Genomic DNA, 552,850 nt, shown 5'->3' on the forward strand with positions numbered 1-552,850 from the left:
ATACTAACGTAGCAGACCATTTTATTTTAGTAGATTCATCTAAGGATTTGCGCCCCCCCCCCCCAGCAATCCTACTTTCTTAAACAGTGTATTGCTGGGGAGTGATCTCATAGTTGGTAGACAAGGCATGCATTTGCTTGATCTATAGGGGAAAAAGATGATCCCATTTGGAGAGAATCAGATAATACGTCTGGGTTTTTTTGTTTATTCAGTATTTTTGTATCCCACCCTTCTTCCTATTCTGGAACACGGAGCAGCTAACAACCCAAAATAACAGAACAACCCAAACAATAAAGATCACAACACACGAGGCAGGGCAGTAGCTCAGTGGTGGAGCACATGCTTGGCATGCAGAAGGTTCCAGGAAAGAATCCTGCCTGAAACCTTGGAGAGCCTTTGCTGCCAGTCAGTCGACAGTACCGGACTAGATGGACCAATGTTCTGACTTGGTATGATGCAGCTTCTTATGTATATCAAAAATAATATAAAGGAGTATTATATAGTTTGTGAGTCGTTTTCAACTTATTTTATGATAGCGCATCTTTCATTTTGGAAGCATTTAAACCTTAGAGGGAAGCATCACTAACTTGTAATAAATTGGAATTAAATCACCAGTATTTAGATAGTGGCTTGGTCTGCATGACATGACAGTCTACTGTGGCTTAAGTTATGCACAGGGGCTGCTGGGTTGTGCCCGGCACCCACGGGCACAATTTTTCCATGGTGCCCACAAGCACGCCCCCTTGCCATGGTTTGTCATGTCATGCGAACCCAGGCGGCAGGGGTTCGCACAACATGTCACTCCCTCAAACAGCCCTTGCTGCCTGAGTTCCCATGACATGGCAAGGCAGGTGCTCATGGGCACCATGCACACATGGCACCCGCGGGCACCCAGCACAACGTGACAACCACTGTGGGTAAATTAAGCCATGGAGGGCTGTCATGTCATGCAGACCAGGTCAGTGTCTCATGACTAATAAACGCTTGAGAAAGTTTTAGAAATTGTATGTAATAAAAAGGAATTCTAAACTTGAAAGTATATATAGTTACTTGCCCTTAAAACGTTTAGTTTGAAATAAATGTATTTGATTTCAGGAGCGGCAATACTGTGCTTAAGATTGGAGAAGAGTCTCCTATCTATTAATACATGCGACAACCCTTTTGTCTTTGTGGCATGACCTTTTGAATCCATCCATATCCATTCCATGGCCTTTGATCGTTAACCATGGGGAGCATTTGGGACATATGGCTGGCCAGGAAGAGGCACATCTAAATTTAGGTACGTTACATTCTGTAGCAGGTTGAATGAGTTTCTGCAGCTTGTACCATTGGTTGTATAGACTTCACAAGTGTAAGAAGGCAGGAGATACAAGTAAGTGATCATATGTTTCAATATATTGCTCTCTGTGTAGTTTTATTGTGTACTGTGAACTTCTGTATGTATTAAGCCTGACTTGATTGATTAATTAACCCATTCCATTTACATACTCAGTACCTCAGTAGAGGTGTCTTTCTAAGTTCCTGAATGAAAGTGACGATTTAGGAGATGAGATACAGGATCTACTAGCTACTGAAGCCATATTTACTTTACTAAAATGTGTTAAGTGGACACTATTCTGCCTTGTTAGGTTTATAAGTTTAACTGGTGACTTTGGGGTTGCAGAGTTCCATTCACCTTACCAGCTGATGTTCTAGAGCCATGGTTTCGAAGACACCAGTTTGTTACTATTGGCAGAATGACAGAATGAGCCCTGCTGCTTGTTTTTTATTAAGTCACTGATATAGCTGGGGGTACGCGTGATTTTCTTTCTCTGCTCTCCATATTCCTTTACACAAGCAACAAAGCAAAAGCTGTTGTGGGAGCAATAATGCTGAAGGGCAGGGCAAAAATTATTGAAATTAAATATATAAAATTTAGTGTGGGAAAGACAGTGAGCTACAAAACTACTTGGTAGATTTATTACTTCATGTTTTAAATAACAGATTCAAACAACGTCATCACTCAAGTAAATCAAGCTTTAATTTATTATTTAAACAATTGCATCTCTCTTTTCTTAAATAACTCAGAGCAGCATACAAAAAATTGTAATACAATTTTAAAAAGCAGTAACATCAAGACCACTTAAAATCCAGCAACCACAGAGCAGCAGTCAGGAGAATGCAAAAGAGAATTCACACCAGTCAAAACAAACAGAAACAGTATGCAATTCCTAACATGTTAAATTTCCAGAAATAACCAGTTTAGCGCAATTTTTAGGGGGGTTGCTAGTGTCTTGTGGACCTTAAACACTCACATATCTATTATGGTATAAGCTTTCATGGCTTAGGGTCTACTTTATCAGTGCTTCGTGTTATCCTCAGTTGGCTGGTGTATATACGTTGTAATCAGTGAGGTCAGAGCAAAATGAAATGTGAGCCAGAGCATTTCAGTTTCAAACCTTCTCAGCCACGTGCTCACAGGGGAGTTTTGGCAAGTCACTGTTCTTCATCTCCCTATTTGCAATAGGGGATAATATTACTGGTACAACAGGGTTGATGTGAAGAGGGCTGAGAAAGGAAAAAAGCAGTTTATAAATATTCATTCAGTTTTTGTCCCGCCTTTCCTCCAAGAAGCTCATGGTGGTGTACATTGTTCTCCTGCCCTGCCCTGCCCTGCCCTGCCCTGCCCTGCCCCACCACATTTTATCCTCACAGTAACCTTGTGACGTAGGTTAGGCTGAGGGAGAGTGACTGGCCCAGTATCATCCACTGACCTTCATGGTTGAGTGGGGATCTGAGCCTGGGTCTCCCTCAGCCGCTAGTTCTCTAACAGCACAATCATATTCAAGTTTACTTAAAAGTAAGTCCTACTTTATTCAGTGGGGTATATGCCCGGGTATGTTTTCAGAGGATTGCAACCTAAGTATTGTGGTGATTTTTTATTATCATTTTGTACTAAATTACTGTATGTATTAATATTGGAAACTCCAAACAACTTGGAATTTCAAGCTCGAATCCAGGAGCCCTTTCAGCTATTTACAGATATAGCTTGGGCAGGGTGGAGATCATCCAGCATTGGTCTTCGTCTCCCAAGCAGTGCTGCTACAAGACCTTAATCCATTTGTGAAAGTCACTGCAGGATTTCCAGTCAACCTGTTGGCTTTAAATAGTTCTGTGGCAGCAGTGCTTGATGGATTGTTTCCGTTGTCAAAAATCACTTTTTCATATAGAAAGGATTAATTTTATTTTACTTGCTGTATTTATTTAGCAGACCTTGAATAGAAGATGGCCTCGTGTCTATACGAATGCCTCTGTGAGGCGGAACTTGAAAAATATTATCCCCATTTTACTGCCCTTGGCTTTGAGAAGATTGATGAACTTGCCAAGGTCTCCATGAAAGATTACACTAAATTGGGGGTACATAACATGAAGGACCGCAAGCGCCTCTTCCAGCTTGTTCGAATAATCAAAATGTTGCAGGCAGAAGAGCAAGCAGTGGGGAAACCTCAACCACATTTTCAGGCAGGTGCTGTTTACCTTCGGCCTCCAGTGACTAGATCTGGCCCTCGGAGACAACTCCACTTTGATTCCCCCTCAGAGGAAAGTGATGGACAAAAAGACCTTGAACCTGGATTGTCTTCATTATCCAGTTGCTCTGGGAATGAAGATAAAGATGATTTAGCTGCAGTGTTGAGCCATGATTCTGAGTACAAAAGACCCAGAAAAGACTCTTTGAATGCCTCTTCGACATGGACAGAATACAAACTGGGCATTCCAGCTACCAGTTCATCGAATGATATTAGCCCTCTCTTTGGGGATATGGAAGCCCCCATTGTACAGAGAGTAGCTCATGTTTCAGGTTATAATTATGGAGTGCCTCATTCTTGTATCAGGTAATAACCATTCCTTTGTATCCTTTTATATACAAAGGGAGCCAGTAATGTAATTCCCTCCTCCACACACATGGCGGGAGGGTCAAATTTACCAAACAAAACAAAATTCTGCAACCGGTTATCCCAAATGTTGTTTTAGGAATACACTGTGCATATGTTTGCATGTTTTAATTCAGGGGTGGGCAGAAAGTAGATATCCAGATGTTTTGGACTTCAACTCACAGAAGCCCATGCTAGCATGGCCAGTGGTCAGGAATGCTGTGAGTTGAAGTCCAAAACATCTGGAGATCTACTTTCTGCTCAACCCTGCTTTATTCTGTCTGATGTTGATTTGACTTTGTAACCACACATTCGACATCCCATGTCTTATAGACATAATGATTCCGAGAAAGAGATGCCATGGACTGAGACAGACAAGATCCGTGTGTGTGTTCGAAAACGTCCCCTAGGCTTAAGAGAGGAGCGTCGTGGAGAAGTGAATATCATCACCGTGGAAGACAAAGAAACTCTTCTACTCCATGAGAAAAAGGAGGCAGTTGACCTCACCCAGTACATTTTGCAGGTTACAATTATTCTGTGTTCTGTCTTAACCCCTTAAATTGCCTAGCACGTAGTAAACTGAAAATATTAAGCAGATCCATTTTCACTTAAATAGGAGATTAAAAAAAACACTTCCAACTAAAAAAAAGGTAGTCTTGCCTATTTATATGTACTTAGCTTTATTTCAAAATATTTACTTTTTGTAAAAGAGAAAAAATAACGAGTACATAAATCTGAGCATACAAAATATAAAATAGTAAAAATTATTAAATCCAGCTTATTCAACCAAACCCTGCCCTCATGCAATTGAATATTACAGGCTTTCTTGAAAATGAGCACTTTTGCATTGACCTCTGATGGGGTTTTGCCATCTAAGGGCTGCTAGTGAGAGAGTGCAGTTTTGTGCTTTGCTAGGACTTACACAAGGAACAGGTGGAGAAGGGCCTCATCCAAAAACCTTAGTGGACGTGCAGGCTTGACAAGGAGACCTGGCCTTACGAAATGCAGGGCCCACGTAATAACATTAGGAAGTCAACGACAGCTCCTTGAATTGCTCGCAGAAGCTAAAAGAGAGGGTGTGCAGTTGAAATAACAAAGGTATTGTGCATTCTATCCATCCAGCTCCTGATAACAGGCAAGCAACTCAGTTCTGTACTAGCTAAAGCTCCTGAACACTTTTAATTGGTAGCCCCACAACAGTCAGTGTTCTCAAGTTACGAAACCATGGATGATGATTGTTAGGTCTTTCTGCGCTCTGTAGTGATGCCCACCCTGTGGAATGATCTCCCCTCTGAAGTATGGCAGGCTTCAACACTAGGCGTTTATTGGAAACATATCTCTTTGCTTTGGCTTTCCCCCAGACATGATCTATGTTTGTACCATCCTCATGATACTATTATGAGTGTGTGTATGGTCTTTTTTTATTATTCTTTTGTAAACTGCTTTGGGTTTTGTTTCAGATTAGAAGCGGCACATAAATATTATTAATAAATAAATTATGCTCCAGGAAAGGGTGCTTCATCTAGTGATAATGATAAAACATGTTCTTGGTGCCTCCACTGCCTGGGAGTTCAGCAGCAATGCTATTGAATTGCCTTGGCTGACGTATGGGCAACCCATGGATCTACTCCCCAGCTGATTCGCTTCATGCCTCTGTATTTGCTTCATGCCTCTGTATCATCCCCAGCTGATGAGCACTGAGAACAGTCAGGGAGTGTGCTGGTCTGTGCCCTTCTCAGATATTCCCAGCATTAATCAGCTGGGCAGTGTGGGGAGCTGCATTATGGGATCTCAGTGGGCTGGGAGAGAAGCTTAAACCTCCCTATTCCCAAATAGAGAGATGAGGGGAGAAGGGTGTTTGCATTTCTGTGTGTGTTTCTTGTGAGTGAGTGAGTGAGTGAAAGTCCATTACTGCAGGCAGTCCTCTGGGGCAATCTTTTGGGGATGTAATATTCCAGAGTATATCAGGGAAGGAGATATTCCAGCTACTCAAGTGGTACATCACAGTTGTTGTGATGGGCAGGGTGGGTAGGTGGGAGGCAGGCAGGCAGGCATCTGACTAGTGTCGGAATAGTTCCCAAAGAACATTCCAAATTATGGTATAAGGAGGACATGATTCCAACTCAATAAATGTATCATTTCTCTTCCTTGAACACTTAAAATGGTTCTGTAATTCTGTTGGGCTTGCCTTGGATTAACACCAAAAGACACATTTGTAATTCTAAATATTAAATGTTCTTCCTTACACTGTGTGCTCTCTTTTTCCTTCTAGAAAGTGAGCATCTTTTCATTTTTAACTGAGTCTTATGTGCTGAACAAAGACAACAGAGCCACGCAGTCAGTCTAGTGAATTCCCATTTGCCAGTTTCCAAGTCCTCCAGTGTACAAGTTCCATCTTAATGATGAATGCACTCACTTTCTCTATCCCCTCTGCCCTCCCTCCCCATTTTTCCTCTTTCCTGCGGGGAATGATTTTCAAGCTAGCAGTCTTACATCTTTTCTTCTCAGTCCCAGGTACCTTCTGCTGCCATAGATGAACTTCTCATTCTGATTGACAGCAGCAGGAAAGTAACCAGGAAAGAAGATCAATGGGATCTTCTCAAACTGGGGAGAGGTAACGAGTGGGGTACCGCAGGGCTCAGTCCTGGGCCCAGTGCTCTTCAACATTTTTATGAATGACTTGGAGGAGGAGGTGCAGGGAATGCTTATCAGATTTGCAGATGACACAAAATTGGGCGGGATAGCTAATACCCTGGAAGACAGAAACAAAATTCAAAGTGATCTTTTTTCTTTTCTTTTTTTGAATATATTTTTATTTATTTTATATGAATGAAATAAACAGCACCCAAATTACCAACAACCTCATCAATGCTTCAGTTTCCCAGTAATACAATATTCTGATGTTGCTGTTCAGTCGTTCAGTCGTGTCCGACTCTTCGTGACCCCATGGACCATAGCACGCCAGGCCTTCCTGTCCTACGCTCTCTCCCGGAGCGTGCTCAAGTTCATATTCATTGCATCGGTGATGCTATCTAGCCATCTCATCCTCTGTCATCCCCTTCTCCTTTTGCCTTCAGTCTTTCCCAGCATCAGGGTCTTTTCCAGAGAGTTTTCTCTTCGCATTAGGTGGCCAAAATATTTGAGCTTCAGCTTCAGAATCTGTCCTTCCAGTGAGCACTCAGGGTTGATTTCCTTTAGTATGGACTGGTTTGACCTCCTTGCAGTCCAGGGGACTCGTAAGAGTCTTCTCCAGCACCACAGTTCGAAAGCATCAATTCTTCGGCGCTCAGCCTTCCTTATAGTCCAGCTCTCACAGCCATACATTACTACTGGGAAAACCATTGCTTTGATTAGACGGACCTTTGTCGGCAAGGTGATGTCTCTGCTTCTTACTATGCTGTCTAGGTTGGCCATAGCTTTCCTCCCAAGGAGCAAGCGTCTTTTAATTTCATGGCTACAGTCACCGTCTGCGGTGATCTTGGAGCCCAAGAAAGTAAAATCTGTCACTGCTTCCATTTCTTCCCCTTCTATATGCCAGGAAGTGATGGGGCCAGATGCCATGATCTTCATTTTTTTAATGTTGAGTTTCAAACCAGCTTTTGCCCTCTCCTCTTTCACCCTCAACAAGAGGCTCTTGAGATCCTCTTCACTTTCTGCCATTAGGCTGGTATCGTCTGCATATCGGAGGTTGTTGATAATTCTCCCAGCAATCTTAATTCCGACCTCCGATTCATCCAACCCGGCATTTCTCATGATGTACTCTGCATATAAGTTAAATAAGCAGGGTGACAATATGCAGCCTTGTCGTACTCCTTTCCCAATTTTGAACCAATCAGTTGTTCCATGTCTGGTTCTGACTGTTGCTTCTTGACCCTCATACAGGTTTCTCAGGAGACAGGTAAGGTGGTCTGGTACTCCCATCACTTTCAGAATTTGCCACAGTTTGTTGTGATCCACACAATCAAAGGCTTTAGCGTAGTCAATGAAGCAGAAATAGACGTTTTTCTGGAATTCTCTTGCTTTCTCCATGATGCAGCGAAAATTGGCGATTTGATCTCTAGTTCCTCTGCCTCTTCGAAACCCAGCTTGTACTTCCGGTAGTTCTCGGTTCGCATACTGCTGAAGCCTAGCTTGTAGGATTTTGAGCATCACCTTGCTGGCATGTGAAATGAGCGCAATTGTGCGGTAGTTTGAACACTCTTTGGCGTTGCCCTTCTTTGGAATTGGAATGTAAACTGACCTTTTCCAGTCTTGCGGCCATTGTTGAGTGTTCCAAATTTGTTGGCATATTGAATGCAGCACTTTAACAGCATCATCTTTTAGGATTTTAAATAGCTCAGCTGGAATACTGTCATCTCCACTAGCTTTGTTGTTAGTAATGCTTCCTAAGGCCCACTTGACTTCACTTTCTAGGATGTCCGGCTCAAGTTCAGTGACCGCACTATCATGGCTATCAGGGACATTCAGATCTTTCCTGTATAGTTCTTCTGTGTATTCTTTCCACCTCTTCTTAATCTCATCTGCTTCTGTTAGGTCCCTGCCTTTTTTGTCCTTTATCATGCTCGTCTTTGCACAAAACGTTCCCTTGAGATCTCCGATTTTCTTGAAGAGATGTCTAGTCTTTCCCATTCTGTTGTTTTCCTCGATTTCTTTGCATTGTTCATTTAAGAAGGCCTTCTTGTCTCTCCTTGCTATTCTCTGGAACTCTGCATTCAGTTGGATATATCTTCCCCTTTCTCTCTTGCTTTTCGCTTCCCTTCTTTCCTCAGCTACTTGTAAAGCCTCCTCAGACAGCCACTTGGCTTTCTTGCATTTCTTTTTCTTTGGGATGGATTGAGTTGCTGCCTCCTGAACAATGTTACGGACCTCCGTCCATAGTTCCTCAGGCACTCTGTCTATCAGGTCTAATCCCTGAAATCTATTCCTCACCTCCACTGTGTATTCATAAGGGATATGATTGAGGTCATACCTGAATGGTTTAGTGGTTTTCCCGATGTTCTTCAATTTAAGCTGAAATTTTGCAACAAGAAGCTCATGATCTGAGCTACAGTCAGAGGACACCACAATAACAAAAAGAGAAGAAAAAAGAAAGAGAAGAAGATAAAGGGAAAAGGGAGGAGGAAAGGAAGCGAAGAAAAAAGAAAATTTCTTCCCCCTCGCTCCCTCTCCCTCCCCCCTAACGAATTGAATTTAAGCTCCAACACCCCCCAGTCTCCAATGTCGTTCTATTTTAAAGACTATATCTATGACCTTAACAATCTTATAATTTAATAAACAACCTTACATTTCTATATCATATCATCAATCTTATATCAAAAAAGAGGTCTAGAATTAATTCCCAAAAGCCTAGCATTATTAGTAATTTTATATATATATATATATATATATAAAATAAATCTTAATATAAACCTTCAGTATTCAGTAATATATTTTATACTAGATATATTATCTATTTTAAGATAAAAGCAAGAAAAAACAAGAAATGAAAGAAAGTAAGCAAATATATATATATAATAATTTATCTTCTGAGTTAGCCTGGATCATATAGGCTAAATAGAAACAATTAACAAAGCTTGTTTAAACATTCCAGTTCATGGGGTTGTAACAAAGTTCTCACACTTTTTTGCGTTCAGGCAAGCCTCTGTCATTTCATGATTTTGAAACTTCGTCGTCTGACCTTCAGACGCAATACAGAGAGTAGCAGGATATTTTAAGTAGTATTGTAAATTCATTTGTTTTGCCAAGTTCTTTGCTTTGATAAATTGCCTTCTTTTATTCGCCACCTCTTTAATGTAGTCTGGGAATAACATAACTTTATCTTGTTTCCAGGAAAGGCTTAGGGCCTCCTCCGCCAGACGCAGGATAAAATTATTTGTGGAGACTTTTGCAAATTGAGCTATGATGGTGTAATCAGTCCCTTTAGCATTTGGCACACAAAATGCCTCCTCAATATCAAGTAAATAATCAGATGGAATAGGGAGTATTTCATGTAAACGTTTATCCACAAAAACAAGCAATTTTACATCATTAGGCAAATTTTTAATCCCCAAAATATGTACATTGGATCTCTTCATGAAGGCCTCCAGTTCAGAAATTCTATCAGAGGTGTTTTTAAAATAAATTTGCGTCGTGGTGTCGTTTCCAGCCCCACGGTCTTCAAGCTCATTAATTTTCCACTCCATTTTTTGCTGTGATGCATTAATCAGACAGAAACATAATTCAAAGTGATCTTGATAGGCTGGAGCACTGGGCAGAAAACAACAGAATGACATTTAATAGGGATAAATGCCCAGTTCTGCACTTAGGAAAAAGAAACTAAATGCATAGTTACAAGATGGGCGATACTTGGCTCAACAATACTATAAGCAAGAAGGATCTTGGAATTGTTGTAGATCACAAACTAAATATGAGCCAGCAATGTGATGTGGCTGCAAAAAAGGGAAATGCTCTTTTGGGCTGCATTAATAGAAGTATAGCTTCTAAATCCCGGGAAGTACTAGTTCTGCTCTACTCAGCACTGGTTAGGCCTCATCTTGATTACTTTGTCCAGTTCTGGGCACCACACTTTAAGAAGGATGCAGACAAACTGGAGAGGGTTCAAAGGATGATCAGGGGACTGGAAACAAAGCCCTACAAGGAGAGACTGAAAGAACTGGGCATGTTTAGCCTTGAGAAGAGAAGACTGGGGGGAGATAGGATAGCGCTCTTCAAGTACTTGAAAGGTTGTCCCAGAGAGGAAGGCCAGGATCTCTTCTCGATCATCCCAGAATGCAGGACACGGAATAATGGGCTCAAGTGACAGGAAGCCAGATTCCGGCTGAACATGAGGAAAAACTTCCTGTCAGAGCAATGCGACAATGGAATCAATGACCTAGAGAGGCAGTGGGCTCTCCCACACTGGAGGCATTCAAGACGAGGCTGGATCATGGATGCTCTGACTTGGATTCCTGCATTGACCAGGGGGTTGGACTTGATGGTCTTATACGCCCCTTCCAACCCTATGATTCTATGAACCAGTCTGTCAAAGAAAGCAGCAAGGGGGTGCACGCACACCCTCCCCGTAGTCTAGAGATTGTGACCAACTGTTCAGAATATCAGCCAAGATTTCAATTGACTTGTTTTCTCTTTGATTAAAATACCTGTTTCACTTCACACACACATACCGCTTGCAACTGTGGGATAGCCTGATTCTGGGTGCAGTTATTCTGCAGGCATCTCTGTTGTTAACTTTAGCGTTCTTGCTCCATCCTTTATAGTCAAATCTCTGATAGTCTTTACAAAAACCACAGGAGATACTTGGTAGGTTGGATACAACTCTTGTCTGTCTTTATTCTTCATATGCCCTCTAGCATCCTTTTTGTACTCATCAGTTTGTTTTCAGCTCTGACCAGTTTAGCTATGAATTCATATTCCTAACAGCAAATTCTAAGGTGGCAGAATGCAAAACTTTCCAAAAATAGGAAAATAAGGAGGCCCACAGCCCACACCTATGATTTTAGTTACGCTTATCTCCAAGTGAGTCCTTTTCATTGCTGCGTTGGATAATTATGCTGTCACCACTTTGGGTTCTTTAATTGCCAGAATAAATCAGCACACCTGTGAACTGTTACAAATACAAACTTTGATTTTGAATCTTTAACTGTTCAGGTTTTACATAGCTATAATTGAAGCTATTTGGTTCCATTTCTTCCCATCTTTTGGGCGTCTCCTATTCATTTCAGTAGGGTTTTGTGCAGTGGTCCATTATGGACTACGTATGTATATGTTTAACTTTATATGCTGCCCTTCGGTCAAAGTGCCCCAGGGTGGTTCATACAAGAAAAGTAATTAAATACAATAAATTGCAAATGATAAGAAATGGGATTTTGACTAAACATTAATAAGAATGTCCTGATGGTATGAGTTGTTTGACAGTGGGACAGACTCCCTCGGAAGGTGGTAGACTCTCCTTGGTTAGGGGTTTTTAAGCGCAGGCTGGATGACCAGCTATTAGGGATGCTGTAGCAGTGTATTTCCTGCATTGGTAGGGGCTTGGAGCAGATGATCCTCGAGGTCCCTTCCAACTCTACGATTCTATAACATACAGAGGCCCAGCTAGATGTTAGAACTGCGAAAGCACAGTGAACTGATACATTCCAGAAGAGTGATAAGGCAGATGGTTAAAATGGCTACAAAAGATGCTGGAAGGCCTGGGCAAAGAATAAAGTCTTTGCTGAAAGGATATCAGGCCTGATGCCATCAAGCATCTTTTGTAGGAGAAGGCAGTCTACATACCAGGGACTATAACCAAGAAAGCCCCCTTCCATCACTACCTGCCTAACCCTCAGAAGGCAGGGGGACTTGGAGAAGGACCATAAAGATGAACATAGGGTTTGAAAAGGCTCCTGGAGAAGGCAATCACAAGCTGTTTAGGGCTTTAAAGTTAACACCTGTGCTGTGTCTGGCAATGGCAGTTCTAGTATTGTTGAGAAATGTTCTTTATAGCTGGCCCCAGTTAGTAAATATACAGCTGTGTTTTGTGTTAACTGAAGTGTCAGAACCATTTGTAAAGGCAGCCCATATTGGTACAACACATTGTAATAGTCTTATCTGGAGCTTACTGAGGCATGGATCACTGTGACCAGGTGATCTCTGTCTGGAGTGGGGGTGGGGGTGTGCAGTTGATGTACTAGCCATAGCTGATGGAAGGTGCTGAAAGCCACTTGGACCTCCAGTAAAATGCTTGATCCTTCGGCACCTCCTAGACTATAAACTGGATCCTTTAAGGGGAGCGCAAGTCCATCCAGAATGGGGTGGACACCATTTTCTTCGTCAGACAGTCACCTGCCTGCAAGCCTTTATCATAAAGTCTACCTGTGTCTCGAGCAGGGTTTAGCACTGAACCATTTGATGTTCTAAAGAGGTGAGTACCTCTGAGCATATTCAGAGTGCCATTTCCTCAATACTGGGTAACAACAGATCTTCCCCTTGGGATTAAGGGGTATTGGGTTTAATTTCTGTGCCAGTTTGAATGCTAGTGACCCCTGTTTGATAGCCTGTTATTGCCAGAGGCAGCCGTTGTGTCCTTGGACTTGAATGTTTGTGGCCTGCTGAAGACTGGGATTTTTTGCAAGTAATGTCAAATTCTCGGATATGCAGGGATGTAGGTCTCTCAAAGGGTTCCCTGTCAAAATCTGACTCAGCTAAAGAGGATTTACTCCATTAGGCACAACCTCCCAGGGAGTTCTTCTCTGTAAACCTAATTGAAATGAAGGGGAGTTGGATAAGGTCACACTGATAGACAGCTACAGATGAAGAGGCCCTAAGTGTAGGAGGCTTTACTACTGAAATCATAAAATGAGGATTGCATAGAAATGTGTTTTGAGTTTCTCTTGACCCCCAAAGAATGAAAAAGTGGGGATGGTAGTTCCTTTCCAACACCAAGAATCCATAGCCTGCTTTTGGGTCATAACTTCATACTGCACAATTCCACGATATCACTGTGCAATGAGAAAGACAGATCCCTTTGCTTTTTATTTGCTCAATCTGTTTGCTTGCTGCATCTGATGGAGATTGCATGTTGCTATTACGTAGCTTGAATCTGGTTATGAGCTTTGATTTCTCTTCACTTTGAATGAGACCCACATCCATGGCTGTGTATTTTATAATCATGGGTAGGTGAAAGGAGTTAAATTCTTTTTTGCATAAATATCCCTTTTCCTTTTTCAGCATGTGTTTTACTTTGATGAAGTCTTTGGGGAGGCTTGTTCCAATCAGGATGTGTACATGAAGACTGCTCACCCCCTCATCCATCACATTTTCAACGGGTAGGGTGTAATTGCATGCTTTTGCAAATAGTGCCATTTAACTTTTCCATTGTTTATACTATCCTATATCTGACTAAAGCATCAACCCAGTGTGTGGCAGCTGAGAAAAAGGTGAATTCCATGTTGGGGAAATTAGGAGAAGAATCTAAAATAAAACTGTCAGTTTCATTATGCCTTTGTACAAAGCTATGGGGTGACCACAGTTGTAATGCCGTGTACAGTTCATGTCACTGCACCTCAAAAAGGTAGAGCTAGAAAAGGGCAACCAAAAGGTTCAAGGGGCTGGAGCAACTCTCCTGTGAAGAGAAGTTACAGTGTCTGGGTTTGGACAACCATGGGGGGGGGGGGGAGAAACCATCATGGCTTCTCCCCTTGCCCCTTTGTGTGTTGGCACATTGTCTGAACCTGGGGTGCGGCATAGCGCGGTGGGTGCTGGCTTCATATCCACCTTACAACTCACAACTTGCACGATGGCTTCTTTCCCCCTCACGATCATCTGAACATCCTCAGTGTTTGGAGCACTTTCACTTAGAAAAAGGGTGAGTAAAGGGCGACATGTTAGAAGCCTATACAATTACGCATGGTGTGGAGAAAGTGAATATGGAGAAGTTTATTTTTTTTCTCAAAATACTAGAACCCGGGGTCGTGTAGTTGTTCAGTCGTTAAGTCGTGTCCGACTCTTCGTGACCCCATGGACCACAGCACGCCAGTCCTTCCTGTCCTGCGCTCTCTCCCGGAGTGTGCTTAAGTTCATATTCATCGCATCGGTGATGCTATCTAGCCATCTCATCCTCTGCCGTCCCCTTCTCCTTTTGCCTTCAATCTTTCCCAGCATCAGGGTCTTTTCCAGGGAGTTTTCTCTTCGCATTAGGTGGCCAAAATATTTGAGCTTCAGCTTCACTATCTGTCCTTCCAATGAGCAGTCAGGGTTGATGTCCTTTAGGACTGACTGATTTGACCACCTTGCAGTCCAGGGGACTTGTAAGAGTCTTCTCCACCACCACAGTTCGAAGGCATCAGTTCTTCGGCACTCAGCCTTCCTTATAGTCCAGCTCTCACAGCCATACATTACTACTGGGAAAACCATAGCTTTGATTATGCGGACCTTTGTCGGCAAGGTGATGTCTCTGCTTCTTACTATGCTGTCTAGGTTTGCCATAGCTTTCCTCCCAAGGAGCAAGCGTCTTTTAATTTCATGGCTACAGTCACCGTCTGTGGTGATCTTGGAGCCCAAGAAAATAAAATTTGTCACTGCTTCCATTTCTTCCCCTTCTATATGCCAGGAAGTGATGGGACCAGATGCCATGATCTTCGTTTTTTTAATGTTGAGTTTCAAACCAGCTTTTGCACTCTCCACTTTCACACTCAACAAGAGGCTCTTTAGATCTTCTTCGCTTTCTGCCATTAGGGTGGTATTGTATGCGTACCTGAGGTTGTTGATAATTCTCCTGGCAATCTTAATTTCGACCTCTGATTCATCCAACCCGGCGTTTCTCATGACGTACTCTGCATATAAGTTAAATAAGCAGGGCGACAATATACAGCCTTGTCGTATTCCTTTCCCAATTTTGAACCATTCTGTTGTTCCATGTCCGGTTCTTACTGTTGCTTCTTGACCCTCGTACAGGTTTCTCAGGAGACAGGTAAGGTGGTCTGGTACTCCCATCTCTTTAAGAATTTGCCAGAGTTTGTTGTGATCCACACAATCAAAGGCTTTAGCGTAGTCAATGAAGCAGAAATAGACGTTTTTCTGGAATTCTCTTGCTTTCTCCATGATGCAGCGAATGTTGGCGATTTGATCTCTAGTTCCTCTGCCTCTTCGGAACCCAGCTTGTACTTCCGATAGTTCTCGGTTCGCATACTGCTGAAGCCTAGCTTGTAGAATTTTGAGCATCACCTTGCTGGCATGTGAAATGAGCGCAATTGTACGGTTGTTTGAACACTCTTTGGCATTGCCCTTCTTTGGAATTGGAATGAATAAACTGACCTTTTCCAGTCTTGTGGCCACTGTTGAGTGTTCCAAATGTGTTGGCATATTGAGTGCAGCACTTTAACAGCATCATCTTTTAGGATTTTAAATAGCTCAGCTGGGATACTGTCATCTCCACTAGCTTTGTTGTCAGTAATGCTTCCTAAGGCCCACTTGACTTCACTCTCAAGTTCAGTGACCGCACTATCATGGCTATCAGGGACATTAAGATCTTTCTTGTATAGTTCTTCTGTGTACTCTTTCCACCTCTTCTTAATCTCATCTGCTTCTGTTAGGTCCCTGCCTTCTTTGTCCTTTATCATGCCCGTGTTTGCCCAAAACGTTCCCTTGAGATCTCCAGTTTTCTTGCTTCGGCTATTGGGAGGTATAGAAATAAATAAATAAATAAATAAATAAATAAATAAATAAAGATCTCTAGTCTTTCCCATTCTATTGTTTTCCTCGATTTCTTGGCATTGTTCATTTAAGAAGGCCTTCTTGTCTCTCCTTACTATTCTCTGGAACTCTGCATTCAGTTGGATATATCTTCCCCTTTCTCCCTTGCTTTTCGCTTCCCTTCTTTCCTCAGCTACTTGTAAAGCCTCCTCAGACAGCCACTTGGCTTTCTTGCATTTCTTTTTCTTTGGGATGGATTTCGTTGCTGCCTCCTGAACAATGTTACGGACCTCCGTCCATAGTTCCTCAGGCACTCTGTCTATCAGGTCTAATCCCTGAAATCTATTCCTCACCTCCACTGTGTATTCATAAGGGATATGATTGAGGTCATACCTGAATGGTTTAGTGGTTTTCCCTACGTTCTTCAATTTAAGCTGAAATTTTGCAACAAGAAGCTCATGATCTGAGCCACAGTCAGCTGCAGGTCTTGTTTTTACTGACTGTATAGAGCTTCTCCATCTTTGACTGCAAAGTACATAATCAATCTGATTTCGATATTGACCATCTGGTGATGTCCATGTGTAGAGTCGCCTCTTGTGCTGTTGGAAAAGAGTGTTTGCTATGATCAGCGTGTACTCTTGGCAAAACTCTACTAGCCTTCGTCCTGGTTCATTTTGTACACCAAGGCCATGCTTGCCTGTTACCCTGGTGATTTCTTGACTTTCTACTTTAGCATTCCAATCCCCTATGATGAAGAGGACATCTTTTTTTGGTGTTAGTTCTAGAAGGTGTTGTTGGTCTTCATAGAACCGATCAACCTCAGCTTCTTCGGCCTCAGTGGTTGGGGCATAGACTTGAATTACTGTGATGTTGAATGGTTTGCCTTGGATTCGTACCGAGATCATTTTGTCATTTTTGAGATTGTACCCCAGTACTGCTTTTCCCACCCTTTTGTTGACTATGAGTGGTACTCCATTTCTTCTAAGGGATTCTTGCCCACAGTAGTAGATATAATGGTCACCTGAATTAAATTCGCCCATGCTTGTCCATTTGAGTTCGCTGATTCCTAAGATGTCGAAGTTCAGTCTTGCCATCTCATGTTTGACCACCTCCAGCTTACCTTGATTCATTGATCTTACATTCCAGGTTCCTAAACAATATTGTTCTTTACAGCATCGGATTTTCTTTTCACCACCAGACACATCCACAGCTGAGTGTCCTTTCGGCTTTGGCCCAGCTGCTTCACTCTTTCTGGCACCACTTGGAAATTCCCTCTGGTCTTCCCCAGTAGTATATTGGACACCTTCCGACCTGAGGGACTCATCTTCCGGCGTCATCTCTTTTAGCCTTGTGATATGTTCCATGGGGTTTTCTTGGCAAGAATACTGGAGTGGGTTGCCATTTCCTTCTCCAGCGGACCACATTTTGTCAGAGCTCTCCACCATGACCTGCCCGTCTTGGGTGGCCCTACACGGCATAGCTTATGGCTTCACTGAGTTACGCAAGCCCCTTCACCACAACAAGGCAGTGATCCATGAAGGGGTGGGGTCGTAGTGACCTGTATTTATTTCCACAACTATGTGAGGTCAGAATATCTTTTTATGGTAAAAGCAACCAGGTCATGGCACTTTAAACACTAACAAATGTATTGTGGTATGACCATGCATGAGCTACAGCGCAGTCCTTGTTTTTGCTGGAAGAGATTACCATGGCTACTCTTTTTACTGTGAATTTGAGATTCAAAGGAGCTCATCAGCTGGCCACTTTGCTTGCATTGGGTTGAATTATGGTCAATTGCTGCTTTTCATGTAATTTCACTATTGGCTAGAAAAAGGGTGGCCTCTTGTGGCCACCCAGGATTTCAGATGCTGATTCAAAATAAAGGCTCAGTGTGGAATGTCATCAGCCTGCCCTAGCTGAAGCTGCTGATTTCCGTTCCAGAGAAGTTCTGTCAAATTTAACAAGGACTTGAGTAATACTGTTCTGACATAAGGAGTGTGTTGATTGCAGCCTTGGGCATGCTTGGATTTCTTTTCTGTCTGCCCTAAATGTTCAGGGTGGGTTATGATAGATAAGTTAGGCCACCCTTCCCCAACCTGGTGCCCTTCATGCTGGCTTGGAATGATGAGAGTTGCTGTCCAACAAATCTGGAGGGCACCAGGTTGGGGAAGGCTGAGCTAGGCTGAGAGTGACTTGATGTGATTACCTTGTGAGTTTTACAGTTGAGCAGGGACTTGAATCTACACTTCATGTTTTCATAGTCAAACAATCTGATCTATTGTATCAGCCTGGGGAATAAATTCAGCCCTGTATACCTTGAAAACTGTCTCTTTTGGTGGTATAAGCACAGAAAAGACTGCTGCAGGTGCTGTGGTTGTGGTCTTGGTTCCATTTCTGCACCTTTAAGCATACCTATTCAGCACAGTCCCCACAGATCTTTGGCTTTAGCATTTCTTTAAAGAAACAGACAATTGTTCTCCAGTATAATATAAATATAATAAACAATAGCTCTGGTTTAATGAGAAATGGCCCCATGCTGTGCCCCCAAATGATCCCCACTGCATCATGCAGTAGTTCTGTCTGAGAAGGCTGGAGAGGGCGGAGCAGGTGTGACAGCAGCTGGATGGAGGAATAGGGTTGGGGAGCAGCTGATCAGAGTCCAAAGGAGGGCAAGATCAGCCAATGCCCAGATGTTCTTACAGGGGTGCCATGATTGCCCTGCTTAGCCACAGATGAAGGTCTGCAGCAATAACTATGGCAAAAGTTAGCCTATAGTGGTTCTGTTGTACCATCACTGAAGTTTAGTGCGTATGTATATTCTCTCTCTCTCTCTCTCTCTCTGTGTCAACTTCCCCCAGATATTCTGTACCTGATGGTCCCTGCTTACTTTTACCACTGACCTCCATCCATAAGCTTCATTGCATTCTCCACAGTCAAGCCTCTTAAAGATGACCTCAGTACAGCAAATACAGTCAGCAAAAAGACATATAGAAGCTTCTTGGTGGCTATTTCTTGACCTCTGTATTTGGTTATCTCACAGAATTAATTTAAGACCATCAAGTCTGGGCAGTCAGTTTTTGTCTTACATCTTAATCTTTTATATACTAATGAAGACTACTCTTTTTAAAGGCACTTCTCTTTCCTTTGTTACAGAGGCAATGCCACTTGCTTTGCATATGGGCAGACAGGTGCTGGTAAGACCTACACTATGATTGGCACTCACCAAAACCCCGGACTCTATGCCTTGGCTGCTAAAGATATCTTCAGGCAATTAGAAACTTCCCAGACTAGAAAAGACCTTCATGTCTGGATCAGCTTTTATGAAATCTACTGTGGGCAGCTTTATGACCTGCTAAATGGAAGGAAGAGGTACTTAAATCTGAGAACAGAGCTTTTGAAACAAGCACTGTAAATCAGGTGGAATTGAACGAAAGTAAAGCTTCTTGGAAGACACATACCTGGGGATGATAGGGTGTGTTTTTTAAGTAAAATGATGCAAAATAAAATCTATCCAAAGAACCGTGCAACTTGTTCACTGTGCCTAAGGGGACTTTCAATTTACATATAGTTTAGGGATCAGCAACAAGAGGCCCAGAGCCAAATCTGGCCTCCTGAGAAGTATCTGCTGGTCCTTCTGTTGCCACCCTAAAGGCAAGTTTAGAGGCGAGCAGTGGCTGACTTGACTGTTTATTCTAGCTGAAGGGAATGGAACCTAACCCCCTCCCTTCTCATAAAACGAGTTGCTGACATAGGTGACTCAATTAAAGCCATCAAAAGCCCACTCCCCTTTTCTATCTTTTGTGACCATTCTAGCAACCACACAAACTTTTAAAAATACTTTTTTCCAGGAATCGTCCCTTCTATTAATTCCAGAAGAGTTCCAGTTCACATCTGACTCAGTCACGTTTGCTTTTTTCCCTTCCTTTGGCAAGGTGACCTGAGAAATGTGTTGATGTTTGTGTGCTAAAGGGTCTGCTGTCTTGCACAGAAGCAGAGTGTGTTATTTGATAGGAGCCCTATAGAGACAGAAGAGTGCCAACATTCAGTCATCTCCATGGGTTATTAACTCTGCACCTGGCAGCTGATAATTTAAATATCAACATAATTAATTTCTCCCACTTCTGATTGTCCTAGCTGATATACTCAGCAGTGTATGCTTCCCCTGCATTTTCAAGTGTGAAATAAAATGCAGAGCCCCCACTGGGAAGTTTTCAGCTATTTCTACTTCAGAATGGAGTGGACTATACTTTGAAATTAAAAAACAAAAACAATTCCAGCTGACTGCCCTGTATCTATCTCAAGTACAGCCGGAACTATCCCCCTGCTGACTAGGGGAAGGGGGAAATGCAGTTTTAGATCCTTACCTTTCATAATTGACAACGTGACCCATTTATTCATATGGGTCACTGGATCAGGGTGCTGTATGTCTATTGTTTTAACTATGCTTCTCAAGCAGTGGGTGAGGTCATCAGGTTGAGGTCACTGTGGGAAACAGGATGCTGAACTAGATAAGCCTTTGGTCTGATCCAGCAGGATTCTCCTTACTTTCACCATTGGTATGCCAATGATGCCCAACTTTTTTTCTGCTTCTCATCTAATTCAGATGTGGCAGAGGTGCCTGGAGTCTGTCATGGGCTGGGTGAGGGCTAATATACTGAAGCTCAACCCAGACCAGATGGAGCTGCTGCTGATGGGTGCTTCAGTTCACCAGGGAGGAATGCCTGTGCTTGATGGCATTGCACCCCCTCAAGGAGGAGGTCCACAGCTTGTGGGTGCTATTAGATCTAGCCTTGATGTGGATGCTGAAATGATATCCATGGCATGAAGTACCTTCAACCAACTTCTTTTGGTGCACCATTTGGAAAGGGTTGGGCTAGGTAATGACCAAGTTGGATCAGCCTTCCCCCAACCTGATGCCCTCGAGATATGTGGGGAGTTGTGACCTAAAACATCTGGAGGGCACCAGGTTGGGGGAAGGCCAAGGATAGCTTACTGAAATGTGTTTTATACGTTTGAAAACCATTCAGAAACTGGAGCTTGTTTGGAATATGGTAGCCAAGTTATTGAAAAGGACCTGTCGCGGTGAACATATTTTGGCTTGCTTAAATACCAGTTGGTTTCATGGCACAAGTAAAAGCGCTGTGTTTGTTTGTTTGTTTGTTCGTTCATTTCTGTACTGCCCAATAGCCAAAGCTCTCTGGGCAGTTCACAGTAATGAAAACCACAAAGTACAACATAAAACAATATAAAATATGGAAGCTTAAAATTACTATATAAATGTACAACCAGAATAAAACCTAGCAGCAATGCAGAGATTTAAAATACAGATTTAAAACAGCAGAACTAAAAGACTAGAGTGCTAAAATGCTGGGAAAATAAGAAGGTCCCCTTGGGCCTGAAAGGAGTACAATGTAGGTGCCAGGCGAACCTCTCTAGGGAGCTCGTTCCACAGCCAGGGTGCCAAAGCAGAAAAGGCTGTGTTTTACTTGTATGGAGCTAAACAGCCACTGCCTAGGGTATATAAAAGACTGCCCTCTATCGTATGAACCTGTCAGTCCACTGAGATCATCATTGGAGGTGCCCTGCACATTCAGAGATTAGCTGGGTGCTTACTGAGGGCAGGGCCTTTTCTGTGGTGGTGGCCCAATTGTGGAACACCCTCCTCAAGAGTGCTTGTGGAACACCCTCCCAGAGAGCACCCACCCTGTTATTGTTTAGGAGTCAGGTGGAGATTATTTTGTTTTCCCAAGCTTTTGGCTAATTAGCATCATGAGCATCTGTTTTTGCTACTCATGGTTCTTTTTGGCTGTTTGTCATTTTACTGGTTGTTTTGTCTCAGTGATTGTGTTATACCATTATATTTCAATTATTGGATACTGATTGCAGTCCACCTAAAGCACGTTTTGTGGAAACACATTTTTGCTGGATAAAAATATTTTTAATAAGTACATTTTAAGAAATGTACACAGAATTGATATTTGTTTGAACCTCTTTCCAAAAGCACCTAATTTGTGTGGCTTCTTCTGCAGGCTTTTTGCAAGGGAAGATAGTAAGCATATTGTACAGATAGTGGGGCTGCGTGAGGTCCAAGTGAACACCGTCAACCTACTTCTAGAGGTAACTTTGACCACCTGGTTATTCCTTTTGATCTTCTGGGGCCTGTGGTGCATGTAAACTTTATCTGCAATCCTGCCCTCTTAAACCTCCTCTCCCTTGCAACCCCCCCCCATACTATTCAGCTGAATGGCAAGAAATAGCTGAGCAGAGGGGAAGAGGGTGTGGGGCAACAGAATCCCAGCATCTCCAGTTAAACTGTGGGGAAGGAGAGGAGGGGGTGAGGCTGACTAAGGGGATGGGGTCAATGCAGGGTAGGCCAACGGTTCTGTGGGCCGCATCTAGCCCATGGACTGTAGGTTCTCCTCTTCTGACATGGAAGTTATCGCAGAGCAGTGATAATTCTTAAGTTGGGTACCAGAGTTGGCCAGCTCATCATGCTACAGTCAAATTAACAATTAAGCCAAATAAAGTATACCAGCTGAAACCCGACATGAATGTAAAGGATGAGATAAAACAAGCCATGATGTTTATTAATCCGGCTTGATTGGCTGTTGAATACAGGTGCTGACTGTTAATCATTGTTTCCGTCACTGAGGTTTGGCTTGTTCCTGACTGGTTCTGGCTCATTTTATAAGTGGTATGGTAGCACTCTCTTATTTGTAACTGAAGTTGGCGTTTTATGCTGAAACGTTCCACATTTTAAAATCTGTTTATATATATTTTATAAATTAGATGTGCTATTGTTTTTCTTTTGTTTTGTTTTGCAATACACCTAATGAGAAGTGTTTGCCTTAAATTTGCCACTTCTCGGTAGGGTTGAAAGACTATAATTTTCCCTATTCATTTTATCTACCATATTCATAATAGTCCCTTAAAACTGTGTCATAGGATGAGGAGGAATTGTGTCCTAATGTGAGCCCCAGGGCATGGAACTGGCACAAAGATCAGACCTGCTCTTCTGGTCAGGGTACAACTGAAATGTGTGGTATGATGTTGTGTGTTTGCAACACCCCTAAACCTGACCCACCAGCTCTCCAGGGGACACTGTAATGATTGCATTTGGGGTGGGTAGTACTCTTGCTGACAAAAGCATATACGACCAAGTCAAGACTGCCCTGTAGGCAGCTGGTGTTGATGTAGAGAAGCTGTGTGTGCCTGAGTCAAAGTGTGAAGTGAGTTGCTTTCAGTTCTTACACGTGCTGCATGGAGGACCACTCTCTGTGGTGGCCTTCGCATAAGGTGCTATTTACATAAGAAGTCATGTCTTGGGAACAACTTAAAAGATGAAAGAAAACATGGGACATGGGGCAATCTGGAGACTGCATTTGGCTAGCGAAGAACTACATTTCCTCTTGTTCTCTGCTCCCTTTCTGTGGCAAAACTTTTAGGCTTTTAGAATTTAAAGCAGGGGAATGGGTCAAGTGAAACAATGGTAAATGTCAGGAAGCTAATCCCAAAACAGTAAAAGCAAGGCCTCCGTGTTTCTAAAGTGATCAGCCATTTGCTCATTTCTTTTGTGTTCAATAGGGGTTGACCACCTTCCCCATAAGAACCTAGAATCAAAACTAAAGCACTAGCTGTGATCTGCAGAATCTATGCATACATTTGAACGAAAACTCCACAGGCAACCACAGCCTTTTTGTTTAAAGCTGCCATCTTACAGCTACTTACCTGAGAGTAAGCCTCATTGAACTCAATGTGGGACTTACTTCTGAGTAGTCATCCGCAGCATTGAGCTCTACATTTTCGTTGCTGCCACTCCAGAAGACAACCATAAGGGCAGCTAGCTTCTTTGGCAACAAGAGCTGAATATGCGATTCTCACCGACAGGTGCATAGCTACTCTGCATTGCAGCTTTTGCTTGGCAGTGCTGCCCTCTGCGGCTGTTGTTTTTTGAAGCTTGCTTGAACATGTGTGTTTGCTGAATGCACATCACAGAAGCGCTTTAATCTTTCTATTTCCAAAATACAATCTATTCTGCTTTCCTCTGCTATATTCCATTAAATTTAACTGTAAATAGCAGCCATCTAGCAAAGCATCAGAAATAGTCTCTGTGCCCCTAAAATGGCAATAACCATGATGTTGTCTTAAAATTTGGTGTGATGGTCTCCATCTTTCAGATCACAAGCAGCTTTTTTTCTTTTTCTTTTTTTTTTATAGCTTTATCTCTTTGATAGTTTTGGAATTCAATATCTCCTCATGGTGTTCCTGAGATCACAACTGCTATAGGGCTAGTTTAATACTGTTTCTTGTATCATCACATCCTACAAGTAAAAGAGTTGCTTCCTTTGTATACTACTACTACTACCACCACCACCACCACCAATTATACCAGTACCTATTGTTATTGTTTACGAATCCGAGGCAAACCATTCAACATCACAAGTCTATGCCCCAACCACTGAGGCTGAAGAAGCTGAGGTTGATCGGCTCTATGAAGATCTACAACACCTTCTAGAACTAACACCAAAAAAAGATGTCCTCTTCATCATAGGGGATTGGAACGCTAAAGTAGGAAGTCAAGAAAGCTATGGTTTTCCCCGTAGCAATGTATGGCTGTGAGAGCTGGACTGTAAGGAAGGCTGAGTGCCGAAGAATTGATGCCTTCGAACTGTGGTGCTGGAGAAGACTCTTACGAGTCCCCTGGACTGCAAGGAGGTCAAATCAGTCAATCCTAAAGGACATCAACCCTGACTGCTCACTGGAAGGACAGATAGTGAAGCTGAAGCTCAAATATTTTGGCCATCTAATGCGAAGAGAAAACTCCCTGGAAAAGACCCTGATGCTGGGAAAGATTGAAGGCAAAAGGAGACGTGGATGGCAGAGGATGAGATGGCTAGATAGCATCACCGATGCAATGAATATGAATTTGAGCACACGCCGGGAAAGAGCGGAGGACAGGAAGGCCTGGCGTGCTATGGCCCATAGGGTCACGAAGAGTCGGACACGACTTAACGACTGAACAACAAATTGTTATTGTTAATAATAGGCATCTTTATATCACTCTTTACTTATATTGTCAGGGCATTTTACAAAAAAGAATAAAATTATAAAAATGAAAATACCAAAAAAAAAACCCATAATAAACTAAAAGCCCTAAAAGGGACGGGTTGCACCTCACAAAGGCTGGGAAGAATGTGTTTGGCTACAGCATGAAGAACTTTGTCAGGAGGGCTTTAAACTGAATCCTATGCGGAAGAGAGATGTAAAGTTGGGGGTATGGACGCTCATGCACTGCAACGAGAGAACAGCTCTAATAGCACCCAATAATAGTCTTCACAAACATGTAGGAAGAAAGACAGACCATGAAGCACATGGTCTTTGATGTCTATATACTAATGCCCAGAGTATGGGAAACAAACAGAATGAACTTGAACTCTTAATACAGGAGGGAAATTATGACTTGATAGGTGTAAGTGAGACTTGGTGGGATGACTCTCATGCCTGGAATACATCAATTGAAGGATATAACTTGTTCAAAAAGAACAGGAGGAACAGAAAGGGAGGTGGGGTTGCACTATATGTGAAAAATACATGTCTTTGCACAGAAATACAGGAGGATGAGCTTGGTAGCCCCATCGAGAGCATCTGGGTTAAAATAAATGGAGCAAAGAATAAAAGGAATCTGGTGGTCGGAGTCTACAACCGGCCACCCAATCAAGGAGAAGACAAGGATGAAACTTTTGAAAAGAAAATAGCCAATGTTTCAAGGAAGCATGATGTAGTAGTAATAGGGGACTTCAATTTCCCCGATATTTGTTGGGAGACAAATTCTGCAAAACATGGCCCCTCCAGGAAATTCCTGACTTGTGTGGTGGATAACTTCCTCCTACAGAAAGTAGAGGAAGGAACTAGAGGATCGGCTATCCTTGACTTGACCCTAACCAACAGAGATGACTTAGTGGATAAAGTAGCAGTTACAGGAACTCTGGGGGAAAGTGACCATGTTATACTTGAGTTCCTGGTTCTAAAGGAAGCAAAAGCCGAGTGTAGCCAAACTCGTACCCTGGATTTTAGGAAAGCAGATTTTAATAAACTCAGAACAATGATAAGTAAAGTCCCATGGCAAGAGACTCTAATGAGAAAAGGAGTCCAAGATGGGTGGGAGTTTGTAAAAAAGGAAATTCTAAAGCCACAATTACAAACAATTTCAACAAGAAAAAAAGGCGGAAGACAGCAGAAGAAGCCAATGTGGCTTCACAAAAAGCTTAGAGATGACCTGAAAACAAAAAAAGCACACATATAGGAAATGGAAGGAAGGACAAGCAACAAAGGAAGAGTACAGGCAGGTAGCACAGAATTGCAGGGATGGTGTCAGGAAGGCTAAAGCTGAGAACGAGCTGAGGTTAGCGAGGGATGCTAAAAGCAACAAAAAGGCTTTCTTCAGATATGTGCTTAGTAAAAGACAGAGGAAAGTAATGGTGGTTCAACTATTAAATAAGGATGTCAAAATGATGGCAAGGAAAAGGCAGAGGTGCTCAATTCCTACTTTGGCTCATCCTTCTCCTGAAAGAGGGTCTATGACCCCCCTGGCAAAGGCAAAGTACAGGCTGAAGGGGCAGGATTGCAGCTTGAGATTGAGAGGCAATCTCAATTAGGTCAAGGAACACTTAATTACTTTGAATGAGTTCAGATCTCCAGGGCCAGATGAACTGCATCCTAGAGTAATAAAGGAACTGGCAGAAGAACTCTCAGAGCCGCTGTCCATTCTCTTTGAGAAATCATGGAGGACAGGGGAAGTGCCAGATGACTGGAGGAGGGCTAATGTTGTCCCTATCTTCAAAAAGGGCAAAAAGGAGGAACTTGGGAACCACAGACCAGTCAGTCTGACATCAGTCCCTGGGAAAATTCTGGAGCAGATGATAAAGCAATCCATCTGTAAGCACCTTGAAAACAATGCAGTGATTACTTGAAGCCAACATGGATTTGTCAAGAACAAATCCTGCCAGACGAATCTGATCTCATTTTTGGAACAGGTAACCTCCCTTGTGGACTGTGGGAATGTTGTGGACATAATATACATCGACTTCAGCAAAGCTTTCGACAAAGTGCCCCATGATATCCTGATGAGCAAACTAGCTCAAAGTGGGCTAGATGAAACAACGATCCGGTGGATCCACAGTTGGCTACAGAATCAGACTCAAAGAGTGCTTATCAATGGGATCTTCTCCAACTGGGGAGAAGTAACGAGCGGGGTACTGCACGGCTCAGTCCTGGGCCCAGTGCTCTTCAACATTTTTATGAATGACTTGGTGGAGGAGGTGCAGGGAATGCTAATCAAATTTACAGATGATACAAAATTGGGCAGGATATCTAATACCTTTGAAGACAGAAACATAATTCAAAGTGATCTTGATAGACTGGAGCACTGGGCAGAAAACAACAGAATGACATTGAATAGGGATAACTGCCAAGTTCTGCACCTAGGAAAAGAAACCAAATGCACAGTTACAAGATGGGGGATACGTGGCTCAACAACACTACAAGTGAGAAGGATCTTGGAATTGTTGTCATAAAATCATAGAATCATAGAATAGTAGGGTTGGAAGGAGCCTACAAGGCCATCGAGTCCAACCCCCTGCTAAGTGCAGGAATCCAAGTCAGAGCATCCCTGACAGATGGCTGTCCAGCCTTGTCTTGAACGCCTCCAGTGTGGGAGAGCCCACCACCTCCCTAGGTCATTGGTTCCATTGTCGTATTGCTCTAACAGTCAGGAAGTTTTTCCTGATGTTCAGCCGGAATCTGGCTTCCTGTCACTTGAGCCCATTATTCCGTGTCCTGCATTCTGGGATGATTGAGAAGAGATCCTGGCCTTCCTCTCTGTGACAACCTTTCAAGTACTTGAAGAGCGCTATCATATCTCCCCTCAGTCTTCTCTTCTCAAGGCTAAACATGCCCAGTTCTTTCAGTCTCTCTTCATAGGGCCTTGTTTCCAGTCCCCTGATCATCTTTGTTGCCCTCCTCTGAATCCTCTCCAGTTTGTCTGCATCCTTCTTAAAGTGTGGTGCCCAGAACTGGACACAGTACTCCAGATGAGGCCTAACCAGTGCTGAGTAGAGGGGAACTAGTACTTCCCAGGATTTGGAAGCGATGCTTCTGTTAATGCAGCCCAAAAGAGCATTTCCCTTTTTTGCAGCCACATCACATTGTTGGCTCATATTCAGCTTGTGATCGACAACAATTCCAAGATCCTTCTTGCTTGTAGTGTGGTTGAGCCACGTATTGCCCATCTTGTAACTGTGCATTTGGTTTCTTTTTCCTAGGTGCAGAACTGGGCATTTATCCCTATTCAATGTCATTCTGTTGTTTTCTGCCCAGCGCTCCAGTCTATCCAGATCACTTTGAATTTTGTTTCTGTCTTCCAAAGTATTAGCTGTCCCGCCCAATTTTGTGTCATCTGCTGAACATCAGGAAAAGCTTCCTGGCAGAGCAATACGACAGTGGAACCTATTACCTTGGGAAGTAGTGGGCTCTCCCACACTGGAGGCATTCAAGATGAAGCTGGACAGCCATCTGTCAAGGATGCTCTGACTTGGACTCCTGCACTAAGCAGTGGGTTGGAAGGGGCCTTCAAGACTTGATGGTCTTGTAGGCCCTTTCCAGTCCTACTATTCTACGATTCTATGATCAATATCCTTTTTTAACTGTGATACCTAGTACTGGATGCAGTAATACTGAATAATATTGAGGCATGACAATATATTATTTAAACTGTCCTTCCTTATCTCATGATCTCTGGACCCATTTAGTGACATTTTAAATCATTTCTGTCAGGGGTTCTATATTTGGAGTTAACATTTTGAAGGTTTGTTTGTTTAGGGTCACGTGTCCTGTTGTGCTCTACCTTGTTCCTCCTGCTCCAGGTGAATAATAAGCAGCTTTCAGTGCAAAGAAAACAGTGCAGTTGCTTCTCCACCCCAGCCCACCCCCCGCTCCCCGCTTTGCCCAGTCTGTTTGGGTTGAGTCTTTTCTCCAACTTCAGAGAGTTGAAACAGGCTGTACATAGCAGGTTGTATCCAGCTCTGACTGTCTGCCAGCAGAACAGAAACTGCTGGTGGAATGGATCTCCCTTCTCCCTGCAGCCCCTGCCCCCACCCCCACTTTGGAGGGTTAGGCAGCCCTCGGGAGCAGATTTAGAATGTGCGTGGGGAAGGAGAGAAAGGGGAAGTTTAATCGCTTGAGCAGAAGACTGCTCTTGCTAGTTTGGATTTAGCCTCCGTGTTTAGAATAATGGCCCTGGACCTGAGATATTTGAGTTCAAGTCCTTGCTCAGCCATGAAATCGCAGGATTGTCAATCCGCTCTCTGTAAGATTTCTGCAAAATTCTAAGCATGAGGGTCTCTGCCCTGGCTTCTGTTCCTTGGTCTGTTATGTTGATCAGGAACTCTAATTTCCATGGGTTATTTCAGCCTTGCTGTTTGCTTTGGCAGTGTTTCCTTTACTGTTGGGTATGGAGACAGATGGGCAAACTGACATTTCATATTACACTGAACTGCTTGCATGCCTCTTTGCTTTCTGGCTCGCTAAACACTTCAGTGTTATTACAACACGCATTTGGGGAGGCGAAATTGTTCAGCTCACCTACAGTCTTCACAAAAGATACTTTGCTGTGTTCATTTCCACAGTGTATTTGTTCCACATGGGCAGGTTTTGAACGTGTTTTACAGGTAGTCATAAGAAGTGATAAATGAGCCATAGGAAAGGACTTGTAGTGGTGATGAGGACTCAACAAATGCTTAGCTTTACAAATCTACCTCTTGTTTTTATGGCAATGTGTGTCTTAACTGTTGATGATAATTACAGGAAAACTTACAAATCAAAATTGTGTCTGCCATTTAGCTATTACTCCCCCGCTGCCTAATATTTTGCAAAGTGACAGGCATTTAAATCAAAAAGACGTTGGGTGGAGAATGATTTTTAAAGCAGAATAGTGTGGAAGGAGCAAGATGGTGTAAACACACCAGAGACTCACAGGGAAAAGGGAATCCAATGGAACGGCAGATGTTCAGAATCAGTTAGGAAGCACCTGAGTGAAGAGTTTTTATCAGGCTGTTAAATACCCCTGGGGGAAGGTACAGAGTTCCAGTAGCAAGGGCAGCAAAGGAGAATAGGGTGGAGTTGAAGATTGGATGATTTTGCCTCTCTCTGAACTTGTGTGGAGCAGCTTGCTTGTTTGAGTCATCTGGAACTTGGAGAACTGCCACAACTAGGGGCCTTGTGTTGGGAGGCGTTCTGCTCTTGCTCGGGGTCTGACTGATCTCTGTATTGGGGTTTGGAAAGGAATGGGTCAGATTAGTTTGTGACTCTGGGCAGGCATTTTCCTCCTTGCCTCTTCCCCCAGTTGTATGTGGTTTGCATTAATCTTCTGCTGCTGCTTCCTATCTTAAGTGCTTCTTCTGGTGTACCTGTTGTTTACTCTGTGGTTGGGATTCTTTAGCTTGACCTGTGTCGGACCGATAGATAGCCCTGCCTTTGGAGCAGGGAGTTGGACAAAGTTGTCTTTTTGATTCCTTCCATTTGTGAGATTGTGAATAACTTGGGCATGTGTAAAAATGCATTTATTTTGCTCCTCTGGTTTTTCCCCAGGTGATTCTCAAAGGAGGGAAGGAGCGCAGTACAGGGGCAACTGGAGTCAATTCAGATTCCTCCCGTTCCCATGCCATTATCCAGATTCAGATTAAAGACACAGCAAACAGAGTGTTTGGAAGGTGAGCAATTAAGAGTTTGAAGCTTGGGGTGAGGTAGTTGGACTTACCAACTCCCTTGTGCCTCTGAGGCTACAGGAACCTGTCACACAGAAGCCTTGTGGGCTTTTTCTCACAATGTACCCAGCATGTGGAAACTGCTTGAAATGGCCTCTGCATGGCAGTTGTTCAACATGACAAGTCATTTCCACGTGAATTTATAACGACCACATGGTTTGTTTCCACACTGTTAAGCCATCTCCAGGAACACTTGAAACTGCACAGTCAAACCACATTTTACTTCACATCATTAGGTGTCAGGCAACAGCTTTTTAATTTTTTTTCAGATTTTTAACATCTGATGTATTTTTCTTCCCATTAAGTGATTGTTTTTATTGTGTTTTTATTAGTTATTGTAAACCATCGTGGAAATCTTGAGTTGAAGGGTGGTATAAAAATACTTTGCTCTGAGGCTTACTTAAGGGAGCAATCCTATGCCCCCTAGACAGTCTCTGGGGAGCCATGGGATGCTTTGAATTCCTGGTTCTGAGGCTAGAGACAGTGCTCCAAGCATGGACCCAGGAATCTATGCTCCCCTCCCCCTTGCAGCCAGCATGGAGAGAACTGCACCAGCTGCCTCTCCAAGGTCGCAAAAGTGACCTCGGAAGGACATAAAGGAGACGTTCCGGTGGGCAGGGAGAGGACTGAAGAGTCTGGCTTACGCAGTGTCCCGAGGCCTCTCCAGCCTCCTTCCCTCCCGCTCCAAGATGCCCCAGCTAGCTGAGTGAAAAAGCCCATCTAGCTGAAATGCAGAGTGGGAAGCATGGCAGAGGTGAGGATCGCCTCTGCTGTGCCTCCCACTCTGCATTGGATACTCGTAAGCCTCCAAATTTGGAGGCTTATGAGCATTGAGGTCGCAATCAATAGGATTGCACCCTAAGCAGCTTTGAGCAAACCACAACTTTTTAGCCAAGCTTACCTCACAGGGTTGTTGAGGCTAAATCTCACTCAGGACCCATCAGAGGAAGGGCAGGATATACTTAACATAATTCATTTTGTTTTTCCAGGATATCATTTATTGATCTGGCTGGCAGCGAACGAGCAGCTGATGCCAGAGACTCTGATAGACAGACAAAAATGGAAGGGGCAGAAATAAATCAAAGTCTTCTAGCTGTAAGTGGTGTAAAGTGTACTTCTTTGAGACTGTTTGAAGGGTTGGAGCTCAGTGTTAAAGCACATGTTTGCATGCAAATGGTCACAGATGCAGTCCCTAGCATCTCTAGGTAAGGCTGGGAAAGGCTTGGGTCTGAAACCCTGGAGAGCTGCTGCCAGTCAGTGTAGACAGTACTGAAGTAGATGGGCCAATGGCTTTACCGCGCATAACTAAACAAAACAAAAAGGAGGAGGTCCCCAAATAGCAGGATCAATATAAACATGCCTGGTGAAAGAGACCTACAACACAGCACTGGGCCAGTTGGTTACCAGTTTTATAGTAGTAATAATTACAAGTGCAGTTGCGCCAGTTGGTTTACAGTTATACACAATCAGTTAGAGTTGTTGTTAAATAGACCAGCATAACTGATATAGTTGCTTTGAAATTCTGGCTGATTGTGTATAATTGTAAATCAATTTGCACAGCTGTACTTGTTGTTGTTGTTGTTATAAATTTGGTAACTAACTAGCCCAGTGCTGTGTGGTCGGTCTCTTTCGCCAGGAGTGTTTATACTGATACTACGTTTACCCTGTATAAGGCAAAATGACTTTTTGGGAAGTGGAATTGTATCTGGGATGGGAATATTGCATGGGGCTGCTTCTGTTTAGTGAAGTACAACATGAGGTCTGGGTGCTGTTGCAGAATTCTGAGGCTAAGAATTTAAAGGTTAGCCAAAATGCCCCCCAAACTTCACAGCAGGCTGCAAACAGACCCCCTCCTTTGGCAATTTTTCAGTGGTGGCCTGCAGCTGGGCAAAGTGCTCATCCATGTAAAGTGAGGCAGTCGTGCTTTCTGCTGTTACTGGGTGCCGCTTTCTCTCTCTCTTTGACCCAGAGGATGCCAAAAATGAGGTCAGGAAGCCCACAATAGGCCATGAATGCAATAGTACCCTCCTGCTCATGGTCCTCAGAAACTGGTATACAGAGTCATGTTGCCTCTGGTATTGGAGATAATATATAGTCTAACTAGTAGCTGTTGATAGCCTTAAACAGATGATGGTGAGGGAAAAAAGCAGGTGACGAGGGAGACCCCTGCCTGCAACCTTGAAAAGCTACTGCTGGTCAGAGGAAACTGCGCTAGATGGACCAGTGGTCTGCCTTTATAGAAGGCAGCTCCATATGTTCACTCAGAGCAGGGGTAGGCAACCTGGTGCCCCCCAGATGTTTTGGACTACAATTCCCATAAGCTCCAGCCAGCAAGGCCAATGGTTGGGGGTTGTAGGAGTTGTAGTTCAAAACATCTGGAGAGCATCAGGTTGCCTACTCAAGCCCTCGGGAGAGAAGGTATCCTCACACTCTGCTATCATGGGCTTTCTTGAGACAAGAAAAATCTCACTAGGTTTAACGAAAAGAAGGAGAGCTGGCAACCTGTACTCTTGCCCTTGTTTTTTTAACCAGTTCAAATGAAATAAGAGCAGCTGGATTACAGGGACCTTTAACTTGAAAAAAAAACTCCCAACAAAACCCTTGGGGAAGAAAACATAGTTGTCAGGGCACATGACCACTGGGGCAACTAACAAGGGCTGGTATTCTAATTTCTGGCCCAGTCAAAGCAATCTCGGACAGAGGCAGGGAAGAGCTAACACCGGGCCTCTAATTTTTGAGGCCCATCTGACACTTTGGCAGTCTCTTCTCTAGAGATAAGTGTGTTCTTGTGAGAAAACAGCCCTGTCTTACACTGCTGTGTGCTGGCATTGTTACAACTGCTGTGTGTGATGCCACCATTTTCTTTCTCTAGCTGAAAGAGTGCATCCGAGCGTTGGATCAGGAACATGCTCACACTCCCTTCAGGCAAAGCAAACTGACTCAGGTAAAACACTGGCTGATACCAGGGCATTTTTCAAATGTCCCAAGGGCTGCTTTAAAGAAGCAATATAACTGCTTACCCTACCCTAGGTTGGGAGGGGGAACAAAAAAACCGGATGGGTTTAAGTTGCTGTAAAATAAAATGATCAGAAAACTCAGTAGGTTTTCCATGGAAGTGAAACATCTTTTCATGAGGGAGGAGGACTTAGAAAATCAGATGGTTCACATCCTAGGAATCCTGCTGAAGCCAAAAGTATACTGGGTGGAGTGTCAGACTAGGGCCAAGGAGACCCGGGTTCAGATCTCCACTCAACTATGAAGTGCCCCTTGAGCTAGTCCCTCTTTTTCAGCCTAACCTCCTTCACAGTGTTGTTGTGAGGATGAAATGGGGGAGGGGAACCATGAGCTCCTTGGAAGACGGTGGGATAGTAATGTCATAATAAATAATACAGTACAGGGCACTGTTACCGCATTGCGCCAAGTACTCGAGTGTACATGTTTAATTGACCAACACATGTAAATATAAATCTTGTACCTAGAGTCAAGGTGAACCACAGAGAACTAACACTTTACACTTATACCAGGGGCTTTTAGCTACCGAACACAGGCTAAAGTGTAAAACAAAGAACATCGGCTTTGTTACAGAATATGTGAGATGACCAAATATATGGCTCTGATGCAGAATGGAGAAATTGGCTAGGTTAACCCAGTTAAGCTTGGACTGGCAACTATCACACTAGACACATAAAATTAGGAAGCAGACAGAGTCTGGGTTTGCACGACACTCCACCATGGGCCATAGTGGATTGTCGTGTCGTCCAAACCTGCTATGTTCTCCTCGGGGTAGTTTAATTTTCTCAAACAAGCCACTCTGAGAACACATGGGTTGTTCATAACAATGCTTGGTTGTCATGTCATCTGAACCCGAGCGAGCAATTTTATTGTGGGTTGCCGGCATCAGCTACAGAGCCACTTGGCAAGAGTGGCAAAAAAACCCATGTTGCTCTTCGCGATCTCACCAGTGCCACCTCCAGCTTCCCTTGCCAGTGACTGCTCCAATGCCGAAGCGGAACTTTGGACAGACTGTCACTTGTTTGCCACCTTTTTGTTTTCAGTGCCTCAAAATTGCACAGATGGGGGTATAATTTTTTATTCTTTTTGTCTGTCTTTTGCAAGTGCGCAAGAGCACACTTATAGCAACCAATATGCGTAGACTTGCCATGAAGAGAACCCATGGGTTGTTGTTGGATTGTGAACTGAGGATTGTTTGTGGTTAACAAACCGTGGTTTGTTATAGTCACTGGATTCAGACAACACAATAACCCACGTTTCAGCAACAACCCACTGTTCAATGACTACCCACACTCAACCCACATTCAACCCTTGAGTGTGGGTTATTGTGTTGTGTGAACCCAATTATACTGTTGTGCAATGTGGGGCTTAGCATGGAGATTTGATAGAAATTGGGAAGAGAAAGAAAGAAAGAAAGAAAGAAAGAAAGAAAGAAAGAAAGAAAGAAAGAAAGAAAGGTAAATTGCAGATATTTACCTGTTTCAGAGGAAAAGGGGTCTAAGGAGGGTCTTCCCTAAATGTTTGTGGTGATCTACGAGTTCATCACATGGGGACCGGATATTAGGGCTGCAGGGGTTGGGGTTCATGAAATAATGGTGGGAACAAATCCCGCTGCCTCTATGAAAGCAGTCGGGTTGTTTTCATTCTCATGAAGACACAGGCTGTGATGGAGGGACTGAATGCTGGTACACTGTATTAAGTCCCCATGAGCCTGGCATGCTGCAGCAAACATGAGCAAACCAACCCTGGGTTCTCAGATGAACCCTCCTTACTGAGTTAAAACTAGAAGTGACTGGCTTCTTGGTGCAAGGTGAACTGATTTGGAAGTTAAGGTGATGAACCCACTGGTTTCCTGTTGGGCATTGTTTTTAAAGCCATGGGCTACTGTGGAATAATTTTTATGCAAGAACAAAAGGAGTTCTAGGTTGCTCTTAACCTTTGGTATGGCTTGCAAAATTGAATTGTCAGCTCAGCTGAGTTGGCCCTTTACCCTTGGTGCACAAGGCATTCCATGTTCAAAATGGTAAGGGTATTCTGTGTTGCGATAGGAGCCCTGTGAAAATGTTGGGTGGGAGTTCCTATCCCTGATGGCTGTAGACGACAACGAGTGTGTTTATTGGTGATGGTAGCATTTTATGAAATCCTAAAAAATGATGCTGTTAAAGTGCCGCACTCAATGTGCCAACAAATTTGGAACACTCAACAGTGGCCACAAGACTGGAAAAGGTCAGTTTACATTCCAGTTCCAATGAAGGGCAATGCCAAAGAGTGTTCAAACGACCGTACAATTGCGCTCATTTCACATGCCAGCAAGGTGATGCTCAAAATCCTACAAGCTACAAGGTTTCAGCAGCATGTGAACCGAGAACTACCAGAAGTACAAGCTGGGTTCCGAAGCGGCAGAGGAACTAGAGATCAAATCTCCAGCATTCGCTGGATCATGGATAAAGCAAGAGAATTCCAGAAAAACTTCTATTTCTGCTTCATTGACTATGCTAAAGCCTTTGATTGTGTGGATCACAACAAACTGTGGCAAATTCTGAAAGAGATGGCAGTACCAGACCACCTTAGCTGTCTCCTGAGAAACCTGTACGAGGGTCAAGAAGCAACCGTAAGAACCAGACATGGAACAACCGATTGGTTCAAAATTGGGAAAGGAGTACGACAAGGCTGCATATTGTCGCCCTGCTTATTTAACTTATATGCCCAGTACATCATGAGAAGCGCCGGGTTGGATGAATCACAGGTCGGAATTAAGATTGCCGGGAGAATTATCCACAACCTCAGATACGCAGACGATACTACCCTAATGGCAGAAAGCGAAGAGGCTCTAAAGAGCCTCTTGTTGAGGGTGGAAGTGGAGAGTGCAAAAGCTGGTTTGAAACTCAACATTAAAAAAACGAAGATCATGGCATCTGGCCCCATCACTTCCTGGCATATAGAAGGGGAAGAAATGGAAGCAGGGACAGATTTTACTTTCTTGGGCTCCAAGATCACCACAGACGGTGACTGTAGCCATGAAATTAAAAGACGCTTGCTCCTTGGGAGGAAAGCTATGGCAAACTTAGACAGCATAGTAGGAAGCAGAGACATCACCTTGCTGACAAAGGTCCGTCTAATCAAAGCTATGGTTTTCCCAGTAGTAATGTATGGTTGTGAGAGCTGGACTATAAGGAAGGCTGAGTGCCGAAGAACTGATGCTTTTGAACTGTGGTGCTGGAGAAGACCCTTACGAGTCCCCTGGACTGCAAGGAGGTCAAATCAGTCAATCCTAAAAGAAAACAACCCTGAGTGCTCATTGGAAGGACAGATAGTGAAGCTGAAGCTCCAATATTTTGGCCACCTAATGCGAAGAGAAAACTCCCTGGAAAAGACCCTGATGCTGGGAAAGATTGAAGGCAAAAGGAGAAGGGGACAGCAGAGGATGAGATGGCTAGATAGCATCACCGATGCGATGAATATGAACTTGAGCACAGTCTGGGAGAGAGCTCAGAACAGGAAGGCCTGGCGTGCTATGGTCCATGGGTTCACGAAGTGTCGGATACGACTTAACAACTGAACAACAACAACAACACATTTTATGAATGGAGTGCCTTTCCTGCCAGGGCTCTGAATTGGCCAATTCAGAATATACCTTGTGTAGCCTGGCTAGAATAGTGAGTTGGCAATCAGAAACACACCTGCAAGTTCTGGAGTTCCCATGCTTTGTGTACCAGCAAGGGTTGCTCCTAGCGATTTGGCTAAGTTAGAGGACAGCAAGTATAAATGTCAACTTATTTGCCTGGTTGATCCTCAGCCCTTGCTTAGCCAACGTTCTGGAACAAAATGGAGATTCTCGAGTCAAGGGGCACATCTCAGAAATAACAGTGCACTAAGCTCCTCAAAAATAGGATCATAGCAGAAATCAGAGGTAACAGTGGTGGCCATAAAAAAATCAAAAATCCATATTAGTGTAATACCTTTATTGGGCCAATCAAAAGGTCACCAAAATGTGCACACTTTTGAGATACCCAAATCTCTTTATCAGGCAATATATTACAAAAAGCAGGTTGGGCAGTGGGGGAAAAGTAGGGGGTGATGTTGAAGTCATGGTGTCTGCATGACCACTGTCTTGAGATGAAATGGGAGAGGAGGACATTCAAATAAGGCTCTAGCAGGTGATGTGATGGTTCCAGGTATCACCTGGAGTTGCTCCAAGGACTGTTGAGAGCAAGAGAGGCCAAAAAGTTTGATCTCCCAGTTTTTGAAAGTATTAAATCGAGCCGTTACTCAAAACTGCCTCCATCCTGGATAAAGTCCACTGACTCCTTTATTGGTGGAAAACAGAGAGAAACTAGGCCGCCTTGTGTACCTAGTTAACAACTCTGGAGATAATTTAGATGCTGTACTAGGTTTTTAAAAAGTCAATAGAAGCCAAATATTGTTGCTGGTGACCGTATATAGTTGAACTTTTTGAAAGTGATTCCTTTCATTATTTTATTTAGTTCATTTTATATCCAGCCTCTTCCCAAGGCAACAATTATTTTAAAAATGTCTCTTATGCCAAAGAGCTTAAAGTGTGCTTTCCTTCCCTCCTCATTCAAGGTCCTAAAAGATTCTTTTGTTGGCAATTCCAAGACGTGCATGATAGCCAATGTCTCACCCAGCCACATTGCAACGGAGCACACCTTAAATACCTTGCGATATGCTGACAGGTAAGCAGCAGACCTGGTTTGAAACGGGAAGAGAGTGAGCCAGGAAAGGTTAAATGTTGGGGGGTTATAACGCAGAGGTGACTTCCTCAGCTAGGCATCTGTTGCCTAAGAAGCTTCACTTACAAGACAGTGTGTCACTGGCTCGAATCTCAAGCTTTTACTTGATGCCAAGGGAGGGCAAAGGACTGAGTCTTTCTGTCCCTCTGGTTTCAATTAATGTGCTGCTGCTCCTAGGAAGCATGGCTTAAAGCCCTCTTCTGCCAGCGTGGCTTGGATAGCGATCTCTTCCCTGACCTACTTCCTCTACAGGCTTCTTACAGAGGAAACAGGATAAATGGCACAATCTGTCAGGAACATCAACATTGCTAGCCTCGCTTGAATTTCCATGAAGTGCACCATAATAAAGGTTTCTGTAGAGCTGGGCTGCTGTCCATAAACATGAACATAAATGCAGTGCAAACATTTATCCGAGGCTTCAGAATTGTTTTATTTGTTAGACTCTGTCTTTAGCCAGTGGATTCAAATAACCAGTGGAGTGCCTGTTTCTAGATAGATCACTCTGCTTAACTCAGCCTTGCTCCTTGCTTGAGCATGACAGTGGATTGTTGTTATAAATCCCATAGTGATAGAAATCCTCCAGGGTTTGTTTTTTTTAGCCATGCTGCTTGGATGGCATTCTGTGTGACAGGGTGGGGGTGGGTGGGTCAGAGAACAGCAGTGGAAGAGTGCGTTTAGATTAGACTTGGGGACTGCTGTACCCCACAGACCTTTTTCACACAATGAGCAAGAAGGTCCCTTGGACTTTGTAGCTGGTAATTTGCTTAATGTATATCAATAGCAGTTTCTAAAATGTCTTAATGTTTCTAATAAATATGCAAATGTATGCGCTTCTCCACAATACCAACAATGATTTTGTGATACTGGATAGATCAATTTCAATTTATAGGCGGTGGATACTGATAATACATCTTTAGGACATTCATTGCCTTTGGAACATGTGCCCGTATTCACACCCACAAATCCATGGATACTTCTATTGCTAAATTCCTTTCCCCTTTCTTCCTGAGAAAACAATGAACTAATTGCAGCATTACTCATAAATAGATTTTCCCTGCAAGTCCTCTCTTACTTGGTTTGATGGAGAGCTCTTCAAATTAAGTTTGCTCTCTAAGGGATACAACTTCTTGTTGTTTTGATAGAAGTGGTTCTGCCTTTCATTTGGGGGAGGTAGCTGGTCCCTTCCTCAATACAGAAGCATCAGTTCTCTATGCCCACTACAAACCTGGAACACAGCCCCCCCGACCCTGTACCACACACAAAAGATCTTGCCTGTTTCAAGGAATTGGAGGCTCGCTTGGTGTCCTTTAGCTTCCAGTCCCTTTGTTTAATCGCCTTACACTTCTGGCTGCTTCATTTGTATTTATAGCCAGACTTGACACTATGGCATGTGTGTATATTCATTACACTCAAGTGACAAGGGCCCTCCCTGTCACTGGAATCTAGTGCCGGTTCTTCTATGCACTCTGGAGCCTGGAGGCCTAACTCATTTCTGTTCTGAGGCCTGTAAATCTGAACTGCAGAGCTAGCTCCTATTGTCCCTGGCATCACATGCCCCTGACTACCACAGTGCTTTGCTTTCTCCTGCTGCTAGCCAGATGCTATACACATTGGACTGTATCCAGTGGTGTCATTCCACTAGTGCAAAGCTTCTGCCACTTGCAGAAACCCCATTTTCATACTTGTGCAAGTGTCAAACCCAGTCCTTGTATTCCACTTGTGCAAGCTGTTGCACAACCTGTTCCAGAAGACATTGCACAACTCAGTATGACTTTGCTGGGATAGACGTTGCTTGCTAGTTCTGCTAGCGGTTGTGCAACCACTGGTGCAGTGGTGGGGAACGTGTGGTCCTCCAGATGTTGCTGGGCTGCAACTCCCATCAGCCCTAGCCAGCATAACCAGTGAGGAGGGATGTTGAGAGCTGCAGCCTGGCATCATCTGGAAGGCCACACCATCCCCTCCTGTGTTAGCAGAACAGCACCGACTCTTTTCCATTAGCGTGACATTGGATATAATCTATTGTTGGCTACGTCTAGTTGTGCATAGGAAATGCCAGCAGGAACTAAGGAACTCTGGGTTTTGTAGTTCTTGGCAGAGCTCTCACATGACAAGTCCTAGAAGTCCCTGTACTAGTGCGCGCGCTCTCTCTCCTAGATGAGAGCCTGCTAATACCAGCAGCATTTGATAATCTTGCTTTCTCTTTTCTAACTCCATTTATGATAATCTCCAGCCAATCTTATAAGATCTGGACATCCCAAATGGATACATAGATGGAAGGAAGGAAGTTTGCATCAGGATCCTCCAGCATAGTCTCTAATGTAGTCTCAGTTTCTTTCCTCAAGATGTACAAACTAAGCAGCCACTCCCTGGACCCTGATTAAGTGTCCCCTCCCACCACCCCACATGCTGTGCACTCCGTTCTGTGGTTTATGCTTCCGTGAACAGCTTCCTATGAAAGAAATTTCACAGAAGGGATTGTGTTTCACAAAACTGATGAAGAAATCTGGCAGGAGTCGAAGTAGGTCATCTGGACTCCACATGTATTCATTTCATTCATTCACTACATTTCTGTACCGCCCAATAGCCAAAGTTCTCTGGGCAAGTTGCAGAGATTTTACACACACACACACACACACACACACTTCTGTAGATAAGATTTAAGGGAGTTACTCCTGCTAGTGTAGCACCACTGGTTCAGATGGATTTGCACCAGGATAAGCAACCCGCTTAATAGGAGAAGTGCAGTGGCTGAAAGGCTGAGCTACAAATGGGGAAGTTCCTGGTTCAGAATCTCCTCTCTACTGTGGACTCACCAGGTAGCCACAGAATGGAGATAAGCTACTGACCAGTCGTACACAGTTGCTGTAAGGACTGCAACAAGATAACACATCTGATGCTAGGGGTTAACTACTGATAAAAGATGGACACTATCTAAAAGCATTTGTTTGCCTAGTAATGGATTGTTTGCTGTTTCTATTGGATTGTTGATATTGGATTGTTTGCTATTTTTAGCTACCAATTTGTTACTTGTTTAAATTAATATGAATGCTGGCTTTTGAAATGATTTATGTGCTATTTTAAGCTTGTTAAAAGCTAATAAGATTTATTAGAATTATGTTTTATCCTTTTTATGTAAGCTGCCTAGAGAGGGTTTTGTCCTAAAAGGTGGCCTAGAGATCTTTAAAACAAATAATGCATGGCTTTTCATTCCTAGAGTGAAAGAGTTGAAGAGAGGGATGAAATGTTGTACACCTGTTGTGAACAGACGGCGGACAACAGGAAGCATGTCTCCCAAACGCATCCAGAGTTCTCCTTGTGCGCAAGCTGGGGAAAAGAGTTCTCCTAAGAAAGTAAAGCTGGGGTTGCAGCGTCCCCCAATTCCCATGGCTTTGTCAAGGATGAAGGCATCTTCGTCGCTGTTTCAACCAGTGCACCCCCCTTTCGCTTCTACCCCAAAAGGACAGGCCCGCAAAGGGCATTTAGGTGCTCAGTGGCTTGGCCGCACCAGCCCACTTAAAGGAGTTCTGAGGGCAGGACCACCAGCCAAGACAAGGCCAGAGGACCCAACACTGCATTCTGAGAAGACGCACATTGGGAAGGACTTTGTGGCCAAGAAAGAAGGTGGCCAAGGAGATTGGCAGCGGGTCAAGTGCCTGAAAGTGCAGCCTGTGAGGAAACAGCTCATTTCTAGAGCTGATTTTCCCCTTGGTGACACACACCGCCCGTCAGCCCACATGACGGGCGGTGTGTGTCATGAAGGTGGGAGACTGTTTGCTGAGCAGTGTGCTGCAGCCTGGACAAGTCTCCCGCCACACCAAAAAGACAGGGAGCAACACCTTCGCCTTTACCATCAGCAATTCCAACAGCCTCCCATTCTGCAGCAGAAGCTGAACTACCAACCTCTGGAGAGGTTTTTAGCCCAGTACAAGCCTCAGGAGATCCAGGTGAAGCACGAGCCCCCTTGCCAGACTCTCGGGTCCCCTCTGTACCGTGATGAGACAATGCAGCTGGAGGAACTGGATGATAGTGACTTCAGCGAGGACTCCTTCTCTCCTGGACCCAGCCAGCGGAAGACCCAGGCAGAAGCTCAAAGGGAATGCAACGAGGGTTCGTTTTTCCTCCATCAGAGAGAGTGTGGGACCGATGGTCGGGAAGTCCAGAGTGGACAAGAGCTCTTTTCCAAGCTTGAGAATAAAGGGGTAGCCTTGCCAAGGGTAAAGGAGGCTGCTAGCTGTGAAGAAAACACAAAGAGTCAATCTGACTGGACCACAGAGGAAACCTCAGCACTCAATTCCTCTCCACAAAATGACATGCCAGAGAAGCCTTATTGCTCCCAAGATGACAACATTGGTTGTAACAGGATAAGCACCAAAGAATCGCTTGTTGGGCAAAAGCAGTCCAAAAGTACAGATGTACCTCCAAGTGATGAGCACTGTTCTGTGCTAGAAAAGACAACACAAAGTCCACCTTTTGTCCACATGTTGGGATCCACAGTTTCCACAGCCCAGGGCTTGACAGAAGGCTCTATCAAAGGCGGATATGCTCCACTTTCAGGAATTGCAGGGGGAAAGTGTCTCCAAAAAGGAACAGACCTTTGTGGACCTCAGGATTGTTCAATGGACTTTGCTGCTGGAGTGATGACCCCTTTGACTGTGTCCCTCCTTGATGCAGAGACAAGAAACACTCCAGAGGAAGACCATTCCCACCAGTGGGAAGGAAAGGCTCTGCAGGAGGAGGAGGAGATGATGACAACAGAAAGGAAGTCCATTAGCTCCAGAAAGCAATGGGATTATGAGGACACCAGACAGTTTTGTGGAAATAAAGCATCCCCTACATCCAATGTTCATGAAAGGGATCATTGGAAAAGAAATGCTGGCCAGGCGCTTTCCCCAGAAACCAAGCCCAAGTGGCTTTCACAGTCTTGTCACAGTCCAAAGGTCTCTTCTCCTTTGGGAGTTGCGTCAGCCTTGCGTGAACTTCATGGTTGTGTTTGTGGATACTCTACTGGAGATGCAGGCCCAGTAGATCTCCTTTCTCCATGCACAGAAGAGGAGGGCAGTTTGCTTCTTAGTAACCTCCAGTTCAGTGAATATGTGATGAGCCCACATTATGATGCTGACACTGAAGCAACTGTGATTGCCTCATCGGGCTGTTCGGGGCAATTCAGCTTGAGTGAAGAAGATGGCTCCAAGCCCATGACACTACTCAAACATATTGATATGGTGGAAAAGTCTTTCATTTCAAGTACATTGTCCATCTCTGATAAGGCAGGAAACAAGGAGTCCTCTGTGGAGAGCATCCCATTGCAGCCCAGCTTGGCATTCAGGAAACTGGAGCTTGGCCATTCACAGGAAGCATTCAGTTTGACATTCAACAGTGAAGAAATGGGGCTCCTTAAAAACAAACTTACTCAGGACATGTTTACACACACTCCTGACGTTGCAGAACAGGATCCAGGGGTGGACTCCAAGGGGATGAGCATCAGGATTCCCAAGAACTCATGGAATGCTTGTGGTCAGCTGGATTTATCTGATTGCTCAGTCCCATATAAGGATGCATTGGAAAGGTGAGTTTTCTGGATTCTTCTTCTCCCCCCTCCCCCAAATTTGCAAACACACCGTTGCTCATTTCCAGTGGTTGGCAGCTGATGGGAAATATCTAGGCCACTGGGTCGGTCAAGAGGCTGCATCCTGTCCCTTGTGGAGAGCACTTTCCACTCACACTTTCGTAGCCAGGACACTTTAGAAAGAGCAGGGCAATTGCTGAGCTGTGGAGTAAGACGCTCCTAGCTTACATTTTGCCTCTGCTGGAAAGCGTAATGCAAGCCCTTGCTTCTGAGCCTCCACCTCCCATCTGTAGTGTGGGTCTGTACCGATATCCTCGTAACACAGGGTTGCTGTAAGAATGACTGAGAATGTGAATGAAATGCCTCGAATGCTCAGACACTAAGTGCTACGTACGTACTGTCACTTTTCCTCAGTTCTCCCTTTGCCCAGAAAAAATTTGCCAGGGTGGCCATAGAAGGCTCCTGGAAAGCTGGACAGGTGGCTCGCCTCTGCAGGCCAAATCTAATAGTTGCCAAAGGGGCCTGCAGCAAGTAATGCTGAGGACTTGTTAGCAGGGTTATTTATATTTTTAATTGTACTCATTAGGCAATTTGTGCTCCAAATCCATCGGGAACAGCTGGACGAAATGGCAGGCCTGTGTTTTCAGGAAGAGAGTTTGATCCGCAGGATGTCAACCCTGGTGAGTGTTTCTGTGCATTTTTCAAAAGCCCCTGAAGTTGGGTTTTTCTCCATGGATCATACATTATTATTTAGACTGCGAAGCTGTGCACCATGTGCAGGGGATTCTGGGACATGGAGGGAGTTGCTTCAAGAAAAGAATGACATACACAATGTTGACATCCATGAGGTTGAACCCCCTCCACATGGAAGCAGAAACCAGCCTGAAAGGGCAGTCCGGCTCCTTCTCCCGATTGTCGGCGAAGTGAATGCACATGGGAAAGTCCAGAGAGAAAGACAAAGAGCTCCCTGGCAGCAGTAGGGAATTACCAGCCCCAAAGAAAAGCTCTTGGGTAGAATCCTTAGAGTCTTCAAAGGTGCATAGTGGGGAGAGGCAGTTTCCAAAGCAGGGGTGCCAAATCCAGCCCTCCTGGGTTCCCCAGATTGCCACGCCCCCTTTCCCACCCACCAATCGTCGGGTGGCTTCCTGGCTTTTGTGCAGTTTTCCCCCATTCTGAAAGACTGAAACGCCTCTCCTGAGGTCCATTGCCGGTGGTAAGAGCTTTCAGCTAAGATATGCTGATGCTGTTGGTATTTGGGTCCCGCACATTTTGCCTTTGGCCACACCCACCTCTGGAATGTCTCTGAGACGGAATGTGGCCCTCAGGCTGAAAGAGGTCCTGCTCTAAAACATCTGACTTTCAGCACACCGTGCAGAACTCTCCAGGGTTACCTTGCAGGAGGGCGGAGGTTCTGCACCTTTAGGCAAGATCCTTCGTATGAACCATCATTAAGCCCGGCCCCTAAAGAATGGATGTGTTAGTGCTGGAGCAGCAAAAAGGTGAGGAGCTTTGAGACACTGGGGAAGAGCTGGTTTCTCTTTGCATGAGCCTTTAGTAGGCAACATAAATGTTTGGGGCAAGGAGCCTTTGCATCCACTTCACACATTTGAAGGGGGTCAGCCATTGCCTACAAATACTTGTGCCACAATCCACCACTTTTCTGCTTAAATACCAGTAGTGTTTTTATTACATTCCTATAATTGTGCTGCTGTCTAATATAAGTCAATTAAAATTCGTACACTCATCCCTCCAAGTTGCAGAATGGTGTTTGCCCATGTAACTGGAAATCTAAGAACATTTTAGATAATCCTAAATTTAAAAAGTCTTGAGATGTAAACCAGCCCTGATTATCCAACCATTTGACCCACCCTTCTCATCCTTCTTCATCATTTTCTGGGCAGTTGTTTGGCATGACTTGTTCCAGGACAGTGTTTCTCTTCGTACTTTCAGTTACTAAGGTTCTTAATTTTATAAAAATGCTTGATAGCTTAATTCACCTGTGAGTTACTTGCAAATGACACTGATGCATGCATAGAAAAGCTACAGAATTTGTTATTGGCCACAGAAGTCAAAATCATGCGAATCTCAGCTTCTTGAGGAGGATTGAGGAAATCCTGCAAATATTTGCCTAGCCAGTTCAGCACCATAGAGTGGCTTTTGGACAGGACTTTGAGGGCAACAGAGGGAAAAAAAGGAGCTTCTGGGCCCTTTCTACACAACTTCTCTCCTCACCCTCTATCACCAACAGCCTATTGCACATTCAGCAACAACCAAAAGAAATTGTAAACTAAACTAAATGAGTAGCCATTGGCACAGTTTCTCCTGAATGCAAAACTTGGATTGCTTGGGTGGAGTTGCATTGGCTTATTTTAAGTTTTTGTGTCTCTACTGGCCTCAGTTCTGAGTAAGCTATAATTATGCCAGAGCTGGCTATAAGTTATTTCCTCTTATGATGAGTTTTGGGATTGTTTACTCAGAATGGCACACAAAGTAATAGTAATGTTGGAACTAAAAATCCATGTGGACTCCTTTAAGAAGAATTGGAAACACAAACCACCAAATTCATTTCTTGATCACAGATCTTCCTTGAAAAGTCCACCTTGATGTTTGGTTTGACATAACAATCACACTTCAGTGCAGGGGTGTGTGATTAAGCCCATTGATATCATTGGGCTCAAGTGACTAAGGGAGCAATCCTATGGCCGCTAGACAGCGGCTAGACTGTATGACACATCCAATGTGCTGTACAGTAGCCTCCTTCCCCGCTCCATGCTCCTGTGGCTAGATAGCAGCAATCGGCTGTCTAGCAGAAAAAGCAGGGCAGGAGGAACACGGAGGGAACAATCCCCTCTGTGCTTCTCCTGTTTTGCTTTGGTGGTCACCTCCGAATTCAGAGGCGGCCGCCTATCTAGATAGGATTGCTCCCTGAGAGAGGGACAAAGTGTTCCTCTAAACAGATAATCCCCAAAGCACTCAAGAGTGAAACATGATTTCAACGCAGGTATTCTGCCAGAAATCGGATATTTAATTGGGAAAAGTTTCTCCAGTTACATTCCTGATTTGTAAAATTGACAAATGAACCAAGGGCCAGAGTTTGTGAATTGCCTGGCACCTTTAATTGCAACAGAACAAAATACTTTTTTTTCTTGCATGTCAAATATCCCTCACATCTCTTGGTCTTCACCACCACCCATCTTTGATTTTCCACTATTAGGACTTTGAGGACTTTGTGATGAAACTAGACGCAATACTGATGTTGAAATCCAAATGCATCCAAAGAATGCAAACCCAACTGCAGCCCTTCTTAGCAACTCCTTCGAGTGGGACGGCGCTGCCGACAACTTCCACAACTTAGCCATGAAATAGCAATGAAGCAGCACAGCCCTGAAGTGTGCAGCCCTCAGGGGTCAGCCTCTCAAGCCAGCAACAACTTCAGAAGTTTGGGCCTTGTACTTGGTATTTTTTAGGAAAAGATTTCAGGGGTTAATTTTAGATGAAGAAACTCAGCTGAAATGCAAGCAGCCTATGAACTGTGGCATTCATGTTCACACTTTCCCAAACTCTCACCCACAGTGGTAAAAGTGGTGGCTCTCTGCAGTGATCTTCCCAGCAGCTTTTCACTTCAGTGGCCAGTCTTGGTACTGCAAAAAACCCAACCCAAACTAGCACTAGCCTTGTTCCGCGGTAACGTACTTTGAAAAAGGAGAGATGCCGGCTGCCACCAAAGTAACACAAGCCCCTGCACCGCTGGGCTTCTGAAGTGACTGAAGCTTTCAGGTGAGCCAGTGGGCCTGATCTGGCAGGCATCAGGTTGGAGAAGGCCAGATTAGGGTGTATGAGCTGTAAAGTGGGAAGCTAGGGTGCCTACTACCTGAAGGCTTTATGTGACTGTAGTAAACATGGGCTTACCCGCCCTGTGAAATTGGTGCTGTCTTGCCTCACTAGACGGGATTTCTAAGGAGGACATTTGACAGAGACAAGTAGCCTCATCAAGTCACCAGAGCTATCCTACATGCCACTCGAGAGGAACCTGCCTATGGCACAAAGCAGAGAATACGTGGTTTATGGCAACATTGCAACAAGGAAGCAAGGGATTTGGGCAGTAGTTTTGCAGATATGCAGTTAGCTGACTGGAGAGGATGGGGCTCTTTCCCATCAATATTCCCAACAATATTCACGCAGTCAGACTCCAAGACACTGTGTGTAAGAGACTTTGGAAGACACATAGGCCGCAACACATTATGGGTCGTTTCCCCCTCCCCTGTGGGATGGCTTCTAACCCTACAAGCCACGTGCTCTGCCACCGCATGCTGGGTTTGGACAACACGGCAACCCACGATGCAGCATGGGTAACTAAGCAAATGGTAGGCATGCGTGGGGGCAAGAGAAACAACCCACACAGCATTGTTTCCCCTGCGATCATTTGAACCCAGCTCTATGTATAAAGAGAAAATGGTAGTCAGACATGCAGAAGTGTAGATGTTGCACATTAGAAGAGTAAACAGTCTTGCACATCTTGGATAGCAAAGTGCCACACACCACTGTAGCCAGTTTGAGTTGTCTCGTCCCCTGCCTCAAGGGAAGAGCACCTTCCGGAGTTGAGATTTAGCTTGTCATTTTGCAATTTAAGAAGGGTGGGCTTTGTACTCATTAAAAGAACAGTTCTAACCTTAATCAGCTTCTGCTAATTTGAACACATCTAGAGATGTAATTGAGTGTACTTTCCTTTAAAAAAACCCACTTAAGAGCTCATCACTCAAACATCTGTACAGTCCAGTGACTCCAGACTCCATCCATGCCCTTATGCAGGTGCCGTGGGTGCGCATGATCACAGAAGGAAAATAAGCCACTGTGGCTTATTTTCCCTCCATGCGCATGCAGGTTGTGAGCTTCCTAATTAGCATAATTACCCTGGCCAGGCAGAGCCTGGCAAGGGTGGGTAGATGGGGTGGTTTACAAACCACCTTGACACCTATGGCTTGTTCTAGGGCTTCAGGGCGGTTTGTAACCCACCTGTCACCCACCCTCACCAGGTCCGGATGTCATGATGACGTGTGCCCAGTGAGGGCAATTATGCTAATTAGGTGGCTCACAACCAGCATGCACTGGAAGGGAGAATAAGCCACCATGGCTTATTCTCCCTCTGTGATCACACGAGCCCAGTCATGGAGTAGCATCAGCCCCCACGTGGCAAGAGGCCAGTCTAGTCTCGGTGAGCAAGAAGGACCCCCCCCCCCACACACACATTCTGTTCTTGCTTCACCTTTGCGACTGCACAGCAATGCAGGAGTCACAGCGCTATCATCCTTACTGTAACACACACACCCTTTCACTCACACAAGCACAAAGCAGCTGCAGCATATTAAAAGAAGCAATAGCTCTTTGGCTGCCATTGGCCTCTCCTTGAAAGAAAGGACCATATGTACACAGCAATTATCCCCAACTTTTAAGGGCTCTTCTGAGTACAGCGAATATGTACAAACTTTGCATGGACACCACTCCTGTTCTTCAGTGTATGATACATCTTAATTAGCAAAGTGGTTGAGAAGCTGGGTGAGCAACATTGCAGTAATACATGAAAATGCTTCTGAAAGTGCCTTATTTGAGAAGGTGCATTTGGGTCAAGTAGTTATGCAAACTTGTAAATTAAAGTGAATTCAGTTAGAGTTTTAATATGCATGCCACTTTTATACCGAATGTTTTGCTGAAATTACTTCAATTAAAAATACACAGAAGTCTAACTTGTGTAAAATTAAGTATTCAGATCTAATGTAATCCAGGTTTGATTCAGTTGGGAAGAGAAGGGATCAGCAGTAAGTAGCAGCTCAGAAACCAGGATGCTGATGCGCAACAGGGCCAGAAGCAGCCTCCAGCTAGAGTCACATATGAGGCCGACAGCTTCACGTAACCCCGATCACAACTCATGGAAGCGATTGTCCAGCAGCATTGGCCCCTCGGAGGTTGGAATGTGGGCAGCCTTTTATGCCAACGCACACACAGTGGGTGGTAAACGTTTCCCTCTATTCTGTTCGTATAGTACACCTTCTGTAGGTGCAGACTCAGCCCATGACACAGGCCTGGTACACAGATGCAGGAAGATCACTTGATTTCTCTGCATGACGTGACACAGCTGAGCATAAACTGACTGGTTCTGCCAGCAGAACCTGTTCCTTTCGGTAATAAAATATGGAAGCTGTTGGAGGAAGGGATCCTACCATTAGAGCCAAGTTGCTCTCATTAGGAAAGAAGTGGTAAGCCAAGCACAGGAAGTGACTAAGAAGTGGTGAGGGCTTTTTTTTTTAGTGGTTAAGTTGTACTAGACCTCAGGCATGAAAAAAATGTGATCACACTCCCAGGACTGCTCTTGATTGAACTTCAGGGCTTGTTAGCAGGTGACAAATACTGTAGATAGGGATGGTAATTGATATATGAAGTTTAGTTCTTTACTTGAAGTGACTTAATAAATTTTAACCCCACGCCAATGTTCAAACCACAAAGCCAGTGTTCCAGTCACAAGATGCTGTGTTGCTTCAGCCAGACACTGTGCTGTTTATCTTGGGTCATTCATAGCTCAGCATGCTTCTGTATTAAATTATGAACTCCAGAGATCAACCCTGCTGCTGTGTCCATGATCCCTTATCTTAGGGTGAAGGATACAGGAGATGGTGATCTTGTAGAAGTTGCTGACTCTTCAACTCTTGAAGATCTAAGCAAATAAGTTGCTGAAATACTTTTGTGGCCTAGTCGTAGGAGGCCTCACGATCCAGAGTAACTAAAAAATATTTCTGCTGTGTTTGCTGAGGAATGCGTGAAGACAGTGTAAGACACCACTGCAGGACTGCCTTCAACACGCTAAGGAGAGAGTTACAATTTTCCCCCAAGCCTGGATTCTCAGGGAAGTTACAAAAGATTATTTGGTTATAATGAGGAATTTAATTAGCAGTTACAATTTCAAATTGAGGAATTTCTTTTCCCTATTAAACCCCTAGACCAGGACACCACAAGCCACATTTTAAGGTTTTATTAGGATCTCTTTCTGCAGAACCAAAATACTTAGCAAATTACTTCAAAGATCATCAAGACTGCTTATATTTTATGTATTTAGATCTTTAACCATGTACAACATAATACACTTTTTTAACTATCAAAACCAAACCAAAAGCCTGAATCCTATTACTAGATTAATGTAACTATGGCAGTGTGAAAAAATGGAACCAATGAAGTGAATATTAAAAAGAAAGTGCATGAAATAGAAGACTTCCAATTTCACACTGTACTTTAAACTGACGATCAGCTGATTTCTCAGAAGAGCCTCTGCTGAAATAGAAAACCTACCAGTGTGGGGATGGCAGAGTGCAGTCTCTTCCCCAAGATTTAGAAACCAGCCAGTGGGCGAGGGGCCCAAGTAGGGTTCACAGCTTTCCTGTACCTGTTCTGAAAACCTAGTTTTATCTACTTAAACACTGGCAAGAGTGGACAGCCAGGGCCAAAACACCAGAAAAAGTAGTACAGCTTTTCAGTATGCACAGCGGCAGTTGCTGAACCAGTGTTGCACTAAGTTACACACTAACCTTCAACCAAAGACTCCCCCCCCACCTCCACTGAATAAAACTGAAATTCCATTGCACTAAAAGGTAGACTTCTGTTAATCTTGACCAAGAGTCAACGCTTCAGTACAAGCAGATGCACAAATGAAAGCAGCTTCAAGGAACCAAAGCACTGTTCATTTCAGAGCCAGGCTGATACTTCTTTGACCGAGTCCAGTGCAAGAGTTGGGGGAGGGGGTTGAATACAACTAGCCTGGCCTGACTATGTACAGCTCCAGTCAAGAGTCCATGGCCGAGCCAACACACAAAAAATGGAACTTAGGAAAGGACACTTAAACTTTAATTGAAAAAAGCAGACTGGGCTCTCTCCGGTGGAACGGCGTACTGGAGTGATGTGTGCCAACAGAGCAGCTCTCCCAGCTTTGTCAGCATCCTGGAAAGGCAGAATCCTCGGGGTGTTCTCCTTCCCACTCCTGCAGAGAGAGCCACATGATGATGGCAAGGGTGTGGTTGGCTGGGCAAGGTGCGTGCTCCTCTACGCACTCTTCAACTGGCTCCTGCCCGGGTCATTAGATCTTCCAGTGCATTGTCCTGGTCATTGTTGTGTAATAATAATACCTCTTTAATGTCTGTCAATTCAAATCCCATTTCTTTAAACTTACTCATTAGCTGGAGAAGTTCTGTTGTCTGAAAAAAAAAAGGAAAAAGGCAGGGGACACCATTAAGAGCATCTGGAAGACAGATAACTTTGATCCCACTGAGCCTCTGGATGGACAAAACAAGCCTTCCACTAAGGAACAGCCATCAAGCGCACAGAGCCTCACACGATAGCTTCCAAGATATGTTTATATCAGAATTCGTATCCCACTTTTGTGCCACAAGGTGCCCAAGGCAGCTAACAAAAGGAATTAAAAGACATTCAGTACAATGAATCAAATCAATGAAGAACTCAACAGTAAAATAGGTAGCAGAAAAGAGGCTAAGCAGCTAGCTGAGATTCGATGCCTGCCTAAACGATTACATCTTCAAAAGGCAGAGAAGACATGACATAGCAGGAGCTAGACAAATCTCCTGGGTCAGGGAGTTGGACAACCTGGGCCCTGCCACAAAGAAGGCAGACCCTTGTGTTCCTACCAAGCGTATGTCAGATGAAGGTGGAACACACAGGAGGGCCTCTCCAGATGACCTTAAAGGATCAGGCGGGTTCATATGAGGGGAGCCAATCTTTTTAGATATTCTATTCCCAATCTGTTTAGGACTTTAAAGGTTAGCACCAGCCCTTTGAATTGAGCCCAGAAACATATTGATAGCCAATACAGTTGAAGCAACAAAAGTGTCACATGATCTGAAGGGCCAGCCCCATCTCAGCAGCTTTGCTGCTACACTCTGTGCTAGCTGAAGTTTCTGGATTCTTTTCAAAGGAACCACACAAAGTCATAGAACCATAGAATAGTAGGGTTGGAAGGGGCCTACAAGGCCATCGAGTCCAACCCCCTGCTCAATGCAGGAATCCAAGTCAGAGCATCCCTGACAGATGGCTGTCCAGCCTCGTCTTGAATGCCTCCAGCGTGGGAGAAACCACCACCTCCCTGAGGAATTGGTTCCATTGTCGTATTGCTCTAACAGTCAGGACGTTTTTCCTGATGTTCAGCCGGAATCTGGCTTCCTGTCACTTGAGCCCATTATTCCGTGTCTTGCACTCTGGGATGATCAAGAAGAGATCCTGGCCTCCTTCTCTGTGACAACCTTTCAAGTACTTGAAGAGCGCTATCCTATCTCCCCTCAGTCTTCTCTTCTCAAGGCTAAACATGCCCAGTTCTTTCAGTCTCTCTTCATAGGGCTTTGTTTCCAGTCCCCTGATCATCTTTGTTGCCCTCCTCTGAACCCTCTCCAGTTTGTCTGCATCCTTCTTAAAGTGTGATGCCCAGAACTGGACACAGTACTCCAGATGAGGCCTAACCAGTGCTGAGTAGTGGGGAACTAGTACTTCCCGGGATTTGGAAGCGATGCAGCAGGATGAAGGAACGCGACAGCATGTGTCACTGTGACCAGATCTGCCTTTGGCCAACAGAGGGGAGGGAGCTGAAGGTGGATTGCAATGAAAGGGTAACAAGATTGCTTCTGGTATTCAAAATACAAGTCAGAGGATTCAAAGATCAGTAACCTCCCTTGTGGACTGTGGGAATGCTGTAGACATAATATACCTCAACTTCAGCAAAGCTTTCAACAAAGTGCCCCATGATATCCTGATGAGCAAACTAACTCAAAGTGGGCTAGACGAATCAACGATCCGGTGGATGCACAGTTGGCTACAGAATTGGACTCAAAGAGTGCTTATCAATGGAATTGTCTCAAATGGGAGAGGTAATGAGTGGGGTACCGCAGGGCTCAGTCCTGGGCCCAGTGCTCTTCAACATTATTATTAATGACTTGGAGGAGGAGGTGCAGGGAATGCTGATCAAATTTGCAGATGACACAAAATTGGGCGGGATAGCTAATGTCTTGGAGGACAGAAACAAAATTCAAAGTGATCTGGATATACTGGAGCGCTAGGCAGAAAACAACAGAATGACATTTAATGGGGATAAATGCCAAGTTCTGCACGTAGGAAAAAGAAACCAAATGCACAGTTACAAGATGGGCGATATGTGGCTCAACAACACTACAAGCGAGAAGGATCTTGGAACTGTGGTAGATAACAAGCTGAATATGAGCCAACAGAGTGATGTGGCTGCAAAAAAAGCCAATGCTCTTTTGGGCTGCATTAACAGAAGCATAGCTTCCAAATCCCGGGAAATTCTAGTTCCCCTCTATTCAGCACTGGTTAGGCCTCATCTGGAGTACTGTGTCCAGTTCTGGGCACCGCACTTTAAGAAGTGCTGGAGAGGGTTCAGAGGAGGGCAACAAAAATGATCAGGGGACTGGAAACAAAGCCCTATGAGGAGAGACTGAAAGAACTGGGCATGTTTAGCCTTGAGAAGACTGGGCGGAGATAGGATAGCACTCTTCAAGTCCTTGAAAGGTTGCTCCAGAGAGGAAGGCCAGGATCTCTTCTCGATCATCCCAGAGTGCCGGACACAGAATAATGGGCTCAAGTTACAGGAAGCCAGATTCAGGCCGAACATCAGGAAAAACCTCCTGACTGTTAGAGCAATACGACAATGGAACTTATTCCCTAGTGAGGTGGTGGGCTCTCCCACACTGTAGGCATTCAAGATGAGGCTGGACAGCCACCTGTCAGGGATGCTTTGACTTGGATTCCTGCACTGAGCAGGGGGATGGACTTGATGGCCTTGTAGGCCCCTTCCAATACTACTATGATTCTATGAAGATCACTACAGTGGCAGCAGCACCAGGTGAACCAAGCAGGCAGCACTAAGCTGAAGCATAACAGTGATCCCACAGCACCACTACTGGAGCTATGCTTTGAGCACCTGAACACTCACCTTCTCTTCTGAACACTGATGCATTTCAAGAGCAGCTTCTACGAGGAGCGGATCAAAGCCCTTCTCACAGAGCTGCCCATGGACAAACAGGTAGTCGAGAACCTACAAGGAGGAACGGGACAGAAATGAACCGAGGCACTTGCTCTGCATGCATAATCCCAACAGACTGTATCTAATCTTCGGTCTGTACTAAGCTTATCAGGAACATCAGTCATTGGACCTTGGTGACGGGTCCTCCATGTGAAAAGCCCAGTGGGGGTGGGATAAAACCTGAACGAAACCTAAAGAACTGCATTTTTAATATCACTCTTGCACTGACCCCCTTTTGCATAAAAAGGAGTATGAACATATGAAGCTACCTTACACCAGGCCAATTGGTCTGTCTGGCCCAGTAGAATCTACGCTTACTGACAGCAGCTCTCCAAGAACTCGGGTAAGAGGTGTTTTTTTGTTTTGTTTTTATCAGTCCCCAATACTCCAAAATCTTTTTGGTTAGAAATGCCAGGATTGAATCTGGGACCTTCAAAGATTGCTTGACATCTGAATGGCCATGAAGAACAGTAGCCATCGTCAGACATAAAAGCCAAACTGCATATGGCCACATTCTTCGTTTTCAAAATATTTCATGGCTAGGAGTTGCCCCGAGCACTCCCTTCCTCTGCAGGAGCACCATGACTTTTCCGGCCCAGTATTACCAAATTGTTTGCTGTTCAAGGTGTTGCCCTGTGAATACCACATCCTTCAAGAGACATCTGCCAATGGGCACATAATCAAGTTGCATTTTCAGCAGATATTGGTAACTTCAATGCATCCTAAACCATCTATACATAACACTCAAACTAGGTCAAATTTTGACATTCGTTGAGTCTCACACACTTCCTTTCCATGATCTGCTGGAGAAGGAAGACTCCTGTTACCTGTTCTATGTTCTGCCCCTTCTTCTTCATCGCTTTCAGGACATCCTCATAGGAATAACCCATATTGACAATGGTTTCGACACACTGCCGCTCACTCGAGGAAAGGCCTTGCAGCACATCTACGTACGTGAAACTGCTTGGCCATTTTGCACAACTGGTGGTATTGGGCACTTGATTTATCGGGAAACTTTGGTGAGTTACCTAGTAACAAAAGGGGAACAAACCCTTTCAGAAGAGAGAAGGTGGAATACTGTTGCCCCAATGTAAGTCTGAAGAAGTCTTCATATACACATTTGAAAGCCAGTGCTTGGATCAGAATACAGAAGCAATGAGGTGCATATACATACACAAAAGACACACACACTTACTTCATACAGCCTTCTACAGGACACCACTTTCTACCTTGATGAGCCAACCAAGGTCAGGATGGATAATGGGAGTTTTGTTTTGTTTTTTAAATCTAAGACAGATTTTTATTTCTAAATATAAGTTTCAGCTACAATTTTTCTTTTTAAAAGTAACCTGGTTTAAAATGAAACCCTAATGCAAACATAATCTCTTAAAACTGATGACAGGCTGCTTTTCTGTTTAATAACTGAAAAAACTGGCTGGGTTCAGATGCATGCTAACCCAGACTCAAGGGCTGAGAAAGGGTTGAATGTGGGTTGTCACTGAACTGTGGGTTGTTGTTGAAATGTGGGTTATGATGTTGTCTGAACCCAGCTGTGCTAATAAACCATGCTTTGTTAACCACGAACAACCCAGGAAGAGAACTGTAGGTTGTTGGGTTGTGAACTGTGGGTTGTTCATGATTAACAAACCATAGTTTATTAGCACAGCTCAGTTCAGACAACACGATAATCCATGTTTCAACAACAACTCATACTCAACCCTTGGCTGGGCGTTATTGTGTTGTGTGAACCCAGTCACTGTCATACACCACAGCGGTTCTTGTAGTTATCTGATGGCTTGATACTGGGGGCCAGGTGGTAGAGTCCAGGTGATACCATCCTGTATCTTGCCAAGATCATCCTCTGAGCCCTCATGAAGCAGGGTGGGTAAAAACATGTTTTTTAATCAAAATTTGAATTTGATTTTTAACTCAAATATGTAAATATTAAGTTTTGCTTAAATAATTAGGTAAATATTAAATAATCTGGAGATAAGCATGGTAGCCCTACAGTCAGTATCTAAACTTGTCAATGCTTCTACTAGGTACATTGGGTTATTTACCCAATGCAATCTATGGTCCCTGGGAAGGCATCCCAAGGGACATAGGATATATCAGATCTCCCCCTCTGAGGACAGAGAGCAGTCTGCCGCTGGAGGGATAGAACCAAGCTCAGAACACTCCCTCCCAATCACTGCAGAAACCTCCATGACTAGTCCATCTCCAACAGTGGAACTCCATCACTGGAGAGGGGGAAAGAAGGCAGGCTAGGGTGTGCCAGGAGGGGCTGTGGATCCCCCCAGTCCCCAGACATGCCCTCAAAGCACTGTCAAGTCTATGCTGGCCCTGGAGCTGGGAAAGACTAATTCCCTCCCATGGGTTTCCATGGGAGGGAATTCATAAAACATGGTCAGAGAGGGAAAATGGGAGCACAAAACTGCTCCTCCCTTCCATCCTGCCAGCATAAATCTGGTACAGCTTTGGGTTCTTTGGTGGCTCCAATGGAGTTCTCTGTACTGAATAGTAGGCTTGCTCTGTCAAGGAAACTTTTCTATGTAAACGAAGAACCAATATGATCATTTCTCAAAGATGGATATTTACACTCTACTGACCAAACAGATCTCATTTTTAACTGATGAAAATAAATAGCTCTAGTCTGCCCAATAATTATTAGACCTTACTTTGACCTATCAGTCCTGGGCATTTTATTTTTGTTTGCTACAGTTTTTGTGAAGGTGGGGTTGGGCCAAGGCAGAGTGAAACAGAAATGAGCAATACTGGAAAGGAGAAGACAAAATTATCCAGTGAGCAGGTTTTTCTATTCCTATACTTAACATCACAAACTGTCATGGGCACTGGTCATACAAAATACCCTATACAAAAATATTTAAAAGACATCCCCTCCATAGGTAAACAGTACCTTACAGTACAACAAAACAGATGCAGGGCCTGACTGTAGGAACAGCAATAGTGTAAATACTATGTGGGGCACAATCCTATGGGCTTCCAAAAACCCTATGCCCTGCCAGGCCGTTGCCAGCAGGGCAGGAGGACAGAGGCGATTTCACCTCCCATTCCTCCTCCCCAGCCCCCCCGCCCCGAACAGCTAGAGCTTGTCTAGCTCACTTACTGGCTGTGAGAAGGTAGCAGAGCGATCCGAAGTTGGATTCCCCCTCTGGAGGCCATAAGGAGTGTCTGTGGGCTCAGGAGGGGGAACCTGATATCCTATGGTCCCTGGGACACTCTCCAGGGCCCATAGGATTTGGCCCTTAGCTGTGAATTGATATAGTTCAATAGTCCTTTAGGAAATATATGAAATATCAAGAATAAATTTGATTTAAAGTCTTTTTTCTTGGTAATTTAAATAACTTTAAATAAATGAAAATCATGTTTTAAATCAATCCACTCTGCTAATGGAGGATTTTGGACTACCTTTTAATGCCCAACTACCTGAGCTCTGCAATGTGTTCAGTTCTGAAAACATTCGTATTTATGATTCTACCACACACAATAGGGGCATTTAGTTTTTTTTTAATTTCAGAGAAACATTTCTCAGACAGAAAGTCCTACAGCTCCCAGCATTCAGGGAGTTGCAGGACTTACTTTTGTTGAAACATGCATAGGTTTATACCCTTACTGATTTAAATCATCTTGATTTATTTTATTTAGAATGATTATATCCTGCTTTATAGTGTCAAGAGGCTCTCAAAGGAGCTTGCAGAAAATTCTCAAAAGAAAAACGACGCTCAACTCTAGTACAGGAACAGGAATGGCATGGTGTCCATGTGGAGCCAGATTCATTAGGGCAGCATTTCTTGGCCTTGACCTTCCCTGGTGTCAAGCCAGGCAACAGCTCGCACTGAAGTCCTCTGAGGCAAAGGAATGGGTCTGAACATCTGGATCTCGCTCAGACAGGGATGGAAGCAGTCTTCCTTTTTTGGCAAACCACCTTGAGCAAAAGCCTTAAACTGCAGTATTGACCAGGGTGGGTGTGTTCTGTTTGGTTTACTAGTTTAAAACGAACAGAGCTAGTTTATTTTTCAGCCAGGCAACCCTTTTTCATTTGGTAAGTCCCACTACGAAAGCAGCATGAGGCCCTCTGAGCACTAAAATGGAACCTATTTATGGAGACCTATTCAGATATCCCAATTTTGCTGCCTCATTTCAGGGCTTCCCTAAAAGCCATCACTAGGTTCAAGGCAAGCTAGACTTAGGCCTCTGTAGCTGGGTCTACTGCCAGCAAGATAAATGAGATGGGCAGAGTCAATTACATGCTAGAGATATGCAGCTGGGGAAAAAGCAGGTCCCTTGAGATGGCAGACTCGCTATAAAGAGATTTCCTAAGAGGAAAAAGCAGAATTCAGAGGACAGCTAACAAGAAAGGCAAGAGCCAAGAGGCTCTGTCACAAGGAAAGCTGCTAAGAAAGCTCAAGCCCACACAGCCAGAAACCTGCATTTCAGAGACTCATCATGGGAAGGGGCCTTATAAAAATAGCTTCCAGGATGTGCAAGAGGATTATGTTTAATCCACACAGGCCAAGAACCAGGATAATCTCTACAGAGAAATCCACTCTCACGACACTGCACATTTCAGCCTGCTGGACAACTGCTAGCAGCCCCCATCCAGGACACTATCGCCATTCTTTCCATAACACTCTTGGATTTAGAGTGCACAATAATTGCAAGGGTCAGCCACAGCATGCACATGGTTGCACATTCAGTCCACTAAATTGGACTGTATGTGAATCCACTAAATTTCACATTCAGTATACTAAATTTCAACCCAAGGAATCCTCACTAGCTTGTTCTGCAAAAATACAAAGTCAGCCAAGCAATATCGACACAAGAGCCGCTGAGAAATGTAGGGCAGGGGCAGTTTGCAGCAGATGCACCTGTAGGCAGCAGCCTGAGTCATTAGATGCATGAAGGATGATGCTTTGACCAGGTTTGGATGACACACTGTGGCTTGTCATGGGTTAATCCACAATGAGCTGCAGTGCCTGCAGGTGCCATGTTACATATGCAACCCCCACATGGGGGTTGTTATGCCATGCGAAACCAGCAAGCGTGGGTTATGCAGGGTTAAACAAACCTTGCATAACCCTAAAACAGACCATGGGTCATGCGGGGATTGTTTAACCCACGCTCATCAGGTTTGCATGACACAACAACTCTCAAGCAGGGGTTGCATATTCAAAATGACAGCCGTACACACCACAGCCTCACTGTGGGTTAATCCACAGTGGGCTGTTATGTCTTGTGAACAGTCCCATTGTGTGAACAGTCCCATTGTGTGGACAATGTGATCCAACACAACAGACTAGTTCCAGGAGGGAATAGCTTCAATAACTCCAACAGCAACAGAATATTCCCTTTTCCAGTAAAAAGAATCTAAATTTGTCTAAATTTGACTTGTCACTGTCCAGCACAGCCTCTCCCTCCCACCACTCCATGGTCAACAGCCCTATCCCAAAGAAGTGTTTCCACAAGTGCAGGGCTTACCACCGTGGCTGTGGTGAGAGCTGGAATTTCTTCTGTACATGCTACCGAAGTGGACAGGGAAGGCAGTCTAGATGTGGTGGATAATGCTGGCATCTCCAGGCCACTGTCCACATTGAGGTTGGAAAGCCCAGCCACGTGATGCCCATTCAGTTCACCTGGTTTGCTCTGCAAGGAGCTGAGGAAAGCGCCGTTGTGGAGGCAGGCTGCCCTACGGTGCACGCTCACCAGTGTTGCCGTTTGCAAGTCACTCTCATCCGAGTCAAGCTTTGGGAAGGAGAGAGACTTGATATTGCTCACTGATGTCACGGGCGACAGGGACACTTTGGAAGACAGGGACATCTTTTCACAGCCTCCCAGCTGGGGTAAAGTGACAAGACCATTCGGCTTGTGAAGTGGCTTGAGGTCCAAAGTCGCCCTTTCTAAGGATGCCAAAACCTCCTGGTCTTGCAATACAGATTCAGATGCTACCTTGGGTGAGCTATTGTCTAGAAGTTGGGCAACTATTGGCCCTGTGGTACCAACATGGATTTGCAGAATATTTTTCAGCTCCTCCCTGTCATCTAGCGTTTTTAATTCCAGTTTGTCAAAGGGGTCTTCTTCACACTCAAAATCTGCTGGGTTGAAGTCAGCCTTTGTGTGGGGCGGGCTCAGGACTTTTTGCTTCAGAGTGCTGCTGTTGGCTGGGGTAGGAGTAAGAATATAGTTGTGTTGCAGACTAGCGAGGATGGGGTTGATGGGAGGTGGCATGACAGCCCCCGAGCAACGGCTGTCTGAAAAACCTCCTCGGATCTCCTCCTCCAAGGCCACCTTTGTATTTGCTAGGTTTTCCTCAGCCTTCCGTTCAGCCTCTTGCTGGGCAGCTTGAATTCTTTTAATGTTGTCGGCCCACTCAATAGTTCTCTTTTCCAGGGAAAAGTCATACTGAAAGGGGAAACAAAACACCAAGATAAGAGATGCAGGAACTCTGATGGCAATGGCATCATTCCCAAAGCAAGAGGTACATGCTGCTAATTGTGACATCAGACCAAGCTCATTAAGAGGGATGCAAAGATCTTATTTAACACATTTATATATCACCTTTCATCATATTTGATTGTAGGGTACTCTTGAGTGCTGCTAACCCAGTGGGTAGATTGTAACAGTGTATAAAGGAGGAGCTCGGACATGCTGGCTCTCTGAGCATGTGTACTGTGAGTTATGTATTTCATTGGCATTACACCTGGACACCTTGGCTCAAGAATCCTTTTTAGTTCCAGAAGTAGCAGCATGGAAAGCTGCCAGGAACCTCTAGATGACTGCAGAGGGACAAGAGCCACAGTATATATCTGTTTCCTTTGTTAAATTAAAGGCAGCTGCTTCCTGTAATTCTAGAAACATTCCCCCCAACCAGCCAAATTAATCAATCCAGAGCATTGGTGGGAAATTTGGCCCAATCCTGAAGCATCCTTACCTCCTAGGCAGGTTCAGATACCACCTGAATGACCCTAATGGATAACCTTTGTTTTGAATGCCAGTTGCGAATTATTTTCCACTGAACTGCTATGGCCCTGTATAGCTGGCCATGTCAATTAACCAAGAAATCTCCCAGAGCTCTTTGCGTTCCCCAGAGCCAATCTACTATTTTCTTTGTTTTGACCCATCCTGTGTCCAGCCCGGAGTCCTCTGTATCCTTTGTTTTGAATCCTGTAACTGCCCTGTATTTGGGGTTTAACTGGCTTCTAGTATAATTCTTTCTGACTCTTTCCTAGCACGATTTTCTGTGGCACCTACCCTATGTTTCCAGGGTCAGAGCCCCCCACTTTCCTATTGAACAAACTTGTTGCCACACTTGCCCAGAGAAATTTGTTTATCTTGTATACAGAGAAAGCTTTAACCACCCCCCCCCCCCCCGGTAAAGTGCCCATTGAGTCCAGAGCTGGGTTTCATGTTGCAGGAACGTGGCTCAACCTGTGAGGCCATGCAGGCAGTTTGCGACCTTCATATGAGTATCTGTCTTTGAGTCCACAGGAGGTAGTCCAGCAGGGAGCCTAGAGCGTTGGGAAGCGGCTACTGAACGTCTCAAGCTGAGCATAACACTTGTTAATCTTATTGGGCATTCCAGGCCTCTCCATCCAATTTTGTTCTCAAATGAACTGCGGTGCTTCCAGGCTAAGCCTCTGTTCAGTCTCCCCATCACTGCCACAAGTACTAGCTGGGCCAGAACTTTTAGATATATCATCCTTTCGCTCTTTCTGCACAACACAGAACTCAAGGGTGCCTAAGTGGCTTGAGGCTTTTGTCCCATTTTAAAAATTTGGAACTGAAGTTGAGAAAGCAGAGTGTAGCCTGTGCCGACAGCATTTTTCTAACTAGTAGCAAGCAACCAGGAACCAAGTCTCCTGGGTTCCCCTTATTCTGAAGCCAGAAATTATAACTGCTTAAGCTCAGCTTCTTTTCCTTTCCACTGAAATCTATTTCTTCACTGGTAGCCCACCACTGTCACCAGCCCCTGTACTTCCTTGTTCACACAGTGTCTCAACCCTCTGCCTTGCCATCTCCACAGCACCACCTTCCACTCCTCCTCTGCAAACATGAATTCCCCCAATCTTTATCTATACCTTTATGTTAAGCCTCTCAGAACTAGCGCAGCAGTCCATACACAAGGGAGTTGGTATATTAACCAGGCTGTTTTTCTCTTTTGTAACACATATGCACATTAAGGACAAAATCTGTGAACATTCCTCGAAGCCAGCCTTGCACGCACAGCAGCCTCAAATTTCAAGGCAGTGAAGGGCCCAGCACTAGACGAGGTCTCTGATGGAGAATCGCAACTCGTTTGTATATTTGTATACCACTGTTCAGCCAAATGGCTCACGGGATGGTTCACAACAAAAAAACAAAATGAATGCAAACAAAACAGCTCAGTCAATAAAACCAGCAATAAAATAGGTTATGACACAGACCCTAAAAGGACTGGGAGAGCTAAACAAAGTTCTGCCTGATGTCAAAAAGACAACAGAGCAGTCACTGGGTCAGCCTCCTTAGGGAGAGAATTACGTAAGCAGGGTGCACCATCACAAAAGCTCTTTCCCTGGCTGCCAGCTGCTTTGCTTGAGATGGCTGGGCACCTGTCAGAGGCTTTGTTGATTACCTCAGTACATGAGCAGGTTGATGCAGAACAGGTAGTCTCTGGTACGCAGGTCTAGAGCCATGTAAGTAAGGCTTTAAAGCAGGAGGGTGCAACTCTTTTGCCCTCAAGAGCCACATGCAGTGATGAGTTGTGGGCCACGTGCATGCACAGCCTTCCTCCTTGTCGTCCCCCCGCCACACACACACCCTACCTTCCCTCTTCCCCCAATCTTGGTGTTTAAACATCCCCTTCCTGCTGAGATCCCTTTGATAGTGGGAAACACACCAGTGATAGCCAATGGGATACTGGCTTACCCCTGGAGAATCTGCCCTACCCCAGGAGGGAGAAGAGCGTGCTCCTCCCAACCTGCCAAACAGCCACTTGGCACACTGAAGTGAGAGCCGTTTATACAGGGAAGATGGTGTGGAGGGATGAACGTCTCTGTGCTCCTCCTCCCCACTAGCATGGCAAATTCAGTGGTGGAAGGGAAAGCTGGGTGCCTGCATGAAAGGTCTGTGAGGGCTGCAGGTTGTCCATAAGCAGCAGCATTCTGAATCGTGCTCCATAAGCAGACCAGAGGCCAGTGCTTTAAGCACTAGTGTAAGACGGTCCCCATGTCTGATCCCAGCTAACATCTGTATGCCTGAAAACTGCAGTTCAGATGTCTTCAAAAGGCAGCCCAATGTAATGCATTACAGTAGTCTATCCTTGGTGTTAGGAAACACTGGACTACCACGGCCAGGCTGTCTATCCAAGAGAACCTGCTGTGGGCACATCAGCTGATGAAAGGTGCTCCATGCCACAGAAGCCACTAGGTGACAAAGCTGGATCTGGGGCAACCTCAGACTGCAAACACAATCCCTTAGTGAGAGGACAACCCTAAACGAAGCAGGCCAGACACCAACTACCTGGGCAAATGAACCACCTACCCATAGCACCTCTGCCATGTCAGAATTGAATTTCTGTTTATTGTACCTTATCTAGCCCATCCCAGATTCCAGACAATAGTTCAGCATTTCCATCTCTGCAGTTTTAAAACATGGGTACGGTTGGGTGTCATTCACATATCAATGACACCTTGCCCCAAAACCCAGATAGTCCTCTCCCAGAAGTTTTACTAGTTCAAAACGGACAGAGCTAGTCTATTTTCTAGCTGGGCTGGGGGTTCAAGATGGAAACCTGCAGGACTCCACAGTACAAGTGCCACAAGGCCATGTAGCAGGGTCCCATTCCCCCCACCCATCCACCTTCAGGAATTGCCTCCCCCTTGCGAAAGTAGAAGCAGAACCACTGCGATGCTGTGCCTCCAACTCCAAGAGCCTGTCCAGAAGGAGACTTTGATTAATGGTATCAAAAGCTGTGGAGAAGTTGGAGAATTAACAGGGCTGCCCTCTTCCAGGAGAAGGATTTGCTGGTACCTCTAGAAGCATGACGGGGAGAGCAATCCTGTGCAGGGAGACAGCCGCCTCCGAACTCAGAAGCAACTGCCTATCCACTGCAGGGTGGGAGAAGCAGTGAGGAGAGCATCTTCTCCGCGCTCCAGCTGCCTGCCCTGCAGTCACGGCTAGACAGCCGATTCTGGCTGTCTAGCTGCAGGACTTTGGAGTGTGGGGTGGGGAGGCCAAACGGCACACGGGAAGTGTTGTGCCAGCACTTCCGACCTCCCTGCCCAGGAACGCCCCATTTCCCCGGCTCCGCACTGCTCTTCTGAGCTCAGGGCCGATCCGCACCGCCTACAAGGCAGCAGGGGAGGGTGGTTCTCTGGGAACCACAGGCTCTGAGGTCGGTTCCCGGGAACTGACCAATCCTATGACCATCTAGCTGCTGTCTTGTGGCCATAGGATTGCTCCCTAAGTATAACATTTTGTAGTCAGCTACTGAACAGTGCTACAATTCTTCCAAAAACATTTTAATTGTTGCTTATATGGCAGCTTGGCCAGGATGGAGGAGAAGAGAAGAACTGCAGCTGCCCATGTCTGCTATTGACCATGAAATTCCTTAGAGATGTGTTGCATAAAACAAAGGGACTGATAAAGTATTTTGGGATGTCAGTTTCAACTATCCTGAAATTTTAGTTTGGCTTCTTGAGAACTCAGAACGATGTTCAAAAATAGTTTAAAAACTATAAAGAAATAATAAGACAACCTCCCAGTGCCTTACTGGACATGGTTTAAAAGGAATAAAATAAAAAAGCCTTACTTTTTTATTTTACAGCCTGCAAACACCAAGAGAAGTCAATACATAACTGCTGCGAAGACAGAGATAGATAGATTGATTCAAGTGTTTATCCATCAACTTTAGAATAACATTAAAACCAAAGAAAGCAATCCTCCCCCTATTACTGTAACATATGGCTTTCCACTGTTGGTTAACAAAGATGGATATTGCATTTATGACCTGATTTGCACGCTTTTGCTTTAAATTCTCCTTTTTGTTATTTGGCTTTGAGATGCATTATGGAAGGATCAGCAGAGGTGCTGACAAACAAAAACAATTGTATTTTAAGGGAAGCAGAAGTAGTGCAATCCTTCAATCCAGCGCAGTCAATGAGAGGGAGGCCATCTCTGGGTATTTAGACTGAAGTGTCTTTAATCACAGATTGAGTTATTACAGCACAATCCTAAAGAGACTTATGCAGGCATACGTCCTAGCAAGTTCAATGAAACTTGTTTCCTGGTAAGTATGCTTACTCTATTTTGGGTCTACACAGAACAACTTAAGGCTCACCTGGGCTTCCCTTACAAGCTGTGGAGAGTCGGGCAAACAGAAGCCAATGGGCAAGCCAACTTTAGCTGGTGCTTTGAACTTGTCTCCTATCTTGAATGGGACGTCATCAAGGTAACTGAAGAGCCCTAATGAAAGGGAGTGAAACAGTGATTTTGCATATATTGGTCAATACAGACACCCATTTTGCCAGCTTAGACAAAGTCCTGAGTAAGAGCAAAGCAAAGCAAATCTGGAGCCAACTGAAATGCAAACCATTATTTGTGTTTCTTCTCTATTCAAATATAACCCCAAAGTGTTTGGCTGTGCAACTACCTTCCAAAAGTCCCAATATGTATATGCCCATCTGTGGAAACATGGACTGTTTCTTTGAAAAAAGGGAAGTGGTGAAAGCTATCAGTATGTAGAGGAACACATGGATGTTCACCATCACAGTGAACAATGGCCTTCACTTGTGCATAGTAGAACCAAGCCACAAATCGAGGACAACTATACTTGAGTGCTTTGAGTCAGTAGCACCTGTTTATTCACCAGTCCACATTTCCCATGCAACTTATGAATACTGTAGGTGAGCATTAAGTAGTCTGTCACAAAACAATCCATTTACTCTGTTTGTTGTGCTTTGTTTATTAAAGAAGAACCCTATGACTAGCTTCACTACCATTTCAGAAGATCTGGTGAGTGTACATGCATTCTAGCCTCCTCAATTACCTTAAAAAAAACCCCTGCCTCTTCCTGCTCATCCCCAAAACTGATAAAAACAACTACATGCTGGTATTTTAGTTACAAATCATCTCCCATGCTTATGCCTGAAGGGGATATTCTGGAGGCATAAAATGCTCTTATTCAAGGTAAGCAGGTATCTGCCAGGTGGGAGATTGCCTGGGAACTCCCCTGAGCCACTCTGAGCTTCTCCAAATGCAGGAGCAGGGTAATAAGTGAGCAGGCATGCCCACTTCCTGATCTCCTGCCCCATCTCATGATCCACACCCCTGCTTGCAGTAGCTGTTAACACCCAAAACCGTTTTCCCTGTTTCCTGATGATTCTGCATAACAGCAGGCAAGAGAGAAGGGGTAACAGGAAGGCAAGGGAAGAGCAACAAGTTCCAGAGGCCACCAGACCTAATGCAGCCTGCAGGGGGCACATGCTGGACATTCGAAGCTGCCTTGTACGAAGTCAGACCGTTGCTCCATCTGGCTCCAAACTGTCTACTCTCTTTGGAAGCACTAGCTCCCCATTTAATGTCTAGTATTAAGGTATGAAGAACAGGGAGGAATGGAACTACTCTGATTACCTTGGATTTTACCATACTGACTTTCTAGACAGCTTGTGTGGGCATGCAAAGCCACCAATGTTGGAAAACAAACACCTAGGTTCACTTTCCCTACAGGCAAGGGTTCCTTGCAAGAGGAAAAAAGGCGGGATATAAATGCAATAAAAACAAACAAACAAACAAACAAACAAATCATGCAATCCCCTGACATTTTTCCAGCAAGGCTGTACAATACTGGTGCTCTGGTTAGTACAGGTTCACTTTATTCTATACAGGAGGCAGACTGCCTAAGCCACAGCCTGAAAAAATATCAAGTGTCTGAGTGCTGATGCACTACTGGGGAGGAAGCCCCTGGCCCAGAAGTGCACCATATACTTTTCAGGCTGTTTCCAGTTACCCGTCTCCCCTCCACTTTCTCAAATTTATTCTTGAGAACATGCTTTGTGCACTAGAGAACTACTGTCACAAGGGACCCACCACTCATAACGGCAGTTTCTGCACAGTCTGGGGTGGCAGAGCACGTGCTTTACATGCACGAGGCCCCATGTTCGATCTCTGACATTAGGAAGCATCTCAAGTAAAATTAAAGATAAGCAGCAAGCAAATAATGGCCAACACACCAGTGCAAAAGGGTTTGTGGCTCTTGCTGGCATGCTGCTGGCTTATAGCACTCAGACCCATTGCTGAGCAAAGGGTCAGCACAGCCGTCTCCCTGGGGACAAAGGGCATGTGTGCTCCCTCTTCCCCCATTATGTTTTTTCAACAACTTTTGAAAAAATCATTTACTTTTCACTTGAGAAAGGAAAGTATTTCCCTCAAAGAATGAACGCTTCAGTACTTTGTATAGCCAGAACAAATTAAGATATCAATACTATGCAATCTAGAGTCTTTTTTCCTTATATGCAGAGACAAAGCTTGAACTATCTGGAGCTCTACATGTTGCAAACTTCACTTACATCATATTTAATTTCCTTTAGGTGGAGATTTTGTACTGACATTTTAAAATTGTATTTACTAGGGAAAAATACAATTATGATATCGATTGCATCAGAAAACACTGGCAACGTTCCCAGAGACAGGATCAAAATCCAGTGGCTACAAATATATGCACTACAACTTCCCATGCACCAAGTTCAGCAATTGGCATGTTTTTCACCTGCGGTCTCAAAGGCTTCAAGGATTCATCACTGCCATGGACCACTGTCTGCCAATCCACTGCATTCTCATTTGTCCCTTCCCGGCTAAAGCTACTTACTAAGATGAGCAAAGAGCTTTTAAGGTTGGCCCCAGCCTGACTGAACTCATTACTACCAGGTCACTTGGCAAAAGTGAATGTCTTCGGGTCATTTCTAATATTTGGGGGCCAGAGATTCTGCCTTACTGCATCTCAACTAAGGCAGGTGCTTTGCCCCATCTCCAGAACTTGCTCACCAGAGAAGCTCACATGCCATCATCTGTTGTTATCTTTTCAGTGCCAGGTGAAAATTCACACAGACTTTTCAGGATATTTCATTTTGACCGATAGGTTTATTTGGCTTTTAATCGTCTGTAGCCATTTTATTCTATTGTACCGAGAACTACTGGAGGTATAAGCGGGGTTCCGAAGAGGCAGAGGAACTAGAGATCAAATCGCCAACATTCGCTGCATCATGGAGAAAGCAAGAGAATTCCAGAAAAACGTCTATTTCTGCTTCATTGACTACGCTAAAGCCTTTGATTGTGTGGATCACAACAAACTGTAGCAAATTCTGAAAGAGATGGGAGTACCAGACCACCTTACCTGTCTCCTGAGAAACCTGTACGAGGGTCAAGAAGCAACAGTAAGAACCGGACATGGAACAACCGACTGATTCAAAATTGAGAAAGGAGTATGACAAGGCTGCATATTGTCACCCTGCTTATTTAACTTATATGCACAGTACATCATGAGAAATGCCGGGATGGATGACTCACAGGTCGGAATTAAGATTGCCGGGAGAATTATCAACAACCTCCGATACACAGACAATACCACTCTAATGGCAGAAAGTGAAGAGGATCTAAAGAGCCTCTTTTTGAGGGTGAAAGAGGAGAGTGCAAAAGCTGGTTTGAAACTCAACATTAAAAAAATGAAGATCATGGCATCTGGCCCCATCACTTCCTGGCATATAGAAGGGGAAGAAATGGAAGCAGGGACAGATTTTATTTTCTTGGGCTCCAAGATCACCGCAGACGGTAACTGTAGCCATGAAATTAAAAGACGCTTGCTCCTTGGGAGGAAAGCTATGGTAAACCTAGACAGCATAGTAAGAAGCAGAGACATCACCTTGCCGACAAAGGTTTGTATAATCAAAGCTATGGTTTTCCCAGTAGCAATGTATGGCTGTGAGAGCTGGACTATAAGGAAGGCTGAGCGCCGAAGAATTGATGCTTTCGAACTGTGGTGCTGGAGAAGACTCTTACGAGTCCCCCGGACTGCAAGGAGGTCAAATCAGTCAATCCTAAAGGAAATCAACCCTGACTGCTCATTGGAAGGACAGATAGTGAAGCTGAAGCTCAAATATTTTGGCTACCTAATGCGAAGAGAAAACTCCCCGGAAAAGACCCTGATGCTGGGAAAGACTGAAGGCAAAAGGAGAAGGGGTCGGCAGAGGATGAGATGGCTAAATAGCATCACTGATGCAATGAACATGGACTTGAGCACACTCCGGGAGACAGCAGAGGACAGGAAGGCCTGGCGTGCTATGGTCCATGGGGTCACGAAGAGTTGGACACGACTGAACAACATTGTATAAAATTTTTATTGATACCTTTTCATTTTCAATATTTTGTAAACTGCTTTGGAATGTTGTATACCTGAAAAGTGGTATGTAAATGCTTAAATGCAAATAGCTAGATAACTGTTCCCATGAAACAAACCCCCAGTTACAGAATCACTCATCTAATAAGGTGGAGGCAGTGGAGAATCCACCTCCTAACACATCCAAAACACAAGCCTTGCATTTCACTTACCATGAAAGTCAGACCCCGACTTCCTAGAAGCCATTTAGAATCTGGAAGACATTTACAAAAAACAGTATTAGTAAACTTCCCCAAGCATATATCTCCACCACTTTTTACCTGGTAGAATTATTCTGTAAATATTAGTTCAGCTTAATATATGCAACAGGTGGGGACACAGCCCTCTTTTATCTATAGAGTTGCTTGCATTCAATACACATGAAATCTGGCACAAAAATCAAGAACCTACACACCACAGTTAGAAGAGTTTTACAATGTGCACATGGGTGCATGGCTGCCAGGGCTGGCAGGAGAGGAACAAGTGCCACACCCCCAAAACCCTTTTCCTGCCCAACCTCTACACCACAGCCCGTCAAATGTGTCCAGAACTTGGAAGGATCTAATCAACAAGCAGTGAAGTCAGAGTCTAGTCTTTGCCTCTTCAGCAACTCCTAATATTCAGATATACAAATAGACTGTCTGCACAGCACATCTTATGCTGGACAGGAGGAAACTTCAAGTTCCAAGGTCAGTTGAATACAGACTGTTTTGAGGGCTGGTGGTGGTGGTGGGGAAGGGGGGGAAATGACCATTAGAACCTAAACATCAGGATGCCATTGATTTAATCTTCCACGGATACTTCCCACTACCGTACTTCAAGAGTGTTTCCACATGTGCACATCTGTGAATTGGCTGTGCATCAGCTATGCATGGCTGTGTGATCTATATCAGCCTCCCCCAACCTGGTTCTTCCAGATGTGTTGGACTGCAAGTCCCATCATTCCCAGCCAGCAGACTGAGCTGAGAGATGAAAGAGAACAGGGCCATTCTACCAGCCCTGCTGAAGACCTTCGCCATGAAGGCTCCCCCTCCCTCAACTGCCATCACCAGCAGCCATTCCAGCAGGCTGTACTGAGGGAGATGAGACGGAGAGCAAGGCAATTCCACTAGCCCTGCTAAAAGAATTAACCCCCCCCCCCCCCGTTCCTTCCCCATTCCTTCTTCCTTGTGTGTAGGCTTTTTAGATCATTGTTCACTTGATTATACGTAAGCTGCTCTGCGAGCCTTTTCAGCTGAAAAGAGGCATAAAAATACTCCAGTCAAATGAACAAACAGCCAATCCACAGATGTGTACTTATGGCTGTTTAGTGTTCCAGTAAGCCCTCCTTCAGGATACTCCAGTAATGCCCTCCATTACATTCCCCCTCCCACATGATGTTCTGTTCTCCCCACACACCCCAATCAGTATTCAGTGAATATTTAGTATTCACTAAGCACACCCGGGCCTCATCAGACTTTTTTGAGCGATTATTCCCCCCTTTGGATTTTCCTAATGCTTTTGAACTTCTGCAAATCATGGGGTTTCCCAAGCCTGCCAATACCTCCCTCTTGTAAGGATGGTGCTGTTTTGGCTAGCCAAGGATCCACACTAGCCTCTGATCTACTGAAATAGAGGAAAGCAGCTGTTCTGGTTGGGTTTCAAGAGTCGGACACGACTTAACGTCTGAACAACTTTTTGGCCACCTAATGCGAAGAGAAAACTCCCTGGGAAAGACCCTGATGCTAGGAAAGACTGAAGGCAAATGGAGAAGGGGACGGCAGAGGATGAGATGGCTAGATAGCATCACCGATGCAATGAATATGGACTTGAGCACACTCCGGGAGAGAGCGCAGGACAGGACGGCTTGGCGTGCTATGGTCCATGGGGTCACGAAGAGTCGGATACGACTGAACGACTGAACAACAACAAGCCACAAGAGGCGCCTATTCCCATTTCTCCTCTGCCCTTTCCTTAGCATACACATTTATTTTTTTATTATTTATTATTGCATTTATATCCCGCCTTTTTTCCTCTTGCAAGGAACTCAAGGCGGCTTACATTATCCTCCTCCTCTCCATTTTATCCTCACAACAACAACCCTGTGATGTAGGTTGGGCTGAGAGTGTGTGACTGGCCCAAAGTCACCCAGTGAGCTTCCATAGCCGAGTGGGGACTAGAACCCGGATCTCCCAGCTCCCAGTCCAACACTCTTGCCACTACACCACACTGGCTCTCATACATATGTATACATACATATACCACAGCATGCTGGATTACCACTGGAAATGGGAGACTCCAATGCACATTTCCCATACCTTCATCCAGCCCTCTGTCTCACCAACACCCAGTGTGAGTTGCTCAAGCTAGGGTTTGAGAAACACAAGCTGGAAGCACCGAATAGTCATACAGGACTACGTGCGCAGTGCTTTGGATCCCAACTGATGGTCTTAGACGGAATGTAGAGAAAAATCATGAGGCACCAGCTCGCTCACACATACACCACTCTATTTACATCGATAAACAATCTCATCTTCAAAAAAAGAGAGTAAGATGAATAATAAAAGTGTGTAACTTGGTGCAGTAGAATTTAACATACCACGCCTGGAAAACTACAAGCATTGTCCAAATGTTACAGAACTCAGCAGCCTCTATCTCAGGTGTGGGAAACCTGTGGCTCTCCAGATGCTGTTGGACTGCAACTCCTATTACCCCAATCATTGGCCATGCTGGCTGGGGCTTATGGGAGTTGGAGTACAACATCATCTGGAGGGCCACATGTTTCCCACCCCTGCTCTACCTTGTTGGGAGCCTTGCTAGGATTATACAGTGTAAACTGTCTATGATGAAATAACTATTTCTATATATGTAATTTTAAAATCAAGATGTAAAGACATTTTCCTTTGTTAAAGCTTTATTCTGAAATAATGTTTGCAGTGCAATCAGCAAGCGTAGTGGACTCAAACTATGTGGACTCAGATCAGGAAGGAGGAAACGTTACAAGAATCCACTCAATTAACAGTGCACAGTTAGTTTAGCTTCAAAACGGATGGCATTTCCCAGAGGTCTGCAGCAACTAGTGCAGTTTTGTATTCTAAACACAAATTTGAAAACTCAGACACTATGTGAAGCTGCTCGTTGGCATTCCTCTTTCATACAGGGGAGCTTCCCATCTCCACAAGGGCTATATGAATAGCCACACAGACAGGGCATGAGGCTATTTATAGCCCACAACTCTGTTTTAACTATCATTTCCATTAAGCTCAGCTGATAGGTTGAGATATATGAATATCTTGTTCTTGGATTGGTTTCTGAGTCATGTCATATTTGCAAACTGATGATATCCAACTATCCAAAGACTGAGATTGAGACTTTAACAGCAGCACTAGTTTTATGGTGCCTTCAACACATACAGGTTTTTTATGTTAATGTTTATTCCAGCTATTTGGCTAAGAACTTATCCCTCCAAACCACTATTAGCACTTACGGTCTAAACATGTGTGGCATTATTACCAGTATTATCTGATCACAAGCATGCTCAGAACAACAACAGGGAGGCAATACAACTAAATATATTCACATCTACATATGCAATGGTATAAAAAGAATACCATTCTCTTACCAAAAAAAATAAAACCACCCTCCAAGGTAAAAAAAAAAAACTATTCTGCTTTTGTAACAGAATGGTATTATTTATTTATTGCATTTATATCCCGCCTTCTTTCTTCTTGCAAGGAACTGAAGGCGGCTTACATTATCCTCCTCCTCCCCATTTTATCCTCACAGCAACAACCCTGTGAGGTGGGTTGGGCTGAGAGTCTGTGACTGGCCCAAAGTCACCCAGTGAGCTTCCATAGCCGAGTGGGGACTAGAACCCGGATTTTCTGGCTCCTGAATGTATTTACTTGTATTCAGTCCATGGTTTGCTGTGCTTTATGTCATATGGCTTTTACGTAGGAGAGTTTTTAAACTTGCAAGTTTTGTAGGCAGTCCCTGAAGGAGACTTTTCCCTGAAATGTCAGGCAGGCAAAGCTCACAATAGATAGGCACAGTTGTGACTCTGTCAGTTGTTTTTCTTTTCAAACATTTCATTCAGTCTTTCAAAAGGCTTTTGGTGCAAGACGTCAGTAGTGATATTAAAGTATTAGTGACATTAAAATATTAAACCTGATATTAAGTGAGATATAAATTCCACAAAATATCAAAGAATGTGTTCAGACAGGGCAGCCTTGAGCCACTATTTCATAACAGCATGAGACTGGCTAAGGCACATAGACTTCAAGTTGTGCCAGAATAATAGGTTCTCTGTCTAAAGTCAAGCAATCTCTGTCCAGGGCAAGGTCATCTGCATTGCCCTGTTTTTATGACATGCTTTACATTTTCAACAGAAGAAGAATCCCTACATGGCCTGCTACCTTAAATTCCACTTCAGAGAACAGCAAGTATCTACGTGGGCATGCATTTCATTGTGCTAATCCCTTACATGACAAGTAGCTCTGAGAAACAGCAAATCTAGTGCCAAGATGAGTCAGTGGCAGTCAGCTACCATTTGTTCATTATACCAACCAATACAGATGTGGGGTGAGAGAGTGGGTCAGGAAATGGGAAAGTACACCTTGAAATTTGCCTGTAAGGTATAAAATGGAAGTTGAACATTTGTATTCTATCCCAACTAGGAATTGATCAAGAATATGTTCAATAAATTAAGATCTTGTGAAAGTGTCCATTGCTTCTTGACACTGGAAGAAAAACCTTTTCTCCATACCAAATAGTTTTATAAACTTCTCTCATGTCATCCCCCTGCTTACTCATCTTTTTTTCTAAACTAAATCTCCCCAAACAGTGCAACCCTTCCTTGTAGGGGAGTTAACTCTGATAATTCTGATTGTCCTTTTCTAGCCCCACAATATACTTTTTGAGATACAGCAACCAGAACTGTACACAGTATTCCAAGTGTGGTTGCACCATAGATTTGTATAAGGGCATTTACAATATTGGCAGTTTTATTCCCCTCACCACCACCACTTTCTTAGTGATACCCCACATGGAATTTTGCTCCAATGTGCATCATATTATACTTGCTTACACTGAACTGCACTTGCCATTTTAATGCTGACTCACTCATTTTGGGGAGATCCTTATGGAGCTCTTCATGATCCCTTGTTGTTTTTGTCACAGTCAGGATTCCCCTTATGACCTGGACCCCCTGAGCAATTCCTCAAGGATCTCTTGCCTCCCTGAGAGTCCCACCTTTCTTCTTTTACCTTCCCCTTCCCAATAACATGGGGCTTAGGCTGTAGGTGTGGGATGATTGATACTTTAGACACAGGGTTTAACCACAACAGTTTATTGGTAAATTACAGCAAGCAAATCACAACTAAAGGTATTTACACAATAGAGCTGAATGATACAAAAGGCCTTTAAAAAAATTGCAAAACAAGTTCCCTTACCCTAGGCTCTGGTCTCCTGACTCTTGCTCTCACTGTCTCTCTCACTCTCTTCATATACCCTCCTCCCTCAAAACAAAAAGTACTGTTTCAACCCTGAAGAAATAAAACTACTCTTCTCAGGGATACCCTGTCCCAACAACCACCTGCCCCCAGGCCTCTAGGCCTAACCTTTTCCTTTGGATCTGTAGGCCTCAAACTTTCAGTCACCCTGAATAATTTGGTGTCATCAGCAAACGTGGCCACCTCACTGCCTACCTTGGTCATTTATGAAGCTAAACACTGGTCCCGGTACAGCTCCTTGGAGGACCCCACTTTTCACTTCCCCTTACTGTGAGAACTATCCATTTATTCCAGCTCTCCACTTCTTGTTCTTTAACCAGTTACACATCCATAAGTGGACCTATCCTCTTATCTCATGACTTCTAAAGTCTACTAAGATGTTTTTGTAAAAAGCCTCCCTTCCCCTTAAATTTACATCTACCTCTTCTCTCAAACACACTAGTATGCAAATATTCTGACAGCTCTGTTCCTTGAGCAAGTGGGATGTTCGAGGGGCACACAATTCATCACACCCATTTCTTGCCACGCAATAAAATATGGTCCTTTTGATCAGAGATAGGCAACTTGGTACCTGTGCTTTCTTGGCCCTCTCTGAGGCACCCTAACTCCCTTTTTTTTTTTTAACAAATTTCCTTACTAGCAGCTGGACTCACTTCAGAGCGAAGCAAGGGGTTCAAGCCGCTGCCACCATAATTTCCCATCAGTACCTCTGGGTCGCATGTCGGCCTCAGAGACATTCTTAGGAAATTAAGATGACAGCCAGCTGCAGGCAACTGCTTTCCTCTGCAGCATGTTCAGACACCAAGAAAAAGGGAACCCCGTCAGTTCTGGCTGTGAGGGGCTAAGGAGAGGGATGGGGGCAAGACAACGAAGGACAGCAGTAAGTCTGCAGGGGGGTCACAGCAGCCTGCAGGAAGTCAACCAGGAGGGGGTTAGGGAGAGCAGCAAGAAGAAAGGGGAGTCGGCTGAGAGCAACCTGGGGATTGGGAAGGCTTGTGTGCTTGTGTATCTGAATGGATGGGGCCACATATATGTCAGAAAAAGCGAGTGAGGGGGAAAGGGTTTAAGGGTGATGCAGAGAGAGGGGAGGGCTTTGGAGGGATCCTGAAAAAGACTGACTGATTTTTTGTGTGCTTGCAGTGAGTAGGAGAAGGGAGGAACATGTGTGTGCACAAGAGCATTTATGTATGCGTGTGCACTGGGTACACGGGTTGCTTGCATGTGTGTGTTCAGGGATGGATGATGGGTGGGTGAGAGAGAGCACACATGTGTGTATAGATGGTGATCCATGGTGAGAGAAAAAGAGATGGCGGGAACGAGTTGGTTGACTGAGTGAACCAACAGGGTGGGAAGCAAAGAGTTCATCTTCTGTGGAAGATTTAGGTTGGTGCAAAAAACTGTGGGTTCAAAGGAGTTGTTTGCGTGTTGGGGCTCAGATCCCACCTCTGCCTTGTACTCAGTCTTTGGGGCAAGTTACTTGTCCTTTAAGACTAGCCATGCCTCCCAAGACAGACATTTTGTGGTGGTAGCCAGGACAGTTTCTTGAATTGCCAGATGTTCCCACAGCCTCAAAAAGCCTGGAGACCCCTGCTTTAGATATTGAACAAATACATCATTCCTACTGAGAACATTATGGATAAGAAAGTGCCAGAATGGCCATTCCACTGCAAAACAAAGTTCAACCCATTGCTAATGCAGCAGAAACAAATCTGAAGGCACGCCTAGAAGAAACCACAGGAAGTGGCCTTATGCCAGGTCACTATCTGCCCATCTAACACAGTGCTGTCTACTCTGACTGGCAATGGCTCTCTGGCAGAGGTCTGTCCCATCACTTGCTATCTGATCCTTAACTGGAGATGGCAGGGATGGAACCTGAGGCCTTCTGCATACAAAACATGTGCTCTACCATTGAGTTATGTTCCCTCTCTGATCATGAATGTTTGATGGCATTTAAAGATAAAAGCGAATCTACTGAAGAGATGCCACTATCCTATCTAATATTTCATCGTCACCAAGACTAAAGAGTTGCACACACACTTCAGGCACTTGCACAGAGGCTGGCATCCATTTAACAGCTAAGCTCAATCTCTCCATTTCCCTAGGTAAGCACTAGTGCTGGGCTGATATTTGCCTGTATTACTGGGTCTGAATTACGTGACTGGGAATCCTATGCATGCCACCAATCATGTGTTCAGCTCTCTGACACGTAAAACGGGTAAAGCGGAGGAAGGATCTGCAAGTGGAATGAGGTGCTTAACATTTTTCTCAGACACCACTACCCTTCTGTAACTCCTCCCACCCCCAGTTTCTTCTCCCTCAGCCGGGCTCCAAGACTAGGTTTCCTGGTCAAAAGGCTGGAAGACAGCTATAGAGGATGCTGTAGCTGCACCCTGGAGCCTGTAATGAGAAGGGGGCTGGACTAAATGAATTCCAAATTCCCTTCCAACTCTATGATTCTATGAAATGGGACTGGGAGGTGAAGGGTTAAACAGCTCCCTGCCTGCCACCTGTAAGCAAACACAGAGTGGGAAATCCTGTAGTTGCTGTTGAGCACCTTGTGCTGCTCTTACGTTCTAGCTCTATATCCTTCTCTGCTTCCAACCTTACGCCCACATGCAGGTCCAAATAGACTCCCCCCATATTTCTTTCTCTACATTAATTGAGCATTTAATTTTCAGTTTCTCTATTATACTTTTAACCTGGATTTTGTTCAAGTCATACATTTTATTGTCTTCATACAGCTATGCAAGTTCATACTAATTATCATCTTTCACCTTCAGCCTCTCTGGAGTGCGTACTAGCCAGCATTCGGTTGTGAGAGGCTTTTAGATAGTAATGTGCTGGCAGTCACTGTTGTCATAGGTTAGCCTTTCATTGGTGACTGATCATCCTTACTGATCATCCCTGAAAAATCCTTTCCTGCTAGCTAGGTAAATGTGTGTGTCCTGTCTGCATCCCAGTACCAAAGCAATCACGAAAAACACCCCGCTCCTGCTGGGTGGAACTATTGCTATTTGCAGTTCACCTTACCCTCCTAGTATCACAGTTTATCTGAAGAGAAGTGCAAAGTGATTTAATTTCAAATTGGTAGCTTCACTCTGACTTTGAGTGGGAGCTGGAATCCAATCAATACATTCTAGTCGAACAATGTAATATACTACAGGTGGGTTACATTCTACTTATATTCTCTAGAGATTTATGATGCTTTAAGGTGGGGAAAGGCAGAAATAATCCTCAAACTCAACTGGCTAAAGAGTCACTATTTGTGGAGCTAAGTGTTTAAAGAAATACTTAAAATCTGATACATCTTAAAACTTCTCCCTTCAAAAACAGAAACAGGCAGCTCAAGAAGAGGCCTCACTCTTAAGACTGCATCAGATTGCAAGAGGCTGCTATGGCCATCCAATGTCAAAGGTCTATGCAATGCAGTAACATGCCTTTGGAGATTAGTTATTCAGATGACCAGGCACGATGCTAGCCACTCAAGCTGGGGGTTATCAGCTAAAGTCCCTTTAGGGAACAATCCTATGGCCACTAGACAGCAGCTAGATGGCCATAGGATATCTGGTTTTCCAGGATCTCACCTCAGAGCCCGTGCTCTGAGGTCAGTTCCCGAAGCATTGATCTCCCCCAACTTCCGTGCTGCCTTGGAAGCAGCGTGGAACAACCCGTGCTCTATGCTTGCAAGAGGAGTGCGGAGCGGCCGAAAGGCGTTCCGGGGCAGGGAGGGTGGAAATGCCTGTACAACACATCCAATGTGTCATCCAGCAGCCTCCTCCCCCGCTCTGCCTTCCCGTGGCTACACAGTCGCAATCGGCTGTCTACCCAAAAATGCAGGGCAGGAGAAGTGTGGAGGGAACGATCCCCGCCATGCTCCTCCTGCCCTGCATTGGATAGGCAGTTGCCTCCGGGTTCGGAGGCGGCCGCCTATCTGCACAGGACTGCGCCCTTAACTGCTTAGTGCGGAACATGCGGGTCAACAGCCATCTCTCCACTCTAGGGCATGAAGTTGAGATGTAATGAAAAACAGCCCTTTACCACCACAAAAGAATGATCTAAGGCAAAAACTATTTTTCTGGGTTTCTCAGATCACTAATTTGTTGAACTTTCCTACTACTACATCATGAAAATGTTTGCTCCCTTTATCATTGTGTCTTGATTTGTCCTCTTATGTCCTGAAAGGATTGTCAGAGTAAGCTCCTTGTCACTAGAAACTTACCTATCATCTGCAGTTTATGTAGCAGCCTTATAATCCCATCCCAGAAGGATTGCATATCAATATTAACTAATTTAGCATCAAAATATTCACATGAAGCCAGCATCCTAAGGTGTTTACAGAGTCCAAGGGTGAGGAAAGCCTTATGCAAAGAGGGAGACGTCAGGTCACAAAAATGTCTTGCATATGTGTTACACATATTATGAATAGTCTTTATAAGCTTCCACACCCAGTTTTTCATGTTCCCAACTATTCCAGGCTTGAATTTTATATTTAACTGCAGCATATTGTTACTATTCCTATTCCTTGCCTGCTCCAACAAAACCTATGGAAGCCTGTTTTCCACCATTCTCATCAGTCTGAAAAAAAAAAAGAATGCCATAGAAATATAAGTAGCTTAAACAGCAAAACCCCACTTCTGCTCTAATATATACTAGATCATGTAATCAATGTGGTTTATTTTAACTATGTCAAACGTTTCATATCAATAATACATTTTTAGTCTTTATTCTCAGCCTAATGATGGTCTCCTTCACTCGCATGGACACCTCTTTGGACCTCGTGTTGGGAGTTCCAGGTAACAGCTACCAAATGCAAATGTAACACTCAGAACCACCTCCAGGCCTTTTCTCTGCTTGATTGGTCATGGGGTGCCCAGGAAACAGGCCACACCTGGCCATGCAGCTGCTTGTCAGCCATTCATTCCATTACTTATGAGCCACCAACAACGGGAGTGTGTATATGCCACTGGCTGTACTTCCTGAATGGTTAGTGCCCCACTTTTGTCACACCCCTTGAATTACAGCTGAAAGTCCTGCCTTCACTCCCATCTCGGTGTGTTTCCTTTCAACTTCAATGTGGTGGTGTACAGAAGCCAACTGCCAAAACAGTTATCCTTGTTCCAATATTTCTGGCCCTAACTGTATATTGCCCATGTATACCATTAATCCCCTTCATGGATCACTGCCTTGTTGTGGCGAAGGGACTTGCGTAACTCAGTGAAGCCATAAGCTATGTCGTGCAGGGCCACTCAAGATGGACAGGTCATGGCAGAGAGTTCTGACAAAATGTGGTCCACTGGAGAAGGAAATGGCAACCCACTCCAGTATTCTTGCCAAGAAAACCCCATGGAACGTATCTCAAGGCTAAAAGATATGACGCCGGAAGATGAGCCCCTCAGGTCGGAAGGTGTCCAATATACTACTGGGGAAGAGCAGAGGGTATTTCCAAGTAGTGCCAGAAAGAGTGAAGCGGCTCGGCCAAAGCCGAAAGGACACTCAGCTGTGGATGTGTCTGGTGGTGAAAAGAAAGTCCGATGCTGTAAGAAACAATATTGTTTAGGAACCTGGAATGTCAGATCAATGAATCAAGGTAAGCTGGAGGTGGTCAAACATGAGATGGCAAGACTGAACTTCGACATCTTGGGAATCAGCAAACTAAAATGGACAGGCATGGGTGAATTTAATTCAGGTGACCATCATATCTACTATTGTGGGCAAGAATCCCTTAGAAGAAATGGAGTAGCACTCATAGTCAACAAAAGTGTGGGAAAAGCAGTACTGGGGTACAATCTTAAAAACGATAGAATGACCTCAGTATGAATCCAAGGCAAACCATTCAACATCACAGTAATTCAAGTCTATGCCCCAACCACTGAGGCCGAAGAAGCTGAGCTTGATCGGTTCTATGAAGACCTACAACACCTTCTAGAACTAACACCAAAAAAAGATGTCCTCTTCATCATAGGGGATTGGAATGCTAAAGTAGGAAGTCAAGAAATCACTGGGATAACAGGCAAGCATGGCCTTGGTGTACAAAATGAAGCAGGATGAAGGCTAATCGAGTTTTGCCAAGAGAACATGCTGATCATAGCAAACACTCTTTTCCAACAGCACAAGAGGCGACTCTACACATGGACATCACCAGATGGTCAATATCGAAATCAGATTGATTATGTCCTTTGCAGCCAAAGATGGAGAAGCTCCATACAGTCAGTCAGAACAAGACCTGGAGCTGACTGTGGCTCAGATCATGAGCTTCTTGTTGCAAAATTTCGGCTTAAATTGAAGAACGTAGGGAAAACCACTAAACCATTCAGGTATGACCTCAATCATATCCCTCATGAATATACAGTGGAGGTGAGGAATAGATTTCAGGGATTAGACCTGATAGACAGAGTGCCTGAGGAACTATGGACAGAGGTCCGTAACATTGTTCAGGAGGCAGCAACGAAATCCATCCCAAAGAAAAAGAAATGCAAGAAAGCCAAGTGGCTGTCTGATGAGGCTTTATAAGTAGCTGAGGAAAGAAGGGAAGCGAAAAGCAAGGGAGAAAGGGGAAGATATATCCAACTGAATGCAGAGTTCCAGAGAATAGCAAGGAGAGACAAGAAGGCCTTCTTAAATGAACAATGCAAAGAAATCGAGGAAAACAACAGAATGGGAAAGACTAGAGATATCTTCAAGAAAATTGGAGATCTCAAGGGAACGTTTTGTGCAAAGATGGGCATGATAAAGGACAAATAAGGCAGGGACCTAACAGAAGCAGATGAGATTAAGAAGAGGTGGAAAGAATACACAGAAGAACTATACAGGAAAGATCTGAATGTCCCTGATAGCCATGGTAGTGTGGTCACTGAACTTGAGCCGGACATCCTAGAGAGTGAAGTCAAGTGGGCCTTAGGAAGCATTAGTAACAACAAAGCTAGTGGAGATGACAGTATTCCAGATGAGCTATTTAAAATCCTAAAAGTTGATGCTGTTAAAGTGCAGCATTCAATATGCCAACAAATTTGTAGTGTAGTGGTGAGAGTGACGGACTGGGAGCCGGGAGATCCGGGTTCTAGTCCCCACTTGGCCATGGAAGCTCACTGGGTGACTTTGGGCCAGTCACAGACTCTCAGCCCAACCTACCTCACAGGGTTGTTGTTGTGAGGATACAACGGTGAGGAGGAGGATAATGTAAGCCGCCTTGAGTTCCTTGCGAGAGGGAGAAAGGCGGGGTATAAATGCAATAAATAAATAAATAAATAAAATTTGGAACACTCAACAATGGCCGCAAGACTGGAAAAGGTCAGTTTACATTCCAATTCCAAAGAAGGGCAATGCCAAAGAGTGTTCAAACTACCGCACAATTGCGCTCATTTCACATGCCAGCAAGGTGATGCTCAAAATCCTACAAGCTAGGCTTCAGCAGTATGCGAACTGAGAACTACCGGAAGTACAAGCTGGGTTTTGAAGAGGCAGAGGAACTAGAGATCAAATCGCCAACATTCGCTGCATCATGGAGAAAGCAAGAGAATTCCAGAAAAACGTCTATTTCATTGGGTGGACTTCATTGACTACGCTAAAGCCTTTGATGGTGTGGATCACAACAAACTGTGGCAAATTCTTAAAGTGATGGGAGTACCAGACCACCTTACCTGTCTCCTGAGAAACCTGTACGAGGGTCAAGAAGCAACAGTAAGAACCGGACATGGAACAACCGAGTGGTTCAAAATAGGGAAAGGAGTACGACAAGGCTGCATATTGTCACCCTGCTTATTTAACTTATATGCAGAGTTCATCATGAGAAATGCCGGGTTGGGTGAATCAGAGGTTGGAATTAAGATTGCTGGGAGAATTATCAACAACCTCCGAAATGCCGACGATACCACCCTAATGGCAGAAAGCGAAGAGGATGTAAAGAGCCTCTTGTTGAGGGTGAAAGAGGAGAGGGCAAAAGCTGGTTTGAAACTCAACATTAAAAAAACTAAGATCATGGCATCTGGGCCCATCACTTCCTGGCATATAGAAGGGGAAGAAATGGAAGCTGTGACAGATTTTACTTTCTTGGGCTCCAAGATCACTGCAGACGGTGACTGTAGCCATGAAATTAAAAGACGCTTGCTCCTTGGGAGGAAAGCTATGGCAAACGTAGACAGCATAGTAAGAAGCAGAGACATCACCTTACCGACAAAGGTCCATCTAATCAAAGCTATGGTTTTCCCAGTAGTAATGTATGGCTGTGAGAGCTGGACTATAAGGAAGGCTGAGTGCCAAAGAATTGATGCTTTCGAACTGTGGTGCTGGAGAAGACTCTTACGAGTCCCCTGGACTGCGAGGAGGTCAAATCAGTCAATCCTAAAGGAAATCAACCCTGAGTGCTCACTGGAAGGACAGATACTGAAGCTGAAGCTCAAATATTTTGGCCACCTAATGCGAAGAGAAAACTCTCTGGAAAAGACCCTGATGCTGGGAAAGACTGAAGGGAAAAGGAGAAGGGGACGGCAGAGGATGAGATGGCTAGATAGCATCACCGATGCAATGAATATGAACTTGAGCACGCTCCGGGAGAGAGCGCAGGACAGGAAGGCCTGGCGTGCTATGGTCCATGGGGTCACGAAGAGTCGGACACGAATGAACGACTGAACACACACACACATTCCATTAGATACTTGATACTTTGGCATACCATTAGAAAGAGGCTACCTGCTAGCACAAACGTTTACACATGCACAATCCTAACACATATATATGACAAAAGCTCTAGTGAAAACCATTGGGACTTTCAAGTAAATAAGTTTAACATTGAGAAGTTAAGATTTTTTGTAAAGCCCGAAGCTGTTTAGTAGTATATTAGTGGCATTTCAAGCATCATCCCACAGATGAACACTGACCCCTATTTGAAAATCGCACTATATGGTCTCTTTTTAAAGCTGTCACAAGGCAGCAGACATTTGAACATTTGGAATTAAAGAATACTCACTATTTGAGCTTAGATTCCATGCTATTTCCAATGCCAATCTTAGAGAGGAAGCCAAAATAGCATTCTCCTAGCTTTCCATAGAAAATCACATTGGGATAGGATTGCAAGGAGTGTATATTGCTTAGTTTGCAGGAATCCGTACATAAATGGTATTTTGTCCCTTCTTACCTACTTGGCTGATTACTACAGATCAAAACTGAAAGTTCTCCAGGCCATGAATTGACTTTTGCTGTGCATTTAGGGTGCAAGAATCTTGAGACTTAAATGGTATCTTTGTTTTAGGCACTGAAGGTGCTTGCAACTTCATTATACTCTAAACAAACATTTTCTCTGTCAATATTACAGATATTAATGGAGTCAAACACAGCACTATTTAGCCATCAGCTTACAGCTTTAAAAAATGGAGGATGGCCAAAAAAATATCTTTTTTAAGATAAAGGTTCTGTATGAAGGGTTACACCAAGCACCCAGAACGACTAAAGCACCAAATGAAGTAACTATGACTCAGCAAGTTTCAGCTGCACATTATTCAACAATGTCATCATTTATTCAGTCCAGAGTTCCTACTAAGTGCCCACCCCAAAAGTTAAGGAAAAACAGAACACAGCCTAGTACAGTATAGCAAATTACAACACAGGAATCCTCCTCTTAATCCACAGGGTACAGATTAGGAAATAGTTCTCTTTACTTCTGGTGAGGTCATTGATTCTGCCATTGCATCATGGGTGTGACTAAACCACTCCCCCCACATAGTAAAAGGCCTTTATGTGCAGCCCTTCCCTGTCAGAACACCTAGTAGCAGAATTCACAGAACTTCCTATGAAGAACCTAGAAGGCATTCTTCTTCCATCTGGGGCATGGAAACCTGTAAAAATGTGTTGGGAAAGGTAATGATCAATGTTCCCCATTCAGAAGAAGCCGGAAAATAATAGCATTAATTTCAGCACAATCCTTTGCATGTTTTCTTGGAAGCAAATCTCACTGGGTTCAATTGGGGCTTACTCACAAGCATGCGTCGGATTGTACTGTTAGGGCATGGGCCACCCCCACCACACAACATTCTGTTCAATATATAGGGGCCTCATTAAGGGATAAAGAAAAGGCCACCCAGCCCAGAACACAGAGTCTCCTGTCTTTCGATTCACAGGAAGACTTTCAGAAATATTTTCAGGAAGAGAAAAGCTGGTCTTCCTATAAATAAGGTGACCTGGGAGACTTATCATACGGGAAATTACCATACATGGGATGAATGAGTTTACAGGCATGAGAAAGGGCCTCTGTATTACAATGCTAGGAGGCTCACATACTTTAGAATCTCACTAAAGATGTGGAGATTTTCCTTCTCAAGACACACAGGCTCTATAATTCCTACCCCAATCACCTACATACACAGAGCCGTGCCCGTTTCAAACAGCCATAAGCACACACAGCACAACTAATGTGAAGATGGTATGTCTCTACCTCACAGGGTTGCTGTTAGGCTACAGGACTGCTCTGAGTTCTTTGAAGGAACACAGGATGTAAGTGAGAGAAATATATATCTCCTGAAGGAAGCACTCCCTCCCCTTGTGAGGAGCATGAGTCATCCCATTTTCCAGTCTGTCTCCCCATCTCTGGCAGCTGTATTCCATACAACAACCAAGTAATGAGGCCTTCATTATCACCCTCAAAACTACATATCAGAAGCCACAGTTGCTCCCTTAAGGCCACCTACCAAGGCTGTAGCGAGGGTAGTTCGTGTTCCAACTGCCACCTCATATTTAAACACTCCTCAAAGTTCAAAACACCTCACACGCATTATTGTGTCCAGAGCTGGAATAGCCTAGTCTCCAAGATGAGACTGAGCTACAAAACAGGAAGTCAACAGTTTGTTTTTCCTCTCTGCCACAAACTCACAAGGTTGATTTACAGAAGCCACCCCACCTCAGTCCCCACCAAACACAACAGAAATAACAGTGCTCACCTACCTTGAAAAACAAAGAGTCTTGAGGCACTTTAAAGTCTAACGAATTTAGCATGACATAAGTTTCAGTAGTGTATCGTTTACTTCGTTAGATACATGAAATGATGTTCTGAGCTACAGATGGGATGGGTTGATTGTAAACACTGAGGTTGGGGGGGGGGGAAACGAAATGCAGGAAGTGAACTAAAATCTTTAAGGTTCCACAAGACTAGTTGCTGTTTTGCTGTAACAGGCTATCTGCCACCCCTCTGGAAATTATTACAATGGAAGCTACCCTACAGGGGTGCTGTAAAGTTCACAAGATAATGTACACAAAGTACTTTGAATAGCATTAGAATCCTCATGAGAGCCCTGTAAGGCAGACACACCTTGATGCCCATACTGACCATGGTGTGGGGGCCACCTGAGGCTCAGAGGAAGAACAGATTCCTGGGAGGGGGACAGGGACGGGGCCTGACAGTATAACAGGGGCGATATTTGAACCTGGAACTTCCTGATCCTCAGAGCTCGGTTTCTCCCATAGCCACCGGGCTCCGCCACCTTTCAAGAACCGGAGTCCTCTGAACGAAGCTCTGACTGGGGTGGGGTTTGAGGCCCCTGGTTCAAATCAAGCGCCTGCGGAGGGTGGGCTGGGCTGGCGGCTTCCTTCGACGCTTCAGGGGCGCCCCGCCGTGGGAAGGGCTTTCTCCCCCCGCGGCGAAATGCGCGTGCGCATGACACACTCCCCGACGTGGTGAGGGGCGTCTCGCCCCTTCCCCAGCCTATGCCTGAAGAGAAGCCAGGAAGGCCTTCACCCCGAGGGCCCCCCCATTTCTCCGGCTCACTCACTCCGGCGATGGCGGCGGCCCCGCTTCTCCGCCCCTACGGCGAAGGCGCCGGCTGCTGCTGCTGGTCCGCCTCCTCACACGCGACTAGGCTCTCCCGGCTACAAGCCCCGACCGGCCGCGACAGCAGTGACGACGACAAGCCGCCTCCCACCGCTGAGCCCAGTCCGGCAGCGGGGCGACGCCATCTTGTCTCCCTCTCCCGCCCGCCCCTCCTCGTCCGACGGCGACGTGGTGCGTCACGACGGCGGTCGCGCGACGCGCGGAAAGGCGGAGGGAGCGGCGCGCGCAGGCGCGAGGGGAGGCAGCCCGCATGTTTTGACGCGAGATGTCCGGCTTTCGAGCGCAGGCGATAGGAGCTTTCAAGGGTGCTGGGAATCCCCAGGAATTCATTAGGGTTGTTCGTTGATGTCAGACAAAGCAGACAGGGCGAGAGGCGTCAACCCTGTGTGCGGCTGCTGCTGCTGCTGCAAAAAAAAGGCAAACTCCATGCTGGGCGTAATTAGGGAAAGGCTTGAGAATAAAACTGCCAATATCATCCTGCCCTTACACAAATCTGTGGTGTGGTCACACTTAGAACAGTTCTGGTCACCACACCTATATATATAGAGAGAGAGAGGGAGAAAGAGGACCAAGTTACTGGAAGGACCGCCTTCACCCATATTAGCTTGACTGCACTTTAAGATCAGAAGGAGGCCCTTCTCATTTGCCCACCTGTGAGAGCAGTCAGGGGGGTGACCACGCATCGAATCATAGAACAGTAGGGCTGGAAGGGGCCTACAAGGCCATCGGGTCCAGCCCCCTGCTCAAGGCAGGAATCCAAGTCAGAGCATCCCTGGCAGGTGGCTGCCCAGCCTGGTCTTGAACGCCTCCAGGGTGGGAGAGCCCACCACCTCCCCAGGCAATTGGTTCCATTGTCGTATTGCTCTAACAGTCAGGAGGTTTTTCCTGATGTTCAGCCGGAATCTGGCTTCCTGTCACTTGAGCCCATGATTCCGTGTCCGGCACTCTGGGATGATCGAGAAGAGATCCTGGCCTTCCTCTCTGGGACAACCTTTCAAGTACTTGAAGAGCGCTATCATGTCTCCCCTCAGTCTTCTCAAGGCTAAGCATGCCCAGTTCTTTCAGTCTCTCTCCATAGGGCTTTGTTTCCAGTCCCCCGATCATCTTTGTTGCCCTCCTCTGAACCCTCTCCAGTTTGTCTGCATCCTTCCTCAAGTGTGCCCAGAACTGGACACAGTACTCCAGATGAGGCCTAACCAATGCTGAGTAGAGGGGAACTAGGACTTCCTGGGGTTTGGAAGCGATGCTTCTATTAATCCAGCCCAAAGCAGCATTTGCCCTTTTTGCAGCCACATCACATTGTTGGCTCATATTCAGCTTGTGATCTACCACAATTCCAAGATCTTTCTCGCTTGTAGTGTTGTTGAGCCATGTATCCATGAGAGGGCCTTGTCTACAGTGGCCCGACACCTTTGGAACAAGCTGCCATCGGAGGTCCGCCATGCTCCGTCATTGCAGACTTTTAGGAAGGCCTTGAAAATATATTATTTTACCTTGGCCTTCCATTGATATGACTGCTATTGTTGCCGTTGCTGCTGTTAATATCGCTGTTGCTGCTTTAACGTAGTTGTTGGTTTTATTGTTGGCTTTTATTGTTTTTATATTTTCATCACTTTTCATATTTTAATTGTTTTTATGTATTTTATTGTTGTAAGCTGCCTTGGGAGGGCTTCTGCCATGAAAGGCGGCCAAGAAATATTTTAAATAAATAAAAACTAAAATGATCAAGGGGCTGGAACATCTCCCCTATGAGGGAAGGTTACAACAGCTGGGATTGTTTAGCTTGGGAAAAAGGTGAATAAGGGGAGACATGATAGAGATGTACAAAATTATGCATGGTGTGAAGAAAGTGGACAGGGAGATATTTTTCCTTCTCTCTCTCATAATACTAGAACCCAGTGGGATCATCCCATGAAGCTGATTGGTGGGAGATTCAGGACAGGTAAAAGGAAGGACTCACTCACACAATGCATAGTTAAACTAGGAATTCACTTCCATAAGGTGTAGTGATGGCCACCAATTTGGATGGCTCTAAAAGGGGGTTAGACAAATTTCTGGAGGAGAAGGCTATTGATGGTTACTAGCCCAGATGGCTATATGCTACCACCTACACCAGTCGCTGGGGAACATGGGTGTGTGTGTGGGGGTGCTGTTGCACTTGTGTTCTGCTTGTGGGTTTCCCATGGGCAACTGGTTGGCCACTGTGTGAACAAAATGGTAGACTAGATTTGATCTGATCCAACAGGGCTCTTCTTATTTTCTTAGAGGCTCCCTTGAGTGGTTGTGGGTATTTATTTAAATTATTTTTAGGTTGCCTCTTAGGGTACAAAACCCTCTCATAGTGGCTCACAAGATAAAAATCACAAAAGAATAAACATCAACCTTAATAAAAGCAGCGATGATAAAGAAAGAGACATCCCACAGTTCCCTAAAAAATACTAACACCAAAAAACAATTGTAGTCAAAACCATATGCTGGCCCATACAAAAAATATAACTCGGGAGAAGGCCAAAGAAAACAAATTAGTCTTGCGGGTTTTCCTGAAGGCGCAGTGTATTTGAGTTAGTAGCAAATTCCAGAGACTTGGAGCCACTGCAGAAAAGGCTTTCTTCCTCGCACCTACTAACCAGACAGATCTCAGAGGTGGGCAAGCAAGAAGAGCATTGTCAGGGTTCCCCTTATGACCCGGACCCCCTGAGCAATTCCTTAAGGATCTCTTGCCTTCTTAAGATTCCCACCTTCTTTTACCTTCCCCTTCCCAATAATGTGGGGTTTAGGCTGTAGGTGTGGGGTGATTGACACTCTAGGTACAGGGTTTAACCACAACAGTTTACTGGTAAATTATAGCAAGCAAATCACAACTAAAGGTATTTACACAATAGAGCTGAGTGATACAAAAGGCCTTAAAAGAGGAGAGTGGAGTGTGGAGTAGCAAAAACAGGGCATTCCGGGGCGGGGAAGGCGGAAATGCAGGTATGACACATCCTACCACTTTGCAAAGTACGAGAGGACAGGTCCCTCTCTCAATAAGCTTACAGTCTAAAATGTGACGCAGGAGATAACAGAGGAAGGGGAGGAAAGTGGAGATATGAGTAAACAAAAGATTATGCATTTATTTCAGGTACATTTACTTAGTCTTATAGTAGGGCAGCCTCCCCCAGTCTGGTGCCCTCCGGATGTTTTGGACTACAACTCATAATCCCACAGCCAGCTATGGCCAACGCATCTGGAGGGTACCAAAATGTCAGGGCCCAGCTTCAGTACTGCAGCAGGCCTTGTAGGTTTGTACTGGCCCCAGGAGCGTAGCCACATCATTTGTAGTGTTAGAGAGGCCTAGAGATCTATAATGCTTGCTTAAGTTAATTATTGTTGCAATTCCCTTGCTAGTAAGCCTCTGAGCATGTGAAGATGATTCGAAGGGCCGATAACAGCCTTCTCAGAACATTCCTTGCTAATGAGGAGAAAGCTTTATCAGGCCGTGCCTGAGAAGTGAAGCTTTGTGTTTATGCTGAGCTGCAGGTGGCTGTGCTTGAGAACCAAGTGCTGTTAGTTTATGCTGGGAATGAACGCTAGGGGTGCTTGCTGCTATGTTGCCTCATAGCTAACATGTATTGTATAAAACCCGTTGGGTGGCGCGGGGTTCAGAGAAGCTGTCTGATCCAACCATTGGGTGTGCCTGTAAGTTACCCAATAAAGTACTCCTTGTAAGTAAACCTTTGAGTCTGATTTATCATTATCTTGGCACTTCTAACCTAAGAGTTCAATGCCCACTGCAGGGGCGATACAAGGTTATAGCCAGGATTTAATTAGAAGTAGCCTGGAAAGGCTTGGGCCTATTCAGCTTCTGGAATGTCAGAGTCTGTGTGCGCTTCTCTCTGTCAATGTTCTCAGAGCAGAGCCGGGGGAGTCACCCAACTCCCTGTCCGCCTGCTGGTCTGGCCTTGGCAGGCAGGGAGGCTGGGACCTGTCCGTGGGAACCTGACAGAGGTGGGCTGGGGTTTGCAGAAGGGTCGCCCAGGTTGAAGCATCACTGCTGGAGGGCTGAGCAGTGCCGCCCTGTTTAGACAGGGGCCTTGTTGAAAGGCTAAAGGCTCTTGTCTGTCAAGGGATCTGGAGGGGGTGTCCTACAGTCACGCCTTCCTTTTTAAGCTGATGCAGAGGCAAAGAGCCTTTGCTAGGAACATCTCGTCTTCATTGCCCAAAGCCTTCTCAGTTTGGGTCCACCATTGTCTGGGCTTTTGGAGGCACTCTGCACATGGACTGGAACTCTGGATTGTTAAGGACTTGCCAGGAAAAGTACTGTGAGGCTTTTCATAGACTTGAACTCTTGTTGCTGTGGGCTGTGTGTCTCTGTTTGCAGTCAGCGCAGTGTACGGCAGGCTGGGTTTGATCTACAACTTTTGGACTTCCCTCTGCCAGAACTCATGCAGCGTGGAGTTGCCAATGCGAAAGTGGTGGCCTGGAACTCCTTACGTGTGTGGGTATGCCCTTCCCTTGATCTTGATGGGCCTTGGCCATGTAGCCTGGAGTTATCCACAAAGGATTCAAAGTTGGAGTCTCTATGGGTGTGGGTTGCTAGACCTTTCAAGAAGTTATCCCCTGATTGCCTGATGGGTTTATTCCAGGAATCATTCCCTTTCCATGTCCGGGGTTGGAGCCCTTCCCTTGTGTTCACAACCATGGAGATGGCAACGGAGAAACCATGTTGAGGAGCTCAGTCATGGTAGTAGTGTTACATTACATAGAGCCGATAGCTACTGACCATCAGCTATATGATTTCTGAAGAGTGTAACCATTAAGCTTTTGCCATGGGATTCCCTGCAATAAAGAAATCTCACTGATTTGGGTGTCCAGTGTCAGATTGCCTGAGTGTGTGCACTGGGGGGATCGGGAAACCTGACAGAGGTTGGGGAAGGCTGCAATTGGGTATAGCAATTAAGGGCCATTGGCACAATGGCCTGTTAAATTTCTGTCATTATGCAGCCTTTCAAAGACAAAGGAGGTTTCCCCAGTTGAAGACTGTGGAGAAACTGGGTCTTGGGGTTAGGGACCAAACACTAGGGAAAACCCACCCCGATTCCCAAATGTGTCACTGGGTAATCCCTCCCTTCTCTTCTACTGCCACCATTAAACTAAACCCCTTTATTTAAAATATGCCTTTCCCCCTAAATGGGTTATTGGGCATGAGACAAAACAGATCAGAGGTACCAGGAAAGTAAACAAAGATATATAGTATTTTATTAAAAAGAAAACAAGAAAGCGTATTATGTTAAGGATATTGTTACTACTTTTTACACAGGGTTTCTACACAGTTACTTTTACTGGAGAGAGCGGAGGACAGGAAGGCCTGGCGTGCTACGGTCCATGGGGTCACAAAGAGTCGGACACGACTTAACGACTGAACAACAAACTTTTACCATCAATCAGGTGCTTGAAGCCCTAGTTCCTATGTCTAACCATCCTTAAGCCAATTCCCCGATCACGCTCTAACCCAGTTAACTCACCGGCCTAACACGAGAGCTTGAAAGGCAGTCTTCTTTCTGGTCTGGTTTGACTTCCCCCAGGAATGCTCTCCCCCCTCCCCCCGCCTCTCTTGCAGTCTTCAGTTTGGTCCAGCACCTGCTCAGTCTCCAGACCACTGCCACTAGATGCCACTCAGATGTCCGCTCTTTTCTCCGAAGGCTGCACCAGGAGTCTCCCTCTCCCTAGCTTCAGACCTTCTTCAGCTTCTGCCTCTCATGCTTTCTGCTCGGCCTCCTGGTCTAGTAGTTGCTCTTTCCCCTGGCTGATGTCTTCTTCAGGCTCCCCAGCCTCTCACAAAGACACCCCCTCAGGCAACTCTCCAGCCAGACTCCCCTGTCAAACGCCAACTCCTCCCCTCCTAGTGGTAACAGTAACTGCCAATTTACCAGCCCACCATATTTACAATGGAACTTCCCTCAGGCACAAACAAGCCTCCAGTAAAAACGATTCATTTTTCTTTTACTATTTAGCCCTTCAGACCATCAATGATAGAAATAAAACATGTTAAACATTTATCTCAGTTTTACTTGAGTTTCTTCGCAGAGACGGCTTTTCACCTGATGTCCCATGTGTAACTACCATCTCCAGGTATGGATCCTTATGTAGCCAAAAATCACCATCTATACATAAGAGAGAAGTATCTATAGGCTTGGAACCACAGCATTGCAGAAGTAAAAGAAATACTTAGGAAAACAAGAACCTAATGCAGGGGAACAGCTTAATGAGGGCTGAGTATGTGCAGTGGACATGGAACGCTAACTTACTGTTGGGAGAAAAAGACAACATTCCTGGGAGTGGGGAGTAGAACAGAGTATCCTGGGAAAGGGCAGGGTGGCTGGCATCCTCCACTTTGCAAGATGTTGTTGCTGGTTCCACTTCTTCTAATCAAAACCAGAAGCATTAAACTTTTAAAAATATATATTTGGAACATAAATCTACAAAAGTACTTTGAAATGTATTTGATTTGGAAAGGAAGAGGACAAATTGCACCCCTCTCACTAAATGGGGTGGGTGGGTTTGTGTTGGCTCCGACCTTTCCCTCAAAGTCTTCCCATTCTGATCCCCAGAGGAATTGCGAAATGGTTGCTTGGCTGGTTTCTTTGGTCTGAATCCAAAAACTTGTAGAATGGAAAGGCCTGAATTGAGAGGGGCACCCAGCGCCCCAGTCCTCAGCATTTGACCTTTGACTGAGCAGGAAGGGAAACTTGCCTAACTGGAGGAATACTGCCATAACACACTGAATAAATTAGGGCTGGTTGAACAGCCCCTCACACACTTATCATGTACTTGCAGTTGGTGTGAGCTCAGCACGTAACCCACCATATCCAAAGTTACTGGAAAGAAACTTGTCCAATGTCAAAGGCCAGTGGCACAGACAAAAGGGCCATGTTATACAAATTCAAAGGGTTTGAGGGCACCTCAAAATGATCAGATTCATGGTGGAATAATAAAACAGAAGATTAATTTTAGGTGGTGTTCCAGGTAAAAGTAAATTGAAGCCAGATTGGGTAATATTATGTAGTAATTGGAGAGCATGGAGAGCACAGCAAAACTGTGCCATTCAAGAACAGGATCTACAACCAGAAGATGATTTACTACCACCTGAAGAAGGACTTTTCTTTTTGAATTCTGTCCAATTACTGGGCAATACTATCCAATTTGGCTGCAATGGGCTTTTTTTGTAAAAACTAGAACTCCACCTAAACTTAATATCCTGCGTTATTAAATAACAAGCCTTCCATGTTTCTCTTTACATCTGGGTGCCATCTACATGGCACCACTTCAACCCTCACTCCGTCGTAACTGTGCAGCATTGCAGCACGAATTAGCTTCTTCTGCAGTACATGCACGTTTTACTGCGGACTTCTCCAGTGGGAAAATCCACTGTGCCCTGACACATAGCCGTTGAAGTGAAGTAAACTGCAGCAGTCGCGCTGCCTTTTTTTTTTACCATTATGTTTAAATGACTGAAATAACTGAATAAATAACTGAAACTCAATCCAGACAAGACGGAGGTACTGTTAGTGGGTGGTTCGTCTGCCCGGCTAGGTGATATTCAACCTGTTCTGGAGGGGGTTGCACTCCCCCTAAAGGATCAGGTTCGTAGTTTGGGGGTGCTCTTGGATCCAGAACTGTCACTTGAGGCACAGGTGAACTCAGTGGCACGGAGCACTTTTTATCAGCTTAGGCTGGTATTCCAACTACGCCCTTATCTGGACAGAGATAGCCTAGCTACAGTTATCCATGCTCTGATAACTTCTCGTCTGGATCACTGCAATGCGTTATACGTGGGGCTGCCTTTGAAAACGGTCCGGAAACTTCAGCTGGTCCAAAATAGGGCAGCAAGATTGTTAACAGGGACTGGCCAGCGAGCTCATATTATGCCAGTACGTTTTCAGCTGCACTGGCTGCCAGTCCATTTCCGGGCCTGATTCAAAGTGCTGGTATTAACATTTAAAACCCTTAACGGCTTGGGGCCAGGTTACCTGAAGGATCGCCTCCTCCCATATGTGCCTGCCCAGACCTTAAGATCATCAGCGGCGGCCCTTCTCCATGAGCCCCTGCCAAAGGAAGTGAGGCGGGTGGCTACTAGGAGGAGGGCTCTTTCTGCTGTGGCACCCCGGCTCTGGAATGAGCTCCCTAGTGAGGTTCACCTTGTACCTACATTGTATTCCTTTCGGTGCCAGGTGAAGACCTTTTTATTTTCCCAGGCATTTTAGCTTTCTAGACTTTTAGCTTTGCTGTTTTAAATCTGTATTTTAAACTCCTACACTGCTGCTAAGTTTTATTGTGGTTGTATTGTTATATTGTGGTTTTAATGTTCTATATATTTTAAATTGTTTTATTGTGTGCTGTTTGGTTTTAATTTTTGTGAACTGCCCAGAGAGCTTCAGCTATTGGGCGGTATAGAAATGAAATAAATAAATAACATGCGCAGCTGCTCAGGCACGTGAGGGTGGGGGTGCGACACTTTGGGTTTTAGTGGCTGTTTTGTATTTTTGGGGGTTTGTGTCTGTCTGTTCCTTGTTTGGCAGTTCTCCAGCCCGAGACTCTTACGATGGTTCACCAAGGTGTGTGCCCTTGAGAGGTATGTACCTACCCATCATTACAAAATGGTGACTGGAGTGAAGTTGGTCCTGGACTTTCTGTTCCCCCAAGAACCCCTGGCCATTGGCCACTGACTCCAAAGCAGTCATTGAGAAGATACAAAGCTGCAAAGGTGTGCGGAAGTATGGTTGAAGAAATGAGCAAGCTTCCCCATGCCTCTATCACTGTGCAGCCGCAGAGGAACAGGGAGGAGTGAAGGGGCATCACAGAGTGACACAAGCACTAGGAACGCCTACCACATGCCTGCCACAAAATGCTAAGTCAGTTTGGGGAAGGGACAGCTTGCAACCACAGGAAACTCGCAGCAAACCAAAACCATTGCAGCAAAATGCCTCTTTGGAAATCTGCATTTTCTGGGTGAAAACCATGATTGGGCTGCGAAGTGGCGACTACATCATATGTCCTGAAGGACCTCAAATTGCAGCAGCCTCAGAGTAAATGGCTCGTGTAGATGGGGCCTTGTTCTCTACCTAACAAGGAAGCTGAGTGTTTTGCTTAAGAATAGAGATAGATCTGGGTAATTGCTGGATTTTTATGTTTCCAAAGATGGGGGCCAGCTGTTACTACTTTGTCCCAGAATTCTCAGTGTAACCTGAGACCTGTGCAGCACTGAGCAGAGACTAATCCAGTCCACAATTTCTATCGTATGTATTTATTTAAGAGGAGTTACATGCCACTTTTCATTTTTACAACAACCCACCCCAAAGTAGTTTACAAAGTAACAATCCCAAAGTGATTAACTGAGAATGAGTCTAGATGTCCATCTGATCGCTACAACATAGAGCCAATTTTTGTTCCTTTAGGTTTTTTTCTCTTTCCCCTTGCATAAATTCCAGCCCAACGAAGAGTTCTGGAGAACTTGAAAGTTTATTCACTATTTTGTGACATTTTTTGTTGGTCCTAATAAAGATATTGCCCAAGTGTGAATTTGGGGATAATTCTGTATTTCTTTGTTGCTATGGTACTTTAATACCTAAAGAGGTATAATTATTTTGCGTAATGGGCAATATGCCCCCAATCTCAGCTGAGTTAATTAGAAAACAAATTTGCAACTAAATTTTAGTTCAGTTGTTTCAAAGTGGAGCCTTCCCTTGAAGTCTTTTTCTTGAAATATGGCACCTTTCACTTCACTAGCAGTGTCTTATAAAATTTCCAGTGCAATCTTATATATGCCCACTCCCACTGAGTTTATTGGGGCATACTCCCAGGTAAATGGGTACCGGATTGCAGGCCTAAATATTCTCTCACTAGTTTCTAAATTCTTCCATTGTTGATGTCAGATTTGTGAATTCCTAATGATATGGCTGATATTACTACATTCTATTATGGTCTTATAACTCTATCACTTGCCAACAATGCCCATCCACTGTTTAAGTCAGAAAAACAGGTCAGTTTCTACGCAAGAGAACAAATAGATACAAATCTGCTCCCCTTAGATTGATAGATTATAGGAATTTATATTTGTAATACCTTATTACAGGGTCAAAAATAATTTCAGAGGGGTTACAGTTCCATGGAAGTACATGACCTTTGCATGCAGAAAGTCCCAGGTTCAAACCCTGGCATCTTCAGGTCAAAAGGATCTCAGACAAGAGTGCTAGAAAAGACCCGTGTTCACACCTTGGAGGGGGCTGTTGCCAATTGGAACAGACAATACTGCACTAGGTGGAACCCATGCTAAGTCAGTTTGGGGAAGGGACAGACAGCTTGCAACCACAGGTATCATCACAGTGTTATGCCCTCCCCACTTCCCCAAGTGGAGAAGTTCCAAGGGGCCTGGACAAATCTTGCAGTGTTCTGTAATTATCTGTATAAGCCCGTGAAGTGTAGCCTTCTGGTGGAATGCTTTTTGATCCTGATGAGCCACTGAATGGAGATTGAGAAGAGAGAGAAAGAAACATTGATTTTGAAAGGAAGGTTCTGAAGAAGAGTCAAGTGTTGAACCTCAACTATGGATACCTGGGTCATTTCATTGTCAGCTAATAGCCCCATCCCCCATTAATTTGTCTAATTAATTTGGAAAGGACAGCTGGTTGGGTCATGGAGAAGATAAACTTAAGAGGGAGTGGTCCCAGATTGCTTGAAAGAGGCAGCGGACCACTCCTTAAGATGCCCTCCCTGGATCTAGAAGATCTGACCAATTTTAAGCTGGTTGCACACATCCGTTTCCCAACCATGGCCCTTGAGTGGGTGGTTGCTGACCAGATGCAAGCACTCTTGGATGAGACCAATTTTCTGGATCCATTTCAGTCAGGGTTCAGGATGGTGATTATCTAGCATCAGTGGTATGCTAGCCTAGTATCAGTGGTAACCTCAGTGGTAACCAGAACTCTGGTAACCTCTAGATTAGGTTGCTGCAATGCATTGTACATTGGGCCACCTGGGAAGATGGGTTGGAAACTGCAGCTAGTGCAGAATTCAGTGGCCAGATTGCTGACAATGTGTACATATAAGCCTAGTCCTGGCTTGCCTGCACTAGTTGCCAGTTTGTTTCTGGGCCCAATTCAAAGTGCTGGTTTTAACCTATAAAGGCCTACATGGCTCAGGACCCCAGTACCTCAAGGATTGCCTCTCCCCATATGAACTTACTTGATCCCTGAGGTCAACTTCAGAGTGGCTTCTCTCTGTGCCATCTCTGAGAGACACTCAGATATGTCATTCCAGGACCAGGCCTTTTCTGTGTTACCGTGTTAATGGTACACTCTCTCCAAGGAAGCTCGTCTGGTGCCAACACTGTCATCTTTTCGGTGCCAAGCAAAGACGTACTTATTTTATCAGGCATGTGGCCATTAGTTATGGCCAAATTGTTCTGGGCTGCTTTTATAATGTTCATTCTAGGCTGTGAGCAGGGGGAGGTGTTGTGTATTTTTGGATGAACACTTTTTGTTTTGAGTTGTTTTGAGTTTGTTTTTGTGGGATTTAAATTCGTATTATTGTGCTGATTATGGTTCATATTGGGTTTTTTCTTCCTGTTATATTAATAATGGATTTCTGCAATGTGCGTGTAAGTCACTTTGAGACTACTTTTTATGGTGGGAAGTGAAACATAAATTTAATAATAACAAGAACCCAACCTAGCTCACTGCCTTGTTGTGGCGAAGGGGCTTGTGTAACTCAGTGAAGCCATAAGCTATGCTCTACAGGGCCACCCAAGACGGACAGGTCATGGCAGAGAGTTCTGACAAAATGTGGTCCACTGGAGAAGGAAATGGCAACCCACTCCAGTATTCTTGCCAAGAAAACCCCATGGAACATATCACAAGGCTAAAAGAGATGATGCCGGACTATGAGTCCCTCAGGTCGGAAGGTGTCCAATATACTACAGGGGAAGAGCAGAGGGAATTTCCAAGTAGCGCCAGAAAGAGTGAAGCGGCTGGGCCAAAGCTGAAAGGACACTTAGCTGTGGATGTGTCTGGTGGTGAAAAGAAAATCCAGTGCTGTGAAGAACAATATTGTTTAGGAATCTAGAATGTAAGGTCAGTGAATCAAGGTAAGCTGGAGGTGGTCAAACATGAGATGGCAAGATTGAACATCGACATCTTGGGAATCAGCGAACTAAAATGGACAAGCATGTGTGAATTTAATTCAGGTGACCATTACATCTACTACTGTGGGCAAGAATCCCTTAGAAGAAATGGAGTAGCATTCATAGTCAATAAAAGGGTGGGAAAAGCAGTTTGTTTATTTGGTCAGTCCCTTCCGACTCTTAATGACTTCATGGACCAGCCCATGCCAGAGCTTCCTGTCGGCCATCGCCACCCCCAGATACCCGAAGGTCGAGTCCGTCACCTCCAGAATATCATCCATCCATCTTGCCCTTAGTCAGCCTCTCTTCCTTTTGCCTTCCATTTCCTAGCATCAGCATCTTCTCCAGGGTATCCTGTCTTCTCATGATGTGGCCAAAGTACTTCAGTTTTGCCTTTAAGATCATTCCCTCAAGTGAGCAGTCTGGCTTTATTTCCTGGAGTATGGACTGGTTTGATCTTCTTGCAGTCCAAGGCACTCTCAGAATTTTCCTCCAGCACCACAGTTCAAAAGCATCTATCTTCCTTCGCTCAGCCTTCCTTATGGTCCAGCTCTCGCAGCCATAGGTTACTACGGGGAATACCATTGCTCTAACTATGCGGACCTTTGTTGTCAGTGTGATGTCTCTGCTCTTCACTATTTTATCAAGAGTTGTCATTGCTCTTCTCCCAAGAAGTAAACGTCTTCTGATTTCCTGGCAGCAGTAAGCGTCTGCAGTAATCTTTGTGCCTAGAAAAAGTCTGTCACTGCCTCCACGTTTTCTCCCTCTATTTGCCAGTTATCAATCAAGCTGGTTGCCATAATCTTGTTTTTTTTTTTGAGGTTTAACTGCAACCCAGCTTTTGCACTTTCTTCTTTCACCTTTGTCAGAAGGTTCTTCAGCTCCTCCTCGCTTTCAGCCATCAAAGTGGTATCATCTGCATATCTGAGATTGTTAATGTTTCTTCCAGCGATTTTAACTCCAGCCTTGGCTTCATCAAGCCCAGCACGTCGCATGATGTGTTCTGCGTACAGGTTGAATAGGTAGGGTGGGAGTATACAACCCTGCCATACTCCTTTCCCAATCTTAAACCAGCCCGTTGTTCCATGGTCTGTTCTTACTGTTGCTACTTGGTCGTTATTCAGATTCCTCAGGAGGCAGACAAGATGACTTGGTATCCCCATACCACCAAGAACTTGCCACAGCTTGTTATGATCCGCACAGTCAAAGGCTTTAGAATCGTCAATAAAACATAAATAGATGTTTTTCTGAAACTCCCTGGCTTTCTCCATTATCCAGCGGATATTGGCAATTTGGTCTCTAGTTCCTCTGCCTTTTCTAAACCCAACTTGTACATCTGGCAATTCTCGTTCCATGAATTGCTGGAGTCTACCTTGCAAGATCTTGAGCATGACCTTACTGGCATGTGAAATAAGTGCCACTGTTCGATAGTTTGAACATTCTTTGGTGCTTCCCTTTTTCGGTATGGGGATATAAGTTGATTATTTCCAATCTGTTGGCCATTCTTGTGTTTTCCAAATTTGCTGGCATATGGCATGCATCACCTTGACCATCATCTTGCAAGATTTTAAACAGTTCAACTGGGATACTGTCATCTCCTGCTGCCTTGTTATTAGCAATGCTTCTTAAGGCCCATTCAACCTCACTCTTCAGGATGTCTGGCTCTAGCTCACTGACCACACCGTCAAATCTATCCCCGATGTTGTTATCCTTCCTATACAGATCTTCCGTATATTCTTGCCACCTTTTCTTGATCTCTTCTGCTTCTGTTAGGTCCTTGCCATCTTTGTTTTTGATCATACCCATTTTTGCCTGGAATTTACCTCCGATGTTTCTAATTTTCTGGAAGAGGTCTCTTGTCCTTCCTGTTCTATTATCTTCTTCCACTTCCGCGCATTGCTTGTTTAGAAATAATTCCTTATCTCTTCTGGCTAACCTCTGGAATTTTGCATTTAATGGGGCATATCTCCCCCTTTCACTGTTGCCTTTTGCTTTCCTTCTTTCTTGGGCTGCTTCCAGTGTCTCAGTAGACAGCCATCTTGCCTTCTTGGTTTTCTTTTTCTTTGGGACGTTTTTTGTTGCCGCCTCCTGAACAATGTTGCGAACTTCTGTCCATAGTTCTTCCGGGACCCTATCTACTAAATCTAGTCCCTTAAATCTATTCTTCACCTCCACTGCATATTGATGAGGAATATTAGTGAGCTCATATCTAAATGATCTGTGGCTCTTCCCTATTCTCTTTAGTCTGATTCTAAATTGTGCAGTAAGAACTTCGTGATCTGAACTACAATCAGCTCCAGGTCTTGTTTTTACCAACTGCATAGATGTCCGCCACCTTTGGCTACAAAGGATGTAGTCAATCTGATTTTGGTGTCGACCGTCTGGTGACGTCCATGTATAAAGTCGTCTCTTAGGTTGTTGGAAGAGAGTGTTTGTTATGCCCAGTGAGTTGTCTTGGCAAAATTCTATAAGCCTATGTCCTGCTTCATTTTGTTCTCCCAGACCATGCTTGCCTGTAATTCCAGGTGTCGTTTGACTACCTACCTTAGCATTCCAGTCTCCTGTAATGAAAATAACATCTTTGTTTGGCGTACCATCAAGTAGGTGCTGCAGATGCTCATAGAACTGATCTACTTCTGTTTCTTCAGCCTCTGTGGTTGGGGCGTATATTTGGATCACTGTGATGTTAAATGGCTTACCCTGAATTCGAATTGAGATCATGCTGTCATTTTTTGGATTGTATCCAAGCACTGCTTTAGCCACTTTATTATTAATTATGAAGGCTACTCCATTTCTTCTGCGGTCCTCTTGTCCACAGTAGTAGATCTGGTGGTCATTTGATGTGAAGTGGCCCATTCCAGTTCACTGACACCCAAAATGTCTATATTTAATCTTGACATCTCCCCAGTAATCACATCCAATTTGCCCTGGCTCATAGATCTTACATTCCAGGTTCCCATGGTGTGTTGATCTTTAGACCATCGGATTCGTCGTTCACCACCAGCACCATCGGCTGCTAGCCGTCCTTTCGGCTTTGAGCTAGCTGTGTCATCACATCTGGGGCTAGTTGAACTTATCCTCTGTTTCTCCCCAGTAGCATTTTGACCATCTTCCGACCTGGGAGTCCCATCTTCCGATGGTATACCGACATATCTCTGGTTGTACTGATCCATTTAGTTTTCATGGCAAGAATACTGGGGTGGGTTGCCGTTTCCTTCCCCAGGGATCGTATTTAGTCTGATCTCTCTGCCATGACCTTCCCGTCTTGGGTGTCCCTTCACAGTTTAGCTCATGACATCATTGAGGTGCTCAAGCTCCAGCACCACGACAAGGTAACAATCTCCTTTGCTGGAGGGGAAAAGCAGTACTGGGGTACAATCTCAAAAACGAAAGAATGATCTCAGTACGAATCTAAGGCAAACCATTCAACATCACAGTAATTCAAGTCTATGCCCCAACCACTGAGGCCGAAGAAGCTGAGCTTGATCGGTTCTATGAAGACCTACAACACCTTCTAGAACTAACACCAAAAAAAGATCTCCTTTTCATCATAGGGGATTGGACCGGGATAACAGGCAAGCATGGCCTTGGTGTACAAAATGAAGCAGGATGAAGGCTAATAGAGTTTTGCCAAGAGAACACGCTGATCATAGCAAACACTCTTTTCCAACAGCACAAGAGGCGACTCTACACACAGACATCACCAGATGGTCAAAATCGAAATCAGATTATGTCCTTTGCAGCCAAAGATGGAGAAGCTCTATACAGTCAGTAAAAACAAGACCTGGCGCTGACTGTGGCTCAGATCATGAGCTTCTTGTTGCAAAATTTTGGATTGAATAGATTTTAGGGATTAGACCCGATAGACAGAGTGCCTGAGGAACTATGGACAGAGGCCCATAACACTGTTCAGGAGACAGCAACTAAATCCATCCCAAAGAAAAAGAAATGTAAGAAAGCAAAGTGGCTGGCTGATGAGGCTTTACAAGCAGCTGAGGAAAGAAAGGAAGCGAAAAGCAAGGGAGAAAGGGGAAGATATATCCAACTGAATGCAGAGTTCCAGAGAATAGCAAGGAGAGACAAGAAGGCCTTCTTAAATGAACAATGCAAAGAAATTGAGGAAAATAGAATGGGAAAGACTAGAGATCTTTTCAAGAAAATGGGAGATCTCAAGGGAACGTTTTGTGCAAAGACAGGCATGATAAAGGACAAAGAAGGCAGGGACCTAACAGAAGCAGATGAGATTAAGAAGACGTGGAAAGAATACACAGAAGAACTATACAGGAAAGACCTTAACGTCCCTGATAAACATGAACTTGAGCTGGACATCCTAGAGAGTGAAGTCAAGTGGGCCTTAGGAAGCATTAGTAACAACAAAGCTAGCGGAGATGACAGTATTCCAGCTGAGCTATTTAAAATCCTAAAAGATGATGCTATTAAAGTGCTGCACTCAATATGCCAACAAATTTGGAACACTCAACAGTGGCCACAAGACTGGAAAAGGTCAGTTTACATTCTAATCCCAAAGAAGGGCAATGCCAAAGAGTGTTCAAACTACCGTACAATTGCACTCATTTCACATGCCAGCAAGGTGATGCTCAAAATCCTACAAGCTAGGCTTCAGCAGTATGTGAACCGAGAACTACTGGAAGTACAAGCGGGGTTTCGAAGAGGCAGAGGAACTAGAGATCAAATCGCCAACATTCGCTGGATCATGGAGAAAGCAAGAGAATTCCAGAAAAACGTCTTTTTCTGCTTCATTGACTACGCTAAAGCCTTTGATTGTGTGGATCACAACAAACTGTGGCAAATTCTTAAAGAGATGGGAGTACCAGACCACCTTACCTGTCTCCTGAGAAACCTGTAGGAGGGTCAAGAAGCAACAGTAAGAACCAGACATGGAACAACCGATTGGTTCAAAATTGGGAAAGGAGTACGACAAGGCTGCATATTGTCACCCTGCTTATTTAACTTATATGCAGACTACATCATGAGAAACGCCGGGTTGGATGAATCACAGGTCAGAATTAAGATTGCTGGGAGAATTATCAACAACCTCCTATATGCAGACGATACCACCCTAATGGCAGAAAGCGAAGAGGCTCTAAAGAGCCTCTTGTTGAGGGTGAAAGTGGAGACTGCAAAAGCTGGTTTGAAACTCAACATTAAAAAAACTCAGATCATGGCATCTGGCCCCATCACTTCCTGGCATATGGAAGGGGAAGAAATGGAAGCAGGGACAGATTTTATTTTCTTGGGCTCCAAGATCACCACAGTGACTGTAGCCATGAAATTAAAAGACGCTTGCTCCTTGGGAGGAAAGCTATGGCAAACTTAGACAGCATGGTAGGAAGCAGAGACATCACCTTGCTGACAAAGGTCCATCTAATCAAAGCTATGGTTTTCCCAGTAGTAATGTATGGCTGTGAGAGCTGGACTATAAGGAAGGCTGAGCGCCAAGAATTGATGCTTTCAAGCTGTGGTGCTGGAGAAGACTCTTACGAGTCCCCTGGACTGCAAGGAGGTCAAATCAGTCCATCCTAAAGGAAATCAACCCTGAGTGCTCATTGGAAGGACAGATACTGGAGCTGAAGCTCAAATATTCTGGCCACCTAATGCGAAGAGAAAATTCCCTGGAAAAGACCCTGATGCTGGGAAAGACTGAAGGCAAAAGGAGCAGGGGACGGCAGAGGATGAGATGGCCAGTAGCATCACCGATGCAATGAATATGAACCTGAGCACGCTCTGGGAGAGAGTGCAGGACAGGGAGGCCTGGCGTGCTATGGTCCATGGGGTCACAAAGAGTTGCACACGACTTAACAACAACCTATCTCAGCTGGTAGAGCACGTGCTTAGCATGCTAAAGGTCCCAGGTCCGTGCTTAGCATGCTAAAGGTCCCAGGTTCGATCCCCAGCATCTCCAGGTGGGGCTGGAAAAACTCCTGCCTGAAAACCTGGAGAACCACAGCTGCCAGTGTTGACAATTCTGGGGTAGATGGACCAAGGGTTTGACTCAGTAGCAGGCAGCTTCCTATGTTCCTAACCTTTAAAAAACAAGTAGCCGTTTCTTAGCTACATCTTCCCGCAGGCCTTCCCCATGTGTTGGCCTACCCCTTCCATGCTCCCTCACGGTCGGCTACACTGACTACGGGCGATGGGAGCTATCGGCCAAAAAGCTGGAGGGCCACAAGTTGCCCAACCCCGGAAGTTGGACATAAGGTATCCCGGAAGGACAGACACCGGTGTTCCTTGAACGCCCTACAGGGGGCCCCGTAACAACAAGAAAGCACACCCCACGCCCGCTTTGGCCAATGAAAAACCGGGGCCGGTCTCGATGGAAGTTCTCCGCGGGCGTTTCCTGCCGCCTCCTCCGGCCGCTGAGCAACACCCTCATGGGGCGGGCCTCCCGGAAGGGCCTCCGGGGGCGGATTGCCGTTGCCGGGCAACCGCGGCCGGCTGCGGCTGTTGCGCAGCCTGCGCGCGTGTGTGATGTTCCCGGACTCGCCGAGAGCGGGGCTGCCGTAAAGCGCGCCGCCGTAAAGCCGCCCCTTCGCACTGTCTCCCGCCGCCGCCGGGCGCAAAATGCCGTGAGCGGCGCCCGGTCGGTCGGGCTTGCGGACGGTGGTCGCGGGCTGAGGCGCGAGAGCGAGAGCGAGGGAGGCGAAGGCGGGGTGACCCGGCTCCGTCCCATGCTCCGTCGGCGGCGGGCCGCCCTTTCCTCCCCCTTCATGCGGGGCCCGGGCCGGGGCTGCGCCGGACACTCCCCCGCCCGATATGGCCAGGAAGACAGTTAGCAGGAAGCGGAGAGCGGCCGCCCCCGCCGCGGGGCCCGGCGGAGAGCAGGTCAGCCCGGCGCGGGCGCTGTGGCGGCGCGGGCCGCGCTCGTTTGCCAGTCTCCTGAGGAGGCGGGCGGGGGCGGGGGCGGGGGCGGGGGCGGGGGGCGGCCTGGCGCGGGGCCAGCCGACCCCCGCAGCGCCCCCGGCCGCGGAGAGCCAGCGCCCGCCTGCAGGTGGCGGCACCGGCGTCGTCGTTCGTTGCCATTGCCGCCGCGCCGCCGGCGACCGCAGGGCGAGCCGGGCACAGCGCCCGCGGGGAGCGGGGCGCCGCGGCGCAGCGGCACGCAGGCCCGGCCCGGCCCGGCCCGCCGTGGACGCAGGCGGTCTGAAGCGGAGGTGCGCGGGGCGGGCGGGCAGGAGGCGCGACGTTTGGCGCCAAGTGCGCTCGGAAAGTAACTGTTGTTAGTCCCCGCCACACATCTGCGTATCTCCGTACGCCCCCCTCCGTCCGTGGCGGGGCGCGGGGCGCTGCTGCTGCGGAGCACTGGGGGCAGCCAGCCGGCAGGGGAGGGCAGGGCAGGGCAGGGGAGGGGAGGGGAGGGGAGGGGGCTTAGGCTGCCCTTCTCCCCCGCCCGCGCCCTACGGAGACGGGGCGGCGCGCAGGGCACAAGACGCGCGACAGCGCCGCCATCCCGGCCACGCGCCCCCCCCCCCCGCGGGGCTTGCAGGCGTTGGCTTCGGGCTCTCAGCGGAGGGGCGCTGGGGGAGCCTCCGCCGGCCCCGGCCCCGAAGCCCGCCGCCAGCGCCCTCTTCTTCGGGGGGCCCGCGGCCAAGACGCGCAGGAGCAGCCGCCGGGGCTGTCGTTGCCCGCGCCCGCGGCAGGCCGCCTCTGCCCTGGGAAGGCGCCGTGGCCCGCGCCTCCCACGGATCCTTTCCCCTGCGCCAGCCGCTGGACGCGCGCCGGCCCGGAGGGGCGATGGGAACCGCCCTGTGATGGGGGCGAGAGCAAGCGGGCTCCCGCGCGGCGCCAGACTTCCCCGGCTTCCGTGCGAGCCGCGGGACGGGCGGCAGCGAGGGAGAGCCCGCGGTGCGCCCTGGGGCGGCGTCTGCAGGCCCCCAGCGGGGCAGGAGGAGGCGGACAGGGCTGGGTGCGGCCGAGCTGCCCTGGAGAGCCGCCGGCCGGCCCTCCCTCTGCAGCCGCCGGCTCGTCCCCCCCCCAGACCCTGTTTAGAATCGAGGTTCGGAGCCTTCTAACCGACGTGGCCGAACGCCAGGGGAGCGGCCGGCGCGGCGGCTGCCCCCATCCACAGCGGCCAAACAGCGCCCGGGTCGAGTCGCGATGCTTCGGACCGGCTGTAAACGGAGGGGACGGAGCCGGCGGGGCTTGGCTGTCCCAGGGAGGGGGCAGGTCTGTTTTCAGTTATGGGGAGTGGAAAGGGCAGGCGGTGTGTCCGCATGAACGGCTGCCGCTCCTTCGTGCAGCCCTAAACCTTGCCCCCTTAAATGGCCACTTTGAGCCTTGCAGCCTCGGGCCTAGGCCTCCCAGAAGCAGTTGCCCGGGGGCGTTCAACTTAACGCTCCCAAGGCTGAATGCGCTTTCTACAAAAATAAAAATAGTGTGTGTGTGTGTGTGTGGGGGGGGAATCCCTGCTGATCTTTTTTCTTTTGAAAAGCAGCAAGTTGGGCAGAAAGTTTGGCCACAACTCTTCTGGATTTGCTAGTTTTCTATGTGCAGGGATCTTATTTTTATGTGAGGAGCATTTGGACAGGGGAGGGTGCTCACGTGATTGTAGTGGTACTGTCTAGATGTATCATAATACCTCCATGAGAACTAGGCCTTAGATATTTAGGTAACACAGACACTTACGGCTCTGTGAACATACCTTGTAGATCATCAGTATAGTGATAGTTGATTATTTCCTGTTCTAATCCAAGAATTAATTTATTTGATTTATACTCCACCTTCCCCCTCCCCCAAAAGGAAGGTGCTCAAGGTGGCCAGTAAAAATAAATATGAAAGCAACTTACAATAATAGGTCAGGGGTTAGATCAATGGCAGAGTGGAATTCCTTGCCCCCTCATTCCCATGGTAGCCCCTCCAGTCCCCTGAAAATGCTACAGGAGAAGATCCCCCTGGATGGGGTGAGCTGTGGTGTGTAAGGAAGAAGGGGATCCCCCCAAATTGGGTGACAGTCCCTTTCTCTCTCAGAAGGTCCTTTCCTTTTGCAGAAGGGATCCAACCCCAGATACTTAATAAGGCAAAATGAGCTATATAAAATAAGCTATATATAAGCTAAGATACATATTGTATTTAACGTTTTAACTTTTGTAAACCGCCCAGAGAGCTTCGGTTATGGGGCGGTATAGAAATGCAATAAATAATAAATAATATAATTCGTATTGATTCCTCATACACAGTGCTGGAAAATAGCAGTCTGCCCAAGCAGTGTTCTTCATTGCTGAGCAAGAGCTTCAGTTTCCCAAGCAAATCCACCACACTTACTGCTGTTTTGCAGGTTGGATGGTTTGTTTTTCCTTATGACATTGTTTGGCGGTTTGTAATGCATTCTGCTTTCTCCTTTCTTTTAGCCCTCCTTAGAAGGAAGCCTCTGATCTCAGAGGCTTCCAAGTATCCAGTGCCCTACTGGGCCGCTGCTGGCAGGGTGGGAGGAGTGACAGAGGCAATTTTCGCTTCTCCAGCCTCCTTTTATGAAATAATCCTCCAGACAAGCCTCTGGGCCCATCTAGAGATGGTGCAAGGGCTGGAGATACTGTAGGATTCCTTGTATCCTGCACTCTGCACCCGAATGTACCCTTTTCTCTCCTTTAGAGGCCACATTTGCAACCTTGAGAAGCAGCTGGTGCGGTTCTCTTTGCAGCAGCTGCGAGCAGGCGGGGGATCGGGACTTAGAGCCCCCTATGGCCTTGGGAGGGGGACTCCGAACAATCCTATATTCCCTAAGATGCTCTCCCAAGGACCATAGGATTGCTCTCCCCAAGACTTTAAGCTCCTCACAAGTCATTTAAACTTTCAACCAAATAATTTGATGTGATTGTATCAGCCACTTGCTTTTAAATTGGGAGATTCTGTCTTGGCTTAGTGACAGAAACAAAACAATTGTCTTTTCTATAAGTGATCTGAAGTGTTATGGCTTCTGAACATGACTTCTGAAGTCAAATTCAAGGCAGATTGCTGTACCATGTCTTACTAAATAATTTATTTAATGGCTGGCTGGGAATGCTGAGAGTTGTGGGACTTCCTTCTGCCTAAACATGCATAGGATTGTGCCCTAAGTTTATTTTAAGAGATTCACAGAGAATTTTTAAAAAGTATCTGCCTGAAAGTACGTTCTAAATATACTCAAGACACAGTTTTCTTGCCAGGGTTGTTTCTGAACATTAAACTCTGGATGAAATCATTAGAGGTTCAAATGCTCTTACAGTATTTCTTGCTATGGACTTAAGCTGTTTTTTAAATATTGGATTAGCTGCAATAGCTTTCCTTAAGCGATCCTGTGATCTTTGCCTTGTGAAAATGTACATGATTACTTATTTAAAATATTTTTAGCCTATCTTTCAAAGCAGTTTACAAATACCAGAAAGAAATTAACCATAAAATCAAAACACTACCGAAAACCCAATAATAATCACAACAATATAAACAGCATAAGAAACACATCAAATGCACAGGAAAACAACAAAAGTTTTAACTAGATACCTAAAACAAAATAAAATTAGTGCCACACAAATACATCTGGAATGGGTGTGCCATAAATGGTGAGCCCCCGCTTCCCCCCAGTTACTGCCCACCTAACCTCTGAAGAAGGGAAGGGAAACCTGGAGCAAGGCCTCTGAAAGTGATGATAAAGAATAGGTAAGTTCCTGTGGGGACATCCCCTGTAGAACTGGGGTTCCCTGATGGGGATGCCAAAACAGTTTACTTTGGTTTAACGTCTTTATGAAAACATTGTTCTTAATAATCTGTGCTCTTGCAAGCATCATGAGTATCATGCAAAATGTTGATCTGCTGCAGTGAAGGATGCTTTTATATTCTTGTTCCACTAAATGAATCTGGTGGGGCAGGTTAAACAGTCATTTCATGGTAATATGCTATGTACTGTTGATATTTTCCCACAGTATGGCTGGGATCACTCAGTTCACAAAAGGAAGAGGCTCCCCCCAGTTAAAAGGTCACTGGTGTGCTACCTGAAAGGAAGAGAGGTGAGGATACAGAATGAATCCAGCTACCACCGACTGTTGCATGGATATGCAGCCCAGCAGCTGCCCAGTCTCTTGAAGGAAAGAGAATTTCATCTTGGGACCCTTAATAAAGTGTTTGCTTCTCAATGGCTGAATCACCAGCAAGTGGTGTGTGGGACAAAGTGCAACACGGTAAGTACAAACCTCTTATTTCCTTAATTTTCTTCAGCCAGAACTACCCCTGGATATTGTGAGGATACAAACACAAGTTAGAGAGAGATGAAGCAAAGAGTTTAGTTAAAAAGTTACCCACATTTTCTTGGCATTTGTTGTATTTACATACAGCCCCCCCCCCCCCTTGTGTACATGCAGCATTTGCTTTTCATTGAAAGGCAAGAATCAATTACCTTAATATTGTGAAGATTAAATGGACTTGCAGCTAGTTTTTTGCCCATTGGGAGAGGTGTGCTTACAACTGCTTTCAGGAAGAGCTCATAGCTCAGTGGAAGAGCATGTACTTTGGACATAGATGGTCCTTGGCATCTCCAGGGAAAAAGATCTCAAGTTCTACAAAGTTAGCAGGCTACTTTAGGCCGTGGGGGTGGGGCTGCTGTTCGAGACCAGTGACTAGGCAGCTCCATATGTTATGTGAATGGTAGTTTAAATCTAGGTGCATACAGTTCATGTTTTTGGTCACTTTCTCACAATTCTTTTCTTGCATGAATGAGCTGTTGGCTTCAGTCTAATGCGCTTAAAAAAAGAAATACTTTCCTATTGCTGAACTGCATGCAGGCAAGCGAGCAGACTGGCAGAAGGAGGATGGCATGCTCTGTCCCTCTGTGCACAGCATTGAAACACAGTCGGCTGCTGGAGGAGGGATGGAACGCATCTTCCCACCTCTGCCTGCCCCCAGCACCCTGGTAAAATATTTTATAGTGTAGTAACCTCTGTGGCAAGGTTATGCTCAAAAATCCTACAAGCTAGGCTTCAGCAGCATGTGAACTACCGGAACTACCGGAAGTACAAGCTGGGTTCCGAAGAGGCAGAGGAACTAGAGATCAAATCGCCAACATTCGCTGGATCATGGAGAAAGCAAGAGCATTCCAGAAAAACGTCTATTTCTGCTTCATTGACTACGCTAAAGCCTTTGATTGTGTGGATCACAACACACTGTGGCAAATTCTTAAAGAGATGGGAGTACCAGACCACCTTACTGGTCTCCTGAGAAACCTGTATGAGGGACAAGAAGCAACAGTGAGACCCAGACATGGAACAACCGATTGGTTCAAAATTGGGAGAGGAGTACGACAAGGCTGTATATTGTCACCTTTCTTATTTAATTTATATGCAGAGTACATCATGAGAAACGCCGGGTTGGATGAATCACAGGTCAGAATTAAGATTGCCGGGAGAATTATCAACAACCTCAGATATGCAGACGATACCACCCTAATGGCAGAAAGCGAAGAGGCTCTAAAGAGCCTCTTGTTGAGGGTGAAAGTGGAGAGTGCAAAAGCTGGTTTGAAACTCAACTTAAAAAAAAATCAGATCATGGCATCTGGCCCCATCACTTCCTGGCATATGGAAGGGGAAGAAATGGAAGCAGGGACAGATTTTATTTTCTTGGGCTCCAAGATCACCACAGACGGTGACTGTAGCCATGAAATTAAAAGACGCTTGCTCCTTGGGAGGAAAGCTATGGTAAACCTAGACAGCATAGTAAGAAGCAGAGTCATCACCTTGCCGACAAAGGTTCGTATAATCAAAGCTATGGTTTTCCTAGTAGTAACGTATGGCTGTGAGAGCTGGACTATAAGGAAGGCTGAGTGCCTTCGAACTGTGGTGCTGGAGAAGACTCTTACGAGTCCCCTGGACTGCAAGGAGGTCAAATCAGTCATTCCTAAAGGAAATCAACCCTGACTGCTCATTGGAAGGACAGAGACTGAAGCTGAAGCTCAAATATTTTGGCCACCTAATGCGAAGAGAAAACTCCCTGGAAAAGACCCTGATGCTGGGAAAGACTGAAGGCCAAAGGAGAAGGGGACGGCAGAGGATGAGATAGCTAGATAGCATCACCGATGCAATGAATATGAATTAACATATGGGAGATTAATCAGACTGGAGTTTCAAAGTTAATGTTATAGCAGTTGCAAAGATCTAGTGTTGGACTATGATTTTAATTCCTGTGCTGCTGTTTGTGGTTCTGGTACAATGAGCCTTCTGGTTAAATTTAACTGAGTTTGCAGTTGTTTTCCCTGTTCTATGTTCAGAATTGATTGAATAGATGTGTTTGTTGGAGCCTGGCACCAAACAATCTCATTCCAAGGAGTGGAGTGGTTTTACCTCATAGCTGCAAAAAACAGGAAGTGTCCAGGTGTTGCTGTATCTTAATAAGGCAATTAGCTGTGTATCATCTGGTAGAGCAGCCTTCCCCAACCTGGTGCCCTCCAGCTGTGTTGGACTACAACTCCTATCATCCCCAGACAGACTACCATATCAGAAGGGCACCAGGTAAGGGAAGGCTATGGTAGAACATAGCGGTTAGATTGTTGTAGGGGGTTTATTTGCTTGTACTCAAATCTGAAATTTAATTTCTACATATGATCCCAAAATATTACAACTTGTGCTTTATTTCTGGCTCAGTTCAACTTTCTGACATACTCTTTAAAATCTGATGTGATTGCCTTTCCTTCAGCTAGATCCCACATAATTGTCTTTGCTTCCTTGAAATGATGCATTCTGGTGTTTGAAGTTCAAGACTTGGAGCAAATTGCAGCTTCCTGGCTTGTGTAAACATTTCTCCTTGATCCAAAAAGCTCATTTTCGCTCCCATCTCCATCCCCTGGAGATTGTGGGGTACAGTCTCTCAGTCCTGACATTGTACTGGAGTAAACTGGGTGAATTTTGAAGTGTCAAGATTCTTCGTCTTGCTTCCTTAATGACAGGCCAACATGTGGAACAAAATTGGTTTCTGATACATGCTACAGAACTGATTTTAGATCCTTGCTCAACAAAGCACACTTTGTGCCTTTTGGCAACTCGGTATTTCTCAGCCTGACTTCGAGGAGTATTAGGATAAAAGTTAATGTAAATGTCTTCCCCTCCTAATATTTGGGCTAGAGTAGGAAAAACATTTGGGGTAAATACTTCTGTCTTACTTTGGTTCTTCAATATCTTCCTCTTAGCATATGAAGCAGAGTGCTGGTATCTGTCCCTAAACAGTGGCATTTTGGTAAATAATGAGGCAACTGCTCCCTCATCCTTTCGTATCAGGAATGGTTGCTTTTCCATCTGATACAAGAGGTTTGTTTAGAGATTTTAAAAATGTATTATTTGCATGCTGTGGTTCTGTGCAAGGTGAGCTCAGGGTGTGTGCTGCATTTGTGACAGAGGTGGACCACATAAGGCCCCAGAGGCAGTTTTGGGTAGCTGATAGGCTCTTGTTAGACTCCTAAGTATTCTAGCTTTTTCTTTGTTAAAGGTGAATTTCTACCATTTATGGTTGAAGCAAAGCAGTAGGTCTGAAAAGCAGCACAGAAATGCCTTGTAGAATTGTTATCATTTGTCTACACGTTGTGGTGTCCAAAAGCGCCTCCCCCCCAACGCCACCACCGATGATTTGTCTTGCTTGTCCTATTCATAGTGTTCCATTAGAGCGGAGTGAAGCATCTGTCTTGTAGGCTGCTGCAGCGTGCTAAGTAGGTGCGCCAGCTTCTGCATGCAACCTCTTGCTAACTCGTCCTTAATAGGTCTAGAGAAAATGCAGCTGAACAGGATAGATCTGTATAAAGGTAGCAGTGCTGAATTGTAGGTTGCTGTGGTGCGTTACTGAACAATTCACCATCTCTACTTTCAGTGGCTTCTTGCCACTCAACACTCAAATATGCTCATCTTTGCATTTGGGTTCCTGTCTCAGTGTGCTAGGGCAGACTTAACCAGATTTCTAGTTTTCGTTTTGGTTCTACTTACACTTTCAATGGAGACAGCTTCAGGAATGGTGGAGTTCGGTGCAGGGGCAGAACTTTATATCAGGGTGGGGCTATGTCCAGGGGCCAACTTCCCCACTGGAGCCCACTAAGGGCTGCACCCTTGCCTGCCCCTGCTGCACTGCCGAACCTGCAGCTGAAATTTGGTGGCACAGCGGCAAGCCCCCTGCCCCTGATTTCACTGTAAAACAAGGCTCATGGGAGCACATGCATGGTTTTATAGTTTTTTGCTGTTGCCACCGCAGCAAGAAATTGGAGAGTGATGCAGGCCACACAAAAGGCTGAGGCCTGGGATGCGCCTGTTGCCCACTCCTGCTCCAGATTATAACAAAACTGTCCAAATATTCATGGGGTTAAATCCTTGTTCCTAATGGCTGCATTTGAGATCAAGGTTTGCATTTGAAATTTTTGAGACTCTGTCAAACAGTAGTGCTGTTCCATGACTTGCAGCCACATTACATCTGCCTAGATCTTTACACTTCTACTCAGCTTACAGCTATTACACATTTTACCAATTATGGTAATTTACTTGCTTCCATCCTTTCCAAGATCAAGCTTTTGACAGTTAGTGCTGAAAAAGTATGTTTAAATTCTACAGATGTGGTCCATTGAGTAGTATAAACTCTAGGTTCAGATCGCTGCTCACACATGACATGGCTCATATGGCCTTGAGCCAAATCTCTGCATGTAGTAGCATCTTCCTACTTGTAAAATGGAAATAATAGCAGGCTTTCTCTAACATAGTCTAATAGTGACTATAAAGCATTTTGCATGCTAGTAGTAATATTGCACATTCAGACAAGACAAAATCCCAGGAGGCTGATCGCTTGGGCATCTAAACAATGTTGCTTTGGAATTAGAAACACATTTCCATGTCTGTCTCTGGAGAGCTAATGTTTCCATATGTTGATGCTGGTGCCTAGGAAATATCAAGTGTGCATAGAAAGGCTTTCTCGGTAGCTACTTCATAACTTTTCACTGAAGCTTTGGAACAACCCCTAGACTCAGTACCGTACTGTAACTAAGCTGAAGTATGTGGAACTGAAATAATTGCACAGCCTTGCCTTTTTTACCCCTGCCACCATTTCTCTCCTCTTCCTCTGTTTGCCTTGTGTCTATTTTTAGTTTGTAAGCCCCTTGGGGCAGGGACCTGTCCTCTTATTGTTGGTAAAGTGCCACGTACAAAGATGGTACTATAACTAATTAAATAAAATTGTCTCATACTGAATCAGACCATTGGCCCATCTAGCTCTGTATCCTCTGGTGACTGGCAGTGGCTCTCCAGGGTCTCCAACAGAGATCTTTCATAGCCCTACCTGGAGACTGAACCTGGGACCTTTTGCATGGAAATCATGTGTTCTACCACTGAGCTAAAGCATCCCCTTTCCATTTGGGCTACCATTTGCTGGCTGTGGGGTACTGGAGGTTTGGCTGGTGGATCTATCGGGTTTAGATACCAATGTGTGTTCTAGAGGTCTGTCAGAACTGAAGGTGATGTGCTTACTGAAAGTGCTAAAGCACTTGTTTGGTTTGACCTTTAACAGCCAGAATTAAGTAGGTATGGGTTAGGTTTTATATCGACATTTTTATGTATGTATAAGCTGTCCAACTGCACACCCTTTTAATTTAGTTTAGTAATGCAATATAATATGGCTGTTTATTAAGTGTTATTGACAATTAACAGCCTTTTTTAAAGGATAAAATTTTGAGCACCACTAAAACATGCCGTTTTCCTACTCTAGAAACATCAAGCAATGCAATGGACAACTTAAAGATGTAGACCTGCTTCAGATGTAATGGGAAATCATGGTTCCCTGTTACGTTAATGAACCTTAGCCTTGCATTGTGCCTCTGAGGAAGAGATTGGAAGCTTTTGCTTCTGATTTTAAACAAACCACAGTTCTCCATGACACCCGACCTTGGGGAACTGTGGCTTATTTAAATTTGCTAGCGAGAAACGTGGTTTGATCCTGCTTTGTTCTTAAACCATAATTTAAGCAAACCAGAATTCCTTGACTTCAGGCTTTATGGAGAACTGTGGTTGATTTAAATCAGAAGTGAAACTCCAGTCTCCTTGGCAAGGAACCAGAGGGAAAAGGGGGATTGTGCAAATTCAAGGCTCACTGTGGTTCATTCACCTCACTGGAAACCATCTTTTCTCCTAGGGGCTGTTTGCACAACATAACAGCCCAAGGTTATTTAACCCACAGTGAGGCTGGGGTATGTGCGTCTGCTGTTTTGAATATACAACTCCTGCTCGGGGGTTGTTGTGTTGTGCGAACATGGCGAGTGTGGGATATGTGAGGGTTAAACAATCCTCAAATAAGCCATTATCTGTTTTAGGTTGTTTAACTCCTGCATAATCTATGCTTGCTTGGGTTTGCACAGGACGGCAACCTCAAGGAAGGGTTGCATATGCAAAGTGGTGCCTGTGGGCCACGACAGGCCATGGCATATTGTCAGAACCCAGTCATTATGTCTGTACTGGACACAGGATCCCCTGCCTATTCCTTTTTTGGGGGAAAAAAAAAAGGTCTTATGGCTAGAAAAAGTATGTTAGAAAAAGTATGCAGTAATTAGTATTGGGGAGAAGTTTGTATGGCTACATATTGTAGGAGATGCATGTGACGCACTGAGAACCGAATAGGGGTGTGTTAAAGGTTTTTTCTTATAACCAAATAACTGATATAAAGTACAACAGTGGTCTGTCTTGTGTAGAAAACAGTCTTAAATGAAAGATCTGAATGAAGTGATGCACAAAAATCATTTATTGTAGTAGTAGTAGTAGTATGCTTTCAGATATTCAAAGCATTTTACATTATCTTGTTGTATTCTTTTCTACTGCTCAGCAAGGTTGGTTAACCCTATCCCCATCTTGTTTATAGTGGGACAGTCCTAGACACTGAGGGATACTGGCTTGCCTTGGGCTATAGTAGTTTTATGGCAGAAATTAGATGAACTGGTGATGTCCTGGTTCTCAGTTCACAAGTTACACCAGCATATAGTAATCCCAACAGCATGGGCTACTCTTCATAGGAAGCGTATTTAATGCCCTGTGATCAAAACATACTCTGTGTTGATACAACCTTAGGAAGGAGCCACCTAAACCTGTTTTTACAGCTTTCTAATACAGGTATTGATTTCTTTCAGTTGTTTGTGGTTGATGTCCAGACTGGTCAGATTACCAAGATTCCCATTCTGAAGGATCGGGAACCTGACATGGTAAACCAGCAGGGATGTGGGATTCATGCCATTGAGCTGAACCCTTCAAGGACCCTACTGGCTACTGGAGGTGACAATCCAAATAGCCTTGCGATTTATCGTCTGCCTACGCTTGATCCTGTCTGTGTTGGAGATGTAAGTTGCCTTGCATAGCAAAGGTGTGGGTGGTGTTTAGGTTAGTTGTCAGATGTTGGAGGTGGTGGTGTCTTTTTATGTAATAGGGATGTTTAATATTTTCAAGTTGAGTGGGACATTGAAGGGTAATTGGCTTGGTTGACTTCCTGCTTACTTGTTTACAATCCTCTAGGGTCGGGTTTCTTTGGATGCCTTTTAAGGGAATAATTCGGCTTGCTTGTTTAAGAAAATGTACCTGCATTCTGTGCTAAAGCAAATACATGAAACATTTGCCTTGATACTATTATCTTAAACTCTCATTCTTATTTTCTTTCTTTAGGATGGCCATAAAGATTGGATATTTTCAATTGCGTGGATCAGTGACACCATGGCTGTTTCTGGTAAAATTTAAATTTCTGCTAATGGCTTTACTTCTATAATGAGTCATGACACTTAGCAGACTGAAGCTTCTTTTGTAACTTACTGAAGTTTCCAAAGTGTTTTTTGAAGGGTGTAATTTTTAGGCATATCTACGCTAAATGGTTAAACTGGTCATAGTTGTTCCTTTCTAATCATTCCCCCTCCCTCTATCAACCCCAAAAGAACTCTGAGAACTTTAGTTCTTGTGAGTCTCTTAACAACTTAATATCTCCATCAAATGACAATTCAGAGTTCCTTGGAGGGTGTACCGATTTCTAAATAGAGCTGACTTAAATTCATTGTTTTGCATTGATTGTCAAGAAAAAATATATTTAAATAATATTTAGGGTTTTTTATAACTCATGTATTTTCTAAATAAATGTGCAGCTTTTAAGCCCAACATATTTGACAGAGGATCATAGATTACAGTGTAACAAAACTAAAATTATACATTATGGAGTTCGCATTAAACTAAGATTTCATTCTAAATCAGCTTATTTTTTTTTAAACGAGCCACTGGCTATATAGTTTTTAAAATCCAGTTTTTAAAAGAAAAAGAACTGATTTTTCTTATCTGTGATAGTTTCTTGGTGAGAATTCGTGATGGGCAAGCGGCTGTGAAATTGGGGAAGTTTCTAATGCATCTGTAGCCACTGCATGTTTGCATTAGTAGTTTGGATTTTTCCTGGGAAGCTACCACTGTACGATGTCTTGCATATCTATCCCCCCACCCCACCTCAATAATATTTATTTTGGAAGATGTTGTATAACTAGTGCCAATACATCTCAAGCTAGATCTAACCTCCAATAAAGTTTTAGACTAGTTTTGAGCATCCTGTGGATGCTCTCAAAATATAGGGCACCATGCATTAGGCCACAAAATATAGGCCACCATGCATTAGGAAGATCTCTACCACAATTTCCAAGGAAATGCCTGGGTGCTATGCAAGAGCTTGGGACTTACTCAAGTCCCTTGTATTTCATCTGAACTTATACAAGAGGATTTTTCCCATTGTGTGAATTCTCCTGGAATACTTTAAAGTTTGACATCAAAGATATCAGATGTTTCTCCCAGTGACTCTGGAAGGCTTTGCTTGCAAAAAACCAAGAATTACCTTGTTTAGGGTCTGGTGAGGCAAGCAATAACTCGTGTCCAGAAACGTTTGAGAGCAGGTTTGATTCACTGCAAACCCAGCTTGGCCTTATGGCCAGCGTTTTTATTTTCTGACGTGTGTACATTCTGCATAAAAATAAGCCACATTTTGTGTCAAGGAAACCCAGATTCTGCCATCATAATTAATTAATAGCATATTCCACACATCTCATGATGTGGCATCCAAGATCTGGATTTTCAAAGAGTTTTGTCATTTCATTCTGAACTACAGCAGAGAACAGAAGGAAAGAATTATAGAATCATAGAATAGTAAGGTTGGAAGGGGCCCACAAGGCCATCAAGTCCAACCCCCTGCTCAATGCAGGAATCCAAGTCAGAGCATTCCTGACAGATGGCTGTCCAGCCTCGACTTGAATGCCTCCAGCGTGGGAGAGCCCACCACCTCCCTAGGTCATTGGTTCCATTGTCATATTGCTCTTACAGTCAGGAAGTTTCTCCTGATGTTCAGCCGGAATCTGGCTTCCTGTAACTTGAGCCCATTATTCTGTGTCCTGCACTCTGGGATGATCAAGAAGAGATCGTGGCCTTCTTCTGTGTGACAACCTTTCAAGTACTTGAAGAGTGCTATCATATCTCCCCTCAGTCTTCTCTTCTCAAGGCTAAACATGCCCAGTTCTTTCAGTCTCTCTTCACGGGGCTTTGTTTCCAGTCCTCTGATCATCTTCGTTGCCCTCCTCTGAACCCTCTCCAGTTTGTCTGCATCCTTCTTCAAGTGTGATGCCCAGAACTGGACACAGTACTCCAGATGAGGCCTAACCAGTGCTGAGTAGAGGGGAACTAGTACTTCCCAGGATTTGGAAGCGATGCTTCTATTAATGCAGCCCAAAAGAGCATTTGCCTTTTTTGCAGCCACATCACATTGTTGGCTCATCTTCAGCTTTTGATCTACAACAATTCCAAGATCCTTCTCGCTTGTAGTGTTGTTGAGCCACGTATCCCCCATCTTGTAACTCTGCATTTGGTTTCTTTTTCCTAGGTGCAGAACTGGGCATTTATCCCTATTAAATGTCATTCTGTTGTTTTCTGCCCATGTTCCATCTTGGAGAGTTTGGCAGGGGGCTAGCATATGTGTTTAATGCATCCTTGGGTCTGCTGTCGTGTGCAGGTTCCCGAGACGGTTCAATGGGGCTCTGGGAAGTGACAGATGAAGTCCTAGCCAAGAGCGATGCAAGACGCAACTTGTCTCGAGTTCCCGTCTATGCTCATATAACACACAGGGCTCTGAAAGACATCCCCAAAGAGAATACCAATCCAGACAACTGTAAAGTCCGGGCTCTTGCCTTCAACAACAAGAACAAGGTTAGTAAAATAGGCAGGATTCCCAAGGTATAAAATCATTCCCTTTTCTGATGCTAGAAATAAGATGAAAGTCACTGTGATCCTGGAATTTCAGTTTTTGCTTTTTAGCCAATCAGTTCATTGGTTCCCTTCTGATTAAGAGAGCCTTAAATAAAATGTCTTTTGTTTTCTAAGTTGTCAGCAGTGATGTATCTGAATGTTCCAGAAATTAGCATGTGGGATTTGTGTATTCCACAGAACCCATTTTCTTTCACTCTTGCTGTTTTACTTAAACACATTTTACCCGCTCCTATTGTAGTCTGCCCCAAAATGCAAATTAAGAACATAAGAAGAGCCACGCTGGATCAGACCAAGGGTCCATCTAGTCCAGCATTCTGTTCACACAGTGGCCAACCAGTTGTCGACCAGGGACCCACAAGGAGGACACAAGTGCAACAGCACCCTCCCGCCCACATTTCCCAGCAACTGGTGTACATAGGCTTACTGCCTCTGCTACTGGAAATAGTGCATAGCCATCAGGCCTAGTAGCCATTGATAGCCTTCTCCTCCAGGAATTTGTCTAACCCCCTTTTAGAGCCATCCAAGTTGGTGGCCATCACTACATATGGTGGTAGCGAATTCCATAGTTTTATATATGCGCTGTGTGAAGAAGTCCATCCTTTTATTTGTCTTCAGTCTCCCACCAATCAGCTTCATGGGATAGCCCCTTTGGGTTCTAGTGTTATGAGAGAGGGAGAGAAATGTCTCCCCATCCACGTTCTCCACACCATGCATTATTGTGTACCTCTATCCTGTCTCCCCTCACCCTCCTCTTTTCCAAGCTAAACAAGCCCAGCAGTTGTAACCTTCCCTCATAGGGGAGATGCTCCAGCCCCTTGATCATTTTAGTTACCCCTTTCTGCACTTTCTCTGTTGTGGAGGAGGAGGACCCCCACATTTTTATAGGTGCTACCAATTAACAAAATAAACGAGATTAATTCTGTGCTGTTTGTCTACATTGTAGAGTAGAACTGCCCAGAGAGCTTCGGCTACACTGTGAACCGCCCAGAGAGCTTCAGCTATGGGGCGGTATAGAAATATAATAAATGAAATTAAATGAGAAGACTTTTCATCACAGAATTTGTAGTTGTGAGGAACTCAAGGCAGGCACTTATTTTGCTTCCCATTGGTCTGCCAAGGCTAATAGAAAGTGAAAATGTGATGATGATCTATATTGCATGTGGTGAAGGCACTTGGGGGATATGATGTCCCATATTTTCTGGGAGCAGTGACCTTTTAGCATAAGGGACTTGCTTCTAAAATAAGGGGCATCTTGCAGTCCTGGTTAACATTTGCCATCAGGTTTCAAACCTTTTCATGTGGTTCTGAGGGCTGAAAACTGAGTGTTTCATTTTTAATGAAACCTGTTACACTGGATTTTTAACAGCCCCACACCAGTGCTTAAAGGTACATGGAAGTCCTTTGTTCCCATCTCTGGATATTGGCTTGTACCATTCTTTCTTCCAATGCTACCCTTTTGACTTTCAGTTACTTACTGCAGCCCACTGAAAAACAATACTTTAAAGTATTCAGTAATACTTAAAGCAACCCTTTAAGTTATGTCAGTGGTCTTGTCTCCATGTTGCAGATGAGAGAGGCTGGGAGGAGATACAAGTCTGTGTTGGTGCTGAGGCTTGGAGACCTCTACTGTAGATCAGTCTCCTTGTTTTTAGTGTAGCATAGTGGCTAACTTTTAATACTTAATGATGCCCTCCATAGATGTTTGAGACTGGCAGGTGGATGATAAAACTCTTTTCTTCTAGGAGCTGGGAGCAGTGTCCTTGGATGGGTATTTCCACCTCTGGAAAGCGGAATACACACTGTCAAAGGTGACTTGCTACATCTGCTAGATAGCAGATCTGATCTGGTTTGTTAACCCAGTTAACAACATTAAACTAGAGTTTCCTGATTTGAATATAATGGAAACTCTGGCTTAATGCAGCTTGGGAGTGAAGCCCTGAAGCTGACGTGTGAGGGAAGGGTGGAGGGAGGAGCATGCAAGCCTGACACTTGTTGCTGACTTGGTGTATGATGTTGGGAAAGGTAATCCAAAGGCAGCCAGTGTCTCTTAGATGCAGTCTTTCATTCTACATCACTGACATTTTCTGCCTGCAGGATTTGGAAAAAGCTCTATGTTGGGGTTCATTCCTTAATGAACTTCAAGACGAAATCAGGTTTTTTTGGCCTGTCAGGCTATCTATTTGGGACTCTCAGAGTTCCCCCCCTCCCGATTTGAAAAGGTCTCTGTTAAAAAGGAAGGGGGGGGGGAAATCTGGTGTATTCAATTTATAACACTTCCTAACTGTTCTGCAAACTAAGACTTCGATTCTGTGTACAGTTACATGGGAGTAAACTCCATGGAAGTTGGTGGATAAGCATGAGTAAGCATGCCTAGAATCAGACTCTAAAACATACAGCACTGTCCTAAAGGCTGTCTTGCCAACTGGAATGTGATCTCTGAACTTCTATGGACAAGCTAAATGACATTGCAGAGAACTGTTACCACGGATGGACGTTTGCAACTAGTTTTGAAAAGGGTTGCACTCTTCTGAAAGACCAGATACACAGTTTGGAGGTTCACCTGTTGTTGTGCCATTTATGGAGGTGCCAGTCGTGTCAGCTATGACCCTACCTGGAGAAAGTCGGCTTTGCCTCAGATCCACATGCTCTGATTACAATTAGGAGCTTAGACTACTGCAGTCACATACGTGCATTTTCAGAATTTGGGGAGGGAACAATGGCAGATGTCAAGCTAGTTCTGTATTCAGGGCATGTGGTTGTAGCTGCGAACCCAATTTGGGGGCAGGAGAGCAAAGCACACAGTTTTGTACCTCATTTCAGACCATCTTTGAAATTAGTCCACTTATCCTTGCCCCTGTTCTTACATTACTATCATATTTAGGTAGATATAGAGGTTGGAATGTTGTGTCTTGTGTGTAGTTTATTCCTTATATGTACCTCATATACTCCCTTCTGCCTTTTGGCCAAGCATCCTTCATTGCTTTCATTGTTCAGTAGCCCAGAATCATACCTTTCCTAGGAAATCATTCTGGCTGTACTGTAGGTTAGTTAATAGATAAATGTAGAGTCTTCAATTTAACTTCCTTGAATTGGAATTTAGATCTTGTATTGTTTATGGTCCTTTGTACTGATTCTTATGGGAGTTATTTTCTCTCTCTGATTCTTTCAGTTGCTGTCAACAAAGTTACCATACTGCCGGGAGAACGTTTGTCTAGCCTATGGTCAGGAGTGGTCTGTGTATGCAGTTGGATCTCAGGCACATGTCTCTTTCCTGGATCCAAGGCAGCCTTCCCACAATGTTAAGTCTGTGTGTTCCAGGGAGCGAGGCAGTGGTAAGGACTCTTCACAGTCAACTTTCCTGTTGTTACTAAGGGTTCTGGGAGGGTTTAGAGTGCATTTGAAGAACTTCAGAACTCTGTAGCGCTCACCCAGAAGACTGATATTGTGGAAGTGCCCCTTCTGCTATATGCAGCCCATGCCACAGGAAGGGCGAGGACAGGTGTCAGCACTGGCCATGCAGTCTGCATCTTCTGCATTGTCTTGACTGCTCTAGTTCTCTAAGCTGGTGTGCTGATGTGCAGATACATTTTTCTTGAGGTACTTGTTAGTTGTAGTCTTATTCTTATGTAAATCCATCATGAGTGTTTGCTCAGAGAGGTTTAGGGAAATTAGGGACACTAATGCATACATAAACCTCTTATGGGATCGTGTGTGTGTGTGTGTAGGTGTATATCTAAACTACAACCTGGAAAAGGGTTGGAATATAACACAGTGAGTCATGATACACGTAGATGTTGAAGTATCCACAAAGTCAGTTCAATATGGCAAAATCCACTGAAAATAATAGAAATATAGAAGCTAAAAGAGACCTCATGGGTCTTCATCAAGTCCAATTCCCTGTCAGAAGCAGAAATTCTAGTCGGTCATCCAGCTTCAGTGATTCAATACCACAAATAATCCAACCAAATGCTTGCATAACCTGCTCTTACCCTCATAAGTGATAGAGTTTCTGCCATTTCCTTAGGCAGGTTCCAGGGCTTCCCCCATCTTGGCAGTGCGAGTGATGTTGCACATCATGGTGAATTGGGAAGGAGGCATGTTACTGCTCTTGCAAAGATTTCCTTTACGCCTAATTGTATGGGTGGTGTACATTTTTATCTTTCTTCGAATTCCCTTGTTCATGCAGTACAGCATGATGTTAGCTCTGTTTGCACAGACACTGCATTGCTGACTTGTATTCAGCTTGAGAGCTTTGCCTCTCCCCCGCCATCTTCTTTTATGCATTGCTGTTAGTTCCTTCCTGAAGCAGCAATTCGTGCTGAAATGCAGATCCTTTCACCCTATTTATTTCTTCCCATTTTCCTAATGAATGCAAGTCATTTTTTAATTAGGATCCTGTACTCTGAAGTGCTTGCTACTCCTCACAGTTTGATGTCCTTTGCAATTTTCTCCTCCAAGTCACTAATTAATTTATTCAATATTGCTGTGATAGTGCAGAACATTGTGGTACCTCAGTTACTGTAACACTTGGGCAGATGCTGAACCACTGAGTACAGTTTTCTAGCCACTTATGCACTCGTGTTAACTCTACTCCATGTTGTTCTTAGAAGCAAGCCATGCAAGTTAGTGTGTCCAAAGATATACAAAACTCTAAGTTTATTTCACCTACTGGCTTCAACTTAACAAAAAGATGTATCGGTCTTTTGTAGAAAGAAACCCAATTTGGCATGATCTTCCTTTAACAAATCCGTGTGTTATTTTCTCAAGTGCCAACTTCTTATTCATGTTTGTGTGAATATGAGTTGTTCAGAGTTTTTTTCCCTAGGCATGAAAGTGAGACTAAGTCGTCTCTCTCTTAAAGATAAGCAGTTCATTTGTATTTTCCCACCCCTCTCCGCCTCTGACTCTTTAATCTTTTATTCCAAAATCCATAATAGTGTAATACCTTTATTGGGCCTGTCAAAAGATCAGACAAAATGTGCAAGCTTTCAAGGTCTCTAGATCTCTTCATCAGTCAAAATGTTAGAAAAAGCAGGTTTGGGGGGAGGTCGGGGGGAATGACTTGAGGTTGAAGTCATCGTGTCTGCATGATCACAGTCTTGAGGTAGAATGAGCGAGGAGGGGTCAGCAGACATTCAAATAAAGCTTTAGCAGATGATGTGATGGTTTCAGTTCCACCTGGAGTTTCCCCTAGGACTGATCTCATAGGCTCCAATACAACCATAACTTTGGTCAGTAACCAGAGGCAAAAGAGGTAAGCGTGATGGGCCTGAGCTTCAGCTCCCAAAAGCATAGGCCCCAGAGCTTTGTTGGAGCACTAGTTTTCTCTTTGTGAAAACTCGCATTTCAAGCCCACATGGTAGTACAGAGGAGGTGGGACAATGTGTTGCCGTTGCAGACTACAGCTCTTGGGAACTCTGTTCATTGGCAGAGAGAATTAATCACCTGGCTTCACACCACCCTCTGCAGTGGCATTGCATAAAAATCCACTGTTCTGTCTGCCTGGAATTTGCTGAGCTGTATCTGAACAGGCCCCATTTGCTGAGCACATTTTCTTTTGACCTCATTTAGTATAGCCTAAATCTGTAAGGAGTTACTCGTAAGTGGTCTGTGCTGCAGTAGCATCCACTCATTTCACATGAGTTTTGTTTTGTTTGACATAGGGACAATTGTCTTCTACCAAAGAATTGCCCAGTTCAGGAAAAACACAAAGCAGCTTTCTGTTAATCTGGTTACTGTAACATCCCTGTCCCTCTTCCATGACAGGTATTCGCTCTGTGAGCTTCTATGAACACATTATCACAGTGGGTACAGGGCAGGGTTCCTTGCTGTTCTATGACATCCGAGCACAGAGGTTCCTGGATGAGAAGCCTCCACACAGTTGCTGCGCATCGAAATTAGGAGGAAGCGAAATTCTCAAGTTGTCAACTGGCAAGGGTTGGCTGGTGAGTAGCTTGTAGCTGGTACGAGACCGGTAGACTTGCCATAAAGATTGCCTAAAAGAGTATTCCAGGTATCAGGACCCTTTGGAAGAAGCTAAAACAAGGCTTCCACTTTTCCTGGCAATGAACTCCAGAAACTAACTGCTATTGGAAGCACTTACTTTCCCTCTCTCTAAATGTTCTTAGTTGGTGTTAAGTCTTCAAAGTGAAGGTGGAAGGATGGGCAGTTGGCTCAGGCTAGGCTTCAGTTGGATTGGTGGCTTGAATCCTAAACACTTGCACTAGCCTAATGGTTTGTGATACTTCCTTGCCTGTAGCTGCTGCTGCTGTACTCCCACCTTATAAAAAGTTTGGACTTCCAAGTTAGAATCGCAGGTGCTCTTGCACAGTAGCTGCCATTCACTTTATTGATGGCACAAGATATGTTCCTGGGGACTCCCAACCCTCAGAACACGAAATGCAGGCCATTTGCAGGAAAGGTCATGACTAATTTGGTTGCAGGCTCAACTTATGTGAACTTTCCTTTGACAGAATCATGATGAAACCTGGCGGAATTACTTTTCAGACATCAGCTTCTTCCCAAACGCTGTTTACACCCACTGCTACGACTCGTCTGGCACGAAACTCTTTGTGGCAGGAGGTCCCCTTCCATCTGGACTCCATGGGAATTATGCTGGTCTCTGGAGCTAATAACTCTTTTTCAAAACAAGGCTCTCCAGTGCGATTTTTTTTCCTTGTCCACATTTTCTTTCCTTTTTTAAATAAGCAAACAAAAGAATTGTGTGATGACATTGTTCTCTTCTGGTTTTGATGCAACTTGGGGTTAACTATTTTTTGGGAGGGGAACAGTGTCTTCTACTGGTCTCCTAGCAGTTTTTGTACATCTTTGTTTTTTTTTGTTTTTTTTGTTTTAAACTCCTTTGATCTTTATACAATGGGTTTTTAACCCTTCCCCTTTTTATTGCATTCCCTAAAAATGACTGAGTCTTTGCTCCGAGCTTAGGCTAACCAGCCATTCATGTCCCCTCATCCACTTACTTCACTGTGAGGTAGGAATCCTCCACTAGATCGGCTGCTGCCGAGCTTTCTGTGAAAGCCCAGGGGCTGTGTGCGCGTGTGTGTATGTGTGTGTACGTACGTACAGGTACTTTTGTCAGTCACATTACCTGGAATAAATAACTACTTGTAATTAAAGGGAAAAAATTAAAAAGTATTTATATAATGAGATATGCTACTACTTTAGCCACAGAGCCCAGCTTGCATCTGGCTTCGTGTGATTTTGAAAAGTACAAGTTTAATGATACTGTGTATGTCACTAGGGTCCATTGGGCCTGTAACCCAGGCCTGTTGCGCCTTTACCAGTTGGACCATCGCTCTTGCCTTCTCTTTCCCCTTCCCACCCCTAAGGATGTATCAAAAGATGGTGTAGTGGTGTTCGGTTCATGAGAATGCTGTGAAGGGGAGAGTACCTGAAGGAGCTGTGTGTGGGTTTCTTTCTTTTTTGGGCGTGGGGAGCCTTTGGCAACCTGATGGTGCATGCATGTGAGGTTTTCAGCTGTAGCAGCAGTACCTGCAGCACTGGTAGGTGAACCCCCTACTCTTTATGAGGTTGGCCCACAGATAGCCTGCCAATAACAGTTTTAACCAGCTCCCCCATGTTGAGAAGGTTGGATTACCTTGCTGATAAATACAAGATAGGCATCAAACTCCGAACACAAATCTACCTCATGCCAGACAGATTGATTAGATTTCACACTTCTATTTTTTTTATGTAATATTTATGTTTTTAGTCCCTTTCATGTAATGCTAAAATGTTTATTCTACAGCTTCCATGAGTTGAGTCACACATAATTCCGCAAGGAAACACACAACCCATAGCCTAGGCTTCTAAGACTGCCTTCTAAAGTAGCTCACAGAAGCTATTAGCCTGCAAAATTTTTTACTAGGTTGTTAAGACTCTAGTAGCCTACATTTCCTTGCTGGCTGCCAAGGAAGAAAAGCCCCCTTCCCAGCAATTAGAAAAACTTAATGTGATTAGCCTCTTGACAGGCTAGTAAAAAACCCTGTCTTCTACCAGCTGAGCAAGGAGTGGAGCAGTGCATCAGCCTCTGACGGTGGAGTACAGGAAGCCCCTTCCTTTGGTGAGCACAGAAGCCAAGTGGGTTGGTAGCATCAGCCCATTCATGTGTCTGCATGGAATTCCTTGTCAGCTCTGGCTACCAGGCAAAATACAAAGCTGTGGTAAGAGATACCTTAGGTGTGCCCAAGCACTTGTACCTAGCCAGTGTGTTTTTTGGCTTCCTGATGAAGTCCCACAATGGCCCAGATGGTTGCATTATTGGCTGGGCTATATCCCATCATTAACCCCTCTACGTGGGATCATCCATTTCTTTGCAGTACAGCCACCTATAGGTGTGGCAAAGAAATTAGACTGCTGCTTTTCAGCCAAGATGAAAACTATAACCCAGGACAAAATTGGAGCTTCAAGCACTTATGCTTGAGTTGGCTGGAATTCAGACAGGCAAGTAATGCTGCCCACTTTGTCAGGGCATACTGTTGTGCTGTGAGAGTACTGCTCATGTTCTGTGGGAAACAGTTTAAGGCTGTAGAGAACCAAAACGATCCACCTCATAGGAGATGGCTTTATGTATGATTCAGTGCTCTGGCCTGGTCTCCTTCTAAGCAGCTTCTGTTGGGTCTGGGTAACACTGCCCCGTATCAACATTGGGTGTGAAGTGAAGCTTTTAATTGTTCCCAGTATGGAGAAGCAGCACAACTACCTGCCATGGGTGATGGTTGTATCTCTAGGACATCTATCCTCTGGAGGCATGCCTGGAACAATGACTCGGACAGAGAAAGATGGGTTGTGCTCCTCTGAGGGCAGGTATTCCCATATTCTCTTCTTGGGTGGGAGTAAGAGTGGACTATGTCTGTCCTGGAACCCAGAAAAAGCATATTCCGTGTTGACATTACTTCCTTGTGCTCCTTCCAGGGACCTACTTGAATGAACAAACCTGAAAGCATTTCCCATGAAATGGGGGTGTTTATAGAAATATCTAAAAGTGCTTCTGATGTCAAGTGTTGGGATCCTTGTCCAATCTGAGAGTTGGGAAGCTGATGGCTGGAAGAGGGTGCAAAGCTGCAGCCATCTGAGGCTGTGTTGTGCTGTTAAATTCACAGCAAATGTGAATTTAACAGTCAGCATCCACTCAGTGTGGTGCTGCAGTCAGTCCCAGCTCTAGGCATCTATACCTGCACGACACATACGATAATAAGCACGTATGTGTATATATAAAACATCTTGTAGGTGCCTGTTAAAGCTATAGTGTGTGCAGTGGCCATTGGTGGGGATGTGAAAGAGCCCTGTCTCATGAATAATTACTCAGAAGTCAATCCCGGTGAGGTCACGAGGTCATACAGTCAAGTAAGTTGGGTAGGATTGCAGCATAAATTGCTTGGTTCCATTATAACTCATAGTAGAGCACATGCTTTGCATGCATGAAGTCTCAGCCCCAGTCGCCGGCATCTGCAGTTAAAAGAACCATGAGGAACAGAGCTGGCAAAGGAATCGCGGCCTGAGACCTTGGCAGAGGTGCTGCCAGTGCGAACAAACATAACAGGCTCCGTGGGCCACTGGTCTGACTCCATGGAAGACGGGCTCGTCTGCCTGCTGTAGTCCGTACCACGTTGCACTTGCGTTAAGCGCCAGCGTGAATGTCGGGATTTGTCTGAAATGTGAGGTAGAAATGGACACTTCTTCCACTAGGGCTGCCGAAGAAGGACAAGCCGCTCCATGAAATCTCTCTGAAAGGGCCACTGGCGTTTAAAAACAGGCCTCCTCTGTACTTTGAAGGCTGTACTTGGATTTCAGAAGTAGCTGGTCTAGATAAAAGCCCTCCTGTAGAGAAAAGGGTTACAAGTTATTCTGTAGGGGTGAACACAGCTGGAAAAAGTTACGCTGGAGTTGAAAGTCTGTGTAACATTTTGAGGAAAGGTCTGTGGGCAAGATATTGGATTCCTCGCCAGCTCCTGCTTATGGACCTCTTCAGGAATAATGGCATGTATTGTGTGTGTGTGTGTGTGTGTGTGTGTGTGTGTACACGCATACAGTTTGGATGTAACACTTTCTGCGTGTATTTTTGAATCATTCCAAAAGCTCTACCTTAGAGGAGAATGCTACTGTCAGAAGAGGCCTATGAGGGATATTAATATTGAGTGAACGCTTTGTTTCTGAGCTAGGCCTAGCCCTGCCTACAGTTCACAGCAGTAGCTAGTACTGGGGACTTGGCAGCATCCGGCTCAGCTGCCTGTGTGGGGAGAACATTTCACTACACATCGCACCTCCCTTGTACGTTTGAAGGGCCATCTCTGTAGGACTGAAGAAAAGGATGCCTAATTCTATCTACTTGTTGGGGTACACCAGTGATTTGCAGACAGCAATAATTTGCCCCTACATTAACAATCTCACCAACTTTGTGCTAGATTAAAACCATACAAATCAAGAAATAAAACTGACTTAAAGCAGGTAAATGTAATTGAATGGTATTTCAGACTATTTTAACTAACTGCCTAGATGTAGAAGATGGGTTTTCTAGAGCTGTTCTTACAAAATATAAACTGCAGTGCTACGTGTTCCATTTCTGTATGCTTGGCCCTTAAATCGTTGTTGTTGCTGCTCTCTGTCCTGCCCCCTCTCCTATCCACATGTCAGAGTTGTGTCTAGACTCTATCCTGTATTCCCTTGTAGTGAGTAAGTATGCTGCTCTAGAAAAAGGCATTTGACTCAGGTCTTTCTGTCCAGAAGTTACCATTCTGTCCTCTGGAACTATCCATGTGATCTTTCTCAAGCATCCCTGGGGAAGTCGCAATTGTTCTTTGGCAAATTGTTGGCAAGCAATTATGAAGCCTGCAGCAGAGGAGTGCATCCGGCAGCAATCTGACAATGTGGGTCCACCTTTAGATTTCCCAGGAATGGAGGAGGAGAAACACTTGTGTGACACTGGGCTGACGGCTCAGATTTCACGAAGGAGGAGCAAAGACATTTGAGGATAAGGGGGTTAGATTCAACAAGGCCTGCAGTCCTGATCTTGGAAAATAGAAAAATACTACCCCCCTCCCCTTGAATTGGTGTGCATCAAGAGCATTTGTCTTTATAGCTATAGCAATGATATCAACACCTGCCATTTTTAAACCGTGGGATTTCTGCCTTTGGCATATATAATACCTATATTTAGTTCGTAACAATATGCATTGGCATGTGTAGAACCAGTGGGGGCCGTTTCACACATGTCTGGCGAAAGACTGTGTGCTTGGCAGGGAGCCTCAGTCAATCCCAGACCTCTGGCAAGATATTTGTGTTATATACCAGTTTCCAAATATGTCTGTGGCATTCAGAAATCACGTTTTTAAAGTGTACATCAAATGTATTGGATTTACTCTTTTAAAATTATGTGAAATAGCTCTGAGCTGAGCAAAGAGAGGAGCTCCTGAGGAACAGAATCATAGAATAGTAGGGTTGGGAGGGGCCTACAAGGCCATCGGGTCCACCCCCTGCTCAATGCAGGAGTTGCACATACTTTGGAATACAAGCTTGTTCACCCTCAGGCTTCCCTGAATAGTGTCCCTGTGAAGAATGTCCCTTCTTTCAATCTCTTGAAGTTGAAGAGAATGTTGTGGGCTGGGTGCTGGATTTTAAATCTCATTAAACTTGTACTTTTAAAAATTGGCCTGTGCACCTGGTCTACTTTTATTCATAGCCTCCCACAGTCTCAGGGTTATATGTCACTACAATTTTCATCCAAATAACACACTGGACCAATCAGAGGTTAACGTGCCTTTCTCCTATGGTACCTTGATCTTTGTAAAGCTGCCTGTCACAAGATTTGCTGTTTGTCACAGTCTTTGAACTGGATATTTGTTTTGTTTCTATTAAAAAAGAAGATAATGACATATTCTAGCTGCAACCAACTTGTTCAGTGAATTGTAACTTTTTTCCCCCCATTTGATGTTCAGGATTGTGGTGTATAAAATCAAATGTATGAATTTGTCTGGAGTGAAAGTTTTTCCACTAACAACACGTTCAGGGGATGCTGAACCTCTTTGTTCTTAGATGGTGATCTGCAAACCGCACATATTGTTTCCAAATAGATGGTTATTAGGCTGCAGCTCCAAAGACATATGCTTGAGTTCCAGGTATTCTCCTTTGCCTGCCTGATTTCTAAATGCCACAATTCTTGCAGAGTTGCATTTACCACTAAGTTTCCAGAAGCATCTGGATGAGCCTAACTTTGAACTTCCAACTTGCAGGCAAGCTGAAGGAGAAGAGGAAATAACAATTCTTCCCCCCACCCCAAAAGTACCCTTTGAACATTCTTAATTTGGAAATGGAATATCCTAAGTTGCACGCTGTTTGCATTATTAATCCACTTGAAAGCCAATAGATTGTGTTGAGGAACCAGTGTTTTGGTATGTCCAAAAGGCAAGTTGAAAGTATTGCTGCTTTAGAGAGAAGGGGGTGGGAGAAATTAAGGACTGTAAAAGAAGGCTTTTGTTGCTTTCAGTGTGCTTAGGGCATGATCCTGACAAACTAGACATGATGCTAATATCATAGGGCATGTGGAGTGATTATATGGTGTTCCCTTTGAACCTATAAATGATTAAGTTCCACTGTGGCTGTTAGGCGTTTTCCACATTAAGGGCTGTCGCTCAGCAATACAGCACATTCTTTGCATGGAAAAGGGCTCAGGTTCAGTCTCTGGCATTGCCAGGTAGGGTTGGGAAAGACTCCTACCTCAGACCCTCTTGAGCCGCTCTTGGCCAGTGCAGACAATACTGGGCTGGAAGAACTAATGGGGCTGACTCCACATAAGGCTGCTTTCTCTGTTCATGCACTGTGGAAACCATGGGTTCCTGGGGTGGGCAACTGCAATGGACCCTGGCTTCCCATGGTATGTACAGATGATCAAAAAGCTGAAATGCAGCTTTTACACATAGGAAACCTTGCACGCACGTGGTTGCACAGGCTCAGGGTGACTGTAATCATGTTTTAGTGTGTGTGTGTGGGGGGGGGGGTTGTCCCACTCCATTTAATAATCTTGGCCGGCCCAACTGCACACTATCCACAAAACATGGTCCCGTACCCTTTGCAGTGTTGCAATGGATCCTGCAGTACACCTCAGACTGCAGTTGCTCTTTGCTCCTTTTTGGACACTTGTTTTAAAAATACTCTCCCCACTTTCCTCTGGCCTGTATGCTCTGCTTTCTGGAAGGGGCAGTGACTGTTCCCATTGCTGCTACAACACTTTCCATGGGGACTGCTGTACCTTCACATAGTCCATACCCTTCTATTGTGTGGTTGCCCATTTAACCCCTTTTGCTCCCCTGGCCACCTCATAGAGGACCCATGGCATCACCCACTTGCCCCATATTGTTTCCTACTCTTTAAGGCTTACCAAGGAAACAATGGGATATGGGTCACCAAATTAAGCAGAGAGAGGTTATCAGTTGCAAATGGATGTGTGTGCAGCCACACTGCTTCCAAAGGGGTTCCTGACTGCATGTTTGCTCAATAATTTCTTCCACTCCAAAATAAATAGCATGGGACATGCTACCCCTACACAAGTCATCATAACATGGTGTAGGCTTAACATTGGATATATGCAGGGGGCAGAGATGATGTCTGGCCAGATGCTCCTTAAGCATGGTCAGAATACAGAGTAGATCCAGATCAGATGTTTCCTTGGCATCAAAATGCTTGTGCTGGCTTAGAGCTGAGAGTCCCCATCTTGATTTTGGACTGGCCATGCTCATCTTTTGGAAGGTTTTCTTCACAGCCATTATAGCTGCAAATCTATTTATGGCAAAGATTGGTTTTCTGCTTTGAAATGGAAAAGTGATGGTGGTAGAAATACACCTCTAACCCCTTGCACCATAGGTTGAAGGATGGAAGGATGCTGTCTGACACTGTCAAAGGCTGAGAGCCCATCACTTATAATAAACTTTAGCAGATGTACATTGGGTACTAAGTCACAGCTTTTGCTTGTTCGTGTGTTGGATTTCTGACCTCAAAGTATGGGAGGCACCTGTTGTTGGTCCTTTCCCAACAAGATTCTAGAGCCAACCTGCCTAATTTCTTTACAATAATTCTTTTTTAAAAAACAACACCACCAAACCAAAACCCATTGCAGAACTAGGGAAGCATAAAGTGCCTTTGACAGTGTCCATCATAAATGCATGTCCATTTTTTGTGTATGTAACCCCTTTCTGTCCCTACGCACAAGTTCTTCCCATTGAAGCATTTGGCCTCTAATCCCTTTAAGAGGAGGAGGGCTAGTCCTGACTCCCTTGTCAAACACACTGCAGGAGACGTGAGGCATGTGCTCTCAGACCCTTGTATTAGAGAATGCAAATGGTGTTAATCTCTGCTCCTAGAGCATCTACCCACATGTCTTGACTCCTGGCTCCTTCCAGGGATTAAAAACAAATAAAATCGAGATTTGCAGTAGCAATGTGTCTGTGCAAAAACTAGTATTGCTTTAAACCTAATTTAAATTAAGTCAGCCCAAGTTAGTGGCCACTTGTGGCACCAGAACCTGTGATGAATATGAAGCTGTTAACAGCTTGGTTAGCTGGTTTGTGTTTCTCCAGAGGGCCTTCCCCTTTCATCTTGAGGTTCTGCTCCATGTTTAACTGACCTCAAACCTCTTCTGTTTAATTCCTACAGTTCATGGTTTGTGGTCCTTCCTCCTCAGAGGTGCACTCTTTAATTCTGCACTCTAGGCTACTTAAAACTGGTTTTCTCTATTTGATCTTGTAAAAGTGCCCATATTCTGGCTTGCAGAACTCTACCTATTTCAGTTACTGGCTTTCCTCACGAGCAACTGATGTTACCATTGTTTTTTCCAAGTGTTCAAAACTGAAAAGATAAGCCATAGGGCAGAATTTATAGTGGGATGAGGGAATCATTCAGAATCTTCTTTAAGAATGTTAAATCTGGGTAGGGTTTTCCTTCTGTTCAAATCAGCTTTTGAATTCTGTATGTATGAATCCACTGAAAGCTGCAATATGTAGCAAGGTGATAATTCATCAACACTGCACAATGTGTCTCAAATTTCGCCAGCAACCAACCAAACGTCCTACCTATTTCTTTTGTCCCATTCTACTTACTGTGTTACAATGCAAGAAGTTAAATTTAATTCTAGTTTAATTTTGTGGCTCTTGATATTAAGAACATAAGGAGAATGTTGCTGGATTGACCAAAAGCCTATCTAGTCCAGCATTCAGATCTCGTAGTGGCCAACCAGATGTCCCAATGAGAAGCCCACAAGCAAGACATAGTGTTAATGCTCATAAAACACTTGTTTTCTTGAGCACTATGTTGTGCCATTTCTTGATGCTGGAAGAAAAGTCTGGTAATGGGTCTGGTAATGAAGGAGTAATGGGTCTGGTTAAGATTTCTTTTAGCATGGGAGAGAGCATGGAAATGGGCCTTGTGGATTTCCAGCAAAGGCTATATCAGTGGGACCTCAGGTCCTTCATTTGCTATTGTTCATCATTGTGAGGATGCCAGAAAAACAAGCAGGTCATGATCCTGCTTTCAGCTGTTGCAAACTAGAGCATGGATTTGTGGAGTGGAGACGGGAAGAGTGAGCTGAGTTGTTTTCTCAGTTTTTGTAAAACAGCTGCAAAGTGACTGCTAATACTAGCTACATTGCAAGACTGTTCCTCAGCCGTAAATCAACTCCCTAAATGCAAGTTAAGCACTGGACCTCTCTCTTCAGAAGATTCTAGATGGACAGTCAGTGACACTGACAGGAAGGTGGCCTCTACACTGCCTGGTTGCAACATGCTGTTCTCAACCACTGTTACCTCCTCTGCAGCCTGACAACTGGCTCTTTTTTTTTCTACTTCTGCCTTGTTCTACAGAGTAATTGTTCCTACGTGCTGTTTGGGATTCCCCCCCCCCGCCTCCTTTTCTCCTCTCCACTACTTGAAGTTGCGTGAACTGAAATCTGGTGAGCAGAAGTATTTGTGCATCTTAATATGGGTATCTCAATAAAGTGTATTTGTATAGTGATTCTTTCCAGACGCTTTCTTTCACCCAAGTTTGTTTTATGAATGGTGGGCAATTCCTTCTGACAGTTTCATGAGTGACATGCTGGCTGTACAGCACTATTCTAGAAGATGCAGAGAGTGTTTTATTAATATCCTTTAGGAAACTTACTACCTGCTCTTCAGCCAAAGGTCTGAGTTGCTTATAAAGTCAGGCAATAAAGCAAGAAAACCCACAATAAAACAAATTGCAGCGGAGCAGAATAAAATGTTTGATTTGTAGACATCATTTCACACATACAGTTAACAGGCCTAGTAAAATAAAAAAGGTTTTTTTGCTTGGCGCCAAAATGAGAAGAGGTTCCTGGGGAGGCAGTTTTAGAAGCAGAGCACCAGAACAGAGAAGGCTCTGCCTGCAGTTACCATCCAGCTTATTTCAAAAGGCAGGGAGTCCCAGAACAGAGTCTCTGAGGCCAGTCTTAACATCTGAGTAGGCTCATGCAGGTAAACGCAGTCCTTTACAGACACTAGTCCCAAACTGTTGTGCTTCATAGGTTAAAAAAAACACATTGAACTGTGCTTGGAGATGGGGTGGAAGCCAGCATGATTGCTGAACTGGCAAGATGTGCCTGTACGTCCAGTCCCAGCTTAGGAAATGTGTTGCTGTATTGTGCACTAACTAGCTTCCACACAATTCTTAAAGGCAGCCCCACGTTCCATGCATTGTGGTAATAGTGCTGTCTCAATATCTTCTTCAGACAAAATGCTCCAAAACCACTCGTTGATGTCATATGAAAACCTCTAGGTTCTGGGAAATATGTACACGGCTTCATTGACGAATGCTGCCTGGGGAACTTTCAGGCTGTATTGTAAGGTCCCCTTAGTCTGTCATAGCTGTCTAGCCCAAGTCCTTGTGATATCACAGCATCTATGCCAATGGAAGCTAGAGGGGCTGTGACACGTTTTGACACTCAAAAGTTTTGTAAAATATAATCCTACAATAAGCTTTTCTATGCACACGGATGAGCAGTGGGTATTTTTTAAATGGTTAACTGCTGAGGTAGTGGTTGCAGGATAAATTACCCCCTTTTCGAGGAATCCCATGAGCCAGAACAAGAAATGAGTGCCATTTTTTTGGTGAAAAGGTGGGACATCAATCAAATAAAGAATGCAGCGTGAAAAATAATTACACATCTGCACTCAAATGTATGTAAAGAAAAATGACAAAAATGTTTTGGAGATGGGGAGTAGAGTTATGAAATGTTGGATTTCCTGCCCTGTTTATCAGTGGTAGTTGCTGCCCCCCATCATCCCTTGTGGGGCTGATCTCCATTCACTGATGACACATGCAACTGTAGCTGGGATCTTCCTTGGCATGATCTCTGTGCGACTCTGGACCCCTTTGGGTCCAACCCATTGAGCTCTTGCCTCGAGGGAATGAACTAAGGCTTGGCATAGGGTTGCCAGTAAAGTTTCACTTTACAACCCAGTACTGTGTTGACTGTCTGTGCAACTGCAAGTGTGATGACAACCTGGACAGGTTTAGAGATCGAGAATAGCATTGGGGCTACTGCCATCTCCGCCCCCCTCACCCTGCCCATGCTGTGTGAGACGCTCCTGTGCCTTTTTTACTGGCAGGGAGGAGAAATGCCTCTCTTGGATTATGATCTGTTGTGCGAGTATCAAAGGCACAGAGCTTCTGTCAGGTAAAAAAGCAGCAACCCCAGAGGGAACAGGCTAAAAGAGGACTTCTCCCTCCTAGACTGCTAAAGCCTAAGCTTCATGTTTGGTTTGGCAGGTGGCGCCTTTGCCTATAAAAAAAAAATTAAAATGTGACTCAGTGTGGCATGAGCGTTGGTAGGCAACGGTCTGGTGGCATGTGGGGTTTTGTGCCACTGCGTAAGCAGCTGCTGCCCACGTTCATTCATCCCAGGGGAAGGGCAGCTGCAGCCATGCCGTTCCTGTGTGTGTTCGGCCGGTCATGTGCATGCCGGCTTCCAGGACACGCTTGTCACGTCTGCAGAGGAACTTGCAAAGGGATGTTGCACAGGCCATAGAGAGACCTTTAAAGAATGGTCCAAGTTTGGTTAGAGCCGGTGTGATCTTGCTGGGTAGAACATTGGTCTCAGAGCAGGGAGGCTGGCCTTCAGGTTCATGTTTGTTTATTATTTATGTATTGCATTTTTACCCCGTCTTTTTTCCTCTTGCAAGGAACCCAAGGCGGCTTACATTATCCTCCTCCTCTCCATTTTATCCTCACAACAACAACCCTGTGAGGTGGGTTGGGCTGAGAGTCTGTGACTGGCCCAAAGTCACCCAGTGAGCTTCCATGGCCGAGTGGGGACTAGAACCTGGATCTCCCAGCTCCTAGTCCAGCACTCTTGCCACTACACCACACGTTTGGCCACAAGTCTCAAGTCCAGGGATGTGAAGCATCCAGCCCACAGGCATCATCTGGCCCACAGAGCTTCCACATCTAGCCCACAGAGCTGGATGGGGTTCTTCTAGGGGCCAAGGCTTAGCCTCCCTGCCCTCTGCAGGAACACCCCATAGAGGAATCCCGGCTGTATCCCTGAGTGGAGATTGCAGTGGGGATGGATCAGGGACTCAGCACTGGTAAAAGCAGCGCTTTTCCAAGCAGTGGCCAAGTCTTCCTTCTCATGTGATTGTATTTTCCATTTAAAAAAATATTGCTGACCAAAAAGCGGGCAGATCAACAGAAAGCCATGTTAATGTTATTTATTTAAAGCATTTATATCCCTCTGCTCTGACAAAAAAAGGCTCCTAGGGTGGCTTACTATCAATCAGTAAACAAGACAATCCCTGCCCACAGGTTTACCATCTCAGAAAGACAACACATAAGGAAAAAGGGATGGGGAGGGAAGAGGAAAAAATTAGGCAGACTTTCAACGGGGCTGGTGGAATGGCTCCGCTTACTTTATACAGTTCTGGTCAGCACACCTAAAAAAAGATATTCTAGAGCTGGAAAAAGTGCAGAAAAGGGCAACTAAAATGATCAAGGGGCTGGAGCATCTCCCCTATGAGAGAAGGCTACAACAGCTGGGACTGTTCACCTTGGAGAAAAGGAGGTAAGGGGAGACATGGTAGAGGTCTACAAAATCATGCATGGTGTGGAGAATGTGGATAGGGAGACATTTTTCTCCCCCTCTCATGATTCTAGAACCCAGGGTCATCCCATGAAGCTGATTGGTGGGAGATTCAGGACAGATAAAAGGAAGGATGTCTTCACACAGCCTATAGTCAAACTATGGAATTTGCTACCACAAGATGTAGCGATGCCCACCACTTTGGATAGCTTTAAAAGCGGGTTGGACAAATTCCTGGAGAAGGCTATCTATGGCTACTAGTCCTGGGGGCTATATGCTACCTCCAGTACCAGAGGCAGTGAGCGTCTATACACCAGTTGCTGGGAAACATGGGCAGGAGGGTGATGTTGCACTTGTGTCCTGCTTGTGGGTTCCTGGTCAACAACTGGTTGGCCACCATGTGACCAGAATGCTGGACTAGATGGACCCTTGGTCTGATCCAGCGTGGCTCTTCTTATGTTCTTAATTTGCATTTTGGGGCAGACTACAATGACAGGAGCGGGTAAAGTGTGTTTAAGTAATTCAGCAAGAGTGAAAGAAAATGTGTTCTGTGGAATACACAAATCCCACATGCTCTCAGGGGTGGAGGGGTGGGTGGGTAGGGGCAGACAGTCCAACTGGAGCAGGCCCTGATGTTCCTTTTGTCTGCTTCTGTCTTTCTCGCTCCTTCTTCATGAGCAGATGATGTCAGCTGGAGATATCTGAAAGGGCCTGCAGCAACAGATGAGGTTAAAACCAGACACTCCCATGCTTTATACATGAATGTGGCAGGGACAGGAGAAACAGAGAGGGCTCCCCCAGCCAATGTCTACCCCTTGGTCCTCAGTTGCTTGCTGGATCGAATGCGTCCGACACCAGGGCTGCTTCTATTGACTGCAGTCTAGTGTCTCAGCAGTTGGTGGTGCTGTGCTTGCAAGAGAACCTCCAAACATGAGTATGACGAAGAGGCCAAGGAGTGAAAAGTGCAGTCAAATTCAGAAAGACGTGTTCAGACTGGTGTATTTTGCTAGTTTGCTGTTGGTGCGATAACAGAACATTCTCTTGCCACCATAGAAGATGTTGGCACGTTAATGAATCTTTGGCTTGTTGCCACATAGCAATAGCCCTGCTTCCGGTGATGTGTAAATTGAGCTGAGAAGGTGCTGGGCGTCTACAAAGATAGTAACATGGGAGGAATAAATCCAGTTAATAAGGAAGAAGTAAAGGCAATGCCAAACAGAAAATCCCAACCTTTGGTATGCTAAACAAATCCAAACATTTCATTACTAGAGATTTAGATATTGTATCGAATTATGGGATGCTGAACAGGAACTATTTTTTGTAGTGGGGGAAATCTACCCATCTGTGCTCATAATCTGTAAAATGCAAATTTTAAATGCAAAAATAATAATGTCATGGTGTTCAAAGTGAGTCACATAATTCATCTTAGTAATTTTTACAAAAAACGGTAAGGTCAGTCATTATTGCTGCCTCACAGCTCAGCTGCCTAACCACTATGCTACACCAGACCTCTGAGCTCATCATATCCTGTGTAGGTCTCTGATTCTACACAGTTTGCAGCCATTAGAGTCAAGTATTTGGGTGCTGAATGCAGCAGCATGCTGAGACTCTTAACATTCCTATTTCAAGTATGTACCGTTCCTGTCTCTTGCGGCTGTAAAAAGGAGCTAAACTGTGTGAAGCCCATAATTGTAGCCTTCTCCCACTGATCAGCTAATACCCAGCACGTGCCATTTTTCGTCTTTTCAGGGTTAGAGAAAATACAAGGTTGGAACTGCAACAAAACATTGCAGTATATCTTTATCCCCTAGAAGGGGTGCTCCTGGTTTTAGGCAGGCAGCCAGGCATTCTGTAAGCTGTAAGGAGGTCAAATAGGGCAATCCACTCCACCATTCCTTTGCCTTTTTTTGAAACTGGCACTCAACATTCCTGGGTTACCGAGCATGCTCAGACCTCATCTGGGTTTGTTTTTAATTGGTTTTGTGTCATTTTTAACTATTTTTTTTGTACTTCCCCCAGGCATGCTAATACTTCCATCTTGTTTCTCAGTGTCCCCGTTTTGGCTACAGTTCTGGCAGCCCTCAGCACCTAAGCTCGGTATTAGAAGGAGTGATTTTACCCACATTTTTCAGGAGGAAAATCAGAAGAAGCACTCTTTCCAGAGCTAAACTATCAGCAAAACCTCAAATCCATCAAATAGAAATAGGTAGGTCAATGAAATGTAGTAACATAGGATGAGAGAAAGGCTAAGCACCAGTCAGGCCAGAGAATGGATACTCGCCGAGGAAGGAAAGTCTGGTACAGCACTAAATAGAGGGCTCGGGAGTTTGGCCTATGAGTCTAGAGGCTGACCCTTTTGAGCTCCGGTTCCGTTGGCTCAGCTCAGATTGTAATCATTTGCAACATTATCTTCAGTGGCTTCGGCCATCTCTGTCAGTACCATCTCAAAGCACCGTGACAACTGAAATGGAAAACATGAGTGCTGTCTTTGCTCCACAGCAGTTCAAGCCTAGCCCTCTCCAACCCCCAACCCCCCTTTGTGGTGCACACCAATCTTTATGTTCCTGTTGCTGTGCCGAAAAGCACTTGTAAAGAGGCTTGTTAACGGTGCGCGCTGTGATGTTCTAGAGCGAAGGGGTGAATCCAATGGCATTTACTTCAAGCAGAACGAAGCAACATCCGTTGCAGCTTCTTTCTTTGTTGCTGGGTGTTGGCTGCCAACTAACCATCTTCATTAGAAAGGGGATGCCAAGTCACGATTAAAACATGCTAATAATAGTCATTAACACTGTGCAGATTAAGGGAGTACACACTCTTGTTTGCTCCAAAGCTTGGCAAAACTGCATCGAGACCTGTAATTATTCCCCACTCTCTGGTGCAGAGACAAGTAATATACCAAGGTCTGCCTCATTTATACCGGCACTGTCATCAACTAGGGGCTGATTCACATATTACACAGCAGAAGAACTGGGCTTGCCAGAGAGCAGGCACTGAGAAAAGAACCACTTAAGCCACAGTTCAGTGGCAGGGGGAGGGCAAGCTTTGTGTGCCAATCCCTGGCATCTCCAGTGGAGCTGGGAAAGACCCCTCCCTGCCTGAAACCTTGGAGAGTTGTTGCTGGTCAGTGTTGTAGACCAGGGGTCCCCAACCCCCGGGCCGTGGACTGGTACCAATCTGTGGCCTGTCAGCAACCGGGCCGCAGGGGTGTGCGGAACCCCCTCACCTTGGGTCTGTGGGGGTCCGCAGGGGGGGAGGCGATCCATCACCCCTACCACCCGGAATCCTCACCAGCCCTGGCCAGATCCGCTCCGCGGCAGGTCCACAGAGCTCCTGGCTGGCTCCGGCGGCTGGCGGACTTCCGGCTGCTGGGACGCAAATGGCGTCCACATAGTGGACGCCATTTGCGTCCCTGTTCTACAAGCAATAGGCTACATAAATGTTTATGTAGCCAATTACTGCAAAGAATAGGGATGCAAATGGCATCTGAGTAGTGGACGCCATTTGCATCCTAGCGGACGGAAGTCCGCCAGTGGAACCCCCCCCAGTCCGTGGAAAATTGGACCAGTCCCTGGTGCCAAAAAGGTTGGGGACTGCTGTTGTAGACAATATGGAGCCAAATGGACCAGTGGAGGCTGGTGGCTCTGATGTCAGTGGGGCGGTGAATCCACTCCGGGCTTCAGTCAGAAGCAGACAGAACTCTAAAGGAGCTATCCAAGGTGTGAAGCATGATGAAAATGCGAAGCACTTTGGATAGCCCCTTTGGAGTTCTGACTGAAGCTCAGAGCAGATTGACTGCCCCACTGACATCAGAGCCACCAGCCTCCACCAAAATTAACCCACAGTTTGACTTGGTATGTGGCAGCTTCCTTGGTTCCATAGCTAGTCATGATTCCCAGAAAACATGTATCTGTCATATTCATACTCTCGGTTATTTTAGGGCTGCCATCCTATGTACACTTATACCTGGGAATAAGCACCATCAAATTAGGGAGACTTTCTTCTGAGTAAGTAAACCTAGAGTCAAACTGTAAGTCTACACCATAGGCTGCAATTGTCTGCATGTTTATGCACAGACTGGCAATCATCGGTCTTACTCACAGGTAAGTGTACAATAGGACTGCAGCCTTAAAATATTTCAGACATTACACCTGAACATCTGTAAGACTCCGCACAGTTTCACACATGCATCTCTCAATACCTCATGATCGCTTGAAAGATATGATGGCCTCCCTACCTTTAGAATCATAGAGTTGGAAGGGGTCATTTAGACTATCGAGTCCAACCCCCTGCTCAGTGCAGAAATCCAGTTTAAAGCATCCCTGACAAATGGCTGTCCAGTCTTTCCCTGAATACCTCCAGCAATGGAGAACATTAAATGATATAAATTACATTTCATGCCCTGCAGGTGGTGATTTATTTGATGTAGGAAGTCCTGCCAGTCATACCTGTTCTTGAAGGTAACTGTCTCCCTAAGGTAAATACAGGTGATGCAGTGTTTGTCTTCACAAGGATGTAATCCAGGAGTGCTGATAAGAGATTTGAGAACAGCTCTCACTAGTAATCTTCATAGATTTGGAGGCTAGCGGAAAGCTGTAACAGGAGGTTTGCTGATTGGTTTGTTTTGCTGACAAGATGTTCAGTGTTGGCTACCAGCATGTAGCTTTCCCTGATTGTCAGGTAATAGAAGTTGGATGGAAATCTACCACAGATGGGATTCATTGTTCTTTCTTGCCCAATTCATATCTTTAACAGAAGATTTTCTCTTGGTTACTTGGCTGATGTGGTAGTCAATGATATGTGGAGGATATCCATCGTGAAGGTGGTGTTTTTAAATTAACTGGTTCTTATTTGGTAATTGTATTTGTTAAAGATACATCTGATTCTGAGAGCCAAGTTGTAGATGTTTTTCTTTACATGTTTGGGATGGTAGGATTTGCAGTCCAGTTAGGTGTGGGTATCAGTGGTCTTGCTATAAAGATCAGTGGCTACTGTGTTGTTCTCAGTGGTGAGGAGGACATAAAGGAAAGGGAGGTGCAGATTTTCAATAGTGCTGCTAAATGCAAACTTGATTGTGGGATGAATAAAGTTCATGCAATATTTAAATGGTGCCAAGCTTTCCTTGCCCTTCATCAAGACCACAAATATATCATCTGAGTGGTTTGTCACTCAGCTTTTGGGGGATATGTTCAAGTTTTCCTTTAAATGGATTTGGAGAAGGAGCCATGTGTGTGTCTTCTGCTGCACCATGTAGTTGCAGGCAGCGCTCTCCACTGAGTGTAAAGTTATTGTGAGTGAGGCTTTGTGTTGCTAGAGTTGTAATAACAGCTTCGGGAGGATCATGAAAAATTCTGGTGTGAAGCAATGCTTGAACCGCATCATTTGCAGCATGTTGCTACAAAGAGAGACAGCACCGTTGGCAAATTGATGTTGTTTATTTGGTCAGTCGCTTCCGACTCTTCGTGACTTCATGGACCAGCCCACGCCAGAGCTTCCTGTCGGCCGTCGCCACCCCCAGCTCCCCCAAGGTCGAGTCCGTCACCTCCAGAGTATCATCCATCCATCTTGCCCTTGGTCTGCCCCTCTTCCTTTTGCCTTCCGCTTTCCCCAGCATCAGCATCTTCTCCAGGGTATCCTGTCTTCTCATGATGTGGCCAAAGTACTTCAGTGTTGCCTTTCATATCCTTCCCTCAAGTGAGCAGTCTGGCTTGATTTCCTGGAGTATGGACTGGTTTGATCCTCTTGCAGTCCGAGGCACTCTCAGAATTTCCCTCCAGCACCACAGTTGAAAAGCATCTATCTTCCTTCGCTCGGCCTTCCTGGCAAATTGATACATGATATTTAAGTTCGTCTTATTCGATGCTGAGTAAGAAATCGTTGGAAAAAAAGTAAATATATATACATCTGTATGTGTATTTATATATATCTTAAAGACTGTAATTTTCATGTAGGGACAATGAACAGGAACAACACCATCTCCCTGGCTGTGCAATGATTTCATACTTAATGATTTCATAACGAAGTAACAGCCGTCCGGCCCGCGGGAGGCCCGAGCCGCCTCTGCACGGACACGTATCAGCGCATCGTGATGTCGTCACGGCCCCGCCCGCCCCGCCCTCCCTGTCACCGACAGGCGGCAGGGGCCGCGTGCCAATGGGCGAGCCCCGCCTCCTGTTTCTGAGGTAGGCAGCAAGCGCCGGAGCGCGACGTCGCTGGGAGTCCCCGCCCCTCTCGTTCTCGTCAGGATCACGTGGGAGGATTGCAAGAAGGGAGGGAAGCGGCGCGCGGCGGGCGCCGCCGCCTGCATCGCGCATGCGTGAGTCAGCGCGGGCGCACGCATACGCGCCCCGCACGCTCCGGCCTGTTTTCCGCCCGAGGCGCCTCCTCCGCCTCCGCGTCACGTGGTGAGGGCGGGGCTCCGCGGCCGCAAGGGAGAGAGAGCAGGGGGAGGGCAGAGGCGAGCAGTCACGTGACAGTGGTGGGCGCCGCCGCCGCCGCTTTGTGAGCGCATTGGGCAGGTAACGAGCGCGCGTCCGTGGCGGGGGGAGGCGGTGGCGGGGTCTGCTCCCGCCGTCGCGGAGGGGGCGCGACGCGCACACGCGCTCGCCTCAGCCCTCCGCCCTCGGGGCAGTGGAGGAGGGGAGCGGGGCCCCCCCTTTAAAGGAAGGGGGAGCGGAGCCCCCTCAGGGTGGCGCGGGGCCCCGACCCCCGCCCACAGAAAGCCTCCCCTCACGCACGCACGCACGGGCGAGGGGCGCTGCCCCTCCCCGGTGTGTGTGTGAGGGGAGGTCCGGCTTGCACCGGGGGGCGCTTTCGGGGCCCGCCCGCGGCGGGAGGAGTGGCGGGGCTGCCCCCCGCAGCGCGTGAGCGGGAGGTGTGTGCGCGGGGGGCACGGCCGCAGCTCCGCGGGGGGCTGCGCGGGGGGGCGCACGTTGGGCTGCCGAAGGCGGTGGGGGAAATAACGATAAGCGGGTCGCCCCGCACTTGAAATGCGTTCGTGTTTTAGGACAACCTGGGCGGTGGGGGAAAGTCGAGTGGGCCCCCCCGCCCCCGTTTTATCCCTGGGGTAGCCTTCGCTCTCCTTCCCCCACTCCCCCGAAGTGAAGCGGAGTAAATAAAATGTAAAGAAAGGCAACTTGAACGGCTTGCTTTGTTCTTGCCCCCACCCCGACGTGGGATTGAAGGTGGAATGGGTTGTGATTTCTCCACCCCCACCCCACACCGTGGAAATCCTTATTCATGCCTGGAGGACCAGATAAGTTTGCAGAATGCTTCCCCCCACTCCCAGTGCATCGTCATACTCACAATTATGAGGGTTGTGAACAAGCCGGACCTCCTATGCTTCTTTGAGAGAGATTTTTGTTTATTTATTTCATTTCTATACTGCCCAATAGCCGAGGCTCAGAAGTTCAGAAAACCTGATTTTCACCCATCCCTGTTTTAGGAATAACGGCTTTCTGATGAAGAACCTACAAGGCCTTGAATCTGTTTTGCACCCTCTTGGTATACCTTTTACGCTAGGGCAGCCTTCCCCAATCTGGCGCCCTCCAGATGTCAGGGACTACAACTCCCATCAGCCATAACCAGCATGGCCAGTGGTTGTGAATGATAGGAGTTGTAGTCCAAGACATCTGGAGGGCACGAGGTTGTGGGGAGGTGGCTGCGCTAGGAAGTATAGCCAGCTTCCCTTCCTCTGAGGCTGGTTTTATTTTGGGAGCGTGGTGATCTTTTTCCCTGGGTTGGTGCCGCTCTGTGTTTCTATTAGCTTTGGCTCTGTTCCCAGTAGTAAGAGTTGCCAATCCATCTCCCGCCCCTGCCATTGAGTATCTGCTCGGAATAGGGTCTCCTGGTACTTGAGTTTCTCCCCTCCCTACTCTGGCATTGTGTGTCTGTTTTGGGTTGTACTATCCCGTAGAGGACAGGAAGGCCTGGCGTGCTATGGTCCATGGGGTCACGAAGAGTCGGACACGACTTAATGACTGAACAACAACAATCCCATAGGTGCATGCAAAGGTTTTCAGTAGGGGATGTTTCTGTGGCGCCTTCCTTAAACAAGCTGGATGGGGTGCGTTTATCCACTTAAAATGCTCCTTTCGGAGTGTTGAAGGAATCACTGGTACCAGAAGAGCCTCTGTAAACAATGGCACCACCTAAGCCACGAACCATGCTAGTTATCCCTATAACTTGTCTCTGTTGTGTGTCGCTGAAGTTTGGGGCTGGAGAGGAAATGGAAGCTGGGCAGGGCTCTGTTCTTAGGGTTACTCACTTAAAAAAACAAATATGCTGTCTTATATTGCTGCTATTGTGAACGGAATTGCAGCAACAATAGTGACCCAGTTACAAAAAGGTGTTGGAAGTTGAAAAGAGTCATCTGCTATTTCAGATTTGACTGCAGTGAGCTCTGGGATTTAGCCGAGTGTAGGAAGTTTGAGAAGTAGTATTAAGTATTGAACTGTTTAAATATATAACAGCTGCCTTAGGGTTGTTGCAGGAAAATAGGCCTGTACGATCCTAAAGGCATGGATGATCTTGAAAAATTAAAACCAGTTCCTTCTGTGTTGTGAATTTCCTGGTTGTTAACTTGGTCTCTTGTAAGTGACTCCTGGCCTGGGAAACAAGTCTTGCTGTCTTAGTGCAAAGAGCCATCAGTCTTCCTCTTCTCTACTGCCTTAACTTGATTAATTAATGATGAAAGAAGAATTATAATAAAAAAGTACATTAGAGAAAATACCCTTTTGGGTGGATTTGGCTGGAAAAATAGAAAGCCTATCCTGGGTTTGGAACAGTGCTCTTCCCCGGGCCCCCAGCTGGATTTGAGTCTAGGGAAAAAAGGAGGATGATCTAAGAAGACTGAGAAAAGCAACCTTTCCTTTCTGAAATGACAGCACAGTCCTATGCATGTTTACTCAGAAATAAGCCTCGCTGTGTTCTATTGGAGTTACGTCCAGGTAAGTGGGTGTAGGATTGTAGCCCTAATACCTTAGCAGTTCTTTATGGTAGTTCCCTACGTCATGTCACGTGTTTCCCTGGATTTTGTGTTTGATTTAATTACAAAGCTGGCTTGGTAGATATTCAAACTATTATCTGATGCGATTAGTTTTTTGTGAAATATATGCACGAACAGTGCTAAATCTGCTTGCAGTGGTGGAGTTGCCCTTTTGTGCTCCAAGTGTGTTGTGTGGAGGTGTTATGTTAATCACTGTAAACACATGTTAATATACAGTCTGGGGGAAGAAAATGTGTCTTATGTTTTCCATTCTGCCAGATATTTGTGAATTTTGACTTAAGCTGTGAATTGGCTTTTCTGTATTTGGCGGGTTTCACAATTACGTATACAAAATACTCTTTAAGCATACTCTTGCTAGAAGTTGGGTAAAAGCCAGGAATGCAGGTTAAGCTCTTTTTGCCCTTTCCACTTGAGTTATAAGTAAATACATTCTGAATTGTCATATCTTTAAATGTATTTATGTTAGCTTTTAAAAAGTAACAGCTAGCCAAAGTAGAAAAATCATAGGCTACCAAAGGTGTGTTGTCTTAACTGTATTATTTTCCTGTTAACATAAAACAGGATATCTTCGAAAGAAACAGGCTGGATTTTAGATGGTTTTTGCAGCAAACGTGTTCAGCAGCTGCTTTAAAGGGGTTTTTGTACTGCCGTTGCTGGCATCTATCCATATAGATTTAGCTGCATTGCTAGGCAGCCTCCTACATATCTGTATACCAGAGATGCTGTGCGGAAGTTGTATACATTGTTTGTCAAATGCTAGAGTAATGAAATCTACACTTGGAGACCTGTTCTCAGTGGCTTCTTCTCTGGATCTCAGACATCTATTTTGGCAGGTCTGCCAGAGACTGAGCTTGTGCATTATCTGTACGATATGTTAAATGCTTAGATCTACATGGGGCTTCCTGTGTCTGGTGATAGGTTTGGGTTAGTATACGAAAGTTAAAATGTTGCAACTAGGGAACTGAAGTATTTGCAGGAGGGAGAACTGGGCTCTGAGGACACATCCTTCAAGCTCAGTTTTCCTCCCTCCTGATTCTTTAAAGTAGTGAAGGGGCAGTCCACTTTGCTATTGCTGAAAGGGTCCTGCTTGGGGGAGGGGGGATGATTTGAGATTGGAGGGGACCCTATTCCCCTGCCTGTTTGGAGTGGTCTTGGCAGGAGGAGGGTGTTCTGATACCATGCTACTAAGATTCCTGAAATACCAGTACATGAATGTCCCACTTTACAAATATAAGGAGTGTTGATGAATAATTTGATTCTACCTATGAGAAACAGAATGTGGATATTATAGAATTACTTGTCATAGGATGCTTTTAGGTTGAATTCAGTTGGTAGTGAGCCTTATTTTAGAGACTGGATTTGATCTATTGTAGCATGCCTGTGTTTCTCATACTGTGGTAATGCCCATCATTCTGGCCATCACAAATGTATGTGGCCACTGCTTTGATATGCAGGCTAACCTACTTTTCAGTGCCTGTGTTTTCTCAGTTCCCCATCACTAAAATAATAGCAATGTTTACACCATTTCTGGTACTTCTTGTCATAGTAACACTATTGTATGGTACTATACTTAGTTTTAGTTCTTATAACTTTTAAGCTGCTTGATTTTTTTTGCCTTGCTGTGAGAAAAATCCTTATGTAGTATTTTGAGTAGTCCTAGATATTAATTGTAAGAAGGACAAGATGGTGAGACTTTGCAAGTAAAACTTAAGATAACAAGAGAAGACCTGGAATACAGGAAAACTTTGGGAAACTTGTGTCCTTTTTTTAATGTTGGCAAATTACCTTTAGCTTGAACTTCCCCTTCCTCAAGAGGCTCTTCTCAGTGCTCCAGAAATATGTTCCCCCAAGCTATTTTTAAAAAACTTCTTTAGTAATGTGAGAAGTACAGTTAAGCTCTAGTTATGTTTCTCCATATTGTGGAGTGGCAGTGAGACTTTCTTTTAAAGGGGGAATCACAAATGCTCTCGAATTCTTGTGTATAGAAATTAAAAGAAGAGTAATGAAGGACCAAGATATTATTAGGCCTAACCCAAATGTACTCAGTTCTCACCAGTATTTCCAGCAACTGTTAAAAATGCTTCCCCTTTTGGGACAACTTTGTGACACACCTTGGGCAAATATTTTCTTATTCATACGTTGCCCTGAATTCATGCTCTCAGTTGACTTCAGTGATTGACTACCGTTGTATCCTGCCCCAGATTAGTTTAGCAGTTCTCAAAGGTTTTTTTCCCCTGCAGATCACTTTAAAATTACTGGAGGTCTCAGCAGACCATTTAATACACTTTTTTCGTTCTACAAATCAAAGCACATAGCTGATATTTAATAACTTTTTTTCTTCAGCATGGGCGTCATTGTAAAAACCAGTGCTGTATTATGAAAATTGTGGGCTCTAGACCATACTGCTAAGAAGAGCGCCTTCAAGTGGTAAATTTTTAGGGACAAATTAATAGACTGCACTATAAAAAGTCATGAGTTATAAAATCATGATTTTATCAAAATCATGAGCTCTGAGCCAGTGCTGTGTTAGCCTGTTTGATGATCCCTCCTTAGTCAAAATGGCCCATATCTGCATCATCAAAAAAAATAAATTGTGCAGGGCCAAGGTATACTCATAATCTTTTGCCAGACCACTGGAATGGAGCTCATGGACCACAGTTTGAGCCTATATGATTTGACGGAGGAGTTGAGAAGTAGCCAGCATGAGAAAAACAGGACCAAACAGGTTTGGAAAAAAATATAAACATTTACCTAATCAAATGCATTTGTCTGCTCCGCTAAAATTGCCATAATTGGGGAGTGTTGATGCAGTCCTGGACATAATGCTATATAACCTATAACTTCTTTACTTTCTCACTACCCTTTGTGTCTATGAACATAAACAGTGTTGTGTGTACTTACATTGTCTGTGCTTTGATTGTATCATCATTAGTGCCATTCTTGTGGGAGAGGAGTTCTGCTCATACGGACTTTTGGGATTTCCTATTTGTGTCACTACCCCAATCAAGACTGCAGGAAATCTTTTGAGGAAAACTGGACAGTACATTCCTTTTTCTTACAACTTAATTCAGTCTTCTAGTAGAGTAGCTGGAGGATCTGCTAACCTGGTTAAGTGGAACAGTTTGCATTAAAATCACTGGAGCCTTTTCTGAGTGTTAAAGAAGATTTGATCTTTCCTTAGGCTTAAAAAAGTCATTCTAATTTTTTTTGAGAAAGGGGAGGATTTTTCCTGTAGTTTACTTTTTAAAGTGTTTATGCTGGTCTCCATCTTAAATCGTGCTATGTATGCAGTTTTTATCAGTATATTTGGGATACAAGTGCCAGATGGATCTGGCTCCTTGGATGGGACAAAACATATTTTTCGGTTTATCTGTCTGGATCGTTGAAGTAACTTGACTTGATGAAGGAAAAGGCTCCTAGTTCTTTAGGCAATTGGTGGTAAGATTAGCTTATCCACAAGAGTGGCTGTTCTTCTCTGGCAGCTGTGTAAAACAGAAATGCCGTATTAATACAGTTCCACAACAGCATTTGCCCCAGAAAATGTTTTAATCCGTTCAACATTACAAGCTTATCTAAGGAGAAGTGCTAGTTTGCCGTAGGAGCTCCTGTCTAGTTCCTTCTGTTGTGTATTGATGATAGAATATATAAATATTATCAGATAAAAGGGAGCTGTTATGATTAGTTATTTAATGCTTTGAAACTTAACCCCCCCCCCCCCACATTATTTCTCTCGTCCTTCCTTACCTTGTTTGGCTGTAGATTCTTATTTCCTGTAAGACTGGAGGAAGCTGAAATCTTACTGTCAGGTTGAAATGTTAATGTGTTGGCCACACTTCTCTGTACTTGAAGGGAATTGCTAGCAATGGCTCTCTTCTACAATTACTGTTGTAAAAATTGATTTGAATTCATGTGACCTATAGATTGAGTTCCGTCCAATTGTGAAGATTAAATTAATGCTGTTTGTGTATCTGTGTAAATTAGAAAGATACTACGAGGTTTTCTGGATTGGTTCTAATTTTGGTCCTGAAATGGTTTAACTTGGTTTGGTTAAAGACCAATAAAGGTTTGGTAAATGGTTTGGCATACCTGAACGGGTTTGGTTTAAGTGGGGAAATTGTAAATATCCCCATTACAATTCTTGAAGGTACAAGGCGTCCTACCATAATCTTGAATTATTTCAGTATACTGAAAGATGTATTATGATTGATTCTTTTATGCCCCACCCTCCCCCAAAACTTCATGTTTTGGTCAATCTGCTCAGTCACATGCACCATCAACCGTTTTGCTACCACCAGATTCCTTCTCTTTCCTCTCTTGCAGCTATGTGTCTCAGAGCTTTTTGGGTGCTGGGAGGCAGGCTCCTGTACTAGCATCTTACATAAGCAACGTGTGCACAAGGAAACTGTTCTTGATAAAGGATGATGAGGTCAGAAATTAAAAAGAAAAGATTTGAGCAAAAACTTTAAAACTTGCTACATGGGAGGTATTCTGTACTGAATGGAAAAGTTGTTGTGTCCCCATTCGCCACTACACTGCTTACGTTGAGTCTGTTACACTGACCCAGTTCACATATCGTAACACACAATTTTAAATTTTTTTGAACCAGCCTGGTTGCTCCTGCTGTGAGCAGCAGTGGACGGAAGCCCTGTGAGTTGTTTAGTTGCTCTCACTTGCAGCAGGAGTGATCTGGCTTGTTCACAACCCACTTCTTTTTTTAAAAAAAGTTGCGGCTTACCATTTTATTTATTTACAGTATTTAAATACTGCTCCATATCAAAGTTTTTGGAGCTTTGAACAACAAGATAAAAGAAAACCCCATAATTAAAACATTTTAAAAGAACAGAATCTGAACATAATGAACTATGACATGTGAACCCAGCCACTGAATATATGAAGTTGTCTTATACTGAGTCAGACCACTAGACCAGTACCTCTGAGTGGCAGCAGCTATACAAGGTCTCAGGCAGGTGTATTGCCTAGGCCTGTTACCTGATCTCCTTTTAATTGGAGACATTGGGGATTGAACCTGGGACTGTATGTATCCAAGAGGATAGTGGGTTGCAGCTCTGGAACAGTAGATTGCCATCCTGCCTTCCCTTTCCCGGTCCTTGAACCCAGGAGGACACTGAAGTCTAAAACCCAACATGTATAAAATTCATCCCAGATGCTGGCTTTATTATTGTATTCACAACTCATTCTGATTATGGCCATATTACCACATCAAGGTTTTTCTACTTAAAGTTTGAACGATTAGCTTTTTTGGTGTGTGTATGAGATCTCTTTGAGTCAATGAATAGTTCCAAATAATGAAGATTCTGTTCATGTTTAAGGGTAAATACAGTCATGTGAAAAAGAAAGTACACCCTCTTTGAGTTCTGTGGTTTTACGTATCAGGACATAATAAAAATCATTTGGTCCTTAGTAGGTCTTAAAATTAAGTACATACAACCTCAGATGAACAACACATGACATATTACACCGTGTCATTATTTATTTCACAGAAATAAAGCGAAAATGGAGAAGCCATGTGTGAAAAACTAAGTACACCTTATGATTCAATAGCTTGTAGAACCACCTTTAGCAGCAATAACTTGAAGTAATTGTTTTCTGTATGACTTTATCAGTCTCTCACATCATTGTGGAGGAATTTTGGCCCACTCTTCTTTACAACAGTGCTTCAGTTCATTGAGGTTTGCGGGCATTTGTTTATGCACAGCTCTCTTAAGGTCCCGCCACAGCATTTCAATCAGGTTGAGGTCTGGACTTTGACTGTGCCATTGCAACACTTTGATTCTTTTCTTTTTCAGCCATTCTGTTATAGATTTGCTGGTGTGCTTGGGATCATTGTCCTGTTGCATGACCCAATTTCGGCCAAGCTTTAGCTGTCAGACAGATGGCCTCACATTTGATTCTAGAATACTTTGGTATACAGAGGAGGTCATGGTCAACTCAATGACTGCAAGGTGCCCAGGTCCTGTGGCTGCAAAGCAAGCCCAAATCATCACCCCCACCACCACCACTGTGCTTGACAGTTGGTATGAGATGTTTATGCTGATATGCTGTGTTTGGTTTTTGCCAAACATGGTGCTGTGCATTATGGCCAAAAATCTCCACTTTGGTCTCATCTGTTCAAAGGACATTGTTCCAGAAGTCTTGTGATTTGTTCAGATGCAACTTTGCAAACCTAAGCCGTGCTGCTGTTCTTGTTAGAAAGAGGCGGCTTTCTCCTGGCAACCCTTCCAAACAAATCATACTTGTTCAGTCTTTTTCTAATTGTACTGTCATGAACTTTAACATTTAACATGCTAACTGAGGCCTGTAGAGTCTGAGATGTAACTCTTGGATGTTTTGCAATTTCTCTGAGCATTGCACGGTCTGCCCTTGGGGTGAATTTGCTGGGACGTCCACTCCTGGGAAGATTGGCAACTGTCTTGAATGTTTTCCACTTGTGAATAATGTTCCTCACTGTAGAATGATGGACTTTAAATTGTTTGGAAATGGCCTTATAACCCTTCCCAGGTTGATGGGCAGCAACAATTGCTTCTCTAAGATCATTGCTGATGTCTTTACTCTTTGGCATTGTGTTAACACACACCTGAATGCTTGAGACCAGCAAACTCCTGAGACTTTGGCTTTTATAGAGGTGGTCACACTTGCTGATGATCAGTTAATCAAGGGCATTTGATTAGCAGCACCCAGCTGCTACTTAGCCTCTTCATACCTATGGAAACAGTAAGGGTGTGCTTAGTTTTTCACACATGGCTTCTCCATTTTGGCTTTATTTCTGTAAAATAAATAATGACACGGTGTAATATGTCATGTGTTGTTGTTCATCTGAGGTTGTATTTACCTAATTTTAAGACCTACTAAGGACCAGATGATTTTTATTATGTCCTGATACGTAAAACCATAGAACTCAAAGAGGGTGTACTTTCTTTTTCACATGACTGTAGAAGTTCATTCCAGTTTTCAGTTCAGGTTTAGTTTGACTCCTTTTGGAGCTGAGGGGCCTCTTCTGATGTAACTTCATGATTTCATGAAAAGTAATATTGTGAATAATGTATGGCAATAGTTTCTAGATATATGCATTTGGATCGTACTTCGTTTGATCTGTTGTGGAGAAAACATCATAAACAGTTATCCTATGTTAGAAATGGCCGTTAAGTAACACCACTGAAGTAATTCCAAACGAGAATTGACTGAGCTTGGTACACGTTAGAGTAAATGTTAAAATATAGGCTCCAGAAGTATGTTTAGTTGCAGGCATGGGAGAAGAGTTGGATGTTGGGAGTCAGAGGTATCCTTAAAGAATTAAGGAGGCACTAGCCTAAGTTTCATAAAATGTGGACATGTGAAAATACAAGCAAAATCCATGCAATTATGGTGTGTATAAGTCATGGGCGCAGAACCATGTTGAGCCTATGGGCTGACTTCCATTTCAGAGAAGCTTTTGGGGACCGCATTCCAGTGATGAGTGGGAATGGGGCCAAAGGTAAAAGGGGCAAAGCCAAAATACCAAAACATACTAGACTATTTTAGCTGAAATGACTGCCCCTAACAAAGCCTTAGGAGAGGCAATTCCCCCTTTTAGAATGGGGGAAAAACTGCACAAAAGCTGGAAACCATCAAATGATTTGTGGTTGAGGGAAGGTGGTAGGACCAGGGGAAGGGCCATGGCTGTCAGGCAAAACCAGGAGAGCTGGATTTGGCCCCAGGCTTGAGGTTCTACATCCCTGATGTAAGAGATGGAGAAAGAAATAATATATTTCTAAACTGTAATCCATTTCATAACCCCAATTTGCAGTTTAGGATTAAGGCTTCCAGGAAGAGCAGCACTTGCTCACTTTTGCATCTCCTTGTTTTTGTCCTAACCTTATGCTTTTTGCTTCAGGAGTATTATGGTGTAGAGTAAATGTTAATTTTGAACATCTAATTACTAGGACTCTAAAAGCACTTATGAGTGGATCATCCCACTTAAATCAATGGGGCTACTTGTGCATAAGTCATTGCAGGAACTATGGACCTTGGGGGAAGACTAATGAAATGGTTTGCACCTGGCAGACTCATGGTTCAGTCTAATTGACCATGTCTACACACTGGATCAATTTAGAATGTGCCTGCCAGCTAGGCTCAACCTAGTTCAGACTTTAATATTTTAAATAGAAATTTTAATACTAGATCAGGAATGAACACATACATTGAGGCTGAAATAACCATTTAAATTTGAGGGCAGAGAGGGTCTTAAAGGAGAGGGTCACTTGGTTTTGAGTAGGAGCACTTTGCCATGTTCCTTGAATTTCAAGGTTTCTTTTGCTATGTCTGTATGTACAGACAAGGGAATGCCCAGGAAGCTGCATTTTCTTCTGACCTTGTCTGACAGGCTGTGATAACTTCTTGCACATATCATTTTGTTGTGCTATCTGGTGTGTGCTATGCAATGGTTCATTAAGAATATAAGAAGAGCCATGCTGGATCAGACAAAAGGCATATCTAATCCAACATTCTGTTCACATTGTGTTGGTCAACTGTCTGCCTGTGGGAAACCCACAAGTAGGACATGAGCTGCAGTGGCTTCCATACAGAGGCTACATGTGAAGTTGGGTTATGATATGGTTATTTTATATCCTACGTTTCTGCTCAAGGCAGCTAATAACATACAGATTAAAAACTAAATCCTAACTAAAACGTAACATAAAACCAGAGCCACTGAAACACAATTAAACACGACAATAGAAATAAAAACAGCACCCAGACCAATAGAACCCTCTTCAGCAACAGACCAGCTTATATTCCAAAGGCCTGCTTGAATAAAAATGTCTTTGCCTGCTGGTGGAAGGACAACAGACAGAGGGCCAGCCTAGCCTCTCTCGGCAGGAGTTGCAGAGTCTGGGAGCAGCCACGAACAAGTCTTAAGACAAGTCTTAAGAACATAAGAAGGGCTCTGACACTGGATCAGACCAAGGGTCCATCTAGTCCATCACACTAGCACACATACGGCTAATACCTTGGAAGATAGAAACAAAATTCAAAGTGATTTTGATAGACTGGAGTGCTGGGCAGAAAATAACAGAATGAAATTTAATAGGGATAAATGCCAAGTTCAAGGAAAAAGAAACCAGATGCACATTTACAAGATGGGGGATACTTGGCTCAACAGTACTACAAGCTAGAAAGATCTTGGAATTGTTGTGGATCACAAGCTGAATATGAGGCAACAATGTGATGTGGCTGCAAAAAAGGCAAATGCTCTTTTGGGCTGCATTAATAGAAGTATAGCTTCCAAATCATGTGAAGTACTAGTTCCCCTCTACTCAGCACTGGTTAGGCCTCATCTGGAGTACTGTGTCCAGTTCTGGGCACCACACTTGAAGAAGGATGCAGACAAACTGGAGAGGGTTCAGAGGAGGGCAACAAAGATGATCAGGGGACTGGAAACAAAGCCCTATGAGGAGAGACTAAAAGAACTGGGCCTGTTTAGCCTTGAGAAGAGACAACTGAAGGGAGATGGAATAGCGCTCTTCAAGTCCTTGAAAGGTTGTCACAGAGAGGAAGGCCAGGATTTCTTCTCGATCATCCCAGAGTGCAAGACACGGAATGATGGGCTCAAGTGACAGGAAGCCAGATTTCGGCTGAACATCAGGAAAAACATCCTGACTGTTAGAGTGATATGACAATGGAACCCATTACCTAGGGTGGTAGTGGGCTCTCCCATTCTGGAGGCATTTAAGAAGAACTGGACAGCCTGCTCTGACTTGGATTCCTGCATTGAGCAGGGGGTTGGACTCGATGGTCTTATAGGCCCCTTCCAACCTACTGTTCTACGATCCTATAGCGGCCAACCAGCTCCTCAAGGGAAATCCATAAGCTTTCTCTTGCTTCCCCACCAAATGTGTCTCTGATGGTGGTAGGACCAAGAGAAGGGCCTACCCCGAAGATCTTAAAACAGGACACACCAATGGTCTTAAACAGCAACCTCCCAACACCACCGTCTGAAACTTGCTCTCCAAGAAAGCAGCTGTATAACAATGACTCCAGCTCCCATCCCTGACAGGTACCTCAGAAGAATACTGTTGTCAGTGGTATCAACATTGAGTGTCAGGGACCTCTCCCAAAGTGTATTATGTATCACATCAGAGCTGGCTACTTTGTCTTTGGGCATATTTCAAGATGCTGATGCCTCTATAGTGGTACCAATGTCTCAATGTATCTGGATGAGGTAAGATTCTGCATAGTTTGTTGTTGTTGTTCAGTCGTTCAGTCGTGTCCGACTCTTCGTGACCCCATGGACCATATCATGCCAGGCCTTCCTGTCCTGCGCTCTCTCCCGGAGCATGCTCAAGTTCATATTCATTGCATCTACATAGTTTAGGTAGTAACAGTTGATGGTTGTGTTACTGGGTGAAATCTAGTTAAGTTTTTCTGCTGATGGAACTGCCACTGTTGGCACAACCAGGAGTGGGGATGATCCCCCTCACAGCCCCTTGTGCACCCTCAAATTCTACTCTGGAGTGTTTAGGGAACTTGTACAGCAGACATTTGGGGCGAGCAGGGGACTGTAGAAATAGGAGAAAGTCCCAATGCATGAGTGGACTTCTGCTTGGCAAAGCCGGTTCTTCCTATTGGGTTGGATCCAGGTTTATGTGTGCCCAACTGTACTGGCGGAGGTGGCCTTCCCCACCCGGCCTTCCCACGGCAGCCCCTCCGGCCCTCTCAAAATGACACACAGAGAGTTAAAAGACCTTGCTGAATGGAGTGCGCTGTAATTTTTTTTGCGGGGGAGGGATCTGTGAACACTCGGCAGAGGCACCTTCTGTGAGCGGAACCCTCCTGTTCATGGAATGTACATCCTGGGTCCAAGCCATTATTTGGATTAGCTGTGTACTAATCCAATTGGCATATACTTTTGCTAGCTGTGCAGAAGGGTTAGGGAACTTGCTGAAGCACCATCCATTGGAAGGTCTGTTCAGAACTCCCATTGAAAACAAGCATCTCATGATGAAATATCAGAAATTCATTTCATTTATTACATTTGTAATAGCCAAAGCTCTCTGGGCAGTTTACAAAGATTAAAACCCTAGAAATACAATATAATGAATGAGTAATGTATGATGTTTTTATAAACAAATCAACGCAGCAATAACAATAAATTCCAAGACCCATTAAAACCATATGATATGCTGTCAAATGGCTGGGAGTAGTGGAAAGTCTTAATCTGGTGAAGAAAATATGAGAAAGTTGCCATCAGGCAGACCTCACTGTGGAGAACGTTCCATAATGGCTTGGGGGAGGGAACCGCTGAGAACACCCACCACTGAGAAGGCACTCTCCTTAGTTGCTGTCCTCCATACCTCCTTTTGAGGATGCACTCAGAGGAGGGCTTCAGGTGATGATTATAGTAAATAGGTAGGTTTGCACCAGGAGGGATTGCCTGTCGGGTATTGCAGTCCTGAGCTTTATAAGGCTTTATAGGTTTGTAAGGCCTTATAGGTAAAAAGCAGTGCCTTGAATTGGGCTTGGAAACATACAGGTGTGTCTTTTGAAGCTTCTCTCTATAGCCACAGCAGTTTTTGGAGGCCACGTTCCAGTGGTGGGAGGGACTGAAAGCAAAAGTGGGGCCAAAATGCTAAACATACCAGCGTATTTTAGCTTAAAGCGCTTATTGCCAGTAACTAAGCCTTAGGAAAGGCATTTCAGCCTTTCAGAATGAGGGGGAAATGCACAAAAGCAGGGAAACTACCAAATTATTGGTGGTTGGAAGGAAGGGGATGGGGCCAAGGGAAGTTGGTGTGCTATTTGGGACCCTCTGGGGGGCTGTATTGGGACCCTCTGGGGGGCTGTATTGGGACCCTCTGGGGGGCTGTATTGGGACCCTCTGGGGGGCTGTATTGGGACCCTCTGGGGGGCTGTATTGGGACCCTCTGGGGGGCTGTATTGGGACCCTCTGGGGGGCTGTATTGGGACCCTCTGGGGGGCTGTATTGGGACCCTCTGGGGGGCTGTATTGGGACCCTCTGGGGGGCTGTATTGGGACCCTCTGAAGAGCTAGAAGTTCTGCACACATGCTCTAAATGTAGTGAGCGGTGACATCTCCCACACTTCCATGTCAGTAAGTAAATTTCAGATCTATGAGCCAGGGCAAATTGCATGTGGTTATTGGGGAGGTGTCAAGATTAAATATAGACATTTTGGGTGTCAGTGAACTGAAATGGACTGGAATGGGCCGCTTCACATCAAATGACCACCAGATCTACTACTGTGGACAAGAGGACCACAGAAGAAATGGAGTAGCCTTCATAATTAATAATAAAGTGGTTAAAGCAGTGCTTGGATACAATCCAAAAAATGACAGCATGATCTCAATTCGAATTCAGAGTAAGCCATTTAACATCACAGTGATCCAAATATACGCTCCAACCACAGATGCTGAAGAAGCAGAAGTAGATCATGTCTATGAGGATCTGCAGCACCTACTGGGTAGTACGCCAAACAGAGATGTTATTTTCATTACAGGAGACTGGAATGCTAAGGTAGGTAGTCAAACGACACCTGGAATTACAGGCAAGCATGGTCTGGGAGAACAAAATGAAGCAGGACATAGGCTGATAGAATTTTGCCAAGACACCCCACTGTGCATAAGAAACACTCCCTTCCAACAACCTAAGAGATGACTTTATACATGGACGTCACCAGACGGTTGACACCGAAATCAGATTGACTACATCCTTTGTAGCCAAAGGTGGCGGACATCTATGCATTTGGTAAAAACAAGACCTGGAGCTGATTGCAGTTCAGATCACGAAGTTCTTATTGCACAATTTAGAATCGGACTAAAGAGAATAGGGAAGACCCACAAATCAGTTAGATATGAGCTCACAAATATTCCTCACGAATATGCAGTGGAGGTGAAGAATAGATTTAAGGGACTACATTTAGTAGATAGGGTCCCAGAAGAACTATGGACAGAAGTTCACAACATTGTTCAGGAGGCGGCAACAAACAACATCCCAAAGAAAAAGAAAACGAAGAAGGCAAGATCTGCTGAGACACTGGAAGCAGCCCGAGAAAGAAGGAAAGCAAAAGGCCACAGTGATAGGGGGAGATATGCCCCATTAAATGCAAAATTCCAGAGGTTAGCCAGAAGAGATAAGGAATTATTTCTAAACAAGCAATGCGCGGAAGTGGAAGAAGATAATAGAACAGGAAGGACAAGAGACCTCTTCCAGAAAATTAGAAACATCAGCGGTAAATTCCAGGCAAAAATGGGTATGATCAAAAACAAAGATGGCAAGGACCTAACAGAAGCAGAAGAGATCAAGAAAAGGTGGCAAGAATATACGGAAGATCTGTATAGGAAGGATAACAACATCGGGGATAGATTTGACGGTGTCAGTGAGTTAGAGCCAGACATCCTGAAGAGTGAGGTTGAATGGGCCTTAAGAAGCATTGCTAATAACAAGGCAGCAGGAGATGATGGTATCCCAGCTGAACTGTTAAAATCTTGCAAGATGATGCTGTCAAGGTGATGCATGCCATATGCCAGCAAATTTGGAAAACACAAGAATGGCCAACAGATTGGAAAAGATCAACTTATATCCCCATACCGAAAAAGGGAAACACCAAAGAATGTTCAAACTATCGAACAGTGGCACTTATTTCACATGCCAGTAAGGTAATGCTCAAGATCTTGCAAGCTAGACTCCAGCAATTCATGGAACGAGAATTGCCAGATGTACAAGCTGGGTTTCGAAAAGGCAGAGGAACTAGAGACCAAATTGCCAATATCCGCTGGATAATGGAGAAAGCCAGGGAGTTTCAGAAAAATATCTATTTCTGTTTTATTGATGATTCTAAAGCCTTTGACTGTGTGGATCATCACAAATTGTGGCAAGTTCTTGGTGGTATGGGGATACCAAGTCATCTTGTCTGCCTCCTGAGGAATCTGAATAACGACCAAGTAGCAACGGTAAGAACAGACCACGGATCAACGGACTGGTTTAAGATTGGGAAAGGAGTACGGCAGGGTTGTATACTCCCACCCTACCTATTCAACCTGTACGCAGAACACATCATGCGACGTGCTGGGCTTGATGAAGCCAAGGCTGGAGTTAAAATCTCTGGAAGAAACATTAACAATCTCAGATATGCAGATGATACCACTTTGATGGCTGAAAGTGAGGAGGAGCTGAGGAACCTTCTGATGAAGGTGAAAGAAGAAAGTGCAAAAGCTGGGTTGCAGTTAAACCTCAAAAAAATCCAAGATTATGGCAACCAGCCTGATAACTGGCAAATAGAGGGAGAAAACGTGGAGGCAGTGACAGACTTTGTCTTTCTAGGTGCAAAGATTACTGCAGATGCTGACTGCAGCCAGGAAATCAGAAGACATTTACTTCTTGGGAGGAGGGCAATGACAAATCTTGATAAAATAGTGAAGAGCAGAGACATTACACTGACAACAAAGGTCCGCATAGTGAAAGCAATGGTATTCCCCGTAGTAACCTATGGCTGCGAGAGCTGGACCATAAGGAAGGCTGAGCGAAGGAAGATAGATGCTTTTGAACTGTGGTGCTGGAGGAAAATTCTGAGAGTGCCTTGGATTGCAAGAAGATCAAACCATTCCATATTCCAGGAAATAAAGCCAGACTGCTCACTTGAGGGAATGATCTTAAAGGCAAAACTGAAGTACTTTGGCCACATAATGAGAAGACAGGATACCCTGGAGAAGATGCTGATGCTAGGGAAAGTGGAAGGCCAAAGGAAGAGGGGCTGACCAAGGGCAAGATGGATGGATGATATTCTGGAGGTGATGGGCTCGACCTTGGGGGAGCTGGGGGTGGCGATGGCCGACAGGAAGCTCTGGTGTGGGCTGGTCCATGAAGTCACAAAGAGTGGGAAGCGACTGACCGAATAAACAACAACAACAAAGTAAATTTCAAACATAGCATACACAAGGAGTAGTATTAGATCCATGTCTCTTTTAAAGGCTGTGAATTGGTGTCTGGGAAAGGATCAGATCATCTCTTCCAAGTTATAGAAGCATCTACATCCCCTTCAGACTTTGATGGGGCATGCATGCATTTTATACTTGGGATGTATACCTGAGTTCAAGAAGTAAAGTAAGAACCAGATCTTAGTCTTGGGGGCAGACTACTTTTGGAAATGTAACAAAATGGTTATGAGGGGTTGGTTCCATCCCTGTTCTTAAGACAACTTTAGTTGAGGTTTATCTTAGGGACGTTGACCTTAGTTATCTTTGACCTGCCTTGGGTATTTGTTTACTGTGCTGAAACTCTTGTACAATGAATGTTTATGTGCTGTATATGATTTTCAAAATGATATCTACTTTTTAAAAAGCTTTTGTAATGCTATTCTACTTTAGCATATCAGTTTTGATTGTTTCAGAATAAATGGACTACAAAGTCGCAGGGCATACTAGTATGACCTTAAAAATGCCAATTCCTTCTGTCATCTTTCTGTGATAATTTTGCTGCCTCTGTATTGGGAGTAAGTGAATGAACTAATCCAACCTTCCCCAGCCTGTGTTTCCCAAACGTCTAATATTTGAAGCACTCTGTTTTGTTTAATTAGAGGCATACTTTAGTCTGACACATGCAACAGAGTGTGATATTTTCTGATACATTTTCTGTTTGTTCTGGGTGTGATTTTGTCAGCTTCCCCCCAACTGGGCACTCTCCAAATGTGTTGGACTTCAACTCCAGTTGGATGGCCTGCAGGCTAGGGATGATGGGAAGTATAGTCCAACACATCTGGAAGGCTTGCGTAACTCAGTGAAGCCATAAGCTATGCCATGCAGGACCACCCAAGACGGACAGGTCATGGCGGAGAGTTCTGACAAAATGTGGTCCACTGGAGAAGGAAATGGCAACCCACTCCAGTATTCTTGCCAAGAAAACCCCATGGAACGTGTCACAAGGCTAAGAGATGATGCCGGAAGATGAGCCCCTCAGGTTGGAAGGTGTCCAATATATTACTGGGGTAGAGCAGAGGGAATTTCCAAGTGGCGCCAGAAAGAGTGAAGCGGCTGGGCCAAAGCCGAAAGGACACTCAGCTGTGGACGTGTTTGGTGGAGAAAAGAAAGTCCGATGCTGTAAAGAACAATATTGTTTAGGAACCTGGAATGTCAGATCAATCAATCAAGGTAAGCTGGAGGTGGTCAAACATGAGATGGCAAGATTGAACATCGACATCTTGGGAATCAGCAAACTCAAATGGACAAGCATCGGCGAATTTAATTCAGGTGACCATTATATCTACTACTGTGGGCAAGAATCCCTTAGAAGAAATGGAATAGCGCTCATAGTCAATAAAAGGGTGGGAAAAGCAGTACTTGGATACAATCTCAAAAATGATAAAATGATCTCAGTACGAATTCAAGGCAAACCATTCAACATCACAGTAATTCATGTCTATGCTCCAGCCACTGAGGCCAAAGAAGCTGAGGTTGATCAGTTCTGTGAAGACCTACAACACCTTCTAGAACTAACACCAAAAAAAGATGTCCTCTTCATCATAGGGGATTGGAATGCTAAAGTAGGAAGTCAAGGAATCACTGGGATAACAGGCAAGCATGGCCTTGGTGTAAAAAATGAAGCAGGACAAAGGCTAATAGAGTTTTGCCAGGAGAACACGCTGATCATAGCAAACACTCTTTTCCAACAGCACAAGAGGCGACTCTACACATGGACGTCACCAGATGGTCAATATCGAAATCAGATTGATTATGTCCTTTGCAGCCAAAGATGTAGAAGCTCTATACAGTCAGTCAAAACAAGACCTGGAGCTGACTGTGGCTCAGATCATGAGCTTCTTGTTGCAAAATTTTGGCTTCAATTGAAGAACGTAGGGAAAACCACTAAACCATTCAGGTATGACCTAAATCATATCCCTTATGAATATACAGTGGAGGTGAGGAATAGATTTCAGGGATTAGACCTGATAGACAGAGTGCTAGAGGAACTCTTAAATGAACAGTGCAAAGAAATCGAGGAAAACAATAGAATGGGAAAGACTAGAGATCTTTTCAAGAAAATTGGAGATCTCAAGGGAACGTTTTGTGCAAAGATGGGCATGATAAAGGACAAAGAAGGCAGGGACCTAACAGAAGCAGATGAGATTAAGAAGAGGTGGAAAGAATACACAGAAGAACTATACAGGAAAGATCTTGATGTCCCTGATAGCCATGATAGTGCGGTCACTGAACTTGAGCCGGACATCCTAGAGAGTGAAGTCAAGTGGGCCTTAGGAAGCATTACTAACAACAAAGCTAGCGGAGATGACAGTATTCCAGCTGAGCTATTTAAAATCCTAAAAGTTGATGCTGTTAAAGTGCTGCACTCAATATACACACAAATTTGGAACACTCAGCAGTGGCCACCAGGCTGGAAAAGGTCAGTTTACATTCCAGTTCTAAAGAAGGGCAGTGCCAAAGAGTGTTCAAACTACTGCACAATTGCGCTCATTTCACATGCCAGCAAGGTCATGCTCAAAATCCTACAAGCTAGGCTTCAGCAGTATGTGAACTGAGAACTACCGGAAGTACAAGCTGGGTTTCGAAGAGGCAGAGGAACTAGAGATCAAATCGCCAACATTTGCTGGATCATGGAGAAAGCAAGAGAATTCCAGAAAAACGTCTATTTCTGCTTCATTGACTACGCTAAAGCCTTTGATTGTGTGGATCACAACAAACTGTGGCAAATTCTGAAAGAGATGGGAGTACCAGACCACCTTACCTGTCTCCTGAGAAACTTGTACAAGGGTCAAGAAGCAACAGTAAGAACCGGACATGGAACAACCGATTGGTTCAAAATTGGGAAAGGAGTACGACAAGGCTGTATATTGTCACCCTGCTTATTTAGCAGAGTACATCATGAGAAATGCTGGGTTGGATGAATCAGAGGTCGGAATTAAGATTGCTGGGAGAATTATCAACAACCTCAGATACACAGACGATACCACCCTAATGGCGGAAAGTGAAGAGGATCTAAAGAGCCTCTTGTTGAGGGTGAAAGTGGAGAGTGCAAAAGCTGGTCTGAAACTCAACATTAAAAAAAACTCAGATCATGGCATCTGGCCCCATCACTTCCTGGCATATAGAAGGGGAAGAAATGGAAGCAGTGACAGATTTTATTTTCTTGGGCTCCAAGATCACCACAGACGGTGACTGTAGCCATGAAATTAAAAGACGCTTGCTCCTTGGGAGGAAAGCTATGGCAAACCTAGACAGCATAGTAAGAAGCAGAGACATCACCTTGCCGACAAAGGTTCGTATAATCAAAGCTATGGTTTTCCCAGTAGTAATGTATGGCTGTGAGAGCTGGACTATAAGGAAGGCTGAGCCCCAAAGAATTGATGCTTTTGAACTGTGGTGCTGGAGAAGACTCTTACGAGTCCCCTGGACTGCAAGGAGGTCAAATCAGTCCATCCTAAAGGAAATCAACCCTGAGTGCTCATTGGAAGGACAGATAGTGAAGCTGAAGCTCAAATATTTTGGCCACCTAATGCAAAGAGAAAACTCCCTGGAAAAGACCCTGATGCTGGGAAAGATCGAAGGCAAAAGGAGAAGGGGACGGTAGAGGATGAGATGGCTAGATAGCATCACCGATGCAATGAATATGAACTTGAGCACACTCCGGGAGAGAGCGGAGGACAGGAAGGCGTGCTATGGTCCATGGGGTCATGAAGAGTCGGACGCGACTTAATGACTGAACAACAATCACACTTGCTGCATGACCATGTAGTTGAGCTTCCTCCTCCTCCCCTCCTTTATTGAATAAACTAAGGTTATAATGGAAGGCAGGAATTCTTTTAGCCCAGTGTTTTTAGACAGGAAATTACCAGGCACAGTGGTGCAAATTTGATCTTGTCCAAAATGAGAATTGGATGGCATAAGTAGTAGCTAGGGTGATTGCCTTCTGTGGCAGAAGGCTTCCCCCCACCCCTTACTAGCCGTCCATAGTAAGCCCATGCGGTAACAATGACATTCTCAATCACATAGGGAGAAATCCTGTGTGGATCGACGGTCACCTCCGACCCTGGGGGAGTCCACCTATCCAGTACAGGGCGGGAAGACTGGTGAGGAGTGGATCTCCTCCTCGCTCCCCCTGCCCTGCTTTCACGGCTAGACAGCCGATTTCAGCTGTCTAGCCATGCAACCTCAGGGTGCAGGAAGCGGCGGCCGGATAACACATGTTGTACCGGTGTTTCTGACCTCCCCGTCCGTCCCCAGGAACACCCCATTTTCGCTGCTCTGCACTGCTCTTATGAGTGCGGTGCATGTGGCCGATCTGCACTGCCTATGAGGTAGTGCGGGAGGGGATGGGGGGGGTCAGTTCTCAGGGAACCAACCTTTCTTATGGCTGTCTAGCCACTGACTAGCGGCCACAGGATTGCGCCCTAAAATTCTTAATCACTACAAATGATACTGTAGTGATTAGAATACCTTTAGGGTGCTATATATTTGAGGCTCCCTAGTGCAGCCCCTGACACGCTGCACAGTAACATTGCATGCTGTTCATCTGGTCATATTAAGTGACCTAGCCAAACCAAACCAGGCTGCTGCACCTCCCCTAACATCCTGCCCTGCCTTGTGGCATGTGAGCAGACTCAAGTAGTGATGTTGCACTAACTCCTTAGTTGCCTATTAATTCTAAATGTCTGCTAGTGTCATTTGGAATCTACTGCATTGCCAAGCGCCTTTTGTTGCCTTGTAACTCTACTGCACACTCTGGCACGCTCCGGGAGAGAGCGGAGGACAGGAAGGCCTGGCGTGCAATGGTCCATGGGGTCACGAAGAGTCGGACACGACTGAACAACTGAACAACAAACTCTACTGTGGATGCTTCCATGGCAGTTCAGCCGTGAACAAGCAGTAATAGGCTGAGGTGGATGTAGCCAAAGAAAATTTCTACTATTGCTGGAAGGGCTGCTTTTTCCTGTCTCTCTCTAGTAATCTTTGGTCCTGAAGAGGACATTGTAATGCTGACCTTGCCCCAATATCTGTGACAGCAGAATGATGTCACAGATCTGGAATTATGGCTTAACTGCATTGTATATCAGGTCTTGCCATGAAAAGAATACAAAGGGGGAGGTCAATGTTATTAGTCTTCAATCTTGCTGCTGAGGAAGATGGGGCATAAAGAGGTTAGGGTAAGGACTTTGGTTTTTGCTGGCTTTCAGAGACTGCTGAAGCCACTGCATCTGAAGGTTTGAGTGTTTTAAAATCTAAGGATATCTCATTAAGTGGTGTTTAGTATTCAATATTTTATATTTTTGACTGATATTTGGGTACTGAGCTTCAGAGAGCTTCGGCTATTGGGCGGTATAGAAATGAAATAAATAAATAAATAAATAAAAATACTGACCGTGGAGTGAGATAAAAATCTTAAACTAATAGAATAATCCTTCACTGTTGAAGTTCATAGGATTGTTCTTACAAACTCTAGCTCTGTTGCAGGACATGATGGCAGCTGCATTATAGCCAAGATCTGGGGTACTATCAGCTTTTGGAGCTGAATGGGCCTGGATCTTGTTCTTTCTATGGCATTTCAGTGCCACACAGTGGTTCTGGTGTGTGTAGATCAGAGTCTCTTTGAATGGCCTGGGAGGTAGTACAAAAATGTGTACCTGTGTTCTCTTTGGCAGTAAGCCCTGCCTTTTAATATATTGAGAGGGAAATTTGTATAACAGTTGATCTTGTGCTTTTGACATTATGGATACATTGAAACAATGATGTGGAAAAGGAAAAACTTAGACTTTCTTTTCCAGTTGGTCTTTACAGTCTGGTTTTTTTGAGGGAGTTGCTCTTGTTAATGCACAAAGGCTGTTAATGCCTTCAGTGCTTCTTAAAAGTGAATGTGCTACCATGCATTTAAAATTTACTGTGAAGTTTCTTTGTTACTTAATTTATGATGGCACCTTGACTTACAGCAAGTACTGTAACTTAAAACCCATTGCCACTCTGCCAGTAAACTGCATGAGGCTGTCTGATAAACGATGCTAGGAATTTCTCAGTGTCTGTTGCAAAATTAAAATTTGATCAAGCTGACTTTGGGATTTGGGGGAATGTCTGTTTCTGGTGTTATGTGCTCGGTCTTTGGTTTATATTTATCAGCCCTTTTCCTAGAGTGGTGTGTGTGTGTGTGTGTGTGTGTGAGAGAGAGAGAGAGAGAGAGAGAGAGAGAAATGCATGTCTACGTATCGCTTTTAGCAGGAGAAAACTTTCATGTGAACTCTTAATTTGAACTAGTTACATTTATGTCTTGCTTTCTTCCATGATAGAATTCAGCTCATGCATAGGGTTCTCAGGCAGTCTTCCATCCAGGCACTGGTTAGTTACACAACCACCTTATAGAAATGTACCTTCAGTCCATGGCCTGGGAACTTTTGAAGGGGTCATGCACTTGAGATCTAATTACTTTTATAGGTGTTGCATTTAGCTGTGGGAGGTGGGAAGAGTGAGAGGTATTCACTGGCACAATCCATTTGTGTAAAGCGGGATGGTCATGAATTGCTGGTCTGCGTTCATAAAGTATTTGTAAACTGTAGACTAAAGTTTTGAAGTGGTGGTGTTGTTTAGGAAGGTCAGGACCAACTTATTCTAATACATTCACACAAAAAATCTGATAAGAGGAAGAATTTCTCCAGGGTTAGCTGTACTGTAATGGTGATTTTGTGACAGCATCTTTGTGAGCGCACTGATTTCAAAAGCATTTGTACAGGGGAAGTTCCTAATGGATTGTGCCCATTTTGTGTGTTTCAAAAGAATCGAGGAACGAACTTCCTAAGGGAAAAAATCCTTAAAATAATGTGTGTTTTGCTTTTTGGTTATTTCTGGGAGTTATAAACAGCAACAATTAGCTAACTAAAGTCTGAATCCCATGTAAATAAAGTAAATGTTTATGGAACCCCTTCCCTCTCAATTTACACAGTTTATTCCATTTAGGGATGTTTTTTTTTTTTTTTTGGTATAGAATTTCAGAGTGCCTGAGGTTAGAGGCAAGGCCTCATGCTTGGCAAAGGTGCCATAAATTTTCTCAGGAGCGGCGCTCTCAGTCAGGTAGTACTTATTTGACTGCAGCTCTTCAGAAGAGTACTAAGTAGTTCTCTGGGGGTTGGGTTTCATGTACTTGTAATGTTGCAAACTCCATCAGCACAGAATGGCTCCTAACATTAGCTAAGATGTTGCAGTATGAAGTCAGATTGGGATGTTTCACCATCTCAGTGCCATCTAAACCCCCTTAGAGATTAAAAATAGTGAAGGTCAAGATCTTAAGCTTAAAATATTTTTTAAAAAATATTTTAGGCCACCTTTTAGGCTTTATAACACTCTCAAGGAGACTTAAAATAAAAAACTCAATACAATAATAGCAAAGGAAATATATGAAGTTAATAAACACCAGTAGTGATGATAATGAAACTTCCAGCATGCAGCATACTAATTGCAACTAAACCCCATCAATAAAAATACAAAACTCAAGAGCAAGCCAAAGAAAACAAATAGGTCTTCAGAGCTTTCCTAAAGGCCTGCAAAAATATTGCCTCAGAGACCCTTGGTGGTAACTCATTCCAGAAGCATGGGGCACACTGCAGAAAAGGCATTCTCCCTTGTACTCCCCAGCCTAATTGTCCTCAGCAGTGGACAATAAAAGGCAAAGAAAACAATTGCTGCTGTTATTTGTGAGAATAAAGGAATGGGACTGATTATGACCTACTTAAATTTGGCTGTTAGGTGTGCAGTTCTGAAACAGTTGCCAAAGATTAGTTGTGAAAGCAAAGAACCCTTGTAGAGTTTAGATGGTGTTGGATAAATTTATGAAGCACTAGTAAATAGTTTGCATTTTGCTAGCATATATATGTTCTTGGCTGCCACTAAAAAATTCCTTCCCCCACATGTGGTTTGTTCCACTTTCAGTTTTACATTACTGGCTGCCATTACAAATCCCATCTCCAATATGAGGATGTGTGAAGTACAGACAAGGCCAGAAATATTGGAACAAGGATAACTGTTTTGGCAGTTGGCCTCTGCACACCACCACATTGAAGTTGAAAGGAAACACACCCAGATGGGAGCGAAGTCAGGACTTTCAGCTGTAATTCAAGGGGTATGACAAAAGTGGGGCACGAATCATTCAGGAAGGACAGCTAGTGGCATATACCCCCCCCCCCATCGTTGGTGGCTCATAAGTAATGGAACAAACCAACATCATTTCAAACTTAAGGATCACCTTTAATACCTGGATGAAAATCCTTTGCAGTCAATGACTGCCTGAAGTCTGGAACTCATGGACATGACCCAGTGCTGAGTTTCCTCCCTCGAAATGCATTGTCAGGCCTTTACTGCAGCTGCTTTCAGCTGCTGCTTGTTTGTGGGTCTTTCTGCCTTCAGACTTGTCTTCAGTAAGTGGAAAGCATGCTCTATTGGTTTGAGATCAGGTGACTGACTTGGCCACTGAAGAACATCCCACTTCTTTGCCTTGAGAAACTCTTGGGTAGCTTTTGCTGTCTGTTTTGGGTCATTATCCATCTGCAATATGAAGTGGCGTCCTATCAGTTTGGCAGCATTCAGCTGAATCTGAGCAGAAAGTATAGCCCTATACACTTCAGAATTCTTCCTGCTGCTTTTCTCAGCAGTCAGGTCATCTATAAACCCCAGTGACCCGGTTCCATTGGCAGCCATACATGCCCATGCCATAACACTGCCTCCACCTTGTTAGACAGATGATGTGGTATGCTTTGGATCATGAGCTGTTCCTTTCCTTCTCCATACTTTTCTCTTCCCATCACTCTGGTACAAGTTAATCTTGGTTTCATCAGTCCAAAGAATCTTATTCCAGAACTGGGCAGGCTTTTGTAGGTGTTTGCTGGCAAAGGCTAATCTGGCCTGTCTGTTCTTGAGTGTTACCAGTGGTTTGCACCTTGTTGTGAAGCCTCTGTATTTACATTCATAAAGCCGTCTCTTGACTGTAGATGTTGACAATGACATGCCTACCTCCTCAAGAGCATTCTTGACCTGGCTCGATGTTGTGAAAGGGTTCCTCTTCACCCTGAGCAGAATTCTGCAGTCATCCACTTTCGTTGTCTTCCATGGTCTGCCAGGCCTTTTGCTGTTGCTGAGCTTGCCAGTTAATTCCTTCTTTTTCAGGATGTTCCAAACTGTTGTACTGGCCACTCCCACTGCTTTTGCTATCTCTCTGATGGGTTTACTTTGTTTCTTCAGCCTAATGATGGCCTCCTTCACTCGCATGGACACCTCTTTGGACCTCGTGTTGGGAGTTCCAGTGAACACCAACCAGATGCAAATGTAACACTCAGAACCACCTCCAGGCCTTTTCTCTGTTTGATTGGTTATGGGGTGCCCAGGAAACAGGCCACCCCTGGCCATGCAGCTGCTTGTCAGCCATTCGTTCCATTACTTATGAGCCCCCAACGATGGGTGTGTGTGTATGCCACTGGCTGTCCTTCCTGAATGGTTAGTGCCCCACTTTTGTCTCACCCCTTGAATTACAGCTGAAAGTCCTGACTTGGCTCCCATCTGGTTGTGTTTCCTTTCAACTTCAATGTGGTAGTGTACAGAGGCCAACTGCCAAAACAGTTACCCTTGTTTCAATATTTCTGGCCCTGACTGTATGTGAAAGAGAACCCTTCATGTCCTTCATTCTGTCTTAATTGGTATGATGGCTGGACCTGTACTGGGGTGCTAGTAATCCTAGTGTGTTGAACTAGGTGTGCTGGAAGTATCAGTATCATAATGATTTTGATATATCTGAGCAAGATGTTGAGGCCAAGTGTCAGATACTATATTTTTACCTGAATATCTCCTTTTGCTGACCAGAGTGTACAGAAAGCAGGACTGCTGAAGTTAGCCTGGTACTCATACTTCTAAAAATCATGGTGCTTGCATAATGTAATGGGGAATTTTACTTGAGATACGGAGGCTACAGCATTGTGTGTAGTCTTTTTTTTCTGAGCGCTGATGTTTGATTTTTAGTGTCTTTGAGCTGAATAATAAACTAGAGCACAACCAGACAAGGTGGAGGTATTGTTGGTAGATGGCTCATCTAAGCAGGAAGATGGATGGGATTGCACTCCCCCTGAAGTATTAGGTGTTCAGCTTTGGGTACTCCTGATTCCAGCATTGTCCCTGGAAGCCCAAGTGGTATCAGTAGCTTGGCATGCCTTTTACTAGCTGCAGCCCCTTCTAGGTAGAGAAAGCTTGGCTGTGCTTATACATGCTCTGATAACCTTCAGGATAGACTACTGTAATGTGTTGTACATGGGGGCAGCCTTTTGAAGACTGAGTTTCTAAACATCTAGTTCAAAATACAAGTGCAAGACTTGTGATCAGGACCAGTCACAGGGAGCATCTTCACTGTTTACGGGTCCATGCTGGTGCTTACTTTTTAAAGCCCTACGCAGTTTGAATGAATGCCTCTATCACACAAGCTTGCCTTTATGCTTAAATCCTCCTCCTCCAGATGCCCTTGCCATCAGAACTCAGGCAGGTGGTGACTGTAGAGAAGGATGCCTCAGCTGTGGTGTACTGCTTAAGGAACTTTCCCCACAGAGGCTTGCCTGGCACCTACTTTGCTATCGTTTTGGTGCAAGGCATTTTAACCCCCCCCCCCCAGGCTTTTAATTGCTGAATTGTGGTGGTCCGTAGTGCTGCCCATTTTTATTCTAGTATTTATTTTTATTGTGTCCTTCCCTGAAAATATTTATATTGATATGTTAAAAATTGATATATCAGGAGTGTTGTTCACAGAAAGTAATAAGAGTGTAGGCAATGACATATTTCAAACAGTGGTCTTGTAAAATTTAATATGGGTTCCAAATAGCTCTTTCGATTTTTCTTTACATTTAATTAGTGGGAAGGGTTTGGGATCCAACATGAGACACAACATTCTTCATCCGCCATTTAAAAAAAAAAGAAAAAGATTAGAGCAGTCCACAGTTCTTTGAGGGGTGTTTGGAAAAAGTGGATGATGGAATGGAAATCGGGAATCTCACATAATTATTTAATACTTCAAGAGTGAAGCTATAGCCGGAGGAAAGGAATAGGGCTCCATTAATAGCAGCCTAGAGGAAGAGCAGGGGGGAAGTGGTTTATTAGGTAGAAAGTAGAAGCTAGAGTACATTCATCAATAAATGAGAGAAGGGTATGGAATTTAATGGATCAGCTACACATTTCTTTTCTCTTTGACATTCAGCAGGAAAAGCTAGGCAGGCACTCCAACACAGTATCTGACTGAAATTAAAGAGAAATGAGACATGTGAGCTTGAACTTGAATTGTGGCCTTTTGTCGTAGGCAAGTTCAGCCTGAGTCATGTTGGGGTGGAAATCTCTGTTGATGTTATCCTATTTTATATCTGTTGCCTCGTGATGTGGGGAAGGTCAGGAATAAAAATACTTAGTGTTTGTATACTTGCATGTTCAAACTGCCTTGCATATATTCTCAGAGCCTCTCCCTCTTTCCATCTGCAATGGGGATATAGTAACTCATCAGACAACTTGCATGGTTTACTGGAAGAGCTGAGATAGTGGCTTTCCTAAGGCAGCTGCAAGATTCGAATTGTGAATGTGTCTGATTTGTAGTTCAGGCTCTTAGCCACTGTGCTATAACAAGTCTGTGCCACCATGATGCCTCTAAATCTCTCATTGTAACATTACCTTCCCCATTTCTGATCTCCACTTGACCCACTGTACACCACAATATGCTGATGCTTAAATACAGCAGAGGAAGGTAGAAGTAATTGGTGCAGCTTCCTAGAGGATAAAGTGTAATCAAGAGGATTATCTTCTGTGATCTTTTCCATTGATCAGACTAATAGCCAGTCCCATCACAGGGGCTTGGGACAAGTAACTGTATATTGATTATCCTGCAGTATCCCTGGCCATCAAAACCCAGATTGAATAAAAGCATATTACACCATTCTGAAAAGATGGTTGAGATTTGGCCAATACTCTCAGGAAGAGAATCCCAAAATATAGAGGTGGTTGCCAAGAACACACCTCTGTGTGGTCTTGTGGACCTGGTTAGGCATATAGACAGAATACTGGAGAGAACAATACCAGTGTAATGCTTGTACTAGAGGTACTGAAACATAATGCTGAAGGCAGTCTTAGTCCTGCTGAAACCATAATATGGAGGACTTCAAACAGAGTTCTCCCCTTCCCCCAAGGATTTGGTGGTGGCAGATCCTGCAGTTGTTCAAAATTGTGCTTGCAGTTTTGCATTTCGATGTTTTATAATATGTTTACCTAGTTTTCTTCACATCCTGAATATCAGTCTTTTCCGTAGTGCCTATCCACTATTCTTGCTCCAAGTCTTAAAGTTCCTACATGCTAATCTTTTTCTGAAATCATCATCTAGTATCATTGCCCTGTACCTTTCCCATATTTGGACTCTGGAACCAGTGCTCATTCCTTATGAGGAATGTTTGATAATAGTCCTGCAAACCTGTATATATAACTTTAAAATGATTATGTATACTATTGATTTGGCAGTTTCCATTGTGATTTTTCATACTGTTTTAGCCATCTTGATTTATGTCTTCCCTGAAGATTTCATAACATTGAATGGGCTGAGAGATCTGCTAGGTCATGCCCGGCTACCAATAGTCTTGGCTTACTGGCAGCGTAAATAAGGAAATGTGATTTAGAATTTAGGGAAAAAACAGATGTCAAGCAAATGCTCTGTAAGCAATAAAACCCAAGAGAGCATAAAATATACTTGGCATTGTCTTTGGTGGCAATCGCACTAGAAACCTAAACGACGTTAAACCAGTTTCCTGGTTTCTCTCAAGGAACCCTAGGAATTATAGTTTTGAGGAGTCCTATATCTCTTTACAACATTAACAAATCCAAAGTTTCCTTAAATCAGTTTAGGGTGCAATCTCATGCATGTTTCGACAGAAAAATTCCTACAACTCCCAGCATTCCTCAGTCAGCATGGACTTTTTTCTTCTAAACATGCATAGAATTGAACCCTTATTGTTTTTATACTGTATACATGCCCTGGTGACATCTGTCCTTTGACCTTTCTGACATTACTAATCCTGCTGCTGTAACCTTCTGTAGTACAGTAACTGACCCCTGACATACTTCACTGGGAACCAAAAGATCCTGTTGCCAAGGGCTACTTTAGGTCATTGGCAACAGGGTCTTTTGGTCCCCAGTGAAATGTGTCGGGTGCTAGTACTATACTTCTGAACATACAACATTCAGATAATTGTAATATTACTTATAAAATGATTCAAGATGTGAACTTCTTTATTTTGAGAGTAGTTCCTTTACTGCTTCAAAGGTGGTAACTTCAGCCATTGTGTAGAGTAGTAAACTGTAATTGTGGAAGTGTCATCCAGATGGATTTTTTCCTTGGTTCTTCTACCTTTCAAGTAGCGAACATTGTCCATTACTTTTATGCATTGGGGCCAGACATGCTTCTTGGCTGTAGTATTAGGAGTGTGTTCATTTGTGATCTCCTGATTAGCTTCTGAGCCCTCAGCTTGGCTATTTATAGGAAGCATGGTTTCTCTGCTTCTATTCTAGGGAAATATTTGCAACTTGTTCCAGAGGGGAGGGGGAGTAGAAAGTTCAGGAGAGTGCAGAGGCTGGAGTGGGTAACAACACATTTGAATGTTTGTGCCTGTTATCTGGCAATAGCATATAATATCATGAGCGTGCCTAACTGCTCTTTGGCTCCTTGTATACTGCCAGCTTAATTGGAACCTTGCTCTTGGAAGTAACGTCCTAGCAATTAGGGTTGTACCTGTTGTACCTTGGGCTTCACTTATGGAATTCAAAGCAGAGTTCCTAGTAGTTTAACTAGGTTGAAATCTAACTTGGTCTGGTAAATACAAGTTTGGACCTTGACTTAAAATAGAAACTCAACCAAGAGCTCCCTAAAATGTCCTTGAGTGAGTCATTCTTTGTTTTTCAGTTCCCTGGATGGTAAAATTGGAGCTAGACATCTCACAGAGTGAGGTTGCATGAGACAAGAAATGTGGCTACCTTTCTTGATTCATAGGGACAGGGCATTGAGAAGAGAGCACAGCATGAGGGAAAGACTGGTTTAATTTCATGAATCTTCTGTTCTAGCATTTTTGTTGGTTCATGGTTAATGCTTGGCACTGTCAGAGTGAGCCTTGGGCAAGAGAGCTCCCTCCTCCCCTTGCTGACATCAATTGCCTCCCTGACTTCCTGTTTAGCACGAACCATAGGTTACCATTTTAGTTGAATCTGCAAACTGTAGTTTGAGCTAAACAAGTAGTGAGGAAGGGAGAGGACCAGCTGCATGAGCCCAAGGCTTGCTCATGTAGCACTAAACTATGGCTTCCTACGTGTGAACCAAACCATGGAGTTGAAAGGGACTGAAATGCCATTGCCATTCACACTGTTCACAAAGAGGCCTTTGCCTCATCAGTCCCTAGAGATTAATCCAGAACATGATGTGCTGAAAACCAAAGTAATGGTGCATTGCAGAGCAAGGTAAGTTCAAGTGACTCAAGCAAGTGATTCAAATTGTGGTGACCCAAATTGAATTCACCCAAGTTGCATGCTCTGGGGGAGACATCCCCTTTCCCCTCCCTTGTATCCTCAGCCCAGTGGTTTTTGTGGGAAGCTTAGTGCGGATTCCTCAATGAAAAGATAAATAAGGATGGACAAGCTTCCCTGCAATATAGTTTTCCCACTTTGTGTAGTCATAGGGGAGAGTGAGTGTGCCCTCTATAACCGTCCCTGCCAGACAGAATTCCTCTGCATCATGCGGGATGGCTGATGTGCAGAGGCTCTTCAGCAGACAAGTCAATGTCGAAAGGGTTCCTAGGAGGCTAGAAGTTTGAAAACTGCTGTCCTAGCCAATCTGATCTGGGAGAAATCCCAAATATGGCTAGCTGAGAGAACTCAACCACTTTGTCTTTCCAAAGGGAGAAAAAAATGGGGGTGAGAGTGGCATGGGGAGACCAGCTGAGCACACAAATATTTTCCTAACAATTGTCCACAAATACCAATTAAGTAGCCAACTGGCTTTCAGATCCTGTTTGAATGGGCAGTTGTACCCTGAAAAGGACTACAAGCTACCATTAGATGACTAATGGTACTTTAGGATCATGATAAAGACTTAATTGAAAACACTCCACCAGTGGCTTGGTTGCCCACTGTCACTTCAGTACAGGTATTGTTTGGTTAATTACTAGTTTTCTTGTCAGCTTTCAAAAGCCTTATGGATTGTCATTAAATGGATCTTTTTATATGGCAGTGACTGGGTTTGGAATGACTGTCATTACTGTTTTTAATAACTGAGTCAGGTTACTAGAGCAGCTGACAAAATGCTCTTTCAGTGTCTTTCTTGCAAATCTCTTAATACTTTTGCCCCAACTCTGGCCCAGGTGGGGATGACACTGGAATAGGAATGACACTCTGCGAGCCAGCTCCAGACACCCTTGAATGAGTCTGTTTATCTGGATCCATTTCATTTGGGGTTCAGGCTGGGTTTTGGCATGGAAACAGCCTTGGTCACTCTGTATAATGACTTATGTCGGGAGAAAAACAAGGGGAGTGTGACCTTGTTGGTTCTTCTTGATCTCTTGGTGGCTTTTGATACCGTCAACCATGGTATCCTTCTGGGGCGGTTGTCTGAGTTGGGAGTGGGAGGCTCTGGATTGCAATGGTTTCATGCCTACTTAGAAGATTGACTCCAGAAGGTAGTACTTGGGGAACATTCCTTAGCCCCATGGATTCTCTAGTATGGGGTTCCGCAGGAGTCAGTCCTGTCCCCCATGCTGTTCAACATCTACATGAAACCATTGAGTGCAGTCATCTGGAGCTTTGGAATGCATTGTCAGTGTGCTAATGACACAGAGCTCTACTTCTTTTCATCTTAATCAGGTGAGGCTGTGGATGTCCTAAATTAGTGCCTGGCTGTGACAGTGGACTGGATGAAGGTTAATAAACAAGCTCAATCCAGACAAGACTTGAGAGGCTGTTAGTGGGTGGTTCTTTTGACCAGATGGAGGGTGCTCAACCTGTTCTGGATGGGGTTGCACTCCCCCTGAAGGAGCATGTTTATAGTTTGGGGGTTCTTCTGGAGCCATCTTTGTCACTTGGTGGCACGGAGTGTCTTCTACCAACTTTGGTTGATGGCCCAGCTACACCCCTATCTGGTCAGGGATAACTTGGCTTCAGTTGTCTATGTTCTGGTAACCTTCAAGTTAGAGTGCACTGCAGTAATCTGTGTGGGGCTGTCTTTGAAGATGGTTCAGAAGCTGCAGCTCATGCAAAATGGGGCAGCCAGATTAATAGGGACTAGAAGGTTCAAACATATTAGACTGATTTTGGCCCACTTTCACTGGCTGCCTGGCTGCTTCTGCTCGATTCAAGGTGCTGGTTTTAACCTATAAATCCCTACATGGCTGGGTCTACAATACCTGACAGAGCATCTCTCCTGACATGAACCTGCCTGTACTCTATGCTCAGCATCCAAGGTGGTCCTCCTGGTGCCTCCTCCAAGGGAGGCTTGGAAGGTGGCAACAAGAGAGAGGGCCTTCTCAGTGGTGGCCCCCAACTGTGGAATGATCTCCCTGACAAGGCCTGTCTGGCGCCAACATCGTTATCTTTTTGGCATCGGGTTAAGATCTATCTCTTTTCTCAGGCATTTGGCAGCATATGATGAGTTTTTAATGAGTCCTGGATTTGTCCTGTGGTTATGGCTGATTGCTCAATGCTGTTTTTAAATATATGTTGTCCTCATGTATACTGTTTGTTTTTGTGTTTTATGTAAATGTTTTTTAAAGTTTTACACTGTATTTTAATTTTTTTATTGTAATTTAATGTTTTTAATCTTTGTAAACTGCCCAGAGAGCCTTGGCTATGGGATGGTATAGAAATGTAATTAATAATAATAAATTGGCACGAAATCTCATCCTTAAACCTGTAGCTCACTGGTAGAGCACGTGCTTTGCATGCAGGACGTTCCAGGTTCAATCCCCGGCATCTCTAGGTAGGGCAGGAAAATCTGGCTGAAAACCTGGAGAGCCACTGCTGTAGTGTTGACACTACTGGGCTAGGTAGACCAGTATAGGGCCGCTTCCCATGTTCCTAACCTGTTCTTTCTTTCTGTATTCTGCCTAAACTCCTCGGGTGTCAGCTATTTCATTATCTCCTTCTCTCACTTTTAGACCCAGTCTGGTACGATGTTCCAATCTCTGCTCAGACATGAAGCTTGTCCAGTGCTCTTGGGCAAGTGTTTATCTCTCAGCCTAACCTACCTCACAGAATTGTTGTAAAAATACAATAGAATAACCCTAAGTATGTCACCCTGTGTATGTTGCCTTAAATGGAAGGACAGGATACAATACCTGTCTGTGCCTTCTCCTTATAAGTGGACCAGCCCCCTCCCCAGCCATTCTCAGACCACTTCCCTTTTATCTTTCAGGCCCCTCCTGAAGGTACAAAATCTTCGCCAACATCACCTTCTCTAATTCTCCATTAGTATTTGACTCCACCCTAATCCATTCCTCCTCCTACTACTGTATCAATCCCTCACTTCTTATGCCTGTCTTATCTAATACAGACTGTACATTCCCTGGTAGGGGATTGTCACTTCTGTTTCCTGTACACAACACACATAATGTTGGTGTGATGTGAGTGATAAACAATAAACGCATCCATCTTTCCTGCACATGGTCCTTTAATCTGTGGCCCCATAGACACAGTCTATATGAAGTGCCGCTAATCTAATCCCACCTTCCCACTTTTCATCCCATTCTTCTGGCCTAAACAATAAAGATCCTCATCGTAAAGTTGGATTACGTGCACTTGGCCAACTTAAAATAGCCAGAACTTGAGTTTTAAGCTTAGATTTTTAAATCCTTCAAGTTCAACTGATGCCTTCCTGCACCCCGCCCCCTGCAAAGTTATGTCAGTGTGCTCATTTTCCCCCTACTTGATGTAAGAACACAGCTACCTGTTCTTTTCTGTAGTAGGCAGACAATTGAATTGCATATTAAAATCTGTTTGCTTGAGTAGATGTGGCGTTTTAATGAAGGGTTTTGATCTTTCATCCTGCGGTAGGAGTATCTCAAAGCCATTTATAAATGGGCATGATTTAGAGGTACAAATTGCTTCACTCTGACACATCACATTTGTAAAGGTATTACAGGCTCTGTAACAGCTAGGTTACTTCTGGTTTTCTTGCTGTTATTCAGGAGAAGGATGTGTCTTCACAGCACAGCAATTGTCACAATGTGCAGTTTGTCATATCCAGCTGACCCCGGCCTTGTAACGGGGAATCTTTCTCAGATGGCTTTTAGATTCTTAAAGCATGGGGCACAATTGAACCAGGAATGTTTGTATTCCAGGACCCGGAACTTGTGCAAGACCCTGAAGCCTCCCTCTTTGAGTGGAGTCAGGGGGAGGAAGAGTGCATTTCTGTGTTTTGCTTTTCACCAGATCAATCACATGTCAACACTCTCCACAAATCTAAGAACAGCAGGGTGGGGGATGGGGGGACTGTACCACTTCAGACTGCTGATGGGGAATTGCAAGTGGTACAGTCTAGGAACAGTTTGACTGTATGGTAAGCATGTTGCCTATAGAGACTCCGAGGTTGTGTCCTATCCAAACAGGTGTGTTCATGGAAAATTTTCAGTAAGAGTTATCATCTCCAAAAAAATGGCTGGAGCAAAGGTGAAGAGGAGGACACATCTTGAGCCAACAAAGCTAGTGAACATCTGAAGCTGCCTTATACAGATTCAGACCATTGGCTTGTCCCATCCAGCACTATCCACATGGACAGAAGCTCTCTGATATTTCAGGCTAAGGTATTTCCCATCCCCTGTTTTCTGTTCCTTTATAATTGGAGATGGCAGGAGATTGGGGCCTTCAGAATGCTAAGCATGTGCTCTACCCAGGGGTATTGGTAGTTGAATGTCATCAAGAGTGTAGGGGTGGTGAGGCAGTTGAGAGGTGGTGAGTCTACCTATTTTCTGTGCTATGCAAAGAGGGGTGTATGTAAATGTTAATTACACTTCTTCAGACTGTAACAGTGACAGAAGCCTATTCACCCATACGTAGGTGCTACAGTTTTTGCGTCTTCCCAAGGTCAAATATCAAGGGCACTTGGAGTTGCTTTAAGACTGAATTGGATTTCACTAATTGACACTCAAATGATTTAGTCAACTTCTTGGTGTAGATCTTGGGATTCTTCTCCCCAGCATGTTGGCACCTTTTTTCACTAGATCCTGCATTCAAAATGTTAGCACCTGTATTTGACATCCTGGTCATCTCCATGACAACAGTCTTGTCAGATTTGATTAACCTGCTGGATCTGAGTGAAGTGGGTGTAGTGGGGAGGGACAGACTAGTGGAGAAATTAGCTCGTGTTAAAATCAGATTTTAAAGAATAAACATTACTACCTGTTCAATATTGGGCATCTTAAATAATGTTCTAGTCTCAAGCTTTATTAGCTGCCTTTCCAGTACCAAAAAGCCCCAAAACAAAATAAGCCCCATACAATAAGAAAACAGAGAATTGCTATCCTAATCTATCCTTGGAATTGTTAAATCATTGCAGATAATGAGTGTGAAATGTGTGGCAGTTCCAGTGAGGAAATGGCACAAAGAGAGAGGAAATGTAGCTACGTGCAAATCCTTGATTGCATCCTGAATCTCAGAATAATGGTCTGTGATATAAAATCCAGGAGCCATTGCAGTGGTTTTTTTTTTAAGAGGCAAGTTTCTAGCCCTTGTAATTTGGGAAGCAAAAAAATCTGATCTGCAGGAAGTTTTGCTGAAGACTTAGGGCCAGTTTGACATTGTGGTGGCATGGTAAAATCATGGCAGGTTGGTCTTTTGTGGTTGTGTGACTGACCTTGTGAATGCCGTGACATATCTCAAACATACACAGAAATTGGTCGTGCTCTATGGATGAAATCCAGTCAAGTCGGTCTGCTGATGGAACTACTTCCATCATTGGGTAAGCGGGGGCAATTCCTTCTTGCAGTCCTCCCTCTACAATTCCCCCCAAATCCACTATAGACAGTTGGGGGACCCTCTGGAACAGAGTTGCAGGAGCAAAGGAGAAAAACCCGATGCAACGTTGGGTTCTGTCCTTGGCCTAGGTCAACCTATATTTTGGAAAAAACTTAGTTGAGATCTTTCTGCCCATTCACAATTTGCTTACCATACAAACGGCACCTTATGGTGCCTTCCCCAAGCTGCTTTCACATCACGTGGTTTAAGAAAACTGGCCTCAAGGAGATGTAGAAGCCTAGGGTCTAAAATAGCCACAGGGCAATAAGTGCTTTTCGTGGTCCTGAGGAACATTCAGGAGTTTCTGTATTCTCCTGGTTCTGTGATAGGAAACTATAAGGCAATGAAACCCCAACCATAGAAATCCTCCTTTTGCCACCATTCATGGCTTCTGAGAGTTCAGTAGGCGTAGTTCTGTACACTTTCATACTTAGCTTCTCAGTCATGAGAACTAGAAACTCCCCAAAGGAATTGTGAGAATTACAAAATTCTTCACTTGTGTGGAATACTTTAAGCTGGTTACAAATAAAAATATGTTATACTGCCAGTACTGGCCCAGCAGCCTGTTCATTCCAAGAGCAGTCCTTGTAACTAGAATCCTAAAGTTGGAAGGGATCCTGGAGATCATCTAGTCCAACATCCTTCTCAATGCAGGTTCTGCAGTGCAGCTGCAGCATCTCTGACTGATGGTCCAGCCTCTGCTTGAATACCTCTAGTGAAGGAGAACCTACCACCTCCTGAAGCAGTCTGTTATACTGCCAAACAGCTTGGTTAAGAAATTTCTGCAGTTTCTACCCACTGGTTCTAGGCCTGCCCTCTGGAGCAACAGAGAAAACTTCTCCATCTTTTGCATGACAGGCTTTGAGATATTTGAAGACTGCTATCATGTCTCTCCTTAATCTTCTCTTTTCCAGGCTAAACATACCCAGCTCTTTCAACAGTTCCTCATGGGATTTGATTTCCAGACCCTTCACTATCATGGGTACTCTTCTGTGGACATCCTTCAGTTTGTCATTGTCCCTCTTAAAATGTGACAGCCAGAATTGGATGCAGTACTCCAAATGTGGCCTAACACAGAGTAGAGCAGAACCATTACTTCCTGTGACCTGCACACTCTGCTTCTTTTAATGCAGATTAAGAGCGCGTTAGCTTTTTTAGCAGCCGCATCACACTGCTGGCTCATATTCAGCTTGTGATCCACTAAGGCACCTAGGTCCTTTTCACATATACTGCTGCCAAGCCTGGTTTTCCCCATCCTATACAAACTGCCTTTTATATTTTTATACCTAAATGTAAGACAGTGGACTAAATCCAGTATCATCACATTGGATTTCTGCTCATGCGATAGGACTTTCTTGTCCTCATCTGTCCCCACAGGCCCCCCCCCCCGCAAAACCCTCCAGAGCAGGTTTGGGAGCTGCAGGGAAGAGGGGAAATCCATTCTGCCAGTGGTTTCCCTTCTGCTTGGTCAGGCTTGCAAGGCTCCTGCCAAACCACATTCTTCCCAGTCCCCATGAGGTGCACCCAATCCTCTGCCAGGAGCCTTTCATATTGGTATTGAAGGCTATGGTCCATGAAACCAAAGCTTTCCTGACAATGGCATCTGCCTGGCAAGCTGTTCACTTCCAGTATCCCATTTTCTGTACTAATTCCCTGACCTTTGACAGAAGGAGGGAAACAGCAAACAATCCATCAGCAACTGCATATATTAAAATACAATTTCTGCAGCAAGGGAGGGGCAAAAGTTGTATGTTGGGGAGTTAAGATGTGCTGCTGTTCTTGACTGTGTGGCCTGTTTTTTGTAAGATTTTAAATATACCCATTAAGAAAGAAGGGTGAGCGCAACATCCTTTCAGCATTAGCTCATATGCATAGTGGGAGAAGTCTTGTGTGTAAAACTAAAATAACATAAGCGCTGTGCTGGATCAGACCAAAGGCTTGTCTATCTAGGCCAGTGTTCGATTCCCACAGTGACCAGCTAGATGTCTATAGGAAGCTCACAGGCAGAACACAAGCACAGTAGCACCCTCCCATACTCCATCGTTGAGTGTGTGCTGTTAGATTGGAAGGTTTTATAAAATATAATTAACATGTACTATGAATCTTCCACATTATCGAAATACAATACATTTTGCAAATGTTTAATATTTCAAAACTTTTGGAAAGATTGCAACATTTAAGTGATTGAATAAAAAGGTGCCCCCAATTGGGTATCAGGTTTTTAAAAGTACATTATTTATAATACAAGTTCTTAGCAAAACTGCAGATGGCAAACACCATCTTAAAAGAGGCATTCTGCCTGTCTTATTCTGAGACACACATGGGATATCTGCAGCCTGCATGGATGTCCTAATTGTCTTCCCTGCTGAATTCTTTGCCACCACTAATAGGGAGGAAGGCATGCAGGGAAGTCATCCCCACATGTTCCCCCCCTCCCCGCATGTGGGCCATGCTCCTCCTGTCCCACCTAATAGCTGTTAGGAACATAGAAAGCTGCCTTATACTGAGTCAGGCCATTGGTCCATATAGACTGGTATCGTCAACACTGACTGGCAGTGGCCCTCAAGGGTTTCAGGCAGGAATCTTTCCTCACCCTACCTGGAGAAGCCAGGGATCAAACCTGGGACCTTCTGCATGCAAAGCATGTGTTTTGTCACACTGAGCTATGGCCCCTCCCTATGTTTGACAGGCTGGGAGGAACACAGCCTCTCCCTGCTGGGTGGAGAGGAGGGGGTCTGCCTTGCTCCACCCCAGAAAACCAGGATCAAGCTCTATGTTGTCTGTCTCCTGACCCATTGCCTTGTGTAGCCCCTGGGGGCAAAAAGGTTGCCCACCCCTTTTCTAAGATGATGCCTGCTACAAACCATGTGTATCATCTAAAAGCAAGCTAATGCTGTTTGTTTCAGAGCAGTTGTTTTTAACTATCTGAAGTTCATATGATTAATTGAGGAAGCGGGCAATGGCAGACACAATTTTCAGAAAGATGGCTTGCTCACCACTGTTGGGGAATACTGTATGTGTTCTAGACAGTGTACTCAGTTTCCTGTAGGATGGCAGTGTCAGCAAGTCTTGGTCAGTTCATGCTGCTGTCAGTTCCTGGTATAGGCAGCTCTTGTCCAGTTAATTGTGCAAGAGTTCGTGAAAGTGCTGCATTTCTTTTAGCTATCCATCGGAGGATTCTTTCCTTTCTGTATTTAAAGGGTGTTGTTTTTTTTTTTTAAGACCAAAAACTTGGTCAATAAAAACTGAATTTATTAATAGATAGAAGAGAGGTTCAAATGTCAGCTGAGACTACACCAGTCAGCACTGATAGGCTAGATGACCTCTACAGGATGTGATGAGGCTTTTTCAGATGGCAAAAAGTACTTTGAGTTTAGGTGTGCATGTGCTATCATATGCAGCAGCAACAAATATCAAATTGCAGGCTGCTCATTTCTTGTACACAGGTTTGACCTAAGCAATCCTAGTAGACGGAAAGCTCGCAAAATGCTGGTCTCTCCTGGTTTTCAAGCAGTTGCATCACGTTGGCATTCCAGCTCACTTCATAAACCTTCCAGCTCACTTTCTTGGACCAGGAAGCAAATTACTAGACCAAGTGGCTCATGTTTTGCACACCAGAGATTTCTCCATTCCTGGGTCCTTTGCAAGTGGCCATGTGACTCCATTTGTTACATCTGTCTGCTAAATGGCAGCACAGAGAAAAGTTTCTCAGTGTATCCTTTAGATGTGCAAGAGGGTATGAAATAAGATACAAAGTGAAGCAGTCTCCTGTTTTTCTGGAGGCTATTTTGTTTGCTGAGTGCCCTTTGCCCCTATCTGACCTTAAGGGATGGGGCTATTTCCTCTCCCTCCCCACCTGGATTCAAGCTGAGAGTTTATACTACCAAACTGTGTCTGAGTGTCTCCAATAGTTCTTATGGTGAAAGGTTGTTTACTATGGCCAGGCACAATATCTGCTTCGGATGGATGGAGGCATTCCGCATACAGGAGCACGTGCACTCATAAATGGAAAAAGTGGATTAGGTGTAGTTCTTTTTCTTGAAACAGCACATACCTTTACTCATAACTTAATCGTTTCTACTTACCATGTGAACTTGTGTTAAAAGGAGCTAAGTCTCGTAGAAAGAGTTAATTTGGATAGTCACCTTGGTGATGTTATCTAACATCATGTAGCAAATATTCTTATGGATGTTACTCCATGTGGAGGCAGCTGACTTGTACCACATTGAAGGAAGGCTTTGGAACTAATAGGCTGGCTGGTACCATGTGACAATAGATCACTAAAACTGTCACTACATGAAACTCGTGTGGTAAAATCCTTTGACTACTTCACCGTGTAGAAAGAAAGAAAGATGTGAATTGTGTCTGGTGCAAAGGTTCCAAATAACCATTTCATTGCACCCAAACAAAATTTGATCTTGTGATTCCTAGACAGCCAACCCTCCTGGCCTCATAGAAAACCACATACGAATCTATGGTGCAACCATGCTTCGAAAAGTGTGTACAGTTCTGGGTGCTGCAGCTCAAAAAGGGGATTGTAGAGTTGGAAAAGGTACAGAAAAGGGCAATGAAAATGATCAGGAGGCTGGAGCATTTCCCCCATGAGGAAAAGTTAAAATGTGTGGGACTGCTTAGCCTAGAAAAAAGGAAAGTGAGGGGAGACACAATAGAGGTGTACAAAATTATGCATGGTATGGATAAAGTGTATGGGGAGATGTTTTTCTTCAGTCTCTCATAATGCTAGAACCTGGGTCATCCCATGAAGCTGATTGGTGGAAGATTCATGACATATAGGGCCTGTTCACACATCATGCTAACTAACCCATGGTGGGTGATAAGCTATGCAGAGTAGGTTGTTTTGCAAACAGCTACTGTGGTTCCGTCAGATGATCAGACAAACAAGCTATTCCCCCCTTGCCCCCCCCCCCGGTAGTCTGCCCACCCGGCCAGGTATCCCAGCTTCCTTTGTGGTGGAAACCATATCCTGTTGTCCCTCGCACTGCCACTACAGCAGCAGCCTGTCTCCGATTGGTCCCTTTCGTGCTAGAGGCATCTTCTGCCTCTGCCAGTTTCCCCTGCACCTCATAGACTCATAGACTCATAGAATAGTAGGGTTGGAAGGGGCCTACAAGGCCATCGAGTCCAACCCCCTGCTCAATGCAGGACTCCAAGTCAGAGCATCCCTGACAGGTGGCTGTCCAGCCTCGTCTTGAAGGCCTCCAGTGTGGGAGAGCCCACCACCTCCCCAGGTAATTGGTTCCATGGTTGTATTGCTCTAACAGTCAGGAAGTTTTTCCTGATGTTCAGCCGGAATCTGGCTTCCTGTCACTTGAGCCCATGATTCCGTGTCCTGCACTCTGGGATGATCGAGAAGAGATCCTGGCCTTCTTCTCTGTGACAACCTTTCAAGTAGAATCATAGAATCATAGAATAGTAGGGTTGGAAGGGGCCTACAAGGCCATCGAGTCCAACCCCCTGCTCAATGCAGGAATCCAAGTCAGAGCATCCCTGACAAATGGCTGTCCAGCCTCGTCTTAAAGGCCTCCAGTGTGGGAGAGCCCACCACCTCCCCAGGTAATTGGTTCCATTGCCGTATTGCTCTGACACTCAGGAAGTTTTTCCTGATGTTCAACCGGAATCTGGCTTCCTGTAACTTGAGCCCATTATTCCGTGTCCTGCACTCTGGGATGATCAAGAAGAGATCCTGGCCTTCTTCTCTGTGACAACCTTTCAAGTACTTGAAGAGTGCTATCATATCTCCCCTCAGTCTTCTCTTCTCAAGGCTAAACATGCCCAGTTCTTTCAGTCTCTCTTCATAGGGCTTTGTTTCCAGTCCCCTGATCATCTTTGTTGCCCTCCTTTGAACCCTCTCCAGCTTGTTTGCATCCTTCTTCAAGTGTGGTGCCCAGAACTGGACACAGTACTCCAGATGAGGCCTAACCAGTGCTGAGTAGAGGGGAACTAGTACTTCCCGGGATTTGGAAGCGATGCTTCTATGAATGCAGCCCAAAATAGCATTTGCCTTTTTTGCAGCCACATCACATTGTTGGCTCATATTCAGCTTGTGATCGACGACAATTCCAAGATCCTTCTCGCTCGTAGTGTGGTTGAGCCACGTATCCCCCATCTTGTAACTGTGCATTTGGTTTCTTTTTCCTCCCCCCCCCCCATTCTCAGCTCTGTGTTGATCTTACCTGCTGCCCCGTTTGCTTCCCTTCCCGCTCCTACCCCCTCTTCCCCAGTCCTTATTCCTTACTTGCCACCCCAGTTTCCAAGCCCTTGATGGCTCCCCCCTCACCAGCAAACCAACAACACTGAATAAAGAGAACTTAAAAAAAACTTTTTATTGGTATACAGAGCGGATTATTTGACTTATCTGGCTTGCTTAATACTGCCTTGAATCTACCTGTGGGCACTTTCTACCCAAAGCGGGCGAGATGGGGGACTCCTTGAAACTTTGTAGAAATAGGGGGAAATTTAATATTCCTTATTATGGAATAAGGAATATTAAATATAATATTCCTTATATTAAAGGAATAATATATTAAATTATATTAATATAATTTAATATATTATATTAAATTTATGGAAATTTAATATTCCTTATGGGGAACCACCACATGCACTACTGGATAATTGCATGCCTCACGTTTTCATGAAAAAGCATTTAACTACAGCTGAAACCAACTGTTTGCTTCCCTTCCCTTCCTTCCTGCTCCTACCCCCTCTTCCCCGCTCCTTATTCCGCCACCCCAATTTCCAAACCTTTGATGGCTCCCCTCTCACCAACAGTAAAACAACACAGAATAATTTTTGTTTTATTGGCATGCAAAATGGCATATTTGGCTTGCTTAATATTGCTTTGCATCCAAAGCATTATTTGGCATCAGTTCTGGGTTGGGAGGGGCATTGGATGGCTAGCTTGGGGGCTGATGGTGACAGTGAAAAGTTGTGGTTGGGGGGAGGTTCGGTCTTGTGGGTAGTATGGAGGGGAAGAAGTATATGCTGAATTGGGAAGGGGTGGCCTGACTGGAAAGAAGGGATGCTTATATGGTGGGAAAATTGTGCCATGAAGGGGTGGGGGGCTTCCAGTTTCTTGAAAGTTTGCAGGAATGGGACGAAACTTAATATACAGGTTCCCCTTATGGGAGCACACAAGATGCACTGCTGGATAGTTGTGTGACTTTTCTCTTCCACAGAAAAGTGAGGATTTAACAGCAGGTGAAACTGTGTGGGAACTGTGCGGGGGGCAATGGGGGGGAATGCTTTGGAGTTGGAGACACAGCTGAATGTGGTAGGAAAACAACTTTGCTCAAGTTCACTCCACTGATTACACACTCTTGTGAACGAAAGCAACTTTGCAGAGCACATCGCTGAAGGAGGGGGGAGGGAGGAGTCAGGTGGTGAAGGGGATGGAACGTCTGCCGCAGTGCAATCTGTTGCTAGGCAGATCTCTGGAATAGAAATTGCTTGAGAGGAGCAGAGCGACAGCAGTGTTTTTGGCCGCTCTTGCTGAGTGTCTCTGTAGGTGATCTCTCTAACTCGTGCTGGCGCGACCGATGACACACTAACCCACCATAGGTAAAATGACCCCTTCTGCAGACCGTGGGTTCTCAGGATGTGTTGTTTGAGGGAAACAAGCCACTATGGGTGGGAAAAACAGCTCACAGATGAAACGCTAACCCGTCATGGGATGTTCCAGAAACATCCATCGTGGGTTAGTGTATCATGTGAACCCAGTCATAGAAGGAAGTACTTCACACAGCATGTGAAGTATGGAATTTGCTTTTACAAGCTGTGATGATGGCCACCAGCTTGAAGAGCTTTAAAAGGGGATTAGGCAAATTCATGGATAAGGCTGTCAATGGCTACTAGTGATGATAGCTGTATATTACTTCCAGTATCAAAGGCAATATTCCTCTCTATACTAGTTGCTAGGGAACATGAGCGGGAGGCTACTATTGTGCTCTTGTCCTGCGTGTGGGCTTCCTGTTGGCATCTGGTTGGCCACTGTAGGAACCAAATGCTGGAGTGTGTGGGCCTTTGGTCTGATCTAGCAGGGCTGTTCCTATGTTCACTTTTCAAACTGATGGGACTCCCAAAAACAGTCGATAAAATGGCATTGGAGTCTATTAAAAGAAGGAAAGTTGGATGTCCCTCAGGACTCAACTAAGGTAGCTTTATGGATCATGGCCCTGCTTTACTCTACTGAAAGCGTTCTTATACAATTTTGGGGCAGCTCTGTACCAAGACTTTTAGAAAATTTCTAGCTCCCATCTGTGCTAAACAAGTGTCACTTGGTGTCATTCAGCTCATAAGTGTAACTACCTTTCCTTCATCCTATATTGTTATCTATGCTAGTTATTCATGTTGGAAGCTGTACCTAATCGAGTAGGGTTTTTCCTCTCTTTTCAGATTTTCTATTTTGTACATACATTGTTTTGTATATACTGTATATGATGACTTCGGTGGGCAGTGAACGTACTCGGGGTACTCGAGACAAAGCGCAGATTTCACCCACGCAGCTGACGCAACCACAGAAACCAGTAGTACAGGTAGGGATGTGAGCCTGCTTGATCCATGTATCTTAATCTGTAAGAATTGATGGCCAAACAATGATGCCAAGAGGTTACCTTGTAATTTCTCAGTGGGTTTATGAATATGATCACATTAATGTAGGGAAGTTGCAATAATTTAAATTGAGCTTGCTTGAAAAGCAAGCGCCCCTTGTTTGAATGCTTGTGATCAGATCTGAGGTGAGAAGGGCCCTGCTTGCCTCAGATTAGTGAGCGTGTGCACTCTTTCCTGGTTTAAGTGCCCAGTTATTTACCTGGGGGAGGGGAAGGAGCCAAGCAGTAGTAGTAGATGCTCTGGAAGCCCTGGTAGAGCATGTTTCCATGCTGGGGATGGAACTAGGTCTATCCTTTGCAATGGAAGAAAGGATGCAGTTCAAATAGTGTCGTTTTCTCAGGGATGATGAGACTGGTAATTTCAGTCCTATCTCTGGCATGGAAAGAGCAGCCACAAGGATCTCTGGAGTGCCCACCATAGCTTTTTCTTGACCCCCCATAGTAAGTTGCTTAGGTTGGGGCAGGGGCCTTTGATGAGCCAGTGTGGTGTAGTGATGAAAGTGTTGCACTGGGACTGGGGAGATCCAGGTTCTAGTCCCCACTCAGCCATGATGTTTGCTGAGTGTCTTTGGGCCAGTCACTGACTCTCAGCCTAACCCATCTCACAGGGTTGTTGTGAGGATAAAATGGAGAGGAGGAGAATCATGTATGCCCCCATGGCCTCCTTGGAGGAAAAGGTGGAATATAAATGTAATAAATAAACAAGGCTTTGTGAGTGCTCAGACCAGGTAACACACAAAAGGACAGCTTTTTCAAACATTTAGTTCCAGTGCTCACAAAAGCTCAACATGTTTTGGGCTGTACTTTGGAATGCACATGCATCAGAGGCTATTAGTGAATTCACACATTATAGAGAGGGTCACCTGGGCTTCCCCCCTTGCACACTCACTAGGGAGCAGCCACCAATTTTAGCTCCTCAATGAGTGTACCTCACTGAAACACCTAAACATTGTCATGTGTGAAGTGACCCTAAATGAACACGTAAGCAACAGCTCTACGATTTCCGTCTTGAAATTTAAGTGGCTCATCAAGAATTTTGAAGATGATCCAGAGAATTATTTAAAAAATACATTTTGATTTACTATCTGCTTCAGTAAGCTTGTCAAATTTATCTCTAACCATGAGGGTTTAACCATCCTCTCTTTTCTCTCTTTTTAAATGAAAATAAAGATTCTCACTCTTAACAACTTGGCAGGCTGTATAGGTGCCTCGGAAACTGCATGTTTCCCAACTTGGTGTGAAGGAAGTGCCTGATGGAAAGTAATGCCACAGCACACTCTGGTTAAAGGGGCACTGCTTTGACTGTGCTAAAATCATGGAGAACCAGTGTGGTGTAATGTATAGTAAGGCCCTTGGTCAGACCCTTGGTCAACCATGAAGCACACTGGGTGATCTTGGGCCCATCACTCTCTTGCAGTCCAAACTTACCTTGCAGACATCTTGTGAGGATAAAATGGGGTGGAGGAGGCCATGTGCATTGTCCTGAGTTCCTTGTAGGAATAATCATGCAGTGCCCTTTGAGCAGCAATTAATATCTCACCAGCAGTTGCTTCTGTGACCTTACGGGCAGGTGCTAAACAAGAAAATATGTTTTTCAGTGTATGTAATACGTAATCACATGCAGTGCTCTTTAACACTGGTTACTTAGCTGTCAGCAGGTATAAATGCTTTAAATATCCTCAGTGTTGGTGGGGACCAACACTCCAGCCTAATCAACAAGGCAAAGCTGGTTAGCCAGCTTGCTTCCCAAAGATCAGCCCATACAATTTGGGCCACAAAAGAAAGCAGGTGCACTGCAAAAGATGTTTTTAGAGTAGGTAGCCCAAGGGAACATAAGCAGCAAGAAACCCTTATGCTGAAGGTGAGGCCTGAGCTCAAGGTTACTGACTAGCACAGCATTAGAGTGGGGGAGTCCTCCTTGACTCCTAAGTGCTGGGTGAGCAAACCCTACCCACAGAACAACGGTAATGTAGGGACTTATCTATTTATGTAACTCTAAAGTACCATGTGCACTGATGGCACGTGTAAATAGTCCCACTGAAATTTTATTGAACACAACATCCTAACATGCTTTCTCTAGTTGTTTCTCTGGTGACATGACAACCTTAAGGTCCTTGCAGGTTGTTTCTTCAGTCGTGACTAAATTAAGTCCCACTGATTTCTTTGGGGCTCCTCTTAGTATGGCTAAATCTGGAACCTATCATTTATAGGGAGGCAAGAACCCTGCCTCCAGTAGCAACATCTAAGGCCCAGCCTACGCTTTTATTTTATTTAAAATATTTCTTGGCCGCCTTTCAGGGCAGAAGCCCTCCCAAGGCAGCTCACAGCAATAAAATGCATAAAAACAGTTAAAAAAAAATTCAAAGTGATAAAAACATAAAAACAATAAAAGCCAACAATAAAACCAACAACTATGCAGTAACAGCAACAATAGCAGTCATATCAATAGGAGGCCAAGGTAAAATAATACGTTTTCAAGGCCTTCTTAAAAGTCTGCAATGATGGAGCATGGCGGACCTCCTATGGCAGTTTGTTCCAAAAGTGTGGGGCCTTTGCAGAGAAGGCCCTCTCATGTGTGGTCACCTACTCGACTGCTGTCACGGGTGGGCAAGTGAGAAGGGTCTCTCTTTCTGATCTTAAAGTGTGGGCAGGCTGATATGGGTGAAGGCGGTCCTTCAAGTAACTTGGTCCCAAATCGTTTAAGGCTTTAAAGGTCAAAACCAGCACTTTGAATTGGGCTTGGAAACACGCCGGTATCCAGTGCAGCTGGCACAGTATAGGCGTTATGTGATCGAATCGCCTCACCCCCACCAATACTCTGGCAGCCGCATTCTGCACAAGCTGGAGTTTCTGAACCATCTTCAAAGGCAGCCGCATGTATAGTGCATTACAGTAGTCCAGCCTGGATGTGACTAGTGCGTGGATAACGGAGGCAAGGTCTTTCCTTTCCAGATTAGGGCTGCAATTGGTGTACCAGCCTAAGCTGGTTAAAAGCACTCTTGGACACCGAAGCCACCTGGCCTTCCCCAGTTAGCTCAGAGTCCAGGACATCTCCCAGACTGCGCACTTGGTCTTTCAGGGGGAGTGCAACCCCATCTAAGACCAGTTGTAAACCTCCATCTGAAGTAGTTGGTTTCCCAACCCACAGTACCTCCTTCCTGTATGGATTAAGTTTCATACTATTCTATGATTCAGCTTGTTCACCCTCATCCATCCCCAAACAGGCTCCAGACACTAGTTCAAGAGTTCCACAGCCACCCTGGGATGTGCAGATGGAAACGAGAGGTAGAGCTGACTATCATCCGCATACTGATGACATTTCATTCCAAACCTCCTGATGATTTCCCCTAGCGGTTTCATGTAGATGTTAAAAAGCATGGGGGACAAGATAGAACCTTGCGGCACCCCACAGGCTAATGGCCATGGAGTGGAACTGACGTTCCCCAGCACCACCTTCTGAGACTGCTCCTCCAGAAAGGACCGGAATCACTTTATAACTGTGCCTCCCAAGCCCAGTCCAGATAAACAATCCAGAAGGATACCATGGTCAATGATATCGAAAGCCACCGAGAGGTCCAGAAGAATGAACAGGGTTGCACTCCCCGCATCCATTCCCCAGTGTAAGTCATCATCCAAGGTGACCAAGGCTGTTTCCTTCCCATAACCAGGCCTGAACCCTGATTGGAATGGATCTAAATAATCAGTTTTATCCAAAATGGCTTGGAGTTGTGAGGCCACCACACGCTCCAGTACCTGGCCCAAGAATGGCAAATTTGACACAGGGCGGTAATTATCTGGAACCATAGGATCTAAATTTGGTTTCTTCAGCAAGAGCCTCACCACAGCTTCTTTCAAAGCTGTGGGGACCTCGCTGTCCCTCAAGGAGGCATTTACCACCTCAGAGGTCCAGATATCCAGCCCAGCTCTGGCAGATTTCACAAGCCAGAATGGGCAAGGATCTAAAGGGCAAATAGTAGGCCTCAGTCCTCCAAGCAGTTTGTCCACATCCCCAGGTTGCACAAGCTGAAAGGTATCCATAGCATGACTGGATGGTGCACCAGCCCTGTCTATATCAGACTCTGTCAAAACAATGGCATCCAAATTGGCACGAATATGAGCGGGTTTTTTTGCAAAGTGTCTGGCAAATTGTTCACAGTGGGCCTTTGAGGGTTCAAGTTCTTGTGTTCCAAGGCCTACACCCAAGAGGCCTTTAATCACACGAAAGAGCTCCACTGGACGACACTTGAGTGGATGCAGTGGTGGCGGAGAAGGAGGATTTCTTCGCTGCCATCACTGCCGCAGATTAAGATTGCAAGTGGATTCTTACCTGTGTTTGATTGTATTTGTTCTGATGGTTCTACCACACATGTGGTCGAATGGACAGAATTACTTCAGATGACATACTAAGGGTATGGTTTTTTAATGCTTACCTACACGAAGGGCCCTCTTAATAGAAAACTACCAGGACCCTGCAGGGAGTATGTATTTTCTATCACAGCTCTTTGTCTGAAGTGTTGGTTTTGTTTGCAGGAAGTTCTTCATGAAGGAGAGCTCTCAAGTGTTATCTCCTACCTGCAATCTAAACTGATGCAGTCTGTTCTTTCACCTAATTTTGCGATACATGTACACTAGAGCTGACATGTCTAAGAAGTCACAAGGCATTTCTCAGAAGCATACCCAGTTTCACTTTGGTTTACACCAAACCATGGTTTAATTGGGTACAACCTCTGTGTCTGTATGTTCTACTAGTACACTTCACTATTTCCTGGTTTGACCAAACCATAGTTTGTTCTGTATCCAGACCAGGATTGCAAACTACAGTTCGAAGCTCCTTTGTCATCCTAGTTTGGAGGTTTAGCAGAACCCATAGCCATACAAAAAATTTTCACCTCTAATAACCAAGAACTTTCTTGTGGTTTCTAGTCTAATAATATCACCTAAATGTAAGGTTTCTAACTCTGCTTTAATGGGTGCCTTGGTTAAACAAGGCGTTCTTCAACCTCAGTGCTCTGTAGGTATGATTTCGCAGTAGGGTTACTGTTGTCCTTTTTTGGTGGTGGGGCGGGTGGTGGAGAAAGAACATTGGTATTCTCCCCACCTCCACCAAATAAAGCTTTGGTAGTGCTCTGAGATGACAAAGGATAAAATGTGAGTGTGCTCAAATTGCATACAAGGCTGGAGTCACAAAAGTAGGCATAAATGGTGAAATTAGGCAATGGGCATGAGATACTACTTTAGGCACGTTGGTTTTGGTCTCCTTAGGGTTCATGATAGTCTGTACCTCTGAACTGTGTTTCCTTTGATAGTTTAGAGAAGGCTGTATCAGCTCTTTCTTATGTGCCATGCTAAAGCCTCTGCCTTAAGAACTGTTCCATGTCGAATCACTGCTGGTGGTTTTTCCTATTTCTGCCTAGAGTTTTAGATTGTGAGTACAACTCTTAATATCTGTTTTCCTCTTAAGTTAACAATAAAATAGTTGCAGGAGGCTGAAGCATTTTGGGAATTTTTGGTTTTGCGTGCACGTGTATTTTACATTGGATATGTTTGCACTTCTCAGGCAACAGCAGAACAAATTCGCCTTGCCCAGATGATCTACGATAAGAACGATGCGGACTTTGAGGATAAAGTGAAACAGGTACATTTCTTCCCTGTTCCTGGGGGGAAGGAGGGTTAGATTTTATGGGATAGTGTGGAAGGGAGATCAGGACAGGTGATAGCCATAGAACTAAGATCGAATACCATTCTTATTTGAAGCCATGTCCAGACCCACTTGCTTACTAAAATCTGAACATTAATTGCTCACGCTTCTTTCTGCAGGCATAAGACTTAGAATCAATTAAAATAAAAGATAACTGAGGTTTTTGTAAAGCCAAACTTCATGCTACATTTTGTGTGAACAGGCTTCCTAAAACGACGTGCAGTTGGCCATCCTCATTTTTCTGGCTGCTTGTTTGTTGTTCCAGGGTTCTCCTAGACTTGTTTGGGGTTGAAATGGAGGGACCCGCTGTGCTTTTACTTTAGCCAGTGAGATGTTCTTGCCTCTGCTCTTTCCCCACGCAACCCTGCCAAATGTATTTTAGAGTCTGATTTAAGCAAAGAATGTGTTCAGCTCCTGCACACACAGGAAGTATTTATCACCTCTGCAAAACCCTGTTGGCTCCCAGCTTGGCAGCTTCTCAGGCAAAGAGGGGAAGTTTAAATATTGCTTAAAATATAGCAATATTTAAACTTATTTTAAATGGAATAATCCATTTAAGAAACCCAGGCAAACAAAATCTGTTGAGCTCCCAGATGTTATATATTGTGTAGGCCTAGAATTCTATACATGATAAACTCATCTTTTCATATTGGTTCTCAGCTTGCCTGCTATATCTGGGTATAGGCCAGACTTCTGGTTATGTTGCCCATGAAAGCGCATTCCTAACTCCTTCAGATACTAAAGGACCTCCTCTAGTTTAGGGGTGTGCAGACAGGAAATGTGTGGTACAGCTTAACTTCTGAAGACATAAGGAGCAAAATTCTTGCTCAGACTCTGCTTGTAATTATTATCCCAGGCTTTTAAAAATATGATTCATGTATTTGTGTTTTTCCAGCTTATGGAAGTGACTGGGAAGAATCAGGATGATTGCATAGTGGCTCTACATGACTGTAATGGAGATGTAAACAGAGCAATCAATATCTTGCTGGAAGGAAGCTCAGACACAGTAAGGATGCAATTTAGGATCCTTTAAAAAAAATACCCCTATATGTTGCCTTGTCTGAAGACTTGATGTGTGGAGCCTTCCTGCTTTTCCTGGGAAAATTGTCCATTACCAAAATTCACTTTTTCTGCATAGGTTTAGGACCAACCTTGTGTATTTAAGGCTCAAGTACATTAAGAATTCCTGGGTGCCTGAGATCTTTTCCCAGCCCTATCAGTTAACATATATTCTCTAAATGGTAAGATACTCAACTGATCCTTGTTCACTTCTTCCTGCTTATGACTGGCCAGAGAAATGCTCTTCAGCTCCATGAGTTGATCTTGTACATAATAGCTGTTACATTTTGAAAAACTGAGCATCTATAGTTATTCTAGAGTGTCAAGTGTTAGAAAGTAGTCCAGGGAAATTCTGTCGAGATCTGTCTTCCAGGGCTGCTATCGGTATTGATTTCTGATTCTGTTTGGTTCAAACAAATGCAACATCTGCATTTGGGGAGCCTGAGTCTCTCTAAATCTGTTTTGTAATTTAGGGTTGAGTGAATTGCAGGTTTGCCCTGGTGAACTAGCAAGAGCACGTACTGATTCTCGGTAGCTTGGTGCCACTTCAAGGTGGGCTGTATGCCTGCTGTAATGCCCTAATTGTTGAGGTCTGCCACCTTCAAATGCTGAATTGGTATACTTCAAGATAACTAAATTGCTGTGCCCAGGGTTGTGTGTGTGTGGTGCTTTAAAAAACAATTTAAATTACGTATGGAGAAAGCTAAATTCTGTACGTTTACTATTTTTCATAATTCTGGTTTTTCTAGTCATGGGGAAGGAGCAAGAAGTTATGCAGGACATTAAGGCTCCATCTCCACCCCTTTTCAGTCTCTTCTCTGGCTTCTGAGATTTCAGCAGGTTTTGCCCACACGTGTTCAAGTGTATCTTTGCAACAATAAGGACTAGAAATGTGCTCCTTTTTCTCCTCTGAAAAATAAACAAAAAGATTCTTAGGCTGAATTCTATGCTCAGGAGATTTACTTCGTGCTTTTTGTTGCCTCCTGTGTACCATTGTGGCATCCAAATAGCCCCACTTCTGACTGTTGTGGTCCAGTATGCATAGAACAAGGATTGGCGGTTGTCGGTCTGCTTTATTGTGATAAAAACCAATCGCTATCTCTTTGAGAGGGCCAGATGCCCTCTTAAGCTTACCATCTGCATTCTGAATTAGAACAGTGGAGACACACTAGGCAGCAGGGAGGGTTCTTTCTCGTGGACTTTTCAGTCATGTCTGTGGGGTGAAGCTTCGCACTGCCCATGATTCGCACCTTTCAGAATGGTATGATGGAATAAAAAAGGCAACTGTCACCTCCTCTCTTGGTTTGTTTTGGGCTGATGTACATGATATTAGGGGATGGAGCTTGTCTTGTTTCCTTTCTGACTGTCCTGTGAGCAGCATTCTCTTCCCCTGGAGCCTTGCAAAAGCCTGAGCTAGAGCCTCTTGTGAGTTCAGAAGGGTTCATTTGGGTTGCCTTTTGATTGTTGGGGTTAAGCCAGCTTTTTGGAGTTGCAGTGGTAGTAGAAATTTTGATCATCTAGTCACTTTAATTGATAATTGATTCATGCCTGGCTCTTTAAGCACCCCATTTCTGTCCAGAATAGCCTGAATCATGCAACCCTGCAGTAACTCAGAATAAACTATGGAGCTCAAGCAATTGCCTATCCATTAAATTATTCACTTCCTTTTAAAATGTATAATTGAGAGAGAATGCTCTAGGCTTGTCTTAAGTGAAGATCAGCCTGGCCCCAACTGGATATAAATGTATGTTTGCACCTCAGCACTTCATTCTGGCATTGTCTAACTGATCTCCCTCCTCAGCCTTTTCCTTTCACTCCCCTTCCCATGTGTTGCTTTGTGCCCCCCCCCCCCCCCGCACGACTGATATGAGCCACTTTGGGAGATGGTAGTTGTCTGTGAAATAGGTTACAGTGTAATAAATTAGGCGAGCGAAATAAGAAAAAGTCCACCTCTCACCCCTCTTGTAGAAGTCTTGCTGTCTAACAAGCACCTGCCTACATCACAGCTCAAGTAGTGATGAACAAGTTATTAAGGTAGTCTGGGAAATTTTCCCCTCCCCTCTTCTACCATCCACAATGGTCACGCAACAAGAGAGGCTGTAGAGTATAACCACAGTAGTTTTAACACTATATGGTTTTGTGCCCCTATAAGTAATGTGTGAAAGAGACCCAGGATACATTATGATGTACCAGAGTTAGTCATGAGTGCATAGTATAGAGGATGGAGTGTTAGGCTTAGTTCTGGGTTCTGACCCCTCCCCGGTCACGACTGTGCTGGCGATCCTGGCCCAATTCGTCTGTAAAATGGGCATAATAATGTTCTGCCTCACTAGTTGATCATAGAAATCAAGACTATGGGCCAAACTACATGTGACATTAAAGATATGATTAAAATTGTGTGTGATTATTTTTTAACTAAATAGCAGCCAAGGGGCCCCTGGGAGCAGTTTGTTACCCCTGTGCTGCATTCTCAGTAAAACTCCCCTTCCCTCAAGGTGCTATTTGGCACGGGAGGGAAGCTTATTGTGTCCAGTAGCAGCTGGGAAGGAATATTAACCCTCCTCCCTGTGGTCCTGATATTGATTGACACTTCCCTCCAGTGCCTGCTATTTACAATTTAAAATACACACTATGTTAAACCATGTGTTTAATGTCACCTGTAGTTTGCCTCTGCAAAAATGCTTTGCAGTTAAAATGCCATAGAGATGAATTACATTCCAAGAGTTCTGGAGTGTTACTGTGAGTTTCTAGTCTTCATGGGTGCCGTATGTGTGTGAGACAATGGACCTTGCACATTTGACGGGCCCTAAAAAGTTCCCACAGAGCCGAGGGATTCAGGTTGGAAAATATTCTGTAAGGCAGTCTTTAAACCCCTTTTAAATTGTTCTGTGTTTTCCTTCTCCACCTAAATAGACTTCGTGGGAGACGGTGGGAGGAAAGAAGAAAAGTCTTGGAAAAGAGAGTTCAGAAAACAAAGAGAACAGAGAAAAGCGAGGGGACAGAGAAGTGAGCCGTGGACGGGGAAGTTCCAACAGACGAGGAAGAGGGGGCAGCCGTGGTCGAGAGTGTAAGCGCAGGGCCCTTGGTCCTAGGAATTTGGTTGCCTTAGTTTGCCTTTGCGCTCGCATAGGAACGTGTTCTGCTTGAGTTGCTTTGTTGAATGTTTGAAGTTGAGTCCTGGGGAAAGAATCATAAATACTGTGCACAGATATGTTTTTCTTTAACAAAAGGATTTGACCAGTTTTGACACAATTTGTATGGCCTCAAAAACTTGATACTGGCTTGTTTTCATGGCATTTTATTCCCCTCTAAGCAAAAATGAGAATATTGGAGAGTATTTTACACTTTGAGTATGGACATGGAAAAAAAGAAGCTGAAAAGTGATCAAATACTATATTTTGAGCACATAAAGCCATGTACTTTATTTTGGGTACATAAAGCTGCTCCAAGAGCTCTTAAAGGAGCTCTTCGAGCAGTTCATACGAATTTAAAAACAGTGGACCCGTTTGCACAGAATGACAGCTCAGCAACTGCATACTGCCTGATCACTCCCACTGCAAGCAGGAGTGGCTAAGCCACTCAGGGATGCTCCACCCCTGGGTTGTTTCGTAGGTTCCAACTCTGCCTCTCCCCCAGCAAGCCAGAGACCCTGGTCACGCTTGCAGGTGCGCAAGCATACTGCTGCTTTCAGACAGCCCAACTGTGGGTTGTTGTGATGCGTGCACTGGGCCAGTAAGTACACCATATCATGCATTTAAAAAGCAGCACAGCATAAAAACAAATTTTTAAAAACAAAGCCAGTGTCACATAGATTTAAAAACACAGCCCTAAAATATATAGCTAAATGAAGGGACAATTTTCATATTGAAGGCAGAAGCTTGTAGAAAGGTTTAGGTGTGATACCATGAAACGATTGCTCTCTGTGGCTTCTCAGTGATCTTAGGCTTGAGCCAACAGGCAGAATAGCAATTGTAAATCCAAATCCTTGTGCCTTGTTAGAGCCCCTCACCCCTTCCACTCTTGCTGTGTGGTTCTATTTCACACACACTTGGAAAATGTCTGAATGGGGGTGGGGAAATATTAGAACTGTATTTATTAATGGTCTAAGATTCAGATACATTTTTGTATCTCTCCTCCCCTATCCAGTTAGAGCAGAAGAGAATGGAGTGGATAACAGCCAAGGGGATAGGCCTTCTGATCGTGGGAAACGTGGCAGAGGGAGAGGTAAGACCAATGTACTGACAGATTTATATCATGCATTACTCCGAATACTGAAAGCTAGTCAGTTACATTTCACAATTTTAAAGAAGAAGCCATTCTCTAAGAAACAGTTTCTGTTAAAAGCTGCCAAATATAGAGTCCTTTGCAGCAATGCAGGGAACAGCTGGAAAAGGGAGGATGCAAGCTCCTTTGCTGCCTCTGTGACTTCTTTCTGGGAAGTCCACTGGCTGGGGCTGGGTTGTCTTGTGTTCTTCTGGAATAGCCACTCTGGGGGCTGCTGCTGCTATTTTTTGAACAGGATTATGAAAGTCAGTAACAAGGGAGAACGTACAGCGGCGCTACACAGCGGTGCTAGGAGTGCAGTTTCTGGGGTCCTGGAAAGTGGCCTGAAGTAACTGAGCCTGGCCTGCAAAACATTGATAGAAATGAATAGAAGTGGAATAAAGATTCATCCATGATTTTGCCCAGCTCGGTGCAGCTTGCCCAGGAGACATTTTAAGTGGATTATCCCGTGTGTGTGTGTGAGAAGTTCCGTCTCAGCTTGGTCTTGTTCTGCTCTGGTCTTACTGGAGCTGAAGGTAAAGCAGAATCCTTGGCTTGGGAAACAGCCAGACATTGAAACAAGCCTCTGCTGCCAAGAACTTGTATATTGGTATTCTCTCTCAATATGAAGACTTAAAAATGAAAATAAAAAATCCTTGAACCAATTTGTTTTGCTTTCAAGGATATGAAATGCTATAGCATGGTTTCGGGTTTTTTTTAGTTTTGCAGCTTTAGACTTGTACCATGGTAACCACCTACTGTGACAAGTTCATTTAACACCCTCTTTATTTTCACTGAGGAAGACTTAACATGAAGAGGGAACATGAGTAATTCCCTGTTCACATAATGTCAGCATTTTATTTGGCTTCCTGATCTATGAATATGATTCTCAGTTAGGGTGCAAAAGGTCATGTGTTCAAATTCCAGGCAAGCCCTGCCTTTGGGTTCGGGGAGGCTGGTCGCTTAGAGTCCATGATACTGGGCTAGAAGGACAAATAGCTTGACCTGGTATAAGGCAGATTCCTGTTTTCCTGTCTCTGTGAAATTCCATCCCTTCTCCCCTCCCCCAGAACCCCCAGTTCATCACAACTTGACATAAAGAGGAGTATTCTTCTCTAGAGGGGATGTCAGAGGAAACCTTTGGGATTTCCTGAAACAACATAGTTGATCTGTTTTGTTGGGAGGAAGTCGGGAGAAGCACCTAGCCTTACAAATATAATAGTTTAGGCGGAGGTTGTCATCCCCATGTTCTAGGTGTCTAATTTTCTTTCTGTTGCTTCTAAAGGAGCACAAAACTTGTGAGCTGTGGGTGCAACCAGCGTGATTTTGTGGTGTGTTTGTGGCTTGGCATCTGCAACAGGCTATTTACAAGACTTAGGGATCATGTCCTGATAGTGGAGCTTACCAGTGGTGCAGTTACCATGTGCCTCTAGTCTGATTGCCTGGTTTGCTGTAGGCAGGTTTCAGATTGCATAACTGAATGTACACATGTACAAAACCAGGGGTCTATAACTGTTGGCTGGTCTTGCTAGCCAAGCCAAAAATTGTGGTTGCCAGTTTCCTCTCCCCTGCCAGCTGGGTGGAGGCAAGCACCTCTGCTGAAGAGCAAAGAAATCCCCCCTCCCCACCACCTTTCCTGCAGGAAAAGCAGGAGGCAAGCAGATGGGCTTCAGGTGCTGCTCAGCTGTTGGGCTCTGAGCCTCACTGTCAAGCAGCGCTTGAGGGGAGCCTCTCCTTCCCGGCCATTCTCCTGCTGGAAAGAGGTGGGGAGTGTGCTTCCAACCCTCCCCCTGGCTTTCCTTCCAGCGTTGAAGATAGCAAGGGGGCAAAGATTGCCATGAGGCTGCTGGGCTGATCCCCACCCACCTCTACAGCATCAGAATTGGGAAGAAGGCTTTTTGCTTGTTGCACTTGCCAGGGGGTGGGCCATGCATGCCGTGGCGAAGCCCATACATAATAAAAGTGTGTAGGGACAGTTGTGAAGAAAGAGTTCCTGATGCTGTTTGTACTTTATCCATGTGAGTGTGGCCTAACTGCTTATGTAAGAACTGAAACTGTGAGATGGAAAGCAGGCCTTCTGTCTTTCAAAGGGCTAAGTATGGTTTGTATAGAATCCTGACACTTCCTGCCTTAGAATCCCCTGAAATGTTGCTGAAAACTGCCACCTTCCATGGAGTTGATGCAAAATAAGCATAAAACAGTAGCAGTTCAGGGAGTCTGACTTTTAAAATTCTTATTGTATTTCATAGCTAAAGCATGTTACCTCCCTTTAACAAGTGGTTTGTGCTGTAAACTCTGTTTCTGTCTGAGGAGAGACTAGTTAAAAGCTGAGTCTTTAAGAGAAATGGCCTGTGGAAGCATTTTTAAGGTCCTAATACAGTTGGCACAAAACGTATTGGGGTTCAGCCCGAGTAGTATCAGCTTTGCCAGATGCAGTATGATAGGTATGGCAGTTAACGCTAAAGTTTGAGAGCTCATAAGTATTTAGGGGAGGGGGGAAATCTGTCACTGTTATTTAACTAAATAAAACAGTACTGAAACCAGTTATTAAGCCAAGCAAGACATGAGAGTGAGGCAAGCAAAAATTGGTGTTTCCTTCACCTTAGAGTCAACATAATATTCTCTCTTTAAGTGAGAGTAGAATGGAAATAAACTCAACATTAAAAAAAACTCAGATCATGGCATCTGGCCCCATCACTTCCTGGCATAGAGAAGGGGAAGAAATGGAAGCAGTGACAGATTTTATTTTCTTGGGCTCCAAGATCACCGCAGATGGTGACTGTAGCCATGAAATTAAAAGACACTTGCTCCTTGGGAGGAAAGCTATGGCAAACCTAGACAGCATAGTAAGAAGCAGAGACATCACCTTGCCGACAAAGGTCCGTCTAATCAAAGCGATGGTTTTCCCAGTAGTAATGTATGGCTGTGAGAGCTGGACTCTAAGGAAGGCTGAGCGCCCAAGAATCGATGCTTTCGAACTGTGGTGCTGGAGAAGACTCTTACGAGTCCCCTGGACTGCAAGGAGGGCAAATCAGTCCATCCTAAAGGAAATCAACCCTGAGTGCTCATTGGAAGGACAGATACTGAAGCTCAAATATTTTGGCCACCTAATGCGAAGAGAAAACTCCCTGGAAAAGACCGTGATGCTGGGAAAGACTGAAGGCAAAAGGAGAAGGGGATGGCAGAGGATGAGATGGCTAGATGGCATCACCGATGCAATGAATATGAACTTGAGCACGCTCTGGGAGAGAGCGGAGGACAGGAAGGCCTGGCGTGCTATGGTTCATGGGGTCACGAAGAGTTGGACCTCTTGTTCAAGGGGTCTTGGGTAGCAGTGTCTGGAGGCCTGTTTTGGGATGGATGAGATGAACAAGCTGAAACTTAATCCAGACAAGACAGAGGTACTGTGGGTTGGGAAACCAATTACTTCAGATGGAGGTTTGCAACTGGTCTTAGATGGGGTTGTACTTCCCCCTGAAAGACCAAGTGTGCAGTCTGGGAGTCCTCCTGGACTCTGAGCTAACTGGGGAAGGCCAGGTGGCTTCGGTGTCCAAGAGTGCTTTTAACCAGCTTAGGCTGGTACGCCAACTGCAGCCCTATCTGGAGAGGAAAGACCTTGCCTCCGTTATCCACGCATTAGTGACATCCAGGCGGGACTATTGTAATATGCTATATGCTGGGCTTCCTTTGAAGACTGTTTAGAAACTCCAGCTTGTGCAAAACGCGGGCGCCCAAGTATTGGTGGGGGCGAGGCGATTCAATCACATAATGCCTATACTGCACTAGCTGCACTGGTTACCGGCGTGTTTCCGAGCCCAATTCAAAGTGCTGTTTTTGACCTTTAAAGCCTTAAACGGTTTGGGTCCAAGTTACTTGAAGGACCGCCTTCACCCATAAGTGCCCACACTTTAAGATCAGAAAGAGGGGCCCTTCTCATTTGCCCACCCATGAGAGCAGTAAGGTAGATGATCACATGTGAGTGGCCCCACACCTTTGGAACAAGCTGCCATCAGAGGTCCGCCATGCTCTGTCACTGCAGACTTTTAAGAAGGCCTTGAAAACATATTATTTTACCTTGGCCTTCTCTTGATACGACTGCTGTTGTTGCTGTTACTGCTGTTAACACCGTTGCTGGTTTTACTGTTTTTATTGTTTTTATGTTTTTATCACTTTGAATATTTTAACTGTTTTTATGTATTTTATTGCTGTGAGCTGCCTTGGGAGAAGGTGGCCAAGAAATATTTTTAAATAAATAAATAAACAAACAAACAAAAAACAAATAAGCTAGCTAGCAAGCAATGCTAGGAAAGACTTTTGCATATAACGTTGGAGAGCCGCTGTCAGTCACTCAGCATACAATACTAGATGTGCTGAACTCATGGTCTCTTGCCAAAAGGGAGCTTTGTGTGTTCACAGGTTAAATGCACACCCTGTGATCTCCCTCAGATCACCAGTTTCATCACTCACTGCAGCCTCATGGGGCCCATGGGGGCCCCTGTCAGGGTGGAAACTGATCCCATAGAGCCCCAGAGCAGTTCTGATTCTGAGGAAGAACAGCAGTCCATGGGAGAGGAGCTCACTCATCTCTCACAAGCACAGCAGCTGGCAGAGATTCCTCATGCCAGCATTGCTGGGATAGAGAGTGACCCTGGCAGTGAGAGAGCGCTGGAGGGAGGCTTGCTGGACGCTTGGCGCAGACGCAGAGGGTGATGACAGATGGAGGGCGCCAGAAGGAGGCGCTCCGCTCGTTTGGCGCTAAAATAATGGTCGCGTCCCAAGGACCCAAGGGAAAGAGGGCGGATCTCTCCCTAGCCCATAAGTTCAGAGTCTTCCCGTGGTTCTCCTTCAAACAGGGACCAACTGCCTTACCTGGAGCTTAGGCTACTCTGCTATCTATCCCCAGTGCAGTTCCTTTCTTAGTTGCTAGTGATTAGTATCTGTAAGAGTCATAAAGTAATAAAGGAATAAAGCCTTGGAAAGAATCCTCATCTGTGTCCTGAGTTGGCTATTAGAGGGGATTGCAAGAGGCAGCTAGGGCGCTCCTGACAGCCCCATTCTATAGGCAATGTAGGTGATAGTCTGAGAGAGCCTGGGGACCCTATAGCAGCAAGCCTTTGACATCGCCGCCTTGGGAGGGCTCCTGTCTTGAAAGGTAGCCTAGAGGGATTTTAAACAAACAAACAAATAAATAAAATATAGGTAGACTACTTTCACTTAAAAGCTTTCATGGTGACCCGTGGGCTTGAAAAACTTTGCAAGTACATTTGCGTAACTCAGTGAAGCCATAAGCTATGCCGTGCAGGGCCACCCAAGACGGACAGGTCATGGCAGAGAGTTCTGACAAAATGTGGTCCACTGGAGAAGGAAATGGCAACCCACTCCAGTATTCTTGCCAAGAAAACCCCATGGAACGTATCACAAGGCTAAAAGAGATGACGCCGGAAGATGAGCCCCTCAGGTCGGAAGGTGTCCAATATGCTACTGGGGAAGAGCAGAGGGTATTTCCAAGTAGCGCCAGAAAGAGTGAAGCGGCTGGGCCAAACCCGAAAGGACACTCAGCTGTGGATGTGTCTGGCGGTGAAAAGAAAATCCGATGCTGTAAAGAACAATATTGTTTAGGAACCTGGAATGTCAGATCAATGAATCAAGGTAAGCTGGAGGTGGTCAAACATGAGATGGCAAGATTGAACATTGACATCTTGGGAATCAGCGAACTAAAATGGACAGGCATGGGCGAATTTAATTCAGGTGACCATCATATCTACTATTGTGGGCAAGAATCCCTTAGAAGAAATGGAGTAGCACTCATAGTCAACAAAAGGGTGGGAAAAGCAGTACTGGGGTACAATCTTAAAAATGATAGAATGATCTCGGTACGAATCCAAGGCAAACCATTCAACATCACAGTAATTCAAGTCTATGCCCCAACCACTGAGGCCGAAGAAGCTGAGGTTGATGGGTTCTATGAAGACCTACAACACCTTCTAGAACTAACACCAAAAAAAGATGTCCTCTTCATCATAGGGGATTGGAATGCTAAAGTAGGAAGTCAAGAAATCACCGGGATAACAGGCAGGCATGGCCTTGGTGTACAAAATGAAGCAGGACAAAAGCTAATAGAGTTTTCCCAAGAGAACATGCTGATCATAGCAAACACTCTTTTCCAACAGCACAAGAGGCGACTCTACACATGGACGTCACCAGATGGTCAATATCGAAATCAGATTGATTATGTCCTTTGCAGCCAAAGATCGAGAAGCTCCATACAGTCAGTAAAAACAAGACCTGGAGCTGACTGTGGCTCAGATCATGAGCTGCTTCTTGCAAAATTTCGGCTTAAATTGAAGAACGTCGGGAAAACCACTAAACCGTTCAGGTATGACCTAAATCATATCCCTGATGAATATACAGTGGAGGTGAGGAATAGATTTCAGGGATTAGACCTGATAGACAGAGTGCCTGAGGAACTATGGACGGAGGTCCGTAACATTGTTCAGGAGGCAGCAACGAAATCCGTCCCAAAGAAAAAGAAATGCAAGAAAGCCAAGTGGCTGTCTGATGAGGCTTTACAAGTAGCTGAAGAAAGAAGGGAAGGGAGAAAGGGGAAGATATACCCAACTGAATGCAGAGTTCCAGAGAATAGCAAGGAGAGACAAGAAGGCCTTCTTAAATGAACAATGCAAAGAAATCGAGGAAAACAACAGAATGGGAAAGACTAGAGATCTCTTCAAGAAAATTGGAGATCTCAAGGGAACGTTTTGTGCAAAGACGGGCATGATAAAGGACAAAGAAGGCAGGGACCTAACAGAAGCAGAGGAGATTAAGAAGAGGTGGCAAGAATACACAGAAGAACTATACAGGAAAGATCTGAATGTCCCTGATAGCCATGATAGTGCGGTCACTGAACTTGAGCCGGACATCCTAGAGAGTGAAGTCAAGTGGGCCTTAGGAAGCATTAGTAACAACAAAGCTAGCGGAGATGACAGTCTTCCAGCCGAGTTATTTAAAATCCTAAAAGATGATGCTGTTAAAGTGCTGCATTCAATATGCCAACAAATCTGGAACACTCAACAGTGGCCACAACACTGGAAAAGGTCAGTTTACATTCCAATTCCAAAGAAGGGCAACGCCAAAGAGTGTTCAAACTACCGCACAATTGCGCTCATTTCACATGCCAGCAAGGTCATGCTCAAAATCCTACAGGCTAGGCTTCAGCAGTATGCGAACCGAGAACTACCGGAAGTACAAGCTGGGTTTAGAAGAGGCAGAGGAACTAGAGATCAAATCGCCAACATTCGCTGCATCATGGAGAAAGCAAGAGAATTCCAGAAAAACGTCTATTTCTGCTTCATTGACTATGCTAAAGCCTTTGATTGTGTGGATCACAACAAACTGTGGCAAATTCTTAAAGTGATGGGAGTACCAGACCACCTTACCTGTCTCCTGAGAAACCTGTACGAGGGTCAAGAAGCAACAGTAAGAACCAGAGATGGAACAACCGATTGGTTCAAAATTGGGAAAGGAGTACGACAAGGCTGCATATTGTCACCCTGCTTATTTAACTTATATGCAGAGTACATCATGAGAAATGCCGGGTTGGATGAATCAGAGGTCGGAATTAAGATTGCCGGGAGAATTATCAACAACCTCCGATATGCAGACGATACCACCCTAATGGCAGAAAGCGAAGAGGATCTCAAGAGCCTCTTGTTGAGGGTGAAAGAGGAGAGTGCAAAAGCTGGTTTGAAACTCAACATTAAAAAAACTAAGATCATGTCATCTGGCCCTATCACTTCCTGGCATATAGAAGGGGAAGAAATGGAAGCAGTGACAGATTTTACTTTCTTGGGCTCCAAGATCACCGCAGATGGTGACTGTAGCCATGAAATTAAAAGACGCTTGCTCCTTGGGAGGAAAGCTATGGCAAACCTAGACAGCATAGTAAGAAGCAGAGACATCACCTTGCCGACAAAGGTCCGTCTAATCAAAGCTATGGTTTTCCCAGTAGTAATGTATGGCTGTGAGAGCTGGACTATAAGGAAGGCTGAGCGCCGAAGAATTGATGCTTTCGAACTGTGGTGCTGGAGAAGACTCTTACGAGTCCCCTGGACTGCAAGGAGGTCAAATCAGTCCATCCTAAAGGAAATCAACCCTGAGTGCTCATTGGAAGGACAGATAATGAAGCTGAAGCTCCAGTATTTTGGCCACCTAATGCGAAGAGAAAACTCCCTGGAAAAGACCCTGATGCTGGGAAAGACTGAAGGCAAAAGGAGAAGGGGACGGCAGAGGATGAGATGGCTAGATAGCATCACGGATGCAATGAATATGAACTTGAGCACGCTCCGGGAGAGAACGCAGGACAGGAAGGCCTGGCGTGCTATGGTCCATGGGGTCACGAAGAGTCGGACACGACTGAACGACTGAACAACAACAACAACAACAACATTTGCCATCCCCAACCTGGTGCCCGCCAGATGTGCTGGACTACATCTTCCTTCATCCGCAGCCAGTCATGCTGCCTGGGGGGTGACAGGAGTTTGTGGTCTGGAGTGCACCATGTCAGGCAAGGCTGCGCTGTGTGAATGCACTTCTCCCAAGCAGCAGCTCAAAGGGCATTGAGATTTTTTTCTGTTAACTATGCAACGTTTTTTGATGTCTATCCGAAGTACCATAACACAGAGGTAGGCCACTGGTGGCTCCCTAGAAGTTTTGGCATACAACAGTAGTGGGCAGTAAGTAGATCTCCAGATGTCATGGATTTCAACTCCAAGCATTCCTGACGATTGGTTAAGCTTGGGGCTTCTTGAAGTTGAAGTCCCAAACACCAGGAGATCTGCCTTCAGCTGACTCTGGCCTGCAAATCCCATCAGCCCTAGCCAGCTTAGCCAGTGGTGAAGGATGATGGGATTTGTGGGCCAGACATCTGGAGGGCCACCAGTTGCTCACCCCTGCCATAATAGATTAGCCATAGATTGTAAAGTACCTAACTAGCACGGTTTTATAGGCTAACAGATCAAATATATTTATTCCAGTTTTAAATAATCTTTCCTTCTAGGAGTTCAGAGCAGTGTATAACATAGTCCTTCCTCCCACTCCCCCTTTATTATTTATTTATTTATTTATTTCATTTCTATACCGCCCAATAGCCGAAGCTCTCTGGGCGGTTCACAAAAATTGAATCATCACAACAACCCTGTGAGGGAGGATAGGTTGAAGAAATGACCAGCCCAGAGTCACTCAACCATGAAGTTTATTGGGTGAAGATTTGAATTCAAGGGTCCCTTGTCTTAAGTCTGACATGCTCTTCACTAGACTGCACTGGCTCTGAAGGAATGGGATGGGGTGGGAGAAATTCTGCACAGGTGCAATCCTGTGTATTAGACTGCACAGAGACTCCTACTCAAAGAACGATAATAGTGTCTGGCAATACACCCTGTGTTACCTGAGCTCAGAATTTGTTCTGAGTTAAATTCTGTTGTGTTTCTAGATTTGAAAGTAACTTGGCCATGAACACCCATCTGGAGCATAGATTTGGTTTCCCTTGGGCATTTTATTTTATTTTCTGTACCGGTGGAATGACTGATAACAGGGTCTGGAGAAAGGTGGTAGCAAGATCTCAGGGAAAGGCATACAAATGCATTAAATAGCAACTAGCATTGGATGATATAGATTGAGCCCTGATCTGTGCATGTTGCTTTTTCTGACCAAAGACTCCTAAGCAAATTTAGCAGTCATATGATAAGAGAGGTCCCCTTATGGATTGAAAACTGGCTGAAGAACAGAAAGCAGAGACTAGGAATAAATGGTCATTTCTCATAATGGAGAGATGCGAATAGCAGGGACCCACAAGGATTTGCATTTTGCACTGTTTATCTTGTTCAAGTGTGAAGTGATGTACATTGGGGCAAAAAGTCCCAGCTTCAAATATATGCTGATGGGATCAGATCTGGCAGTGACTGATCAACAAAGAGATCTTGGAGTTGTGGTGGACAGCTTGATGAAAATGTCAACTTAGTGCTGTGAAAAAGGCAAATTTCATGTTGGACATAATTATAAAAAGAAATGAAAATAAAACTGCCAATATCATACACCCCTTGTACAAATGTATGGTTTGACCATACTTGGAATACTCTGTGCAGTTCTGGTCAGCGCATCTTCAAAAGGATATGGTAGAGTTGGAAAAGCTGCAAAAAAGGGTAACCAAAATGATCAAGTGCAAATCCCCTGTGAGAAAAGGTTACAATATCAGGGACTGTCTAGCTTAGAAAAAAGGTAAGTATGGGGAGACATGATAGAGGTGTACAAAATTATGCATGGTGTGGAGAAAGTGGATAATACTAGAACCCAACAGCTTCATCCCATAAGGCTTAATGGTGGGAGATTCAGGATGGATAAAAGGAAGTACACAGTGTATAGTTAAACTGTGGAATTCACTATCAGAAGATGTAATATTGACCACCAACTTGGACAGCTTTAAGAGGGGATTAGACAAATTCATGGAGGAGAAGACTATTCATGGCTACTAATCATGATGGCTACATGGTACCTCTGGTATCAGAGGCAGTATGCCAGTTGCTGTGGAACACAAGTGGAAGGGTGCTATTCCACTCATGTCCTACTTGTTCTACATGTCTCACAGGCAGCTGGTGGGCCATGGTGCAAACAGAATGCTGGACTAGACAGGCCTTTGGTCTGATCCAGCATGGCTCTTACTTTCTCACCCACTTTCCAGCCCTGAGTTGCTCTCCAGGGCTTAGTGCAGGGGTGGGGAACATATGATCCATGGGGAACACATGATTGTGTTATGTCTGTTTGGGTATGAAGGCTGCTTTCCATGTGTATCTCTTGTTTCTTGTTTGCATTAGTTTGCTGCTCTAGCAATTCGTAGTGGCCTAACTCAGCTGTATATGGTATGGCTACATCTAGCTTTCCAATACTTGCTGTTGACATCTTGGGCTAATGCACTATTTTCATAAAGCCTTGACACTTATTCGCACAGGGATCATGCAAGATGTGACTCTGCGCTTAGAATGAGCAGATAGGGATAGCTCAAGGAATTGATATGGATGTGAAAAGGAGCTGCTTGGTGAAAGACAGAAATGGGAGTGGGAAAGAAAAAAGGGCATTGTTGACATGTGGTTGGAGAATTATCTAGAAAACGGTGTGGCCTAATTTAGGCAGACGTCCAGCACATGGTTAGGATTTTTGATAAGTTTTACTCTGTCATCGTGTATCTCAGGGCTAACACAACTTGTTTCTTGTGATGATGGATTAAAGCTTGGAGATGTATGTGCTTGTGCACTGTCTACTGAAGGCTTAGGTTCTTGAGTGTGTCTTCCAAGGCTGGAGGTTGGGGAAAGTTGTGCCAAATAAGCAAATACATGCTGATTTGCATTACTTATTTGAAGTACAGCATTTGGGTTGCATTGGTGCAGAATACAGGAGTTTAACCCACTTGGGTATTAGTAGTGAAGTGTCACAGCTTTACAATTCCAGGACAATCTGAGGTTCAACACTGGAGTGGGTCTTCCTCTTGAGTTCTACTCCTATATATGACAGAAAACCCCATTCCTCCTCAGTCAGCAGCCCATGGTTTACCTTTGACCTGCTGAGCCTTTCCAACCACTTCCTCAAGCCCCTGTACTTCCCCTGCCATTCCCCTGCTCCTCCACCTGGTTGCCTGATAACTGCTGTGATTCTTGGATGCTTCAGGTGCTAGAAGCAGGCCATTTTGAGGGGTGGGGGAGAATGGTGATAGCCTGAGTACTCCTAGTTTTTATTGGGCTGGGTGCACTTATGTACTCATTGACGTGGAATGTCATCAATTTAATAAAATGTTTTATTCTCTGTAGTTTTTATATCAAGACTTGGGTCAATATGGTCTTGCTTTCCCTCTTGATGTTTGTAAAGAGGGTAGAGGAAGAGTTGCTGTCCTGCTAGAATACTTAACCTGTTTTTACTTCCTTGTCCAAGACATGTGTGCTGCTCCTGAAGGGAAGGGGGAGAGCAAAGAGAAGGACTTCCTTCTGAATCTTACTAACTCAAACTGACTTTCCTCTTGAAACATGGGGACTGGATGTTCAGCTTAGCCATCTTGCACCCTTGAACAAAATTCTTTTCTTCCTGTAGGATTTGGACGTGGCAGAGGAAGAGGAACAGGGAGGTTTTCAGCCCAAGGCATGGGGTAGGTCTTTCTTAGCATGCTGGGTGGAAGATTAATATATTAAACTAAAAGAGGGCCTGTCAGTGCTGCTTAGCTGTGTATGGTAGGAAATTACACAGATCTGTGTAATGGTGAATCTGTTAAACATTCGATTGTATACAAAGGACTCACACAATTGCAGGATGGTTAAGAAGCCACTATGTTAACCACCCTGCATGTGCTGATCGCATGCTTGGGGGGTGGGGGGATTAGCATAATTACCCTTGGCAGCATGGCTTCCCATGTCATGCAGACCTGGCCAGGGTGGCTTGTTGCCTTGGTTAACAGTCCATCCAGGACCCATGGGCTGTTGTAGGGTTGTGGGGTGATCTGTTAACCATGGCAGCAAACCACCCTGGCCAGATTCACATAACATAGATAGCCGCGCTGCTGAGGGTAATTACGCTAATCTCCCTGTAATGTTGGGGGTGGGGGAGGAGTGATAAGTGACCGTGGCTTATTTACCCTGGCATGATTGTGTGAACACAGCCACTGGGTCCTAATAGCAGGAAATGTAATGAAATGTCAGGCAGCAAAACACAGATTCCAAGTCAAATGAGTTTGTCTCCATTTCAGCCTCTCAGGCAAACTCTCCTGAGCAAATCAACAAGACTTGGAGAGACAGATGGTTTGATAACCTTAAGTGGCTGGTTTGTTGCCTGAGATCAACAGAAACCCAAAGTGAGATTTAGTTGTATCATACTGGTCCAAGAATGTTCTTCCTCACTGATGGTGCTGATAGCTGTTGGCTGTTGCCACCTTCACATTTTGTGTTGTTTTCAAAAGCAAGATCTTTCTAAAAAACCAAACACAGCATGCTGTAGATGCTTCAGAGCGGAGTGCAATTAGATACACTGTAGTATTGAATAGAGTGAGGTGTTTTGTTTTTGCCAAGAATTTCATTGTGTCTGGCCTCCAGGAAAGCCTTGGATGTGGTGAGGAGAGAGTGTTCCAAACCTTAGGAGCAACTAAGAAGAAGGCTTCTCCAGTTTATTGTTGCACATATGGAGAAGAAGCACTTGAAAATACTCTGTAGAAATCAAAATGCTAACTGGTTATAGAAATCCTAAACTATAAAAGCAAAATAAATTTATAGTGTGTTTTGGGGAAAAAATCAGAACTACATTGGTTATATAAATGTCTTAGTCAGGATATCTTGTTGGCCTTACGTTAAGGATTTATAAGAGGCCTTTGAAGAAATTGGCATCCAAATCAAGAAATTGGCATCCAAATCAAGCAAACTGTCAAATCCAAAAAGCAACTACCTTAGAAACAGTGTCGGTGCCCAGCTGCGCTCTGAGGCATTCATAGCAACAGTTGGGAGTTTGGAGTCTTTTTTGGTTTTGGAGACTAAACTGGTGACTAATGGTGACAGTTATACCAGCTATCGACCCAGTGTGCGCATCTGATCAAATAGTCTCTTGTCTGTGAAAGCTTATGCCCTAACAAATGTGTTAGTCTTTAATTAAAGTTGTGTTTTGCATAACCCCTCTGGAAATCACAACCCAACACTGTGCAAGCATTAATGGAAACTCTTTATGATCTAAAATAGGCAACATATGGGAGGATAAAGAGTTAAAGGACTACCTAAGCTCATTCACCCCAGCTATACTCTAGCTGAGAGTTTCTGAAATTACATCTGCTGGCAGTAGGTGGTGGTTGCTCCTTGGTACCATCTGGCAGTGTCAAATCACTTGTTCTCTTGCAATGCCCCCTTTCTGTGCAGTTAAAACTTGCTAGCCTTGGTGCTCTTCTCTTTTCCCCATGATAGACACTGTAATATGAGCACTGTAGGACTAAATGACAGTTTTTAGGCACACGCAAGCATCTTTTTAAAGAAGCACAGTAGTGGCTAAATTGAGGGTCTATTCAGATGTCACCACCACCCTGATGTTTGCGGCATTCCGATCAGGAGGGGGCTTTGAGTTTTCATACTTCCTACATGTGCAGTTGTGGAGTTATTTCAATACAGGATTGCTCTGAAATACTCTCAGTATTTCATCCATCTTCTTTAAGTCATTGAGCTCTTGTGTTCAAATAGCTGTGGGTTCTCCCAGTTCAAATATTACTGTCCATGAGCAGGGAGGGAGCATGCAAGACCAAGGATATTGCTATTTGTAAAGGGGAATGAGTGAGTATAGTTTGTTAAAAATCTTTTATATCCTGTAATTTCACAGCATAGTCTACTATGATGCATAACGTATTTAAAATATAGTTCAAATGAATACAACACACAAAATCACCTTTAAAACTACTAGAACAAAATAAACAGCAATAGCTAATAAATAAATAGCAGAAGGACCCTCAAGCTATATATAATTAAAACCTCTTTCAAATAAAAGTTTAACGGTGCTGGAGCCCACAAAGTGGAAGTGGGATGGGGGAGAGAATGTCTAGGAAGCTTTTCCATTGCCTAGGTGCCATCACTGAGAAGGTCCTTGCCTGGCAACTACCTGCTTGACCTTCTAAGTTGGGGGTGCCCAGGATAGGTCACCAGATTATGGTTTCAGTACATGGGCAGGGCTCATATGGGCAAAGGCAATCTTTTAGAGAACCTGTCCATTTAGGTTTTATGGAGCAACACCACTGAATTTCACTAGGAAACAAATGGAAACTGGTGAAGAACTTTAAGCATTGGGATGATACTTTCAGACCAGCAATCCCTATTAAACAACCTGGCTGCTGCATTCTAAACTAGCAGGAGTTTCTGAATGGTTTTCAGAGTCAGCTGCCCCATGGAATGTATTGTAGTAATCCAATATGGAGGTGTCTAAGGCAGGAGCAAGGGTGTCAGGGTCATTTTCTCCAGGAAGGGACACATCTACTAGAGTCAATTAAAGGTTTTTTTGTTCACAGATGTCATTTGGCCATCCATGAGCAGAGCCAGATCTAGTAGTAACTCTGAAAACCCCATCATAACCAGTTTCCAGTAATGTGTTCAGAATATTTTGAAATGGACTTGTATTCAGTGGAAACCAGTAGTGACTTGCCTATGAACTTGCTTTTTATGTAGTACTAAAGTGTCCCTATATTTCTTCATGGTCCCTGCACAGAGCCTCCATTGGAACTTTCTAGAGCTGAGATATTTAGGTGGGAAATCTGTCCTATGCTTTCCCATGCATGCCTGGGGGGTGGTGCTCCTGCATTTCCCCACAGTTTCTGTTCGACCGCTGCCATAGCACAACCATCAAGAGTTTTCTGTACTAAATCACTTGGTCGGCGATTGAGTGGAGTGTTTTTCTTCAGTTTTATACTTTATCTCTTTTTGTTTGTTTTAAATCACTCTTTTAAACATTTGTTTTTATTTTTGTGATCACGTTTGCTGCTTTCGCATTTTTTTCTAATAGTGGCTTGTGGCCCTTTGGGCCCCCTTCTGTAAGTGTGCAGACTGCAGGAGCAAATTACTACTGACTAATGAACACAGTCTTTGCCTTTCCTGTTTGGGCGAGGGCCGTGTGGTAGAATTGTGCTCCTGCTGTCAAGGTTTCACCAAGCAAGCATGACAAAATTGTTCCTCATACCTTTGTGTGGTACTCTGGGAATGAGCCCTACAGGCTGTGGACTCCTTGGAGAAATCAGAGTCCCAGCCAGTCTTGATTTGCTCAAAACCGTCCCTCATGCTGGCCCTGAGGACTACTTTTGCTCCAGCACCATCCTTGACAACTCCATCCCAACCACCAGTTCCTACTGCACAGTCCAACCCGTCATTCAGTTGTCTTCAGATCTAAACACCAGCTGTCAAGTGACCAACCCCTCACCAATGCTAGGCTGGTCCATTATAAAAAAGGCCAAGTCTAACCACTCTTCCACAGATTAGACTGCAGAACTGAAGAAGAAGAAAAAGAAGTCTATGTTGTGAGAGGAAGATTCATATCCCACTACACCAGTGCCGTCTCCTGTTCAGCAGGGTGATAACGACTGATCTCCCATGGGACCAGCCCCAGCTACCGCCACCACCACTGTTGTTACTCTTGCCTATTCAGATGGTGCAGAGACCATCACACAAATCCCCCATAGTCTTGGATGAAGGCCGAGTTATGGCTTCCACGTCAGAGGGAAAGATAAGGCTTTCATTGCAACCTGCTGCATGGTCTGAGCTTCCCAGGGATATGATCTGTGTTGTGTCCCCTCTATACCATTGCTTGCAAGATTCCAGGAGGGGTTTACCTGACTTGTAACTACTCCAAATGTTCTGACCATTTCTACATGGACAGGATAGGAGAGGATGGGGGTCATCTTGCTGAGAACCTACAGGGGTCGCTATTCTTGATCACACTCTTGTTCTTGGGACAGAAGATCACCTCATAGAAGGGATTTCCTACCAGTCCTACAGAGAACAACCATGGTATTTTGAGCCATATCTTCCTTGAACTCAAAGAGACTCGCCTAATTACAGGAGGTCATCAGAGTTTAGATTGACTGCTGCAGAGAGGGTGCACACTGTGAGAACTACACTGTCTCAACCTCTGGCTTCAGAAGTGATCACCTGGTTTCCACCAGAGCTCACGTTAATTTCTGCTCTTCTTTTGCCCCCGTGGTGTCTGCTCAACTATCCTTGGCACTGTACATACTACCGTTAGTTCTGACTATATGGGATCCACTCATGACTCTTGCAGTCTCCACAGTGTAATGCACAACAACATCTGTTCCTTGGACCATGACTACATGCATCTCAGTGCCTGTCCTTCAACTCACGACTACAAAACAAGCTCCACTAGAACGATCAATGCAGTTGGAGTCTGACCCAGATTACTATCAGTTGGATTCCTCTGAATTCAGATCGGCCCAACCTTCCATCGCTTCGGTTCCTTTCTAAGCAGGCTCTATGCAGCCTGGCACCATGTTAATACTGACAAATGGGCTCTTGTGCAGCATGAATATATTATCAAATTCCTCTTGCTTCCCCTTGGGTTCTTTTGAGGTTATAGCCTCTCTCTCCCCACTCCCACCCCCAAACAGGAGGTCACTTCACTTCTCCAGAAAGGGATTATTGAGTAAATCGTCCCTTGGCATGATGTCCCAAGTTTTATGTCCCATTACTTCACAGTTTAGAAAAAGGGCGGGGGTCCTCAACCTGTCTTAGACTTAAGATACCTTAATTTCTGTATTTAATCCCCCCCAGTATTGAATGGTGACTCTGACTCTTGTTCTTCCCCTGCTTCAGAAGGGAGATTGGTTTGCTTCATAGATCTTAAGATGCTTATTTCCATATTTCCACTCACCCTTAGCATTGTCAATATTTATGTTTTGCTGTTGGTGAGCAATGCTATCAATTTCAGGTACTGCCATTTGGCCTTGCTACTGCACTAAGGGTATTCACTAAGTCTATGGTCACGGTTGCCATTCACCTTGGTTTGCAGGGCATTACAATATTTCCATATGATGATTGGCTCATTGTGGCCCCGTTTCGTTTGCTGTTGTACTAATTTCCACTCTACGCTGCTTCTTCTTTTCGACCTAGGTCTCTATGTCAGTGTACCTAAATCACATCTTGTCCTGACTACTCGGATTCAGTACATTCGAGCCATTTTGGACTCCAGGAGGGCCAGAGTCTTCTTATGTTGGACAGGACAGTAATTCTTGTTTTGATGGCCTGCTTTGTTGCATACCGGAGTTCAATCTCTGTTTCTGTCATCCAGTGGATACTTGGAGTTATTTGTGAGGGTTTGCATGCGGGTGCTCCAGGTGTGGTTTATCACCATTTTCCATCCCAAGCAAGACTCACCTCGGATGTGACTGCTACTACCCAATTCAGTCTGTCACTCTCTTCATTGATGGATGGTCACGTCACATTTCTATTCTGACAGTTAAAACCATCCCAGATAGTGACTACTGACACCTCCAACATAGGCTGAGGGGCATGCTGCGGCCTGTACTCAGTCCAATCCCGATGGTCCCCAGAGGAAAGGCAGTACCACATCAGTGCCCTAGAACTGTTAACAGTTCAAAAGGCTCTGATCACTTTTGAGGGCATTGTCAAAAACTGGGTTGTGCAATTCGCAATGGACAATACTTACTGTTTGGTATATAAATAAACAGTAGAGTGCCTGGTTGAGGACTCATCTTTGGCTAGACCCCTGGGACTGGGCCATAGCTTGAAGGTTGTGTTATGTTATGTGCCATCCATCTGGTTGGAGCAGAGAACATGCTGGCCGACGCATTGAGCTGATCGGAAGGGACTTCCCACGAATGGATGCTAGACCAGGCAGTTGTGCTCGGCCTTTTTCATCAATGGGGTGTGCCCCAGATTGATCTATTTATTACCAGCATGAATTTCCAGTGCAATGTTTTCTGCAGCAGAGTGGGCTTCCATTATCGCCCTTTTGGCGATGCGTTCCTATATTGTTGGGACCCAGTCCTTCTACATGCATTTTCTTCAATTTTCTGCATTATGAGGGTATTGGGAAAGATCTGGTGGGACAAAGCAGACGTCATTCTTGTCACCCCATGGTGGCCCAGGCAACTATGGTTTGCCACTCTACTGTCCCTGTTGAAGGAAGTCAGGATAACGCTTCTCTGCTTTCTGTTCCTCCTAACTCAGCAGAACGGCTGCGTATGGCATCCGGATCTCACCTCCCTCTGGCTGATGGCTTGTGGATTTGACCTCCGTATTCATCTCCTTGGATGTTGAAAGAGTTTTAGAGGCAGCACAGAAACCCAGCACCTGCCAGTCCTATATGCTTAAGTGGTGAGCCCATTTGTATGCTAACTCTGTTTCAGTTGATCCTGTTTCCTGTTCTCTTTACCATGTTTTTTTTCGGTTTTTATTAAAGCTTCACAATCAAGGGCCTGCTTTGTCCTCTCTGAGTTTATTTGGCAGTGTTCTCTGCATTCTGCTCTTGGATGCAGGGGCTTGTGGGTTTTTTTCATCCAGTACCCCGGCAATTTCTAAAGGGACTGAAGAACTTATATCCACCAGTCTCCCAGACAATCCCTACCTGATTCTATCTGTGATGTTGACTGCTTTAATGTCCAAACTCTTTGAACTGCTTGCTATGTCTGATCTTAGGTTGCTTACCTTTAAAGTGCTTTTCCTTATCGCCATAACCTCTGGACATCGAGCAAATAAGCTGGCAGCCCTCCGGTCTGACCTCCTTTTTACAGTCCTCCACAGGACAAGGTGATACTCGGCCCAGATCCAACTTTACTGCCTAAAGTCACGACACATTTTAATCTGAACCAGGATATTGTCTTCCTGTCTTCTTCCCAAACCCAGCCACACCTTTGGAGTCTTCCCGTCACGCTTCCGACACATGAAGGAGTCTGACTTTCTGTCTTCATTGAACTGTTTCATTTCGAAAAATGTTGAAACTGTTACAGAGGAAAGAATAAGGGTTCTTCTGTTTCAACACAAAGAATATCCATTTGGGTTTCATAAATGGTAAAACCCTGCTACGCCCTGGCTCAGCTGTCCATACCGCAGTCAGTGCAGGCCGATTCCGCCCAGGCCGTCACCTCTTTGGTTGCTTTTTGAGAGCCTACAACCTTCATTAAGTACTCCTGCCTCTATCTTCTGGCCAGGAAGGACACTTCTTTTAGACACACAGTGCTTTCATCTGTACCGATGTGACTACCTGTTCCTTCCTCCTTTGATAAGTCAGCTAGCTAATCACCCATGTATGGGATGCACAAAGACTATGAAGAAGGCGGGCAGGTTGCTTACCAATAACTGTAGTTCTTTGAGTAGCTGTCTGTGCAGTCACACAAGCCACCAGCTAATCCCTCTACAGGTATTTTGTTATGCTTTTACTGTTCCTCTTGGTTTGGGGGTGTTGCTGTGGCACTCTCAGAAGAACTGAGGGGAAAGGTGAGAGTGTTGCCCTCTGGGCACGTGCGAGAGGGAGGTGGGGCGGGCGTCCCACCTAAGCACCTCAACTCTAGAAAGTTCTGACAGAGGCTCTGCACAGGTGCAGAACCCTACACAGATGACCACTTGAAGAACCAGAAAGCCCTATGAGGAGAGATTGAAAGAACTGGGCATGTTTAGCCTTGAGAAGAGAAGACTGAGGGGAGATATAATAGTGCTTTTCAAGTCCTTGAAAGGTTGTCACAGAGAAGAAGGCCAGGATCTCTTCTTGATCATCCAGAGTGTAGGACACAGAATAATGGGCTCAAGTGACAGGAAGCCAGATTCCGGCTGAACATCAGGAAAAACTTCCTGACTGTTAGAGCAATATGACAATGGAACCAATTACCTGGGGAGGTGGTGGGCTCTCCCACACTGGAGGCATTCCAGATGAAGCTGGACAGCCATCTGTCAGGGATGCTTTGACTTGGATTCCTGCATTGAGCAGGGGGTTGGACACGATGGTCTTATAGGCCCCTTCCAACCATACTATTCTATGTACAGGTAAGTAACCTGTCCTTTTTTTGCTGATTTGAGTTTTTAAAGTATATTTTGTCTTAATTATTGCTATTTAATGTGTAGAAGGAACTGCTATGTGCTGAGTTAGCCCAGTGGTTGATTTCAACCAATACTGTCTACTCTGGCTCCCCAGGGTTTCCCCACACTTTTTGATTAAGGTCCTTTAAGAGGAAATGTCAGCTACTGAACCAGGGAAACTATGCATGCAAAGTGAATGCTGTATGCACTGAGCTATGGGCCATTCTGCTTTATTAACAACAATTGCCATTTTATTAAAACAGCCAAATTAGGAAATGGCTCCTTTCCCCTCTACCTTTAACCCAGTTCTGTTAATGCTGTAAAAGGAAGAGCTTTCTTTTATAGTTGCTGGATATGTTCATAGTGGCACTTCTCTATTCCATATCTCTATGGAAAAGCACATGCTTTGCATGTATTCGGTCCCAGATTCAATACCCAGAACCTTCTAGTTAAAAGGATCAGAGGTAGTGGAGCTTGGGAATACCTTTAAGACTTCAGGGAGACTCTGCCAGTTGGAGGAGGCAATGCTGGGATAGACAGATGAATAGTATGACTCCATCTAAGGCAAGTGCATAATCTCAATTTTCTTTAGATTTCTGACTTTCTCAAATCTCTTGACCTGTAGGACATTTAACCCTGCAGATTATACGGAATCTTCTGCCACAGATGGGTTTGGAGCAAAACAAGAGTCTTGGGAGGCTGGGCAGAATGATGGAGATGATGGAACAGGTAAGGCAATCCACAAAAAGTTTGAGAACTACGTACAGTCAGGGCCAGAAATATTGGAACAAGGATAACTGTTTTGCCAGTTGGCCTCTGTACACCACCACATTGAAGTTGAAAGGAAACACACCCAGATGGGAGCGAAGTCAGGACTTTCAGCTGTAATTCAAGAGGTGAGACAAAAGTGGGGCACTAACCATTCAGGAAGTACAGCCAGTGGCATACACACACCCCCATTGTTGGTGGCTCATAAGTAATGGAACAAACCAACATCATTTCAAACTTAAGAATCGCCTTTAACACCTGAATGAAAATCCTTTGCAGTCAGTGACTGCCTGAAGTCTGGAACCCATGGACATGACCCAATGCTGAGTTTCCTCCCTCGAGATGCTTTGCTAGGCCTTTACTGCAGCTGCCTTCAGCTGCTGCTTGTTTGTGGGTCTTTCTGCCTTCAGTCTTGTCTTCAGTAAGTGAAAAGCTCGCTCTATTGGGTTGAGAGCAGGTGACTGACATGGCCATTGAAGAACATCCCCCTTCTTTGCCTTGAGAAACTCTTGGGTAGCTTTTGCTGTCTGTTTTGGGTCATTATCCATCTGCAATATGAAGTGGCGTCCTATCAGTTTGGCAGCATTCAGCTGAATCTGAGCAGAAAGTATAGCCCTATACACCTCAGAATTCATCCTGCTGCTTTTATCAGCAGTCAAGTCATCAATAAACCCCAGTGACCCGGTTCCATTGGCAGCCATACATGCCCATGCCATAACACTGCCTCCACCATGTTTGACAGATGATGTGGTATGCTTTGGATCATGAGCTGTTCCTTTCCTTCTCCATACTTTTCTCTTCCCATCGTTCTGGTACAAGTTAATCTTGGTTTCATCAGTCCACAGAATCTTATTTCAGAACTGGGCAGGCTTTTGTAGGTGTTTGCTGGCAAAGGCTAATCTGGCCTGTCTGTTCTTGAGCGTTACCAGTGGTTTGCACCTTGTTGTGAAGCCTCTGTATTTACATTCATAAAGCCGTCTCTTGACTGTAGATGTTGACAATGACATGCCTACCTCCTCAAGAGCATTCTTGACCTGGCTCGATGTTGTGAAAGGGTTCCTCTTCACCCTGAGCAGAATTCTGCGGTCATCCACTTTAGTTGTCTTGCGTGGTCTGCCAGGCCTTTTGCTGTTGCTGAGCTTGCCAGTTAATTCCTTCTTCAGGATGTTCCAAACTGTTGTGTTGGCCACTCCCACTGTTTTTGCTATCTCTCTGATGGGTTTATGTTGTTTCCTCAGCCTAATGATGGCCTCCTACATTCGCATGGACACCTCTTTGGACCTCATGTTGGAAGTTTCAGTGCAACTACCAAATGCAAAGGCCTTTTATCTGCTTGATTGGTCATGGGGTACCCAGGAAACAGGCCACAGACCTGGCCATGCAGGTGCTTGTCAGCCATTTGTTCCATTACTTATGAGCCACCAATGATGTGTGTGTGTGTGTGTGTGTGTGTGTGTGTGTGTATATGCCACTGGTTGTCCTTCCTGAATGGTTAGTGCCCCACTTTTGTCTCACCCCTTGAATTACAGCTGAAAGTCCTGACTTGGCTCCCATCTGGGTGAGTTTCCTTTCAACTTCAGTGTGGTGCTGTACAGAGGCCAACTGCCAAAACAGTTATCCTTTTTCCAGTATTTCTGGCGTTCACTGTATCTGCCAGAAATTGACTTTAGCATAAGTGTTGCTGTGTGTGTGTGTGTGTGTGTGTGTGTGTGTGTCCGTCCCCTCTCTGGATATAGATGTGGGCTTTGCTCTGTCCTTGAAGTATAGTGAAGTGGCTTTGGATATTGCTGCAATTATATTGGACAGGTATGCTGTTTCCCTCATGTCCTGCTTGTGGTTTTCCTGTCGACAGCTGGTTGCCCACTGTGTGTACAGAATGCTGCACTAGATGGACCCTTGGTCTGATCCAGCAGGGCTCTTCTGATGCTGTCTCCAGTCCTATAGCTGAAAAGGAGGCTTTCCATAATAACCCTTTTGCTACAGTGGGGAGGAGGAGATTTGGATGACCTTCCTGAGACGTCTGGTCGGTGTGTGTGTCTAGAAGCTTCTTTGGTTTTGTGCTTTCCACTGATCCTGCTCCTCTCTCGAGGAGGATGATGACTGTTTGTGGCCACAGTCGCATTGAGTTTCAGAGATGCTCAGAGAATCCCGCAAGGTCCACTATAAGTGTAGGGGCAAATCCTCTGGTTGTATGGCTATATATTACCTCCAGTATCAGAGGCAGCATGTCTCTCAATATCACATGCTGGGGAACGTGAGTGGGAGATTGTTGCACTCATGTCCTCCTTATGGGCTTCCCTCAGGCATTTGGTTTGCCACCGTGTGAACAGAATGCTGGAATAGGTAGTCATTTGGTCTGATCCAGCATGGCTCTTCTTAACTTCTCACCTTCCTTTCCAGCTCTGTGTTGCTCTCCAATGCTCTGTGCAAAGTCAGGGATAGTCATTATCCTTCTCCTTCCTCAGGAGAAGATGGTAGCTCTCAATACTACTACTACTACTGATGATGTTGATGATGATGATGATAGAAACCTTGTGAGTGGCAAATGTAGTTGTGGGCCCCCAGGTTTGTGGGTGTCAAACTTTAGATGAGATACGTCATTGACCTCACCTTATCATCCAATATCACTCTTAAACCAAGATTTATTTATTTATGACTTTTCTATATTACCCAATAGCTCTCTGGGCAGTTCACAACAATTAAAACTACAAACTACAGCATAGTAGAATATAAAATTTAAATGCTTAAAACTACAGTATAAAAATAAAATCAAAATAAAGCCTAGCAGCAGTGCAGAGATTTAAAATACAATAACAGATTTAAAACAGAACTAAAGGACTAAATTATAAACAACTATAAAATTCTAGCTTCAGCTTATGCCAAAAGCTTAAACAACATTATGTCAAAATATCTTCATCCTGATCAAACAGGCTTTCCAGTGGGGAGATAGTTATCAGAGTGTACAAGTAGAGCAGCAGACCTTCTGAATGAATCCTGTTTTAGTAATGAACTGTTTTTGCTTTCTTGGATGCTGAAAAACCTTTCGATTGGGTGGAGCGTAGATTTCTACATTAAGTTGTCAGACTCAGTGTTGGAATTTCTTTCTTAAATTATATAAAAGCCCTATATAAACCAAGTGCCACACTTTTTACTAATAATTATTAATAACTGTAATACTGAATTCTTTCAAATAAGAATTAAATAAGTAGAGGAACAATACGGAGTTGTCTCTTCTCTACTCTACTTTTGGTCTGCTGTATTGAACCTTTAGCAGTCATGATTCATTTATCAAATGTAATATCAGGTATAAAAATTGGCCCAACTAACTTTACAATTTGTTTATATGCACGTGATATTATGCTTTCTTTAACAAATCCCCTTATGTCTATTCCAGCACTCCATGGATCTATATCAGATTTTGGAAATGTATCAGGATGTAAAGTAAATGCTTAGAAGGCAGAATATATGGGACTTAATACTCCTTTAGAAATTAGGAACATGATAGCCACCAAATATGGAGTCAGGTGGATCCATAAACCAGTGAAGTATCTAAGTGTTTGGTTAACTTCTGAAATAGATAAATTATATCACTGTAATTATCAGCCTTTGTTTGATTCTGTTGTGGCAAACTTTAAAAAATGGTCCTCTAAGGGAGTCTCCTGGGTGGGTCGAATTGCTATAATTAAAATGAATGTCATACCAAAGATACTGATTCTTTTTGAAAATATGCTGATACCAGTGTCATTAACAATACTAAAGAAATGGCAGGCTATATTGATAGATTTTGTATGTGAAGGGAAGAGACCAAGAGTAGCAGCAAAGACCTTAGAGAAAAACCATATGAGAAAGGAGGACTGAAAGTCCCTAATTTGATAGCATACTATAATATAATCCACTCAAAGGTGCTCACATAATGGCTCAACATATGTCCTAGCACACTTGGGTATGTGATTGAGAAAAAATGTGCCAAGGTTTCCCTTGCAACATTGCCATGGTATAGTTAAAAGAGAAAATCAATGACTTATACGTGTTAGTCAATTACAATCCATGCATTACTGCTACTATGCTCATTTAGGATAGTTTTAAGAATATCTTTTCCTATAGATTCGTACAAGTGGTGAGAAATGAGACATGTATTTGTTTACACAGTCTTATACACAAAATAGCACAGGCCCCTCTGGCTGTAATATAACCGGTTAAGTTCCCACATAAATTCTAATATTCATAATACTGCATTGAATTCAGATTTAACTACTTTTGAGCACTTTATGAATGAAAGAAGTGGAAAGGTTTGTTATCACAGATGTATTTGTTGATTATAGAGAGAGAAGAAGATAAGGGCAGTAGTTTCAAAACTAGATGAGAAAGAGCTGTCCAGTAATATCATAGATGTGGAAGAAAATATTTTTACAAGGCCCAGCATGTTCCCCCTGCATTAATATGAAAGAGAATCATTATAAAACACTACATCAATACTATCTGACTGCTAAATCGATTGAGTCATATTTATGGGAAACAAACAGAACGAACTTGAACTCTTAATACAGGAGGGAAATTATGACTTGATAGGTATAACTGAGACTTGGTGGGATGACTCTCATGACTGGAATACAGCAATTGAAGGATATAACTTGTTCAAAAAGAACAGGAGGAACAGAAAGGGAGGTGGGGTTGCACTGTATGTGAAAAATACATATCCCTGCACAGAAATACAGGAGGATGAGCTTGGTGGCCCCATCGAGAGCATCTGGATCAAAATAAATGGAGCAAAGAATAAAAGGAACCTGGTGGTCGGAGTCTACTACCAGCCACCCTATCAAGGAGAAGAGGATGAAACTTTTGAAAAGCAAATAGCCAGTGTTTCAAGGAAGCATGATGTAGTAGTAATGGGGGACTTCAATTTCCCCGATATGTGTTGGGAGACAAATTCTGCAAAACATGACCCCTCCAGGAAATTCCTGACTTGTATGGCGGATAACTTCCTCCTACAGAAAGTAGAGGAAGGAACTAGAGGATCGGCTATCCTTGACTTGATCCTAACCAACAGAGATGACTTAGTGGATAAAGTAGCAGTTACAGGAACTCTGGGGGAAAGTGACCATGTTGTACTTGAGTTCTTGGTTCTAAGGGAAGCAAAAGCCGAGTGTAGTCAATCGTGTACCCTGGATTTTAGGAAAGCTGATTTTAATAAACTCAGAACAATGATCAGTAAGGTCCCATGGCAAGCGACGCTAACGAGAAAAGGAGTCCAAGATGGGTGGGAGTTTGTAAAAAAGGAAATTCTCAAGACACAATTACAAACAATGCCAACAAGAAGAAAAGGTGGAAGACAACAGTAGAAGCCAATGTGGCTTCACAAAAAGCTTAGGGATGACCTGAAAACAAAAAAGGACACATATAGGAAGTGGAAAGAAGGCCAAGTAACAAAGGAAGAGTACAGGCAGGTAGCCCAGAATTGCAGGGATGGTGTCAGGAAGGCTAAAGCTGAGAACGAGCTGAGGTTAGCGAGGGGTGCTAAAAACAACAAAAAGGCTTTCTTCAGCCACGTGCATAGTAAAAGGCAGAGGAAAGAAATGGTTGTTCAGCTATTAAATAAGGATGGCAGAATGATAACAGATGACAAAGAAAAGGCAGAGGTGCTCAATTCCTACTTTGGCTCCGTCTTCTCCCAAAAGAGGGTCTATGACCCCCCTGGGAAAGGCAAAGTACAGGCTGAAGGGGCAGGATTGCAGCTTGAGATTGATAGGCATATGGTCAAGGAACACCTAATGACTTTGAATGAGTTGAAATCTCCAGGGCCAGATGAACTGCATCCTAGAGTAATAAAGGAACTGGCAGAAGAACTCTCAGAACCTCTGTCTATTCTCTTTGAGAAATCATGGAGGACAGGGGAAGTGCCAGATGACTGGAGGAGGGCTAATGTTGTCCCTATGTTCAAAAAGGGCAAAAAGGAGGAACCTGAGATCTATAGACCAGTCAGTCTGACATCAATCCCTGGAGCAGATGATAAAGCAATCCATCTGTAAGCACCTTGACAACAATGCCGTGATTACTCGAAGCCAACATGGATTTGTCAAAAACAAGTCCTGCCAGACGAATGTGATCTCATTTTTTGATCAAGTAACCTCCCTTGATCAAAGGGAATGCTGTAGACATCATATACCTCGACTTCAGCAAAGCTTTCGACAAAGTGCCTCATGATATCCTGATGAGCAAACCAGCTCAAAGTGGGCTAGATGAAACAACGATCCAGTGGATCCACAGTTGGCTACAGAATCGGACTCAAAGAGTGCTTCTCAATGGGACCTTCTCAAACTGGGGAGAGGTAACAAGTGGGGTACCGCAGGGCTCAGTCCTGGGCCCAGTGCTCTTCAACATTTGTATTAATGACTTGAAGGAGGAGGTTCAGGGAATGCTGATCAGATTTGCAGATGACACAAAATTGGGCGGGATAGCTAATACTTTGGAAGACAGAAACAATTCAAAGTGATCTGGATAGACTGGAGCGCTGGGCAGAAAACAAGAGAATGACATTGAATAGCGATAAATGCCAAGTTCTGCACCTAGGAAAAAGAAACCAAATGCACAGTTACAAGATGGGGGATACGTGGCTCAACAACACGACAAGCGAGACGGATCTTGGAATTGTTGTTGATCACAAGCAGAATATGAGCCAACAATGTGATGTGGCTGCAAAAAAGGCCAATGCTCTTTTGGGCTGCATTAATAGAAGCATAGCTTCCAAATCCTGGGAAGTACTAGTTCCCCTCTACTCAGCACTGGTTAGGCCTCATCTGGAGTACTGTGTCCATTTCTGGGCATCACACTTGAAGAAGGATGCAGACAAACTGGAGAGGGTTCAGAGGAGGGCAACAAAGATGATCAGGGGACTGGAAACAAAGCCCTATGGAGAGAGACTGAAAGAACTGGGCATGTTTAGCCTTGAGAAGAGAAGACTGAGGGGAGATATGATAGTGCTGTTCAAGTACTTGAAAGTCTGTCACAGAGAGGAAGGCCAGGATCTCTTCTCAGTCATCCCAGAGTGCAGGACACGGAATGATGGGCTCAAGTGACAGGAAGCCAGATTCCGGCTGAACGTCAGGAGAAACTTCCTGACTGTTAGAGCAATATGACAATGGAACCAATGACCTAGGGAGGTGGTGGGCTCTCCCACACTGGAGGCATTCAAGATGAAGCTGGACAGCCATCTGTCAGGGATGCTTTGACTTGGATTCCTGCATTGAGCAGGGGGTTGGACTCAGTGGTCTTGTAGGCCCCTTCCAACCCTACTATGATTCTATGATTTTTATGATTCTATGGGAACTGTGAAGACCAGTGCTGGTGATGCTGAAGTGATAAAGCTAATTTTCTGCGCATTTGGTGGGAATGCCCTTTAATTATTTTTGGGAAAAGGTTGTATGTTCAATATCAATTATTACATATGTTTCTATATTCTTTGACCTCCTGCTTGGTTATGTAGATGAACAGAAAGATCCCATACATACAGAGATGGTTCAGTATCTATTGATTGCTGCTAGGATTTTGGTTGCCAGAAACTGGAAGATTATTATTATTTTTCTTATTATAGTCTGATCAAGAGGTGAAGTTTACCAATTTTTGACAAACTGTTTAATTGTTTGCCTTTTTACATATTTAATAGCACACTAGTTACCTGTTTAGAATTAGGTTTTGCAGGAATGTTAGATAATGTAGATGCTTCTTTTCTGTATGAAGACCATATTTATAGTATATATTATATCTCTTATATATATGATAATAATAAAAAAGAAGGGAGATGCAACCTGATTGAAATCTAGCAGACTGGGTTGTGTTTTCCACAAACTGCCGTAGTGCCCCGTATGCTTTGAGCGTTCTTTGGAGCGCTTCCATGATGTGTTCGCCCTCCTTTGTGATGACCTTGCGTAAAGAGAAACCTGTACATCAGGATGGAAACAGAGCAGTAATATATAGGTTTTGCTGAAGGCAAATGCATGGTTACCACATACCTGATAGCGCTCCTCACAAATTCAGTAGTAAACTGAATTTACAAGAGTTTTCATGCAAGTGTACCTGGCTTGCAAACCAATTGAAGAACGTTGAATTGTAGGGTTATCAGCTTAGGGTGGCTGCTGATGCCATATGAAGCTCCCCAAGACATTAATGTGAGGTCTGCAGATAGTCTTGAAATTTTTGTTGGTTATTTTTTAAGTTTCTAGTCTTCATGATGGCAGGATGACACTTGCAAGCATGATGGAAAGGGATGCTAATGGTCTGAAAGTGTAAAGAAAGTAGTTCTCTTTTCATCTTATGATTTCATACTCCATATTTCATGCTGCCAGATTTTGGAGTTTCACAGTAGTGTTGAGGAATATGTAGAAGAACTTGGTCTGGAGTCTTTATTTTAAAAAAAATATATTTTTTTATACCTACAACATAGCTGCCCTCCCTCCAGTCATTGTAAAATCCTGCTTAAACAAGTAAAATACATTGTTTTATGTGAAACCTGTATATTGGGCTTGCTCACCAGTTGTCCCCATTGCCTGATGTATGGTTTATTTAAATGTTTAATACCCTGCTCTTCAACTCAAAGGTTCCCAGAGCAGCTTACAGTGCAGAATAAAAACACAACAAAATAAAATAAAAACAAATTATGTAAAGCCCAGTGACAGCATAAACCAGATAAAAAAGCAGAGTTAGCAGTCACAAATCTAAAAGGATAGTATACTCAATGGCAGTTGAAACTCTCTGAGGACAGTGTTCCAGAACCAGGGTGCCACCACAGAGGACTGAACCTAGCCTCTTCCTCTCTGACCCAGGATGTTAATTTGCCCACTTCATGTTTAAAAAGTCAGCAAGGTGGCTGTCCTCTTCCTAAGATGTTGACAGTGGGTGGGTCCTGGTTGTGTGGCAGTGGAGTTATATGCATTATCTGAATACTGGACACTGTATTGAACTGTGTGGTGCAGAATGGCCTATTCTTGGTGTGTGTGTGTGTGTGTGTGTGTATGTACCATTTAAAAACCTTTTTTTAAACTGTGTTGCCCTGAGTGTCTACTGAAGTGTAGCATAGACATTTTCAAATGAAATTAAAAATAGATGGCGCTGCACCATAATCTCTGCTCTACCTCCCTGCATGTCTGCTGTGGAATGCTGAAGCACCCTGTACTGCTGATGGTGGCAGTGTCATCTGGTGGCTGCCATCAGTGTTTGGAGGCAGTTGTAGGGTTGTTCTGAAGCTATGAGCAAAATACTGTCCATAAAAAAAAGCTCCTCTGTTTGGAAAGGAAGACAGTGTTAATGAGGGGGTGGTGTTTGTCTTATTCAGTGGATGGGTATTTGAATAATTTATCTATTTTTCTTAACTTGTTGGAAATAATTTAACATACTGATGAGATTGGCTTTTTGATAGCTGAAAGCCTTCCCAAGAAGTCTGTTGACTAGTATCTTGAAAGTTGGATTCTTTAAGCCATGTGGATTTCCAGTGGCACCAGGTTTTATGGGCTGATGGCTGGTCTGTTCTCTCCTCCATTGCTACAGGAGCATGGAAGAACTCAATAGAAGAATGGACAGCTGAAGACTGGAATGAAGATGTAAGTCTATATATATTTATTGGGTAGGCAGGGACGTTCAGTTCATTCTGTGATCAGTGCCACTTCCTTCTGAAGGAGCTACGTAGAACATTTTCCAGTCTTCTGGACGCTACTACTTCTTGGACGTTGTTTAATATGGCTAACTTTAGTCTTGAGATATTGTTCATACGTAACTTTTCAAGTACCTTTGCTGCACAGGCTAGACAGATCTCATCTACCCATACAGCAAAGATTCTTTGAATAGATATGTCTGAGTAATATCCCAAGTCTGATGGGGGCCTTTATAGTAAAGGCACAACTATACAGATTCACTCATGAGTAGCCCCATTGACTTCAGTGGGACTTATTTGCTCCATCTGCAGAATGTGAGTGTGCAGGTCCCCAGTGATTTCATAGAATAGTCATAGAATCATAGAATAGTAGGGTTGGAAGGGGCCTATAAGACCATGGAGGCCAACCCCCTCCTCAATGCAGGAATCCAGGCCAAAGCATCCCTGACAAGTGGCTGTTCAGCTTCATCTTGAATGCCTCCAGTGTGGGAAAGCTCACCACCTCCCTAGGTAAGGGAGGCTCCCTAGCCCACTACCTCCCTGTATTTGCCAACTTCCATATGCATACCACCTACAACATGGAATTGGTAGCTGGAAGTGAAATATTTTTGCACTAATCTGAGCCCAACCCATCTAGTTGGGCCTTCTGCTTCCAACAGACAGAAGTTCACAAGCAGTGAATGAAATTGACAGTTCTTCACTTATTGATTGATTGATTGCATTTATACCCCGCCTTTTTTCCTCTTGCAAGGAACCCAAGGCGGCTTACATTATCCTCCTCCTCTCCATTTTATCCTCACAACAACAACCCTGTGAGGTGGGTTGGGCTGAGAGTCTGTGACTGGCCCAAAGTCACCCAGTGAGCTTCCATGGCCGAGTGGGGACTAGAACCCGGATCTCCCAGCTCCTAGTCCAACACTCTTGCCACCACACCACACTGGCTCTCAGTGCTCACTGTTCTTCCTCAGCATCTGGTATCAGAGATAGCTCTGTTACAATATCTTGTATGTTAGGTGAATGACTAACATTCTAAGCAATAGCCTAGGCCTGAGGTTGTTTCTGAACAGATGCTAAAGGGGGTAAGCGTGGTAATGTGACTGTCACAGAGCAACTGGCAACCACCGTTTGTCAGCTGTTTGTTTCAAGGAACTTGCTATTATGCCAGTGTGGGGTTTTTTGGTGGTGTTTTGCTGTTATGCCACGATTGGGTTCTCCCTGACAGCTACTCAGAAGAGGATTAAATTGCTTCCCAGAAACCTCGTTGGTCTCTGTGTAACAAAAACTGTTTCAGCTGCTGGGCACATCATGTGGTCTAATAAATGCCACAGTCCTCAGCAGGCTGTCCCAAGTGGTAGCCTGTTTACCATTCCTCACTGTCAATTCTGGCTGCAAGGAGAGCGCAGTCTCTAGGCTGATGTGTTAGCTGATCTTCTTTTGGAGCAGAGACTTTCCCACCCTTTCTTGTTTTGTGGCTGGCTGTAACTTGCTTGACAAGTTTATCAATACAGGCCACTGACCCACAGTTGTTCCCTCTGGGTTACCTGGGCATGAAAACGATCTTGAAATATCACATCTTTGAGGGATGCTTTCTTGACCTGCATTGCCTTTTCCTGACTGCCATAATGGAAGTCTTTTGCAACCCTAGGAGTGCAGTACAAAACAGCTGTATCAGAAGTACATAGTAATCAGAAAATTTGGTGGGCTAGGAAGCTTGTTGTGGACTTCTACTGAAGTTTCATTACATTTTCTAGTGCAGTGATGAGTCAAAAATGTTTTAGAGCTCAAGAGATGAGCTATAGCACAGACTTGCATATGCAACATCCTCCAACTTCGTGTCCTCCTTAAAACTTATGTCAGTGGTTCACCGTGTGTGAGTTGGGTCCTCCCCTAGAAGAGAGGGTACAGAGTTTCTGTTGGAGGTACAAACTCTTCTTTCTTCTGCCAGCGTGTGTCTTGATTGTGCATGCTTTGGTGGCACACATACTATGTTGCAACAATAAAAGAAAATTAGCATGGCCCTTGTGCAACAAGCACACACAAGTTCTTGAAGTGATCCATATTGAGAGGGAAGGGAGAAGGTCTCAGGTTCAATCTCTGGCATCTACCAGTTAGGTGGAAGTTCAGTTCCTTTTAAGATCCTGGAAGGCTACTGCCAGACAGAGCCTTTATACCTACCCCTTCCTCTGAGGATCTCAAAGTAGCTTGTCTTTGGTTCCCAGGTGGTCTCCCACTCCTGTTCAGGGCCAGCTCTATAAGCCCGGAGCAGGGAGACTGATTTACAGTCCGGCCTGAAAATTACTGCATTATGTTACTGTTTCTCTCATGGAACCATTTTGTACTGGCCATAGTTTGGGGCAAGCTAGATGGACTATTTGGTCTCACTCAACATGGCTGTTCTTGTACTTCTCTATGAATGTTCTCTCCTGAAAAAAAAATGTAGCTAATACATAATTTCTCTCCCCACTTCCATTTTTCTCAGCTTTCGGAAACAAAGGTCTTCACTGCTTCATCGGTTCCAGCTGAGAACCATGTTGCTCCTGGCCAAAGGTATATCTCCCTGTGCCCCTTCTATTCTACATCTGGAGAAGCCATTCTCACAACATATTAATGCTGTGTGTGTGTGGGGGGGGGGGGCTGCTAAAGTAATGGAAATATAATATCATTTTAAAAGAAGCCTGCAACAATTCTCAGAAATAAATTACATATGAAACAAAGCAGGGCTGATGCCTGTGAGCTTTTCTACTTGCAGACTGATTAACTCCTCATGCCACAGGAGTGGTACAGGTGTTTTATTCTGTGGGCTTGTATTAAGAACTCCTATGGCTCTCACTGAAAATGTTTCAGTTCTGTCCTCTTCCAGCTCTTCCTGTAAATGCATGGGGCTTGGGACATAAAAATGATAGCCAGTTATAAGAGTTTCTGTGACAGGATATGTAGATGGAAGCTATGGGCAAAAACAAGGCACCCATTCTGAGGCAGGAGACCACTGGGTTTGCAAGTTTAAGGGGGGAGGAGAATGGAATGAAGCCTTTCATATATTTCTGTCTTTCTGTCTCACTGTCTTTTAATCTATCCATACACAAACACACCTCTTCATCTAGTTTGCAGCTTTGAAGTGCAACTTTATAAGTCGTTGCTGTAATTGTGTCCACGAAGACTGTCATTTCAGATTGGAATTTGTTAGCTTCTTTTTAGAACCTAAGACCTGTTCAAACATAGCTTACCTGGGAGAAATATGAATCTCCCTTGGATCTTGAGAGGACTGTTGATTTTTCTGTTGGTGACATGATCTGGTTGTGTGCTAGACCTACTACACTAGGGCATTCCTGGCTTGTTAATCATTTGATCTGTAGACTTCATTAACAGTGGCAATTTATTTTATTTATTTATTTATTTCATTTCTATACCGCCCAATAGCCGAAGCTCTCTGGGCGGCAAGCAGGGCTGATCTTGCTAAGGCACTACTAGGTGCCTTTTTTTCCTTATGGCTTCCGCTAATAAACCTCTTACAGGCCAAAGAGTAGCTGCAGAACATGAGCAGGAACGCCACATGAGAGGTACTGTATGTCCCTTTGATACAGCTATTCGGTGTGTCTGAGAGAGGCCCAGAGGATTAAAGGGTGTGTGTTTTTGTCTTGCTTGCTAATATCTAGGCATAGCTTGTTTCTAAATAGATACATATTGATCTAATTCTCTTTTATTGGTGATAGTTTTGTTTTGCATGAAAATTAGACTATTGGATTTTGTTTTAAATGATTGGCATAAATCAAATAAGGATGTTTGTTTAACTGAGATGATGGATTAGTTAATTATTGTACAATCAATTGACTTAGATTTTGTTTTAAAACTTGGCTCTCTCTTTTTACCCTCCTTATCCTTATATCCCACCCCCCTTTTTTTGCCTGGTCGCCATGGTGACCAGGAATTTCACCCAGGCGAATAATCAGGCTACCTGAAGATAGAACAGCCCCTCCTCCAGCAGCCTGCTGCATTTCTATCTGAAAAAGCAGTGTGGAACAGAGTGTCCAGAGATCAGGGGCATGTGATTTTCTTGTTCTTCCTTCATGGCTGCTATTTTTTGGTGCCTACAATTCTCCCTCTCCCAGTCTCTGTGGCCAGCCTTCCACCACTGAATGGCAGAGCTCCGGGTTTTGTTTTGTTTTTTTAAATTCTGAATTCTTTGAAAAGCTAAGTTTTGGAAGAACAGTACATCATGCAAAAGAAGTAGGCTGATTACTTGATTGCACTATATTTGTTGTTTCAGTGTAGTGCAGTCTCAAGAATTCCAGCTTCTTCTCTCGAAGATTGACTGGCTTATGCTTTTCATATGTCATAACAATAGGATTTTTGAAGAAGTCCCAATACTGTAGTTTGGCACCAGTCAAGTTTGTGAAAATGTTTTGCAACTTAGGTTAATTTACACACTCAAAATATTCAAATTCTGCTTCTCTCATATTTTTCTGAGAGGGCTTTCATTGCTAAACAGATTGCCTGCCTTGCTTTCACATTTTTAGTGTCTCTTAATCTAGGTAAAGTGAAACAATAGGGAGCATTTCTAATCAAAGGCTAACCTTGGAAAGTTATAGAATCTCTTTGGAGACTGTCAAAGAAGGTTGGAGAGGCACTTGTCAGGGATGCTTCAAGTATCTTAACAGCATTGAGTAGGGACTACTGGATACACTTTGAGTCCTCTCCAACTCTGCCCCCCCCTTCCTGTGGGACTTGACATCCTCTCCTCAATTTTCTGTGTTGTAGTGTTGACCTGGTGACGCTGCTTCAGAAGCCTGGGACTTCTGGCCAAGAAACGGAGGCCAACTCCTATGAGACTCCCCAGCAGCAAGGCTTTGGGCAGGCTTTGGTCTTCACAAATTCCCAGCACAACTCTCAGCTGGCCTTGGGAGCAAGCAACACGAGCGCTGTGAACTCCTATTCTCCACAGGCCCTGGTAATGTCACGCTTTTGGTTATTAAAATGCTGAGCAGTCCTGTGCACTGAATAATGTTTGCTGTCTTTCCTCTCCATTTGCAAAAGTGAAATTAGATGGTTGTGAAATACGATGGGCATGCAGAAGTGAGGCTGTCCTTGCAAAGGATAGCCTTTGTGTTTGCAGTCTTGCTTGGAGAGCCCATCTCTGGCTTACTGGCTTGTTCCCTGTCAACGGCTGAAGTGACATACTTGTATTGATTCTTGAGAGGAGAGCAGATCACACTTGTGCATAATAATTAAAATAAAGCAGGTTGAGCAGTTCCAGGACAGAAGACTGTGATGTGGTATTTTTTTCCAAGCACATATCTGACTGCTGCATGTGGAAATCAACTATTCCTGAGTCTTCTAGTCTTGTAAAAATTGCTTTGCTAGTATGGATAGGTGTCTACTTATCCAAATGAAGAATATGTTCAGGCGCATTACCCTCTCTTTATGATACGTTTGCTGCTCCTACTGCTCCTACAATTGCTACTACATCCTTGATGTATATAGCATCAGAGTATTTATCCCCTTCTAAACTTTTGTCAAAAGAGTGACATCAACAAAAAGAGTAATATAAGCAAAAAAAAAAAACATAAGACCCAAGGAGTTTACGAACCAAATTTTGACAAAGGAGAAGATAACAGAGGGCGGGGAAAGGGTAAAAGGATAAGCATATGCTCTAGTGTGGTTGCCTATGCTTAAGCTTAGTTTCTGTGGAAGGTGAGCACTAAAGGTTTAAGCCAAAGTCTTTGTGGAAAAGGTAGGTCATGTTAGGAGCAATGAGTTTACATTGTTCTCCATAGTGCTTTTAGCATAAGTAAGTAAAAAGGGCTGCAGTGTCAGTTGTTGTTATCAATCTCTTTAAAAGATAACCTGATTTCTCAGACAGCAGATGTTTAAAAAGTAATTATGTTTAAATATTCGCTGTTAAAATGGGTGGCAGGGATCTCTTAGAACAGGGATAGGCAACTTCAGGAGTTTCAGAGGCCAACCCCCCAACTCCTAGGGGCCACACCCTTGCCACTGTGGTGGCAACCCCCCTCCCCCCCCAGTAAAAACCTTGAAAAGCTAATTTTTGTGAACTGCCCAGAGAGCTTCGGCTATTGGGCAGTATAGAAATGAAATAAATAAATAAATAAATAAAATTTGTTTTTAGTTAATCTCTGGAGTGGTTTATCACAGCAATGGCCCCAGGGTGGGGGCTGTGCATTGCCACCCTTGACTTAGATCATAAGAAGAGCCATGCTGCATCAGATCGGGGCGTATTTAATCCAGCATTCTGTTTGCACAGTGGCCAACCAGATGCCTATGGAAGCTCACAAGCAGGACATGAGTGCCATAGCACCCTCCTACTTGTGTTCTCCAGCAACTGGATAGTGCTTCTGGTACTGGAGGTAATACATAGCCATCATGACTAGTAGTCACTAATAGCTCCTCTCTTTTACAGGGATGGAAGCCTCGTCTGAGGTGGTGCCTGTTGTGCCATATTCATGTGTTAAAAAGCTATGCTTTTCTCTTAAGAACTGTTATTAATATGCGGATTTACTTGATTAGTTGATTGAAACCCATATGGTTAGCTTAAGATTTCTTTTGTCTACTGGCAGCCCTATAATTAAGCCAAAAGTTCAGAAGGAGTAGATTCAAAAGAACATACATTTTGTACTGCAGAAAACATTTCCTAAAAAGCCTTTTACTGCACCTTTTCTTCATTCTGTTATGCCATCCCATTATGCTATGAATAGGTATTTGGAGGCAGTTTGGGGATGAACAAGCTGAAGCTTAATCCAGACAAGAAGGAGGTTCTGTGGGTGGGGAAATCTGTTGATTTGGAAAGAGGGATTCATCTGGTGTTGGGCGCCCTGAAGGTTCACGTTTGTAGCTCAGGGTTGTTTCTGGGTTTGTCACTGTCTGTGGAAGTACAAATGGTAGCAGTAGCAAGGAGTGCTTTTTACAAACTTTGGTACATCAGGTGTGATTTTATCTAGGGAAAGCAGACCTAGTCTCCGTTACGCATGCTCTAGTTACATGCAGACTTGACTACTGTAATGTGCTCTGTGTGGGACCGCCTTTGAAGACGACTTGGGAACTTCAGCTCATGCACAATGCGGCCCCTCAAGTCCTTGGTTGGACTAGACAGTTGGATCATATTACACCAATTCTGATCCAGCTGCACTGCTTGCTGATGTGTTTACAGGCCCATTTTAAAGTGCTGTTTTTGACCCTTTAAAGCCTTAAAGAGTTTGGGTCCAGGTTACTTGGACCACCTACACCCTTATGAACCTGCCTGTGTGTTAAGATTGACATTGAAGGCCTTGCACACTGGATCCTCCATTACGATCTGTACCGTTGGTGGGTACTAGAGAGAGGGCCTTCTCCATGGTGGCCTCTGCTCTGGGGAACTCCCTCCCAAGAGATATATGGCTGGCTCCATCTGATGCTGTTTTTATGAGGGTTTAAAAACTAACTTATTTCTTTGGCTATTAATGGAAAGTTTTTATTATACATGCTGCTTTTGTTAAAGGTTTATTTTAAATTGGTTTTAAAATTAATTTATAATTTCATGAACTTATATTGATATAGAATATTGTGAGCCACCTTAGGAAGACTGCAGTCTTGAAAGGTGGTGAAGAATGCATTAAATAAATACCCCCCCCAACTTTGGATCCCCTCCAACCTTCATATCAGGTTTAAATTTTTATTGACATGACTCCCTTTCTCTCCTGTTTTCCAACCATGTAAGTTGTGTTCAAGCAACCTGAATGTAAATCCATTAACATGGTGGTGGTTTCATTACATGGGAGCTTCCTTCCCATGTCTGCCACTGCTCTGAGCAGATGAAACTATGGCCCCAGGCACAAAGGCTACATACACGTGATAGAAGTTTTAAAGGACCCAGGCAGTAGTTTGAAAGGTAGGAATGGTCTTATCTGAATTCTTGCAAATGAGAGACAAGATTAAGAAAAAGATGAAGGTTCAACTGAGCTGGAGGCTACAGTTGGAGTTTTCTAATGACTGGGTCAAAAACTTGGAGTTGACCCAGTCATTAGAAATCTCCATCTGTAGCCTCCAACTCAGCTGAACTTTCATCACTTTTAATTTGAATTTAATCCATGAATTATCCAGATGATTACCCCTAGATATTTGTATTTATCACTTACTGAATATTATATGTACTATTTATATTGTACTATAATCTATAATTTAATAATAATAATAATAATTTATATTGTAAATTATAATAATAATAATTTATATTGTACTATAATCTAAAATGTGAGGGGCCGCGGTGGCTTAGTGGTTAAGACGCTGAACTGCAGACCGGAAGGTCGGCAGGACAGCAGTTCGAGACCCGAGTGCCGTGTGACGGAGTGACGGAGTGAGCTCCCGTCTTCAGTCCCAGCTCCTGCCAACCTAGCAGTTCGAAAGCAAGAAATTGCAAGTAGATAAATAGGTACCGCTTTGGCGGGAAAGGTAACCCATGCACCTCAGTGTTCAGTCATGCCGGCCACATTTTATTTATTTTATTTATTTATTATTAAATTTATTAATCGCCCATCTGGCTGGTCACCCAGCCACTCTGGGCGATGTACAGCATACAATAAAACAGTTTAAAACAATAAAATTCTACAGTAAAAACATTTTCTAAAATACCCTAAACCACCCCAAATGCCTGCCTGAACAACCACGTTTTTAATGCACGACAGAAGCTCATTAAAGAGGGGGCATGGCGGAATTCCCTAGGGAGGGAGTTCCACAGAGTGGGGGCCACCACAGAAAAGGCCCTCTCCCTCATCCCAACCAGTCTAGCTGTCCTGGCTGATGGGACAGAGGGAAGGCCATCCGAGGCTGATCTTGTTAAGCGGCCTGTCTGGTGCTGCTGGAGGCGCTCTTTAAGATAGGCTGGGCCGGAACCATATAGGGTTTTAAAGGTCAAAACCAACACCTTGAATTTGGCCCGGAAAACAACTGGTAACCAGTGCAACTCCTTCAGCACTGGAGTGATGTGATCTGCGTTCTGTACCAGCTGCAGCTTCTGAACCGTCTTCAAGGGTAACCCCATGTAGAGAGCATTACAGTAGTCTAAACGAGAGGAGACCAGGGCATGTACTACCGATGGGAGCAGATGGTCGGGAAAGAAGGGGTGCAGCCGCCGTATCAGATGGAGTTGATACAGCGCTGTCCGGCTCACAGCTGACACCTGAGCCTCCATGGACAGCTGGGAGTCCAAAATGACCCGCAGGCTGCGGACCTGGTCTTTCAAGGGTAGCCGTACACCATTCAACACCAGGTCAACATCCCCCAGCCTCCTCTTGTCTCCTCTTGTCTCCCACCAAAAGTACCTCTGTCTTGTCAGGGTTCAGCTTCAGCCTATTCCTCCCCATCCAGCCACTCACCGTCTCCAGACATTTGGACAGGGATTCTGTGGCCAACCTTGGTGAAGATTTGAATGCGTGGTAGAGCTGTGTGTCATCCACGTATTGATGACACCGCACCCCAAACCTCCTGATGATAGCCCCCAGCGGCTTCACATACATATCAAATAGCATTGGGGAGAGGATGGAACCCTGTGGCACCCCACAAGTGAGTGGCCATGGGTCCGAAACCTCCTCTCCCAGTGCTACCCTCTGGTACCTGCCGGAGAGGAAGGACCGGAACCACCGCAGTACGGTGTCTCCAATGCCCAACCCCTCCAGGCGGTCCAGGAGGATACCGTGGTCAACGGTATCAAAAGCCGCTGAGAGGTTGAGGAGAACAAGGAAGGAGCATTCACCCCTATCCAGAGCCCTCCTCATATCATCCACCAAGGTGACCAAGGCCGTTTCTGTCCCATGCCGAAGTCTGAAGCCCGACTGAAATGGGTCTAGATAATCAGTTTCTTCCAAGTGTGCCTTCAACTGCATCACCCCCCCCCCCCCGCTCAATCACCTTGCCCCAAAAATGGCAGATTTGAGACTGGGTGAAAGTTGTTCAGAACTTGGGGATCCAAGGAGGGCTTCTTTAAAAGCGGTCTTATCACTGTCTCCTTGAAGGCTGATGGCATCACTCCCTCCTCAAGGGAGGCGTTCACCACCGCCCTGATCCCCTCACCCAGTCTCTCTCTACAGCCCATAATGAGCCAAGATGTTCAAGGATCAAGTAAGCAGGTGGTCGGCCTTACAGATGAAAGCACCTTGTCCACTTCATCAGAAGGAAGAAGCTGGAACCGATCCCACAAAACCGGTTTGCCACAAGCTGCCTCTTGCTCACTAACTGTATCCACAGCGTGCAGAGTAACACACCTAATCTGATCAATTTTATCTGCAAAGTGCCTTGCCAAGGCCTCACAGGAGGCCTTAGAATGCTCCAGTGGTTCAGGAGCCAGAGGACCGACCAGGCTCCGGACCACTTGGAACAGCCTCCTGGGACAGCACTCTGCAGACGCGATAGAGGCAGCATAATATTCCTTTTTTGCTGCCTTAACCTCCACGTGATAGGCTGAAGATACATGACAACGGAAGTGTCTTCAGATAGTGCTGGCTCTTTGGCTTAGAAATGGAGATGAGCACCACACCCTAGAGTCGGACACGACTGGTTGGGGGCACCTTACCTTTTTTTTTACCTTTATAATCTAAAGTATAATAACCAAATGCAGTCAGGGCCAGAAATATTGGAACAAGGATAACTGTTTTGCCAGTTGGCCTCTGTACACCACCACATTGAAGTTGAAAGGAAACACACCCAGATGGGAGCGAAGTCAGGACTTTCAGCTGTAATTCAAGGGGTTTGACAAAAGTGGGGCGCTAACCATTCAGGAAGTACAGCCAGTGGCATACACCTCCCCCCATCGTTGGTGGCTCATAAGTAATGGAACAAACCAACATCATTTTAAGCTTAAGGATCGCCTTTAATACCTGGATGAAAATCCTTTGCAGTCAGTGACTGCCTGAAATCTGGAACCCATGGACATGACCCAGTGCTGAGTTTCCTCCCTCGAGATGCTTTGTCAGGCCTTTACTGCAGCTGCCTTTAGCCGCTGCTTGTTTGTGGGTGTTTCTGCCTTCAGTCTTTTCTTCAGTAAGTGAAAAGCTCGCTCTATTGGGGTGAGATTAGGTGACTGACTTGGCCACTGAAGAACATCCCCCTTCTTTGCCTTGAGAAACTCTTGGGTAGCTTTTGCTGTCTGTTTTGGGTCATTATCCATCTGCAATATGAAGTAGCGTCATATCAGTTTGGCAGCATTCAGCTGAATCTGAGCAGAAAGTATAGCCCTGTACACTTCAGAATTTGTCCTGCTGCTTTGATCAGCAGTCAGGTCATCAATAAACACCAGTGACCCGGTTCCATTGGTAGCCATATATGCCCATGCCATAACACTGCCTCCACCATGTTTGACAGATGATGTGGTATGCTTTGGATCATGAGCTGTTCCTTTCCTTCTCCATACTTTTCTCTTCCCATCACTCTGGTACAAGTTAATCTTGGTTTCATCAGTCCACAGAATCTTATTCCAGAACTGGGCAGGCTTTTGTAGGTGTTTGCTGGCAAAGACTAATCCGGCCTGTCTGTTCTTGAGCGTTACCAGTGGTTTGCACCTTGTTGTGAAGCCTCTGTATTTACATTCATAAAGCCGTCTCTTGACTGTAGATGTTGACAATGACATGCCTACCTCCTCAAGAGCGTTCTTGACCTGGCTCGATGTTGTGAAAGGGTTCCTCTTCACCATGAGCAGAATTCTGCGGTCATCCACTTTAGTTGTCTTCTGTGGTCTGCCAGGCCTTTTGCTGTTGCTGAGCTTGCCAGTTAATTCCTTCTTTTTCAGGATGTTCCAAACTGTTGTGTTGGCCGCTCCCACTGTTTTTGCTATCTCTTTGATGGGTTTATGTTGTTTCCTCAGCCTAATGATGGCCTCCTTCACTCGCATGGACACCTCTTTGGACCTCATGTTGGGGGTTCCAGTGAACACCTACCAAATGCAAATGTAACACTCAGAACCACCTCCAGGCCTTTTCTCTGTTTGATTGGTCATGGGGTGCCCAGGAAACAGGCCACCACTGGCCAAGCAGCTGCTTGTCAGCCAGTCATTCCATTACTTATGAGCCACCAATGATGGAGGTGTGTGTATGCCACTGGCTGTCCTTCCTGAATGGTTAGTGCCCCACTTTTGTTAAACCCCTTGAATTACAGCTGAAAGTCCTGACTTCACTCCCATCTGGATGTGTTCCTTTTCAACTTCAGTGTGGTGGTGTACTGAGGCCAACTGCCAAAACAGTTATCCTTGTTCCAATATTTCTGGCCCTGACGGTATATACAATTTGTATGTAATTTATCAACCATGTGTTTTTTTCCTTCCTTCTGTGTAGTCTTCAGTCCTCTGTTCTGGATTTGGAGAGCTTGGTTCTTCAAAATTAGCCAGCTCCACTGGATCTCAGATTTTAGAGCAGCTGAAATCTCCGGGTTTGGGCCAGTTCACCTCACAGAGTTCTCTCAGTACGAGCTCCCCTGTTTCCACGACCACGACATCATCCTGGGATGTCAAACCTTCCGTTTCACAGCCTTCTATCCTCAGTCAGTTCGGTAAGTGTTCAGCGAGCTCATCATTGAAACAGGTAAAAATGGGAAAACAATGACAACTTCTTTGCTGTGTAATGAAATTTGCTGACTCTGTAAGAAAGTGCTAAAATTGCTGGAGCAAGGGTTGATGATCTTGTTCCATTTCTCTCCCCTTACCCCCACCCCACCCCCCACTTCCTTGCTAACAATGCCTAGACTTCAAATCCCAGCCTGAACCATCCCCAGTTCTGAGTCAACTGACACAGCGGCAGCAGCAGCAGCAGACACTGGCAGCCCCTGCCCCACCTCCTGGACTGGAATCCTTTGCTCCACAAAAAGTGCGGGAGCCATCACTGGTGGACAGCTCTTTGGCTGCCCACAAAATACTGCAGCTCCCCAGCTTGTCTCCGGATAGCCAGGTAACGCCTGCCCATCAAGCGCATCAGAAACAGATCAAGCCGCAGAAACGCAGGATACCCCCAGCTTCTAAGGTGAGTTACGCCGCGGGGGGCTAACAATGATAGCCGTGCCTTCGGCAGACTGATAATCTGGGCATAGGCGGAAATTGACAACCAATAAAAAGAGGTTATTGGAATTATCTGCCTCCTAACCAATTAATTAAATGTGTGTATGCATGAAAAAATGTTTACAATAACAATTTCAACAAAAGCTACTGCTAGGAGAAAAGGCTATCTTTAACATTTTCTCTTTTATTCTCTATTACTGTAACACACCAGAACCAAAATAGCTTTAAAAATAAGCTTGCCCTTAGCTTGTAGCCTCACCAGTAGAAACATGCCTCAGATATACCCAAATTTCACACAGTTGTGCAATATAGGTACTTGCGCTGGGGTATTGTTTTAGAGACTGAAGAATCCACACTGGTACTTCTTTCTTGGGTGTCCTGTAGCTTGAGATAGGGGTAAATTTGAGCAACATGGCACTTCATAGCATTCTGTGTGCAAATCTGGGAATTCTTAAGATGTCTAGAAGATGGGAGCTTGATATTTTTCCAGTGCTGTTGTACAAAGCTGCCCAGAAAAGGCTATGTAGTCTGCTTGTGGGAGTGTGAATACTGCTTGCACCATGGCATGAAGATTCTGTTTGCCAGAATCTGTATAACTTCCACTGTATAACATGCCTTATTGGCAGCAAATAAAATGCCTTTGTAGAATCTAAGGCCTCCTTAGATCTGTATTTAAGTCACTTCCCTGCTTTAAATGTTCCATTGTTTTATTCCTGGCACAAAGTGCAGGTCTTGGCCCAAAAAGCTTTATATGGCTTGACACAGAAAGCTCTCCTGTTCCTGCATGAACCTGCCTGCTCTTTTTGAGATTTTGTCTTGACGCCCTGCTCTGAGTGCCCCCAAGTGGACGGTGGCTAGAGATAGAGCTTTTTCTGTGATGTGAAATTCCTAACTGTGGAGTTCCTACCCCAGGAACACTCACATAGCATGTATGTTGTTAACTTTTAGGTGCCAAGTTGAGACTACTTTTTTCCTCTTGAGTTTTTAATTGGTAATATGCACTTTTATTCTTCCTACTAGTTTTTGCTGTTCTGTTGTTAAGTGCTGGTTTATTTTCTGCTCATAGGGATTTTTTTGTAGATTGAATTTTAATTGTTATACTTTCTTCTTTTTTTATTAACTGCTTTGGAAGCCAGTTTTTAAAGACAGGGTATTCATGTCTTAAAAAACAGAAAAAAATAGTAAAGATATTGTGCCTCTCACTTGGCAAAACAGGATTTGCTTAGCATAAATTATTCTTTTCAGTGCTAACTTGTAGGTTATGACACATTATCTTAATTTTCAGATCCCTTCCTCCGCTGTGGAGATGCCTGGATCTACCGATGTTCCGGGGTTAAATTTGCAATTTGGAGCGCTCGAGTTTGAGTTGGAGCCTTCTCTCTCAGAGTCTGGATCTGCTTCAAGCTATGAGAACACCAGCCAGACACCCAACAACATCCTGTACCCGAAGCCTGTAAAGTATGTACGCTGTTCCACTTCTGTCCTCTGGGCTGCTTTTTGCCAGGTTTGATTTTATGCCAAGAAAGATGCCTAAAGATAAAGGTGTCTGGTTCCAGGGCTCTGTGGTATAATTCTCCTGCAGGCTGAAACAGAACTTCTTGTCTATAAGAAAATTCTGGAAGTAGGATTTTAAAAGCAAAGAAACTTACTTCATGCTGCCTGGGAAGAGCTACCTAGAAATTCAGTCTGAAAGGAGGGTTAAATGCATGTGAATGTCCTGTCTTTCCTATCAGATCACTCCCTAATTACATAAACTCTCAAGTCTATCTCTGTGTTTGACTTCATCTAGCCTCATTTATTACTTAACAGCAGTAGGACCAGGGACTGACATTGCTACAGGATGAAGCTTCTTTTGGGAGTAAAAACGCAAGAGGGGACTGGTTTTTTATTGACATAAGCTTTAGTAACTAAAAAAAAATAAAATCTGTTCTAGCTAGCTAGCAGTCTTGCATATTGAGTGTTACAGAGGATTTGGACTAGGAGTGAAGAATTAGGTGACAGGTCTGGGTTTATACTTCCAACTGCCAAACACAGCTGTGCCATAAAGAAGGGTGCACTGGAGTGGCATATGAACCACGTGTATCTGAACATAGGAAAGTTACATCTCCCCCCCACAAACACACACACGCACTGCCTCAAACATTGACATTTTTGTTACCTAAAGATGTTCTTAATGTAGTGAAAAGTCATCTTATATGAAGTACAGTGCAAGAGTGTGTGTTGCTCAGGGTACACTGATGAAGCAGATTCGTGCATTAAGGAAATATCTTGTGAGGCTTCCCTGACTAGAATTACAATTTGGTTTGCAAAACGGGAAAGTTAAGTCATCCAGAAGAGGCTTGCTGCGCTGGGCCCAAGGTCTAGCTGGCCAGTGACAAACAGCAGCTAGCCAGATGCTGTGGGAAAGGCCACAGAGTAGGATGTTAAAAGCATCAGCCCTCCTGGTTGGTTAGTTGGTTGGTTGATTTTCTCGAGCATCCATTGCTGCCTCTGTACATGGAGGTTCTGTTTAGCTATCCTGGCCGCTGAATAGACTTATTCTCCATGAATTTCTTTAATTTTATTTATTTACTTCATTTAATTTCTATACCGTCCACTAGCCAAAGCTCTCTGGGTGGTTCACAAAAATTAAAACCACAAAATACAAAATTAAAACCATAAAATCCTTGTTGTTCAGTCGTTCAGTCGTGTCCGACTCTTCGTGACCCCATGGACCATAGCACGCCAGGCCTTCCTGTCCTGCGCTCTCTCCCGGAGCGTGCTCAAGTTCATATTCATTGCATCCGTGATGCTATCTAGCCATCTCATCCTCTGCCGTCCCCTTCTCCTTTTGCCTTCAGTCTTTCCCAGCATCAGGGTCTTTTCCAGGGAGTTTTCTCTTCGCATTAGGTGGCCAAAATATTGGAGCTTCAGCTTCATTATCTGTCCTTCCAGCATATAATTTACTCCCCTTTGGCAGTAACCTCAAGTCTGACAGATCCAGATTTCATTGGGTTCTAATGTTCTAAGGGGAGAGAGAAACATTTTCTCTCTCCACACCTTTTGTGTCTTTATAAAATTCTGTCTGGTCTTCCTTAGGCCTCTCTTGAACGTGAAAGGGAATTTTTTTGACCTGGAAATGATGGCACAGGGTCATGGGAAACAAGTGGTGTCAGCACAGCACACTTCCGAGGTGTCGTCAAATGCTTGGCTTTGCCCTTGGGCAGGACTGAGATCATATTGTAAGGCCTCTTGGTCTTTATGTTGTGGAAGCATCCAGGCGCCTTTCCTTTAAACTGTTCAAACTGTTTTTGCGCATCCAGTTCAAAAATAAGCTTTGTTGGGAGCCTGGCGATATCTGAATTGGCATTGACCATGACGATAAATGACTTTTACTTTTTTCAGTGATCCTTTGAATACCTCTTTGCCAATGTCCAATACAGTACAGGAGTCCACGTACACCACCACCGCCATCACTTCTGCCAGCCTAAGCTGCTCTTCCCAGAGCACCAGTCCTGTAACAACCACTTCCTCCTACGACCAGGCCTCTGTGCATAGCAGGATAACATACCAAAGTTCCGTGCCTCTGTCAGAACCGGCCCCAGCTGTTGTCACAGTGAGTAGTTGGCTTTGCAAAGCATCAGTGATGCAAAATCGCCATGGTAGGGCTTGCTGGGGCGGTGGTGGGGATGATAATTGCCATACGGGGTAATTTGCTGTACAAATTAATATCTAATCTGCATGCATTGCTCACTGAGTCCGAGACTCTGTTGTTAACTTCAGATACCCTTGGCTGAAGTATTGATCAGTTTGTCTGTTAAAATCGCTGTAACTTATAACACCACTTGATTGGAAATGGGGACGTATGGTGAAAGTGGAGGGAATGTTTGGAAAGCCATGGGAAATTGCTGCCCTGGTCTCGAATGAGGATGGTAATATGGCATGCATTTTATATGTATGTATGTGGACAATGGTCCCCCTGCTGACACTGAACACAGTCTTTGAGGCCAAAAGGGTTGTCACTCCTGGTTTAGAGTATCCTCCCTTGATTAAGAACATAAGAAGAGCCATGCTGGATCAGACCAAGGGTCCCTCTAGTCCACCATTCTGTTCACACATTGGCCAACCAGATGCCCCAATGGGAAGTCCACAAGCAGGACATGAGTGCAATAGCACCCTCCTGCTTGTGTTCCCCAACTACAGGTATACAGAGGCATACTGACTGGAGGTAGCATATAGCCATCATGACTAATAGTAGCCATTGATAGCCTTCTCTTCCATGAATTTATCTAATGCCCTTTTAAAGCCGTCCAAATTGGTGGCCATTGCTACATCTTGTGGTAGTGAATTCCATAGTTTAATTCTGTGATGTGTGAAGAACTTCCTCTGATCTGTCCTGAATCACCCACCAATCAGCTTCATTGGGTGACCCCATTGGGGTTCTTCTATTAGGAGGGTGAAAAATGTCTCCCTGTCTGCTCTCTCCACACCATGCATAATTTTGACGACCTCTAAGCTAAACAATCCCAGTCATTGTAACCTCTCCTTGTAGGGGAGTTGCTGCCGCCCCTCAATCATTTTGGTTTTCCTTTTCCCCACCTTTCTTGCTTCTTACTTCAGAGCAAGTGAAGTGATTGCTTCAGAGTGATCTGCTTAAGGAGGAAGTTTTGCCTAGCAATGGCCCTTCTTGTGTCTTGAAGTATTTGCCTTCCCCCTCTCCTGTAGTCCTCATAGTAGGATGCACCTTCAGCCTTGGCTATGACAAGGAGGAAAAACCCATCTGAATATAGGGCCAAGTGCCAGACATTTGCCTGCCTGGCCTTGATTTGGGGTGGGGACGTGGATCATCGGTAGCCAGCTATGGTTCTATTATTTTTTCACTTGCTCCTTTGCATAGACTTACAGTTAATAATAGTGAATGGAAAAAGTGTATTCACTTAAAATTGGATTTAAAACGATAACATAACAGTGCTAAAATCTTTCCACATGTTTTAGTTCAACTGCCCTCAATGTGCCACTGAGTGCTTTGAGTTAGTGGAATGTTTCCCTTACTGTACATCCCTTATATGGTACTTTCATACTGTCCCTGGGTGTGAGCACAAATAGTTACATGAGCTGAACTGAATTCCTTTACTGCTGCATTAGCTGAGATTGTATTAAGAGATTTTTGAGAAGAATCTTGGTAAATGTACAAGGTTGCCTTGTTATATTTTTAATTTCACCTTTTGGGAAGCCGAGTCACTAATATTTTACCTTGACTTTCAGAATGGACACAGCAGTGTTCTTACGCAGCCAGCCCTTGACAGTAAGTTCATAAAACCTTTGCTATGGATGGAAATATAGCTTTTCCTTGCTGTGCTGTTATGTACTCTGGGTTTATATCACTGCCTGTCTTTTCTGTTTGGATGGTGGTAGTGGGGTTGGGTATTTGCAGCGGGTGTGCTGCTTTTTCTTGCAGGCCTAATCATTTAACAGTCACAGGGTTGCCACCAGGTGTACAGATGGGTGCTGGCAGTTTACATTTCCTTACCAGCATTGAATTCAGTCCCAAGAGTCGGGCCAGTTTCCTGCTTATTTTTCAGGACTCTGTAAGTGTAATCCGGTGTATAAGTCCTGACTAACAGGACTGCCTCTACCACTAAGTGATCTTCACTGAGTATCTGAGCCAGTTCTGGAGCTAGTCTAGTTGGCATTCTATGTATTTAGCTATTGGGTGGTACAGAAATATAATAAATAATATTGCCAAAGAATAGAGTAAGCATCACTCTCAAATGTTTGCTCTCCTCATCTGGGCCAGGGCTTTCACTCAGGACTGATGGCAAATCACTAGCTGTGTGAGATTTGTTTCCATTTCCCCACTGCATCCATTGCTAGGATTCCCCTGCTCCTTCCCAGTACTTTGCTTACCTTTTGCTCTCAGTCGGTAAGCAGAGCCACAAGGAAGAGCTGTGGGTCAGTGCCAGACCCCCTGTTTTGCATGCAGAAGGCCCCAGGTTCAAGCTCTGGCATCTCCAGGAGGGCTGGAAGCAGTCTTGCCTGAAACCCTGGAAAGCAGCAGCTGCTGCCAGTCAGTGTCGACAATACTGGGCTAGATGGACCGATGGTCTGACTGAATAAGGCAGCTTCCCATGTTGCCAAATGCACGTCACTCACCTGGGAGGCTGCCTTTACCATGGGACCATTAAGCCCGACATTCTCTCCTCTGACTGGCAGTAGCTTTCAAAGGTCCGAGGCTGAGAGAGATTGTTCCCTGCCCCTCTTCCTTCTATAAGCATACAGTACTAATGTTATTGCCGTATGGGCTCTCCCGAAACAATGTGTCAGGTCTCTGATGCTGGTTAACTAGTTAAAGCTCCAGACTTCAGATTGGAAGGATGTTGGGTCTATTGTCATGAGAGAGCAAAGCCCTTTTTGGCTGCCCACTGAATAGCCCTTTACTTAAAGGTTTCTAGTCACCCCTTTGCTTGAGAAGAGCCACTTCTGGGTGGATATTGGCAGGAAGTAGGTCAGTCTCTAGTAGACTGTCAGAACAGAGTGTTTTCCTTCAGACGTCATGGGTCAGCAATTGAGATGTCTAATTGTTCTCTCTGATGTGCCTTGCTCATTCCAACAGTTGCTTCCTTTTATTTAATTCTTAGTTGTTGTTGTTGTTGTCGTTGTTGTTCAGTTGTTCAGTCGTGTCCGACTCTTCGTAACCCCATGGACCATAGCACGCCAGGCCTTCCTGTCCTGCGCTCTCTCCCGGAGCGTGCTCAAGTTCATATTCATTGTATCGGTGATGCTATCTCGCCATCTCATCCTCTGCCGTCCCCTTCTCCTTTTGCCTTCAGTCTTTCCCAGCATCAGGGTCTTTTCCAGAGAGTTTTCTCTTCGCATTAGGTGGCCAAAATATTTGAGCTTCAGCTTCAGTCTCTGTCCTTCCAATGAGCACTCAGGGTTGATTTCCTTTAGGATGGACTGATTTGACCTCCTTGCAGTCCAGGGGACTCGTAAGAGTCTTCTCCAGCACCACAGTTGGAAAGCATCAATTCTTCGGCGCTCAGCCTTCCTTATAGTCCAGCTCTCACAGCCATACGTTACTACTGGGAAAACCATAGCTTTGATTAGACGGACCTTTGTCGGCAAGGTGATGTCTCTGCTTCTTACTATGCTGTCTAGGTTTGCCATAGCTTTCCTCCCAAGGAGCAAGCGTCTTTTAATTTCATGGCTACAGTCACCGTCTGCGGTGATCTTGGAGCCCAAGAAAGTAAAATCTGTCACTGCTTCCATTTCTTCCCCTTCTGTATGCCAGGAAGTGATGGGGCCAGATGCCATTACTTTCTAAGCTGTTTGGGGAAGGGATTCCTGATGGAACAACCTGCTGGCCCCATGGAATGTAGCAAGAAAAGACTGTGATGTTCAATTTCCAAGCACATATCTGATACAGTATGCTGTGGAAGATCCTGTGTCTGAGTCTTTTTTGCTAACTCCCAGTGCGGATGCATATGTTTGGTGTTGGCAAAATAGGGCTGGTAAAATATTTCAAAACCCAGAAAGGAACATTTTGGTACCACCTCTATTCTAGGGATGGAAAACATGTTTAAAGCTTCCAGTACTTGTAGCTACCACTTGGGCACCTCAGATTTTTGTAGCTGTCTTGGGCCAGGGAGGGGGTTCCAACTAAAGGTGCCTCCTCGGCGTAAGCCACCAGGAAGGCAAGCAAGGAAATGCCAGTGGGGCACCTGAGCCTCCATTCTCAGACCATTTTGCTGCCCAGTAAGGAGGTGGGGCTTTCAGAGAAGGTAATCGTCTGGGTGAACAACTGGACTTGAAATATTAAGAGGATAGTTGGCATCTTGGATATTTATGTTCTATGAATGGTTCTCTTTTTTTCATCTTTCAGTGCAGCTCTCTTTGATCTTAACATTAATTTTTATGAGACTTCCAGACTTCTGGGTATAAAACAAATTGTTAATGAGACACATTATGCCTTAATAGCATAGATTTGTCCTTTAGCACATTAGAATAATTCTGCTTGACACTGTTAGAAGCAAAACACACAGTTGTGATGTATCTGTTGGTGGACTGCAATGCTTCAGACTGCTTGAATATTCTTCTCCCAGACATATTAGTTCTTAATGTAGGGAACGCTCAAAACATTGTCTCCCCACATGCAGTCTGAAGTGGTACAGTCCAGGAACTGCTGAATCACATGAGGTAGCTGAGTTCTCACTGAAGTCTAGGAAGGCCTTGCTGCTTGTTTTGTGCTGAACCTGTGCAAATCTGTATGGTCTGTCCTTAGAGTTTTATTTACTTCTTTGCAACAATAGAGGAAACTGTGTCTGCTGGCTGTTTGGTAGCATGTGTGCGTGGATCTCCCACATCTCTTTTGCTTCCAGGTCTCCTGGTGGACTTGCACATGGCTGGAATATACAGCTGTAGTTATTAGGGAGCTGTAATTATTAGGGAGCTGAGAACATGGAATAGTAGAGGTGTAACTTTTAAGAGCAGATGTATTGTTGTAAGCCACCTTGGGAGGGCTTCTGCCCTGAAAGGTGGCCAATAAATATTTTAAATAAATAAATGATAAATAGATATATACAGCCCCCAAATCTTGTCAGGCAACTGGAAGAAATAAAGACATTGTATCCACTGTAGAGTCACTGTATCCATTGGGTTGTATTCAGTGTAGAGCCACTGAAATGAATGGGGCATAAGTTAGACTAGCACTGGATACAACCCACGGTGTGGAAGGATAATCAAGAACAGTACAGAGTTGTTGATGCTTTTGTAACCCCTTATTGCCGCAGTTGATTGGATATGTTTCTCTCTTTCTTTCTTGTTTTATTCATGCACACCATCCTGTTCACAGCCTTGGTTGTGCTGTGGCGGCCCTTCTCTGAATAGCTTTTTTCCAACCTTACAGCTACTTCATCAGTTCCAACATCTAAGACAGAAACCTCTCCTCCGTCGCTACCTGCCAAAGGCTCTTCCTTGCCTAGCACCACAGCTGCCACTGCTTTGCTTCTGCCTTCGGCACCATCACATACAGCAACAGTTCCCAGCTTGCCCCAGTCAAATGACTTGGCCAGCAGCTCACTCTCCCAGTTAAGCAGGTATAGCAGGAGGTTTGTGGTGAATAGGAGTATTATGGGTGGGGAGACAAGTCCCCAGCTCTGTTTTGGTTCCTTAACTTGCACTAGGCCATGTGGGTTTCTAATTTATTTTATTCCGTGTGTGTGCGTGTGTGTGCGTGTGTGTGTACACATACAGACAGACACACGCACATCTCACCCCTGTCAAAAATTCAAGATAGACAATGACACAGACAATGACACAGAAACCCCACCAATTGGTTTGGTGCTGGTAAGCCAAAGGAAAAGAAGGTGCTTAGGACACTGGAACACTGGGGCTATATGGTCCTGGTGACTGACTAACTCTTTGGAGGTGTGGACTAGCCAAGTATTGCACCAGCCAAAGCTTCCAGCCTGCAAGACTAGCCTTGAGGTTGCAAGATGTGCACAAAACCTAATTGTGGTGTTTTTCTTGAAATGGTGAGGACCTATCAGCCTGCTCACAACATAGTTCCCAACCACCTGAACTGATTTGTGTTGTGTTGAGACAAACCAAAAATGCCAGCTTTTTATGGGATGCTCAGATGTGAACGGACTGCTTGAAGCTTAACCCTTGCATTTGTTCTCCTCCCAGTACCCTCTCAAATCATCCGAGCAGCCTCTCTTCTGCCTCTGCGCTGTCTTCATCCACATCACACACAGTAAGTTCCTTGCATGTCTCAAGAGCTGTTAACTGTCCTCCCTGAAATAATCAGGGTTTTTCTCACACTGAAAAGGGATGCGTCTTCATTTTAACATTGCCCTCGTGTCAAACTGCACAATCTCTTTGTAGCTTGTCTTGTGCTAAAAGGGTTAACTCCTCAGGCTAAAATATTACACCCTTCATTTGGGCCTCAAAACAGTGAATGTGAAGTTTCACCTACAGTTAAATGAGGAAATGGGAGGCCTTGGGGAGAAGGGATGATGCCTTGAGGGTAAAGGTTGCAGAAACAGCAGCCAAGGTAATATATCAATGAATGGTATTTTATTTATTTTATTTATTAAATTTATTAATCGCCCATCTGGCTGGTCACCCAGCCACTCTGGGCGATGTACAGCATATAATAAAACAGTTTAAAACAATAAAATTCTACAATAAAAACGTTTTCTAAAATACCCTAACCCACCCCAAATGCCTGCCTGAACAACCACGTTTTTAATGCACGGCGGAAGCTCATTAAAGAGGGGGCATGGCAGAGTTCCCTAGGGAGGGAGTTCCACAGAGTGGGGGCCACCACAGAAAAGGCCCTCTCCCTCGTCCCCACCAGTCTAGCTGTCCTGGAGAAGGCCATCCGAGACTGATCTCGTTAAGCTGCCTCTCTAGGGTTGCTGGAGGCGCTCCTTAAGATAGGCTGGGTCGGAACCATATATGGTTTTAAAGGTCAAAACCAACACCTTGAATTTGGCCCAGAAAACAACTGGTAACCAGTGAAACTCCTTCAGCACTGGAGTGATGGGATCTCGCCGGTGGCTGCCTTTAATCAGGCGAGCAGCTGCGTTCTGTCCCAGCTGCAGTTTCCGAACCGTCTTCAAGGGTAACACCACGTAGAGCGCATTACAGTAGTCTAAACGAGAGGAGACCAGGGCATGTACTACCGATGGGAGCAGATGGTCGAGAAGGAAGGGGCGCAGCTGCCATATCAGAGGCGGATATGGAGTTGATACAGTGCTGTTTGGCTCACAGCTGACACCTGAGCCTCCATGGACAGCTGGGAGTCCAAAATGACCCCCAGGCTGCGGACCTGGTCTTTCAAGGGTAGCCGTACCCCATTCAACACCAGGTCAACATCCCCCAGCCTCCTCTTGTCTCCCACCAAAGGTACCTCGGTTTTGTCAAGGTTCAGCTTCAGCTTATTCCTCCCCATCTAGCTACTCACTGTCTCCAGACATTTGGACAGGGATTCTACAGCCAAGATTTAAACGAGAGGTAGAGCTGCGTGTTATCTGCATAATGATGACACCACACCCCAGACCTCCTGATGATAGCCCCCAGCGGCTTCGCATACATATTTAATAGCATCGGGGAGAGGATGGAACCCTGTGGCACCCCACAAGTGAGCGGCCACAGGTCCGAAACCTCCTCTCCCAGTGCTACCCTCTGGTACCTGCCGGAGAGGAAGGACCGGAACCACCGCAATACGGTGTCTCCAATGCCCAACCCCTCCAGGCGGTCCAGGAGGATACCGTGGTGAATGGTATCAAAAGCCGCTGAGAGGTCGAGGAGAACAAGGAAGGAGCATTCACCCCTATCCAGAGCCCTCCTCATATAATCCACCAAGGCGACCAAGGCCATTTCTGTCCCATGCCCAGGCCTGAAGCCTGACTGAAATGGGTCTAGATAATCAGTTTCTTCCAAGTGTGTCTTCAGCTGCATCGCCACCACCTGCTCAATCACCTTGCCCCAAAAAGGCAGATTTGAGACTGGGTGAAAGTTGTTCAGAACTTGGGGATCCAAGGAAGGCTTCTTTAAGAGCAGTCTTATCACTGCCTCCTTGAGGGTTGATGGCATCACTCCCTCCTCAAGGGAGGCGTTCACCACCGCCCTGATCCCCTCACCCAGTCTCTCTCTGCAGCCCATAATGAGCCAAGATGTTCAAGGATCAAGTAAGCAGGTGGTCGGCCTTACAGATGAAAGCACCTTGTCCACTTCATCAGAAGGAAGAAGCTGGAACCGATCCCACAAAACCGGTTTGCCACAGGCTGCCTCTTGCTCACTAACTGTATCCACAGCGTGCAGCGTAACACTCCTAATCAGATCAATTTTATCTGCAAAGTGCGTTGCCAAGGCCTCACAGGAGGCCTTAGAATGCTCCAGTGGTTCCGGAGCCACAGGACCGCGGACCACTTGGAACAGCCTCCTGGGACAGCACTCTGCAGACGTGATAGAGGCAGCATAATATTCCTTTTTTGCTGCCTTCACCGCCACGTGATACGCTGAAGATACAGCTCTTAGCCCGTGACTAAGTTTGGAGCGAGACTTCCGCCACTGGTGCTCTAGCCGTCTCACCTCCTGTTTCAGAGCTCGTAACTGCGGATTGAACCATGGTGCAGTCTGAGCCCTGTTCAGGGGGAGAGGACGTTTCGGAGCCACCCGATCTAATGCCCCAGTGATTGCGGCATTCCAGCCACCCACCAGAGTCTCGACCGAGTGGCCGTTGGCGTGCCCCAGAGAATCCTCAAGCGCGTTCAGGAATCTATTCAGATCCGTAAGACGCCTGGGGCGGACCATTTTAATGGGTCCTCCACCCCTGCGGAGGGGTTGTGGAACTGAGAAGTCTAACGTCACCAGATAGTGATCTGACCATGACAAGGGCGTGGTGGATATACCCCCGACTTCCAGATCACTCCCCGCTTCTCCAGAAACAAACACAAGGTCTAGTGCATGACCGGCTACATGGGTGGGCCCAGTTAGAATATGGTGCAGCTCCCAGGAAGCCATGGTCTCCATGAAGTCCCGAGGTGCTCCTGTGAGGATGGCCTCTGAGTGTACGTTGAAGTCCCCCAACACCAATAAGTTAGGGGACTGCACACACAGATCAGAGACCACCTCAAGCACCTCCTCCAGGGAGTCAGTCGTGCAGCGGGGTGGATGGTACACGAGCAGAATCCCCAGACTGCCTTTCGGGCCCAACCTCCAGTACATGCACTCAGCAATCTTGGTCTCCTGGAGAGGGGGTCTGGTGAAGACCAAGGACTCTTGGTAGATAACAGCCTCTCCCCCTCCCTGATCCCCAGCCTTTGGCTGCTGTGCATACGAAAATCTGGCTGGACACATGGCTGCAAGAGTTGGAGCAGCAGCCTCGGCCAGCCAGGTCTCCATAATACATGTCAGGTCTGCACCCCATCCAGGATCATGTCATGGATGAGGGAGGTTTTCTGGGTAACAGACCTGGCATTGCAGAACAGCAAACGAAGGCCAGAAGATGGAGTCATGCCTCCCCCAGCCATCCTTTGGCTCTGGACAGCCCCAGAGCAGGGGACAGATACTACATGTCTCTCCCTTGTTCCCCTTACCTGGCATGGCCTGCCCCTAGCGCTCCTCCAGTGCCTGCTGCCCAGCCTCAGTATTGGTAGGGGAGAGCTAGCTTGAATGCCAGAAAGAATCAGAGAATCTGTAGCAAAAATTTGATTCTGGTTATAGGTGGCAGAACCCCATATTGGTGTTCTCCGCTTTGTGCTTAGAGCAAGACTCCAAACACTTGGGTGTTAATGTACATTGTATATTAATATTTTATAGTGGATTGCTCACCAGAAAGTAAGAAATCCCTGTAATTCTATTACTACTTAAACATACTCCCACATAGTAGATCAGATGATTAGAAGTAAGTTTAGATGATGATGATAGTAGTAGTCTTCTGTTTCATCCTGTGGAAGCATTTTTGTAAGAGAAAGTAATTGAGAGAATAGTATAAGTTGCTTGCCATGTGATGAGTTCCGAGACAAGTTCACCTTGAACTGCTTAATCCCCATTTAATCTCTGTTGGAAGTCAGATGGAACCTGGTGATTTAAATGTTGGGGAGTATCCTATAGAATGTCAAGGATAATTTGCAGATGTCAGTGCAGGGTCCTCCTCCCATGTGGCCAGTCTACAAAAGTTCCATTTTTTTACCCTGCAACAGACCTTGCTTGCTCTTTAACCTCCTTTCTTTGTGTGTTATTTCCCTTCCAGCACACGACTGTTGAGAACTCCACTGCGCTCCAGCCTCCCACAACCTTTTCTGTCACTTCAACCTTGGCCACCACCTCTGTCTCCAGCATGGCCAGCAGCATGGCCAACACTACCAATAGCCTCGGCCTGAATGTGACAAGTGTGTCTCTGCCAGTTCCCACAACACGGGCAGCTCCCTTAGTGTCTTCAGGTTCGCAATATTAAGAGATCACGTGGATATAGCAAGAGAGGACTTCGGTCTGCAGGTCTGCCCATTGGGCACCTCTGGTCCAGCTATAACTGCATTGAGAAGTGCTGTGCCTTTTCTAAAAGACTGCCTTTTTAGCTTGCTTTGCACAGTGGCCTGCGAAATAAAGTTACCTACCTTTTTAATGTGTGGGAATACTTGATGGGGAAAACCCTCTATCTGATGCTTAGCTTACTACCTTTAAAATATATATAGTCCTCATGGTTGTGAGAAACTAGAATGGAATCCAAATCTCATTCCCCTCTTCCTCAACCCCCTTGATAAAACACTTCCAACTACTTGAAGATCTCAATCACGGAAGCAGAGTTATGTGTAAAAAATAAGTGAAGTTGCGTGATACAACTTTCCATAATTATTCTAGTAGAATATAGCCAGGCCATTTTTTCCCATCTAGCAAAGTGAAGTGTTCTGCTTCTGTTCTGGAAGGGCTGACTCTTCATGGGTGTTGAGATGGGGTGTAGAGACCAAGTTAATTGCTCTGAGCAGATGCAAAAAGCAGCAGGGAATACACATTTCCTCTCCAGTCTGAGAGGAGCTTAAGCACGCATATGAGTCTGTATGGAGAGGGGTGGTAGAGCACTTGATATGCAAGCATAGAGTTCGTAATCTCTATCTCTGGCCCATCCCTGGGATCTCAAGTGGCAGGGCTGGGAAAGACCCTTCTCTGCCCAAGGTCTTGGAAAGCAAGTTTTAGACAGTTCTGGGCTCGGTGGACTAGTGATCTGAAACAGCAGTCTTAAATTATGAAGAGGCAGGTTTGCTTATCAAGGGCCTAGTTCGCACGATCGCTGCAGCCCACCATGGCTTAAATAAGCTGTGGTGGGTTGTGGTGCATGCTGGCGGCCGTTGTGAATATTCAAGTGGCAGCCGGCAGTCACTGCGGCTTATTGTGACGTGCAAACCCAGTGAGGGTGGGTTGCTGCCATGGTTTACAAGCCACCCACAACCCATGGGCTGTTTTTGGGTTGTGGGTGGTTTGTTAAACATGGCAACAACCCAGCCTGTGCCGGGTTTGCACATCATGATAAGCTGTGGCACCCGCCCATCCATCATAGCTTGAATATTCACAATGGCTACCAGCATCCGCTGCAGCCCACCGTGGCTTAAGTAAGCCACAGTGGGCTCCACCAATCATGGGAACTGATCCAAGGTCTCTCAGTTGAATGACAGCATGCTGCCTGGTGAATGCTGGGAGTTGTAGGACTTGTTTCTGTCTAAATATGCATAGGATGAATGCCCTTAGTTAATTTTTTATCCTGCTTTTTCTTTTATCCTGGCAGGGTAACATATATGTTAACAATGTTTTAAAATACGCTCTAAAAACTGCACTGCTGGGATTACCCTATAGTTATCCTCAGCTACTAAAGACTTTCCCAGATAAGTCTTGCATCACTTCCAGAAGAGGATCAGGCTTGTGTTTTCTTGGGCCTTCCAAGGAAACTATGGCCCAGCCTTCTGCTTATACTGTCTCTGTCAGCCTCCCCCAGCCTGGTGCCCCCTAGATGTGTTGTACTACAACACCCATCATCCCCAGCCAGCATGACCAGTGGCACCAGGTTTGGGAAGAGTAGGCCATGTTTAGAGACATGTTGTTGCGAAATCAGTATGAGTTGACGTTATGTCAAAATGAGCAGAGAGTTTCAGCTACTGGGTGGTATAGAAATTAAATAAAAAAATAAAAAAATTGGTTGCATGAATTGATCTATACTTTGAGATTCTCACAGCCTTGTACCTGAGCCCCTTCGTCAGCATAAATTTGAGCTCAGCTTTGTTCTCAGCAGAAAATATGCACCTCTAATGTGGTATTGAATTGAGCTTTTTCAGCTAAGGTTAGTAAAACATGGAGGCATGTGTCTCAGTCAGCAGAGAGTTCAAACAAAGCACATATATTCTCCCCAGTACTGCCCTTGTGCACCTGTCATTTCATAGTGCAAAACCGTATTAACCAGAGCTTATGCGTTTTGAGCCCTGTTAAGGAACAAGATGGGATGAGCTGCCTATTGCCAGTTTAGGCAGGAGGATGTGAGTTTCATTTTAAGGCAGAGGAGAGATCCCCAGGGAGCCACCAAGGAGACTAGCAGGTTTTCCCCCCAAGGAAGTTTAAAAAGCTGAACCCAGGAAGAAAACAGGCCTCTCATGCCATGTCCACTGATCTTGGAGATAAACTACTGCACAGCAGATAATCCCATTCCCAGAGAGTTTACATTCTCATAGACAAAGACAAGAAGGGCGTGATAAAGAAGTAGAGAAGATGGGAGTGGGGAACAGTTAACATGGAAGAAATCGGCGCAGAAAAGATGAGACTGCTGCAGTCCAGGAGAAGAATCTATTTTGCAAAGAGACTTAAGTGGCTTAATGAATGGATAGAGGTAGGGAAGCAATCCCCAGGCTACTACAGTCTAGCAGAAGGCACCAGTGGAAGGGTTGGAGGCAGAAGAGCAGGAGGGGAAAATAAGATGGGATGGGGTGGGGGCAAAGTGGAAACCAAGGTGGCATCATGGCTTTGCCCATTCTAATCCAAAATCGCTTTTGCTGCAACACTCTTTTGCAAAAATCAGTGGTGATTTTGGAGCTTACAAAGAGCATATTTCGGAGCTTGAAGCCTTGAGGTTCTTCCTTTTTTCTATTCTATTTTTAATGGTTTGTGTTTAAAGACATTTCTTTTGGTTCTACAGGCAAAGCACCTCCCAACCTGCCCCAAGGTGTACCGCCCTTGTTACATAACCAGTATATTGTGGGACCTGGAGGACTTCTGCCGGCCTACCCAGTAAGCGGTTTCCTTGTGCTTCCCTCAGATGACTTGGTCTCCTCTCTATGTCACAGGAATTGGTGGGGATCTCTAGGCCAGACTGTATAGAACACTTAGAATGGGCATTTTTGCTTCCCCAATCAAATGTCTCTTACAAAGTCACTCAAAAACACTTTAGAAATAGATACTCTCTTCCCCATTAGTCCAGCAATTCAGCATGTGCAGTAAATTTCAAGCTGTAACTTTGGAACAATATGAAGTCAGAATGCCGGACTGAGATGGACTTTTGTCTAATCCAGCAAGGCAATTCAACATTCAGGTTCCTGTTCTGTCTTGGTTCTGCTTCTAGTTTCAACTAGGGCATTAGTTAACAATCATAGTTGAGAGTCCAGTACCTCATGAATTAAATCTGGAGGTGAGGAAGAATACAGTTGTAACTGTCTGCAAAATGTATAATCAAATCCTGCTGTACTGCATTTCTTGGTCTTTATACAGTTGGTATAGCAAAGTGACTAAGTCCAAGTTGTGAACTGGGAAGCTGTCAATGCAAAACTTGCCTCCTGCCATAAACTTACTTAGGAGACCTTAGACAACTCAATGCTGTTTCATCCTCAGTTCCTCACGAAACCCTCCTGCAACAGGAACATAATAACCTTACTGGATTCTTGTAAAGTTTGCAAGAAGATAATGTAGATGAAACGCTGTGAACCCTCAGCATTATATAAATGGGAAGCATTTATCATTTATTATTATTGGGTGCAATGATACATTGTCCTGCGATCAAAAAATGCAAGGCTGCCATACTTCACAGTGTAATGTATGAACAAGCCCTAGGCCTGCAGTGTAGCTGTTCTTAAAATGGCTGCCGTTCACCGAGATGGCATTTAACAGACTCTGGTGATCTTAACCTTTATTTATGGCCCTGAATTGAAGCCCAAGAACTTGCCTAGGTAGATGAATACATGAGAGGAGTGACTTAACTTCTGTGTGTGTGTTCTGTTTCTTCCTTCTCTGTCTTCAAGCAGATTTATGGTTATGATGATCTTCAGATGCTCCAGTCTAGGCTGCCTATGGTAAGTAATGGATTCCAATGCTTTTTCTTCACACTGTAACTGAGCTGGAATCTATAAGTGCACATGGATGTGATTTGAAAGGTTGCATATAAGGTGTAATCCTCCTGTTTGCATAGAACCTTGAGAGCAAAACTTCATTTTCAGACCAAGAGCAAGTTTCCAGCCCTTACTCTTGCGCTGACATTTTTTACCAAATGCTTAAAAACTAGAGAGGGGATATGAGGCTTCCAGTGGTCATAGGGTGAGGCATTTTCACATGGCGTGGCTCCTACTTAACTGTCTGCAATGTTGTTTTCAGTCGTCTATATGCTCCACATGCCATCTCCACCAAGAGATTTGTAATTTGGCCCTGCTGGCTGGGATAGGATAGGCCTGTGTTCAACTGTAATCCAGGCCTATCCTATCCCAGCCAGCAGGGCCAAATTACAAACCTTTATCCTTCTCTAATCCATCAATCCATGTTTACTGCTGTACCAGCATTTGCAGAGAGGAATGTTCAGACAAGAGCTTTCTTCATTCTTGTCCTCCACCTTTCTTACCTCTGCAGTACAGATGGGAGACACTTTCATCAGGCTTAAGCTGTGCTTGCTTGGATTCATCCTGAGTGTTCTGCCATAGTGCTCTTGCCAGCTTCCAGGCAGCTTTAATGCCTGGCGCTCCTCAAATCATGGTGGAAACATGGCTAGAATGGAAGGGAAGTGGGTCCTGAGGAGCAATTGTGTTGAAGTTCTTGGCCACTTACCTGTTCCAGTTGCAACCAAGCCAGCTAGCACCTAAATCCCTCAGAGCATACTGGAATACAGTAGGAACTATAGGTCTCTGAAAGCAGACCATCACACTGGTGCAGTCTGTGTCCCGAGAAGGCAACAGTCTCACCTTATAAGAAAAACAGTGCTAATCACCTAATAATCTAATAATTGAGATCACCGACATCCAGTGTAGAATATCGGATCTAAAATATGTCTTACACAATATGTATTAACATACTGGGAAAACCCATGATTGTCAGGGAAATGATGAATTCCTGTACTGCTCTTGACCAGGCATCTTCAACATAAAGATGCCCCCAGAACAAGAGATTGGGGCACCGCAAGGCCAACTGAGAGACCACTTACAAGCTCAGCCGGAGTCTCTGGGTGATGGTGCACAAGTGAAATCCCTCATTTTTCCTTAGCACCCACAACCAGATACACATTCACAACCACAATATCCATACACTAGTTACCTCGTGCAGGAGATGGTACTCCTGAAGATAGGTGTGATCAACCCCCCATGCCCAGACCTAGAATCATAGAAGAGTAGGGTTGGAAGGGGCCTACAAGACCATTGAGTCCAACCCCCTGCTCAATGCAGGAATCCAAGGCAGAGCATCCCTGACAGATGGCTGTCCAGCCTCGTCTTGAATACCTCCAATGTGGGAGAACCCACCACCTCCCTAGGTAATGGGTTCCATTGTTGTATTGCTCTAACAGTCAGGATGTTTTTCCTGATGTTCAGCCGGAATCTGGCTTCCTGTCACTTGAGCCCCTTCTTCCATGTCCTGCACTCTGGGATGATTGAGAAGAGATCCTGGCCTTCCTCTCTGTGACAGACTTTCAAGTACTTGAAGAGCACTATCATATCTCCCCTCAGTCTTCTCTTCTCAAGGCTAAACATGCCCAGTTCATAGGGCTTAATGCACCTCGCCTAATGCACCACAGAATACCCAGCTGAAGTCAACTGGGCCAGCACACTCTCACCCATCTAGCTGTATCTTATAAGCCAGGTTGGCACCTTCTTGAGGAATGACAGGGCACATGACTGCTGTTTGATGTGGAACTTAACGTAGGTTAACAGGCTTATTAGCTCCAAACGGGGAAAAAAAAAAAATCCAGTGAGAAGCAATTCTCCCCCCTTCTTCCTCTGGAGATTGTGGTGATCATTAAAAAGGCTACACTTGCTTGACCGCTTCATGGATCACTGCCTTGTTGTGGTGAAGGGGCTTGCATAACTCAGTGAAGCCATAAGCTATGCTGTGCAGGGCCACCCAAGACGGACAGGTCATGGTGGAGAGTTCTGACAAAATGTGGTCCACTGGAGAAGGAAGTGGCAACCCACTCCAGTATTCTTGCCAAGAAAACCCCATGGAACGTATCACAAAGCTAAAAGAGATGACGCCAGAAGATGAGCCCCTGAGGTTGGAAGGTGTCCAATATACCACTGGGGAAGAGCAGAGGGAATTTCCAAGTAGCGCCAGAAAGAGTGAAGCGGCTGGGCCAAAGCCGAAAGGACACTCAGCTGTGCATGTGTCTGGTGGTGAAAAGAAAATCCGATGCTGTAAAGAACAATATTGTTTAGGAACCTGGAATGTCAGATCAATGAATCAAGGTAAGCTGGAGGTGGTCAAACATGAGATGGCAAGATTGAACATCGACATCTTGGGAATCAGCGAACTAAAATGGACAGGCATGGGCAAATTTAATTCAGGTGACCATTATATTTACTACTGTGGGCAAGAATCCCTTAGAAGAAATGGAGTAGCACTCATAGTCAACAAAAGGGTGGGAAAAGCAGTACTGGGGTACAATCTCAAAAACGACAGAATGATCTCAGTACGAATCCAAGGCAAACCATTCAACATCACAGTAATTCAAGTCTATGCCCCAGCCACTGAGGCCGAAGAAGCTGAGGTTGATGGGTTCTATGAAGACCTACAACACCTTTTAGAACGAACACCAAAAAAAGATGTTCTCTTCATCATAGGGGATTGGAATGCTAAAGTAGGTAGTCAAGAAATCACCGGGATAACAGGCAAGCATGGCCTTGGTGTACAAAATGAAGCAGGACAAAGGCTAATAGAGTTTTGCCAAGAGAACACGCTGATCATAGCAAACGCTCTTTTCCAACAGCACAAGAGGCGACTCTACACATGGACATCACCAGATGGTCAATATCGAAATCAGGTTGATTATGTACTTTGCAGCCAAAGATGGAGAAGCTCTATACAGTCAGTCAAAACAAGACCTGGAGCTGACTGTGGCTCAGATCATGAGCTTCTTGTTGCAAAATTTCGGCTTAAATTGAAGAACGTAGGGAAAACCACTAAACCATTCAGGTATGACCTTAATCATATCCCGTATGAATATACAGTGGAGGTGAGGAATAGATTTAAGGGATTAGACCTGATAGACAGAGTGCCTGAGGAACTATGGATGGATGTCCATAACATTGTTCAGGAGGCAGCAACGAAATCCATCCCAAAGAACAAGAAATGCAAGAAAGCCAAGTGGCTGTCTGAGGAGGCTTTACAAGTAGCTGAGGAAAGAAGGGAAGCGAAAAGCAAGGGAGAAAGGGGAAGATATATCCAACTGAATGCAGAGTTCCAGAGAACAGCAAGGAGAGACAAGAAGGCCTTCTTAAATGAACAATGCAAAGAAATCGAGGAAAACAATAGAATGGGAAAGACTAGAGATCTTTTCAAGAAAATTGGAGATCTCAAGGGAACGTTTTGTGCAAAGACAGGCATGATAAAGGACAAAGAAGGCAGGGACCTAACAGAAGCAGATGAGATTAAGAAGAGGTGGCAAGAATACACAGAAGAACTATACAGGAAAGATCTCAATGTCCCTGATAGCCATGATAGTGCGGTCACTGAACTTGAGCTGGACATCCTAGAGAGTGAAGTCAAATGGGCCTTAGGAAGCATTACTAACAACAAAGCTAGCGGAGATGACAGTATTCCAGCTGAGCTATTTAAGATCCTAAAAGATGATGCTGTTAAAGTGCTGCACTCAATATGCCCACACATTTGGAACACTCAACAGTGGCCACAAGACTGGAAAAGGTCAGTTTACATTCCAATTCCAAAGAAGGACAACGCCAAAGAGTGTTCAAACGACCGTACAATTGTGCTCATTTTACATGCCAGCAAGGCGATGCTCAAAATCCTACAAGCTAGGCTTCAGCAGCATGTGAACCAAGAACTACCGGAAGTACAAGCTGGGTTTCGAAGAGGCAGAGGAACTAGAGATCAAATCGCCAACATTCGCTGGATCATGGAGAAAGCAAGAGCATTTCAGAAAAACATCTTATTTCTGCTTCATTGACTACACTAAAGCCTTTGATTGCGTGGATCACAACAAACTGTGGCAAATTCTGAAAGAGATGGGAGTACCAGACCACCTTACCTGTCTCCTGAGAAACCTGTATGGGGGTCAAGAATCAACAGTAAGAACCAGACATGGAACAACTGATTGGTTCAAAATTGGGAAAGGAGTACGACAAGGCTGTATATTGTCGCCCTGCTTATTTAACTTATATGCAGAGTACATCATGAGAAACGCCGGGTTGGATGAATCACAGGTCGGAATTAAGATTGCTGGGAGAATTATCAACAACCTCCGATACGCAGACGATACCACCCTAATGGCAAAAAGCGAAGAGGATCTAAAGAGCCTCTTGTTGAGGGTGAAAGTGGAGAGTGCAAAAGCTGGTTTGAAACTCAACATTAAAAAAACTCAGATCATGGCATCTGGCCGCATCGCTTCGTGGCATATAGAAGGGGAAAAAATGGAAGCAGTGACATCTTATTTTCTTGGGCTCCAAGATCACCGCAGACGGCGACTGTAGCCATGAAATTAAAAGACGCTTGCTCCTTGGGAAGAAAGCTATGGCAAACCTAGACAGCATAGTAAGAAGCAGAGACATCACCTTGCCAACAAAGGTCCATATAATCAAAGCTATGGTTTTCCCAGTAGTAACATATGGCCTTGAGAGCTGGGCTATAAGGAAGGCTGAGTGCCGAAGAATTGATGCTTTCGAACTGTGGTGCTGGAGAAGCCTCTTACGAGTCCCCTGGACTGCAAGGAGGTCCAATCAGTCAATCCTAAAGGAAATCAACCCTGAGTGCTCATTGGAAGGATAGATACTGAAGCTGAAGCTCAAATATTTTGGCCACCTAATGCGAAGAGAAAACTCTCTGGAAAAGACCCTGATGCTGGGAAAGACTGAAGGCAAAAGGAGAAGGGGACGGCAGAGGATGAGATGGCTAGATAGCATCACGGATGCAATGAATATGAACTTGAGCACGCTCCAGGAGAGAGCGCAGGACAGGAAGGCCTGGCATGTCGTGTCCATGGGGTCATGAAGAGTCGGACACGACTGAACAACAACAACAACAACTAAGAATTAAATAAAAGGAAGCAACTGTTGGAATGAGCAAGGCCCATCAGAGAGAACAATTAGACATCTCAATTGCTGACCCATGGAAGCGCAGGACAGGAAGGCCTGGCGTGCTATGGTCCATGGGGTCACGAAGAGTCGGACACGACTTAAAGACTGAACAACAACAACACTTGCCTGATGTTTTGCTAAAATCCTGGCCTCTGAAACCGTAAGAGAAACATAGCATCAGAGCCTGGATCAATGTTTTTAAGAGATTCCAAAGTGACTGCTTTTTCACACTGCTGGCCTTGAGTGTTCAAGCCAGTTCTCACCACAAAAATTAAAGCAAAAAAAGCAAGCAAGCAAGAAAAGGCTTTCCTTGTTTGTTTCTCTTAGTTCCTTACTTGCTCTCTTGGAGCAAGTAATAAACAAAAGCCCAAAAGAAAAAAAGCTGATGTGCTCCAGATCCATGCAGCGACTTTGCCTTTATCTCCACTCCAGACTGCACTGTTAAGAATCAAACAGGCCACCAGAGGGCTGAAAGCAGCTCCTCCCTTCCTCTTCTTTCCAGTTCACATCTGCATGAGTAAGCTGAACCACAGAGCTACAAGACAAGCTGGTTGTCTCCACTGTTGGATTGGGGAGTGATTAATTGGGGACTGGATTTTGATCAACCCTTGCCAGTTTAACTGATCTGTTTGACTAACGCTGCAGCCCTACAAATTACAATAACATAAAGTGATGCTGACTTCCTTACAAGAGGTTGTGGGACTCCTTCTTTTGAACCCCCCCCCCTTCACTTGACCTATTCAGCTTGAATGCATGACTTTTATTTTTGGCCTCCCCTATTTGGGCATGGCTGAAGCAGGTCCAAGGTTTCTTGGGTGAAAGAGATACTCTAGATCCAGATCCGTTGAGGTTCAGAATAGATTGCTTTAGTAGCCTTGGTGGGCAACCTTCGGCTGGAGATAGACGGGTGTGTGACCCTTCTGGTATTCTTGGGCTTCCCAGCAGCTTTTGACACAATAGATCATTGAGTCCAGTTCTGGCCTGGATTGATGTTTGGAAATTGGAGGCAGTGTTCTTCAGTGGTTTTTCATATGGTAGTATTGGGTGACTGACCTGGAGTATTGTCCTTTGTGGAACTCCAAAGTTCCATCTTGTCGCCATTGGTGTTTTCAAGTCTTTGAGTTACCACTGGGTCCAGTCGTTTAAAATCTGTTTTGCATTGTTGCCAGCATACTGACACCCAACTGTTCGTTTGCATCAGATCCAGGAGTAGCAGTAAATTCCCTTTTTGCAATGAGTACCTGTAAATGCCGCTACGGGCTGGCTGAGGACATATACACTGAAACTGAATTCAGCCAGGACAGAGTTGTTGCTTAACAGGTTTGGAGAGGTAGGGTTGAGGTTGGTATTCAGGACAGGGTACCCCTCTCTATTCCCTCTCCCCCAATATCAGGTATGCAGTTTGGGGGTTCTCCAGGACTGTTCTGTAGTGGTGGTGATAGCCAGGAGTTTCTTTCTACCACCCTTGGCTGATCTGATTTCTCTCAGATCAGGACCTTGCTGTTATTCCTCATCCATTAGTAATCTGCCATTTAGATTACTGTAGTGTGCTTTAGGCGGGGCTGCCATTGGAAATGGCTTGGAAACTTCAGTTAGTCCAGAGGGTTTATTTGCTGCTATCACCCCACTGTCGGCATGATGGCGTTGGTTGCCTGTGAGCTTCCAGGCCCAGTCCATGCTGCCAGTGAAAGCCTTGAATAGCCTGGATCCTGAGCTCCATCTGTGTGACTCCTCACTCTCTTAAAATCATTGAGAGATGCGTGGCTCCACAGTCAGTCATTCACGGTGATGAGATCAGAGAAGGTGGATGGTGAGGGGCAAACCTCCTTCATTACTCTCTCTAGCAGGTGTACACAGCCCACGGGCTACAGGTGCCCCCCCCAAAGCTCTGTTATGTGCCCCCGCAGACCACCAACTGCTGCCTGCAAAAAAAAAAGGGACATTCATGGCAGCCATACAGCAAGATTGAAGTTGTGGGGCCGGGCAGGAGGCTGCCTCCTTACGACTGCAAAGCAGTCCGGATTGCTGCTTGATCACTGCCAATTGCAGCGGTAATGCAGCGGTCAGGTTGGGGTCACTGGGATGGAGTGGAGTCTACAGCCTCCTCTGTCACCCAGCAACCCCGACGCAGCTCGGGTTGCTCCTTTACCTACACTGATAGTGGCAGTAAAGCTGCAGTAGGGTCAGAGTTGCTGTGGGGAGAAAGCTAAAGCCTCCCCCTTCCCCTTGACCCAGAAGCTGCCCGAATCAACTAATGACAATGGTGAGGCAGTGATCAAGTCAGCAGTCAAGTCAGGGATGTGGGGGAGATTTAAAGCCTTCCCTGACAAACCCAAAGTGTCTGAGATTGCTGCTTTACCACCACTAATGGCGGCAGTAAAATGATAATCTGGTCGGGTGACTGGGCTGTGAGGGGGCCTCAGACACCGCCTACCTTCAGTGACCCCGGATGTGTGTGCACACAGACATGAAGACATTCTGACTTACAAATAAAATAATGCCTTCTTCTGCAGTATGTGAATTTGTGCATTGGAGGGTTGTTCGGTTTCTTTGCTGCATTTGCAGGTTTGGTTTTTTTAATTGTTTGTCTATATATGACATATAAAAATCTCCCTTGTGTACTACATAGTTTAAAAGTATAAAAACTTTATAACAAACAAACAAATAAATAAATAAACACAAAGATAAAAAAAAACACATGCAGATGAACACACACACACAAAGATAAAATAAGTTTCTGCAGGAAGTTCTGTGGGCGCAGGTTGGTGGTAGGTAGGCTGGATTTCCATGTTCATTGCTCCATCCTGCAGCTTTCCAGTCCTGCTGCGTTCAAATCTTAACCTAGCTGTTCATTCTCTTTGTCAGTATGTCAGTGTACAGGAAACTTGTCCAGACTTCCAGTCTTACACTCTCCCAAGTGCACATACTGTGTCCCTTTTCTTTGAGGAAAATTCTGATCCTCTGAAAATATTTCTTCAATCTCAACTTATTTTTCCATTCCTCTTTTCTTCTCAGTGTCATTTTTCCTTCTACAAGGCACCTCTCAATACATTCAATTTGTGCATAGAGCATATTGAGGAATCTGTAATCATAGAAGAGTGTGTGTGTGAAGGGAGGAACAGTCATAAGTCTTTCTCCACCCACCTTGCCTTGATGCAGGATCCCCCACTCTCCCTCCCCTACAACAGAAACCTGCGTTGTGGAGGGTAAAGACTGACCTCTTTCTGAGTGCAGCTGCCCAGCTGGTCTGCTGAAGATCACTGCTTAAGATGCCAAAGAATCCGTGAAGTATTCCGTGGACTGCTTTTGTGGCAAGCTGTGGCTGATGTATTTCTAGGATCTTCACAGGAAAATTGAATGCAGTCATATTTTCCAGGCATTCTGAAGGGGACTTCATTATCATCTCTTTCAGCAGTTCCAGGCTATGCAAGTTAAACTTTTGTTGTTGGAGCTTTAGAAAGTTACAGTCCAGTGCTGTGACCTGAGCAGATAACAGCACCACTAGGCACGTGAGCTCTGTGTACCCATATATTTTGCGTACCATGATGATTGAGCCTCAGGTAGTCTCTGCCCATCTCCCAGCATTCAGATGTGCTGGTCTTCCATCTCCCTCTATTTATTTTGTAGGACATGTTTCCTTTCATCACTTATCTGGTCCTCCAAAATTCCCCTGGTTTCATTTTCGCTTTCTGCTTGCCAGCCAGAAATGTTTAAATCATGTAACTTCTTGTGTGGTACTGATTCTCAGGTTTTTAAGGCAGTTTTCAGCTTTCTTTCTATGGAAGATAGTTTGCATTCTTCCCTGCCCCCCTCCCAATTTCACATTGAACCATCACCCACTGCCAATTGTTGCCAGGTCCTTTGCATGTAGTTCCAGCCACCTGTACACGTTGGTCTTGCAAGTCAAAGAAGCGGGTTTGTTCCTCTTGGCTTTGGGGTCACTGCTAACCTGTTCTGGCCCCCAGGGCTATTAAACACACATACACCCCCCCCCCCAACTGTGTGTGTGTAGCCCTGGAGGCCAGAACAGATTGGCAGATAGACAGACAGACAGACATGCATGCTAATCTAATTGTGTATGTGAGTGTGTAAATAAATTTTGTAGCACTTTTCCTGACCAAATCGACACATCAGAGCAAGGGATCTCAGGTAGCAGGATTGGGAAAGATTTGTGCCTCAGACCTTCGAGAGCCACATCCAGTCAGAACAGACAACCCTGGGCTAGATGGATTAATGATACCTTCATTGTTTTCATTAAACATACAATATAAATAAAAACAATGCTTGGATGGGACATGGTTATTGAAATAGTCAGAGAACCTATGTGTTTGCTAGAACCCTGAAAATGGATGTTATGTAATCTCAAGTCATACTAACAGCTAGAAAAATCTGAAAATGGGACATTTTGTACCCCTCATGCTCAAAATGAAGAACTTGTCATGCCTTCAAATGGTTACACCATTCAAGCTAAACTTTGGTACACATGTAGCATGAGACAATGCTGATTACTATAGAAGTTTGATAGAGATTTTTAAGTCTCCCAAAATTGGGGTGGGGATTTTAATTTTAAAATCCTCTGTGCCTTTCATGGCAAAGACTTAGAAGAAGCCATTTAAAAATTAGCAACACTATAAACCATTAAATAATAATAATAATAATAATGATAATAATAAAATAGCTCAGCCTCTCCACTGAAAGTAGCTTAAAATGGTTTTACAAGGCCTATTCCAAAGTCAATATGAATGGGGCCAAATGTTTATTGCTTGGGAGGGTGTTCCATCAATAAGGGACTGTCTTTAATGCCTGCCAAACATTGTACTCCAAAATGGTTAAGGTACTTCCAGCCTACCCAGAAAGTAGAATTTGCCACAGAGTACAAAATAGACCGATTACTAGAAGAGATCTGAAAATAGGACACTCTAAATACCAAACAATCAAAAGCTGGGACATTCATTCTACTTCCTGACAGAAGTTGGTGTTATAGCGCATGGCAAGTCTTCTCATCCATCCTTCCAGTAGTTATAGAAGAGGGATAGAAAGGGAATGAAAAATACTCCAGGTGAATGACTAGCTAAGAAGGTGATGCTGGCGCAAGAGGTTTGGATTCTGGGACCATGGCCTTTACTTCCTGGAAGATGGGCTGTTGGCAAGGGACGGGTTGCACCTCACAAAGGATGGGAAGAACGTGTTTGGCCACAGCATGAAGAACTTCATCAGGAGGGCTTTAAAGTGAATCCTGCGGGGAAGGGAGATGTAAAGTTGGGGGTAACAATGGATGAAGGCTCATGTACCGCAACGGAGAGAACAGCTCTAATAGCGCCTAATAATAGTCTTCAGAAACATGTAGGAAGAAAGCCAGACTATGAAGCACACGGTCTTCGATGTCTGTATACTAATGCCCAGAGTATGGGAAACAAACAGAATGAACTTGAACTCTTAATACAGGAGGGAAATTATAACTTGATAGGTATAACTGAGACTTGGTGGGATGACTCTCATGACTGGAATACAGCAATTGAGGGATATAACTTGTTCAAAAAGAACAGGAGGAACAGAAAGGGAGGTGGGGTTGCACTGTATGTGAAAAATACATATCTCTGCACAGAAATACAGGAGGATGAGCTTGGTAGCCCCATCGAGAGCATCTGGATCAAACTAAATGGAGCAAAAAATAAAAGGAACCTGGTGGTCGGAGTCTACTACCAGCCACCTAGTTAAGGAGAAGACGAGGATGAAACTTTTGAAAAGCAAATAGCCAATGTTTCAAGGAAGCATGATGTAGTAGTAATGGGGGACTTCAATTTCCCCAATATGTGTTGGGAGACAAATCCTGCAAAACATGGCCCCTCCAAGAAATTCCTGACCTGTGTGGTGGATAACTTCCTCCTACAGAAAGTAGAGGAAGGAACTAAAGGATTGGCTATTGTTGACTAGATCCTAACCAACAGAGATGACTTAGTGGGTAAAGTAGCAGTTACAGGAACTCTGGGGGAAAGCAAACGTTATACTTGAGTTCTTGGTTCTAAGGGAAGCAAAAGCCGAGTGTAGCCAAACGCGTACCTTGGATTTTAGGAAAGCTGATTTTACTAAACTCAGAACAATGATCAGTAAGGTCCCATGGCAAGAGACGCTAACGAGAAAAGGAGTCCAAGATGGGTGGGAATTTGTAAAAAAGGAAATTCGCAAGGCACAATTACAAACAATGCCAACAAGAAGAAAAGGTGGCAGACAACAGAAGAAGCCAATGTGGCTTGACAAAAAGCTTAGAGATGACCTGAAAACAAAAAAGCACACATATAGGAAGTGGAAAGAAGGCCAAGCAACAATGGAAGAGTACAAGCAGGTAGCACAGAATTGCAGGGATGGCGTCAGGAAGGCTAAAGCTGAGAACGAGTTGAGGTTAGCGAGGGATGCTAAAAGCAACAAAAAGGCTTTCTTCAGCCACGTGCATAGTAAAAGACAGAGGAAAGAAATGGTTGTTCAGCTATTAAATAAGGATGGCAAAATGATAACAGATGACAAAGAAAAGGCAGAGGTGCTCAATTCCTACTTTGGCTCAGTCTTCCTCCAAAAGAGGGTCTATGACCTCCCTGGCGAAGGCGAAGTACAGGCTGAAGGGGCAGGATTGCAGCTTGAGGTTGATAGGCATATGGTCAAGGAACACCTAATGACTTTGAATGAGTTCAAAACTCCAGGGCCAGATGAACTGCATCCTAGAGTAATATAGGAACTGGCAGAAGAACTCTCAGAACCACTGTCAATTATGTTTGAGAAATCATGGAGGACGGGTGAAGTGCCAGATGACTGGAGGAGGGCTAATGTTGGCCCTGTCTTCAAAAAGGGCAAAAAGGAGGAACCTGGGAACTACAGACCAGTCAGTCTGACATCAATCCCTGGGAAAATTCTGGAGCAGTTGATAAAGCAATCCATCTGTAAGCACCTTGACAACAATGCCGTGATTACTCGAAGCCAACATGGATTTGTCAAGAACAAATCCTGCCAGACAATTCTGATCTCATTTTTGGATCAAGTAAACTCCCTTGTGGACTGTGGGAATGCTGTAGACATCATATACCTTGACTTCAGCAAAGCTTTCGACAAAGTGCCCCATGATCTCCTGATGAGCAAACCAGCTCAAAGTGGGCTAGATGAAACAACGATCCGGTGGATCCACAGTTGGCTACAGAATCGGACTCAAAGAGTGCTTCTCAATGGGACCTTCTCAAACTGGGGAGAGGTAATGAGTGGGGTACCACAGGCTCAGTCCTGGGCCCAGTGCTCTTCAACATTTTTATGAATGACTTGGAGGAGGAGGTGCAGGGAATGCTGATCAGATTTGCAAATGACACAAAATTGGGCGGGATAGCTAATAATTTGGAAGATAGAAACAAAATTCAAAGTGATTTTGATAGACTGGAGCGCTGGGCAGAAAACAAGAGAATGACATTGAATAGCGATAAATGCCAAGTTCTGTACCTAGGAAAAAGAAACCAAATGCACAGTTACAAGATGGGGGATATGTGGCTCAACAACACTACAAGCGAGAAGGATCTTGGAATTGTTGTAGATCACAAGCTGAAGATGAGCCAGCCATGTGATGTGGCTGCAAAAGCCATTGCTCTTTTGGACTGCATTAATAGAAGCATTGCTTCCAAATCGCAGGAAGTACTAGTTCCCCTCTACTCAGCACTGATTAGGCCTCATCTGGAGTACTGTGTCCAGTTCTGGGCACCACATTTTAAGAAGGATGCAGACAAGCTGGAGAGGGTTCAGAGGAGGCAACAAAGATGATCAGGGGACTGGAAACAAAGCCCTATGAGGAGAGACTGAAAGAACTGGGCATGTTTAGCCTTGAGAAGAGAAGGTGGAGGGGAGTTATGATCGCACTCTTCAAGTACTTGAAAGGTTGTCCCAGACAGTAAGGCCAGGATCTCTTCTTGATCATCCCAGGGTGCAGGACGTGGAATAATGGGCTCAAGTGACAGGTAGCCAGATTCTGGCTGACCATCAGGAAAAACTTCCTGACTGTTAGAGCAATACGACAATGGAACCAATTCCCTAGGGAGGTGGTGGGCTCTCCCACACTGGAGGCATTCAAGATGAGGCTGGACAGCCACTTGTCAGGGATGCTCTGGCTTGGATTCCTGCAATGAGCAGGGGATTGGACTCGATGGCCTTGTAGGCCCCTTCCAACCCTACTATTCTATGATTCCAACTCAAAGCTGTGCACGGGCAGGAAGTTGACCTGTGCATATTTATTTATTTATTTATTATTAAATTTATTAATCGCCCATCTGGCTGGTCACCCAGCCACCCTGGGCGATGTACAACATACAATAAAAACATTTTCTAAAATACCCTAACCCACCCCAAATGCCTGCCTGAACAACAGCGTTTTTAATGCACGACGGAAGCTCATTAAAGAGGGGGCATGGCGGAGTTCCCTAGGGAGGGAGTTCCACAGAGTGGGGGCCACCACAGAAAAGGCCCTCTCCCTCGTCCCCACCAGTCTAGCTGTCCTGGCTGATGGGACAGAGAGAAGGCCATCCGAGGCTGATCTTGTTAAGCGGCCTGTCTGGTGCTGCTGGAGGCGCTCCTTAAGATAGGCTGGGCCGGAACCATATAGGGTTTTAAAGGTCAAAACCAACACCTTGAATTTGGCCCAGAAAACAACTGGTAACCAGTGCAACCCCTTCAGCACTGGAGTGATGTGATCTCGCCGGCAGCTGCCTTTAATCAGGCGAGCTGCCGCGTTCTGTACCAGCTGCAGTTTACGAACCGTCTTCAAGGGTAACCCCACATAGAGCGCATTACAGTAGTCTAAACGAGAGGAGACCAGGGCGATGGGAAGGAACCGATGGGAGCAGATGGTTGGGAAGGAAGGGCCGCAGCCGCCGTATCAGATGGAGTTGATACAGTGCTGTCCGGCTCACAGCTGACACCTGAGCCTCCATGGACAGCTGGGAGTCCAAAATGACCCCCAGGCTGTGGACCTGGTCTTTCAAGGGTAGCCGTACCCCATTCAACACCAGGTCAACATCCCCCAGCCTCCTCTTGTCTCCCACCAAAAGTACCTCTGTCTTGTCAGGGTTCAGCTTCAGCCTATTCCTCCCCATCCAGCTACTCACTGTCTCCAGACATTTGGACAGGGATTCTACGGCCAACCTTGGTGAAGATTTAAACGAGAGGTAGAGCTGCATGTCATCCGCATATTGATGACACTGCACCCCAAACCTCCTGATGATAGCCCCCAGCGGCTTCACATAGATGTTAAATAGCATCGGGGAGAGGATGGAACCCTGTGGCACCCCACAAGTAAGTGGCCATGGGTCCGAAACCTCCTCTCCCAGTGCTACCCTCTGGTACCTGCCGGAGAGGAAGGACCGGAACCACCGCAATACGGTGTCCCCAATGCCCAACCCCTCCAGGCGGTCCAGGAGGATACCGTGGTCAACGGTATCGAAAGCCGCTGAGAGGTTGAGGAGAACAAGGAAGGAGCATTCACCCCTATCCAGAGCCCTCCTCATATCATCTACCAAGGCGACCAAGGCCGTTTCATAGGTCTAGAATCAGATTTGCGGGAGGGGTAATTGGGGTAGCAGCCAGGAACAATCTTCTTGGGCTTGCAAAGTGCCTTCATACCATGTTGTTGCTCTCCATCTCCAGATGTGTTGGACTACAACCCCCATTATGCCAGCCAAGGACCATGCTAGTTGGGGACAATGGGAATTGTAGCCCAACACACCAAGCTGGGGAAGGCTGCTCCTGAAGGAACTGAAGGGTGGATGGACAAAGATTGTGCCAGGAGAGAAAGGGGGGGGCATGCTGTCAAACATTTTTAAACCTTACGGCTGCTGATGGGGCTAATGCTGGTCCAGCAGATTTAGGAGGAGGGATGAGATAATCGTGGCTTCACCTACCTCTCCCTTGCACCGGTTAAGTAAAAGAGCTTTTTATCCCAGTGCCCCTGCACACCAGCTTCCATACTGACAAATCAATCTAGCCTAGATTCTTGTGTTAGCACAGCAAGAAGCCACCTAGGTGTCACATCCCATCAGAGCTTCTAGAACTCCTTTCCTAAAGTCCTAAGCTACTTGACTTACCAACTGTATGGGCACTAAATAACACTAAGGTCACTAGAAAGCCAATTTCTAATTGGAGACAAAGACCAGTGTGTTACGGGCAAACTGTATCCCAGCCTTTGTCCTTGTTACAGGTTATTACATTTATTTAAAACCTGCCTCATCTTGAAGGTCAGGGCATATGGTCAAAGTCCCCTCACCCCCAGAGAAGTTACAGCATACTGTGACCCCAAATTGAGACTTGCTAGAAGACAGGAGCAGAGGGTTACCCTGTGAAGTGAAGAGCAGAACCAGAACCTGGAATTAAGTAAGAACACATAGCACTCCTCAGCATTTAGGGCTGTTAAGACATTTACCCCCATATTCCCCGGGAATATATCGCAACATATCAGTTTCTGTTTGAGCTAGTGAACTTGTTTTTTTTAGCATCTCAAAAAAACCCAGCTTGAATCTCGTTGCATTATTTCATTATAGTATTCAAGTCTATATGATGCAGCCATCAGAATGCCAGTTTGGAAAAAGACTTCATTTTAAAAATGTTTATCTTAACTTTGGTATCAGTTTCATAGCCTTGGGGCTGAGCTAAGTTAAAGAAAAAAAATCCGACAAGCTTAAAACTGGCCAATGGCAATCTTAAATGAGCAAAAAACCACAGATATTCTTTTTTTTTAAATGCTAAAGTCATTTAGTGACTCATACAAAAATGGCAATAATGTTGGATTTTTGTGCTAACCTCCAGCCTGTAAAAGAGTTGTTTTTCACCCCTCTTATCATCTGAATATGTTAAAGCAACAACACATAAACAATTATGTAGTCACTATCCAGTTAAACACTTTTGCTTTTCTATATTGCAGTGGATTGTATCAACATTTCCTCTTCAGGACTGCTTGCTTAGCTCTCAGTCATCTTTCCTGGGTTTGGAAACTAGAAAGCTAGGTTTTCCAGCCTACCTGAGATAGTGAAAGCAAAAGTGGGCAGAAGCCAGAAATTCAAAGGGCCACCCCAAATATGGGCATGGAAGGTGGGGCCTGAGTGAGGAAGTGTGGTTCCTTCAAATGCTGTGTTGAAACAACCAAAAATATGAAGACATGGGGAATTTCTGTGGAGATTAATTCCTGGTTTATTGCTCTGGTATCCCTTTTAAAGATCATGCCAGTGAGGTAGGAAGAAAAGCTAAAAGGAAATGGAGACTAGTCAGATACCTCACCTCACCAAATCATCATTTGCACAGCCCATAGCATAAAATCCAAACCTGGTTTGAGCTTCCAAACCTAGAGTTGGAATGTGTGGCTTAAAGCTGCTTGACCGCTTTTCTTCTCCCCCTGCTCACCAGCGTTCCTATTTCTCTGGTAGAGGGAGCTTCAGAGATGGAGTGATGGCAGTAACTTAGCTTTGTCAACCTTCACATCAAACCATAGTTTTGCAAACCCACTTCAAACCATGGCTTCTTATTGAACTGACAGACCAGCAGACATGTACCAAACTATAGCTACACTGCTTGCTTTTTCTTTTTTATTCGGCAGTAGTAGCTGTTGCATAGTAAAACAAACATTTTATAAAATTTTATATTTCACTGACTTAAACTCCACTTTTCTATACATTTTCTGTGCATTTATCCAATGAGTCTGCTAAGCTTACGTCCTAAATTTTGTGTGATATCTGATCTTTGGTGGAAAAGTTGCTTTGATCATGTCATGCAGCAGCCAACTTTTGGTATAACATGAGCCGGTTAAGGATGTGAGCAACATAGAATGAAGGGATTTTTATTTTCCTTATGTGTTCTTCTGCCATTTCTTGCTGGTTATATGAGCACAAGGCTGTATTGAGTGATGTTAGCTGGCTTCATTGTGGATCTAAGTCTGAATGGTTTTGATGTTTACCTTCCTTCAGGATTACTATGGAATTACATTCCCTGCTCCTGCAACCTTGACGGGCAGAGAAGGAAGCCTTGCTAACAACCCTTACTCAGGTGAGTTGTTGGTACCAAAAGGAGAAAGTGATGCTTAGCTCACTGTGGCTGTTGGGATTGCTGGATCTGTCTTTCAGAACTGTAACCCAGTGCATCTCCAGTGACCATACTGCAGACTTGTTGCTTAAATATATAGTGTTAGTTTATTTGTTTTTGTGGTTGGTGGCTGCTGCTTTCATACCCTGGTTTGTGAGCTTCCCAAAAATTTTTATGATGTTTTTAATGTAGAATTTTATTGTTTTAACTGTTTTGTTGTTGTACATCGCCCAGAGTGGCTGGGTGACCAGCCAGATGGGCAATTAACAAATTTAATAAATAAAATAAAAAAATAAAAAGAATCTGTCTGGCTGTTGTGAGAACAGAAGAGCATTTTGGTCTGATCCAGTCAAGCTGTTGTTATGTTCAGCTCAGGGTGGTTTAAGCAGCACTAAAACAAAGTGAAGGTCCAATATAACACATAACAGAAGTCTTCTGTTTAATAAATGCAGTTAAACATTACTAAGGGCTTGTCTCCTGGAAGTAAAAAAGGCTGGGCTCGCCCATCTCCACCCAGCAGGAATTCAGTGTTAGGACCTCTACTGAGAAGGCCTTCCAGGCTTTCATAATTTTTTTCTTACACTGTTAAGATGGAATGACTTGGGGCCACTAATGTGACTTCTACAAGAGCAGTAAGGAATGTTTTCAGTTTTGTCCACATGTTTACAAATACAAGTAGCCTGGTACCTAAAATAGGAAAATCCAATTTAATTTGAGTTAAAGTCCCTGAAAATGTGGATATTAGATAGTCTTGTAGAAATGTACTCTCTTCCTGTGACTAGGCATGAATTAAGGAGTTGTATTAATCCACTGCTGATCAGTAGTTTTTGCTTCTGAGAAATCTATCCCTTATAATACAGCTGTTACAGAAAGTTCTGTACTATCTGTGCAGACTTGGGTGAGAGCCCATTTAATCTTGGGTCTCTACTCTAGCTTTTGCCCTGATGTGTTAGCTTTCTATATGCAAGGAATTTTGTTTGTTTTCTATGGGAGAGCATCATGTGACCCCCCTGCCCCTCAGTAGTCCAAATAGTACAAACAAGACACCATGCCCATGTTGTCATCATCTGCTGTTTTTATGAGAACTGGTCCTCCAGTTCATCCTCCTAGAGGCTAAGGCTCAAGGATAGGTGATTGCCTCTTGGCAAGGTTGCCTAGGAGTTAAAGCAGTAATATCTGAAACGTGAGGAGCTGCTAGTGTGTCAGGAGAAACAAATGGATTAGCCAAGGGCTCCTGTAAGCCAAAGGACCACTATAGAAGAGGAGGCTTCCTGCTGTAACGGGGGTACACTTCCCTGGTGCTTCCTCCTTTTGCTCAGCCTGCACTGGAGGGAGGCAATGCAGTGGATTACAAGCGGTTGCGCCATTGTCACTGCTTAGGCAGAGATGCAGCAGAAGTAATGCATGTTCAGAGGAGGACTTCTTACATGAGCTGCTACTCTAGGTGTGGAGGCAGAAGCAGAGGGGCTTGGCTTCTCTGCTGGTGGCTAGTTCTTGCCCTTAACACTTTCCCTTTTCTCACTCTACAAATAAAACTCTTCAGATATAAGAGTGGAATGTACTTGCCCCTGTAATCTGCGTGCCTCCGCTTTCAGATCTCCAGGAAACATGAGTGGTTACAAATGGTCCAGAGTCAGGATTCCTAGGTTCTCTCTAGAGCTGGTCCTGTTCTGAGCTCAAGGCACAGCTCCTTTGCAATGGGAAGGGTCCAAGCAGAGCAGATGGGAGCCTTTTAACTTCAAGGGGGAGGGCATGTGAGACAGGCAAGGCCCTACACACAGCCCCTGGTATGAACTGCATGCACTTTCCAGATTTGGAGGAGGCTAGGATGAGGCTAGTTGGACCAGCCATCAATTTGCAGGGGGCTGTCTCTGGCAGTTAGAAGGTACTGTGGACTGAGTGATGGAGGGAGGGGAAAGGAATAATACTGCCAAGTAGACTTGGGTCTTGAAGTCCAGCCTCATCAGTTGGGCTTGGGAGTCTCCAGAGCTGCAATGTCTGCCCAGATCCTCGAGTGTAGAAGAAAGCCACATGATTCCTGATGTTCTTTCGTGGTGCTTTCTCCCCCCACCAGGTGATGTAACAAAATTTGGCCGTGGAGATTCTGCCTCTCCTGCACCTGCTACCACCCTGGCTCAGGCACAGCAGAACCAGGCACAGACGCACCACACAGCTCAACAGACCTTCCTCAATGCCACGCTACCGCCAGGGTACAGCTACACTGGGTTGCCCTATTATGCTGGCATGCCAGGAGTCCCCAGCGCATTCCAGTATGGGCCTGCCATGTTTGTAAGTCTCCGGAGCCACCAACACTGCGCTTGGGCTCTGCTGGGAGGCCTTTAGAGCTGTTTTTTCCACGACGCAACATTCTCGGGGATTCCATGGGGAGGATCCTCCATCAGATGGGAATTACAAGGCAAAGAGGGATTATGAGGACCGGGGTGGGGGGTGGGGGATTGCATCCTTCATAGCAGTGTGATTTGGGAGGCAGCAGATGCGGTTGTGTGAAGGTTCACCCCATAACAGTTCCTTCCTTCCTTTCTTACTGTGGGTGGGTTGTGTTCCCATGTTTGTGAAGTCTGGAAGGATTCCTGTTCTCTCCACCCCCAACGCCCCCATCCCAGTTTCCTGGTCAAGTAGGTCCTTTTTGTTTTCTCCTGGAGCATGTGGCTACGTCCCCTGGAGCTATTTGCTGTGCAGCTGCTTTTCTGCAGTGCACATGCTCTCTGATTGTGCTATGTTGTTGTCTAGATTATCGCCTGCGTGGGGTGAAGGGTAGCCCTGCCAAGAGCCAGGCCTCATCATTGCAGGCCTTTAGGAAGGCCCTGAAAACTTGCTACTTTACTCTGGCCTTCCCCTGGTTATGTTTTATTGGGCTGGGTTGTAGCTGCAGTTGTGTGTTGTAGCTTTTGTTTTATGCTGATGTTTGTTGTTTTGCTGCTTTAGGATCTTTGCTGCTGTTGCTGTTTTTACTGTTCTTGGTTTTTATTACGTGAGTTTTACTGTTGTATGTTGCCTGGGAGGGCTCCTACCTGAAAGTCAGCCAAGAAATGTTTTAAATAAATAAATTCAGCAGGCGAACTGTGATGGTTTGCGGAAGCATGTCGCCATGTGTGCACATGAGCCTGAGGACGTATGTCTCAGCCAGGAAAGTCGGCCAGATCTCCTGGGTCAGGAGTCACCAGCTTGTTCAGACCCGGAGCCTGCCTTGCTCTCCTAACTTCAAACGTGACATCCTCTGTCTGTCTGTCTGTCCATCCGTCCGTCCGTCCGTCCTCTATCTCTGTTCCTCCTCCTCATTTTCCTTTTTTTCTCTCCCCCTTTCTTTTTTCAAAACTTCTACAACAACAACGGAAATGGTGGCGTTGCCATGGGTGCAGCCTGCTGAAGACCAAGGTGCACCCAGTACTGGATTGTGATCCACCAGTTGAAAGCCAGCATTTGGTTAGGGGATAAGAAACTTCTCTACTAAGGAGAAGTAGAGGGCAGAGTCTTTTTCTTTTCTTTCTTTTCTTTTTTTAAGAGGAGACTATAGGAATTGCTGGACGAGCAAGCCTGCTGGTGTGAGGCGTATCTAGCAGGTCTAAAATGGACTAGAAATAAGAGTAAGATCAGAAGAAGTATATGAATTGCAGATACTAGAAAGAGTTTAGTTTTGTTGTTGCAGGAAAATAAAGCACTGAATGATCAGAGAGCTGCTGCAAGGACTCTTTTAATTTCAGGGAGTGTTGCACTCAATCAATATTACTGAATCCAAAGTTCTGGGGATATATATGTGTGTGTGTTTGTGTGTATGTCCTTCCTAGTGTGCACGGCCAGACGTGCGGCCAGCTTGAGCTGTGCACTTAGGGCGTAGGGCGTCTGGAAGCTGGGAGCACGTTCTGGTCATTTAATCAGCCTTGTAGGCTGTCTCTGTGGATTTTCACCTTTTGTTCACCCTGAAGCTGTACTTGGTGGCGGTGGGGTGGGGTTGGGGAGGCAGCAAAAGGTTACATGCCAGAGACAAGGGAGACGTGAGCCTCTGGAGCCACTCATCACCATAAAGTTAATGGATGTAACTGGGTAGGCACCAGTGGCAAATCATTGCCTACAAGATGTCTCATAAACTATCTGGAGGGGTCAGGAGATTATGTCTTTTTAGAATGTTTACATCTTAAACAGGCACACTAAATGCACATGTATATGTTGGAAGTATTAATTGGCCAATTAATATTAATCTAAGATAGGTTTTGCAAGCACACACTGTAAGGGACTTCACATGTCAAGGATCCAATGATTTGACTTTGAATCTTGGGTTTTGTAACTTTTCTCAAATTCCCGTAGCTTCAACCCATGTTTGTTTAACATTTCGCTGTCAAAATGACGTATATCCCCTTCACTACTGGTCCCTGCATATGACCAGGCAAAGCGGACTGAGGAAGGACTTTGGGGTGTGCACACAATCTTCCTTCAGATCCCAACATATTGTTGTTATCTAAAATGAACTACCCATGGCTGTTCCCTGTGGGTAATATGAGGGTGCTTTGGTGGACAAAATACCTGCCTTTCCCTGGAAGCTCTGTAAGAAAAGCAGCTCTAGACAGGTCCATAAAATGCAAATGAAATCTGTTTGAGGTAGATTGTCAGTTCATACAGTCTAGGTGAAAAAGGAAGAGAAGATGAAAATATTTCTTGGAGACTGGCATTATTGGATTCATGTTCTTGGGAAAGCTCTAATTTTTTATTAGGTTTTGTGAGGGGAGGCAGTAAATTCCACACTGCTGCCATGTGGATGGTTCTCACCAAACACCTGAAATAAATACGTATTCTATGGTGTGACCATACTTGGAATACTGTGTACGGATCTAGTAACTGCATATAAAAAGGATATTGTAGCATTGGAAAATGTGCAGAAAAGGGCAGTGAAGCTCTTCAAGGGGCTGGAGCAACTCCAGGTTACAGGAAAGGTTACAACATCTGGGACTCCTTAGGAAAGATCATCACCGACTGACTTCAGAGGAGCTTGAGTGTAGGCAAGAGGCAGAAGCACTTCCTAGTTTATCATCTTGCGCTCCAGTCACATTACATTTTCAGTAGCCATCTCTACATTTCTACTCTACCAGCACAGTTAAGCCTCAAAAGATTATTTATTTATTATTAATACTTATGTACCACTTAATACAATAAAATCCCTAAGCGGTTCACATATAAGTATTAAAAATCACAGTTAAATACACTGTTCAAAACAATTCCAACTCCTACTACAATACGAAACAATACAAGGAACAGTTAGACGGAGCGGCATATGATTAATTGCACTTACTTACAAGCCAGAGAAAGCCTGGGTGGACACATGCATTTTCAGGAGGCATCTGAAACATGCGTTTTCTGCCTCCTGAACTGTATGGGCGAGGGTTTTCCAGGGGGTGGTTGCCGCCACTGAGAAGGCCCATCTTCAAGATATTACATGGTGACTTTCTGCTGGTCGCAGAATGATCAGCTAGGTCTCCTCTGAAGATCATAAGGGTCGGCTGGGTGCATATACGTATAGGGGAAAGAGGTCTGCTAGATATCCTGCTCCCAAGTTGTTTAGGGCTTTGTATGTCAACATAACCTTGAACATGGCTTGGTAGCCAATAGGCAGCCAGTGCAGTTCTTTTAACATAGGTGTTATGTGAACACAGCTGGGTGTCCCAGTGAGCATCCCAGCTGCTGCATTCCGCACTAGTTAGCGCTCCCAACCATCCACAAGGACAGGGTTACCAGTGTATGGATCACCACGGCTAGGCTGCCCCTAATAGGTGCTCCAGGCCACTGAGGTCACCTGGGCCTCCAGGGACAAAGATGAGTCCAGAAGCATCACCAAACTATGTATCTGCTCCTTCAGAGGGAGTGCACTCCCATCCAGAACAGGCAAACACCCCAATTCCTGGACCTGGGAACTGCCCACCCATTGGGACTCTGGAATAAATGGTAAATTCTCCCAATGGAGGGAAGTAAATAGTGGGGTCCCACAGAGATCTGTATTAGGACCAGTGCTTTTCAACCTGTTCATAAATTGTCTGGAATTAAGAGTGAGCAGTGAAGTGGCCAAGTTTGCAGATGACACCAAATTATTTAGGGTGGTTAAAACAAAACGGGATTGTGAAGAGCTCCAAAAGGATCTCTCCAAACTGGGAGAATGGGCATCTAAATGGCAGATGTGGTTCAATGTAAGCAAGTGTAAAGTGATGCACATTGGGGCAAAAAATCCCAACTTCAAGAACAGCCTGATGGGAACTGAGCTAGCAGTGACTGACCAGGAAAGAGATCTTGGGGTTCTGGTGGACAGCTCAATGAAGATGTCAATCCAGTGTGCGGCTGCTGTAAAAAAGGCAAACTCCATGTTAGGCATAATTAGAAAAGGGATTGAGAATAAAACTGCCACCATCATACTGCCCCTATACAAATCTGTGGTGCGGCCACACTTGGAATACTGTGTACAGTCCTGGTCACACCTAAAAAAATATATTGTAGAGCTGGAAAAGGTGCTGAAAAGGGCAACTAAAATGATCAAGGCGCTGGAGCATCTCCCCTGTGAGAGGAGGTTACAATGGCTGGGATTGTTTAGCTTGGAAAAAAGGTGGGTCACGGGAGACATGATAGAGGTGTACAAAATTATGCATGGTGTGGAAAAAGCATTTTTCTTTCTCTGTCCTAATAGTAGAACCCCAATGGGGGCCATTGCACAAAGTTGATTGGTGGGAGATTCAGGACAGAGAAAAGGAAGTTCTTCTTCACACAGCACATAGTTAAACTATGGCATTTGCTACCACAAGACATGGTGATGGCCACCAACCTGGATAGCTTTAAAAGGGGTTGGACAAATTCCTGGAGGAGATTCTGTCAATGGCTACTAGTCCCGATGGCTATGTGCTACCTCCAGTATCAGAGGCAGTGAGCCTAAGTACACCAATTACTGGGGAACATGGGCAGGAAGGTGATGTTGCATTTGTGTCCTGCTTGTGAGTTCCTGGTTGACAGCTGGTTGGCCACTGTGTGAGCAGAATGCTAGATAGATGGACCTTTGGTCTGATACCCCCATGACTGCTCTTACGTTCTTACATTTTCAAGCCCCCTGAGCACAGTGGAATCTGCAGAGACTTATGCCCTGTTCACATGTTACTTTTCCCTCAGATTTTGCATCGTCATACCAAAAGAGAATTTAAGTTGCAATGCATACTAATGCATGGTTGTTGCCTGTTATCAGACCAAATAGTGTATGTGTTTGGATGTGGTGATCCCTCTGGTTTTCTTGAGCAGTCTCTTTCCAATATACTGGGATGTGAGGGAGTCCTGTGCCTGCCGAGAAAGTAGCATGTGAACTGGCACTCCGCTTCCATTGGTCTAGACCAGGAGCTGATGGGTCACACCTAGCATTCCTGTGTGTGCTTCTGCCTAGCTTGGTGTTGGGCTTCCCTGCTTTGTATTCCTGAGCTGTGTGGCACAGCCACATGAGAGAAGAAGCACTGCCTTTGACAGGTGGCAGGAGAAGCTTCCCATTAGAGCTGCAGCGTGACTGTTTTATCTGTACCCTTTTGCCTTCCTCCTTCAGGTCCCTCCAGCGTCGGCCAAGCAGCATGGCATTGGCTTAAACGCCGCTTCGACACCCTTCCAACAGGCAAGCGGCTATGGCCAGCACAGCTATGGAGCAGGTAACAACAGGAGCGCTTGCCGTTAACGCTCTTGTGTGGGCAGAGCTGCTGGACAGCCATGCGTGTGTGCGCTTGTGTGTGGCATAGTGGTGTGACCAGTGCTGGACACACTACTTTTGTTTAAAAAAACCCTGCCTCTCTTGGTCATGGGAGGAGGACATCCCTGTGATGATGTGCAGCTCCTCCCATTTGCTTCCAGGAGGCAGGACTTTGAGGCTTCTGCAGACCTTCCGGGGGTAAGGGGGAGGAGGAGCTTTCTCACTCTTCGTCCTGCCTCTATCGAGGTGGCAGGGGCTCCTGTCACTCTTGGAAATATGGGGCGGGGTCTCTGCCAAATTGACACAACTGCCAAATTAGTTAGGGGGGAACATTTTCTTTATTGGTTTGGGGTTTGCTATTCAAAACGCCTGACTCCAAGCAAGGGAAGAAGGAGAAGCTGCCTGAAGGCAGCCTGCTTACGGCAGTCTCTCAGAGCCCTGCGGTGTTGCGTCCCCCACTCCTGGAGCTGTTCTTAGCAGAGGATGATCCAGAGCCCCCTGAGGCGGATGTCCCTGGGGAATAGGTCACTTCAGGGGGCCCGAGTGCTGACCAAGGAGATCTGGGTCCTTGCGGGAGATGGCACTGGGACTGCTCCCTCGAGAGCTGGAGGGCTCCACTTCTCATCCGGAGGTGGACGTCAAGGACTGCCAGCATCTAAAGGGACTATGCAAAGATGGTGTTCAGGGGAGGAAATGCCCACGTTCAAGAGAGCTCCTTGCACGGAAAGGAGAAGTCATGAGCAAGGCCAACCTCATGGGTACTTCTGAACTGCTGCTGAGCCCTGGATGGGGCTCCAGGAACTCTGGTGTGAGCCTGTCTTCAGCGGATAGTTGTGGGAACGACACCTGTGCACAGCTCCAGGCCCAGCTTATGTGTTCGCTGCCTGCCCAGCTGTGCACTGGGCCCCCCTGTGCTTGGGCCCTGGGACTGCAAGCAGACCTGCCTTTGGATTTGACCTTGCCTGGCTGCCTGGCTCCCTGGCTCTCTGCTTGGACCTTTCCTGCTGAGACCTGGCCTTGGAACCTCGCCTTCGCTGTGGGCTCATTCCCCGGCCTTGGCCCTGACTGGAACAGCACGTGGGGTGTGGGGGCCAGGGAGGTCACGTCTGAGGCTGGGCAGCCTCTTAACACAGCAGCTCCACAGCCAGCAATGGTGTTCTGGGATGTGAGGCAGAACCCAGCTTGGCTACTCCCAGAGCCACCTGCTGCTGGATCTGGGGGTTGGCTCTTGCTCGGCTCTGTGTACCATCTGGCACACAGGTAATAGACACAGTGGAAGCAGGCCTGAGTGCAGATGAAGTCAGAGAAAATGGCCGAGGTGAGCACCCGCGATTTTGGGTGAGCACCTGCGAAGTGCTGCAGGTGCCGTGTTGGGAGACCCTGGGAGCAGAACTGTCCCAGTGCAGTTTGACAGCCCTGATCCTTTATTTCCCTTGCACTGGCGAAGCAAAGTCCTGGCAGTTGGACTCCTCCTCCTCCAATTCTTGATAGACCGTTACTCCATCTGAAATGTTACAACTGGATTAAGTGGGTGGTGGTGGTGGTGCAGGTGATCGGGTTAAAAGGGAGGCAGATGTGAGAAAGAGAGAGAGAGAGAGAGAGAGCTCAGCTGACACGGTCGGTTCCAGACCTGTGGGAAGTTGAGGAACAGCAACAAGGAAAGGAGATGCAAAAATGCCTGTCCATGTGTGTGTATGTGCATGTGCCCATGCCCAGAGCCTGTCCTGCAAGGCTTCCAGCTAGGGCCATGAGGTGTTCATGGCAGCCTCTCTGCCTCCCAGTGTGCTCTGGGGTGATGGATTCTGGGGAAAACAATCTGTCTTTGAGCAGCATACTGGTGCCTGTCTCAGCAGTGAGACCTGGGAGGGCTGGAAACTCCCTTTCTGAACCTGAGAAGGGCTGGGGGGCTATGTTCAGCAGTCATGTAATTGACCTCACCTCCACCCCTGGCAGATTACTCCAGGTGGAAGTCCTTTGCTCCTCTGCTAACTTTGCTCCTCTGTTAACTAGCCATGCTGATAAAAACAAACAATTCTAACTCCTCACCTACCTGCATGTACCGTTGAGTGTTCTCAGTCAATAGTGGTATTTTGGAAGCCTTTGCTGGCAGTTAAACCTCTATAGCTGATTAATACACTTCAAACAAAAGATGCACCCAAAATTGTGTTACATCAGATCACCGTTTCATTTTTTACTAACAAAAATTCGTAAGGGAAAAATCTTTGGATCTATTTTCATTTTTATCACAAAATGTATGCTTTCAAAGCATAACATCAAAATATAACATAAAAACATTTCTTGCTATTATAAAGCAGAGCATTGCTAAATATTTTAAGGACTTAACAGGAAATAATATTTCCTAAACACTTCTTGTTACCTAAAACTTCTAGTCCTGATAGTATAAAGGAAGAGCTTTTAACTATCAAGTTTCCTATTCAAGTCTGAATAGGCTTTTCAGCTGACAGATTCACAGGTATGGTGAGCTTCTAGATGGTAAGAAGCTACTTCATTCCAAAATCAGAGCATCCTTATCTCTTCCTATGGAGAGATGATCTCAAAGTTGTTATTATTTATGGTCCCATAAATCAGAGCTTACAGTCTTGACTTAAAACAATTCTTAAATTAAGACATGTAAAGAGGCTTACATCTTTCAGGCCGGATAAAATTAATTCTGAATTACTTGTTTGAGAAATAAACTCCTTACTCAAAATGTATTAATTAAACCTAATTGTATATTTTTGCTAGACAGTTGTATATCAAGCCTTTACATGTTTCTACCTCATACAATATTTTTTGCTCATTTAATTTATATGTGAAAACTTCAAATATACTTTCATCCTTGGATGATATAACAAAGCTTTAAATTTCAGCACCGTTCAGATAAACCTTCACCCTGGCCATTAAATCTTTCAACTCTTCATTCCTCAAATCATTCTTTGGCCCAAATGACAGGGCCCGTCTTTGGATACCATCCAGATCTTTGTGCCAATTAAGTTATCCATCGTTCATTTTGAAGCTGCTTGTTGCTTTGTGTGTCTTCCCTTTATTACAATTACTGCTTTTTACCTTTGCAAATGTTTAATTACTTCTTATTAAGCATTTTCAGTTGCTCTTCACTTGACATTTTATAACAAGACATCCTATATTGCTTTGAAAGAGGTGGCGTAGCAATTCTGCAGTAGCCTTCTTAGCAACTTCGATAACGCAGCAATTAGCTACTTCTTTAAAATCCTTGACAGTACTTGCAGGTTTGGTTGAGTGATGGGCCTGTTAAGCCACTGGCCACGAAAGAATTCTTCCTCTCTTGGAAGTATTTGACCGGAATACATTGTTCTTAGCATTGTCCTGATCAATTTTAAAGGCTTCTGTTGTTTCCTCACCATATCTTGACTCTCCAGCAAGGGTGTGTACATGTGTGCGTACACGCGTGTTGTCCTGGATTTTTAGGAAATAGCTAAGTTTGCTTTATTGGAATTGCTGGAATTCTCTGTTGAGGAAGTGCTAACCCACCTCTCTCAAAGCAATATTTGATATCTATTATGAAATTCAAGTGCCAAATGTTTAATGATGCATAATCAAGAGTTTAAAAATATAAGTAAAAAGTAGTAATTGTATTAAAGGGAAGACACAGAGATACAAGCAGACTGACAATGGATTCTGGGTGACCACTATTAATTGTTGAGAAAGCCTACATAATATTCAAGGAAAGAATGTTGATGTTAAAGCCCATTGCTCAAGGCCAAGAGATTATTTGAAGAATAAAGGATTGTAGGTTTTAATGGCTAGACACAAGTGTTATTTAAAGAATGCTAGAATGTGAAGCCTTGCTATAGTTACCCAAGGCCAAAAAAGTGTATTTTCACTTATCAGTTATAAGACAATATTGTATAGGGCTCAGACATCAAAAAGTTTGATATACAAGTATCTAGAAAGACTTGTGCACTCAGTAAATTTTAAGTAAGGACAAGTATTTTAAATATATGATTCAAAATTAATCTAGCTTGAAAAATATAGGCATAAGCTTTTTTTGTACATTTCAATTTTGTGGGAATGTTTAGTATCAACAAGATAATGTGATCACTAATTTATGGAAGAGTAGATATTAACAAGGTAATCTCTACCCAGAAACAATATAAATATGACCTAATTTTGAAATGTGGCAGCTTTTAGATAGAAGCCCATTAGCCTATGCCTGTCAGCTTTTAGGCCAGATGTCTTTCTTTGATAACAAAAAAATTGCTTCGGAAATACTGTTTACCGATATTTTCCTTTATAATAACAAGAAACTCTTATTTGATCTAAAACTTTCTTATTTGATTTAAAACATGTTATATTTAGATGTGATGCCCTAAGAAGTATATTTGAAGAAAGATGAAAAATAGGTCAAATGATTTCCCCCTACTAATTCTTGTTAGCACAAAATCAAAGATTGAACCCACGTAAAGCAATTTCTGGTATACCCTTTGTTTAAGGTGTATTGATCAGCTAGATAGCTAACTGGCAGCCACAGGCTTCCTAAATATTATTAGTTATAATAATAATATTAAGATATCGGGGCGGCATACAGATAAAATCAATTTAAACAGTATAAAACAATAAATAATTTAAACACCTAAAACATATTAAACTATTAAACAAGCTAAAACCAGTTAAAATCTAAAGCAATAAAGCAGTTAAAACACTGTGCTAGGGAATGCATTTAGCTCTCAAAGGCTTTGGTAAAAAGCCATGTTTTTACTTGGCGCCGAAATGAGTCCAATGCATGTGCCAATCGGCCCTCCAAGGGGAGGGCATTCCACAACCGGGGCACCACAGCCGAAAGAGCTCTCTCCCACGTCCCACCGTTGTGTATGTCTCGCACTGGTGGGGGACAGAGGAGGGTCCCTCCAACAGATCTCAGTCCTCGGGCAGGCACATATAGGGAGAGGCGCTCCCTCAAATATCAAGGTCCCAAGCCGCTTAGGGTGTTAAATGTCATCACCAAAACCTTGAATTCCTACCGGAAGCGTATTGGCAGCCAGTGCAATTCCTTAGAACTTGTGTGATATGATTTTGATGAAGTGTTCCAGTCAGCAGTTTAGCTGCTGCATTTTGCACTAGGTGCAACTTCCGAGTCGTCTTCGAGGGCAGCCCCACGTAAAGTGCATTGCAATAGTCTGATTGGGAAGTTACCAGCGCATGCACTGCTGTGGCTAGGTTATCCCTGGCCAGGAAAGGCCGTAGCTGGCGGATCAGCCAAAGCTGGCCCCAAGTGCTCTGGGCCACGGAGTCCACCTGGGGCTCCAGTGACAGGGATGGATCTAGGAGTACTCCCAAGCTACACATCTGCTCCTTCACGGGGAGTGCAACCCCGTCCAGGACAGGTCACTTACCCAGTTCCCGGACTCGGGAACCACCAATCCACAGAGCTTCCGTCTTGTCAGGATTTAGCCTCAGTTTATTGGCCCTCACCCAGCCCATTACAGCCTCCAGGCACTGATCCAGCACCTTCACTGCCCCAGCTGACTCCGACAACAAGGAGAAATAGAGCTGAGTATCATCAGCATACTGGTGACACCCCACCCCAAAATTCCTAATGACCTCACCCAGAGGCTTCATACAGATGTTGAACAGCATGGGGGATAGAATAGAACCCTGTGGCACCCCACAGCTTAATAGCTATGGGGTAGAGCAGGAATCCCCCAATACCACTCTCAGGAATTGGCCCTGCAGGTAGGAGCAGAACCACTGTAGCACAGTGCCCCCAACTCCCATCCTGCAGAGCCGATCCAATAAGACACCGTGATCAATGGTGTCAAAAGCCGTGGAGAGATCCAGGAAGATCAACAGGGCAGCACTTCCCCCGTCTTTCACCCAGAATAGGTTGTCAGTCAGAGCAGCCAAGGCCATTTCAGTGCCGCACCCTGGCTTGAAACCAGACTGAAATGGGTCAAGATAATCATTTTCCTCCAAGAACGTCTGAAGCTGCCCAGCCACCACACGCTCAAGGACCTTGCCCCAAAAGGGGATACTGGCAATGGGGCGATAGTTCTCACACACCTCTGGGTCCAGGGAGGGCCTCTTCAGGAGAGGGCGCACGACAGCCTCTTCCAAGGCGGCAGGAACCACCTCCTGACAGAGCGAAGCATTTACCACCCCCTGGACCCACCCAGCCAATCCACGCCTGCTAGATCATATAAGCTGAGATGGGCAAGGGTCAAGCTTACACGTGGCGGGCCGGACTGATTCAAATGTCTTGTCCACATCATCAGGCTGCAACAACTGAAACATAACCAGATGGAGCATGGGACACCTCCCCAGACTCTGCAATAACTGTGGCATCAAGTTCTGAGTGAATATGAGCGACTCCCGAAGTGCCTAGCAAATTTATCACAGCACATGACTGAGGGTTCCAGTCCCAGTTTCTTTGAGCCTGAGCAAGATCCCAACAGGCCCTTCACCGCTTGGAACAATTCTGCTGAGCAACATTTTGAGGATGATATAATAGATATATAGTAAGGGTTTTTTTTGCCATCCTCGCTGCCGCATAATAGGCACAATGAAGAATCTTTGCTAGTCATCGATCACGCTTGCTCCGAGACCTGTGCCACCTGCACATAAGTTGTCATGCGGCCTGTTTCATTGCCCATAGATCTTCTGTAAATCAAGGTGAATTATGGGCTCCACAGCACCGGAGTGGGTGCTTGGGAGCAATTGTATCGATGGCCCTTCCCATCTCACCATTCCATAGTGAGACCAGAGCCTCGACAGAATCGCAAGCCTTATCAGCCGGAAAATCCCCCAGATTATTCAGGAATTCATTGGATTCCATAAGTTTCTGGGGGCAGACCATCTTAATTGGTCCCCCACCCCTGCAGGGAGGAACTGCTACTGCCAATCCAAACTTCACAAGGAAATTAATTAATTAATTAATTACATTTCTTGATCGCCCATCTGGCCGGTCACCCAGCCACTCTGAGCAATGTACAATAGTACAACAGTTTAAAACAATAAAATTCCACGTTAAAACATTGTATTTCAAAAAAATACCCTACCTCTCCCAATGCCTGCCTGAACCACCACATTTGTAATGCGTGGCGGAAGCTCATTAAAGAGGGGCCGTGGCGGAGTTCCCTAGGGAGGGAGTTCCACAGAGTGGGGGCCACGACAGAGAAAGCCCTCTCCCTCGTCCTCACCAGCCTAGCTGTCCTGGCTGATGGGACAGAGAGAAGGCCATCCGAGGCTAGTCTTGTTGAGTGGCCTGTCTGGTGTTTCTGGAGGCGTTCCTTGAGATAGGCTGGACTGGAACCATATAGGGTTTTAAAGGTCAAAACCAGCACCTTGAATTTGGCCCAGAAAACAACTGGTAACCAGTGCAACTCCTTCAGCACTGGAGTGATGTGATCATGCCGGTGGCTGCCTTTAATCAGGTGAGCCGCTGCGTTCTGCACCAGCTGCAGCTTCCGAACCGTCTTCAAGGGTAACCCCACATAGAGTGCATTACAGTAGCCTAGACGAGTCAAGAAGTGATCTGACCATGACAATGGGGTAGTTGAACACCCCCCCCCCAAACCAGATCATCCCTCATCCCTCCAACAGCAAAAGGTATGTCCTACCACATGTGTCAGGCCAGTAATGTACTGAGACAGCCTCCTGGTTGTCAAGGTTGCCATGAAGTCCCGAGCAGGCCCTGTCAGGATAGCCTTGGCGTGGATGTTGAAGTCCCCCAGAACCACCGTCCTAGGGTTCTCCAGCACCACCTCCGAGACCAGCTCAGCCAGCTCAGGCAGGGAGACTGCTGGGCAGCGGGGTGGGCAGTACACCAGCAGCATACCTGTTCTGTCTCTTTGGCCCAACACAAGGTACAGATTCTCAAAACTGGTGCTAGGATGGATGGGTTTCCTTGTGAGGGAGATGGAGTCCTTATGGATGACAGCAACTCCTCCCCCCCGACTGTCTAATCTAGGTTGGTGCTGCATTGAGTACCCAGGTGGACAAAGCTGAGACAGATCCACCCACCCGGCTCATCCACCCAGGTCTCAGTAATGCACACCAGGCCTGGAACTGTAGTTTGAAAGCACCCAAGCAAAGCAGATCCGTAGCAGCGCACACAAATTTTCATTTCGTCCTCACAATAGCCTGCTGAGAGTAATTGGCCAATGTCTATTTAGCCACTTACTCGAATGCAAATTTCTCACATTCCTAGCTGTTGCGATAGTAACTAGAGACGTGCTTCCTCTTGTTCACCCCCTCAGGTTATGATGACCTATCCCAAGGAACGGCCGCCGGAGACTACAGCAAGGGAGGTTACGCTGGGTCCTCTCAAGCACAGAACAAGGCATCTGGCAGCGGACCAGGGAAAGGTGGTAGTGGTGGTGGTGGTGGTGGTGGTGGTGATGATGAATGTGTTGCACTGTTACTCTGGGGAACTTGGAGCAGCAATTTTCTGTATGTATGAGCTGCAGTCACTTATACCCCACTCTGTTAGTCCAAGGACTTCTAGAATGGTTTACAGTTTTAGAATAGTATCCCCCACGCCCCGATCTTGAAGCAGCAGTACAATCGGTTAAGAACTCATCCAGCTCCAGAATAAAAAGACCTAACTAATGAAGTGGAATGAAAAGGCCTGGTGTCCTGGCGCTAGAAAGAGGTGAGCTTCCCTGGGGAGGCCCTGGGGAGAGCCATAGAATAGAATCACAGGATCCACCCCACCATGCAGAGTCGGGGGGGGGGGGACTTTTCCATCTGTGAGCTCCCTAAGTTACCTGCAGGCCAGTGCAAGGAGGGCTCTAGCGGTCTCTCCACTGTTGTTGCTCCTCTGGCAGCTGGTCTTTGGTGGGCACAGAGAGGCAGGCTAAATGGCATTGCAGCCGTGTGCCTTCAAGGACGTGAGCAGTTAATTTCCCCAATTTCTTTCTGTGGGAAGAAATACATTTAATTTTTCTTAGTGAAGAGAAAAATGAAATTATGGGATTAAACCAGTGTTGCTATGCTGGGTCAGACTAAAGGTCCACGTAGCTTAGCTCAGTTGCCAGGTGGCCATGGAACACCCACAAGAAGGACACTGGGGTGACAGGGTGCCCTGTTTGCTCCTTGCAGTAGAAGGTATCCTGCCACTGAACCCGCAGCTTTCATTCAGCTGTCACAACTAAAAGGCATCCTGGATGCTCTCAGAATATTTAACATTACATGTTAAAGGAGAGGTGGCTCTTCCTGGTTTTAGGCAGAAGGAAGCCAGCTCAGTGTGCACCAAAGAAGGGTAATCATCAGCCCTTGGGGATGTGGAATCCAGCAGAGAGGTAGAGAAATGCTTTTGCTCCATTGCCTTGGCTGATTCCATAGCTGACTATTCTTCGTCTTTTCTTTTCCTCCAGGTGTTTCTGTGACCTCAAGTAACACAGGTGTGCCTGATATTAGTGGTTCAGTCTACAACAAGACTCAGGTGAGGGGCTGTCCTGCAGCCAGCGCGTGTATGCCAAAAGCAGCCTTCTGCTGCTTTCAGCTCCCTCGGTGTGAGCATGTTGACTTCCTGATTTGCAGCTCCGCCTTTGGGTCTCTTAAGGGGCTTCTGCGCTGAGTACTCAGTGGAAGTCAGTACTCCACTTAAGTTGAGAGCTTGCACTTCCTGTCCTGAAAACCTTTGGGGCTTTTTATAGGCACATCACCCTCCCCGCAGAAGTGATGGTCCCACAGTTCAAGTTCCATCCTTGCTTCAACGTTCTGTTAATTATTATTGTTAATACACCGAAATGCCCAGCCAAATGAAAAGGTCCACCTGGCGCAGAATGACATATGCGTTGGCAAAGGGCCAGCCTCTCTCTGGAGGGCATTCTGCAGACTAGGCAGCCTGCTGTGGGGTACTGCTGTATCTGTCCAGAGCTGAGCCTGGTCATTTATCTCCCCTCTCAGACCAAGCTCGGGTTGCAGGTTATCTTGGACATGGGCTTGGGCTTGTAAACATGGGCAGAGGGGCCGCTTTCCCTCTGCTGAAGTGTCTTTCCTTGTTCTCCTTTGCCCAGACTTTTGACAAGCAGGGATTCCACGCTGGCACTCCGCCCTCGTTCAGCCTGCCCTCAGCCCTGGGCTCCACGGGGCCCCTGAACCCTGCCGCTGCTGCTGGCTATGCGCCGGCGCCGTTCCTTCACATCCTGCCTGCCCATCAGCAGCCTCATTCTCAGATGCTGCACCATCACCTTCAGCAGGATGGGCAGGTGAGTTGCTGAGGCAGGGAGACAGTAAATGCACAAGCATTGCCTGCAGAGCCAGCTCCCAGAAGCGCGCATACACGCACACAAATGTATATACATATACACATACACATATATGAGAGAGATAATTTTTCAAGAGAAACGTTTTGGGAAAATCAGGCACCGCTCCATTTCTCTTTTGGTGGAAATCCAGTAAAATGCCAGTTTCCCTCCATAGTGTGGAGGTGGGTGGGTGGGACAGACCTATCTGATATGTTTGCAGAACCACACGTGGCATAAAGATGGGTGAAAAGTCCGTCAGGCACGATCTCATGCATGTTTATACAGAAAAGAGTCCTGCAGTTCCCAGCATAGGCTGCCTGGGGCATGCTGAGAATTGTAGGATTTTTTCTTTCTAAACATGCATAGGCCTGCATCCTTAAACACTATTCCAAAATCAAGGCTGTCTGGGGATTCTGCCCCTAAAGCAGGAGGTGCCTGTTCTCTGAGCTTCCAGATGTCTCCCATTACCACTTCCAGGAGTGCCAGCTCCCATTTATCTATTCCCCTCCCCCCAGCACACACCATTTTTCTTTGACAGTCTCTATTCCCTGAGCCTTTATTCACTATGTAGGGAATTAAGCCGTTTCTTACATGGTAGGAAGGGGATGTTGGCTGAAATGATTTTAAACTTACATTATGAAGATGAACAAATATTAAAAAGTGCCAGTTTAGGGGAAGAGCTGAGTGGCTAGCTCAGTGGCAGCACAGCTGCTTTGCATGGAGGTGATCCCAGTTTCAAGTCCCCAGTACCTCCAGGTAGTGCTGGGAAAGACTCCTACCTGAAACCCTGGGGATCCCCTGCCAGAAAGTGCAAAGAATGCTGAGCTAGGTAGACCTTCCTATAAGGGAGCTTTCGATGTTCCTATCCGTTTAAATATTTTTCTAGTGTCAGAAGCCCCAATCTTGCTTATTTGCTCCTTTCTCCTGCATCAAATAGTGGAAAATGAGTCTGGCTGACCACTCCCAGGGGCTATGATGTTCAGACACAGTTTGATACCTTCATAGTGTAATTAGGGATGTCAAAGAAATCCGCAATGGGATCAAATGAGTTTGGGTTTTTATGAATCCAACCCAAGAATTCCACAGCAGACCATCTTTTCCCCAGTTGGACAGATTCCACAGACTTGCGGACCATTTTTCTAGCTTTCCAGAACTTTGTGCAGATTTAGTAATAGAAAAATACTCAATTATTTTTAAAAACTGCCAAAAATGTGCATTTTCCCCATATGCTGACGTGTGAAAATCCACATTTTGGGGGGATTTGTAGATTGTCACAAGTACAATCTTGTGCAAGTGTAAATTTGCACAAATTTCCATTTGCACAAATTCAGAAACGAAAAAAAAATCAGATTGTCAGTGGATGATGGAATGAAAGATGCCTGAAAATCCGCGAAATGCAGATGAACCAGATTTTAAACAAACTGTACATCCCCAAGTGCAATCCTGTCATGCCTGGAGTTCAGTGACTCCCAGGCATGTGGGCATAGGTTCACAGCCTCAAGAGACCTGGGAAAATCTGTCAAATATTGGGGAGCAGCGAAGGGGAGGAGCTACAGCCTTTCTCCTAAAGTGGCAAGCAGAATCTACTTTTAACAATGTACACAAATATACTTTTAATCTTATTTTTCTGAACTTGTTCTCCCAAGTTCATACCTGCCATAGGTAACTTGTTACAAAACGATCCAGGTTACTGTAGCTTAAGTTGCAAAGCCTACAAGAGTTGCAAATTCTACCAGCTTTCCTGAGCCAACAGGAACAACTGGATGCATATCTCAGGTGCACTCTCAATTCCTCTGACGCAATGGCAAAGCTTGTCAGGTCTGGCTGGTGACCCACATGAATTGGAAAGGTGCAGTGACTCCTCTGCCCCAGGATCAGTGTGTGTTGCTGGAAAGGAAACTTCACATGGGAAACAACCTAAAACCTAAGGAATGCAACTTAAAATTATGAAGGCCATTCAAGAGGGCAGGGGAAGGAGGCACAGAGGCAGAACATGAGAACATCCCAAAGGGCAATTGACAGCTCTCCTGGGGAAACGCTGGTTCCTGCTGCAAGCGTCAAAAGGATCTTGTGGGACAGGAGGTGGCAGCTGTGCCTGCTGGGAAACGGCGGAGGAGTGACTATGGAGCCCCTTCTGACCCTGGCAATGAATGTCCTTCCTCTTGTCTCTTTCCAGGGTGGATCTGGCCAGCGCAGTCAGCCAAGTGCCATGCAGCAGAAGTCTCAGGCTACCAAAACCGCCTATGGAGCATCTCCCTACTGGACGAACTAGCCCCACCCCAGACAGGGAAGAATGGGAGGGAAGGGGAGAAGACAGCAAGTAGCAGCCAATGCCCATTCTTGGGCTCCCACACCTGCCAAGAGACCATCCCCTTGGAGTGGGGTGGGTGGGTGGGTGAGGGCATCCCAGCTAAGAGCCCACTCAGCAGCCCCTGCAGGGAAAATGGCAGCCCACCCTCGTGTGCGTGACTCCTTACCTGCTTCTCTATGATTTGCTGTTGTATGTAATATATTTATGTATGTATTTGTAAATGTAATAGAGCCTGATGGTGGTTTCTGCATCTCTTTGAAGACTGTTTATTTCCTTCCTTGTAGGGAGCTCCAACTTGACACTCCCGTTTTGGCCCAGGGCAGCTTTCTCTGAATTTTTGTATAGTTTTGAGGACTTTATACATTGTCAAAGGACAAAGTGTGCCATTTTTTATTTTGGGCCTGGAAGCTTCTGATTTAAAAGCAGTTCTTAGCTCAGGCAACTGGTAAGGCTCACAGGAAGAATTGAGGTTTTTTTGTCTACTCCTAGTTTCTTACATGTAATTTCATTTTCTTAAAAGTATTACTTCTCCTCTTTGGCCCATTTCTGCCACCCTGAGGATTTAATATTCATGGTCAGTCTTGTTGCAAGTTGCAGCATCGCACTTTTTTTATTAGACAATTTTTAAAAAGGCGAACGAAAAAATACAGTGTTGTCCCTCCTTCCCCTTTCTGTTTTTTTCCCCCCTCAGCCAGAGACTGGACTGCTCAGCATATCCCAGAATTGTTTATCTGCCAATCAGGGGCTCAGCAGCAAATTCTTCAATAAGAGGGTGCAAAAGCTGAATTTTGTAACCTCTCTGCCCTAGGCCTGGGCGTCACTCCACATATCTAGACCGGAATGACCAGTATTAATGTCTCCTCCTGCCCTCCCCACCCACATTCTTCCTTCCCGCACTTCGTGTGTGTGTGTGGGCAAAGGACTGAAGGGGTGTGTGTGTGTGTGTGTGGGAGGACTCCTTATTCTTCCTGTCCTACACCCACCACCACAATGAATGTTTTAGAAATTCCATTTCTTTTTAGCCCGAACTCCACCTAATAAAGTTCTGAGCATATCAGTGGTGTTTGCAGTCTCAGTTTTCAAAGGTCTGCCCATCCCTCTATGGACATTTACCTTTAGCAGGTTATTCAGATCAGTACTGAGGCGAAAGGGGATCGCAAGAGCTTCTAGCTCAAGGTACTTCGCAATAACATCCCAGTACATGAAAGCTAGCACAGGTGGGCACCGTGCACCTCCTTTGCCAGTCACTAAAGGGGTTGAGGACACCCGCAGCTAATGCTTGTGGGCCAAGATTGCATGCTGCTCACATTACGTATGATGAGGGCAGGTACCTGAACCTTTTATTGGAGCACTCATTCACTGGATGGGCACCCATCTCTGCTAGAGGGGAAGAGGTCAAAGCACGCGCTCTCCCAGGCAAGAGGGAGAAGCGGCAGCACCTCGTGGCAGAATGTATTAGTTCTTCTGGGACCAGAAGTTCAAAAACTGGAAGCCCCCAGAAACATGGAGGTCTGAACTGCTCCTGCAGAATAACATGATCAGGAAGGAACTGGAAATGAAACACCTGGTTGGGTCTTCCAGAGAGAAGGGATTTCTTCAAGCAGTGGAAAGTTGTTCGTGTTGCTTTTAATGGAATCAGGCAAGAGTCTGTGATCACAAAAGGGGAACAAACCCACATAGATTTGAGCTTGCTCGAGATGGGCATATACGGTTAAGAGCAGTGGTACCTTGGTGTGAGGTGTGTGCGCGCACGCGCATGCATGTGTGAATCTTTTGTTTCTAATGAGTAACCCCCAGAGTTGCTGCAAGGGCTGCATTTGTGGTTTTGCAACAGCAAGTTCCACAATTTTAGGGTGATATGAACAACTACTTGTTAACACTGATAAAAAGCAATCTGTACTCTACTGTGTGTAATCCTGTTTTAGCCTCCCCCGCCCCTCCTAAAAGCCAACTATATCTGCAACACTGGCCATTTTGTGCCAAGAAATACTTAACTCCCTCTTCTACAGGGAGCCTAAACTGTTCTTGGCCAAAATCAGAGCCTCGCCTCAGAAAGGCAGTGGAGCTAAAATTCTCAGCTGTATCTTCTCAACTGCCTATTTGTCGTGCAGGGCCACCATATTTTGCACCAGCTGCAGCCTCCAAGCTGTTCTCAAGAGCAGAGGAAGCGTGTATTTAGGGGGCCAGTACTAAGACTACAAAGACACAAGAGATTATTCCAGTAGTGTTCTTCACATTAGGAGGAACCCTAGACTGATCCTCAATTTCCTTCACTATTCATGTGCAGCTTAGGGGGTGGGTCCATAAAAGGCCAAGATTAACAAGCAGCCATGGGATTACTATAGCAATAGCCTGGTGGTAGTGGTGTTTCTGCAGAAAAGGGACCTCTGGCTAGTCTAAGAGTCTCGTAGCAAATGCTCGTTGGTAGTCATTTCAATGCCAGAAAGTGTGTGGTTACACCACAGGATTCACCCCAGAAGCCACATGGTAGCTTCTTGAAAGTTTAACAGGTTGTAGTTAAGGCCACTGTGGGGTTGTAATAATGAGCCTAATTGCATGACCAGAGGGTATAGTCAAGAACTTCAACTAATTTTTGGTTACCTTGTGAGTCAACACATGGTCATTGGTTGAAGACTTCCTTAGAAGACTGTTAAAGAAAATGGAGAAAAAATGTGACTTAATTTTAAAAGGCTGATTTAATTTTAGAAAAATACCCAAAGTAAGTGACGTTTACTGCTCATTGTCAAGGTGTTTTCCTTTGGAAAGAGAACAGGCTCTCTTGTCAGGAAGTGAAGACCATCTGTTCCCTATGAAAAAGAAAAATCTGAAATTGGCAGTTCTGGTGCAAGTCCTCCTAAAGTACCACTGTCTCCTTCATGACACTGAAATGTCCATTTCCCAAGAGGAGTTACAACAGGAGTTTGCTTGCTTTTCTGCTGTGAATTCGTGCAGACCTTTTGCTTCTACATGTTACAGCAGTGGTCTTACGGTTGTTGTCTGCATCAGTTTGCTGTGTTATCCCTGCACAATAATCATGAAATCCTTGTGAATGGCAGAAGATTCTCTTGGGCTAGATTGCTCTACACAAGTTGGATGCAGGCACTCGTGTGCAAACCACCTCAATTTGCATCAACGGCAGTTTGAGTGAATTGAGATTGTGGCATACATGAAAGTAGCAGGAAGCTGTTAAGGAACAGTGACTTGCTTGCATGTATCACAGTTTGGATATAAGGGGCATTTTATGGACACTATACCTCTAAAATGTATTTTAGAAATGCCTGCAGGGATGCAACAAACACACAGCTAAACATGCATGACTTGGGAGTATGAAGTAGACCCAGGTATGCATAGACAACTTTTAAGTAATGAGAGGAGCAGCTCTCTTGTTTGTGCAAAGTTATGGCCATTTTCCTGTTTCCATATGTTCATTTTGCAATGCAGGCAGGGAAATAAGTGAGGGTGACTGGAACAGATCACCTCAGCAAAAGCCTCAAAGGGCGTGAAGAGAGCTACTCTCCAACAGTTTAAGGCCTCTGAAATGAGAAGGTGGCTGTTGAACAGGGAAATAGTAATAGAGGTGTACTTTATTCCACATTTTATTAATAGACAGGTGTGCAGAAAAACCAAAACTAAATTACCAAAGGAGAGGAAAACAACACAAAAGAAAATATGCATTAGTTAACCTGGTCCGATAAGTTGTATCAAGCAAAGGGGGCGGGGAGAAGAGAAAGATCATCCAGGATTTCAGCACTGAAAAAGAAAATACCAATAGAATTCTAGTGCTCCCTGCTGGTTTGAGAATGGTTAAAAACTGCATCTGAATTGGTTTTTTAATCAGAAATGTAAACGCAGACATGGGTGGAGTAAGAGAGAGAACCAGGCTACAGGTGGCTCAAGTAAACATTTGTCTTCCATCTCTTAAGTAGCTTGATAGTTGCATTTCAGTAAGTTGGTTGGATCTCGAGAGCAGGAAACCAGCAAGTTGGCAGGCAATGACAGCTTGATGGAGAGTTGGCCTGGCCAAGTGGAGAGGGTTCCCCACCCCGCAAAAAAAGGGTTACGGCAAGGAGAGGACAGGAAGTATCATAATGCATCTCACACCACCAAGCTTGAGAATACAAGTCACTGGATAGTATACAGTGAAAATGGTCAAAGTACAAGGGAGGAATAGCTGAAAGACGCAGTATCCTCATTTCAAGCTAAGCAAAGTGCACCATCTACTCATTGGCAATGCTCAGTTCCAGACATGGAGCTGCTCCCCAGCGAGAACTCGACTCGGTACGTAACCTCATTTGTGTCCTGTGACGGGAGAAACGAAAACTGTGCTTGCGATGCCCCCTCCCCAGTCTTCACGTACGCAGTATATCACGCAACCTTCCCCAAAGTTAACATCCTTACTGTGAATCTCTCCCCACCCCCTGAAAAAGGTTGGATAGCCTTAAGAACCAGGTAGGGCTGTGCATTTCCGTTCCCGCTTCTGCAGTCAAATCCAGGCTGCCCTCATCTTTCCCATGTGACCTCACTTCAGTCTCCACATTGTTCCTGGGACAGCCCGTAACTGCTGAGGTAGCGAGCCTCCCATCGGCCACCGGAGGGGCCACAGTTGCAGTGGAGGTCTGAGAAGTACAGATCCTTGCGTGAGGTTGCAGAAGTCTGACCAGCCACCCATGGGGAGGAGCTAGCAAGGGCCCACCACAAAAGAGGTGTGTGGGGTTCTGCTCAGTCTGCAAGGCCTCCCGGTGGGCTTCCTCCACTCCAGCTTTGGGCATGGTAAGTCGGGGCCAATTTACAAGAAATCTGACAGACAGGATTCATGCAGACAAGGGCAAGCAGAGACCAACTGCAGTTGTGTGTGGAACAAGAACATTCACAGCTGTGATGCCAACATACCAAAATACAGTGATTTGGAATGAAGGTGGAGCAAATGCCGGGATAGCAACCGTGTGGTTTCGGCCACTGACCTAGCTCCTTCAGTAAATTCCAAGGGAAGCAGAGGTCTGTCTCAGGAACATCACACAAATGATCGTATAGCAAATGCTGATCCCTTGAACCCATTGCCATTGCATGAAGTGATACTCAAGCTCCTTCAGCAACTGGAAAAGGAAAATTGCGAATACAACATACTGCAAAGGCAAAGTGGCTCGAAGGCCACCTGCCAGTCCCATGCTTCAACTCATGTTGGCTCCAAGGCCAACGACTTACTGCCTTAATTACTGGTTTCCTTAAAGCCAATCAAGGAAAAGCCATTTTGACGCGCACCGAGGATCTGATCCAAGAGCCCTGTGCCCTCACAAAGTCCTCCAGCAGCACTGGAACGATATAGGAGACCCTTCTTGTCGAGGCTTTGCCAAAACAGCACCCATCAGCTGCCAAGAGGGCCCCACCTAAACAGATGGCCAGGCCCCATCTGCCTGCACAGCCTAGTGAGTGCCCCCTTCTCCCAAGCTCCCTCTGGCATTCTGCCCCTGGGAAAGGTTGATCTGACAGTCCTGCACCAAGTGGACACACACTGCACATGTTCAGCTGCAGAAAGCAGCAGCCAAGGCAGGAACTCCTGCGGGAAAGCAGCATGCCGGAGTCTCAAGCACCCCTGCCCAGGCTTAGGAAGAGGCTGCTAGGTTTGCTCCGCCAAAAACCCCACAGTACTGTAGCAGTGGCCGTTGCGACGTTTATCCTCTACAGAAAAACCGCAACTACAACGGCTCAGTGGGACAAGAATACAGAGTGTTTCGAAGTGTTTATTGAAGGTTCATATCACAAGACATCCACCCTCTCCCCACCCCAAATCTCCATTCATCCCCTTGGGGGATTAAATCCTCCCCCGGCCACTCCCACCCCCACCCCCGTGCGCGCTTAGCAGAACTGAAATGGAATACTGGACCTTTCAGCACCATGTCTTGTCAAGCTCAGTACACTGGAACTTTTGCTCTCTGCCCAATGCCTTGAAAAAGAAAAAAAGACCACCACCACCACCACCACCACAAGGCTAAACAGTTGCGCACGCAATCATTGTCAACAGAGCAGCAAAACCTCGGGAAGAGCTCTGCAGCAGATTCGCTTTAGTTCTTGTCCCTGTTGAAACGCAGCTCGTGCGGAGTGCCCCCACAGTCTCCGGCGTTAAATACATTAAACATCTTGAGGAAAGACTGTGTTTAGTTCAAGAATCTAAACACAGAACAAACCTGTTTTGTTGTGTCGTGAACGCTCCTGAAGAGGGGGAGCACGGTGAAGTGGGGACAGCATCTTTCTTTTTTTAAAAAAAGAAAAAAAAAATCAGAACACAGTAATGGGACAGGAAAGAATGCGGGAACTGAGACATTCTGCGGAGGCTTCCTTGCTAGGAGGCCCAAAGAACGGCGGGCGGGGGGGGGGGGGGATCGAGATCCATACAACAGGAGAAAGCAGGAGACGCAGGTTTGGTTGGTATTTTCCCCACCCCGTGTATATTTTTTTTGCTGAACTGTCACTAGGTTACCACTGCTCCCCTCTGACAAACAGGCTGGGCAGTCTGACGGGGCCAGAGGGAGCAGGTCACGACTCCTCGTTGCCAGAATCATCGTCATCATAACAATCGGCGTCCTCCTCCTCCTCCTCATCTTCATCATCAATGTCGTCATCGTACAAGTCGTCATAAAGCAAATCTGAGCTGTTGTCATTGGAAGGCACTTTAGTTTTGATGCAGTACTCCGCCAGCGTGGTGGGAACCTTCACACCGTCCTTTTCTGCTTCCGCCTTGGTTGCTTGGACTTGTTTCCTGCAAGACAGAGGAGAACGCAGCACACTGTCAGGAAGCAGAGCCTGCCCAAAGTCCACCTAGTCAAATGGCTGCAACACCAGCCTGGTCTGCCACAGGCCTGCCAAACCTCTGCCTGCCCTCCCCGCAACCACCACCCTTGCACGCCCCTCGTCACATGCCCATCCGATACTGAAGCAGGACAAGGGGCGCCGGCACGCACAGACAGGCTTGCCTGCAGCCCCTTTGGGGGCAGGTCAGAGGGCGTGCACGTCTGCGCCACAATGCAATGCAATTCAACCAGCATTAGGTGGCTGGCCCCCGGGTGAACAGAATGCTGGGCTGGCCCAGCACAGCTCTTCTGAGGTGCTCAACAGGAGCAGGCAGACATCCTTGCTCTGCCCCCAACAGCCAGCCGCCTCTGCCCCCGTGCCCCCACCATCTCCCTTCTATGCCCAGGGGCCACCAGCACTCCTGCAGCAGCACAGGGGCAACAATGGCGGCCATCGGGGAAGGGAAGGCGTGGGGCCAACCTTTTGTCATGGGGAACAGACATCCTGCTTCCCAAACTCTGGTGGGTGCATTTCTGCAGGTAGCGCTAGCATAAATGTTCAAGAGACCAGGCAAAGCAGAATTGACCTTTCTGGAGCTGGAGGAGAGGAGGGAATCGGGCACTCTGTCCAGGCAAAGCCAAAATTCTAGGATCAAGAGCCATTTTGCCCCACAAGGCCACTGGTTACCCTCCTAAGACTAAATTGGCACAAGTGTGGAGATGGAAAGTTAACGTTCATGTAGCAAAAACTTCACCATTTAGCATTTTATACAACACAGTAAGTTGCAAATGCAATGGACCACTGTTTTACAGACGCATTCCCAAACCTGGTGCTCTCCAGATATGTTGGACTACAACTCCCACCATCCCCAGCCCAATGAGTCTGGAGGGCACCAGGTTGGGAAAGGCTGCCCTATGCACTTTTTAAGAGGACAAGGAGAGAAGTCTAGTAATTAGAGCAGAGAACCTGTGGCCCTCTGGATATTGCTGGATTACAATTCCCACCAACTCTGAGCATTGGCCATGCTGGCTAGAGCTGATGGGACTTGGCAGACCAACATCTGGAGGGCCACTGCATCCCCACCCCTGGCTTAGTAGGAGAGTGTTCCACAGTGCTGCAGCAAAGGTGGGCAACTTGTGGACATCCAGACATTTGGCCTCCAACTCCCATGATCCTTCACCATTGGCCACGCTGGCTAGGGCTGTGGGAGAATAGTAATACCTGCAAGTGACTTATAAGATCTAATAGCTCTACAGGTGATGTGGAAAATCCACACTCCCCCCTCGTTCTCTGCATCTTCTCCCCGCACCAGCTTGGCTTGGCCTGTTCTCCAGCTTCATTTCCGTAGATTAGTATCATCCTACTGTGTGTGTGTGGACTGAGGCTAAGAGACAGTGGCTTAGCCAAGGCCACTGAGCGAGTTTATGGCTAAAGAAATACATCAGATCTGGGACTTCCCTGTTCCCCCTTAGCTCAAGCACATAACACGTATGGTGGGGAGGAGGAGAATGAGGGGCTGATGACCAGGAAGTCACCAGTAAAGCCAGCAAGCAGGGGCAGGTGGAAGGGGGAGCAGACTAGGCAGCAGTCTGCGGCCCCAAAATTCAGGGGGTGCCTGACTCAGCCGTGCAAATGCCTTGGACAGAAAGAGCGGATGCCTACACTTTGGAGGAAGCACATCCCGGTTGCTTCTGGGCTGACTTCTATTTCCTGCTCCCTGCATTCCAGGGGAGAGAATCAAGCACACTGGCTGCCCAGGGCATAAACACCACTGGCAAAGGGAGGAAGCAAGCAGTGACTGGTATTAATAATAGTTCTGCTTTTGTATTTTCCCCAGATATGTCACAGTCATTATGATGTCATCAGACCCATCACAATCATTAAGTTCATCAGCACTTATATAATTCAGTTTACAAACTACAACTCCAAAGTGCAACAGATATTCTTACGATCACACTGTCAAAAGGTCTACTGGTGCTAAGCCAGAAGGCTTACCTGTTGCAAAATCTATTCAATAAAACCCAGTTCAATTGAAATGTCTCAGGTATGTTATTCCTTCCCTCCCATAAATGTTCATAAGCTGTGATCTTACTCATTATCATATTACATATGGTCAACCCTTGATTGTTTAATGGGCTACTGTAATGCCGCCTGGCATCATCACATTTATTTATTTATTTGATCTGAGTTGTACACCTGGCCTTTCTACCAAGAAAAATAGCACTCAAGGCGGCACTCATAAGACTCCAGAGGAGGGGTGGAGGTGGACAACTGCACATTCTCATTTGCTTAGGGCTGCAAAGCCCCCGCCAGCCCTGGGCACACCAGCTAGAGAAGGAGGGAGGAAGACAACTCCCTCTTCTACCTCGCAGGAACATGGGAAGCTGCCTTCTACTGAGCCAGACCCTGCATCTGGCCCGCTACTGTCAACACTGACCGGCAGCTGTGCCTCTCCAGGGTCTCGGAAGGGAGCTTTTCCTAGCCCCAGCCGGAGGTGCTGGGGACCGAACCTGGGCCTTCTGCGTGCAAGCTGTGTGCTCTGTCACTGAGCTCTGGCCCTGCCTGCGCTCCTCAGCTGCAACGGAACCCCTTGGACAAGGAGGGACAGTGCACGTGGAAGCAGCAGAGTTGTTACGAGACTGCTGCCAAGCGATTTCTCTGGAGGCCCGACGGAAGCAGGAGGGCACACTTGCTGTATGTCCAGAGAAAGCAGTGAGGGGAAGGGAGGGCTTGCCAGGCCACACCGCAAGCCTCCCGCTGTGCCTTCCAAGCCAAGCGAGAGTCGCCTTTCCTGCCCAGGTGGCATGGAAGAGGCTCCCTGGCTTGGTGGAGAGCACAGGCAGCGACTTCCAGGTATGGGTCTCGAGCAGCCGCCACCACTGTGCTAGGGAAGCGCTCCGAGGCCCTGGTGAGCCAGTGGCAGCCAAGAGTCGCCAGTACCGGGCTAGACAGAGTGATGGTTTGACCCAGGAAAAGACAGCGTCCTGTGTTGATTCATCTTGTGCACAATTTCAGGTTTGGCCCAGTGGCTGGTTCTTAGCAGGCCCCAGAAAAAAAGGCAGCCCACTACTAGCCCACATGGGGGAAGAGCCGCTGCCTTTGGCTTACCGGATGATTTCAGCATATTCTTTGTCTTTTCCTTTGCTGTCCCTCCATTTCCTGAACATGACCGAAGCATCCACATTTGCTGGAGAGAAGGTGTTGGGCTCATTAAGCAAGGAGATTACGCTCAGTAGGATAGTTCTGGAGAAAGCAAGAGGAGGAGGAGAATCAGGACCACAACACTTGCCAAGTTTTCACCTGCAGGAAGGACAGCTGCTCATGTTTACACATAGGTTTTGATAAGAAGAGCTGTGGTGATCAGAGCAAAGGCCTCTCTAGTCCAGCATTCTGTTCCCACAGTGGCCAACCAGGTGGCCCAATGGGAAGCCCACAAGCAGGAGATGAGTGGCACCCTCCTATTTGATGCAGTGCAAGCAGGCCATGTTCGCGGGAAAGCAAGAGTCAAGCGCTCACGCTTCCAAATCAAATCACTGGCTGGGATCAATTGACTAACGTACCCGTGGATGCTTGCAGCCCTAATTCCTACCACACTCTTTCATACACTCAGGACAGGCAAAGCTGTTTGCCATGAACACCAATTCGAACATTTGGAGCGCGGGGTGTGTGCATGTGAAAGAGAACTTATCTGCACTGGCGCATTTCCTCTCCACCTTTCCTCAAAATACGGCAGCTGCAGTGAGCTCTCCTGCTGGGAAGCTGTTCTTTCAGCAAAAAAATTCTATCTGCTTGCATGTGGATCTATGCCCTGTTGATGATGTTCTAAAAACACTGGGCAGACTGGGGTGCCAAGCTTACTTTAAACCATGTTTTGGTACCAAAGGGAGAAGCACACATGTGTGAAGAAGGTTGGGCCTCAACATCCTTCACCCTGTCAAAAATTCTTTCTGCTAAGTCGCTGTGACAGTGGCCTGGCTCAGCGCCTTTTGGATGGGCCACAATGTCACTTTAAAGGCCTTGCCGGAATCCACCACTCCACCGGGCAGAGCAAGGGGTGAGTACCCCAGCAAACAAACATCCCAAATCAGATTGCCCAGGCCAGCCTGCTCGCTTCAGAGCAGAGCCATCCTGGATCATAAACACCCTTCTGCTTCTCACACTTTTTGCGCTTGGCCAGACACACCACAAACATGAAAGGCACATGCACAAGCTTCCGCAGATGTGCATGGGGACACCTCTGGCAAGCACCTGCCCTGGCCTTTCCCAAGGGCAAGGCTGTGTGGCGCAGGAAGCGTGCGCTCTTGGGCTCCACTTACTTTTAGGCAGTGGCACCCCACAGTGCACACTCCCACTTTCCTTCCCCTCAAGAAAGACCGGGGGGGGGGGGGCGGAGCACTGGATGTTGCTTCCCAAAGGTGTTCTATGCACCTTCAGGTAGTGCTGCCCAAGACAGCATATGTCCCATCCATCCCATTCCAGTGGTGGTGACCTGCAAGGTGTGTGCAATGTTTGTTTTCTTGCCTGAGAACAACATGGCCTACACCTGCAACAAGTGCAAGTTGATCACGCTGCTGGAAGGAAAAGTAAGTGGACTGGAGCGGCGACTGTCGACCCTCCGGGGAATAAGAGAACACGAAAAGTTCTTGGACAGAATGGGGGAACTACAGCAGCAAAGGGAAGACCAGAAGCTTGAAGAGCAACAGCAAGATGAGGCAGTGGGAAATGCTGAGGTGAAGAAAAATGGAGTAGAGGATACTCCTTGGAAAAGGGTGACAGGAGAAGAACTCGACGCCACTCTGCACCAGTGGAAGCACTGGAGCTGTGGAACTGATTCCAGGTACTTGCGGATGAGACTGGAGTTCAGCCTGCAGAGGAAGAATCACAGGGGAACCTGCATGAGAGTGAGCAAGAGGCTGAAGGTCAGTCAAACAGAGGCGATGAAACCCAGGCCTACAAGAAGAAGAAGAGAAGAGTGGTAGTAGTGGGAGACTCCTTGCTGCGTGGGATCGAGACCCAAGTATGTTGCGAAGACCTATGGACTCGCCAGGTATGTTGTCTCCCGGGAGGACACATTAGAGACATGACTGAAAGGTTGCCTGCACTCATAAAGCCCACTGACAGGTAACTCTTTCTTCTCATCCATGTGGGAACAAATGATACTGCCAAGCGGAGCTACGAAGAAATCACGTCAGACACTGAAGCTTTGGGAAGGAAAATCAAGAACTTTGGGGCCCAGATAGTTTTCTCATCCATCCTTCCAGTAGTTAGAAGAGGGATAGAAAGGGAACGAAAAATACTCCGGGTGAATGGCTACGAAGGTGGTGCCGACGAGAGAGATTTGGATTCTGGGACCACGGGCTATACTTCCTGGAAGATGGGCTGTTGGCAAGGGATGGGTTGCACCTCACAAAGGATGGGAAGAACGTGTTTGGCCACAGCATGAAGAACTTCATCAGGAGGGCTTTAAACTGAATCCTACGGGGAAGGGAGACGTAAAGTTGGGGGTAACAATGGACGTAGGCGCATGCACTGCAACGGAGAGAACAGCTCTGATAGTGCCCAATAATAGCCTTCACAAACATGTAGGAAGAAAGCCAGACTATGAAGCACATGGTCTTTGATGTCTGTATACTAATGCCCAGAGTATGGGAAACAAACAGAATGAACTTGAACTCTTAATACAGGAGGGAAATTATGACTTCATAGGTATAACTGAGACTTGGTGGGATGACTCTCGTGACTGGAATACAGCAATTGAGGGATATAACTTGTTCAAAAAGAACAGGAGGAACAGAAAGGGAGGTCACATACAAACTGTATGTGAAAAATACATATCCCTGCACAGAAATACAGGAGGACGAGCTTGGTAGCCCCATTGAGAGCATCTAGATCAAAATAAATGGAGCAAAGAATAAAAGGAACCTGGTGGTCGGAGTCTACTACCGGCCACCCAATCAAGGAGAAGACAAGGATGAAACTTTTGAAAAGCAAATAGCCAATGTTTTAAGGAAGCATGATGTAGTAGTAATGGGGGACTTCAATTTCCCCAATATTTGTTGGGAGACAAATTCTGCAAAACATGGCCCCTCCAAGAAATTCCTGACCTGTGTGGCGGATAACTTCCTCCTACAGAAAGTAGAGGAAAGAACTAGAGGATCGGCTATCCTTGACTTGATCCTAACCAACAGAGATGACTTAGTGGGTAAAGTAGCAGTTACAGGAACTCTGGGAGAAAGCGACCATGTTGCACTTGAGTTCTTGGTTCTAAGGGAAGCAAAAGCCGAGTGTAGTCAAACGCGTACCCTGGATTTTAGGAAAGCTGATTTTAATAAACTCAGAACAATGATCAGTAAGGTCCCATGGCAAGCGATGCTAACGAGAAAAGGAGCCCAAGATGGGTGGGAGCTTTTAAAGAAGGAAATTCTCAAAGCACAATTACAAACAATGCCAAAAAGAAGAAAAGGTGGAAGACAACAGAAGAAGCCAATGTGACTTCACAAAAAGCTTAGGGATGACCTGAAAACAAAAAAGGACAAATATGGGAAGTGGAAAGAAGGCCAAGTAGCAAAGGAAGTGTACAGGCAGGTAGCACAGAATTGCAGGGATGGTGTCAGGAAGGCTAAAGCTGAAAAAGAGCTGAGGTTAGCGAGGGATGCTAAAAAACAACGAAAAGGCTTTCTTCAGCTACGTGCATAGTAAAAGGCAGAGGCAAGAAATGGTGGTTCAGCTATTAAATAAGGATGGCAAAACGATAACAGATGACAAAGAAAAGGCAGAGGTGCTCATTTCCTACTTTGGCTCAGACTTCCCCCAAAAGAGGGGCTATGACCCCCCTGGCAAAGGCGAGGTACAGGCTGAAGGGGCACGATTGCAGCTTGAGATAGATAGGCATATGGTCAAGGAACACCTAATGACTTTGAATGAGTTGAAATCTCCAGGGCCAGATGAACTACACCCTAGAGTAATAAAGGAACTGGCAGAAGAACTCTCAGAACCGCTGTCTATTCTCTTTGAGAAATCATGGAGGACGGGGGAAGTGCCAGATGACTGGAGGAGGGCTAATGTTGTCCCTATCTTCAAAAAGGGTAAAAAGGAGAAACCTGGGAACTACAGACCAGTCAGTCTGATATCTGTCCCTGGGAAAATTCTGGAGCAGATGATAAAGGAATCCATCTGTAAGCACCTTGACAACAATGCCGTGATTACTCGAAGCCAACATGGATTTGTCAAAAACAAGTCTTGCCAGACAAATCTGATCTCATTTTTGGATCAAGTAACCTCTTTTGTGGACCGTGGGAATGCTGTAGACATCATATACCTCGACTTCAGCAAAGCTTTCGACAAAGTGCCCCATGATATCCTGATGAGCAAACTAGCTCGAAGTGGGCTAGATGAAACAACGATCCGGTGGATCCACAGTTGGCTACAGAATCGGACTCAAAGAGTGCTTCTCAATGGGACCTTCTCAAACTGGGGAGAGGTAACGAGCGGGGCAACGCAGGGCTCAGTCGTGGGCCCAGTGCTCTTCAACATTTGTATTAATGACTTGGAGGAGGTGGTGCAGGGAATGCTGATCATATTTACAGATGACACAAAATTGGGCGGGATAGCTAATACTTTGGAAGACAGAAACAAAATTCAAAGTGATCTGGATAGACTGGAGCGCTGGGCAGAAAACAACATAATGACATTGAATAGGGATAAATGCCCAGTTCTGCACCTAGGAAAAAGAAACCAAATGTACAGTTACAAGATGGGGGATACGTGGCTCAACAACACTACAAGTGAGAAGGATCTTGGAATTGTTGTCGATCACAAGCTGAATATGTGCCAACAATGTGATGTGGCTGCAAAAAAGGCCAATGCTATTTTGGGCTGCATTAACAGAATAGCTTCCAAATCCCGGGAAGTACTAGTTCCCCTCTACTCAGCACTGGTTAGGCCTCATCTGGAGTACTGTGTCCAGTTCTGGGCACCACACTTGAAGAAGGATGCAGACAAACTGGAGAGGGTTCAGAGGAGGGCAACAAAGATGATCAGAGGACTGGAAACAAAGCCCTCTGAAGAGAGACTGAAAGAACTGGGCATGTTTAGCATTGAGAAGACTGAGGGGAGATATGATAGCACTCTTCAAGTACTTGAATGGTTGTCCCAGACAGTAAGGCCAGGATCTCTTCTTGATCATCCCAGAGTGCAGGACACGGAATCATGGGCTCAAGTGACAGGAAGCCAGATTCCGGCTGAACATCAGGAAAAACTTCCTGACTGTTAGAGCAATACGACAATGGAACCAATTGCCTAGGGAGGTGGTGGGCTCTCCCACACTGGAGGCATTCAAGACGAGGCTGGACAGCCATCTGTGTCAAGGGCTCCTTGGAGGGCTCTCTCAGTCTCATCCAGTAGCCAAGTCCACACACAGACAAAAGGATTCTTTTCAAAGCTTTATTCTTCTTTTACAACTTAACAACTCTACAGGTAGCAACTAGATCTGAGCAGCAGAGTACCTATGCCCTAAGTTGGAACAGTTGGTCCCCATTTGAAAGGGAATTACTGGCAGACCCCTGAACTTAAGGACTAGGGAGAGTCCCTCCCCTTTTCCCTTGGATCCTCGGGGCGCAGCCATTGTGTGCGCGCCAACTGGGCACTACGCTCCTTTCCGCGCCCTCCATCTGGCGCCGCTCTCTGCGTCTGCGTTGCGCATCCACTAAGTCTGCTATCTGTGCTCGGTCACTCCCTGGACTGCTAACTAAACTAGGAATGCGGGTGGGAGGAATCTCCGTCAGCTGTTGGTCCTGGGAAAGAGGAGTGCGCTCCTCTCCCAGGAGCGACTGCTCTTCCTCAGAATCAGAACTACTCTGGGATTCTATGGGCTCAGTGTCCACCCTGACAATCTGTCAGGGATGCTCTGACTTGGATTCCTGCATTGAGCAGGGGGTTGGACTTGATGGCCTTGTAGGCCCCTTCCAACCCTACTATTCTATGATTCTATCCTGCCTTCCCCTTGGGAAAGGCCAGATGGGGTGGATGTGGCATAATAAGCATACACCGGGGGGGGGGGGCGCTCAATGCCCCAGCAGCTGTGTATTGTTATGCATGGTTTTTCCATTCCACATGTGAAGTGGAGGGGAAGACCCCCACCACACACACTTTCCAAGTGGTGGGCAGAGAACACCATTCTTTTACGGAGCCAGACTAGTGGTCCTGCTCCAGCACAGCATTCTCCACTCTTGTCTATTCCAGCCCCGGTACCAGAGCTGCTTTTAACCAGAGACGGAAGTGGAGATTTCCTACATGCAGAGCACCTGGCCTGCCACTGATCTGCGCCCTCAAAGACTAGGCACAAGCCCCATTCATACTGGATGCAACTGGCTTGTACCGAAGTATTAAGAAAAGTGGCGGCGGCAGCCCCAACAAGGGTGTGCTGTGTGCCAGGGGCTGAAGGATGCAGAGGCTGTGCTCCTCCTACCCAGGAGGCTTACAAACTACACCCTGCAGCAGGGATGGAGAATGTGTGGCCCTCCAAGTGTTACTGGACTGCAACTCCCATCGTTCCTCCCACCAGGCTGATGGGAGTTGTCTAACAGTAGCCAGAGGGCCAGGTGCTCCTGGACCCTGCTCTGCAAGCAAGAAAAGGATCGATAACGGTGGGGGCGGGGCGGGGCGGGGGCAGGCTGTGGAGAGAAGGGGATGCCAAGGTGCTTCCAGACAGACTGTTCTAGTGGTGGGAGGGCACAGCGCCAGGAGACAGAGAGTGCCAACAGAATGGAGGAAACCAAGAGTCCTCTTTAAGAAAGGCAAAGACCTTTGGATGCAAGGATCTGAAGCTGAGCTAGAGGGTGGTCAAGGAGCTAGAAGAGAATAAAGCCAGGACAACCTGGGAAGGAATGACATGCAGTCCTACTTGAGGCCCTGGATGCCTCCTTTCTAGACAGGAGCTCTAAAACTGGCTGCCTGCAGCATCAACAGGGCAAAGGACAGGCCTGCTGCTGGGAGAAGACAAACCCTTATGAGAGGGGAAGAGGCAGCAGTTTGTGGCGTGCAGCTGGGCCTCATGAAGGAAGGAGAATATGCTGCCTGGCCCTGGCAACCCCAGATGGGCAGATCACGCTGGGCAAGGGCTGAGTGGCCTCAGATGGCAACCCTCCAGTGCCAGAGAAGAAAGCCTGCTCAGACTCACTGCCCACCTGTTTTACTGGGCAGCTAAGCAGGGGGAAGTCCCCCCCCTCCCCAAAACAGAGGAGACACATGACAGTACACAAAGTAAGGCTGAACACTATTTCTAAAGGCAAAAGTTAAATTCACACAGTAACTGAGCCACCTGCTTTGCAAAATCATATTTTGCCTTGTGATTTAGAAGTCGGTTCTGGGGTCAATCACCAGTCACAGCTACGGCTGAAGATTTGGGCAGTTCACAAGTCTAGGTTAACCATTAATACAACCTTTTAAAATTGGCCATTTCTGATTTTTTTTCAGCCTGTATACAACTATGACACTTGTCTTGAATCTCAGCCTTAATAAGTTAGTTCACAAGAAGGCTTGAATTGTGCACTTGAATGTCTAGGACCTTTGGGTCACCTTCAGCCCTTAATTCTGTTGGACTTCCATGTGACTGCAGCCCTAAGCCTAAAAGCCAACACCAAACGCCTTGAGATCCAAGTCTGAATTGCAGTCGAAGCTGAACTGAGGGTTGACCAAGCCTTGTTTCTTATCTTGCTCACAGGTTGGAGAACACAGACAATGTGGATATGTGGAAAGGCACGGAGGGCCCCTTGGAACTCTGCTGTGCTTCGGTAGAGAATCCTTGCCTCTGCATGGCCTTACCTGACATTCTGGGTTGGGTTCCACCTTTCAGATGGCAGCTCTCCACTTTGAGGGTCATCTACAGGTGGGTGAAGGATTGAAATACATACATCTCCATTCTACCAAAAGAAAAGGGACACACTAGGTCAGGCTGTGCAGCCAACACACACTTCCAGCCCCGGATCACCATCGGGAGAACAGAGTGGTCCATGAGCATGCAGAATTGGCTGCCCCGGCCACATTTATTATTCCCCTCCCCACATTTGATTATTTCCTAAATTGAACCTCTTTCAATTCAGGGAGGGATGCACATACACAAGCATTAACCAGCAAGGATGGGACACCTCCAGCCTTGCACTTAGCACATCTAGAACAAAAACACAAGATACTGACCTCCGTCAAAGGGCCTCTAAAGGGGCTTCTTATGTTCCTGAGAAAAGTACTTATTTGCTGCGCATGCAGAAGCCACAGAACTCCAGCAGGGGGAGCCAAAGCTCTCCGTAAAAGGAAATCCGCCTCGAGCAAAGCCCCCTTTGCCCCATGAGGATGAACGCGCCTGACTGACACAAGGGGGAACGCTCGGCCTGTGTGGCGTGAAGCAGGATTTTGCTTTACCACATTAAGGGTGGGAGGCGACATGTAATACGTAAGGCAAGTGCAGTTGCAATCAAAATTATTCAACCCCCATTGCAAATCAGGTTTACTGTCAAAATTTACAGACTTTCAGCTGTTTGCAATGAACAAATCAAACAAAAGCAACTGAAATAGCTCAACACAACGAATGCTTCAAGTGGTTTCCCCAAATTCAACCGAAAATGCAACTTATAATGACTTCTCCAGTCTCAAAATTATTCAACCCCTTCATGGCAAGCATCTTTAGTACTTAGTAGAGCACCCTACTGCTGTTACGACCCGCTGCAAACGAGATGCATAGCTGGACACCAGCTTCTGACGGCGTTCCTGAGGAAACTTAGCCCATTCCTCATGAGCAACGGCCTCCAGTTCAGTAATATTCTTGGGTTTGCATGCTGCAACCGCCTTCTTCAAATCCCACCAGAGATTTTCTATGGGGTTCAAGTCAGGTGACTGTGATGGCCACTGTAGAATCTTCCAGGACTTCTTTGGCGACCAAGCCTTGGTGGAGTCTGAGGTATGCTTGGGATCACTGTCCTGCTGGAAGGTCCACTGACGCCCAAGCTTCAGCTTCCTCGCAGACGGCATGACGTTTTCTCCTAGGATTTCTTGATACGTCAATGAATCCATCTTGCCTTCCACACGCTGCAGGTTTCCAGTGCCAGAGGATGCAAAGCAGCCCCAGAGCATCACCGAGCCACCACCATGCTCAACTACAGGCAGAGTGTTCTTTTCAGCATATGCTTCATTGTTCTTCCTCCAGACATACCGCTGATCCGTCGGGCCAAGAAGTTCCAGTTTTGTTTATCGCTCCACGGAACAGAATCCCCAAACTTCTGTGGCTTATTTATATGATTTTGAGCATATTGGAGCCAACATTTCTTGTGCTTTTGGGTCAGTAGTGGTGTACGTCTTGGAGTTCTGGCATGGAAACCTTCTGTGTTTAGTACACGCCTTACTGTGCTCACTGAAACCTCAGTGCCTGTTGCCACCAAGTCTTGCTGCAGGTCTTTTGCAGTCACTCGAGGCTTTTTCTCAGTCTGCCTTCTCAGAAAGCTGGTTGCAGCTGTTGATAGCTTCCTTTTTCTGCCCTGTCCAGGTAGTGTAACCACTGTTCCTTTAGCATTGAACTTGCAAATTATGCTTCCAACGGTGTCTCTAGGAACATTCAGTGCCCTCGCTATCTTTTTGTATCCTGTTCCTTGTTTGTGAAGGGCGATGATCTCTTCTCTTAACTTTTTGGACCATTCTTTTGACATAGCCATATTTTTAACATGCAGTCACACGTGACACTCAACGAACCCCAAGCCAGTTCAGGTATTTCATGTGCTCCAGCTCAAGCACACCTGGTGCAGCTACTGAAGCCCTTGATTCGTTGCATCAGGTGTGCTTGAGACAACACCTGTTTTGCATATTTGTGCTGTTGTGAGGGATTCTATTCAGGGGGTTGAATACTTTTGAGACCGGAGAAGTCATTATAAGTTGCATTTTCAGTTGAATTTGGGGAAACCACTTGAAGCATTTGTTGTGTTGAGCTATTTCAATTGCTTTTGTTTGATTTGTTCATTGCAAACAGCTGAACGTCTGTAAATTTTGACAATAAACCTGATTTGCAATGGGGTTGAATAATTTTTATTGCAACTGTAGATGACTGGCAACCGACACACTCTGCAGAATAGCCCCCCTTGGAAAGAGCAAGGCCAAACAAACGCCTTACGAATGGAATCTGCCAGCCTACAGCAGGATTTGACTGACATCCACCTGAGTGGCATGCAAGAGCTGCGTTCGGCCACAGCTTGCTCTCTACCCTGGTTTTCACCCAAGCCTTCGATACCTCAGAGAGTTTTCCCCGTCTCATGAACTGGAGGCATGCTTTGTACGTGGCAAGCTGCTCTTTGGCCAACCCAGCCACTTGGGTCCGTGTGGCCTACACCAGCCTTCCCCAACCTGCAGCCCTCCAGATGTCTTGGAGTACAGTGCCCAGCATTCCTGAGCATCTGACATGCTGGACAGGCACCATGCTGGGGAAGGCTGGTCTGTGCTGACTGCAGCGATGGCTCTCTGGGGTTCCAGGCAGGGGTCGTTCCCAGCCCTACCTGGAGCAGCCAGAATCAAACCAGGGACCTTCCTCAAGCCAAGCAGGGGCTCTGTCACTGACAAACCACCCTTCTCCACACGTTGCACTGGCACATATGCTCCTAAGCCATCCCAAGAGCATGCTGGGCAGGCACAATCCTCCCAGCTCCTGGGGACCGCCCAGTCAATGCTGCCCCTCAGCATCCTGGGTTTCCCTTTGCCTGGCCAGCTAGGCCTCGAGGTTGGCAGGAGGATGCATTGTTGGCAATGGCGATGCTCCCGGGGTTGCCCTGGGCCCATCTGCTGTAGCCTGAGCTGCATGAGGGAATTCCAGTGTGTCCTTGTCCGTGGACTGGCAGAGCAAAGAGGGGGTCAAAGCTGTGTGTGGGGTCCCTCTGCTTCAACTATCTTAGCAGGGGATTCAGCCAACATGGAGGCTTACGTCTTCAACTGTCTGGATACTGCTGCTGGCACAAAACACAGCTGCCCATCTGTTGACCGGGGCAGTGAGATGTGTGTGTATCACACCAGTTTCGAAGTTTCTGGACTGGCTGCTAGCAAACGACGAGGCCCGATTCAAGATGCTAGCATTAGTGTACAAAACCCTAAGTGGCTGAAGACCGGGTACTTGATGGACCATCTTCCTCAATACCAACCATCCTGGCATTGAAGTTCATCTAGGAGGCTTTGCTTGTGACTCATGGGGCTACCACACCTGGCAGGGCCTTCTCGGGGGCAACACTCCTGGCTGTCGAACTCCCTTCTGGGAGAGATTCGGCCATCTCCCATGCTTTTGTCATTTAGGTGCCAGTTAATAAGCTATTTATTTATGCAGGCTTTGGGGGGTATATGTAAGTGCTCCATTTGTTTTTCTGACTGTGTTGATGGTTTTATTGTACTTTATTATATATTAGTGGATGGTCCCAGTTTCGCATGGGTTGGAATACCCCTCAGTTTGATACACATCAAAAGCAAACGTACACAGCTGTCAGATCTGGACACATTGTACCCACCCCCACTGGTACCCCTAGGCATGGCCCCTGCCATGGGGCACCCCTATGGCCCCCTCAGGAAAGGGTCTTCCCACTCCATTCCCCTGAGGGGGGGACTGCCTCATAGCAGGGGGGAGAGGGCAGAAGGATTAATTTGTCCATTGGCCTGCTCACTGCCCCTGGTTTCAAAGCATATCAACCACAAAATATGCTCTGGTTGGAGATATTTGTGACCTAGCGACTAAAGAAGTTCCTGCAGGCTTTAAAGTAATTTGAATGAATGCAGTTTAAAAACAAAATAATCCTGAGGTGCACATCTCTAGGGCCCCCTTAGCATGCAGTCCAAGTTTCAGGTGCTTAGGTTTCATTGCCTTGGCACTATGGTGCTGACAAGACAGATGAATAGTCAGACACACATCCTCTGTTATTCTTATAGATTTGTGATTTTAGAGTTATGACTTTAATGTTGTTTGTATCTTTTACTGTGTTTTATATAGGTTGTTAGTCACCCTGGGCCCTTTCCTGGTAGTTCCACATGGACCCATGGCCCGACTGGAGTCCACCAGGAAAAAAGCTTTCAGTGTGGTGGCCCCCTTCCTGTGGAACTCCCTGCCTCTGGAGGTCAGGCAGGCGCCAACGTTGGGTTCCTTCCAACACCTCCTGAAAACATTGTTATTTCAGGGAGCCTTCCTTGAGTGACTTTTATCAAACTCTGTTTCTTTTTTTTTCTTTGTTTAAAAATTATTTTAACATAGTGTTTTTATTCTTTACCCTGTCTGCTGTTCACCGCTCCAAGGTCTTTGAATGTGAAGCAGTATACAAATACTGTAAATCAGATAAATACATGTGTGAGGAAGGACAGGGCATACATCAAATAAATCAAATGAATACATGCGCATCTCCGCGCTCCCTTTGGGAATGCCAGGTCTACAAAATGCATGGCCTGGACTGCATGTGGTTGGCAGGAACACCAGAGAATAAATCAGACTGACAAATAGGGAACCAAAGATCCTGATTTCTGGAGACCAGCGAGAGACATCATGGGGATGTTTGCATGACATGACAGCCCACATGGGCTACCCTGGTGAGGCTGTGGCATGTGTGAAGTGCATGTGGCTGCCATTTTGAATATGCAACCCCCACTTGGGGACTGTCATGTTGTGCACACCAGTGACTGCAGGTTATGCGAGGGTTGTTTAACACTCACTGGGTTGGCATGACATGACAACCCCCAAGTGGCGATGGCATATGCAGTCTGGCCACCACAGGTATGGATTAAATAACCCACAACTCATAATGGGTTACTTATCCCTCAATGTGCTGCAGTGTGTCGTCTGAACACGGTGAATGTTTTCTTTGAGCCACTGTGTAGCCTTGCTTAGCTTTATTTCCAGTTCTGCAACCTCGTGCTGCAGTGATTTCTTTTTATCAGCAACTGTACAAAACGACCACAATTATGAGAAGTGGCCTGTTATCCTGGTGAGTGGCTGAATGGCAAATGTAAATGCCTACCCTTTGCCTTTGCTCAGATGCTGTGGTACCCTCCAATGGAGCTCTGCCATGCTCCCTAACTGGGGGAACACAGCAGGGAGCGTGGCAAAATGGAGTGGTGTGGCACTGATGGGCAAATGTCCTCCCACAAGAGGTAGGCACCTGGGTTAAAGATATTATCAGCCTCAAGGTCAGCGAGGCCAAGCACATTCCCCACTGGCTTTTGCTATGTTCTCATTGTCAACATCCAATGCAGATCCTTCCATTCTCTTCTGTATGGACTGTCCAATTGGTGGGCATGCAAGTAAACAAACTCTTGAGAGGGTGGCTGGAGACACAAGCAGCCTGGTCCTGCTTTGATAGCACAGAAGAGAGGAAGCAGCCACGGCAGTACCAGGGGCTGCTTGTCAAGTCTGCCATCAAGGAGAAGCGGCTGCGCCACGCAAGAGGAGACTACACTGGATCTTCAGTCTTGCTTGCACAGCAAGGCCGCCAGGCACGCGGCTTTATCCAAAGCCTGAACCACTTCTTAGCCTCCTTGATGGTGAAGATTGATTAAAAAAAGAGTGGGGGGAGAAGGGAGGAGAAAAATGAAGCTGTGATACATCAGTAACTTGGTGAAGCTGCGCAACACAGTGACCTCCATTGCGATGTAAGATGTTCCATGGACAAGCACACACCTACCTCGTAAATGTTGGGATGCCACATTTTGGTCAGGAATCTGAAGGTAGGTGGTGAATATGGATAGTCCATAGGAAATTTAATATGAGCCTGAAAAAGAACAAAACCTCAATTTAAACACTCATTTAGCACAACTGTATAACCTTTTAAGGACCGGTACCTGAACTTGTGTTTGCCCTTCTCCTTCCCAATCCAGTTTCCTTTAGTATCATGTCTTTTCGACGGTAAGCCTGAGGGCAGGGACTTTCTTATTATTGATCTTAGAGCAGGGTAAGAATGCTTTAAGCAAACAAAGCAGCAGTAAGTATTCCCTTTTCAATGCTGGAGGGCTATTTTCGTTCCTCCACACTGAGCACCCCTGAACTCTGAGAACAGAACAAGTGTAATGGCCCCTGTCCTGAACTGGGGACTACAGTATATGTTGGAAAGGGCAGAAGAGAAGATGGGGCTTTACAAAAAAGGAACAGAAACAACCAGGGACAGTTTACTAGAAGCAAACGGGGCACAACAGGGACGGCCAAGGAAAAATTTCACTGAGCTGGAATTTGAAAGGTTTGGAAAGTAAAAAATTATAGGCATTAGGAGCGTACTAGCAGAAGGCATGAAGTCTAGAGGAAGGAAAAATGGGGGCTCTGCAGAAAGTGAGTTTGTGCAAAGTAAAGAGGAAAAAATGGGGTACGATGGAGGAAACACAGCACTCAAAGGATAAAATAGAGCTGGAAAAGCTTGCAAGATGACACAGAAGTACACGGACTCAATACAGAGACTCAAGCAATCAGATCTAACAATTTAGCAGATCGTTCATGCTCTCCAAAAAATAGCCAGACATGAGCTGTGGAGACCTAGTTACAACCCTTCCCCTCACTGGCTGGCCCTGGGCAAATCACTCTTTCTTAGGCTAGCCTACCTCACGGGGTTGTACTGAAGATACAATAGGGAGTGGGGAGAGAACCAAGTGTACCATCTTGTGCTCCTTGGAGGAAAAGGTGGGAAATAAATGAAATAAACTGTACTTTTCGGGACAAACCCAAGGAGACTATCAACTGTGTGGAAGTCTAGGCACACAGTGAGAAGTGTTTCATAACTTCAGAAGAATTAAAATATCTGAAGGCTGTATTGGTCTGATGCAGACAGTCTTGGAGATGCCCCAAGTGTGTGGTTAGGCTGCTGGTAGCCTGGGAGCCCAATGTGGCTTCTCACATGGATACCTTTCCAGCCCGCCTCTCCCACAACACCCTGAAGGCCACTGTAACCTTCCATATGCAGAACTGCACACACCCCGCCCCCAATCAGAGAGGCACATAAGAGGTCTCTAATCCACATGTGTGAACAGCAACAGGAGCTTGGAGTTCACAATCTGCAGCTCAGCTGCTGGCCCCCATGTGAAAGCAAAGAAACACGGGGACATGTCATGGACACATGCCGAAGAGCCCTTGCTAAATCCAAAAGAGTGATTCCAAAAATGTGATTCCTGCTAAGGTAGGTGCCAACTAGGACCATATGTTACGAAGGATAAACAATGCCTTTTGCGCAAAGTGTGGTAACCACTCCCTACACCCATGATGGCGAACCTATGACACGCATGTCAGCACTGACATGCGTAGCCATTTTCGATGACACGCGGCCGCATGCGGTCGCATACAGAGAAGTATGGGGCCGCATGCCGAGAAGGATGTTTCATCCTCGGCTACTGCACGGCCAGGTGCAGTAGCCGAGGATGAAACATTTGCTGTAGTGTAGTGTAGACACTCTGTGCCGGAGGTCTGTAGGCCAAAACAACAGAACTCCGGCACAAAGTGTCTAGTTCTAGGACTTCCGGTTAGGCTGTTAGATGATCTTTGACCTCACTTCCGGCCGGCGGAGCAGGGAGCAGCGGAATGCCGCGGGGGACGCATCTCTGGGGGCCCTGTGATCGCCATTACCAGCAACCACATAACCACAGCAACCATCATCCAATCTACTGTTCTGGGGTGTCGTGGATTTCTAATTGACCATCATTACTGAGATAAGTGAGGGGGAGGCTGGGAGAGGCGAGGGCCTATGCTATGGGTGCCGTTTCCCGCCGTTAGAAATAGCAGCAGCCATCTTAATTTATATAAGGAACGCCATTTTGCAGCATAGTGCAGACTCCATTTCACCACTATTACTGTTGTGCATCCTTATTAACCCCTATTTCTGCTTATTAACCCTGCCCTTTCCTAAAAGACAGTTACATGTGCCATCTTGTGGTCAGTTAGGCTAGTTAACCCCTAATTGCCTGCAGGGCTAACAGGCTATCTATAATTCTATCTTCTGTCACTGCCCCCCTGATGGAGAACCCAAAAAATAAAAAAACCAAGGTTAAGTAAAGGAAGTGGTAGTAGCAGTAGCCGACCCTTTCAAGAGACATGGACCGAGATGTATAGCATTATAGAAAAAAATGGCAGATCATTTTGCGTTCTATGTACTGAAACGGTAGTAAGCAGAACGTGGAATATAAATAGACATTTTGAAACTAATCATTCCCAGCTCTTGAAAAAAAGTGAGGATGAAAGGAAGGAATACATTTCCAGGCAGCTACACCTTTATAAGAGCCAATCTAATTCCATCCTTAAATTTATAAAAGGCTCTACAAATTTAACATCTGCAAGTTTGAGCATTGCTCACTCCATAGCTCAGCATGGAAAAGCACTCAGTGAGGGAGAATTTATTAAAGAAACTCTCCTAAGATGTGCACCAGTTCTATTTCACGATATGCAGAATAAAGATGCAATTATTAAGAGAATATCTGAGTTACCACTCAGTAGAAATATCATAAAAGACCGAATAATGAGACTGAACACAAACGTACAACATCAATTAAAGAGAGACATAAGTAATTGTAAATATTTTTCGATCTCTCTTGATGAAACTACTGATGTCACATCACATGCTCAGTTGGCCATTATTGGTCGATATTCTGATGGTCTCACAATGAGAGAAGAGTTGATAAAGTTACTATCAGTGCCAACAAGTACATCAGGAAGCGAAATATGTAAGGTTGTTATACAAACATTCCGTGACCGTCAGTGACGACAGATGGGGCACCAAACATGGTGGGGAAAAAAGTCGGATTTGTCAAATTGTTTATGGAACCTATTGGACATCCGATTGTGCCTTTTCATTGTATTATCCATCAGGAGGTTTTATGTGCCAAGGCCGGTTTCACCGACTTAAACGACTTAATGTCAGTTGTTACAAAAATAGTTAATTTAATAGCTGCTCGCCCCCTTCACAAGCGAGAATTTTCTGCACTTTTACTGGAGGTTGATTCCACCTACAGTGGACTGCTGATGTACAATAATGTAAGATGGCTGAGCCGAGGCAAAGTTCTTGAGCGCTTTGTGGAGTGCTTTGAAGAAATTAAGGTATTTCTTGAGGATAAGGATCTGGGAAACTTTTCTCAGCTCAATGATGATAAGTGGGTCAACACCCTGATATTTTTTACAGATCTCTCTGTTCATATTAATGAACTGAACTTAAAGTTACAAGGTTTTGGCAAAAGTATTGACGTTATGTTTGGATACATAAAAGCTTTTGAAAGTAAACTTAAAATTTTCAAGCGAGATGTAGAAACTAAAACTTATAAGTATTTTCCTCAAGTAACAAAGTATTTTGAGAAGGCCAGTGCAGCTGTACAAAATGAAATGGAACCCTTGCATATAAAGTACCAGCATGTTTTAGACTCGTTACTTGACCAGTTCAGTGATAGATTTAATCAATTTAGAAGCCTAGAACAGACCATAAAAATAATTAAGTATCCTGATGTAGTAGTCTACAGTAGTTTGGAATTAAATGGTTTCCAATGGATGCAAATTGATGATTTGGAGATGCAACTTGCAGAATTTCAAGACAGCATCTGGGCTCAGGTGTTTGTCAACTTGAGGTCAAAGCTTGAGAATCTGGAAAGGTGCCGTTTGGAGAATCAAGAGTAGTGCCACTACGAAAAGGAAATTTGGAGTGCCTGGAACCGATTACCAGACACTTTTAGCACCCTGAAAAATATAGCAATGGCTTTACTCACAATTTTTCCCTCTACGTACTTTTGTGAGACCTTATTCTCAGCGTTAAATAATATCAAAACCAACAAAAGAAACAGATTGACAGATGAAGTTAGTAGCGCTTGCTTGGGCTTGAAGTGTACAAAATACCAACCTTCAATTGAAGGTTTAACCAATGAAATTCAGCAACAAAAAAGTCACTAATAGGCAGGTTAGTTAAAGAATTCCCCCTCCCCCTCGCTTATCTTAGTTCACGGCACCCCACACAAGTTAAATAATATCAAGACCAACAAAAGAAACCGACTGACAGATGAACAAAGAAGTCACTAAGCAGGTAAGTTAAATAATTAGTTTTTGGTTTATTAAATACAGTTATATATTACAATTATACCTTTTTGTTATTTAAACTATAAATATCGCAAAATTATGGTTTTTTTCTCGAAGTGACACACCACCCGAGTTATGCTCGGTTTTTTGGCAAATTTTGACACACCAAGCTCAAAAGGTTGGCCATCACACCAACCTTTCCCAACCTGGACTACTATGCCAGCTGGGAGATGCTGGGAGTTGTAGTCCAATACATCTGGAGAGCACCAGGTTGGGGAAGGCTGCCTAAATTTATTCCAGAACTAACGCCACTCCAACATCATGCTTTAGATTAGCGGCTCTTGTAAAAGACAACCGAACAGAGAGGGGAGCATGTCCTTCAAGCAATTCACTCACAATGCAGGAAACACCTGACGTTTCAAACTGATACCATGTGCTACAAGCAAGTTCAGTGAGGCCGATTCATCTCCCTAGCTCTTGCCACCTCCACTTTAGGCAGACCAAAAAAGAGAGAGAGGCCATTAATAGCTCATGGTATTTTCAGAAGTCAACACAAACTTCTTATTCCGCAGCTGCCATGGCTGGATTCCTGCATTCCCCACGCAGCAGTGTTTGAAGCACTTACAGATAAGGATTCTGCTATCTGAGGTGGTGTAGTGTATTTGCGGGCTCTTAAACCAGCCAGAAATTGGGTTAAGCAGAATCCACTGGAAAAGCCCATGACGAAACTGTTATAGTGAGGTCCTTCTTTCCATCATGGGTTGTTTAAAAAAAAAAGCACCATGCAGCCTGGATTGCAAGGCACTTGGCTTCTGCAGAAACCCGAAGCAGATGTACACAAGAGGAGAGCTGTTAATCTTCCAGGAACAGACCAAGGGTTCCAGCAGAAACAGCAAGGGAAAACCCTCCAGCAGCCATAGCATAGAAAGCCACTCTCTGAGCAAGAAACGATGCAACTGCATGAAGGCCAAAGGATCCACAAAAGGGGCAAGACTCTTTTTCAAGTGATAATAGAATGTTTGAGTCTCACACTCCTCATACCTGGGAACAAGTATGACAGGTGGGCACTTTCTAAAATGACAGTTCAAGAATAGGAAGAGACAGAATCAGATTTAGACATGGATCACCGATCCTTCAACTGCGGCACTTACTAATCTGACCAAGATTTTAGGTCTTTTTACCTGATTATGCCAGGGAAATTAGGGTAGGAGTTTCTGAGAGCAACAGCTGATCTATGGGCCTCACCAAGTCAAAATATGGATTCACAAATGCACGGTCATTCAGTGGACAGCAGACTCAAAATGATGGCTTGTATGTGTGAAAAACCCATTACAGAGCCACCAACCTATTTTCCAAAGGAGGTGGTTCAGACTGAGTTGCAAGTGATGGAGGAGAGATGTAAAATTAAGAGTAAAGAGATGAGGAGAAGTAAGTAGGCACTGTGCAGCCAAAGCCTACAGGGACATTAGAGCTACCACAGAGCTTTGGACCAAGCTGTAGATGTTCAAGCTTGTATCGCTACTCTGAAACTTGGTTCTAAGGATCCCTAGAATAAACACCACTTTAATCAGAAGTCAATGCTGTATTTGTGGTCAGAAATTGGGTTAAGTGGTATTTCATCTGAGGAGACATCGACATGGCCTAACATGCAGAAAGAAATGTTACCAGACCATCAAGCAATATGTAATGAAAGATGTTTGGGGAAGATTGGGGGGGGCGGGGTGGAGAGAAGGGAAGGGAAAAGATCTAAGGTATTTTTCTACTACAGAAATTGAACAAGTTTATTCAAACCATGTGACAGAAGTTTACCATCAGTGGACCAATAGAGACAAAAATAGTGTCTTCACCACTAAAATCAAAAGCACCACTTTAAAGCATTTTGCTGATGATAATACCGCCCCTCCCCCCAAACACAAGATACTGAAACGGCAGACTGAAGCTCCTTTTTGTTGGCTGCATTTCCATCATGGAGGTCCTCTTCAGCAGTGTAGATGTGAAGAATGATCTTCCAGAATTGAAGTTCGGGAACAAGTCACCCTCGTGCAACAGACCTGACCTTGCTGGAATGCGCCTGGGCCAACAGGGGCCAGAGAAGGGGCGGCCTAGGCTGTGTGTGCGTGTGCGGGGGGAGGGGGCAGGGGCTGGCTCCCCAGTCTGAGCAAGAAGCTGATATGCCAGTTCCTGACCACCCCACTCCTTTGGCCACCCCAGGAGACACCTTACTAGTGCTGACCAAACTGCTGCTTCAGCCACACAAGCCGTGGAATGCCCTGAATTTGCCGCAGCTGGACCCACTAGTGGCACGCAGGTTGGCAGCTTGACTTTGACAAGCATCTAAATTTGGGAGTTTCCTTTTATTTACCAGGGAAAACTCCCCATTAATAAAAAGGACATTCCCAAACTGAGTGGTTGCCATGGAAACAGAGGCTGTAGGTTTCTATTCTGGTTCTAAGGGATGTACAGGAATTTCTCCAAGCGCGATAACTCTTCTCCTCTTCCAGCTCTGACACTGTTACCAGCCAACTTGGGCCCTTCCATCTGCAGGAGATGTCCCGCTCACTATCCCCTGCACCCTGTAAACAGGTGAGGAGAACAGAGACACAACAGAGAACAGTCTCGGTGGTAGCCCCCATTTGTGGAACTCCCTGCGGGAGAGGTGCAGTTAGACCCCACCGTGAATACTTTGAAATGTAAGTCGAAGACTTTTTTTTAATTTACAAAAGCATTTGGCTCCTGACTTGTTGATTTTGGTGTTTTTAGGTTAGATTATTATTGTTGTATTTTAAATTGTTTTATCATGATAGTAGGATTTTATTGTTGTGTTACTGGTACTTGTTTTTATTAGTATTGTAAGCTGCTCTTTTGGAGAAAGGGTAAGGTATAGGATTTAGACAGACAGAAAATACAGGATTTGAACCCAAGATTTGCCAAGTCAAATGCTTCTCCAGGCAGGAATTTAACAGGAAGGGTGTAGCAATTCCTGTGCAATTTGAGGGTAACTTGCCAAGTAATCCATGACAAATATTGCATAATGTGCTTTACCCATAGGAGGGACCCATCAGGTTTTCTGCCACTCGCAACTACCATTTCTGGAAACACAGGCATATTGGTGCAGTAGTTTTGGAACAGCCAGGCAGCTGCAATTAATGTAGCCCCAGAGTTCACCCTCTGTCAAACCGCAAAAGATGGTTTAATAAGCCTCCTCAAGTTGTACACAGGACAAGCTAACTTAGCCAGCCAAAACAACAACAACAACAAAACAATAGTAGTTACTATTGGCCCTCACCACCAACCCAACCAAAAGGACTCCAAGCATCCTTTTATTGCAGTAGTTGGAAAATCTGTGGTCAGCGATTCTGTGCCTTCTGACCCTGCTTGCACTTCCCTCTCCCCATTTCCAAGTCACTGCTCCAGATGGTGCAATTCTCCCTTAAACCTCTACACAGCATCTTTCCTGGGGTCCTAGCAAAGGCTCAAACCCGCCAAACAATATACTGAAACCCAGCTAACACCATGATCTCCATAGCTCACTCTACTCCTGGTGATTTTAATGTGTGGCTCCCTTCATTGCAAGTTACGTGCTCCATTCTTGTAGCGAACAAGCACTGTTCTATGAGAGGCACCTACATTCATCCCAGTTCGTGTGTTTCACCACTTGAGAAAGGAATTCCAAGGGCACTGGTCAATCTGTGTGAAGCAGCTCCCACAAAAGTTTAGTAGATGCCAACCATTTCAGCACAAGACCCAGAGAGAAGTCAGAAGGCCCAGGAGGCAGTTCTGCAGCTGCTGCTGTCACCCACACATTTTTGGCTTGCCTAAGTGGCTGGCCAAAAATCTACCGTCAGCAGGGCACTACTACTCCCCCTAGGGCAGGGTCTGGTCCTGGACCTCATGCTGCACCACTGAAACACCCTCTCCAGTGTCAGGTTTGGGGCTGGAGGACTGCTTTGGTTCTGTGCATGCCTGGCAAGCCCACACACCTGCCACACCCTCCAGCTCTGAGCTGAACAGGGGAGTGGGAAACGTGCTTAAAAGGTGCTCTGAGCACAGAAACAGAACAAACCCAAAGCCTCCTCCAAACTTTGAGTAAGGGACAGGGATCAACCTCCTCAGCACCTCCAGGGTTGGGAGGAGGTCTGGGGCTATCACACTCTCCATTGGCTGCCTGAGCATTCAGCCTGGTGAACAGGGTGTGAATTGTGGATCCCTGACAAACATGCTTGAGCATTTACCCATTCCCACTGGTAGTACACATGAATACAGTACATAAATGGAAAGCAGCTACCACTCCACCATGCTCATTCTAGAACAAGCCACTGCCAGGGCACCACATGGCCTTGTTCAGACACCTTACCAAAACCTACCCACAAACCATGGCTAGGCACAGCCCATTTGCTCTTCATTCTGCCTGCTCTTCCCTTCAATCCCAAAATCCTATATAAGACAGGAGGAGGAAAAGCCAAGTCTTCCTGGAATCTTCCTTGGATATCCTCCGATTTGGACTTAGAGATGAGCTGTGCAGTGGCGACGTTTGCTGACAAAGACCAAATTATTGAGGGTGGTTAACACAATAAAGGGGAAGCAAAGAGCTCCAAAAGGATTTCCCAAAACAGGGAAATTGGTATTTAATATGCCAAATGTAGTTCAATGTAACAAATGTAAAGTGATGCATGAGAACACACAAAAAATCCTAACTACATGTATACCCTGATGGGGCCCTAAGCTGGCAGTGACTGACCAGGAAAGGGATCCTGGGGTTGTTAGATAGCTCAATGAAAACTTCAACCCAGGGTGCAGCTCTGTGAAAGCTGCAAATTCCATGCTGGGGATCATTAGGAAAGGAATTGAAAATAAAACTGCCAGTATCATACTGCCTTCATACAAATCTAAGGTGTGAACACATGTGGGACACTGTGTTCAGTTCTGGTCACCGCAGCTGAAAAAGGATATTGTAGGGCGGATAATGGTGCATTGAAAATGATCAAGGGTGTGGAACAACTGCCCTAAGAGGAAAGATTACAACATTTGAGGCTTTTTAGGTTGCGAAAAGGTGAATATGGTGGACATGTATAAAGTTACGTATGGTGTGGAGAAAACGGAGTTTTTCCTTCCTCTCTCATAATACTAGAACCCAGGTCACCTGGGGTCAGGACAGATAAAAGGAAAGATTTCTTCACAGAACACATAGTTAAGCTATGGAATTTGCTACCACAAGATCTAGTGATGGCCAGCTTGGATGTCTTTAAAGGGCATTAGACAAATTCATGGTGGACAAGGCAATCAATGGCTGCCAGTCCTGATGACGATTACCTCCAGTAACAGATGCAGTGTGCCTCTGTATACACAGGAGGGCGCTGCTGCACGCATGTCCCGCTTGTGGGCTTGGCTTCCCACAGGCATCTGGTTGGCCACTGCGTGACTGGACAGGCCGCTGGTCTGATCCAGCACCGCTCTTATCTCTTATGATCTCTGCCTGTAAGCTGAATTTCAGCTATTAAGGGACCTCGCAAACCAACAGCTATGTTGGGGCACCCCTACGAGTATTTAAGGGATCTTATTTTAAAAATTAAATTTGATCAAAGCAGAAAGGCCACGTCCTGCTCAAGTCATCACTTGGTTGCAAGTCACTCCCCAAACGGCAACGAGAAGCCAGCGCTGTCTCCATCATCAAAATGGGTCAAGGGGTAAATCCATTCTTGAAAGGAGTGGGGTCCATTGCTGTTGTCCACAAATACACTGCCTCATTCGTTGATGTCATGCATTGTCTCTGCACATTAGGAAGTGCTTGGCTGAGACTTGGCAGCCGGAAGCAATGCCTTGTAACTCAGCTTGCGATGGAGCTGCTTTTGCAAACGGCAGAGACGTGATGAAGCACAGCACTGCTCCTCCCCTGGCAACCGGCAGGCTGCATGTTCTGGAGCAATGCTTCCCCTCGCCAGGCAGATTTTCCTTCCCCCTGCTTTGTCAGCACAGGTTGCCAGCGTACCTGCAGCGCCTGAACAGCACCAAAAAGGGGGGGGGGGTTCAGCCACCTGAGCAACATGCAGCACAGCACTGCAAAAATCCATCCTGATCAAAGCAGAGCTGAACTCTGGGATGGTTTTGTGAACTATGCCCATACTCAGCAGACCCAAGAACCTCTGCTGCAAGTTTCAGAAGGAAAGGGAATGTGGAAATCAATGGAGGGAAAAAGATTTAGGGGGTGAATGAACAACAGCAGAGTTCCAGGAAGGAGCTATACCTCAGAGTGAGCTGCTGGCAACCTGGAGAGCCTGCCTATCCCTTGCAAGGAAGCTGCAAGGAAGTAGAAGATGCTGCCAGTATGCCCCACCTGCATCCCAGATCGATGGGCTTGCTACAGCAAGTAGGGGGGGAAGGGGGGAAAGTGACTGGAAGAGACCACAGAGATAGGAAGAGGCTAATCACAACACCTGAATCATGGTAGAAAGATGGAGAGCCACTACTGACCATAATTTCAATATGCTGATGACACGCAGCTCTATCTCCTTGAATCAGGAGAAGCTGTGCAAGTCCTGGATCACGGCCTAGACTCAGTAATGGGCTGGATAAACCGAAGCCAATAAACCAAAGCTGAATCCTGGCAAGACAGAAGCCCTGTGGGTGAGTGGTTCCTGAGTCCAGGAGAGAGGCTCATTGCTTGTTCCAGATGAGGCTGCACTCCCTCTGAAAGATCAGGTCCATAGTCTGGGAGTAATCCTAGATCCATCATTGTCACTGGAGGCCCAAGTGCCCACGGTGGCTCAGAGTGCCTTTTACCAGCTCTAGTTCTCTATGGTTCTCTAGCTACAGCCTTTCCTGGACAGGGATAGCTTGGCCATGGTGGTACAGGCATCAGTAACCTCAAGACTGGATTACTGCAATGCGCTCTATGTGGGTCTGGTCCGGAAGCTGGAGCTAGTGCAGAATGCAGCAGCTCAGCTGTTGTCAGGAACTGCCCCTTTTCAGCATGTAACTCCTTTGCTGAGGGAACTGCACTGGCTGCCTATTCACTACTGGGCCGGGGTTAAAATATTGGTACTACTGCACAAAGCCCTAAACAACTTGAGACCAGGATACCTGAGAGAGCACCTTCTTCTTTACCAACCTGCCTGGTCACTGAGGTCATCACAGGGCATGTCCCTGGTGGCTCCACATGGACCCATGGCCCAGCTGGAGTCCACCAGGAAAAGAGCCTTCACAGTGTGGTGCCCCCCTTTCTGTGGAATTCCCTGCCTTTGGAGGTCAGGCAGGCACCGATGTTGTGTTCCTTTCCGGTGCCTCCTGAAGACATTATTATTTTGAGAGGCCTTCCTTGAATGATCAGCCGCAGTTTATTAAGTTCAGAATCTATTTATCTGAAAATGTTTTGTCTTAATGTGGTGTTTTATTCTTTTATCTTGTTGTTCAATGCTCTGAAAACTTTTCTGTGGAGCAGTATATAAATATTGTAAATAAAGAAAGAAATATTTTACTGTGGCTTCTGGACATGTCAAGTGCTATATACATTAACAGGGACAATTCTCATATCACCTAGAGACAAAAACACATAAAAGGAATGCAAAAACCTGCCACACAAGGTTTGCTTGGCACAGATACATGTAATAACAAGCCAATATCTACGTTAGCTTCCCCATCCCCACCCCCAAGCACAGGCATCTACAGGCATGAATATGGCCACCCTTACAGTAGTTAATGCACAAGTATGAGTCTCTGCGCAAATATCTGCAGGAGATTTGGGCTGCAGTTCTACCCCCCTCTAGGAAAATGTATTGGTACTGAACCTTATATTTTGCCCTGCTGGTGTACTGGGGTGGGGTGGGGTGTCACTTACCCTTCCTACTGCTGCACTGTAAGCCCCCAATTGGGGGGGGTGCAGGTAGCCTACTTCTAAAGCACAGAGGTTTTTGGATGGCCTTGCTAGCCAAGCCAAATACTGTGGCTGCCAAGTTCTCCCACTCCAGGTGAAGTGTGTGCCAGGTTCAGCCACTGCTCAGCGGACTGGCTCAGAGCCTACCACCAAGCAGCGGCTGAGGCAGCCCCATCACCCCATCTCGCAGGAGGGCGTGGGGGACTTCCTTCTTTGGCCTTGTGTGGTCAAGGCACTCCATGTGCCTTGGCCACACAGCTCCTAAGACACCCCCAGCCTTCCCCCACTTTGGAGCCGGGGAGAGGAGGGGGATTGCCGCAGAGCAGCCAGGATGAACCCTGCCATACCCACAGCGAAGTGTGTAAGTATCAGAGCCTGCTCTAAAGACTCCAGGGGAACAGCGTTCCTTTGAGAGCTTTAGTTTCCTTGAGCACTTTGAGGCATTGTGATCCCATCCAAGTTTCAGAGCCCGAGGGCAAAAATGGCTGAATAAGAAGCAAGCAGGTGACCAAGAGCAAGATGGCAGTCTTTCCTGCTCATTTTTTCCAAGTCCCTATCGAGAAGATAGTAATTGCTGCAGAATGATAGCCAATCATGACCGCTGCAGAATGATAGCCAACAATTGTTGGGCACATTCATGGGATAAAATTATACAAGCCGAAATCATGGCCAAACCGCATGATGCATCCCAATAAGGCAATCTCCACACATGCGCTGGTACACTAGACCTTGTTTCCCCGCCCTCCTCCACCACTAGCAAGACTTGCGTGTCCCCTCTGGCTCCTATTCTTAACATCTTGCTTACATGCAGAAGGGATCTCACTTCACCTGGACACTGAACTGAATGCTGGCTCTTGCTTCACCTGGATATTGAATTGACAGGTCTCTGGGTTCAGAGGTTAGCTTGTGCAGTGACGCAAGTGGTTGAGGAAGCATGTGAGCCAGAGATCACTTGCAATCTGCACCCTCATGTGTGCACATGTGTATACACACACAAGAGAAAATAGAGAAGCATGTAAAAGTTACAGCAGTAGTAAGACAGAGAAGAAATAAATTTGAACATGCTGAAAAAGAATGCTATTTTTAAAGCAAGTTACTGGTAATAAAGCAGCATGAGAAACATTTGAGGCAGAGCCTTCAATTCTAGGCTAAATTACATAAGGGGGAGGAGGGGAAAGTATATGTGGGACACTGACAAGTACCACAGAAGCCGGATTCCTGAGCTGGTGCTAGAATCCACTTGGAGTCATATAAGAGCAGATGTGCACATCCCCTTGTACTGGGTGAAGGCACCAAGACATGACTTCCACATCCAGCCATTGAGGACTAGAGACTTGTGCTAAAATGGAAGCAGAGATGCATCAGGTTCTGCAATTTACAGAATGACCTTGGTCATGCAGAAAGTGGTCAAGAGCAATTCAGATTATGATCAGCAGTGAACCATCTGCCACATCTCAGTTTCAACACACACCACTAGAACTTCTGGCATATAATGGTATGTTCCTCCGCCTTCTTACATAATAAAAGGCCACCATCACAGGTGTTAGTGTGCTAAAGTCTCGCTAAAATCCAGTGGAATTCTTTTCGGTTGCACATAATAATGTAATCAAGAAAAACACACTTAGATTAAGAACAGGTGTTCTTACAATCAGCAATGAATTAAAACACTTTGAACACACACACACGATCAGAAAGGTGAAATTCGAGAACAGTGTCCAAGTAAAAACTGCACAGTTGAGTTTGATTGATTCTGGAGTTCTGCCCTACGATCGCATAAGAGATTCCTTTGCTCAGCCACAACCTCACTGGATGACCTAGCACATTTTTTTTAGTATAACCTCAAAGAGGCTCTCAAAGTATCAAAACAGAATCTATGTAACCTGCTCCGAGCCCTTGGATGTATGTGCAGGGGAAAGTAAATGACGAACTTTCCACTGAATGTTCATTTGGGTCTATCAAGAGGCAGCAGCTTTTGCCTGCCAACAGCAGAAGGATGACTAAGCACATTTTGAGGAATGTGACAATCTGGAACTTGCCCTCCTATCAGAGCCATCAGCAGGAGCCATGCGCACCAGATGGAACTGTATGGGAAGCAAGCCCTCCTTCCCCCACCCAATAAAGAACAGCACACCACTTCTTGCTGCTTAGGAGTTGGCCAGAGCAAGCAGCAATTCAACAGCTATTTTTAGTAGAGGGACTGCTGAGGCTTCAACAGGCCACAAGAATCAAGATGGTATCAAGACTGGGCAATGTCAGTGCCAGCAAGTATAGGCATTAAAAAAGAAAGAAAAATAAAAGCCTTCTGCCAATATTTACTGATTTGATTTGTACCCCGCCTTTCTACCAAAAAGTGGCATTCAAGGCGACTTACACAGACAATTAAAATTGGTTAAAACAATAATTAAAATACAATAAAAACATAACTACTACAGAATAAAAACAGCACCCAACCCAACAGACCCACTTACAGGCCAAAGCCCTGCTTGAATAAGGCGGTCTTTGCCTGGAAGAACAGCAGAGAAGGAGCAACCATAGCCTCCCTTGGGAGGGAATTCAACAGCCTGGGAGCGGCCACTGAAAAGGCCCCCTCTCTCACTGCCACCAAACATATCTCTGAAGGTGGCAGTTGAGAGTGAAGGCCTCTCCAGAAGATCTTTAGAACTGGGCAGGCTAGTATGGCAGAAGGTGGTCCTTCAGGTAGCCTGGTCCCAAGCCGTATAGGGTTTTATAGGCCATAACCAGCACTCTCAATTCCGCCCGGAAACAGACTGGTAGCCAGTGAAGCTGCTGTAACAAGGGTCACGTGCTCCCTGTAACTGGCCCTGATCTACAATCTGGTTGCAGCATTCTGGACCAGCTGAAGTTTCTGAACAGTTTTTGAAAGCAGCATGGGAAAATAGCATGGGAGTTAAGATGGAACCCTGAGGGACACCACAGGCCAACAACCACAGTATCAAACAGGAATCCTCTAGCACCAAAATCTGAAATTACCCCTCCAAGAAGGTCGTGAGCCACCATAAACAGTGCCTCCTATTCCCATCTCAGACAGACACGTCAGAAAAATACCATGGTCAATGGTATCAAAAGCTGCTGAAAGGTCAAGCAGAACTAACAGGGACACACTCCCCCCTGTCCAGTTCCTGGCATATCATCCACGAAGGCAACCAAAGGAGTCTCTGTCTCAAAGCCAGGCCTGAATACAGATTGAAATGGATCTAGATAATCCATTTTATCCAGAAATCCCTGGAGCTGAGAAGCCACCACACACTCCAATACCTTGCCCAGGAATGGAATATTGGAGACTAGCCAGAAATTATTCAACACAGTGAGGTTCAAGGAGGGCTTTTTGTTAAAACAAAGGTCTTACCGCCATCTTGCCGTAAAGAGGCATTCACTGCTACCCTTACCCACTCAGCCAGTCCCCCCTACTGCTTTTATAACAGCAGGAAGGGCACACAAGTGGTGGGCCTCACCTCTCCAAGGATCCTGCCCACATCCTCAGGCTGTACAAATAAATAGAAAAGTATCCATCGAGACTGGACAAGCAGGAGCCAAAGTTAAATCCACCAGACCTGTATCAATAATGGCATCCAGGTTGTGACAGATACAATTGATTTTATCTGCAGAGTGTCAGGCAAATTGGTCACAGCGAGCTATCGAATGGTTCACTTCCTTTTCTTGTGGGCCAGACTGCTCAAAAAAGCTCTGCTGAGCAACTCTGAGCAGATGCGATGGTGGCAGAGAAATACCATTTCTTTACCACCCTCATTGCCACAGAGTAGGCTTTCAAATGAGCTGTAGCCCAAGTTCAATTGGGCTCATTTCTGTCAACATCGCTCTAGTCAATGTCCCACTCATTTCATTGCCCTCAGCATCCTGGAAAACCAGACGGGGCTCATTTGGCTCCACTCTATGGGAAAGGATGCTCAGAAGTGATCGTGTCAACCATCTGAGGCCACTTGTCCATTCCAGGGTTCAACCAGGGCTTCGACAGAATTGTGTGTGGAGGTGGCAGGCAAATCTCCAAGAGCCATCAGAAAGCCATCCAGGTCCCTCAGTCTCCTGGGGCGGACTATCTTAATCGGTCCCCCACCCCTGCAGAGGCTCTTAGTCCCAGCAATTCTAAACCCCACCAAAACTACAGAAAGTCCCGCCCCCCGATCACCATCACCCCACCCACCACAGAAAACCAAATCCAAAGTGTGCCCTGCTGAATGACTGGGGCCAGGCCACTCTTGACAACGTGGCCTCAGCATGTATGTTGAAGTCCTCCAACACAACAAGCCATGAAGACTCTAGCACCAACCCAGAGACCACCTCAGCTAGCTCAAGAAGGCAGACTGTTGAGCAGCTGGGTGGGCTGTACGCCAACGGAATCCCTATTCCATCCCAAATGCCCCCCGCATCTCCTTGCTAGGAGTGCACAGTTCCAGCTCCCTGCTTCAACTCTAGGTTTCCAACCTCAATATTTCCTTGTGGTCCTGATTTTATCTCACTTCTTCCGTTCATTGATTCTGTCTCTTGCCCATCTTCCTGCTTTCCCCCCACCCCCTCAAGAGTATACAGCAGGGGTGGGCAACTTCAGGGGTTCCGGGAGCCATTTCCACCCCCCCCCAAGGCTGCTTAGCTCACAGGGTGCCATGCGATAAAAGGCCCCAGAAAGGGTCAAATCTTCTTTTAGTGCTCTGTAGCAGTTATAGAGCACTTAAAGGGCCAGGGAGGGGCTGTAGCTCAGTGGTGGAGTAGCTGTTTTGCATGCCGTAGGCCCCAGGTTCAATCCCTGGCTTCTCCAGGTAAGGCTAGGAAAGAATCTTGCCTGAAAACCTGAGAGCTGCTTCTGCCAGTCAGCGCAGATAATACTGGGCTAGATGGGCCGTGGTCTGACTCTAAAAGGCAGTTTCCTATGTTCCTAAGTTTAGCTTGATAACAAGCTAAAATTGACCCTTCAAACATTCCATAGCTGCTACAGAGCACCATATCCCACACCAAGAGCATAATTTTTTTCACCGCCGAATTTGGGGGTACAGCAGGGGCTGCACCTGAGGGCAATGGGGGGTCGCATGTGGTCTGGGGGCCATGTATGGCCCCCCTTGGTATACATCATTCTCTCCTGATCTTAAGGGTGTTCTGTTCTCTTCAGAGGCCCCTCTTGTCCCAACTCCTATGCTCTCTCTGGAGCCTCATTCACCACCCACCCTTCATCCCCTCCCAGTCTCTTGCCTACAATGAACCCTTCCTCCAGCCTCTGTTACTCTGGGCTCCTGTTCTGCAAGCCTCCCTCCCAGCTTCTGCTTTGTTTCAAGCAAAGGAACATTCTGTGCCACCATGTTAGCATTGGAGGCACAACACAATGTCGACTTTGCCAGGATAACCCAAACTAGACACGAGATGGGTCAAGTAGAACTACTGAGCATGTTTGAGATCCTGAAAGAATCGGAATATTTTGAAATGCTAGGACTCAAAAGAACAAGGAGTGGAGGAGGAGAAGAGGGACAGGTATATAGGAAGGGAGTTGCTATGAAGGGTACAGAATACCTGATCAATGCTAGTTACAGAGATCTAATGAACTTAACAGCAGTCCTAGGTAGACTAGAGGTCCATGTCAAGCCCAGCAACCAGTTTCCCCAGAGGCCAAGCAGATACTTCTGGGAAGCCCCACCAGCAACTGGTATCCAGAGGCCCCTGAGCCTGGGAGGTTACATATAGCTATCACGAGTAACCACCACAGAGAGACCCATCAACCTCCATAGAGTGTTGTTTCCAATCTGGCTCTTGTAAGAGGCATGCATTGAAGTAAAAGCACTGCTGCTTTTACTACTGCTGTTTTTATTACAGTCAGCTAATACATAATTTGTTTTCTGACTGAACAATGTAACTTTAATCTGATGACCCTTTGAGCCACTATTTCAGGTTTTCCAGTTGCAGACATCCGTGGTGTGTGTGTAGATATGGGAAGCAACAATCCATCAATGCGGGCAGGCACCCTGAAATATACATTAGTGTGTGTGGGGGGGGAGAAGAATAGCACAGCCTGCCTCCACTAAAAACTCTAGGAAAGGTTTACACCAGAATTGCACCTAAGTGAGCACAGTCCCTTAATCCATGTATTGGTATCCATGTGCAGAAGCAGAAAATAGTACAGGGCAAAGCTATTTATTTATTGTATGTATTTTTATATACCATCTTTCAATCATAATCCCAGAGGAGTTTTACTAGAAGGAACACAAGTAAAATGTAAATATAAACAAAAATAAGCTAAAAGGCCACAAGGTAAACAAAAGCATCACAGCAGCCAGCAAGATTAAAATTGCATTAAAAACGGGGTTGGGGTTGGGTGTCCTTGCCTGATGCCAAAAGACGGTATAAGTGCCAAAGGAACCTCTCTAGCAGCCACCTGCCTCACTTCAGATGGGTGGGGGCTTCCCCAGGAGGGTCGGCATGGAAGACGCTTGTGGCAAAGCCAGAGGCTCAGGATGCCTTCTGGCTGTGGGCCTGATGTGCCTGCTTGTTAAGGATGACCATCTCAGCTGGCCCAAGTTGTGCAAGCAGAATCTCTCCCCAAAGGTTGCAGAGCTTTGAAGGAGTCTGCTTGCCCCCTGCTTTGTGGGAAAGTAAAGCAAACAGCATCATTTAGGCATTTGGCAAACAGAGGCACTCTGTGAAGAAATAATCACTTGCGATCAACACTCCCCCTTGCTCCTCTTAAATATTTTAGGCAGCGCTTTAAATTAGAACACCAGCAGTACCCTCAAGCCAACGGAGAGCTCGTGAGTCAGTAGCTGACAGATCCACCTTGATTCAAAGCCTCCTCCTCCTCCTCCTCCTATGCAGTTCTCAATCTGTACCAGCTCTGATCCCCCACTCCCTCCCACTTCTCCGTTCCCTCCACCCCACAGTCACATGCTCTGTTAAAAACACACGGCACTCACCTCTATCACAGGCAGCCATCGCCCCGCTGGAAGCAGCAAGGCAAAGGGAATTATTTATAGACTTGGAAGTGTAAACCAAGGCACTGCTGCAATGTTACACAACTCTGCATTCCCACCATCCATCCAGGCAGCTATTCTCCCAAAAGGACACGGTCCCAGACTCTGCTGCCTCTCCAGAATCAGAGCAATCCACCCTATTAACTCAAAGACTCATTTATGTACAAGGAGGAGGCCAATTTCTAAAACTCAAGCTCATGCAACTGCTTCGCTCTTCACTTCCCAACACCATCAAAATTTAAGTCTAATTCTCACAGAAAGGCAACAAATGTGCAGAAGTCATGTGTGGATTACACCACCAGACGGCAGGAGGAAAATCCACATAGGGGGACAGAAGAGGAAGTTTCTTCCATGCAGAAAGCTGGCATGTCAAGAGGAGGAGTCTATCCTGGCCTCCTCATGTTAGCTTTCTTTTTGGAGGAGTTTTTTTTAATGGAGGAGCATTCAGTCATGCAAACCCACTCTCCCCCAGCTTGCAAGCTGAAGTGGTACTACAGGCACAGGTTTACCACCTCAGCTGCTGTTTGGCAGAATAAGACCCCAGACTGTCAGCTTCTTGGGGCACCAAACTATCTCTTTGCCTATGTTATTCTGTAAACTGCCACGTACCCTAGCTGCCATAGCCAGGAGTGAGCTGTAAGCCAGGAAATCCCTCGCTCAACTCTCACCTCCACCTTAAAACCATGGGATGCTCTTAAGCAAGCCAGTATTCCCCTCACCCCATTCCTATTTGCAAAAAGAAGGCAACCAATTACTGGCATCATGGATGTCAAGTGTTCTCGACACACACTATATAAGTTGCTGAGTATTATTTTCAGACTTATCTTTGCAGTCACAGGGACCAGAATCCACTCTGGCTCGAAGTGTGGTGCTGAATCCCAATACACTAAGAGGCCACATTTTCTTGCTGAGATTAATTCTGTGTTAGAAGCCCCATATACATACAGATATGAATGTTTATAAGAAAAATCATGCAAGTCTCATGTAGCTGAGATTAAGGATCTGCTTGGGCCATGTTCTCCAGCCGTCTCCAACCTGGTGCTCATGGATGTGCTGGACTGCAACTCCTGATGGGAATTGCAGTCTACCACATCTGGAGAGTGCCAGATTGAGGAAGGCTGCTGTATTCCAACAAAGCAGCCATCATCTGTGCCAGGTTTTGGCTGCTCTTCCACACCTATCTGGCAACTCTAGCCTTACTCTGCTCTGCAAAATGAAATTTGAGGTATAGGCTGCTGAATTACTTTGGAGAGCAGCAAAGTCTGTGCTAAGCACTATGTTGACACCGCCTTCAGTTTTAACATACCCAGTTTTTAATATGCCAGTTATGGGGGATTTTCTCTCCAGTACTGCCACCACTTATGGGGAAACTGCTCCCTCACTGGGCAATCCTGCCTATGGGGTTTCTTCTTTTTAGTAAATGCTTATATTTCAGGGCCTAAGGAATTCTATGCCACCGTAATGCAGGGCTCCCTAAGCTGACCCTTTTCTGCTGCCACCAATTCTCTTAAAATACTGTAAAACCTCCTAGTAGCTTGATATAAGAGGATTAGGTGTGAGATGGACACCAGCATCAGAGACAAGATGAACTATTTAAAAAGTTGGTTTAGTAAAGGGATATTTATACATGAGGGAATACTACTATTTACTTTGGGGTTTTCAAAAGTCTGCTTGCTGACAATACTTAAGGACTCAAGAGACCCTGTTGCTACTAATTACTTATTTTACCTTAATGACTTATTTTACCTCAGGCCAAATTCCCTAAACCTCCACCCCAGCCAAATAAACTCACAACCAGGTCCCGCTCTTGAATATAGTCTTCCTTGATGCCCAAAGCTCCTCCTGTTGTACTCCTGGCCGCTTGGACCATTTACCAGGGTTTTCATAGAATCACAGAATAGTAGAGTTGTAAGGGGCCTACAAGGCCATCGAGTCCAACCCCCTGCTCAATGCAGGAATCCAAGTCAGAGCACCCTGACAGATGGCTGTCCAGCCTCGTCTTGAACGCCTCCAGTGTGGGAGAGCCCACCATCTCCCTAGGTAATGGGTTCCATTGTCGTATTGTTCTAACAGTCAGGAAGTTTTTCCTGATGTTCAGCCGGAATCTGGCTTCCTGTCACTTGAGCCCATTCTTCTGTGTCCTGCACTCTGGGATGATCAAGAAGAGATCCTGGCCTTCCTCTCTGGGACAACCTTTCAAGGACTTGACAAGCGCCATCATATCTCCCCTCAGTCTTCTCTTCTCAAGGCTAAACATGCCCAGTTCTTTCAGTCTCTCCTCATAGGGCTTTGTTTCCAGTCCCCTGATCATCTTTGTTGCCCTCCTCTGAACCCTCTCCAGCTTGTCTGCATCCTTCTTAAAGTGTGGTGCCCAGAACTGGACACAGTACTCCAGATGAGGCCTAACCAGTGCTGAGTAGAGGGGAACTAGTACTTCCCGGGATTTGGAAGCTATGCTTCTATTAATGCAGCCCAAAATAGCATTTTCCTTTTTTGCAGCCACATCACATTGTTGGCTGATATTCAGCTTGTGATCGACAACAATTCCAAGATCCTTCTCGCTTGTAGTGTTGTTGAGCCACGTATCCCCCATCTTGTAACTGTGCATTTGGTTTCTTTTTCCTAGGTACAGAACTTGGCATTTATCCCAATTCAATGTCATTCTCTTGTTTTCTGCCCAGCGCTCCAGTCTATCCAGATCACTTTGAATTTTGTTTCTGTCTTCCAAAGTATTAGCTGTCCCGCCCAATTTTGTGTCATCTGCAAATCTGATCAGCATTCCCTGCACCTCCTCCTCCAAGTCATTAATACAAATGTTGAAGAGCACTGGGCCCACGACTGAGCCCTGCGGTACCCCACTCGTTACCTCTCCCCAGTTTGAGAAGGTCCCATTGATAAAGCACTCTTTGAGTCCGATTCTGTAGCCAACTGTGGATCCACCGGATCGTTGTTTCATCTAGCCCACTTTGAGCTTGTTTGCTCTTCAGGATATCATGGGACACTTTGTCGAAAGCTTTGCTGAAGTCGAGGTATATGATGTCTACAGCATTCCCACGGTCCACAAAAGAGGTTACTTGATCCAAAAATGAGATCAGATTTGTCTGGCAAGACTTGTTTTTGACAAATCCATGTTGGCTTCGAGTAATCACGGCATTGTTGTCAAGGTGCTTACAGATGGATTCCTTTATCATCTGCTCCAGAATTTTCCCAGGGACAGATATCAGACTGACTGGTCTGTAGTTCCCAGGTTTCTCCTTTTTACCCTTTTTGAAGATAGGGACAACATTAGCCCTCCTCCAGTCATCTGGCACTTCCCCCGTCCTCCATGATTTCTCAAAGAGAATAGACAGCGGTTTTGAGAGTTCTTCTGCCAGTTCCTTTATGACTCTAGGATGCAGTTCATCTGGCCCTGGAGATTTGAACTCATTCAAAGTCATTAGGTGTACCTTGACCATATGCCTCTCGATCTCAAGCTGCAATCCTGCCCCTTCAGCCTGTACTTCGCCTTTGCCAGGGGGGTCATAGACCTTCTTTTGGGAGAAGACTGAGCCAAAGTAGGAATTGAGCACCTCTGCCTTTTCTTTGTCACCTGTTATCGTTTTGCCATCCTTATTTAATAGCTGAACCACCACTTCTTTCCTCTGCCTTTTACTATGCACGTAGCTGAAGAAAGCCTTTTTGTTTTTAGCATCCCTCGCTAACCTCAGCTCGTTCTCAACTTTAGCCTTCCTGACGCCATCCCTGCAATTCTGGGCTACATGCCTGTACTCCTCCTTTGTTGCTTGGCCTTCCTTCCACTTCCTATATGTGTCCTTTTTTGTTTTCAGGTCATCCCTAAGCTTTTTGTGAAGCCACATTAGCTTCTTCTATTGTCTTCCACCTTTTCTTCTTGTTGGCATTGTTTGTAATTGTGTCTTGAGAATTTCCTTCTTTAAAAGCTCCCACCCATCTTGGACTCCTTTTCTTGTTAGCATCGCTTGCCATGGGACCTTACTGATCATTGTTCTGAGTTTATTAAAATCAGCTTTCCTAAAATCCAGGGTACGCGTTGACTACACTTGGCTTTTGCTTCCCTTAGAACCAAGAACTCAAGTACAACGTGGTCGCGTTCCCCCAGAGTTCCTGTAACTGTTACTTTACCCACTAAGTCATCTCTGTTGGTTAGGATCAAGTCAAGGATAGCCGATCCTCTAGTTCCTTCCTCTACTTTCTGTAGGAGGAAGTTATCCATCACACAAGTCAGGAATTTCCTAGAGGGGCCATGTTTTGCAGAATTTGTCTCCCAACAAATATCAGGGAAATTGAAGTCCCTCATTACTACTACATCATGCTTCCTTAAAACATTGGCTATTTGCTTTTCAAAAGTTTCATCCTCGTCTTCTCCTTGATTGGGTGGCCGGTAGTAGACTCCGACCACCAGGTTCCTTTTATTCTTTGCTCCATTTATTTTGATCCAGATGCTCTCGATGGGGCTACCAAGCTCGTCCTCCTGTATTTCTGTGCAGAGATATGTATTTTTCACATACAGTGCAACCCCACCTCCCTTTCTGTTCCTCCTGTTCTTTTTGAACAATTTATATCCTTCAATTGCTGTATTCCAGTCATGAGAGTCATCCCACCAAATCTCGGTTACACCTATCAAGTCATAATTTCCCTCCTGTATTAAGAGTTCAAGTTTGTTCTGTTTGTTTCCCATACTCTGGGCATTAGTATATAGACATCGAAGACCATGTGCTTCATAGTCTGGCTTTCTTCCTACATGTGTCTGAAGACTACTATTGGGCACTATCAGAGCTGTTCTCTCCGTTGCAGTGCATGCGCCTATGTCCATTGTTACCCCCAACATTACATCTCCTTTCCCCGTAGGATTCAGTTTAAAGCACTCCTGATGAAGTTCTTCATGCTGTGGCCAAACACATTCTTCCCATCCTTTGTGAGGTGCAACCCGTCCCTTGCCAACAGCCCATCTTCCAGGAAGTATAGCCCGTGGTCCCAGAATTCAAATCTCTCTCGTCGGCACCACCTTCGTAGCCAGTCATTCACCCAGAGTATTTTTCGTTCCCTTTCTATCCCTCTTCTAACTACTGGAAGGATGGATGAGAAAACTATCTGGGCCCCAAAGTTCTTGAGTTTCCTTCCCAAAGCTTCAGTGTCTGACGTGATTTCTTCGTAGCTCCGCTTGGCGGTATCATTTGTTCCCACATGGATGAGAAGAAAGGGATACCTGTCAGTGGGCTTTATGAGTGCAGGCAACCTTTCAGTCACGTCTCTAATCCGTCCTCCCAAGAGACAACATACCTGGAGAGTCCATGGGTCTTTGCGACATACTTGGGTCTTGATCCCACGCAGCAAGGAGTCTCCCACTACTACCACTCTTCTCTTCTTCTTGTTGGAGACCTGGGTTTCATCGCCTCTGTTTGACTGACCTTCAGCCTCTTGCTCACTCTCATGTAGGTTCCCCTGTGATGCTTCCTCTGCAGGCTATCCTCCAGTCTCATTCTCAAGTACCTGGAAATGGTTCCACAGCTCCACTGCTTCCACTGGTGCAGAGTGGCATCTAGTTCTTCTTCTCCTGTCTCCCTTTTCCAAGGAGTATCCTCTACTCCATTTTTCCTCCCCTCAGCATTCCCACTTCTGCTTCATCTTGCTGTTGCTCTTCAAGCTTTTGGCCTTCCCTTTGCTGCTGTAGTTCCCCATTCTGTCCAAGAAATGACGTGATCTCTTCGTAGCTCTGCTTGGCTGTATCATTTGTTCCAACATGGATGAGAAGAAAGGGATACCTGTCAGTGGGCTTTATGAATGCAGGCAACCTTTTAATGCCTGCTTGTGTAACCTTCTTCTGGCAAGATCTTAGGGAAGCCTCCTGGACTGGCTCCCTGCTCCTGACCTTCACTAGACACGCATGATTACCCCTCAGAGAAGGATTAGCTTCTTCAGGCCTCTGCGATTCTCTCTCTCCTCAGTTTTTCTCCTGGCCCTTCTATCACACCACCCACCAACCAGCAGCCCTCTCCCTGACTAACAACTGACTCCCTCACTCCCTAACTGTCCTCTCTTTAACTGTCATTTCCCAACTGCTCTTTTCCACCTAGCTAGAACCCCCAGCCAATCAAAACCGAATTTACCTGATCCAGGGCCATCTAAAAAGACTACAAGTGATCACCTCTCTCCCCCTTCAGAACATCACCAAGCAGCTACTACTAAACCAGCCCTTCAACACAAGAACAACGTTAGACCTCAGGCCTACACAGACACATTATAGCCTCACAGAGGTCACAAAGAGTACTTAAACATTACAGGATACCAACAACATTTATATACACAACATTTCATCACAGCCCTGAAAGAACCCATTGCCGCCTCTCTTGTCTTCAGGCACTTTTTGAAGAGATTATGGGAGCAATCCCATGTAGAGAGGCAGCCGCCTCAGAACTCCGAGGCAACCACCTATCCAATGCACGGCGGGGAGAAATGTGGAGGGGATCGTCTATGCTCTAGCTGCCCTGCATTCGCAGCTAGATGATTTGGCTGTCTGGCTGTAGAACAGTGGAGCACGGGGTGGGGAGGCCGGACGACACATAGAAAGTGTCGTACTGGCACTTACAAACTCCCCACCTTGCCCATGGGAACGCCCCCTTTCCTCCACTCTGTGCTGCTCTTCTGAGCACGGGGATGATCCACGTCGCCTATGAGGCAGCAGGGGAGGGGTTTGGGGGGCAGTTCTCTGGGAACTGACCAACCCTATGGCCATCTAGCCACTGTCTAGTGGCCATAGGATTGTGCCCTAAACCACAGTAGATTGTACTACTTTAAGTTGCTTCCGGGTTGCAGAGTATGGGTTTGCCTTACTTTTCTTCAGTTCTCAAGCCTTGGCTTACTTCAAACTACAAAAAGAGAGTTTCTAGTACAGCACCTTAAAACTGAAAAGAGGTAACAGGCAGGGTGAACAATTCATTAAGCACAGAGGATTCATTCATACATTTGGGATTGTAGCTGATTTCATTTATTTATTTATTGAATTTCTTAATCGCCCATCTGGCCGGTCACCTGGCCGCTCTGGGAAATGTACAGCAATACAATTTTAAAACAACAACATTCTACTTTAAAACACCTTATTTCTAAAAATACCCTAACCCACCCCAAATGCCTGCCTGAACAACCACGTTTTTAATGCATGGTGGAAGCTCATTAAAGAGAGGGCATGGCGGAGTTCCCTAGGGAGGGAGTTCCACAGAGTGGGGGCCACCACAGAGAAGGCCCTCTCCCTCATCCTCACCAGCCTAGCTGTCCTGGATGATGGGACAGAGAGAAGGCCATTCGAGGCTGAACTTGTTAAGCGGCCTGACTGGTGTTGCTGGAGGCGCTCCTTAAGATAGGCTGGGCCGGAACCATATAGGGTTTTAAAGGTCAAAACCAACACCTTGAATTTGGCCTGGAAAACAACTGGTAACCAGTGCAACTCCTTCAGCACTGGAGTGATGTGATCATGCCGGCAGCTGCCTTTAATCAGGAGAGCCGCTGCATTCTGCACCAGTTGCAGCTTCCGAACTGTCTTCAAGGGTAACCCCACGTAGAGCGCATGACAGTAGTCTAAACGAGAGGAGACCAGGGCATGTACTACCGATGGGAGCAGATGGTTGGGAAGGTAGGGGCGCAGACGCCGTATCAGATGGAGCTGGTACAGCGCTGTCCGGCTCACAGCTGACACCTGAGCCTCCATGGACAGCTGGGAGTCCAAAATGACCCCCAGGCTGCGGACCTGGTCTTTCAAGGGTAGCTGTACCCCATTCAACACCAGGTCAACATCCCCCAGCCTCCTCTTGTCTCCCACCAAAAGTACCTCTGTCTTGTCAGGGTTCAGCTTCAGCTTATTCCTCCCCATCCAGCCACTCACCATCTCCAGACATTTGGACAGGGATTCTACAGCCAAGATTTAAACGAGAGGTAGAGCTGTGTGTTATCCACATAATGATGACACCACACCCCAGACCTCCTGATGATAGCCCCCAGCGGCTTCACACAGATGTTAAATAGCATCAGAGAGAGGATGGAACCCTGTGGCACCCCACAAGTGAGGGGCCACAGGTTCGAAACCTCCTCTCCCAGTGCTACCCTCTGGTACCTGCCAGAGAGGAAGGACCGGAACCACCATAATACGGTATCTCCAATACCCAACTCCTCCAGGCGGTCCAGGAGGATACTGTGCTCAACAGTATCAAAAGCTGCTGAGAGGTCGAGGAGAACAAGGAAGCAGTATTCACTCCTATCCAAAGCCCTCCTCATATCATACACCAAGGTGACCAAGGCCGTTTCTGTCCAATGCCCAGGCCTGAAGCCCGATTGACATGGATCTAGATAATCGGCTTCTTCCAAGTGTGTCTTTAACTGCATCGCCACCACCCACTCAATCACCTTGTCCCAAAATGGCAGATTTGAAACTGGGCGATAGTTGTTCATAACTTGGGGATCCAAGGAGGGCTTTTTAAAAAGTGGTCTTATCACTGCCTCCTTGAGAGCTGATGGCATCACTCCCTCCTCAAGGGAGGAGTTCATCAACACCCTGATCCCCTCACCCAGCCACTCTCTGCAGCTCATTGAGCCAAGATGGGCAGGGATCAAGTAAGCAGGTGGTCGGCCTTACAGATGAAAGCACCTTGTCCACTTCATCAGAAGGAAGAAGCTGGAACCAATCCCACAAAACCAGTTTGCCATTCATAGCCATGAATGGTAGATTTTGACAATTCAAAAGGCACAGCATATGTATTGGATACATTAATGTGTGTGCACGCGTGCACATGCCGTACACAAGTGAAAAAAATGCATTTCTATACCTGTTTGCAAAGGGTACACACATGGTACAGTCCTCTCAGGACAGTACCTCTTCAGAATGCAAGAAGGGCTTTGCATCTCTGAATGCTTCTTGCTTATGGCCATGCTGGCTAGGAATGATGGGAGTTGTGGTCCAACACATTTGGAGGGCACCAGGTTGGGGAAGGCTGAGCTAAGCTTGGCTTATTAGGAAAGAAACTCATCCTTTGCTCAGGGAGACAGGTAGGCAAGAAAGTCCCCTGCAAAACATTCTATCTTTCCACATGCAGTTTTTTTAAAACACACACACACAAGGGTATGTCCTAACATGTAACCCCCCACCCCCCGTATTTAGAACAGCAGTTTGAATGGGCACTAGTTTCAACTCTGAACCCTTGTATTAGTGGCAATTGCCCAGGAGCTCTAATCTTCATCCAGTGCCAACACATGAAGAACAGGAACACGATGCACGTCTTTAAGCAAAGGGCTCAATGGGACTATTGCAAGCGAGCTACTTCAAACTCCATTCAGCATCAGTGGATGTGGTGCCCAAGAATAAAACTCACTTGCTTTTATTACACCAAATATCTGCATAATGTTTATTTTACATAATGTGGCTCAAACTCTGTGTGCAAAGCAGGAGATTATAGGGTCCAGAAGCTTCCTTTCCAACAGAGGAGAAGACAGTGATGCGCCAAGAAAGGTGGCACAACAACAGCATAGCTAAGGGGTGAGCACAGGCAGAGAAGGCTCATTTTAGCAGCTTAAGATCGCTACTTCATGACTACCTGCAGTGAGGAGAGTGTTTGAAAAGACCATTTCTTTCACAGCACCCCTAGAAGTGGGACAATGTCACATTAGTATTACCTAATTGCTGTTAGCACAAATTCTACACACTGCTTCTCTATTCTAAGGGCTGAACAGAAAATAGTTTACCTACCCTACAGGTCAGAAGCTAAACAAAATACATATCCTCCAACTTGAATTTCCTATTACTTTGTGCATGAAATTGACAGACTTACTTCACCCATGCGCTGGATGGCAAGAAAGCCTGGTCCAGTGAATTCCTCACCAACCTCTGAGCGCATATGGACCGCTTTCACTGCCAAGGGGATGCCACCTCCCACACTTTTAGCATTGAAAAGCAAGGTTCTGGATTGGTGGACCTAGTTTCCTCAAGCAAGATAGGGTCTTGCTACCTTTTATTTTGGAAAATGAAGCTCTGGTTTCCTGTGTGCCCAGGTCCTGCAACTATTACAGCAGCTTGTTTACTAGTGACCGTCATGGGAATCTCTTTTCTTTAAGAGCTTGCTGCTGGCCTGGCAAGTTGTTTTTCCACTATGCATGTCGGACCCAAAATAGCTTTACAGCCAGAAACTGTAGCTGGTTAAGAACAGAGCTGCTGTACAAAACAAGACAGAAAAACAGAAGTGTCTCAAGAAACCGGGGGGGGGGGGGGATCCTTTCTTAAAGAGGTACCAACGTGGGACTGACAATCAGTCTAAAAGATGATAAACAGCTGCCTTGAGCAGCAGCCCTTCTGGGGTGTTATCAGGACAATCCAGACATGATTTCTTGCCCTGGTGCCTAAGGCTTTAAAGTGCCATGCTCTGGTCTACATCAAAAGAATTGCTCATTCCAGAATTTCTCCTTCAGCTGTGGGAGAAAAGGAAGTGGGGGAGAAAGGGGAATGGAAAATATCACTTATGCCTTGCAAGCCCACCATACTGCATCTGCATCTTTCAAGAGATCAAGCACTGGGTGCCTACCTATTAACAACAACCAAAGAGAAGGAGTTAAAAGGAATAGTGATTTTAGGAACAGCAGCTGGCTAGAGATCGAGGCTCAGAAACGTCTTTTGAAACTAAAGTCCTGGAAAGCCAAAATATCCGAGGTAGTCAGCAGCTTTCAGAATTAGGTACAGAAATGTACGAACATAGCTAGCAAGTTCCACCGGACAGTGTGTTTCAATTCTGAGCCAGCAGACAAGAGTTCAAAGTCCTAACCTGGTGCCCTCCAGATGTGTTAGGCTACAACTCCCATAATCCCCCAGCCAGCTGCTGGCTGAGGGATTATAGGAGTTGTAGCGCAATACATCTAGAGGGCACCAAGTTGGGGAAGGCTGTCCTTGAGGCCTTTGGTGAGGCCCACACTGATTGCTTGTACCTGTGAGATACAAATAGTATCTTGATACTTAATGCCAAGACAACTGAAAATGGCTTTCTGAGCACTAAAAGCAAGGTGTCCTGGGACAGCAGGTTGGACTGCTCTGCTCCACACTTCGAGGGCCTAAACATATGCTCTATTTCATTTCCTCCTTGGGTTCCTGCAGATTCAAGGTTCCTTGCCAGAATATTTTTAAAATTTCTAGTCTACAGCTTCATCACCAAGGACCCCTTCCAAGGGTGGCTACCAGGAAGAGGGCCTTTTCTGCTATAGCATGCTGGCTGTGAAATGAGCTCCCTAGAGAGATTCACCTGGCGCCTATGCTGCACACCTTTCAGCACCAGGTGAAGACCTTTTGATTTCCCCAGCATTTTAGCATTCTAGTTTTTTAGCTCTGCTGTTCTAAATCTGTATTTTAAATCTCTGTATTGCTGCTAAGTTTTATTCTGGCTGTGCTTTCATATTGTAGTTTTAAGCTTTCATATTTTATATTCTTTTATGCTGTACCTTGTGGTTTTAATTTTTATGAACCACCCAGAGAGCTCCGGCTATTGCACAGTATAGAATTAATTAATTAATTAACATCCATCATATAACAGAACTAAACAGTAAGAGGCATAAAAAAAACCATGCAGCCACTAAGCAAAGAAATCAGTCTCCATTTGAGAAGGTTCCCCTGTTTTATTGTAATGTATTTTATCAGGGGGGGGGGGTGCTTCCTTTGTTTGAAACTGTTGTATTTTATTGTTTTTATGGTTTCAGTACAAATCGCCTCTGGCAGTCGTTGAGTGGAGGGACGATTCAAAAATACAATTTAGATTAAAAGTTAAAACTTTAGAATTTCAAAACTGCAACTGAAAAACAACAATTCTTTTAAAAGCCTAAGCAAAGCTTTATGTTGATCCTTTTTCTGACAATACACATTAACCCGGTTCATACAAACAACCCATAGTTAACAAACTGTGGGTTTTTTCCAAGTCTAACTCCCACCCACCCACTCCCATTTTGCTAAACAAGCCAGGGATGCCCTGTTCCTGGATTGTTGTCCTAATGTGTGAACCTGACACTCTGGGTTACTTAGGGTTAACCCAGAGTTTTAACCTATGGTTTGCTGTTGTGTTAAAACTCTGAGCTGTTTAACCCTAAACAACCCAGAGTGCCCAGTCTGCACATCACGACAACAACTAAGGAAGGGGTGTTCCTGAGTTGTTTATAAAGCTGGATGTAAAGTGGAAGTGCACAGGAGACAGTGTGCTTACTCAAGCACGGCCATGACTATCTGTGGGCTGTTTAACCCATAGTTAGCTGTTCCACACGAACTAGGTCACAATGTCATCAATGGAGGGAGGGCGAGGTATCTGCCATATAGCTAGGACAGGCACTTGTGTTTAACTCAGCCTTCCCCAACCTGGGGCCCTTCAGTTTTGCGGGACTGCAGCTCCCAGCATAGCTGACTGTGGGATTTGGGGAGTTGCAGTCCAACATATCTGGAGGGCACCAGGTTAGGGAAGGCTGGGTTAGTGAGATGCAAGGCACAGCACCATCTCTATTCTACCATTCACCACGAAGTCGACCAGACTCTGCCATTATTGGCAACCAGCTCCACACTTCTCTATACTGAAAGGCCTGCTTTTCCATTCTCGCTGACCTCAGCAACTTTCACTTTAACTCACGGAATTACAAAAGCCAAGTGTTGGCAGGGAAGTGCTGTGTTAATGTACAATTAGACACTTAATAGGAGAAAAGTAGAGGTTCAACCACTGTGTCAATGCAGGGAAGTGCAAGAATATGGCTGTACATAAAATGATTCTCTCACCGAAGAGACATGTTGACTTGCTGACATTCCTCTTCTAGATGAGCTGCCATCTGCCTGCATATCATGCGACAACTGGAGTGCGGATACTCCCAGAAGACTTTTCACTGCACTGCCAAGAGGGCAGGGAAGGCAACTAGTGGCCCATGAGCGGACCATATCTGGCCTCAGTGCAGTTTTACCCAGCTCCTGGCAGCCCAACCAAGTCTCTAGTCCAAGATATGGTAAAGTGTTGGCCACCAGTTCAGCTCATGAGTACATTTTTCAAAGTACAAGACAGAGATGTTTACATGTGTTGTATATAACACATTTCTATGTAATGCCATAACTATGTATGTGCTCCATCATCATCCATTTATTTTTATGCTGCTTTTCCAAAATAAAACCATGATCAAAGCAACTTACAGTAACTTCAGAAAAAAACCAACAATAAATTACAGTCACATTTTCAGAAAAGTCACTAACAATTACAAATCATAACAAAATGTAAATAGGCATACAAACCAGCTAAACATCTCACATTAATAAATATACAGTAAGATTAAACAATCCACTAAACCTAAACAATCATATGAAGGCCTAACCATAAATGGGAAGCACCACATGACAGATGGTGACGAATTTATTATGACATCTGACCACTTGTGAGAGGCTTCTGTCACAGAAGCAAGACATGTACATTCTGCCCCCAGACTGCTCGCAGGAAATAGCCTCCACCTTACCCCCAGAGAGAATTGGTTTAGGAAACTGGTTCCAGCCACATGGGAGTAAGACAGAAATTTCTTAGGAGGAGGATCTAGAGACAGAAGTGTTTCTGACTTATTAGTGTAAAGGCAGTGCTACCATTGGCTTGGGACCAATGAGTGTGAGCAGAAGGAGAAAACATGTGAGTGCTGTTCCAGAAACTCTTGGGCAAATGATAATGAAGAACTTCTCACAATGCAGAGCCACAAAATATCAGGGTTGGGTTACACAGTATGAGAACCAGAGTAAATAAGATACGGGTTGCAGCATATGAACTCTAGTGCAGGGATGCAGAGAAGGTAGGTCAAGATCTACTGGTAGATCTCTGGGTGATTTGCAGTAGATTGGCAAGGGTTTCTGACTCCCAATTTTCTAGCAACAGCAACAGCTAAAAAGCTTTTCCCCCTCTCTAAATCAGGTTGCAAGGGGGTGGGGGTGGGTGTCTGAGTTTGCTTCTGGTACAGTGTGGCGTAGTGGTGAGAGTGTTGGACTGGAAGCCGGGAGATCCGGGTTCTAGTCCCCACTCGGCCATGGAAGCTCACTGGGTGACTTTGGGCCAGTCACAGACTCTCAGCCCAACCTACGTCACAGGCTTGTTGTGAGGATAGAATGGAGAGGAGGAGTATCGTGTAAGCCGCCTTGGGTTCCTTGCAAGAGGAAAAAAGGTGGGATATAAATGCAATAAATAAATAAGGCTGAACTTGTGCTCCGAGGCACCCTGTTCCTTGTTAGTTTATGTCTGCCCGCCTGAACCACTATTTTGTATCTCTTTGTTCTACTAAAAAACAAAGTCAATCCTGCAAGGCAGAAGTCTTCAAGAGGTTTCAAGAGCTTAGAGACGGACGTCTTGAAGCCATGGAAAACTTTCGGGGGACGACGACGACACAGAAATTATGGGGGAAACCAAGATATATGCAACACTTTATCAATTTTATTGCTTTAACATAAAATGCATCATTTATAATTTAGTTACCATATACAATTAGACTATTTGGCTTATCTATGAAATTTAGAGCAATCCTATGCATATTTACTCAGAAGGTAGACTCACAGTAGCTAGTACAGCTTACAAAAGTATGCATAGGATTGCACCCTCAAAAACAGAAATGCCTTACAGTGCAATCCTATACATGTCTACTCAGTAATAAGCCCCACTGAGCTCAATGGGACTTTCTCCAGGTATGTGCATATGGGATTGCAGCTTTAGTTTTGTATAAGCTAAAGGACAGCAGCTGCAGAACACTTGCTTCTAGTATCTCCATAAATCAAATGTCCCCCAGAAGGTGGCAAGCAGCAATTCACAAGCGACCAAGGCTCTGTATGCTCCTCATATGCAGAGGGCAGCATACTCTAGGTGCAGAAATGCATCTTGGATTTGAATACTCTGTATCTCTACATCATTCTTTAATGCTGTAGGTTGTGTTACATAAAGTGTCATGCTATAGGTTTTGAGACAATAATATATTTTCTTAAAAATGCATTTCACTCATTTCAAATCAGAAAATATTTCATAGAAGTTTCAGTATTACCCCAAATTTCCCATTTTTCATTGGAAAAATCCCTTGAGGAAAGAAGTGCCATCCGCCCAACCCCGACCTTCACATCTCTAAGCACGTGCAGTGGCAATTCTCTGAATTTGAGGTTCCTTCTCACAGCACTCTTCCTGTAGGTTGCAAACAGCCCTTCCAATAAGAAGTGGCTTTCCACTAGCAGAAAGGGCACCTTCAGATCTCATTCACAAGTACTCAAATTGTTTTCACAAACTCTTGGTTCTTCTGCACTTGATGCTCTCCTCTACCTCTGAAAGCATTTGGAAGACTATTTTACTACAGTGAGACCTTGAGGCTGGATTTAAGTATTTGGCTCCAAAGGCCAATGCCCATGCTACACCGGCCAGCCTTTTGTTAAAGTATGTTACGGTTCAAAGAGGAAGAAAATGCTCCACTTCCTGACATTAGGCAAGATGGAGACCAGAGGGGGCCTTTTTGGTTGCGGTGTCCCATATGTTGAACACATTCCTCAGGGAGACTCACCTGGCCCCAATATTTTGGTCCTTTTGACAGTGTGAAGATTTTTATTTAATTGTCCAGACCTTCCAGCATATTGATTTTAAGCAAGCTGATTTTTATTCTGTTGACAAATTATTTACCAACTGCCAATTCCATTGCCAATTTTGCAGTGTTAAATTTAATTTTTTTTTGTTTTGGTATTGCTTTTACTGATGCAAGTTGGTCTGGGAGTCTTGTCAAACTGAAGGATAGCATTTTAAGTTCAAAATAAAATTAAAATATATGCTAGAAGCAAGTCATTATGCACCAGATGTCATTCACAACGAATTCTGGACAAAGGAATTGCTTGCAGGAGTCATGTTATGCATGGAGCATTCAAAGGGCAACTTGCCCTTAGCTTTACTCCCACACATAGTAGCAGGAATAAAGCGAATATGCATAGAAACTTACAGATTTTGGAAGGCATTTACAACATATACTAATTAGTACATTAAGTCACAGCCTTTATTTCAAACTCATTTCAAAAAAAGAAAATGGAAAAGGAAAGCCAACCATGGATTCCACAAAGCAGTGGTCCTCAAACATTTTTGCAGACTACTTAAAAATGGTTGAGGGTCTTGGCAGAGCAGTTAAGTTTTTTTGTTCTAAAAATCAGAGCACATACATAAACTATATTTTAATATCTGGAGTATTTTCTTTCTAAGGCAATGTAGCTGTTTGTGAGCAAAGTTCTATTAAGCTGGGCATAAAGTGTGTCAGTTTTAGCCTCAGGTCAGGTTCAACATTAATCCTGCTTCTGTGTTTGGACTTGAGGGCAGCAAGTGATGAAGATCCATCTGACATAGGTACATGTCATGGTCAAAGTGGCCTTGATCTTTGTTGCAAGAATAGATCAGATGCAGTGCCAAGCACAGGTTGTTGACTGTTCGGCAGCCTTTCCACAGACTACCTGGAGTCTGCAGGCCACCAGTAGTCTGTGGAGCAGTTAGAGAACCTCTATCCTAAAACAACTTGGACAGTATAGCGTATTTTAAACAATGTTTAAATGTAACCTCTTCTGGTGTATATGTGTTTTTTTAAAAAGGAGAGCAGGAAAAACAAAGGTAGCGCCATGCCAATTGCCCACAACATTTCTGGGACAAGAGGTGGTCTTTCAGGGGCTCCAAATATTCCCAGCCCCAAATAACTGTACTGTCATCTGCTGCTCCTTCTGTTTGCTGGTACTGAACCTCTAGTTGCAAATCTAATTTGGAGTGAGGGCAACTTCTTGCCCTCACTCTGAATGTGCTTTCACCCTTGTTCATGGTTGCAACCCACAAGAACACCCTCATCCTTTCAGCTCAGAACGACTTCAGATTAGTGCCTGGAAGGAGTTTGTTCCAGCCGTACCAAGGGGCCTGCAGTGGTAACAAAGCCTGACCTGCCTGTTTGATGGGAGAAATTGGTCCTACACAGAATACCTGAGCAAATGTAGCCAATTGGGAAGATTTCTAGGAGCCAGTTGCAAAGACAGCTCAGGCTTGCACTGTCAAGGGCACAACTAGATCAGAGCTAGTGGACAAGTTGCCCTGGTTTGGCTCAGCCATGTCTTCCAAGCCATAATTTAGCCGCTAATCACAACATGGGTTTACGATTCCAGCAAGGGGGAAAGGTTTTTTTTTCATGGACTGATAACTCAGGACTGATAACTTTCAGGACTGATAACTCATTGAACACATGTAATTCACAAATCGCTCAACTTTGAGGGCTAGAAACACAGATAGGCTTAAAAGCATATGTTGGCCCCACACAGCCCAATGCCTCAAAATTCACTCACACTCACGCTGGTGATAAAAGCGAGTGAGCACAATTTACCAGCCCCTGCTGATCACTTCTAGCACTTTAAGGCTTAACGGATTAACGTATCACCCTCCACCAAGTAAAAGGTGTTTTTGCAGGGAAAGCTACAATACACATTCATTCCTTTTCTCTTTCTTCCCATCTTCTTATGTCAGGGCTGCTACTCACCAGCAACAGTCCATGTAGCAAAGATACTGTCACAGGTGGCAGGCTCAGATGCCAACTCTGTCCCCACATCTACTCTGGCAATGTTATTATAGGACCTATTAATGCCATCCACAACATCAGGGCTTCCGACACGTGCTTATTTTCCAATGTGATAAATACCACCACCTGCCAGAAATGCCCTACTGCATTCTGTTGTTGTTCAGTCGTTCAGTCATGTCCGACTCTTCGTGACCCCATGGACCATAGCACGCCAGGCCTTCCTGTCCTGCGTTCTCTCCTGGAGAGTGCTCAAGTCCATATTCATTACATCAGTGATGCTACCTAGCCATCTCATCCTCTGCCGTCCCCTTCTCCTTTTGTCTTCAGTCTTTCCCAGCATCAGGGTCTTTTCCAGAGAGTTTTCTCTTCGCATTAGGTGGCCAAAATATTTCAGCTTCAGTTTCAGGATCTGTCCTTCCAATGAGCACTCAGGGTTGATTTCCTTTAGGATGGACTGATTGGACCTCCTTGCAGTCCAGGAGACTCGTAAGAGTCTTCTCCAGCACCACAATTCGAAAGCATCGATTCTTCGGCACTCAGCCTTCCTTATAGTCCAGCTCTCACAGCCATACGTTACTACTGGGAAAACCATAGCTTTGATTAGACGGACCTTTGTCGGCAAGGTGATGTCTCTGCTTCTTACTATGCTGTCTACGTTTGCCATAGCTTTCCTCCCAAGGAGCAAGCGTCTTTTAATTTCATGGCTACAGTCACCGTCTGCGGTGATCTTGGAGCCCAAGAAAATAAAATCTGTCCCTGCTTCCATTTCTTCCCCTTCCATATGCCAGGAAGTGATGGGGCCAGATGCCATGATCTTCGTTTTTTTAATGTTGAGTTTCAAACCAGCTTTTGCACTCTCCTCTTTCACCCTCAACAAGAGGCTCCTGAGATCCTCTTCACTTTCTGCCATTAGGGTGGTATCATCTGCATATCTGAGGTTGTTGATAATTCTCTGAGCAATCTTAATTCCGACCTGTGATTCATCCAGCCCGGCGTTTCTCATGATGTACTCTGCATATAAGTTAAATAAGCAGGGCGACAATATGCAGCCTTGTCGTACTCCTTTCCCAATTTTGAACCACTCGGTTGTTCCATGTCCGGTTCTTACTGTTGCTTCTTGACCCTCGTACAGGTTTCTCAGGAGACAGGTAAGATGGTCTGGTACCCCCATCTCTTTCAGAATTTGCCAAACTGTGTTGTGATCCACACAATCAAAGGCTTTAGCGTAGTCAATGAAGCAGAAATAGACGTTTTTCTGGAATTCTCTTGCTTTCTCCATGATGCAGCGAAAGTTGGCGATTTGATCTCTAGTTCCTCTGCCTCTTCTAAACCCAGCTTGTACTTCCGGTAGTTCTCGGTTCGCATACTGCTGAAGCCTAGCTTGTAGGATTTTGAGCATCACCCTGCTGGCATGTGAAATGAGCGCAATTGTACGGTAGTTTGAACACTCTTTGGCGTTGCCCTTCTTTGGGATTGGAATGTAAACTGACCTTTTCCAGTCTTGTGGCCACTGTTGAGTGTTCCAAATTTGTTGGCATATTGAGTGCAGCACTTTAACAGCATCATCTTCTAGGATTTTAAATAGCTCAGCTGGAATACTGTCATCTCCGCTAGCTTTGTTGTTAGTAATGCTTCCTAAGGCCCACTTGACTTCACTCTCGAGGATGTCCGGCTCAAGTTCAGTGACCACACTATCATGGCTATCAGGGACATTCAGATCTTTCCTGTATAGTTCTTCTGTGTATTCTTGCCACCTCTTCTTAATCTCATCTGCTTCTGTTAGGTCCCTGCCTTCTTTGTCCTTTATCATGCCCGTCTTTGCACAAAACGTTCCCTTGAGATCTCCGATTTTCTTGAAGAGATCTCTAGTCTTTCCCATTCTGTTGTTTTCCTCGATTTCTTTGCATTGTTCATTTAAGAAGGCCTTCTTGTCTCTCCTTGCTATTCTCTGGAACTCTGCATTCAGTTGGATATATCTTCCCCTTTCTCCCTTGCTCTTCGCTTCCACTCTTTCCTCAGCTACTTGTAAAGCCTCATCAGACAGCGACTTTGCATTTCTTTTTCTTTGGGATGAATTTAGTTGCTGCCTCGTGAACAATGTTATAGGATGAACAGGCCAGTTTCTATGCATAATAATAGATGGACACAATCTGATATCAGAAATTATGGTAATGTTCAAAAACCAGTGGGGGAATATTTCAACCTCCAAGGACACTCTGGGCCATTTCACATGTCATGATAAGATACCCAAAGAATAACCTACAGTAGGTTGGTTGTTCACTCACTAACCCATGTCACTTCTGACAGATGATCAGGTGCTCTGCAGCTTGCTGTGGCTTCTTTCCCCCTTAGTCCTCTCGTCTGCTCCAGCATGTATCCCATGGGCCTTTGTGGTACAGCCTCAGCAGTCTACTCCGCCAATGAGCACAAATGCACTTATTAGCAGAGTACAGTTTATTCTGTAGTTACTGCAATTTAGCAAATTTGCACAGATCTCCCCGAAAGTTTTTTTTTTTTTAAGTTAAATTTGCGCAAATGTCCCTGAAGGTGAAAAAATAACATCAAGTGCAAATGAGGTGTTGCTGTCAATGGAGGCGATGAGGTGGAGGAATAAATTGCTACTTTCATTTCAAGATGTAATAGAGAGGAGTTATTAGCACGGTCACAAGGAGCAACCTGGTTTTTTGCCGCTCTTGACAGGCGGCTCGGTAGCCCTTTCCGACAAGCCATGCACAAGCCAACATGCGCTTCACAATAAGCCACTCTGAAACTACACTATGGGAAATTGCGCCAAGTTCGGATGTCATGACAAGCCACCCAGAAACAAACAAGACTGACAACCCACTGAGGGTTGTTGTGTTGTGCGAACCAGGTCAGTATCACTGAACTTGAAGTGGCCATTCTTGAATAACGGAACTTCAAAGACAGATTTCAATGTGAAAAAGCTGAGTTACAGTTCATCAAAAGGTTCAGCTCTACTTCCGGTAGCTTGAATATTGACAAAGGCTTTTTAATCACGCTACAACTGACCAATACAAGGATGTCTGTGAATGGTCACTGTAAATAAGGTAATTATCACTGTCTGTGCTTTCTGCATTTCAGTTTCCTCTGACCTCAATGTTTACAATTCCTTCCCCTCTGCCATCTCTGTCTCTGTGTGCGTATGCATGTATGCATGCTTTGAACTCAAGATAATGCTCCATGCATCAGATTAGTCCATAGAATCATAGAATCATAGAATAGTGGGGTTGGAAGGGGCCTACAAGGCCATCGAGTCCAACCCCCTGCGCAATGCAGGAATCCAAGTCAGAGCATCCCTGACAAATGGCTGTCCAGCCTCGTCTTGAAGGCCTCCAGTGTGGGAGAGCCCACCACCTCCCCAGGTAATTGGTTCCATTGTCGTATTGCTCTTACAGTCAGGACGTTTTTCCTGATGTTCAGCCGGAATCTGGCTTCCCGTAACTTGAGCCCATTATTCCGTGTCCTGCACTCTGGGATGATCAAGAAGAGATCTTGGCCTTCCTCTCTGTGACAACCTTTCAAGTACTTGAAGAGTGCTATCGTATCTCCCCTCAGTCTTCTCTTCTCAAGGCTAAACATGCCCAGTTCTTTCAGTCTCTCTTCAGACGGCTTTGTTTCTAGTCCCCTGATCATCTTTGTTGCCCTCCTCTGAACCTTCTCCAGTTTGTCTGCATCCTTCTTAAAGTGTGGTGCCCAGAACTGGACACAGTACTCCAGATGAGGCCTAACCAGTGCTGAGCAGAGGGGAACTAGTACTTCCCGGGATTTGGAAGCTATGCTTCTATTAATGCAGCCCAAAAGAGCATTGGCCTTTTTTGCAGCCACATCACATTGTTGGCACATATTCAGCTTGTATTCGACAACAATTCCAAGATCCTTCTCGCTTGTAGTGTGGTTGAGCCACGTATCCCCCATCTTGTAACTGTGCATTTGGTTTTCTTTTTCCTAGGTGCAGAACTTGGCATTTATCCCGATTCAATGTCATTCTCTTGTTTTCTACCCAGCGCTCCAGTCTATCCAGATCACTTTGAATGTTGTTTCTGTCTTCCAAAGTATTAGCTATCCCGCCCAATTTGGTGTCATCTGCAAATCTGATCAGCATTCCCTGCACCTCCTCCTCCAAGTCATTCATAAAAATGTTGAAGAGCACTGGGCCCAGGACTGAGCCCTGCAGTATCCCACTCATTACCTCTCCCCAGTTGGAGAAGGTCCCATTGATAAGCACTCTTTGAGTCCGATTCTGTGGCCAACTGTGGATCCACCGGATCGTTGTTTCATCTAGCCCACTTTGAGCTAGTTTGCTCATCAGGATATCATGGAGCACTTTGTCGAAAGCTTTGCTGAAGTCGAGGTATATGATGTCTACAGCATTCCCACGGTCTACAAGGGAGGTGACTTGATCAAAAAATGAGATCACATTTGTCTGGCAGGACTTGTTTTTGACAAATCCATGTTGGCTTCAAGTAATCACGGCATTGTTGTCAAGGTGCTCCCAGATGGATTCCTTTATCATCTGCTCCAGAATTTTTCCAGGGATTGTTGTCAGACTGACTGGTCTGTAGTTCCCAGGTTCCTCCTTTTTACCCTTTTTGAAGATAGGGACAACGTTAGCCCTCCTCCAGTCATCTGGCACTTCCCCCATCCTCCATGATTTCTCAAAGAGAATAGACAGAGGTTCTGAGAGTTCTTCTGCTAGTTCAGTTCCATGAAAGCTTATGTGCTCTTAGACAGTGACAGTCAGCTAGTAGGCAACATTGGCATAATTACATGGAAGCAAGAACACAGTATATAAAGACTGCCAGTCACTATCCGGGCAATTCCTTCACAAATTGGGCAAATGGCACATTTAAACCAGAGCTTCTGGAGACTTGTATTTTTAAATCTAAACACAAACACCTCTTAGAAGAACAAAGGATGACCTCAGTCTTTCAACGACAGTAATGGCAAGCTTGGACACTTGTACTGTGAAAACAGAGAAATATTACACCTAACTGACCAATGCACAAGGTAGAATGCACTATACAGAATCTTCAGATCACAACAGCTTTTGTGTGAGGAGGTGGGAAAAGTCCAGGGGATCTCTGGAATCCCCACCCAATGTCTCATCTGCCAGAAAACTACAAACACTTCTCAAGATTTTCTTTTATCATGAGGGCTAGAAGCTCTTTTTACTGTCTTTTAAAAAATGATGGCTTGCTGCTTTGTTTCACACTCCAGGGTGAAAATGCAGCCATGAAGGTTTCCCAAGGGAGCCTGTAACCTATTTCATTCCATCTTCAAAGCAGAAAAGCGGCATTAACAGCTGCTTTTGGCATCAGCACTATCAACTAGGGTAACACAAATCAAGAGTTTTTACCACCATGTATTATTTATTTATTTATTGCATTCATATCCTGTCTTTTTCCATGTTAAGGAGCCCAAGGCAGTGTACATAGTCCTCCTCCAGTTTATCCTCACAACAACAACCCTGTGAGGTGGGCTGGGCTGAGAGTCTGTGACTGGCCTGAAGTCACCCAGTGAGCTTCCATGGCTGAGTGGGGACTAGAACCCGGATCTCCCGGCTCCCAGTCCAACACTCTAGCCACTGCACCACACTGGCTCTCAAAGAAGATGTAAGAAAATGCTCACACATGTGCTTTGGCAGAACCAATTTTTAGGAAACCATCATTGCTGAGTGTCTCAAAAAACACTTTCAAGTTGGATATACCATGAAAGGATTTCCTTTCCAAGAACTGAATAATGGAATAAATATTCAGTCTGGGGTGTGCATACTCTCTTTTGACAAAATTGCCTCTTCCTAACATAGTGGTATATATTGTTCTTGTTATATATTGTTATTGCAAGTTCACACCTCCTTGAAACAGTCTTCTTCCTTCAGAACCCTGAATAGGAACCTCTGAGTTCCTATTCAGTATTCTGCAATATGTAAATTGGGATTGGACTGATAAGCTGGTAGAAGATAGTTTCTTAATCAACAAAACACACCCTTAAATCATACAAATTATACTTTCATTCCTAATCATACATTCTGCCTTTAGTCCCTAGAGGCCCACCTTACACTTTGCAACCATCACCTTTAGTACGTCGCACCAGAGTGCATTCAAAGCACTTTAAATATTCTCAGTAATCCTTATAATAATCCTGTGGGTTAGGTCAATATCAGATCCATATTATACATGATTTAGCTGCTTTGGAGGTCCTTTTTGGGGGCCAAGAAGCAGCATATAAACAGTCATGAATAAAAAAGGAGCTGAGGACAGTGGCATGCCTAAAACCACCTAGTGAATCCAGGTATGAATGGAAAGTGGAAACAGGGACTTCTAGCTTAGGGGTAGGCAACCTTTTAAAAACCGATGGACTGTCATGCACAAGTGGGCATTCTCCCTACAGCACACTTGCTTTTTCTGCTTTACAGCACAACCCACGATCAGCTCACAGTGTGATATGCGAATCCGGACAAACCATGGGTTAACCACTAGGTAAACAACTCAGAGGTCTGGGTTCACACATCACACTGCACAACCTATAAAGTTGCCAATTGTGGGTTCTGCTGTAAAGCGCAAGAGGCGCGCATGATGTGCACAACAAACCACCAGTTTTTAAACTGATGGGATGTTGTTACATGCGAACAACCCCACTGTATATGAAAGGCATACCATAACGATCAAAACTTATTAAACTCAACTCTGGCAGAAGTGGAAAACGTTTTTATGCAGCCTTTACTACAAGGAGCTCAAGCAGAGGCACACATTTATCACCCCATCCAATCTATTAAGAAGTATTTACATACTAATGTAGAGAGATTACTTCCCTAGATTTTGTACTGAGGAACAGACATACAAATCAAATACGTGGCAAGGGTCCTGGCCTGGCTCAAGATTAATCAGGAATGGAACTCAGCCTTTATTTCCTACATTTTGGAAGGGATGGGGCCAAACTTCCAGCGAGAAGCGAGAACTGGTGAGCAGGATTTCTCAGTAATTGCTTCACCAAAACATTCTGCCTGGCTGCAATATTTGATGTTAGACCAGCAATTCTTAACTGGGGCCATTCACACTGCATCAGGGAGATATCTATAAATCTAGAGGGCATTCGGGCCTTTTGGTGGCCAACAAGAAGGGCATTTGGGATTTAAGGAAGTCCCTTCTCCCCTCTTGTGATGGCTTGTATACTGCTCACCATGCCCTGAAGACAAATTCCCAGGTCATAGATTCCTCCCTCTACCCCACTGACCCTGAAAAAAGTGGCACACAGCAAAGAAGAAACAAACAGAATGTCCACTTCTTACTCGGGGCAACCCCCCTCCAAAAAACCCTCTTCCATCCAGTTGCAATGAAACTATGTATGTCTGGTGAGCTTCCAAAAAGAAAACAGTGGGGGCACTGTAATAGCAACAAAGACATGGGAGCACCAGATTCTCAAATAAACCTGAGATGTTGGCCAATGGCCCTCAGGCACAAGTTTCATTGCAGGTATGCCTGAGATCCATGTACCGTACATACGTATATACATCTCAGAATAAGTCTGTCTTGTATAGAGTGTTATTTAATATCCTAGTCTTTAACTTGTGGCCTAGGAGGGGGCATCTGTCTGTCGGGGGTAACCTACTCCTACTGTGGAGACACTTTTGGAAAGGCGCCTGGAGGGCCATACACCAGTGGGCAATCGCAGAATCATGAAAGGTAAAATGATAAAAGACTCAGAGAAAGAGGGAAAACCCCGACAGAAAGAAGAGAGGGAGAGAATAAAACCTCAGCAATAATCCAATGTTTTCACTGAACACAGAGAAGTTCCCAAACGCGGCTACTGCAATGGCGGTTGAAAGAGAACTGAGGGAATGAGCAGGAACGTGCTAGGGACAATAGCGGGAACCTGCTAGAGTTGGGATGGTGCGGGGAGGATTCCCGCCAAAATTCCCACTGAACAAAACCATTCTCTGCTCCATATTGGTGAGTTAGCCAGCGATAGGCTACGAAGGACCTTCTCTGCTACTGAGTTCCAGGCTATTCCTTTTGAAACAAGTTACAAAATGTACCTGTCTCCTGGGTGAGGTAGAACCCCTGTTGTATTATAGTAAATAATCTGGACACTCCAACCCCCAGGGCACATTGTGTGCAGTTTTTTACTCTTCACATTAAGAAACAGTGCAGCTGCTGAATGGGGCTGGGAGTATTGCTTGCAAAAGGACTGCTTTTGCTGTGCCATCTTTATAGCCTCCGCTCTTCAAAGATACTGCAAGCACAAGGTGGCCCAGACAGATATTATCCTACTTTAGTATTAATCAATCTGCTGCTTTAGGATTAGTCATTCCGATGTTCACAGTATGCACATTTGCTAGCACATATGTGTTTGTATGAAATGCCATATGTACTTATAATCGTCATTCTTGGTCCACAGTTGTAAGCACTATTACTAGGGGATGATGCAGATGCAACTCTGCCTAGCCCCAGCAAGGTTTAAGGAACTGGATGGTAGATGACATAACTCCTCAACAATGGTAAGGGGATAGATGCAAACCACACTTTACTCCTACCAGGTTTGAAAGTGTTAACCATGGTTTGCTCCTAACCCAGCCTTGTATTTAGCTACTTGCCTGGTTGCTACAGGCTGCCAGGAATTCCATGTAGATGGGGACAAGGAATTCCATCCAGGAGAATGAGCAGGCTGGCAAAGGAGAGGCAGATCTACAAGGCCACTCTAATGAGCTTTAACAAGACAGAACGTTTTGCAGATATAACCAGGGGGGAAAGAGATGGGGGGACACAAGCCCACAGCCCATTTCTTAAGCTGAATTAAAGGACAGCAAAATCACATCTGTACCATCCCTTTGCACTCAAATAATCATACATGAGTACAAGCCGTTATCCATTAGGACAGACAACTGTATCCAGAAACTTGGTTAAACTCACTCAATTTTTGTAGCGAATTGTTTACACAACACATTCTAGGTGCATGAAGCCTACACGACAAGTGCCTACGTTATTAACTCTAGAGCTACCCTGCCTCCCTACTGTAGCCCTCTCAAAGTTATGTCTGTAGGTGTTGATGAACTCTACTTGTATTTATGGTGGCTAATCCCTACCCTTAATATTAGGGATTTTTAAAAGGAGGTGTACAGAGGGCAACTTGCAGCTGATTGGGCAACTGAATAAAATGCCTTGTGTCAGCAAGTCTGTTTGGAATATTCCACAAGAGGCAGACACTGAACTATCTTGTTCACAGTATCCCAGGAAACCAGATGCAGCCACTTGCTCAGCTAGTGAACACCATGAACAAAGCCTCTGAATTCTATTCTAGTTGCTGCGGTTTCTCTAAGAGAGAGTTAATTTCTTCTCTTATAAGTCCCTACCTAGCACAACTCCTTCGTCTAGATTAGCAACTAGGCAGCTGGTGTGAAATAAGGATGCACAAACTAACTTCTGCTTCGTCAGTCAAGCAAAGTATAACCAATTTCTGACATGTGATAAGAACTTGCATCATAACATCAGCAACACATATTCACATGCTTTAAGTTGGCTACAGTTCTGTGCAGACACCACAGCCTCCAACATTTCCCCAATGAAGACAGGAATACTTGAGTACTCTGAACATACCAAGGAGAGTGCCCACTCCTACACACAATCACACTTTTCTCCATCTGCCACCTAGCCTGTCCTGCACTATTTTAAAAGCCAAGTGTGTTTTGCTTATTAAATCAAAAATAACCATACTAGAAAAACTACAGTTGTCTTATATGTTAACCATTCAAAATGAACCTCATCAGCGGCAGTGCGCAAAGAGACTATCTGTGCATGACATGGTGCCTTAATCGTGTTCATGCATGTCCATTGTAGATAGAGCAGCTGTCCATCTCCCACACAAGCTACTCAGCTGCCTCCCTCTGCAGCAGACAGAAGTTAAGCTTTTAGAGGTCTGAGGCGAAGGGCCAACACCTGAGCCATTTTAAAAGCTATCCCCAAAAATAAAAGGACAGGGGAAAACCAACCAGAGAAGAAATCAGTAGGCACATGAAGTGTGTTTCAGACGCCCCAACAGCATCCACGCCTCAGCAACAGAGCTAACGGATGAACTGAGTGGAGAGACGCCACTCCACTTTATTCAACTCCACGTTACTATGTGCCAGCAACAGATACTCACACCCACCAAGTGAAGACCTGGACTTCCCATTGAGCACTACAGAATCCTATTTTCAAAGGGTACCTTTTAGAACAGAGCAGCTTTCATGGTTTCAACTGTTTTTAGCTCTATGTCATTACTAAAAAGTTCAAGAAAGCAGCAGGACAAAGTAAACAAGCAAACTCTCACTGCAACCTCCAAGCCAACGCAAAGGAGAAGAAATGGGAACGCCAAGTAGGAAACAAGTTAATTCAGCCTTTCCCAACTCAGTGCTCTCTGGGCTGCCTGTTGAATGCTGAGAGTTGTAGTCCAACATAATGCTTTGACTTGGATTCCTGCACTGAGCAGGGGGTTGGACTTGATGGTCTTATAGGTCCCTTCCAACCCTACTATAATCTGGAGGGTACTGGGCTGGGGAAGGCTGAATTAAGTGTTCTGCAACAGAGACAAACTACCCAGGGAAAGGCTGGAGCAAACCCTATTCCAGGCATACACACAAGTACACATTGGGGGCAAAAGGATGTGCCTCTCCTCACTAAGTCCTCTTGGGTTTGGAATTTAATATACTAATGGAAACATCTAAGGGCACATTAATACATCCTTCCTTTATTTCAAAGGAATGAAACAGAGCTTCCCATCCGAGTTTATACCTAGAGGTGTAAAATTTCTGGAAATGTTGAAGCCACAGGAAAAAAAATTTAGCATACAAAATTGTACTATTTGATATGTTTAGAAATATTTTCTAGACTGCCTGTTACGGTAAAAACCTTCCCAAAGTGGCTTACATAAAATAATCCTACACATGTCTACTCAGAAGTAAGACTCTATTTAGTGGGGTATACTCCCAGATAAGTGTACATAGGATTGCAGCTCAAAATATAAAATGGCTTAGTGCAATCCTACATGTCTACTCAGAAATAAGTACCGCTGAGTTCAGTGAGACTGACTCCTAGGTAGTTGTGCATAGGACTGCAGCCTCAGGCCCATGCAGAGGGCCAAATAAGCCACTGTGGCTTATTTCCCCCTCTGTGATCATCTGAACATGGTCATTGCATACAGTACTGGTCACCACACCTCAAAAAAGATATTGTAGAGCTGGAAAAGGTGTGGAAAAGGACAACCAAGATGATTGTGGGACTGGAGCAACTCCCTTATAAGGTTATGATGTGTGAGGCTTTTTAGCTTATGATAAGAGGTGTATAATAATGTGTGCACGGTGTGGGGAGAAAGTAGATAGGAAGAAGTGGACATATCCCAATGTGGAACCAGGCCTAAACAAACGTAAGGTCAAAAAAATAAGAAACTGCGCAAAACTGAAACTGACAGATTTTACTATCCCTAACTCAGGGTCATACAATAAAGTTGAGAGGCAGGAGATTCAGGACAGATAAAAAATAATTCTTCACAGAGCACATAGTTAAACTACGGATTCACTATCCCAAAATGTAGTGACTGCCACCAACCTGGGTGACTTTAGAAGGGGATTAGACAAATTCATGGAGAATAAGGCTATCAATGGCTACTAGTCAGGATGGCTATATATATTACCTCCAGTAACAGCTGAGGTATGCCTACATACACTAGTTGCTATGTAACACAAACAGGATGCTACTGTGCTCATGACCTGCTTCTGGGCTTCCCGCTGGGACATCTGGTTGGCCACCATGGCAAAAGAATGCTGGACTAGAGAGGTCTTTGGTCTGATCCAGCACAGCTCTTCTCATGTTCTTAGCAAATACAAGGTCCATCATTCTCCAATGCTGTAGATTAGTCCTATATAAAAACACTTCATACCACATATGTGAGTAAAACCTTGTCTTTAAAAGCATTTTACTCATTACAAAGCAAGAAAAAAAAAAACCATATCTCCCCCCCCCCTCCCTCCCAGATCTCCAATTCTTCTTTTGGAAAAGTAGAAAAAAGTCCTTGGGGAATTCCTTTTTCTAATTTTCATCCCCAATGTTGGTCAACATCTATATTAAGCCGCTGGGAGCATTTGGGACAAGGCGTCTTCCGTATGATGATGACGTCTAGCTCTATTTCTCTGTAACATCTGAGTCAGGAGAGGCTATGCACGTTCTGAACTAGTGCCTGGATGTTGGTATGGGCTGGATGAAGGCTAATAAATTGAGGCAGAAACCCTGTGGGCGGGCAGTTCTCAAGTCCAGGAACTGGATCATTTTCTATTCTGGGCCATGTTGCATCCCTTTTGAAGGAACAGGTGCACTTAGTTTGGGAGCAATCCTGGATCCACCTTTGTCACTGGAGGCCCAGGTGACCTCAGTGGCCTGGAGCACCCATTACCAACTTCAGCTGGTGTGCCAACAACTATGCCTTTTTTTAGTTAGGGATACCTAGTCTCTGTGATCCATGCACTTGTAGCCTCATGACTGGACTACTGTAATGCGCTTTATCTATGGCTGCCCTTGTGTCTGGTTTGGAAGATGCACCTAGTCCTGAATGCAGTAGCTAGGATGCTCAGTGGAGTATCTGGCCATACACATTACACCTGTGTTAAAAGAACTGCACTGGCTGCCTATTAGCTACTAAACCATGTTCAAGGTTCTGTTAACATACAAAGCTCTAAATAACTCAGGATCAGGATACCTAGCAGACTGCCTTCCCCTATATACATCCCCAGCCAACTCCTGAGATCTTCTGAGGAGGCCTTATTAGTCATCTTATGACCAATGTATGTTGCCATGTAATATCACGAATGCTATAGTAGCACCCACCTTTTGGAACACTCTCCCATGTGCTGTTCAAGAGGCAGAAAATATGGCAAGTTTCAACTGCCTTTTGAAAACATAATTCCTTAAATAGACTTTCCTCACTTGTAATGGACTATGAGACTGCTCTGCTTTACTGTTTATTGTTTCTGCTGTAAGTTCCAAGTTATTTATTTTAAATTAATTTATATCATATTACACATGTATTTTAGCATAAACCACTTAGAGATTTTGTTATATTAAGTGGTATTTAAACATAATAAATAAATAAATAAATAAATAAATAAATAGAATCAATTTCAAAGGAGACTTACCTATTGTAGCAAGTTATATGCACTTAGCACTGCATAGTGCTAAGTGGGCAGTATGTTAACTGCTAGTCCACAGAGCAACCCTACTAAGCTAAGCAGTAGTTATAACAAAAATGGTGGCTAGAGAGCAAAGACAAGGTTAGCCACTGTTGTGGCAGCTTTACAGTCCAGCAGCTTCTGCAGAAACTTGTTCAAGGCACCTCTAAGCTCCATAGGTGTCAGGCCCAGGGGAGACCTCTTGTGGGGAGAAGGATTAGGATCCCTCAGCATACCTCACTCCCACAAAAGACATGGGGCAACCTGAGGAGTCCAATGGAAGAGATGCCTGAGCCCTGCTGTCATCCTTGACTCTCCTTCCTCATCTCACATCTTTCCAAACCACCAGCAGCAACAGACAGGGCCAACCCTTCCATTACGCAAAGTGAGGTGCCCGCATGAGGCGGCACGCTGCACGGAGTGGTGAAGTGGCCTCCTCCACCTTCCTGTCCTGAGCGCTGCCTTTGTACTGTGCTTGTAACAGCACTTGGGGCTGTGGTGCAGCTAACTGCTCCTCGAAAAGGAAGGAGGACTCCAAGGCAGAGCAACTCCATTTCAGAGCAGCCTTGGCCAAGCAGCATCCGCACCCACCAGGGGTAGAAGAGGCAGCAGCAGTGCAGCAGAGCTCTTTCTCTCTTTCAATAATATTTTCTCTTTCTTTTCTTCTCTTAAGATATGCAAGCTGCACTTTAAGAATGCAATGATAGCCCTATCATTATGCAGAGTGAGGTGGCTCTTTGGGCGGCTAAATTAGGGTGTCATGAAAGGACAGCAAATGGTTATTTATTTATTATTATTGTATTTTTACTTCCAGGGAGAATTGCTTGTGAGATATTTTATCTCAGCTATCAGAGCAATTTAGCCACCCCTGGGCCTAGGGAAAGAGGTGCTATTTGCTCTTCTGCCTCAGGCAACAAAATTTTCTTGGGTCAGCTCTGACATCGGACTAGGTAGAACACTCAGTCGGAGCACCCACCTGGCCACCGGTAGACTCTGTTACCCACAAGTTTACTCAGAAACAAGGGTCTACTCGAGGAGGAAGATCCAGTTGTAGCCAATGAAGAAGCAAACTCAGCTGCAACTGGTGAATCACGACCAGCAAGTATATAAGCCCTCAACCTCTGCCCAGACTTTTGCTGGGTTACAGCTCACATTGAGCTGCCTTGCTCTGGACAACAGCGAAGCAGAGAGCCACCAGTGCAAGCACAGTAGCCCTTATGCTCAGAACTCATGGACTCCCATATAAGGCAGTAAAATCAGAAATTCCTACTCAACGCTGCAATCGCTAAATCTCAAGCCCACTTTATGTACTGTTAATGGACATCCCAGAACTCCCATATGTTCCCATGAGTACATAGTTGGTAAAATGGGAAAAATTGTTGCCTACAAGACAGAATTGTCATGGAAACCAATTAAGTTCTTGGACTCTCTCATATTACTATTTTGCAGGTAAAGGAACTTGGACCAAAAAATTGTGCTGTCATGAACCCTGCCAATCTCAACCAGTTGCAGCCTTTCAATAGCACCCTGCCAGGATCCCAGGTTCTCAGTATGCAAGTCATGGTTTTTCTAAGAAAAACTTGCAGCTAGTGGCAGTGTGCATGCATCACATACAGCTCTCATGCACCAGATGCTGCTACTGCAGCATGTGCTAGTTGCCAAGGGAAACTCAGCACAGGGAAAAGATGCATTAACTGAACACAAAGCTGTTTTTAGTTTATGGAGTTCAGGTCTTCAAACAAGGGGCTAATCCCCCACCTGGAATATTTTCTAAGCATTAGTGAATTCGGTTTTCCTGATGTGTTAAAGTGATGCCGGACCTATTTGCAAGATTAATTGCCCAGTAATAAAGTCGGAGGCCACAAATACGTTAAGTGGTAGCTGTTTATGTTTGAGTGAGCTAACACTGAGGGTTGAGAGGGGACCTCTGAGTCAATAACAATAAAGTGCGATGGGGTAGCTGAAATGCCACAGAATCAGTGTCCCTGTAAATCAGAATTGTCACCTCAAAACAACCCCATGATAACATAAAGACTGGTATCAAAAAGCCGGATTAATATTCATTTGTGAATCTAGAAGTCTACCATGTTTATACTTCTAGAACTTGAAAAGTCTAATATACTCAATTTAAATCCCAACTTAGAACCAGAAATTTTAGAAAATATTGCTATCTGAAATGCAGAATTCAACAGCGATTACCTATCAAAAGAAATACAAGCATATGCAGAATTTAATCCGCACAATCCAGCCAACATCAATTTCTCCTGTGCAAGCCTCAACAATACTAACAGGACTAGTGAAAGTACAAGTCCACTGATTTCTGGAGGGCTCTGGCAAAGGTTCCCAGTGCCAATGGCATTTTATATTTTTGATTTTATGGTTTGATATACTTGATATTTACGGTTTGATATTCTTATAGAAGAGTGCCTCACACTGCCAAAACTAGATCGACTTTGGCTGCACAGCATGCTGACTAGTTTAAGAATGCACAGCAAAGAGACAAGAATGACTTTTGAAAACACACACTAGATTAGATTGAGGGGGTTGTTATTTTGGTCTTGAATGTTAAGACTGCAAAAAAGCAAAGGAAGGATGTGATGTAAACACCACATCAATGAAGACCATTGCATGACAGTAGCCAGGTTTGTACATTACCTGAAGCAGCATTCAAAAGGTGAAAAAACTATCATACCACACTGATGCAGCTCCAGATTTGTACAAATTAAGATTTGTGCCTTAATCTGGCAGAATAAGTCTATTTAGGGGCAAATGGTTTGGGACTGGGGGCTACACTCCTTGACTTTGGGAACTGCAACACTTTCTACTCCAAGTTGCCTACATGTTCAGCTTTCTCTCCAAGTTGGAAGGCTCGAAAGCTTAATTAAAGCACTAAGAGCAGAATCACACAGGATGGCTGGGACATGGAAAAGACCTGATCAGAGACGTATACTCCCTGCCACTAACTTTGTTTTGAGATAGCCTCTCAGAGGTCTGTCAAAGACTGAGGGTAGCTGCCATTCGCAGTGCACACAGCAACCCCTACACAAGTTTGACAGGACTCTAGGTTCCCAGGAACCCTTATTTTCCTAATATGGAAAAGGCAGAGTCATCAGATGTTTGGGAAATGACCTCAGGGGTATTATAGTACAATCTGCTCAATGTTTATGGAGACACTGCCTGATCTTTCAGAAGAGCCAGCTTGCCGGTGGATAACACATTTGCATTTTCAGGCATATATAACATGGTCAAAACTCCTTTGGCATTCACTGCACTGCTAAAATCTTCATTAACACACAGATTGCCACAGTTATCATCCCATCCAATCAATTATGCTTAGGAGTTGCAGGATGTGGAACAGCCTAATGTTTTGGCAATGAGAACAGAAGCACACCACCACATTCAGGGCCACATCACATGTAACAAGTACATACTGTCAAAAATATGAATGGTTTTGTTTTGTTTTTAACGCTCCACAGAGGGCTGTATGTGAGCACACAACATTTGTTAGTGTTTGTCTGAATCCACTCTGGGATCCATTTGTCATTCTGCAGAGTAACAACCTTGTTAACACATCCATGTGGCTATACTCATCTTGTAAGCAGGAGGTGGCTGCTCTTAAATTAAGATGCCAATTGCCGTGTCCTGAAGCTCATAACAGCCAGGTTGCCATGTGGTAACTGCAACTGTTATTTGAACACACTCATCCAATACCAAGATAACACGATTCATACAGGGGTAATTTTCAAGCTAAGACACAGAAGAACCCAAGCATTAGTCTTCCCTCTCCTGTTCAGCTAGCTGTGCTGCCTTACCACACTTATCACTATGCACTAGCTTAAAAGACTACTCAGTGCTGTGCTTACATCTTAAGCACATCCCATCTGTGGCTTCTGCCAATGCAGAGGGACATTTTAAATAGTGCACCTTAACAGGTGCTTTCCATTCACACTTCTATCCCCAAGTACAACTAACTGGAACTCTTCTGTTTTCCAGTGTCACAAAATTGCCTCTCTACCATTAAGAGACCGTTTCAGACCCTTGCAATTGAAGTTAATATTGAGCAGGAAGGGCAACACGTTTGCCCTCTAGAGCTGAACATTAGCTCTTTACATTCTGCCTAAGTAAAGTAGCTCAGAAGCCTGGTCCAATAAGAGGTGCCACTGCAACTATTTTGTAACTCTCATTCTCCAAGGTGAACAGAACAACCAGACTAGAAGCCTTCACATCTGTTCCCTGCACAGCCCTCACTGCAATATAAGGACTCGTCTGGTAGAGGTGAGGGAAGAGAACAGTCTTCTGCTGACATAGTTCCATTGCGCAATATGGTGGTACCTACCCTAGCCCAATCTGCCCACAATTCAATGGCCTTCCTCCTTCCCATCCCCTTTACCAAGTGGCAAGGAAAAGCGACATGGGCGACATGAGGGAGGAGACAATTCTGTTTTGTCCCTAGCAGATAAGACACTGAAATTCTTGATTAAAACCGTATACCAACTCTTGTTCACCAAGAGTAACATTTGGCTCCACAAGCCAGTTCAGTATCCCTGATCTATTAATTTTGGAACAGGCGCTTGCCCAACCAGGCATCCATAACAACCCCGCTAACCAAGCAAGAAGCGGTAGGCAATCTGTGGTCTGGGATTCTTGGAGATTGGGAGTTTGTGGGACCTAAAACAGGCAACTCTGGGCTTAACCAGCTCAAACAGGGCCTCCTCACAATGTGAAGATACCTCCCACCAAATCAAGCAAACCAGTAGAAACACGGCATTGTTGATCATCTTTAGGTGGTATCCTTTAGTTCCTAGGGAGAGAGTGGGTTGTGTTTGAGTGACACAATGAGATCCTACTGGTTTACAAAGAAGATCCTAATATGAAAGTTCACTAGAGAATCAGGAACAATCCACAGCCCAAATTAGGGCTGGTCTGAGGAAAGTTGCCAACTATCACGGCAAAGCTTTGAGTCAGCTCATGGTTTTGCTATCTGTATTTAAGCAGTAGCACAAACAAGTATGAGCCACAGGTCGAGCACAGCTGACTAGGAGTCAAAGGGATGCAGCTAATCAACACACTTCACTATTGTGCTGTTAAAAAATGCCTATTATTCTCAACACACACCTAGTGAGAAAACTGCAACTGAAGGACGCGTATCATTTCTTTCTTTCCAGCCACCTTGCTACTCATGAATAGATGCTTTGGGGCATCTGCAAGTACGAACATGAAACTGGGGCACACAGCATGCAGGTGCCATAGCTACGTCTAAGGCACATAAATGATTGTGGGCACTCGTCTTGCCTTGTCATTACCCCCCCCCCCCACACACACACACACAGCCACTAAGATCTTAAAGGAAGATGGAGCTGATATAACTCTGGCAAGGAGACATTGATGAATGCATGAGCAAAAGATAGCCTTGGATTTGGGTAGAAGACCCTGCTCCCCCATGGCCTCAGTTCCCCTCCAGCAAAGGGATGAGCAGCAGTAGCAGATGATCTGCTCCAGTGAACTGTACCTCAGACAGTGGTGGGCTCAGCCTCAGGCTCCTCCCATCCTCACAGCAGCAGAAGACTACAATTCTCAAGGGCCAGTGTGGCAGACCAAATTTCATTTCCCACCATCCCCCACCCCTGAGATTTCATTTCCCAGATGCCCTTGTGTTGGTTCATGCATTCTTGCTCCCGTAAGCAGCCAGGGAACAAAAACAGGATGGGGTAAGTGCCAATTAGGAGGCCAGGGTATCGTCTAGCCCACCTATTCCCAGTGCAATGCCATCTTGCCCAACAGCATGACCCCTAACCACTTCTAAGGTTATAGTAAAGTGGGGTGAGGGCACAGTCTGTCCCTAATGTTTACTGGATTACTGCAAGACATTTTTTATCTGAGTGTCTGTTGCCTTTCTATCCGCTGCAAACTCCCTCAAGAAGAAGTGCTCAGATTTACACTGTAAAATAGTTTCAGAGGTGGGGGGTTTATTATAACATTTGTAAACTGCTCTACATCAAAACAGATTCCAAAGCAGTAAACATAAGAGATATGCAAAAAAGATAAAAAGAATTAAAACACCATATTCAAATTATTCGTTTTTCATGACTTTTTTTTCATGACTTACTTTATTTCTCTTGGCCGCTTTGAGGGAAGGAACTGATTCTGCAAGCCATATGCCACATATACTAAAACAAAGACTGATACTGCTAAGGGGCAGCCTGTTTGCTTTTTGCTTCCCTTGGTCTGCAGAAAGGATTATGCGGGGCTGCAGTGTGCTCTGAGATATGACCTTAAAGTGCACTGCAGCCTAACATAATCGGGCTTCCAGGTCAATGGCGGAGGGAAGACTGCCAGCAGAGCCACCTGTCTTGCCCCAAACCTTTAGAAAAGCTTGCAAAGCAACTCGCCTCAGCCAATGCCAATGTTTGAGTAATCCTGTGATAATCGTGACACTTTTGAATGTTTATTCCTGTTCCCCAGCAGAGTCTGTGATGGTCTATGCAAGGCCATTCATGTGACAGTCCCTCAGCAAAAAGAGGGACCACTGGGGTATATTCTGCTGTAACATCTCTCTCCATTACAGATTTCCTAATCCACTGAGTTTACAATTATTTCTCTTCCCAGCTCTGGAGTTTAAGCAAAATTCAAGATACCATATTTTCAAGTTTTATAGCCAGGAAACAAATACCAGAAAGATCCCCAAGTGACTAAAGAAATGCAAGGTTTAAACAGGGTGCATTTGGAGAAATCACTGGTGCCTCACTCACCTGACTGTAAGCTCCCCATTTCCTTCCATTAACAACTTCTGCGAGCCTCTGTTGGAATGGCTATTAAAGGGAGATCCAGCAAACTTCAAACTACTGGGCTCCTGTGTAATTTTTAAGCTGGGATACTTGCATAAGAGTGCAACTTCACTTAGTTTACATAGTTCTGGCTGTGAACACAGCAGTAGTACTTGCTCTGTTGCGTTGCGGGTTTTTTTTTAATCAGGCCTGCAATGGGTGATTTGATGAAACAGGCAGGCCTAATGGGAGGTGGATGTGGGTCTGGAAACCATACATTAAAAAAACTGATCCACCTTAGAAGGGATCAATCTGTCATGACCACATGCACCAGGCACTTGTTCAGCCCCATGAAGGAAGCTTTACAGTGCATGCTAACAGTGCCATGATGATAGCAGATGGTTAGTGAAGCTTTGCCAGAGATGGCCCTTCATGGGATTGGAGCTGCTGGAACACAGCCAGTTGTTTGTGGCATTTCTGCAGAAGCTAACCAATTTAGTGACAAGCCTAATCATATCTGTATCATGACCTTCCTACAAGGTGCTCAAGGCAGAGCGAAGGACCTCCAGACAGCTCCACTGCCTCCCAACCCATCCCTACAGATACTGTAAGAGCCCTGTCTGCTTTAATTTGAGGGAGGTGCTTCCCCCTACATTAGATACATGAACAAGATGTCCCCCAAGATAGGAGAAGGCTAATAAAACAGTGACAGACTACAAGGAAGCTTCATGGCAGAACAGATTTGTAACTGACCAACATGATTAAACTAAGAGATTTGGAAGCAGTTTGTGCAGAGTACTGGCTGCCCCCCCCAGCTTGCAACTCCACCTGCCTGTAATTCAGGTCTCTGTAGGATTCAGGGCAACACAAGCTGCCATCTCCAAACTCCCCCACTGTTCACCAACAGGACCAACAAAGACCTGGAAATGTCCATCTGTGAAATGCCTCAAATCCCCCCTTCCATTTGCTTCTGCAATTTGACTCTTGAAGTACACACCGCCCTAACAACTACAGTATTCTGCATATTAGCATCTCGCTCCCCTAATTCTGTATATTTAAAAATGATGTACAGTATTGCAGAGGTTAGACCTTATAGGAAAAGAGGATTGCCTTTTATGCACACACCCTGCTAATTAACATTAGCTCACTCTGCTTGTAGCATTTTAATGAGACTGGAATGCTAGCAGTACAGGAAGGCTAGCATAGACTAGAATCCCCCTCCTTTAGTATGTCTAAGGCTGCTATGAGAGTTTAGCACTGTCCCAGCCACTTTAGGTCTGCCCACCATGGTGTTACTGGGATACCCTGCAATTAGGCTTCAAACAGGACCAGACTCCAACGAGCATACAGCCAAAGCCATCACCATGCACATGTTGCACCAGGCCCATTGCAATCACCGCTTTTGATTGGGGGGGGGGGGACTTAAATCAGCAAGAAAAACGGTTGATTTAAATCACTAATTTAAATCAGGTTTCCAATAGTTTCATATATTTCCTGAACAATGCTGCAAATGACCACTAAAACCATTTAATGTAGAACTAGGGCATTATTTACATTGCTTCAGCCACAGAAGCAGGCTTTGCCTCTCTCTGTCACACTGTATATATTCTGCATACTTTCCTTTTTTCTGTAGATAGGAAATGTTTTTAAATATTCCCATATAGGAATATGACCAGCACCAATGTCGGATGGAGCTTAACAGCACAATCCTAGACATGTGTCTCCTCAGAAATAAGTTTCACTGAGTTCAATGGGGCTTACTCTCAGGCATCCCTAACTATGGGAATACAGGCAGATGCACACTGAACAATTTTATCTTTTTTCTTTCCCGTGCTTCTCTTTTCTGCCTCACCCTGTCTTGGCCCAGCCTTGCCCTCACAAAAACTAAGTGGGAAGCAAAAATGACATGCCCACGCATGATAGGTTGAAGCAAGGTTTGATAGTTACTGGGCAGATCAGAACAATTTATTTTCATCAGGTGAAAATAAAATGCCTTTGTCTGGGTGCAGTGTAATATATCCATATTTGAGAAATGATCAGATTGTTTCTTCGTTTAGACTGCAAGCCCTCCCTTAACTCAATGTACCCAGTAGAGCCCCTTCATGGATCACTGCCTTGTTGTGGCAACGGGGCTTGCGTAACTCAGTGAAGCCATAAGCTATGCCGTGCAGGGCCACCCAAGACAGACAGGTCATGGCAGAGAGCTCTAACAAAATGTGGTCCACTGGAGAAGGAAATGGCAACCCACTCCAGTATTCTTGCCAAGAAAACCCCATGGAACGTATCACAAGGCTAAAAGAGATGACGCCAGAAGATGAGCCCCTCAGGTCAGAAGGTGTCCAATATACTACTGGGGAAGAGCAGAGGGAATTTCCAAGTAGCGCCAGAAAGAGTGAAGCGGCTGGGCCAAACCCGAAAGGACACTCAGCTGTGGATGTGTCTGGTGGTGAAAAGAAAATCCGATGCTGTAAAGAACAATATTGTTTAGGAAGCTGGAATGTCAGATCAATGAATCAAGGTAAGCTGGAGGTGGTCAAACATGAGATGGCAAGACTGAACATCGACATCTTGGAAATCAGCGAACTAAAATGGACAGGCATGGGCAAATTTAATTCAGGTGACCATCATATCTACTACTGTGGGCAAGAATCCCTTAGAAGAAATGGAGTACCACTCATAGTCAACAAAAGGGTGGGAAAAGCAGTACTGGGGTACAATCTTAAAAACGATAGAATGATCTCAGTACAAATCCAAGGCAAACCATTCAACATCACAGTAATTCAAGTCTACGCCCCAACCACTGATGCCGAACAAGCTGAGGTTGATCATTTCTATGAAGACCTACAACACCTTCTAGAACGAACACCAAAAAAAGATGTCCTCTTCATCATAGGGGATTGGAATGCTAAAGTAGGAAGTCAAGAAATCACCGGGATAACAGGCAAGCATGGCCTTGGTGTACAAAATGAAGCAGCGCAAAGGCTAATCGAGTTTTGCCAAGAGAACACGCTGATCATAGCAAACACTCTTTTCCAACAGCACAAGAGGCGACTCTACACATGGACATCACCAGATGGTCAATATCGAAATCAGATTGATTATGTCCTTTGCAGCCAAAGATGGAGAAGCTCTATACAGTCAGTCAAAACAAGACCTGCAGCTGACTGTGGCTCAGATCATGAGCTTCTTGTTGCAAAATTTCGGCTTCAATTGAAGAATGTAGGGAAAACCACTAAACCATTCAGGTATGACCAAAATCATATCCCTTAAGAATATACAGTGGAGGTGAGAAATAGATTTCAGGGATTAGACCTGATAGACAGAGTGCCTGAGGAACTATGGACGGAGGTGCGTAACATTGTTCAGGAGGCAGCAACTCAATCCATCCCAAAGAAAAAGAAATGCAAGAAAGCCAAGTGGCTGTCTGAGGAGGCTTTACAAGTACCTGAGGAAAGAAGGGAAGCGAAAAGGGAGAAAGGGGAAGATATCTCCAACTGAATGCAGAGTTGCAGAGAATTGCAAGGAGAGACAAGAAGGCCTTCTTAAATGAACAATGCAAAGAAATCAAGGAAAACAACAGAATGGGAAAGACTAGAGATCTCTTCAAGAAAATCGGAGATCTCAAGGGAACGTTTTGTGCAAAGACGGGCATGATAAAGGACAAAGAAGGCAGGGACCTAACAGAAGCAGATGAGATTAAGAAGAGGTGGCAAGAATACACAGAAGAACTATACAGGAAAGATCTGAATGTCCCTGATAGTCATGATAGTGCAGTCACTGAACTTGAGCCAGACATCCTAGAGAGTGAAGTCAACTGGGCCTTAGGAAGCATTACTAACAACAAAGCTAGCGGAGATGACAGTATTCCAGCTGAGCTATTTAAAATCCTAAAAGATGATGCTGTTAAAGTGCTGCACTCAATATGCCACACATTTGGAACACTCAACAGTGGCCACAAGACTGGAAAAGGTCAGTTTACATTCCAATTCCAAAGAAGGGCAATGCCAAAGAGTGTTCAAACTACCGTACAATTGCGCTCGTTTCACATGCCAGCAAGGTCATGCTCAAAATCCTACAAGCTAGGCTTCAGCAGTATGCAAACCGAGAACTACCGGAAGCACAAGCAGGGTTCCGAAGAGGCAGAGGAACTAGAGATCAAATCGCCAACTTTCACTGGATCATGGAGAAAGCAAGAGAATTCCAGAAAAACGTCTATTTCTGCTTCATTGACTACGCTAAAGCCTTTGATTGTGTGGATCACAACAAACTGTGGCAAATTCAGAAAGAGATGGGGGTACCAGACCACCTTACCTGTCTCCTGAGAAACCTGTACGAGGGTCAAGAAGCAACAGTAAGAACCGGACATGGAACAACCGATTGGTTCAAAATTGGGAAAGGAGTACGACAAGGCTGCATATTGTCGCCCTGCTTATTTAACTTATATGCAGAGTACATCAAAAGAAACGCCGGGTTAGATGAATCACAGGTCGGAATTAAGATTGCCGGGAGAATTATCAACAACCTCAGATACGCAGATGATACCACCCTAATGGCAGAAAGCGAAGAGGATCTCAAGAGCCTCTTGTTGAGGGTGAAAGCAGAGAGTGCAAAAGCTGGTTTGAAACTCAACATTAAAAAAACTCAGATCATGGCATCTGGCCCCATCACTTCCTGGCATATAGAAGGGGAAGAAATGGAAGCAGGGACAGATTTTACTTTCTTGGGCTCCAAGATCACCGCAGACGGTGACTGTAGCCATTAAATTAAAAGACGCTTGCTCCTTGGGAGGAAAGCTATGGCAAACCTAGACAGCATAGTAAAAAGCAGAGACATCACCTTGCCAACAAAGGTCTGTCTAATCAAAGCTATGGTTTTCCCAGTAGCAACGTATGGCTGTGAGAGCTGGACTATAAGGAAGGCTGAGCGCCGAAGAATTGATGCTTTTGAACTGTGGTGCTGCAGAAGACTCTTACGAGTCCCCTGGACTGCAAGGAGGTCCAATCAGTCCATCCTAAAGGAAATCAACCCTGAGTGCTCATTGGAAGGACAGATACTGAAGTGAAGCTCAAATATTTTGGCCACCTAATGCGAAGAGAAAACTCCCTGGAAAAGACCCTGATGCTGGGAAAGATTGAAGGCAAAAGGAGAAGGGGACAGCAGAGGATGAGATGGCTAGATAGCATCACGGATGCAATGAATATGAACTTGAGCACGCTCTGGGAGAGAGCGGAGGACAGGAAGGCCTGGTGTGCTGTGGTCTGTGGGGTCACGAAGAGCCGGACACGACTTAACGACTGAACAACAGAACACCACTTCATATAATAAAATCCCTATGCGGTTCACATATACAGTCAGGACCAGAAATATCGGAACAAGGATTGCTAATTGCAACTAAACCCCATCAATAAAAATACAAAACTGAAGGGCAAGCCAAAGAAAACAAATAGGTCTTCAGAGCTTTCCTAAAGGTCTGCAAAAGTGGTGCCTCAGAGACCCTTGGTGGTAACTCATTCCAGAAGCATGGGGCACACTGCAGAAAAGGCATTCTCCCTTGTACTCCCCAGCCTAATTGTCCTCAACAGTGGACAATAAAAGGCAAAGAAAACAATTGCTGCTATTTGTGAGAATAAAGGAATGGGTCTCATTATGACCTACTTAAATTTGGCTGCTTGGTGTGCAGTTCTGAAACAGTTGCCAAAGATTAGTTGTGAACGCAAAAAACCCTTGTAGAGTTTAGATGGTGTTGGATAAATTTTATGACTCACTAGTAAATAGTTTGCAATTTGCTAGCATATATATGTTCTTGGCTGCCACTAAAAAATTCCTTCCCCCACATGTGGTTTGTTCCACTTTCAGTTTTACATTACTGGCTGCCATTACAAATCCCATCTCCAATATGAGGATGTGTGAAGTACAGACAGGGCCAGAAATATTGGAACAAGGATAACTGTTTTGGCAGTTGGCCTCTGCACACTACCACATTGATGTTGAAAGGAAACACACCCCGATGGGAGCGAAGTCAGGACATTCAGCTGTAATTCAAGGAGTATGACAAAAGTGGGGCAGTAACCATTCAGGAAGTACAGCCAGTGGCATACACACACACCCATCGTTGGTGGCTCATAAGTAATGGAACAAACCAACATCATTTCAAACTTAAGGATCGCCTTTAACACCTGGATGAAAACCATTTGCAGTCAGTGACTGCCTGAAGTCTGGAACCCATGGACATGAGAGTTTCCTCCCTCGAGATGCTTTGTCAGGCCTTTACTGCAGCTGCCTTCAGCTGCTGCTTGTTTGTGGGTCTTTCCGTCTTGTCTTCAGTAAGTGAAAAGCATGCTCTATTGGGTTGAGATCAGGTGACTGACATGGCCCTTGAAGAACATCCCACTTCTTCGCCTTGAGAAACCCGTGGGTAGCTTTTGCTGTATGTTTTGGGTCATTATCCATCTGCAATATGAAGCAGCGTCCTATCAGTTTGGCAGCATTCGGCTGAATCTGAGCAGAAAGTATAGCCCTATACACTTCAGAATTCTTCCTGCTGCTTTTCTCAGCAGTCAGGTCATCCATAAACCCCAGTGACCCGGTTCCATTGGCAGCCATACATGCCCATGCCATAACACTGCTTCCACCATGTTTGATAGATGATGTGGTATGCTTTGGATCATGAGCTGTTCCTTTCCTTCTCCATACTTTTCTCTTCCCATCATTCTGGTACAAGTTCATCTTGGTTTCATCAGTCCAAAAAATCTTATTCCAGAACTGGGAAGGCTTTTGTAGGGGTTTGCTGGCAAAGGCTAATCTGGCCTGTCTGTTCTTGAGCATTACCAGTGGTTTGCACCTTGTTGTGAAGCCACTGTATTTACATTCATAAAGCCGTCTCTTGACTGTAGATGTTGACAGTGACATGCCTACCTCTGCAAGAGCATTCTTGACCTGGCTAGATGTTGTGAAAAGGTTCCTCTTCACCATGAGCAGAATTCTGCGGTCATCCACTTTAGTTGTCTTCCGTGGTCTGCCAGGCCTTTTGCTGTTGCTGAGCTTGCCAGTTAATTCCTTCTCCAGGATGTTCCAAACTGTTGTGCTGGCCACTCCCACTGTTTTGGCTATCTCTCTGATGGGTTTATTTTGTTTCCTCAGCCTAATGATGGCCTCCTTCACTTTCATGGACACCTCTTTGGACCTCATGTTGGGAGTTCCAGTGAACAGCTACCAAATGCAAATGTAACACTCAGAACCACCTTCAGGCTTTTAATCTGCTTGATTGGTCATGGGGTGCCCAGGAAACAGGCCGCACCTGGCCATGCAGCTGCTTGTCAGCCATTCGTTCCATTACTTATGAGCCACCAATGATGGGGGTATGTGTATGCCACTGGCTGTACTTCCTGAATGGTTAGTGCCCCACTTTTGTGCAACCCCTTGAATTACAGCTGAATGTCCTGACTTGGCTCCCATCTGGGTGTGTTTCCTTTCAACTTCAATGTGGTGGTGTACAGAGGCCAGCTGCCAAAACAGTTATCCTTGTTCCAATATTTCTGGTCCTGACGGTAAGTATTAAAAATCACAGTTAAATACACTGTTCAAAACAATTCCAACTCCTACTACAATACAAAACAATACAAGGAACAGTTAGACGGAGCGGCATATGATTAATTGCACTTACTTACAAGCCAGAGAAAACCTGGGTGGACACATGCATTTTCAGGAGGCATCTGAAACATGCGTTTTCTGCCTCCTGAACTGTATGGGGGAGGGTTTTCCAGGGGGTGGTTGCCTCCACTGAGAAGGCTCATCTTCAAGATATTACATGGTGACTTTCTGCTGGTCGCAGAATGATCAGCTAGGTCTCCTCTGAAGATCATAAGGGTCGGCTGGGTGCATATACGTATAGGGGAAAGAGGTCTGCTAGATATCCTGCTCCCAAGTTGTTTAGGGCTTTGTACGTCAACATAAAACTTGAACATGGCTTGGTAGCCAATAGGCAGCCAGTGCAGTTCTTTTAACATAGGTGTTATGTGAACACAGCTGGGTGTCCCAGTGAGTATCCTAGCTGCTGCATTCCGCACTAGTTAGCGCTCCCAACCAGCCACAAGGGCAGGGTTACCAGTGCATGGATCACCACGGCTAAGCTGCTCCTATCTAGGAACAGGCATATATGGCAAACCAACTGAAGTTGGTAATCGGTGCTCTGGGCCACTGAGGTCACCTGGGCCTCCAGGGACAAAGATGAATCCAGGAGCGCCACCAAACTATGTATCTGCTCCTTCGGAGGGAGTGCAACCCCATCCAGAACAGGCAAACACCCCAATTCCTGGACCTGGGAACTGCCCACCCATTGGGACTCTGGAATAAACGGTAAATTCTCCCAATGGAGGGAAGTAAATAGTGGGGTCCCACAGAGATCTGTATTAGGACCAGTGCTTTTCAACCTGTTCATAAATTGTCTGGAATTAGGAGTGAGCAGTGAAGTGGCCAAGTTTGCAGATGACACCAAATTATTTAGGGTGGTTAAAACAAAACGGGATTGTGAAGAGCTCCAAAAGGATCTCTCCAAACTGGGAGAATGGGCATCTAAATGGCAAATGCGGTTCAATGTAAGCGAGTGTAAAGTGATGAAGTTGGGATTTTTTGCCCCAGTGTGCAAGTACAGCCTGATGGGAACTGAGCTAGCAGTGACTGACCAGGAAAGAGATCTTGGGGTTCTGGTGGACAGCTCAATGAAGATGTCAATCCAGTGTGCGGCTGCTGTAAAAAAGGCAAACTCCATGTTAGGCATAATTAGAAAAGGGATTGAGAATAAAACTGCCACCATCATACTGCCCCTATACAAATCTATGGTGCGGCCACACTTGGAATACTGTGTACAGTCCTGGTCACACCTAAAAAAGATATTGTAGTGCTGGAAAAGGTGCTGCAAAGGGCAACTAAAATGATCAAGGGGCTGGAGCATCTCCCTTATGAGAGAAGGTTACAACGCCTAGGATTGTTTAGCTTGGAAAAAAGGTGGGTCAGGGGAGACATAAGAGGTGTACAAAATTGTGCATGGTGTGGAGAATGTGGAAGGGGAGACATTTTCTCCCACTCAAAGTACTAGAACCCAGGGTCATCCTCTGAAGCTGACTGGTGGGACATTCAGAACAGATAAAAGGAAGTACTTCTTCACACAGTGCAGAGTCAAACTATGGAATTTGCTACCACAGGAAGTAGTGATGGCCACCAGTTTGGATGGCTTTAAAATGGGGTTAGACAAATTCCTGGAGGAAAAGGCTATCAGTGGCTATTAGACTTGATGGCTATGTGCTACCTCCAGTACCAGAGGCAGTCAGCCTAAGTACACCAGGTGCTGGGGAACATGGGTGGGAGGGTGTTCTTGCATTCGTGTCCTGATTGTGGGTTCCTGGTCAACAGCTGGTTGGCCACTGTGTTAACAGAATACTGGACTAGATGGACCCTTGGTCTGATCCAGCATGACTCTTATGTCTTTTCATGATTCAGCTTTGGTTTATTGGCCTCATCCAAACCATAACTGCATCCATGCACTGGCTCAGAATGCACATGGTCTCTCCCAATTCAGATGTCACACAGAAATAGAGCTGGATGTCATCAGCATACTGGTGACACCTTGCCCTAAATCTCCTAATGACCATTCCCAACAGCTTAATGTAGATGCATCATTAAATATTGTTTATTACATTATTATCATTTCTATACCACGCAATAGCTGAAGCTCTCTGGGGTTTCACATAAAAAACACATCACAAGATAAGATAGAGATTTTATACTATGTTTTTACTAACATACAAAATTCAATTGTTTTAAATTTTAAAACAGCTAAAATACTTATAATAAGATACTGGACCCGATAGAAACAACTGACATAAATACCCTATAATGCCATCAAATGCCTGGGAGTAGAAGACAGTCTTAACCTGGGGCTGAAAAGATGACAGTGTTGGTGCCAGGCAGATCTCAGTGAGGAGAGCATTCCATAATCAGGGGGCCACCACAGGGAAGACTCTCCCTTGTTGTCACCTTCTGAGCCCCCCTCGGAGGAAGGCCTCTGATGTTGATCGTAGCATTCAGGTAAGCTCAGGTCAGGAGAGTCACTCTGTCAGGTATTGTAGTCCCAAACCATGTAAGGCTTTATAGGTTGTAAGCAGCACCTTAAATCGGGCTCAGAAACGTAACAGTGGGGACAAGATAGTTCCCTGTAGCCTAGCAGTTCAACTGCCAAGGGGCCGAGGCACACTCACCCAATATTATTCTCTGTAATACACCTGGCAAGTAGGAGTTGAACTTACAACAGTGCCTCCAATTCCCAACTCAGAGAGGTGCTCCAAGAGGATACCATGGTCAACAGTATCAAAAGCTGCTGAGAGATTGCAGCAGTAATAGGGTCACACTCCCCCTGTGCCTCTCCCATTGGAGGTCATCCATTAGCACAACCAAGACCAATTCCATCCCAAAACAGGGCCTGAACCCAGACTGGAATGGATCCAGATAATCAGTTTCATTCACGAGTGCCTGCAGTTGAGGTGCCACCACTCTCTCATGCACGTTACATAGGAAGGAAGGCAGTATTTGTGACTGGACGATAGTTGGCATAGATCTCTGGATCCAGGGTGGGTTTTTTCAGGAGTGGTCACACCACTGCCTCCTTTAACCTAAATCATGTACTTTAGGTAAAAACATGGAACTTGGCACACATGTTGACCCATATGAAATGTGCTTTGAAATGGATCCCTCTAAACCATTCTCAGCCAGGGGCGAGGGAGCTAAATGTGGACTAAAATGACAGGATAGCACAACAAATACTCTCACCATATGTGATGAACAATGCTATATGTGATTTTTAGCTAAGTTTACACTCCAAGAGATGTAAAATAGGAGGCAGACATACAGTAAACATGTGGTTGTGTGTAAGCACAATTTATATACGTCTTATCCCGGACAGGCCTTGCCATGCAGCAAGGTAAAGTGACCTGCTTAAGCCAGCACCAACAGGGGTGCATACAAGACCAGGAGTGCCTTGCGTGGTCACCCACACCACTAGTGGTGTTCTCAGAGTTACCACAACACTTTGCATGGACACCAGACACTGCCACGTTTACTGCCCCCATGCCCGTTGAAGCTCAAGTATGCATAAATGAAAGTTTGTGGTGCATACACCAGTTCCTCTAAACTTTGGACCACCTCAAATCATGTACCCATACCGCCGAAAGTAGCTCTTTCTCAAGAATCATTTAAATTATTTATTTGAAGTATTTTTATCCTGCTCCTCAGCCAAAAGGCTTCTGGGGCAGCATACATGCCATCAGTAAAATAAGACAGTTCCTGCCGACAGGCTTACAATCTAATAATACAAGACACACGGAAAAGAGAATGGGGAAGGCAGAGAAAAAAACAGCAGTCTTCCAGCAGGGCTGGTGGAGTGGCCCTGCTTCACCTCTCATCTTCCTCTGTACAGCCTACCAGAATGGCGATGACAGCTGAGGTAGGAGGAGCCACTGTCTGCAACACGAGTAGCAGTAATGACACTGTAGAGCCCAGAGCACGCTTATTCCGTACAGAACAGATATCTAGGCTTCCAGTTGAAATTCATTCATAAAATAAGATAGGTACCTGACCATACTTATCTCATATAATATCAATTTGCATGCATAACCAAGAGGTTTACAACTCTGTTTTAGAGTTATTAATGTCTGGTGTTAATCAGGGCAGTGATGGATATAAAATGATTTTAGACAGAATCTTGCATTAATATTCTTTCACGAACCATGGGCATACATATTTCCCCCTGCCTGGCACCCCTCAGATGTGTTGGACTACAGCTCCCAGCCAACCATGATAGCTAGGTATGATGGGAACTGTAGTCCAACACATCTGGAAGGTGCCAGGTTGGGGAAACGTTATGTTATAGGATTTCACATTACACAAAATAAGCAGTGTGTATGTTCACAGTATATTTTGTCTAGTACATTTGTCATCTAATCCTATTATAATTTCCACCGGGAACATTCTCTCAATGTAGAGAATACTTATTTATAAGCAAAAAAGTTAAAACTCATTTTTTTCAAAACAGGAGATGGGAGGGGTTTCCACAGCAGGAAATGTTTAGGCATTATCACTGCATGTTCATGGCACGTTTTAACACTTTTAACCCAAAGTACATGATCTAGTAAAACACCCAGGCATATGACTTTGTTTTGTTAGCTCCCATTAATTGGCAAGACTTTGAAGGACCAGAGTGCAAACTGGGTGCAAACAGCAGCACATGTTGCCTTCAGGATATTCTCAGCATTTACATAGTGTTATTACCCCATATTATCAGCTACATACTTCTTTAACCACTCCCTACTTGGACTTCAGTTATCTAGAACTAGCCTTCTTGCACTTAGAGTTCTTCCATAAGTGCCAATTTATAAGATCAGACTAATCAAGCGGCCAAGTTTTTTCCTACTTTAACTACAGGTGGGGTATTCCTCCTAGGTGGAGGAAACTCCTATGCAGAAAATGATGACACCATGGAAGGCTCACCCTAATCTTCTCCCTAGGGAAGCATCCAGACATGCAACTCTTCTCACCTATAGCTTGAAGTGGTAATTGAAGAAAAGCTTTACACCTGGTTCTGCCGGTTGTATCAAGCAGCACTAACATACCAAGCACTGGGGAAAGAAACATTCAATTGATACAGCCCTAACTGCAATTTCTTTGTAAACCTGAGGGAAAGTTTTAGAATTAGGCCAGCCTGTTCATTAGATAGATGGGATTTTATAGAGGGCAGGGGTAAGAGATTTCTGCCACAGCAGCTATGTCTTTAATGTTGGTCCTGTGACTCTTGCTGGTCCACAAATGGAGAAATATTATCCAACCCATGATTACTGGTTATAGCAAAAGCTATCTGGCAGATTGCCAGTAACCTAGACTCCTGTGGCAACTAGGAATGGCTTCTAAGCAGCTGACAGCTCTCTCCTCTCCCTACTGATTCCTTCATTGAATGCTTAGGGCTGTACAGCAAGTATTCTGCTTGCCAGAGACCCTGGTTGGCTCTGTACCCATTCAGAACTAGGACTTGCTACTGCCTGCAGACTCCCATAGCAGCTGCATAACATTCCCAGTTGCTGTAATCTTGCACTTTACACCAGAGAGTATGGAGCTCATCAAAGCAGAGCCCTCAACTCCAAAGAGCACATGTTTTGCGTGCAGAAGAACCCAAATTTAATCACTATCGTTTTCGGTGGAAGTGAGGATTGGAAAAAGTATCAGGGCTTGGAGAGATCTGCGTCTGAGGTCTTTGAGAGCTGCTGCTGTCGGAGTGCGCAATAACGGGCAAGAAGGACTAATGGTCTGACAGGTGTACTGCATACGCATGATCACGTCTATGCGGATCTGAACTGTAAGAGCCTGGGCAGGGGCCAGGGGACAAGCAGTTCTGCCACCATGAAATCCTTCCAAGGGGAAAAAGATGATGCTACGGAGACTCAAAAAGCTGAGCAGAGAATAGAAAACGCTCAAGATGCAGTGCGGGCAAAGGAGAAGGCAAAAGCATTAAGATTTATATCTGAGTTAGGGTAATGGAACTGTGGATATGAAGTCTTCTTCTGTGACACTGGGAGCAAGGGCAGTAAGCTTTGGGGAAGAGAGCACTCGTAATGCTTAGACTAGAATAAGCAAGGGAGGTCCTAAGTTGCAGAAATCCCACCTGGATCCCTTTGTTACAAAGCAAGACTTGAGGGAGAGTTAAGGCAAGAAGGCTTTAGTAATGTAATGGAACTGCCACATTAAGGCCATAGCCAACCAAACAAATGGTGAGGCAGTAAACAGGGGCAGGGTAACAAACAAAACCAAATGGGAAAGACACCACAGATGTCAAGGCACTAAACAGATTAGAATTCCTCAAACCAGCTGGCAGGAGTCTTGATGAGCAGCAAGGAGAAGCTTGGGAGCATGTTAAAGACTGGTTTATTGTACCATGCACAGACCAAACTCAGATGCGCTTCAATTAGATCCTCTTGGCAAGCTGATCTCTAGAACAAAGTCCCTTCAACTTCCACTTCAGATTCTACTCTACAATTCACTCATTGCCACACTATTTCCCAAACTATTTCAGAGCACGTACACGTTTCTTTAGAACATAGAGTAGTTCTAGATGCATACCAGATTATGAACCAAAGATATTCAAAACCTAGGACACTTTCAAAACAGTTTAAACTTTTTATTTGTTCATTTCCATATTTCCTGGAATCCATTTAGAAGTGCCCATTAACCCTTAATTTCTACTTACATCAGGGGCTCCAGAAACAATTCTGCAGAAGGCCCTCTGGGAGACTCAAGTCTCATGCAACACCCGAGACACCTTAGCAATTTTCTCAGTAAGTAGGTGGAAAACATTCCTAGGGGTAGAAATATTTTTCTCTTGTGTACATGCGTGCCAGAGACAGACAGACAGAGCCTTGCTGTGAAAATACTAGCATGGCTTCTGCCAAAGAGAAGCTTTGCCTCACCAACATTGCAATTATTAGAGGTGGTCCAATGTAATGCTAAACCACGGTTAAGCTTTAGGAGAACGAGCCTAACCTTACCATGCACTTGTGCACTCACCCCTCTCCTTCCAGCCCAGCCACAGAGGAAGAGATTGGAAGCTTCTGCTTCCATTTGAGATTAACCACAGTGTAGCATTTCATCTAAACCTAAACTGTCATTGATCTTATGTCCCACCTATACTAATCTTGGTTAAGATTATCTGCAGCTTCTTACACTGTATGAACTTGATAAACTGTGGTTACTCAAAAGTGGAAGCAAATGCTTTCCAACTCTTCTTTGGCCACGCCGGAAGCACACAAACCCAGACGGAGGCTAGATTCATTCCTGTCACTATAAACCATGGTTTAACATTATATTCAAGTACAGCTATTATGTATGTGGACTTGTGAGAATTCCCTCAAAAGCTCCTGAAAAAATGTCACAATTCTGGGATAAAAGCTATGTATCTAGTTAAATGCCAGAAGCAGAAGAAAGGAATTCCTAAGATAGATACCCCAGTTAAACTCTGAAAATGGGTCTCCTACCTGGAAGAGGTACAATTTCATCTATCTGCTGGTTAAGCACCCTAACAATTTTGAGATCCATAACATACACAAAAGGAACTGTGGAAAGAGTTGAAAAGTTTCTCCCATAATGCTACATATCTGGGCCATCCACACTCAAGAAAAAAGCCAGAAAGTACTTCAGAATGCATAATTAACTTCTAGAACAGATCAACATGTGTGATGGTCACTGGCTTAGATGTCTTTTAAAAACAGGATTAGATAGAGCCATCCTCCATGAATGTGTGTAGCTACTAGAACTGATAGCAAAAATGGAACCCCCTTCTACAGAGGCAGTATCTCTTTGAATATCACATGCTATGGAAAAACCAAAAGAAGTTCATCACCATCAAGCCTCATTTGCAAGCTTTCCAGAGCAATTCAGCAGACCACTACTGAGAAATGCTCGACTACGTGGACTGTGGTATGATTCAGCAGGACAGTGATATTCTTGGTTAACACATACATTAGGCTAAAGGACTTGGAAATTATTCCCACCTTGAAATACAAAATCTTGCCCATACAACCAGATCTCTTGTCCTCTACACACGTCAAGTTTCATATTCAGAATACAAGCATAATACTGCTGCCTTCCTCCAAAGAGTTCTGGGCAGCATACGTGAGTGCTTCTCCCCCTTGCTTTTTTTAAATCCTTACCACCACCATGTGATACAAACATTTGCTCTCCATCCCTCCAGGATTCCTACTCCTGCAGCTGTCAGGTAATATACTTCCGTTATCATTCTGTCTCTCATACAGAGGAGAAATGTGAGCAGATTACCACTAGTGGAACAACTTCTTGGAAATACACCAGCTATGTTGTTTCGGGAAAGGTCATGATTACAAATGTTTGCATGTGTAGCGTCTAACAGTACCTAATCCTACCCCCTTCTTTCCAAATGAGTCTTCCTTGGTGACACCGGCTATCAGTCCACCTGCCCCAACAATTTTTGCCCTCTACTGCAGCAGTGTTTATGATTAAATTTGACAAGAGTTGTCAGTAACCAATTATGCAAAGCATTTGGCAGAACTGTACTGAAGAAAGACATATGCCAATTAGAAAGCCCCCAATCAACCAATTCTACAGACTTCCATGATCAATTTATTCATACAAGAGTGTTGGACTAGGAGCTGGGAGATCCAGGTTCTAGTCCCCACTCAGCCATGGAAGCTCACTGGGTGACTTCGGGCCAGTCACAGACTCTCAGCCCAACCCACCTTACAGGGTTGTTGTTGTGAGGATAAAATGGAGAGGAGGAGGATAATGTAAGCCACCTTGGGTTCCTTGCAAGAGGAAAAAAGGCGGGGTATAAATTCAATAAATAAATAAATAAATAACTATGGTATACAAATATGCCATTGATATTCAGAAGGACATGACTCTTATGTTTTGTTTAAACTGAAATTAAAGACAAGCCAGTTTTTAGATGTCGTTGTGGTTAATGCAAGACAGGAGAGGTCTTCTCCTAAATTGGGAGAGAGTGTATAGCTAGACTCCTACACAGCTGGCGAGCAAGAAGACATCATCTGTTTTTTTTGCTATCACAAGACACTGAGATAATTAAGGCTTCAACTCAAAGCACACTTACTAGGATTAAATTCCAAAGAACTCAGCAAGACTTGCTTCTGAACAAATGTGCTTAGGCTCACACTGCATGCAAATTGCCACCAGCCACATAAGGGAAAACTCAGTTTCATGGAGAAAGTTGACAAAAGTTTCAGTCACTTGACAAGAGTTGCACCTCTGCTTCAAAGGTATCTACAGGGGCCATTAATACTTAATGCGAAGAGAAAACTCACTGGAAAAGACCCTGACGCTGGGAAAGATTGAAGGCAAAAGGAGAAGGGGACAGCAGAGGATGAGATGGCTAGATAGCATCACTGATGCAATGAATATGAACTTGAGCACACTCTGGGAGAGAGCGGAGAACAGGAAGGCCTGGCGTGCTATGGTCCGTGGGGTCACGAAGAGTTGGACACGACTTAACGACTGAACAACAACAAATATAACAGCATGTGACATGCAGTGGTGGTAACCAATCAGTTTTCGCTCAATGCAGTAACCCTGGTGGGGTGTCATTACCCTGATTTCCAGAGGGTAGCCATGTTAGTCTATTGAAGAAAACAGAGGATCTTGTGGCATCTAAGGCTAATGAATTTATTAACTTATCATGGCATAAGCTTTCATGGGCTATAGCCCACTTCATCAGATACTCCATTACCCTGATGTTACCAGCTCGTGTACTTGGGGTCTTGCAGACTAATCATATGTCAGGGATTTAACAGTCTTGCTGCCCAGGGGTATCCAAGCCAGACAGAAATCAGTGTAGGCTGGGTGAAATAAAGACCCAAATCCTGATATACGAAATTCCTAGCCAAAACTCAGTGTTTGTTACCAGAGTTTGCAAAGCACATTTTAGCAGCTCATTCACATTCATTTTACAGTCTAACTGCAGCTGCTGCATCCAAACAGTTCCCTACCCAGCTGAACACAAGACAAGGTGGATTCAGATTACTTACAGATTTTGAAATATATGGTTTAATAGTCAACCCCATCTCTCATGAGATCTGAGGAAACAACTTTTTGACTGAAGTTCTAATGGAAACTGCCTTGAATACAGACATTAAAACTACACACAAGACAACAGACAAGCGCTCAATGATGTCTTTCCTTCAAAATGAACTGATTAACCAATAGTCACCTGCTTATCCTAAAAAAGCATGAAATTTAAAGCTGCCCCTAAAAGTAAACTCAAGGGGGAGAAGTTGCATGTATGTCTGATACACAGATCATGGCAAAATTCACAAGATAGCTCAACTGGACTCAAGCATATTGTCATTCTGAGTAGAGAGCAAATTGCTCAATATGATCAAAACGCTGAAAGACAACATGAAATGGCTATGGGAATGCTTGCTTGCTCAACCTCGTACAATGTCACTTCCATCAACCGTAAGAAAGGCTACTTCTGAGGTAAAGTCCCTTAACACTAGCCAACACCACCCCCATCCCCACACACAGCACCCTGGTTTTGAAAAGCCTCCTGTGAGCTTTTTCTGGTTAAGATTCAGTTCTAGTCATGGGAGGAAAGCCACCATTCTATAGTTTAGAAAGACAAGAACTGAAGTTCTTTTGTCTCTCCACCTTAAGGTGATCTAGATGCCATGTATTTTATAAGTGGACTACAGAAAAATAAGGAAAGAAAACAAAGGACAAGAGGTCTTAAATTTAGAGCTCTGCTTGAAATGTTGAACCACATGAGGGATCAAGGCACAAGATTATGCTGTGCTTCCCATTTACAAGCAACAGATGACACATAAATGGGTTGCCATGCTTATATGCTAGAGTTTTAACATAAACCACCTACGTGGGAAAAGGCCACCATCTCACCTCTATAGGGCACCTGCCCTGACAGATAAATACTTCTGATTCCCAAGAAGCTATAAGATAATAGCCACAATCAGACCCGGGGGGGGGGGGGGGTGTCTAAGAGGGTAAGATAAAACAGCACTCTCATATTGGTATGCATGTCTGGGGAGGTGGGAGATGAAGCAAGGAAACACAGCTTTTAATGTATGGGGCAGAGGGTTAAGCTGATGGAGAAGCTGAAATAGCCCTAAAGGATGCACAGGCGAGAGAAGAAAGTTGCACTAACATGACTGATTGGCAAGCTTGTCTGTCTGCCTCCCCCCACCCTTTGACTTGCACCTCTTGAGACAGTGTTTTAGATACTGATGGGAAAGGATGTGATGCACCATGGAGCTCACCCTATCTCAACAATTTAAGGAGAACTGCAGCACTTCCAGGAGAGCAGTGGCATGGAGGCAGAACTCAAGATGCCTGGAAAACACCAAGGCATATAAGGGATTCCCAAGTTTACCAAGATATTCCCACAGAGACAACACAGCTGATGGCAGGAGAGCAAAAAAGCAGAACTTGAGGAAGTTTGGGATGGGGCCATTTTGAGAACCATGAAAGGAAGGAGGAGGGGAGAAAGGTGGGGGGAATCATGTATGTGGCGCTGGCCAAAGTACCATTCATGGGGACACTGCACACAGAGGACGAGAGGGAGAGAGAAAGGGTGGGAAATTTTGACAGACAAAATTCATTATTGGTTACATAATAGGTCGCAATGAGACCAAAACGAGTTGAGGCAGCCTCAAGAAAAAAACGTGTCGGGAAATCTCATTCTAGCTCCTGCCTACTCACCTCAAAAGGGCTGCTGGAAGGGCTTTTTAACGTGAAGCACACAAGCAGCAATTGTGCCCCAGACGCACGCTGACTAGGGCAGCCTTCCCCAACCTGGTTGACTCCAGATGTGCCACACTACAACTCCCAGAACCCCCAGCCAGCTGTGCCAGATTCTGACAGTTGGGAGTTTGACACATCTACAGGGCACCAGGCTGGACGAGGGGGTTCAGAGGGGGGAGAGAAAGTTCCTCGGCTGGGCAATGGGGCCCCATGGCCACTTCCCTGACCCCATGCACCCTACGGGGGGGGCAGGGCCCCGTCAGCGGGCCGCCCCGGCCCGCTGCCCCCCGAAACGGGCAGGGGGCTGCTGAGCGTCTCCCCTCGCCCGCCCCTCAGGGCGGTGGGCTTCGGCGGCCCGCGGCGCTCACCTTGAAGTAGCCGCCCTCGTAGAGCGTGTTGGGCGGCCCGAAGATCGCCACCTCCCAGTTGTAGAGGTCGGACTCGTCCACCAGGGTGATGCGGAAGCCTTCCACGGGCTCCTCCTGCAGCCCCTTCAGCTCCAGCATCAGCGCCTTCTGCGAGCTGCTCACCTGCTGCTGGGCCATCGCGGCGGCGGCGGCGGCGGGCGCGGCGGGCCGGCCGAGCCGCGACGGGACCGTCAGGACAGGCCGGGGCGGGCGCCCCCAGCAGCCCCACGCCGCCGCCGCCCGCCAGGCCCGGGCCCGCCGCCCGCCCCCCGCCCCCGGATCCGGGCCCGCCTCAGCCGGCGCCTCCCGGCGGCTCCGCGCGGGGCCTGGCGCGCGCTCCCGCCAGGCCGGGCCCGCAGGCCTCTGGGGCGCGGGGGCCGCTCCGCCGCCGCCCGACGCGGAGGAAGGCGCGAGTCGCCGGGCCGGGCTCGGCCGCTGCCTCAGGCCGCCTGCACGCACGCACGGCCGGCCAGCAGCAGCGCCGCCGCCGCTTCCTTTTGTGACGGCGCCGCCGCGCGCCGCCGCCGCCGCCGCCGCTCGGCCAGTGACCTCAGCGCGCAGGATCCACGGCAGGCCCCGCCCCCCGCGCGGCCCAGCCCGCTCGCCTCCCCTCGCCGAGCGCCGCACGCGCACAAATAAGGCCTTGGCAACCTCCTTGGCCGCGCCTCCCTCGCCGTTTCGGGCCCGCTTATTGGCCCAGTTTTCATTGGCCCTCGCCTCCGACGGCGTTCTCCTATTGGGCTCGCCGATACGCCCGTTCCCTTACATCGCCCCTCCCCATTGGCCGCGCCGAAACTGACAGGCTCCGCCCATGCCCTTCGATTACTAGCTCATATATAGAAAACCACGTCCCCATCCCCGCCTCCACCCTTCTTCTATTGGGCAACTTTTACAAAGTGGTCCCGCCCTCCTATCCCTGATGCGTTCTCCTATTGGTCCGGCACGAAACACACGTTGCAAAGCGCACACGCCTTATGGGGCGGCACCATTCTCGTATTGACTGCTCGCGTAAAACCGATTTCAGTGCCTTGCTCTGATTGGCTGGCGACCATGTCCATTCCCAGAGCGGTAGCCAATCGCCTTCTTTGGGCATCCTCTCTTAAAGGGACAGATCAATTAATATGTGTGCCGCCCCCCCCCCCGCTAAAAATCACCGAATAACGAATTATATCAGGTCCTCCGTGCACGTGACATTTGGCAGCGCAGGCAGAAAAAAGCCCAGTGTCTGCCCCGAGGAACTTACAGCAAGGCTTACTTGAGAGGCTTACTCTCAGGCAAGTAGGCACAGGATTGCAGCTACAGCTTAAAAAGGCTGACATACAGAGAACTGCCTTTCCTAGATCATAATATAATAATATTGATTTATTGTTATTAATTTTTTTGTCCAGGAGGCAGGCTTGTTCAGGAGGAGGCCCTATGCGTTGTTGTTGTTGTTGTTCAGTCGTGAAGTCGTTTCATTACACTAAAAAGGACAAACCCTGGCTACAGACTTGCAGCAGCCTTTCCCGACCTGCCCCCCTCCAGATGCGTTGGAGTGCAATTCCCATCATCCCCATGGGGCATGCGGGCTGGCGTGTGTGATGGGAGTTGCAGTCTGGAAGGTGCCAGGCTGGGGAAAGCTGGCTTACATTCAAGCAGCCATCTCTAACCTGGTAGGGGCACCGGATGGAGGAGGCTGTAAAGCCTCAACAAGGAGAACTGGTTACGTTGGGATCCGGTCAGGGGCCCATTTAGTGTCTCCCGATGAAGTGCAACAGAAGTAGGAGGTATCTCGACTTGCGTCTGCGTGGGGATGGGCTGAGGGCTGAAAGTGGCAGTGGGACAGCTTTAGGGTGGCCCTGTGACCTGCCTTTCAGACTACGGTCCTCTGTTTGAAGGGTTGTCTTGGCCCAAGTCCAGTTTAAAATTAAGGCATCATAAGGAGGGATAGCAGCAGGCTCTTGAGGTTGCCTATCAACAATTAGCACTCAGACTGTCGACTGAGCTCGCCTAGTCACTGTCTTCTCCGCTATGCTGAGATGTATTTGTATTTCAATGACAGTAGTTATATGTAAATTTGCATTTTAACATATACAATATCATAAGCAAGCTTCATGGAAATCGGTGTTCTCTGTTGGGGGGCGCGCAATAATTTCCCTTGCTTTGGCAATGTGCAAGAAGTAGCCACCCTAATAACTATTGTGCAGCACAGAAAACTTGTAAAGAGAAACAATAAATGAGAAAAAAAACACCAGTGGGCAACAGGTGGCCCGGCAGTGTTTGCCAGCTAGGGCAAACACTATTTGGCTCAGTATGTGATTCGCGACATTTTTTTAGAAAGCAAGAGGGAGGACTTTCACTGCTCACTTTAGATTTTCAGCATTTAATATATTGTTTTATGTTTAAAACTGTTTTTATTGTATCCCTGATATTTTTGTGAGCCACACTAGGAATTTGTTTAAAGGGCAGGATAGAAATTCCCATAATAAACTAATACAGACAGACAGACAAGATTCCTCGCTGCCCCAGAAAACAGCTGGCAGGGAACAGCCTAAAACTGCCAGTTTCAAGACAACAGGACTTTCTGTTCCTGTATTTACAAAGCGCCACATTTAAAAGTTTGGAAGACAGCTCTTGGGAATGTCCTCGCACAGAAGGCAGACCCGGCATCAGTGCTATATTCTTTTTGGCGCCTGGTTAAAAAATGCACAAGCATTTTTTTTTTAAAAAAATTCAATTTTGCATTCAAATTAGCATATTTTTTGCCGGTTGAAATAGTTTTATGCCTCTCAGGTTTATTGCTGCTTAGATTTCAGATTTTAGGTTTTTTGTACTATATTGGAATTGTATTGTTTTTAGGTTATTCCATGTACACTGTCCTGAAATCCTTTTTTTTTTGGATGAAGTTGCAGTTTATAATTTTAAAAAATAAATATCCCTTGCAGGAAAAGTAACACATCAAAGCCAGTTAGTCAGAGGTTTAGGGCACAATCCTATGCATGTTTAGACCAAAATAAGTCCTACAACTCCCAGGGAGTTGGAGGATTTATTTCTGTCTAAAGATGCATAGGATTAAACCCTTAATAAACCAAGATTTATTTTTAAATGTATGGAATAAAAGGGAACCATGCATCAACAAGAGTTCCTCTGGACACATACGCCTCCTTTTGGAGAGATGCCATACCCTGTAAAAACAAAAGTTCATAGACATCATGGAGGGAGCAATCCTATGGCCCTAGACAGCGGCTAGACGGCCATAGGATATGCTGTTTTCTGAGAACTGACCTCCCCGCACATCAGCGCTGCCTCGGAGGCAGCGTGGAGAAGCCCTGTCCTCCGTGCTCGCAAGAGGAGCACAGAGCAGCTGAAAAGGGGCGTGGCTGGAGGCGTTCCGGGGCAGGGAGAGCGGAACTGCGTGTACAACACGTCCAATGTGTCGTACAGCAGCCTCCTCTCCCACTCAGCCCCCTGCGGCTAGAGAGTTGCAAGCGGCTGTCTAGCAGAAAAAGCAGGGCCGGAGAGCCACGAACCCCCTGTGCTTCTCCTACTTGCTTTGGATAGGCGGTTGCCTATCTAGATAGGATTGCGCCCTTACCGACTAACATAGGTTGAATCCACAGATTAATGAACCTCCTTTAATCTCCTTCGTGTGATTTTGTTGTGATTTCATGTTGATATGTTATTTCTTATTGTAAGTGTAACATTAAAACGTTATAAAAACATGTTTAAAAACTTGCAGTGCAATGCAGTTGCCTTTGCACTAGACCCTATCAGCTTTTTGATTACAGAGCAGAACATACAGAACTGCGCTATAATTTTCACAGAATGGATACATGTTGAAAATCGTATCAGTCTCTTCTCCCTGATGCTGTGTTACTAATATTCTTGTCAAAAGATGACGTAATTGACTCTGTATTAAACTGTGCTTTCTCCTTTCATTTATTGCTGATATTCTTTGTGCTTTTCATGTTTTTGTATGTTTGTTTTTTATCTAAATAAAAAACATTACTTAAAAAATACAAAAGGTCACATTTCAGAGCCATAGCGCTGTGTTCATCTGTTGCAGTTTTGTAGAGTAGCATATGTGTTGGATCAGGTTGTTCGTTTATGGTACTCCTGACTAGGAATGTTGGAGAAATCCGCAGCAGAATCAGATGAGTTTGTATTTCAATGCATTCGAACAGTGGATTCCACAGTGTAATGGCTTTTCCTGAATGGCACAGATTCCATGATCTTGCAGACCAGTTTTTTTTTTTTTTGGAATTTTATGCAAATTTAGCTGTAGAAAATACATAAGATAAAAAAAAACACTGGCCAAAAATGCGCATTTCCTCCATAGGCTTAAATATGAAAATGCACTGGGGTATGTGTGCATTTTTGCAAGTGCAAATTGGTGCAAATGCAAATTGGTGCAAATTCGGGAAATTGGAAAAAATCTGATTCCATCAATGAGGCACCTTTTGCTCTGTCCACGCAACAGAGATGGAATGGATTTTACAAAAGCCATACATCCTGACTCCTGACCATAAATCTGGAACCACTGTAACTGTGATGCTACTTTGTGCATGTGAAGAAGTTGTGTGGAGAACCATTATGAAATTCGCAAACCCCAGCCATTGATTTCTACAATTTCAGCCAAACCATAACCCCCCTCCAAATCCTTCTAAAAACATTCACTAAGGGGGATAAGACCTCTCTGGCCACCCTGGAAAGTGAACACTGGAAGGAGGTTCTTTGCCCACACAAGCTTATGGCGCTATAAATATGTTAGCCATTAATATACCATGTTTGTTTATGCTGCAGCAAACTAACACAGCTATTCATCTTGAATAAGGATCAACCCAGGGAGAGAAGCAGGTAAGGAATCATGGACAGCGAACCCACAAATGCACACTGCCACCACATTTGATATGGATTTGCCATCTGGTTCCTTTGAATCGGCTTGTCATTACAGTTTTGCCTTAAAGCAACACCTGATGAGAGCTTGGGATCTGACAAAAGAATGTCAGTGTTTCCTTATGACCAGTGGGTGTCTCTGTATGGGAGCTAATTTTCTGAAGATGGTTGGAAAGGGAGACATTTTTCTCCCTCTCTCATAATACTAGAACCCAATGGGGTCATCCCATGAAACTGAATGGTAGGAGGTATTCAGGACTTCTTCACACACCACATAGTTAAACTATGGAATTCCCTTCCACAATTCACAGTGATGGCCACCAATTTGGATGGTTTTAAAAGGGGATTGGACAAATTCATGGAGGAGGAAAAGTCTACCAATGGCTACTAGTCCTGATGGCTATATGTTACCACCAGTATCATAGGCAGTATGCCTTTGCACACCAGTTGCTGGGGAACACGGGCAGGAGGGGGTCGTTGCACTCGTGTCCTGCTTGTGGGTTTCCCGTGGGCAGCTGATGGGCCACTGTGTGAACAGAATGCTGGACTAGATGAGCCCTTGGTCTGATCCAGCAGGGCTCTTCTTATGTTATGTTTCTTGATACAGCGATCTCTCTGGAATGTTTGGAACAGGAAAGTCATCAGAGTTTGGTGAAGGTGACACACTCTACCCCTGCCAGCTACCTCCCCAGCTGGGGATCATGGGAGTTGTATTCTAACACATCTGGAGGGCACCAGGTTGGGGAAGACCGTTCTAAATAAAAACCAGAAGAACTCAGCTTGACTTGGCCTTTTGCAATTCTAGGGATGTGCAAATTAGCAAAACTCAAGCTCCCTAAAGTTCTCCGAATTCCATATTGAAGCTCGTCCTGACTTGAGACCATATCAGATGGCAAGCTTTGTTTTTTCCCCCCTTGCACATGCAAATCTGTGCGTATTTTTGCACATGTTTGCATCAATTGTGCGCATCTTTGAAAGGTACGCACTCTTCTCCTGTTGATTAAAATGGGTTTGTGTGCATTTGTCAAAAGTATGCATTTTTCCATGCACATTTGTCAAATGTACGCATGCTGCTGAGCACATTTTGGGGTATGTGCAAATCACACCGCAAGCTTGGAAATGTACGGACTTTGACCGCAGATTGCGTCCGAGTCCCTGTTCAGTCTTGAAGGTGCAAATCGGGTAAATCTAGATAAAAAATGAATGGAAATGAATTTATCATACCTCCCTATGCACAGCTTGGCAACGCTGCAAAACTGACCCAGAGCTCCTCCCCAGGGCACCATTTATCCTAGGGCCAGCCCTGGGGCTTTGACATGTACCTAGCATGGGAAGACAATTAATTGGAGGAGCAATTTTGAAGAGAGTGTACTGAGATGCGTGGTATTGTTCGGAATGGAGTCTATTAAGCCTACGGGCTATAATGAATGCAAGGTACAACTTACGTAACACAACTAGACACTGACATAAGACCAAGTGCTTGGAGGAACAGCAAGCCACTTCTGGCACAAACCCCCCAGCATTGACAGCACGGATAAAAGCACTTCTGATTTGTTCTTTCTGCCATCTTTGCATCCTTTGTTTTGCGGCCTTCAGGCAGAGCTCATCTCCTCGAGAGCTTGCAGCTGCTCCCTTGTCAGAACATAGAGGCCTTGTTCATCTTTGCCTCAAGGACCTTCGCTGAATGCATAGACCCGAAGGCGATTTGCTGATTGCTTCTTTTCATCAGGAGGTCGCCTAATTCCTACCCAGAGGCCCACTATGCAGCAAGGGTGTCAATTATTGGGGGGGGGGGTATGCACACACACACCCCTCATGTTAGAAGGGTAGGGATATAATTTGCATCATTCTCGCGGTTATTCTGTGTGATCTTCTTACATGATTGGTCAGCAAATTCCCTGCTTTAGGGAGCAATCCTATGCATGTTTAGACAGAGAAAAGGCCTACAACTCCTAGCATGCCCCAGCCAGCAATGCTGGCTGAGGAATGCTGGGAGTTGTAGGCCTTTTCTCTGTCTAAACATGCATAGGATTGCGCCCTTCATCTTGTTTTTCCTCCCCACTGAAGCACATTTTCTTGAGTCCATCCTTCTAAGAGTTGCCTTCGACACTCTCTGCAAGCTCTCTACTTAATCTCTCCTTACCCATCAAAATGCTCAATTCGCCAGTAATGCAAATCTTCTTGGATTTCTGATTTTCCACACTGAGGCTGCAATCCTCTGCATATTTAGACTGACTGGCATGGCTGCCTGGGGGATGCTGGGAGTTGTAGGACTTTTACCTGTCTAAACATGCATAGGATTGCAGCCTCAGTCATCTTAAAAGAATGTTTAATCACTGTGCAGCAGGGGTTCACTTCAGTTGGGAACTCAGAAGCAAGAGCTTCCAAAGTTTGTCTAAACTTGTGCTATACATCAAACAAGCAAGCAGAACACCAGTTTCAAGTATTACTGAAACAAGATAAAAATGGATGGTTTACCTGACAAAACTTAAATATTCTCAGATCAAATACGGGCAAGGTGCAGACATAAACTATCTGGGGAGCAAATGGACAGAAACAGACAGGGAGAGGGGGCTTTATAGGCTTATTGCCAGCACAGAACACTGAAACCAAGACGGCTGCCTGAGTGGGGTTATTAGGTGGGAACACCGCCTCTTGGCCCAGTCCAGCCCCAGCGGGAAGTGACAGGGAGGAGCTTGTGCTGCTCGGGGGCAATTTTCCCCTTGGAGGCGCCCGACCATTTTATTGGATATGTTGTAATTGTAACTTTGTTATTTCATCGCTAGCCACCTTGAGCACTATTTTTAGTGGAAAGGCAGGATATAAATTTAATACATAAATGCAAGAAATAGTCTTTACTGTTTCCAACTAGTTTATGGACCACAGACTAAGTGGGTATACTGACAAACCTTGAGAAACTTTCTAAAGATAGCTCAGCACTTTTTTTTGTCTGGCTGTATAAGCCTGGCTTCCCTGCAGCCATAGTTTTTTCTTTGCTTGTTTTTATAAACATGCTTACGCAACAAATCAAATGTGTACTGAGTTGTATGTTGTGCGTCTCCTCCTATACTTCAGGTTGTCTGTCCTTTATAAGCGGAGGTTGATCTGATTTAACGTTTGTTTTTAGGCCACAATATTACCGTATACACATGTTACCTGGGAGTAAGTCCCATTGAACTCAATAGTGCTTACTTTTGAGTAGATGTGTACTTCTCCAAGCAGTGAGAAGTTCCAGGGGCACAGCACTTACCCAGGTTTGGTTCAATTTGGAAAGAGGTCATTGGAGGCTTATTGGGCATTTGTAACATCTGTCTTTATCTACAAACGAACAGGTTGAGGAGAAGTGGAAACACAACTTAAACCAAGCAATCTTGTGCTCTCTATATGTTTTGGACTGCAACTCCCACCAGCCCCAGCTAGCATAGCCATGGACCAGGAATTGTGGGAGTTGTAGTCCAAACCATCTGGAGGGCACCAGGTTGCCTAGCCATGGTAAACACTCCAGACATCCAAAGTCCACCACGTCCACATGGGAGCTCTGGGGAGGAGAGCCAGCACCCGAAAATGCTTACAGAGGCAACAGCCAGCTCAGTCTGTCTCAGGCTGCAGTCCCTGCTCTTCTCACACAAGGACACCTTGCCCCGTACCCTTGGCAAGAGCATCCAGATGACTCCTCCCTTCCGATCAACACCTGGACATCTAAGCTGCCATGGAGACACATCACTGGGGGGCTGTCAATACCCTTTTGCCAAGTCCATTTGCTAGTGGAATGCTCTTCCAATGGAGATCAGGCACCCATGCTCCCATACTACTTTTTCTTGATGCTGCTGGATGTTGCTTTTCAGGCAAGCATTTCCTGGCTGATGAATAAATTCCAACCGCAATAAAACATCTATTTTCTTTTGATGTAACTTTTTGCATGTTGTGCATTTATTGTACACCACTCTGGTATCTCTGAATGTGGAGCGGTTTATAACTATTGCAAGCCAGCCAGCCAGCCAGCCAGCCAGCCAGCCTAGGTATTCTTCAGGGCAACCCACATTGACAGCCGACAGAAATCTGATAGGGAACCCTTAAAATCCCCAAACAGGTTTTGAACAGAGTGGCAAAAAGCATCTGGGATAGCAGCTACTGAAATTTAACAAGTAACTGAAATTTTGAGAAAGACTGGAAGTGTTAAATTCAAAATGTTAGCCCCGTAACGACGCTGAAAGAAAATGGGAAGCTGGTTCTAAGCTATATTTTAACCTGTAGATATACAGAATTTTCAAATTAAAGAAGCAGTATATTTGTAACCGAATGTGTTAGGGTGCAATCCTATGCATGTTTAGACAGAAAAAGTCCTACAATTCCCAGCATTCCTCGGTAAAGAAAACATTTACTAAGGACATCTATCTATCTGTCATCGACATCATAAATAATAATCATGAGGATAGTAGCTGCCCACACAGTGTGGTGCTTTATGGTTCTAATAATAATTTTTTAAAATAGCATAAAATAATAATTTAAAAAAAAAACGCTAAAGTAATCTGCAGCTTCAACCTTGCACTTGAAATGGAATTTTCAAGTGCCCCATGTTAACTAATTGAACAGAATTTCAAATTAATATAGTGTTATTAATACAGCATCACAGCGCATGGCATTACAGAGTAACCAAACAAAAGACATAATCCCGCCCCAAGGAGCTTACACAGCGAATGAATGGGAACATCGAGCTTTCGGACTATGAAAGAGCCAATGGGAAGGAGAAGAACTCTCACCCATCGCCCGATCACTTTGGAAAATGCCCCGCCTCTCTCCTCCTGCTGCCCAGTCACAGCTTGGCTAATATCCTGATTTCTCCAGGCTTTCCTATGGGCAGCTCTAACTTCCGCCCTGGCATAAAACGGCATGAACAGGAGCCCAGAAGTTGGTCGGCTGTGTGAGTCTACTATTCTAAGTCCATGAACCCTGCCAAGTCTGTTCCGCCCCTCTAGGCAAGCGATTGCCAGTAGAAATCCGGCTTTGTTTTGATGGACAAGCACTTGCACCAATCATGGGGGTCCAGTAAGAAAATAGAACTGTGAATCACCACAGTGTGGGGAGGTGCCGTCCTACCATTTTGGCTTGATTACTAGCCGGACCTTGCCCTTTGAGGGGCTGATGGACCCACACAAGAGACTACAGATAACGAACCGGAAAAACATGTCACCATAACAACGTCGAGCCGTAACGCATTATCCGGAAGTGTCGCTCTCCCGTTTCCACTGCCAATCCCATTATGGAGTATAGCTTTAATATTGACTGAAACGGATCAACTTCCGGGTTTCGTTGTTCAGTCGTTCAGTCGTGTCCGACTCTTCGTGACCCCACGGACCACAGCACGCCAGGCCTTCCTGTCCTGCGCTCTCTCCCGGAGACTGCTCAAGTCCATATTCATTGCATCCGTGATGCTATCTAGCCATCTCATCCTCTGCCGTCCCCTTCTCCTTTTGCCTTCAATCCTTCCCGGCATCAGGATCTTTTCCAGTGACTTTTCTCTTCACATTTGGTGGCCAAAATATTGGAGCTTCAGCTTCATTATCTGTCCTTCCAATGAGCACTCAGGGTTGATTTCCTTGAGGACGGACTGATTGGACCTCCTTGCAGTCCAGGGGACTCGTAAGTCTTCTCCAGCACCACAGTTCGAAGGCATCAATTCTTCGGTGCTCAGCCTTCCTTAGAGTCCAGCTCTCACAGCCATACGTTGCTACTGGGAAAACCATAGCTTTGATTAGACAGACCTTTGTCGGCAAGGTGATGTCTCTGCTTCTTACTATGCTGTCTAGGTTTGCCATAGCTTTCCTCCCAAGGAGCAAGCGTCTTTTAATTTCATGGCTACAGTCACCGTCTGCGGTCATCTTGGAGCCCAAGAAAATAAAATCTGTCCCTGCTTTAAGCTTGGAGTATAGCTTTAATATTGACTGAAACGGATCAACTTCCGGGTTTCGTTGTTCAGTCGTTCAGTCGTGTCCGACTCTTCGTGACCCCACGGACCACAGCACGCCAGGCCTTCCTGTCCTGCGCTCTCTCCCGGAGACTGCTCAAGTCCATATTCATTGCATCCGTGATGCTATCTAGCCATCTCCTCCTCTGCCGTCCCCTTCTCCTTTTGCCTTCAATCCTTCCCGGCATCAGGATCTTTTCCAGTGACTTTTCTCTTCACATTTGGTGGCCAAAATATTGGAGCTTCAGCTTCATTATCTGTCCTTCCAATGAGCACTCAGGGTTGATTTCCTTGAGGACGGACTGATTGGACCTCCTTGCAGTCCAGGGGACTCGTAAGTCTTCTCCAGCATCACAGTTCGAAGGCATCAATTCTTCGGTGCTCAGCCTTCCTTAGAGTCCAGCTCTCACAGCCATACGTTGCTACTGGGAAAACCATAGCTTTGATTAGACAGACCTTTGTCGGCAAGGTGATGTCTCTGCTTCTTACTATGCTGTCTAGGTTGGCCATAGCTTTCCTCCCAAGGAGCAAGCGTCTTTTAATTTCATGGCTACAGTCACCGTCTGCGGTCATCTTGGAGCCCAAGAAAATAAAATCTGTCCCCGCTTTAAGCTTGGAGTATAGCTTTAATATTGACTGAAACGGATCAACTTCCGGGTTTCGTTGTTCAGTCGTCCAGTCGTGTCCGGCTCTTCGTGACCCCCGTGGACCACAGCGCGCCAGGCCTCCCTGTCCTGCGCTCTCTCCCGGGGCGTGCTCAAGTCCATGTTCATCGCATCGGTGATGCTATCCAGCCATCTCATCCTCTGCCGCCCCCTTCTCCTTTGCCTTCAGTCTTTCCCAGCCTCAGGGACTTTTCCGGGGACTTTTCTCCTCGCATCAGGTGGCCAGAATATTTCAGCTCCGGCTCCAGGATCGGTCCTTCCAAGGCGCACTCAGGGCTGACTTCCTCGAGGACGGGCTGGTCTGCCCGCCTTGCAGCGCAGGGGCCTCGCAAGCGTCTCCTCCAGCGCCACAGCTCGAGGGCATCCGTCCTTCGGCGCTCAGCCTCCCGCGCGGTCCAGCTTTCTCCGCACTGGAGCGAATGTGAGAGCTGCCCATAGAAACCCGCGGAGAAGAAGTCGGGCGGCAGCGCATCGCCGCCGCCACGCACGCCGGGCCGCAGAAAAGGCCGGGCGTCCGGCTCCCACGGGCCGGGCTTCTTCCGATGCGAGGGGCGGCCCTCGTCCAGTTGCTGGCTTTCTTTCCAGCCGCTCCGGAGAAGGCTCCTGCGGGGCGCGGGGCCTGGGCCGAGGGAGGGCCGGGCGGGGGCGTTATGGGGCGCTGGGAAGCAAGCCAGGCCCGCCCCGCCCGTGCAACGCAGCTGTAGCGTGGACGACACTGCGGGGGCGTCGCCGGCCACCCTCGGCCACAGCCCGCCTCCCCGGCTTGCAACGGGGGGATCCTGGCGCCGGCAGGGAATGCTTCGCAATGATTTCAAGCTGAGAGGCGCGGCCACGCGAAACAGGAGCCGAGCCGGGGCAGGCCTTCCTCGCCACCTTTGCGCTCTGCGCGCAGATCCGCCTTTCGCTCGGCCAGTGGTCTCCGATGTGGGCCCGGAAGTTCCCAACCTAGACAGTGACGGGCTTCTCTGCGTATTTCTATGGGGCCCTTAGAGGCGGCGGCGGCGGCGCCCGCACAATGCATCCGCTCGTCAACCTAACTTGCTCCTGTGGGCGCGGCTTCGCGGCCCTGTTCGAATTGGAGACAGCAGCGCCCCCGTCTATCCAATCGGGAGCCGAGCTGTGTCCGGAAGCCGGAAGGGGCTCCTCCGTCGGGTTCCGCGTGGTTTTGCGTAGTTCCACCCACGTGGATGCGGAGGCGCCCAGGCGCGAGGTGGGTCCCGGCCGGGGATGGAACGAAGGGGGCGATTCTGGGGAGGGCCCCTGGGGCAGCCCCAACCTGGTGGCCTCCAGGTGCGTTGGACTGCGACTCCCAGCCTTTCTTGCCAGCATGGGCGTGATGGGAGCTGCAGTCGAACACATCTGGAGGCCACCCGATTGGAGGAGGCTGCCCGCAGGCCAAAGAGCCACCGAGATAAGCCCGTGTGGCGCAGCGGCTACAGTGTTGGGCCGGGAGTCGGGAGATCCGGGCGCTAGTCCCCACTCGGCCGTGGAAGCTCACTGGGTGGCTTTGGGCCAGCCACAGACTCTCAGCCCAGCCTACCTCACAGGGTTGTTGTTGGGAGGAGAAAACGGAAAGGAAGAGGATCATGTATGCTGCCTTGGGTGCCTTAAGAAGGAAAAAAGGCGGGATATAAATAGAATAAATAAGTCTTCCCCGATGGGGTGCCCTCCTGATGTGTTGGACACAGCTGGGAGTTGTAGTCCAACAGATCTGGAGGGCACCAGGCTGGGGAAGGCTGATCTAGTTCATTTCCAACAGCACCCAGCTAGATTCCTCCAGGAAGCCCATGTTGGCAGTTGCTTTCCTGGTGTTGCCCCCCACTCCCCCTTGCCCCCTGGCAATTGGCGTTCAGGGCCATCTGCCTCTGGACACAGAGGGTCCTTGTAGCCATACCGACTAACAGCCATTGATAGATCTCCATGCATTTGTCTAATTTTTTTTTAGCCTTCTATAAACCAGTGTTTGTTAAAGACGGTACTAAAGAGCATGGCAGATTAAAGACTCACATTCAGAATCCTGCGGGGGCATAAGGAGAATTGTGCTGGGTGAGACAAGGACTAGAATATCACACACAAAAACAGAGCTAGCCGTACTGGTCCATGAGTCAAAACTCCAAAATCCTGTCCAAAATCTCCATTTAGGCAATATCGTTATTTGTACCAACCAAAATGCAAGAAAAGATTGTGCACACTTTTGGGCTCTCCAAAATTCTTCATCAGGTTGGGTGGTATAAGAACCAAGGGGTAGTGGAAGAAACAGAAAAGTTAGGCCAGATTGTATGGCTGTAAGGTCCTATCTTCTGCCTCATCTTTATGTATGGAAACATAAGCTACTAGTCCCTTAGAAGGCTTGATTTAAAAAAGCAGGCTAGTAGCTTTGTGTGGGTGGGTGGGTGGGTGGGTGGGAGCAGACTAGTCTATATTTACAAGACTGATTCACTTATCATTAACTGTAGATGTCTGAAGATGCAGAGAGAGGTGAAGATCTGGAGAGAGACGAGGGTGATGTGGCTCTCACCAAGGAGGGGAGACCACAGGGGAAGAAAAGGTCTTCAGCCTCTGAAGGCATCTTGCAGCCGGTAAAGCTGTGCAAGGCGGAGCTGTACAAGCCACCCACCAACGAAGAACTGAGCCGCCTGAAGGAGACGGAGAACCTGTTCCATTCCAACCTTCTGCGCTTGCAGGTCAGGCTGCGCTGGTGAAGCTGCCTTAGCAGGGCATGTCTGCTCCTTTGGGTGGGATTCCTCTTACTTAAAGATCCTCCATTTCTTGTCACACATACACATCGTGGCACACAAGCCAGGCTGCATTCCATTGCATGCGAGGAGCAGCATTGTCAGGAGCGCCCTAGCTTCCTCTTGCAGTCCCCACCAATAGCCAACTCAGGACACAGATGTCGAGGAATTCTTTCCGAGACTTTATTCCTTTATTACTTTATGACTCTTTCAGATACTAATCACTAGTGACTAAGCAAGGAACAGCACTGGGGAAAGATAGCAGAGTAGCCTAAGCTCCAGGTAAGGCAGTTGGTCCCCATTTGAAGGAGAACCACGGGAAGACCCTGAACTTATGGGCTAGGGAGAGATCCTCCCTCTTCCCTTTGGGTCCTCGGGACGTGACCGTTGTTTGTGCGCCAAGCGAGCGCCAGGCCTCCTTTCCGCGCCATCCATCGCCGCTCCCTGTGTCTGCGCCAAGCGTCCAGCAAGCCCCCCTCCAGCGCTCTCTCACTGCCAGGGTCACTATCTATCCCAGGAATGCTGGCAGGAGGAATCTCTGCCACTGCTGTGCTTGTGAGAGATGAGCGAGCTCCTCTCCCACGGATTGCTGTTCCTCCTCAGAATCAGAACTGTTCTGGGGCTCTATTGGCTCAGTTTCCACCCTGACAAGCGTCGCCTGTGGGCGCTTCCCAATCGTTCCTTCCATCCAAGGAGTCACTAGATGGCTCTTTCCCTATGTTTTACAGCGCTGCCCTTACCTCCCCTAGCACAGGCTCCTGCTCCCGGTGACCTGACCCCCCCGGTCCTTGGCCTTTCCAGCGTCCACCAGAGGATTCTGAGGAGGACGAGGTGCAGGCTACTTCCTTGGGGGCCTTGTCCAGGGCCCTCCGGCCAGAGAATGCAGCCCTGCCATCGTCCTCTGGCTCAGAGGATGAGTCCCTGGCAGAACCTCCATCTCTCCAGCCTCGCAGAAGTCTCAGACCACAAAATCAGGCGAGGGCCCTTGAACAGTTCTAGTCAGCTCTTCCAGGAGGGGCGGAGCTGCCCACACTGCAGGTCTTGTCAACCTACGGGAAAACTTGAGTTGGCTCTAGCTCCCTGCTGCCACAACTTCCTCCTTCTGTCTGAGCAGGAGAGAGTTCCAGCCAACAGGATTCACTTGGAGCTATCCAAGGTCCTACTTTCTTCCTACCTTGATCTTGCTACCAGCTTCCCCTGTGGACCCTCAGGACTACAGAACAGGACACCAATCACCCGTTGACTCTTCAGAACTCGTCTTTCTTTCCCAGTTTAGATTTTGTTGCCCCAAGTCTCATTTGCATAACCTTCAAGCTTCTCTTTTCTCCGTCTCCCTCACTTCTTCTCGCAGGCTCTCCCCCCACCTTCTCTCGTTTTACACAGCCTCTGCTGCCCTCTGTGACGGCTCCTTCACCCCCATCCTCCTCCTTGACCTCTGTGATGCTGGTCTCTGTATGCCTGCTGCCTTCCCTGGTGGCACTACTGCTCCATCTCTCTTAGGCTGCAATCCTGTGCACACTTACCTGGGGGTAAGCGCCATCGAACTCAGTGGGACTTACTTCTGAGTAGACATACACAGGATTGCAGTGTTGATCACAAGTTACTGTGATGAGTTACTTTTGTCCCATTGTGTACCAGTATTTGGCACAATTTCACCGTGCTGATACTGCACCATAAGCCTACTCCCCCTTACCAATTCACATCACAAGCCCTCACCCCAATTTCTCCAGACCGCTTCTCTGACCTATGCGTTTCTTCCTACATCAACCTTCCCCAACCTGTTGCCCTCCAGATGTGTTGGAATGCAACTCCCATCATTCCCAGGCTGTCCTGCTGTCTGGGGGTGATGGGGGTTCTAGTCAAACATGCCCAGAGGGTGCCAGGTTGGGAAAAGCTCTCCTATGTGCTATTATGATGTATGTTTCTTCAATGAAACCTTTCTGGGGACATTCTTTTTGTTTATGTTTCCTTGGTGCTTAAAAGTTGATTAAAAAAACAAGATGGTAAAGAAAGTCCTACTGACCTGATCACCCCCATGAACCCTGTCCCTGTGATCTTTAATACAGTGTAAGAGCACAACATAATAACTGACAATCGTTATGTTTCTGAAGGCCATTTCATTTGAGGAGGGAGGGGTGGTAAGCAGACCTGACCTGGCCTTATCTGCACCTTCATTGCCCACATAGCAGTCTCTTGCATCTCCCCAGCCCAGCTCTGCTGAATGCAGATTGTAAGTTCTCAGGGCTTGCACTGCATCATTTTGATGCTCTGTGCAGCCCTTTACACTGTGACAATGGGGTTCTAAAAAAAGAACAAGTGGCATGGGAACAATAATACCTTACAATTCCTTGTGTCCTTTTCTCCCTGTGCAGATAGAGGAGCTTTTAAAAGAGGTGTCGCTCAAGGAGAAGAGGAAACGGAAAATCGACTCCTTCCTCCACGAAATCAGTGCCTTGCTGAGCACAGTCCCAGAGGCTCCAGAAAGAAATGTACGTCCAAGATGCACGCAGTTTACAGTACAACACTCTGCACGTTTACTGGGATATAAGTCCCATGTGCTCAATGAGGCTTTCTCCCTAATCAGCGTTGTTATGATGGCAGCCTTAATCCGGCTTTAGCAACAAGTGATCAGCTGTGGCTAGCATTCCAAGAGCTTCTTGCTATGACCTCAGGGTTAGGGAGGAACAGGCCTTGGCCAGATGGCCTGTGGTGTTTCTAAAGACAACTGAGATGCTGCATAGGTACATAGGAAGCTGCCTTATACCGCGTCAGACCGTTGGTCCGTCTAGCACAGTATTGTTGACACTGGCTGGCAGCGGCTCTCTAGGGCTTCAGGCAGGAAATTTTTCAGTCCTACCTGGAGAAGCTGGGAATTGAACCTGGAACCTTCTGCATGCAGAGCAGGGGCTCCACCACTGAGCTCCAGCCCCTCAAGCTGCACATTTCACAGGCAGCTGCAGAGCTCAGGCTGTGGATGAGTGGTGGATACCGGGCCTGGCATGGTCTCCAGATGATGCCACGTTGGCCATGGATTTGACAGTCCTGATGTTCAGGTCTGTCCCTTGAAAAAGGATCATGGTAGCCCCTTACCTCAGGGACGAAGAATCTCCGGTCCGCGGACCAGATCCAGCCCATGGAGCCCATCTAACCCAGCACTGCGCAATCTGACTGGCAGTCCCTCTCCAAGCTCTCTGATATCAGGAGGGCTTTCCCAGTTCTGTTACCCGAGATCCTTCTTCAGCTGGAGTGCCTGAGGAGGACTCTGCCCCGGACCATCTCCTCTCGGGCTGCAACCGCCTCCCATCCAGGTGGTCACAGTGTTATTTTACCTCTCCCCCCTTCTCCCTCTAGATCACTGACCAGTCCTGGCTGCCGAAGGGGGTGAAGGTGCCTTTCCTGCAGCTCCCGCTCAGCGTGAAGGGCAGCTTCCGCTTCCTGCCCCCGGCGGAGGTGAAGGTGGTGGGGAGTTACCTGCTGGGCACCTGCATCAAGCCCGAGATCAACGTGGACGTGGCACTGGTCATGCCCAGGGTGAGTGGTGCTCGCGCCAAGGAGCGGCAGGCGGAGATTTCCTTCTAAAAATAATGGTGACGACAGCAACCACTTGGCATTTATACTGGCCCTGTTCGCACGTAATGTCAAGCTATGATGGTTAGGCCTTTTTTTGGCTAACCACTGTGGCTTAGCAGGTCATGTGAGGAGAGAAAGCCATGTTCCCCGTGGTTAGTAAACCACCTTCACTAACCACCCCCTGGCAAAAGGGTTAAGGGCCCCGGGGTAGCTTAACGTGTCATCTGGCAGGCTCCCTGGTGATTAAAATGGGCTCCAGAGGACTTCCAGGCCATGACCATAGAGTCCACTGGCCAGAGCGTCCACCGCTGTGGGCGACACTCCAGCTGCTGTGGGCTTTCTCTATGGTTTCTGCAGCCATTCCGGACACTGGAGCAGCCGCCTGGCGCCTGTTCGCACTGTGGAGGATGATAGGATCAGCCTCGGATGGCCTTCTCTCTGTCCCATCGATGAGGACAGCTAGGCTGGTGAGGACAAGGGAGAGGCCCTTCTCTGTGGTGGCCCCCACTCTGTGGAACTCCCTCCTAGGGAACTCCGCCATGCCCCCTCTTTAATGAGCTTCCGCCACGCACTGAAAACTTGGTTGTTCACGCAGGCATTTGGGGTGGGTTAGGGTATTTTTAAATAATGTTTTCATGTATAGTTTTACTGTTTTAAATTGTACCATTGTACATCGCCCAGAGTGGCTGGGTGACTGGCCAGATGGGCGATTAAGAAATTTCATAAATAAATAAATAAATAAAAATTGCTAGGTAACTACGGAGGGGGGTGGGGTTAGCGGAACCACGCAGCGTCGCGCGGTTCCCGGTTGTGTGACGGGCGCGCACATTTTGCTTCGCTAACCCCCACCCCTTTGTAGTTACCCAAACCACCCTCTCCCCCTGCGTGTGTGAACAGGCCCACTGAATGTTGAAAGTGCTTTGCGTACTCTGTTTTGGTGTTAACCTCACAAAAGCCCTATCACGTAGGTCCGTATTATCATTAACTCTATTTTAGATGGCGGGGCTCAGGGAGAGAATGACTTGCTTAGGGCTGGAATCGGATGATGGACGCCTGTCTTTCTCTAGCATGACTGTTGTGGTACAGGTGGAGGGAATGACTGCAGAATCGGCCTGAAACACAACTGTCCTTTAATTCAGCAGACACAGAAGTGAAATACTTAGCAGGATCTCCACCCACAGTTGCTACTCGCAGTTCTACAGGAGCTGCCAAGGTTCCAAACAATAACTAAGCCACAGAACCCCCCACGCCCCCAGGATACGTAACAACTGTCCAAAGTATTGTTACTTGGGGTCAAGAGGACTCGGGAAGTCACATTCTCTCCAGTCAGACCTTTGGTCCATCTGGCTCAGTATTGTCTCCGCCAGCCTTCCCCAATCGGTGCTGGGGGCTGTGGCAGCAACAGCTCTCCAGGGTTTCAGACAGGGGCCTCTCCCAGCCCTACCTGGAGAGGCTGGGAATCGAACCTGGGATCTTCGGCATGCCAAGCAGGGGCTCAGCCACTGAGCTCTGTCTCAGGGCCTGCAGAGCCAAGGAACGGGTGGATTCGTTCCCACAGCCCCCTGCTCTGCGACGGATGCGCAAAAGGGCGGAAGGGCTTGCTGGTCACCTTGGAATGCCTATGAACCTAGAACAGGGAGGAGGAAGATACTGCTGAGCTTTCGTCCTTCCCCCCAAGGTGTGGTTTCCCCAGTGTAAAGCTGCTCCTCGATCCCCCCCGCCACGCTTAACGTAATCTCCCACCTGACTTACGTGGTTGTCCATTTTCAGTGCCAAAAGACATACTTGAATGTAACAAACTGAGTTATACGTTCCATACATAACGGCAGCGGTGGTGAACCTCATAGCCTGAGGGTCGAATTCCATTTCATGCTCGGGGGCTGCATTCCAGAGGTGGGCGGGGCCACCGGGAAAAGTTTGGGGCCAACATACCCGCATATTTTAGCTGCCAGTGACTAAGCCTTACGAGAGGTATGTCAGCCTTTTAGAATGGGGGGAAACTGCGCAAGAGCCAGGGAACCACCAAATGAGTGGGAGGAAAGGGGTGAGGCCAGGGGAAGAGGCGTAGCTAGCTGGAGAACCCTTGAGGGCTGGATTGGGATCTGGGGTGGTCTGGATTTGGCCCCCAGGCCTGAGGTTCTGCACTCCTGCATTAAAAGCGGCATCATAATGTTACATTTATATTATATTTATAGGCTGCCTTTCTTCCACGATAGAACTTAAGGCACAGAGAGCGCTCCTAGGAGGTCTCCCGCAGATGCGGGCCAGATCCAGACCTGCTTTGCTTCAGCCAGGTCACTGCAGGATCTGCTTTTAGATGAAGTGTTGGGACCAACATGTGCAGTGTGTGTGTGTATTTTGGAGAAGTGCCACATCTGTGCCCCAGCTATAATTTGTGTTAATTTTTTTCGAGTGGCATATTTTATGGACAGCCTCTCTCTCTCTTCTCAGGAGATCTTCCAAGACAAGGATCCCCTTAACCAGCGCTACCACCGCAAGAGGGCTCTCTACTTGGCCCATGTTGCCCACCATCTGGCCAAGAACAAGCTCTTTGGCAGCGTGAAGTTTGCCTACATGAATGGAAACCATCTTAAGCCTGTTGTGCTCTTGCAGCCGCAAGGTGAGGGTGGCTTTCTGCATGACTGGTCCAGACCGTCTCTCATTGATAGCCCATTGTATTCCCAGAGAGGATAACTGTTTTATGCAGTAGCACGTCCAAGTAGCCATTAAGAGTTGTAATGGAAAACAAACCAAGCAGGAGCCCACAGTGTGACGCTGCAGCACAAGAGGCCATTGCATTTTAGGTTTGCATGAACAAAAGCATTGTTTCCAAGACTTGGGAAGTTCTGGTAGCTAATTTTCAGCAGGCATCTGTACTTTCTGGGCTACAGCAGACTTATGCCCGAGATAAGTTATACAGCAGACTTATAGCGAGAGCAGCTGCAGCTGGAGTAGGTGGCAGGAGTAAGGAGAACTCACACCCTTTATATGTTGGGGGTGGGGGGTTACAGGCCTAATCTGTTGATACCAACATAATTGGCGAAAAAGTGGGGGTGCAGGTCTCAGGGGCAGATTGATTTGAGAGGGGAGCAAGGGCCCCAGCTGTGGAAAGACAGTGGAACTGGAAAGGTTGGGGGTGGCAGATGACATTCGGAGGTGGAGGATGGTTCCTCTGTGATAGACTCTGCATTGGCGTGGAGTCAAGCAGACAGGGAGGAGAAATAAATTTTATTTATTTATTTCATTTATTTCATTTCTATACCGCCCAATAGCCGAAGCTGTCTGGGCGGTTCACAAAAATTAAAACCAAACAACACACAATAAAACAATTTAAAATATATAGAACATTAAAACCACAATATAACAATACAACCACAATAAAACCTAGCAGCAGTGCAGGAGTTTAAAATACAGATTTAAAACAGCAAAGCTAAAAATTTAGAAAGCTAAAATGCTAAAATGCCTGGGAAAATAAAAAGGTTTATTACCTGGCGCCGAAAGGAACACAATGTAGGTGCCAGGCGAACCTCACTAGGGAGCTCATTCCAGAGCCGGGGTGCCACAGCAGAAAAAGCCCTTCTCCTAGTAGCCACCCGCCTCACTTCCTTTGGCAGGGGCTCACGGAGAAGGGCCGCTGACGATGATCTTAAGGTCTGGGCAGGCACATATGGGAGGAGGCGACCCTTCAGGTAACCTGGCCCCAAGCCGTTAAGGGCTTTGAATATTAACACCAGCACTTTGAATCGGGCCCGGAAATGGACTGGCAGCCAGTGCAGCTGGAAAAGTACTGGCGTAATATGAGCTCGCAGGCCAGTCCCTGTTAACAATCTTGCTGCCCTATTTTGGACCAGCTGAAGTTTCCGGACCGTTTTCAAAGGCAGCCCCACGTATAACGCATTGCAGTGATCCAGACGAGAAGTTATCAGAGCATGGATAACTGTAGCTAGGCTATCTCTGTCCAGATAAGGGCGTAGTTGGTATACCAGCCTAAGCTGATAAAAAGTGCTCCGTGCCACTGAGTTCACCTGTGCCTCAAGTGACAGTTCTGGATCCAAGAGCACCCCCAAACTACGAACGTGATCCTTTAGGGGGAGTACAACCCTCTCCAGAACAGATTGAATATCACCTAGCCGGGCAGATGAACCACCCACAAACAGTACCTCCGTCTTGTCTGGATTGAGCTTCAGTTTATTGGCCCTCATCCAGTCCATTACCGTGCCCAGACACTAGTTCAGAACAGCCACTGCCTCACCTGGTTTTGATGAGAAAGAGAGGGAGAGCTGGGTGTCATCCGCATATTGATGGCACCTCAGCCCACACCTCCGGATAACCTCCCCCAGCGGTTTCATGTAGATGTTAAACAGCATGGGGGATAAAATAGAGCCCTGTGGAACCCCATGGCACAATTGCCATGGCACAGAGCAGTAATCCCCCAGCACCACCTTCTGGAATCGACCATCCAAGTAGGAGCAGAACCACTGTAGTGCAGTGCCTCCAACTCCCAACCCAGACAACCAATAAAATAAATAAATAAATAAATAAATAAATAAATAACGGTGAGCCTCTATTGTTCTAGTGTAAACTGTTACATAGGAAGCTGCCTAACTAAGCATTACCTGCTGTCAGGGTTCCCCTTATGACCTGGTCTCCTGAGCAACTCCTTAAGGATCTTTTGAGTCCCACCTTCCTTCTTTTACATTTCCCCTTCCCAATAACGTGGGAGTTAGGCTGTAGGCATGGGGTGATTGACACGCCAGACCCTTGAGGTTTAACCACAGCAGTTTACTGGTAAATTAAAGCAAGCCAATCACAACTAAGGGTATTTACACAATAGAGCTGAGTGATACAGAAAGCATTAAGAGAAAATAAAAGTTGCAAACTGCACGTTCCCTTCCCCTAGCGGTACTTGGACTTCTCCAGGCTGCTCCTTCCTGCTCACTCTTCAGATTCTGCTCTCACTTCAGGCTCTGGCTGTCTCTGCTCTCACGGTCTCTCTCACTCTCTTTATATACTCTCCTCCCTCAAAATTGGAAGTACTGCTCCAAACCTGAAGAAATGAAACTTAAGTGGAGAAATCAAACTCCTCCTCCTCTCAGGGTTACCTGCTCCTAGCAGAAAACTCCAGGCCTCCCAAGTCTGACCATTTTTCCCTTTGCCTCTGTAGGCTTCAAACCTTCACACCATTACACCATGGTTGCTGACTCCACTAATGCAGGGGTGCAGAACCTCAGGCCCCGGGGGCCAGATCTGCCCGTCTAGGAGTTGCCGGAAGGCCACACCCCCTTCTCCCTTCCCCCAGACACCTATGGCTTGGTGGTTTCCTGACTTATGTACTGCTTTTTCCCCATTCTGAGCGGTTGAAATGTCTCTCCTTAGGCTGGCTTATAGGCAGTGAGAGCTTTAAGCTAGAATATGCTTGTATTTTGGCTCCGCCTCCTTTGCCTTTGGCCCCGCCTACCACTGGGATGCAGCCCCCGGGAACTTCTCTGAAATGGAGTTTGGCCCATGGGCTGAAAGAGGTTCTGCACCTCTGCTGTAACAGCTGTTTCTCCCTTTTACCTCTGTGCCGCTCTTGTTTGACTTGTGGGGCTCCAAGGTAAAACAAAACCAAAGCAGGGAAGTGTGTGTGTGTGTGTGTGTGTGTGTGTGTGTTGGTCAGGGTGACAGAAGCTTTTCACAGAATTGGCATTGATGGCTTTCAGCCATCTAGCTTTCAGCTCTCCTGATCTCATTTTTTCTTTCTTCCTGGGGACTCACAGGGAAAGATGCCAAGACGGTGACTGCCCGGCTCTTTGCCTGCCCTGCCCAAGGTGTCTTCAGGCCCAGCCGCCTGCATCCCAGCAAGAACAACGTCCGCACTGCCTGGTTCCTGGAGAAAGACTCACCTGTGGCAGGTATGACAAGAAGAAGTGGGAAGGGGCTACGGGAAGGCCTAAAACTTTGGGCGTATAGAAAAGGATAGCTGGACTGGGTCAAGGGTATGTCTATGCCTCGCCCATACCTTGTCCACACAGATCAGCACCTTGACTCCTGCCTCTGGCCAGATCCAGGTGACTTGGGAGTTTATGGAACTCACTGCCACCGGATGTGGTGATGCCACTCACTTAGGTCATGGTCGGGCAGAAAGTAGATCAGGATCCACTGGTAAATAACAGGCAGTTTTGCAGTAGATCAGCCAGGATTTCCGATTCTCAATGGTGTAACAATACCAAAAACAGACGCTTTTTATTCGGTGACTAATTAAGCTACTAATATCAAGAAAGCTTGTGGGGGTGGGGGAGGAAATAGGAGTAGGTTTTGTGCATGCAAGGATGTGTGTAGGCTCCGGTTCTGCTACTGAAAGCCCATCCCTGGGCTGAGCATGCGCTCAGAGGCACCCTTGGTCTGCATTTCTGGCTTTGCTTTCCTGAGCCACTATTTTGCCCCTAGCTCTAGCTGGTGGGCCTTGGGGTTGTAGTGGGGGAAACAAAGTCAATCCCGCAAGCTGAAAGTCTCCCCACTTCTGGCTTACAACCGTAGCCATCTAATGGTGATAGGAAGTCCGCATATATTATAGTGAAAATGCCACAATTTAAAAGGGGCGGGGGGCGGGACTGTGCTCCATATTCAGAGGTTGGGGCTCAACGGCTCATGTGCTAAACATTCTTCTTTCCTTAAAGATCCAACATGGAAGAAATTATGTTTCATGCTTGAGAGTGACTTGTTTTATCTTAATTCATCTTTTCGTTTCTCTTAAAACAAAAAAGCGGTGTTATCCATTTCCATTTTCTGTCCTTTGACATTATCTGATGGAGATTCTTGCCTATGAAAGCTCATGCCACAAAAACTGTATCAGGTTTTAAGATACCACAGGACTCTTTGTGGATATGTCGAATTGCTGTTGATATTCCCATAACTGGCGCATTTGTCTGTTCCTCTTGACATTCTGCATAGGCTATTTCCCAAGCTCTGCTTCCCCTTCTGCTGAAGAGGGAGTTAGCCAGGGAGCCTCCATTTTAGATTTGAATGTTGGGTTTGCTCTGTTGGAACTGTTGTGTTGTTGCCAGCCGAGAGAGGCCTCCGTTTGGGTGTTCCCTCAAGTTCCATTTCTTGCTTGTTTCCTTCCCAGGAGCAGCTGAGCCACCAACGCCCCACTACAACAATTCCATTTTGTGGGACCTGGTGATGGAGTCCAACCTGCTCTTCCTCTCTGGGGCAGCCAGCGGCTTTCAGGGCATGCGTGATGGCGTGTGTCTCCTCAAAGTTTGGCTGCGCCAGCGGGAGCTCAATAAGGTAATTGGGTCCCAGGCAAGGGAGGAGATCAAAGCCACCTACCTCACTTAGTCCCAGAAGTTGGCTGTTGTGGCAGGAGGCAGAATTGCCGGGCTATCAAGTGGGGTTTCTTTTGGGGGGATGTTTGGGGCACATTAAAGCAGCACTTCAGATTCTGTGCTGGCTTTCTAGAAGCACCATTCAAGGAGGTAGTTTTGACCTGTAAACACCTGTGTGGATTCTATATTTCCCCCGTACTCCATATAAATAATACAAAATAGCCACGTGTACATGATTTCCCTACCTGTGCATACTTTGTTCTGCAGTGTTTACAATCTGATGGACTACCTATCTTAGTATGAACCTAATCGGTTCCTCAGACCGCCAGAAGATGCCCTTTTCAACACACGCTCAGTTTTAGAGGTCCGCTTGTCGGGCACACTGGAAAGGGTATTCTCCTGTGTTGCTCCCAAACCCTGGAACGCGCGCCCGCTGGAGTTGCACTGGTCCTCATTCTCTCTGCGTTCAGGAACCGAGTCAAGTCTTTTTAATTTGGCTTTTTAAGTTGCTGGGGTTTTTAAGGTGTTTTTTAAGGTTTTACTATGTCCTAATTGTTTATTATCTCCATTTTTTGTAAACCACCCTGGTTGCTTCCAGAAAGGCAGTATAGAAATGAAATAAATAAAATAACAGTCTTGTATGATTGATTCTTGTTTGGCTAGCTCTGGAGTGTGGAGCAAGCAGTTCTGCAGGGCAGTGAAGTCTTGCCTCCCCAGCACCACCACCAACAGGAAGCCATTTCAGCCATTTGTCTAGCAACGCCCACACACTTTCAAGCATATCTTTGCAGCCATAAGGGCTAGAAACTTGTTTTCAATTAAAAAAATAATAATGTTGAATTTTGCATCTGAAACCACATTCTGTGGTATTTCCGAGTTCCTGCAGAATCACAGCAGGCATGGAGAGACCTGTTCTTACGGTCTCCTTTGGTTTCCGCAGTTCCTTCTCTGTAAAATGGCAACACCAGTCACCTTTCTCTTGCGGTATTTGTGAAGATCAAAGACTGTAAGGCACTCTCCGTGCTAAAAGTTGAAATCTGCTTGCACTAAACGCGTCCTGTGCAGCTCCAGGTTACACTTCCAAATCCCAGCGAGTCATAACTCTTACGGAAAGAACCTGAGAGAGGTTGACAATGGGGGACAGGAATTGGTAGCAGCATAGAACCTTCTGCCAACTAGTGCACACTGTCTTTCTCTCCCTTCCCCACCCTCAGGGCCTGGGATGTTTCAGTGGATTCCTGGCTTCTATGCTGGTGGGATACCTCTTGGCCACGCACAAGATCAACAAAGTGATGAGTGGTTACCAGGTGTTGAGGAACGCCCTTCAGTTCTTGGGTACGCTCTGTGTGCTTTGACTGTGAGGCAGAAGCCGTTTAGATCTGAGTTAGTCCTTGTTTGTGGAGACTTCGGCCCTGGACTGCAGGCTGGTCCATGGGGTCGTCTCAAATGATAGCGCCCTTCCTGGATTGTACCATTGCAGCTGGGGACAAGTATGCTTTTCACAGTTCCCCTATCTAAGAAACTGCTTGCGTGCAGGAAATGAGCATATCAGGGAGAGGAGGAGCTTACGGCCTGTTTTCCCCAATGTGCTAGAAAGGTGGCTTAGGAGTACTTAAATAAATTGAAGAGACCTATAGCCTGGTTTCCAACCTATGGCCCAGCTGGTGTCCACCAGGAAGAGAGCCTTCAGTGTGGTGGCCCCCTTCCTGTGGAACTCCCTGCCTTTGGAGGACAGGCAGGCGCCAACGTTGTGTTGCTTTTGTGCCTCCTGAAGACACTGCTATTTCGAGAGGCTTTCTCTGAGTGTCCAGCCGTGGTTTATTATGTCCAGAATCTGTTCTTTTAAAATGTTGTAATTGTTTTACTTATAGGGTTTTATTCTTTTATCTTGTTGTTCATCACTCTGAAATCTTTGATGTGGAGCAGTATATAAATATTGTAGAAATAAGAAAAAGAAAGAAAGAAAGAAAGAAAGAAAGATTCATTGCAAGGGAAATCGTAAAAAATATGATTCCTTCATCTGTGGTGCTACATTCTAGGAGGCGGGTGGAATACCATGTTATTTTCCTGATGCCACCTTCAAATGGATCCTTCTTTGGATAGCTGGTCCGCTTTTGCTGACCCTTATGTATAATTGCTAGAAAGTTATATTTTCATATATAGCGTTTCATATGTATTCATTGATATGGATATATACAAACCTATATATGTATTTAATTTTTTCCCTCTTGTTCCCCTGCTTTAGTTTTTTTTAATGTTACTTCCCTGAATGTGTACCATGGCTCTGAATCCCCTCTTCTTGCCATTAAACTCTGTTTTCCTTTCCTTTTTTGCTTCTTCTCTAAACTGTTCCCCACCGCCCCACCCACCTATCTCCTTACCTTGCTTGAACCGCCTCCACATCCCCAATCCAAATCATTTCAAACTTGCAGAGACGTTTCAAAAGTAGCAGGCTATAGCCTCTAAAGCAGGGGCGTTGAACCTCAGGCCTCTAGGCCAAATCTGACTGTCCAGAGGGGCCAGTCCAGCCTTCCAAGGTTTCCCAGGAAGCCACGCACCTTCCCCACACCCCACCTGCTTTTCCCCAACTGCTGTTTGCTTCGGGTGGTTAGCTGCTGTGTGCACAGAAGGCTGGACTAGATGGACCCTTGGTCTGATCCAGCAGGGCTCTTCCGATGGTGGCTTTCCACCGTTTGCATCCCCCCTGCCGCCCCAATTCTGAAAGGTTGAAATGCCTCTCCTAAGGCTGAGTTACTGAAACAGCTTTGAGCTGAAACAGGCTGGTATTTTTGGCCCCATCTCTTTTGCCTTCAGCCCCACCCACCAGTGCAATGGGGCCCCCGAGAGCTTCCCTGAAACGGAATTTGGCCCTTAGGCCAAAAAAGGTTCAAGACCCCGGTCTAAAGTCTCAGCATCTGCAACAGGGGAGCTTCTAATGGTGATGAGGAAGGATTTCTTCAAGCGTCTCCCTTCCCAGATGTCCCATCCTATAAATGCCACTCCCTCCAAATTCTGGGCAAGCACACTCCCCCCCCCCCCAGACCTTTGCAGCCACTCCCGAGACCCTTTGCTCTCCAGCTTCTACACTGGGATCAAGACTGTTGTTGCCTGTGTGGTTTAGGGGAAATTAACGTTCACCTTGAATGTTGCGACTGCAGCCTACGGTTCAGACTGGCTGTAACCTGGACATCTCTTCCCAGCTCTGTGAAAGGACGGTGCTCTCGCAAGCCCCAAGCCATTGTCTGACTTCGCCGTGTGTTTCTTCCTTCCTCTTTAGCAACTACGGACCTCTGTACATCTGGAATCAGCCTTGCGAAGGATGGAGACGACACACTGGTATGAGAGTGCTTCTTGTGGGCCTCGTGTTTTCCGGTTAGGGCAGGGGATGGGCTGGTCAGCCTCTTGTGGGCTTTACCCAGAACTCCTCATCTGCATTTTGTGGCTGAAAGCATAAAATTATATTTCACCTTTCTGTTGCTCTTCTGTTGATCTCATGAAGTTAAAGTTGGATAAAGAAGCGATGCCAAATTGATACGAATCTTATGACGATTATGACAGAATGATTATGACAAAATGATACGAATCTTATGAAGAGCCTTTGACAGAAAGGTGAGGCCTGGGCCTGGTAGCTGACGTGGCTGTAGCAGGGATGTCAAAGGGAGGGCGGTGCTTGTCTCCGCCCTCTGATAGTGGAAGTAGATGAGGTCAAGAGGCTGCAAGAGGGACACCACACTGGTGTGGTGGTGAATTTCGAAGTGCAGGTGCTTATCAAGGGAGTCCCCATTGCCACACCTCCAAGGAGAGGCCAAAGATTCAGGCTGCTGTGTCGATCCATATCAACACACCACTTCTAGCTGTTTTTATCCCCACCATGGGAGGCCTTTTGTAAAGCTGGCAGGTCTTGATTGCCCAGTCAAGATCAAGCCGCCCCCAAATACGCTGCAGTGCAACAGGGAATAATATGTTGTTGTCAGGGAAATTCCGCTGCTGGGAGGACTGCAGCTGAGCTCGGAGGGAACAGGGAAGTCTGAGATGGGCGGGAGATGACATCAGCAACCCTGCTAGTAAAAAAGCACTGGCGCTGCTTCCCTGTGAGTCCTGGCTCCACTACACCTCTGATGTCAGAGGGCGGGCAGCACTCGGCCCCCTCAGTATGCCCTGGAGGGCAGTCGGGGCATGTCATCTGTGGGCTCTGGGCTCCCCTTCTGTGGGCTCCCCTACGCTTCAGCTAGCAACGTCTTTCGAACCTCGGCGGTGTGCTCCTTTTCCAGCCCACGCTGACCAGCTTCCACAAGGTGTTCCAAGTGGTCTTTGTGGACCCTTCCGGGCGGGTGAACCTGTGTGCAGATATGACGGCCAGCACGTACAGACAGGTAAGGGTGGTGACCGGTTAGGCGGTGGCTGAAACACAGCAGGCTGTGATGGACGCTCCGAGGTCTGCGTGGGACCAGCATGGTCTGATTTTCCCCTGTCGATCTCCAGGTGTGGATTGTTGGCGAGTGCCACAAGCCACTCCGCTCCTGTTCAGAGAGCAAATGGACCCACATCTGAGAATCCTGAATCTGAGATGCAGATACATCTGGGGTTGCACAGTAAGATTGATCATGGACTCACCTTGCTTGAAAGGAGTAGGGATGGCGGAGAATTCCGCCACGGACTCAAATGAGTCCCAAAGAATCCGGCCTCCGGAATCCACGGCGGAACGGCACCACTCACCTCCGCCTCCCAAGGATCCCCTGCAGAACGGCACTCCTGCTCCGGATTGCTTGCGATACAGTAATGGCAGCCGCCATTACCGTTTCGCTGGGAGAAAGACAGGCGCAAATGGCGCAGTGGACACCACTTGCGGCTGTAAAGCCCTGAGTTTAACCTAATTGCAGCCGTTTACGGCTGCAGTTAGGTTAAACTCAGGGCTTTACAGCAGCAAGTGGTATCCACTGCGCCATTTGCGGCTGTCTTTCTCCCAGCAAAACGGTAATGGCAGCTGCCATTACAATATCGCAAACGATCCGGAGCAGGAGGGCGACTCCGCGGAATCCTCCCGACGTGGTGCCGCTCCAGAGGATTCCGGGGTGGGGGAGGAACCGATCACCTCCCCCCCAGGCGGATTCCCCCACGGACCGGAAGGTAGGGAATCCACCCATCCCTAGAAAGGAGCAGTTGGACCCCAACCAGCAGCTGTTTGAGGTGCTGAAAAGGGCAACCAGAACGATCAAGGGGCTGGAGCGTTTTCCTTATGTAGAAGTGCTAATGCAGCTGTGCTAACGCATATAAGGGAAGCCTGTGCTAATGCATTTAGGGTGCAATCCTATGCATGTTTTGACAGGAAAAAGTCCTACAACTCCCAGCATTCCCCAGCCAGCCTGGCTTGGGGAATGCTGGGAGTTGTAGGACTTTTTCCTGTCTAGACATGCACAGGATTGCACCCTTAGAGTGCTTTAATTGAGGGGAAAAAGACAACTGGGTATGAGCATGTGATCGAGGTCTATAAAATGACCTAAGTGCTGGAGCAAAATGGGGCAGAGGAGTTTTTCTCCTTCTCCCCTAATATTAGAACATGGGGTCCTCCAATGACATCCATTTTGGGGACAGACAAAAGGGAGGACTTCGTCACACAAGACATGCTTAACTTACGGAATGTGCCGCTGCAGGAGGTTGTGATGCCCTCTAGCTAAGCTGGCTCTAAAAGGAAATTAGACAGCTTGAAGGAGGAGGAGGAGGAGAGATCTATCAACACCTAGAACACTGCATTTGAACATGTTCATGGTGGCTAGATGGAGCCTCCATGTTCAAATGCAGTGCTAGGTGCTAGGGGGCAAGTTGCCATCAAGCCTTGCTGGTGAGCTTCTCAAAGGCATCTATTTGGCTGGAATAGGTATGGACTTTGTGGGGGTTAAGCCAGCAGGACTGTTCTTACCTCTTTGGGAATTGGCTCCAAGTTGGTTTCTAGCAGAAGTCCCGAGAATGAAAGATTTAAAGCCAGCAACTGAGACCTTGCCACCTTTTCCCTTTAATGCCTGTCAAACTGACCCGGGGATTCAGCAGGTGGGGAAAGCAGCACCTGTTGAATATCTGTCTGCCACGCAACTGTTACATGGCCTGGTACTTGGTGGGAGGAGAAAGGAGGCAGCCTTAAAGCTCATTGGCCTTGTGAAAGGGACTGGAGGTCTGATGGATCTCTGAATGGTGGCCTTATGCCTTGGCTGATGTTGCTGACCCATGAGTGAGTTTGTAGAATAGCTAGAATTTACAGGAATACCTGTAATTGAAGATTATTTTGACTCCCTATTGCTGTAGAGCATTCATGCAGCGTAGAATGATAACTTTACAAGTGCTCCCACCTTCATCGGCACAACAGCTCCGTGAGGTGGGCTGAAAGCAAGAGTGAGTTGCCCAAGGCCATCTAGAGAGTTCGGTTTGCTGAACTGGGATTTCAACCTGGCTCCCGTGTCTAGCAGAAGAAAGCTCAGAGGGAGCTTGAAGCCACAGCGATTCTGTATGCCCCTAAGACGTGTTGATGCCTTCAGACAGGGCGAAGTGTATTGCACCTGCTGATGGAGTCGACCCCTGTACGTGCTTAAACACACTCGGTTTCGCTCTTCCTTAGATCCAGTTTGAAGCCAAGCACTCCATGAAGGTTCTGGATGACAAAACTGTGGATGGATTCCAGTTGCTCTTCATGACCCCCAAGCCTCTCATCCAAGCCTTTGACCACGTGTTCCAGTATGTTCCCTGCAGGGCAATTTGAAGACGCAGAGTGGCTGACTGGACCCTGTTATTATTGGGGCAGGAGTGGGTTAAATGTGGCTTCATTGGCCCATTGTCTACTTTTGTTAGAAACCTGAAAATCCTAGATTTTTTTTAAAACTAAGGTTCTAGCTTTCTTAAAAAACAAAACAAACAGAAACAATTTTTTTTAAAAACCCCAAGGTTCTAGCCCTCATGATTGCAAAGACATGTTTAAAAGCAGGGAAGGGAAATGCAAAACAATCCAAGACAGTAATAATGTTAAAAAGACATTTTTCTTAGGGTTTTTTGTGTTTTTTTGGTACAGTAGTAAGTAACTGTTTTGAAACTAAAAAAAAAAACCCACTTACAAAATAATTGCAATTAATCATCTGTCGTGTCCAAGGGTGGTGCATGTTTCATAATACCTCACCACTAATGTGGAATTTTACCTTGGGAATAGAATTCAGTCTCCCCCCCCCCTTTAGTCTCTGATTTCGTTTTTAAAATAAAAAAGCAGCCTTCTAGCCCTTAAGGCAGTAGCGTTTTTGCTGCAATCTTGTGTACGGGCTGAAAAAGTGCAGGGTGTGACATAGTGCATAGAAATCAGCTTCCTGAGTGTTAGTTTTCATTTAAAAAGAATTTCTAGTCCTTATTACAGCAGTGATAGGTTTGAATATATAGGCAACATCTGGTGAAACCTCAGAAGCTGGGAAAGGAGTGGTGGGGTGGAGCAGGAAGTCCTGTAGGCGGGACTTCCATGCCTGGAAAACTGTTTTGTGCCTGCCTTCCTATGACCTGCAAAAGCAGGATTGGGGGGCGGGGGAGTAGAGATATGTAAAGCTGAGAGCAGGCTGTGGTTCAGCAGCTGAGCACCTGCTTTGCTTGCAGAAAGTCTCAGGTTCAGTCCTCAGCATCTCCAGTTGCAAGGATCAGGTAGCAGGTGCTGGAAATTACCTCTGCCAGAGATGCCAGACAGCTTCAGCCAGTCAGAGTAGACAGAGTAGGCGACCTGCAGCCCTCAGCATGAGGTTGGTTCAGACCGCCAGCAAGAGCAATTTGTCCCTTTCCTGGCAGCCGGCTGTGTGGGAAGGATGGGGGTGGGAGAGAGAAAAGGGAGTGGCGGAAAGAGAAAAGGGGTGACCCACCCAGCTTTGGCTCAGGCCTGCCCACCACTGGCTTTGGCCCCACCCACACCAACATGTGGCCCCCGACAGATGACCCACAAGGGGATGTGGCCCTCGAGAGAAAAAGCGTTGCCCACCCTGGAGTAGACTATACTGGCCTAGAAGGACCATTGATCTGACTCCACCCTCGATCACTGATCCATCCTGGCCAGTGTGCAAGTATAGCTTCAAAAACAGGTTCATTTGCATAATGTATACATTTTGCGGAATTCTGCTTTTCTTGGGGTTGACCTTGAGTTTGCCCAGCGTAGGATGTTGTTTTCTTTTCCCTTTTAAATGGCCATGTGCTCACAGCCTGGGCAAAGGTGCTCATGGCATCCACCCCAAGCAGTGGCTGAGTCTCCTCCTCTTGCCTCAGCCTCAGGCACGTCGCGAAGCTGCAGGCCGCCTGCAAGAAGATGCAGCTTCTAAACGAACTGATGGACCGGGGTGGGAACTATGTGGCAGCCACTCTGCCTTTCCTCCTCGGCTTGCTGGAACGTGGGCTGGCCCGGAGGATCCTGTTGCTGGCCCACCGTCTTCCCCAGACTCCACCGGTAATTTTACTTCAGATAGTGTTTCTCCTGCGTTTCTGCTAAAAAAGACAGCGCTCAAGGTGGAAACAGCTGTCCCTGCCCACAGTACTCACCCGATCTCCTGTAGCTTCCACTTTATTTTTCTGGTCTTTTCATATTTATTTATTTATTTAAATATTAGTAGGCCACAAGGCACATTAGGTTTAAAGCAACTATCATTTAAGTAAAAAGCAGCCATTTGAAACAGCGGTCTAAAAACAAATTCACCAGCCGGCAACACATGATTGTCAAATTAATTCACACAATGTAAAACCGTTTCAAATCAGCAGCATTATAAATGCTTTTAGAGAAGGCAACCCAAAGGAAATGGGTTTTCAGAGTCAGGACCTGTTTAAAAGACTGTACTGAAGAGGCCATAGAGATATGACTTGGGGACAGTTTGACAACCATGGGGCCACCACTGAAGAGACCCTAGCTCTCATATCTGCCAACCTGATTGGTCCTATAGGTGGGCCTCCACGCAGGGCCCATGAAGTTGACCTCAGGGCCCAGGCAGCCTCATACAAGTGAAGGCCTCAAATAACCTGGCCCCAAACCATTCAGGGCTGTCAATCTCCTAAAGTCCTAAATGGTCCAGGCCCTGAAAATCCAGAGAACTCTTCCAAGCTCCTCTTCTTCCCTTCTCTGTCCAAATCTTGAGGGTGATGAGAAAGGCCCTGTTGTGGGTGCCCCTGCAGTCTAAATCTCAGGGCTTCTCCGCAGTGACGCCCCCTCTGTGTAACTCCCTTCCAAGGGAGATCGGTCTGGCCAGCCCACAGTTTTTAAAAAGACACTGAAGATCTTCCTTATTCCTTTTTCCCAGGACCTTTTACAATCTACAGCAGGGGTGGGCAACAGGCAGCCTGCGAGGGTGCTTGTGACCCCCGAGGTCTCCCAGAATTGTAAAGATTTTTTTTTAAGGTATTCAATGCAGGCCTTTTGACCCCTTTTTTACCCCTTTGGTGCTCCATAGCTACTATGGAGCACCAAAAAGGTCAAAATTGGCTTGCAAACAAGCTAATGTTGACCCTTTTGGTGCTCCATAGCCACTACACATGCTTTTTAAAAATTATTGTTTTCAGCACAATGCAGGTGTGTGTGGGGGGGGCACAGGGGGTGGGTTGGGGGGGGTGAAAATGGCCCCAGGACCTCCCAAACTTGCCCACCCCTGCTTTACAGCAGCAACTGCTGCATGTCTGGATATTAAGGCTCAGGCAGGGTGTGCTGTGTGTGTTGTCGCTCCTGCACTGATGCTTTCTTCATTTAGTGTCGAATGTTGTGCCCACGTTGGTCGTGCAGTTTTTTCTAGCAGGTTTTCAATGGGATTTAAGGTGGTGTAAGCCAGGGGTGGGCAGAAAGTAGATCGCCAGATGTTTTAGAAACCTCTGCCAGCATGGCCACTGGTCAGGGATGCTGGGAGTTGACGTCCAAAACATCTGAAGATCTGCTTCCTGCCCACCCCTGGTGGAAGCCACTTCAGGCTGAAAAACGTGTGGCTGAAAAAAGCGGGGAGGACATGCATGCACAACCAGTACCAGCTGGTGGCAAGGTGGCTGGGCAAAGAACCTGCCCTCAAACAGCCTCCAGAGATCCAGTGCTCTGTATTTTCCAGAGCCTTCTGATCTTGGAAATGGTTCTTGTGGAATGGAGGAGTCCCTGGTTTCCCACCAGTGTGCCCTTGACCTGTGCATGGACTGACTTTGGGCCCAAGCCAAGCTGTAGGGCCCCTGTTGTGCATGCAGAAAGTCCTCAGGTTCAATCCTTGGCTTTTCCAGCAACATGGAACTTGTCTGCAAAAGACCCATCTTTGCCCTAGAATCTAGGGGTGCAGACCTTCAGGCCTGAGGACAAAGTCTGGCCTGCCTGGGGTCTCAGTCTGGCACTCTGGGGTTCCTCCAGAGTCATGCCCCTTCTCCTGGCCCCGCTCAGTTCCACCAACCACTGGTCCTTTGGTGGTTTCCCAGCACCTATTTTAAAAGATTGAAATGCCTAAGGCTAATTGATTGGCAGTCAAAGCTTCATCCTAAGGTATGCTCATAGTTTGGGCCACGCCTCTTTTGTCTTTGGCCCTGCCCATCACTGGAATGGGGCCCCCGAGAGCTTCTTCAAAACAGAATTTGGCCCTCTGGCTAAAAGGGGTTCTACACCCCTGCCCTAGACTTCGGGAAGCAGCTGCCAGACAGAGGACCGTGCTGGGCGAGGTGGTGGATGATTTTGTCAGCACCAGACAGTGTGAGGGAGCTTCAGACACGGGGAAGGGCCCCATAGCTCAGTGGCTGAGCACATGTTTTGCATACAGAAAGATCCACGTTCAGTTCCCAGCATTTCCAGTTGAAAGGATCTAAACTAGTATTTTGTGGAGGGGCAAGGGTTAGGTAAACCAATACGCCTTCCATGAACTGGTAATTTGGTTCGGTATCACCAAACATTGCGTTCCTCGGTCAGACGTCCAAAATTTCATGGAGTTGTAATCTCTGCACATAGCGTTGGGCTTAAGAGATGCGAATAATGACGGTGTGGTTGTCTCTCTCTTTCACGGGCTAAAACTGGGTTACTACGGGAGATGAGTAGGGGATTATGTTTAGTTTCACGTTGGTAATATCACAGGCTTAAAAAAAAACCCTATAAAAACCGCGTTGGGGGTGGAGGCTGCTTTCCTTCATTGATGAGGAAAAAGCACTATGCATTCTCAGATGCACTCCTCTTGCTACTGCATGTACCATGGCTGAGTGCTGGCATTAAAATAGGATCTGGGGCTCAGTCCTGACCTCAGCTGAGAACCTCTCCCAAATACTGTTGGGTGGTGGGTGTGTGCATGTGCATGCAGAAGCTCAAGAAGGATACTCCAGCTGTAGCCTATTGTGGGGAAATGTGTGGGGGGTTGTGGGCATCTGGCCGGCTCACCTAATTTGCTCCTCCCATTCTCCCCCCCCCCCCAGTGGTCAATCAGCGCTGATCCCCCCAAGCACAAAGATGCTGGGTCCCTGTCGTTTGGGCTTTTGCTGAGCCCCGATTTTGCTAACAGCGTTTTGGAGAGGGGACCTGAAGCAGACAGACCTGGGGTGAGTGCTCCTGGCGCCCTCTGTTGGGTACCCAAGTGGTTTCCTGCTGCCTCTTGTCTCCATCTTGTATGCAGAGCCTAACAGGCACGGCCCCTCCGTTGGCTTCAGTGGGCCTTTTTCAAGACACAGTCCACAAAGACGTTCTCTTCTTGCTCTCCCTTTCTGTGAGAAATTAGATCTTGCCAACTTATTCGCTGCCATGTTTTACTTCCTTACTAACATCTGAAAAGTTAGACTTTGTGTTCCATTTTATTCTTTAAAACTCAAAATCCCTTCTTATTTTTTTGGCATCGTTTGAAAACAGGATTAGAGGTATTTCTATGAAGACAATCAGCATCATAATGCTATCTTTATATTTCAAATTTTTTTCTCCACATTTATTCTTCTGCAGTGGTTGAAAAGCAAATTGACTGAAATTAACTCGTACATATATCTGCGCAGGCACAGGAAATGTGTGTCTGCCCCACAGGCTCTTTTTTTTTCCTTTGTTTAAATAATTGCGTTAATACATAAAAATGAATTAAGGAAGCAATCTTATGTGTGTTTAAGCAGAAAAAGTTCTTACAATTCCCAGCATTAGCCAGCCATGCTAGTACAGCTGAGAGTTGTAGGACTTCTTCTGCCTAAACATGCATAGGATTGCACCTTAAAAGACATTTAAACAAAGCAAGCATAAGAAGAAAAAAGGAGAACCTTTATTTATGTGTGTCGTCCCACCCCGTCGTCGTCCCCCGCCCTGATATCTCTTCTTGCAGGCAATGGAGTTTCGGCAGTTCTGGGGGGAGCGGTCAGAGCTGAGGCGTTTCCAAGATGGCGGCATCTGTGAGGCGGTTTTGTGGGATGCACCAAACATGAGCCAGAAGCGCCACATTCCAGAGCAGATCATTCGTCACCTCTTGCAGTTGTGAGTACCATAGGGCGACTCCATTTCGGAGTAACCCAAAGGAGGATAAGTTAGAGGTGTAATTGGGTTACTGATGGGATAATGGGTCCTTCCTCATCCTGTGGGAAGCTGTGGCAGATGCTCGCCATCTAAAATGGCAGCACTTCCGGTGACACATCCTGTCAGTGGAACCCAACTGGAGATCTGTCAGAACAGGCCTTATGGTGGCCCAGGCCTGGTAATCCAGAGGTGAGGGCACCCTCCTTACGTGCGCATGCATTCTCTCACACACTTTCCTCATTCACACACTCTCCACTCAGCTTTCCTTCCATGCTGCCTGGAGAAGAGGCTCCTTTTTCTCCCACCCTATCATGGAAGGAAAGCGAGCTACTAGGATGTGAACAGACCAGTTTGTTTCTCCTCTAGCAGCTTGCTTTCCTTCCACGCTAGGCTGGATCAAAGGGAGGTTTGGGAGACGCTATCTACTGTCTTCAGAAGTCTTAGCAGCAGCCTCAACGTTTTTTTCCAGCTGCGAAATCAGCGGTGGGGGAACTTCGGAGGGGGGTTCCTGGGATCTTGTGAGCCACATGCAGCCTGCGGGTTGCCCCTATGTCTGGCAGTCAGTAATAAGAGGTAGGAGCACCTTCTGTGTAGCAAAAGGCTAGTCTGTTTGGGGCTTCTTAGTTTAGGAAAAAGCTAAGCAGGGTTTTTATAGAATTATGAACAGTATAGAGAGGAGAGAGATAATGTTTTGCGTTCGTAACACTGGAACATGATAGGAACTTGTGAGCAGGATTTATACATTTGGGGGGGGGGACCTTTGGCCTTCCAGATGTTCTTGGAGTTGAAACTGGGACCACACAAAGCATCCTTCCATAGTTATTTGATGAAACAGTTTGGCTTTGAGTACAGGACGAGCAAAAGGAAAGGGGTTCCTTACACAACTTGTCATTGAAGTCACTCGCTACCAGATGAAGTGGCTGTGGCTTTAAAAAGGGATTAGCCAAATTCACGGAGGATAGGTCTGTTATCGCCAAGGGGGCCCATTAGCCTTGGTGATGAAATGAAACCTCCATTTCCTGAAACCATGTGCCTCTTGAGCACCAGATGCCGGGCAGAAAGCACAGGGCATGGCTGTTGCATCAGGATGAGCTCAGGACACGGAATAACGGGCTCAAGTGACAGGAAGCCAGATTCCGGCTGAACATCAGGAAAAACTTCCTGACTGTTAGAGCAATACGGCAATGGAACCGATTCCCTAGGGAGGCGGTGGGCTCTCCCACACTGGAGGCATTCAAGATGAGGCTGGACAGCCACCTGTCAGGGATGCTCTGACTTGGAGTCCTGCATTGAGCAGGGGGGTGGACTCGATGGCCTTGTAGGCCCTGTCCAGCCCTACTGTTCTATGATTCTATGATGTACTTATGAGATTCCTAGAAGCATCAAGCTGATGCTGACCATTGTTGGAAACAGGATCCTGGATGAACTGAAGTGGTCTGAGCTGGCAAAGCAATTCAGGTGGCAGCAGGAGCTGGTGCTCCTCAGGCTGTGCTACCATAACATCCTTCATCACCAAGGCCACACTTAAGCGTGGGCATTGCTTGGGCTTGGAGCACGGCTGTTGTTCTCCGCCCTAACAGAAGGCGGGCCAGATTCTTCATACGAAAACCCGAGAATTCTGCAGCCTGCTTCTGAGGTTTCACTGGGCATTGTGCCCGCACTGGGCCTCAAACTCTTCTTGATAGCTTAACACTGCTAGAAAATTCCTTTAAAAAGGAAGGGGAACTTGATTATGAGGATGGCCTGTGGTCCCTGCTTAACTGTCCCTCTTGGTTTGCTTTTCTCTGACCCTTCAGACACATGGACATTCCAGACTCTTCCATCTGTTACACAGGCGCCTTGGTGGAGACTGTGATCAAACTGGGTCGCGAGGTAAGATCTGCCTTTCTCTCCTTCCCTCCATGGGTGAATTCCTGCGTGTCTGTCAGAAGGGCCAGCACATGAGAGATTCAGGCCTCCGATCGTCTGTGTTGCAGCCTTTTCCAACTTGGTGCCCTCCAGATGTGTCGGACTACAACTCCCATAATCCTCAGCCAGCTATGTGAGATGGTCTGTCTGAGCAACACAGGTTTGGGAGGAGGAAGGAGAAATGAAATCCCTAAACTGAAGAGGGAAACTCTTGCCCCTCTGTGACCTGGTTCAGATGTAATGACAGTCCACAGTACAGGTTGAGTACAGTTTTTTGCTGAATCGTGGGTTGTTGTTCTGTGCAAACCCTGCAGTACAGTTTAACTCTGAGTTGTTAACCATGAACAACCCAGAGTTCACAGCCCAGCAACAAACCATGGGTTCTCTTCCTGGGTTGTTCATAGTTAACAACTCAGAGGTAAACCATAGTGCAGGGTTCACACGTGACAGCGAGCCACGATTCAACAACAACCCATACTCAACCCATACTCTGTGTTGTCGTTACATGTGTTGTCATTACAGGCTGCTGTGTGCGTTGCATGCATCCCTTAAAGAATCAGAATGGGAGGGACATCATATGTCACCTTGACCAAACTCTCACCCTGCACCCTTAGCGTCTCCAACGGGCTGATCCATTCTTTCCATCAAAACCGTCCAAGGAAAGTGATCGTGCACCTTCCCTGCTAGGTAGTTCTCTCTTAGAACCAAGAGATGCTTCAAAAGGCTTGCCTGGGTCTGCCTTTTGTAGCTTAGCCTCATTGTTTCTCATCCTGCAAGCAGTGAGAAAGATGAACCAATGCTCTACTTTTTCTTTCTTAAGCCCTGTTTGGAAACTGTAGCTGTGCTCTCCTTCCCTATCCCATCTCATTTTTTCTCTAGGCTAAACATGCCAGTTCTTCAGCCTGTCTTTGTAGGATTTGCCTTTTAAGACTCTCTTATTCTTTGCTTCTCTGTGTGCATTTCAATGTAGAAAAATGGGATAACAATCAAATGAGATAATAAGAAAATAAACTGATCATCTGAATATGTCCCACCATGAGCAACCTTGCATACACCATTATCTTTTTCTGGCCTGCCCTCCCTTTATTCAAGTGATCCAACTAGTTCTAAAGCAGCTTTCCCCAACCTGGGGAAGATATGGCAGACTACAACTCCCATCAGTTGGCCAGGCTGGTTGGGAATGGTGGGAGTTGAATTCCAGCACATCTGGAGGACCCCAAGTTTTGGGAACACCGTTCGGATTTCTGTAAAACAAAAAAGGCTACACACAACCACACAAAACCGGCTTGAATGTTGGTGTCTGAAATGAACAGGGTGTACATCAGGTCTTTCCAGCAGTACTATGGCTTTGCAGGTGTGAGGCCAAACTAGACAATATATGTTAAATGTGTGAAGGCCTTTGATAGGTCTGTTTTTTAAACAGCAGTTGTAGGGGGTGGTCTAACCATGATTGGGAGGCTAACTCTCCCCCCGCACAGGCACGCGCACGCACACGCACGCACACACTGTATTCCCAACAAAAATCCCCCCTTCTTATTTGACGGGTTCTGTCCTGGGATGATTAGCTGTCCCCTCCAAAGCTGCTTTTTGTTGGGACCATTGCACGGGGGGGCATCCCGTGGTTATCTCCAATCACAGATTGGAGAGAACATGTGGATTCCTCTCCCCTGCCTCCTCTTCATGCGTCCAGGCTAGGGAGCAGGGCTTGGGGAGGGGAGGGGACCCACGGAGGGTGCCCAACCCTCCACAGGCTCAGTTAGGCCTGCAGGCCCACTCTCCTCACACCACAGTCCTGATCTTGATGAAGGCCCACAGCTGCTATTGGAAAAAACAGGCATCCTATGAAAAGCGTTCACAAATTTAACATTCCCTCTAGTTTGGTCCCTCTTATTCTCACGTGAAGGGCAGTAATAGATGGTGTCGGCACAAAACGGCTGGGGTCCCCTTCCGTTTACAATGACTAGTTTGGCCTAGAGGTGGCGCCCTTAATCTGTGGTATTTCTGTCTGCGTTGGGCAAGAAAACTGCCGAAATCCAGGGTTTCTCCCAAGCCACTGGATGGTCCTGTAGTACAGGCACCTGGCGTTGCATTCTGCCCCGATTCTGTCCCATGTGCACTTTGCATCATCTCCTTCCACATTTAGGCACTGTCTGTGGAGGGCAGCCTTCTTTCTCTCCTCCAGCTGCCAGAGAGAAGACCATGCCTTCAGTTTGCTCTGAGAGGGGGTACTCGGATGACCGGCTGATTGACCCTATTCATTAGCAGGGGAAAATGGAAGATATTGTACGCTATTGCAGATATTCTACCCTATATAATGTTCCTCGAGCCAGGTCTTGGAAAGATATCCTTGAAAACTGCTCCAGCTTTAGTGGAACCAACAAGATTTGTCTCTTGCTATAACCTGGATAAACTTATTTATCTGTATTATACGCCCTGTAGGTTGTGTTTATTGGGTTGGCAGCCTATAAGATGCTCTGTAATTTTGTACTGAGCTGCTATTTCCTGCCAGGCAGACGATTTACAATAACCATAACCTTAGATTTTGCCAAAATGTAGATTAGTCTGATTTATTCCCTGTTGCTGTCATTCAGCCTTGATATTATCTAGTTCTTGTCTGCCAGTGTATTATTAGCCATAATGGCGTTTTTCTGGTAGCTTTTGGTTTTGAACACATAAACAATTGTGACAGCCCTGGGCAGTATTTGACGTCGTTGACGGCAGGTATTCCAAAGGAAGGCAGCTGAGACCCAAATAACATGTTATGTTGATTGCGCAGAGTGTAACTCAGGGTTATCTTTTTGTTTACTCTAGTGTAAGTGCATGCATCCCTGATTCAGATAGGGACCACCACGCTCTGGGAGAGGATTAAACCACTGTTTGCTGCTCCAAATCCCTCTCCTGCAGGAGGATTAACAAAAGAAAACTTTCAATAGTTGTCAAGGGAGATTTTTTATGTTAACGCCCCCCCCCCCCCATGCAAAAGGTGTGTGTGTGTAGGGGGGAAAGGTTTAATCCTCCTCTCCTGGAGCCTAATTAGGGAGATGTGTGCTTACACTAGAGTAAACAAGATAACCCCGAGCTACGCCCTACGCAGTTACTGTAATGTGTAGTTTGGCTCTTAGAAGAAAGGAACTGGGAACAGCGGAGAGGTAGAAAGTCCAATACAGCCCTCCTCAGCCCGGTTCCCTCCAGATGTTTTGGCCAATGGTCAGGAATGCTGGGAGTTGTAGTCCAAAACATCTGGAGGGCACCAGGTTGGAGAAGACGCCGCTCTGCTCCATGCCAGGGTGCAGGTCCAGAGATAAGGAGCTGAAGCCCGTGAGAACTGGCCTGCTTCGTGAGGCCAGGGTTCCACTAGCAGGCCCAGAATTCTCCGTCCAAAGCAGTCAGGCCAGCGGAGGTGTCTACAGTGTCAGTGGGGCGGTGAAGCCACTCAGTCAGAACCAGTCAGAACTCTAAAGGAGCTATCCAAAGGATCTATCCAAGGAGCTGTCCAAGGCGCTCTGCACCTTGGGTAGCTCCTTTAGAGTTCTGACTGAAACCCAGAGCGGCTTCACCCTAGTGACATCGGAGCCACCAGCCCTCACCGAGCCAGCCTGTTGCCTCAGGGATGCCAGTAAACAAGGCATGTAGGTGCCTGTCCTGCCCGATCGTGTGTCCCCAGTACCTGGTGCTCAAAGGCAGAGTGCCTCTCAACAAGGGTGTTGTCTGTCTATTTTTTAAAATCCTTTATACGATGCTTTTTGAAAAGCAGTCCACAAATTTAAACAGGAACAATAATAATAAAGCATCCGTAAAATCAAACAGCACAGCAACAAAATCCACACGAGGGCCAGAACAGAAACAGCTCGTTTCCAAAGGCCAAAAGGCTGTTGCCAGTTTTTAGGCGAATCCTTTGGCACCTGGAGGCCGTCGCAGGTCGGCGTCTTGTTGGTTTTCATGCCTACACCGGCCGGGTGCTGTATTTGTGGCCCAGAATGCAGTACGTAAATAATTCAAGAGAGAACTAAGAGGAAAAGCTTCCTATCATTTTGTTGGCCGTTTTCTAGTCGCTTATTCATTTCTGAGGCGGAGCGGCCGCCTTCATGGATTACCGCTGGATTTGTGCCATTAAGCTGTCTTTCTCTGCCTGTGTGTCTGGGGTTGTCCGCAGCCAACGGGCACCGGCGAGGAGGCCATGGTGAGCCTGGTCCGATCCTTCGATGACCTGAGCCGCAAGTTGTGGAACCTGGAGGGGATGCCGCTGACGGTGACAGCTGTGCAGGGGGCCCACCCAGCTCTTCGATACACAGACGTGAGTGGCCCCTAGAAGGGGGCTGGAGGAGGACACATCTGGTTTATTTGAGGGTGTCTTCCTGGGCCGCCTTGTGGCAGAACGCATGTCTCCGCAGCACTGCTTTTGCAGTGATTTCCATGGAAGGCAGACACGGGGGTGGGGGGCGGGAATCTTGCAGCAGGGTTTGGGTGTCCAGGTAGAATGTTCCGAGCCAATCCTGCAGCTGGCAGGAATCTGGTATCTCCTGCTTTATGGGTCCTTCATGAAAACAGCCATATGAACAAATAAAGCCGTCTTCTCTTGAGGGAGACTACTGGTCCAGCTATCCCAATATTGTCCCTACTTTGTCCTTCCCAGCCCTGCTCAACACAGGGGTGCAGAACATCAGGCCCGGGGGCCGGATTTGGCCTGCCTCAGGCCCCAACCCAGCAGCCACGCCCCTTTCCTCTGAACAGTTGGTGGTTTCCTGTCTTTTGTGCAGTTCTTCCCCCGTTCTCAAAGGCTGAAACGTCTCCCCTAAGGCTTCATTACTGGCGCTAAGTGCTTTAAGCTAAGACAGGCTGGTATGTTTGGTAATTTTGGCCCCGCCCCCTTTCCCTCACCCCTTTTGCCGTGCCCATCACTGGAATGTGGCCCCTGAGGGCTTCTCCAGAATGGAATTTGGGCCTCCAGGCAGGGATGTACGGACTGTGTTTCGTGGATTGTCCATCTATGTTTCATGGATTGCCAGGTGCCTTTTGTTCCGTCTTCCGCTCACAGATGGATGCACATTTTTTGTTTTGGTCATGTGGAAAAATATGCAAGTAGTTACATAAAAATTTACATAAGTGTTTACATAATTTACCTTAGTACGTAACATTTAGCATACTGTCCCCCCTTCCATTCAACCTTCCTCAGCAAAAAGGTACATATTTTCCTACGAATTGATATGTGTAAATTTTGGGAAAGTAAAAACATGATCCAAAAATCCAGACTCTGCACAGCCTGTAGGGGTTGCCCCACAGTGGATCCTGCAGGTTGGATTCTTAGAAATCTGAGCTCATTTTAGTCTGTCTCGAATTTCTCCAGCATGCCTAGCCTCAGGCCGAAAGAGGCTCTGCACCCCTGTTTTAGCAGCAGACACCAGGGATTGAACCTGTGACTTTCTGCACATGAGGCTTGTGGCTACACTCCCCTCCCTTTTAAACGAAGCAATTTCTCTGTTTTGAAACATGGGCTTGTCTCAGCCTTCAGGCCAAGTCCTCTCACACCCAAAGTGAGAATCCTGCCCCTTGTCTAACAACTTGCACAGACAGGAAGGAGGTTCTCCAGAACAAACCAAGAGGCAAAAGGAATGAACTGTTAATTACTATCTTTAGTTGTTTGAATCCTCCGTTCTTTGATTTTCTTTCCATGCATGCATATAAGAACATAAGAGCTGTGCTGGATCAGACCCAGGGTCCATCTAGTCCAGCATTCTGTTCACACAGTGCCCAACCATCTGTCACCCAGGAACCCACAAGCAGGGCATGAGTGCAACAGCACCCTCCCGCCCATGTTCCCCAGCAACTGGTGTACACAGGCTCACTGCCTCTGGTACTGGAGGTCGCATATAGCCATCAGGACTAGTAGCCATGGATAGCCTTCTTCTCCAGGAACTTGTCTAACCCCCTTTGAAAGCCATCCAAGTTGGTGGCCATCACTACACCTTGTGGAAACAAATTCCATAGTTTGACTCTGCGCTGTGTGAAGAAGTCCGTCCTCTTGTCTGCCCTGAATCTCCCACCAATCAGCTTCACGCGATGACCCCATTGGGTTCTAGAAAGGGAGAAATATGTATATATTTTCACCAGGGCTGCCGCTTGACTGCACAAATCAGTTGACAGGTAGTATGCATTTGGATACGTTAATTGGCGTAATTTTGCACACATCCTCTATTCAGATAAAGTAATCTGATTTTAAAAAGAAAATGATCAGTTTTGTAAAAAAAACACACAAAAAAACAGTTACTCTAACCCAGCTTTCCCCGCCCTGGTGCCTTCCAGATGTTTTGGCCCACAACTCCCATGATCCCTCACCATTGGCTGTGCTGGCTGGGGCTGATGGGAGTTGCAATCCAAAATATCTGGAGGGTGCCAAGTTGGGTAAGGTTGCTCTAAACAATACCTTGACACGATCTTGTAGCCCCAACTTTCATTTCCTTATCCCTACTCCACGGATGGGGAAAGTGTGGCCATCCAGCTGTTGGTGGACTCCAGGTCCCATCAGTCCTAGCCAGGTGAGCTATGGGTAAGGGCTGATAGGAGCTGTGGATCAACAACATCTGGGGGGCCTCATGCCCCATCCCTGTCTACATGAGCCAAGGCGGTGTTTTTTCTCTGTGTGTGTACTGCCCTGGGCATTGATGCAAAAGCAGTCATGCGAGGACAAGCTTTACACAGAATTAGCCCCTTGGGTGTTCCCTTAGCTCAGCCATCCCAAACCTGGTGCCCTCCAGAAGTGCTGGACTGCAACTCCCATAATTCCTAGCCAGCATGGCCAGTGGTGACATAGCCATGTGCTTCACATGATTCACTTAAGGTGCAGTCCCTCTGCGGCATGCTGGGCATTGTAGGCCTTTTTTCTGTCTAAACATACATAGGATTGCACCCTTAGAGAACTTATCACTGCAAGGCACGGTGATGGCTAGTGGCTTGGAAGACTCGCAAGAGGGCATCAGACCAGTTCATGGAAGAGGAACGGTCTCTCCATGATTATTAGCCGTGGTAGCTAAATTATTCAGTAGCAGTATTCCTCTGAATCCAAGATGCAGGGTACAAACTATCCCGGACCACCATCATCACCATTCCTTGCTTCTGCATTCCCATGTACCTGGCCGCTATTGGAGAGAGACTGCTGGGCTGGATGGACTTCTGGCCTTATCCAGCAGAGATCATTGTAGGATCTCCAGCATCAACAGGCTTTTGAAAGGTACCATTCTCCTATCAGCCCCAGACAAGAGAGGCCAGAGAGAGCCATTGGGAAGGATCCAACGGTGTCACGGCACTAATGCTATTGAGACTGTGCTGGCGTAAGCAATGGAAATGCGAGTGCAACATCATAGTGCCTATTAGCACAGCACCATCCTCCCGTCACTCCGATGTTCCAGTAGCATTAACGTTATGCTAGCAAACGTCAGTAACTCTAGTGCTGTGACACCGCCAGATCCTTCCCACTGACCGTGGCTTTCTCCAGCTCTTGATCCGTCTTCCTCTGTTAAAGTCAGAGCATGTGGGTCAAGGTGTCTGAAGGAGCCTGCTTTAAATTTGGGAGGCGCCCCATCTTGAGATCCAAGTGACCCTCTTGGGTTGCTCCCGCTTTCCTTCTTCCGTTTACTTTCCTTTCTCATTGCTTCCTAGGTTTTCCCTCCGGTGCCCATGAAACCAGATTACGCCTACCATGCCAGGACCAAGGATCGAGAGTCACTTCTGCCCTTGGCGAAGAAGCCTTGTCCAGCTTATATAGCCCCAGTGAAAGGCAAGGATGGGTTATTGGGACCGAGTTTTCTCAGAGCAGAGGATGGGTGGTGGAGGATGTCCTGGATGCCTCTGCAGCTACTTTATTTTATAGAGCAGGGGTGAGCCACTTGTGGCCCTCCAGACAGTTTGGCCTACAACTCCCATGATCCCTCACCATTGACTCTGCTGGCCAGGGCTGATGTAAGTGTCAGGGTTGTATCTGAGCCCATAGAGTCCCAAGGCAGCTCTGATTCTGAGGAGGAGATACAATTCATGGGAGAGGAACTCTCTCAGACTTCAGAGGCGCAGCTGGAGGGGGAGCCCCACCTGCTCACATCCCTGGGAGCGACAGTGACCCAGGCATGGGAAGGGAGGGACAACTTGAGCTTTAAGACGCCAGGCACAGGCACAAGCGAGAGATTGCAGGAGCCGAGCTTTGGCGCTCAGCCCGATTGGCTTGACGTCAACAGCTGCGCCCCGAGGCCCCACGGGAGAGGGGGAGATCTTCCCCTCCCACCCCTTAAGTTCAGAGAGTTGCCATGTTTTTCCCAGACGGAGATCAACTGACGTCCTAACCCTTAGAAACCCCTAGTTGGCTGTTCCTTTGTAGTTCCTCTGAGTCTCAGGCAATTAGCATTTTTGTGCTTCATTAGGTTGAATGGAATTAAAGCCTTGGAAAGCAGCCCGTTTGTCTGGGTGTTGATTCTGGCTATTGGAGGGTTCAGTAGGCAACAGGGGCAATCCTGACAGTAGGCCAGAGCAGCGGGAGGGCCAAAGTGACTCCCCCCATCATAGAGCAACATTTCGTTTGCGACGTGCTTTGTCACCTTTCTTTGGCTGACCCTCCCAACACCTGTGCCAGCAATGGCCATGCTGGCTGGGAAGTGTGGAAGCTGCAGCCCTACCCTTCTGGAGGGCAGCAGGTCAAGGGGGGCTGAGCTGGGCCATTGTTCCAATCCAGTAGGGCTCTTCTTGTGTTCTTAATCTGCCATCTCCTTGCTTCTCTCTCACTCCCGGTCCCTTCGGCTGACTCATCTCCTCCATCCCCTCGCTACAGTGATGTGCCACATGGAAGGGAGCGGCCAGTGGCCACAGGACAAGGAAGCCATCCAGCGAGTCAAGGCCGCCTTCCAGGTGCGGCTGGCGGAGCTCCTGCAGCAACAGCACCAGCTGCTGTGCCGAGCCGCCCCCACCCACACAGATGTGTATAAGGTGAGGCTGCTGGAGCGTGTGGGTGTCCAGAAATCCTTTTCTGTTCTTGGAAGCCATTCTTTTGCTCATTAGGGCCAGGGCCTGCCAGCTCCATGCCAGGGGTCCCTGTGGGAACATTTGGGAATTTGAGATCATGCTGCGGTGCCACGACAAAACGCCTAATCAGTGGATCGTCACTTTGGCGTCTACCTGTCACGTCCAGGGAGATTAGGCTGCATCTTCTTCAGCAAAAACATTTGTTTTGTGTCTGTGGGACACCGTACTGGCTCTTTAATAAGGGATTGTCTAATTGGCTAATTGCTGGTGCTGTGATGCAGCTAATGCTTCTTTTAAACATATGTTTTGGCAATGTCCAGTAGTTGCTTCTTTTGGGGAGGAGGTCATTACACAGGTAAATTTTGTACCAGAACAGTCTTTAATATTTACTGATGTGCACACTCTTTTAAATTATTTTCCTGCTTCATGGAAATTAACAAATGGTCAGCGTAAATGGATTATCTGCATCCTTTTGACAGCTAAAGGATTGATATTACAACACTGGAAGGATAAACATTCACCTCTTAGAATGCAATGGATTGAAGATCTTAGAATGCTTTCAGTATTTGAACAGGCGGCATATAGACACCACCTTCAGATGCATACTTATTTGGATATTTGGTCCACTTTTGTTGACACCTATGTATAATTGCTAGAAAGTTGTATGCGTTTTATATGTATTCATTGCCTTGGATATATACAAATCCATGTATGTATATTAAAAAGGGGGGAGGGGAATTTAAAAAGTTTTGTGGGTGCCATGTTGGGGACCCATTCATGGGCGCTGCCGGAAGTTCCTGCAGGCGCAGCATTGGAGACACCTGCTCTAGTCGCCCAGTGATTCCAGTTTTTGCAGGAAGTGGACTCGGTATTTTCACCAGAATGGGTTGGCTACGCCCCCACACGCTGCTTTTCCTCTGTAGCTTGGCGTGAGTCACCTTGAAGGGGTTTTGGCTCTGCTGGTCCCCCTTCTGCGGTGAGCTTGACTTCCTTCTGTGGTTTGTATTGTGTGGATGAATCCGTCAGCCCATGTCGTAGAGAGGATGACTCTGTTAAGGACTGAGAGCTGGGACCTGTGCTTTCAGTTCCCGTTCCAGCTTTATGATTCTCTTGAACCTCAAAAACATATAGAGAGCTGCTCATTATGCATTTGTTTATGTGCGCTAGATAATTGGCTTTGGGTAGAATTGAATCGCCCCATCCCCTAATTTTCTTTCACTAAGAGTGACAGGGTAGTAGAATTTATTTAGTTAGGGCACAGTCCTATGCATGTTTAGGTACAGAAAAAGTTCCACAACTCCCAGTATACCCCAGCTAGCCATACGTTCCCCAGCCAGAACGTTTTTTCTGCCTAATCATGCATAGGATTGTGCCCTCAGTTATTTAGTTACTGTATTTTTAAATTGCCTTTCTGATGCCAACCAAGATGGTTTACAAAATAAAATTTACAGAATTTTATTTTGCGGAAAATAAAAACTGTAATCAAATTGAAATGCAATAAAACATTAAAAACAAATTAAAAGCTTTAACAGCAATTTTAAAAGCCAAGTTAAAAAGATGTCTTAACCTGTTTCCTGAACGCAGAGAGAGTGGGGACCAGGCACAAGTCGAAGGGGGATGTGGACTCCAACTCCTCTTTCTGCTCTCATGAGGATTAGAACCTTAATTTATTTCCTTTTAAAAAGGAAACAATTTTATTTATTTCTATACCACACAATAGCCAAAGCTCTCTGGGCAGTTCACAAACATTAACGATAGGAATTCATTCCATATACCAGGTCCTCTCTTGCTTAGTGCTATCTTCCCTTGCTGATGCTCTGACAATTGTTCCCTTGTAAAAAATGCAAATCTGGAAAGCCTTTATGCCTCCATCTACTTGTGTGCTAACCAGCTTCCAGGTCAACACTGTAGTTGAACCACTATTTTCATGCATACCACTTTTGGTGTGTGTGTGTGTTCGTGTTCCCAGTGCAGGTGTAGAATGCACAAGCCCACACCTCTGGCCCACCGCAGCAGGAGCACGTGAAACCTGTGTTGGTTTAAACGCAGCCCCAAAGTGCATAAACATGATCACAGCCTTTTATTTTCAGATGAAGGAACCCAAAATCAGCTGGCACCAAGGCTGCAACATTTAGATGATTAATTGGCTAGATCTGAATTGATGCTTTTTAATCAATTCAGATCTAACCAATTAATCATCTAAATATTCCAGCCCTGGTGCCAGCTGCTTTGGGTCGGTTTTGAAAAGACACTCCTGATTAATCGGGCAGCAGTTTTTTTCAAAATTATGAATTATTTTCCATAGACTATTTTACAACAAATTTAGGTGGGAGGCACTCTGTTAGAAGAGACATTCTTCCTTCTCCTAAGGAAGGGGATGCCTCTTCTAAGACAGGGGTGGGCAGTTCTCCAGATGTTTTGGACCAACTCCCAGAAGCCCTGCAAGCATGACCAGTGGTCAGCAATGCTGAGAGTTGAAGTTCAAAAAGTCCTACTTTCTGCCCAGCCCTGTTCTAAGACAGTGCCTGCTCTGACATAGATCATCTAAAAACAGAGAGGCTTTTTCTTCTGCATTTTTTTTATTTTAAGATTTAGGCTTTTTACTGTTTTATCGTTTGTGTTCATTGCTCCGAAATCTGTTTTGGGTATGGAGCAGTATACAAATATTGTAAATAAATAAATGCTCAGTGACTGGATTAATCAGCTATAATTGGTATGATTAACCAGCTAGGATATGTTTCATTGAATGGCAGCACTACTTAGTCCACTCCCACCGTCAGTTCTGTGCTCATAATTGCGAATGTGTATCACAGTTGCCAGTCCTTCTGCACAGAGAGTGTGATGGGGATGGTATTATGGGCTGGCAAGTTAAATCAGGATAGAGAGGCAAGGAAGGGTGAGGGAGCAAATCTTCTCCCTTTGATTGTTCCACCTCTTCCTCAGGACGGCTACGTCTTCCGTCTCCAAGTGGCCTACCACCGGGAGCCCCAGGTCCTGAAGGAGGTGGTCACCCCTGAGGGGATGCTGAAATACCAGGACAACCAGGAGTCCCGGCGGCTGGAGCTGGAGACACTGCATTTGCCGCACTTGACCAGCTCTCTTCATGGGTAAAAGAGGAGCAGAACCCCCTGGGTTGGCAGGGGCTGATTCGGCAACAGTCCTCCATGCCTTAGCTACATCACGCTTTGATCTCTGCAACGTACTCTACGTGGGGCTACCCCTGAATACTGTCTGGAAGCTTCAGCTGGTGCAAAAGGCGGCAGCTAACCAGGGCATGGTGTTGGGACTGTGTTGAGTGTGTCTTTAAAGACCTGCACTTGTTGCCAGTTCCTTTCCAGGCTGAATTCAAGGTGCTGGTTTTAACCTTTAAAACTGTACACGGCTTAAGGCCTGGCTGTGTAAGGGATCGCTGCTCTTCCTATGACCCTGTCCGGATCTGCTGTAGAGAGCCTTCCGAGGGCACTGCGACCCCACAGAGACCCATTTGTCAGGCACCCATGAAGGGCTTTTACCTGCGTTGCTCCCAAACAGTGGAATGCCCTCCCCCAAGAATTACGCCTGGCCCCCCTCTCTTGGTCTTCAGAAAGGGTGTGAACAGACGTCCCTTTAGTTCTGGCTTTTTAGGGCGCAATCCAGTTTAGACAGAAAGAAGTCCTTCCTTCAACTCCCAGCATTCCCCAGCCAGCTACTCTATGGCTGGGGAATGCTGGGAGTTGTAGGACTTCTTTTCTGTCTAAGCAGGTATAGGATGGTGCCCTGTATGATGTAATTGTTTTAATGTTTTTAATGCCCTTGTGTTTTATAGTTCTAAGCTGTTGTGCCGTGATGGCTTTTCCGCAAAAGAGACGGCATATGAAGGTTGATCATAATAATAACTAATTAATAAGGAGACCATGTTCCCCTCTCCTGGGACCGTGTTCAGGGGAGGCCGTGGTGTCTGCTGTCAGACCTGATTCTCTGTGGGAAGGGAGGGAGAAGCCAAGGCTGAAGGGGAGAAAGGCCAAGATGGCTTGTGGCCATCGAGAAGAAAGCCTCCTGGTTGAGCCTTTGCAGATGTGTCTGTGGGGGGGTGCAGCCTGGCCAGGTCTAACCTCTTGCAGCAGGGATGTTTGTCTGTACTCCTGTGCTTTGTTATTTCTCAGGGCAACAGCTCTATGCTTGGACACCCTCCTGACACCCACTTTTTCTCACTGACAGCCCTGGGAAATAAAAATAAATAAAAAATAATAATAATGTTTATACTGCTTGCTATATTAAAATCCCCAAGTGGTTCACATTAAAATACAATATAAAATTACATAAACAAGATAAAGAAATACGTAATTGAAAACATTACAACACCCTCCCCCCCCTTTTGGGGCTTGAGCTTTCAGCTTTCCAGCCTCAGGGGGCTGCCTCCTCCCCAAGATTCAGCTTCCTTTGCCCCTTGGCCTGGGGCCGGGACCTGCGGGTACCACATTGCACTTTTACGTTTGGGGGGGGACTTGGACTGTGTTTTGTCGTGAGGCATCCCCCCCAGGCAAGAAACGAAGCAGGAGATTTGCCCCCCGCCACCGCCCCCACTCCTAGGCAGGCCTGAGCTGTGCTGTGGAGCCCGCCCCCTCCCGGGGCTGTGCGGGACTTCGGTCCGGAGAGAGGCAGAGCCGGCTCCCCAGCTGCATTGCTTCCTCCCCGCAGCCTCCAGCAGCAGCACCCCGCTTTCAGCGGCACCAGCCGGCTCGCCAAACGTTGGATCAGCGCCCAGCTGCTGAGCGACGGCTTCTCGGAGGAGTGCGTGGATTTGCTGGCGGCCTTCCTCTTCCTGAGCCCAGCGCCGTTTACCGCGCCCAGGTAAGGGCATCTGCTCCCCAGCCTCCTGGGCCTGATCAGCTCCCTTCGTTACTCCCTGGCAGGGCTTCTCCAGCATCTCTGTGCCAGAGGGAGTCTGTCTGTGAGCGCCAGGACAAGCGGCAGAACCAGGTTGCTGACTTGGTGACCTGCTTGTGGGCTTCCCAAAATGTGGGAAGATACCCTTGCTGGATTGGACCTAGGCAACTTTAGTCCAGTGTTCCGTCTCCAGGGCTGACATCGCTACCAAACAGCTCAGCCTTCCTCAATCTGGTGCCCTCCGGATGTCTTGGACTGCAGTGCTCAGCATCCCCCATCCAGCATGTTGGGCATTGTAGTCCAACAGATCTGGAGAGCACCAGGTTGCAGAAGGCTGGAATAGGTAGTGGTTACTTTAAACCAGGGATGGGAGGACCTGAAGCCTGCCAGATATTGCTGGACTACAACTCCCATCATCCCTCACCACTGACCATGCTGGTTGGGACTGATGGGAGTTGGAGTCCAGGAACACCTGGAGAACCGCAGGTTCCCCATCCCTGCTTTAAAGGGAGGGAATTTGATGTCACGATAACCCGGCAAGGTAGGTTGGACTGAGAGTGTCTGACTGACCCGAGGTGGCGGAATGAGCTTGTTGCTTCGTGTGGATTTGAACCCAGGTCCCCTCAATCCAAGAAGGGTGCTCAGGGTTGGATCCAGACTAAGGCTGCAATCCTGTATGCACTTCCCTAGGAGGAAGTCCCATTGAACTTGGTGTGGCTTACTTCTGAGCTGACTTGCATGGGATTGTGCTGTAAGTTGTGCTTAGTTCTCATTGAAATCAGCGGGACTTAAGGTGCTCACTGTGTTCAATGAGAATGGCTAACGGGGCCATCCTTTACTCAGAGGTCAGTCCCATTCAGTTCAGCGGGCTTACTCCCAGGTAAGTGGGTACAGATCGCAGCCTAACTCAGTCTGGACCCAACCCTCTCTCCACTACACCAGCGCTAGCCCCTAAATGTGTAAACGGCGGTGGCGTTTCCGCTGTAAGCATCTTCACTGCCATCATCATTATTACCATCATCATTGAAGAGATGCCCCTATCCCTGTATGACACACAAGGGAAATCTAGGGGAGTGTTCTCTCTTTACTGTTCGCCTGTACTGGGGTGAGCAGCTGGTGACCCTCCAGATGTTTTGGCCTACAACTTCCATCAGCCAAACGTGGCCAGTGGTGAGGGATCATGGAAGTTATAGGGCAAAACCGGTGGTCTGGAGGGCCACATACTGCCCACCCCTGCTCTGTATGAAGATATCCTTAGATAGCAGTCCTCTGTACACTTACCTGAGAGTAAGTACCACTCAACACTGTTGGGCTTACTTCTAAGTAAATACGCATCAGATCACCCTGTAAGTATGTCTGTTTTTAACCTCCAGTCATCACAAGAAGTAATTTTTGTCAGAGCTTTTCTCAGGCTGCGAGGTGGTGGTTGGAAACTTGGTGTGTGATACCTCCCACCCCCTCTCATGCCTTTTCCCGCTCCCCACAGCTCTCCTCAGGTGGGTTTCCTACGCTTCCTTCACCTGCTCACCACCTTTGACTGGAAGAACAGCCCCCTCGTGGTGAACCTGAACGCTGAGCTCAAAGGTGAGGGGGGAATGAGGGAGGCAGATGTGCTCAGTGCATTTTTTTTCCTAACTGTGAGTGATGTTTGAGGGCTGCAGGATGGTGAACTCTCTCCCCCAAGGTTTCCTTGTGTGGGCTTGCCTCAAAAGGGACAAATGGCAGAAACCCGCATTGCACCATTGTTTATGACTATTTCCTGGATTCTTACACCTTGTTTCCAAGGGATTTTGTTATCCGATCCCTGTGGCAAAGCCAGGTGGCTTGTAATCCGGTTTCTACCGTTGCTGCTTAAAAACCTTCCTGCTTCTTTTGTTTTAAAGGACATTTGATTTCACCATATTAACCGCACCCTAAGCGTGTATAATCATTTTCTTTGAATGTAACAATTGGCTTTCTGGATCCCTTATTCCCTCTCCGGCAATAGCCGGACAGATGCCCCTGGACATGAAGTGGGTGGGGTGGCCAGCATTAGCTATTCAGAGAGATAATGGGGTGAATCCAGACTTAAGTCATGGACATCTGTGGGAGTTAATCATGACTAATTTAAGTCCCACTGATGTCAGTGGGCCTATTCTAAGTCTGGATCCAACCCACGATCACTGTACAAGAGGGTTCCACTTATCTGCCCTGGCTCATGGCTGCTGATTGACTTCTCTTGAGTCTCTCTCCTTTAAATTTAATGGAAGCTTTAATGAGCTTCCGTTGTGCATTAAAAACGTGGTTGTTCAGGCAGGCATTTGGGGTGGGTTAGGGTATTTTAGAACATGTTTTTATTGTAGAATTTTATTGTTTTAAACTGTTTTATTGTGCGTTGTACTTCGCCCAGAGTGGCTGGGTGACCAGCCAGGTGGGCGATTAATAAATTTAATAATAAATAAATAAAAATTTGCCTAGCCCTTTCTTAAAATAAAAAACCCAATCTCAGGGCCAAAATATACATGAATAGGATGTTAATAATAGTTGTGGAGCGGGATTTGGATTGGGACCACAGCACTGTGTGTGTGTGGAGGGGGATTTGGATTGGGACCACAGCATTGTGCGTGTGTGGAGGGGAATGGGGGGTTTAACACCTATCAGCACCACTTTCCCAGTTTAAAATTGCCCTCTCCTGACTCCCCCAGCTGCAACACCCCCCCCCCCGAGGTCCTGGGTGAGAGATCTTATTCGCTGACCTGCTGTGTCATATCTCCTTTGGCTGTAAGCTGCAGCTTTGCAACATCTTGCTCTAATTTACAAGCTAACTTATGTGCTTTGTGAGGAAGTATTTCTTTTTGTCTGTCATAACCCTACCACAAATTAGCTTCTTTCGAAAGAGAGTTACATAAAACATAGAACCGTACAGCGCTTTGACCATTAGTTGACCTGGTCAAAAATAGGGCCTGATTCAGCTGTTTCTTTGATAGCAACAGAGGCAGTATACTTGATCCCTGTAACAAGCAGGAATTTTCCCCCTGTGCTCTCTTTGGGCTGGTTCAAATTCCAGAAAACCCTCTGCAGGGATTCTTACCAGACTTCGTCAGCTTCTCCTTTTAATACAAAATAATGATATTCCATCTTAGCTTTCTATGAAGTTGCTCATAAGCTCCATCATTTAGAATTTAACCTCTTTCTACTGGCTGCTTTACACACGCTGTTCATGAAACGAGTTGACCATTCATAGGAGCTCCCTTCCTTCCTTACATAAATGTGCTCTACTGGTTTTACCCCTAGTACTCATTCTAAATCATTTCCTTTTTTAGCATGTCAGTAAATACTAGTGCTGTGCCGAACCCTGCCTCCTATTTTCGGGAACTTTTTCTCTCCCCGCAAAAGTGGCATTGTTTTTTCTGCCTCTTTTGCAGGGAAGGGGAGAATTTCAGAGAATTTTCTGCTTGGAGAGGGAGACAGGGTTTCCACATACCTTTTTTTAAGTGTAGGCAGTTCTTGAGGGGCCTTCTGTCTATTCTTTATTTTTTTAAAGAACGCACTTGCAGGAGCCAAGGACTCTTCTCCATCCCTGCAGTTCTTCCTGAATGCCTGTTGGAGAGGACGAGGTCGCATAGTCTCCTGGGAGTTCAGAAAGAACTGCCAGGCTGGAGAAGAGTCCTGGGCTCCTGCAAGTGCAAGGGGTGTTTAAAAAAAAAATGAAAAAGAAAGAAGACCCCTCAAGAACTGCCTAGACTTAAAAAGGTATGTGGAAACCCTGTCCCCCTCCCCAAGAGAAAATTCCCTGAAATTCTCACCTCTTCCAGCCTCTTTCTCCAGAGTTTTCGTTTTTCCTCCACCCCCGGCCCCAAAATGCCGAAAATGGTAGAGTCAAAATTTTCAGCGCAGCACTAATAAATGCCAACCGTGCAGAAACCGGAAGAGCAAGGCCTATTCAGAAACAAAGATATGCTTAAGAGGAGATCATCCTCTGTCTCTGGGGTGTTGAACACCTTTCAGCCTAAGGGCCAAATTCCGTTTTGGAGAAGCTCTCGGGGGCTGCGTTCCAGTGGTGGGTGGGGCTGAATGCAAAGGGGGCGGAGCCAAAAAGCCAAACAAATGACAGCATATTGTAGCTGAAAGCTCTTCCTGTCAGTCACTAAGTCTTAGGAGAAACATTTCAACCTTCAGAGAATGGGGGGGAAACTGCACAAAAGCTGGGAAAACCACCACACGATTGATGTTTGTGGGAAGGGGATGTGACCATTTGGGAACCCCAGAGGACTGGATTGGGACCCCAGGAAGGCCAGGCCCTGCGCCTGAGATTCCCCAACCCTGCTCTATCTGGTGTACAATTCACATCCAGATTCCAAGGCAAGAATATTAATTGTTCCAACTCCACCCAGATAGACATTTCATATTCACATCCAGTGGAAGCTGGGGGCGCCGATGTCAGCGGGACAGTGCATCCACTCTGGGTTTCAGTCAGCGCCAGTCAGAACTCTAAAGGAGCTATCCAAGCACCTTGGATAGTTCCTTTAGAGTTCTGACTGGTGCTGACTGAAACCCGGAGTGGGTGCGTCGCCCCACTGACATCGGCGCCCCCAGCCGCCACTGAACACAATCGCGCTGCCCTAGAACAGGTGTCCTGTTTGCTCTCTGAGTTTGAAAAGCGAATACTTCAGCGCTCATGTTCGTCTCGAGGACTGATGCGCACTAAAACGATCATATTTCAATCCTGCAACCTCGTGGCAACCCAGATGTCTTATGAAGGACGTGGGAAGCAGATCTAAAGCAACCTGAGGGTTTATCTCCCAAAGCCATTCTTCTGCCTCCTCTAAAATGGCCGAGGCCACTCCAGGCTTACTCAGCATGGGAACCTTCCCCCACCTCAGCTCAACTGCTCGGATAAAACACCCTAGCTGTGTTGCTGGCAAGCCTGCCGCACTCAAGGCTCATGGTAAACCTGTGAGGCCGCTCCCAGATTTTGGAGAGGGGAACATCATGTGAATAGCAGAATAACAGGGCAGACCTCGAACGCTGCTCCGTTGGTGTCTGTGCATGGGCTCTCCCCCCAAAGAGCTGGAAAACATAGTGCATAAACCTCAGATAATAGCTGCCATCCCTGCCGAGCTGTGGAAACCTGTGGGTCCGTTTGCCCTAGACTCCGGGTACTGACGTGTTTGGGGAAATTGTTGTCATGGAAAAACGAACTAGATAAGGTTATCTAGAGAGGCTTGGCGAAGGCGGACACATTTCCAGCAAAGTGGAACACGCTTATTAGTTCTGTAAATGGAGGCTCCTTTGCGGAGCCTCACACAGTCTGTGTTTGGACTGACCCTACTGTGTAAAGTTGTTGAAAGTGTGATTTATTATAAATGGTGTATTTGTCAGACTTCCAGTTTATTTAAACAATTTAATATATTTGTTAAAATGTAAGGAGTCTTGTCCATTACTGTTGTTCCCCCTTCCATTTAAATTTTTTTCCTTGGCTGATTTTTGTAAAAACAAACTAATGCCACTGTCCTTAAACACCAGTGCTCTCACCACTGGCAAGTTGGGTTTTTTTTAATCTGGCAAGAGCCCTGACCCTTCTCTGGAATCTGTAGAAGGGCAGGGCCTCTTCCTGACCTCAGGCACAGTAAGAGAAAAACCATGGTCTTGCTGCTTTCTGAGCCTCCTTTGTGGAAGAGGTGAGCCCAGTTTCCCCCTCTCTCAACATGGACCTGTGGAGGACAGCAGGGCCTTGCCCCCACAGTTGCACTGGCTCTTAAAGACTCTTTGGGCACCTCTGAAGCTCAGCATCTTGGGAGCTCTGTGGGCTTGAACCGGGAGCCCTTGACTCGGTGTGCAGAGTCTGTGCAGTGCATCCCTGTGCAGTGAGCCACCAGAGCTACAGCTTGGGGCATCTTCCTGGGCAGTGAAGTGTCCTCAGATCTGGACTGGCCATCGGACTCTCCTGGACATGAAGGGCTTTTAATGGCTTCCAGTGTCCCGTCCCATGATCCCTTGAGGCTCGCAGGGGAAGCTGGTAGCACGATCAAGGCAGGAAATAGGACAATTGGAGGCTGTTGTCTCAGCAGGGAGCTAAAGCCAACTGAAGCCTTATGTAGGCCGACAAGACCTGCAGTGTGGTCAGCCCCACCTCTCCTGGAAGAGCTGACTGGACTGATAAAGGGTCCTTGCATGACTTTGTAGTCTGAGACTTTTGTGAGGCAGGGGAGATGGAGTTTCTGCCAGGGACTCATCCTCTGAGTCAGAGGATGATGGCAGGGCTATGTCCTCTGGCTTGGAGGGCCTTGAATTAGGCACTGACTGTCCTACCTCCAAGGAAGTATCCTGCGCCTTGTCCTCATCAGAATCCTCTGCTGCACTCTGGAAGTCCCAAGGGCTGGGGGGTCATGTCATCCAGTTTGTGCTGGGACATGAGCAACAACAATCTTCGTAGCTCTGTTGTGTGTTTTGGTTTGTTTTTTGGCTCTGACTCCTGGCTTCGCTCCTCAGCTCTGACTCTGGACTTTGCTCCTTGGCTCTGACTCCTGGTTTCCTTTGACGACATGACATCCCAATCAGGCCCCAAGCCCTCCTCCCTCAGGGTGTGCCAAGCACACACTTTTGGCTGGGTATCAGATACAGCACAAATTAATGCACACCTGAAAAAAAAAAAACCTTCCCTAAGGTGTTCCCCCCACCCCATGCCACAGCCATATGGACAAAGTAATGCCTGGCCTAGCATGACCGGATTTCTGGCGTTGCTTCTCAGCAGTTGAGCCCCACCCTTTCTGTGCCCCTCATTATGGCTTCCGAGGCAGTGCACTGCAGGTGTGTTCGCTCTGGGTCAGATGTTGCTTCCTGTGCCCATGATAGGGTACTTGGGACCACATGAAAGATTTGCCAGTGTCTGCACTGAACTCCTTGCCTTTTGTGATTAGTGCCGATGGCTGACCGATTGAAGACAAGGAGAAGCTGGCCAAGAAAAGTCATTTCAACATTGTCTTCACCACACATCATCATGATCATAACTCAGTTTATGAGTCATCCTGTAGCCAAAGCACCCGGGACAACATATACAACAAAAAAGAAATGGTAGTATCCAATGTTAGTCCTATGTAGAGTAGACCCATTGAAATAAACAGGACTTAAATTAGTCATAACTAACTTGCGTCTCATTCATTTCACTTGGTGTACTCTACGTAGGACTAACATTGGAGGCTACTTAAGTACAACAAAACCAACGATAAAACACATTAAAAGCATTTTTTTAAGTTCTAAAATCAGCAACCATCATTCAAAATAATTGTAAAGGAAGAGGTAAATATCCAAGCAGCTGAAACATGGGAAAAATAATCCCAAAATGTGGCATCAACCACATGACTAAAAATGAAGCAAGCAGTAGCTTAACAATTATTTTTAAAGGCCATTCATTGAGAGAAGATATGGGAGACGGTTCCTTTCTCCTGCGGGCAGATTTAAGTTTTGGGGAAAGTAACTGCGGCTGCTGCCTTCCCAGGAAAGCTTCTCGCTTTGGAACAGCTGCTAAACTAGCAGCTGGAGCTGCATTCACCCCAGAAGGTCTCTGGAGGCATCTGCTGTGCACCTGGCCACCTGAGCAGTGAGTTATCCGAAGGGCTTCAAGCTGGAGGGGGAAAGCTGCACTCCTGCTTCTCCTCTCCTCCCCTCCATGGTTTTAGTTTCAGGTCTGTAACCTGGCAAGGCATTTTGCTCTTGAACATATTTTGAATAGTTTAGTTTCAACTTTGATACTGATGGCACTGTATCAGCCTTCTCCCACCTGGTGCCCTCCGGATGTGTTGGCTGGGGGATACTGGGAGTTGTTGTCGAACACCTCTGGAGGGTGTCAGGTTGGGTAAGGATGCTGTGGGGTGTTCCCCCCTCCCTTTTCTCCAGCATCTTGCATCTGTGTCTGCAATCCCTCCCCCGCCCCACACACACACACATCTAAAGGAGGGATAGCTAGACAATGAGAAATGCTTTAATTTATTTTAATTTAATTTTGCAATGGTGCTTCCGGAAGGAAACGCCCTTGGCATGGCTGTGCACGTAGATCAGGGGGTCAATACATGGCAGGGCTGCATTTTTTCAGATACCTGGATTCTGAGATGGATGAGAACAAAGGTTATCTTCTTCAGCTCATGACTCAAAGAAGTGATCGTCCCCACCCGCTGGGCTCCAGAGACTGACCTCTGCATGCCGTAAACTGAAAGCAGGTGCACTATAGGAAACGTGTTTGCAGACCAAAGAGCTCCAGATGATGCAAGAAAAGAGATCAAAATTCTTTACTCTTTAGGCACGTTTTCCAGAGATCATGACTGTGCCTGAATGCCTATAGCACAGCATTGTTAATCTGGACTGCAATTCCCCTCTGTGTTTCTGTAGAAGTGCATTTATCTTAGCACCAAATTTAGCTTCCAAAGAATCTGAGTGTTCACTTTTACTAAGGTGCTAGCCCTCGTGGCTGTAAGGAAGTGTTTGACAGTATATGGGCAAAGCTTGCTGAAATCTGAGAAGCTGCAGAGTAGAGGTGGATGATTCCGATTTCTCAAGGTCCAGAGGGGGCTCCAGTACCCTGCTTATCTCCTCCCCCCTCCCCATACTTAGCAAAAAGCAGAATACATTATTCAAATGAGACAGTGGTATGCAAATGTGTTTGATTTGCCTGACGAATACAGCTTGCAGAATGCAGTGTTGCCTAGAACATTCCTCTTTTTCAAAACCTGTTGAATAAGTACAGTTGACCAAGACAATAACATGGATCTGTAGAACAGCCCATCCTGCTGCGTGCCTGCATCTGTCTTCTGCTCTGTTATGGTTTGGCGGGCGCTGTCCTGCTCCTGCCTGCCATGGAAGATAAGCTTCCGTATTGTGTCATTGTGTGTGTGACTGGTAGGCAGCCTGGTGCCCTCCAGCTGTTCTGGACTACAACTTCCATCAACCCCAGCCATGATGGCCAGTGGTCAGGGATTGTGGGAGTTGTAGTTCAAAACATCTGGAGGTTGCCTACTTCTGTAACCTGGGGTGTGTGTTTAAGGCAGGGCTGGGCAACTTGTAGCCCTCCAGAGGTTTTGGCCTGCAACTCCCATCTGCCCTAGGCAGCTTGGCTAGTGGTGCGGGATCATGGGAGTTGTGGGCCAAACCCTCTGGAGGGCCGCAAGTAGCCCACTCCTGGTCGAAGGTATGTGATTGGTGAATCGTGCCTCCATAGCAGAGTGCAGGCGGTTTGTTAGGGGAGCGGAGAGCTTCTGACTGGTGGGCCTTGTGGCTGCCAGAGAGGGACTGCCCAAAGCGTGATCTAGGAATGTAGGAAGCTGGCTGAGACCGCCTGGGCCCATGGGCCCAACCAGCTCCATCTTGCCCACCTACCCCGACAGGCCAAGGCTCTCCAGGGTTCCAGACAAGGGTCTTTCCCAGCCCTACCTGGAGACCTCAGGGACTGAGCCTGGGTCTTCCTGCATGCAAAGTATGCGCTTTGTCACTGAGCCATGGCCCTTCCCTTCTCTTCCTCCGGCATCGATCGTTGGAGATGCAGAGCGCTGGAGAAATGTGTTATGGTTTAGGGACTTTGTTTGAGCTATCTGTCTACAATTCAGTACTTTGAGAGCATTTAGCTGTCTGTTTCTACTTAATAGCAGATTAAATACTGCAAAACAAAGTGCACAGCTAGGATTGTTTTGTGGGTTGCAATCTAGGTTTTGTACTAACATGAATTAGTACAGGAAAATCTTTTTTGATCCATTTATTTTTATTACGGATATGTTCATAACATCACTTACGAATATAACTTGCATATCTTGACATTAAAACATCTCTGTTGTTAAACAGAGCTTTGCTACAGATCTTTAAGGGCACAATCCTATGGCCGCTAGTCAGCAGCTAGACGGCCATAGGATTGGTCAGTTTCCGGGAACTGACCTCGGAGCCCGCACTCCGAGGTCGGTTCCCGGAGAACTGCCTCCCCACCCCCTCCCCTGCTGCCTCATAGGCAGCACAAATCGCCTCTGCGCTCAGAAGAGCAGCGTGGAGCACGGGAAAGGGGGCGTTCCTGGGGAGTGGGGAGGAGTGCAAAAGTGGGAGTGCAAAAGTGCCGGTATGACACTTCCTATTTGTCATCTGGCCTCCCCACCCTGCACTCCAACGTCCCACGGCTAAACAGCTGAAATCGGCTGTCCAGCCACAAATGCAGGGCAGCTGAAGCATGGAGGAGATGATCCACTCCACACTTCTCCCACTGTGCATTGGATAGACAGTCGCCTCCGAGTTTGGAGGCGGCCGCCTATCCCCATAGGATTGCTCCCTAAGTCTTAATAGCTTAAGAATGAGAGATCTCATTCTAAGTACCAAGTTCCCTATTCAGTATTGAATAGGCTATTTAGCAGACAGGTACACAGACCTAGGGAGCTTCTAAGAAGCAGCTCTTGCATTCTGAAATCGGCACATATTTATACCCTTTTTGTATAGAAATTATGTCATAACTAATATTATCTACTGTCCTATAAATTAGGCTCACAGTCTTAATTACTTCATTGTTATTAAACATTCTTTTAAAATTGGAATGTGCATAAAAAGCTTACGTGTACACCTTTCAGGCTGTTGTTGTTGTTGTTCGGTCGTTCAGTCGTGTCCGACTCTTCGTGCCCCCACGGACCATAGCACGCCAGGCCTTCCTGTCCTCCGCTCTCTCCCGGAGTGTGCTCAAGTTCATATTCATTGCATCGGTGATGCTGTCTAAGCTTATAAATTTTTCTAGACATCTGTATATCAAGCATTTTGATGTGTATACCTCACACAATATTTTTTCTCATTAATTGATAAGCAAAAACTTTAAGTATATTTTTGACCTGTAATATTACAGTCTGACACTGTTCATTACTCAAGTAAATGTTTGGCCCAAGTGATAAACTTTTGAATCAGCATTTTATCTTTGGATTTCATCCAGGTCAACTTGACTATTATTTTTATGCTAGTTACCCAGAATTTATTGTGAACCTCCTTGTGTCTCTAGCTTCCTTTTCATATAATACTTCTTACTTATTTATGTTTTCAGATTCTTAATAATTTGTCATTACTATTTAGCATTTGCATTTCATAATAAGACATATTGTTTTAAAACTGGTAGATTATCATTTTTCAGTAGTCTTCTCAGCATGTCCAATAAAGCAAAGTCAGCTATGTTTTAAAATCTATGACAGATGTTGAGTCCTGCCCCCCCCCCGAAGCTTCTGACATTGTGATGTTTTGGGGTCTTTTGCATCCAGATGCAGATTACGTGGCGATCAGGAGCCATTTTGTGGCTGCCCGGCCTCAGCTCCCTGCCATGTTCATCGCCACTCCCAAAGACCAGCAGAACTCACTGTGGACGCAGGAGAGGCCTTCAGCACAGGTGAGCTGAGCTGTAGCTTTCTTGCCTTTGCTAGCCAGGTTAACTCTCCTCTTCACAGCCTCTGATCTGTCCTCTCCTGTTGCCTCAGAAGTGCCATGGCTTTTTCCCATGACTAAAATTGAACAGATCTGGGGGTGCCTCCCACAACAGCGCGGTCACTGTTGGATAGCCGTGGTGAGTAAAAAGCTGGATTTGGTGGCCTGGGTTCCAATTTCAGCTTAGCCAGGATCTTTCGGCACATGGTGCAACCCGCACTTCCTTGGTTACCAGAGAATTGTAGTGTCTGGTCATTTGTTCGCTTAGCCAAAGGCCTCATTCTCACAGAGTGGATAAATCTGTGTGTGGGCTGTGCCATTTCAGACAGTAAATGGGGTCTCACGTGACTGAATTGTTCTCCTTACAAAACAGTTTCCTGCAAATAGAAAACTAGCATGTCAGGGGAAACGTTTCCAGTCTGGCGTTCTCCCTGATATGCTAGTTATCTATTTGCGGGGAATTTGGGGGCAGGGAAGGGAGGAGCATTCCACCATGTGAGACTGAGATACACACACGGTCTGAAATGGACTCTAAAACTGGATGTCTGGTGGCACAGCTGGGGGGAGGTGTCCCTCTTCACCCCCCCTGTGAGAGGCAGCGAACAGGAGGAGGCGGGGTTTGGGGAGTCTGACCTAATAGATGCCAGACGCAGGCGCAGAGCAAAGAGATAGAAGGCCGGGGTGGAACTTAGATGGTCTACCGGATTGGTCTTGCGTGAAAAGCTGCTTTAGAGGCCTCACGAGAAGAGAGGGACCTCCCCCCACTTAAGTTAGGCTAGTCAGACCACCTCCCTCTTCTGCAAGCAGCTTCCTTTTGAATCCCCTGAAGGCATTCCTTTGTAGACTGAGAGTCACTGAGAATTTGCATCTGTATGACCCTGCGAAGTAATGGATTAAAAGCTGTAGACTGAAGCCTCTTGTCTGTGTATGTTTGAGCTTAGAAGTAAAGTGGGGGCTAAAGGAATCCTGACACCTTCTCCTCCATGAATGTGTCCAATTCCCTTTGAAAGCCATCCAAATGGGTGGCCGTCACTGTATCTTGTGGTAGAAATTTTCGTTTTTTCTACGTGCTGTGTGAAGGAAGCCTTCCTTTTATCTCCCCACATTCAGCTTCAGGTGATGACCCCCTTGGGGGTCTAGTATTATGGGAGAGGTATCCATTTCTTCATACCATGCGTAGTTTTGTGCACCTTTGTCTCGTCTCCCCTTTCCTTTTTCCTAAGCTAAACAGACCCAGACGTTGTAACCTTTCCTCATAGAGAAGTTGCTCCAGCTCCTCGATCATTCTGGTTACCCTTTTCTGCAGGGAGACCAACTGAGGCAGTGTCTTTAGAGCCTACTGCCTCCAACCTTGCAAGTTTTCATGTGAAATAAGACCATGTCCGGGGGTTCCATGTCCCAGAAAGGTTACAGATAGAATCATAGAACCATAGAATAGTAGGGTTGGAAGGGGCCTACAAGGCCATCGAGTCCAACCCCCTGCTCAATGCAGGAATCCAAGTCAGAGCATCCCTGACAGATGGCTGTCCAGCCTCGTCTTGAACGCCTCCAGTGTGGGAGAGCCCACCACCTCCCTAGGTCATTGGCTTCTTTGTCATACTGCTCTCAGGAAGTTTTTCCTGATGTTCAGCCAGAATCTGGCTTCCTGTCACTTGAGCGCATTATTCCGTGTCCTGCACTCCGGGATGATCGAGAAGAGATCCTGGCCTTCCTGTCTGTGACAACCTTTCAAGTACTTGAAGAGTGCTATCATATCTCCCCTCAGTCTTCTCTTCTGAAGGCTAAACATGCCCAGTTCTTTCAGTCTCTCTTCAGAGGGCTTTGTTTCCAGTCCCCTGTTCATCTTTGTTGCCCTCCTCTGAACCCTCTCCAGTTTGTCTGCATCCTTCTTAAAGTGTGGTGCCCAGAACTGGGCACAGTACTCCAGATGCGGCCTAACCAGTGCTGAGTAGAGGAGAACTAGGACTTCCCGGGATTTGGAAGCTATGCTTCTATTAATGCAGCCCAAAAGAGCATTTGCCTTTTTTGCAGCCACATCACACTGTTGGCTCATATTCAGCTTGTGATCGACAACAATTCCAAGATCCTTCTCTTGTAGTGTGTTTGAGCCACGTATCTCCCATCTTGTAACTGTGCATTTGGTTTCTTTTTCCTAGGTGCAGAACTTGGCATTTCTCCCTATTCAATGTCATTCTGTTGTTTTCTGCCCAGCGCTCCAGTCTATCCAGATCACTTTGAATTTTGTTTCTGTCTTCCAAATTATTAGCTATCCCACCCAATTTTCTGTCATCTGCAAATTTGATCAGCATTCCCTGCACCTCCTCCTCCAAGTCATTATCTCTTAGTGGGTCTCCTAATCACCTCTTGTTTTGGTGCATGGGGCTGCCTCTGAAAATTGTATGGAAATGGCCATTCGCGCAAAATGTGGCGGCTAAACATTTGTCAGGAGTGCGCTTTGTAGACCACATTACAGTGGTCCTGGACTTTGCTGGCTTCTTGTTTCCATTCATAATACAGACTGCTGGTTTTGACGTACAAAGCCCTAAGCTGTTTGGGGCCAGGATATCTAAAGGATTCCTCCCACCCATATGAACCTGCCTGTAATTTACAGTCATCGGAGTCCCCATTATGTGTCCCACCACCTGGGGAGGCTAGGTTGGCAGGTACTCAGGATGGGGCCTTTTTGGTAGCAGCACCCCCATTGTGGAACTCCCTCCCAGGGGAGGTGGGATTCGCTCCTTCCTTGCTTTGCTTTCGGTTCTGTTCCGTTCATGTGGTGTAATGTTTTGTTACTCTGCAATGTTAATGCTGCACTCAAATTTTATTGTAATTTCTTTTTGCTCCTGTATTTTTTGATTTTGTGTGAAGTCCTAATGATTGTATTGGGCATCACCTTGGACATCTGGTAGCTGGAGTGTACCATGTATACATTTAATGAATAAATAAATAGATGGCCCGAGGCCTTGACAAGTGCCCTTGTGTGTCTGCTAGCCCTTGGCTGTGCTTGGTTCTCTCCTTTTTAAAAACGGTCCCGTCCCTCCTTCTTTCAGATCCTACAGCGTCTCCTTGTGTTGGCTCTGGAGTCTCTTAGGGCTTTGGAGGAGCAGCTCATGGACCCCCTGGGAAACCAGGACGTGAAGGTAAGTCTCTCAAGGAAGAGCCCCCCAACCCATTTGCTGCTCCAAGGGTGCAGTAGAGAAAAGATTGGACTGTTGAGACCTGGGTTCAGATTCCTCCTTAACTGTGAACTCCTTTTGGCAAGCTATTCATTTTATCTTTACACCATCATAAAACGGGGGGAATGCTGGCCTGCCTTGCAATGTTGGCTGTGGGGATGACCAAACTCTTGTTACTAGGGCTACAAGCTTTGATTGGTTTAACTGGGAGATAAATCTACTCAGAGCTTTAGACTGTTTGCTGAGAGGCAATTTTAATCGTTGGGGATGAAAGCTTAATGGCACGACTTTCCATTTCAGTGAGCGGGGAGGCTCTTTTGCCCCCGCTGCATTCATGGAACAGGGAATGAAGAAATAATGTGGAAAGTGGCGTAACGTTTTCTGGCAGTGAAAGGCAGCTTTTGGTTATTGAATTGTATCTCAAAAAGACATCCATTGTAGAGTTATGTATTGGAAGGTTATCTTTGCTGCTGCTGTTGCAGTGTGCAAGTTTATTTGAATGTTAGCCTTGTCACTGGTTAATGAAATATCATGATCTTATTTTAATCCTACGAGGCAGGCTGGGCTTTCGCACAGGGGTGCAGAACCTCTTTTACCCCGAGGGCTGAATCCTGTTTCAGAGAAGCTCTCAAGGGCCGCATCTTGGTGGTGAGCTGGGCTAAAGGCAAGAGGGATGGGACCAAAAGAATCACCAAGTGATCAGTGGGTGGCGGGAAGTGGATCGGGCCGGGGCCAGGGGGAGTGGCCTCCTGGGGAACCTCAGACGGCCAGACTGGGACCCCAGGAGATCCGAATGTGACCCCTGGGGCTGAGGTTCTGCCCCCCTGCTTGAGCCAGTACGGAGAGGACTAACTGCATAGAGTGCCGGGAGCATCCGTCTGGTTGATAGTGGTGTGATGGGGGGGCATCAACCTAGGAAGATCGAATCCCTCACTCCATACTCCTTTTGCTCCGCACCCCACCCTGGGCAACATCCATGCTAGTATAAGGAAACAGAAGGAGGTGAGCATCCAAAGTAAATCACAAAGAAGAGAAACATGTTCTCAGGATGCAACTTATTTTTTTTTTTTGGCATCCTGAGAACCTGTTTCTCTTCTTTGTGACATGCTAGTATGAAGCCTGTGCCATAGGTGGGGAGAACAGTGGCCTGGAATGTGGTTGTACATGGTTACTAGACAACTAACAATGTGGTGCCAGGTGCTTGATTCTTAGCCTGGTTGTGGATCAGGGTGGTTGCCAGGGAACCTCCCACACTGGTCTCTGTCCACCCCCTCCTCTCCGCTGGTGTAGGGCTTCACGGAGCAGGCTAACCCAGAGCGAGCTCTGAGGCCTGGCAGGGGTGACCCACTGGATTGCTAATTTTAAAGATCCCCTGTGGACAAGGAAATTAGATGATCTGGCAGGAAGATGCTTTGTTTTGGATTGCTGGGGGCGGGGTGGGGAGTACGTGTATTTGTTTAATGGTCAACTGTAGGTTAGCCCTTCAGTCAGTGCACTTCTGGATCGCTTCTCTAGAGCAACGGTGATTTTGGATTGGTTTCTCATCTGCCAGTTTTCCAAAGCAAACCTTTTTGGGCTGTGCACCTGCCACAGAACCACAGAAAAGCTGCAGAATATGGCTGCAGAATCAGCTTCCTGTGAGTCTTAAGCTTTCTCTCCTTCGTTTCTTTCTGAATTAGGTTTCTGGTCCTTACACATGCTGGTTTGTAGGCAACAGCTGCCAGAATTTCAGAAGCCAACAGAGCTGGTTGACTAAGATTTCCAGTGACTGGCGCAGTGGTTGGCCTTTCATAGTTCCTTGTGCCTCCCTATAACAAGCACAACTAGTTTGGAATATTCAAAATGGTTAAAAGATTGCAGAATACATTATGCAAAATTTATGTGATTTTGCTGCATTTGCATAATTGGTTACCTTTAAAGCCCTAAATGACTTGGACACCTGAAGGATCACCTCCTCCCATACCAACCTGCCTGCTCCCTAAGATCAGAAGCAGAGGTCTTTCTGTGTGTCCCACTCAGGTTGGATTCATGGTTGATGGTGTTGAGAGACAGGGCCTTTTCAGGGGCTGCATGAATATTGAGGAACACCTGAACTATGGGTTCCCCGCCCCTGGATGTCTTTTGCCAGTTGGTGAAGACATTTCTGTTCTGGCAGGCTTTTGCCTGCTTAGTGTTGTTTTTTTTCCTGGTCTCTGTATTTTTATTGCCTTTGTATTTTTATTGTATTTTTTTAATTGAGTGTATGATTTTACATTATATTGTGGTTTTAAATTATGGAGAGCTGCTCTGGGTGGTGCAAAGGCACTAGAAAGGCAGGACAGAAATTTTTATATAAATAAATAGAAATAATTGATGCAGGTTGCAGAACTGAGCTTCCATCAGGGCAGAATTTGGGTAACATTGCAGTTTTTAAAATAATAACAATAATAATTATAATCATTATTTTTTACAGTAGACCTTCCATCTTCCCTTGTGCATGTGAGTGTGTGTGTGTGTGTTTTAAACATAGATTGAAATGTCAAAGTGTTGGCTTGGAGCTCTTTTAGAATATAACGATCAGCAAAATGTACATCATGATGACGTTTTGCTTTTATCATCCTTATTATTTTACCGCCAGGTGCTTTTTTAAAGCCCGCTTCCTGAACCTGTCATGCAGCTGCAGCATTGTCTTGGGGCTTTCTCCCCTTTTTCTTTGATGCCAGGACCGTGAGCCTGAGAGCCCCATGTGATAGAGTCCTCCCTGGGGGGGGTGGGGGAACGACTGAACCTGATGAAGAGTCGGCTCGCTTGTGACTCATCCCTCAGCATCAGTGGAGATGAGTAGATCGTATCAGTGCTTAGGTCACACACAGCAGCCAAGCTGCATCTGACGTTTGGATTTTATTCTCCAGGGGATCTGCTTACTGGGCAGCGGAGAGGTAGTTTCATTTCCTGCCTAGTGCTGAGTAAGCGAAATTGGTACTAAAAGGTTAGAGGTGGGGAGTGCAAGGCTCAGCAAGTTTTCTCGGCAAGGGGAACTTGGGTGAATTCTGTCCAACCCAGAACAAACTGGCTTTTGCAACTGGTCTTAGCTTTTTTTGTGAAATCCCACGGCAACGGGTTCATCTCCCCCACACTTCCTAAGAATTTCAGCTTCATTAAAAAGATGACAAAACAAGTTTCTAGTCTTTATGGATGAGATGGTATTCTTAAAGGTGTGTGGGCAATCCCTGCCAGAGGGGGGTGTGAGCAAGTAATTGAGGATGGGGCTTAAGAACATAAGAAGAGCCCTGCTGGATCAGACCCAGGGTCCATCTAGTCCAGCCTTCTGTTCACACAGTGGCCAAGCAGCTGCCCACGGGAAACCCACACGCAGGACATGACTACAGTAACACCACCCCACTTGTGTTTCCCAACAACTGGTGTACATAGGCATACTGCCTCTGATTCTGGAGGTAACGTATAGCCATCAGGACTAGTAGCCATGGATAGCTTTCTCCTCTATGAGTTTGTCTGATCCCCTTTGGAAGCCACCCAGATTGGTGGCCATCGCTACATCTTGTGGTAGTGAATTCCATAGTTTAACTCTGCGCTGTGTGAAAAAGTCCTTCCTTTTGTCTGTCCTGAAACTCCCCCCATTCCACTTCAGGGGATGTTCCCTTTGGGTTCTAGTATTATGAGAGATAATTGTGGGTGCAGCAAGGGCTTTGGTGCTTTTGCTGCACCCATAACCAAGAGAACCAGGCAAAATTAGGCAAAATGGCAGCAATTGCAGAGTAAATGGTGTACAGGGAGAAAGTGCTTTCCTTGACACAGGATTTGGATTGCCTGGGTGCAGAATTTCTGTTGTTTATTTAGCGTAGAGCACACACAGGCCTGGCCGTGACCAGCTGGGACCCCTGAGGTGCATTGGGCCGTTCCCCTGATTCTATCTTGCACCTACCACGTATTTTACACATTTTTTTTAGCCCTTGGCATTGCCTCCCAGAGAAATTTTATTTGGGATGCAGTGCTGTCCGGGCCAAAGGCAGTTCACGAAGCACTCCCCTTGACCTGGCCAGTGCCTCTCCCAGCGTGAAATAAGTAGGCCCCGTGTTACTGTAGCGGCCTGTGGGCCATGGGCCAAAAGCAGCACACGGGGCACAATTTCTGACTAGGCGAATAGTGGGGGCAGCCGTGAGGACTTTGCAACACTAGGGATGTCGGAAGCTGCCTTCTGCTGAGACAGACCCTGGGTCCATCTAGCCCAGTATTGATGACACTGGCTGGCAGCAGCGGCTCTCCAGGGTTTCAGGCAGGAGGCTTTCCAGCCCTGCCTGGAGATGCCGGGGATCGAACCTGGGACCTTGTGCTTGCAAACTACGTGCTCTGCTGCTGAGCTAATGGTGTAATACAATGTATTATGGAATCAAGTTCTCTTTCTTTCTCACCTCTCTGACTTTTCCTTCACCTAGAGTACATTGCATTTGTCAACTTGTTTTGTCACCTTGTGCTCAAATCTGAGTATGATATATTTCTGCCTTTCCCCCCCTACACAATAAAGGTGTGTGTGTGTTTTTTCAATAAAAGCGACTCATTATCAGTGGGCATCATGTCTAATAAATTTATAGGGTCGTAGTCTATTTTAAAAAATAGTATCTTGTTGAATCCCTCAAGATGGTACCAACCTGCTCCATTTAACGACCCATGTATTTAGAAGGAACCGTGCTGACAGAGGAAAGGATGGGAGTGTTTTGCACCAGGAACGTTACCTCAGTAGAGGCGTGATTGACCATTAAATAGTGCCAGATAACAGGCTAAATGAGTAAAATGTTGGTGTATAATATGCCGAAGACAGACCCCACCTCGGCCTCTATGAACAATTTTATGTATAAGTGTAATCGAAAAAGCAAGATTTTCCATGCTTGCCTTATAGATTTTGCACTGTGTGTTCTGCATCTTTTCAGTGATGCTCCCCAAAATTATTTCAATACGTTATGGATTTTTTCTGGTCAGTTTGATCCCTCTTGAGCCTTAATTGGGCAAAGGGTGTCATAGCCTCAAAGAAATCTTAAATAATCTTATGGGCTTTTTTTCTTTTTTAACATAGTTAAGGTGTTTTTTCAGTGAAAACTACTCTTTACAGATGGCCATCGTGGCTAATAATTTTACTAGTGTTATAGCCTACCCAGAAAAGGTGTCTTGATTCACCGCAGATGGTAATGACCAGTCCTTCTGGCCCCTAACTTATAGGAACAGTGTTGCTGCTGCCTTCAGGAGGGAGAGAATCTGACGAGAATCTGATGTTGTTCTTGAGGCCTCGGTTGCACCTTGCTGAGGAGAGGCGGACTCGAGAGGCCTCCTCCTGGTCCTCCTTCAGGTTTCTGCCTCACGTCTCGTCTGGCACAGGTGGCATTCCTGGGTTTCTTTCTTGCAGATGGTCTTCCGCCCGCCTCTGGACCACTATGACGTCCTCCTCCACCTGAACCCCAAGCAGATCCCAAGACACTTGGAGGCTGTGGACCGGCCAATCAGATCCTTCAGCCGGGGGATGTTGAAAAGCGAGGCAGCGGTGAAAACCTTGGCTTTCCCAGTGGTGGATTATGACCCGGTGCAACTCTACCTCCGGGAGCTGCGGGTAAGTGTGCTGATGCTGAACGTTGGGCAGCAGGAGCTGGAGAAACGCTTTAGCCCAAGCTTCGCGCAGATGATTAAGTACAAGTGAGGCTGCAGCAAAAGGTCGCCATTTGGATTGGTCTTGTTCGGTGTTTTAATTAGCCAGCCGTGCCCTCCTCCCCAGCGCCCCGTTCCCCATTGTAGCTGGTTTTCTGGTTTCCCCCCAACAGTCAAGTCAACATTCTGTGGCCGCTGAGCGTGGTCTGTCCTCATTGGGCTGTTTTTGGACTCCCCCCTGTTTTTTTCCTGACCAGTTTTGTTGTTATTTTCCCATAAACCTTGGGGCTTTGCTGATGCCTCTTTCTTGTGCGTGGGTGGCAGCATTTTGGCTACATATGCATCGGCACTTATGCCTGAACATCAGAATTAGTGGGAACAAGCACCTACAAGAACTTAGATGTTGATATAAAGACAATCCCTTCCCATGGGCTTATGAACTATTATATTAATTGATTGCATGACGCCACAAGAAAAGATCCATCTAGCTCAGCATCATGTTTCCAACAGTGGTCAGACATACATCTCTGCGGAAACTTGTAAGCAGGGTGTGAAGACAGCAGCCCTGCCCCGTTGTCTATCCCCAGCATCTGGTATTTGGAAGTATACTGCTACCAAACATGATGGCTCCTTTCAGTTATCATGGCCAATATGTTTTTTATTTATTTAAAGTATTTTTCTCCTGCTTCTCAGCCAAAAAAGACACCCAGAGCGGCTTAGATATAATCAGTAAAACAAGACAGTCCCTGCCCGCAGGCTGACAATCTAAAAAGACATGACACACAAGGAAGAAGAAATGGGAAGGGAAGAGGAAAAGAAAGTATTTTGGCAAGGCATATGGAATGGCCGCAGTTCCCCCTCTCTTCTCCCTCAGTACAGCTGCTCATGCTGGCTAACCAGGTGCTCCAGTGGGAAGCCCACAAGCCCATAATAGCCCTTTCCCACTGCTGTTCTCCAGAAACTTGTATTGAGAGGCATATGGCCACTGAACCAGAAGGTAGCCCGCTGCCATTATGACCGGTAGCCCTTCATAGTTTTATCCTCCATGAAATTTGTCCAACCCCCTTTTAAAATCTTCTTAATGTGTGTTTTTCCTGGTGCTCCAGTTTGTATGTACAAATCTGACCTGGTTTTATACTGATCTGTCACCGTTTTCCCTTTCATATATTTTGAGTTACATGTCAGATGTGCTTGGCCTGGGGACCTTGAACTGAAAACCTGGAATGGGGCAGGTTTTTGCGCACGGAGCCAACGCACATGGTGTCCCAGCCAGATTTGCCAAGCAACTGTCCAGGGGGCTCCGAAACTGCTTTTCTGAGGGTGGAGGGCTGTCCAGCCATTAGTCACCAACACAGTACCCAGGTTAGAGCCGATTCATATGTTTGGCACGGCCAAAATTGCTCCAAATACTAGCATATTTTAGCTTAAAATTCTTACTGCCAGTATCTAAGCCTTAGGAAAAAGAGCCCTAGGAGGAGACATTGTTGGGCATAATTTTCCTTTATGCTTCTCCCATGGGCATTATTAATTTGAGACTTTCTATGAGGAATATTATATATGTCAGTTCCCTGACTTGTGTCTCTTTGGCAGTCTCTAGGATCGCCCTCTAATGCAACCAAGAGTATTTTTGTTTATTTTATTCTGGAAAATATATATGCCACTTTTCCTTTTTTAAATCCCAAAGGAGTTCACAAAGTAAAATCATAACATAATCCAGTAGCAGTATTTCACAATACAACAGTAGCATCTTTTCTAGGTTTACCTCGTTTTAAGTCCCCCTTTGTGTAATGGGACTGCCTCCTGAGTAAGTGCACGCTGGAACAGAAACAGATGGGGCCATGTAGGCAGGCGTGGGCTTGATTCTCAGTGGCTCCTGAGAAACCCGAAGGGACCAAGGAAATGGCCTACGATCTGTAGGACCTTTGGGAAGGTCAAACTCTCATTTGCGCCCTCTTGTAAGAAATATGGTTCTCCAGAGGGAGGTGTAACCCCTATCCTGGTGGTCTCCCTGAGTCCATATCTTAACTGTTCTTCTAGAAAAGTGAACGAGTGGCATTCAGGAAGTAAAGTGTTCCCCTTTCCCATCATAGTGGCATCAAAATCTGCCCCCAGCACTGGGTGGCCAGGCCTTTGCCTCTGTTCCCCCACTTCCGATACTGCACTACAACGGAACCTATAACTGAGCCTAAGCATGTGTAACTGAAATGAATGCCCACCAATTCCCTGTCTACCCCTCCCTCCACTATCTCTCTTCCCTTTCTCTGTTGTTTCTCCTGTATCAAATTTTAGATTGTAAGTGCCTTGGGGCAGACACCTGTCCTCTTGTATTCTGCAAAGCACCAGTGCACATTGATGGTACAATATCAGCCTTCCCCAACCTGGCGCCCTCCAGATGTGTTGGACTGCAACATCCATCATTCTGCAATTGCCATGCTGGCAGAGAATGATGGGCATTGCAGTCCAACACATCTGGAGGGCGCCAGGTTGGGGAAGGCTGCACTGTATGAATAATAAGTGTGGGAATGCAGTCTATGTGTCCATTCAAAGTGGAATGGTGGAAATAAAGTTTCCACCAGCGTGATCACCCTGGCAACCTTTCACAATGATGGGCGTTTTCCTACTGAAGCTATGAAAGGCAATAAAAGAGGCACTTTGGAGGATTATTGCTCTGCCTCCAGCCTAGGTTCCGTGTCTTCCTTGTGAAAACCACAACATGATTCAGAAGCTGTTGAAATTACCCCAATCTAGAAGCTTTTAGAAAAGGGCCATGTGCTCCCTGGGAAACTTGCTTCTCACAAGAAGGCCAAGGAAGCCGATCAGGATGAAACCTGTTTTCTCTCGCTGTCGCATCCATCCCTCTGTTGCAAGGTGGACGGTGACGGCTACCAGGCTGCTTTGTGAGTGGCACTGGCTTCTCTCAGGCCAGCTGTGGCAACAGGGAGCCCCCGCGTGCTCTCCTTGCTCAGTGAATCCCTTATTTGTTTATTTTTCTCGGAGTGTGTGAAGGCAACATCCCTGAAGCAACTTTGTGGTCTGTGTTGAGCAATCTTGGCTTGACAGCTCGTGTCATTTCAGACAGTATCCTCTTATGCCTGGAGATCCCTCCCTAAATGCAATGATGGCACCATCTCTCTCTCTTTCTCTCTCTCTCCTTACCTTTTAAAAAAACAGCCTCTTCTATAAAACTGTTCCATAATAACAGACAACCTCCCTCCACCCCCGGTCTTTGTCCCTGGTCAAAACAAAATATACGCAGCTGCATTTGCTCCCATCCAGCCCTCCTCTCCCAGTGCTGTCTAACTTTTAAATTGTAAGCACGTTGCAGGCAGGGAGCTGTCATAAGAACGTAGTAACTGCCTTGCTGGATCTGCAGGGGTCTATCACTTATGCCTGGGCTTCGTGGCCAAGCATTAGATTCTACTAGTGAGCTGTGAATTCCAGTCAAACCATGACAGCACAGTAATATTATATTGTATCAAGACTATATTTTCTGATGAACTTGATAGATCTTTGGAACTCAGCTTCTATGTATGGCCTCTGGCTGGTGGGAGGTGTAGACTAGGGATGTATGGATTTTGTTAAATCCATTCCATCTGGGTTTTGCAGATTGTCAGGCGTCTTTCGTTCCATCATCCCCTCATTTACGGAATTGAATTGATTTATTTTTTTTACCAGAATTTCATTCTACTTGTGCTAATTTGCATGAGTGCAAATTTGCCAAGTACTTAATGTGCATTAGCTCTAATGTGCATAAAGTAATGCAGATTAGCACATTTGTGCAAATGCCCATTAGTGCTGATGTGCACTTGCACTAATGCACATTAGTGGAAGTGCGAATTACTGCAAATCCCCCGCAAAAGTGAAAGGCTGATCTGCAAGTCTGCAGAATCCATATGACTGAGAAAAAGCCGGTCCATTCCAGAATCTGCAGGTTGGATTCATAGAAATCCAAACTCATTTGAATCTGTTGCCGATTTCCCTGACTTCCCTATTGTAGACTAGCGCGTCTGGGGGGAACCAGGTTGGGGAATGCTGTCCTATGGAGTGACTGGCACAGATTGCTGTATCTTTTGAGCTTGAGCTCATCTGTCACAAAAAATGGAAAAACCTTTAAAGCCTGGCCTTTATCTCCTCCTTCATTCACCAGAGCAGGGAGGACCCATTGCCATAATAGTCATTTTGCCAAAGTCTGTGGATCTGACTATGGGCTCTTTAAGGCCAGCAGTAGTCAGCCTGAGGTCTCTGGAAGGCCCACAAGATCCCAGTGAATGATGGTGTTGGTAGTGCCCTGGATCACAAGGGAGAGCTTCCTCCTTGGCACACTCTTGATGCTAAAAATGTGAGTGTCTTCTGTGTGTGCGTGTGTGCGGGGTGGGGGTGGGTAGTGGTAGTGGGACAAGAATCAAAGTGGATCCTGGTTTGGGAGGTGTCTGTTCTCGCTGTATTTTCCTGCCCGTCAAAAGGAGGCTCTTAGTTTCTGATAGCTAGTTCTGCTGATGAATATGCCTTTATGCGCATGGATTACTGAAGGCTTAATTGTGCCACTTGAGCTTCATGTAGGAATTTGAGAGTGTACCGTGTTACAAGGAAATGGCAACTTCCTGCAGATTGAGCCCTGGTGCAGAAACTCCCAGGCCTGCCAAAGTTCTCAAAGAGCCTGTCACAGGCCTAGAATGGGGGGTGGGGGAGCATAGAGATTTGGAGTGTGGGTATCCAGATGGTTTCCATGGTCCCAATCCAGTACCTCACAACGAGCACCCCCTGCTCCTCAAAGGAACTCCCTGTGGGCTCAGCTTTCAGGAGGTGGCCTTCCAGAGTCTGTTTGGGGGCTTGTCCCCTTAGCTCTAGCCATGAACCTGCCCTTCTCAGGGATGGCTTCCCAACCTTGTTTTCCATCTTGACTGCCAAATCTTTCCATTTGGAGATTAATAAAAATCATGGTAATAGAAGCCCAGCTAAAATGTACACCTCCAGGTTAGGAAAGGTAGCACCAAGTCAAAGAGGTTGCCGGCATGGTTAACAAGCAGCGTCAAGGAAGCTATTAGAGAAAAAAGGGCTTCCTTTAGAAAATGGAAGTCTTGTCCAAGTGAGGAAAACAAAAGACAGCACAAACTTGCACAAAGATGATGCAAGCGGGCAATAAGAGATGCAGAAAAGCATTTTGACGAGCATATCGCAAACAATATCTAGGCCAACAATAAAGAATTCTTTAAATATATCGGAAGCAGAAAACTAGCTAGGGAGGCAGTTGGACCATTGGATGAGAATGGAGGTAAAGGAGTACTGAAGGAGGACAAGGAGATTGCAGAGAAGCTGAATGAATTCTTTTCATCTGTCTTCACTGCAGAAGATATAGGACAGATAGCTGTGCCTGAACTGATGTTTTCAGGAAGGGAGTCTGAGGAACTGAGGCAAATACTGGTGACAACGATGAAGTTCTCAACCTTGTTGATAAATTGAAAGCAAATAAATCACCGGGCCCAGATGGTATCCATCCTAGAGTTCTCAAAAAACTCAAATGAAATTGCTGATCTTCTGACCAAAATATGCAACATGTCCCTAAGATCAGCCTCTGTACCAGAGGACTGGAAGATGGCCAGTGTAACACCAGTTTTCAAAAAGGGATCCAGGGGGGACCTGGGCAATTACAGGCTGGTTAGCTTAATGTCTGTTCTGGATAAATTGGTTGAAGGCATTATTAAAGATAAAATTAGTAAGGCTTTTGACAAAGTCCCTCACCAAAGACTCCTGAGCAAACTTAGCAGTCATGGAATAAGAGGATGGGTCTTCTTATGGATCAGTAACTGGTTAAAGACCAGAAAGCAGAGAGTAGGAATAAATGGTAAATTCTCCCAATGGAAGGAAGTAAATAGTGGGATCCCACAGGGAGACCAGTGCTTTCAACCGTTCATAAATTATCTGGAACTAGGAGTGAGTGGTGAAGTGGCCAAGTTTGTTGACGACACAAAATGATTTAGGGTGGTTAAAACAAAAAGGGATTGTGAAGAGCTCCAAAAGGATCTCTCCAAATTGGGAGAATGGGCATCTAAATGGCAAATGCGGTTCAATGTAAGCAAGTGTAAAGTGATGCACATTGGGGGAAACAATCTGAACTTCAAGTATAATGTTTTAGGATCTGCGCTAGCAGTGACCAACCATGAAAGAGATGTTGGGGTTGTGGTGGACAGCTCAATGAAGATGTCAACCCAGTGTGCGGCCACTGTAAAAAAGGCAAACTCCATGTTAGGTATAATTGGAAAAGGAATTGAGAATAAAACTGATAATATCATACTGCCCTTATACAAGTCTATGGTGTGACCACACTTAGAATACTGTGTCCAGTTCTGGTCACCAAACCTAAAAAAAGATACCGTAGAGCTGGAGAAGGTGCAGAAAAGGGCAACTAAAATTAACAAGGGGCTGGAGCATCTCCCCTATGAGAGAAGGTTACAGCAGCTGGGATTGTTTAGCTTCGAAAAAAGGGCAAGGGGAGCCATGATAGAGGTGTACAAAATTATGCATGGTATGGAGAATGTAGATGGGGAGACATTTTTCTCTCTCTCTCAAAATACTAGAACCCAGTTGGGTTATCCCATGAAGCTGATTGGTGGGAGATTCAGGACAGATAAAAAGAAGTCCTTCTTCACAGAGCGTATAGTTAAACTATGGAATTCACTACCACAGGATGTAGTGATGGCCACCAATTTTGATGGCTTTAAAAGGGGGTTAGACAAATTCTTGGAGGAAAAGGCTACCAATGGCTACTGGTCCTGATGGCTGTGCGCTACCTCCAGTACCAGAGACAGTGGGCCTGTGTACACCAGTTGCTGGGGAACATGGGTGGGAGGGTGCTGTTGTGCTTGTGTCCTGCTTGTGGGTCCCTGGTCGACAGCTGGTTGGCCACTGTGTGAATGGAATACTGGACTGGATGGACCCTTGGTCTGATCCAGCATGGCTCTTCTTCTGTTCTTAACCTTCCATGAGGTACTCAGCATGTACACAGCTTTAACAGTTAATACCAGCACCTTGAATTGGGCCTGAACACGAACTGCTGGCCAGTGTTGCTTTAGAAGAGGTATATTGTGTTCACAGACACTTCTCCCCATTAACAAACTGGTGCCTGTTATCTGGTGCCTGCTGAAGTCTCTGAGCTATCTTTGAAGACAGCCCACGACAAAGCGCTTGACAGTAATCTAATCTAGACTCTGTTACCCACTAGCATTGGGAAACAGGCCAGCAATTTATTCAGTAAGGATTTCTGGCTATTTTTCAGGTCTCTGTGACAATCTGCAAATGCGGATCTCCACTTGTCCTTGGGAACCACACTCCTTGAAACAATAGGCACTGTGCCAAGCTGCTACAAAACCAGTTATACCTCTTCCCCCTTCACTTAGAATGCATGCACAATTCATTCAACTCCAGCTTAGTTTTATTTTATTCATGTAATAACTTCCTCTAATTTAGGGATAGGTAGACTTACAGGTTCTACTTTTGTTGTTGTTGTTGGAACCCCCACAATCCAGCAACCCAGGTAAAAAATATTGTCTTAAGGGGAAGACATACACTTCGAGTTCAGGAGCAGGCTGCTTCTCAGCACATGCTCTACCCAGATACTTGTTTTGAGTACCTGAACTGAGCTCATATTACCGTTACTCTGTCCTGCTGGCAGTGGTGTGCGGACAGAGCTCCAGAGTATTGTCAGGGTCAGTACAAAAGGCAAGGTTACTAAGCAGTCCAAGTCCAAACAGAGGAAGTTCCAGAGAAGAGCTCAGTTATCAGGGAAAGACCAGGCAGGAGTCTGGGAGCGAGTGCACAGACGTTGTTCCTGCACTCTGTGCCTAAAACTGAAGGCTTCTAAGCCTGAACCTTCAGAGCCCTGTCCAGAGCACAGCTACAAGCTATCACTGCCTCCTGAGGAATGGTCTCCTTGCAAGCTGCCTCAAATGCCATTTTTCTTGGTCAAAAAGCGGGGTACAAATCAAATGAATAAATACATAAAAATTTGCTCACGAGTATACCTTCACTCACGAGGAGCCCCTATTCCTCAGGTGGGTGTTACTGTAGCTGGCCAAGCCTGAACCAGCAAACCCACTCCTGGCTGTCTATAAGCATTCTTCATTTCAAAAGCCTAATTTGGGGTGGAGGAGCCTTTTTCCTTTGTAGCTTTGCGTACCGCCCACCCCGCTGCACGACTGACTCCCTGGCCGAGGTGCTTGAGGTGATCTCTGATGTGCGTGTGCAGTCCCCTAACTTGTTGGTGTTGTGGGACTTCAATGTACATTCGGAGGCCATCCTCACAGGAGCACCTCGGGACTTCATGGAGACCATGGCCTCCTGGGAGCTGCACCATTTTCTAACTGGGCCCGCCCATGTAGCCGGTCATGCACTAGACCTTGTGTTTGTTTCTGGAGAAGCGGGGAGTGATCTAGAAGTTGGGGGTATATCCACCACCCCCTTGTCATGGTCAGATCACTATCTGGTGACGTTAGACTTCTCGGTTCCACAACCCCTCCACAGGGGTGGAGGACCCATTAAAACGGTTTGCCCCAGGCATCTTATGGATCCGAATAGATTCCTGAACACGCTTGGGGATTCTCTGGGGCACGCCAACGGCCACTCAGTCGAGACCCTGGTGGGTGGGTGGAATGCCACAATCACTGGGGCATTAGATCGGGTGGCTCCGAAATGCCCTCTCCCCCTGAACAGGGCTTGGACAGCACCATGGTTCAGACCACAGTTACGAGCTCTGAAACAGGAGGTGAGATGGCTAGAGCGCCGGTGGCGGAAGTCTCGCTCCAAAGGCGATCAGACACGGGCTAGAGCTGTATCTTCAGCCTATCACGTGGAGTTGAAGGCAGCAAAAAAGGAATATTATGCTGCCTCTATCACGTCTGCAGAGTGCTGTCCCAGGAGGCTGTTCCAAGTGGTCGGTCCAGTTGCTCCGGAACCGCTGGAGCATTCTAAGGCCTCCTGTGAGGCCTTGGCAAGGCACTTTGCAGATAAAATTGATCGGATTAGGAGTGTTATTCCGTGCACTGTGGATACAGTTAGTGAGCAGGAGGTGGTCTGTGGCACACCGGTTTTGTGGGATCGGTTCCAGCTTCTTCCTTCCGATGAAGTGGACAAGGTGCTTTCATCCGTAAGGCCGACCACCTGCTTACTTGATCCTTGCCCATCTTGGCTCATTATGAGGTGCAGAGAGAGGCTGGGTGAGGGGATCAAGGCGGTGGTGAATGCCTCCCTTGAGGAGGGAGTGATGCCATCAGCCCTCAAGGAGGCAGTGATAAGACCGCTTTTTAAAAAGCCCTCCTTGGATCCCCAAGTTCTGAACAACTTTCGCCCAGTCTCGAATCTGCCTTTTTTGGGCAAGGTGATTGAGCGGGTGGTGGCGATGCAGTTGAAGGCACACTTGGAAGAAGCCGATCATCTAGATCCATTTCAGTTGGGCTTCAGGCCTGGGCATGGGACAGAAACAGCCTTGGTCGCCTTGGTGGATAATATGAGGAGGGCTCTGGATAGGGGTGAATGCTCCTTCCTTGTTCTCCTCGACCTCTCAGCGGCTTTTGATACCGTTGACAATGGTATCCTCCTGGACCGCCTGGAGGGGGGCTGGGCATTGGAAACACCGTATTACGGTGGTTCCGGTCCATCCTCTCGGGCAGGTACCAGAGGGTAGCACTGGGAGAGGAGGTTTCGGACCTGTGGCCGCTCACTTGTGGGGTGCCACAGGGTTCCATCCTCTCCCCGATGCTATTTAACATCTATGTGAAGCCGCTGAGGGCTATCATCAGGAGGTCTGGGATGCGGTGTCATCATTATGCAGATAACACGCAGCTCTACCTCTCGTTTAAATCTTGGCCGTAGAATCCCTGTCCAAATGTCTGGAGACGGTGAGTGGCTGGATGGGGAGGAATAAGCTGAAGCTGAACCCTGACAAGACCGAGGTACTTTTGGTGGGAGACAAGAGGAGGTTGGGGGATGTTGACCTGGCGTTGAATGGGGTATGGTTACCCTTGAAACACCAGGTCCGCAGCTTGGGGGGGGTGTCATTAATAAATAAATTAATTAATTAATAGCTGTCATTAAACAATTGGGAGGCAGAAACCCTTGCCGATCGACTGCAAATCACCCAGAGATCTACCAGTAGATCCCGACCTGCCTTCTGCCCACCCCTTTGTTTGTTGGTTGGTTTGTTAAATTTATTAATCGCCCATCTGGCTGGTCACCCAGCCAGTCTGGGCGATGTACAATAATAGAAACAGTTTAAAACAATAATTCCATATTAAAAACATATTTCTAAAAATACCCTAACCCACCCCAAATGCCTGCCTGAACAACCACATTTTTAATGCATGGCAGAAGCTCATTAAAGAGGGGGCATGGCGGATTTCCCGAGGGAGGGAGTTCCACAGAGTGGGGCCCACCACAGAGAAGGCCCTCTCCCTCGTCCTCACCAGTCTAGCTGTCTTGGCTGATGGGACAGAGAGAAGGCCATCCGAGGCTGATCTTGTTAAGCGGCCTGTCTGGTGTTGCTGGAGGTGCTCCTTAAGACAGACTGGGCTGGAACCATATAGGGTTTTAAAGGTCAAAACCAACACCTTGAATTTGGCCCAGAAAACAACTGGTAACCTGTGCAACTCCTTCAGCACTGGAGTGATGTGATCATGCTGGCGGCTGCCTTTAATCAGGCGAGCCGCCGCGTTCTGTACTAGCTGCAGCTTCTGAACCGTCTTCAAGGGTAACCCCACGTAGAGCACATTACAGTAGTCTAAACGAGAGGAGACCAGGGCATGTACTGCAGATGGTCGGGACAGTAGGGGCGCAGCCACCGTATCAGATGGAGTTGATACAGCGCTGTTCGGCTCACAGCTGACACCTGAGCCTCCATGGACAGCTGGGAGTCTAAAATGACCCCCAGGCTGCGGACCTGGTCTTTCAAGGGTAGCCGTACCCCATTCAACACCAGGTCAACATCCCCCAACCTCCTCTTGTCTCCCACCAAAAGTACCTCGGTCTTGTCACGGTTCAGCTTCACCTTATTCCTCCCCATCCCCTGGTCTCGTCACTTTATGTAGGTCTTCATGCACATGGAGGTTATCCGCCACAGGTGTTAGCCAGATCTACTTAGATGTAGGTGGGCACTTTTGAGCTGTTATGCTTAGTTTCATTTTAAACACTTTTAGGCACTGGGTATTGTGTGTGCGTGTGTGCTTAGGTAACTACCAGTTTGGCAAGATGTGCCCAGCAAGTCTTGTTTGAATGGGCGTCCCTTGGCTGGGAATGCCTTGGCCAGCGTCAGTCTGGCCCCTTCTCTGTTTTCCTCATAGCACAAAAGGCCAAAGAGGTTTATGAGCGTAGCTCCAGGGCCGTGTTATTCCCTCAGGACAGGAATGCGAACCTGCCAGCTTTTGATCTGCATTGCTCCAGTGTGTCTCAAATCAGTAATAGCCTCTGGATGGTTATTTTTGAGATTCTGTGCCATCTGTATATCACAGATCAGCAGGTAACTGGCTAATACCAGAAAGAATGGATATACCAAAGATCTGGAAGAAATCTCACACACATTTTAATTACCAACACGCATTTTGTTAAATCTGATCTGGTATATCACAGAAACAAGTATGATGTCATAACATTGGCAAATATAACATTTATAACACAGTGTACAGCAGGGGTGGGCAGAAAGTAGATCTCCGGATGTTTTGGACTTCAGTTCCCAGCAGTCCCGAACACAGATCATGCTGGCAAGGTTTTCTGGGAGTTGAAGTCCAAATCATCTAGAGATCTACTTTCTGCCCACCCCAGATGTTCAGAATGGTATGTATTAATTGGAGTCAGTTACATCTAAATTGCACATTTGTTGAAGTTCATGTTTTAAATCAATTGTTCTTGGACTTTTCCTTAATATTACTTATTTGTGACTGTGATGTCAACATTAGTGATATATTTTAACTCTGTAGTGACTTTTGTGTGTGTGTGTCTTTCCAAAGCAATAAACCAATAAAAGGAGAAAGAAAAAGTAGGAGTGATGATGTAGCCATTACTAAACATTGGTGTAAGATTGTCTTTTGAAGGGCTTAGGAGTTATGCACTGTTAATTTTTTATTATGAATTTGCAAAAAATAATCACAACAATAGGTAAGGTTTATTTACCTGTTATTTATTTATTACATTTATATCTCGCCTTTCTTCCAAGGAGCCCAAGGTACCTTGCATGATCCTCCTTTCCATTTATCCTCACAACGGCCCTGTGAGGTAGGTTAGGCAGAGGGTCAGTGACTGACCCAAACTCACCCAGTGAGCTTCATGGCCAAGTAGGGACTAGAACCCGGACCTCCTGAGTCCCTAGTCCAACACTCTAACCAATATGCCATACTGGTTTAAAAAGCACATTAAAAGTAGAATCAAACAATATTTCTTCTGTTTCTTACTCTCACTCTCACACAGCGTGTATGTGTATGAGAGAGAGTCATATAAGGGAAGGGCCATAGCTCAGTTGTAGCACCCCTGCTTTGCAAACTGAAGGTCGCAGGTTTCATCCCCGCCATCTCCAGGTGCAGCTGCAAAAGACCCTTGCCTGAAACCCTGGAGATCTGCTGCCAATTCAGATACACTACACTAGATGGAGCAGTGGACTAACTTGGTATAGGGCAGTTTCTGTCACGCCCCGACTGGAGGAGTCCTCCTCAGAGGAGGAGCCGGAGGCCCCCGAAGCCCAGGGTACCCCAGACCGGGGACTGCCGCCAGACCCGCAGGAGCCTGAGCCCTCGGGGGAAATGGCTGCAGGGCCATCCCTGTCAGGAGAAAGGGACTCTGCCTCTGAGGCAGAGGCTGAGCAGCCCCCTGACCTCCCCCCCCCCCCGCGACGGGTTAGTAGGGCTCCTGTGCAAAGGAGTGCTCGCCCCCAGAAAAGGCCTCCTCAGGAGAAAGGGGCTCCTCAGGAGAAGGCTCTGGAAAAGGAGCTCTGAACGCTGCAGCCGAGCTGTGGGTGGGTCTGGCTGGCTTTGGGCTTAAAAGCCTTCACTAGAAACCCGGCCAGGGTTGGAACAACTTCATCCGTCCCGCCTCTGCCGTGCGCCTTGCCTCCTGAACCGTGCCCTGTGATGGATGCACTGTTTCCGGACCTTCTGGACTGCCTAACCACCCTGCTTCTGGACCGCAGAGTATACCCGACTGATTTCCTGCGTTGGACCTCTTGCCTGTTACCTTGACTGCTGCTGCTGCTGCTGCCTGGTCCCCCTTGCCTGCCTGCCTGCCTGCCTGTGTTCTGACTTCTGCCGGGATTTTGACCACCTCTGTTGCAGTCTGAACCCCACTGGCGAACCTCCCATAGGCATGAGTGTTTCCTGACTCCACTGCCTTTAGAGTTGCTACAGCCACAGCAGGACAGTGTCCTTTTTTTAAGTCTCCGTTATTCATTCTGTGTTCATGGGCTGCCCGATAACAGAGTTCTCCAGAGTGGTTCACAGTGAAAAAATAAAACAAGGTAAAACTCAATAACAATGACAACAATAACTGAAGTATAAAACAGCATAAAACCAGTTGCAGAGAGTAAAAACAGTTTAAAACCAAGACAGATTTCAAGGCCAGGGAACATAAGAAAGAGAAGATGTTTGCCTGGTGTCGAAATGACAGCAAAGTCACTGCCAGGCAAGGGCATTCAACAGCTGTGGAGTGCAGACAGGACTGTAGCCAACAAGGGGCTGCTGAGAAACAAGAGGGAAGTATTTGCATTTTAGTTCGAGCCCTGATATATGCAGAAGGTACAAAATATATTTTTTTAAAAAACCCTCAAAGGTGGCAAAAAAAACCCTGTGCAAAACACACGCACCTTGAAGTCTGAGCATGCTCAGAAGCCAGTTGTGGGGTGGGGATGGAAAACTGAGGAAGGGAGGGGTGAGGAGCAGAGTGGAATGGTCTGCTTCAGCCTCTTAACAGCTTGCTTGCTTATTTATTTATTTAAAATATTTCTTGGCTGCCTTTCAGGGCAGAAGCCCTGCTAAGGCAGCTTGTTTGTTGTTGCTGTTGTTTATTCGGTCAGTCGCTTCTGGCTCTTCGTGACTTCATGGACGAAGTCACGCCAGAGCTTCCTGTCGGCCGTCGCCACCCCCAGCTTCCCCAAGGTCGAGTCCGTCACCTCCAGAATATCATCCAGAATATCAAGGCATCTTACAGCAATAAAATACATAAAAAGTTAAAATAGTAAAAGTGATAAAAACAACAATAAAAGCCAACAATAAAAGCCAACAATAAACCCAGCAACAAGAGCAGCCATATCAAGAGAAGGCCAAGGTAAAATAATACGTTTTCAAAGCCTTCTTAAAAGCCTGCAATGACGGAGCAAGGCAGAACTCTGATGGCAGCTTGTTCCAAAGGTGTGGGGCCACTGCAGAGAAGGCCCTCTCATGTGTATTCACCCACCTGACTGCTCTCACAGGTGGGCAAGTGAGAGGGGCCTCTCTTTCTGATCTTAAAGTGTGGGCAGGCTGATATGGGTGAAGGCGGCCCTTCAAATAACTTGGCTTGTTAAATTTGTTATTTGTTAAATAACAAATAGCTTGTAGTATCCTGGAAGAGAGCATAGCTGGCAGGAATCCTCAATAGATGCACTCCTGCTAGGAACTGAGGATCTACTGCAACAGTTTGTTGCAGGTCTTGCTGATGTTCCATATACCCAGTTCTCATTCAGTCTATGTTTATTTCTTCTGAGCAAACGTTTTCCTGTGGCCTGCACCAGTTGTGTACAATGGGGAACTCACTGCTCTTTCTTTTTCTTTCTGCAGATGTTTAAAATAACTCCACTTGTTCGTCAACTTTATATTTATGTGAACTGCCCAGAGAGCTTCGGCTATTGGGCGGTATAGAAATGAAATAAATAAATAAAAATATTCTAGTTCTTGCATTTCCAAATCTCCATGTTAGACGAATAATCTTGTTTCCATTATTTAGCTATTAAAATCTTACCTGTGGCTGACAAATTGGAGACTAGGAGTCTGTGTTCGGATCAGTTTCACATACCTAAGCAAAAATGTCAGCGGTGCTGGTAGAACCTCATATCCAGTTATAGCCTTGATGCACGCTAACATGTCCTTCCAGTATTTTTGATCAGCCTCGCATTCCTACCGGATGTGGGGAAAAGGTCCCATTTAAACTGTTTACATTTCCACTGCATACCAGTTAAATTACTGTGCCTTCTCTGCAATTGTACAGCCATTTCATACCACCTGCACAATATCATCTCGAACTTTTCATTGAAGCCTAGATCTAATGCATATTGATGTGCTTGATTATATATCTGAATCTGCTGATGCTCGGTCATTTGGTTATTTAAATACCTAACCTATTTCATTTTATAAGTAGAATCTCTTCTGTCAATGTCCATGAGACATTCATCTCCTTTGCTCTATTCCCCTGCCGCCCAGGAAACCCCCTTCAGACCTTCATTGACTCTTACGGGCATCACAGGCAACAATAAACATAGAAAGCTGTCATGCACCAAGTCAGACCATTGGTGTATCTGACCCAGCGTTGTCTAGTGGCTCTCCAAAGTCTGAGCTGCTTTTCCTGGAAGTGCAGAGGACTGAACCTGGGACATCGTAGGTCGTGGGTCCCCAGTTGGTGCCCACGGGCACAAATGCACCTACAGACACCTCCCTTGCTGGACTCCCTTCCCCTCCTGATTTTTAAAAAGATTGTTAGATGAATTTATTTTTACTTTAAATGGTTTTAACTGGGAGGTTAGTGTGCTACAAGCAAAGTGAAGTGCTGGCATCTTTCCCCACATGGTAGCCAGCTATGGGGATGTTCTGCCTGTGCTGTGTGTGTTTTGCCTGCTTTGGGGGAGGGGGGGGTGGTATAGTGTGTGTTAAAAAGGTGGTAAAGGTAAAGGTGTCCACAGGCAGTCGTGTCCGACGCTAGGGTGTGGTGCTCATCTCCATTTCTAAGCTGAAGAGCCAGCGCTGTCCAAAGACGCTTCCGTGGCCATGTGGCCAGCATGCCTGAACACCGAGGTGCACGGAACGCTGTTACCTTTCCCGCCAAAGCGGTGCCTATTTATGTACTTGCAATTTCTTGCTTTCGGGCTGCTAGGTTGGCAGGAGCTGGGACTGAAGACAGGAGCTCACTCCGTCACGCAGCACTCGGGTCTCGAACTGCTGTCCTGCCGACCTTCCGGTCTGCAGTTCAGCATCTTAACCACTAAGCCACCGCGGTCCTATAGTGTGTGTTAGTGTTTGTCAAAGCCTCATCAGTTTGCCTTCTGTGAAATGGATGTTGGAGCAGAAAACTGCGTCTCCAAAAAAGTGGGTTTATGGTTTGGAGCTCAGGCACATCTCTGCCTTAGGTTCTGGGGAAAGTTATTTTTCTTTTAGCCTCACCAGTTTGCCTTCTGAGAAATGGGTGTTTTGTGACTGGCCATTTTGTGAATGGGCAAGCCCCCTATGGCACTCATTTTGTGACAGCACCCACAACACGCTCTCCCAATTCCAGATGTGCTTATTGGCTGAAAAAGGTTGGAAACCCCTGTCCTAGGTGCAGTTCATGTGCTCTGCTTCTATTCTGTGTGATGGCCTCTCTCAGTGACTGTTTTTGAACATACTCGGGAGCAGCCATCACTGACTCCTCTTTAAAGAGCAGTGCACACCTCACATGTATATAGCCAAGTATGTAAGTTTATAAGGAAAGAAGGCTGTTCCAGCCCATCTGTCTGATCCCATCTCCATGTTCAACAGGAGGTCTTTGACTGCCCTACATGCTCCCCACAAGGTGGGGGCAGAGGGCAATAAAGAGGATCAAGGTAGAGAAATGTGGGCCTTTGGCTTGGTGGATTTTCCCACTTTACAGCAATGAAGTGTAGTACTTAGAGTTTTGGACTAGGACTCCAGGGACCCGGGTTCTAGTCCCCACTCGGCCGTGAAGCTCCCTGGGGGACTTTGGGCCAGTCACCGACGCTCAGCCTAACCTACCTCACAGGGTTGTCGTTGTGGGGATAAAACGAAGAGGAAGAGAACTATGTGAGCGGTCTTGGGTTCCTTGCAAGAGGAGAAAAGGTGGGATAGAAATGTGATAATAAATAGTCCCAAGTGTTGAAGTCTCCTTGAAGAAATCCATTGAAAACAGACGTCAGCGCTCTGCTCCTCAAGAACCATAGTCGCCTCTTCCTGGTAACTGGAATTGGTGGGTCATTCCATGGCAAGTTGGGGCAGAAGTGTGAGATTGTTCGATGGAACAGGCTGTCGGAAGCAGAAGGACTGGGGGCCCAAGACATTGTGGAGGCTTTTGTTGGCGCTGGGGTGACGGCGGCGTCTTTGGTGGCCAGGCGTAACCCCAGTCAACTTTGAACCTTGCAGGACGCCTTCAGTGACCTTGCCCTGTTCTTCCACGACAAGCATGGAGGAGAGGTCATCGGAGTCCTCTGGAAGCCTCCTGCCTTCGAGCCGCAGCCTTTCAAGGTGAGGTCTCAACCCTGGGATTTGAGCCCCTTGCTCCTTCATTGCCACTGCTGCAGGGCCAGCTGCGGGCAAGGACCTGCATGCCAGGAATGGATCTGAGCGTGTGGAGATGTCTAGCAGCTCAGACTCAGAAGGGGAACAGCCAGAAGAGGGGGAGGCTCCCTCCCCAGTGAGCTCAGATACGGCAAGGCCTTGCCGTAGACCCAAGACCTTGGCATACAGACGGCTCAGCCTCAACGCCCCCCTCCCCTTTCCTCCTCCATGAGAACCCAGGTCTCGGGGGAGGAGGAGAGTGAGGGGCGTGACTGGAGGGATGCCAGGGTCCATCGCAGAGTGAAGCGGGAAAAGTTAGAGGCGGAGCTCAGATGCTCCGCCAGGTTGGCTATGCGTGAAAGCCTATGTAGGAGGGAGCCGCCTTAAGGGAGGGGCATCCCTGCGAAGCTAGTCTGGCCGAGAACGTCTTGCTCAGACTGCCGGCATCTTCTCTGAATTTCACCTCGGCTCCTCTATTGATATACGTAATTGTATGGATTAGCCGTTTTCTTTGCAGTCTGAGAGTTTCCTAGAATTTGCATTTGTAAATAAAGTAGTGAGTGAAGCCTGGTATCGTGGAGTGTGTTGATTGCAAAGGGGGAGGAGGAAGGATCGTGACACTGTACAGGTCACAGAAATTCCTGCCCAGAATAGGAGTCCACATCAGCCAGTGTCTCTGGGGATGGAATTCTAAAAACCAGGTGCCATCTCAGAAAAGACCCTAGAACCTTGGTTTGAAGTAGGTCTGCAAACCAGGGTTTGTGCTAATCAGGGTTTGGTGTGATGTCTGAATTGAAAAAACCATGGTTATGGCTGTCACTCCTTCTGTGGTTCAGGAGGCCCCTGGGAATGCTGAGCAGATGGAAAAGCAGACAGATACCCCTAAACCATCCTTCCCAACCTGTGTTGGACTTCAGTTCCCATAATCCCCAGCCAGGTAATTATGGGAGCTGTAGTCCAGCACAGCCAGAGGGCACCAGGTTGGGGAAAGCTGCTCATTCTAAACCGTGGTTTGTCTGTCTGTTCAAAACCTCAGTCTCATGGTTTGGTATTCTAAACTATGGTTAGTGCCAACCATGGTTTGTGTGACCTTTGAGTTGAGCCATAGCCTAAATCCTTTTGTTTGTATCTGTTACTTCCATCACAGGTGTCCAACATGAAGGGAAGGATGGTATCAGCCCTCAGCACCGAGCCCCTGACAGTTCCCAATGTGGAGGCCATTTTGGAAGACTTCGAGATCTTAGGAGAAGGACTGGTCAAATCAGTGGAGGCTCGTACAGAGAAATGGTCCATTTAGAACCCTCCAGGACTCTGCTCTGTCTAAAGTGTTGCTGTGGTTGCTCAAGGTGTTTTTCTCACCCATAACTTTTCTGTTTAGAATTATCTTACAGGAAAGGTATTTTTATTACACAGAAACTTTGCTCCATCCTGTTTCACCCTGTAGACGCGTCCAGTTTAGATAACCCCGACATCTCTCATAAAGGACACTGTTACTGTAGAAACGCTATTAAATCCTTTTTGCCTCAGAGCTGCTCTTTATTCATCGAGTGGAATTCTAATTAAAACTTCCTTCCGAAAGCACTCAAGGTGTAAAATATTTTCTCCAAAGCTTATTGAGCTCTGGGTTAACATGCATGATACTCATTATTGGGATGTCTGCCCTCCCAGTCATTAAATGGTTTGAGAAAAGCAAAGTTAAAAGGCAGGGACAGGGAGGGGAACCAGATTTTTTCTTTTCAAAGGCAACAGCAAACTTGTAGAGAAAGGAATGGGATAAGACAGTAAAAGACTGCATAGTAAAAGGCAGAGGAAAGAAATGGTTGTTCAGCTGTTAAATAAGGATGGCAAAACAATAACAGATGACAAAGAAAAGGCAGAGGTGCTCAATTCCTACTTTGGCTCAGTCTTCTCTCAAAAGAGGGTCTATGACCCCGCTGGCAAAGGCGAAGTACAGGCTGAAGGGGCAGGATTGCAGCTTGAGATCAATAGGCATATGGTCAAGGAACACCTAATTACTTGGAATGAGTTCAAATCTCCAGGGCCAGATGAACTGCATCCTAGAGTAATGAAGGAACTGGCAGAAGAACTCTCAGAACCTCTGTCTATTCTCTTTGAGAAATCATGGAGGACGGGGGAAGTGCCAGATGACTGGAGGAGGGCTAATGTTGTCCCTATCTTCAAAAAGGGTAAAAAGGAGGAACCTGGGAACTACAGACCAGTCAGTCTGACATCAATCCCAGGGAAAATTCTGGAGCAGATGATAAAGCAATCCATCTGGAAGCACCTTGACAACAATGCCGTGGTTACTCGAAGCCAACATGGATTTGTCAAGAACAAATCCTGCCAGACAAATCTGATCTCATTTTTGGATCAAGTCACCTCCCTTGTGGACTGTGGGAATGATGTAGACATCATATAGCTCGACTTCAGCAAAGCTTTCGACAAAGTGCCCCATGATATCCTGATGAGCAAACGAGCTCAAAGTGGGCTAGATGAAACAACGATCCGGTGGATTCACAGTTGGCTACAGAATCGGACTCAAAAAGTACTTCTCAATGGGACCTTCTCAAACTGGGGAGAGGTAACGAGTGGGGTACCGCAGGGCTCAGTCCTGGGCCCAGTGCTCTTCAACATTTTTTATTAATGACTTGGAGGAGGTGGTGCAGGGAATGCTGATCAAATTCACAGATGACACAAAATTGGGCGGGATAGCTAATACTTTGGAAGACAGAAACAAAATTCAAAGTGATCTGGATAGACTGGAGCGCTGGGCAGAAAACAAGAGAATGACATTGAATCGGGATAAATGCCAAGTTCTGCACCTAGGAAAAAGAAACCAAATGCACAGTTACAAGATGGGGGATACTTGGCTCAACAACACTACAAGCGAGAAGGATCTTGGAATTGTTGTCGATCACAAGCGGAATATGGGCCAACAATGTGATGTATCTGCAAAAAAGGCCAGTGCTATTTTGGGCTGCATTAATAGAAGCATGAGACATGAGGGGGCCGCGGTGGCTTAGTGGTTAAGACGCTGAACTGCAGACTGGAAGGTCGGCAGGTCAGCAGTTCGAGACCCGAGTGCGGCGTGACGGAGTGAGCTCCCGTCTTCAGTCCCAGCTCCTGCCAACCTAGCAGTTCGAAAGCAAGACATTGCAAGTAGATAAATAGGTACTGCCTCGGCGGGAAAGGTAACAGCGTTCCGTGCACCTCGGTGTTCAGTCATGCCGGCCACACGACCACGGAAGCATCTTCGGACCGCGCTGGCTCTTCGGCTTAGAAACGGGGATGAGCACCACACCCTAGAGTTGGACACGACTGGTTGGGGACACCTTTACCTTTTTACCTTTTTTGCTAAACAGGAACTGGATTATGGAGCTGGCAGCAGCAGGACACCATCTCCCAGTGTGCTGCTCCTGCCAAACAGACACTGTCACAAAAAGCAATGGAATGCAGAAAGAGCGTCTCCTAAGTCCCTTCTGTTTCCATCCCAAAAGCACTGGGATTGGAAGTAAGGGGGAAAGCCCTGCGCTTGTGGGTTGCATTGCCCTCAGTTGTTGCAATACTGCAGTCTTCCCAACCTGCTGCCCTCCAGATGTGTTAAGAACATAAGAGCCGTGCTGGATCAGACCAAGTGTTCATCTGGTCCAGCACTCTGTTCACACAGTGGCCAACAGCTGCCCGTGGGAAACCCACAAGCAGGACACGAGCTCAGCAGCACCCTCCCGCCCATGTTCCCCAGCAGCTGGTGTACATAGGTGCACTGCCTCTAATTCTGGAGGTAGCACATAGCCATCAAGTCTAGTAGCCATTGCTAGCCGTATCCTGCATGGATTTGTCCCCTTTGAGACCATCCAAAGTGGTGGCCATCGCCATTGTGTTGGACTGCAAGACCTATCATTCCCAGCCAGCGGGCCATGATGGCTATGAATGATGGGAGTTACAGTCAACACATCTGGAGGGCACCAGGTTGGGGAAAGCAGGATTGCAACATGGCCTGGCTATTTTGTTGCCCTCGTCCATCACCACAACGTTGCACCTGCAGAAGGTCACCTGTCTTGACCTATTTGTGTACTTATTTATTTATTGGCCTTGTGCAGCAGACGGTAGGTAGGATCGTGCCCTCTCCTTCCCACCGTAAGAAACTGGTGAGGGAGCAGCGTGTTTAAATATACGCTAAGTGCAAACAGAAGCTGTTAAACGGGTCCAAATATAACTTTTTTATTAACCCTTTTAAAAATTCAGCGGGACCAGGAAATGCCTCTGGGGCAGGAGGCAGCGCTTCCTGGCGATGTCCTGTGGCCTTGATGTTGCAAAAGACAAACAGCATCAGAAATGGGAATAAAGGGAGGAGAGGCTCTGTCTTGGCCTGAGAACCGATAGCCATGGGCCCCATTGGCTTATAAATGGCAGATGGCAAAATAGACCTTGGAAGAACCAAACTCAGCGAGCAACGTCTAGCTTGAGCCATGAATCTGGCTACTTCGCCTTGTTCGAGTCTCACCTCTGCCATGACCTCATTATCCACCTCAGCCACTCTCCCCCACCCACCCCACAATCTGAGGATAATAACACTGGTCTGCTTTACAGGGTTGTCGTAAGGGTTCAATCCACATCAAAGTTTTGGCAAAACAGGATGAAATCAAGTAGAACTTTTCAGAACGGAATCTGGTTCTACTCCCCCCTGTTAATGACAGCTAGATGGCTAGAATGCCCAGGTAGCCGATATGGGACTAGGTTCATATCTCTGCTTGGCTATGAAGCTCACGGGGTTGCTGCTGAGAGGATACAGCCTCTGAAATCTCTCTTCCGAAGGAGCTGTGAGAAAAAACGAAAGAAGAACGGGAAGATACTGTATGCACAGTATTGTATCACTTCTGTGTCAAGGTGATGACATTCTGCACCAGGAAAAGTCGAATCCTGTGCGTGATGGGAATTAAGTGGAGCTGTGTATGCAAGCTTGATTTGCATAATTTAGTCTGCTGCTGCTAATCACAAGAGAGGAGCAGGACACGGAAACCCCCCTCTGCTGAACACTAGAAACACTGCTCATCCTCGGACGCAAACACTTTTTCCTGACCTGTTTGGTCTTACCAAGCATTGCCCATGCTTTCGAGACTTATCTCTGCAGCCTTAAGGACTAGAAGCTTGCTTTTTAAATATACACTTATAAAGCAGAGATTCTATGCCTGTGATTGCTGAGAAGTGCATTAAAGCCATAGACATGCTCCAGTTGAAGTTCTTCGGCAACAAAGTGAATAGGCTGCAATCTGTGGTGCTGGTTCGCCACCACACACACACACGCACGCATGACACGCGCACGCACATGCACACACAGCAAACACTTGGAACAAGTGCCAGGTTTAGTCCACACCTTTTAATTCTCCCATAGAGGTGCCATTTCATTATTCAGGGGGAAATGACAGGATTGCCCAGCCTTGGGCATAACGTTGCAATAGGAACAAGCCTTGCCCGCTGCCCCTAACGCTGCGTGACCCCGGGGGAAGGGGGCAGATGCGCAGTTGTCTCTGTGTGCAGAGCGCACAATGACTCCCCCCACACACACAATAACTTTGCAATACACTGGCCTCCACCTCTGTGTGAGTGCGCGCGCACACGCACACACACACCAACCTCTCGTAGCAATTTGGCTAGTAAACGTGCAAAACTAGTAACCCCGTTACTAAACCGTGCACCAGAAGGTGTGCATGGCAAACAAAGGGAACCAAGATTTACCCCAAAGCCCTGCTAACAGTGGGCACACACTTACTCATTGCTAATGAACCTGCAGTAAATCTATCAAAAGCAAATTTTCCGTGGAGGTCAACTCCAGCAAGAAATGCTGCCGCTCCCCCCGCAAAGACTTTTTGCAAACACCAGCTTGACAGTGATGGCGGTTCTCATGGTTTGCCTTGGCATGTCTAATTGCCTGGCTGAGTTATTCGGTTTGGATTTTCTGACAGATTTAATGCCATCTCCGCTGAACAGGCGAGGAGGAAATGGCAAATCTCTGGAACAGCCTGTTTCGTTTGCAGGGCTGAAAGAGTCAGTTTAATGCTGCCTCTCTTCAGACCTAACGCTCAACCCCTGGCAGCCTCCCGCAACCTAGTGACCTCCAGATGTGTTAGGACTACAACTCCCAGCATTCCTGACCACAGCCATGTTGGCTGGGGCTGATGGGAGTTAAAGTCCAAGACCCCTGGTGGGCACCAGGTTGGAGAAGACCGGATGCAAAATCTGATGGGTGCCAACAAGCCTAACAGGATGCCATGGGGAGCGCCCCCTATACTTTGGAATAGTCCCTGTAGCTCCCTCACACAGTGGGGTAGTCCTCAGTTTCAAAGCGGAGGCGCTCCCCATGGCAGTCCTCATAGCCATGCCCCCAAGGAGAGTCAGGCTGCTGTGTCGATCCGTATCAATCTGGCAGTTTTTATGACCACCAGGAGCAGGTCTTGTCTAAAGCTAATGGGTCTTCATTACACCAGGGAACCATATATTGCTGCTGGGAGACTTCATCCCCCGCAGCTACTTTGAGGATTGCAGCTAAACTCAGAGAGACGTGTGTGAGTGGGGGGGCGGGTAGATGCTATTGGTGTCCCTTCGAATCAAAAGGTGCCAGTGCGGCGTCCCTGCAAGCCCTGCGTCCACCACGCCACTGTTCTCCACGTACACACCCATGGCAAAGGAGGTGTGAAAACTGATGCCTCTGCGCCCCCACCCCGTTCTTTTGGCACCCCACGCACCTGCCCAACACACTCGGAGTGGCACAAACTAGGATCCTTTGCAATATCGACGACAACGTGGGAGTGCAGCTAGGACGTTCTGCAGCATTTCAAGGCTGTGCCCCGTTCGGATTGTGTGCTGGCTTCATTGGCACGACTAAAAAGGTGCCTGTCCTCAAATGTTTATTTTATAATTGAGAAAGCGGCAGCAAACGATGCGCTTTTGTTTCAGCCTGAGCTGCTGTACAGTTTTCTACTTGAACTCCACCTGCTGAGGATAAAAGAAGACGGACCAGTTAGTGGCTCAGAAGTGGGGTCTGCAACTGAAAGCCCACAAGGGGCAGTTAACGCCAGGCGCTTGCTGGCCAGGTGTCTCGACTGGTGTCTGAGCAACAGCACGTCAGACTGCAGCTGGAGCTCCTGTGGCTGAAGGCCCCTCCATGCAAAACTTTTCTTCCAAATCCATGCACATAGAAAACTAGCATGCTAGAGAGAAGGACTCCATCCAAGCCCTCTCCCTGATGGTGCAAGATATTGTGGTGCGGTGTTTCTATCATGCAGTGAGATCTCCTGGAATAATTCACTGCTCTCTTACCAGGGTTTCATCCCCTGTCAAACCCCTTGCTCGCCCCTGGGAACTCCGCCCTTAATCTCAGACATATGACACATTCTACCCAACTCTCAAGCCTTCTAGTTAAGGCCATCATTTTAACACATTTTTGTCCCTCTGTGGATTTTTTTCCCCTCCACCTCCCCTCCCCTCCATCACTGAACTGCATAAAGTCATAGAATCATAGAATAGTAGGGTTGGAAGGGGCCGACAAGGCCATCGAGTCCAACCCCCTGCTCAATGCTCAAACTTACTCAGACATGGGTTCCCAGACCTGCATTGTCTTTCACTTGCTGGGAGAAGGGGTGTATAATAGCATCAGTCCAGTGGGGGCTGGGGGCTCCAATGTCCGTGGGGTGGTGAATCTGCTTCGGGGCTCAGTCAGAACCAGTCAGAAGTCTAAAGGAGCCATCTAAGGTGTGAGCTCCCTTGGAATTCTGACCGGCTCTGACTGAAACCTAGGAGCCCCCAGCCCCCATGCCCTCAGTCCCACCATTTCATCTGCAGGCCAAAGCAAGCGGGGGTTTCAGTATGGGCAAAATGTTGCAAAGGTAGATTGTGCTCAGGGGAGTAGTGGAAGCAGAGCTCGCAGGACTGAAGCACCGGGACTCTTTGATTAGCAGGGATGATGACATCATCTGCTGCCCACCCCAGGCTGCCTTGTTCCCTTTAGGTTTAGCTGAGATCCTCACAGTAGCTGGCGGGAAAATGGATGTTTCCCAGCAATGACATATTGTTGTGAACCGTCCCTGCTGTAATTAAGGATGTACAGATTTTGTTAAATCTGTTCTGTCTGTGTTTTGTGGATTGTCAGATGTCCTTCATTCCGTTGTCTGATAATTGACAGAATTGGATTTTTTGCATGAGAATTTAGTTCGTTTGCAAATGTGCACTTGTGCAAATGCACACTTGCACATGCGTGCATTGGCGCTAATGCACACTTGCGCACATCCCTCCCAAAAGTAAAAAAACCTGGTCCCCAAGTCCATGCAACAAGGAAAAAGGCTGTTTGCTGTGGAATCCACAGGTTAGATTCACAGAAAACAGATCTCATTTGAATTCCTTGTGGATTTCTCGAACTTCCTTAGTTGTAATACAAAGTATTTTGGGATGGCTTGGTCTTGAATAGCCAGTTAGGACCCATTCCCTTTACCAAAACAACAACAACAACAACCCTGCAAAAGACATATCTAATAGAGAGAGAGATGGGTTCACACAGCTACCTGCATTTTTGGACTCTCCTTGGGGATGTGACTATTGGGCCTGTCATAATGAGCGCCTGCGCGTCATAATTTACAACTGCAAAACTGACTGTACAGGAACAAGACTTTTGTAGCAAGAAAGTGGTGGGGGAGATTCTAAACGCCTCCTGAACTGGAGGGAATTCTCCTGAATTTCTGGCCCAGTGCTACAGCAGGAACTAGAAAAAATCCCAAGAACTGGGGCCTCAATTGACCTCTTGTTGCTTTTCAAAAGGTGGCAAGATAGCAAGGCAGAGTGATGCTGGGGAGGTGATGGCAGCCATTTCCGGCATCCCCTGGCCATTTACATCCTCCTGCAGTGGCAATGCTTGTTTGACATTTGGGCTGGGCTGACTGACCTCGTTTCCTTCTCCCAGTGTCTCCAAGGAAAGTTGGGAAAGGTTCCAGACTGAGTGGGCTTCCAGGAAAGGCTTTTGTGATGCCATCACCCTGCCTCACTCATGGAATTTTCACAGGGGATTCAGACATCCTCCTCAACTCATAACCAGTGGCACAGTGGTACATTTTGAAGTGCTCGTTCTCATAATGACAGTCCCTATAGCCCATGACTCACAGGAGAGTCCAAAAATGCAGCTAGCTGTGTTGCTCCATATCCATGCATGGATCCATTAGAAACTGGCCCAGTGGTCTTCCAATGCCTAGCTTCTGCCCAACATTGTAGTACTGTGGAATAGACATCTATTCCTTCCCAGAAACCACTGGGACCTCAGGGAATGATGCTAGACTTGGGAGGTGGGGATGGGTGAGGTGAAGGAGCTCTTCAAAAGATCAGCATCTGTGGGCTGGAGCCACAGCTGTGCTACTTCCTTCCAGCTGACCCAAACAAGTTGGCACCATCTTGAAAAGGAATTGCCCTGTTCTGATTATGGCCTTTTACCACCTACAGTGGGAGCCTTTTATGCGCAAGAGGCTTGCAACGAATGTTCATAAAAACCTCTCCTGTTATTATCCCTGCTTGCGTAGGAAGGGGTACGCAGCAAGGGTTTTTAACGAGAGGAGGTGCACACTGGGTGAACGGAGAGGAGATGGAAAAATGTAGTAAGAAATTGTCAGGATCACCAGGGTCCCGAGAGAAGAATTGGAGGAAAGGGTGATGTTTGCCTGGAGCAATTAATTCCGAAGGGAGAAAGAGTGTTATTGGATGCAGATTTTGGATTCCTAGGAACTGAGCTGTTCACATTCAAAAGAGCACCGTTCTAAGGTTGGGTTGGCTGGCGCATGCTGGATCATCACAGTATCAAGTGAGGACTTGCCTGGGAAAATGAACCATCACTCATCCAGCATTAGATAGGAACTTTCATATCACATCACGTCAAAATGCCATGCTGCTCAGTGAAGGCGGTCTGCTCCATCAGCCATGAGCATCCTGCATTGACCAACGTGCTTGGCTGGGAGGGGCTTATTGGCTTTCAGGGGAGGGCTTCTCTTGAAAAAGCAGCCTGCAAGCTGGTCCTTGCTGCCCTTTGCCAGTAGCAGACCCGGTGCTTGGGATGGGCCCCTCTATCAAGGGACTTTGACAGGGAATGTCCTTTCCCACAAACAAATGCTAACAGATGATTCTCTCTGGGATGGTCCCACCACGGCACCAATAATTCTGGGGTGATGGTTGAAAGGGGACTCTGGAGTGGGGCAGGGCAATATAAGCAGCAGCCTAAATTTAAATCGTCAAACAATTTTAAATTGTTAAATTTTAAATTGAAGCTGTTTCTCCACCTTAAACACGGATAGGACCCTCTAGACCAGGGGTCCTCAACACGGTGCCCGCGGGGGCCCTCCAATGGCATCGGAGCCACCAGCCTCCACTGCATGTAGCGCACACATGTAGTGATAGCCTTCTCCTGCCTTTGTCTCCAGTGTCTAGTATTCAGTGGTAGGCCACCTCTGATCGTGGAGGTTCCATTTTGGCTAACAGGGCTAATAGCTATCGGGAGACCAATTTCTCCTTAAGGTGATTTCTCTAATCTCTTTTAAAGCCCTCTACACTAGTGGCTGTCGGCACATCCCGAGGTAATACATTCCTCAACTTGCTCATTTGCTGGTTGGAGCTGCAGCCTTGAGTGCTTCATCTCCCACTCATCCCTTACAGTGTGAAGGTATTACAACTATTCCGCTCACAGAGCAAGTGTGGAACCGAAGTCAAATCCCCTGGGAATCACTTTCCACACTTTTACTTTTTCACTCAGCCCGCGTTTCCTGCTCCACCGGTAGGAGGGAGAAATGACCTGTTTCTTCCCAGGCAATTCAATTTGTATGTTGAATACAGACAAAGAGACAAGGACTCACTTTCCTTCCTGTGCCAGGTATGTGAGGAGGTGTGCTTGGACGTTCAAGGGGAGCAAGATTGTGCAGTGGGTCCTGTGTCCCTTCGCCCAGCGCTCCTCCATTTATCGCTCCTGGAATCTGATCCCATTCATCAGGCCAGTCAGTGAGTAAACTTTAGCTTATGTTAAAAGCAAGCAAGCAAGCAAGCAAACAATGCCCTGCCTGCTCATCGGCCCACAGGCACACGGAGAAGCTCTTTGCATGGGCACTGATAGAGACTCAAGACTGGTGTTAGTTGGGAAATAAATCCACAATGAATGGCATTTATTTATTTACTCTGCTTTCAAACTGCCCGATAACTGAACTTCTCTGGGCAGCGTACAATACATTAGGCTGAATAAGTAGAGCTGGGGGTTGGTCTTGGCCCACCAGAACATCCTGCGGCAGTAAGGTCCACAGGCCCATTCTGCTCCATGTGGACACATCTCCTGTTTCCCGTTGTTTGTGTGAGTGGCCCCTGAGCCAGACTGGGCCTTGAGGTGGGTCAGAGGAGCACGTCAGATCAATTCAGGAATTAGTTAACAAGCTCAAAGAGGCAGTGGACCTCCATGATGCTCCCTTCCTACTCCCTTCAAATACCTTTTCAAACTCCACGTGCGTCGGCCAGGTGTCCTCTTTTAGAGAGAAAAGTCTTCTGTCTGAAGGGCTGCCAGATGGCTATCCTCTGTTTGGAAGGCTGTCCAGTCCAAGTCCAGTTTAAAGATAAAGAACCATCAGAAGGAAGAGCTGGGCTTCGAAGCTGCCCATCAACAGCATCTGGAGAGCAGATGGTCAGATGGTCACCTGGTCAGATGTGCTGCATTTCTATTTAAATCATAATAGTTATTTCTAAATTGGCATCTAAATTGACACACACACACATTAGCATATGCAAATGTTATGCGAATTGGTGTCCTCTTTTTTGGTGAGTCACAAGTGGCCACCCTATGCGTAAAGCGGGCTGCGTGTGCCCCTCCTGACCTTCTTTGCAGCCCTCACTCACCCCTGCCGCGCCACCGAATTTGCCTCTTCAAATAAAGGGCTATCGTCTGTAAAAGAGGATACCTGGCCACCCTAAATTGCTGGACATAATTGGCACAGATGTGACAGCACAGACGGATGTCTCTCAGGGCTCTCATGCAAGATGGAGAGAAGAAGAAGCATGTAGCCATAACTGGATGTCCACCTTATTATGAAAAGTATTGTATTTATTCCTAAATACTTTAATCGGTGAGCCAGCCCTAACAGGGGAATTACAACTTGGCTTGTTATTCTCTCCTTAGCTGGCCAGTTGCCACTAGGAAAGAGCTGGAGACATTTATGAACCCATTCATTATGGAGGAGGACAAATATTATGGACATTCAAATTCCATTTCACAGAATGTCTCACCGCATTTGGCCACATTCTTCTTTTGTCTCTCATACCTCTCTCTCACCTGTTTCCCCATTCTCTGGTTTAAATTGTATGATCCTTGAGGGCAGGGACCTGTCTATTTTTGCACACCTATGCACAGCCAGCATAAACAGAAATATTACAAAATGCCAATAAGCCTCCCATGAAAACCTCCTTCCAAAGGGTAAGCGCTGCAGCCCTGGAACTTCTCACCCCATGTAGAGGAGTGGGCTAAGTGCCGCAGTATCACCGAGATGGCTAGGGGAAACCAACAAACATAAATAACAGTGAAACGAATATCAACAAAAGCATCTGAAACAACAATCTGAAGATCAAAAACAGCAGCCCTCGGACCTTAATTAAAAGCAGCATCAAGAAAATACCAACTGAAATAGAACGGCATTTTCTGCCCACCAGAATTGCAAGTTGGGATGGGGCCAGGTTGGAAGCTGTCCCAAATTCTGGGTGACATCACCAAAAAAGGCCCTTATGCTCTTCTGCATAGGCTTCCCAAAATGGTGCCATCTTCCCCAGTGCTTAGAACAACTGGTAACATTTCTGGAAGTAGCATTACCACCCTATTGCAGATGGGGGCTGAAAATGAATGAGAGGGGCTTACCGGAGGCCACTGCCGCAGTACTTACAGAGGTAACTTTTGAATTGGAGACTCCCTGATTCTTAAATCAGTCTTCAGCCACAGTTCCAGCTGAGAGAGGGTGGGAGGATGACATTCTTACCATTTTCCAGCCCAGAGCCAGTGTGGTGTAATGGTTAGAGTTTGGGGCTAGGAATCAGGAGATTCAGGTTCTAGTCCTCACTCGGCCATGAAGCTCCCGGGTGACTTTGGGCCAATCACTGACTCTCAACCTAACAGGGTTATTGTGAGGATAAAATGGAGAGGAAGAGGGTCATGTATGCTGACTTGGGCTCCTTGGAGGAAAAGGCAGAATTGATTTTTTTGTTCATGATATTTAGATACCGCTAAATATAATAAAATCCATAAGTGGTTATAAATAAATTCCCTAAGCGGTTATCAATGTAACAATAAAATAAAATAAAATTAATACCCCCTAGCAAAGGGGCCATGGCAAAAGACAGGGCCTTTTTGGCAGTGGCCGTAAAGGTATGGAATGTTCTTCCCCAGGAAATATGAGTGGCCCCACCTTTGGAAACTTTCAAGATGCAACTTAAAAACATGTTTTGATTCAGACTTCCTTTTATGAATTGCTGCTCCTCTTATTCCTTGCTGTTTTAACTACTCCTGCTCAAATTTAGGGGGGTGTACTGTGATTTTAATGGGATGATGATGATCTATGGAATCTTGTGCACCACTTTGAAGGTGCAATTGTGCCCTAAAGGGTGGTATATGAATCAGATGCTAACAGCAACAATAATGCCTTCAAGAAATTCTACTCCTTGGACACTAGTCTGACACCAGCTAGACTCAAGCAAATGACACAGTTCCGGTTTTGTTTTTCCTGTCAAGCGGTTCCATGGTGTGGGCTCGCCATGGGATGCTAAGAACACTGACTGCGTTCCCAGGCAACTCAGCCCCTTTGCTAGCAATCCACTCCTCTCTGCAGCAGTGTTCTGGGCCGGCAGGCTGTGAGGAGGTAGAACTTGCCTTGAGCAATTCCCCTTCCCGCTCCTTCCTTTCCCCCTGGCTGAGGTGTCTTCTTTCAGTCTGTTCCTGGCTTTACATAATGGCTTCCAGAGCTGTCTGGATGGGCCGTGACCTGTGCTTTATGTAACAGGTTGTGCAATCCCAATTAGGTCATCACAGGGATGGAGCAAAGGGGTGTTGTTATATAATGTGCATTTGATGAGTTATCACATTCAACGTGAATCTGATTCATTGGCACGGGCCTGTGGCAGAGCACTCCAAAAGGCGTCTTTGGACCTTGGGGAGTTGAAAAGGTGTGATGAGAGGTCATGTTGCATTGGTGAAGAGTTGGCTCCCTATCTATCTATCTATCTATCTATCTATCTATCTATCTATCTATCTATCATCTATCTGTAGCAGCTGTATACCACAGAATGTAATAAAATCTCTCAGCAGCTCAATGAGCACCTCCTGTAGCTGCCTTGTACCAGGCCAGAACTTGCTCCCCTTCGCCCAGCACTGTCCGCTCTAACTGGTGGTGGTCCTGCAAGATCTCGGACAAAGCTCCTCTCAGATCCTCTTTACCTGGAGATTCTGGGAGTTGAACCTGGGACTAGGGATGGCAGAATCAGCGAGGCACAGCTTCATGAAGGTTCTTCAGTGTCCCCCTCGAACCTCAGGTCGCCTTGTTCCCGAACGTGAACTTTTGTTGTGATTGCTCAAACAGGAAAAGTGTGCAGTTGGGTGTGCATTTAAAAGCAAACACCCAAATGCATACTTTCTCCCTGATGACTAAAGCATGAAAATGCTTCCCCCCCCAAAAAAAATCCACATTTTTCTGTCATGTGCATTTTGTGAACACAACCAGAAGCTCAAAAATGTGCAAGCTTTGCCAGAAAAATACAGTCATGTTCCGGGTTGCAAATGGGGCAAGTTCTGATGTTCAATGAACTGAAACAACATTCTTGTACATCCCTCCCTCGGACCTTCTGCGTGCAATATAAGGGCTCTAGCTGAGCTACTGTCTCGGGGCGGGGGGGGGGGGAATTGGGTGTGGCACTATATATATTTGTATTCGGTATTTATTATTACATTTTTATCCAGGCTTTCATCCTCTTGCAAGGAACCCAAAGTGGCACACATGGTCCTCCTCCGCTCTATTTTGTCCTCACAACAACCCTATGAGGTAGGTTAGGCTGAGAGTCAATGACTGGCCCAAAGTCACTCAGTGAGCTTCATGGCTGGGTGGGGACTAGAACCTGGATCTCCCAAGTCCCAGTCCAACACTCTAACCAGTATGCCACGCTGGCCCACTTCCAGCTGTGCATGCATAGAAGGTTCCCCCCTCCCTCGATGTTTACTTCTAAGTATAAGGTGGAGAAGGCCACAGTGGGTTGGATCCAACCCTCACGCAAGCGGGAGTCTGCTTGCACACTGGCCTCACACTATTGGCTTGCTCCAGCCCCCTGATCTTTTTGGTTGGTCCTTTCTGTGCTTTTTCCAGCTCTATGATATCCTTTTTTGAGATTGAATGACCAGAACTGTACACACACTGTTCCAAATGTATTCTGGCATAAGCTTCCATACATGGACATAAGTCTGCTTCATCAGATGCATGAAAACTTATGCCAGAATAAATTTGTTTAAGGTGCCACAAGACTCCTTGTTCTTTGGGCTGCAATAGACTAACATGGCTGCCCCCTGGAAACTGCTCCAAATGGAGCTGTACCGTAAATTTGTATAAAGGTGTCCATGTTGAAAACAGATCTGGGGCTCACCATTTCCTGGAAAACCGTCAACACAGAAGATGTGTCAGATCATTCCACAAGAAACATGCCAAAGGAAGGGAAGGATGAACTGCCCTAGAATAGAAAGTATCATGTAGCATTAGCCCCAAACCAAAAAGGTGAATTGATGAAAAGACAGCCTCTAAAACCAGACCAAAACATATAATAAAATAGTGTAACATCAAAAGTTGCCTACAGTCAAAGAATATCAAAACACTCAATGTGTAGACTCATAAGTGGCAAAACGTGAAAAAAGAAAAGAAAAAAAGAATAGCAACGGATGAGGATCACAAAAACATTCTAAAGATACAATACAATCATGCCAAATATACCAAGTTAAAATGCAGTGACATCTTCTATCCAGGACCTTAATCATATGTATAATGAAGAAATGGTCCAGTGTTGCAACATATACAATACCTTTCTAAATGGATGTCTGTTCCATGGACCGATTTCAGACTGGATTTTTTTTTTTCTCAGACAGCCTTTAAGAGTATTTATATAGTTAGCAAATATTTACAGACTCAGCAAAACTTCTTTATAAGGTGAATCAACCTTGTGTCTCCTTAATCCATCCCTATAGCATTCACAAAACCAGCTGGTGGTCAATTCATGCTATGAGTCCATTCATTCTATTTTCACTATCATATAATGGATGTAGCCAGCAACTCTGACATGGCTGTCTGAATGCAGCTCTCCAGTTAAATGGGCACTTAGGGCCTAACCCACATGTTATACACAAATGAGGGTAACTGAATGCTCTTTGTTTTTTGTTTGGCTTTCTTACAGAAAAGTTTTCTTAAAGTGTGGTGGGAGTGAGAAGCGGTAAAGCAGTAAAGAATCTCTTTTAGCCCGTGGCCGAATTCAGTTTCAGGTAAGCTTTCGGGGGCTACATTCCTGTGCTGGGTGGGGCCAAAGAGGGCAGGACCGGTGGCAGCTTTCCCATTTTTTCTTGGAGGCTTCTAGCGTTTGCCTAGAAACGCCTGTGCATCGTGTCCATTCCCCAGTCAAGGGTTGTTAGGCCCTAACTCTGGATTAGTGGAGTTCAACACCTCCTGAAAAAACCCTTCTAAATATGCATCTCAAGACACCTCGGAAATGTGTCAGAACATTCGCAAGACCAGCCACCCTCCCTCCCTCCTCAAAATCCACCTTTTCCACATAGCCTTCAGTTTATTTATCAGATATATTTCATCCCCTTAACCCCAGTTGGGAACTGTATGCTCCCTGGGGGCAGAGGACCTGTCTATTTTTCCTCTGTAACTTTGTAAAGCACGAAGTATACTGAGAGCGCTGTATGTATGTATGATTTTGTTTTTTTAAATGTTGAACCATGCGATCGCAATTGTAAAAAATGATTACGGCTATCAATGTTAGTTTGCAGAGTAATTCTGGATTAAGCGTTCCTGAGTGGCTTCTACCAAAAGGATGGATTCAAGCAGCAGTAGTGAGAGCCAGAGGATGCGTGCCCAAGTCTGACTTTCTGAGAATGAGTGTGAAGTATCTTTTCCCCTTGAGGTGAAGCGCACATGTCACTTTGGTGCTGGTGGCTGTTGCCTGCTGAGGCTGGCAGGGTGGGGGCTGGGCTACCAGAGGCTGAGCCAAGGGATCCCCAGAGGCTGAGCCAACTCCATCTAGATTGCTACACAGCCTCCTCCCTTGCAAGGTATACGCATAAACTGTAGAACAGTAACTTAGCTTGATTCAGAACATCTGGGTGTTATCACACTTGGCCCTGTGCTGGGAGAAAAGGTGTGTGGCCTCCGCTTCTCCTCAGAGCGGCCTCTAGCCTCTGCTCAGGCGCACCACTCCTTGGAGAAAAAGTTTGCCCTCCAAGCTCCCAGAAAAGTAGCTTGTCCTGTTCCAAAGATTCTCAGGAAGACTCAGCCTAGAAAATGGGGCTGGGAGAGAAACTGACAAGAAAAAGGTGTGTGGAACATCTCAGCAAGCTGCAGGGAGGCCTCGTACCTTGTTTAAGAGAGTGCGGAGCTTCACTTGGGACACACTTAATCCAAGTGCGCAGCTCAAGGTGAGCACTGCATCCATGTGCGAGTCTGTCCTCATCTTCACCTAAGGAGTGGAAACACACCCAGTACCCTAGACTCCTGTGGAACAGCTATTTGAGAAGAAAAAGCAAGGCAATCTTGACAAATCGCCCGCAGGCAGGGCTCTTCGGTGGAGAATATTTTTTGTCATGCTGGCTGATTTGCACTGCTTGGGCGGCTGTACATAGGTAGCTCCAGTCTGGGGCAGCTGTCGCTTATTCCTGCAGGAGTAGCAAACTTCACAAGAGGTCTTGTACTCATTTCTTTGGCTCCTATCCGCATGTCTGGAAACTTTCCAATGGGCTTTGTAACATGTTGGAGAGTAAGCATGCTATAGTCAACAGCTAGAGAATTGGACCCCTTCATGGATCACTGCCTTGTTGTGGCGAAGGGGCTTGCATAACTCAGTGAAGCCATAAGCTATGCCGTGCAGGGCCACCCAAGACAGGTCTTGGCAGAGAGTTCTGACAAAATGTGGTCCACTGGAGAAGGAAATGGCAACCCACTCCAGTATTCTTGCCAAGAAAACCCCATGGAATGTATCACAAGGCTAAAAGATATGACGCCGGAAGATGAGCCCCTCAGGTCGGAAGGTGTCCAATATGCTACTGGGGAAGAGCAGAGGGTATTTCCAAGTAGCGCCAGAAAGAGTGAAGCGGCTGGGCCAAAGCCGAAAGGACACTCAGCTGTGGATGTGTCTGGTGGTGAAAAGAAAATCCGATGCTGTAAAGAACAATATTGTTTAGGAACCTGGAATGTCAGATCAATGAATCAAGGTAAGCTGGAGGTGGTCAAACATGAGATGGCAAGATTGAACATCGACATCTTGGGAATCAGCGAACTCAAATGGACAGGCATGGGCGAATTTAATTCAGGTGACCATCATATCTACTATTGTGGGCAAGAATCCCTTAGAAGAAATGGAGTAGCACTCATAGTCAACAAAAGGGTGGGAAAAGCAGTACTGGGGTACAATCTTAAAAATGATAGAATGATCTCAGTACGAATCCAAGGCAAACCATTCAACATCACAGTAATTCAAGTCTATGCCCCAACCACTGAGGCCGAAGAAGCTGAGGTTGATCGGTTCTATGAAGACCTACAACACCTTCTAGAACTAACACCAAAAAAAGATGTCCTCTTCATCATAGGGGATTGGAATGCTAAAGTAGGAAGTCAAGAAATCACCGGGATAACAGGCAGGCATGGCCTTGGTGTACAAAATGAAGCAGGACAAAAGCTAATCGAGTTTTGCCAAGAGAACATGCTGATCATAGCAAACACTCTTTTCCAACAGCACAAGAGGCGACTCTACACATGGACGTCACCAGATGGTCAATATCGAAATCAGATTGATTATGTCCTTTGCAGCCAAAGATGGAGAAGCTCCATACAGTCAGTAAAAACAAGACCTGGAGCTGACTGTGGCTCAGATCATGAGCTGCTTCTTGCAAAATTTCAGCTTAAATTGAAGAACGTCGGGAAAACCACTAAACCGTTCAGGTATGACCTAAATCATATCCCTGATGAATATACAGTGGAGGTGAGGAATAGATTTCAGGGATTAGACCTGATAGACAGAGTGCCTGAGGAACTATGGATGGAGGTCCGTAACATTGTTCAGGAGGCAGCAACGAAATCCGTCCCAAAGAAAAAGAAATGCAAGAAAGCCAAGTGGCTGTCTGATGAGGCTTTACAAGTAGCTCACGAAAGAAGGGAAGCGAAAAGCAAGGGAGAAAGGGGAAGATATACCCAACTGAATGCAGAGTTCCAGAGAATAGCAAGGAGAGACAAGAAGGCCTTCTTAAATGAACAATGCAAAGAAATCGAGGAAAACAACAGAATGGGAAAGACTAGAGATCTCTTCAAGAAAATTGGAGATCTCAAGGGAACGTTTTGTGCAAAGACGGGCATGATAAAGGACAAAGAAGGCAGGGACCTAACAGAAGCAGATGAGATTAAGAAGAGGTGGCAAGAATACACAGAAGAACTATACAGGAAAGATCTGAATGTCCCTGATAGCCATGATAGTGCGGTCACTGAACTTGAGCCGGACATCCTCGAGAGTGAAGTCAAGTGGGCCTTAGGAAGCATTAGTAACAACAAAGCTAGCGGAGATGACAGTATTCCAGCCGAGCTATTTAAAATCCTAAAAGATGATGCTGTTAAAGTGCTGCATTCAATATGCCAACAAATCTGGAACACTCAACAGTGGCCACAAGACTGGAAAAGGTCAGTTTACATTCCAATTCCAAAGAAGGGCAACGCCAAAGAGTGTTCAAACTACCGCACAATTGCGCTCATTTCACATGCCAGCAAGGTGATGCTCAAAATCCTACAAGCTAGGCTTCAGCAGTATGCGAACCGAGAACTACCGGAAGTACAAGCTGGGTTTCGAAGAGGCAGAGGAACTAGAGATCAAATCGCCAACATTCGCTGGATCATGGAGAAAGCAAGAGAATTCCAGAAAAATGTCTATTTCTGCTTCATTGACTACGCTAAAGCCTTTGATTGTGTGGATCACAACAAACTGTGGCAAATTCTTAAAGTGATGGGAGTACCAGACCACCTTACCTGTCTCCTGAGAAACCTGTACGAGGGTCAAGAAGCAACAGTCAGAACCAGACATGGATCAACCGATTGGTTCAAAATTGGGAAAGGAGTACGACAAGGCTGCATATTGTCACCCTGCTTATTTAACTTATATGCAGAGTACATCATGAGAAATGCCGGGTTGGATGAATCAGAGGTCGGAATTAAGATTGCCGGGAGAATTATCAACAACCTCCGATATGCAGACGATACCACCCTAATGGCAGAAAGCGAAGAGGATCTCAAGAGCCTCTTGTTGAGGGTGAAAGAGGAGAGTGCAAAAGCTGGTTTGAAACTCAACATTAAAAAAACTCAGATCATGGCATCTGGCCCCATCACTTCCTGGCATATAGAAGGGGAAGAAATGGAAGCAGTGACAGATTTTACTTTCTTGGGTTCCAAGATCTCCGCAGACGGTGACTGTAGCCATGAAATTAAAAGACGCTGGCTCCTTGGGAGGAAAGCTATGGCCAACCTAGACAGCATAGTAAGAAGCAGAGACATCACCTTGCCGACAAAGGTCCGTCTAATCAAAGCTATGGTTTTCCCAGTAGTAATGTATGGCTGTGAGAGCTGGACTATAAGGAAGGCTGAGCGCCGAAGAATTGATGCTTTCGAACTGTGGTGCTGTCGAAGACTCTTACGAGTCCCCTGGACTGCAAGGAGGTCAAATCAGTCCATCCTAAAGGAAATCAACCCTGAGTGCTCATTGGAAGGACAGATAATGAAGCTGAAGCTCCAATATTTTGGCCACCTAATGCGAAGAGAAAACTCCCTGGAAAAGACCCTGATGCTGGGAAAGACTGAAGGCAAAAGGAGAAGGGGACGGCAGAGGATGAGATGGCTAGATAGCATCATGGATGCAATGAATATGAACTTGAGCACGCTCCGGGACAGAGCAGGACAGGAAGGCCTGGCGTGCTATGGTCCATGGGGTCACGAAGAGTCGGACACGACTGAACGACTGAACAACAACAACAACAACAACAACAACAACAAAGAGAATTGGATCTTAACTGGTGAGGTGTAGGTTCAGATCCTTGCTCAGCTATGATGCTTCCTGGGTTTTGCTGGGCCTATTACCATCACTCAGCCTGCTATCTCACAGGGTTGCTGTGAGGATACAATTGAGTAGACTATCATGTACATCCTCAAAAAACAAAACACCACTCACCCCAAAAGCCCTGCTTGGAGAAAGGGCATACATCTGTTAAATGCATAGAAATAACGGCTTTCAAATATTTGTGAATGCCACTACTTTGATGTTATCAAATGTTTTAAAAATAAAGGTACCTGTAACCTGCTTTTCAACGCTAAAAGCCTTACAGCTTAAAGGACAGCTTACAATATGCAATTTAGAAACAATAAACATTCAATATAGCATACAATGAAATAAAAAAAACAACAGCCATTTAAAACAGGAGTCCAATGAAGCAAGATACTTAAAGGCCTACTGAAATAGTGAGCATTCAGAACATTCTGAATGGTCTTCAGAGCATTCCCCCCACCCCTGCCCCCACACACAGACACACAAAAACATAACTTCTAGAGTCTCAGGGAGGATCATAGAATAGAATAATAGAATAGTAGGGTTGGAAGGGGCCTACAAGGCCATCGAGTCCAACCCCCTGCTCAATGCAGGAATCCAAGTCAGAGCATCCCTGACAGATGGCTGTCCAGCCTCGTCTTGAACGCCTCCAGTGTGGGAGAGCCCACCACCTCCCTAGGTCATGGGTTCCATTGTCGTATTGCTCTAAGCTGATGAACCTTGATACAGCTGTATAAAATTATGCCTGGCATGGAAAAAATGGATAGGGAGACATTTTTCTCCCTGTCTCATAATCCTAGAACCCAATGGGGTCATCCCATGAAGCTGGTTGGTGGGAGATTCAGGGCAGATAAAAGTAGGACTTCTTCACACAGCGCACAGTTAAAGTATGGAATTTGCTACCTCAGGATGTAGTAATGGCCATCAATTTGGATGGCTTTAAAGGTGAATTGGACAAATTCATGGAGGATCAAGCTATTGATGGCTACTAATCCTGATGGCTATAGGCTACCTCCAGTCCAGAGGCAATGTGCCTGGGTACTCCAGTTCCTGGGGAACACAAGCAGGAGGGCGCTGTTGTATTCATGCCCTACTTGTGGGTATCCCCACAGGCAACTGGTTGGCCAGTGCATGAACAGAATGTTGAACCCTTGGTCTGATCCAGTGTGTTTCTTCTTATGTTGTTAACCTTAAAGCATTACAACTCTAGCTACCCACACTAACAGCATTTTAATAAAGCATCCCCCAAAGGCAAAAGTAGAGCCAAAGGACAGGCAGACAGTGATTTATCAGGTAACAAGAAATGGGACTGTCCCTGGTAAACAGGGACCCCTGGAGTGCATGCTACACGCCTCTACAGCTCCTTGCGGTTAGGCAAATGAGCCACGCATGCCGATTTTGGACCTCATGGGAGACAATCTCACTGTACCTGAGACCCACGGGAATGGCCTGTGTCATATCTGAGATCTGGCATTAGTCATACTCCTGCCTTGGGCATAATGTTGGACATGACCTGCAGCAGATGTTTGCCAGGGACCCTCCCATGCAAAGTTTACTATGAATCATGTCTTTTCCCCCTGTGTGGCAAGAGACTATCACCACATAACCATGGCCGGATCTACACCTTGTGTCATGCCATTACAATCCCATCATGGTAACGCTATGTGTCCCTCTTGCACATTTATACTTCGTAGGACACACAATGACATTTGTTGCGGTATATTGGATAATGTGGAATAACAAGCAGGAAATAACACCACAAAAGCGGTATATCGAATGTGTAGTGTGCCCCAGCAGTTATCAGTGCACTGCAATACTGCTATAAAGCAATAGTGTAGATTTAGGTTTACAGCCCTTTCACCCCACCCTCGTAAAACCGACACGAGTTCTGAAAGCAATTCCTTTGACATATTATTCACCCACTCCTCAAGTTAAACTGCAAGATGGATTCACGCTAGAGGAGGATGGATGGCAGTTAAGGAAAAACTCAAGAATGTTAGAGCCGTTCAACAGTGGGAGAAGGTGCGAATGGAGGCACGCTTCTCTGTCCCTTAAGGCAGGGGTGTTGAACCTCTTGCAGCCCAAGGGCTGAATTCCGTTTCACGGAAGTTCTGGGGGGCTGCATCCCAGAGGTGGGTGGGGCCAACGGCAGAAGGGTTCGAGCCAACATACCACAAACACCAGCCTGTTTTAGCTTAAAGTCCTTACGGCCAGTAACTCAGCCTTAGAAGAGGCGTTTCAACATTTTAGAATGGGGGGGGGGAACTGCACAGAATCTGGGAAACTACCAAATGACTGGTGGTTGGGGGAAGAGGGTGGGGTCCCTGGAAGTGGGTGTGGCCACCTAGGGAGATGTCAGGGTTGGATTGGAGCCCAGAGAGCCCCAAAGCAGTTCAGATTCTGAGGAAGAGATAGAAATGGCGGGAGAGGAACTCGCACGCTGTTCAGAGGAGCAGCCAGGGGGAGAGCCCCTCCCGGTACACTCCCGGTACACAGAGTGATAGTGACCCTGGCAGGGAGAGGGAGGCGCAACAGCAGTTTCTGGATGCTAGGCACCGGCACAGCATCAAGCGGGAGATGGCGGGCGCTGAGAGGAGGTGCTCCGCCCGCTTGGCACGATGGCAACAGCGGCACCCCGATGCCCCACGGGAAAAGGGTAGACTCTCTCCTCCTAGCCCGTAAGTACAGAGGTTTCCCGCCTTCCCCTCCAAACGGAGATCAACTGATTCCTAAGGTTAGAACGCCCGAGTAGGCAGCTCTCTTAAGTCTCACTCATAGGATCAAGCAATTAGCATCTGTAAGCGACATTAGGTTGAATGGGAATAAAGCCTTGGAAAAGAGCCCTATTGTCTGCCTGTTGATTCTGGCTACCTGAGGATTTCAGAAGGCGGCAGGGGCGACCTCCTGACAGGAAACCTGGAGGGCTGGATTGGGAACCCCAGGTGGGGCTGGGACATTTACTCCTCACACCCCAAAAAGCAAGAACAGAGGACCCATGGCCACCGTCAATATGCTTTTTTGCCGGGGGGTGGGATGTTAGATGGCAGCAGGCGGCGCTGTCTGTCTCCTCAAGAGAGAATGGGACTTTTAACACTCGGCCTGGATTCTTGAAGGAGCACCTCTCCCTATGTATGCCTGCGAGGACTGAGATCTGTTGCAGGGGCCTTCCTCTGCGTCTCACCAGTGCGAGACATACACTGTGGTGGGACGTGGGAGAGGGCCTTCTCTGTTGTGGCACCCCAGCTGTGGAATGCCCTCCCCTTGGATGCCCGATTGGCACATACATTGGTTTCATTTCGGCGCCAAGTAAAAACACGGCTTTTCATCAAAGCCTTTGAGGGCTAAGTGAATTCCCTAAAGTAGCACACTGCTTTAACTGTTTTATTGTTTTAGATTTTAATTGGCATTAGCTTGTCTAATGGTGTAATATATTTTTAGGTGTTTAAATTATTTATTGTTTTATACTGTTCAAATTGATTTTATCTGTACGCTGCCCTAAGATCTTAATGACATCGGGCGGGATATAAATGTTTTAAATAAAAAAAATACTTTAAAAAACACCCAACAACAGCAAGGTGAGTGACCCACCTGGAATGTTTCAGCTGTGCCCTCCCCCGAAAACCTCTCTCCCATGTCAGCAGCCACTTTGGCTCTCACAATGGTGCTGTTTTGGGGTCAAAACTGTTCTATCTGTTTTGACCCACCCCTCATTTTTATAGATGCTTTTTAGTTTGTACGGCCTGTGAATTTATGGGCTGGATTGGTAGAGAGGTGAGGTCTCTTATCCTACTGGTGAAGAAGAGTAGCCAGGTCAGGAATGGGCCATCGGATGGCAAAGTGCATCGATGCCTTGTGGAGAGGGGGCATTTATTTATTTATTTACTTACTTACTTACTTACAATATTTGTATACCGCTTCATATCTAGAACAGATTTCGGAGTGGTGAACACAAGAGATAAAACAGAAAAAGGATAAAAATATTAAAACACCCGATTAAAATTATGCTATTTAAAAAAAACAAAATACCAGTAGAAACCATGACTGGTCAATTAATGAATGTCTCCTGCAACAGAACTGTTTTCAGGAGGTGCCGGAAACAGCACGGTGTTGTTGCCTGCCTGACCTCCAGGGGCCGGGAGTTCCAAAGAAAGGGGGCCGCCACGCTGAAGGCTCTTCTCCTGGTATGTTTCCAACGTTATGGATGGAGGCGGTGGTAGGTCTCCTCCTCTTCTGAAGAGATGTTCAGTGGGGCCATCTCACCTCAGTGACTACTGTCCTGTTTTAAACATTCCATTGCTGGAATGTGTGTCATGCTGATGTGTGTCCTGGCAGGCCAGCTCCTAGTTTTCCTGGATGAAACTGATAATGTGGATATTTTTTAGTCTGACTTCCAACCCAGTTTTGGGACCAAAATGGAATTGGTCATCCTAATGCAGGGGTGTTGAACATCTTTCAGCCCAAGGGCCAAATTCATTTTTGGAGACATTCTTGGGGGCTGTGTTGCAGTGGTGGGCAGGGCCAAAGACAAAAGGGGGCAGGGCCAAACATACAAAAAAAAAAAAATACCGGCATATTTTAGCTTAAAGCTCTTACTGCCTGTAACTCAGCCTTGGAGAAGCAATTCAACCTTTTGGAATGGGGGGAAAACTGTACCAAAGCCAGGAAGCCACCAAATGACTGGTGGCCAGAGAAAGTAGGTGGTGTCAGGAGAAGGGGGCGTGGCCTTCTGGGGAACCCTGCGGGGCTGGACTGTGAATTCTGGAGGCCAATATTTGAGCTTTGAGCCTGAGGATGGCCTACACACCAAGGAACGTTTGGAGGAGAGAGACCCTGTTGCGAGATGTACACTACGCTGGGGTGTGGGAGAGGGCCTTCTCTGCTGTGGCACCCCGGTTGTGGAATGCCCGCCCCTTGGAGGTTCGATTGGCGCAGGCATTGGTCTCGTTTCAGTGCCAAGTAAAAACATGGCTTTTTACCAAAGCCTTTGAGGGCTAAATGGATTCCCTAAAGTAGCACACTGTTTTAACTGTTTTATTGTTTCAGGTTTTAATTGGTATTAATTTGTTTTAAGGTTTAATACGTTTTAGCTGTTTCAATTATTGTTTCATAGTGTTTAAATGGATTTTATCTGTACACCACATAGATCTTAATGATATAGGGCAAGATATAAATGTTTTAAATAAAATAAACAAACAAACAAACAAATAAATAAATAAAAAATACGTTCTCTATCTCTCTCTGTAGCACTCAAGACCAATGACCATGATATAGGAATGCAGGAATGGAGCCAGGGGATGTGGTATCTAGGTTGCTCCAGGCCTCCTTGGGTGGCAGGTCCGAGAAGGTGGTTCTGTGTGGCAGCTGCTCTGCTCCATGGGCCTGCAGCTTATGGGATGCCACCATGAACTCCCACACTATTTAAGAACTCTGCAAAGCCATTGGCTGGGGTTACCTGGAGACTGGGCTGACGTGGCCCCTGTAGGCCAATGACATCCAGCTTCAGCACTCTTCTTTTTAGATCCAGTGAGCTACATAGTAGAGCAGGACTTGAAAGTCCTAATCCAACCCACTAACCACTACATCACACTGTCTCCCAAGCTGCCCCGGGAACTTAGCACTAGGAGTAGTAGGGAGAACGTAAAACCTGATTACTTTCTCTGGGGTTGAGCTGGATAACACATTGGGGAGCTTCCTCTTTCATAAGGTATGAAATGCCTTCCCAGTCTTGGAGGGCGGGTAGTTGTTATGCTCTTGGCAACAAACACCGGGGAGACAGTGTGGCAAGAAACCACACTCTGCAGGGGAAGGTTGGGTCATGCATGGATCCCTGCAGGCATGGGCCAGGGAGCGGCAAGGGAAGGCAAAGCGAGATCTGGTTATGAGAAGCCAGCACACTCCCTCCCCTTGCAGCCGCCGCCGCGCCATCTCTCTCTTTCCCCTTGAGTCCCCTTTTGAGGCGCTTTGACTCTGGGGGAGACGTTTGCCAGGGCAACGAGGCAGAGCATGGCTCTCCCAGCCCCATTCCCTCCTCCTGCTTCCTCCCCCTTCCTGCTCAATGTTACCCAAGGGGATTTCTTCATCAGTCCTTCGTCTCCAGTGAAGCAGAGGCCGCCGTCACAAGAAAGCAGTTTGGTACCCCAGTGGAGGCTATTCAGGATACAGAAGCATGTTTCCCACAAGGTGGATCCCCATTCATATTCTGGGGAGGCCATGGAGGTTCTGGATGGGTGCTTGGAATCAGTGATGGACTGAATGAGAGGGTAAAGAAACTGAAATTAAATCTGGACAAGACAGAGATGCTATCAGTTAGGAAGCCTATGAGCACAGCGATAGGAATTCGGCCTGTTTGGGCGAGGTTGCCGTCCCCTTAAAATATCAGGCTTGTAGCTTGGGGGTCCTCCCAGCCCTGGCTCAGGCGTTGGCTGCGGCCAGGAATGCATTTGCCCAGCTGTCTGCTACACCAGCCTCCTGTGTCCATTCCTGGTATGGTCAGACCTGGCTATGGTCTCAGATGCTCTAGTTGCACATCTCAATTGGTCTGCTGTACAATCAGAGGTCGGAATTAAGATTGCTGGGAGAATTATCAACAACCTCCGATATGCAGACGATACCACCCTAATGGCAGAAAGCGAAGAGGATCTCAAGAGCCTCTTGTTGAGGGTGAAAGAGGAGAGTGCAAAAGCTGGTTTGAAACTCAACATTAAAAAAACTCAGATCATGGCATCTGGCCCCATCACTTCCTGGCATATAGAAGGGGAAGAAATGGAAGCAGTGACAGATTTTACTTTCTTGGGTTCCAAGATCTCCGCAGACGGTGACTGTAGCCATGAAATTAAAAGACGCTGGCTCCTTGGGAGGAAAGCTATGGCCAACCTAGACAGCATAGTAAGAAGCAGAGACATCACCTTGCCGACAAAGGTCCGTCTAATCAAAGCTATGGTTTTCCCAGTAGTAATGTATGGCTGTGAGAGCTGGACTATAAGGAAGGCTGAGCGCCGAAGAATTGATGCTTTCGAACTGTGGTGCTGTCGAAGACTCTTACGAGTCCCCTGGACTGCAAGGAGGTCAAATCAGTCCATCCTAAAGGAAATCAACCCTGAGTGCTCATTGGAAGGACAGATAATGAAGCTGAAGCTCCAATATTTTGGCCACCTAATGCGAAGAGAAAACTCCCTGGAAAAGACCCTGATGCTGGGAAAGACTGAAGGCAAAAGGAGAAGGGGACGGCAGAGGATGAGATGGCTAGATAGCATCACGGATGCAATGAATATGAACTTGAGCACGCTCCGGGAGAGAGCGCAGGACAGGAAGGCCTGGCGTGCTATGGTCCATGGGGTCACGAAGAGTCGGACACGACTGAACGAGTGAACAACAACTACGCTTTATGCAGGGCTGCCCTGGTCAACTGCTCAGAACGTTCAAGTTGTGCAAAATGCTGCTGCTAGAATTTTGAGTGGGGCAAAGTGCTGGGTACTTGAGAGACCATCTCCTCCCATATCGATCTGCCCATCGCCCAAGCTCTTGCACCCCTGCTGCGTGTGCCGTTGCCTTCAGAGGCATGGTTGGTGGTGACACGTGGGAGGGCTTTCTCAGTGGCAGCTCTCCTGCACGTGGAACTCCCTGCCCCAAGAGGTCAGGTCATCTTCCTCCTGATCTGTGTTCCGCCAGCAAGTGAAGACATTTCTCTTTAAACAAGCAAAACAAACATCTGACCGTTGTTGCTGAGTTTTATCTACTGGTCGTTAGTTTTGCGGCTGGTTGTGCTTTTGTCTTTGCTGTTGCTTTTAGCTTGTTGTAAATGATTAACAATGGCTTCAATGGTGATTGTTTTTTGTGCCTTTTCTATTTCGTAAGCTGCTTTGACTGACTCCTTTTTTGCAGGGGAAAAGCAGGGCATATGATGAGAGATGATTTGCTTTGCAAAGTCAAAAAGGAAGAGTTCATGAGAAGCAGGCATTGCACGCTGTGGCTGAGTGAGGAGAAAGCAGCAAGATCAATGACAAAACAGTGTGACGTGAGCATGGCTGGGGGTGGAACCGGCATGTGGGGGAGCAGCCATCGTCCAGAGGTTGGGTGATGGAAACAGGAAGATTCTGTGGCTCACCATTTTTGCACCATTTTGGACCGGTGGTGGTGCTAGCTTGTGCATGTCCACTTTCTACAGGATGTGGATTACATCACAGCATCTTCTGGCCTCCACAGCCCAGGACCACTCGAGGAAGTCAACTCTCAAGTCAGAGAGGACCATTAGGCTTATCCAGGCTTTATCCCAGAAAGGAAAGGAGAGCCATCAAATAATATGTCATCTAATTAAAGTGAATTACATTAGTAAGACTTTGTGAATTCAGAAAGGTGGTGTGAAATTTGATAAGAATGTTTCTGAGTTATAAGCAATTATGGGAACTGTCTCCAACCTGGTGCCCTCCAGATGTGTTGGACTGCAACTCCCATCATCCCCACCCAGCATGTCCATGTTGGCTGGGAATGATGGGCATTGCAGTCCAACATATCTAGAGGGCACCAGGTTGGAGAAGACTGAACTATAGGAATTAACACTTATTGGGGAGAGACAAGTCCCCCAAACTAATAATGTATAATGAGTGAATTGCTGTGTGTTTTTAAACAAAGAGGGGTTGCTTATGGAACTAAAGGGTATTGATCAAGCACATCACAAAGCCACTGATTACAGAGCTTCTAAAGGGGGTGGGGTGGGGAAATGGTTGTTTGTAGACACCAGATTAGATTTGTTAAGTGTACAACATGCTACACTGATGTGAGCAGGACCTTCTTGCAGAGGGTAGGGCCAAAATACCAAAAGTACCACCATATTTTTGCTTGAAGCTCTTACTGCTGGGGACATCGGAGCAATCCAGTTGGGGGGTGGAGCTTGACAAGCTTTTGTTGGCTCACCCCTTGTACTCTGTCCCTTCTTCCGCCAGTGGCCCAACGTGGCCTGCAGCAAGTCAGGCCAGCTATGAGAATTTCTGTATATTATTTTTTTCCTGTAAAAGATAATTTGTGCAAATTTCACCTTCAAATTGCACACATCTGCACAATTCGCATGAACTACAGTCACAATTCTCACCAATTACGCAAATGTAATTGGTTTGCAGGCAATTTTTCACAAATTATGCAAATGTGCGCAATTTGCAGCTGAAAATTGTGCAAATTAGGCAAATGTGCACAATTTGAAGCTGAAATTTGCACAGATCTGTATTTGCACAAACTACATCTGAGACAAAAAATGTGTCAGAACAGTCTCTGGAACTCACAGAAACTGCGCGGCTTGGCTTGCAAAAGCAGGCCAAGTCGGGCACACTGCAGAAGTCTGACAAGCCCCAAAGGGGCCGGATTTCCCAGTGACGGACATCCCTACTGCCAGCAAGTAAGCCTTAGGAGAGGCATGTCAACATCTCAGAATGGGGCAAAAACTGCACGAATGCCAGGAAACCACCAAATAATCAGTGGTTGGGGGAAAGGGGTGGGGCCAGGGGAAGGGGCCCTCTGGGGAACCCTGGAGGGCTGGATTGGAACCCCAGGTGGGCCAGATTGGGCCTGCAGTCCTGAGGTTCAACACTCCTGCCTCAGCAGATAAGGGGAATACTGACCACTGCAACCCAGTCTCATGTTTGCTTACTCAGAAGTAAGCCCCAAGCGCCACTGAACACACTGAGTCTTACTTCTGAGTAAATACACCTAAGGAGTGCACTGTTCATATACCTCAATTTACATTCTGATTCTTAGTGGTGTCTCTGCCACAGCTGCTTTTCTGGAGAAGTATCTTAGGACTTGCTGGAAATACCGGGCACAGCTCACCCCTGGCCCTGATTTGGATGTGGGTTTTCAGGACTCTCCAGTGCCTCATGAAAGGGGCACCACCTTTCCTGCAACCTCCTTTGTGATGTCTGAGCAGACATTGGCCTCTGCAAGCTTGCTGCTTTCAAAGCAGGACTGCGGGTTTTTACTTTTGCACACAGGTAGGCACTCTAGTCTGTTTTGTTGCTGAAACTGGCAAACTGGTGAACCCATTAATGGCTATATAGGCAGGTGCCCCAACTGGCCGTTTCAAGTGGGCATATAATTTACAAACAAGACTCTTGTTTCAAACATCAATCTGGCACAGTTACCTGTAAACGGATCGACCCGCGAGGAAGCTCCCCAGCCTGCCATTTCGCTTCAGGTTGCAGGCTAGGGCCCCTTCCTGCAAGAATTCCAGTGCTGGTTTTTGCACATTTGGATGGCAAACGTTCATGCAAAGAATAGCACAGGATTGTATAGAACAAGGGGCTAAATAAATTAGGGGTTGGCATCCTGGTGCCCTGCAGATGTTTTCGATTATAACACCTATCATCCCTGCCTCAAACACAGAATTTTATGGGGGGTCCAGATGACATCGTCTTCCAGTTGCAACCCTCTCATGTTTTCCCACTGCTTCTTCTATCTTTTTTTGTAACATCAAAAAACCCACTAAGGAGTGGAAGACGGGCTAGCTGTACAATACCTGTGGATTGACAATGCTAGGAGCTGGCTGTCTGGAAGCACCCAAAAATTACATTTAAAAAACAGATGTAGAGGCAGCCACAGTCTGTGACATCATCAGTATATGTGTTTTGGTTGAGATAGCATTGGCATTTGGTACATGCACTTTCCACAAAAATGAAGCCACAATGTCACTGCCTATGCAGTGACACCAACAATTATACAGGGATAAGTGTCTAGGATCAGGGTGTTAAGCAAAGCTGTTCCACATAACATCCTTATATGTAAACCAAGCAGATGTGAGCTAAGAGGAACAACTGCGTGTAACAAACAACAGGGTTGGAAAACCCTGCTGTGCAATCCATAGATGGAGAGGCGTCACAGAAGGGTCAGTCCCAGATTCTAGCCGCTTCAAATGTTTACAATTCAAAATGGCTTGTGGGAAGGAAGGGAGACTGGAGATAAGTGGATGACACAAAACTAGAGCATGCTGCATGCGTTTCAAAGATTGGATGTAAGTATCTATGTGACTGCGATAAACTGTTGCGCATAAAATCTAGGAAGTGTTGCAAATAGGGCAGAAGAAACAAACGCAGCAATAGTCACAGAGGTGTATGTGGGATAATTGCCCATGTGCTGCTGTGGCTGGGGAAGACCAGCCTCTCCCTACAAAAAGGTCTGTGATGCTGCAAGATATACCAGTCCACCATATCAGCCAGGCTTCCCCAACCTGGCCCCCTCCAGATGTGTTGAACTGCAACTGCAACACATCTGGAGAGCACCAGGTGGGGGATATCAATCATTCCCCTTATGGCACTACATCCGTTTCCTTATATCTCAACCAGTAAAGGGTTGCAGGATTTTTTTTGGGGGGGGGAATTAAAGCTGAACATTGAGGGAGGGGCCTCGAATATCCCAGAGAGTGTCAGGGCCCCCACAACCCCTGCCGCCACAGCCCTGGGTCATAGGTAGCCATAGGTATCAGCAAAGGGTGGGCTGTGTGTGTGAGGAGGGCAGGTGCCCTGCGCCAGAAAGTAGCTCACTGCCCCTTTGCTGGACCCCTGGAGTGAATGGAAGGAAAGGCACTTTGCACAGGCTCAGAGGGCTTTTCTTTTAACAAATTCACCATGCGTTCACTTCTGTCTGTTGGTGACAGACCTTGGATGGGGAAGAAGACTCTGGATCTGGGAGGTAGCTCATTATAGCCTCTGTTCCAAGACAACAGCACTCGGCTCCCACCCTCCACCCAGTCTCTCCCAGCCTCCTTTAGTTGGGGAGTATCTGCTGTGCAACTGCAGAGCGCAAGGGGTTTGCGCACGATGGCGGCAGATGGCAGGCAGTGACGACAGGAGTCCCCGCTGTTACCCCCCACCGCCCCTAGCACCGCTGCCACCATGTGCGAACCCCTTGTGCTCTCCTTGCCAGTGTCAACATGTGCAAGGGGAGCACGGGGGGGTGCACGTGGCAGTGGGGGCAGGCAGTGATGGCGGGAGTCCCCACCGCCGCCACCTGCACCACCACCGATGTGTGCAATCCCTTTGTGTTCTCCTTGCCACTGTTGACACCAGCAAGGAGAGTGCAAGGAGTCTGTGCACAGCAGTGGCAGCAGCAGTGGTGGTGGCCTTCCCCCCTTTTGCGGAAGTGCATTTCCCCCCAAATCACAGCCATCATTTACGCAAATTAGGCAAATTACAGCCAGATTTTGGGAACGAGCCCCCGGCTCAGCTCACAGAGGCAAACCGAGCCAAGGGCATCACAAGAGTCCTCTGGGCCCTAAAAGGGCCAGATTTCGCAGCCACGGACATTCCTATGCGGGGGAGCCTGGGCAAGAGGGCGCTGTGGCACTCGTGTCCCGCTTGTGGGTTTCCCACAGGCAGCTAGTCGGCTGTGGTGTGAACAGAATGCTGGACTAGATGGACCCTTCATCCAATCCAGCAGGACTCTTCTTTCGTTGTTATGAATTTGGCCCTGAGGTAGAAAGAGGTTCCAACATCCACACGCTTTTTCATTTGCATTGAAAAATAGGTTGGAAACCCAGTCTCATTTTACATGTGGGAGAACTAATAAGGACAATCATGGGATTGTACCTCTTTGGGCGTTCCAGGCATGGCAAATGGCACAGAAATGTGGTGACCAAAACATGGCATGAAGTGGCATCAGTGACGCAGAGTGTAAGGAAGGGGAGATGAGGGAGGAGATAAAATCAGGGTCAGAGAGTAAGGGTGTGTGTGTTAACAGAGCCTAAATGAGGAAATCCCACCAAATCATGATTCCCAATCTCTCCCCCCACCTTGCAATAGGATGATGCATTTCCTGGTTAACCCTCCATTTATGTGGACGTCTTCAATTGCTCCCATAATAACAGGAAGATGAATGATACAAGCCAGATCAAGACCAGAAAATCCACACCACTCTGTCATCTTAAGGTGCAACCTCACCTCCTGAGGTACATTTTTGCAATAGTTGAACGCACAACAGGAATCTCAGGCTAATTTGACAGAGCAACAGTAAACGCATTGGGAACATTGAACATGTTGCAATCCCAGAGTGCCGTTTGCTGGCAGATCTCTGGAGATCACAGCATGAATCAGGCATTGCAACGGTCTCTGAGGGATGGAAGCTTTTGGATGACACAATTTTGCACATGATCCAGCAGAAGATGAAAGACAAATAAAACCTTCCTATAATTCCACACTGGTTGGAGGCGTTTTTGGGCCTTAGTGTGCGTTTAGTGTGCGCTGCCCACACCTTTGGTTGAACCCAGATCTGCAGGTGAAAGGTTACATAAACTGTATACCTGTGACAAGATACAAGAACAGCCTAACATTAAGGGCAAATTACTTAAGCTGCCATCAGCTTCAAATCAATCAACTGCTGGAAATATAAGCTGTCTTTGCAGTGCCAGTACAGTACAGATCTGAGGGCTTCTCCACATGGCGCTTTTATGATTATCCTGCGATTCAGATTGGTTACTCATAGATGTTTTCGGGTCCTTTACATAACGTCGTCAACCTTCAGCACCTCTCCCATGCTTTCCCATCATTTCTGCGGCTTCATTTGAAATGGGAATAATGAGGTAAGAAAAATTAGAGTTCTGAAGCGGTTTGAATTTGTCTGTGTAAGGACGAAGCGGCACTATAACAACAGCGCCATCTAGTGGCTGTATAATGAAACCTATAGAACTTGCAGATAAAGCCAATCCTCTGGAAAAAAAACAGGAAGTATATGTGAAGGAGCCCATCCTAATCCCGCAGAGGATCCAGAAGCAGAAGCCCCGGTAAAGTTGTGGGATAAAAAACCTGATGTGGAGAAGCCCTGAGTGTGAGATTTTGGTGTAATAATTTTCTCTCATTTATAAAGCACAGATACGTTCTCACAGCACTACACATACAGCATCGCGTTAATGTACTTCATTTTTGTGAGGTAGGCTGCTATTATTATCATCTCTCAGGCCTGGTGTGAGCTCTCTTGCTGCCTGAAGCAGGCAAACTTACACCACCACTGTGCAACCCTCCCTCCTGCCACGCCACCGTGCAACACTCCCTCCCTTCCTGCTGCTGTGGCGGCAAGAGAGCCCAGAGAGCCCCTGCGTGGCAGCAAAAGAAAGGCAGTGGGCTCTCTGGGTTGGGGCTGGTGGGGAGGGAGGGTCGTGTGGCACTGGCAGCGGCAGGGAGGGACGGTTGAGATCTTGGTAGCTCTGAGCTCTTGCTAGATCTCAGCACATGGTCGAGATATCATCAGGTGTTGGCCATGTTCTAAGATCTCATGAAAGCTCTGGAGCCCTGCAACAACAGAGGGCTGTCAGCTACTGAGAACAGCCCCGCTGGCCACTTTCTCGCTGCGACTAATACCATGGCAGGAAAGCAGCTGACAGGGCTCTCTAGAGCACCCGCTGGAGGTGGCGGTGGGCTGTCTGGGCTGGGGCTGGGGGAGTGGCACAATTCGCCACTCTTCCAGCTCCACTGCTTCATGTGGGTACCTCACCCCACTTAATGGGTGGGCCGGCCCTGCCATCTCTCCATATTGTAGAAGGTGGTCGGTGTAGTGGTAAGAGTGTTGGACTAGGACTGGGGAGATCCGGGTTCTAGTCTCTATTCAGCCATGAAGCTTACTGGGAGACTTTGGGTCAGTCACTGACTTTCAGCCTAACCTACCTCACAGGGTTCTTGAGAGGATAAAATGGAGAGGAGGAGGATCATGCACGCTAACTTGGGCACCTTGCAAGGGGCCCAGTTGTTTTCCGGGCCAAATTCAAGGTGTTGGTTTTGACCTTTAAAACCCTATATGGTTCCAGCCCAGCCTATCTTAAGGAGCGCCTCCAGCAGCACCAGACAGGCCGCTTAACAAGATCAGCCTCGGATGGCCTTCTCTCTGTCCCATCAGCCAGGACAGCTAGACTGGTGGGGACGAGGGAGAGGGCCTTTTCTGTGGTGGCCCCCACTCTGTGGAACTCCCTCCCTAGGGAACTCCGTCATGCCCCCTCTTTAATGAGCTTCCGTCGTGCATTAAAAACGTGGTTGTTCAGGCAGGCATTTGGGGTGGGTTAGGGTATTTAAAAAAAAAAATTATGGTAGAATTTTATTGTTTTAAATTGTTTTATGGTATGTTGTACATTGCCCAGAGTGGCTGGGTGACTAGCCAGATGGGCGATTAATAAATTTAATAAGAAAGAAAGAAAGAAAGAAAGAAAGAAAGAAAGAAAGAAAGAAAGACGGGAGATAAATGTAAAGAATGTATAAATAAAATAGATGTTCAAAATTCTTAAAAATAAATATATCAGAAACGAGAGATGAATCTGGTAAAGTTGAGGGTGTTCTGTTAAAGCAAAGCAACAGAAAAGAGGGATTGCCATGTTAACTGAATCACACATGATCTGTATTATCTGGCAGCATCCTGTGTGCTCAATCTGGCTTTTGTGAAAAACGAAGAATGCACTGGAAACAGAATAAATTGCGTATGGATCGTGGGGGCTATCTGGCATTAAGTTTTGTGGAATCTGGGAAGGTGAGTGACTATTACGTGTGGGTGGGGTGGTGGTGAAAGGAGCTGTCTAGTTGTGCATGGGTTCATTCGTGGCCACACACTCTGTGGAGCAACGTATCTCTCTGTTCACCATGCAATTGTGTTTGTATGTGATCGTGATGTGAGCTGGATGGGTGGATTATCTGAATCTGCATTGCGAAAATCGGGAAGATGGTTGTTTATGTGCTCAGCAGGAGGTTATCTCCTTGAGCGTCACATTCATTGTGTGGTGACCTCGTTGGAGGGATGTCCTTGTGACAGGGAGAGAGAGGTTAAGAATGAAGAAGACCCAGGAAAAACCCAGAGTTTTCACATTACATGATGCTATCAGTTCTGTGACCCCAAACCCTTCCCCAGCCCAAAGTGGAAACTCTAGCCTGCTCAGGCCTAAAGGTCTACTTTCAAGCAAGAATTGTCTCATAATGGAGGGTCTCCTTGTGATTCTGAAGATGGGATGGGAGGTGGAAGAAAAAATAAGGATGTCTTGATGAGATGCCTAGAGGACTGAGATGGTGGGAGGTGCTTCTGAGTTTAATCAAAGCAACCCCTGGAGATGGGACCAGGAAGGAGCCCAGGTGATTGCCAAAGGAAGGTGCCCCCTTCCTTATGCCTCACCCAAAAAGAGGATGACAATTTGCATGAAAGTTGCATGTGCTAATTTATATGTATATATGCTAATTTAGAAACCGTTACTATACTTTAAATAGAAATACATTTCCCCAAAATGGGGAAGAGTGTGTCCAGGTGCCTGACCCAGTCTGCTGCCCAGGTGCTGTCCAGTGCCTCAGTTCTCCATATCTATTATTTAAATGTATAGCCCACCTTTCACTTTATGGTCCCAGAGCAGTACATGTTGTTGTTCAGTCGTTCAGTCGTGTCCGACTCTTCGTGGCCCCATGGACCATAGCACGCCAGGCCTTCCTGTCCTGCGCTCTCTCTCGGAGTGTGCTCAAGTCCATATTCATTGCATCGGTGATGCTATCCAGCCATCTCATCCTCTGCCGTCCCCTTCTCCTTTTGCCTTCAGTCTTTCCCAGCATCAGGGTCTTTTCCAGAGAGTTTTCTCTTCGCATTAGGTGGCCAAAATATTTCAGCTTCACTTTCAGGATCTGTCCTTCCAATGAGCACTCAGGGTTGATTTCCTTTAGGATGGACTGATTGGACCTCCTTGCAGTCCAGGGGACTCGTAAGAGTCTTCTCCAGCACCACAGTTCGAAAGCATCGATTCTTTTGGCGCTCAGCCTTCCTTATAGTCCAGAGAGCAGTACATACATATTGATAAAACAATACAAAACAGTGTAAAACCAACATCAAAAGCTCCGTTCCAATCATAATCCAAAGGCCTGGGTAAACAGATGTGTCTTGACTTGCTGATAAAATGCATATAGTGAAGGCACCAGATGCACCTCAGATTCCAAAACCTCAGGGCCACTTCAAAGAAGGCCCTTTCATGAACTGTCCCATGACCTCTGGGGGCAGTGGTATTAATAACAGGGCCACCCCTGCTGATCTTAAGACCCGGGCTCTTATGGGCCGTATCCCTAAATCACATACCTTCAGATAGAGGGCGGCCCTCTAAGGTAGGACACATGGGCACCCTAGACCTCTTCTCAAGGGTAGGCACGGTTGGGCACCTGGCGTGGGCCACACCCCAGCAGGGACCCACTGAGGAGAGCCCCTCAACGTGCTTCTCCTGTTCACGACAGCAACCTGCCTGTTCACTTTCCTCTCGCTCTGGCCCAGACGACGACGGTGGTGAGAAGCAGGAACAGGAGACGCCACGGCCTCCTTGCTCTCTGCCTGTCAAGCACGTAAGCGGTAGCAATAACTAGAAAGAGGATAAGGCGATGGCGGTGAGCTCACAGAAGGAGCGGGGCATGGAGGGTGTCTTGCCCAAAGGCCCTTAAAAACCTGGAGCCGGCACCACTCTTCCCTCCATCTGAGGTCCCTGGCGTGGTGGTGAGCAACCCTCACCCCTGTACAGATTCCAAGGTGAACAACACCGCAAACCAATTCATCACAGAGGAAAAAAGGAAAGAAAAAGAAAACTCTGTTCTGCTATACACAGACAAGCCCCCTTGCGCGTGAAGCAAAATCAGGTCTCAGGGCCTGATCCTGTGTATTACCATAGCATGAGAACTGCCTTGCTGAGGGCTCAAACAGACATTACTTTAAGTCCATATCTAGCAGCAACATCTCTCCTTCCCATTTTTACTTCAGAGTAGGTGCAGTGGGAATTATTCAGACTGGGACCTAGTGTGGGGGGAGGGGGGCTTTTCAGATCCAAATTGGTAGTCCTGCACCTACTCTAGAGTAAAAATGAAAAAGGGGGAGTAGCCGCTAGATACGACTTGAAAGTCATGTCTGTTTTGGCCATGAGACATACCAAAGGTCCGAACCATTTCCAAACAAGGAAACAGCCCTTCCCTGTCCCTCATCCCCTGCACCTAGAACTCAGAGGTAGGGTGCCCCTGAACATGGAGGCTACATTTAGCTATCTTGGTTAGTAGCAGTTGATACACCTATCCCCCATGCACTTATCTATATGACTTTGGCCAAGCCTGTCTAAACTGCCTCAGTAGATCTTGTGGCCTGGAATTCTAGAAGCTAATTCTGCATTGCTTTCTTTGGTCAGTTGTGGTGCACCCCCCTGCCCATTGGTTTCACTGGGTGAATTTGTCTTTAAGAACATAAGAACATAAAAACAGTCCTGCAGGATCAGACCAGCATCCATCTAGCCCAGCATTCTGTTCACACAGTGGCCAAGCAGCTACCCACAGGACACCCACAAGCGGGACATGAGTGCAACAGCACCCTCCCGCCCATGTTCCCCAGCAACTGGTGTTCATAGGCATACTGCCTCTGATACTGGAGGGAGCATAGAGCCATCAGGGCTAGGAGCCATCAGTAACCTTCTCCTCCATGGATTTGTCCAATCCCCTTTTAAGGCCATCCAAATTGGTGGCCATCACTAAGTCTTGTGGAAGTGAATTTCCTACTTGAACTCCACGCTGTGTGAAGAAGTCCTTCCTTTGATCTGGCCTGAACCTCCCACCATTCAGCTTCATGGGATGACTCCACTGGGGTTCTAATATTATGAGGGAGAAAATTGTCTCCCTATCCACATTCTTCACCATGCATAGTTTTGTTCCCCTCGATCATGTCTCTCCTTACTCGCCTTTTCTCTAAGCTAAACAATCCCAGCTGTTGTAACCTTTCCTTGTAGGGGAGATGCTCCAGCCCCTTGATCCGTTCCCCCATTGATTGGAGGGGCTCTTCTCCAGTTCAAATCTTCTTTTTGTCTCAGACCTGATCTTGCAGAGGAGGGATTATATAAGGGAGGCATAAGCTGCTTTTCCAAGTCAGCAAACTTACACAATCGTTGACTTCAGCTCGGCTCTGGCAAGCAGCACCATTTGGGGCACACCCAAGGCAGCCAGGGTGTGAAGAGGTGCTGGCCCTTGGGCCTAGCCAGTCTCTCCTGGTGGAATTCCCCCCTTCTCTTTTTTGCACGATGGGGCATGCCTGGGAGGGACGGTGGTGCCAGCTGAGACTGGCAAAGATCTTTTCCCTGGTGCTTCGTGCTCCGGAGACCGAGTGAAAACCTTTTCTCCCAGTCCTATAGTTTAGCCTTCCCTAACCTGGTTCTCTCCAGAAGTGTTGGACTGTAACTGCCTTCATTCCCAACGGCCATGATGGTGGGGGTGATGGGAGTTATGCTCCAACACATCTAGAAGACATCAGGTTACGGTGACTGCTAAGACTGCTATAGGACAAAGCCCTGTTGGAGACCAGAACTACTGCAACAAAACACTTTCCTTTCGCTCATTGTGACAGCCGCCAAAGCATAAAAGGAGACTGACAGGATCAGATTGAAGCTCCATCTAGTTCAGCATTCTGTTTCAAACGGCCAGAAGCCTTCAAGTAGGGCATGAAGGTTTCTCTTATGTCTGCCTCCAGCATTTGGCATGTGAAGATACACTGCCCCTGAAAATGGAGGTTACATCCAGCTGTGGCAGCTAATGTGATAGCTGCGGGGAAGCATGGCTGTGTTGCAGCCTTCCACAATCCGGTGCTCTCCAGAGGACTAACAGATCTTTATTACTTATTAATAACATTTCTATACCGCCTTATTTGTTAAAGAGCCATCAAGGCAGTACCCAAGCATTTAAAACAATAAGCTCTTAAAACAATCAGAAACAAGAATATTTGAAACAGTGATGCATTAAAAAGAACCACACAATTTAAAAGGCTAAATTAAAAAGATGCATCTTCACACACTTTGAACGTGCGCGGGTATCAAGACCTGCAGGAGAGGCCCTCTTGAGGACAGCGCGCACAGAGGGCCATTTGTCGGGGAGACGTGGAAGGTCTTTCTCCTGCGGAAGGACTTTCTCCCGTGTTGCTCCCAAACCGTGGAATGTGCTCCCTCAAAAACTATGATTGGGCCCCACTCTCTTGGCTTTTAGAAAGGGTGTGAGGACGCATCTTTTTAATTTAGCCATTTAAATTGTGTAGTTGTTTTTAATGTTTCACTTTATTAAATGTTCTTGTTTCTGATTGCTTTAAGCGCTTATTGATTTAAATGGTTGTGCTCTGCTTTGATGGCTTTTTAGCCAATAAGGCGGCTTATAAATGTTATTAATAAGTAATAAAGATCTGTTGATGGAGCCATTATGCATGATTTTGACTAATCCTGTTTAATGCCATCTAAGCTAACTGACCTTAGCTGTATCTCTGTGTAACTTCTACTTATATCCTCAGTAACAGGCCCCTGGTGGAGATCTCAAAATTCAGCCCCAAAAGCCAGGCCAAAGTGTAAAAGACCTGTTACCGAGAGCCTGGATTCAGGTAACATCCCCTTGTCTGTTCCCTCTCATGCAAGGACATGATCCGCCTCAGGAGGTCATGTGTTTGAGTGGAGAGGATGTGGGGGAAAACAGGTGCTTAACCATTTCCTTGCCAGCTGATTTTCTGCTCAAAATGGCTGGGGTGAGGGTAAGAGTTATGTGCTGCCCCCCTCTCTCTCTTCCGCTCAACTTCTTTTGATAAAGAAAAATGAAATGGCAGGGAATCTTACACTCATCTGCATTTAATATCTACTTTCGACTTGAGCACAGCTGAGTTTATGATGACATCATTGTTTGCCCCCCTCCTGCTCACCGAGGGTGAGCGGCAGTTGGCCCCTGGGTGAGCATCCGCATAGCAAACTCTTTGTGGGTCTCATTGTCTTGGATCCTAAGACAAGCTAAATTAAATAAATTAATGGAAGGAAAGTTTTCCATTCCTTCTTGCCCCATGAAGCCCCCTACAACCCCCCCCCACCTCTCAAGAGGGTCAGAGGAAATGTTCCTTCATAAGTTTCCCTAAGTTATTTTAAGGGTCCAAGCCCAAGTTTGGGCAATTCCTGCCCCCAACCCCAGCAGTTAACTTATATTTAGATACAGAATCTCACTGTTTTCACTGCAGTTCTCTTTGCCTGACAGAAAGGAGAGGAACCAATTTCCTGCCAACACTTCCCTTGGAGCTGGGAGTTTGTTAGGCGCCAAGGGAACTGCAGTTGTGGCAACTACTGTGACTTCCTTTCTGAGCTTTGCTGGTTTGGTGGGCCAATCTTAGTAAATGGAGAATCGGTCATTCTGGAAGCTATCTAGGTCAGTTGCACAACGTAAAACAAATACAGCTTTCCAATGCAAGTACAATTGCCCAATCCCACTGACAGCAGGAGCCTGTTGAAACCTCTGTGCTTGGTAAGGGCACAACAACTGTTCTCTTGTCAGACCGATGGTCTATGTGACCAACCAGTATTGCACTTCACACCCTGATGCTATGGCCAGCAGCTGCAGAAGAAGTGCTGGTTTCTGCATACCACAGACTCAGACTGGTTTAACAGTCATTCTCATTTCCCAAAAAACTCTGGGAACTATAATTCTGTAAGGGGCTGCAAGAATTTTCTTCTAGGTTTGAGCAATTTCCCTTCCTCCATTAACAGGCTGCAAATACGAGGGGCATTTCAGCAAGTGTGTGTGTGTGTGTGTGTGTGTGTGTGAAAGAGAAATTCTTCAAAATGTTTGGGGGGCTTACCATTGGCAGCAACAGCAAGGTAATCCATTTTTCTTTATTTTTAAAATTTTATTTTAGCACCACTGCCATTTCCCTCCAGAATGCCATCAGATTGCAGCTGATGCAATTCTCATTAAACAAAAATCCCTTCATTTTAGAAGCAAAGATGCATTTAACGTCGTTAATGGTTTGGCCCTCAGGATGGCAGCCTTTTCAAAGTTCAAGTAGCCTTTAGACTCATGCTGACGAATGTAGTCCAACTCAAGAGCTCTGAGTCTCGAATGTGGTCCAAGTCAGGAATTCTGAGTCTCCATCTGGTTGCCTGGGGGCAATTTCTAGTCACCAGTGGTGACTAGGGGACCCATTGAGCACAGGATAAGCTGAAACATTGGCATGACATCTGGTGACACTGAAATCACCAATCTATCTGTCTTGAAACGTGCAATTAACCGATTTCTGAAGCAGCCTTGTTTCCCTTCTGAAGAAGCCTTGTATAGCCTCTGTTCACTATATTATAATGTTGACAGTGGCTAACCTAACAGCTAACTTTGACTGTGACTTACAACTTACAAGGGCTCTGGTTTTTCTCCTTCTTCCTGATGGAATCTCAACAATCTGCAAGACAATGCCGCCTCTTATGGCCTGTTTACTTATGGTGTTTTGCTCTTGATTGGATATTAATGTGTAATCTGGGGATCCTTGTCTCTGCAGAGACTGCTGGCAATCAGATATCCTGCAAAGATTCTCAGGTTTCACCTTAGGATGGTACAATGGTGGGCATTTTCTCCCCAGGCCTCTAGCAAAGCAGTAGTGTTTCTTCCCATGGTGGAAGGTTGCCTCCCCTCACTGTTCCACCATGAGGGACTTGGGCATATCATGCACAGCCCTGCCGAGTGCATGAGCATGGCCTGCCTAAACACTGAGGGCAGCACTGGAGACTCCATTCTGTGTTCCCCCATTGTCAGAGGTGCAGGAGAGGAGCTTGCAGGACAAGGCCTTCTATCATGGCCCCAAGGCTTGCCCCATGTTTGCTTGCCTTCTGGCCAGTGGTGAAAACAGGGCAATAGTATTGCAAGTTTCTGTAAACTGTGAGTTTCCTCAGTGAAGTGTTTTAAGTGCTGTCCTATTGTTATTTTAATTATAGCTGTGGATTTATTTTGGCTTGATTATTTTTACTGATGCTTTTCAGTCTTTGTTAGCTGCGTTGATGATCTTTTTAGATAGAAAAGCAGGATATCCTTGATTGGAAATAATTAAAATTTAACAGATCAGCTGAGGGGAGGGGCATTTTCATCCCCATCATAACACTCCAGGAGGGAGGTTTAAATGGTGGGATGAAAATCCCTGCTGAGCACCGAGAAAGCTTTCTCAGCATTGAACCAAGATAAGCTCTTATCTCCAGTCAGTTGCTGACTGAAGAGGAGGGTGTTTCCCTGCCTGGGGAAGAAGCGGGTAGACCAGATGGGAGACCCCCGCGGGCCAGATATGGCCCACCAGCCCAGGTTCTCCATGCCCAAATTAGATAAGTGAGCAGCATGAACCCACCCCCACTTTTTGTTGTTTAAAGGGGAAGAAGTGTGCAACTGGGCCTTGGCACATACAGACCTTCATACAGAACATCTGTGTCGCATGCTACGTTAGGTTCAGGGAGGAAGGTAGCGGGGAGCGCATCACATGGCTGTTCCTAAGTCCAACCTTAGGAATTGGATTGCCACTGTAACTCTTAGAGCTGGCAGGGAGATTATATCCTGCACTGAGCAACAAGCTGCTCAGACTGAGGAGCTACACCAGTGTCGGCATTTATAAAGGGCCATGTGGGGCCTTATTGGCTCCTCAGGGTCACCTGACTCTGCTGAGCGGAAGGCTGCAGCACACCAGCTAGCCGTCTACAGGGTGGCAGTGCAGAGCAGCAATCAGGCCTGGAGTGTGCCCTCTCCCTGGAGGTTGCCCTGGAGAGACAGGAAGTAATTGGGAAAATTCCAGGTTTTGGAGCCCTCACTTCTAGGGTATTTCTTCTAATACTAGGGTATTTCTTCCATCACCAGCCACTTCCTGTTCCTCCCATCATGACTTTGGCTGTTTCTGCTGCTCCTTTTGCTGGTCTTCCAGCTGGGTCGGCAAGAAACGTAGCATTTGTGAGGGCTGTCTTGTGCTCCGCTTCCTCAAGCATCCCTGCTGCTAGGAAATGGGGGACAGAGGCATCCCCAATCCTCCTGTGTCCTCATAGGGGCCTCTGATGTGATCAGTAGGGTACTGGTAAATTTTGAAGTGCAGGTGCTCATCATGATAGTTCCCACAACCCCACCCCCACCCCCACGGAGCCAAAATTCAGGTAGCTATGTTGATTCATATCAACAAACCAGTTCTAGCAGTTTTCACCTACAATGGAAGAAGGTCTTTTCTAAAGCTAATGGGTCTTAACTGCCCATTCAAGACCATGCCAAGCCAACCCAAAATATTTGACGTTACAACAGGGAACCATATTTTTTTGTTGGGGATTTCCCCCCCCCCTCCAGCTACTGTGAGGATTTCGGCTAAGTTCAGAGGGTACAGGGCAGTCTGAGGGGGATGGCAGATGACATCAGCATCCCTGCTAATAAAAAAGTGCTGGTGCTGTGTTCCTGCGAGCCCAGGTTCCCCTACATCACTGGATGCAATCTCACATTGCATGATGGGAGGGGAGCCTGGTGGCAGCAGAGACAGGAAAATGTGGCTCAGCTGTTGTGACATTACTCACCTGTATATAATAAGACTATGGTCATGTATGCCTGTTATATCTCTGTATTTTATGGTGAGTATGTCTATGGTGGATTTGCATATGTGAGCTGACTGGCTGAATGAGTGAAGGGGGGGTGAAATGTGTGTGGTCTATAAACTGTGTTGAGAGAGTCAGATAGGGGTGAGGGAGGGATATGATTTGATAGAGAAAGGGTTAGGAGTGAGGGGGGAGAGAGCGAGAGAGGGACAGCAAGCATGAAAGAAAGAAAGAAAGAAAGAAAGAGAGAGAGAGAGAGAGAGAAAGAAAGAAAGAAAGAAAAGAGAGGGGGGAAGGGAAAGAGAGAAAGGGGGGAGAGAGAGAGAGAGAGAGAAAGAAAGAAAGAAAGAAAGAAAGTCGGTGGGGATTTGTGAAGTGATTGCTTGAGAGTGTGATCTAGAGTACTGTGTATGAGAGAACATATATTGATAAAGCCATTAAGAGTTTGTTGTTGTTGTTCAGTCGTTCAGTCGTGTCCGACTCTTCGTGACCCCATGGACCATAGCACGCCAGGCCTTCCTGTCCTGCGCTCTCTCCCGGACAGTGCTCAAGTTCATATTCATTGCATCCGTGATGCTATCTAGCCATCTCATCCTCTGCCGTCCCCTTCTCCTTTTGCCTTCAGTCTTTCCCAGCATCAGGGTCTTTTCCAGGGAGTTTTCGCATTAGGTGGCCAAAATATTGGAGCTTCAGCTTCATTATCTGTCCTTCCAATGAGCACTCAGGGTTGATTTCCTTTAGGATGGACTGATTTGACCTCCTTGCAGTCCAGGGGACTCGTAAGAGTCTTCTCCAGCACCACAGTTCGAAAGCATCAATTCTTCGGCGCTCAGCCTTCCTTATAGTCCAGCTCTCACAGCCATACATTACTACTGGGAAAACCATAGCTTTGATTAGACGGACCTTTGTCGGCAAGGTGATGTCTCTGCTTCTTACTATGCTGTCTAGGTTGGCCATAGCTTTCCTCCCAAGGAGCAAGCGTCTTTTAATTTCATGGCTACAGTCACCATCTGCGGTGATCTTGGAGCCCAAGAAAGTAAAATCTGTCACTACTTCCATTTCTTCCCCTTCTATATGCCAGGAAGTGATGGGGCCAGATGCCATGATCTTCGTTTTTTGAATGTTGAGTTTCAAACCAGCTTTTGCACTCTCCACTTTCACCCTCAACAAGAGGCTCTTGAGATCCTCTTCGCTTTCTGCCATTAGGGTGGTATCGTCTGCATATCGGAGGTTGTTGATAATTCTCCCGGCAATCTTAATTCCGACCTCTGATTCATCCAACCCGGCATTTCTCATGATGTACTCTGCATATAAGTTAAATAAGCAGGGTGACAATATGCAGCCTTGTCGTACTCCTTTCCCAATTTTGAACCAATCGGTTGTTCCATGTCTGGTTCTTACTGTTGCTTCTTGACCCTCGTACAGGTTTCTCAGGAGACAGGTAAGGTGATCTGGTACTCCCATCACTTTAAGAATTTGCCACAGTTTGTTGTGATCCACACAATCAAAGGCTTTAGCATAGTCAATGAAGCAGAAATAGACGTTTTTCTGGAATTCTCTTGCTTTCTCCATGATGCAGCGAATGTTGGCGATTTGATCTCTAGTTCCTCTGCCTCTTCGGAACCCAGCTTGTACTTCCGGTAGTTCTCAGTTCGCATACTGCTGAAGCCTAGCTTGTAGGATTTTGAGCATCACCTTGCTGGCATGTGAAATGAGCGCAATGGTGCGGTAGTTTGAACACTCTTTGGCGTTGCCCTTCCTTGGAATTGGAATGTAAACTGACCTTTTCCAGTCTTGTGGCCACTGTTGAGTGTTCCAGATTTGTTGACATATTGAATGCAGCACTTTAACAGCATCATCTTTTAGGATTTTAAATAGCTTGGCTGGAATATTGTCATCTCCGCTAGCTTTGTTGTTGCTAATGCTTCCTAAGGCCCACTTGACTTCACTCTCTAGGATGTCCGGCTCAAGTTCAGTGACCGCACTATCATGGCTATCAGGGACATTCAGATCTTTCCTGTATAGTTCTTCTGTGTATTCTTGCCACCTCTTCTTAATCTCATCTGCTTCTGTTAGGTCCCTGCCTTCTCTGTCCTTTATCATGCCCGTCTTTGCACAAAACGTTCCCTTGAGATCTCCAATTTTCTTGAAGAGATCTCTAGTCTTTCCCATTCTGTTGTTTTCCTCGATTTCTTTGCATTGTTCATTTAAGAAGGCCTTCTTGTCTCTCCTTGCTATTCTCTGGAACTCTGCATTCAGTTGGGTATATCTTCCCCCTTCTCCCTTGCTTTTCGCTTCCCTTCTTTCGTGAGCTACTTGTAAAGCCTCATCAGACAGCCACTTGGCTTTCTTGCATTTCTTTTTCTTTGGGACGGATTTCGTTGCTGCCTCCTGAACAATGTTACGGACCTCCATCCATAGTTCCTCAGGCACTCTGTCTATCAGGTCTAATCCCTGAAATCTATTCCTCACCTCCACTGTATATTCATCAGGGATATGATTTAGGTCATACCTGAACGGTTTAGTGGTTTTCCCGACGTTCTTCAATTTAAGCCGAAATTTTGCAAGAAGCAGCTCATGATCTGAGCCACAGTCAGCTCCAGGTCTTGTTTTTACTGACTGTATGGAGCTTCTCCATCTTTGGCTGCAAAGGACATAATCAATCTGATTTCGATATTGACCATCTGGTGACGTCCATGTGTAGAGTCGCCTCTTGTGCTGTTGGAAAAGAGTGTTTGCTGTGATCAGCATGTTCTCTTGGCAAAACTCTATTAGCTTTTGTCCTGCTTCATTTTGTACACCAAGGCCATGCCTGCCTGTTATCCCGGTGATTTCTTGACTTCCTACTTTAGCATTCCAATCCCCTATGATGAAGAGGACATCTTTTTTTGGTGTTAGTTCTAGAAGGTGTTGTAGGTCTTCATAGAACCGATCAACCTCAGCTTCTTCGGCCTCAGTGGTTGGGGCATAGACTTGAATTACTGTGATGTTGAATGGTTTGCCTTGGATTCGTACTGAGATCATTCTATCATTTTTAAGATTGTACCCCAGTACTGCTTTTCCCACCCTTTTGTTGACTATGAGTGCTACTCCATTTCTTCTAAGGGATTCTTGCCCACAATAGTAGATATGATGGTCACCTGAATTAAATTCGCCCACGCCTGTCCATTTGAGTTCGCTGATTCCCAAGATGTCGATGTTCAATCTTGCCATCTCATGTTTGACCACCTCCAGCTTACCTTGATTCATTGATCTGACATTCCAGGTTCCTAAACAATATTGTTCTTTACAGCATCGGATTTTCTTTTCACCACCAGACACATCCACAGCTGAGTGTCCTTTCGGGTTTGGCCCAGCCGCTTCACTCTTTCTGGCGCTACTTGGAAATACCCTCTGCTCTTCCCCAGTAGCATATTGGACACCTTCCGACCTGAGGGGCTCATCTTCCGGCGTCATCTCTTTTAGCCTTGTGATACGTTCCATGGGGTTTTCTTGGCAAGAATACTGGAGTGGGTTGCCATTTCCTTCTCCAGTGGACCACATTTTGTCAGAACTCTCTGCCATGACCTGTCCGTCTTGGGTGGCCCTGCACGGCATAGCTTATGGCTTCACTGAGTTACGCAAGCCCCTTCGCCACAACAAGGCAGTGATTCATGAAGGATCATTAAGAGTTACCTGTTTATTATTCAACAACTTATTACTGTAATCAATGAAGCTTTCTTTGTTTATAAATCCTACGCCTTCTGCTCTTGGTTACATAAGGGGAAGGTATAAAGGGAACAGTACAAGGTTATAAGTAAAGTCTGTGTGCCCTCGCAGATAGAGGAGTGAGTAAAGGATTGGACCTATGCCTTAAAGGTCCTGGTGGCAGCAAAACCTGGTGTGTGGGAGAGAAGGTGGATTCTGCTGGAGGTTAGAAAGGCCTTAGAGAAGGGGAATTCTCACTAGGAGAAGGCAGGAATACCACATCTTCTTAGGCTGACCATACGTACTGTTTTAAATGGGACAATACTGTTATTTTCATATTTCCTGACCGTCCCATCGTTTTAATATAAATGTCAATTTTGTCCCGTTTTTAAGTTTTTGTAAAGAACTGAACGCGTTTATCATAAGGCTCTATGCTAATCAATGCGTGCAGTAAAACTACTAGTGTGACGAAAGAGGAAGTCCCATTTGCTTTATCCAGCCAGGGCCAGGATTCTTGAGCTGGCGACGATCAGATGCCGCTCCCTTGCTTGTCTGCAGTGGGGGGAATTCAAGAGGCGGCCGCTAAGCCCCATTCAGCGTGTGGGAGCCAGGAGGGTGAGGCTTACTGTTATTTCTACCATCATTCTGCCCATAGAGATTCTTTCTGCCTTACATTCAGTTTGATTCGGACATTTCAGACTCATATTTCAGTTCAACAGGCTGTTAGTGATTTTTTTATTACAGCGGAACTCTCCGGTGGGACATTAGCATATACCGGCTTGTGATAGCAGTCGGGGTATTCATTCCTTTTTTTTTTCTTTTTGGTGTAGGTTTATGATTTTTTGCAGTCTGGCCATTGCAGTCCTGCATTAGAGTGTTCAGTGTGGTATGCCATACAGATTTGTTTACTGCTCATGTGATATTTTATAAGTATTTTATATATGTATATTTATGAGTGGTTTTTGTGTGTATATGCAATAAATTAGTGTTATTCATTTGCGCCCCATTCCATGTTCTTTTGCAGTGAGTTTAGGTTGTTTTTTAGGCCTCTTATAGCCTGAGAGACCACAAAGGGAGCTGCAGTTGTTTTGTTATATTGTGGTTTTTCATGAATACAGAATATTACACAACCCCGTCCCGTTTTTGTCATTCCAATATCCCGTTTTTGTCTCAAGGAAATATGGTCAGCCTATCCATTGACCACCACCAGGTACCCCTCACACTGGGAAAGAAAGATTCCCCCAAGAATCTCTTAGTGGGCCCTCTGCCAACCCAAAGGCTTCTGCTGATGCCTGACTGTGGGCCAAACTGAATGTTCTGCACAACGGAGAAGTTCTTTTTCTTTCTTTTTTTCAAGCCCTCCATGAAGGACGGGGGGTGGAATTTTAGGATGAAAACAGGAGGTGGATTGCCATGGTCCCCATCCAAATCAGGCCTGTGCTCATTTACACTACAGTAAGTAAACCATTCAGGCATAGCTCTGCTATGTGTGATTAGCAGAACATTTTGTTTAGCCCTCTGCTGATGCTGATCCTGGGCCTGGGAAGTGCGGTTCTTGGGCCGGTGCCGTAAGTTACAACCTGTAAGCATGGGATGCTTGTCTCTCAACCTACCTTCTCTCACAGGGCTGTAATGATCAGGGGTGTTGAACCCCTTTCAGCCTGAGGACAACATTCAGTTTTGGAGAAACTCTTGGGGGCCTCATTCTCATGGTGCGCGAGGCTGAAGTCAGAGGGGGTGGGGGGGTGAAGTTAAAAGGATCAGGGCTGAAATATCCAAAATACCGGCATATTGTAGCTTAAAGCTCCTACTGCCTGTAACTGAGACAGAGCAGGGGCGCAAATGGCGTAAATACTTACGTAGCCTATCACGGCTTGCCAGGGATGGAAATGGCGGCCAGCATAGCGGCCACCATTTTTGGCCGCAGCCCGGCAGCAGCTGGAGCTGCCGGAGCCACCGCTGCAGCCAGGTAGGCTCCATTTCGCGGGGCTTTCATGGGGTGGTGGGGCGGGTTGCTCTGTTCCGCCACGGATTCCGGGGGGCCGAATTCACTGGAATTCAGCCTCCCTGGGATCTGTGGCAGAATTCTCTAACATTCCTTGTCTAACCCCCTTTTAAAGCCATCCAAGTTGGTGGCCATCACTACACCCTGTGGTAGCGAATTCCATAGTTCAACTCTGTGCTGTGTGAAGAAGTTCTTCCATTGATCTGTCCTGAATCTCCCACCGATCAGCTTCATGGGATGACCCTGAATTCTAGTATTGGGGGGGGGGAATGTCTCCCTATCCACATCCTCCACAACATGCATCATTTTGCAGACTTCAATCATGTCGCCCATTTCCCTCCTTTTTTCCACCTTTCCTGCAAGGAGCTCAAGCCAGTGTACATGGTTCCCCCCTCCTGCCCCAGTTTGTCCTCACAACAGTCTTGTGAGATAGGGTAGTCTGAGAGATCGTAGCCCAGAGCCCCCAAGTGGTGTATTTTTGATAGGTCTTCTCATCTCTGGGCTTACCACAATATGGGGAAATGGCAGCCCACGGAGGGGTACTTTCTTTCCTAACAGCAGAACTGATAACAAGCCACTGTTCATCATTCTGTTAGCACTTGTAGTCTGAAAAGCACTTTACGATCTCCATTGGGTTCCTCTTGGAACAACCTTATTTCTGATCCCCATTTTACAGGTGGGAGAACCAAGACCTTGAGTGACTCAGCCAAGGCTACACAATGAACTAGCAGGGTACCGCAGGGCTCAGTCCTGGGCCCAGTGCTCTTCAGCATTTTTATGAATGACTTGGAGGAGGAGGTGCAGGGAATGCTGATCAGATTTGCAGATGACACAAAATTGGGTGGGACAGCTAATACCCTGGAAGACAGAACAAAATTCAAAGTGATCTGGATAGACTGGAGCACTGGGCAGAAAACAACAAAATGACATTGAATAGGGATAAATGCCAAGTTCTGCACCTAGGAAAAAGAAACCAAATGCACAGGTACAAGATGGGCGATACGTGGCTCAACAACACTACACGCGAGAAGGATCTTGGAATTGTTGTCGATCACAAGCTGAATATGAGCCAACAATGTGTTGTGGCTGCAAAAAAGGGAAATGCTATTTTGGGCTGCATTCATAGAAGCATCGCTTCCAAATCCCGGGAAGTACTAGTTCCCCTCTACTCAGCACTGGTTAGGCCTCATCTGGAGTACCGTGTCCAATTCTGGGCACCACACTTTAAGAAGGATGTAGACAAACTGGAGAGGGTTCAGAGGAGGACTGGAAACAAAGCCCTCTGAAGAGAGACTGAAAGAACTGGGCCTGTTTAGCCTTGAGAAGAGAAGACTGAGGGGAGATAGGACAGCACTCTTCAAGTACTTGAAAGGTTGTCACAGAGAGGAAGGCCAGGATCTCTTCTCGATCATCCCAGAGTGCAGGACACGGAATAATGGGCTCAAGTGACAGGAAGCCAGATTCCGGCTGAACATCAGGAAAAACTTCCTGACTGTTAGAGCACTATGACAATGGAACCCATTCCCTAGGGAGGTGGTGGGCTCTCCCACACTGCAGGCATTGAAGACGAGGCTGGACAGCCATCTGTCAGGGATGCTCTGACTTGGATTCCTGCATTGAGCAGGGGGTTGGACTCAATGGTCTTGTCGGCCCCTTCCAACCCTACTATTCTATGATTCTATGAGGCCATAGCAGAGGGGGAATTCAAATCCAGATCTTGCTGTGGTCGGGTCAGCTTTCCATCCATTGAGCCACACCAGTACAGGAGACTTTGAGCCAGTCCATACAGACTTTGAGACATGGTGATGATATAGTGACACTGCCATGAGTGACCAGGATTGTCAGTACAGGAATATGTGTAAGAGTTACTGCTTTTCCCTCCTGCAGTCTCTTCTTGGACTTGGGAAGTTTGATAACTGTCAAGGCATTCATTCACGTGGTCAGTCAGCTCACTGTGATTGGCTGAGACTGGGGCAGCTGTAGGTCAGAGCAGCCTCCTTACTGGGCAGAGTTCAGAAGGGGGCATTATGGGGCAAAATCTCTAATACGGGTCAGTGCCATTCAAGGGAAGTCTCCATTGATGCCAATGGGAGCTTCCCTTGAAAGGCAAATAGCAGCTTCAGAGAGCCATTTCCAAAATTGAATTCAGGCTGGAAGTTCAAATGCAGAACTGATAATATTTCATGTATAATCTCCACTTGTGATCTGTATGGTACATTCTATGTACCATAATGTGAACTGCTTAGAAGAAATGATATTATATTAAATGGTATGTGTATTAATAAAAAATAAAAAATAAATGTGTCAAATGCAAGTACAGTGTAAATACATCCATACATAAAGCCATGAGATGCTTAGTCTTTGTCAGACCTCTGGCAAAAGGGAGGGCCAAATTCTGTGGAGTTTTATGCACCTTCACCATTTGGATTTGACACATGGAATGTAACATGGAGATCACAAGTGGAGATTATGCATGAAACATCTTCAGTTCTGCATTTGAACTTTCGACCTCAGTTGAGTTTTGGAAAACATTCCCACACATGCTTGTGTGCACACACGCGCACGCTCACACACATACACACACACACACACACACAGTGCAGATACACCACCAGGAGCATCAGCAGTTGTCAATCTTGGTGGCGCCATGGAATTTAAAGGCCTATAAATGCTTTGACATGTCACTATGTTAGAGTTAATCTGCTTACAGGTCTGGCTGGCTGATTGGAATTGGCTCATCAAAGGAGCCAGTTTTTCCCTCCCAGAGCTGCCATTTCAAAAAGTTTGACTTGTCTTGTCTGGAAGGGCGATCAGCAGATCTGATTGCCTGCCTTCCACTTCCATGCCCATTCTTCACCACACAGCTGGCAACAGCACCAGAGGTTGGTATTGCTGGGCAACTGCTAAGGCCCAAACCCCAATAGAGGGCACACTGCTAATTCCCGGAGCCTCCTGGCTGTGCTGCTTCACTTCTGTGCCGTTGCCGCCTGTTCGCCAAGCAAGAAAGCAGTGAGGAGGAGGAGTAACCTTTGGATCTTTTGTCCTCCCTGTCTGGAGGTGGTGCCTTCTGGGCAGCTGCAACAGTAGCAGGGAGGAGGTGGGCCCATTCAGGGAGGGGGCCCATTGAGAGCACGTTGCCCAAGGCCCCCTGAAACCTAAAATCAGCAGGGCTGACCAAAGACAGTTTGCTGCCTAAGGCCTCCTCCCATTCCACGTACAAAAGCTGACTGGGCTGGCAGTTGAAACTTACTTCAGTGCTGGTGATGGGAGAGCATCCTCCCCTGTACCTGAAGGCAGGCAGCAGGCTAGCTTAAGAGGGAAAGGCCAGGCTATGTGGCACACAGCTCTCTCCTCTGACATCTTGCTGCCACCTCCCAGCTTTTGCTGCCTGAAGTGACTGCCTCACTTTGCCTAATGCTAGGGCCGGCCCTGAAAATCGGCGATGCAAAATGGTATTATAGTTGCAGGGAAGGCATGGGACAATCCACACTGTGAAGCTGTGACAATCCACAGTCATGCACACGTCTGCCCACGTAGCACAAACACCTCCAGGCCTGTGGAAGTCAGTGGCTCATTGGGGCTGTTACCAGATATGCTCTTAAGGAATCTCAGCAGATGAGTTGTTTTGGGGGGATGTTCATTATACATGTCACAGGATGAGAGGAGGCATCTGAATATGTTCAGCAGGAAAGATGGAGAAGACAAATGCTTCCAAGATAATCTCAGGCAGAGGGGAAATATTTCTGAATGGTTTTTGAACAAAGTCAAAATCTGGAAACCTGAAACACTTGAGGTTCTTCTCCTTGGGAGGTGACTTCCTCCTCCTCCTGCCTTCTTGGGCCACTGATGCTGCACAGAATTGTCAATTGGTGATCTTATCTTACAACCTGTGGGCACAATGCATCTTCTGAAATGTTTTCCAGAAGGTGGTGACTCAGCCATGACATCTTGGAGATGAGTGGAAGTATTCCCAAGACACCAACTACCACCACACCAAGAATGTGACCTTGTGGTGGATTGACCACTGCATCACTAGCAGGGGAGATGGAAAGAAGTAGAGAAATAGTCCTAGGAGAGCTGGTTCCATGTTTGCCTGCTAGTGTGAGAAGACACTCCTTGAATACAAGTTTTGTGCTATGGGCATATATGCATCTATTTTTCATTTCATTACATTGTTCCTCACCTTTACCTTCACAACTACCATGTGAGGTTGGGTAGGCCGAGAGGAAGTGATTGAGCCAGGGTCATCCAGTAAGCTTTGTAGGTGAGTGAAGATTTGAACCCAGATTTCACCAGCTTAGGTCCAATGCTCTGGCCACTCTACTGGTTGTTCTGTCCCTCCTTAGACCTCTGTCTTTGTCCTGACTTCCATCCACCCTGTTCTGCATCCAGCACAAACTCCTGCATATAACAAGAATATTTAAACAAGAATTTGGGAATGTGGAACACTTGCTTGGGTATGTACTTTTCCAGTGGCTTTTAACTGGCCAGGTCAACAGTGTTTTAGGATGCAATCCCATGCATGTTTAGACAGAAAAAAGTCCTACAATTCCAGCACTCTCCAGCCAGCATGGAATTATAGGACTATTTCCTGTCTAAACATGCATAGGATTGCTCCCTTAAAGATTTTTTTGTCAGTTGGAAGTATAGCCACAGCTCCAGGGAACAGCTACCATACCCTGAGCTTTGGGGATCTTTTAAAAAACCCAGTGTGAGGCACAAGGTGGATGACAATGTAGAATTTACCATTGCCTGGGAAAATTCTAAGTTTCAGTTTGGATGCATCTCTGCTCTGTCCTTTACTTGGCATAATGCTTAATCCAGCCCCGTGGAGCAATGTTATGTAATAAGGGGAAATTATCTCTTAGCAGGTTATAAGAGTCCAACCCGCAGCTTAATGCAGGAATCCAAGTCAGAGCACCCTGACAGATGGCTGTCCAGCCTCATCTTGAATGCCTCCAGTGTGGGTGAGCCCACCAGCTCCCTAAGGAACTGGTTCCATTGTCGTATTGCTCTAACAGTCAGGAGGTTTTTCCTGATGTTCAGCCGGAATCTGGCTTCCTGTCACTTGAGCCCATTCTTCCGTGTCCTGCACTCTGGGATGACCGAGAAGAGATCCTGGCCTTCCTCTCTGGGACAACCTTTCAAGTACTTGAAGAGCGCTATTCCATCTCCCTTCAGTTGTCTCTTCTCAAGGCTAAACAGGCCCAGTTCTTTCAGTCTCTCTTCATAGGGCGTTACAGGGTTGCCCGACTTCAGATCAAGTGCAAGAGAAATCTATTCCAGCCAGGGCCAACTGGTCCTAAAACTCTCAGTCTCTATTTTCCAGGCTTAGCTGTGCTGAAAACATTTCCCCTGCCATGTCCTAGGCAATGACGTGAATAACCCTGCTGAGTAATGCTTTGGTGTATGGACTGTGCAAGCTAAGAAAATGTTGTGCAACCCCCATTCACTGGGGACAGTGTAGTGCCACAGGGGTGCAGGGCAGACTGGGTGACTGATGGCGGTTTTCCTGCATGTCTTCACTGCACTGATTAATGTGCACAACACCCCTTGTGTCATTGCTCTCCTTGGGCTACTTGAGAGTGAGTCACCAAGTAGAGAGGTGGATTGCATTGAGTCAGATGCAAATTACAGTGTTTCTACTACTGGCTAACTCCTAGACAGATTCCAACAAGTGAATTTAGCGTGCAGCTTCTCTGAGGACTGGTTCATACATGACGCTGCACCACTAGATTTATCCATACTCAGTTACATGAGATTTCTCTACACTTGCTTACAGTGCATGTGGGGCAGGTTCACACATGCATGTACATCACTAGATAACTGCAACATCCAGTGATGGCTTTCATGGGCCATAATCCCAGCGATACAACATTTAATAAATAAAAAGAAAATAGTCATTATGGAAAATGCTTTTCAATGAAGTTGGTTAGGTGGTCACACATTCCTCTGCCTGCTTCATACACATGCTGGGGCTACAGTAGATGCAATCCAACATTCCCTTCCCACATCAATCCTCTGTGGAAGTTCTGCCATTTCATCAGGGCTACAATTAATTTACATTTGATGCTGATGTTAACAAGCACTCTTCACGTATCTTGGGGATCCTAATGGATCTTAGAGAAGTTAGTCATTCCTAAAGATAAGTAGAACTCAGACCATGTATTGCTTATGATGACTAGTTTTCAGTAGGGTGATTAGGCTGGCTTGCTTTCTTTCTTTCTTTCTTTCTTTCTTTCTTTCCTTCTTTTTTAAAAGAATGCTTTTTGGAGGGTATAATTTATGAGGCCCGTAGCTCAGTGGCAGTGGTCGGAGGTCTCTGGAGTGACATTTCCAGGTACAGCTAATCCTGCCTGAAACCCTGGGGAGCCACTGCAGCCAGTCAGTGTTGACAATACTGGGCTAGAGGAACCAAGGGTCTGACTCAGTAGAAGACAGCGTCCTGTGTTCTTATGCCTCCATGACAAGTGCCAGGTAAGCAGATATGTCAGTCCATCTTGCAGAAGAAGAACGAAGAGTCTTGTGGCACGTTAAGGAGTCACAGTTTACAGACTGATCGTGGAAGAAACTTTCATCGACTGACTTCATCTGATTGTGGGTCTTTTGTGAGTCCACAAAGGCTCATGCTGCAATATACCAGTAAGTCTCCAAGGGACCCCAAGATGCTCTCTACAGTACATGTGGATCTAGCCAGAGTGTGTTGGGTTTTTTGGTGGGGAGATGAACAGTACCATGGGGGAATTTTTCCCCAAGGGCATCTTTAGCTGGCAAAGTGAAGGAGACAGACTGAGGGAATAAGACTACAACTCTTACCCTGGGATACACAAAAAGATACA

The 552,850-nt window shown here is 45.9% G+C and overlaps 7 protein-coding genes, 1 long non-coding RNA gene and 3 other non-coding genes across 19 annotated transcripts; 7 read left to right on the forward strand and 4 right to left on the reverse strand.

The window, feature by feature from the left end:
• The first annotated feature begins 1,214 nt into the window (after window positions 1-1,214).
• Window positions 1,215-47,864, forward strand: KIF24 (kinesin family member 24). Its single transcript, XM_084832799.1, has 13 exons — window positions 1,215-1,279; window positions 3,248-3,872; window positions 4,245-4,434; window positions 13,620-13,717; window positions 19,236-19,451; window positions 22,112-22,199; window positions 30,726-30,847; window positions 31,891-31,996; window positions 33,774-33,845; window positions 38,498-38,607; window positions 41,879-44,230; window positions 44,817-44,910; window positions 47,445-47,864. The coding sequence occupies exons 2-13, from the start codon at window positions 3,265-3,267 to the stop codon at window positions 47,583-47,585; spliced, it is 4,197 nt and encodes a 1,398-aa protein (XP_084688925.1). The 5' UTR covers window positions 1,215-1,279; window positions 3,248-3,264; the 3' UTR covers window positions 47,586-47,864.
• A 2,022-nt stretch (window positions 47,865-49,886) lies between these two features.
• Window positions 49,887-88,193, reverse strand: UBAP1 (ubiquitin associated protein 1). 2 transcript variants are annotated; one of them, XM_084832800.1, is made up of 7 exons: window positions 87,980-88,193; window positions 70,911-70,951; window positions 66,649-66,773; window positions 60,813-61,733; window positions 56,141-56,341; window positions 55,224-55,325; window positions 49,887-52,464 (listed from the first exon to the last, which is right to left on the reverse strand). In XM_084832800.1, the coding sequence occupies exons 2-7, from the start codon at window positions 70,942-70,944 to the stop codon at window positions 52,324-52,326; spliced, it is 1,524 nt and encodes a 507-aa protein (XP_084688926.1). In that variant the 5' UTR covers window positions 70,945-70,951; window positions 87,980-88,193; the 3' UTR covers window positions 49,887-52,323. The 2 variants fall into 2 exon arrangements, with proteins under 2 accessions (XP_084688926.1, XP_084688927.1); XM_084832801.1 differs by having other exon boundaries at window positions 51,237-52,672.
• An 18,610-nt stretch (window positions 88,194-106,803) lies between these two features.
• Window positions 106,804-133,430, forward strand: DCAF12 (DDB1 and CUL4 associated factor 12). 2 transcript variants are annotated; one of them, XM_084832810.1, is made up of 9 exons: window positions 106,804-107,038; window positions 111,109-111,363; window positions 118,308-118,514; window positions 118,834-118,894; window positions 121,193-121,386; window positions 123,189-123,254; window positions 124,616-124,778; window positions 127,213-127,391; window positions 127,920-133,430. In XM_084832810.1, the coding sequence occupies exons 1-9, from the start codon at window positions 106,970-106,972 to the stop codon at window positions 128,076-128,078; spliced, it is 1,353 nt and encodes a 450-aa protein (XP_084688936.1). In that variant the 5' UTR covers window positions 106,804-106,969; the 3' UTR covers window positions 128,079-133,430. The 2 variants fall into 2 exon arrangements, with proteins under 2 accessions (XP_084688936.1, XP_084688935.1); XM_084832809.1 differs by lacking the exon at window positions 106,804-107,038 and having other exon boundaries at window positions 110,952-111,363.
• A 6,731-nt stretch (window positions 133,431-140,161) lies between these two features.
• Window positions 140,162-146,614, reverse strand: LOC146351895 (uncharacterized). Its single transcript, XR_014787483.1, has 3 exons — window positions 146,546-146,614; window positions 144,780-146,361; window positions 140,162-141,695 (listed from the first exon to the last, which is right to left on the reverse strand). It is a non-coding gene; the product is annotated as an uncharacterized LOC146351895 (long non-coding RNA).
• A 381-nt stretch (window positions 146,615-146,995) lies between these two features.
• On the forward strand, window positions 146,996-305,521 carry UBAP2 (ubiquitin associated protein 2). 5 transcript variants are annotated; one of them, XM_084832803.1, is made up of 28 exons: window positions 146,996-147,060; window positions 193,008-193,147; window positions 198,780-198,857; window positions 199,816-199,926; window positions 202,893-203,046; window positions 204,126-204,203; window positions 216,372-216,426; window positions 225,453-225,556; window positions 235,133-235,185; window positions 237,715-237,782; window positions 239,991-240,180; window positions 247,544-247,757; window positions 247,950-248,224; window positions 249,545-249,717; window positions 251,644-251,854; window positions 253,504-253,543; window positions 257,144-257,333; window positions 257,926-257,992; window positions 262,001-262,190; window positions 264,923-265,014; window positions 266,019-266,069; window positions 283,253-283,331; window positions 285,442-285,656; window positions 290,941-291,040; window positions 299,313-299,420; window positions 300,432-300,499; window positions 301,077-301,268; window positions 303,484-305,521. In XM_084832803.1, the coding sequence occupies exons 2-28, from the start codon at window positions 193,049-193,051 to the stop codon at window positions 303,577-303,579; spliced, it is 3,351 nt and encodes a 1,116-aa protein (XP_084688929.1). In that variant the 5' UTR covers window positions 146,996-147,060; window positions 193,008-193,048; the 3' UTR covers window positions 303,580-305,521. The 5 variants fall into 5 exon arrangements, with proteins under 5 accessions (XP_084688929.1, XP_084688930.1, XP_084688933.1 ...); XM_084832804.1 differs by having other exon boundaries at window positions 266,022-266,069; XM_084832807.1 differs by lacking the exon at window positions 202,893-203,046 and having other exon boundaries at window positions 266,022-266,069.
• Window positions 237,195-237,299, forward strand: LOC146351897 (U6 spliceosomal RNA). Its single transcript, XR_014788738.1, has one exon. It is a non-coding gene; the product is annotated as a U6 spliceosomal RNA (small nuclear RNA).
• On the forward strand, window positions 240,487-240,572 carry LOC146351898 (small nucleolar RNA SNORD121A). The gene has a single exon (XR_014788739.1). It is a non-coding gene; the product is annotated as a small nucleolar RNA SNORD121A (small nucleolar RNA).
• LOC146351899 (small nucleolar RNA SNORD121A) lies at window positions 255,617-255,701 on the forward strand. The gene has a single exon (XR_014788740.1). It is a non-coding gene; the product is annotated as a small nucleolar RNA SNORD121A (small nucleolar RNA).
• Window positions 274,028-274,901, reverse strand: LOC146351900 (interferon type A1/A2-like). The gene is made up of 2 exons (XM_084832813.1): window positions 274,499-274,901; window positions 274,028-274,362 (listed from the first exon to the last, which is right to left on the reverse strand). Exons 1-2 carry the CDS (start codon window positions 274,822-274,824, stop codon window positions 274,122-274,124), a joined length of 567 nt encoding a protein of 188 aa, XP_084688939.1. The 5' UTR covers window positions 274,825-274,901; the 3' UTR covers window positions 274,028-274,121.
• Window positions 305,522-307,184: 1,663 nt separating the features above from the next.
• On the reverse strand, window positions 307,185-404,195 carry UBE2R2 (ubiquitin conjugating enzyme E2 R2). Of its 2 annotated transcripts, none has more exons than XM_084832811.1 (5): window positions 403,543-404,195; window positions 327,081-327,167; window positions 321,226-321,323; window positions 313,513-313,647; window positions 307,185-310,372 (listed from the first exon to the last, which is right to left on the reverse strand). In XM_084832811.1, exons 1-5 carry the CDS (start codon window positions 403,717-403,719, stop codon window positions 310,150-310,152), a joined length of 720 nt encoding a protein of 239 aa, XP_084688937.1. In that variant the 5' UTR covers window positions 403,720-404,195; the 3' UTR covers window positions 307,185-310,149. The 2 variants fall into 2 exon arrangements, with proteins under 2 accessions (XP_084688937.1, XP_084688938.1); XM_084832812.1 differs by lacking the exon at window positions 403,543-404,195 and adding an exon at window positions 356,107-356,274.
• A 10,930-nt stretch (window positions 404,196-415,125) lies between these two features.
• NOL6 (nucleolar protein 6) lies at window positions 415,126-496,592 on the forward strand. Of its 2 annotated transcripts, XM_084832814.1 has the most exons (26): window positions 415,126-416,296; window positions 417,543-417,770; window positions 420,194-420,310; window positions 421,173-421,352; window positions 423,843-424,011; window positions 427,151-427,285; window positions 428,500-428,663; window positions 429,916-430,036; window positions 431,979-432,037; window positions 432,973-433,074; window positions 435,309-435,424; window positions 436,973-437,150; window positions 440,108-440,230; window positions 440,986-441,134; window positions 442,970-443,045; window positions 447,235-447,375; window positions 450,735-450,852; window positions 451,891-452,045; window positions 455,025-455,188; window positions 456,759-456,911; window positions 458,434-458,531; window positions 468,188-468,312; window positions 471,398-471,487; window positions 476,919-477,119; window positions 494,503-494,604; window positions 495,785-496,589. In XM_084832814.1, exons 1-26 carry the CDS (start codon window positions 416,102-416,104, stop codon window positions 495,932-495,934), a joined length of 3,609 nt encoding a protein of 1,202 aa, XP_084688940.1. In that variant the 5' UTR covers window positions 415,126-416,101; the 3' UTR covers window positions 495,935-496,589. The 2 variants fall into 2 exon arrangements, with proteins under 2 accessions (XP_084688940.1, XP_084688941.1); XM_084832815.1 differs by lacking the exons at window positions 415,126-416,296; window positions 417,543-417,770; window positions 420,194-420,310; window positions 421,173-421,352 and adding an exon at window positions 421,387-421,858 and having other exon boundaries at window positions 495,785-496,592.
• The last annotated feature ends 56,258 nt before the right edge of the window (window positions 496,593-552,850 follow it).

Source organism: Heloderma suspectum, chromosome 2 (assembly GCF_057233095.1).
Source record: "Heloderma suspectum isolate Gila_16-S chromosome 2, 16-S_ref, whole genome shotgun sequence".
NCBI classification, from domain to species: Eukaryota; Metazoa; Chordata; class Lepidosauria; order Squamata; family Helodermatidae; genus Heloderma; species Heloderma suspectum.

Coding starts and splice junctions, on each gene's coding strand:
- UBAP2 (XM_084832803.1), top strand. CDS start 193,049: ATGATGACTTCGGTGGGCAGTGAACGTACTCGGGGTACTCGAGACAAA. Junction 257,334..257,925: donor TCACTCTCCCAGTTAAGCAG/GTATAGCAGGAG, acceptor TTCTCCTCCCAG/TACCCTCTCAAATCATCCGA. Junction 266,070..283,252: donor TCCAGTCTAGGCTGCCTATG/GTAAGTAATGGA, acceptor ACCTTCCTTCAG/GATTACTATGGAATTACATT.
- UBAP1 (XM_084832800.1), bottom strand. CDS start 70,944: ATGGCTTCTAGGAAGTCGGGGTCTGACTTTCATG. Junction 56,342..60,812: donor CTCTCACCACAGCCACGGTG/GTAAGCCCTGCA, acceptor TTTTGTTACTAG/GTAACTCACCAAAGTTTCCC. Junction 52,465..55,223: donor ATCAGTGTTCAGAAGAGAAG/GTGAGTGTTCAG, acceptor TTTTTTTTTCAG/ACAACAGAACTTCTCCAGCT.
- NOL6 (XM_084832814.1), top strand. CDS start 416,102: ATGCATCCGCTCGTCAACCTAACTTGCTCCTGTGGGCGCGGCTTCGCG. Junction 440,231..440,985: donor CTGAAGCAGACAGACCTGGG/GTGAGTGCTCCT, acceptor CTCTTCTTGCAG/GCAATGGAGTTTCGGCAGTT. Junction 468,313..471,397: donor AGGAGAGGCCTTCAGCACAG/GTGAGCTGAGCT, acceptor TCCTTCTTTCAG/ATCCTACAGCGTCTCCTTGT.
- UBE2R2 (XM_084832811.1), bottom strand. CDS start 403,719: ATGGCCCAGCAGCAGGTGAGCAGCTCGCAGAAGGCGCTGATGCTGGAG. Junction 313,648..321,225: donor AACCCAACCCAGAATGTCAG/GTAAGGCCATGC, acceptor TGCTTTCTCCAG/AACTATCCTACTGAGCGTAA. Junction 310,373..313,512: donor GAATATGCTGAAATCATCCG/GTAAGCCAAAGG, acceptor TCTGTCTTGCAG/GAAACAAGTCCAAGCAACCA.
- LOC146351900 (XM_084832813.1), bottom strand. CDS start 274,824: ATGGTACGCAAAATATATGGGTACACAGAGCTCACGTGCCTAGTGGTG. Junction 274,363..274,498: donor GCAGCTGCACTCAGAAAGAG/GTCAGTCTTTAC, acceptor CTATGATTACAG/ATTCCTCAATATGCTCTATG.
- KIF24 (XM_084832799.1), top strand. CDS start 3,265: ATGGCCTCGTGTCTATACGAATGCCTCTGTGAGGCGGAACTTGAAAAA. Junction 22,200..30,725: donor CCGTCAACCTACTTCTAGAG/GTAACTTTGACC, acceptor GTTTTTCCCCAG/GTGATTCTCAAAGGAGGGAA. Junction 33,846..38,497: donor GGCAAAGCAAACTGACTCAG/GTAAAACACTGG, acceptor TCCTCATTCAAG/GTCCTAAAAGATTCTTTTGT.
- DCAF12 (XM_084832809.1), top strand. CDS start 111,037: ATGAATCTGGTGGGGCAGGTTAAACAGTCATTTCATGGTAATATGCTA. Junction 121,387..123,188: donor CCTTCAACAACAAGAACAAG/GTTAGTAAAATA, acceptor CTTTTCTTCTAG/GAGCTGGGAGCAGTGTCCTT. Junction 124,779..127,212: donor TTCCAGGGAGCGAGGCAGTG/GTAAGGACTCTT, acceptor CTTCCATGACAG/GTATTCGCTCTGTGAGCTTC.